The sequence below is a fragment of the Mustela erminea genome, chromosome 3, assembly GCF_009829155.1.
Source record: "Mustela erminea isolate mMusErm1 chromosome 3, mMusErm1.Pri, whole genome shotgun sequence".
NCBI lineage: Eukaryota > Metazoa > Chordata > Mammalia > Carnivora > Mustelidae > Mustela > Mustela erminea.
The window spans coordinates 96,444,625-97,018,804 of record NC_045616.1 but is presented as its reverse complement, the minus strand read 5'-3'; the positions used below and the strand labels follow the sequence as shown (position 1 = coordinate 97,018,804).

The following is a 574,180-nucleotide window of genomic DNA, read 5'->3' as shown; positions in this document are numbered from 1 at the left end:
TAGGACAAAAGCAGGGGGCAAGGAGGTTTTCTGATTTTAATTTCTAAGAAATGAAATCCCCAAGAAAATGTAGATAAGAGAGGTTCTAGAATCTATCTAGATTAGAAAGTTTCTGGTCTTAGAGTCACAGAGACTTATGAGAAGCCATGAAACTAATTCAGAAACAGAATGGTCCCCACGACTCTGACTTCAGCAGGAAATTAGTGAGAAGGACATTTGGCTTTTAGAGGGCTAGATGCTAGAATAGGGGCATCTCAGTGGCTAACTGCATGGATCTTTGACTGGGAACCAAATAAAACTGACTTTTCCAGAGAGAACTGCATGGTGGGGTAACCCATTGCCCCCCTCCTCTCCAGTATCCACAGCACATTCCCAAGGATGTAGACCCAAATTTGAGGGAAATGATAGAAGAGAAGCCAAAATAGCTTGAAATTAAGTGCTTCCATCTTGCCCTTCAAAATGGAAATTAGATAAATTCTGGTTCAAACTGAAATTCAGTTCTTAACTTCTAATTCTTGACATGGAAGAAAAATTGCAGTAAAGGATCTCTACAAATAATCACAGAATTGTCATTGATTGTGTTTCTTAGGGTCTTCTAGTAGGATTCATGATGCAGTTCTCTTAGAATTGACAGATATTTTACTTCTTTCTACCTATTTATCCATTGGGGCCAGAATAGAAAGAGCAGCCAAGGGATTACTTTGCTTCCATAGGCATGATGGATGGGAACAAGGGACCCATACCGGTAATAGGCGGGTCAAAGACGGGTTTATGCTGACATCGAGCTGCCAGATTTGGGAATGGAATTAGCTAAGTCATTGGCTGTCTTTTTGTTTTGTTTTGTTTTGTTTTGCTTTGCTTTGGTTTTGGCTGTCTTTCTTTCTTTTTTTAAAAATAAGATTTTATTTATTTATTTATTTTGTTAAATTATTTAAATTTATTTTCAGCGTAACAGTATTCATTGTTTTTGCACCACACCCAGTGCTCCATGCAATCCGTGCCCTCTAATACCCACCACCTGGCCGTCTTTTTTTTACAATGACTCTTCTTTGTGCTATTTCTTGAATGTACTATTATCTGTAAGTGAATCTCTGGGCCAAAAAAATGCCATTTTCCACAGGCATATGTTTTATAAATTGTCAATGACATAATGGAAGAGGAAAGCAAATTCTCCATATATTAAGAGCTGCAGTATTGAGACTAGATATTATATTTTCATGCAAATGAGCTACAAATATTGAAGATAATACGTGAAAGCTTATGCCACAAAAGCAGTAACATAGGAAACAGATTTCTGTCAGAGTAAGTTTAGCAAACAAAAAGGCAATTCTTTCTTGATGTTGCCAAGAAAACCAGTAAGGGAAAAATAGGAACTAATTGGTTTATATCAAAGATAACGGTCAAATCTACTTCTGTGAGTCCTGCACTAATCAAATATTTTGGTGATTATTAGGCAAGCCAAACCATTATGTTTAAAAAGGAAGTCTATGAGCGGTCGGTTGGTTTTGATCCTCATCAAAATACCTGATTTTGCTATTGAATTACCTTCACACACTATTTAAACCAAGAAGAGAATATTATATGAAGATATTATGATCTGTGTGATATGAAAAGACATTTATATCAAATGGGGTTTGTGGTAAGAGGAATTAATTTTTTCTGGGAAATGGGGAAAGCTCTGTATATAAGCAGAACAAAGCATTAATTCAGATCTCTCATATGTTTTTCTTAGACTTTAGTCATTTACACGAGACTAAAAAAAGACTGTGGGCAATAACCCATAGATAACCCCGCCTTATCATAGGAAAAAGCATCACACAAATGCCAGTAGAGAATACTCTGCAAAACAGCCGACTAGCACTCCTCAAAACTCTCAAGGTCAGTAAAAACCTGGAGGTGTGTATGCTTGCATCTATGGTTGGAATCTAAAATGTTGGGCAATTTTAAGAAAATTACTGTTTCTGTGTAGGAGAGAGATCAGACTAACATATTCTATCTAGTGGCCCACACTGCAGATGAATTAAGTTTAACATGTAGCGAAATATTCTTTCCATATATGATTTCTGGAAATTAAATTCACTGTCACCTTGGCATTGTCCTGTCCAGTGTCTAGCCATTACGTCTCCCTATTTAAACTCATGGGTAGAGTGAAACTGGAGTCAGGATTTACTGTGTTCTGTCCTCTCACAGCCCTGATGTTTAGCTAGCTGGGTCACCTTTGGCGACTCACCTCTCTAAGCCTTGTTTTGCTCACCTGTAAAATAGAAGTTATAAATCTGCCTTCCAAAAATGTTGTGAAGATGAAGTGAACAACAAATGTGAAGGCCCTGGGTACACTCAATTAAAAAAAAATGCTTGTTGCATCTATCTATTAAATATGCACAATTGTGTTTAGCCTTCAGTTTGCAAAAATAGAGATGGCCATTTTCTATCTACAGGATTAGATTGAGCAATATCATTTTTATTGAATGAATGAAAGGTCACATTAATTTAGAAAAACTGGTATTTAAGTTTAGAGCCATATGCTAATTCAAATAATAAATGAATTTATGCAAATGCAAATGATAGAAGATAAATTCATTTTCCCATGGAAACAAGATTTCGGTAGAGGGTTACATTCCTGAAAAGGTGAATTCCCAAGCCTTACTAATTCACATATGACAACAATTACCATAATTAACAACTAATATTCCTTCTTATTATTCATCACAAAGCTATCTAAGTGTCAATTAATCAGCAAGTTAATATAGGAATGAATAGCATACAGGATATTCACTTACCTTTATTTAGCAGAACCCAGCAAGAGAGAACTTGCTTGATTGGGAAGGCTTGCAAGAGGAGCATGGGAAGAAAAAAGCTGGACACAGAAGTTTAGAAAAAAGCTACTTTAAGCTCCATGGCTGTGGAATAGGTCACTAGTGAGATGCATTGGTAGGGGTCTCTAATAGGAAACAAATAAAATAAAATAAAGGCCAATATGTTTAATATTTTTAACCTATCTGAAATGGTGATGGTAGTGATGATGGTGATGATAATGATGATGATGATGATTTTCTTCTGTCATTTGTAATGTTTGTGTAATTGACCTCGGTTTATGGAGTAGAACTGGTTGGTCTTGGTATTCCCTTTAACAGTGGCTTGTGAAGAACGGCAATCAGCCTCATATTCTCATTAATGTTCTCTTTTACCAGAGAACAATGGAAAGGCAGACTCTCCAGCCAGATGTGAATGAGGTTATCAGGTTGCCCTAATGTCAACAGCAGCTGTATTACAATTACATGGAGATTGAGCTAACGGGGGAAAAGCTAACACATAAAGAAATGTGGAGCTGGGCATTGCAGAGAAATGGAGAAAATCCCAAATTGAACCACTCAAGCAATTTGTTCTTCATCTGGACTTTTAGTTATGGGAAGCAATGAAATCCCTTTAGTTTGAGTGGGGTTCCTGTTACTGTCATTAAAAGTATACTGATGTGGAAAAAAAAAAAAAAGAAGAAAAGCATCCTAATGTGTTATGTATGAGGAAATGTGTTATGTATGGGACTTTCAGGAAAGCTGCTAAATCGGATTGAAAGGTAAGTCAAGTACAAAGTCTGACATTATTAGCAATAAGAGTAAGCCATAGCCAGAAGGGGGAAAGGCTAATAAAATTACAAGTGGCTATTATTTTGAAGAAATAATTTATAAGAACAAATTTTGTCATTCTTACCTTATGTAAAAGATACTTTATAATTTTTTTATTGGGAGAGAGCGAGCTAGCATGTGAGCATGAGTTGGGGAAGGAGTAGAGGGAGAGGGGGAAGAGAGAGAATCTTGGGCTCCATGTGGGGTGTGGAGCCTGACTCAGGGATCAATCTCATGACCCTGAGATCATGATCTGAGCGGAAATCAAGAGGGAGACCTTTAACTGAATGAGCCACCCAGACATCTTTGTAAAAGATACTTTAAAAGACGGATTAAATAAGCTTTCCAATGCCAAAATAGATTGTATGAGTAAGGCTATCTCTATATTGCTTTGAGGCTCTCTCTGCTACTCAGTAGCTGGCAAACTATTCCCAGAGTGCCAGCATCATCTGGGGTCAGCCTGTGGCCACAGGGACACAAACTCAGATTGCCTGTTTCCTATCATCCTCTATGGAATCATAGCATTTCATTCTCCATAGAACTAAGTGGATTGTTTTCTTTTTTTTCTAATTTAATTTTTTTTCAGTGTTCCAAAATTCATTGTTTATGTACCACACCAAGTGCTCTGTGCAATATGTGCCCTCCATAATACCTACCACCAGGCTCACCAAACCCCCACCCCTCTCCCCTCCAAAACCCTCAGTTTGTTTCTCAGAATCCACAGTCTCCAGGAGATTATAATGCGCTTATGGGCTGGTGCCTGGATTCTTTCCTTATTATAGTGTAGAATAAAATTTGCATCATGCTTTGAAAAATACAATTGTCTAGCAAAACACAAGCATTAATTCAGTAACAATACAAAAATATAATTTTAAGTGAACCAGAAAGCCAACTGCCTTTCATATATAGCAGCATCTGAGATTTAGGATTGAAAGACTCAGTAAGAAGGGGAGAAGATGATGAGGACAAATTCTCTGTATTTTTTTTTCACTTTTTCCTGAAGTAAAAATAAATAAATAAAACCTTTATTTATTTATTTTTAAAGTGATCTCTACACCCAACAAGGGACCTGAACCTACAACCCTGAGATCAAGAGTCGCTGGGTCTGCTGACTGAGCCAGCAAGATGCCCTTCGTAAAGGTAAAAATCTTGCAACTACCGTGTGACCTGAAGAGAAGTCGTAACGACATGAGTGAATTCTTTTCTGCCCAGCACATTTCGTTCCTCATTGCATTTTAAAAATCTAAAATTTAACTTATATCAGGAAAAACTATAGTAACTAAAATGACACAAAGATTAAAAAGCTGGTTAATTAATTAACACTTCTTTCCCTCTCCCCCACGTAGGTAAGTTCCTATTCTACCCTGGATTTAACTCTTTGGTCCTCTTCCTTCTTAAGCAGAGCTATTTTCACTTCAAAACTCCTTTAATCTCAAGACTTATTTAAGTGCTTTTCCTCCAAATATTCACTCTGACATTCGTCCTTTTTCTTTTCTTTCTAAGTTTGAGACTAAGACTCTGCAGTGTATCCATTTCCTCACCCTCCCAGGAGCCAGCCTTTCCCCCATTTTCCCTTCCCTCCTCACTGCATCCTACCTAGCTGGGGCAAGAGGCAGGCTTTACTCTAAATTGGCCTGTTAATACAACATACCACAGAACAAAATAAGTCAATACTTAGATTCTGGGCTTCAAAAATGTAAGCTAAGTGTCAGTCAGAGCCGCTGTTCCCGGTCTCAGAGATAGTATTCAAGTTTGCCAGACTAGTGGCGGGGGGGGGGGGGGGGGGAAGCTGGAAGGGAAAGCACAAAGTTTAGATAGTGGCGTGATTTTTCCCAGGAAATGGGCTTTGTGCCCTAGCTGATGTCTGAGGCCAAATAGCAGGAAAGAGAAAAACAGTAGAAATCCTGATTAAAGCAATGGTTGATGGTGTGTTTGAGTTTGGGGGGTGTTCTGAACCCCAATTCGAATACAGTCCTGGGAGTCAGCACCACCTCAAGGGCCCCATTATCCAACATGGCATGATGTGGGTAGGGGTTGTCTTTGACGTGTCTAGGCACAAGTGGTCTGAGATAGCCTGAGAGAATCCTTGTGCCAGCATGGTATGCGGGCCCAGACAAGTGTTTTTCCAAGCCTTTTAGAGGGTCATTGTAGTAATGAAAGAATTGGAACAAAAATCTTCAAAGTTAAGGAGGAGGCTCACGGGCCACTCATGTGCCACTGGCCTGACCTGCCGACTGGATGAGAAATGGGGTGGGGGACAGGTCAGCCGAAGCCAGCCTCGACTGAACAAATGGGTTGAGGCCTGGTTTCTTCTGGTGCCCCTGGGCCTGCGGCCTGATACACTCATTGGTCACCACTTGTGTTTTCACACTCATTGGTCACCACTTGTGTTTTCTGTTTTTTTCCACATTTACTTCATTGAAGAAGAAGAATTGATTACTTTGTCATAAAACTTGTAACCCAAATAGCATTTTCCTGCTTATGTCACTTCAGGATTTTAAAAATGTGTGTCTATCCCAAATACAATAGTGAAACAGGGATTTGAGCCCATGGAAAAGGTTGAGGCAATTTAGAGCATCACAGACAGAATTAATTGTTTACAAGATTTTTATTTTTTTTTTGCTACTCTTTGCTACTCTTGCTGCCGCTTAAAATTGCAGTAGATCAAATGTTTAGCTAAACATGATGAGAATGTAAATTCTGTCAATGATTATACTGCAGTTCATTCTGAGAGCTGTTCATGAGAAATAGGAGGAAAATTAAAAGAAAAACAGTTTTCACATGTTGCAGATGGTGAGATTTATTATTTTTTTCCTCTTGTAACTGGTTTGTCTCACTTAGCACAATGTCTTCAGAGTTCATCCATCTTGTAGTCTGTGCCAGAATTTCCTTCTTTTTAAAAAAATTTGATTTTAATTCCAATATAGTTAACAGAAAGTGTTAAATTAGTTTCAGGTGTGCAATATAGCACGCTTCGATAATTCCTTATATTACTCCATGCTCATGAAGGTGTGCTCTTAATCCCCTCAGCAGATGGTGATGTTGAACTGAACATTTTGGAAAGCAGATGGTTTAAAACTTTCATATGCAGGATGCCACTGATGATTTTTTAAAAAACAGTTTTAAATACATTTTTGCTAATAAAACTGCAGGAACAGACCCAATAATTCAGAATAAAGTTTGTTGTTTGTTTATTGAGTTTAAAATTTAGGCCTTTTCCTGTAACTGTCCTGTGATTTTTTTTTTTTTTTAACCCAGGTTTTCTGAAGCTAAAATTTTTTAAAAATGAGGACATAGTGGGGTGCCTGGGTGGCTCAGTGGTTTAAGCCTCTGCCTTCGGCTCAGGTCATGATCTCGGGGTCTTGGGATCGAGCCCCACATCGGGCTCTCTGCTCAGCGGGGAGCCTGCTTCCCCCTCTCTCTCTGCCTGCCTTCTGCCTACTTGTGATCTCTTTCTGTCTATGAAATAAATAAATTAATTAATTTTTTTAAATCTTTTAAAAAAATGAGGACATAGTAACAGTACAAAGTGGAGATTGTCTGCTACATAGGTGCTTCAAAAACAACCTTTTTTGAATGAGTGAATATTCTCTCCCCTTTTCTAAATATTATAGTACTGTTAATTCATCTCATTCATTATCTTGAAAACCCACATTGATCATAGAGGCAACTAAAACACTTTATTTTTGACAATATTTCGGTGAAATCATGTCTTTCTTACTGCATTCCTTGGTTTTCTATACTTGAGCACGAGAATTTTTGATTGATTACATCATGTGCTTTTAAGATTAAACTAATTTGTGCTTTTTCTATTTTTTTCAGTTGGTCTCAAAATACAGACTCTGTTAACCATGTTTCTACAATATGTAAGTTTTAGAGAACTAGAAGCAACATTATTAATTGGTATGTATAAATATCTAAGTTTAGAAGTTTTCTATGATTCATGGAGTGGCTATTAGAGTCCTTCCAACTTCCTTACTAGTAGTAAGTTCAAAATGCTTAACTGAAATCCACAGTTACTATTAATTTTATTTGACTCATGTTGAAAATAATGATAATCAACCAAAAGCTAGAGTATATTGGAGAAATAATAATAAAATGCATGTTATCGTAGACAGAATAGTGTCTCCCACACACACCACCCCCTAGGATCCATGTCCTAACTCCCAGAATCTGTGAATGTGTTTCCTTAAATACTAAAGGGACTTTACAGAATCAGGTTAAAGATATTGAGGTGGGATGGCGGCACCTGAGTGGTTCACTTGGTTAAGCACCTGCCTTTGGCTCTGGCTGTGATCCCAGGATCCTGGGATCGAGCCCCACATTGGCCTTCATGCTCAGCAGAGAGCCTGCTTCTCCCTTTCCCTCTGATGCTCCCCCTTTTTGTGCTTTCTCTCTCTATATATAAGATAAATGAATAAAATCTGGGGGGAAAACAAAGATACTGAGATGGGACTAACATCTGAGGTTATTTAGGCGGGCCCACTGTAATCACAGAGGTCTTACAAAGAGAAAGAGGAAAGTGAGAGCCTTGGAAGGAAGGCTGGAGATACGATGATGAAAACAGGGTTTTGAAGAAGCTAGGCTCCTGGCTTTGAGGATGGAGGCAGGTACCACCTGCCAAAGGATCCAAGTGGCCTCTTGAAGCTGACATAGGCAAAAAAAAAAAAAAAAAACAGATTCTGTCTCCCAGAGCCTCCAGAAGAAACACAGCCTTGCTGACATGCTGATTTTAGAACTCCTGACCTCCAGAGCTGTAAGATAATAAGTTTGTGTTGTTTTAAAGTTGCAAAGTCTGTGGTAACTTTCCTCAACAGCTAAAATGAATACAGTTCCAGGACAAAAGAAGATTAAGGTAAAGACATAGACTGTGTCTATGCGGGCCTAGCTCCTCCTGACTGAAATCCTCCCAGAATTGGCCTTTATATCATAGGATTGTGAGATACCTCGTTCAGCAGGAGGGCATCAACCTAAAACCCTTAGAGCAGAAGTTCTTAATCGGGAGCATATAGATCCCTGGGGAGGTACTGCCCTGTCCCCCCCACACCCCAAACAAATTGAATGTATTTACTTGGGGAAAATATCCATAGCTTTCCTTAGTTTCTGCAAGTAATTTCAGTACCTAAAAAACTTAAAGAAGCATTACATTGGTTTACTTGTCTAATTTTATTAAATAATCTGCAAACTTGCCCACTGTCATCCAGATTGTAATCATATGAAGATATGGAAGAAATTGGTCAGTGACTTCAGATGAGCGATTTTCAGCCTGATCAGGTGCCAATGTTGAGCACACTCTACAAATACGGGGTGTGTTCATATAAGCTAGTCCTCTGGCTCCTGTAGGCTTTGTGTCAGTAACCTGTGGACTTTCAGATTTGTGAGCAGGCCTTTCACTTTGGGAGCCAGTTAACTTAAAATGCTTTCAGTTAATTCTTACATGAGTCCCTGAGGATCAGAAAGAGACTCTTGAGGCTTCGTACTAATCAGGAGTGATCAGGGATTTCCGTGCAGGCTTGAATTTTCACTGAATCTGGGCAGCGGTATGATGGGGGGGAAGAATGAGTCAGGGTTTCTTAAGGACCACACAAAGAAGAGGGTATTGAGGAGGTATACCCTGTAGGTATACAGTCGGCAGTGGTTCTCAGGCGTGGTTTGGGACCAGCAGCATTCACCTCACCTGGGAACTTGTTAGAAATACGGTCCCCCCAGGTCCATTCCGTTCTCCCCGTCAGTGCCACACTGACTGAAGCTCTGGGGACAGGGCCCAGCAACCTGTGTTTTAATGCGCCTTCTAGGCATTTTAAATGCCAAAATTGGAAAATCCTATCCTGAATTATAAAATCCCTTACCGGGGATAAACCGGGATTTATAAACCAGTGAGGTTTATGAGCCTCTTAGGCATTTTACCTGTGATTAGATCTTTATCATCAGGTCAGTAGTTCAGCCTTAGCTAATCTCCTGCAGTTTGAACAGCGAAGCTTATAAAATCAAGCTTATCAAGGGCAAATTAGATTAAAACAAAATACATTGGCTGGGCAAACACTAATGGACCCAGCAATCTAATTTAAAATTTTCTTACCCTTCCTAACTTAACCTATTCACTTAACTTCTGCATGACCTTTCTTAGTTTTAATGTTCAACCAGGTGTGCCTACATCTAGGCTCACCCCATGACAAAAGTTAAATAGGAAACGGTGCTGTCACAACAGATATAAACCAGGCAAACAGGGATGTATGAGTTCTAACTAAATCCCAGAGGCCAAGATAAATAGAAGATTACCAGGTGAAGGAATTGTGGTGAATGCTTCAAAAACTCATTCCTCGGCTCTTATTTCCCATCATGTTTTTAGGCCTGTCCTCCCCTTTGACTTCTGCTATCTCACATACTCACCCCGTACCGACCACTGGCATTTTCTTTGGCTGATGGACTGGATGTCCTTGAAGTCTAAGGGCAGCCCTGCTGCTGACTACATCATCTTGCTCAGTCTTGAGTGCAGGATTTTTAATTAAAATATTCTTGTTGGATTTGTTCACAATATCATTTATCTTACTGAGACTCCTTATTTTGTGGATGACTATTACAAATTGTCTTATTTCTCTTAATTACATCCTTTGTATTAAAAATCAACTTCAACTGAGTTTTCAGAGCAGAGCTTAATCGGTGCATCTTGCATAGTTTCAGGCCTGATCATGCATCATCTACACAGCAAAGCTTCTCCAGACACAGTCACATCTATATCTTCATTAAACAACTTTTGCCTACCCTCAGTTGTTCAAAATGTCCTTCTGTTTTATGACCAACCACTTAACATTCCACTACTTCCCATCAAGACTTCTCCTTCTCACACAGTATTTTCTCCACCATCTGTGTACCGTTTCTCCCCTATTTATCCCGTTCATCCCCTGAGTCTTTCTGATCTTAGTTTACTCCTACTGGAGGAAGAAAAAGAAGAGAACCCTCCCCTCTACTTTGTATCCCTTTAATAGATAGCATTCCATGTCACTCTAGCCAAGGTTCTTGAAAGTCTACTGCACCCTTGTTATTTCTGCTTCCCTAATTCCTTTGCATCTTAACTCACTGAAATCCTATTAACTTAAAGATTGTTTTTTATTTTAGAGAGAGAAAAAATACACACAAGTGAGCATGAGTAGGGGAGAGGCAGAGGGAGAAGAAGAGAATCTCAAAGCAGACCCCTTGCTGAGTGGACGGCAGATGGGGGAGTGTGGGTGGTGATAGAGGGCTGGATCTCAGACCTTGAGATCTTGAGCTGACCCCAAAGCAAGAGTCAGATGTTTAACTGACTGAGCCACCCCAGGCACAACCTGAAATCTTATTTTTGATGCCATAATGATGTCCAAATTGCTGTCTACATGTCCTTAATAATCAACATATTGTTAAACCCAATGGCTTTTTGCCATTGTTTTGCCATTTGTTAAGACTTATGGGGTTCATTTGACATCTTTGGGTGCTTATTTCTTTTTAAAACTCCCAAATCTCTTGACTTCTAGGATGTTTTCTCTGGGTTCTCAAAGTCCTTTGCCCCTCTTTTTAATCTAATTTCTTAAATTTGATGCATTTTAGGATTTCAACCTACTATATTTCTGATGAACAGTAAACTGCACCGATGAGTCAAGTCAGAAACTTTTGTCTGATTAGAGGTAAAATTTACTCCTTTGCTTGTCCCGTAAGATTTGATTTTATTTTATATATTTATTTTTAAGATTTTGTTTTTTTATTTGACAGAGAGATCACAAGTATGCAGGCAAAGGTCAGGGGAGCGGGCTCCCTGATGAGCAGAGAGCCCTATGCAGGGCTTGATCCCAGGACCCTAAGATCATGACCTGAGCTGAAGACAGAGGCTTAACCCACTGAGCCACACAGGTACCCCCTGTGGTGAGATTTTAACATACATCTCTTAAATACATCCCTGTGCTGATTACCTTTCCCCACACCCTTCCCAACCTTGGTAATTCATACTCACTATTCAATAGTCATCACAGACTTTGTCCTTACCACGAAATCTTCCCTAGTCCCATAAGCAGTCTCTGAACAGAACTGCATTAAACAAAACTTGAAGTATTAAAGTAACTCCATCTCTCTCTGGCCAAATAACTGCACATTTCCTGTTCACAGTTAAGAAAAGCAACTGAATTGAGTTATTTAAGACTAACTTGCATTTAAGTTCTGGTAGCTGTCTCTCAGAGCCTGTTAACTGGCCTTACCATCTGGCATTGTTTCCATTATCAAGCATAAGCAAGCATAAAGCTATGAAAATGAGATGGGAGAAATACTCAACATGAACCCCCGATTCAGTGTTATTTGCATACAAGATAAACTACCAGTTTTTCTAAAGCAGTTCCAGAGAGCCATAGTTCCTAGAAAAAATGGAATATGTCTTCTGCACATATTCCCCTTTATTTCTGTCCTTCCTTTTAGTTCCTGGTGCCCCTGTCTCTTGAATGTCTAACAGATTTAAATATTTGAAGATCACTTGCCCCATATCTCTAATATTATATCTATTATTACTTTGTTTTTCCCTAGAATTAGCTAGGCTGAAGAAAGCTAATGTTAAATATGCTTACATAAAATTTAGACCCTTCTGAACCTTTACAGAATTTGGTATGAGGGCAATACATACAATAAATCTGTTAAACCCTTGATTGTAAATATGAAATATAATATTAATGATTAAACTCAGAGGTTTCCTGACTTTTAATGAGATTTTATGCTGTTTATATTAAAACCCTTATTTTTCATAAGTTTAAGAAATGTAGAGGAGCATCTGAGTGGCTCAGTCAGTTAAGCGTCTGCCTTCATCCCGGGGTCCTGGGATGGAGTCCAGCATCAGGCTCCCTGCTCAGCGGGGAGTCTGCTTCTCCTTCTCCCCACTTGTGCTTTCTCACTCATTCTCTCTCTCTCTCTAATAAATAAATAACATTTTAAAAAAAGAAATGAAGAGATGATTTCAACTAGGTTAGAAAGGTGAAATGATAGGCCCTCTGCATGTAAAGAAATCATAAGAGTAGAATTATCTTTACTGGTAGGGATAAACTAGGTAATTAAGACCACTTTTCCCACTGAAAAGTAGAAAACCTGTATCAAATATGTTGCCAAAAAAATTCACTTGTGGGGTACCTGGGTGGCTCAGTGGGTTGAGCCTCTGCCTTCGTCTCGGGTCATGATCTCAGGGTCCTCAAATCAAGCCCTGCATTGGGCTCTCTGCTCAGCAGGGAGCCTGCTTCCTCCTCTCTCTCTGCCTACCTCTGCCTACTTGTGATCTCTCTCTCTCTGTCAAATAAATAAAAAAAAAAATCTTAAAAAAAAAAAAAAAAAGAATTCACTTGACATTATCAGACTCCTAACAAGGTAGTAAAACACTAGGGGCTGAGAAGACAGAAATACAAATAATTGAGTCTTGATGGAAAATCGGAGAAATGCCAAATCCCTCCAGGGTTGCTTTGGCCCAAGAGTCTTTGGTTAACCTAATGGTGGTGGCAAGGAAATTCATCCTGACTACTGAAAGAATCTGGGGGATAGGGAATGAAAGCACTCAAGAAGACACCAGTGGTGGGGACTCTTCTAAACCTTTAGATTAGGGCTTTAGATTAGGGCTCAAAGATGGCCTTATAGGGAGTCAGTGTCAGGGTCCACTGGGAATCAATCTCCTGCAGACTCTCCTGCAGAGAAGGCACAATAGCTTGAGGGCATCTGAGAGGTTCTGAAACAGCCTGATCCTAGCACTCAAACTATTATTTACATGCAGTGTAACTGGTATTTGAATTTGTACCTAAAATCTACAGTATGTGAGTTAAAACATTTTTATGTAATTTGCTTCTTTGTTCCTTTTTCTACTTTTGTGAATTCTGTAACCATTTTCTCATTTATTTACCTCTAACTTAAATTTTATCTTGATCTAAATTTGATCTCCAATCTTTGAATTGAAGTCTTTAATCAGTTTTGGGAAATTCTTAGTCGTTACCACTTCCAATATCCTCATTCTTGCCTCATTCTTTGTTTCCCTTTTTTCCTTCTAGGACTTAAGTTAAATGTATGTTAGTTCTTCTAGAAAAATACAACTCAATGAAACTGATAAAAAAAAAGGAGGTTGTAAATCTGAATAATGTTCTTCTATTAAGAAAATAAAATCTGTAATTAAAGATTTATTATACAGCTAAAATAATTAAGATATTATCATGACATCACAAAGGTAGAGAAATAAAACGAGGACCCGAACTGGGAACCAGAAAATATAACAGTGTGCATATGGACATTTCACTTGTGGAAAAGTAGCCCTGGAGAGTGGTGGGGAAATGACAATGATTTCCAAATACCATGTTGTGAAAATTGCATATTCATGTGGAAAAGTTATGAAACTTCTTTCAACATCCTGCCACAAACAAAAATCAATTACAAATCAATTGCAAATTTAAGCATGAAAGTAAAAACTATGATGTTTTTAGAAGAAGAGAGAATATGAACTTGTGATGTGTAAAAATTTAAACAGAACCAAACACTAACTAAGGAAGACTGATACCTCTTATTCAATGAATAAGATCTGTGTTTCTCTAAATACATCATTAAGAAGATAAAAATTTAAGCCACAATATGAGAAAACATTCGTTTTTCATTTGAGAAACATAAACACACAGAGCACTCAGTTGTTATTGAAATAATCTATCATATTATGTAAATGTCTAGAGTAACACAAATCTATAACCCTATTTTAGAAAATGTATTTTTACATTTCATTGTGTATATGCATGAATATTTTTATATTGTAATCATGGTATACATGCAATTGTGGATTATTTTATTGTACATAAGTGTTTTGATTTTCCACATTGCTTATTTCTAAAATATAGATATAAAGTATCATATGTAATAAAAGTTGGAACTAATATATATCAATATTTTAAAGAGAAGGAAGTTTTATTGGCACAAATATGGCATAAGTGCATGACACATGGAAAATACCCAATAAATTAGTCTCTATTACTTAATATGTTTTATGGTTTCCCATTATAAAAATTGAATGGATTAAAATGAATCAAGTATTAGAAAAGCTTTCATATTGTAAGACATTGTGGTAGCCTTTAGTGATATTAAAATTTCTGAGTTAAAGACTTAATGTTTAAATTAAATTAAGCCCATCTTATTTAGAAAGTAGAGAATTCCATAGTAATAAAATAATAAACATCAAAAAAAGAAATTACAATATATGAAAAATATTTTTAACTGTGAGACAGACATTTTAGTTATTTAAAATTCCAGAAAAACATGAACATAAAATCCATACTATTCAAGCTGTAATTTGATTCTTGCTTAAAACTCATCATGAAATACTATCCCAGTTAAACTTAATGAATGTTTTAAAATATCAGTTATTAGATACAATGTAATATGTTCAGGAGAACTAGATTGTATTCCATATTCTGCTGCTTAAATGTTTTGTGATGTTGGATACATTTAACTTCTCTGTGTCTAGGTATCCTTTATTATATGAAGACACTTTACATGACAAAAGTTTACACTTATAATTTATATTACATTTTATATATTTGTATGCATGATTTCTGCTTGCGTACATCACATATACAGGAATATGTAAATACATAATTGATAAGGCATTCCTCTACTTCATGTTGTTCTTTCAAATTTTGTATTTATTGCTTTGTCATCCCCATAAACTTTATTCTAGCAATAACAGTCTACACAGAGGAAAAAATGTTTTTACTACAAAAGAGGTGATTTTATTTAAGTTTTTATTTATTTTTTATTATATTTATTTATTTAAATAATGTCTCCACCCAACATAGCATCCAAACTCACAACCCGTGAGTCAAAAGTCACATGCCCTTCTGACCAAACCAGCCGGGTGTCCCATGGTTTGATTTTAATAATAGTTACCAATAACCAACTAGTCAGCTTGTATTAGCTTTGGTAACTGTGTTAGGTCCTGCTTTCTGAATGCAAGAATATATGAGCAACTATACCTTACTATTTTAAAATACCTCTTGGGCACCTGGGTGGCTCAGTTGGTTGGGCGACTGCCTTTAGCTCAGGTCGTGATCCCGGAGTCCCAGGATCCAGTCCCACATTGGGCTCCTGCTCAGTGGGGAGTCTCTTTCTCCCTCTGACCCTCTCCCCTCTCAGGCTCTCTCTCACTCACTCTCTCTCTGAAATAAATAAATAAAATCTTTTTTAAAAAATAAAATAAAATACCTCTTAGTAGGGGCACCTGGGTGGCTCAGTGGATTAAAGCTTCGGCATTCGACTCAGGTCATGATCTCAGGGTCCTGCTCAGGCTCTCTGCTCAGCGGGGAGCCTGCTCCCCCCCCCCAACCCCCTGCTCTCTGTGCCTGCCTCTCTGCTTACTTGTGGTCTCTGTCTGTCAAATAAGTAAATTTAAAAAAACAAAAAAACAAAAAACTCTTAGTAATTAAAATCTTGATGAGTACCAACATTAACACAGATAGGAATCACACTCTGATACTATAATGTTCAGGACCCAAGATTCTGCCTTTCTAACAACTCCCAGATAATACCCATGCTGCCAGTGCTCCGGTCATCCTTGGACACGAAGGGTGAGCCTCCTCGACTGACTTCTGTTTAAAAGTTCCCCAGGCTTTCCCCCTCCTCCTCAATTACTTATTCCCTTTGGTGTTTGGCATTCTGTAGTTCTTCCCAGGTTATTATCTCAGGGTCGTAGCCTGCTGGAAGTATACTCTGCATATTAAAAAACACCCACCCCCCCAAACAAAATATCCCCATGCACTCTCATTTCAAATTTATTTTCAACCAACTGTACTGTCAGTTACTGAAAACATCTGTATTATGAAAGTTTTCCATTCTTATTAAAAATATCCTTTTTCTTTTTATAGATCTATCTTCAGAAGGGTAAGACTCAGTTGGGACCAAACAGACCAGATGCCAGGAGCACAGATATTAGACTCCAGTCTAAATGAGCTCAGGGGCTGCAGACAACATGGGCAGGAAGAAAGTGAGGTGGAAATAGAAGAGAAATGCATTGCTAAAGGAGTTTAAATTTAGTCACCCACAAGGGAATTTAATTTTGTACGTCCAGAAGCTGACAGACAAGCCTGGGGTAAGAGTAAACTGCATCCTAACATGGTGTCTACCCATCTTTGTACATGCTGCAGATGGTTTTATTTTTGCATATTAATTTGGCAGAGTACTGAGTGTGGAAGCTCCTTGTGTCTGTCTTTTCCAGGTATCACCCTAAGTCTAACTTTGGATGAAATAAATGCCCAACAGCCTCCCAATCCCACTCTTTGGTAGGATTCGCAGACGCCAGGAAAAACTAACAATTTTCTCAAGTTCTTCACTATTTGTACTGGATTTTTATTGCTTCCTGCAATGATTACCTGTTTCTGTTACACTAACAAATGAAGCATGTGTGTATGTATGTCTGTGTGTTGAAAGGTGTTAACTTGTCTTTTTCGTTGATAGTTCTCCATTTCAAGAGTAGCTGCATCCAAACTTGACATAGATACAGAAGAATACAATGCAAAGGTCCAAGACGTTGAGCTTTTTTAAAAATAATTTAATTTAATTTAATTAACATAGAGTGTATTACTAGTTTCAGAGGTAGAGTTCGGTGATTGATCAGTTACATATAACACGGAGTGCTCACTGCATCGTGTGCCCTCCTAATGCCCGTCAGCCAGCCGTCCCATCCTCCTACCCACCTCCCCTCCAGCAACTCTCAGTCTTTCTCCGATGGTTAAAGGGCCTTATGGTTTGTTTCCCTCTCTGTTTTCATCTTATTTTATTTTTCCTTCCCTTCCCCTATGTTCGTCTGTTTTGTTTCTTAAATTCCACATAGGAGTTAAATCATGATATTGGTCTTTCTGTGACTGACTTACTTTGCTTAGCATAATATCCTCTAGTTCCATCCACGTCATTGCAAATGGCAAGATTTCATCCTTTCTGATGGCTAAGTAATATTCCATTATGTATATATATAATATATAAAATCATGTCTTTATCCATTCATATATATATATATAAAATCAATCATGTCATATATATACATATACATATATATGTATGTGTATATATATATATATATACACATACATATATATGTATATGTATATATATATATAAAATCAATCATGTCTTCTTTATCCATTCATTTGTCCATGGACATCTGGGCCCTTTCTACAGTTTGGCTATCGTGGACCATTGCTCCTGTAAACATTGGGGTGTAGGTTCCCTTTGAATCACTGTTTGTATCCTTTGGGTAAGTACCTAGTAGTATGATTGCTCAATAATAGGGTAGCTCTATTGTTACTTTCTGAGGAACCTCTGTACAGTGGACTTTACTGTACAACTCAATATAGTAACTGGCTCTCATAAATTCTGAACAATACAATTGTTCTGTGCTTTACTTTCTACCCCAGTCCATTGAAAGATTGCTTCATACTGAATATTTTTCCATTTTCCAGATCTGAGTTTTCCAGAGTGGCTATACCAGCTTGCATTCCCACCAACAGTGTAGGAGGGAGCCTCTTCGGAGATGTTGAGCTTAATACCATTATAACAGCACTCTAACCAGTCTGCAGGGTTAACTTGCTTCAAGTTAACACAGTCTTTACTTGCTGACCTAAGTCCCTTGATCTTCAGCAGACATGCCCCTGGCCTTGAGGAGTGAAGGACCAAGTCTCCCAGGCCACAGAGGCCAGCAATTCTGAAGCCACCTCAGCTTTTTGATTAGTCTAGCATTTTTTTTTTTTTTTTTTAGCAAAATGTTTCTCTTTTTTCAGGTCATGAAAATAATTTTACTTACCTCTTTTTGTGAATATGTAGATCTTGCCCTTCTGAAAGAACAGAGTGTTCCTACACATCATCAAACAAGAACTGGACCTGCTTGCACAACCCCTGGGGCACTGAGATAACATTTGTAGCTGGCACCATCAAGTCTGGTCGTAATCAAGAAATGTTGCAGACCACCCCCATCACTGATTAATTCCCCTAAACCTTTTTCAAAACCCATGGACCAGGGACAAACCTCAGAGTTGGCTCTTGGACAAGAGTCTGCCTTCTCCCCAGGTGGCTGGCCTCCTAAATAAGGCTCAAATTCCTTTCTAATCAAAACCTTTACTTGAGTGTTGGCATTTCAAGTGATAGGCAGCCAAACTTGGGGTTTGGTAATACTATGAGTGAGATTTGGGGGTTATCTTTCTTGGAGTAGGGGTAGATGTATTCTCTTTTGGGGAGAGTGAACCAATTGAACACACTTTTTTTTTAAAGATTGTATTTATCTGAGAGAAAGAGAGGGCACAAGTGTGTGAGTGTGCAGAGGGAGAGGGAGAAGAAGGCTTCCCGCAGGGAGCCTGACTCAGGGGTTGATCCCAGGACCCCAGGATCATGACCCGAGCCAAAGGCAGATGCTTAACCGACTGAGCCACCCAGGTGCTCCTGAACCAACACTTGATAATTAAAATGGTGGTCTTTGGTAGTTATTATGCTGTTTGCCAAGTGTTTCCTGTTCCTTTACCTCCAGGCTACCATGGAAGATCTATCAGTTCCTGTTGAAGTTATAGGCGGCCATGGGATCTGCTGTGGACAATCACATGTAATCAGAAATGTTGCATATCAATTTTGAGAGGAAATTATAATGATCACAGAAGCTTCTATCTCTTGAGGAATATTGGTCAGAGCCCTCTCTGACCCACAGTGAACATCAATGTAAGCAAGAAAAAATTTGATTGGGTTAAGCCATCATTACTAGAGATAGTTTCTTACTACAACATAATCTAGCATTTATTCCATCTAATGTAAACTTTAGCTTGCTCAGTCTCTGTCCTCCTACTCTTTTCTGATTTTTTCTTTTTCTTTCTTTCATCTCTCCCCCACCTCCCTCAAGCCTTACTCCTTTTTTCAGTCTGTATTCCTTAAACTGTGATAGTCTTTTTCAGAGTCCGTTAAGAGTTAACACATAAGTACCTACCAGTGTCTATTCTTGAAGGGTCAACTCTGGTAAATGCCATACGACTCAAATAGAACTCATACTGACAATATAAATTATCTCTGTATCATCTGGAAATGACTCACATTAGCTAATCACTGGCCTTCCAAGTACTGGCCATATGTTTTTGTTGTAAATACTATTAGCTGATGGGCTGTAGCCATTATCTAAATTAGCAGATATTTAAGCCTGGATGAGCAGAATGAAAATCGTTGACAGTTGGCAGCATGTGTGGACTCTGTTGTCTTTAGCTGCAGGAAAGGTGAACGTCAGGAAGCTTGGTGGCTCGTCTTTCTTTGATTTGTGTGGAAGATACATTTGTCCTCAAAATCTCTTTAGTGAACCACATATACTATTCACAATGAAAACAACTGGAAAATAATTTTAATTTTCCACCAGAGTTACCAAATACTAGTTTGATTTTTAAGTTTGTAAAGCAATACATCTAACCACAATATAGGCAATGATATTTGGGATGCCTGTATTATAAAATGTGTTTAGTTTTGAGACTATATATACAGAAAGAACCATACAGATGAGTAAGTAAAATATTATCACAAATAGCAAAAAACTAAAGATATAAGTTGAAATCTAAATGCCTACAAAATATATGAAAAACGTGTAGCCTTACAAATAATAAGTGAAAGGGAAAGTAAAGCCACAGAGACATATTATTAAATACTGTCACACTGGAAAAAAAGATGTCAGAAAGAATTGGGAAAAAGGTATAGAAAATTGAACCTCTTATATTCATAATATAATGTAAAACAGATATGAACTAACTTGGCAATATTTAATAAACCTGAGTGTGATCGTACCCTTTGACCTATGAACTTCACTTCTGATTGTATACCCTAAGGAATCAATCACACATGTTCATGGGGAGCATATAAAAGAATGTTCATTGCAATATTTCTTAAAGATAGCACAAAACTGGAAATCTTTAATAATTCTCTGTGGTACATGAATGAGTGGATTGTATTATACTCAACCAATGAAAGACTATGGAACTTTGAATGAACTGGATCTATAGACTAGATGTGGAAATATATTGGACACACAATATTACATGAAAAAATAAATCAGAGATGGATTCCATTCATGTAACTTAAAAAATTTCAAATTATCATATATTTTTATGTAAACAGATGTCCAAATACTTGATCAGGAAAGACATACCCCACTCAAGAAGAAGTTTTCTCTCAGATGGAGAGAGGCATAACAGGAGGGATTATAGAAGGGATTTCTATAAGAAAAAAAAAAAGAAAAGAAAAAAATTTAAGATTTTTATTTTGAGAAAGAGACAAAGCATGAGCGGGGGAAGTGCAGAAGGAGAAGCAGACTCCCTGGTAGGGGGATTTGCTGGGATCATGACCTGAGCCAAAGGCAGACTCTTAACTGACTGAGCCACCCAGGCACCCCATGTAAAAGGGATATCAAATATACCTATAGCATTTTATTACTCTAAAGAAGTTTTAACATAAGGAACAGTGAAAACAGCAACAATAAAAAAAAACAGTAAAAGTCACTAAAAATGAAAAAAATTCAAAACAAAAGAAGAAAAATTATAGATAACACTGGTTAAAATTTTATTACATTTTGTACTTTTTACATAGCTAAGAATATTTTAATCTAATTAAATTCATATTCCTCAAAAATTTTTACATTTTATACATTTTGTATTATACTTTGTGGACTCTGCATCACTTTTATTTATTATTATTATTTTTTAAAGATTTTATTTATTTATTTGACAGAGATCACAAGTAGGCAGAGAGGCAGGGAAGCAGGCTCCCCACTGAGTGGAGAGCCTGATGCGGGGCTTGGTCCCAGCACCCTATGATCATGACCTGAGCTGAAGGCAGAGGCTTTAACCCACTGAGCCACCCAGGCACCCCAACCTTGCATCACTTTTAAAGAACTATAGTCTATTCTATTGAACGTAGGTGTGGTGGTTAACTCACTGATACATTTAGATTATAGTGGTTCAAAAGGAATAACTGTCTTAGATATGTTTGTATATAAAATTTTAAAGTAGCAATTATAATAATAGTAGTTATTTATTAAATGATTACTGTGTAACAAGTACTTGAGTAAGTGCTTTGAATACAATATCCCATTTAATCTTCATCAAATCCTTTGAGAAAGAATTATCCAAACTTTAAAATGGACAACTTTTAAATTCCATAAGGGCCCCAGCTTCTGAAGGCCCAAGCGAGCATTCAAACTTGAATCCCCCTATGTGTCCATGATGTTTGCATATGTTCTGTTATCGGGGGCCATCTTCCCACTACACTTTGCTTATGGCATTATATTGAGGCTGGCTTCTTTGTAAAGCTTGATGTGGCTGTTAGTTCATCAACAAAAAAACAATTCCTTCTATTTCTGAGGACATAGGCGAGACTGTGTTCTGGGCTCAAAGTTGACTAATGGGTTTTCACCATCGGATGCAAGGGTTACTTTTCCATTTAAACTTGAGGTAAATGTATCTTCCGCTTGCTCTTGCTTCTCTTAGGTCTGCCAGACGCAGATGATAAAGACTGAGGTGATGGCAGTGCCTTAGAAGGGAGGAGCTTGGTCTCTGAATCACTATATTGAAGAAAGTCACTCAACTAGGGCTATCACATGAATGAGAAATAAACCTCTATTGTCTTTAAACCAATTTACATGCTGGAATCTCTCAGTTATAGTATCTCAACCTATATAGACTTATATAATAGAATTCAGAGATCAAAGACAATGAATACTTTCAAGGTTCTCGATAGAGGATGGCAACTTGGTTTTATAAAAATTTATATTAATTTGCATGCTCACCAGAAATGTATGAGGGACTGTCTTATTTCATCTGCCAACACTTAATATTTTTAAAAACACTCTTATTATTTGATGTGGTATTATTTTTTTAACACATCTTTCTGGTATTCTGTAGAATAGTAATACCCGTGTGTCCCAGCAGTGGTGGGATAACTTAAGACTTTAAATTGAGGAGCATGTTGGTCGTGCTAGTTTGGTTAAGGGAGAATGAGATTCATGGGGAAGGAAATAAGCTTCAGGACAAGTGACCTGACCCTAGGAGCATAGTGATATGAAAAACTATGAAAATTGTTTTGGTGAAACTCTGAGCGTATGGGGAAGAAATATAAAAATGAACTGGTTAAAAGTACAATAAAGAATGAAGACCTGGGAAAGGATATAAATACAGAGCTTTCTGGAAGAGTCTCCATAACAGACATATAGAAATGGGCTACTTGGATTAAAACAGCCTGACCTGAGCAAGTAGCAGAGATGGATAGGTTTAAGGTTTCAAAGGGCAGGGGTGCCTGGGTGGCTCAGTTGGTCAAACGTCATGTCCCCAGGGTCCTGGGATCGAGCCCCATTTTAGGCTCTCTGAGCAGGGAGCCTCCTTCTCTCTCTGCCTCTCCCCCTGCTCCTGCTCTCTTGCTCTCTCTCTCTCAAATACATAAAATATTTAAAAAAATTTAAAAATGATGATGAGTATCCAGCTTGCTTACTGCTTTGCTTACTGCCAACCCAAACTTGGTGTTTCTTTGATGGATCAGTTAAAAGTCCATTCATTCAGTAAATACCTCAACTGCCTTCAGTTTCTCCAGCACACTATTCCCACATGACTCTAAAAGGCCCGCACATAGAGTGATTGTCTATGAATGAGATGATAAAGTCCACGACAGAACAAGGAGTCCTGCCAAAGAGGAGAAAGTGGGGAAATTCCATAAATTAGGAAAACTGCCTTTGAAGCAGAAACCTCTTTACATTTGACTTCGATCTTGGCACACTCAGCCTAGGGAATTCTTCTACAGGATTTTTTTTTTTTCATTTAATTACAGTGGCAGCTAGTTTTTCAGGTCACTAACCTGGTTCCAATCCACACACTGCCACTTAATGGCTGTTTGATATTGGATAAGTTTTCTGAACTCTCTGTGCCTCATTTTCATCAATAAATGGGGATAATCACAATACTTACCTCGATGACTATGTGATTTAGTGAATACCATGTATAAAATATTGCAGTAGACTAAGTCATAGCTCCAGTATCTGGTCCTAATCCCTGGAACCAGCAAATGTCACCTTGCATGGTAAAAAGGGTCTTTGCCAGTGTGATTAAGTCAAGGCCCTTGACTTAAGTCAAGGGAGATTATCCAGATGTACCCTAAATGCAATTATCTGTATCCATGTAAGAAGAAGGCAGAGGGAAATCTGACCACATGCAGACATAGAAGAAGGTGATATGTTGATGTAGGTAGGGACCAAAAGCCAAGAAATTCCAACAGCCACCAAAAACTGAACAAAGCACGGAGCAGGCTCTTCCCTATAGTCTCCAGAGGCAGCCCAGGTCTGTTGACATCAGTGATACTGAGCTCAGGTTCCTGGCCTCTTGAATCGTGAGCGAGTAAACTTGTGCTGTTTGAAGTAAGCTCTTTTGTGATAATTTTGTTACAGCAGCCATAGGAAACAAAAACAAATAGACCTGTGCTTACAACATACCAAGCATTATGAAAGTGTTTGCTATTAGTATTCCAAGACAATTACCACAACTTTTACTATTAACTCTCTGTTTTCAAGGAATTTGCATTTACTTGAGTACTGAATGGTTTTCCAGATAGGAGCTTATTCTGAAGAGGTAAGTGAAAAGAACATGCCATGTGACAGGCCCTCTTCCACCAGCAGACATTTTAATCTTTAATTTTAATCTCATTTTAATCAGATGCAACAAGGGTGAGGGACCTGGGTAGCCTTAGAGGGAAGCAGTGGCCATATTCCTGAGCCTTCCTTCTGCTTCATTAAGAAGATGTTCTAATTATATTCCACGCAGTAAAATCCTGACCCCCTATGCGGTCCATGCTCTGAAGTCCATGCAGCCACTTCATTTCTCTGGTCCTTGGTTTGCTTTGTAAGCTGAGAAGTCTGGAGGAGATCGGATAGTGAAGACAGGTTATTTCATTGGATTATTGTACGAATCAAATTAAATGAGTACATGGAAAGTGCTTAGTCTGGGACCTAATGAGCAGTAAAAACTCAAAAAATGGTATCCCCCCCCAAAAAAAAAAATAAAATAAAATAAGACCAAGGCCCTAATTCACTCAGAAACATAGAAGTTGAAGTAGATAATGGATTTAGATAGGGCTAAGGAAAAATACAAAAAAATGTGTGCACAAAAGTTCCCATCAAGTTTTTTGTTTTAGCCCCAAATATTCTTTTCCTTACTCTTTAAACCATAAAATCCCTGTAGCACAATTTTGGGGAGTAGCCTATTAGGATTGGAGAGGTTGTTCCTGAAAAGAAAAGTAATAGGAGATAGTCCAATTTTTTAATAAACTAAATTGGGGGAAAACCCTGCCAGTGAAAGTAAATGCTGGCATTAAAGAAATAATAATCATGGAAATCCTATTTTTGCCAAGTTTAAGCTCCAGAAAGGAGGTTATGAGAAATCACTTAACTTCATCACAGCTAGATTTTAAATTTTAATGGAGGTGATAGAATCAACAATATAAAGTGGCCACAGAGGCCCTGCAGGAAAGGCAGACATGCATTACCCGGATAGAAAAAGCCTGAAGCCTCCTTGTCAGCCTCTTCTGCAGCATTCCTGTGTTGAAAATCAACCCAAGAATGTGAGCTGCATGATGAAGTGTAGACTGAGGCAGTAGGCTTACTTCTGCTGCCTTCTAGAAGCAAGGCCAGAGAGGAAAGGCTGCATTTGGCAAATCCTGTATTTCTCTTCCTTAGTACCACAATACCCAGTTGCAAGTCCAGGGGTGGGTATGTGACCGACCCCCTTTTGACCAATGGCATGTCGGAAGTTTGAGCGGGGATTCTGGAAAATTTTTTCTTTTCTTCAATAATTGCAAGGGAAGCAGAGAAAAGATCTCTCCCTTGTGCTGCCCTTGCCTTGGGCCACTGAATACAGTTGTGCAATGCTTGGAACTGGGTGGTCCCCCATCATGGGACCATGAAAGGAAGAGTAAGAGAATCAGAGAGATACCAGCCTTCAATGATGACATCACTGAGCTGCAGCCACCACCTTCTTCTGGACTTCCAGTTACGTTTGACTTGTAAACGGTTTGTCAGACATACTGCTTCTTGCAAGTAAACGTAAGTAGTTCCCCTTTTTCCACAGCAAATATATTCCAAGACCCCCACTGGTATTTGAAACCATGGACACTATGGAACTCGATGTGTACTATGTTTTCTTCCTATACCTAATACTTTGATAAAGTTTAACTTCTAAATTAGGCACAGTATTAACACAGAGATTAGCAATAATTAATAATAAAATAGAACAATTAGGGGCACCTGGGTGGCTCAGTCAGTCAAGCTCCAAGTCTTGGTTTCAGCTCAGGTCATGATCTCAGCTCCTCGCTCATTGTAGAGTCTGCTTAAGTTTCTCTCTCCATCTCTCTCTACCTCTCCCTGTGCATGCTCTCTCTTTCTCTGAAATGAATAAATAAATCTTTTTTTTAAAAAAGAATAGTTATAACAATATAATAGAAGTTACAGAAATGTGGTCTCTTTCTCTCACAATATCATACTGGACTACACTCACTTTTCTTCTTGTGATTACGTGAGATGATAAAATGCCTACCTGAGGAGCTGAAGTGAGGTGAATGACCCAGCTATCATGACATAGCCTTAGGGTACAACTGACCTGCTAAGGATATATCAGAAGGAGAGCCATCTGCTTCGGGAAGGTGCTTGACTGTGGGTTAACCTAAACGGCAGAAAGCAAAACCACTGATAAGAGACAACAACTATATTTGTAATTGACACAATCTATACAATAAATTCAGACTCTCAATCCTTTAGGTTTGGAACCTTGAAGTGCATAAAGATGTAACTTCCCTGGAACATCAAAAACATACAAATATGTAACACCCTGGAGAAGGTGGGAAATAACTTCAAATTACTCAACCAGACAATAGAAAGAGTGAGGAGAGAGTAAATCAGTTACATTGAGTCATGATTTGTTCATGTGTTTATTGAGTTTGTATTATTTGGCAGGCACTGTGCTCCTGGGAACAATTTGATGAAAGAGATGGACAGGGTTTCTGCCTTCATGAGGTGTGTACTCTCCATAAATAAGCTTATATAATGGCAAGGGCCAAGGAGAAAATCAAGACAATAACGTAGTTAAGAGTGAAGGGGCTGGATTGAGGGAATCTACTCCGGGTAGATTTGAAGAATGAGAAGTAGCCCAGCAGGGGGGAAATCTTGGGAACAAATCCTACAGGCAGAATAAGTACAAGGCTTTGAAGCTGGAAAGTTCTGGGAAAGTTTGTTGTAGCTGGAGCAGTGGGAGTTCAGGATAGGAAGTCAGGAGATGAGAGCAGCAGAGTGGTAGAACAGAAGTCAGACTTTGTAAGGCCTAGCAGACCAAGCTAAGGAAATGGATTTCCTTCTGTTTTAAATGTAGTTGGAAGCTAATGAGGAGTTGTAAGCAGAGAAGTGAGATGTTCTTACTTACTTTGTTGATAGTTCACTCTGCCATGTGGAGCATGGCCTGAGGGGCAAGAGCTGAATCACTGGCAGAACCTCTGGCAGTCATCCAGGAGAAAGCTGACGTGCTTCGACTGGGATGGTGGCAACCTGAACAAAACTGGATGGTAGAAGCCACTGGCTTCTGCTGGCAAAATGAATGTGGTGGTGCCAGTGGGGATCAGTCCAGGATGACTCACAGGTTTCTAGCTTGACCACTGGGAGGTGACTCCACTTTCTAAGATGAGGGAAGACTCTGAGGAAAGATATATGTAGGATGAAAACTAAGAATTCTGTGTTGATCGTTCCATATTTGAACCTTCCTTCCCTCCTTCCTTCCTTTCTTCCTTCCTTCCTTCCTTCCTTCCTTCCTTCCTTCCTTCCTTCCTTCCTTTCTTTCTTTCATGTGCAAGTGGGGAGAAGCAGAGAGAGAGGGAGAGAGAATCTCAAGCAGGCTCCCTGTCCAGCACTGAGCCCAATGCAGGGCTTGATCTCATGACCCCACAATCGACCTGAGCTGAAATCAAGAGTCGGATCTTCAACCAAAGGAGTCACCCAGGCATTCCAATCATGATCATGGTGTGTGTGAGAAGTTCTGGAGACATCAAGTGGAAGGGCCAAGAAAGCAATTTGGCAGATAAGTCTGAACATCAGGGAGGAATCAGCACTGGAAATAAAAATTTGATTGTTCTAACATATAGATAACAATTAGGGACAAGATGAGATCGATCAGGGAAAGCATGCAGAGAGGAAAAAAAAAAGTGGACTCAAGACTGATGTCTGGTGTGTGCTGACATTTAGAAGTCAGGTAATGAGAGAACAACAAGATTTTTTTAGAAGCCTCGTGAAGGCAGTCAATGAGAAGGAAAACCAGGGGAGTATGAAGTAATGACAGTTACCACCTAAAAAGATTTTATAAAGCAGAGAATGATGAGAGACATGTTGCATATGCTTGAAAAGTCCCATAAGTTCAGAGTGCAGACTTGGTCATTGGTGGTAGGCATAGTCATGACACTGGCAAGAAGAAGCTCATTGATGACCTTGACAAGAGCAGTTTGAGTGGACAGAGGAAGATAGAAGCCATAGTGGGGTGAGTTAGGGAATACATGGAAAGACAAGTAGAGTCACCTTTTCCAAGAAGTTTTTCAATTGACATGAGAGAAATAGGACCCTATTTTTAGAAGAAGAGAAGCAAAAGAGTTAATTTATTATCTTCTCACTTAACTCATCTCCAGTGAGAAAGATCCAGGAGCGAGGAAGGCATTTGTTCACATAGAACAGGATTGGGGATAATCGCAGAGCAGAAGTCTCTGAGAGATGGAGGATCCGGGCCCAAGGGGGAGCCTCTGTTAGGAAAAGGGTTGCTTCCTTCAACTTATCAGGAGGAAAGATGTGGGGGCTAAATGCTAGGCTGACCTGAGAGATTCTACGAACTTTTTTTTGTCAAAGAATCACAAGTCACAGTACTCCGTCTGCTGCAGGTGGGCAGCAGCAGGTGAGAAGCAACAAGGTGATTAAGGATTCCAAAGGAGCCATAACTGAACTTCGGAAAACCAAAGCCATGCAGATTTTGATATCAGCCATGTGGCTGGATTGTCTGAGGTTGTCTGACTTGAAGATCTTAAGATAAATTTTGGAGACAATGGAATCACTCGCAAGTTTATAATTTCACTTTTTTCTTTCCACTCCAGGAGCCTCTTCTTGGAAAAATGAACCAGATGCTACATTGGACAGGAACTTCCTGAGGAGATACAGGGAAGTTCTGAAATACAAAATAGAATGGATTGTAAACACCTTTCTGTCTTCAAAAGATGGTCATGATGAAAGGAATGTGTTAAAGTAGATATGTGGCTCCCAAAGTATGTCCTTTGAAAAGAGAATAAGAAAAAACAGAGTTAGGAATACCAGACCAAGCAAAACTATGACTGCATTTAATATAATAACTTATATCTAAATTATACCAAGAAATAAAGATAACAGATGTTTAGGAGTCATATGCAAAATATATATCATGCAAAACAAAACACTCCCTTATGTCCTTATTCCAGTTATTAACCTGCCTCTATGTTTACCCTAATTCTCTGCCTTCCATTCTCCATAGAACAAGAATCTCTATTCCCAAAAGAAACACAGCCCCCCTTCTGTGCTCTGGATTCTGTCCTTTTCAAGGACTTTGCTCCTTCAATTATCTTCTCTCCTCCAGCATTATAAATCTCTTGCTTTCTTCTGCTTGATTCTCACCAGTGTATAATGATAATCTAATATCTCTAGTGTTTCTTATCCTTAAGGAAATTCTCCTAAACTGTCTCTTTTTTTAATGCTTAAAAAAAAAAAAAGATTTTATTTATTTATTTGTCAGAGAGAGAGAGAGAGTGCAGAAGGAGGAAGAGTAGCAGGCAGAGGGAGAAGCAGACTCCCCATCCCCCGACCCGAGCAGGGAGTCAATGTGGGACTGGATTCCAGGATTCCAGGATCATGACCTGAGCCCAGGGCAGAAGCTTAACCAACTGCGCCACCCACCCAAGTGTCCTGTCCCTCTTAATCTAATGAACTGATCAACTCATTTCTCACTACCAGTTGTGTCTGTGAATGCAGTAAAACCAGTCTCTTAAACCCCATCTTCCCCTGTAACTGCCCTTGTCAAAGTCACTGATATCCCTACTCTCTACGTGCATTCTCATTCTGCTTGATCTCTCTGCAGTTTTAGACATCCTCGACTCTTCTCTCCAGCTGTTTATGGCCTCCAGGCGTTGCCAAATACGCCTCTGGCTGAGAACCACTGCTCCAAAGCAATCAGCCATCCCCTCTTGCCTGGATGACTCTGACAGCCAACCAAGCAGGTCTCCTTATCTCTGCTTTCATTTTCCTTGTCTCTGCTTTTGACCCTCTACATTCAATTTCCCACATAGTACTAAGATGAGGTTTTATTCATTTATAAATCATTCATATCATTTTCCTGATTAAAACATTTTACTCAAGGGGTGCCTGGGTTGCTCAGATGGTTGGGCATCTGTCTTTGGCTCAAGTCATGATCACCAAGTCCTGGGATTGGGACCCATGTCGGGCTCCCAGCTCAGTAAGGAGCCGCTTCTCCCTCTCCCTCTGCCTCTCCCCCTGCCTGTGCTCTCTTTCTCCATATCTGTCTCTGTATCTCTCTCAAATGAATAAATAAAATCTTAAAAAAAATTTTTTATACTCAAAATAAACCCATTCTTTATGTGCTTATAAGCCATTGATCACATATGTTGTCTCATGCAATTCACTATGTTCCTGCCACAACCTTCCTCAGACATACTAGGCTGGTTAGACTTTCAGAGCCCGTGCACGTGTTCCTCCCTCTGGAGCACTTTTTCCTATCTCAGATCACAGCTTAAATGCTGCCTTCCAAGAAAGTAGATTGCAGACTATTTATTTACTTAAAGTATCCTGCATCCTACCACTTCCAAATGGTCTATGACATTTTCTTCGTAGCCTTTTTGCTACCCAGGGTTATTTAGATCTTTTATTTGTTTATGTGTTTATTGTCTACCTACCTCAGTAGACAGACTGTCAGCTCCATAACAGCAAGGAGCTCTGTAGGAATATTTATTATCTTTCTTGTTCACCACAGAATTCTAAGTGTATAGTATTCATTGATTGAATAGATGGGAAATTCAAGCAATTGAATTTTATATTAATATGAGTTTGAATAACATTATGGGAGCTAGTCACAGCTGGATGCGCTGGCAATCAACTCTAAGATTTTTGGTGATGTTATAATAAAATAACAACAAATCCGCGCAAGAAGTTTCTGCTAGAGTGTCTCTGGCAAATGATCTTAAGGTCTCCTCTGGTTCTTAAATTTATCTGTTATGTCTTCCCATCATTTTGCCCTACCACATCGCATCTATGTATGGAATGTTATCTTGACACCTTTCCTTTCCTTTGCAGAAAATTGTCAGAACTCCCTATGGAAGAGGGTGTAAAAGCTATGTGAGACTTGCATTTCTTTGCTTATCACAAAGTTTTCAGAAAATGAAAGTGGAGTCAGATAATCTTGTTTGGAGCCTTCTAAGAAATCCGGTAATCCTCTAATCATAGCTGTTGCAGGATTAATTTACAATGTAGACAAAGCAGTCACCTAAATAATACCCTTGACTGAGCGTACCTTGGATTTTTCAGTACAGCTAGCTTAAAGATATATACACTGTTAACAGCCCTTCACCCTGTTTGTGGAGAGCCTACCATGTTCTAGGGGTGTTCTAGGGGTGGTGATACAGCAGGAAACAAAGGGAACAAGTTTCTGCTGTCACTAAATATACAAATGGGGATAATGTTAAGAAAAACAAAAAACGTGAAGCAGGAAATGCGTATAGATTGTGGTCACGGTAACTGATCTATTCATTATATGTAAGAAAATGAGGGCGGACTTCTTTGATTTGAGGTTCATATTTGAACATAGACCTACATTAAATGAGACAGCAGGAACTCATATAGACTCATTTAAAACTCAGATAGCGTGGCTATCTGGAAGCAGAATAGTTCTCAGGCAGAAAAAATAGTAGGTGCAAAGGATAAGGAATGACAAGAGGTCAGTGGGCCTGGAGCAGAGGGTTGAATGGCAGGAATTAGGATCAGAGAAATAATTAATATAAGCCTTTGGATTGTACCTTTTATTTTAGGGTAAAAATTTACATAAGGTAAAATGCACAGGTGGCTTCTAATTAAATAAATGCAAATGAAATGCTGAATATTTCCATCAGTGCAGAAAATTCTGTGATTCTTTCTAATCCTTGCAATCCTCCCATAGGTTACCATTGTTCTGATTTATATCACAGATTAGTGATATATCACAGTGATTATAACACTGTGATTATATCAGTGATTATATCACAGAGATTAGTTTTGACTCTTTTTGAAGTTTGTTTGAATGGAATCACACAATATATACTCTTTTCTGTCTGGCTTCATGTTTGTTTGTTTGTTTTTTCAGATTCATCTATGTTGTTCTGTGTATGAGATATTCACTGTTTTTATTTCTTGCAGTATTCCACTGTGTGAATATATCACCAATAGTTTATGAAACCTTAATAGAATTTGGCTTATTTCCCGTTTGGGGATATCATAAATCGAGCTTCCACGAATATTTGTGTATAAGTCTTTGTGGACATAGGTTTTCATGTCTCTTGCATAAAAACTGCAGGTTGAGACTTTGTGGGTAAAGAACAGATTCATGTTTAACTATGTAAAAAGCTGCCATGTCAATTTTTCTTAAAAGGTTGTGCCATTTTATATACCCACTACAATATATAAAAATTCTAGTTCCATATTGTTGTTATTATCTTTTCAATTATAACTATTTTAGTGGATTTAAAATAGAATTTTTATGTTGATTTAATTTGTGGTTTTCTGACAACTAGAGACATTAAACACTTTCTCGTGTTCTTGTCAGACATTTGTTCATCTTTTTCTGTGAAGTACTTATTCAAGTCTTTTCTCCCATTTTAACTGGGTTGTCTTTTTATCATGCAGTAGAAGGAGTCCTTTTTATAGTCTGGGTATCTTCCTGCTGGTAGAGTGTCTCTTCTGTAGTGGATCCTTTTGAGTGAGCATTACCATGCAATATGAAAATTGTCGCACTTGGTGCTCCTTTCCGTGTGAATACTTTCATGTCACTATCCCAGAACCCCTTGTTCCTGATCTTCTAGTCGTTCTTTTTCCAGGTTCCTGACTATCTTGCTAAGTCATTTGCCTTTGTCTATCATTCTGTGTAATTTTTAGGCCCAGCTCAGATAACCTCTATTTCCATGAAAAGTAGATAACTAAATCATTGTCCAAACTTTGCCCCCTGGGGGGATTTCTCCTGATTCCTGTCTTCCATGGCTTATACTAAGACATTAAGCCAATGCATTCGTGAACCAAGCTCAAATCTTTTAGCTTCTGTCAATTAGTGATAATGGATCTCCTTCCCATGAAGGAAGGTGCTGTTAAGACAGTGGTGGGTAACATGGGTGTCTAGGCTAGCTGACACATTTAATAATTTCATCTGTCCAACCTTGCTTGTTCTTGATCCCATATGTACCACTTCCAACTTTCTGTTGAAAGTACAATATGATTTCTTCTGGGCCTTTTTAACCCTAAGTCTTGGTAGATCTGAAAGAAATCAGCTCAGGGTCAGCTCTTCCATCTGATGGTAATTTGATGTCCCATCAGAACAGCAGAATTTGCTGCTGGAGATAACACAACTGTGTTCCAAAACTGATGCTGTCTGGATTGTGGTTCTTGCCTTAGGGCTTTCCATCAACCTGATGGCATCTTCTTTACTTTTGATATTTCCAATACTATGGGATCTATCAAGTTATATAGCCTGGAAGGCAGGGCTGTCCACACTGCTACCTGAATGTACTATAAAACCCCTTTACTACTGGGCCCCCCTCAAAGCTGGCAGCATTTCATGTCACACAGAATGAGTCATATTATTCTCCATTGTGGTATATGCTGTCTCTGTGATCAGAAGAGGCCTTTTAGGCACTGGTCTCCCTTCTTCATGGTGGGAAGTGCAAGTGCAAGAAGCAGCAATGTGTCTTGTACTTTGAAGGGGATGTTTGCCATCTTGGCATGTGCTAGGGCACTGGACCCTAAAATTTTGCTGTCTTGGGCCCTTAAAACAGAGTTTCTCTGCCTCCTGGAGTTCATGTGTTTTGCCAAGGCCTTCTACAAAGAGTTACTTTTTGTTCTTCTTGTCCAATGAGCATGATGTTATCAATATAGTGGACAAATGTGAATTCTGCAGGATGTCCGGCCAGTTTATGTCTCTCCAGAGTATGACAGAGGGAATAACATGAGAATGTTAATGTATGGCCCATGCAGGAGCTACCTTAGATGCAGTTTGGTCTATCCCTCCAAAGCTTTACCAGGGTGTTAAAATCTGTCATTGGTAGAGTGTTTCTTAACTGGTTAAGTTTTGCTCTGCATCTTTGGTCATGCACCCTCATAAGCTAGTGACACACATAATCTCTCAGATCTTCCTCTGGATTCTCCTATTGCTTGGGATATAGTCCCTTTCCTTTCTTAACAAAGCTGTGTACATCTGTGGTCTGGTTTTGGTGTTACTTAAGGCTATGTTAGGGGCCTAGGTACCAGGAGAAAAAGTGGGGGGGAAATTCTGGGGGAGTTCATGTCTTACTGAGGAAAAGCCTCTGCATTGTCCTAAAAAAAAAAAAGGAGGAATGTGTCATTAAGGAATCTGAGGACTCATAATTTGGGGCATCATCAACCCCATCTCTTGTGTCAGGGTCCCATTTCCAACCAGGGCTCTGGCCTTGGCATAGAAAATATGCACTGTTTAAGAGTTTAACCTTCTTTGGAACTCTGCTACTCTTAACGTGAAGTCCTAGTCTTGGTCCTCAGCATTCCCTGTCTTCCTACTGCAGAACTGAGAGCCTCTTTCAATGATACCAAAAAGGCCTCTAGAGCTTTCACACTTAGCTTTTAACTGTCAATTATCTTGTCCTTATTTATTTATTTATGTATTTATTCTGGAGCATCAGTGGAGCTTTGCAATTGTCACTTTTATTAGCACAGATTTTCACATCCACATATGGAAGAACTTGCAATGGAGTGATAGATGCAGAAATATCATTTTGGGTCTGATGGGTTCAGACAATAAGAGTTTTTAATGGAATGTCTCAGAGTTTGAAGAGAAACCAGAAAACAGACTATTTTTAGTAGTTTGGGTACAAGTGAGCAATAAAGACCAAATGGAGGTCTTAGCATTACTGAAAGCAGTGGTTCTCAACTGGGAGCAAATTTGCCCCCTGGGGATGTTTGGCAATGTCTGGAAACATTTTTGATTGTGAAGACTAGGGAGGAGCCTGTACTATTGGTATCTATCGGATAGAGGCCAGGGGTGCCGCTAAACATCCTACAAATACAAAAGATAGCACCCCCCCAACCCACCCATGAAAAAGTAGTCTGCTTTCCAAATGTCAACAATGACAGCTGAGAAACCCTGACTTAAAAGTTCTTACATCCCAAAAAGAGGAACCCCCCAGTTCCTCAAATGTGTCTGGACTCATGAGCCTGTCTTGACCCAGGACCTGATGTTAGGGAAACTTTTTTCATAGCGTATGTTTCTCTAATTCCCGTTAATTTTATATAGTGCTTTACAGTGTTCATAAGGCAGGGGATTACTTTATTTGAATGTGAGTAAGACTCGCTTAAAAACAGAAATGCTCAGTTTGAATATAAAGTCCCGATTTTCCTCAAGACTTTGCTTATAAACCTCCTTATCTTTTGCAATTCCCAATCCAAATTCACCCTGAAATTGGGATGAGATAAAGGGAGGCCAAGACATCAAATTCATTACTAAAGATATTGTGTCCCATGAAAAAAATATGAAATCCTGAGCCTCGGATGACCCTTCTAAGGAAACAAATTCTGCTGCTCTTCTTAGGGTCTGTAGCAGTCTGACCTTTCGGTTTTGACATTACTTCCGCCACCCTGCCTCTGCACAAGGCCAACAGGTAACGCGTCCTGGCAGATAAAGCTGGGCAGCCCTCGGTCCCCAAACAGAACGTAACTCCCCGCGAACAGCGCTTGTTCGAAGGTGGGCGGAGCGCGGGGGAATTGGGGGCCACACACCTCCCCTGCGTACTAGACGCGCTCGGCGGCCGCCTAGCCAAGTCCAGGTTGGAGGGGGCGGTCCCGGCGGCGGGCGCAGGCGCTGGCTGGCGCGCACTCCGGCCCCACCGCCCGGTTCTCTGCCGCGGTCCGCCCTCTGCGGGGCGGGGGAGGGCGCGCGAGCTGCGGCCGCCAGGGCCCGCCCCTTCGCCTTCCCGAGCAGGAGGGCGGCGCGGGGAGGCGGGGCCGCGGCGGCCGGCCCTGTCTGCGCCTTGCTGGCCTCGGAGCTGGCAGACGCTGGGGGGAACATGGCGGCGGCGGAGCTGGCTGTCCCGGCGCTCCCCAACAGCGGCGGCGCGGGGGCGCCGTCGGGCACGGTCCCCGTGCTCTTCTGCTTCTCGGTCTTCGCGCGGCCCTCGTCCGTGCCGCACGGCGCGGGCTACGAGCTGCTCATCCAGAAGTTCCTCAGCCTGTACGGCGACCAGATCGACATGCACCGCAAATTCGTGGTGCAGCTCTTCGCCGAAGAGTGGGGCCAGTACGTGGACCTGCCCAAAGGCTTCGCGGTGAGCGAGCGCTGCAAGGTCCGCCTCGTGCCGCTTCAGATCCAGGTGGGTCCCGCGGGAGGGCCGCGCGCCCAGCCACTGTTGCCGGTCCCCGCGCGTCTCTGTCTCCGCCCTCGCCGCGCTCCTCAGGTGCCCCGCGCCTCCCTGGCGCCGGGCCCTGCGCGCTTCGCTGGCTGGGGAGGGCTGCGCCGCGAGCGCAGTCCTCGGGGACGGCTCAGAGAATGGGCCAGTCCGAAGGTGACGGTCACCAGCTGTCCTCGCCCGAAGCGGGGGCGTGGGCCTCCCGGCGCGTCTGGACACGCGAGAACGCCCCCACGTGTGTGGTCCTCGACCGGCCGCATCCGCTTTGTGTGCCAGGAGCAGGTCCAGCCGCCTGCGTAACCGAAGGGCTGTGCGGTACTCGCTGTGGTTTTCTGTGGGAGTGCTGCCGAATGGGGGTGAAGAGTTGATGGGGGTATTGGCCTTAGGGTTTGTTACCCGGAGTTGTGTTTACCAACTGCGGAAACACAAACTTTAGGAGTCAGGCCTTTCCCCGCTCCTCTCTCCAGTTTGTAGTTCCTGGAGCTTAAGCCTCCGTTAACCTTAAGTGAAATAACCATTTGCGTAGCCTCACCCTGGTAACCGGTTACTGAATCTCTTGATTATATATACGTCGCCTACGTTCAAAAAGTCATTTGACTCAGAACTGTAATACCTTGTTAATTACCCAACTTTCCCTCCACCAGGATTTCCCGATGGTGCTGGTCGAGAAAGTTATTGCACCTGAGGATTATTTTATAGCTTTTAAATATATATACATATATATATTTTAAAATCATGCACTAATAACTATGCGGGCCTGTCTCTTGTTCTTTTATGCTAAGAGGATTCACTGGAGGATTTTTATTTTTGGAAAGAGAGAACGTAAGATATATTTTAGGTGCTACACTATCAACAATTTTTCTTTTGTTGAGAAACCGATAAGCCATTTCTTCGGAAGACCAAATTGAAATGTGGGAATCAGGCTTAGAAGGCGTTTTATATTCAAGTGTCATATTCTTTTTTTTTTTTTTTTACTTGTTATATTCTTAAGATTATTCTCTAGATTTTTCTTCCACCCAGCTGTAGTCAGTAGCTGCAGAATTGGTTTTGTTTCTTATCACCACAGAACCCATGCCAGCCCCAGCACCCCTGCAAGAAGCTTCCAAAGCAGATACTTTTACCTGGATAAATTTCCTGTGTTCAAAGGACAAAGGCTGTGAGGTTCCACTGTTTAGCCCTGTGGGGATTCTAAAAGGATGATCTCTGATACCCCAGAATTTGCCCTGTTGTCCATACAGAGAATTGTGAGAATGGTGGTTGGTAGGTGTTTACTACAACTCCCCCCACCCCCACCCTCTATTTTTATGTCTTCAAGAGTTTTCGTGGCTGACACCTCTCTGCAGTCTTCCTTGTTCTTGTATTAGGTTATTGTTGCCAAAATACCCAAGAAGTTGGATGCACCTTTGACAAATCCATTAATAAAGGCCAGAATCCAAATTCTAACTGAGGAGGTCTGCAGCTGACCTGAAGATGCAGACTTCTTTGTGATGCATTTTCTGTAGTGGTTGGGAGGGAGGGTGGGCTATACCTAATAAGATACTATGCCAAACTAGTGACCCCCCCCACTCCACATCTCTAAGTCTATTCCCCTTCCCCACAAGATAAGACTGACTTATTTTGAAAAATTCAAGGCCCATGTCTGCCAACTGACTTTAATGAAACGTGCTGGAAATTAGTAATGTATATGTGTATATGTGAAATGTCCTGTACATTCTCAAAAGCCATTTTATAATTCAGGTAACTTGTGGCTTTTGAAATATTTTGCTTGGTATAGGAGATAACATTTTTTTGGTGGTGATGTTTAAAATAATAATTATAATAGCACAACTCTGTTCAATCTTTTTAAAGATATTGTTTATATCTCATTAAATAGCCCAAGAGTTCTGAAAAGTCTGTTACATAATATCTTAAATATTTTAAAGTTTTTAACAGTATTTTTCTTTATGCTGTCTCCTTTTAGTAATAATACGTTGACTTCTTCAGCCCGGTGGCTCCTCCAGCTATAAAATAAATGTGGAAGGCTACATACATTCCATATATACCCATAAAGCTATTCTGATACCTATTTATATGTATATGAGTATATGTCTCTAATGTAGACATATGTGTACTTAGTGTGTATATACTTAGAAGTGAAAGGGAAGATAGTTCTTTTCATGAACAATTTATTACATGTTTTTGGTACCTAGCTGTGTAATCCTACAGACATGGACATTTTATAGCTAAATGAGACCATAGAGTTCATCACAGAAACATTTGAGTGGCAGCTTTAAGTGCCTGGCACAGTGAATTCAAACATGGATAAGACCCCATTCTTGTTCCTCACCTTATAACCTCTCATTTTGCAAAATAGCAGAAAATGGAAGAAATTGCCCAAGGTTCTCTGGTAATGGTGGGGCCATCAAAGCTTGTGAAGTCCCTTCCTGGTAGCTGACCATAGCATTCATCTTCTCTTCTCATGCTTAATGAAAATATCAGGCAGAATAGAGAACAGACCAGAAACCTGAGTTTGTAATATCATTTGTTTTGCTGGTGTTCATTGTTCTTTGGAATCAGTGCCTGTCACTTAAGAAGACTCAGGATGGCCCTTCAGTGAGGCCATGCTCCTGGGGCCTGATGGTCCCTTTCTCGCAGCAGCAGGGACAGAGAGCATAAGTTTGGCCTTATGTAGTCCTCTGCTTAAATAATGTAACTTGTTATTTGCTTCAACTGGACCTTAGAGCCTCTAGGGCCCTGGCTCACATACTTATATTCTAGAATATATTCTTCATTTACATAGGGGAGTGGCTTTGCTTTCACACTTGTTCTGACTGCTGCTGCCATGACCTTGTAACACACAGTGGTTGCTTGTGCCATATGGTGTGCACCTGTAGTGGGTTAGTGGTTCTGTGGGGACTGATCTTTGAGACCCCCATTGTGAATATTGGACTTTTGAGTGTCTTCTTCTCTGAAATCATCTCACAGGGACTGAGTGTCTGCTGACAGCTCAGGTAGCTGAAGACAGCTCATGTTTCTAGCATGGTTTATGTGTTTTCTGCTTTGTCAGAATGCTTGAAGTCCGAGGCATTTTGAGACACAAAGGAAGAAATGTAAATGAGAGGATTGAACAGTGGGAATTTAGGTCATTTTTATAACTTCCAAGTTTTAATTTTTCCTAAGGTATTTCCCAAGTTTTTACTAATGGAAACATTCAACCCTGGAGACTCCTGTACATTTGATATCCTACCACCTCCAGTGTATTTTCCAGCTTGTCACCATGGAAGGCAGAGCCCAGACAGAAGAGAGGAAGAGGTGGGCATGACGAGGAGGATGCCAGTGAGGCCATTTTCCCTTTGTATGTAGGAGGGAAGGCTCTGGCAGCTTTGTGTGGGTGGGAGATAAGGGCTTCCCTGGGAAGGTTATTTTGACCTTTCCTGAGATGGTTAATTGGGAAGGTATTTAGCTCCAGAGCACCTTCACTTTCATAGAGGTTTATTACTACTACTAATATTCTATTATTATTTTTAACAGAGAGCATGGCATTTATTAGCCAGAAGAGACCCCAGAGTTCATGGTGGGAAGGGAGAGAAGACCTGGTTTGGGAAGATGAAGGAAAGGAATCTGTTTCCCCTTGGGCTTGCTAGTTTGAAGGTGGTGATTTTTGATTATGAAACCTTTACTGTGGGAGCATGTAGGAGGAGCAGATAGATAATAATGCTCAGAAACAGAATAGAGAAGCAGGCAGGACAGATTTCTGGGAGGTGAATAGTGTCAGGGCACTGAGAGGAAAGAGCTGGAATGTGAGGGATGTGGTTTGTCTCTCCCCCATTGGCTTGATGGGGGAGAGAGAGAGAGAGAGAATGTGTTGTGCGTGTCACTTTAAAAAAAATTTAACATTTTGTATTACTGCCCCAAGCATTGCGTACTTTTTTCCCCTTAGTGGAGGCTACCTGTAAACAAGCAGTGTTTGAGAGTAGGGACTATGAATTTATTGTTTGATTATATGAAGCCCATTTAATCCTTGAAGTAGCCCTCTGAGGTAGATACTGTTTTGTTGCTTTGTTACAGATTAAGACACTGCTGTTTGAAAATGTAAATGATTTGTCTGATTTCATGTAATTGAATTTAGGGAGATTGAGATTTGGTCTCAGATTCTATTGCCCACAGCTCTGCTACCCTAGGGGAGTAGCTGTGGTAATCACATTTCCTTGCAAACATTTCTGAGTAGAAATACTGATACCCGACCGTCCCTTCTGGACTCTCTCCCAAGCATATCATGCCTATCTTGTGACTCTCATAGACTGCCTCGGTTTTGAACACATCCCATTTACAATTCCAAACTTTAATAATTCCTAAAGACACACAGTTTACTCGCAGTAGTAGTTCTCACGAGAAGGCTGTTAAACAAAGTACCACACACTGAGTGGCTTATACAACAGAAGCCTACTTCTGCCCAGTTCTGGAGGCTAACATTCAGGGTCGACTCCTGAGGACTGTGAGGGAGAATGTGTTCCATGCTTCTTCCCTGGCTCTTGGTTTTCTGGACATCTTTGGCATTGCTTGGTGTATAGACCCATCACCTTCATCACTGCCTTCATGTTCCCAAGGCCTTCTCTGTCCAGATTGCCTCTTTTTATAAGGATGCTAGTCATGTTGGTGCCGGCCCTCACCCTGCTCCAGTGTGACCTCATCTTGACTAATTATTTTTTTAATGATTCTATTTCCAAATAAGGTCACTTTCTGAGGTCCTGGGAGTTAGGAATTCAACATACGAACTTTGGGGGACACAATTCAACAAAGAACACTCAACGTGAATTGGTTTTGTGGAAACACAGAGAGGGGCACAGAGAGAGCATCACTGAGCAAGGCTGGCCTCCGCCATGTATGTGCCTGTCCTGAGTCACCAGGGGCACTTAACCGAGGAAGGACAGGTTCCTTGCAAATGGACAGCTGCTGTTAGAAAATGGTCAGAACACAGGTGGTAATGAAGAGGGGGATATACTGTTGTAATAATATAATAATGTAATAATGGGACTTGGGGATGAAAGTCTTTTAACTGCTAAATCTGGTCAGATTCCAGCTGTGACATTTCTTAAGAAAATGAACAAAAATTTCTACTTGCAATTGATCTCTGAAGGGTGCTACAGGTTCTGACCAGTTTTTTGTATTTGAATATGTTTATTGAGATATGTGTTATTTATGTGTATGCATGTATAGAGATGTTTGCTGATATATAGATAAATGAAGGTATGTATGTTTGCACACACACACATTTTTTATATGTGATTTTTTTCATGTTTCTTGAATATGCAATGATTTGTAATTGCTGTGTTTTAACTTGTGACAGCATTTGACCCAGTGTACTTTTAATTTGCTATCTTGCAGTTGCAGCATATTCTGAGCAGCGTTTTTAGTTATCTACAACGTTTTGCTTTAAGAGAAATTTATGAGTCAAGTTAAGAAGTCCCTGGGTTTTAGAGTCAGTGTGTAATTGAATAACAACTTACTGAATTCATGTGAATTTGGGGGATGGATTGGTGGGACATGGTTAGAGTTTCTCAGGGTAGTTTTGTTTTGTTTTTTCTCCTTTTTATTGTAGCCTCAAAGCCTTCTTTCTGGCTTATCAAAAGTAGCAATTTTTTTTTTTCCCCCAACTACCATAGTGTAGGGATACCTCTTTGTTGTTTTTGTTGTTGTTTTGTTGTTGTTGTTGTTTTTAAATAAGCTTTCAGTTTTAGCACAGTGTTAGAGCATAGTTGCAGAGATAGCCTGGAGAGTTCCTGGATACTTGTACCTAGTTTTCCCCCGACTGTCATCTTACATTGCTGGGCACAATGCATGTCACAGCCAAGGAACGAGCACTGGTACATTCAAATCTCTTGAGTTCTACACTTTATTCACATTTCACTAGTTTTTCCCGAATGCCATTTTTCTCTTCCATAGTCCATTCCAGGATACTAATTATGTTTAGTTGTCATGTCTTCCTAGGCTCCCTTGGGTCTTCAGACTTGTTTTGTCTGTATTGTATTGTGTAGTTTTTGATGACATTGACAGTTTTGCGGAGTACTGGTCAGATATTTTGGTAGAATGTATCTCAGTTAGGTTTATCTGATGTTTTTCGCACACTTCAAATGGGGCTGTGGGATTTTGAGAGGCAGATGGTGAAGGTCGTTCTTATCACGTTTTTTTCAAGTCGATATACTAGCACTGTGGCATGACTGATTCTTTCAGTTTTGATCACCTGGCTGAGGCAGTGTCTGCAGATTTTTTCCATTGTAAATAATCACCCTGTTGCCTCCTCTATATTCTACTTTGAGGAATCATGTCATTTCATGCAGTCCACATCCAAGAGGGGTATCAAGAGTTAAACTCTGACTTCCTGAGAGGAGACTGTCTGGGCATTTTTGATTCACTAAATTATAGCCAGTCATCTCTGCACAAGAACATGCCTTGTCACATTATCTCTGTCGTTTCTCTGTTTGCTGAAGGTTAATAGATGAGTTCCTATACTAGAAGGGTTTTTCAAGGTGGTGAGGATGTTGTGGCTGCATTTTTTGACATCCTCAGTCTGTGTCTACTATGACATATATCTGATGTGGCCCCCTGCCCAGAATAGGAGACATCACAGCTGAAAGGAGGTAGGAACAGAAACACCAGGAGACCACAACTCTGAATATTTAGGATTTCTGGATAGGTAAGGCTTTATTCCTTTATGTATCCCAATACATTTGCCCATTTTAATATCATAGTCCTGAAGTATTATATAATTTAACATTTTCTTAGTTGAGTGTGCTAAAATGATGTCCCAATTTATGTTATTATATATATACTGTTCCACTAGAAGTCTAGATGTGGAACTAGTTGAGTTTTGATCTGCTTTTAGTATACTTTGAATTTTTTTTCTGTCACCTGTCATTTCTTGTTGATACCAGTTTGCCTGTCTCTAGCCACTTACTTTCTGATTTGCTGTTAATAACCTTCTGTGAGTTTAGGGCCAGGAGGACTAAACTTGTTGGGAATGTGTACAGAGTTCATCTGTTATCTGAGGGGAGATCTGCGAGCTAGAGAGAGAGCGGCCACGAGCTCTGAGTATGATGGTGCTTGGCCATCTGGCACACTTAGATTGGTTTATTTTGCTTGCTTGCTTCTTTCACTGCCATGGAATGACGAGAATGACTGAGTTGCATTGCTGTAATTTGAAACAGACCAGTTGCAGGTAAATTGCATTCTGTCATGTGCCCTAAACACATTATGGGTGTCTAGGGATCCACTTAGACTTTGAGCCCTTTGATCCAAAATTTAATTTTTACTGAGAATTTAAAATATGTATTCATAAATAGTTATTGGTTTTAAAAATTGTGTCCTGGGTACTTAAATATATGTCACGCTCCGTGCTTTGGAAAATGATACTTGCATTAAAAATTTAAGGGAGCGAAACAGTTAAAGACAGAATATGTAATTTAAGATGCTTGAATATTTATTTTGATCATCCTTTATTGGCAAAGTAGGGAAACCTTTTACATAGTGTTAGCATTACAGATGGCACTCCCATTCTGCCATGAATTTGGTCTGTAGAGGGAGATAGGTGCCAGCGTTCCTCAGACCAGCACATAGATAAGGAAGTACAAACTCACTGGAAGGATAAGAGATTCCTTTTAATGATGCACCTAATTCCTGTAGTAACTGTTTCCTGGAAGTGTGTAGGGCCAGGCTGGTGGGGAAGCCACCATCATGTAATTGGGACAAAGGATTTTCTCTAGAAAATTATTAACAGACATTATCCATGGGTGATTTTTGGGCAAAATGGGAAAATTGAGGGGAGATCTGAGGGCTGGCTAGTAAGAGGAGGGGCATGGGTTCATTCAAGACCAGATTCTTCCTCTGCAGTGCTTTCTGAAACTTGAGAAGGCAGGAAGAACAGCATCGTGGACCTTGAAGAATGCATCAGTGACATGAAATTCTTAACATTCACCAGCGGTTTTCCATTTTTTTATAGACTCCTCCTGGGCCTATGTTGTTTCTGTAGACCAACTATGGCAATTAACATCAAGCTGGGTAATCTAATACCTGTTTTTAACCTTAATTCATTAATTTCCTGATGATGATGAATTTGTTGACGAATGCAGGTGTCCAATTTATGTCTGTCCATTGAACAGTGGTGATGTGCTTGGCATTATTTCATTGCATTTCTTTTTTTGAACTCTGAGAAGTTATTCCTGAGAACAGCATCTTAATATTTCTGTCTTGATGACAGCAGCAGTTCTGAATTTGTTCTGATTTTTTAGTTTTATGTTCCATAGTCTCTGCTACAGATTATTTTCAGGGTTACTTTTTGTACTTAGAAGCAATGCCATCATCAAACTTAAGTTGTTTACCATCATAACATTTTTTTTTTCTAACAGTAAAAGCGATGTGTACTTTTAAATAACGTCTGGGAAGTGTTTTTAAATAGCATTTGGAGAAGGTAAGAAAAGTATAAAGAAAAAAATATTACTGACACCCATAACTGTGTAACTACTTGTTAATATTTACATGTGTTTGCTTCTACATTCTATTTATATTTTTACATGATTGAAATACTGCTGAACTTAAGTGCTCTCTTTTTATTTATTTATTTATTTTTAAAGATTTTATTCATTTATTTGACAGAGAGAGAGAGACAGTGAGAGAGGGAACACAAGCATCTGGAGAGGGAGAGAAAGAAGCAGGCTTCCCACCAAACAAGGAGCCCAATGCAGGGCTCGATCTTAGGACCCTGGGATCATGACATGAACCAATGTCAGACACTTAATGACTGAGCACCCAGGCGCCCCTGTGCTCTCTTTTTAAAATTAATATTAGATCATGAGCATTTCTTCATAGGTGGTTCAAATATTTTTAAAAACTTACTTGCATATATTATTTTAGTTCTCTAAAAAATTTTTTCTCATGGGAGTGTGTTAAACTTTGTGAAGTCTTTTCTGTATTGTTGGTCCTTGGTTTTTTTCTGATTTTCATTATTAAAAACAATTCAGTCAATATCTTTGTGTATAATTTTTTTTCAATAATTCAGATCACTTCCTTTGGATAATAGTTGTAGAAATTGACTTACTAGGGCAAGCAGTAGGAACACTTTTCTCCTTTATTGACCTCCACTGAAAATAAATGTCGTTGTATAACGTGTGCTAAAACATTCTTTTTTCTTCTTTTCTCAGCTCACCACCCTGGGAAATCTTACACCTTCAAGCACTGTGTTTTTCTGCTGTGATATGCAAGAGCGATTTAGACCAGCCATCAAATATTTTGGGGATATTATTAGCGTGGGACAAAGATTGGTATGTTTGCTTGTTTATTTTTTCCAATTCCCTGAAGCATGGTATATATTTATATAGTTACAAAATACATAAATTGCTAATTATCCTTGTTTTCTGTTTGTTTTTTCCAGTTACAAGGGGCCCGAATGTTAGGAATTCCAGTTATTGTAACAGAACAGTACCCTAAAGGTCTTGGAAGCACCGTTCAAGAAATTGACCTAACAGGTGTAAAACTGGTCCTTCCAAAGACCAGGTTTTCAATGGTAATACCAGAAGTAGAAGCAGCATTAGCCGAGATTCCTGGAGTCAGGAGTGTTGTATTATTTGGAGTAGAAGTAAGTGCATTTTGTTATGTTTGGGGTACATTGTCATTTGTAGAAAAGCTGCAGTGCGGTTTTATGTGTAGGCTAGGTGGTAGGTGATAGTAATGATGAGAAACATCCACCACCCTTCAATGAACGTTGACTCTTTGCATGGCAGTGATCTGTAGCTCTTCAGTCATTCAACACTCCCAGTGACTTTCTGAGCCAATGAAGTACTTTGGGTCTCCCCCTATTACAGATGAGGAAACTAAAACACACATGCTGTGCAACTTGCTTGGAGCAGGTAGCTGGTTAAGGGATACATATCACAGCAGAAAAACACAGTGCCCCAAAAGTAGTAGTTAAAAGCAGAGGCACAAGAATCGCTCAGCCTACATTCAGAGGCGTTATTTTTATTTATATGTTATAGGATTTCACCTTGGTCATATTTTTGCTGTAGAAAAACCTTAGAAGTCTTGTAGTTCCTTGTCCTTCCCACTTGAATCACTTACGTACCTTTTTGAAGGAAAAAAATACTCAAGATTCTTTATGTGGATTAAAATGATTTTTTGTTTGATGGTTTTTTGGCATTTCTATATACAGAATATATGTATTTATTCATAGCATTTCAACACTTATTGAGTTAAATTTTAAAATTATGGGGAAAAAAACGATAAATACAGTGAAATCCAAATAGTATAAATTTAATATACCTATGATAGTAGGTTTTATACTGTAGGTTTTAAGAGTACAAGGATACAGCCTTAGTTTTAGGTGTGCATTAAGTATTTTTGTATTTTGACTTCAATAATGATAAATACAGAGGAAGCCTATTGATTTAAATATGTCATGCCAAATACTTTTGCTGACTTCGGCACTTTTTTTTGCTCATTCGTCATTATTATACCTCATGCCTAATCAAAATCATCTTTGAACAGTCCTCCAGTGCCAATTTTAATGGCATGCCACTTGATAATTCTCCAAAGCTCACTCATCACGTGCACATAAGTTTGGCATCCTGGTATTATTGAAATGTGCTTTCATTGCTTATATAACAGAGCTCTTGTCGGGCATGGTTTTGCTCTGTATTGTCTGCTAATGAATTGTTACAAGTTAGTACCTACAAAGATGGAATCTGTTTGATACATCTGCTTGTGCTGTATACTGGATATTTTTTGCCTTTGTCACTTGTTATTTTTAACTTGGCCTACCTTTACTACTGGGTACCTTGTACCAACTTAGTTTTTCTACTTGTTTCTCCATGTACAGTACTGCTGACTCATTCTTTGTGTTGGGCACTCAGAGTGAGTTCAGAAATAAACCCAACCACGAGCAGCATCAAAATGGAGTGGTAGTAGTCAGCCTTAGGAAGGTCATCCAGATGACAGATGAAAATCCTTTTGAAAAAATTGTCACAGAGCTCCAAGGATATATATGCTCAAGGATCCTAGTGTGAGGAGGCTTGATGGAATCCAGTTTCTGAGTTTACAGTGAGGAAACCAAAGCCTGAGATGTTTATTTTCAAGATGACCTAACAAGTTAGAGGCAAAGCCAGATGGAGGGCAAGGTCATGAGAACTGTAGTGCTTTTTTCTGTTTTATCATGTTGTCATGTATTTGTAAAATGTGTGCCCACATTATTACATAGGATTTTTAATGTTCCTTTTAGACTCATGTGTGCATCCAGCAGACAGCTCTGGAGCTAGTGGGCCGAGGTATTGAGGTTCATATTGTTGCTGATGCCACCTCATCGAGAAGCATGATGGACCGGATGTTTGCTCTTGAGGTAATTGTCCTGCTTGAAAATAAGTAATTTGTCAATTTTTCCCGATTAATTTGAAGAATCATGAATACTTCATAGCGATGAAAAATTGACATCTTCAATTTGCATGTCTTTTGACAACTTCAGATTCACTGACTTCCGGAGTCTTGGTGGTATGCTGACCGACCTTTCAGGTCTTACCACTAAATCTTGTTTTATATCTTCCATCTCCTCAGATCTAGATTTCTAGTGATACCAGAAGCTCTCATACATCTTTCCTCATGACTTTGCTATGGTTTGATGTATGAACTAGTAAGAAGCCTTCTAGTAAGCTTAATCTGCATCACTGAGAGATTTGCAAATCAGAAACAGCCCACCTAGTTTAACTCAGCCCAACCCTAGGGCATGGCCAGCCTAAGCCTGGTTCAGCCTCTGTTGGGTTTCCTGTCTTGAGTTTCTGGGCAATGGGAGGTGTGTCACTGCCTCTGAACACCACTCACACATAGTGTTTCTTGGCTGCCTGCCCCAGAGGATCAGGGTGGACCATAGTCAGGGAATCAGAGATATTTTGTCAGTGTTGCTTAACAGTACTCTTTTGTAAGCATTTTCTCTTCCAAGGCTGTTGAAAAGCAAACTACCACATAATCCTTTGAAACACTCACTCCGTATTGTAGATTGTTCTCTCTCTCGCATTTAATTCTAGTTCTGCAATAATTTTAGAGTCATGTCCATATGGATTGAGTTGGCATATTCTTTAACTGATGATTTTTATTGAGAATGGGAAATACAGATTTTTTTTGTCGTTGTTGAGATCCTCCAGTGTTCAGGCCCAAGCTGGCCTATGAACCACTTTCTGTGTTGGATTGCAAAGTCATTGCTTCTGCCAGGAGTGTTCCCAGGGGTGTTGAGGTAGGGCAAATGAGAGAGTATAGGCAAGAAAGGAGAAAAGTCTGTGCAGAGGGCCGATGTAGAAGCAAGTGGTGAGTTGGCAGCAGCGGCTTCTTTAAGGCCCTGGTTGGCCATCCCTTCTCTAGGAAGGCTGAGGGCCAGAACTTGAAGTGTTTCCACGGAAGTGGAAAACTAAAAACATCCAAAAATAACAATCTTGCTTATAAAGAAATTGCAAGGACTTTTGTCCTCCACTCAAATAAGTTTTTGAGACATGTCTTTATTATGGCATTTATTATAGAAATTTATGATTGTTGGTACCTCTGCCTCCTCCTAACACTGGGGATACAAACATGGTGAACCTCTTTACCATCGGACACTCTTTGGGAAGTCGTCTTATCTCAGTGACTAGGAGTCTGGACACTGGAGGGATATTACGGGTTTGAATGCAGGGCCTGGCGTTTTGTAAATGTGTGTCCAGGGACAAGTTATCTAGTACACGTGCCTCAGAGTTTTTTCTTTCTTTCTTTCTTTTTTTTTTTTTTTTTAAAGATTTTATTTGACAGAGAGAGACAGTAAGAGAGGGAACACAAGTAGGGGGAGTGGGAGAGGAAGAAGCAGACTCAATGCGGGTCTGGATCCCGGGACTCTGGGATCATGACCTGAGCCGAAGGCAGACACTTAATGACTGAGCTACCCAGGAGCCCCACTGCCTCAGATTTCTTACCAGGGAAGTGGAAATAGGGAAAAGCCCACTTAGTGTAGTGTCTGACGCAGTAAACACTCATGTTAGCTGCTGCACTTATTTCTCTTGTGGTTATTATTTGTTGTTGTATCCATGTGGTTAGTCCTACCTAAAATGTAAAAGCAGTAGGTCAGCTTCTCAGACCCGGCAGGAAGGAGGGAGTGTGGTTCTCCGGTGGCTTTGGGTGAGGCAGAGCAACCAGCATCATGTGGGTTCAAGCACAGAGGTTGTAAAGTGAAAAGAATGAATCAGGTCATATGGCGATGGGGGAGGCGTGCCACACTGCAGATTTTTCTCTTAGTCTTAATTTTTTTTTTAAACACAATTTTCTTGTTTGCTAACTCCAAGGCCCTTTTTTTTTTTTTTAATTTTATTTATTTATTTGACAGAGAGAGAGATCACGAGGCAGAGAGGCAGGCAGAGAGGGGGAAGCAGGCTCACTGCTGAGCAGAGAGCCAGATGCGGGGCTCGATCCCAGGACCCTGAGATCATGACCCGAGCAGAAGGCAGAGGCTTAACCCACTGAGCCACCCAGGCGCCCCAGTCTTAATTTTTGATGGAGGTGTTCTAGTTTGTACCTAGATTATTGGGAGAAGTGTTAGTTTTATTTCTTTTACTGTAGGACTTTGAAAGTTAAAGAGCAATCCGGCCAGCTCACCTTCCCTGTTCCTTTAGAACACAGCTCCTCACGGGAATTCCTGAGACTACCCACATTGCCTATTGAGATCATTATATTAATAAAACTGTTACTGAAACTTTGGGGCATGGGTTTGTGGCGAGTGCTGTCTTCAACAGAATATTTTGAGCACCAACTGTTTGTCAGGCATTGTTTCTTTCAACTAATAATTGTAGAGTAAAAGCAGAATAAAATAGAATGAAACCCTCTCTGGAACTTGATACCCTTGGACTTGCAGTGGGGGTGGGGGGGTTCGTGTTGATTGGAAATTTACTGGGTTTAGCCACCCCCCACCTTTGCCCTCTCTGAAGGTTTCATGGCTTTGTGCCCTTGCATTTTGAGGTTTGTGGGTCAGAGTAACTTTTCCTTCGACCTTGCTGGACTGGTTTTGTAAGTGTAGGGGATGAACTTTGGAAGCCGATGGAGCCCTATATCTGTGTGCATTAAAGAGGTGCAGTTTGAAGTTTGGCCTCATTCTAGGTCGGGAAAGAGAGTTTGGGAGAAGGACTGGAGGTGTCCTTATAGCGCCTGTGGATGTGCCCAGACCTGTTTGTGTCTGCAGAAGCTCCTGCTTTTCTCTCTTTGCTCAGGCACTCAGTTTGGGGTTGGTAGGCACCGTGGGAAGGTCTAGGAGTCAGTTCTGAAAACTTTGCATGTTGCTGAGCCACACCTTCTGCTTAAGCAGGTTCTTTGCTTGATTTTGGTGGGGAGGGAGGAGGGCTTGATTTTTTTGTTGTTGTTTTTTTTAAAAAATCCAGTCAGCCTTGGCCATATCTCCATCTTGAAGCCATGGGTTGGCGTCAGTTGACTAAGATGTGTTTCTGTGCCTCGAGCATACCAGCCCACCTCTGCCACGGTGACCCGACTCTCACCAGGGACTATTGACCTGCTGTCAGTCCAGCAGATTGTGGTCAGTGGAGCCCTAGGGAAGCTGGTGTTTTCAGGGGTTATCTGCTTTCTTCCATAACCTGGGAATAGTTTTCTGTCCTTCCTGCCTCACGGAGGAACTAGAAAGATGAGTGAGAACTGACTTCTTTGGCACTTCTGCATGCATCAGGCATGTTCACAGACACTGCAAGTGTGTGATTAAGATTCAGAGTGAATCCTTGAGAGTCCCCTCATTGAGCGTTGAGGAAGGCCAGGCTGGGCCGCCAGCTGGTCAAGGCAGGCGCTGCTCTATTGTTACAGTTGTCCCCTGCTCTTCTCTGGGAGGGAAGCACACAGTCCTGGAGATGTCTAAGGGTTTTGATAGGATAGTCAGAACTGGATTAAAAGGAGAAGGACTTCAGTTTCCAGAAGTCTTCAAAAAACTCACTTTTGGGTATTTGTCCCCAACATACAGGGTACTAGCACACTTGGTTTTTTTCTCCCTCTTTTCTATGTAATTCTACTGTTTTTTCTTTCCTCGAGCCTGCTGGTCAGCTACCCTGCATGCTTTCCCACACAGGCTGCTGAGGTCCACGCTGGCTTTCTGAGAAGTGGGCTGAGCTTCTCCCTTCTGCGTCTTTGGGGACAAAAAGGAGGGGTTTACTCGGCCAGTGGGAAGGTTAGGCCTGCACATCTGCAAGCATCCGAAGGCTTCACCTTCGCTCCTGGAGGATGTCCTGGTTCTTGTTCTGACTCCTCCTTCATGAAGAGTCACTGACCTGGGTCTTTTCCCCTGACCTGCCTGGGAATTATGTCTCTGCCTGTCTCCTTGGTTCTTATAGCAGAGGGTTCGAGGGACAGCAGTTGGCCAGGTTTTTCCCTATGGTTTCCGGTAACAGAGATGGCCAGAGAAGACAACTCTAACTTTAGAATTCTCTCTCATTCCCTTCTCTTCCCCTCTCCTGCTTGTTCTCAATTTTGTCTTCTTTGCCCTCCTCTCTCCCTTCTTCCCTCCTTGAGACTTCTGTCCTTGCTTCTTTATTATGATGCCACTGGGGCAGTTTGGCAACAACATTCTTTGATCTGTCAGTGAAACTTTAAATTTTATGCTCTTGTTTCATGATTCTGAAGTTTATGGTGGTGGCAGTGCTGGTGAGTCTGTTATCAGCCCAGGGGCACACTCTTTTTTTTTTTTCCCCCAAGATTTCATTTATTTATTTGTTAGAGACAATGAGAGAGGGAACACAAGCAGGGGAGAGTGGGAGAGAAAAAAGCAGGCTTCCGGCGGAGCAGGGAGCCCAATGTGGGGCTTGATCCCAGGACTCCAGGATCATGACCTAAGCCAAAGGCAGACACTTAAGGACTGAGCCACCCATGTGCCACAGGGGCACATTCTTACAAATTGCATGAGGCTCTCCTACCACCAGTTCTTTCTGACTTATGGGAAGGACACACATTGCTATATGTCATATGTTTGGAGACAGAAAAAAGAAATTAAAAATCATTGTTTTACCCTGATAGTCTTGATGTCCCTTCTGTGCCTGGCATGTATAAGTCATAACATTAGCTACATATTTTCTTTTCCTTGTTTCTAGTCCATATTACTATTACTGATAATAATTCTAATCATTTTGTGGTGTGACTAGTTGGAAATCTGTCCCTATCACTTAAGTGGATGGTCTGACTAAGGACCATGGCTTTAATAGAGGACACTAATTATTGTTATCCCGCCATAGCTTTTGTTGTTTAATACAATGTTCCTTGTTGTGCTCATTTCTTGATTTGCCTTTATTTTATTTTATTTTTTTTAAGCGTCTTGCTCGAACCGGGATCATAGTGACTACGAGTGAAGCTGTTCTGCTACAGCTGGTGGCAGATAAAGACCATCCAAAATTCAAGGAAATTCAGAATTTAATTAAGGCAAGTGCTCCAGAGTCAGGCCTGCTTTCCAAAGTATAAGGACATTTGAAGGTCTGGTATGCTGCTCACCATCAGGTGACAGGACTGTAAGCCTGGACAAGCTCTTGTCTCTACTAGAATTAAAATGTTAAAGTCAAAACTTGGCTCCTTTTTTGCGCCTCTTAGTCAAACATAACCAATTAGACCATTTGGGTACCAACGTTTAGTTACAACTGTCAAAGGCTTCAGGTGCTGCCTACCTTCTTCTTTTTTTCTTTTTTGGGTTAATGTGCTTTTATTTATTAAAATAATTATAATGAAGGTGCCTGTTTTGTGTATATTGTGTCCACTGGTCACTATTTTTTTAACGTGAATACTCTTGTGACATTTTCTCAAATTGTGCACTGTAAAGAAAAAAATGTACCAATAATGGTTTGACTTTCATAGTATTATTAAGATGTCTGTTGTAGCCCAGACTCAGTGCTTTTACTTTACAGATAGATTGAAATAGGATTATTAGGTGAGAATTTCAAACAGACCTATGGATCATGCTACGCCTTTCTTTCACAATGCAGTCAACTTACTTGAGTAAGTAGTGTTGATCTAACCAAACAAATGTATATTGAATAATTATGTATCTTTCTTGATGATGCTAATTTTCTTATTTTAGTCACTATCACTCATTTTCTGTTAATGTTCTTTTTTTTTAGCTCATTGGGCCATTCTTTGTTTTAATTTTTTAAACAGAATGGTTCGCAATGTTACAAAATCAGGGGAGAACTGTTTTAGATTTTTTTACTTTGGCCGCACGCGTTTACAACAATGTTGAGTATGTCTTCTGATATGCACAGCTTTAGCGAAGAGTCACAGGCTAGATAAAAAAGGGTTTTCAAACGTCCATATTCTTGTTTGGTATTTTCTCTACCTACCCTCCAAATATTACAGTTAAGGCAAAGGCTTGAGTCATGATTTGGTAGTATTAATTTTGTAGTCATTGCTACCCTTCAATAAATTTATTTTCATTAAAAACTTATTAGAGGGTTTTAAAACTTTTTTTTATATCATGTGAAATATGAAACACTGCTGTCTTTTATATTAAAGTAATTAAAGAAAATGTATTATTTGAATGAAATTATTTTGTCCTCCACAACATGGCTCTGTGAGTACTATGCCAGGAATTCTAATATTTTTTTCAAAGTGTAAAACTTTTGACCTTCAAGAATCTATCAGCCAAAGGGAATTTTCAAAGGAAAATTCTTTGCAGGTGGGGCAAATGGATTTTCCTGAAGGGCCTTGTCATTATTTAAGAGCAGTAGAAATGCTGATTTCTTTTGTCACGGGTAACAAACTGCAGCCAGCAATCTTGTGGGTGTGGTTGAGTAGTCTTTCCCCCCCAGGCAATTTGGGTATCAAAAAAGATATTTTAAATCAAAGTTTTGAAATAGTTTTGAAGAACTTCAAACCTACTGCTCCTCAAACTTTAATATGAATGTCATTCACCTGGGGCTCTCATTAAAACACTGAGTCTGGTTTAGTAGGTGTGCAGGAGGGCCTGACATTTTGCATTTCTAAAAGGCCTCTGTGCACCAGGGCCACATTTTGAGTAGCAAGCATTTCAGAAACCACCGGTTTCCTTCCCCTGCATCCATGCCCTTTGTTTCTCATGAAATACCACTGCAGTGAAGCCTTTTCAGAGCTGAAACCAATTCCCTGACCCCCAAGTTAGCTTCCTATTACTCCCATAAGAAATTAGCGCAGATTTAGTGGCCCAATACCACAGAAACTTAATATATTATAGTTTTGTAGATTAGAAGCCTGAAATGGGTATCACTGGGCTGAAATCCTTCTTTCCCACTAGATTGTCAGCTCTTTGAAAGCAGAATCTGTGCAGTTGCTATACTCATTCTGGAAATACATTTTGAGAACCTGCTAAGTTCTAAACATTGTGCTATGTGCTGAGGATAAAAAGATGCTTGTAGGAAACTCCTGGTCTGGTATAAAGTCAGATCTATCATAACCTCTCAGCAAATGTAAATTGAAATAGGTTATGTCAAAAGTTCAGGAATGTCAATATTCCAGAGTTCAGAAGAATATAATTGGGAATTCTAGCTTCTCCTTCTTTTTCACAGATCATGCAAAAGCAGGGTGACTTGGCCTTGTTATTATGAGAACACTGAATTGATTTTAATATATTAGGCTTTGAATTGGGAAGTGCCTACAGTTTTGTAGAACAGTGTTCTTTTAACTAACGGAAACAAAGAAGTTGAGCACTGAAGCAGAAGAGGAGTCTGGTATTGAGGGGTTTGGAACAGGATTAAGATGCTTCGTTTACTGAAATGTAAAAACATGTGCAGAACTTTAAAAGGAATGAAAGTGATAACTTACTCCAAGCAGGAACCAAGTACCCTGTTATTACCCATTTTAAATACCACATTTCTCTAATCGGAATATTTTCCCTTTTGACAAGTTGATGTTTGGATAAATAAGACTCAAGCTGGTTGGAACTTGAAAGATCATGATCTCAAAGGTGAAATTCAGCTCTAAAATTCTAACATGGCTTTATGTTACAGATGTGGCCAGTGAGACCCAGAGATAAATGCCTTTTCTAAACATGCCCGACTGATTAAAGGTGTAGCAGAATGAGGACAAGGTTTCTTAACACATTATCTTGTACTTCCTGATACCAGTGGTTCATGCTGTGAAGATGATCATAGGGAAAGGGGAAAACAAGGAAAAGGATGCACGTTACAGTCTAGAACAGCATGGCCGTTGACATTAGCAAAGTCGATGGGACACCCCCGGTGCTCTATCTCTCCCTGGGCCTGCTGTCTTCAGTCTAGTCTTATTTCTCGCTGGACAGCTTTCTTTTTCTTTTTTTTTTTTTTAAGATTTTATTTATTTATCTGACAGAGATCACAAGTAGGCAGAGAGGCAGGCAGAGAGAGAGAGAGAGAGGAGGAAGCAGGCTCCCTGCTGAGCAGAGAGCCCGATGCTGGACTCGATCCCAGGACCCTGAGATCATGACCTGAGCCGAAGGCAGCGGCTTAACCCACTGAGCCACCCAGGCGCCCCTCTCTGGACAGCTTTCTTAAGTAAATCGGGAGGATGGCGGGTAATACGGAAATTATGTGCATTGTCAAATAACGATAGATCAATATTCACACATCATTAATGCTTCCTTAATCCTCCACAGAGCCTAATTATCCACAACTAACCTTTGATTAAAAAGAATTTAAAAACCACTAGGCTACCATAATGGGAATGATCAATTATTTAGAGGAGATGGAAATGGAATTTTAAAAGAATTGCCATTGGCTTTTAGAATTCTGGTTTCCAAATTGCTTTTCTTTCTCTGTTAGGGCTGAACAGATCAAGAAGGTTTATATTTTTAGAAGAGATTAAAATCCAAAATGCTGGTTCAGGAAAAATAACCTAATAATTCCTATTGGATAGACTCTAATCCCTGTTTGCCGGCTATAGGAAACAAAATTCCGAAATGGCTCCTCTAGTTCCCACTGTGGTGTGGGAGCGTGCGTGCGCAGGCAATGAAACCTCCCGGTGTCAGTGTAGCAGGAAAGGGTTTTTTGCTCAGGTGATTCAAGTTTCAAATCAGTGCCCCTTAAGATAGACTGGCTTGGTGGCTTGTAGCTAATGAGGGGAGATTTTAAAAGGGACTCGGCTCTTCCTGAGCAGAGAGATCCTGAATATGAGTGGGATCCCTCACTCCCTGGGGTTGTCGGGGGGGATCTGCTGCTGACTTTGAACATGGATGGTATTGCAACCCTCAGAAATGTAGGTGGCTGGCAAAGAAACGAGGACCTCAGTTGTATAAGCACAAAGAGCTGAATTCAGCAAACAGCATGAGTAGAGTTTGGAAGAATACTCTCCCGAAGCTGCAGAGAAGAACGGGGTCTGGCTGGCATCTTGATTCTGGCTTGAGAGATCCTGAGCAGGAGGAATGCAACCACGATATTTCCGGACTCCTACCTGCAGACCTGGAAGGTAATACGTTTAAGTCATTACATACCTGATAATTGGTTATACAGCAATGGGAAACATACTTTTTTTTTTTTTAATTTGTAACCATGTTTATATGAAAAAAAGGAGGAAGGAAATAAGTGGGGTGCTCTTAGGACAATAAAATAATGTCTATATTTTACATTCCAATGAGCTCTTACTAATTTGTTTTCAGAAAAGTTGGGGCAGGGAGGGAAAATGAATGTCTTGTAGTTTGTTATGGTTAATACTGCAGTTTTCCTTGTCCTTTTGGCTTTTTGCATTTCTCAGAGCAGCAAAGAGGCAACTTAGAGCACACCTGTCATATGAGGCTTGATTTCTTGATATAATTGTTGGTTGCACAGTGTATTTTACTACGGAACTCTTAAGAGTCACTAGGCTTTAGATTGGTTCATTGTTCTTGCAGCTGCTTCCTTGTTAAATTGTTCCTCCCACTTCAGGCACTAAATGTGAGAAATGAAAGGGGATGTGTCTCTGAACGTACAGTTAATACACAAGTGCTCATTGTTGACGTATATTGAATACACGCAGCTTTGAATTGGGCTTTTGGAAAATGCCTGTGTGCTTTCAGAATAGCCTGTTTGGTGGCCTCAGCCGAAAATGTGGAATGCTTTGTAAATTACAAGTTGGAAATGGGGAATTCTTAATTTTTTTTAAGAAATTAAGACCCGAGAAGGAATGTATGCTACCTACAAAGAACACAAGTGAAAATTATTGGCTGCCACCCAAAACGTTAGTAGCTTCTTGGCTGTATTGTTAATTTGCCAATAAGTAAGCACTTTATTATTTTAGCGAATTTGGCAAAAATAAGCATCTTATGATGTCAGTATTGCATTTTAGCAATTTATTTCTGCAGATAGCACGGTTTCCATACACCACTGTTTGGGGCAGTGGCGGGGGTGGCGGGGGGGTGTCTCATATACCTTTATGCTCAAGTTAAAAAAAAAAATGATTGGGGTTGTTGGTGAACGGAGTTGGCAGAAAAGAACGGGAAATTTTCTTTTTTTAAAGATTTTATTTATTTGACAGAGAGGGAGGGAGGGAACACAAGCAGGGGTAGTGGGAATGGGAGAAGCAGGGAGCCTGATGCAGGGCTCAATCCCAGAATCTGGGAATCATGACCAGAGCCCAATATCTGAATCACCCAGGTGTCCCGGGAAATTTTCTTACTGGCAAAGTAGCCCCCATTCCTGCAGTGCATGGAGATGGGGCACCTGGCTTTGTACTTCCCTAGCTTTGGCACCTGGAGCAGATTTCCTGTCTGCACAACGAAGAGATCAGCCCACACTGCATCCTGAGTATGGTTTGTTTGCAGTTGTAAACCCTATGCTTCAGATTATGAGAGTGAATTAAATCCAACGTTTGTTTGAGTGCCCGTCATCTTAGGAAATGTGCCAGGTAGCAAAGTACTTTATATGAACTGAGTCCCTATAGCCCTGTTACGTAAATGCTGACCTGAGTAAGTAACTTGCCCAAGGTCATTGAGCTTCTTCGAAGTGGTGAGATTGAGATTCTGACTGCAGATCGGAGCCTGGAATTTAGAGTGTGCAGGAATGTTGCTGCCGTGTTCTCTCCTACTGTCCTGTGAGCCACACACCCTCCTCCAGGCACTAGGAAAACCTGAGGAAGCCGTAATGACGCCTAAAGCATGGGTGGCAAGGGGGAGTTCTTTACGCCCAAGTTCGTTCTTTGTATAGATAACCTTCTCTGCACTCTGAGATTTTCTATAAATAGTTAGGTTTTTGTTTTGTAGACTTCACTTTTTACTTTAAATATTTAATTTCTTTAGAGAGCTCCTTGGGAAACATAAGAATTTCACTAAATGTCAACTCTCTTGCTCTCTTTAAACGTCCTTGAGACGTTCATTAAATTGCTTTAAGATTTGCCTTCCAAAATACAGTTTTCTTAGCTGGAAATTGTTCTATCGACTCACTCAACCTGTGTGTTCAAAACTTTCAGAGGTAAATAACTTAGCTATGGTGAATGCTCATTGCCTTCGAAAAATTAATTTCTGCTTATTTCATTAACAAAATATACTTAAGACTGAAGCTATCTCTTAAGCACTTGAATATTTTAGTTGGCTGGAAGGTCCGTGAAATATAAAGTCTTCTGAGACCTGAATGATGAGGACCAAAAATAGCCTAAGAACGTATTGGAATGATGAGTAACGGGAACACACATTTACTAGAGTCCTTGAATGCTTTTGTTTGGTATGTTGTTTGCCAGTCTCCATATTCTCAGTAATTCTAATCAAATCATTTGCTATAATAAGCTGTAAACACGAATTTTCAAGCTGAATTCATTGCCAGGCGTCGGAGCTGATGTTACTGTCCTTACAAGCTAAGGCAGCTCCAGGGGTGATGAAACGTGTGCCGGCTGGAAGGCTTGCACTCAGTGGGTACACACTGAGCTTTCATAGCAAGCTACATAAGCAAGGCTGCCCTTCACCCAAAAGGAGATCTCAGGGTCCTCTCTCAAGGTGACCAGCTGCCTAAACAACACTGAAAAATGGCCTGGGTGGAAGTGTTCAGGGTCCTGGACAAACGGCACATCACCCCGGGGGAGCCCAGGGAGGACTGTATCTGCCCACAGCCGACTGGGGCGTGCTGCAAGGCAAAGGGCAGACGGAGTCTGTCAGGTTCTGATTCTTGGGCTAGCTCTCTCTGGTGGCCTTCAAGACTTCTGAGAGATCTCCGGCTTCTCTCCCATAGGATGTGGAAGTTAGGGGAGATGCCCAAAAGTGTCTACCTCTTCATCTACTTACTAGGTGTTAGCATTTTCTGAAAACCGACATTTAAAATAACACAGGTTGCCTAAGGCTAAAAAATGAGCCTTAGAGCCTTTTCACATAACCGAGCAGCACAACTGTAGTACGGCTGATCGCCCTCACGTGTTAAATGGATTCTTAGAAGAGAAAATGAATCATTGTAATTGTTCAATCAAGGATGCCCTTTGTAATTTCAAGAGAAATATATCTTAGAAAATGAAAACACAATTATAAATACATTACTAAGAAATACTACCTCATTTTCCTTTTCTTTGAATAATCATAAAAAATGCAGTGATTGGATAAGGCGGAAGGGTGTCGCAAGCATTTAAAAAACGGCCATCTTTATGGGATGTGTGAACTAGCTTGGAAAAACTTTAGAGTGATTGCACTGTTAGAAAATTGTTTTTCAAGAACAAAGGGATGAGTTCATTGGTTGCATTTTTGAAACACATTGATGGGTGTTTATTTTAAATTGACAGAAGTAAACTGTGAATACGGCACTTTTGCTGAATAGTACAGTACAGCTTGGTGGATCGAAACATCTGGAAGTAGGTTTAGTCTTCTTCTCTACCTCTTGGACACTTGTACTTACTGGAAGATCTAATAAAGATAAAAATGAAAGGTGTGTGGGAAAGTGTTCAATGATTTTAATCCATACTAACTCGCAAAATAATGAAGCACAGTTCTGGAAAAATGAACCATCCTATCATTATTGATTGTGTACAACCCAAATTTTAACACTTTTAGCTAACTGGGATGTGGGAAATGGGTAGTCCAGGTGAATCTATTAACATTCTCCAACAACAGCTGTTCGGTCACTGATAGACTGACAGTGTAGATTCTGAAATATTTTAACACCTAAGAAAAATAACACCAGCCAACATCAGCTACCAAGACTTCTCTGGAATGCATGTATGTGGGTTTATTTGTTCATTTTTTGAGTACTGCTTTAATAATTACCTACCTTGTGAAAGCCTCCCCAGTGGGGTTAGTTGAGAGAAGAGGGAACATTCTTTCTGAAGGGCCTCTGTCTAGCCATAGATGAAACAAAGGGCACAGGGCATGGTCTGTACAAAGATGACATACTAGACACCATTAGGGCATGCCAGATGACAGATTCTCCCCAGATGGATTAGAGCTTTGTGCATCCAAAACCTATCTCATTTTAATTTCATTGGTGCTTAGTGGGTGATTAGTTTGATTTGATTTGCTAAAATATTTTCTGGCCTTTACTTGAACAGAATAGGAAATTTTGAACCAAGCTCACTGTGCACAGGGCCTACCCAGCTTCAGTGCACAGGTGAAGGGCAGCAGAGCTACAAAATGGGTAACAGCAGTTTGATGTCGATTGAGCACTTGTTTAGGAGTCCAGCACTTCAATAGGGGCTTGATGTCTATCTCTGATTCTCAAAACCTTGACAGGGTTGTTGTTATCCCACAAATAGTGGGTAAGAGCCTGGTGCCTGGGGATGGAATGTGTGACCTGTTTCAAGGGCTTCATCCCTAACTCTCTCCTTTAATATTCCTAAATATCATGTATGAGAAGGGCAGCTTGTCAATGCATATACAGTGTCTAAAAACTGAAGAGGCTAATTTTTCATTTTGTGTACAGTCACTCTTGACTAAAGCAAGCTCTGCTGGGGACTTGCTCATTGAACCCAGCGACCTGGAGTCTGGGTGCATAGGCTTTGCTGAACCCCAAGTTGTCCAACTCAACTGCCCGCAGGGCAAGGCAGGGAACACAAGTGAAGGGAATGGGGCAGGTAGGCTGGCACGGGGGAAAGGGCACATAGAGTCTAAGGGGGCCGAGTCTACGTGGTCCCACCTGCTTGCTACCACGGGGGAATGCAAGCTCAGTGATGGCAGAGCTTCCAAATCCTGTAGAAAACAAAAGCACTACTTGTTAGACATTCCATTGGCCATGAGACCTATATTGTGCAACCTGTCACTTAAACACGATGCTTCTCTAATTCCTCTTCATTCCTGGTTTACTAGTCTTTGCTGTTTCACTCCATAGAAGCTAAGGCAGTGGCCTCAGAGCTTGTTGCCTATTAGAATCACCTGGTAAGTTCTTACAACCCAATACCCAGAGCATGCCCTACGTGAAGGAAGTCAGAATCTCCATGGAAGGACCCAGATACTTTGGAGTATTAACCCCCCAGGTTATTTGCAGTGTGCAGCCCTCTTGGAGAACCAGTGCTTAAAGACTTGGCTTAGTCAGTATGCCCCTCAGATCATTGCCATCATGCCTATGGCAAATACAGAACTGCAAGCCCTACCCTGTGCTTCCTGGGTGATTCTTCAGTGGGTCAAAATTGAAGAATCACCGGACATAATTTTTAAGCCTTAGCACAGTGGTTCTTAATTATGGCTCCCCATTATAATCACCAAGGAGTAAAAATGTACTCATATGCATGGCCTGTCATGGGAGATTCTAACTGAAAAATTGTTCAGTGCTAAGTCCCAGGCATCAGCATTTTATTTATTTATTTTTTAAAGATTTTATTTATTTGACAGAGATCACAAGTAGGCAGAGAGGCAGGCAGAGAAAGAGGAAGGGAAGCAGACTCCTGCTTAGCAGAGAGCGCGATGCAGCTCTCGATCCCAGGACCCTGGGATCGTGACCTGAGCCAAAGGCAGAGGCTTTAACCCACTGAGCCACCCAGGCACCTCTGGGGCATCAGCATTTTGAACATTTTCCAAAGCGAGGCTGATGTGCTGCCAGGGTTGAAGATCACTGCCTTAGTTCAGTTGTGTTCACAGTGTCGTCCTCTGATATCTCAGAAAGATACTGGGAGAATTTTTCAGGTCACCAAAACTATTAGCTGTTCCATCTAGGTGGTAGGACTGTTTTGTAATTACTTACATTAACTCTCCACTCACCACTTTTGAAAGTGGATTGGAGAGTTTTAGTCTTTTAGTTGGGTGTTTTCCTCTAAAAACTTCATATTCTTTGTGTGCTTATCCTTTAATAAATGAGCCTTGGTTACACAGCCCTTCCCTCTGTGGTTTTTTATCAGCCAAATTGTTCAAAAAAAATAAGTAGGAGTAGAAGCATGCACGCTTACTGTGCTTTCACGGAGAACCCCAAAAGGTGATTCTGATGGGGTAGAGAGAAAAGTCAGTCCCCAACCTGCAGTCCTGCACAGGCCCATAATACAGTACAGAATGTGTCAGCCAGATGTCTTACCTGAGGGGATTCGGAGATCACCAGGAATAAAATGAATTATGTCACTGTTCAGCTGCAAAAAAAAGGACAGGATTTTGTGTTACTTATCAAACTCCATAAAATGTTTTTAAAGCAATTAACACAGTGTCAAGTCTGTATAGCTCTCAGAGCCTAATTCAACTGGGCAGAATGTCTTCTCTTGACAGAAGATACTTTAAAATGGTGTGCCTCAAGGAATTTAGTTCCCCTTTAACTTAGACCCAAAAGAAAGCAGTTTTTTTTTTAATGAACTACTTGTATGCCTTTCAATCACATAAAATAAAAATAATTACCTTTGTTTATGCAGATAGCATGACTCACCATAGTGAGGCAAGAGGTAGCCCAGAGAAGCCAAAAGATCCTTATCATTGTGTAAATGGAGTTCTGTTTCTCCCCCCAGACAAATAAACCAGTTCAGCTGAGCAGTTCAGTTTATTAGCCTTGTGGAGCATGCTGGAAGGCTAATGCATGTGGATGAGCCTGCTATCCAGTGTACATGAAGGTTCTTTTGTCAAAGGGGCCAAAAGGGTCACACCTGTTCATCATGAGTAACAGGCTCATTTATCTTGGTCATGTACCACAGTGGTTTACAGTCTTTGTTATCATAGCAGGAATAGAAATGAAAAGCTAACAGCTGTAAGACACTTTGGGGTAAACTGGTCACATTTGTCCAGGAGAGGCAACATACTCAAAGCTCTGGCTGTTCAGAGGACTGGAAAGATCGTACTTGAAGCCTAGCCACGAAACACTTGCACCAGCTCTATGGCGCCCCCTTGGGGCACACTGTGAAAATAAGGCTTTAACACTGTCTTTATCCTGAGCAGTTTGACTTGTTAGGTTTTTTTCATGTTCCAAAGACATCTTCATTTATAGGAGAGTAAGAGTCCTTAACTTTGTGGAGCTTACACTCTGGAGGTAGCTCGAATGTTTATTTTATAAAAATGGGTCGGATCATCTAGAAACCACTTGAAGAAGATGAAAACCATGAATCTTCTTACTGTGGTATCTCCAACAGTGTCTTAAATTGTCTTTTAGTAACAGGTTCCTAAGTATTTTCCCCGCCTGGTTCTTGTCTGTGGGAAGGCATATATCTTTTATGATGATATTAATCTCCCTAGTGAGCTACATTGAGAGTGAGTGAATGCTTAATTAGAAATTGAAAAACTTATCTAATAAATGCAACCTGAGAAATTCCCTCCATCTTTCGTGGACAAGATTGAGGTGCAGACCTCTGTTCTCAGTCAACTGTGTGTTCAGTGGGCTTCACTGTTTACCTAACCAGCCCCCCACTGTCTATCTAACCAGCCTCTGAGATTCCCCTGCCGTTTTGAGGGGCTAGTGTTGACTTTAAGCAAAGCTTTTTAAGGCCTCGTAGCTTCAGAAAGAGAAAGCCTGCTTCAATATATGAAAAATAGGGATCCATTATTTCTTAATGTGAATTGTTAAATTGGAAAATTATTGTTGAGTTAGTGTGATTACTTTTTTTTAGCTAATTAGAATCCTATACTGTTTGATGCTAGTTCCTGAGAGGCTTTTAACCTACTCATTTGTGGTGTTTTTGAATGCCTAAATGTGATGAACATTTGTATTCAGTGTCTCTTCTGCACTGTGAATGCAGTGATGCCTAAAAAAAAGTCACAAGGTGGGGAGAGAATGAAATCTCCATTGCCCTGCTGAGTGTCAGGGCAGTCAGCTCGAATTGTTGGATTCGGTAGTGTTGTCCATTCTGATTGTTCCCTCCTTTTATTACAAATAACTAGTCAGAAATGTGACTAATACTGAACTGGACAGAGATCATCACTCCTTCTCTCAGATTTGTTTTGTCTCTAATTGCAATTTCTGTGTTTTCTATTTGTGAGATGAATTCTGACCAAAAGTCACTAACAAGGAATGATCTTACCTTAAGGCACTTAAATTCTTCAGGGAAAGTCTACTTCATCTAAGATTGCAGAGGTGAAACTTAACCTTAATTTCTCTAAGTAATCAGTAATACCATGTATATAATAAAAGCTTAGGTCTTCAGTCAAAACATTTGGTGAAACTAGATTCGTTCGTATATTTGGAAGTGTTAGAATTTTTCTTTTGTAACAGAACTAGAAACTATATGACTAGAGGAAATGCTAGGAAACCTAATTTAATGAGATAAAGACTTTTGGCAAAGCCATAACCCAACAATATATTTTTCCACAGTGAATTTTGTGTAGTTCTGTAACCCCAGGTGGTTAAAAAACAAACATAAAACCTTTCTATATGAAATTGAGGAGTATACTGTGAGTTAATTGTTTAAATTTTATGACAAGTAAGTTTGTATTTATTATTTCACTTAACTAGTAAAACAGAAGTAAATTTTCACTACTAGGCCTACTTTCTAGGTCATTTAATTTTTAATTTTTTTAAGATTTTATTGATTTATGGGGGAGGGGCAGAGGTAGAGGGAGAAAGAATCTGAAGAAGATTCCGCACTAATTGCAGAGCCTGATGTGAGGCCCAGTCCCTCCACTGGAAGATCATGACCTGAGCCAAAACCAAGTCAGGAGCTTATAGGACTGAACCACCCAGGCGCCCTCTAGGTCATTTTAAAGGCAAGATAGGCTGATAGACACTTCTCCAATCAAGGCATACAAATAGCTATCAGACACATGAAAAAATGTTCATCATCATTAGCCCTCAGGGAGATTCAAATTAAAACCACATTGAGGGGCACCTGGGTGGCTCAGTGGGTTAAAGCCTCTAACTTCAGCTCAGGTCATGGTCCCAGGGTCCTGGGATCGAGCCCCGCATTGGGCTCCCTGCTCAGCAGGGAGCCTGCTTCCTCCTCTCTCTCTCTTTGCCTGCCTCTGTGCCTACTTGTAATCTGTCTGTCAAACGGATGAAATTTAAAAAAAAAAAAAAAAAAAACCACATTGAGATATCACCTTACACCAGTTAGAATGGCCAAAATTAACAAAACAGGAAACAACATGTGTTGGAGAGGATGTGGAGAAAGGGGAACCCTCTTACACTGTTGGTTGGAATGCAAGTTGGTGCAGCCTCTTTGGAGAACAGTGTGGAGATTCCTCAAGAAATTAAAAATAGAGCTTCCCTATGACCCTGCAATTGCACTCCTGGGTATTTACCCCAAGGATACAGATGTCGTGAAAAGAAGGGCCATCTGTACCCCAATGTTTATAGCAGCAATGGCCACGGTCGCCAAACTATGGAAGGAACCAAGATGCCCTTCAACGGACGAATGGATAAGGAAGATGTGGTCCATATACACTATGGAGTATTATGCCTCCATCAGGAAGGACGAATACCCAACTTTTGTAGCAACATGGACGGGACTGGAAGAGATTATGCTGAGTGAAATAAGTCAAGGAGAGAGTCAATTATCATATGGTTTCACTTATTTGTGGAGCATAACAAATATCATGGAGGACAAGGGGTGTTAGAGAGGAGAAGGGAGTTGGGGTAAATTGGAAGGGGAGGTGAATCATGAGAGACTATGGACTCTGAAAAACAATCTGAGGGGTTTGAAGTGGAGGGGGGGTGGGAGGTTGGGGTACCAGGTGGTGGGTATTATAGAGGGCAGGAATTGCATGGAGCACTGGTGTGGTGAAAAAATAATGAATACTGTTTTTCTGAAAATAAATAAATTGAAAAAATTAAAAAAAGAAAAAAGATAGGCTGATAGCTGGTCCTTTATTTTTCAGTAGTTCATTCTTTTTTTTGTCCCCCATTTTCATTAAGTGTTTTAATTCCAGTAGAGTTCACACTGATATGTATATTTTGTCCTCCAAAAAAGAATTTTAAATGAATACAGTTGCCTTCTCAAGATGGCTGATTTTGTCCACCCTACAATAAGGACAAATGGAGGTGAGCCGGCAAGTGCAGGGTAAAACAAGGTGATCTATATAGCCTCTAAATAGAGTGTGTGTTTTCTGTCGAGGAATCACACTTAGAAGGTAGCTGACAAAGACAACTGGGTGTGATTGAAAATTCATCCACAGTGGTAGAAGGACTCAGAAAGGAGACTGAGGAAATGTCTGAATGAGGTGCACTTGACACAGCACCACTCAGACCACAAAATGGTCATTTTCTAAGTCTACCTCAATTAATCTTACAGAGGCGAGAATGATAATAAAATATATTTAAGGACCACATTATGAAAAAATATTCCAAACTCTCATGCCTAGAATGTGTATTTCTTTCATCAAATATATTGACTTAAACAGCAACTACAGTTTTCACTCTCATTTAAACTAATGATTTCCACCCTTCCCCCCATACATAATGACCAAATATATACCTTTGATGACTTTAGGCTTATCTCAAGGTTGAAAAAAGTCATACAATACCAAGAAATGTGATCACAACATAATTAAAATATTTTATTGGACAAAACCCTGTAATATTAAAAGGCAAACAACTGGGGGAAATTCTGTGACATTTAATTTAAAAACTAACATTCTTTTTTTAAAAAAAAAAAAAAGGTTTTATTTATTTATTTGACAGAGATCACAAGTAAGCAGAGAGAGAGAAGGAAGCAGGCTCCCTGCTAAGCAGAGCGCCTGATGCAGCTCTCGATCCCAGGACCCTGGGATCATGACCTGATCCGAAGGCAGAGGCTTTAACCCACTGAGCCACCCGGGTGCCCTAAAACTTAACATTCTTATGTAAAGACTTTTCCACTAGAAATTGAGGCAAGTAAGAAATTATCAGGCGTGTACCAAAAAAAAAAAAAAAAGAAAAAAGAAAAGGAAAAAAAGAAAAGAATGCAAATGACTGTGGCATGAAAAAAAAATTCAATAATTAATTCTCAAAAATTACAAGCAAATACAGGAAGCTACCACTGTTCACAATACTTCCAAAAGCAAACAAATAAAATGGCAGTCTCCTACAGTTTTGAGTGTGAATTGGTGCAAACTTTCCAGAGGACAGATGGTAAAATAAAAAATACACATTAATACTGGTTAATATATAGTCTTGAAATTCAAAGAAGAGTTTCTCATCCCTGTTACTTATTAGGGAAAAAACATGGAAGATTATAAATGGTTGTGAGGAAATTTGTCAGAATAACCATTAGTTTTCATTGACTTTTGAGTCACATTAAACAAATATTTATTGACTAGCCAGTTTGACTGTGGCCAAAGTCCTGTATATATACAGCATCGCCTTAATCAAAAATCCCCGTGTTTAGCACTTACATTTTAGTTGAAGCTGATACTTAGTGTCTTGTGTTTTATCCCATATGGTTTTCATTATTTACCATTTTTTCCTCCAGAGCATGTGCTTTCTTGCATAATCAGAGGAAGGTTATGTAGCTTACTCTCTTAACAAAATGAGTATCTGTTCTTTTTAAGGATTTTCAGGCTGAGGATTGGCTAAGATGATTCTCCACCATGTCCCATGAAGAGTTTGGGCATGTTATATAGTGAAAGCCCCCGGCTGTATTCAAAAATCTATGCCTGTCTCTTAACTGTTTCATGTAGAGCCATCTTCCTGTCAAGCTCCTAATAGACTTTCCAAACATCATATTTTGAAATGTCTCCTGACAAGGAAATACTGTGAGAATCTGGGGAATGAGAATGCCTGCAAAGAGGCTTTCTTTCATCTCGGGTGCCCCTGGATCCTAACAGAATCCTGAGCTGCACTTGATATTTCTGCCACTTGGAATTGGCCCTCTGTCTTCAGGGTAGCGGGGAGGAAGAAGTGGGTTTCTTCAGGGGTAGGTGCTGCGTGGTTGCCTCATTACCCACTCCCCCTGAGTGGTGGTTGTTGGTCTGGACATCGGAATGACCTGGGGCCGTTTGTGTGAAGCAGATTGGCAGGCCCAAGAAATTGTGATTCTGTAAGCTTGGAATTGGGCCAAGTCTTGATTTTTATCAGGCTGTCTGAAGTGGTTCTGATGGCAGTGGTTACCTCATAAAAACAGTGAGAAAAAGCGCCCTGGGGCTTGAAGCGTATGTACCAGGAAACGGGAGGGGGTAAAATTGCCTCCAAGCTCCTCTGCTTCCAGCCTGGCCCACAGAGGCTTGCAAAGTCTGCCCAATTCAGTGTCGAGCATTTCTTAACAGGTCAGCTTGAGGAGCTCTGCTTTTCTCTCGGCAAAAGGCCTGGGTCACCTTGAACATGAACAGTTGTTTTCTTTGTAGGTTTTCCTATTTAGTCACTGCGTCTCAAGCTGGAGCTGGCTGTGCTCCATGGTAGGCCGCTTTCAGGTGGAAGGGTCTTCCAGATACCTCTAAATACTAACCTGAGAAAGAGCTACCTAGTTCTAAGAGAATGTTTTCCAGTTGGAATCATCATAGCAAAGAGGATTTTTTGCTTTTCGGAGCAGAACACGTTTCCACTGGATTCAACATCAGTGAACACATAAGAATTAAACACTCACCTAGAGATTAGGGATTCTTAAATGTGTATGTAACTTCTGTGGCTCTTTTGCTGCCAGTTTAAGGTGTATTTTTAAATCTACTTAAATGGAAAGACACTTCATGCCTGGTCATGACCTAACACTGGATCAGATCTGTGAAGTAGATTTAAGTGATCCCTTAACTCTGCTTGCTGATCCTGCTTTACCTGGCAAGGTGTTGATTTTACCACCTTCTGGAAACAGGCCCATCAGTTCTTTGCTGTGTGAGCTCAAACCTGCTATTTTTTTTTTTTTGTAAACTCTATACCAACGTGGGGCCTGAACTCAAGACCTCGAGGATAAGAGTCTCCTGCTCTCCTGACTGAGCCAGGCAAGTGCCCCACACCAGCCTATCTCAGCTGCTAATAGTAACTTCCAAAAGAAGTGAATGTTTTACTTCTTCCTGTGATTTTTGGCGTTTTGTAAACAGGTATGATGCTGTTCAGGAGGGAACACGAGCAACAGTTCAGAAAACATTGGTGGAGGGCTTTAGGGTTTTCTCTGAGATAAAAATCTTGAGATTTCTCCCTCCCCCTTGAGATTATTCTCTCCCCCTGTGAAACCACCCTGACCTTTGATATTTCTCCCTCAGGAGTGTGATAATAGGGTTGTCACAAGAATATCTTCCTCATTAAAGAATTAAAATGTGCCTCCAAATGAGTGTTTGTTACTATTATTTTCCTTTGATAGTTTCCTCAAGCAAAACAAACACAGGGAGGGGTGCCTGGGTGGCTCAGTCGTTAAGCACCTGCCTTCAGCTCAGGTCATGATCCCAGAGTCCTGGGATCGAGCCCCACATCAGGCTCCTGCCCGGCAGGAAGCCTGCTTCTCCCTCTCCCACTCCCCCTGTTTGTCTTCCCTCTCTTGATGTCTCTCTCTCTGTCAAACAAATAAAATCTTTAAAAAAAAAAACAAAAAAAACCACAGGGAGACGCATCTATATGAAATCCTATGCGTAGATAATGTATGCCTGAACATTTACCCGTATTTCCTATAAATTGCTGTAAAAATTAAAAATACTTTCAAGTAATGGCTTCTGGATGAACCAACTCCACTGTGCAAGCCTGGTGTGTGTTGTCTTGTATAGGACAATGGAGTACTAAAGTACATATCCTGTTGAAAAAATGTGCTGCAGTAAAAAGAACAGGAAAACAGCTGTACTAGCTAATGAAACTGTACAGATGTGTTTTGTCAACCCATCAGATGGGTTGACACCCACTTAAGTGTAGTTTGTGATTTTTAGTCTTGAAAGGGTTTTGGTTTTGTTTGATTTTGAGAGTCTATCGATGAGAGGGTGATGGAAGAGTTGGGCCACTTTTTTTTAGACATACGTAAGGAAAACTTGTTAATTCAGAGCTTAATGTGTTGCTTCGCTTGAAGTAGGCACTCACTAGGTGTTTGTTGATTGATTCAGGAAGTGTTAGGTGTCTACAGACTCTACAATGGCCAAGTGGAAAGTACACTAGGTTAAGTCTTGTCCTGGGCAGGCTCTGTGAGACCAAGACATTCATTTCATCCAGACTGAAATACTCATCAAATCATAAATTAACCCAGTTCACAATTACTCACTTCTAAAATTCCATTGTTGATGGAGAAATCACATTGTCTGATAGAGCACCCTCTTTCATAGGTGGGGAATCAGAGGCCCAGATGTGTTGGAGGACTGGCTTTAAGTAGCTGGGAGCGAAACTTACTGATTTTCATCCCAGCTCTTAAGTGTATACTTAGGTCTAACGCCCGTAGAGGTTTATAGAGTGTAACAGGGTACTAATAGTTCAGAGCTGACATTTTAACTCTTCCACAACTCTTGTGTGGATGGAATTTAATAATACCCATTTAACAGATGGGGGCACTGAAGATTAGGGAAGTGACTGACTCAAGGACCTATATTTTGTAGGAGTAGAAGCACCTTCCTTTTTTGCTCATCGTTATGTTGCCTTTTATGAATATTCAGTTCTCCTAAGCTATCTGCTGAAGTTATGGATACAGTTGCTTTCATTGGCGATGTTTTTTATTTTCCCTTTTACTCTTTTGGAAATAGTGAACTTCCATCTGATTGTGAAACTTGAGGAAAGTTACCTAACTAGACCCATCAAATAGGGAAAAAAAAAAGGATAAAAAATATATGCATTCCTAGTAGCTAAAATTAATAAGCTTTACCATTCTGGATTTATTTTTAACCTGATATTGTGGTTTATGAGTATAATCTGAAACGTCCATCAGTGGAGGTTTTTACTTGGGAGCAAAACACCGATTTTCGAAATTTTAAACGACTGTTTAGGAGAATGAAAAGGAAGGTTTTCAAATGAAGGGCCAAAGTCCAAGAAGCTAGAGTGTTCAAAGGTAGGACGTTAAGTGATACTCATTTTCACGTGATACTGTGATACTTTCCTTTTCCTTCAAAAGATACTCTGTAGAACCACAGATTTCACTGGAGAGGTGGGGGAGGAGGGAAGTTCAGATGTAGCAAGAGGCCTTGGGAAGGGGAAAAGTCATTGAAATTTTGGTTCCAAATGATGAAGCTTTGGAACCACCATGAAGCAGAACAGACCTGCTTTTATAACCAAGCTTGGGAACTGGTTTATTTGAATGATAAGACTGGAGCAAGGTCCCTTGTGATATCAGCCATATTTATCAGAACAGTTGATGTTTCACCCTTGAAAATGAAATGCATCCATGGCACTTAGACTAAGAAACAGACTGTTGAGTTAATACTCTGATTTTACTGTTGAGAAAACCAAGGTTTAGGGAGATGAGTGGACTTGTCCATGCTTCTACGCCCAGGTGCCAACCAGACCCCAAACCCTCTCTTCCTGAGCCTCTATTCTAAAATAAACTATGGTCATTGAAAAAATAATCAGTAGACAGTAAATAGATTTCTGGGATCATTGTACATGGGACATTTGCACCATCAACAAGGTGACATTTCTGGCAGAGATCAAGAATGTAGAATCAGCCAGATTGTAGGTGCCATTCACAGTTGGTAGAATGAGATGAGCTCAGATAGAAACCTATGAAATAAAGATGGAATTTTTCAGTCAAGACTGGTAACAGCCCAGGTTTGGGAATAGCAAGTACATGTTAGAGGAGGTCATGAAGACAACAATGACTGACTCCACAGCTGGTTCTGGGCAATTGGAAGCCCCTTGTTCCCTCCCTGTCCTTGGAATGGAGTTCCAGCAGTGTTGTCATAGCTGCCTTGAGAGAGTAAGTTCTTGAGACCCTGATGGTATACATGATTGTGTGTGTGTGTGTGTGTGTGTGTGTGTGTGTGTGTATTATATGTACACACACCTAGATACATGCATATGTACATACGTACATACATATAAACTATGAAGATTTGGGCAGGTGGATGTGGATACCTCCCCATCTTGGAGCTGCCTTGTTACCTCCCTTGCCTATTAGAACTGCCATCTATGAATCTGGAATGGTCTGGCTCTTTCTGTGGTCTCTCCTTAACTTCTGTGTATGGGGAAAAATAGGTGAGTGTTTTAGGATATAGTTATTAAAATGCCAGCAAGTAGATTTTTTGGTTTTTCAACCAAATGGCACAAATCTGAGAGACAAGCTTACACAGAAAATAGAGTCTCTGTGGCCCATGTACTCAAGAGAATAGAGCCACTTTAAAGCCCCTGAAGGCAAAGGAGTTGTGTTCTTTCACAGATGCTGGAGAGAAGTTACCTTTGATAACTTGTTCCAGTGTTTGACTTCATATATATTAGGAGTTTTTTTTTTTTTAAATTTTATTTATTTATTTGACAGACAGAGATTACAAGTAGGCTGAGAAGCAGGCAGAGAGAGAGGAGGAAGCAGGCCCCCTGCTGAGCAGAGAGCCCGATGCGGGACTCGATCCCAGGACCGTGAGATCATGACCTGAGCCGAAGGCAGCGGCTTAACCCACTGAGCCACCCAGGCGCCCTATATTAGGAGTTTTTTAAAGCCTAAATATCACACGATGAGGTTTAAGTCTGTTTGAGTTGTAAAATCCAAGTAGTTTTGACTCACTGATTCTGTTCACCTTCAGTTTTCGTGCCTTTCCTAAGTCGTCTTCATACCCTTTTTGGCCTTATTTTCTACAGGAGTTACTCAAGACGTGATTTCCTCAAGCAGTTTTTTGGTTTTGTTTTTTTTTTTTTTAAGTTTATTTATTTATTTGACAGACAGAGATTACAAGTAGGCAGAGAGGCAGGCAGAGAGAGAGGAAGGGAAGCAGGCTGAGCAGGGAGCCCAATGCCGGGCTTGATCCCAGGCCAGGACCGGAGCCTAAGGCAGAGGCTTCATCCTGCTGAGCCACCCAGGTGCCCCCAAGCAGTTTTTGATTTACAACAAAATTGAGCTGGAGATCAAGATTTCCCACATTCCTCCCCCACCTCCCCACCCCTGCCCACACTCAGGCATAGCCTGTTCCCCTTTCCTAATTGCACTCACCAGGATAGTATTGATAATTACTTCCTTGTTATCCAGGATGAATCTTCGTGCATCATTGTTACCCAAATTCCCTTGTTTACCTTAGGGTTCCCTTATGGTGTTCTACATTCTCTGGCTTTGGACAAATGTTAAATTACGTAGACCCACCATATAGTATCATACAGACTATTTTCTCAGCCCTGAAAACCATCTGCAGTCTGCTTCATCATCGCCCGCCCCCACCCCTGCCTCCTCCCTGCACATTCACCACCCTGGGGCCAACACTGATGCTTTAGTTTGCATAGTTTTGCCTTTTCCAGACTGTAATAGAGTTGGCATCTTACAGTGCATGTGATTGGCTTTTCAGATCAGCTTCTTGTACTTAGTAATAAGTGTTGAAGTTGCCTCTGTGTCTAAACAGGCCAGGATAGCTTTGTCCTTTCTCTTTGCAAGCACCAAATAACATTGTCTTGTCTGGTAATGACAATTTTGTATTAATTCACTCACCAAAGGATGCATGGTGGCTTCCAAGGTCTGGCAATTGTGAATAAAGCTGCTGTAAACATCTGTGTGCAGAAGACATGAATTTTCAGCTGCTTAGGGTGACCATAAAGGTGTGCGTTTGCTGGATCATACATGAGGATAGCTTTAGTTTTGTAAAAACCTGGCAAAGTGTTTGCAAAAGTGGCTCTTGACTTTCACCTCCCTACCAGCTGCGAGTGAGAGTTTGTGTGGACACATGCTGTTGGCCCCACCTGATGGTGTCTATGTTTCCAGCTTTGGGTCATTCTAATAGGTTTGTAATGGTTCCCTTCATATCTTTAAGTCAAATAAAAATGGATGTTTATTTTCCAGATTAATGAGATATACCTATGATTTTGGGGTCTCCAGGGAAACCACTTGATGTTCTCAGAGCTCTTGGTTTGCTCTCCTGTAGCTCTGAAGTCGCTTCTTCCTTCCTTCCTGCACTCTTGCCCTCATCCCCTGTATGTTCAGTGCGTACCTAGTATCCAGTAGACAGCATGTTTTATGCTGTAGATAAAAAGTTAAATCAGATAGCCTGGCCTCTGTTGAAAATGCAAATTTTAAAACGCAGGTTTGAAAAATGAAGTAGTTGAACATGTCTGTTAAAACAACACAGCTGCTCCTTTGTCTCCCACCCCAATTCCTAAACTCCAAACTATAAAAAAAAAAAAAAGTTCTTTTAAATAACTTTTTTGCCTAGAAAAGTATGCATATCCTACCTGAACATCAAAATGAATTCACAAAGTGACCGAACTCCTGTAACCAGCAAATTAAGAAACACAACATTACCCATTCCTGAGGAGCACTCTTTGTATTTTGCTTTCCTCCCTTCTCCCTCCCTTTGAAAGTCAGTTCTGTTCTGACTTCGCATGCAACAGATGAGTCTTGTTTGTTTTTGAAGTTGATAAAAATTTTGCATCCATTCTAATGTCAGTGGACATCTATGTGGTTCCCCCTTTGGACGGTGACAAATGGGGTTGCTTCAAACAAGTGTTGTGTATCTTTCTAGTGAACAAAGGCACCGGTTTCTCTGAGGTTTATTAGTATAGATGGAATTACTAGGTCTTAAGTAGTCCATTCACAGAGATGTGGTAGAAACTGCTAGACTAATTTCCAAAGCAGTTCCATCCCTTTACAAATGACTACAGATAACCTTCTATGTGCACTTAACTGTGCCCAACCCCTCTCCGTCTTCCTCCTCAAGTGATGGTTATCTCTTCTGTTGATCATAGAGGTATATATTTCATATGTATATATATTTTAACTTAATATTCTTATGCATACCTCCTGTCTGCTTTAAGCAGTTTCCTTTGCTTCTCTACTATGTCAGATGTAAATTACTAGTGACTAACATCAGATTTTTTTATTTGAATTCATTTTGAGTTTCAGATTTACAGAAGTGTGGCAAAGACAGTACATTCCCACTACTCTTATCATCTTACATTATCACTGTCTACTGGTCACACATGAGAAACCAACGTTTCTAATAACTGAATATGAGACTTTATTTGTGTTAGACTGATGTCTGTCCCTTTCCTGTTTGAGCTTCTAGGACAGGTTACAACAATTGAACTGACTCCTTGTGTTTCTTTATTTTCCTTTGGTCTGTGAGCATTGGTTCATTTTTCCTGGTTTTCAGAGACCTTGACAGTTTTGGTTATTGACCGTTATATATGACATTATATATGATGGCCATTGGTTATTGAGGACAGTGTACCATGGTTCTCCTCAGGATTACATGGGAATTAAGAGGCCTGAGGAAGGATGCCCCAAGAGTGAAATGCGCACATCACATCATTCTCAGGGGCACAGGACCTGCCCATGAACTCCTGGTGCTATAAGCCTTCCTTGTTGGTTGAGGCAGTGTTTGGCAGGTGTGTCTACTGTCAAGTTATTTTTGTTGTTGTTCTTACTTGATCTTTTAGAAACGAGTCACTATGCTGAACTGGTACACACTTTTTTTTTTTTTTTTTTTAAGATTGTATTTATTTATTTACTTATTTGACCCAGTGAGAGAGCATAAGCAGGGGGAACAGGGCAGAGGGAGAGAGAGAAGCAGGCTTCCCGCTGAGCAGGGAGCTCAATGTGGGGTTCGATTCCAGGACCCCAAGATCATGATCTGAACCAAAGGCGGATGCTTCACCAACTGAGCCACCTAGGCGCCCCCGGTACATACTTTTAAATAATGAGGTTGGCAGAGTTATCTGATGACACCAAGGTCCCCCACCCCCACCCTAGTATATGTGCTGTGTATAATCTCTTTGCCTTGAGTGAGGGCAGGGCTAGTGAATACAAGGGGACAACCATGAAGGTGATGGCACAGTCTGCCTTCCAACTGAATTTCGCTATCTGAGACAGAAGGGAGATTCTCATGGTGGATTTGAAAAAGTAAGCCCTGTGTTAGGAGAACATCAAATGGTTAAGACCATTTGAGTGGCCTCCAAGAGCTGAGATTTTGTTCTAGAGCAAAGAGACAATAAATGCCCCCAATTCTAGGAAATTAATATAAATACGGAACACAAACACATTTCCTTTTTTGCTATAAACATAGCCTATGGATTGCAACTAACTGTAGAAAAGCAGGAAGTACTGGACATTATTGTCATGTGTGCTCTACTGCAAAACTTTGCTGTGTGCCAGGATTCCATTTTGTATGTTTCAAGTGTACAAATCAGGTGAATTTTACTTTCTCTTACACTACTGCTTGAAAATCAGAGCAAAGTATAATTCCTTTTAAATTTGGTTAAAAAATTTGGTAAAAATGTTATTTAAGGACCCTTGATATATTTTTTTGAATTTTATTTTACTTTTTTTTTTTAGTGTTCAAAATTCATTGTTTATGCACCACACCCAGTGCTCCATGCAATATGTGCCCTCCATAAAAACCCTTGATTTGGAGGCACCTGGGTGGCTCAGTAGGTTAAGCATCTACCTTTGGCTCAGGTCATGATCTTGGGGTTCTGGGATTGAGTCTTGCATCAGGCTTCCTGCTCAGCGGGGAGTCTGCTTCTCTCTCTCCTCTCCCTGTTGCTCCGCCTGCTTGTGCTCTGTCTCTCAAATAAATAAATAAAAGTCTTAGAAAAATAAAAAAATTAAAAAAATAAAACCCTTGATTTTTCTTAAAAAAAAGTTTCCCTTCCTTAAATACCTAAATCTGCCAAACTTTCAGTCATGACATGCTCATTGGAAGGCAGACATTTTCAAGTGTGTTAATTCCTATTCTAATTTGGAACATTTCATTTCTAGACCTGATGGAATAGACTTATATGATAAGATAAACCAGAATCTGGGCAGCTTACTACATTTTTAAAAAGTCTCTTTTCATTGTTAAATTATTTGTTTATCAAGATCACTTTTGTTTTTCTTACTGTGCTTTGTTGCTGGGTATCTTCAAATGGCCAGTAATCAATGGCTTTTTGTTCAAATTTAAGAATAAAAATTCGTGATAATAATATCTTAAAAACAAAAACAAGCACAAAATGGGGCAACTGGCTGGCTCCTTTGGGAGAGCATGGTTGTAAGTTTGAGCTCCACATTAGGTATAGAAATTATTTAAAAATAATAAAATCTTAACCAAAAAAGAAAAAAAAAACCCAAAACTGTGATGATAGAAAGTATCAGGTATGGTTTTCTGTTCTACATGTACATGTGCTTTGCTCATTTGGACTCTGCCCTGAATGAGAAGGCTGAGGGTAATGTCTGTCTGTCTTGCTCTGAATAGGTCTTGTTGACTAATAGGTTATGTGATTGGAGTCAGAGAATGGCCTTGTAAATGGGGAGGTCCCCAAATGCCAGAATGAGGACTTCTTCTGGGATATCCGCTCCCACAAAAGGACTATAGCTTTTTCCAGGCAGCTTTTTACAGATTTTTACGAGAAGTTTAGAGTCTTAGGATGAAAGAGGGAGGTAAGCTGTGGGTACTTGGTGGCATATTTGCTCTATAGGAAGACACAAAATGAAAACTTGTGTTTGATTTTGCTCTTCTCTATCCTGTGCTCTGTGATGCATGCACTGAGTTTAAGCTGGTCTGGGGTTCTACCGGGGAGTTTGGTGTTCATCTCCATTTTATTTATTTTTTATTTTTAAATTTCTTTTAAGAATTTTATTTATTTGTCAGAGAGCACAATCAGGAGGAGAACCAGGCTCTCCACTGAGCAAGGAGCCCGATGTGGGACTCAATCCCAGGACCCTGGGATCATGACCTGAGCCGAAGGCAGACACTTCACCGACTGAGCCACCTGGACATTCCTTTCATCTCCATTTAACTCCCTGGCAGATTTCATTTTCATTAGCATATTTCCATGTACTTTGACAGTTGCAGGAAATTAATGGGCTCTAATAGCCCCCTGACCACCTACAATTCTCTTTATGCTCACACATTCATTTATCTTTGTTTTCATTCACTGTCATGGGAAGGAGGAAGCGGAGAGGCAAGCCTCTGAGCCAGACACTTGCATCAGCAGCAAGGCGCTCCCCTTTCTGTCCTGGCTTTCATTGCCCCTCTCAGGCTGCTCCTTAGTTAGTTCTGTGTCTCCCTAGTTGTACATCTGGTTACCTGCCAGTAGCCAATGTTTTCAGGCACATGGGCTTCTTAAAAGTAGTAGTTGAGATTCTTGGGTTTCGTGCTTGGCTCCCAATGCTCCCTAATGCATCACTCTAGGTGAATTGCTCGATTGGTGCCTCTACCAGGACACAGTCACGATTATGCCTGCTGTCTGCTCTGCAGAGTCCTTTGTTTTCATTGCCACAGTGTTTCTAAAGCTGCCTTCTGATTTTAAAATAACCTTCTTTGTCATAAAGACCATAAGCAGATGCAGAAACATGCCAGCAGGCAGAGGTAAACTGAGACTCTTCCAATGTTCCATCAACACATCTTGAAAATTCTTCATCATTCTCACTGGTGAGTGATTCCTGACCACCATCCAGAATGTGAGGCTGAGGGGCCAGCAAAGAAGTAAAACAGCCATGTAACTTTTCTCAATCCTGCCCCTTGGTCCAGATTATCCTCAGTGTTGATTTCATGATGATTGCTTTTTTATAATTCTCTGACTAAATGAAAACTTGATGAGTCACTGAATAATTAAATAACCATGAAACAGCGGGACGTATACCCTGGCAGGACCTGTTTTCACTTCATTGGGTTGATAGAAGAAAGGTGACTGTTGGGGAATTTTTTTTTTCCTACTTCATTTTTTTTAAAACTATAAAATATGTGTAAATAGGGATAAAGAAAGGGCTCACATCACACACATCAATATTTTTATTAACTGTATAAATTTTATTAACTATTAACTTAAGAAGAGGTACAGCTTTTCAACTTTGCTCTATGTCTTTCCAGGATTGGGGATCATAATATCTTTTCCCTCTGGGATCTGTTGCTGGCAGAGACAGCAAAGCATTATTGTGAGAGGGCTTGTTTATTGTCCTTTCTAACAGTATCAGGAGATAAGTTGAAGAGCAAAAATATACAGATTCCTTTGATAGTTCACAGGGATACCAACATACATGCCTATCTCTAAAACTTGGGTATTTTCTCAACAGTTAGTTACTATATTAGGTTAAAAACTCTGTAATGAAAAAAAAACAATAATATTACTGCTTATAAAATGCTGCTTTTTCAGTATATCTTTCCTTTTTTTAGGATTTTATTTATTTGACAGAGAGAAACACAGCGAGAGAGTGAACCCAAGCAGAGGGAATGGGAGAGGGGGAAGCAGGCCTTTGCAGGGCTTGAACTGATGCAGGGCTTGAACCCAGGACCCTGGGATCACGACCCGAGTTGAAGGCAGACGCTTAACAACTGAGCCACCCAGGCGCCCCTTCATTATATCTTATAAGGCACAGATCAGGTCCTCTGTAAGTGACTGTTCTTCCTTTTCCTTCTATTCATGTCTCCTTTCTGACTTCCGTGATCATTGTCTAGTATTGGGTTCAGGGACTAGGATCCATGGAAATGCGCCCTCACCTGGTTTACTACTGGTGATGGACTCTGGAGCTGGAGCCCTTTCTCTCTAAATAGATGAGTAGACACACTCACTTGACTCATGTGCGCTGTTTCTATCCCTATCATCTTTGGAGCACTCCCTCGTCAGTTAGATACTTGAATGTCCAGACGTGTTCACTGTGGCCATCTGCAGACTTAGGAAGACCATATCCATCATGGATCCCACGAAGGCCCTTTGCTTTATGCCACTTCTCTCAGGGATAAGCTTATCTGTGTATGTGTGTGTGTGTGTTTTAAACATAAAAATATTTTTCTTTGTGCCCATTATCCATAACAAAAATGTCTTCCCCTTCTCTGCTTTGAGTTTATAAGAGTAGTTGTGTATGGATAGAAACTTGCTACTAAGGGCGCCTGGGTGGCTCAGTCAGTTAAGCGTCTGCCTTCAGCTCAGGTCATGATCCCAGGGTCCTGGGATTGAGTCCCACATCGGGCTCCCTGCTCAGCAGAGAGCCTGCTTCTCCCTCTCCCTCTGCCCCTCCTCATGCTCTCTAGCTCTCTGTCAAATAAATAAATAAAATCTTAAGGGAAAAAAAAAAGGAAACTTGTTACTGATTTCTGAAAACAGGTTACCATTCCTGCTGCTTCACATTGCCTTCCTCCCCCACCTGCAAAACACTGTGTTCAAATAATTTATAAAATAACGTGTCTTCCTGGTAAGCTAAATTTCCCAAAACTGTTTAATTTCTTCATTGATTAATTCATCAAAACTGCTTCAAGAAGGAATGATTTTCCTTTAGGAACTTAGTTTCTCATTACCCCGTAAAGGTGAGGAACCTTGGGTTGTCACTTAAATATTTTCTTGACTTAGGGTAAAGCAAAATTCAACTTATTTCTATTTTTATTTTTTATTATTTTTTAAAGATTTTAGTTATTTATTTGACAGAAAGAGATCACAAGTAGGCAGAGAGGCAGGCAAAGAGAGAGAGGGAAGCAGGTTCCCCGCTGAGCAGAGAGCCCGATGCGGGGCTCGATCCCAGGACCCTGAGATCATCACCTAAGCCAAAGGCAGAGGCTTAACCCACTGAGCCACCCAGGGACCTTCTATTTTTATTTTTTAGAAGGACAGAGAGTGAGTACACTACAGACGGAGGGCAGAGGCAGAGGCGAGAATCCCAAGCTGCCTGAGAAGGCACAGAGCAAGGAGCTTCCCAGAGGACCCTATCTCGTAACCCTGAGATGATGACCCCAGACAAAATCAAGAGTCAGATGCTCAACTAAGTAAGCTACCACATACCCTGCGAGTTCCAGCTTATTGAGAGAATATATGCTCTTACATACCTAAACAATTCAGCCCAGTGCCTGGGATTTTGTTGATACAGAGTCAGAGCTATATAATTTAATCTAATACCTACATTTTAAATTTACCTTCATTTAAGTTGTGATTAAACATAAAACTTGTCCGGGTACCTTTTGTAGTCTATCTTTATGTGTAAGTCTTTTAAAACTAGAATGAGTTATGAGCACACATTTTGAGAAAAGTACTTTTAGAATACGACAAGTGATTAATACGTGTTTGGAATGAACTATGCAGACTAGATTCTTCAGCAGAGAAAAGGCAGGCATATTTCATGTGGTTTTATAACATCCAAGTGCTGTATGTGGCTTAGTGTCTTACAATTCCTAGGCAAGGTGCTGAAACTATATATATTTTTTCTTACCAGAAAATAATTGGTACTTTGTTTCTTCTGCAGAGGATAAGAATCAGCCTTTTTATTTTTTTTTTAAAGATTTTATTATTTATTTGACACAGAGAGATCACAAGTAGGCAGAGAGGCAGGCAGAGAGAGAGAGAGAGGAGGAAGCAGGCTCCCTGCTGAGCAGAGAGCCCGATGTGGGACTCGATCCCAGGACCCTGAGATCATGACCTGAGCCAGCTTAACCCACTGAGCCACCCAGGTGCCCCAAGAATCAGCCTTTTTAAAGAGCAATGTGGGAACATTTGGTGGCTGGGGACTCCTCAGGTCAGGGTCCTCTAATCCACCATTTTTAACTAACTACACTTTTATTTACTGTCTTCTTCTTTTTTTTTTTTTTTTTTAAATATTTTATTTATTTATTTGACAGAGAGAGACACAACGAGAGAGGGAATACAAGCAGGGGGACAGGGAGAAGCAGGCTTCCCACTGAGCAAGGAGCCTGATACAGGGCTTAATCCCAGAACTCTGGGATCATGACCCGAGCCAAAGGCAGATGCTTAACAACTGAACAACCCATGTGCCCCTGTTTATTGTCTTCTGTGTGAAAAGGACTACACTGACTGCAAGAGTTAGAGAGAGAATGAAATATTATCCCTGAACTAAAGCTGATGACAATTTAGTAGAAGAGAGAAGACCAAAGACTCTCTGGAGGTACAAATTTCCATGGGAACAGTGAGAGAGAGGCCATTGATTACATTTAGAGTGATGGCCAAAGCTACAAGGAGCTTTCATTTGAACCTAAATTTGTAGGCACCCCTTTGAGCAGCCGTCTCTTGCTGGGAGAAGTGAGAAGCTGTCTGATCCCACCCAACCAGCTTCTAGTCTTGTTTGCCGCCTAAGTTTCTTGCCCTGTCCAATTCATTTTAAGGAACTGATTTTGTACATCTGGAATTCCTTGCAAAACTGGAGATGGGATGAAGAAGATAAAATGGTTCTTGAACTTTTGTACTTTGTGGGCAACACAGTGAGTACCTTGCCAGCCACTCGAGAGTTTTCCCTGTTTTTAAAGGAATTCTCGAAATAAATGTGAGGGTAATTAAAATTCATGATTTTGGCAGAAGCCTTTAGAGGTTTAACTTGAGTTGGCAAGTTAAACTCACACCTCTTTCCAGTGAAGTGAAAAGTGACAGGAGAATGAGGAACATGGGTGTGTTTCTCTGACCACACTGTCAAGGATAATGTCATTTTGTCCATCAGTCTGAGAGGTATAGCCTAGGATTTCTAGTTACCCCAAACCTCCTGCTGTGTTACATTTCAGTGTCTATTTGCCTGATCACCCTTTCACCCTCTTAATTGTGCTGTTTAATTAGTATTATTGATAGGTGTAAAAGAAGGCAAAATTAAAAACCAGATAAATAAGCATAAACACCTCAAGGGGGGTATGGTGTAGTGGGGGACATGCAGCAAGGTGGGAGGAGGCCACAATGTCAGCGGGTTATTTGTTTGAGATGTCAGGCTTTTTGCTTTTCTGTGTTTTAGTGTACTATCTAATATAATATGATTTCTTTTGTACTCTCAAAGATTTCCATTATGAAATTTCAGAAGCTTTTAATGATAGTAGAAGTACTATTCAGTCCTTTTATGTTGGACTAAAAATGTTTTTTAAAAAAATGTTAGGGGCGTCTGGGTGGCTCAGTGGGCTAAGCTTCTGCCTTCGGTTCAGATCATGGTCTCAGAGTCTCAGGATTAAGCCCCGCATCAGGCTCTCTACTCAATGGGGAGCCTGCTTCCCACCCCCTCTCTGACTGCCTCTCTGCCTACTTGTGATCTCTCTCTTTCTCTGTCAAATAAATACATAAAATCTTTAAGAAAATATTTAGTGTCCAATCTTCCTTGAGAGACCATCTGACCACTCTGGGCTGTGGAGAGCAGAAAATACTGGTGTCTGACTTATTGAACCTGTACAGAGAGAGGAGTGGCTTTGGATCAGGTGCCCTCTGGGTCAAAGGTCTTAAAAGTATGACCATTTCACTGAACTGTCACTGTTGCAGGTACAATGGTTTTTTCTCAAAAGGATTGGATTCTTTGGTAACCGAAGCTGACTTTCAACAAGCAAATGACTATTCCCAGGGCACATTGATCTATAGCCCCGTTATTGGCTATTTTGAATCAGTGAACCAATACTAACCTTGAAGCAGGGATATTTATGCTGAAGTGCTTCAAAGTCTACTCAGTTTTACAATTAAGCAGTACTAAAAATTAAAAATAAGTAAAAATTACTAAAAATGATAAGAAAAATTAAGGCACTAAACTATAGCTATTGAACATTTTAAAATTTCAGCATTAACCAGTAGGTTATAAGAGAAATCAATAATAAATCTGGGGAATTTATACATATAAACTATATGATTATAAATTGTAATCACAAGATATTCTTCAGTACAAGGTTAACTTTTTACTTTTAACCTTTAAGTAGATGATATCAGGATTCTCTGGTTTCCTGCATCGAAAAATAAATGGCGGTAGAATTCTAGCTTTATGTGAAAATTCTATTCTACTGAAAAAAGATACACAGAAAAGTAATTTATGTATTTCCTGTAACTTCTTAATTGAATTGCTCTTAAAATTATGTCTTATAATAAGTAAGGTATGAAGAATTGAACTTTGTTTAACTGAAATTCTGAAAAGGATGGCAATTAAAAGGAATGTTTGTTTACTCTGTAATAAACTTTGGGTCAGAGGTTATGAATGGATATTGCATTCTTTCTTTTTAAATTAATATATAATGTATTATGTGCTTTAGGGGTACAGGTCTGTGAGTCATTAGTCTTACACAATTCATAGCACTCACTATAGCACATACTGACTCCAATGTCCATAACCCAGCAACCCTATCCTTCCTCCCCACCCCCCAGCAATCCTCAGATTGTTTCCTGAGATTAAGAGTCTCTTAAGGTTTGTCTCGCACCCTGGTCCCATCTTGTTTATTTTTTTCCCTTCCTTCCCCCATGACCCCTGCCCTGCCTCTCAAATTCCTCATATCAGAGAGATCATATGATAGTTGTCTTTCTCTGATTGACTTATTTTGCTTAGCATAATACCCTCTGGTTCCATCTACGTCATTGCAAATGGCAAGATTCTGGGTTGTTTTTTTTTTTTTGATGGCTGCATAGTATTCTGGTGTGTGTGTGTGTGTGTGTGTGTGTGTGTGTGTGTGTGTGTATCAGTCACATCTTTATCCATTCATTTGTTGATGGACATCTAGGTTCTTTCCATAGTTTGGCAATTGTGGATATTGTTGTTATAAACATTCGGGTCCACGTGTCCCTTCTGATCACTACATTTGTATCTTTAGGATAAATACCCAGTAGTGTGGTTGCTGGGTCATAGGGTAGGAATATTTTGAACTCTTTGAGGAACCCATACTATTTTCCAAAGTGACTGTACCAGCTTGCATGCCCACCAACAGTGTAGGAGCGTTCCCCTTTCTCTGCATCCTCACCAACATCTGTCATTTCCTGACTTATTAATTTTAGCCACTCTGACTGGTGTGAGGTGGTATGTCACTGTGGTTTTGATTCATATTTCCCTGATGGTGAGTGATGTGGAGCATTTTTTCATGTGTCTGTTGGCCATCTGGATGTCTTCTTTGCATAAATGTCTGTTTATGTATTCTGCCCACTTCTTGATTGGAATCTTCATTCTTTGGATTTTGAGTTTGATAAGTTCTTTATAGATTTTGAATTCTAGCCCTTTATCTGATATGTCATTGCGAATACCTTCTCCCATTCTGTCAGTTGTCTTTTGGTTTTGTTGACTGCTTCCTTTGCTGTACAAAAGCTTTTGATCTTAATGAAGTCCCCATAGTTCGTTTTTGCCCTTGCTTCCCTTGCCTTTCACGAAGTTTCTAGGAAGAAGTTGCTGTAGCTGTGGTCAAAGAGGCCTATGTTTTTCTCAAGGATTCTGATGGATTCCTGTCTCACACTGAAGTCTTTCATCCATTTTGAGTCTATTTTCATGTGTGGTGTAAGGAAGTTGTCTAGTTTCATTCTTCTGCATGTGGCTGTCCAATTTTCCCAACACCATTTGTTGAAGAGACTGCCTTTTCCCCATTGGACATTCTTTCCTGCTTTGTTGAAGATTAGTTGAGCAAAGAGATGATTGTCCATTTCTGGGCTTTCTATTCTCTTCCACTGATATATCTGTCTGTTTTTATGCCAATACCATACTGTTTTGATGATGATAGCTTTGTAATAGAGCTTGAAGCCTGGAATTGTGATGCCACCAACTTTGGTTTTCTTTTTCAACATTCCTCTCGCTACTCAGGGTCTTTTCTGGTTCCATAGAAATTTTAAGATAATTTGTTCCATTTCTTTGAAAAAACTGATGTTTTTTTTTTAATTTTTAATTTTTAATTTTTTTATAAACATATAATATATTTTTATCCCCCGGGGTACAGGTCTGTGAATCGCCAGGTTTACACACTTCACAGCACTTACCATGGCACATACCCTCCCCAATGTCCATAACCCCACCTGATGGTGTTTTGATAGGGATTGCATTAAATGTGTAGATTGCTTTAGGTAGCATAGATATGCTCACAATATTTGTTCTTCCAATCCATAAGCATGGAACCTTTTTCCATTTCTTTGTGTCTTCCTCAGTTTCTTTCATTAGTACTTTATAGTTTTGAGTACAGATTCTTTGCTTCTTCGGTTAGGTTTATTCCTAGGTATCTTACGGTTTGGGATGCAATTGTAAATGGGATCAACTCCTTAATTTCTCTTTCTTCTGTCTTGCTATTGGTGTATAGAAGTGCAACTGATTTCTGTGCATTGGTTTTATATCCTGATAATTTACTGAATTCCTGTATAAGTTCTAGGAGATTTTGATGGATTCTCTTGGGTTTTCCACATAAAGTATCATATCATCTGCAAAGAGTGATAGTTTGACTTCTTCTTTGCTGATTTGGATGTCTTTAATTTATTTTTGTTGTCTGATTGCTGAGGCTAGGACTTCTAGGACTTTGTTGAATATCAGTGGTGATAGTAGTCATCTGTGCTGTGTTCCTGACCGTAGCGGAAAAGCTCTCAGTTTTACTCCATTGAGAATGATATTCGCTGTAGGTTTTTCATACATGGCTTTGATATTGAGGTATGTACCCTCTATCCCTACACTTTGAAGAGTTAATCAAGAAAGGATGCTGTACTTTGTCAGCTGTACTTTGTCAAATGCTTTTTCAGAAAATATTGAGAGTATCATATAGTTCTTGTTCTTTCTTTTATTAATGTATTATATCACATTGATATGCAGATGTTGAATCAACCTTGCAGCCCTGGAATAAATCCCACTTGGTTGTGGTGAATAATCCTTTCAGTGTACTGTTGTATCCTATTGGCTAGTATTTTGGTGAGAATTTTTGCATCCATGTTCATCAAGGATAATGGTCTATAATTCTCCTTTTTGATGGGATCTTTGGTTTTGGGATCAAGGTAATGTTGGCCTCATAAAATGAGTTTGGAAGTTTTCCTTCCATTTCTATTTTTTGGAACAGCTTCAGGAGAGTTGGTATTAATTCTTTAAATGTTTGGTAGAATTCCCCTGGGAAGCTGTCTGGCCCTGGGCTCTTGTTTGTTGGGAGATTTTTGATGACTGCTTCAATATCCTTACTGGTTATGGGTTTGTTCAGGTTTTCTATTTCATCCTGGTTCAGTTTTGGTAGTTTATATGTCTCTAGGAATGGATCCATTTCTTCCAGATTGTCAAATCGACTGGTATATAGTTGCTTATAATATGTTCTTATAATTGTTTGTATTTCTTTGGTGTTGGTTGTGATCACTCATCTTTCATTCATGATTTTATTCATTTGGGTTCTTTCTCTTTTCTTTTTGATAAGTCTGGCCAGGGGTTTATCACTCTTATTAATTCTTTCACAGAAATAGCTCCTAGTTCCACTAATTTGTTCTACTGTTCTTTTGGTTTCTATTTCATTGATTTTTCCTGGCTGTTATCTTTCTGCGCTCGCATTACTTAGACTCTGTAAGTGGGTAAATTAAAGGATTATGATTTTAAAAATCTACTTCAAGACACTTTAAGTATTATTTTGCTAAATCCACTGATGTCAACAGTTTTTTTTTCTTTATTAAAGTTTTTTTTTTTTTTTTAATTCTTCTATGGGGCAGAGAGATAACTAATTGGAATAGCAACATGCTAACTAAATAAAACAAGTTTTTCCCAATATTGTCATTTGTGAAAATTCAGTTAGTACATTGGCTTGTCTTCAATAGATAAATGTTATGGCTATCAAAAAACTTTTACTTTGGGGGGTGCCTGTGTGGCTCAGTGAGTTAAAGCCTCTGCCTTTGGCTCAGGTCATGATCCCAGGGTCCTGGGATCGAGCCCCACATTAGGCTCACTGCTCAGCAAGGAGTCTGCTTCCCTTCCTCTCTCCCTGCCTGCCTCTCTGCCTACCTGTGATCTCTGTCTGTCAAATAAATAAAATCTTAATTTTTTTTTTTTTTTTTTTTTACTTTGGGAAGATTATGTCCACAATGGAAGGTTCTTTGAGAAATTTAGTTACTGGATTCTGTTATAGCCCCATATTTCTCTTCAGAAGAACTGAATTTTGGAAGGATTCTTAGACATATAATTTACATAAAATATATTATATATAATATATATGTTATATATATATATACAGAGAGAAATATATCTATATCTAATTAGATATCTATATCTAATATCTATCAATCTATCTAAAGTACTTTTTTTCTTTTTTTTTTCCCTCTTTTCTTCACCCCCTGGTTTCTGGTCTCTTCTGATTTGGTTAGTGTATATTTTTCTGGGGTTGTTGCTACCCTTTTAGTATTTTGTTCTCTTATTCACCTATTCTTACCTGGTAAAATGACAAGGTGGAAAAACTCACCTCAAAACAAAGAACAAGAGGCAGTACTGATGGCTAGGGACCTAATCAATACAGACATTATTACGATGTCAGAACTAGAGTTCAGAATGATGATTATCCTCTCTGCCTACTTGTGATCTCTGAAAAATAAATAAATAAAATCTTTAAAAGAAAAAAGAATGATGATTATCAAGGTGCTAGCTGGGCTCGAAAAAAAGCATGGAAGATACTAGAGATTCCCTTTCTGAAGAAATAAAATCCCTTTCTGGAGAAATAAAAGAGAAAGAGAATCCTCTCAAAATTAACATTCATGGAGAGAAGGAGAGTTTTCCTGGTTAGTTTTGAAAATTTTCATTTTTCAGTTCCTATTTCCTATCTGTTCATTCATCAAGACTGTGTTTTCCTCTATGTCTTTGACCACATTTTTCTCTAGTTTTTGAGCCTATTTATACTTCTGGTGTTAAATATTGTCTGCTAGGGGCATCTGGGTGGCTCAGTGGGTTGAAGCCTCTGCCTTCAGCTCAGGTCATGATCCTGGGGTCCTGGAATGGAGCCCCACATTGGGCTCTCTGCTCAGCAGGGAGCCTGCTTCCCTTCCTCTCTCTCTGCCTGCCTCTCTGCCTGCTTGTGGTCTCTGTCTGTCAGATAAATAAATAAAATCTTTAAAAAAAATTGTCTGCTAAATTTACCATCTTGGCCAATTTAGATTGGATGTCTAATAACAATTTTTTTAACATGTTCAACAATAGTTTTTATAGTTATAGCATTTTTAAAATTTTATTTAAATTTTTTCAGTGTTCCAAAATTCATTGTTTATGCACCACACCCAGTGTTCCATGCAATATATGCCCTCTTTAATACCCACCACCAGGCTCACCCAACTCTCCCCTCCCCTCCCCTCCAAAACTCTCAATTTGTTTCTCAGAGTCTACAGTCTCTCATGGTTTGTCTCCCCTTCCAATTTCCCCCAACTTCTCCTTTCCATTTCCCAGTGTCCTCCATGTTATTTCTTATGCTCCACAAGTAAGTGAAACCATACAATAATTGACTCTCTGCTTGACTTATTTCACTCAGCATAATCTCCTCCAGTCTCATCCATGCTGATACAAAAGTTGGGTATTAATCCTTTTTGATGGAGGCATAATATTCCATTGTAGCTATGGACCATATCTTCTTTATCCATTCGTCTGTTGAAGGGTATCTTGGTTCTTTTCACAGTTTAACGACTCTGGCTGTTGCTGCTATGAACATTGGCGTACAGATGGCCCTTCTTTTCACTACATCTGTATCTTGGGGATAAATACCCAGTAGTGCAATTGCAGGGTCATAGGGTAGCCCTATTTTTAATTTCTTAAGGAATCTCCACACTGTTTTGCAAAGCAGCTGCACCAACTTGCATTCCTACCAACAGTGTAAGAGGGTTCCCCTTTCTCCACATCCTCTCCAACACTTGTTTACTGTCTTGTTGATTTTTTCCACTCTAACTGGTGTAAGGTGGTATCAATGTGGTTTTGATTTGACTCTCCCTGATGGCTAATGATGATGAAAATTTTTTTCATGTACCTGTTAGCCATTTGTATGTTTTCTTTGGAGAAGTGTCTGTTTATGTCTTCTGCCCATTTTTTTTGACATGATTATCTGTTTTGTGTGTATTGAGTTTGAAGAGTTCCTTATAGATCTTGGATATCAGCCCTTTGTAGTGTCGCTTGTGAAAGTCTTCTCCTATTCCATGGGTGGCCTCTTTGTTTTGTTGACTGTTTCCTTTGCTATGCAGAAACTTTTGATCTTGATGAAGTCCCAAAAGTTCATTTTCATTTTTGTTTCCTTTGCCTTTGGGGACATGTCTTGAAAGAAGTTGCTGTGGCCAGTGTCGAAGAGGTTACTGCCTCCCTCTAGGATTTTGATAGATTCCTGACTCACATTGAGGTCTTTTATCCTTTTGAGTTTATCTTTATGTATGTTGTAAGAGAATGGTCAAGTTTTATTCCTCTATACATAGCCGTCCAATTTTTCCAGCACCATTAATTGAAGAGACTGTCTTTTTTCCACTGGATATTTTTTCCTGCTTTGCCGGAGATTATTTGACCATAGAGTTGAGGGTCCATATCTGGGCTCTCTACTCTGTTCCACTGGACTGTGTGTCTGTTTTTGTGCCAGTACCATGCTGTCTTAGTGATCCGAGCTATGTAGTAAAGCTTGAAATCAGGTAACATGGTGCCCCCAGTTTTGTTTTTCTTTTTCAACATTTCCTTAGCAATTCTGGCTCTTTTCTACCTCCATACAAATGTTAAGATAGTTTGTTCCAGCACTTTGAAAAATGCTGATGGAATTTTGATCAGGATGGCATTGAAAGTATAGATTGGTCTAGGCAGTATAGATATTTTAACAATGTTTGTTCTTCCGATCCATGAGCATGGAATGCTCTTCCATCTTTTTGTGTCTTCTTCAATTTCTTTCATGAGTGTTCTGTAGTTCCTCAAGTATAGATCCTTTACCTCTTTGGTTAGGTTTATTCCCAAGTATCTTATGGTTCTTGGTGCTATAGTAAATGGAATTGCTTCTCTAATTTCCCTTTCTATATTTTCATTGTTAGTGCATAAGAAAGCAACTGATTTCTGTGCATTGATTTTGTATCCTGCCACATTACTGAATTGTTATATGAGTTCTTGTAGTTTTTTGGTGGAGTCTTTGGGGTTTTCATATAAAGTAACACATCATCTGCGAAGAGAGAAAGAGTTTGACTTCTTCTTTGCCAATTTGAATACCTTTTATCTCTGTTGTCTGATTGCTGTTTCTAGGACTTCTATTAAAAGCTAGGACTTCTATGTTGAACAATAGGGTCAAGAGTAGACATCCTTTTCATGTTCCTGATCTCAAAGGGAGGGCTAAAAGCATTTCCCCCATTGAGAATGATATTTGCTGTGGGTTTTTCATAGATAAATTTTATGAAGTTGAGGAATATTCCCTCTATCCCTATACTTTGAAGCATTTTAATCAGGAACAGATGCTGTATTTTGTCAAATAGCATTTTTTTAAGTGTGTAAAACACATTACTGAGAAAACATTTCGTAGAAACTCTAGGTTTTTTTCTGTGAGCATGTAGTTAATTATTCATTGAACACTTGGGACTTGTGTAGGCTTTCTTTTTTCTTTTTTTGTGTAATGTTTTCTTAGAATCTCTGGAAAGCTTAGGGTTTTTCTCAAGCCCCTCTTACTTGGGTAGTAAGTCTTCAAAATATTCCCTGGTGATCTTTCAGGACTTGGTTTAATTTGTTTTAGGTTACATTTAAGGTAGACTTACTTTGGGGTTTGGTCCTTATTTCCAGAGTTGGCTTTCAGTCTGTGCTGAGTGTGCATGATATTAATGGGGTGTTGGAGAGGTGTTAATAAGATCTCTTTGCTGCTGGCAATACAGAAAGAGGAAAGCAAATTGATGTAAATGCTAACCTAAATATTTGCAAGTCATTCTCTTAGGTACTAAGTAGTTGTAGGGAACCATACCTTAGTGATACCTTCTAGAGCAAGGGTCTATATAGGATGAATATGTTTTAGCTTTAGAAGTTTTCACCATTAGGTTTCACAATCTTTATGCTCTACCTGAATTACATCCTCCTTGTTGAGCACTGGCCTAGGAAGAGAATACCTTATTTTTATAATTCCCTCAGCTATGTATTTGACCTATCAGATATTATGGTATTAAACAAGATCACCAATGACGTTCTATTTGAGTTCAAAATCTCCTTCATCAACCCTGCCTCTTTACTATCACTCAAATATATCCCATCCTCCCTCCACCTTCACTGCCACAATCACTTTCCAGGCCTTGATAATAACTAGGTTGGTTTATTGTCACAGATTTCCTAGCATCCACTCTGGAAATCCAGTAATTCCTTATCCACATAGCTCTGTGGAGTATACAACATATTAAAAATACAAGCCACTTGGAGTGTGAAATCCTCCTCTGGAGGCGAAGGAAACTATTTATAGGTGAAATAAATAGGATGGGGAGGAAGAGAAAAGATCCTGGAAAGAGAACAGAAAAGCAAAATATTCTGAACGATTGGGTTTTTCACTCCTTGAATGATCCGTTCTTAAGGTTGCAGACTTCTCTTTATAAGCTCTATTCTTTGACTCAGTGAATTTTCGCATGTTCTCTGTCCCACTGAAAACCCATTTGCTCCCATATGATTTACTCAGTGTCTTTCCCACTGATGTACATGTAAGGGCCCATGCTGACTGCCGTATACAGATTAACAACAGTTTCTCTGGCTTTGGCTTTATCTTCTGAGATGCTACCTTTTGGATTGCCTCTTCTTCCCTAGCTGTCCCCAAGTGACTGTCCGAGTATGTTCTACTACATTCCATCTTGTTTTCCAGAATTAGGTATCCTTTAGGTTAGAAACAAAAGCAACCCACAAAATTAGTCTTGGGCATAGTTTGGCATGAAGAAAAAAAAAAACACCTAAGTAGGCTATGAGATAAGCTTTTTTCCTTTAAACTTTTGAACACATATGTATTCTACATGAATGGGTGTTATTTTTCTCATGTCACATGCACAACAGCAAATGATTTAAACTGGGTCTGTATTTCTGGGGTACTTATGGTAGTCTGGAGGACACAGATCATTATAATACTGAGAGATGTTCTACAATAAAGACATAGAAAGAGTCATTATAGTACCTAGTTGAAACATCTATCTTAGTCTACCAGGTGAAGTTCTTTGGGGGAATAATTTTTTTAAAAGATTTTATTTTTTTATTTGACAGAGAGAGATCACAAGTAGGCAGAGAAAGAGAGAGAGAGAAGGAAGCAGGCTCCCTGCCAAGCAGAGAGCCCGATGCAGGACTCGATCCCAGGACCCTGAGATCATGACCTGAGCCGAAGGCAGAGGCTTAACCCACTGAGCCACCCAGGCACCCTGGGGGAATAATTTTTAAATGATTAAAAAGGTCAGCAAGCGAGGAGTTTGGACGGTATGGGAAAGATGGCGGGGACCTCATAGCATCTTCACTGGGTGATGGGGCTTGTTAGGATCAACAGCAGGAAAGGTAAGTGGGGGCTACTTCATGAGTACCCTCACTGGCCTTGTGAAGAAGTTTGGATTGGATCCTGAGGCAGCGGCTCTGAAAAGGTAATGTTCATTCAGACCACCTGGGAATGTTACTATGACACGGAGTCTTACTCCCTAGCTTTCAAGGGGAGCCCACCCTTCTGCATTTCTTTTTTTTTTTTTTAAAGGTTTTTTTTTTTTTTTTTTTTTTTAATTTATTTGACAGACAGAAATCACAAGTAGGCAGAGAGGCAGGCAGAGAGGGGGGGTAGGCAGGCTCCCTGCTGAGCAGAGAGCCCGATGCGGGGCTTGATCCCAGGACCCTGAGATCATGACCTGAGCTGAAGGCAGAGGCTTTAACCCACTGAGCCACCCAGGCGCCCCTCTTCTGCATTTCTAATAAGCTCCTAGGTGTCGCTGATGCTGCACATTCATGGACCACACTTTCAACAGCAGTCTTCTGAGGGAAATAGGGTTTGAGAACTCTTAAGCAGAGAATTAAAAAAGATCAATATTTGTGTTCTGAAAAGAGAGGTGTGATTTCAGAAGACAGAATTAACGGAACAGGAGCAAGATGAGACACAGGAAGTTTTCATCGCAGGGTATGTTAGTAATCCTGTCAGATAGAAGGGGGGTTTGGATTGCTAGAAGGCTGTGGTGATGGAGAGAACTGCGCAGGCTCCAAGACGCTTAGGAGGTAAACATGAGTATATTGAAAATAGGTTGGAATTTGGAAGTTAGAGAGAGAGAGAGAACAGAAAATAAAGATGACTATGTTTCTCTTTTGGCCAAACTTATTGCTATTCAATGTGACCTAAGGGCTCTGTGGACGGAATTTAAAACAGGCAAACAATATGAGAAGATAGTATTTTTTTTTTTATCATGACACTAAAAATAACTGCTTATCATCTGTGAATACAGAGACCTAGTATATTTGGCAGGAACATGGAATAAAAGATCAAGAGTTTCTCTCTTTTTTGAGTGGATCAAATGGAGACTGTTTTTTCCCTTGAATTTTAATACTTGGGACCAGTCAATAAAATGAGCTCCCCAGAGTTTGGAATGATATGCCCAAGGAACTGTTACTAATGCAGTTACAGCTGGGAAGCTCTTAAATTTTTCCTGGCTGTTATCTTTCTGCGCTCGCATTACTTAGTTAGACTCTGTAAGTGGGTAAATTAAAGGATTATGATTTTAAAAATCTACTTCAAGACACTTTAAGTATTATTTTGCTAAATCCACTGATGTCAACAGTTTTTTTTTCTTTATTAAAGTTTTTTTTTTTTTAATTCTTCTATGGGGCAGTGAGATAACTAATTGGAATAGCAACATGCTAACTAAATAAAACAAGTTTTTCCCAATATTGTCATTTGTGAAAATTCAGTTAGTACATTGGCTTGTCTTCAATAGATAAATGTTATGGCTATCAAAAAATTTTTACTTTGGGGGGTGCCTGTGTGGCTCAGTGAGTTAAAGCCTCTGCCTTTGGCTCAGGTCATGATCCCAGGGTCCTGGGATCGAGCCCCACATTAGGCTCACTGATCAGCAAGGAGCCTGCTTCCCTTCCTCTCTCCCTGCCTGCCTCTCTGCCTACCTGTGATCTCTGTCTGTCAAATAAATAAAATCTTAATTTTTTTTTTTTTTTTTTTTTTTTTTTTTTTTACTTTGGGAAGATTATGTCCACAATGGAAGGTTCTTTGAGAAATTTAGTTACTGGATTCTGTTATAGCCCCATATTTCTCTTCAGAAGAACTGAATTTTGGAAGGATTTTTAGACTTGATCAGACTGGCTAAGTCAACTATGGGTACAGCGGTATGAATTGTTTGCTTAAATCTGAGGTTTGCAACTTTTTTTCATCTTAAGAATCAGTTGGGGTGCTTACTTAAGAAAACACTTTTTTTCTGATTCCCTTTAAGAAATGACAAAATTAGAATGTTCAGAAGAGAAACCTAGTTTAACTCTGGGTCCCACAAAGAAACAGAAACAATGGGATAAGTATATATGTGTACATATGTATGTGGGTGTCTCTCTGTGGAAGTTTATTAATAGAAATTAGCTCACTTGGTTATGCAAGCCAAGAAGTCTCAGTCTGCCATCTGCAACCAAGAGGACCAGGAAAGCTGCTAGGGTAATTCATTTAGGTCTGAAGGCCTGAGAAGCAGAGATGCTAACGATATGAGTCTGGTCTGAGACTGAGAGGTAAGATGGGATGTCTCTGCTCAGCTAATGAGGCAGGGGGAAAAAGAGGCAAATCCCCCCTTTCTCTGTCTTTTATTCTATTCAGGCCCTCATCAGATTGTATTCTCTTTGTTTTCAGGGAACACCTCAGTTGGTCTTGATTCTTTAGCTGGTGAGGTGACCCAGTTTTTCATGTCTGAAGTAGTTGGGCACTTAGAACTCCTGCTTGGATTGGGTTAGTGTAGTGACCTGTTGACCTTAGTTCCAGAACATGGTACTACTATATGATGTCCTAAGGAATTGCCTGTATTCCAGACATACTCTGCCTTGCTTCCATTATGGAGTAGTAGTCCGTTATTTTTCTTGGTATTAGATCAATTACCCCAGGGGACAGTAAAACTTCCTATTTGGCCTGTTGACTCAGAAACCTGAAGAGCCCAAGGTGGCCAGCCAGTGGCAGTCTTAACCTCCAGTTAAACAGATTCATTCTTATGTTTCCTCGTGGATTTTTCTTCCTGAGGAAAAATATTCCTAGGCCAGCAGAGCCCATTACCCAGGAACACAGCAAAAACTTTGCTGGTTGGTATTGCGAGTGAAACCGAGTAGTCTCGCAGCTATTTCTGCTACTTGATTTTTGGAACTGTTTCCCCTGGCTTCTGGAAAAATAGCACCATATATGGATTCAGAGCATATACAGCCTTCTAGAGAGTCTTGTTAAAGACCTGCAAGGAGGGCGCCTGGGTGGCTCAGTGGGTTAAGCCGCTGCCTTCAGCTCAGGTCATGATCTCAGGGTCCTGGGATCGAGTCCTGCATGGGGCTCTCTGCTCAGCAGGGAGCCTGTTTCCTCCTCTCTCTCTCTCTGCCTGCCTCTCTGCCTACTTGTGATCTCTCTCTGTCAAATAAATAAATAAAATCTTAAAAAAAAAAAAAAAAAAAGACCTGAAAGGAATTGTTACTGACGTGGTGCTGTGAGTGAGTCTTCAAAAGCCCATTACTCTGTTCTGTCTAGCCAGCTGCTTTGGGGTGGTGAGGACCATGGGTGAGTTCGACGAGCAGGGCCCATCCCTGTACTTCTTTTGCTGTAAAATGAGTTCCTAGATCTGAAGCATTGCTATGTGGAATACTGTGATGATGGATAAGGCATTCCATAAATCTATGGCAGGCAGTTTTGCTAGAAGCATTGAATGGTGGAAAGGCAAGTCCATATCGAGAGTGAGGGTCTATTCTAGTAAGGACAAGATGTAGCCCTTTCATGATGAAAGTGGTCCAGTGTAGTCAGCCTGTTAATGGCTGATCACTTAAGGGCGTGGTACTCTGTGGGTGTCCTGGAGTTGGTCTTTGCTGCTAGCAGATGGGGCACTCAGTGCTGGCCATAGCCAGACTGGCTTCAGTGAGTGGAAGTTCATATGCACGATCCTGTTCATACCTCTGCTACTGCCATCACCGCTGCTTTGTTCATGAGCCCATTGGGTGTTGATGGGAGTGACCAGAGAAAGAGACTGACTAGTATCTACAGAACAGTCATCAGGTCCTTCTAGCCACTTGATTATTGAAATCCTTTGCTGCTCAGGCCACTCTTTGGTGAGAGTTTATATGGGACACAAGTACCCTTTTTTTTTCCCCTCCCAGAGAGGTTTAACCCCATACTTTGTCCCCAAAATTTCTTGTCTTGGGTTTTCTAATTAGATTCCTTCCAAATCCCTGACCATTCAGCCAAACTACTGCCGCAGCCATTGAATTGATATACAATTGCCTATCTGAACATTTCTCCTGCCAAGCAAAGTGAACAACCATGCACATTGCCCATGGAGAGGATTCCCTTCACCATTTTCCTTCAGGGATATTATCCCACAGAGAGCTGTAGTATTGCAGCCATCAGCTTGAAGGTAGGACCTGCATTTAGTGCAGAACCATTTTAAAGATTTTTAAAATTTATTTATTTGAGATAGAGAGCATGAGGTGGAAGTAGAGGGAGAAGGACAAGCAGGCTCCCCACTGAGCAGAGAACCTGACATGGGTCTCAATCCTGGGACCCTGGGATCATGACCTGAGCAGAAGGCAGATGCTCAACCAACTGAGCCACCCAGATGCCCCTGTGCAGAACCGTTTTAAATCAGCCTCTAGTCTTCTATCAGTGGTAGTAAGGAAATACCTATGAGGCCCTAGATATAGGCTGGAAGAGAGAAGGCAGTGTACTACTGAGCAGGGGCATTTGAGCCACTTTTTGGAACTTCAGAACCTGCTCAGGGCAGTCATTTATATACCACTTCCATCTGATTATGGAGTCTTGCTGTGCACACCGAACTTTATGGCAGGGTGATCGGACAGCACCATTCTAAACTAGTTGCTATTTCTTGCTCTTTAGGTGTAATCAGCCCATTATAATCAGTATAATAGACCAATGTGCTACCTTAAAGAATGTAAAGAGGTCGTTATCTCTGAACTAAATTATGACATATGACTGGAGAGTTGTGGTATACAGCTGAGGTAGGACCAAGATTAACCAGTCACCATCAAGGCTAGTTATGCTACTAGCCTTGCCTCTTGAAAGAAAAGATTTCTGGTGGGCATAAAGGAAAGAGGTGGAGTAAAAGCAGTTTTCCAGATGAATGGCTGAATATTTGGTACCAGGGGATGTGTTAATTTGCTCAAGTAATGAAATGACATCTGGAAACAGCAGCTGCCATTGGAGATACCACCTTGTTAATCTTAGAATAATCCACCCTCATTCTCTAAGAACCATTTGTCTTCTGCCCAGGGCAGATGGGAGAGTTGAGTCAGCTTGTGCTGTAGCAATCTGTTCCTTCACATCCCTGATGATGGCACCAGTCTCTACAATCCTTCCAGGAAGGTTCTATTTCTTTTGCCTTGTTTTCCTACATAGAGGCAGTTCTAATGGCTTTCCCTCAGGCTCTTCTACCACAATAGCCCTCACTTCATAGATAAGCAAGGCACTTCTGGGCTCTGGCATTTCTCCCAGTTGCTAAGTAGGTCTGTTGAAATTATACATTCTAAAACTGGGGAAATACTCACAGGAATGGTTCAGGACCACTGGTCACCTGAAAGGTGGACCAGAGGGAAAACCCCATTGATCTCCTGACCTCCTAAGTCCTTTGGTGGGCCACAGTAATGTTTTGAGTGTCCTGGAATTAGTGCTATTTCAGAGCCAGCGTCTAGCAGTTACCAAAAGTTCTGATTAGTTCTTTTCCCCCAATGTACAGTTATCCTGGGAAAAGACCATAGTCTCTTTAATGAAAACTGGATGAAATATTAACACAGCATGAGTTTTTGGCAGTATAATGCGGTCCTTGCTGTTGCGGACCTGGTTTCCCCTCATCAACAGGGTTAGGTCTACAAACCGGTTTACCTCTGGGAATGGGGAGCCATAATTCTCTGATTCACTTTAGACTCTTGTTCATTTAACCCACGACTTCTTTGGTTACACAGATTAATTAAGAATTTAATGGGCTTCTGGTCTATTTTACTTGTAAGAACACTTAAAAAAAGCTAGCCAGTATCCTAGGTTTACATAAGTCAGACTATTGTGATTGCTGTTTGACTCTCTTGACTGCATCCATTCCACCTCGTTCTGGGTGGTTGAGACCCATTTGGCCCCTGCCTTCCCATGAACACATTACTTCCACAGAATTTTCCCACTGTGCGTTCTGGGCTACAGAGTTACGCAATCAACAGAGCTCTTCTGGGATGCTGCAACTGCCCTCCCAAGTTATTTTTTCATTGTACTGGTGGAAGGTGTGTCTTCTGAAATTAATCCCATTAAAAGTTCTTGAGAGAAGAGATGTTGAGGGCACCTGGGTGGCTCAGTGGGTTGGGCCTCCGTCTTTGGCTTGGGTCATGATCTCAGGGTCCTGGGATCGAGTCCCTCATCGGGCTCACTGCTTGGCAGGGAACCTGCTTCCTCCTCTCTCTCTCTCTGCCTGCCTCTCTGCCTACTTGTGATCTCTCTCTGTCAAATAAATAAATAAAATCTTAAAAAAAAAAAAAAGAGAGATGTTGGGATACCCAGTTTTGGAGGATCCATTGGGCTACCTTACAAAGGAGGGCCTGAGTGGATTTGATAGCACGATAGGAGGTAGAATGACAACATGTCCTAGTTAAATGGAATTGTAATTATAAATGGTATTGGTTATCCTTTTACCTCTTGTTCTTTTTCAAATTTGCTATTATGCTCATTATTGGAAAACTTACCAGCAGGGGGTAGCGCTGTTTAACAAATACATCCTTGATCACAAAACAAGGGACTATGAATGAATTACTGGTTTTAAGCACAATAATATTTAACCCCATGAGCCACCCAGGCTCCTGTAAGCACAATAATATTTAAATATGTCACAATATTAAATCATGATTCAGAAAACCTGACTCCAGGTCCCAGATGTGTTACTTATTGGCCCCATCACTTTGCAAAAATACATTAACCTCTTATATTTATAAAACACAAGTAAAACAGGTATAATACTCGTCCTGGCTTGTGATGTTTTAAGGGTGGAAATAGAAAATGATGGTGACACCATTGTGGAAAGGATAAAATGCTATGTAATTACAAATATTTCTCCTTGCTTTAGCATTTTATTGTTCCACAGCCATTTATGTTAGGATGTCTCCTTCTGAACAATAGTGGTGGTCATCTTGTTAGATCTTAAAAGGATGATGTACTCATAAATGTTAAATGATTTTCCTATGGGTTATATGTTCAACTATTTTTTGGCCATTTTAAAATTCCATTTCATTTCTGTGAGGTGTAAGCTGCCAAAGACACATATTTGTTGGCTTTAAGTGTAGCTCTAGCCTCTGAAGGTTTTTTCAGGTACAACCCCTTGCTTACCTAACATCTACACATGAATGAAATGAAATGCTAAAGTCCAAGAGAACCCAAAGAACTTGAAGGTGTTTTTCAAAGGAAATGGCATCTCCAAGTACAGTTCTATTTACAGTAATGGCTACATAGTGACCCAGCAGTTTACATTTACTGAGTATTTACTGTGTGCTGGTAAGTGTACTAACCACTGAAAGGTTTCAGAGATACAGAACTCAGAGGCTCCTAAAAATTCAGAACTTTGATCCTTTTTAAAAAATATATATTTAATTTATTCATTTGAGACAGAGAGAGCAAGCAAGAGCAGGGGAAGGGAAAAGGGGAAAGGGAGAAGCAGACTCCTTACTGAACAAGGAGCCTGTTGTGGGGCTCAATCCTGGGACCCTGAGATCATGACCTGAGCCAAAGGCAGAAAATTCAGCGAATGAGCCACCCAGGCACCCTGATCCTTTTCGTTGTTGTTGTTGATAGATATTTATTGATCACGTTCAGTAGACCAGGCACCTTACTGGATGCTGGGGTTATATATAGTCTGTACAAGATCTCCCTAATTCTCAAAGTTGTGTCTTTTGCAGATAAGTCATAGACTACCTATAAAAAAGAGCAAACAGATAATGTACATAAGCGTAGAGACAAGACTAGGGAAAAAGAATGCACAGCCAGGTGCTATCTAGATTAAAGCCAACTTGGACAAGATCAAAGGAGAAGAGATTTTAAGTGGACAAAATGACCCCTACAGAAGCAAGTATTTGGTTTGGAGGCATTTGTGTATAAATACTTATGGCCAAAGGCTTTGGAGTCAGAATGACCTAGAAGAGAATAATAACTCTACCATTTACAAAGTAACCTTTGGCAAGTTACTTCGATTTTTGCTTATTGGTTTCATCATGTGTAAAAAAGAGATGTTAAGAGTATCTGCTGTGTAGGTTTCTTGTGAGAATCACATGTTAAAATTAGTGAACATTAAACTCCAAATGGGGAAAACAAATCAATTTTCTTGAGGTACATAAAATACTTAAAATAACAGTTTGTATGAGGTGCTGCATGCTGGATTCTGAAGTTTGGCTTTATTAGAGTAGGCGATGGGAAGTATAGATTATTGTCTAGAAAGAGGTATCAGTGTAAAGATACCCGAAACATCTTGTATCAGTATGTATAGGGTGTTTTAGACCAGAAGAAATGTAGGCAGGAGAAGGTGGTCGTCTCACAGAGAGCCGTATGTGATAAAGATGAGCTTAGATTTGGGTAAGGAGTTTGAGACACTTGAATCCTATATGAGATCCAGTGGGAGAAAGAATTAAAAAGTTACTCCAATAACAAAAGCTTGGGCAACAGTGGTGGGGTGGCGGGGGGGAGGTCGTATCTTTACCAAAAATAAAAGTTGTTTTTTTGTTTTGTTTTGTTTTATTTACATATATGTATGAGGAAAGCAAATACATTTATTCTTAAGGGATGGTAGCAGTAAGAAGACTAAAAGTACCAGGTAGAGTGTTAAAGATCAACGCTAAACATTTTTTTTGAAAATAATTTGCTGACTTCGAAATTGTTCATTGAAACCAGCTGCTATTGGGTGGTTCAAGGTAATAGGAGAAAAAGGAAAAAAAAAATCACATAAGTATATTCCAAGAAAGACTATTTCTGGTGCTGATAGAACATTTGAGAAAGTGATAAACTTACAAGCTCCACAGTAAGCCAAACTCTGTTTACATGAACTTGGAAAAGTAATGGTCCCTTCATTTGCAGGGTTTTCCCCCAAATCCTTTAAAGTCTCACCCTCCTTTAACAATGTCAGGAGTTGAATTGAATTAGAATTCCTGATACTAACACATAATAACTAATTTAGCATCTGGCTGAAGCATGTATAGAGGTCATATAGCAAGCACATCATATTCTATTAAATTACTATGTTTTTCAGAAAAAAACTTAGCTTTCTTAGGTTTGCCATATAAAGAAAATGGATGTCTTTCTGGAACAAACTGATCACCCATAAAACATGCAAAAAGATGGAATAGTGAAATCTCTTTCAGAGACTCCAGGAAGACTTCCGAAGAACTTACACCCACCATGATGTCAGGCAACTATACTGAATGTTGAGATAATATACAACCTGTTTCTTTTTTCAAAAAAGATTTTATTTATTTGACAGAGAGAGACACAGCGAGAAAGGGAACACAAGCAGGGGGAGTGGGAGAGGGAGAAGCGGGCTTCCCGCTGAGCAGGGAGCCCCATGTGGGGCTCGATCCCAGGACCCTGGGATCATGACCTGAGCCGAAGGACACCTAAAGACTGAGCCAGCCAGGCAGCTTGATATTGGGTTTTTACTTGAAGCTTTAAAATTGACTAAATGTTAAGAGCATTAAAGATAATAGAAAGGTTATCAAACAGTCCTATTAAGATCTGATGTATAAAAAGTCACTTATTTTGCTAAATGCATGTATTCTAGTAACTACCATGGTAGTGGTTCATCATGTAGAACATTTCCATGACTAACAATTACCTGTGCTATCAGCCCCATCCCTCCACTTCTGGCCACTGGCAATCATTCTGCTGTCAGTGTATTTATAACTTTGCTAGAATTTTATACAAATGAAATGATGCAATGTATACATTTCTGTGTCTTATCTATTTCACCTAGCACCATGCTTACATTGTTACTTGTATCAGTAATTTGTTCCTTATTTTTATTTATTGACTAAACTCCATGGTTTTAAGATTTACTAGTTTTTCCCTAAGGTCTTTTTCTGGGATCCAGTCCAAACTATCACATTACATTCAGTTGCTATCTCTTTCAGTTCCTTTGAACTATAACTATTGCTCAAACTTGACTTGTTTTTGATGACCTTGATATTTTTGAGAGGCATTTCTCAGGTATTTTAAACGGTGCCTCATTTTGATTTATGTGATTGTTTTCCTACAGTTACACTGTAATTGAGCATTTCCAGACTAGAACCACAGAGGTGAAGTGCTTCTGGGTCTTCCAGGTCAAAGAAACATAGCTATTAACATGAATTATTACTAATGTTAATTTTGATCACCTGCTAATTTAGCATTTCTGTTTTTGCCTCTGAAAAATCACTTTTTCCCCTCCTTTACATAATGTGGTATAGAAGCAAGTCAATGAGTGTAGCCTGAAATTATGCATCGTGTGCTGTGTTCCAACCCTTTAAGGGAATAATATCTACAGTAACTACTTGGAAGTCTCCTATACAGGAGAGTTACCTTTTTATTCCATATTAATTTAAATAATCATTTGTTATTATGGACTCACATAATTTTTTATGCTTTGGTTATTCATCTGGTATTATGTATTTAATTGTTCAAAGTGTTCCAGATTTGGCAGTTAGGAGCTCTTTTACTTGATGAGAACAACAAAATATTTAACCATTCATTATGATGATTTTAGCTGTAGATATTTTTTCAGATGTGCTTTATCATATTGTGAAAGTTCACTTCTCTCTCTAATTTGCTGAGATTTTATTTTTTCTTATTTATTTATTTATTTTGACAGAGATCACAAGTAGGTAGAGAGGCAGGCAGAGAGAGAGGGGAAAGCAGGCTCCTCACTGAGCAGAGAGCTTTAAAAAAAAACAACAAAAAATAAACCAATGTATTTTTCATGTAGTGGATGGAGTGTTCTAAAGATAGCCATAGGTAAATTTGGTTGATAGTGTTGTTCAAGCCTACTATATCTCTACTGATTTCTTACCAAGTTTCTCTCTTCATTATTGATAGCATAGTATTCACATCTTCAATTATTGTTAAAATCTCTATTTCTCCCTTCAATTCTGTCACTTTATTTATTTACTTATTTATTGGAGATAATGTGTTAGATTTATATGTTTATGTTTTTATTTTTTTAAGATTTATTTATTTATTTATTTGGCAAAGAGAGAGAGAGAGAGAGAGATCACAAGTAGGCAGAGAGGCAGGCAGAGAGAGAGAAGGAAGCAGGCTCCCTGCCAAGCATAGAGCCTGATGTGGGACTCAGTCCCAGGACCCTGAGATCATGACCTGAGCCAAAGGCAGAGGCTCAACCACGGAGGCACCCAGGCACCCCATGTTTTTATTTTTTTTAACATATTTTATTTATTTATTTGTCAGAGAGAGAGAGAGAGAGAGAGAGATCACAAGTAGGCAGAAAAGCAGACAGAGAGAGATGGGGAAGTAGGCTCCCTGCTGAGCAGAGAGCAGGATGCGGGGCTCCATCTCATGACCCTGAGATCATGACCTGAGCAGAAGGCAGAGACCTAACCCCCTGAGCCATCCAGGTGCCCCTATATTTTTTTATTTTTGTTGAATTGAGCATTTTAGCATTTTTGGATCTGAAACTGTGTTTTCTTACTGATACTGGTACAGCCATTACAGCTCTGTTACAGTTACTGTTAGCCTCATAGAGCTTTCCTCATATTTTTACTTTCAGTCTCTGTCATTGAAAATGAATTTCTCTGGGAGAGAGAGTACAAATGTGTCATATTTATGTGGTCTCAGTTTTGTGAATCTATGCCTTTTGATTGGGAAATTCCATTTACATTTGCTATAATTATTGATATGTTGAGTTCATGTCAACCATTTTTTTTTCCATGTCAACCATTTTGTTATTTGCTTATTCTCCTTTACTGCCTTATGTTGGATTAAACAGATCTACTTAGGGTATCACCTAAAAATTACTTTTGGAGAAGTTAGTTTTTCAATGGTTCCTTGAGAATTATATGTGTTAATTTAAAATCTATTTCAGATGAATACTAATGTAATTCAGATGAAATAAACTTTGTTCCAATGTAGCTCCTTTCCCTCTCTTATCCTGTGTGGTATTCCTCTCATAAATACTATATTTTTAAATATTATGTTAAAAGTTATAAAAGTTTTATCATTTTTTTTATTATTGAACATTTCTCTATCAGTCAAAAGAAGAGAAAAATATTCAGACTTTGTAAGTAATACCTTTACTGATGTTCCTTATTTCTTCATGGATTTAACTTATTGTCTGATACTGTTTTCTTTTCAGTGGAAGTATTTCTGTTAGTATTTCTTGTAAGGCAGTTTTGCTACCAATGAATTCTCTCAGTCTTTGGTTATTTGGAAATGTCTGTATTTATCCATTTTTAAAAAATATATATTTTTAATATTTTTAAAGTTTTCTTTAAAAGACTTTTTAAAGATTTTAAAATCTGTCTCTAACCCGACAGAGACAGTGAGAGCAGGAACACAAGCAGGGGGAGTGGGAGAGGAAGAAGCAGGCTCCTTGCCGAGCAGGGAGTCCAATGTGGGACTTGATCCCAGGACCCCAGGATCATGACCTGAGCTGAAGGCAGACACCCAATGACTGAGCCACCCAGGTACCCCAATTTTTAAAGAATAGTTTTAATAAAGATTCTTAATTGCCTCTAAAAAAATCATCTAGACCATAGTGTTGCTAGGAGGATCTAGGCTTGTTCTCAGAAGTAGTCTATAATATTTTTCTACTGAACATAACAATTGTATGAAACATCAGCATCACAAAGTCCGCTGTTCACCGTATGAATAAAGACCAAAACAAAACTACTATATAGTCATGCCTGAACACAGATTTTTTTAAAAAGAGAACATTGCCCAAACCACAAATATATCCAAACCCTCACATGATTAAAATAGTCAAAATGAGTGATTCCTGCCATTCCATCAGTTATAGGTTAGCCTCATTTCATTCTCTTTATCAAACATAAGAATTTTTAAAATTATAAATTTTCCTCCATTGTATGACCATATCTAATTCTTAGCCAAGACCTCTTTCTTGTGCCTTCTTTCAAAGAACTGAAATTCTATATCACCCTCTTACTGAGACATTCCATGGTTCCCCAAGGTGTGTGGTCTCCCCATTCCAAGAAGTTGTAAACCCAACTTTGTTCAACTGTAGGTGAGTTACTGGTTCCTTTGGCTAAAGAATATTGACACCTGAATTAAAAAGGATGAAAGTTAGGGGCACCTGGGTGGCTCAGTGGGTTAAGGGCTCAGGTCATGGTCCCAGGGTCCTGGGATCGAGCCCCACATCGGGCTCTCTGCTCAATGGGGAGCCTGCTTCCCCCGCCAGCACCGCCCCCCCGCCACCGCCTGCCTCTGATCTCTGTCTATCAAGTAAATAAATAATCATTTTTTAAAAAAAGGATGAAAGTTAGGATAGGGAAAGACATACACCATACCAACTAAAACTAAATAACGGATCGTAATATTAATAATACTAGGAAGTTTCAATTCCAGGTGAAACCTTAAATTAGCTAAATATACATGAATAACAAGGGATAAAATTTATAATTAGGGCCTAACTTGAAAGTCTGTAGATAATGAAAAATAGCATAAAAATGAAGAAAGATCTTGGCATATTCTTGCTCTAGATTAGCAGTCGGGAACTGTTTTTGTGAAGAGTCAAACAGTAAATAGTAAATATTTGTAACTTTCCAGATCAGATGTCTGTTGCAACTACTCAACTTTTCCATTGTGTTGGAAAACCTGCCATCAACAAGACAACAAGACAAATAGGCATGTCTGTGTTTGAAGAAAACTTTATGGACATGGAAATTGAAACTTCATATAAATTCTAATGTGGCACAAAATAGTCTTTTTTTCATTAACTAAAACATGTGGAAACTATTCTTAGCCCAAAAAACATGCAAAAATAGGTGATGGACCGTAATCAGCTTATGTACCTTTCTTGATACCCCCTTCTCTAAATAATTGTTGGCTCACTACCTCCTATCTTTACTGTAATGTCAGCTTCTCAATAGAGGCCTTCCTTGATTTCCTTTTAATAACAGCACCCGCCCCCCCCCCGCCACCGCTTTCTCTTTTTTTCTGTTCCCCTCTTCAACTTGTAATTAAAGGACTTATATATTTTATTCATTTGATTATTGTTAGACCCCCCCCACCTAAGAATTTACACTCCTAGCAAATTAGAATTTTCAGATTTGTGTACCACTTCATCATCACCCTCTGTGACAGTGTCTGGTGTGTTATATGCTCCTAATGACTATTCAAGGGATAAATGATATCCTGGGATAAGACTTACACAGCAGCAGATGGCAATAGTCCCCTGGGTCTAGACCTGGTCATATTTCAATGTCTGCAATTTGAGAATACACATGGAAGATAGCTTTACCTCACATTCATGAGAACACTTGGGAAGCATCTTGGGGAAAGCCAAGGGCAAAGGCATGACAGTGGAAAGATTGAGATTTTATTCAATAGTCTGAGATATAGGAAGAGACTGTTCAAATCTGGGAATTTCACCTAAAAGTCCTGTTTGGATTAAAGTGTCTGTTTTCTCAATAGCTATCTGGTGAAAATGTACTGGGAGTATTATATCAGCTATAGATAATGTTCAGCTATGGATAGATATCAGCTATACATAGGTCGTGTTTGCCTTAGGGGAGAAGGACTGGGGATTTAACTGAATGGAGAATTTACTTTCATTTAGATTGTTCAAATAACATTTAACGGGAGGCTCCAGAATTTGGGTATGCTAGAGTTTTGCAATGCTGGTCCGCTAAGGAGATTGAGATGCGGCAAGCTGCTTTTGAGTACGTGTTTGCATAGCTAACACACTTGTTCAGAGGGTTGGCTTGGAAAGTGTGATCTACATCATGGGGGCCTGAGGCCACCTGAAACCATGTTTTGGGTTAGATCTAACCATTTTTATCTTTTCTTTCATCCTTGAAGTGAAGTTTTTTAAAGCGTAGAGGAAAATGTGAAGTATATCAAAGTACACAAATCAGACAGTTGGATACCAAAGAAAAAGGTTTTTTAATGATCTGTGTCCTTTTTTCTGAAACAAGCACTAATACAGTGTGTTAGTTTCTAGAGCATTTTTCCATTTTCTTCGAAGGCTGATAAATGAGCAAGGTTGTGAATTTTTGCTACTGATCTTTTGTTAGGCAATAGAAGATAGTCCAAGTACATACACTCCTGGTTTCAAAAGTGGCCCATGCAGGAGCTCCTGGGTGGCTCATTTGGCCAACCATCCCAACTCCTGATTTGGGCTTAGGTCATGATCTCAGGATTTCAACTTAGGTCATAATCTCAGGATCGGGAGATCTAACTCTGGTTGGGTTCTGCAGTCAGCATGAGTCTTCCTGGGATTCTGTCTCCCACTTTCCTGTGAGCTCTCACTCTTTCTCCCTCTCTTAAGACTAGGGAGGGGGAGAAAGTCCCATGCCTATGTATAGGAAGACAGAATTCTGAGAACATCCTCTGACTACCTATAAGAAAGGAAATAGCACTTGTTTACCCTTTGAGAATGGAATCAAATGCTTCCAGAGAAGTCTCTTAAAATAATGCAGGGAGAACCACCTATGGTCAGATGAGGAGGCCCAGTGGGGAAGGTGACAACACAGGGAAGGGGCACTGCCCCCAAGAAGCACAAGAGGCATTCAGTAACTAATTCAGTTAAATGACCATTCATCTACTAAAGAACATTGAAATTGTAGGCCTGGTCTTGCCTGTCTTCCAGTTTATTAAAAGAAGTTGGAAATCTAGATTGCTTTGTGATATCTATCCAATTTTTAAATGTCAGTCCATTAATTCCAGATATTTAAAAGTTCTGTGTAGGTCAAATAAAATACCATGTTGGACTTCATCTTCTGGCTTCCTTCTTGAAGAGCCTTCTGAAGAACTTGCTTGATCAAATTACTTCCTGTCTCATGATCTTAAAGTAGCTGGGAGGAATCACGGAGGGTGGGACATGCGCTTGAGAACACTTGTGTCCCTACAGTCTTGAGACTCTGAGTATTGAGATAACTAGATCTAAGAAAAGACATAGATCATAGATAAGAGTTGTCTCTCATACTTGGGATCATCTTTAGCAATGGCAGTGTCTCAGCAGTATAGGAAAGTTAGTTTCAGATTCTAAACTTTATATCACAATATACATCTACAACTCTGTGAAAGAAAAAAATAGCTTGGTAATGTTTGAAAAATGAACTGATAGGTAACTAATTAAGATAGTATGATTGAAACCATGCCTGCAGAACAATATAAGTTAAATAGATTCTTGAAACCTTTTAAGGGAAATAAATCTTATTTATAGCATGGTTTCTATAAGAATAAATTCCAAGTACGAAACTATTTATATTCCAAGGAACGTTTAAAATACAGTCCTTTCATAAACGAGAGGCAGCCTGCCTGTGGTCTCTTCTCTCAGAGAACAAGATTTGGCTATGAGCAACATTTTCACCGTTCCTAGAGCTTTGTGTAGCTATTGAGCCAAATTATTTATAAAAGAAAGAAGAAAGAAAACATGAGCTGAGGGTGGCCTGTGGAATGCTACCTGTGTACCTTGCAAACAGAGGACTGCCCTGAATTGGAAAAGACTGACGTTTATGTTTCCTTTTCTCCTCACCTCCTGATAAAAAGCTTCTCTGTTCCTTCTAGGGGATACTTGATCAGGCCCAGCAAAGAATGACCCCACACAGACCCAACCAGGACCCTTGGGCAGCTGACCAAACTTCACAGGCAATTCATCTACCCCTTCCTTCTACCTCTGATGCATGATTTTCCCCCCTGCTACTTCGCAGAGGCTGAAACAAGTTTTCAGTTTTCAGTGTGTGTCAGTGGTGTCTCTAGGAATGTGCCAATCTTGGATAACACGTTTCCCTAAGCCTAACTTAGACATAGTACCTTTGTTTAATATATATTTGGAAGTGTAGATGAATTTCCATTAACTCAATGGCTTTTTTTCTCACATACTGGTAAGTTAAGACCATAGCCTAAATTTTTAACATCATTTCAAAAGCTTCTTCATAAGTTTCTTTCAGATCTTAAAGTGTTAAGCAATCCTCTTTTAACAAAAAGCATGACACAAGCCCTTAAATTTTTGGCCATGTAAAAATATTAACATACCCAAAATACCCACTCTTCCTTGATGGTAGCCTACAGGGCCAGCCTGCACACTAATTGGCTAGTCCATTAAAGTAGATAGAATATCAGGGGCACCTGGGTGGCTCGGTGGGTTAAGCCTCTGCCTTTGGCTCAGGTCATGATCCCAGGGTCCTGGGATTGAGTCCTGCATCGGGCTCTCTGCTCAGCAGGGAACCTGCTTCCCCCCCCCCCCCACCCGCCGCTGCCTGCCTCTATGCCTACTTGTGATCTCTGTCTGTTAAATAAATAAAATCTTTTTTAAAAATAATAATATAACTCATCTCCAGGCTGGAGCAGTCTTTATGGTTTCTGACTTTGAAACTCTGGTCTAGATTATTGTAGATTTTCAGACTCCACCCTTCCACAGCGGTTGTGTAAAGGGGAGGCAGATTCTATTACCAACTAGCTTCATCATCTCTCCAGTGCGTGCTATCTCTTTGAACAAACAATTAAGTCCATTTTCAGACTTGCAGGCTTTATGCAGCCCCATCTTGGTGTGTAAGAAATATTGCTATTAAAAGCATATTTTAGGGGAGGAGTCAAGATGGCAGAGAAGTAGCAGGCTGAGACGACATCAGGTAGCAGGAGATCAGCTAGATAGTTTATCAAACCATTGCAAACATCTACAAATCCAATGGGAGATCAAAGAGAAGAAGAACAACAATTCTAGAAACAGAAAATCAACCACTTTCTGAAAGGTAGGACCGGCAAAGAAGTGAATCCAAAATGACGGGAAGATAGACCTCGGGGGGAGGGGCCAGTTCCTGGCCAGCAGCAGAGCAACGGAGCACAAAATCAGGACTTTTAAAAGTCTGCTCCAATGAGGGACATTGCTCCAGAGGCTAAACTGGGGTGAAGCCCACGCGGGGTCAGCGTGGCCCCAGGTCACACAGGGTCACAGAAGGATCGGGGGTGTCTGAATGTCACAGAGCTCGCAGATATTAGAGCAGGGAAGCCGGCTACAGAGACAGAGCTGAGGAGTGAGCTTTCAGCTCGGGGTTACCTTGAACCATAATTCATGGCACAGGCCACTGCTCTCTGAGTGGATTTCCCACATGATCCGGGGAGATACCCCCTGGGGGAGCTCAGGGATCTGTGGGGTTTAGAGACTCCAGGCAGAGCTGTGTGTCAGAGATAGAGATGCTTGGTCACAGGCTGGGAGAGCTCGGAGCACGACTAGAGGCCAGGGAGATGGGAGTGACTGAGCACTTTTCTCTGAGGGTGCACTGAGGAGTGGGACCCTGAGCTCTCAGCTCCTCTGGGCCGGAGATTGGGAGGCCGCCATTTTCATTCCCATCCTCCCGAACTTTACAGAAAGCGTTCAGGGAACAAAAGCTCCTGAAAGCGAACCCGAGTGGATTACTTAGCCCGGCCCCTTGTAAGGGCAGTACAATTCCGCCTCCGGCAAAGACACTTGAAAATCACTACAACAGGCCCCTTCCCCAGAAGATCAACAAGAAATCCAGCCAAGATGAGGTTCACTTACCAAGTAGAACAGCGGAATTCCAGAGGAGGAGAAAGCAAAGCATGGAATTCATGGCTTTCTCCCCATGATTCTTTAGTCTTGCAGTTAATTAATTTTTTTAATTTTATTTTTTTTCTTCTGCTAAACTTTTTTAACTTTAATCCTTTCCTCTTTTAATGTTTTTTAACTAGTTTATCTTAACAATACCTTTCATAAAAAATAATAATCTTTTTTGAACCCTCATTATTATAGTCATATTTTATCCTTCATTGTATCAAACTTTATTTTTTATATACACATAGGGTTTTTTCTTCTAAAAAATTTGGGGTACAACTTCTTCTGATAGATCAAGGTATACCCTAAATATAGCTCCAGGCTTGTTCTAGTCTCCAGCCTGAGCAAGTTCTCTCCACTTTCTTTTTCTTTATTCTCCCAACCAACTTACTTTATCAACTCCTTTTTTAGAAATTAAAAAACAATGTTTTTTTTCATCTTTATAGGCATATTCCATCCCTTTATTGTGTTTACCCTTATATATGATTCTCATTCTTTAAAATTTTGGGAGGTAGCTTCTTCTAAGAGACCAAAATACTCCCCAAATTAAGTGGGTGACCCTGTTCTAATCACCAGTCTAAAATAAATAAATAAATAAATATATATATATGTTTTTTTATTTTTAATATTTTTTCTTTATTTCTTTTCTTTTTCTAATTTTTTTTTCCTGAACTTCTTTTTATCCCCTTTCTCTCCCCCCCAAAATTTGAGGTCTCTTCTGATTTGGTTAAAGCACATTTTCCTGGGGTCTTTGCCACCCTTTTAGTATTATATTTGCTCCTTCATATAGTCTTATCTGGACAAAATGACAAGATGGAAAAACTCATCACAAAAAAAAAAAAAAAGAACAAGAGGCAATACTGAAGGCTAGGGACTTAATCAATATGGACATTGGTAATATGTCAGATCTAGAGTTCAGAATAATGATTCACAAGGTTTTAGCCAGGCTTTAAAAAGGTATGGAAGATATTAGAGAAACCCTGTCCAGAGAGATAAAAGCTCTTTCTGGAGAAATAAAAGAACTAAAATCTAACCAAGTTGAAACTTTAAAAAAAGCTATTAATGAGGTGCAATCAAAAATGGAGGCTCTTACTGCTAGGATAAATGAGGCAGAAGAAAGAATTAGCGATATAGAAGACCAAATGACAGAGAATAAAGAAGCTGAGCAAAAGAGAGACAAACAAATACTGGACCATGAGGGGAGAATTTGAGAGATAAGTGACACCATAAGATGAAATAACATTAGAATAATTGGGATTCCAGAAGAAGAAGAAAGAGACAGGAGAGCAGAAGGTATATTGAAGAAAATTATTGTAGAGAATTTCTCTAATATGGCAAAGGGAACAAGCATCAAAATCCAGGAGGTGCAGAGAACCCCCCTCAAAATCAGTAAGAATAGGTCCACACTCTGTCACCTACTAGTAAAATTTCAAGTCTTAGCAACAAAGAGAAAATTCTGAAAGCAACCCGGGAAAAGAAGTCTGTAACATACAATGGTAAAAATATTAGATTGGCAGTGGACTTATCCACAGAGACCTGGCAGGCCAGAAAGAACTGGCATGATATATTCAGAGCGCTATGCGAGAAAAATATGCAGCCAAGAATAATATATCCAGCTAGGCTATCATTGAAAATAGAAGGAGAGATCAAAAGCTTCCAGGACAAACAAAAACTGAATTTGCAAACACCGAACCAGCTCTACAGGAAATATTGAAAGGGGTCCTCTAATCAAAGAAAGAACCTAAAAGTAGTAGATCAGAAAGGAACAGAGACCATATACAGTAACAGTCACCTTACAGGCAATAAGGTGGCACTAAACTCATATCTCTCAATAGTTACCCTGAATGTTAATGGGCTAAATGCCCCATTCAAAAGACACAGGGTATCAGAATAGATTTAAAAAAAAAAAAAAACCAATATGCTGCCTACAAGAAACTCATTTTAGACCCGAAGACACCTCCAGATTTAAAGTGAGTGGGTGGAAAACAATTTACCATGCTAATGGACATCAGAAAAAGCTGGGGTGGCAATCCTTATATCAGATCAATTAGATTTTAAGCCAAAGACTGTAATAAGAGATGATTAAGGACCCTATATCATACTCAAAGGGTCTGTCCAGCAAAAAGCTCTAACAATTTTAAATATTTATGCCCCTAACATGGGAGCAGACAACTATATAAACCAATTAATAACAAAATCAAAGAAATACATCGACAGTAATACAATAATAGTAGGGGACATTAACACTCCCCTCACTGAAATGGACAGATTATCTAAGCAAAAGATCAACAAGGAAATAAAGGCCTTAAATGACACACTGGACCAGATGGACATCACAGATATATTCAGAACATTCCATCCCAAAGCAGCAGAATATACATTCTTCTCTAGTGCACATGGAACTTCTCCAGAATAGATCACATCCTGGGTCATAAATCAGGTCTCAACGGGTATCAAAAGATTGGGATCATTCCATCCATATTTTCAGACCACAATGCTCTGAAGCTAGAACTCAATCACAAGAGGAAATTTGGAAAGAACCCAAATACATGGAGACTAAACAGCATCCTTCAAAGAATTAATGGGTCAACCAGGAAATTAAAGAATTGAAAACATTCATGGAAACAAATAATAATGAAAATAATGAAAACATAACAGTTCAAAATCTGTGGGACACAGCAAAGGCAGTCCTGAGAGGAAAATGTATAGTGATACAAGCCTTTCTCAAGAAACAAGAAAGGTCTCAAATACACAATCTAACCCCATACCTAAAAGAGCTGGAGAAAGAACAACAAAGAAAACCTAAACCAAGCAGAAGAAGAGAAATCATAAAGATCAGAGCAGAAATCAATGATATAGAAACCAAAAAACCAATAGAACAAATCAATGAAACTAGGAGCTTGTTCTTTGAAAGAATTAATAAGATTGATAACCCCCTGGCCAGACTTATCAAAAAGAAAAGAGAAAGGACCCAAATAAATAAAATCATGAGTGAAAGAGGAGAGATCACAACCAATACCAAAGAAACACAAACAATTATAAGAACATACTATGAGCAACTCTACGCCAACAAATTTGACAATTGGGAAGAAATGGATGCATTCCTAGAGACATATAAACTACCACAACTGAACCAAGAAGAAATAGAAAACCTGAACAGACCCATAACCAGTAAGGAGATTGAAACAATCATCAAAAATCTCCAAACAAACAAAAGCCAGAAATGTCCAGACAATCATCAGAAATGTCCAGACAATCATCAGAAATGTCCAGAAACAATCATCAAAAATCTCCAAACAAACAAAAGCCAAAAATGTCCAGACAACTTCCCAGGGGGAATTCTACCAAACATTTAAAGAAGAATTAATTTCTATTCTCCTGAAACTGTTCCAAAAAATAAAAATGGAAGGAAAACTTCCAAACTCATTTTATGAGGCCAGCATCACCTTGATCCCCAAACCAGACAAGGATCCCATCAAAAAAGAGAACTACAGACCAATATCCTTGATGAATACAGATGCAAAATTTCTCACCAAAATACTAGCCAACAGGATCCTACAGTACATTAAAAGAATTATTCACCACAACCAAGTGGGATTTATTCCAGGTCTGCAAGTTTGGTTTAACATCCACAATCAATGTGATATAATACATTAATAAAAGAAAGAACAAGAACCATATGATACTCTCACTAGACGCTGAAAAAGCATTTGACAAAGTACAACGTCCCTTCCTCATCAAAACTCTTCAAAGTGTAGGGAGAGAGGGCACATACCTCAATATTATCAAAGCCATCTATGAAAAACCCACCGCAAGTATCATTCTCAATGGAGAAAATCTGAAAGCTTTTCTGCTAAGGTCGGGAACACAGCAGGGATGTCCATTTTCACCACTGCTGTTCAACATAGTACTAGTGGTCCTAGCCTCAGCAATCAGACAACAAAAAGAAATTAAAGGCACCCAAATCGGCAAAGAAGAAGTCAAACTATCACTCTTCGCAGATGATATGATACTTTATGTGGAAACCCAAAAGACTCCACTCCAAAACTGTTAGAACTTGTTCAGGAATTCAGTAAAGTGTCAAGATATAAAATCAATGCACAGAAATCAGTTGCATTTCTTTACACCAACAACAAGACAGAGGAAAGAGAATTTAGGGAGTCAATCCCATTTACAATTGCACCCAAAACCATAAGATACCTAGGAATAAACCTAACCAAAGAGTCAAAGAATCCATCCTCAGAAAACTATAAAGTACTCATGAAAGAAATTGAGGAAGACACAAAGAAATGGAAAAATGTTCTGTGCTCCTGGATTGGAAGAACAAATATTTTGAAAATGTCTATGCTACCTAAAACAATCTACACATTTAATGCAATCACTATCAAAATCCCATCCATTTTTTCAATGAAATGGAACACATAATCCTAAAATTTATATGGAACCAGAAAAGACCTCTAATAGCCAAAGGAATATTGAAAAAGAAAACCAAAGTTAGTGGCATCATAATTCCAGACTTCAAGCTCTATTACGAAGCTGTCATCATCAAGAGAATATGGTACTGGCACAAAAGCAGACATATAGGTCAATGGAACAAATAGAGAGCCCAGAAATAGACCCTCAACTCTATGATCAACTAATCTTCAGCAAAGCAGGAAAGGATGTCCAATGGATAAAAGAAAGCCTCTTCAACAAATGGTGTTGGGAAAATTAGACAGCCACACGCAGAAAAATGAAACTGGACCATTTCCTTATACCACACACAAAAATAGACTCAAAATGGATGAAGGACCTCAATGTGAGAAAGAAATCCATCAAAATCCTTGAGGAGAACACAAGCAGCAACCTCTTCAACTTCACCACAGCAACTTCTTCCTAGGAACATTAGCAAAGGCAAAGGAAGCAAGGGCAAAAATGAACTATTGGGATTTCATCAAGATGAAAAGCTTTTGCACAGCAAAGGAAACAGTTAACAAAACCAAAGACAACTGACAGAATGGGAGAAGATATTTGCAAACGACATATCAGATAAAGGGCTAGTGTCCAAAATCTATAAAGAGCTTAGCAAGCTTGACACCCAAAGAACAATCAAGAAATGGGCAGAGGACATGAACAGACATTTCTGCAAAGAAGACATCCAGATGGCCAACAGACACATGAAAAAATGCTCCACATCACTTGGCATCAGGAAATACAAATCAAAACCGCGATGAGATACAACCTCACCCCAGTCAGAATGGCTAAAATTAACAAGTCAGAAAATGACAGATGCTGGCGAGGATGCAGAGAAAGGGGAACCCTCCTACACTGTTGATGGGAGTGCGAGCTGGTGTAACCACTCTGGAAAACAGCATGGAAGTTCCTCAAAAAGTTGAAAATAGAGCTACCCTATGACCCAGCAATTGCACTACTGGGTATTTACCCTAAGGATACAAACATAGTGATCCAAAGGGGCACATGCAATGCAATGTTTATAGCAGCAATGTCCACAATAGCCAAACTATGGAAAGAACCTAGATGTCCATCAACAGATGAATCGATAAAGAAGAGGTGGTATATATATATATAATGGAATACTATGCAGGCATCAAAAGAAATGAAATCTTGCCATTTGTGACAATGTAGATAGAACTAGAGGGTATTATGCTTAGCAAAATAAGTCAATCAGAGAAAGACAATTATCATATGGTCTCCCTGATATGAGGAAGTAGAGATGCAATGTGGGGGATTTAAGGGGTAGGAAAAAAATAAATGAAACAAGATGGGCTCTGGAGGGAGACAAAACATAAGAGACTCTTAATCTCGCAGAACAAACTGAGGGTTGCTGGGGGGGAGGGGGTTCAGGAGAGGGTGGTGGGGTTATGGACATTGTGGTGGGTGTGCTGTGGTGAGTGCTGTGAAGTGTGTAAGCCTGGCAATTCACAATTCACAGACCTGTACCCCTGGGGCTAAAAATACTTTGTATGTTTATAAAAAATATAAAAAATAAAATAAAAGCATAATTTATTTTATTATTTTTTTAAAAAAATTATTTACCTAATAGAGACCCAATGAGAGAGGCTACAACATAAGCTTGGGGAGAGGGAAAGAGAGAGAACAGGCTTCCTGCAGAGCAAGGAGCCTGATGCGGGGCTCAATCCCAAGACTCTGGAATCATGACCTGAGCCGAAGGCAGATGCTTAATGACTGAGCCACCCAGGTGCCCCAAAAGCAAAATTTTAAAACTGATTCAGTTCCTTGTCACCTTACAGTCAATCGAGACCTGCCTTTCCTCTGAGATTGTGTTTTCCAGTCTCTCATTGAGAAATTAATAAAAGTTTAATCACAGGAAAGATTTTCTCAGTAGTTATGTGGCTGCTGGGTTCATCATCCCCATATTTGTCTGTTGCCTCTTGAACATTGAAATGTCTCCCTAGCTTGTCCCCTCATTTAAAATGATGTTTCCATACTCCCAAGAAGACTGGCTTCTTAAAGATACTTTATCCCAAGCGCCCTTCCAACAATCTTCCTTTGATTATCCAAATTAGAAGCTTCATTCCTATAGAACTATAGAAGGAATTATTCTAGATAAAACTTGACACTTGATAGGACAGTTTTTAAGGTATCCTAAGGCAATCAGCCTATGGTCTCCCATCTTCTTTCTTTAAAAACAATCCTAGAAACAAAATCCTTAATGTAAGATTGCCTGAAAATGCCCACAAAAACAAAACAAAACAAAACAAAAAATGAACCGGACTGCAGCATATGGTAGTCACAATCAAGTCCTGACAAAAATGTCCATAGCCTAATCTCTGGAACTTGTAAGGATGTTATTTTACATGGTAAAGGAGATTTTGCACATGTGATAAAGGACCTTGATTTGAGGGGATAATCCTGGGTTATCCAGGTGGACCCAATGTAATCACAAGGGTCCTTGTAAGGGGAAGGAGTAGGTCAGAGATTCTGTGATAATGATAAGGCTAAAGGTAATGATACAGACATAACTTAGGAATTTTTTATAAAAATGATACATGGTCAGTGAACCTGGGTGGCACGGTGGGTTAAGTGTCCAACTCCTGGTTTCAGCTCAGGTTGTGATCTCAGGATCTTGAGATGGAGGCCCTTGTTGCGTTCAGCACAGAGCCTGCTTGAGATTCTCTTTTTCCCTTTCCCTCTACCCCTTTTACTTGTGCTGTCTTTCTCTCTCTCAAATAAATAATCTTTAAAAAATAAAAAAAATTATGTGTTCATTAAAAATTTAAAATGAAAGAAAAAGAGAAAAATGAGTTATTTGAAAGTTGATCTATTAAATATATTTGGATAGAAAGATTAAAAAATGTAACCATGGAATTATGTTGCACATGAGATTTCCAATCAAGATCCTAAATTTCTTTTTACTTCAATGTGATAGACAGTAACTAGACGGTAGAAACGGAGGCAAGTGTTGAGGCTTGCTAAGTGTTTCTTCACCATGAAAGCTATTTTTAAAAGTGTTTTAGGGTCATAAAAAATAATTAGAGTGATTGGGTTGGGGTTACTAGTTTTCCATGTCCATATTTTAACTTTGACAGTATTAACGTAATCATGAGCATGAAAGATGAGGAAACAGTGTTCCTATACTTCTATTTCCACCCCTTGCCTGGGGCAGACAGATTCTAAGGTGGATCCCACTTCTCTCCACCTCCTGGAATTCTTGCCCTTGTGTATTCTGCTTTTTGAGTATGGACATGACTTTGACTTGAATCTAACCAGGAGAACACAGCAAAGGTGATAGGATGTTACCTCCATGGTTACACTGCATAAGATGTTAACATCTGGGGAGTTTCTGGGTGGCTCAGTCGGTTAAGACTCTGCCTTTAGCTTAGGTCATGATCTCAGGTCCTAGGATGGAGCCCTGCCTTGGGCTCTCTGCTCAGAGGGAGTCTGCTTCTCCCTCTCTCTCTCTGCTCCTCCCATTTGCTTATTCTCTCCCTCTTTCAAATAAATAAATAAATAAAATCTTAAAAAAAAAAGATGTAAACATCTACCTTATTAGGAGTCAGATCCTTGCAGACTCTTGGACCATGAACCTCCATTTCTCGCTGGATAGAGCTACCCTAAGTTTCTTCCCCCAGGGCTTTTTTTTAATAGGAGAGTTCATGGAATAGCTTCTTGCCTAGACAAAGCCACCAGTGGGAGAGTTTTGATAAGGCAGTCAAATGATTTCACTTGTAGATATTCTTTCTAAAAAGAAATGAAACTGTGTCTCATTCCATCCTTAAAACTGACTCTCTTATTTATCCTTTGAGTTGGAAATGGGAGATGAGAAGGGAGTCTGGGTAGTGAGCTGCTCAGGTTACTTAGATTTCATACATTACTTGGCAGGGGAACCACTTATAAGCAGGAGTCACATTATTTTTATAATTGCTCAAACCTTAAAAAGCCCTCAGTCATTGGAAGCAGTCTTCTGTATGACAAAGAATTAACTTGTGTTTTGAAAATTGGCTTTAAAATTCTGAGTTTCTTCCTAATTTCAGTAGTCATATACATTTATTTTCAAACACAAGTATTTATTTTCTTCATAATGAAAATTAATTTGTGTGAGTGGCATTTGAAAGTTTTTTTTTCCATTTCATTTTATTTTATTTCTTTTCAGTGTTCCAAAATTCATTGTTTATGCACCACACCCAGTGCTCCATGCAATATGTGCCCTTCTGAATACCCACCCTCAGGCTCACCCAACCCTCCACTCCCCTCCCCTCCAAAACCCCCAGTTTGTTTCTCAGAGTCCACAGTCTCTCATGGTTCATCTCGCCCTCCAATTTCCCCCATCTCACTTCTCCTCTCCATCTCCCAATGTCCTCCATGTTATTTCTTATGCTCCACAAGTAAGTAAAACCATATGATAATTAACTCTTTCCGTTGACTTATTTCACTCAGCATAATCTCCTCCAGTCCTGTCTATGTTGATACAAAAGTTGGGTATTCATCCTCTCTGATGGAGGCCTAATACTCATTGTAGATATGGACCATATCTTCTTTATCCATTCATCTATTGAAGTGCATCTTGGTTTTTTCCATAGTTTGGTGACTGTGGCCATTGCTGCTATGAACATTGGGGTACAGATGGCCCCCTTTTTCACTACATCTGTATCTTGGGGGTAAATACCCAGTAGTGTAATTGCAGGGTCATAGGGTAGCCCTATTTTTAAATTCTTAAGGAATCTCTACACTGTTTTGCAAAGCAGCTGCACCAACTTGCATTCCTACCAACAGTGTAAGAGGGTTCCCCTTCTCCACATCCTCTCCAACACTTGTTGTTTACTGTCTTGTTGATTTTGCCCACTCTAACTGGTATAAGGTGGTATCTCAATGTGGTTTTGATTTGAATCTCCCTGATTGCTAATGATGATGAACATTTTTTTATGTGCCTGTTATCCATTTGTATGTCTTATTTGAAGAAATGTCTGTTTATGTCTTCTGCCCATTTTTTGGACATGATTATCTGTTTTGTGTATATTGAGTTTGAGGAGTTCTTTATACACCTTGGATATACGCTCTTTGTAGTGTCATTTACAAATGTCTTCTCCCATTCCATGGGATGCCTCTTTGTTTTGTTGATTGCTCCCTTTTGCCTGATCCACATGCTCTCTCCCTTTGTGATTTTAGCTTCTCTAATTCCATTTGATTCAGGTAGGACCACCAATCATGTGGTCCCACTTTCCTTGCTAGAGGGGTGAGAGCATGAGTCAGTGTGACCAAGCCACAACAGTGATAGAACTTGGTAGAATTCATACCCTCAAGAAAGCTAGGAGCCATTTTGGAAATTGCAGTCAATATTGAAGAAGATCCTGGCCTTTTTATTTAACATACTTTGAGTCAGGTTTCTGTTACTTGACAGGAAATGATTGTGACAAATACAATGGTTTGCTTTTGGAAACGTTGGTAATAAACACCTCTGTTTTGGCTTCTCCATTAAACTGGATGTACTTGATTTTATTTTGCTTTTGGAAACCTTGGTAATAAACACCTGTGTTTTGGCTTCTCCATTAAACTGGATGTACTTGATTTTATTTCCTGATAATTCTACCCTGATTAAATTAGTTATATTTTAGTTACTGAAGCAAGAATATGTAATAGGATCTCTTATTCTCTGCTGTAGTTTGAATGAGAAATCCTCAATGGAAGTGTTAATTGCTCTTTGTTTCCTCAATCATAAATAGAAATTATACTTAATATAGTTAGGTATCTTCACAATTCTTAGGGCATAAATGATCATATTCAAAGACTAAGTTTTTAGTTGCCTAACACATTTTTATTTTTTATAATCATTCAAATGATAATGTGTGCATTTTAAACTTACACAAAACAGTAAAATTCATTCAGAAGAAAGTGAATGCTTCTAGTATTTAGGATAGATTTTATGAGAAGAAATTGTCAGAAATATGTGTCAGATAAAATACCATAAAAATAAAAGAGTGATTTTACATTTAATCCCAAGGTATTTTGAGTTTGTCAATGTAACTCTGTCCAATATCCTTGCTCTTTAAATATTGGTTATAGAACTCTAAAGCCTGTGCTTTTATCTGTTGTGTAACGTTACTTGGCTTCTTAAGTCCTAAAGGAATTGTTTGTTCTTGATTATCAGAGGTTAAAGAAAGGTTTGCTTAATACATTCATAAATCTCAATCTTCTTTCTCTTGTGCTGTTCAACCTTCAGACACTCCCCCTCCTTTCTTCCAGACTCTTCATTCACTACTTTTTGTCCTTGCATACATATGCTAAACTCATATTTATTATGGATTTATATGCTACACATCAGAAATGTTATTACAGTAGATAAGAACCTTGACCTCATGCAGGGATGGCCTCTTGATTTACTTTTACTGAAATGTTTAAACTCAAGATGAACTTGAGTCATCAAATTATTCAGCATCATGATCCATTTATTCTGAAGCTGATGTTTCTTATTATCCACTAATACCTGGTCATATTAGAAAACCAAGTGATTAGAAAACAATAAAAGTGATGGTAAAGTATAAAAGCGTAATACTCTGCTCGAGTGGAATTAATATTGCCTGTATAATGCATCTGATGTGTGTTTGGGGAATATATACACACAGAACCATGCACATACACACACATGCACACACACACACATACACACACACCCCACAGCAGTATGGGTCCACCTTGAAGCATAATGCTCAATGGAAAAAGGAAGAACGGTATACATAACCCAATATTATTTATTAAAATAAAACAAATAAAGTAAAAATAAAATAAATAGAATTTTAGAAAGAACAGTACAGTTTGTAGAAGAACATACCATAACTAAAAGACGCCCGGTAAGTTCACAAGAAAGACTATCCATGAGAGATGACCAGGACATGGAAATAGGGGTAAAAGAGAATCTGTAATCTCATGAAGGAGAGGGAACCTTGAACAGGTGAATGACAGGAATGCCCAGGGCATCAAGATGGCTGACTCATTCCTTTCCACCTGTCGTTCCTGACTGATGAAAGATAGAAATGTTTATATTAGAGGTTACATAAAGATGCACGGATGGAAATAAAACATCCCTACCTTTTGCTGTTTAAAAATTCCTGTTTAGGAATTCTCATTAGGAATATGCATTTCATCATGGTGGTCTATAAAAATAAATATATTTTCCATTATACAATGGAAATAATTGTTTCCATTATACAAAACACCCAATTCCCCTTCTCTTGGATATTTAGATTGCTTTGAATACTTTATTACTACAAATAAAAATCTTAGGAACATTTATATGGTTAAAATATATCATAATTTTTAGGCAATTTGTAATTATTGACTAAATATGATTGACTGGTTTAATGTTTTTGAGAACAGTGTTCTATTCTAACAAGATAATACCAGTATATATTCTCAACCTTCTTTCCTAAAACATGTTTTTTACTTTTTTTTTTTTAGCTCTTCTTTCATCACATCTTTGTCTTTTTGTAAGATTGGAATCATATAAAATACCATTTTTATAATTTCTCTTTCCCTTCGCCCCCATTGTGTTCCCTTATTTTCCAGATGTTCTTATTTGTATGGGATTTTGTTTTTTATTATTTAAAAGATTTTATTTATTTATTTGTCAGAGAGAGAGAGAGAGCGAGAGAGAGAGCGCACAAGCAGGGAGAGCTGCAGACAAAGGGAGAAGCAGGATCCTTGCTCAGCAGGGACTGATGTGGGGCTCCATCCCAGGACCCTGGGATCATGACCTGAGTTGAAGGCAGATGCTTAACTGACTGAGCCACTCAGGTATCCTTGTTTGGGACTTTAATTCTATATGCTTGATAGGAGCTATATTTTTGTCTTTTATTGAAAAAGAGCATGTAATGAAAAATATTTTTTAAAATATTTAACTTTAAAAACTTCATTTTGAAACCTTTTTAAGCCTTTGGTGGGGTGGGGAATCTTAAATGCTGCAATCAATATCTTTATATCTAAATTTTATACAATGTATAGACCGATTATAATTTTCTTTATTTTAATAACTATTATTTTAGCTGTTCTATAATGTAGGCCTTAAAATTTTACATAGAATTGGCTTTATGGTGTATCTGTGTAGCTCTGTTTGTTGGGTGTCCCAGTCGTGATGTCCACTCAGGTCATGATTTCAGGGCTGTGGGATCCAGCAAACCTCCCCCTGCCCCCCAAATCAGGTTCTGCTCTCAGCGGGAAGTCTGCTTGAGATTCTCTCTCTCCTTGCCCCTCTGCCCCTCCCCCTGCTTGGGCATACATGTGTGTACTCTCTCTCTCAAATAAATACATCTTAAAAAAAAAAATTGGCCACTCATTCATAGCTTTCATGTCTGGTATTGAGAGTAGCAAGGCAACATTTAAGATCACTTCTTAGTCTGTTGGAAAGCGTCACTTACTATACTTGTAATTCAAGCCCACTGTCAAACAGCCAGAGAAAGTTGTTCAGATTGCTTTCCTGTATCTCTATGAAAGACTGAGGAGGTCAGGGGTACAGTCGTTGGGTAAATTTATGCTCAGGAATTAATTCGTTATTGACTGAGCATAGAGTGTGGGCAGCAGATTCTTGTGTGCTACAATAGGAAAATGGAAGGGGGAAAATGCACATCCTTTGTCTTCCAAGAACCTTGAATCTGACTGGGAGAGTTATGATAACTTAAAGGGAAAAAGAAGTCCCTTTTGTAAGAAAGAAGTTGTAAGGCAGCCATGTGCTGTCTAGGAAGCACAAGAAAGAATACTATAGGACTATCCTAGATGGTGGTATGTACTAGAAGCATCAGAGGAGGTGTTGGGGCAATGTTGAGGTTTGAAGAGCAGGTAGAATTTAGAAGAATGGAGAAGAAGTTGGAAGGGTGTGTGCAGTGGGGAGAAAGGGTGAGGGTTTGAAGGAATGAGGAAGGACATAGTATGGCACGGTGATCCAGAAAGACTAGAACTGCTATTGAATCAGAAAACAGGAGACAAAACCCTCACAAAGGCTATGTGGTGGAATGGGGCTGGGTTATGGGAGTGAAAATTCCTCCTCAAAACAGAGCGCTTTCTACCACTCGTGTGAGGGACTACTCTCTGAGCAACTGAAGCTTCCAAGTTTCTGAGCACATCTGTTTATTCACTAGTCAATTTACAAATTAAAAACAGGGACATTTTCTCTAGTTGGTGTTAGGTATGGGTTTTGACTTGTTTAGTAACAACCTCTTCATTTCAAAGATTATTTTCTCAAATGTTAACTGAAAAATATCCCAAGTAGTATGTCCATGAAGAAGGGAGGAAGGGTAGGCAGGAGAGGGAACAGAACTAGGCCAGTAAGAAAGACCTAGCAAATGATGCTAAGGGACACCTGGGTGGCTCAGTGGGTTAAGCCTCTGCCTTTGGCTCAGGTCATGGTCTCAGGGTCCTGGGATCAGGCTCCACATTGGGCTCTCTGCTTGGCAGGGAGCCTCCTTCCCCCTCCCCCTCTGCCTACCTCTTTGCCTACTTGTGATCAATCTCTCTCTCTGTCAAATAAATAAAATCTTTAAAAAGAAATGATGCTAAGAGCAAGTGTGCTTTGCACTCAGAAGGGGCATGTGCTCCAGGAAAAGTACTTTTAGAAAATGAGATTAAGGGGCACCTGGGTGGCTTGGTCCTTAAGCATCTGCCTTCAGTTCAGGTCATGATCCCAGGGTCCTGGGGTAGATCCTGACGTCGGACTTCCTGATCAGGAGGAAGTATGTTTCTGCCTCTCCTGTGTTCCCGGCTTGTGTTTCCTCTCTCACTGTCTCCGTCAAATAAAGGAATAAAATCATTTTTTATAAAAAATGAGATTAAAACCAGTGAGATTATAGATTATACACCTAGAAATGAAAATATGGTGTAGAATTTCTAAGAGATTGACAAACTAAAGGCAATGGAAAAAAAACAAGAGCATCCTCTCTCCAAAAACAACAACAGACACTAGAACCCAAGTTTATACAGAAAAATCAGTGTGACAGGGTCCTGCTTCAGCGTTTTCATTCATTCATAACAAACCGGGAATCTTACCTGTAAGTTGCAAAGCATGATTGATGAGAATGGGGGTCAGCATTTGCCATAAATTACTGAAGTCCTGTTGTAGTGAAGAGTATGTGCGGTCAGCTTCTGTGCTTTGTTATCGCTGTGCTAAAACTTGAAAATTGCTCACCTTGTGTTGGACATTCAGTTCCCTAGCTTGGGCTGGGCAGGGAGCAGGCTGAATCCTAGGTCCTGGTAGATTCTTTAATCTGGGGTTTCATAGTGGGTCCGTGGCAAGCCTAAAAACAGAACTTGCATTTTAGTTTTCCTTGAGTAAGCTTTAGATATTATATAGAATTGGTCTGTTATTCCTCATTTTCAAATACAGAATTTAGGATTGAGAAACAGTGTATAAGGTAACTTCTTAGTCTTTTGGAAGACATCATCTCTAATACTTGTAGTTTTACATAGGTTAGAGAACACACCATGTTGATCCACCTGTAGCAAGGCGACTGTTCATTCATACAGATTCAAAATGGTAGAAATAAAAGCAAATGGGAAGTCTGAACATTCTTATCTGGGCTTTCATCCCATCAAGTGAGATTTATTCAGAAAGGCCTGCATTCTGCCTCTGTTGGTGTAACCATGTGTAATGCGAAATTGAACAAGCTTATCGATGGCATCCTTCTTTGTTAGGGGTTGGCACTCTTTTTCTGTAAAATGCCAGAGACGGAATAATTTCTGCTATCCAGAGGGGCTGGATGATCTCCTTCACAACTGCTCAACTCTGTTGTTGTAGTCTAAGAGCCCTGAGGATAATAAACAATGAATGGAATGTCAAGTAGGAAAACTTGACAAAAATGGCGGGGAGGGGGAGTGGGCCCAATTTTCCCAGCGGACTAGTTTGCTGACCCTGATCTGTGTTTTCAGAGAAACTTAAACAATGAATAAGTGAAAGAAATAATCAGAGTTTCAGAGTTTTAAGCTGTGGTTTCCATTACACTTTTCTCTTCTTGGTGCCAAATTAGTGTGATTTTTAAAAACCTCTATGAATTATTTCTATTATTTGGAAAAGAAACCATTGGCATTAATAATTCTAAGAGAATAAAACTCTTAAATTTTAAAAATTTTAATCTTAATTACTACTTAGCCAGAAAAATATGTACAATGTATATAAGCTATGTAATTTCTTCAATTCTTAACACGATCTTAATATCCTTACTTTAGTTTGTTTAAAAAAAAAAAAAGTAGGACAACCCTTTGGTACAAATCCAGTTCATGTTACTGCAGTGCAAACTCCAAGGAGAGACCTGGAAAGAGACCCCAGCCGAAAAAGTGAAGGAATCCCTGACATGACTTAATGCCTTCACTGTTTTTGAAAATGGTAGGTGAAAGTCATAGACAGAGTAGTGGATTGTGTGTAAGTGGTAAAAGGCAAGATGGAAAATGAGATGTATGGTTTTCCTTATGGCAGGAAAGGAATAGAGAAGGGAAAGAAGCAATTGAGTGTCTATGTCTTGGGCATTGTGCTAGAGTCTTTTGTTTTGGTGTTTTGTAAATAGACTCAGTCATGGTAAAAATTTTATTTAGACTTTGTCTTGTTGGGAATCTCAAATTCGAGTTCTTGCTGGGCTAGAGGTTTTTGAACTATAAAAGCAACCATGCAAGGTATTTTTACCTCCTTATTTGCAGCTGAGAGAACTAAAGCTCAGAAAAGTTACTGTCACAGTAAATGGTAGAGCCAGGATTGAAACAGGGGCTTTATAATTACAAAGCCCAGCCTCCTTCCATTGTGCTACATTATACAGATGTGATTCTCGAAGGCAGCAGAATGTCTGAGGCCTACATCAGCATCTTGGAGAAGCCTGGGGATGGCTTTCCTTCACAGTCTGTGTTGACTCTCAGGGATGCATGGCTTTTTTAGTATGAAGGAGGACAATGTTCCTCAGGAATTGTAGAGGACAGATGGTGCTACTTAATTCTGAGGCAAAGTGGACAGAATTACTTCAAGAGTGCCTTAACCTTCAGATACATGCAGATGGCTAATAAATCCTGGTGTACAAGTGGCGAGATAGATAAATGACTAATTTGGATGTTACTTGGATTGTAGGAAACACCCCTCCCCCACCCCACAAAAAATCCTGTCTGGGCAAGCAGAACATTGGTGTCAGCTCTTGCAATGGAAAATTCAGTTCTTCACCCAGTTTACAGATCAAAGCCAGTTCACTGACCCAGAACCCACTGATTAAAGATCCTTCTGGAAAGACCTTGCAAAGCCACAGGACATATGATAAACACTCCTCTGATCCTCTCCCAAAGGAATGTACAGGCTTTTGCCAGGTTAACTATAAACTAGAATGAGTGGAATATTCAAATCGATTGCAGATTCTCACATACAGTGTCTTGAGCTAATGCAGCTACTGTGCCATCGGAAACACCATCCTGACTCTCGGCTGGGAAAGGAAGCAATGGAGATGTTGGAGTTCTGGCACAAGATAATCTTATAGTGCTTCTGGTGGGTGCCTGTGTGTAGGGAAATGGGTACACACACCAACTAAGTAACTGACAGAACAGCCCCCCCTTTTTTTTTGCTGACTTATAAAGTAACAGCAAATAAAAGCCAGGGGAAAAGTGCCAAATGGGAAAATTTCTATCCTTTCAAAGAAGTTAAGTTTGAACCAACCTCACATTCCACTCAGAATTTCAAAAGATTATCCCCATCTTCATAGACTTAAAGGACTTAGGAACAGGGGTTCCCACTATATCCCTTCTGATTGGACTATCTGTAGCCTCCCCATCCAACCAAAGAGAGGAATTCTAGTAGATGATGGTGGTGTTCATAAACCGATCCAAGTAGCTGTCCCAGTCCCAGCTGCTGTACTGAACGTAATGTTTTGGGCAAATTGTCATTAGCTCTGGCATTTGTAATGTGCTGTTTTTCTGTTACATGTGTTCTTCTCAATTCCCATCTGGGAAATCAGCAATAATTTACATTTGCATGAAAAGGGAAGCAAGAGATACTCGTTTTCTTGGTATGTACCATGTTTTTCCTGATTGGCGTCCCAGCCAAGTTTGCAGGGACCTTTGTCATTTTGCTTTTCTAATAGAACATTGTGCTTGTAAAGTTTATTAATGGTGTCCTGCTAGATAGATCAATTAGCAGGAGGTGGCAAGTATTGCATAAATATTCCAAAACTAACAAGAAGACATTGCATTTGGGGAAGTGGGTAATAAGCCCTGTGAAGATTCAGGGTCAGCAATACTGGTGAAATCTGTGGGTTGGTAGATCATCTTTACTACAGACGACTGATCGAGTGACAAGGTACACTGTACTTAGCAGTAAGGCTCAGTTCCACTTATTGGGTGACTTAAAAGACTGGCACGTTATACAGGGGCTTGGAGTAAGGGGAAGGCTCTACAACAAGTTTGGTACTATAGGGTAGGTGATTGTGCTAGAAGTTTTCATGATAGAAAGGGAGTGCTGTGAAGTGTGTAAACCTGGCGATTCACAGATCTGTATCCCTGGGGATAAAATATATATTATATGTTTATAAAAAATAAAAAATTAATTAAAAGAAAAAGAGAAAAGAAAGGGAGCCTGAGGCATCAATGGCAATCCCCAATCAAGAGGTATAGTGCAGACTTGGAGAACTTAAAAAAAGGCATTTTCTTTTCTTTCTTCTTTCTTTTTTTAAGGTTTATTTATTTATTTTAGAGAGAATGTGCACAAAGCAGGAGAGGCACAGGGAGAGGGAGAGACAATCTGAAGCAGACTCCGCACTGACTGAGAAACCTGAGAAGGGGCTCTATCTCACGACTCTGAGATCACAAGCTGAGCTGACACTGATCAAGACCAAGATGCTTAAGTGACTGTGCCAACCAGATGCCCTGAAAGACCTTTCCTTCTGTAGTGGGAAAGTATTCACTATTTCAAAAATAGCTCCTAGGGGCACCTGGGTGGCTCAGTCAGTTAAACATTGGCCTTTGCCTCAGGTCATGATCCCAGGGTCCCAGGACTGAGCCCTGCATCAGGTTCCTTGCTTAGCAGGGAGTCTGCTTCTCCCTCTGCCACTCACCCTGCTTGTGCTCTCTTGCTCTCTTTCTTTCAAATAATTAAATAAAATCTTTTTTAAAAAATTGCTCCTGACTTTTTATGGGGCCTTGGTAAAAACTTAGTGTCTGACCTTGCAATGCCAAATGACTTTGCAATTGCTATACTTAGCATGACATGAGTTTTATTATATCCATGATTAATAATAATAATATTTTTAGCTTTAATTATAGCACAATCACTACTTATATGGCCATAATCAAGAGTTTTCACATCATTTGTTTCTAATGTAAGTTTTTTTTACAAATTATATTTCCTTTTTTTTAATAGTAATATAATATACAGAGAGAATAGAACATCCCATCCCCATACAACAGAATACACATTGTTTTCAAGTACACATGAAACATTCCCCAGAAGAGATCATGTATTAAGCCATAAACAAGCCTCAATAAATTTAAGAAGAATAAAATCATACCATTCATCTTTTCCAATAACAATAGTATGAAACTAGAAATACATGCCAAGAAAAATAAACACAAACATGTGGAGGCTAAAAAATATGATACTAAACAACCAGTGGGTAAATGAAACAATCAAAGAAGAAATTTTAAAAAGATGGAAACAAATGGAAATGAGAACACAGCAGTCCAAGACCTTTGGGACAGAGCAAAAGCAATTCTAAGAGGGAAGTATACAACAATATAAGCCTACCTCAAGAAATAAGTAAAAGCTCAAATAAAAATCTAACCTTACACCTAAAGGAATAAGAAAAAGAATAAACAAAGCCCAAGGTGAGTATATCCCTTATTACTAATAATTGCTCTGGGATATACCGGCATGTACTAGAATTATTATTAGGTTAACTGAGTATAAGGTCACTCTACTTAGGGATGATATCCTATGATCAACAGAAAGAGAGGGAAACCATTGAGTCCACTTCTCAGGCCATAAATGGAACACCGTGTTGGTGCTTGTCAGATGTGAACTCTGGCTCCACTCCGACTGTTGGAAAAGGGAAATTCCTCTAGGAGGCAAAGCTGAGACCCATATTCATGGAAGTTCACTTGGCATGGGTGTAGAAGAGATATGGGCACCTAAAGAATGAGCAATAGCTGAGCTGGTTGGGTAGAAGCCTTGAAGTAGTATAATGAAAAGATCAGAGTGACAAATATGTGGGAAACTGGATTCTGGAGGGTGTTTTGGGAGTGGTTGCAAGACATAGATTTTTGTGTTCCTGTTAATATCAGAAAGAAAGACTCAGTGCTAAGAAGTCAACAGTAAGTGGCTAGAGAGAATGACTTCTTCAGACAACCTTGTCACTCTACTGGTTCACTGGGCTACCCATGGCCTGAGTGCTGGTGATGGCTAAGAGCAGGGACTTGGTCTTAACAGAACTAAACTAACAAGTGCCACTTCCATGTCCACCATGCCAGTATCAAAGATGAGTACTGATCCCTCGATAGAGCACTGTCCTTCAAAGACACCATTGACAAGGAAAGAAACAATAAATGTTGGAGAGGCTGTGGAGGAAGGGGAACCCTCTTACACTGTTGGTGGGAATGCAAGCTGGTATAGCCATTCTGGAAAACAGTGTGGAGGTTCCTCAAAAAGCTAAAAATAGAGCTACCCTATGACCCAGCAATTGCTATACTGGGTGTTTACTCCCAAGATACAGATGTAGTGAAAAGAAAGGGCACATGCACCCCAATGTTCATAGTAGCAATGTCCATAATAGCCAAACTGTAGAAGAATGGATACAGAAAACATGGTCCATATATACAATGGAGTATTACTCAGCCATCGGAAAGGATGAATACCCAACTTTTGCATCAACATGGTTGGTACTGAAGGAGATTATGCTGAGTGAAATAAGTCAAGCAGAAAAAGTCAATTATATGGTTTCACTTACTTGTGGAACATAAGGAATAGCATGGAGGACATGCTATTCATTTTCAGGGGAAAACGAAGGGGGGGAAATCAGAGGGGGAGATGAACCATGAGAGACTATGGACTCTGGGAATCAAACTGAGGATTTTGGGGGTGGGGAGTGGGGGAATTAGCCTGGTGATGGGTATTAAGGAGCGCACATATTGCACAGAGCACTGGGTGTTATACACAAACAATGAATCATGGAACACTACATCAAAAACTAATGATGTACTTACTATATGGTGAGTAACATAGCATAATATTAAAAAAAAACCACAAATGCATAAAAAAAACCCACAAACAACAACAACAACAACAACAACAACAAACCCAAAGACATAACCTAACCCCTTAGCTGTAGATTGGTTATATTTGCTCCTCCATTCTGGAGGGGGGCAGCAATTCATCATTATAAGGATATGTATCTTTCTGGCCTGCATACAGTATCTCTGTAGGCACATTTCTAGCACTCACAGAGTGCCCCTTCTACTGCCATGTGTCTTCTATACAAAATTGTTTTAGACAAAGAAATACATTCTGTATCAATAAGTATGATAAATGGATCCTAACCATGGAGTCTATTCATCTTTTTGTCTACTCTTGACCCAAAGGTACAGTTATAGAATGGCCTATACTACAGCTCAGGAAAGAAGCGAGGTGGAGGACAAAACTCTTGAGGGTTTGGATTCCTGTTGTGTAAGCTGTGGTACATGAAGTGAACTGATTACCAATAGATAGTAGCATTTTCCCATTAACAAGAACACATTGCTTTGGGAACTGAAAGGGAAGAAGCAAGATGGGCTCCTCTTACTACCACCCAGGGGCAACTCACTTGTAAATGGCAGTTTCTCTGCCTGCACCTGTGGGCATTTCTGGATTTGTGGAAGAATGCTTCTATCAGAGGATATAGTAAGGGTTCTACTGAACTTGAAAGTATGGCAATAACCTGGACACTTTCAACTCCAGGTCACTGCCGGTGGACTGTCAGGCCAAGAAAGGGGAATTCTAGTCACCATGGGGAATCATGGTTGATATTATACAATGTGTATAGAGAAACATATGTTTGAAGGGCAGGAGATTATGGGGGCATCTTGGTATATTTCTGCCCAGCAGTAATGATGATCAAGTAGTCATGTTCATGGCTTAACATTTTCTGACTCTAGTATATTATTTGATTACATTCACTTTGTGTTTAATTTTTTGTCTTCTTCTAGAATGTACATTACACAATGCCAGATATTTACTTTGTTCATTTATGTATTTTAAGTGGCTAAAACATAGTAGGGATTCTATGAATATTTTTGAATATATGAAGAACTACTAATGTAACTAATAAAAATTGAGAAGGATCAGAAGTATAAGAAGCTAGCATAAGTGTACACATTCCTCCTAGTTCACAGATGGGGGTTAATATATTTTCTCATATTCTGGTAAATCAAAACATACAAAGTAAGCATGTTATTTAAAGTTTAATATTAATGGGTAGGGAGAGGGTAGTTGGGTTATGGACACTAGGGAGGGATGTGCCATGGTGAGTGCTGTGAAGTGTGTAAGCCTGATGATTCACAGACTGTACACCTGGGGCTAGTAATACATTATATGCTAATTAAAAAAGAAAAAAAAGTTTAATGTTAAGTACCCAGAATGAATTAAAATAGACCTTTGGTCCTCTAGGGAGTATAAATGGGTTTGGGAAGAAAACTTTGGTTTATTTTAAATTCTTATTTTTATCAAATAGCTGTGCATAGTTAAAACTATTCTATAAAATTTATAAAAGCAATTATTTTGAACTTTCAATTCTCTTTATTTGCACTTAACTCAAATTTTCTAAATTTTAGGCTGACACTGCTATTTTTACATATTCTATAAATTAGTACTCATTGTTAACATGTTTATGGAAATATTGCTCCTTGCTGATTCAAAGAGTGTGCTTTACCTGGGTTTCCAAAATTTTCTAGATTTCTGCTTCATGATTGCTTTCTATGTTTAGTACATTACCCCCAAATATGCATATAGCTATGTCATACATCTTATAGTCATAAATCCAAATGATTGTCCATAGTTTGAAAATCTCTATCAGCTTTTATTTCTTCCCACTGATGTCCACCTTTGCATAATTATTCATCTTCCTGCTCCAAACTAACCTTGTTGGTCTAGTCTTACCTTGGATGCCCTTTCTTGGTCTCTTCTGTCTGGTTCTCCAGAAGTGTAGACACACCAAACCAATATCCAATAATAGATCTATAACTTGGAAACCAAGAAGGGGGATCTGGGTTAGGTGTTTTTTTTTTTTTTTTTTTTAGGATCTATGCTTCCTTTTATTTCCCCTTGGTTTGCTCTGTCACTTGATTTAAACATACATACATACATACACACATACATTTATTTATTTTTCGTGATAGTCAAGAGAGAAGAGAGAGAATATTTTGGAATCCTTGCTTGACTGAGAGATACTTCCATTCTGTCTTCTGTCATGAGGGATAATTTGGGTGTATATGGAATGACAGTCTTTGTGCTGTGTATTGCCTCCTGGTACTTAGATTGGAGAAGCCAAAGTTTTTCTGATGCCCATTCTCTTTATAGATGCTCCCCACGCCCCCAGAGATGTAGGGATCTTTATTGTTCACTAAGATTATGTAATTTTTTTCCTTCCATCTGTTATGCTAGGCACTTGGTGATCAGTTACAATTTGGGACCCTTGTTCTTTCATTCTGAAAAATTGTGTATTTCTCTTACAGCTTTAGAGGAAGTCTTTTACTTTCCCTTTTCTGTGCTCTTGCTGTTATTTTGCTATTGTCATCATTTGCTTCTATGATTGAAACATAAACTCAGAGATTCTATTGACATATCTCTGATATACAGAAGATGGAGAAGTTATGGAGAAGAACATAGAGTCCATGTGCAAAAGAAGCAGAGATGGGAAGTGAGTAAGTTGTCTTCACTACCTGTCCGGGTTATTCCTATGGTTCCCCAAACTGTTTTTTCCCCTCAGGTGATAGGGAGATTTTGCCTGAGTTACATTTTGATTGAGTTAGTTTGATTTATGTTTCTGTCACAACTCTGAAATGAGTTCTGAATATTACAGAGTTATGCTCCTGAAGCATGGAGGGGAAGTCATTGGCTTGGGCTATTTGTTTTCAGAGATACTATGATTTTATTAAAATTTCCTTGACTCTTTGATATCTAATGATGGCTGAGAGCCTCTTTCTCCCCTAATAAGTGATCACCATCTAAGAGAAGAGATTGTTGTTTTAAGAATCTTGCTTGGTTTTAATTTCATGAGTCTGAGGATTTTAAATCTCATATGACTTTATTGAGGAAACTGAAAGCAGCATTCTTGATGTCCTTAAAGAGAAGATAATGTAAATTATTTGGAGATAATTTAGTCCTATCTCTGTTCAAAGGCCCCAAATTAGATTTTTTGTTTGTTCCCTTGTTTAAGATTTTTATTTAAATTGTAGTTGGTTAACATACAGTGTAATACTGTTTCAGGAGCAGTATGTAGAGATTCATCATTTATATATTAACACCCAGTGCTTGTCATCACAAGTGCTCTCCATAAAGCCCATCACCTATTTAGACCACCCCCTGCCCACCTCCCTCCATCAACCCTCAGTTTATTCTCTTTAGTTAAGTGTCTCTTATGATTTGCTTCCCTCTCTCACTTTTTTCCTTCTCATGTGTTCATCTATTTTATTCCTTATATTCCACATATGAGTCAAGTCATATGAAATGTCTTTCTCTGACTGACTTACTTTGCTTAGCATAATATCTTCCAGTTCCAGCCACATTGTTGCAATGTTGCAATGACAAGATTTCATTCTTTTTTAAAATTTTTTTAAAGATTTTATTTATTTATTTGACAGAGATCACAAGTAGGCAGAGAGGCAGGCAGAGAGAGAGAGAGGAGGAAGCAGGCTCCCCGCTGAGCAGAGAACCTGATGTGGGGCTCGATCCCATGACCCTGGGATCACGACCTGAGTGGAGGGCAGAAGCTTTAACCCACTGAGCCACCCATGCACCCCGATTTCATACTTTTTGATGGCTGAGTAGTATTACACACACACACACACACACACACACCCCTTAATTCTTTATTCATCAGTTGATGAGCATTTGGGCTCTTTCAATAGTTTGGCTATTGTTGATAATGCTTCTATAAACATCAGGGTTCATGTGTTCCTTCAAGTCTGTATTTTTGTACTCTTTCAGTAAATACCTAGTAGTGCAATTGCTGGGTCCTAGTGTGTTTGTATTTTTAACTTTTTGAGGAACATCCATACTGTTTTCCAGAGTGGCTGCACCACTTAGCATTCCCACCACCAGAATAAGGGGATTCCTGTTTCTCCACATCCTCATCAATACTCATTGTTTCCCATGTTATTAATTTTAGTCATTCTGACAGGTATGAGGGTGATAGCTCATGGTTTTGATTTGTATTTCCCTGATGATGAGTGATGCTGAGCATGTTGAAAGTTAGATTTAAACAATATGGTTCCAAATATTTTCGAGGGAGAGTTCTCAAACATTTAAGGCTCATGTATACACTTGAAAATCATTGTCATGATTAAGATGTTAAGCTGTGTTTCAACCACATCAGCACGAAGCACATTTGCAGAAAAATGTTAAAGTCACTAAACATATGAAATTTCATATTAAAATTTGTCTCTAAATTTCTATACAACTTTGATGGCTTACAGCAACAAATATGTCATTAGTACAAAAGTGAAATGTAAAACTGTGAACATCAAAATTGTATGCATTATGAAGAGTTACTTATATTAAAAATGATTTGGTTCACCAAAAAATCCACCAGAAAAAATTTTGACATAGAGGTTCCTTTAGAAGACTTAGTGTGTTTAAAATTGTTCAATTTTTCAGGAGCATTTCTAAGTAAAGGGTATAAAATTCTATAGGCTATTACTATATTTGAATTTTTGTAATCATACTGAATGTCTTGACTTCTTGAAAAACTGTAACCACAAAAAATTTAGAACAAACAAAGTTGCATATATTTCCAGGTTTATGTCATAGAACATTAAAAGATTACCTACTACCCAAACACCAACAAATTTCTTTGTTTAAGGTTTGACACATGGTAGGGCCGTTGGCAGATTATGTGTTTTATAAGCAAGGGTCAGCCTGTTACAGAAATGTGAGTTCTCGGAGAGAGGAAGAAAAAATATTTTTGTCAACATTTTAAATCTTTTTCAGTGTATTCATTATTGAACCCAAAATAAACATTTCAACTCTCATTTTTCATCATTAGACTTCAGTGGCACAGCATTGATCATTTTAGGTCACGGTTTTTCTATAACATCAGTTAAAAAGGGATTTAGTTGAGGAATGTGCTGTGCTAACAGTTAGTAGGAATAATGAATGGAGGAAAACATACCCACTCTGTGTAGACTTTCCATCTATGGAGTTTTGTGAGAAGGAGACTGGTTATTGCGGCTGAGTGCACCCAAGATGCTTTAGTCATGGTGCAAATAGGGAAAAAAATCCTTAAATGAGAGAACTGGATTCTATCAGGATGTAGCTGGCATTTTTGTAGGAGAAAATCTTTTCTATTTTTGGAGCTTTGAACCATGGCCAACTTGTTAAGAGCATAAATCCAACTTCCCTTTCACTAGGTTTTCATATATTTTGATGTATTCTTAGGTTCATCGAGATTTAAAACTTAGAGTTGAACTCTTCTTGGGAATAGAATTTTTTTTTTCCACCATGAAGTGATTATCTTTGTCTTTAGTAATGCTTTTTGCCTTCACATCTATGTTGATAGTAATCCTGGAACTATTTCTCGGTGACAGTTTGCGTGGTAAAACTAGTTCATCATTTTACTTTGGCCCTTACATTTTCATGTGTTTGTAAGTATATTAACATTGATTTTTGAAAAATCAAGTCAGACAATCTTAGACTTACTTCATTTTTTCCCCCCTGCATGTTGTACATTTCTCTTTCCTTTCTTGACTTCTGGGATGATTAAATGTTTTTTTTCTCACTTATTTTATTTTTATTTGAGAAAGAGAGAAAATGTACATAGCACGTGAGGGGCTGAGGGAGAGAGAGAATATCCAGCAAACTCCCTGTTTAGTGTGGAGTCTCACGCTCAGCTGCATTTCCCAGGTTATGATCCCAGGATGCTGGGATCATGACCTAAACAGAAATCAAGAGTCAAACACTCAACTGATTGAGCCACCTAGGCATCCCTTTCTCATTTATTTTAATACTGTTAATATAATTAATTGTATGATTATATATATTAGTATATAAATATATATATTAATTATAATGAAAACTGCTTCTCTAATATAAATTGTCATTCATCTATTATAAACTATATCAAAAACAAAAGTCAATTTTTAAAAATCTACTGCAGATGATACAAGGATTTCAGAAAATGTTGAGTTTATAGTTTTCCTTACCTATTTAGGAGCTCAAAGCTCCTGTGCATGTTAGTCTTGTTTTAGTAACTCAATAAGACATTATTATTGTTATGGTTACCATTATATTGTCAGTGTTTATTTAGATTTGTATAAATTTTTCCTGAGGTATAATTTGCATGCAGACATTTGCAATGAAACATTTTTTTCTCAACTGTGCCTTGACATTTCATTTTCTTACAGTGACTTTCAAAAAGCAAATTTATCTTTTATAGTTTTAGCTTTCATGTTAAATCAATGACATTTAAAGTTGATTTTCATGTATTTTGTGGGAAAAGGTTCAAGTTTTAATGTTTTTCCATGTAGAAATATCTGGTTATAGTGGTACCATTTGCTAGGAATACTTTCCTCAATACACTGAATTATCTTGAAAATAAAATAGAAAATCAATTGATCATATACATGTGGATGAATTTCTGACCTTCATATTTTGTTCAATTGATCTACGTAACTATCCTTAAGAAGTTTCGATTACTATAGTATTATTGTAAGTTTTGGAATTAGATAATCTATTCCCAAAAACTTCATTTTTTAAAAAATTTGTGCAAGCTATTTTAGATCCTTTGCATTTTTACATTAATTTAGGGATTGGCATTTTTATATAAATGACTATCCTGGAATATATACATTTTTAAAATTTATGAACCAGATTGAAGGAAAATGACATCTTAGTAATAATAAGTTCTCCAAGCTAAACGTCATATACCTCTGCAATTACATATGTCATCTTTAATAACTGTATAGTATTTGTAGTTAAAATTTTAAAGTTCAGGCATATTTTAAGTACACCCCTCATGGGTCATGTTTGTTATAATGGTATCTTAAAATTTCATCTAATGAATCTTAAGCTTTATATTAGGTCTGTTTTGTATATGGTATGAAGTATGATTGAGATCCTTTTCTCCCCCATGGGTCTGTTTCTGAGCTCTCATTCTGTTCTTTTGATCTATGTGTTTATCCTTAACCAACACCACACTGTCATGGTTACTGTAGCTTTATATGAAGTCATGAAATTGAGTAATGTGAGTCCACCCATTTTCTTCCAGCATTGTTTTGGATATTATAGTTCATTTGACTCTTCACATCCATTCTAGAATAAGCATATCAGTGTTTAAAAAAAAAATTCTTGCTGGAATCAAGGAAATACAAGCCAAAACCACAATGCAATACCATCTCACAACAGTCACAATGGCTAAAATTAACAAGTCAGGAAACGACAGATGTTGGCAAGGATGTGGAAAAAGGGGAACCCTCCTACACTCTTGGTTGGAATGCAAGCTGGTGCAGCCACTCTGGAAAACAGTATGGAGATTCCTCACAAAGTTGAAAATAGAGCTACCCTACCACCCAGCAATTGCACTACTGGGTATTTACCCCACAGATATAAATGGAGTGAACCAAAGGGGCACGTGCACCTGAATGTTTATAGCAGCAATGTCCACAATAGCCAAATTATGGAATAAGCAATCTATGTAAGAGCCCTGATGTCCATCGGCAGATGAATGGATAAAGAAAGTGTGTTGTGGAGATACACACACACACACACACACACACACAGGAATATTATGCAGCTATCAAAAAGGAAATGAAATAATTTGCAATGACGTGGCCAGAACTAGAGGGTATCGTGCCAAGTGAAATAAGTCAATCAGATAAAGACAATTATCATATGATCTCACTGATATGTGGAATTTAAGAAACAAGGCAGAGGATCATAGGGGAAGAGGGGGAAAATATGAAACAAGACAAAACCAAAGAGGGAGACAAACCGTAAGAAACTTTTAATCATAGGAAGCAAAATGAGGATTGTTGGAGGGGAGGGGGGTGGAGGGATGGGGTAACTGGGTGATGGACACTGGGGACAGTATGTGTTGCAATGAGCACTGGGTATTAGACTGATGAATCATAGACCTGTACCCCTGAAACAAATAATACATTATATGTTAATTAATCACATTTAAATTTTAAAAAGTCACTCTTGGGGCACCTGGGTGACTCAGTGGGTTAAGCCTCTGCCTTCGGCTTAGGTCATGATCTCAGGGTCCTGGAATTGAGACCCACATCAGACTCTCTGCTCGGCAGGGAGCCTGCTTCCCCCTGCCCCACCTGTCTGTCTGCCTACTTGAAATCTTTCTCTCTCTGTCAAATAAATTTAAAAAAAAATCTTAAAAAAAAAGTCACTCTCATATAATGAGAAATAAAATTAATTATGTGTGGGAATTGCAGTGAGAAAAGTGTGACTTTCACTGGATGATTCAATCATATGTATGTGTTACCTATTAAAAAAAAAGTTAAATTTTAAAAAATAAGAAGTATAAAAAATTAAGAAAAAATTCTTGCTGGAAATTTGAGTGGGATGTCATGACCCCAAGGATCAAGTCATATGCTCTTCCAACCGAGCCAGCCAGGTGCCTTTTGATTAGAATGTCTTCAATCTAGTGATTAAGAACAACTGATGCCTTAACAGTGGTTTTTCTGCTTCATACTCATGGTCTAGCTCTACATTTATTTAGGCTCCATTTGTTTATTGCTCTCATCTTATTTGTGCTTTTATTTTGTGGCCCAAGTATTTCATGTGTTTGGTGTCAGCAAAAATGGTCCTGGGGTGCCCGGGTGGCTCAGTTGCTTAAGTGTCTGACTCTGGATCTCAACTCAAGTCTTGATCTCAGGTTCCTGAGTTCAAGCTCCATGTTGGGCTCTAGGCAGAGCATGGAGCCAATTAAAAAAAAAAAAAAAAAAGACAATGGTACTGTTTTCTTTTTTCAATTTGAGTTTTAAATAATTAATAACTAGTATATAGTGATGCACTTACTCATTCACTCATTTATTTAGGTATATCTGATTTATTTCAAAACTGCTAAGTTCAGTTCTAAGAATGTTTCTATACATCACTTGAGGTTTTCTACATGGACAGTTATAATCAGTGAATAGAAATGGTTTTATCTACTTCACAAATGGGGTGTTTTTTATTTAATTTTACTACCTCCTTAGACTGGCTAGGACATGGAACAGAAGTAATGCAAGAAGACATCCTCACCTTCATGACATTAGGGAGAAAGCATTCAGTTTCTCATCATTACACGTTAACTGCAGGAGTTTTGCAGATGTTCTGTATCAGGTTAAGCAACTTTCCTTCTGTTCTTAATTTGCTGAGTTTTGATGATGAATGGATGCTGAATTTTAGCAATGCTTTTTCTGCATCTGTTGAGATGAACATGTGGCTTTTCTTTAGTCTGCTGATACAATGAATCCTTCTGGCCAAATTTTGAATATTAAACCAGTCTCAGGGTCCCAGGATAAATCACACTTGATCATGAGATACTCTCTCTCTCTTTTTTTTTTTTTCTATTTTGCTGGATTAAAATTGTTAATACTGTATTTAAGATTTTTTTGCATTTATGTTCATAAGGGTATGTTAAATTGTATTTTTATATCTTTTACTGGTTTTACTTTTATAAAACGATTTCTTGGGAGAGTTTGTGAAAACTGGTTTTATTTTTTAATGTTTTGGTAGAATTCATTAGCCAAACAATCTGGGCCTTGAGATTGTTGTGCTGTAAGTGTTTTTATTATAAATTCTTCTTGTTAGTACAGGACTGTACAGATGATCTGTTTCTTCTTGTATAAGATTCAGCAAGTTATGTCTGTTAAGGGATTTATCTGCTTCATTAATTTGTTGAGTTTTTGGATAGAGATTGGTGGTAATACTGTCTTTTGATTTTTTTTTTTTTTTAATGTCTTTAGGAGCCACAAAAAATGTTCCCCCTTTGATTCCTGATAGGGGTATTTTTTTGTCTTCTCTGGTGGTTTGGATTTTTTTTTTAATCACTCTTAAGAAGTTTATCTATTTTACTGATCTCTACAAGGATTCAGGTTCTGATTTCACTGACTGCTTTCTCCCTTTCCATCTCTTTGTTTACAGTTTTACCAATTTTTGTTCTTTTTTACTTGCTTTAACTTTATTGACTCTTCTTTGTTAAGGTTCTTCAGATTAAAACTTACTTTATTTGATACATTTTTCTCTTTTTCATATATTGGTATTTAATGCTATAAATTTTGAACAGTTTTAACTGCAACCCATAGAACTACACATTCTGTGAGCTCAGTTCTTTGAAATACCTATTAGCACTTTGTTAGGGGAAACAGCTCTCCCTTGTATTTTTTTTTTCTTCCTTGTATTCTTGCACAAGACAAGCTTCTGAGCAAAAGCCATTTTTTGAAGAACAAATATGCCTTGGAAACTGGAAATAGTGTCTACTTAAAGAGAGAGAACGCTGGAGATGTCACAGGTTAATTAATATAGCTTCCACTGTGGCTTACTTCCTTCGAGACATGTATTTGAAAATAATTTGTATTGTGTTGTTTGGTGAATTGTTTTGTAAATAACACTAAAGTCAAATTGGCTAGTAGTTTTTTGCAGGCCTTTTGTGTCCTTAGTGATTTGCTCTTGTTTTGTAAAGTATTGAGCGTACCGAATTTTTCTCTTTTCTTTTCTTTAATTTCCTTCCTTCCTTCCTTCCTTTCTTCCTTCCTAAAAAGAGAAAGCACAGGCTGAAGGAGAAAGAGAGAGAAAAGCTCAAGCAGGCTCCAAGCCCTGTGCAGAACCTGACGTGGGGCTCGATCTCACAACCCCGAGACAATGACCTGATTTGAAATTAACAGCTGGAGGCTTAACTGGCTGAGTCAGCCAGCTGCCCCTGAGAGAGTACTGAAATCTCAAGCTGTAGTTGTGGGTATCTCTAGCTCTCTTTCCAGTTCCTTGAGCTTTTGTGTCATGTATTTTTAAACTCTCTTCTTAGACGTATACGTTTTTGGGATAGCTGTAACTTTTCTGGTGAATGAACCTTTTGATCATGATAACATGTTCTTCTTTATCCCTTTTTATGTCTACTTTCTTTGAAATAAACATTGTCAGTAAATTTCCCCTTCAATTTGAGTCATGTTTAAATCCAGTCTGATAGTGTTTCTTCTAATTGACATATTTGTACCATTTGCATTTCATCTGATTATTTAGATGGTTGAAAGCTACCACCTTACTAAATACTGTATAGTAATTCCATCATTTCTTCTTCTCTGCTGCATTTTAATGATCTTTATTTTGCTTCCACTTTACCTCCACTACTGGCTTACAATTGATACCCCTTTTCTTCCTTTTTTAAAAAAAGTATGTTCCTTATGGTTTACTATATACATCTCTAAATAACTAGTCTACCCTCAAATAATACTACTTTACTTCATATGTAGTGTAAGAATTTTGCAATGGTTTATTTCAGATTCCCTTTTCACATCCTTTGTGTTATCTTGAGCATATGTATTACTCTTACACATGTATTAATCCAGAATACATTGTTACTATGTTTGCTGCATAATGAATTACCTTATAGAGCAATTAGGCATGGTTTTAAGCATGATCTTAAAACAGTTTTTTATTTGTTCTCCCTCTGAGTCTTCAACTACATGTATATTAGACCATTTGATACTTTCCCACAATTCTTAGATGCTGTGGTTCTTATGTATTCCTCTCCCCCCCCACACACTGATTTTCTTCTCTGTTTCAGGTTGGGTAATACACTGATCTTCCTTTAGTTCACTGATTTGTTTCCTCAGGTATATCCGATATACTTTTGGTCCTGATGAGGTCATTCTTTTTTTCTTTTTAAAAAGAAGTATTTATTAATTTGAGAGAGAGAGAGAGAGAAAGAGAGAGGTGTGTGTGAGTGGGGGTAGAGGGAAAGGGCAGAGGGAGGGGAAAAGAGAGAATTTCCAGCATACTCCTGCTGAGCCAGAAGGCTGATTCTAGGCTTGATTCCTGGACCTGAATTTTTTTTTTTTAACCTCCTTTCCATTCTTTTATTTTTGTAGTGAACTTTCTGGAAGTATCTGGTGGGGGTAGTAGGGAGCTGGTGGTGAGGGGACCCTCCTGGGTGGGGGTTAGAGGGATATTGCTCTGAGCTCCCTATCCCAGGGGGCTTGTGTGGGGAGGGTGTGAGGAGTCGGACCAGCACAAGGGGAGACACAGCCACACAAACAAACAGATTGCAGCATGTGGGGTAGAGGGGAGGAGAAGCTGGGCGCCATATTGCACCTTGGGAGTGGGGCCAGGCTGGGACCCCTTTCAAACTAGATCCTGGGGAGGAGGCTGGAGGCTATCACATTCCCTCCCCCTCTTGAGGAAAAGATGAGACCCCAAACCAGGGTTAGGGAAGAAGGTAGGCCTCCAAGTGGTCCTGGGAGGGACCATTACCTGTGTTGAGATCAAAAGTCGGATGCTTAACTGATTGAGCCACCCACAATTGATAAGGTCATTTAAAATTTTTTTAATAGTATGTTCAGTTAGCCAACATACAGTAGTATATCATTAGTTTTTTTTTTAAAGATTTTATTTATTTGACAGAGAGAGATCACAAGTAGGCAGAGAGGCAAGCAGAGAGAGAGAGAGAGGAGGAAGCAGGCTCCTTGCCAAGCAGAGAGCCGGATGTGGGACTCGATCCCAGAACCCTGAGATCATGACCTGAGTGGAAGGCAGGGGCTTAACCCATTGAGCCACCCAGGCGCCCTACATCATTAATTTTTGATGTAGTGTTCAATGATTAATTTGTTGTATAGAACACCCAGTGCTCATCACAACATGTGCTAATGAGGTCATTCTTTATCCATTATCATGTGTTGGATTTTTATCCAAGGGACTCTTTTTAAATATTTTCTAGCTCTTTGCTAAAATTCCCTATGTGTTTATATATATTGTCTACCTTTTCCTCTGAAACCTTTAATTTATTAACTATCGTTATTTTCCACTTTGAATATTTGGGCCATATGTAGTTTGGCTCTGTTGTTTACTGTTTGTTTTTATAGTGCTCTTGAGTGTTTAGTTTCTATAGGTATGATGTTTATTGGCTTTTGAATTTTATTTTTGAACATTCTTTGTGAACTTGGAAGGAAAGGTCTTCTCCAGAGAGACTTTTTACTTGCTAAGACCTGGAGACCATAATGGCTCAGAATGATTCTCAGTGAAATTCTTGCCTGAATTTTCTTTCAGTGAGAATGGTTTCAATTTGGGTTTTAAAATAGATTTTGGTTTCAGATTATTAATGGTGATATTTCTGTTTTTGAACTTAGTATCCAGGTATGAGGAATCAAATTTCTGAGGCAGAAATAGGATTTCTAGATTACTCATAGGATAATATAGTCCTAGGGAAGAACATACTATTATAGCATTAAAAAGACAAATACCCTCAAGGTAATTGCACTCAGAAGAAAGCACTTTTTCTCAATTTCATAGTCAGGGATTTTTTTCTTGTTAAAATTAATGATGTCTTAGATTTGATGGAATATGAAATACGATGGACTTTGACAAATCAGTGAAAATTAATTCAAGTTTACATTTAAAGAAATGCAAATGGCACTTAGAAGGATGAATAGATGTTAATCTTATTTATAATTTTGAAAATAAAAATTTAGAGGAAAAAGAAAATGCCATTTCACCTGTTTGACTCACCACAGATCAAGTACAGAGTGGTTGAGGGTATGTGTAAACACACATCCTCCCACAGGTTTGGTGGCAGATTCAAGAGACAAATTGGCATCCTTAGAAGACAACTTGATGTGTATCAAAATTGGGAAGAAAGATTTTTGGCCAATAATTCAATATTTGCCAACTTACAGATCTATTCATGTTCAGATACGAGCTGACAAATAGAGTCACTGTGTTATTTTTAATGCAAAGAACAAAAATAACTTTAGTATTAATGACTAGTTGCATAAATGATGAGACATCCAATCAGTATAATGCTATCTAGTCCATTAAAAGTGAGGCAGATGTGTATGTGCCGATAAAGAAAGATCTGAAATATATTTTCAGCAAAAAGAGACCAGGTTTGGAATAGTGCCTGGGTACATATAAAAAATGCTTTGGTTTGTGGAGAAAACAAAGCAAACAAGCCAAATATATTATATACATACACAAAGGCAAAATTCAAGAGGTATATGCTGGTAGCAATATTATTTTCAAACAGAGAACTAGGTCAGGGATACCTGGGTGGCTCAGTGGATTAAGCCTCTGCCTTCGGCTCAGGTCATGATCTCAGGGTCGGCTCTCTGCTCAGCAGGGAGCCTGCTTCCGACTCTCTCTCTCTGCCTGCCTCTCTGCCTACTTGTGATCTCTCTCTGTCAAATAAATAAATAAAATCTTAAAAAAAAAAAAAAAAAGAAGAACTAGGTTAAAAAAAAAAAAGACAAAGGTCACTGGCTTGACAGTTTGCACTTGGCGGTAAGCAGCCTCAGGCAGCCCTAGGTATATGTACGCAGTAACTCATATTTGTATGATTAATCAGCTACCCTAACTGTCGACCTTGAACCTGTTAAGCATCGTTTGCTTCTTGGTGTGAACCTCATGGGAAGAACAGGCCTCTCTGACCCTTATGTCCTTGCAGTTGCTTTGTCTAGATCGGCTAAAATTGACTCCACACTTCTGTAGTTTTATGGGTATGTTAGGTATTTCTCTTTGTTGAAAGGCTCGATTCTGTTTCTTGGTTTGTTTTGTTTTTGTCGAAACACCAGCAGTTCTTTTTCATGGTTCTTGGGAGATCTGTCATAGAGAGTGCTGCCCATTAAGCCGGCTGTTTCTCTTCTTTGCCCTACGTATGTCCCCAAACTTGCCGCTGTCAGAGAGTCCACGGAAAGCAGTGTGGTCACGATGGCTGGAATATGTCCGTCCTTTCTGGTGATTGTTGGGACAAGCACTATTATTTTTGCTTTTGCTTGCGTTGAATGATTTATGAGTGAACTATTTAATTTTTGGAGCACTTGACATTTTTGACCTCTCATCCATCAACCCTTTCGAATTATTTTGTTTGGTAGATTGAAATACTGCTTCATTCCTCTACGGACATTTTCAGTTTTTCCTTGTCAAAGGAGTTACTGCCCTGGGTTTACCCACGAGAATTATCAGGGAGGTAAGCAGATGGCTTTCAGAAGCAGGCACAGCGAGGGCTCGGCGGAGGATGTTTGCGAAGAACAATGGCCCTGTTTAAGTGCTTTGCTATCATAAATTCTTAGAAAATAGCCTTTTTCCCTTAAACATTGCACTTCTGTCATGATGGTAAAGCAAACCAAAAAACCTTAGTATTCTCCTACTTAGAAAAAGTCTAAATAAAAATTTTTGCTGTTGTTAATTGACCATATGAATACATTGAAAATGACATTGATATAGATGGCTTTATGAGACAGTAATAAAAGTAGTCCTGGCTTTATTCTAGTTATTCAGCTAAAAGCATTCAAAATTGCTATTGAAATGGTGATAAAGCTCTTTTGGTTCTAAGACTCGATCGTTAATGGTGAATGCCTTGTTGTTGAACCTTAGCAAAAATATCAACATTCTAAGACTGAAATTGGTAAATGAATCAGATACTATCAGTACTCTGAGATAATGAGAAATCTTGGTCATGCAATATATAGTTAATAAGACAGTTGTTTTGTGTCTACATTTGTTTTCTTGAACTCAAAACTTAGGGGTTAATTAGACTGGTTTGATATTTTTCTTTATAACATTGTCAGTATTGTTTCTTGGGGTGGGAGTCTTAATTCAGAAGATAGGACCCAGTGTAAGATTTCATTGTGAGTAAGACACTGGAATGAAAACAGCTATTCTCTTAACACTAGCTGAGCTCAAGTTCTGTTTCTGTTTTGGGGCCTAATCTGAGATGTGTTCACCGGTTAGTCTAGAAAGAGTGCCGAATCAATCATTTTGTCCCAAGCCAAACTCCTGAGAAAATGTTCAGAGAATAAAAAAAAAATCTGTGTTTATTATGCCCAAGAGTTTTCTAAGGCAAGAAAAAGGAACTGCTACCTACTCATCAAGAGAAGATGTTTTTCATTTCTGTTGAATAATTTATAATTGATCCCCATGTAAGACACATTAAAGTAATAACACTGTGCTCTCTTCATTTCCTGGGACCTTCTTAATGACAGAAAACTTCTCTATTAGGACACATAGACAATGATACATCAGGATTAGAGCCAGTTAGAACCCTAAATGTTAGTTGACCCAATTCTACTCTTTGGAGGATACACTCATCTTAAAAATATAAACCTCTGTTGATTCAGCATAGCTCTCTTGTCTTCCTGCTATGTGCCAGTCTCTGTCCTATGTATTAAAAATACAGCAATAAATGTGACAAAGACTCTGTTTATAGGAAGCTTATATCCTAGAATGAACTATAGTCTTCTAGAAGCACAGGAAATAAGGCCCTTTTCTTAGCTGAGGTTTTACAGATCAAGGATACTCTATCATTTAAAAGTAACTTCTTGAAAAGGCACTCTGACACATTGCTTCTGTAATTTACTCCATGATATCTTAACATTTGCTTTCAGAAAGAAAATCTCCGTAAGTCCAAGCAATTTTCATTTATTCTATTCTTAAGAAGTAGAGGGTTGCTGGTTGATGACCTCTATACTAATGATTTTTAAACTAGAGACTTTATTAAATTAGGGATAATGTTCAATGCCTCTAGGTCCAAGACAGTTTTGCATTTGTAGCAGGCATCTGGGTGATGCTGTCAAGGCTGGCTCTTCAAGAAAGGTCGTGCTTATTTACAATTGTGCCCACCACCTAGCAAAGCCTGTAAAAATCTTTATGGTGAAGGTTATAGTCATTCACTGTGTCATTCAACATATTTATGACAGAGCAACCAGAGACTAAAGAACATAGTGGTTAAGAGTTAGGGATTTAGAATCAGAGAATCTCTATTAATCTGTCCTTTCATCTGTAAAGTGGAGATGATTGATATTACTTACCACATCAGGTGGTTATGGAGATTAAATGAGATAATGAATATGAAAAGTGCACATAATTTCTGGCACATACTGTTACATGTATGTGAGATACACACACACACATACACACACACACACACACATATTAGATTTCCAGTTATTATAATATGAAAGGTTATGGCAGGCTTTTCCCACATGCTCAGAGGAAACACAATCACAATTAAGTATGCAGCTTCGTGTATCTTCATTTATTTAATCCTCACAGTAATCCTGTAGTAGGTTAAATCTTTAATTGTACTTATTAGAGGAGGAAACTATAGTAAAGGACAGTTAATTTGCCCATAACTAGGAAATAGTTGTTCTGGGTGTCAAATACAGTTTGATTCCAGGATCTGCCTGTGAACCACAGTGCTAGTCTTATCTAAAAAGCTATAAAGCTGAAGGTCATCTCTAAGGTGGGTTTTGGCAATCCCACAGTCCCAAAATGAGCATGGGAAAAGTAGGTGATTGAGTCTGTCCTTGCCAGTATTGAAAATGGCATGGACAGAGACTGAAACATGGGATCAAATAGGAAGGAAAAGGGAGTATTGATTTATTGAGGCATGCGTTAATAGGGGACTTGAAAAAATGGGTCAGATACCTTGCATACTCTGAGATTTTATTAATAGAGCATTAATCTCAAGGGGATGGAAACTTTTGGGGGACTTCTTGGGTTCCCACTGATGGTGTTGTTTAGGAAAGATGAAAAAGTGATGAAAAAGACTACTAATGCCAAGCAGTTGACATACATTTCAGGGAGATGTGTTCCCTGGATATGAAAGATGTGCATTTTTCTGTGTTGTGTTTGGGTGAAATGTGCACTGTTTTCCTTTCCAGTTCTTAAGAACAGTTTATTCATCCACATATATTTTCATCATGTAATGCTGCTATATATTTGCCAAAACGTGAGCAGTTATTTTCTTTGTTTCATTCCTGGCATTATTTTTTTCCCCTGCACTCAGCAGCTAGAGATGTGCTTGGATAGGCTCTGTCCCATCTGTCTGGTTTGTTATCTTGGAACTCTAGAGACTATATAAAAGAAACATAGCTGGCTGATTGCTCTTAAAACACCCTGCCCCTCAAATGTTCCCACCCTCATACACTTCCTCTCACTCAGTGGGCACACAGGCAGGATTCTAGAGGCTTAGCTATGCTTCTAGCTCTGCTACTCAATATCCACACAATATTGAAAGGGCAGTTTATATTCTCTGGGTCTGTTGTAATGCAGAGGTAAGGACTTTGAATCTTACCAAGATGCTTGAGGGTAACATATGAAGAGTACTTCACATTTCTCAGAACATTGTGTGTATGTGTGTGTGTGTGTGTGTGTGTGTATGTGTGTTTAGGTGTTATTTTATTTCCAACACTCAGGATAACCTTTCATAGATGTTATGTTTTAGGAAAAACTGCAGATAAATACTCTAGGTTACTCCAGTTCTCCATAGGAAAGTGAAGCTTCTGAGAATTTATAATGGAAACATTTTGTCTTGGAAGACTTGAGTCTGGAGAAGAGTTACATCTCACCAATGTTGTTTTAGCCCTTACATTTACTGACACATGTACCTTTCTCTTCATGAGATATAAGGGGCATATCTTGATACTTCATTAAGCAGAACAATGAGTTGAATTTTGTCTCCCCCCCCAATTTTGGCCATTTGCTACTTTATTTTTTTAAAGATTTTATTTATTTATTTGACAGACAAAGACCACAAGTAGGCAGAGAGGCAGGCAGAGAGAGAGGAGGAAGCAGGGTCCCTGCCGAGCGAAGAGCCCGATGCCGGGCTCGATCCCAAGACCGTGAGATCATGCCCTGAGCCGAAGGCAGAGGCTTTAACCCACTGAGCCACCCAGGCTCCCCCGTTTGCTACTTTAGAAGAGAAGAACAGATGTGGAGGTACAGGCTAATTATTCCTTTCACACAGCCTTAAGGTAGGCTGAATAATGGCAGCCAAGAGGTCTACATCCTAACTTACAGAATCTGTGTTTGTGTTACTTTATACAGTAACAGAAATTTCTTGGTGGTTAGTTAAGGATCTTGAGGTGGAATGATTATCCTGGATTATCCAGGCGACTGCAGTATATTTACAAGCCTTTTTATGAGAGGGAAAGAGAAAAAGTTAGTGAGCAATGTGGGTTACAGAAGCTAAGATTGGAGTAATATGGGGACAGGAGTCAAAAAATGTGGGCAGTCTTTACAAACTGGAAAAGTCAAGGAAACAGTTTCTCTCCTAGAGCTTCTGGAAGGTATGCAGTCCTATTGATACCTTGGTTTTAGACCCATTTTGGATTTCTGACTTCCAGAACTATACGATGATAACTTGCTTTGTTGTAAGCCCCTGGTATTTGTGGTTATTAGTTATAGCAGCAATAGGAAACTAATACAGCTTTTACTGGATACTTTCAGAGTTCAGTGCATACTGCAACTAAATTGCTAAGTTTTTTCTCCTATATTATTATGCGAAGATTATTGTTCAGATTAGTGGCAAATGTAGAGACTGTTAAAAGTTTTACTATGTTTCAGTCACCAAAATTGTCAGGAATATGTAATCACTGTGCTCTGTTAGTGTTTCCAAAGACACTATTAGCGAAACTGAAAATTGTAGTTACTAGAGCATTCCTTCAGCTATCAGTATATATTTTAAATTTATGCTGACAAAATAGTATCTATTTTCTTCATCTTTTAATTATAAGATTCCTGTTAAGCAATCAAAGGTTTTTCTTCTCTATGGTAACAAGTATCAGAGGTTGAAAAATACCAACAATTAAAAAATTAGAAGAAGGAAAGTTATTGAGGTTGTGAAAGAAACACCCAAGCTCTGTAGTCATATTGCACTTGGATTTCTTTCATAATGACTCTGTGTTAATTACAGATATATTTTGTACCTTCTGGACTTGGATAGCATTATTGAAGTAATACACTGAAAACCAGGAGAAGAATTTTTTTAAAACAGGACGAGATCAAATTTAATAGATGTACGTATGTTCTTAAAAAATTCTTAATAAATTCTTCAAGAATTTATTAAATTCTTGAAAAGAATTTAATAGATGTATGTATGTACTTAAATTCTTGAAAAGAATTTTTTAAGTACTCATTAAAAGTTGCCATGTTAATACTGCTGAGCTTTTTTTTATGTAAAAGATTTTATTTATTTATTTGACAGAGAGGGGGAGAGATCACAAGTAGTCAGAGAGAGAGGGGGAAGCAGGCTCCCCACCGAGAGCAGAGAGCCTGATGCAGGGCTCAATCCCAGAACCCTGAGACCATGACCTGAGCCGAAGGCAGAGGCTCAACCCACTGAGCCACCTAGGCGCCCAGCTGCTGAGCTTTTTTTGTTAAGAGCTCAGAGCCTCTATCTGAATTTTCCTGTATTTCCTAGATGAACTAGGGTGAATTATACCCAGTTACTATTAATTGAGATGCAATTGAAACATAATTGTATACATATTAAGATAGCTTCATAGACATTGCCCCCACATGGCCAAACATAGCCATTGTTGAAATAACTTGTACACTCAGGTATCATATAAATATTTAAATAAAACATTAGTGTTCTGCATTATAAACTTAATGATTTGGAAAGAGGAATAGGTAGGCAAAGTTACATTTCTAAGTATGTTATCCCATAGGGGTTGTGACCTGGAAAATTATCTAGATACATTAATATTTTACACTTAAAAAGTAGAATTTTTTAATCTTGTGAGACAGCTGGAGTGAGTCTTTTTTTTTTTAAATAGATTTTTATTTATTTATTTGGCAGAGATCACAGGTAGACAGAGAGGCAGGTAGAGAGAGAGGAGGAAGCAGGCTCCCTGCTGAGCAGAGAGCCTGATATGGGGCTCAATCCCAGAACCCTGGGATCATGAACCGAGCTGAAGGCAGAGGCTTTAACCCACTGAGCCACTCAGGTGCCCCAGCTGGAGTGAGTCTTAAGAAACATCGTTGGATTTTGATTTTAAGGGTGAATTTTGAGTTACTAACGAGATCACTTGCCTGCTAACTCTTTTAATATTCTTGATACTAAGATGTTTTCTAATAAAATATGGCCCAAAATAGTATGACTGGGGTCTTTTTTTGCCTAAGTCACAGGCCTGTGAACACCCGTTGTCCTACTATAAATACTCACAGTTACCTCTTTCATGGTCAGGTTTCAATGAAAAATTTTCTGGTTACCCTAGCCATGAGCAATTCAGACAACTTTAATAAAACTGAAAATTAGTTCTTTCATGCAGTTCTTAAAATTCTAATTCTTGGATAAAGAAGATATGGTCCATATATACAATGGAATATTATGCCTCCATCAGAAAGGATGGACACCCAACTTTTGTATCAACATGGACAGGACTGGAAGAGATTATGCTGAATGAAGTAAAGTCAAGCAGAGAGACTCAATTATCATATGGTTTCACTTACTTGTGGAGCATAAGGAATAATATGGAGGACATTAGGAGAAAGAAAGGAAAAGTGAATTGGGGGAATTCAGAGGGGGAGATGAACCATAAGAGACTGTGGACTCTGGGAAACAAACTGAGGGTTTTGGAGGGGAGAGGGGTGGGGAGATAGGTGAGCCTGGTGGTGGGTATTAAGGAGGGCACAGACTGCATGGAGCACTGGGTGTGGTGCATAAACAATGAATCTTGGAACACTGAAAAATTAAATTAAATTAAAAAAATTATAAGTCTTCTGTGTCAAAAATCTATCTTTAATTAAATGGAATACATTAATTTATTTATCCAGATGAACGTCATTTTTAATTTCTTAAAATTTGGATACACCATAAAACTGTCCCCCAAGTTTGGCACTTGTATTTGTATTACATCATATTTTTATTTTAATTTCAAAAAAATTGACATCCTTATAGTTTTCTCATTTAGGAGCCTTGATTTGCTTATATAGGTCTTATTTTTGTACTTCAACAAAGTTTTTAAAAATTATCTTAAAAAAATGGATCTAGTTCCTGAATATTGATTTTATTCCTAGAACTTGATAATTTGTGTTGAACTTGTGAGTGGAATTTTCTTCCCACTATGTTTTCTAAATAGCCACTGCAACTATGAAGGAAAGCTATTGTTTTTCTTTCTTTTCTTGATTACATAATTTGACTATCTTTTGGAGTTTGAATAATTTCCCTCTTGAGTTCTTTGATTTTCCAGGTTTGTGGTCAAATTAGCTGCAAATAATGGTGATTTTATTTTCTTCTAACTGGCACCCTTGATTTTTCTGAGTTCATTTAGTGATTAGAATCTCCAAATAGTCTTAAATGATGGCAGTGAATTTTAGATATTCCTGTAATTTGGGGAACTTTTTGAGTCTGAGAGAATTCAAGACATTCTTCAATGCAGGAAAATTCCTTGATTTCTTTGATTATTTATCCTCTAGTCTTTCTTACTTGAAGTCTTATATATTCTGTTTACTGGCCTTTCATCTTCCATCTCTGTTTTCTTCATTTTCTATTTCATTACTTTCTTCATATTTTGGGTTTGTTACCCTGAAAGCTGAGCTTGACATGGGGAGTCTAATACAGGCACATACTGAAGGAACGCTCTCAAGAGAAATCTGTGAAGGAATGAGCAAAGCTAAGACCAGAGAAGCTAGGCAAAGACAGTGATTCAGCTGAAGCCTTGCCTGGAATTAATACCATGGGGAGCTCCAATATATGAATGGCACTCTCTTTGAGACAAGAGGACCTAAAGTGCCCCTTTTTTAGACAGCTCCTGATTGGGAGCCATGCCTGAAAGAGTGATTACACACGCCAGAGTCAAATCACAGGTGATATGTGCAACTCCAAATAGTTATCATTGAATAGTTAGAGCATCTGGAGAATGGGTACATTGGCCCAATGCACTAGGTGAGTCACCACCATTATCTATTAAATACTCTATGTTGAAGAGTAATTTCTCAAGTATTTTTTTTTTTTTTTAAAGAGAGAGAGCATGCCTGTGAGCTGGTCTGGTTAGGGGACAGTGGGCCAGGAAGATAGAGAATCCTAAGCAGACTTCATGCTAAGGACAGAGTCCCACACAGGGCCTGATCTCATGACACTGAGATCGTGACCTGAGCCAAAATCAAGAGTTGGACGCTCATCGGACTAAGCCACCCAGCTGCCCCTTAAGTAATTTCTTAAAAAAGAAAATAAGGATAGCAACAACAATAACAACAACAACATTTCCACCTTCTAAGCAATGTTACAAATAGGTTTTTTGGGGGAAAAAAGTCTGTATTTTTATTTGAGGAAAGCATAAATCATCAAGAGCTTTAATTTTTTTCTAGAATTTCCTTTAGTTTCTTCTAGATTAAGATTCCTCTTTTTCATGTTTATGTTCTGTTCTTATTATACTTCATTTTCATTTGGAGGATATTCTCCTAGTCTTAAAGATATTTTCTTTTTTTTTATTTATCTTCAGCATAACAGTATTCATTATTTTTGCACCACACTCAGTGCTCCATGCAATCTGTGCCCTCTATAATACCCATCACCTGGTACCCCGACATACTTTTGTTCTAATTGTGAAGCACGAAAGTGGCAGTTTTTTTATTTCCTTTTCCTGAACATTGTTGAAAACTTCTGTCTTGTGGAATCCCACTGATCTTAAAATGGTCTTACCAATTTTCCTTATAAACTTCTGTTCATTGTCCAAAATGGCTAGTCTCTTAATCATAGAATTTGTAAGGGTCCAAATTTCTTAATGAGATCCCTTTAGTTAGTTTTTTTTTTTTTTAAGTTGAAATATAAAAACATAAAATGTCCTGTTAGTTTCAGGTACACATCATAGTTATATGATGTTTTTTTACACTACAAAAAGACCCCCATGGTAAGTCATCATCACACAAATTATGTTATTATTGGCTATATTCCCTATACTCTCAGTTAGTTTTACATCAGGGGAATAACTATTTGAGATGTCTCCTATGTTTATGATGAAGTTATTGTTTATTTTCTATTGTTCAATTACATTTTTTTGGCTGAGACTGAAAATATGAAATGAATCTAACAACCACAAAAATATTTTATCTTTGCTATAAAGATGTATGTATACAAGAAAAATGTGATGTTTTGTTTAGGGAACTGTAATTTCATCCAGATACTCAGAAAGCTATTAGGAAATCCATTTCTTACTCTAGACAGGGGTCTAGCACTGACTTGTCAAAAATGAAAAGGACAATTTTTTTTTTTTTTTTTAAGGACCTAATCTTGTCCACGCTCATGGAAATAGAGACCAACTGGAGCAAGAAGGGCTTTGTGTATTGGAGGTTTGTGTAAAGGAGTTTTAAAGCTTTCCTCTTCCTTTTGATTATGGTTGCTATCCTCCACTGATAGGACTAATACGTAAGTTATTATGTTGTTCAGTGAAGTGACTACAATAACTGTTTACCAAAGCCCATCAATATGTTTAGGTTATAAAATGCCACTGGAATTTGATTAGATACCTGTCTTTCTGTATCACATTTCTTATGAGTGAAGCTCTGTTTCTATAAGCTGTACATAACTGTCTTTTGGAAAGATTTAGGCTCCACGGGTAGACTCTTCAGATTATGTTTGAGCAGGACATTGCCTTCATGTAAGAGCAAATATTAGGGAATTTTAAAAATAAATTATTGAAAAAGGTATATGAATATATACATATAATTACATGACTAAAATTTAGACCTGGGAATTTAAGGATGAGATTACTTCCAACAGAGAAGTCTTAGAGTTGTAAAGCCCTGTAGTTGAAATAAGGGACCTCAACTTTAAATGTTAGGACTACGGAAACCTGGGAAAGCCATAGACTTGTTTTTTATACTGTGGTAACACTATTCTAGTAAGGTTAGATATCTTAAGAAAAGAACAGAAAGATAATCTCATAAACATTGGTAATTTTATAGGACTCATGATACTGATTTATTAAGAGCTATATTACCTTCTTGATGGTCCTGTAACAAATTACCAGAAAGCCTGTGGCTTAACACAGATTTACTGTCAAACGCTTCTTCATGTTGAATGTCCGACATGAGTAAATGTTGGACAAAAATGGGCAAAAATCAAGGTGTGGGCAGGACTGTGCTCCTTATGGCGACTCCATAGGAGGACACATTTTCTTATATCTGCCAGCTCCTAGAGGCTATGTTCCTTGGCCTGTATCTCCTTTCTCCTCCTCAAATCCAGAAATACTGCATTTCTCTGACCCTTATTCTATTTTCATAGGTCTCTGGCTATAGCAAAGAAAGGTTCTCAGTTTTTAAGGACTCATGTGATTTGGTTGAGTGCACACAGATAATTCAGAATAATCTCCTTATCTCAAATTCCTTAACTGATAGCACATTTGCAAAGTGCATTTTGCTGTGTAAGGGAACATACTCACTGATTCCACAAATCAGCCTGTAGACATCTTTGGTGGGAAAGGTATTATTCTGCCTTCCTCAGAGCAGATAATTTCTAGGCGAAGTAAGAGAGATACAAATCTCTACCCGAAAATACCTGTTGGTTCTAATATAGTCTATCGTCATGGCGTATTTCTAACACTCATATCACTATAGAAGCTCATATAAAATTTATAATCAGCTGGAATTGCATTTCCATTTTCTTTTACTCAGGGCTGACTCCTGAATAGATAGTGTTTATTTCAATAGTTTTTCTTTCTTAAACTCCCTTTTTAATCAATTAAGTTCATATTCAAATTAGGAGGGATTCAGTAAAGCTGATATGCAATGAGGTTGGGTTTTGTTCTCCAAAACAGAAGAAGGTTAACTTTGTAACCTTGAAACAAATAAAAATTTACCTGTGGTTCTTAGAAATGAATTTTAATGGGAAACAATGTAGTTCTATTTAAGGAAGTTTGCTCTGCTTTAGAAGCCAGGGCATTCTCATGACTTAGAATAAATGTAAATAAAATTATGCTGCTTTCAGTGTTTACCAGATCCAGCTGGTTATAGACATTTGCAAACACACTGTTTTGCAGCTCTACAAGCAGTTCTTAGATTTCTTCATCTGCACCTCCGACCTCTGATTTTTCCTTAATGATTGGAAAAATTAGTTCCTGCAGATTTGGAGCCATTCTTTGTTCTCAGACTGATACTGTGGGAAGGTGAGCAGCTCATCACTGTTGAAGCACCCCACATTTTGTCCTGGGTTTTCCTCCAGTCAGAAGGACATTGTCAGAGGTCAAAGAAACCAGGCAGGCACACTGATTTTTCTTAGAAGCTGAGTTAGGTAAGATTTCACTGGTGACAACCAGCTCTGTTCATGTCAATAGTACAACTTCGCTTTCACTGACCTTTTTAAGTTTAATGGAAAACAGTCACCTAGAGAGAGGTTGACAGTAAAGCCAAAAGAGAAAACAGGACGGGGCATTAAGATACCCCCACCATATAGATAGAAACCTGGAATTCACAAGAGGAGATTTTAAAAACTGACTCACTTCAGGAGAACTTGAAGCAATTTTCTTAATTAACAAGTAAATCAGAAGAGACAAGAAAATACACAGCTAATGTGTATATGTGAGTGAAGGATGATACTCTGGTAGAGAAAAGGATAAAGCTGTTGAAACCTCACTGTTGTTCAAAAGTTTTTGTGCATTTTTTTCCTAGCTCTTGTCTTTCTTGCCTGTGGCCAGATTGGGTTGGGTGAACACCATAGCACAGACCATCCACATCTCCACATCCTCTGTAGATATTGACATCTTATCTTCTCATCAGAGTTTTCTTGAATAAACTCTCCATTCATCCTCTCTTAGGTAAAGCTGTAATCACATGTCCCCATCTTGAAGGGCAACAGTGGTCCCAGTTTGCCCTCTGAGCGTGAGGGTTTCCAGGACATGGGGCTTTCAACTGTAAATCTGGGAGAGTCCTGGGCAACCCCTTTTGGTTTGAGTAGGTTCTTGAGATGTAAGACTTTTGGAGCTAAAATCTGGGAAGTCCTCAGAATTGACTAAGGTTGCTTACCCCACCAAGTCCCTTACCTTGGAGTTACTTTGGGACTTTGGTGTAAGCTACGTGGAAAGAGCTGCCCTTTTGCTGGCTCCAAGGGTCCATAAAGTTCTTGTCATGTGGGGAGAGGCCACATTTTGAGAATGAACCGTCACACTGAGAAACACTACTAAAGAGGCAGATTGAGAGGGAGAACTCTACTCTTTTGATGATTTGATACTGATCGCACACCTGCCTCTAACTATTCTAAATTCTGAATATATTCTCTGGATTTTTAATCTCTGTTAGTAAATTCCTTTTTAAAAATTTTTTAACTTGAACAGGATTGATTGTTCATCATAGGTCACTTATATTTCACATTCTCTTAAATGGTGGCAAATTACATGTCAAAGAGATTAGACCAATTCTTTTTTTATTACCAACATTTAGCTAAGTATTGTACATAGTATTTGATGTTGTCAGACTTTAGTTTCTTCTGGTGATGTTAAATGCTACTGAATTGTTAGTAGACTGAATCTCCTATAACAATAATGATGTTAAAAAAATGTCATTTTTTTCTTTCTAGGAGTCTAGATTGAGATTAGTATCCTAAATCCTTGGACCATTTTGTTATTGGCTGTTTGTCTTTCCAAATTGCTTAGTTCTGTTTTGTTTTATGTATCTCTAAGTTGTTGCATGTCTTTTATCATTGGTTATGATTTCTTTTGACATATGTAGCTTTTTGTTATTGGTGTAGTGAAACTTACTGATCTCCTTTTTTAGCTTTTTTGGAGTGTGTAGGTTATTTTTAAAAATTTACCCAATCTCTACTATGAGATATGTTTCATATTTTCTTCTAACATTTGTGTTGTCTCTCATATGTAGGTCCTTACTGCATTTGAATTTTGTTTGGGAGCTAGACATTTAAACTTACCCAAAGAGAAAGTCAATTCCCTTTATTCCTTCCCCCAAATGATACAAAATAACATCTCGTCTTCAACTGAGCTCACCATTTATGCTTGGTTCAGTTTTCGAGAACTCTCGTACATTTAACAGGATGATTAGTTTATGTCTGCATCAGTGTAACATTGTTGAAAAAACTACTACAGCTTTATAGTAAAACTTGACATGAAGTGGTTCTGTTTTGCTCTCTTTTTTAATATCAATTTTAGAAAGTTTGTTCACTGTAAAATCTATTCGATGTTTTGATTGGAAGTGCAATTATTGTATAGATTTGTTCAGGGAAAATTAATTGCTTTAGGCTTTCTTTCTATGAATAGGGTATAATTTGTTCCTTCATCTTCTTAAATGTTAATAATAGTGTTTTATAATTCTCTCCATGAAAAAATTTCCAACTTTTATTATGATTGTATTGAAATGGATCCCCAAATTTTCTAACACTTGTGCTATAATTTTTTCATTTCATGGAAGTTGAAAGAATCTTTACATACATGTTGGCCTTGTTTCTGGTGTCTGGCACTATTGGCTCTAATAATTTTTTCTCATGTAGCCTCTTGAATATTTTATGTGATCATATCATTTAGAAACAAAGTCTGCTCTGTGTGTGTGTGTACACACACACATATACATATAATTTATATATAATGCATATAATTTATATATAACATGTATAATGTATATACTTGATAAAACATAAAATAACATAAAATATGTAATATATATTATTTATAAAATATATAATTTGTATACAAATTGTATATAAAATATAAATATATAAATAAATATATACACACATAAGTATATAAATATATATTTATGTAAATATAAATATACAATTTGATTTGTATTTATTATATATAATATATATAAATTACATGCATATATATACTGAGACACACACATACATATATACAATTTATTGTATTCACAAAGATCTTCAGTAGATTATGGTATAATAGTGATTATAGTGAGCATGCTCATCTTATTATATTTACTATTATGTTTGATATACGAACATGGAATACTTCCATTTATTTAAAACTTTAAAATTCTTTCAAAAATTTCAATTTCAAAAATTGGAATTTTCAATGTACAAGTCTTACTCTTGCTTTATTGAATTTACTACTAAATATTTTGGTCTTTTTTATGCTAGTGTGAATAGAATTTTCATCTTAATACCACTTTGAGATTATTAGAAAATAAAATACAATTCTAGTATATGGAAATACAATTTATTTTTCTGCATTTGTATCCTTTGTATCTTTTTCTTTTATTTTTCTGTATTATTCTACCCTTTGACTTTATTGGGGTTATTTAATCTGATAGATTCTGGGTTTTTAATTTTTGTATGTGTATGGATTTCTCAAAGTTTTCTGTATACAAGAGGATATCTGAAAAGACTGATTTTCTTTTTTCTTTTTTTTTTTTTTTTGCCTTTCCAAACCAGTTGCCTTTTCTTTATAGTTTATAATCTTGCCTGATTATACTGGCACTAATTTCTAGAATAGTATTAAGATTGGTGAGGATGGACATCTTTGTTTTGCTTCTGATCATAATGCCCTCAGTTTTTCACCTGTACTGTGATGACAGTTGTAGGTTTTCATCAATTCCTTTTATAGGCTTTAGAAAGTTTTCTTCTACTCATAGGTTATTGTTGAGAGTTTTCATCATAAATATTAGATAATTATTAAAGGCTTTTATCTTATTCCATCAATATGATATATAATAATAATCAATTATCAGTTGGATAATTTATTTTCAACTCTTTTTTTCCTGCATCTAGTGCTGGTAGGTGCAGATTCAAAGTTCCTGCATGTTCTGATATCCCATAGTTCTTCATATAAATGCCTAAGGGTGTGTGCATAAGTACATATGCATCTAGTCATGTGTATATGTGTAGATATACATATGTGTGTATTGTATTTATTTCCTTAGCTAAATATCCATATGGTGTTATGCAAATAGGATAGGGTTTAGAGCAACATGAACCGAGTTTAAACCCTAGGACTTAAATTAAGTACTGGAAAAAAAATTAACTAAGTACTACGAAAATCATTTCATTTTCTAAATGTGTTTATTCACCTCTAGAAAGACACTGCTAATAGCATTCTTGGGTGCTGATGAGGATTAGTGAGATAATTTAAGTAATGTCTGTTACAGGCATGCTGCACAGTTGTATGGTACATGACAGATGCTGAACCATGTTAATTTTATGCATGTTTAATAAGTAAAGTTCACAAACTTTATCACTAATTTATATTTCATGTGTCTCAGTATTATTCACCTCTTTCCTGAGACTGTTGGATTTTCATTCTCGATTGCTCTCACTGCAGCAGGAATAGAATAGTTTAGTAACAGGATTAAGCATGCAGTAAGAGAAGAGGCCAGGAGATGAAATCAAATTCCTTTTGTTAAATTTACTATGTTTCTGTGTTGATACATAAGCACCAAAAGGCTATGAGATGTTCGTGAGAATAGATTCACAAATAGATATTAAAACCTAAGTCACATCACTCACACCAAAATCTGTAAATTTTTTTGTTCCCTCAATTGTTTGAATCCTAGCCAAAAGAGCAGTTCTTTATCTTGCTAAAAAGAATGTTCATAAGCCTCCAACTTTTAAAGATCACTGTTGGGGCTCCATAATGAGAATGAAGAGAAATAACAAGCAAATATAAATTGATGGTATTGTATTACCTGTCTCTAAAACCTGAAAACAATGAATTTATATTATTTGGGGGAAAAAATACTAGTTGTCTTGGTTACCAGGGAATGTATTTCATTAAATAGCAGTAACTCTTGAATTGACAAAAATTGTTTACTTGAAATGCAGAAAGATATCCTAATGTTTTGCATGGTTATCGTTAACTATTTTAAATGTAACTGTAAAATCAGAAATTCTACAGTTATTCCTTTCTGTTGTTCCTTTTTGAAGGGATATTATTCCTTTGACCATCACTTGGAAGTGGTGTTAACAAAATAAGCAAAATGAAGAAAAACTTACAAGGAGTTTATGTCACCTAGAAAACCAAGAGAATTCTTTTTTTAAATTTCATTTTACTAAGGACTCTGGGGGCAATCTGAGCCTGGGAGATAGAAATAAGCTTGGGCCACAGGTAACCTGATATCCTAAAGGCTGCCCAGGAGTCTACAAACACAGTCCTGTGATTTCTGCTCACATGAAGGTGATAAATGTGTCATTGTTGATAAAAATAATTAAAAAAAGAAAAACTTGAGGTGAGACTGGCAAGTATAGAATTTGCCATTGTTGTTTGTGAGTTCCCATCTCAGACATTCTACAAGTTCATTCATCTGTTTATTTCTGCAACAGAAAGTATAAATAAATAAATAAATAAATATTAGAGAAATGCATATGGTGGAGCTGGTCCCCTTTCCAATTTAAGAGTGATTCCAAAGGTCCTATACTTGCACTCATAATTTTTATTGTTCTGGAAAAGCAATTTCCAGAATAGCCTTTCGTTCTCAGATGAGTCACGACCCACTGTGGGAAATCTCCTCTAACTAAAGGCAACTGCAGGGCAGTTGTCTCCCAGAGATCCTGGACTTGGATCTGGAAGTGGTAACTGACGATATCTTGAATGTAGTTACATGCATTTTTGTTGTCCTTGTTCAATGAGGGCTACTTGAGTTAGGCAGGATTGAGTTTGTTCTGCTTGGAAGCACAAATAAGAATACTTACTTTCCATAGCCAAAGGTGAGACTGTAGTAAACACGTCTTTTCAGTCATAAATTTCTATCTTATGTTTGGAGAAACATACATTCACCTTAGGTATCAGAGTCTGTAAAAGCTGAAAATACCAGACACTCTGCTGGCGATTTCTTTTCCCTGAAGTCCCATGACTGAATCCCTATTAGTCAATCTCCAGAAGATAGACTTTCAGTCAGTATCTTGTGACATAAAGAAAGACATCAACCATCAAACGTTATGTCTGTGATGATCAACTACTTAGCAGTGGTGGTAGTAATTTGGATGCTTGGATACTAGCAGTAGCACAGTGGCTGTGGTGGTGAGATCAGTGGCTGCCATCAAGCAGTAGTTGCTGTGACGTCTGGCCTTAGTGGAGGCGGCAGTGATGTTTATAGGGGTCTGTTATAATGGCCTGATTCTAGATATTGTTGGCCTTGTATTCTAGGTCCTCCAGTCATCCTGGAGATTGGAAGTTAACTAATATCCTTTGCATAAATTATCATTATTTTTTGTTTTATGTGGCTAGAGTTAATTTCTCTTGATTTGCAAAGTTAAATACCCAGATCTGTGTATTTTTCTTTTTTCTACTCAGATTTCTCACTTTCTTCTTGTCCCATTTAAATACTTATTCAGCCTTCTTGCCACATTGCCTAAGGAAAGGGATACAATTGGGTTCAGAAGAAATTCTGGCCTTGTTTTTGAAAAACTTATGCTTTGGAATGGGATTGATAAAATGTCTGGGACAGAATCAAGGTTTACTATAGTTCATCTCAAATTAGGAATTTTTGAGGACTGAGAGAAGGAGAGTTAAGGATATGGGGATGGAAGAGATGTCTGTGCAAAGCTTTCCTAACATGCTTTTAGCAAAGCAGCAAGACCCCAGAGAGGAAATGGCTGGGGAGTGCAACTAGGTAGATGAGGTCATGGGTGGTTTTCAAACAAAAGATTGCTGTGTCCTAACCAGGAAGTTTTTTAAGCTGTGAGTTCTGAAGTGCTGAGTTGATGGGAGGCAAACCTTGTTTGGACAAATGAATCAATGATAAGGACTGTTTTCCCAAAATTTGGCTTTATGAGAGTCCCTAGAACTTCTTAGAATTTGAGGGAGACTAAAAGGAAACATGAAGACTGAGATTGGGTTTCCTACCAATGAAGTCAGATAGGAATTCAAATTTTTTAAAAAACTGAGTCAAGAAAAAATAAAATCATTAATTTCTACATTCTTGAGTTTGTGAATTGAAAATTATATCCACTAGGAAATTGTTTAAAAAGAAGCAAGAGTCTTAAAGTTCTGGAATAAAATTAAGGAATTTTGAAAGATAATCTTGGATTAAGGAAGCCATTATAAAAACATGAAACTTAGAAATGTAGCAGTTAAGAGATTGCTGCATTTAGGGGAGCCTGATGGTTCAGTGGGTTAAGCCTCTGTCTTCAGCTCAGGTCACAATCTCAGGGTCCTGGGATCAAGCCCCTCATCAGGTTCTCTGCTCAGCAGGGAGCCTGTTTCCCCCGCTCTCTCTCTCTGCCTGCCTCTCTGCCTACTTGTGATCTTTCCCTCTCTGTCAAAAAAATAATTAAAATCTTAAAAAAAGAGAGATTGCCACATTTGAAGATTTAAAATATTTAAGACTCTACATAGTAAACCATGTGTCATATAAAATATAATTGATTAAATGTTTAGAGTGCTTTTACAAAGTATTGAAAGAAAGACTGCTGTGCGTTAAAAGGGGAACTGAAACATAAAGTAGCAAGTTGCAGGAAAAGAAACTCAGATATTTTTAGCCTTTGAAGATACATTCAATATTGGTGAAATAATCAAAGTAGAAATGAAAACATTGAGAAGTTATTTTTTCTCTTTTGAAGTATTATTGACAATAATAATGAGGCTGTAGTAACGATAACTAAGGCAACAATAGTAACAGTTTACCAAGCATTTACTATGTGCCAGCTCCTGTCCTAAGTATTTTACATGAATCAAGTTATTTAATGCTCACGAAATCCCAAGGGATTACTATTTCCCTCTAGAGTTCAACATTCATGGATACAGTAAATTTGTCTGCTGTGTCCTAAGCAGGGCATTTGTAAATTTGTAAATTTGCCTGCTTTGTTTACTCTTAGATCCTCAGTACTCAGAAAAGTGTCTAGCTCTTAATAGGTACTCTATAAATATTGACTGATAGGATTAATTTTTGTTTTACAAATGACAAACCTGGGGCACAGAGAAGTTAAGCATGTTGCCCAAAAACACAAAGCACATCAGTGGCTGAAAAAATGTATGCTATCAAGCAGTTATTCACCAGAGTATGAACTCTAAATCACTGTACTATCTCACCCAGAGATAGTAAGAGTAAGTAATACACAATATCTGAAAGACAAAAGTGGAAAGATACTATCTATACAGGGCAATTGGCAACACATATCAGAGTGAAAAATATGCCCTTTAACTCAATAGTTCTACTGCAGATGTACTCACATGTGTGAAGATTTACTTCAAACTGTGTTCACAGGTGCATTCCCTTTATTGACAAAGGACTGTAAAGAATCTAAGTGTTCAGGACCCCCTGGGTGGTGCAGATATTTAAGTGTCAGACTCTTGGTTTCAGCTCAGGTCTGATCTCAGGGTTATGAAACGGAGCCCATCAGGCTCCGTGCTCACCATGGAGTCTGCTATAGTTTCTCTCTCTTGCTTGCTTGTGTGCATGCGCTCTCTCTCTCTCTCTCTCCATCCCCCTCTAAAATAATAAATAATAATAAAATAAATAAATCTAAAAAAAAAGGAATTTAAGTAGTCATATATTTATTCGGTTGAACAAATTGTGATCTCACTCTGCAGTGGTATGGTTAAAAACAAGTCATTCTCTGTGTGCTGATCTGGAAAGATTATCATAAGGGGAAACTGCAAGGACCAAAACAATTAATGTAGTCTGCTTCTATTTGCCAAAATGAGTCCAGTATGTTCTATTTCTATGACTCTCTGTACATATCTCTTAGACACACATAACACATACACCATAAGCTTACAGTCTTTCTCGGAGAGGGATTTGGAGTCTGTTTATGGAAAGAGGCTTATATTGGATTGTATACCCTTTTGTAGTCTTTGAATATGACCATGGACAAGCATTACTTTTTTAATAAAAAGCTCAAGCATAAACTAAATATTTGCACTCATCTATGAAAATGTTCTCCATGGAGAAATGAGAAGAATAGGAGGGCAGTAGAATCAGAGGCAGAAATGCAGAGAAGGGAACTTTTCTTCTTTGATGTTGAGCTTTTTATAACAGGAATATGTAATTTACATTACAGTTTAGAATGATCTTCTGGCTTTTCTTTTTAATCTGGAAGTACACACATGCGTAATGAGTTTAAAGACAAAATTTTAAAGTAGGTTTGAGACTAGGAATTGTTTTTAAGGGTATAAAGTTTTACAGACTTTGAAGATGAATATTCTACAGTCCACTCATGTAAATGTGGATGCTATTCAACAGTTGGTGAAACTGTGATTATTGTACACCCCAACTCCAAGTTTTATTGTTGTGTTTACTTAAGACATTATAGTCTTTTAGTTCAGGACCTAGTATTACTGTACTGTGATAAAAGAGATGAACTCTTAAGATACTTTGGAGAATTTTAAAGTTTAAAAAAAATGTGGCAGAACTGCTGTTGCCATCTAGAATTTTTTAAAATTGTGATTTTCCATAAATTTGAAGGAAAAAGGTGTTTCCACTTCATCTATTTCTGCCATTCCGTATAGCTTTATTTCTTAACCAGTAGCTGACAATAAAAAATATGTGTTTTGAAATACCCAAATGGCATCATCTCCTCCTTGTCCTTCATCATCACCAGAAAGGATCCAAGTAAATTATTTAAACAGACTGAAAGGTCAAAAGCAGATGAACAAGCAAGAAGCAAAAACAGTTTCGTGTGTTTTGTAAACATGCTAAAGATGTTTCCAGTAAACATTGGTTGGTTATGTAACCGTGCATTCGCCTCTTCGTAGATTCACCCATCAGGCCACTAGGACACCTAACTGGGATTTTCAGAGGCTAGTAACCTCATAAAACCCATTTAAGTGGGAGTAAAGTATGTAACAGAGCATGTGCTCTCATGCTTATAAGCAAATGTTGTAGCAGGGTAAAAATGGAAAAGCAGGGTAGTCTTATATTTTTAATAAACTAGTGAAGAACCATTACAAAACAAAGCATATTTATCATGATGAAAATTGTCAAGGCAGACGCACCCCTTTGTGAATGATGGGGATAGAGATTGAAATTATAACTGCTAACACTGAAGGAACTCCATAGAAAAAAAATTTCTATTCTCAAGCACTAAAGGTAGAAATGTGAGAAAAACTATCTCTTATTTCTCAAAACAATTGGAATCTTAGGGGGGAAAAAAAGAAGGCTGTAACTGGAAGCTTCTTCAGAAATTGAAAGAGTTGATGTTACAGATGGTGTGAAAGAGTGAGGCCCTTCGAAGGGATGACGATACTCTGAGGAGCAAACACAAAGAAGCTGGAGAAAGCTTGTGGCAGGTGGGGTGGCTGGGTGGCTCAGTCACTGGGTGTCCATCTTCGGCTCAGGTCATGATGGTGGGGTCTTGGGAACAATGGCCCACATCGGGCTTCCTGCTCAATGGGAAGCCTGCTTCTCCATCTCCCACTCCCCCTGCTTGTGTTCTCTCTCTCTCTCTCTCTCTCTGTCAAATAAATCTTAAAAAAAAAAAAAAAAAGCTAGTGGCAAGTGTAATGAGGGAGCTGGCTTCACAGCCGATGAACTGCTCGGAGTCCATTTATTTATTTATTTTTAAGATTTTAATTTATTTATCCATTTGACAGAGAGGGAAAGTGCACAAGCAGGGGGACAGGCAAAGGGGGAAACAGGCTCCCAGGGAGCCTGGCACTGGGACTCCATCCCAGGCCCTGAGAGAAATGCAAGTGCCTCGCCAACCTGGAGCCACCCAGGCGTCCCCAGATTGGCAAGTCTTTAATTCCAACTCCACACGTCACTGTCTCAGCCAATTTTTTCAGTCTTTGGAACAAAGTACTTAGTGTGTTTATATTGCAGTTTCCTTTGTCGGATCCAGTAGATTTATAAAGCTCCTGATATGCTATCATACAAGGATTAAGGTCAACTCAGCCCATGGATATATTGGAAACCTCCCTGGCATCTTGATGCCCCCCCCCCCCCAGTACCAGGGACAGGAACGACCAGGTAACGCTAGTCTCATCCCTATCACAGCCCCTCACAGATGCTTGGGCAGTGTGCAGGCTCCAATTCCTACATCCACCACCAGAAGATGCAATTTTCTGAGCTTCAAGAAAAAAAAAAAAAAAAGAAGGACATTTGGGAAGTCAAACAAGGGTATCCATCAAGAGTAAAGAGTGTCTGAAAAAATTGTGTCTGGGAATGAGGAATATCTAGAGCCTGAAGGTCATCTTAGAAAATTCCCTTGTATCCCACACTGCTCCAGTGCTGGCTAGAATGGTGCAGATGGTCTTTATGTGCTAAATACAAACAGAGTTCCAAAAGTACAGAGGTCCTAGAGATTGAATAAGGGGGAAAAAGCAGGGTAAGAAAATCTATTCTCTTCCCTCACCCATCTCGTTGCCGCTCTGCATCTTCTTCTCTACCTCCATCTCTGTAGCTGCTTCTCTGGGTGCAGCTCTTCCTCTCGTTTGGCTCTCAGTCTCCTGCACTTTTACTTCAGGTCTCTCAGGGTATCTCTCCTCCCCTCATACATTTTTTGTAACCTCCAAAGAAGACAGGAAGTAGGAAGAGATTTTCCAGAAAAGTCAGTACTTTATATAATAGCCAGCCCATCTGTGAGTGGAGAGTGTTTCAGTCCCCCTGCCTGTCCCTCCCCGTCTTATGTTCTCTCTCTCTCTTGCTGTGACAAATAAATAAGTAAAAGTCTTAAACAAAATATCTGCCAATCTGATTTGAGTCAAAAGAAGCTTAACTAGCACCTGTATGAGTACAATTATATATTTGATAAAGAAGTGGCAATAAAGTAGATTAGAATCTATGTCTAATCACACTTTTTATTTTCTTTATGTGGAGGTATTTTAAGAATATGTTTTCATACCAAAAGTGGGGGAAAAAAGGGGTGCCTGGGTGTCTCAGTCATTAAGTGGCTGCCTTTAGTTCAGGTCATGATCCTAGGGTCCTGGGATGGAGCCCCACATGGGGCTCCCTGCTCAGTGGGAAGCCTGCTTCTCCCTCTCCCACTCCCCTTGCTTGTGTTCCCTCTCTTGCTGCGTCTCTCTCTCTCTCTCTCTCTCTCTCTCTGTCAAATAAAAAAATAAATAAAGCTTAAATAAAAGGGGTGGGGGGAATGGCCCAAGTACAAAGGTAGCGTATTTTCCTTCTCATATCCTATCTTCATGTCGTATCTTCATTTTTGGGCAAGAGTTGGTATAAATCATTTAGAAATTGTTTTGTTCTCATTGTTAGTGTTCATTATGAATTTCTATAAAGTAAACATGTTTCAGAATTTTGTTCTTTTTTGAGAAATAGTCTATTGAGAAGGATTTGCTTTTTTTTTAAAATTATTATATGAAGCTATCATGACATGGAAAGCTAAATGCCATATTCTCTTGGGTAAAAACAACCTACTATTTTCCAAGCACTTATGATAAGCCATAAAGGCACTGTACTAAGTGCTAAATGTGTTTGTGCATGTGTGTGTATAAATATATGGGCTCGTTAAATTATAATTAAAAAAATAAGTGCTGCGGGCTATTATTTATTTTACAGATGAGAAAAATGAGACACAGAGGTTCTATGAATCCAGGTCACAAGGATGTAAAGTCATACACTGAGGGTTAAAGCCACTCTGATGCCTGTGGCAATGATTTTTAATTACTACCTTATCTAAAAAGTGGCATTTTCTTTGCATTATGTTTTATTATACTGATTTACTAGCTACAACAGTCTCTCTCTCTTTTTTACTCTTTTTTTCAGTGTCAGCAGAACACTTGACATTGTGGCTTCTAGAACAAAAGCAGAGTCTGCTAAAAGAGTGTATTTCTGCCTATTGCATAGTACCTGAAATTCCACATAAGAGAGCTTGATTTCTTTTGTCTAAGATTCCTTTAAAATACCAGTAATGTTGGAGAACACTTTAGATTGTTTCCACTCCTTTCTTACGTAATAGAATTAAACTTTCAGAAGCTTTGTGACCATTCCTTTTTATGGGAAAGAAGGAAAGAAAGCATTTGCAAACTCTGGCTGCTCGCAGTATCTCACTGAGCAGGAGCAAAGGGAAAATGGGAACAGTTTTGCTTATATTTGACCCAAACGTTCTGTCTCTGGCTCTCCTAAAATTCATTCTAAAGTTTACAATTATGTCTCCAATATGCTAAGGTTTGACTCATTGGCTTGGCTTCTCCAAAATCTTCCAAATGCTCCATTAGACCATCATAATCAGGTATTCTAGGAGTCATCAAAAAATATTTTCAAGTTGCAGTATGTTCAGAATAATACGCCTTTAAATCAGGTCCAAGTGGTTAATTTTTAAAAATTAACTAAAAAATTATTTGCTAAAATAAAATGACTGCAGCAAACTTATCTCAAGTTATCTTCAAATATGGGAAAGTAAGAAACACATCAATAAAAATTTTAAAAAAAATCAAACAGGAAAGGAAAAAAATCAAACATCCTGAGTAAAAAAATTTAATGAATGAAATATCTTTAAAGACAAAGATCCTATGTTTTGTTTTCAAAAGACCATCTAAGTAGCTGCTTCTAAGGGAACCATCTAGAACAAAAATGAATCTACTTAGTTGAACCTATATGAATCAAGAAATGACAAGCAGAAAAGAGGAAAAGTGGGAAATTTTAAGGAAGAACAGCATTTACTGAGGCAATGAGGTAAATCTTCCAAAAAGATTTGGTCGTGAATAAATTTACACCTAAAATAGGCAAACTTTTTGAAATTCAAAAAGAAAGTAGAACTAGAGAAAACAAGAATCATTGTGGGAAGCAGTAAGACACAATTTTTTAATTTTATTTTTTAGAAAAGATAAGACCAAATAAACAACAAAATACCCAAGGATCCACAGGTTTTGAAAAATACAATTAAGTTTATACAGTTACCTAAAATTGAGAAACGTGTTACTCAACAGAAGATACCATCTGCCAAATTTAGAAAAAAGGCTTGAAACTATTTGCTATTAATGGATTAATAGCCATGCTATTTAAAGTTCTCCTAGAGACAAACCATAAGAGACTCTTAACTGTAGAAAACAAACTGAGGGCTGCTGGAGGAGAGGTGGGTGGCGTATGGGGTAACTGGGTGATGGGCATTAAGAAGGGTGTTACTGGGTGTTACATAAGACTGATGAATCACCAAATTCTACCTCTGAAACCAATAATACATTATATGTTAATTAAATGAAATAAAAAATAAATAAAAATAAAAAAGAATAAATTTCTCCTAGAAATCAACAACAAATCAGGTAAATATAAAACAAAGTTAAATACAATGGAGATAAAAATATTATTACCTGATGAAAATGGTTGGAAATGTTGGAAACACTGAGTTTTATTAGGATTATGGAGAACCTCGGGGCACCTGGGTGGCTCAGTCGGTTAAGGTTTTGTCTGGCTCAGGTTATGATCTTGGGGTCTTGGGATTGAGCCCTGTGTTGGGCTCTCTGCTCTGTGAGGAGCCTGTTTCTCCCTCTCCCTCTGCCTGCAGCTCCCCCTGCTTGTGGTCTCTTTGTACCCCCTCTCTGTCAAATAAATAAATAAAATCTTGGGGGGGAAAAAAAAACGAATAAAAGCAAAAGGAGTATGGAGAACCAGCTCTTTGTAGACATTGTAGTAGGGACAGAAATGTGGAACATCTCTTAGCAAACATTTTGCTGGGATTTATTGTTCAAAAATTCTGTCCCATAAATAAGGTCTAACAAATGTCAAAAGGTTAATATCCAAAGGAATTTATTACAACTTTATTTAAAAATGCAAAAACAAAAACAAAAAACAAAACCCCATGGAAATAAAGTAAGTAAATTGATCGTGGAATTTAAAAAAAACAAAAAGGTGGAATTGCCTTGGCGGTGCAGTCAGTAAGCAGTTGGCTCTTGGGTTCGGCTCAGGTCATGGTCTCAGGGTCCTAGGATCCAGCCATACATCAGGCCTCATACTTGATGGGGAGTCTGCTTGAGATTCTCTTGCTGCCTCTGCCCCTTGCACTCATGCACACACACACATGCACACACACACTCTCTCTCAAATAAATTAGTAAATCTTAAAAAAAAAAAAAAAAGTGGTACCATCATACAAAATGTAAAGAATGAGCTAGATCTTTATGAACTGTCATGGAAAGTATTCAATGCAAATTAAGTGAAAAGAGCAAGATTAAAGAAAAAAATGATGCTTACAAATGTGTGTATATATATATTAAACGTACACACACATAAGCAAAGATGTAAACATATAGATTCACATAGGAAGACAAAGCCCCCAAGGATATATTCACATTTAACATTTTGATGCTGACAGGGAAGTAGGTAAGTGTATGGAATGGGGAGGGACTTAGGTAGTTATTTTAAAAGTTCTTTATTACATTAAATTTACAAGTATATGTGAATTCTGTAAAAGAGTAACCAGAGAAAGAGCTAAACTGCATTTGAGCATTCAAAAGTTATTTAGAACTTTTAAACCTTTTCTTGTATAAAAAGAGGGTGTTTTTTGTTTTGTTTTGGTTTTGGTTTTATTTTTTTAATAAGTAAGAGATCCTCTAAGGGTATAGAAAAGGAACATCTGATTCGTCGTCTTTTTGGACTCATAGTTGCGTTCTGTGTCTCAACTGTTGGGAGATTTACTTTCCACTGGGTTGGACTGGTTCTTACCCCGCTCTACGGACAAGAGCCTTAAGCTCCCTAGCATCCTTCTTGGACCTCCCATGCACTTTTACCAAGCAGTTCTTTAAAACTGATAAACAGCAATGAAAAGTACTGAGGTTCCTTGTCACACTGAGTGTCTTTGTAGCTGTGTTTCCAGACTTGCCTGTGCATCCATGTTTTGAATCTGTCCTGAAATTTACATATGTTAGGCACACTTTCAAGATTCATCTGTAATCTGGATGTGAAATTTGGAGCTTCTTTTATTTGCATGATTTAATGCACTATTTTATGTACCCTTAATGTGTATTATTTTTCCTGTTCACTTGGAAAATGAATTTGATAAATAATACATATGTAAGATATTTATGTTTTGCTTTGAAGAGTGAAGAGCCCACTGCACTCACTACATAGAGTGATGTGCGATTACAGGGTTCTTTAAAGGATTTTCATTCATCCATTTATTCAATATAAATAATGTAGTAAATGCTTCCATTACTAAATAGGAAGGAGTAGTTGTCGCAGAGCGGCACACATTCAATATTGACCCCCCCCTTACAGAAGTGCCAAAATTCTTAAAATATGAAAGACAAAAGACTTAGAATGTAAGACAGAAGACTTAGATATTAAGCAGAAAGCCTCTGGAAAGTCGAGTGAGGGGGTTTAATACTTTCACCCAGGGAAGAGGGAAAAATTGGAATTCAGGATCAAAGAAGACAGGTCCTGTTGAATACCTTGTTCTCTTAATTGGGAGCTCTGAAGAGCTATAGTCCTAGAAACAAGTAAACAAATTTAGGGTGCTATCAGCCAACCCAATCCCAGATTGGATTAAGGAGCCCTGCCCCCTCAATATGGTTATCCTTCTCTGAAGGAAATAACATTATCCAGAGTTTCTACATTTTTTATTTATGAGGTATGTTATTAATTAATAAAATAATTGCATATAATACCCCCAAAAGAAGACTAAGAGGGAAATAAAAGGAAGGAAAAGAAAATAACAGACAAGCCAAGTTGAAGGTTAAAACAATGATGATAGCATGAGGGGGCTCCTACCAGACCCAGCCCCCACCTGTTCTTCTGATAATCACCATTAACTGTGGACGGAAGTAATCCACACTACTCAAACCAACGCAAGAGACACTGTGAATTGTGTAAAAAACAAAAGGGCAGGGAATGAGCTTCCCTTTTTCAGAGCTTCTTGCCTACAAGCAGACCTCATTCTGTATCAGGTGGTATGACTAAAAAGCTTGACAAGGAGACACGCAGTATTACTGGCCAGAGGCTACCAAAGACACTGGAAAGAAGTAAGAAGCAAAAGCCCAAGAAGGGAAAACCAAAATTCTGCCAATAACCTTTGCAATATATCTGGCTGATACCTGAACCAAAGATGCACAGGGTGGACTAAGCAGGGCCTACTTTAGTGGGCAGGTGCTGAACTGGAACTCAAGTTGCTGCCTTCCAGACAAAGTTGCAGATAATAATCAGACACATTGTGTGTGAAACCAAAAGCATCACTCTTGGGAGGAATGTAACAGCACCCCAAAGCCTCAAAATATAACAAATGTAACATCCAGGATAGGTTGTGAAGTGACCCAAAACTCAAAGAAAGAATAATGTCTCATATTCTCATGAAAAAAATGAAGAGCAAAAAACAAGCAAACAAACAAACAAAACAATCCCCCAAAATCTAGAGAAAGAACTTGGTATGATCCAGATGAGTATGTATATGTCAATTGTTTTTATAAACCAGTGACCAGCACGAAACAGAATTCTAAGTACTTACAATATTAAAATATCATATGTGTATGAACAAATCTAACAAAAGATGTGCACATTCCCTCTATACTAATACTATAAAGACATTAATGAAAGAAAGTTAAAAAGACTTAAACGTGAAGACACCTTTCCTGTTCATCTTTTGGAAGAAGCCTGTTGTAAAGATGTCCGTTTTCTCTAAACCCATCTGTAGATTCACTGAAGTTCAATGAAAGTAGCAGTTGCCATTTACTATAATTCAAGGCTGATTCTAGAATTGGTAACAAATGTTAAAAACAAAAAGACTTGGGGTCACCTGTGGGACTCAGTCCATTAAGTATCAGACTCCTGATTTCGGCTCAGGTCATGATCTCACCTTCATGGAATGGAGCCTGTATCCAGCTCCAGGCTTAGCAAGGAGTTTGCTTGAGATTCTTTCTCCCTCTCCTTCCACCCCTCCCCTCTCTCTCTCCCTCTCTCAAATAAATAAATAAATATTAAGAAAAACAAACAAACAAACAAACAAACAAAAAAGCTGTGACAATTAGAGGAAGAAGAAGAAAAGAAGAAACACCCACCTGCAATGAAGCCAGAAGCCTTCAAGTCAAGAATTATTCTAAGGATGTAATAGTTAAAGCAGATAACTGTTCTCAGAAGAAAATAGAAACAGATGCTGAATGGAATCAGATGGGGAGTCCAGAAGCAAACCCAATACCTAAAAGTCACTTACCATGTGACAAAGTTTTACATTGCTGTGCAGAGGGGACAGGGTTGTGTGTCAATAAATAGTTCTGGACCAATTGGCTATCTGTGTTAAAAAAAAAAAAAAAACTGAAAGAAAATCCTACTTCATTTCACCCTCATCCTATTTCACATTTTACACAAAAATTAGTTCCTGCTATTATCTAGTTTGAAATGGGAACAATACAACACAAAACCATCTGGACAAAAATAAAGGCTGTTCTTGACATTGAGACATTTACGAAACATGCACAAAAGCATGAATTCTAAAGGAAAATAGAAAGTTCATGTATTGTACTAGATTAAAATTATGAGTATTCACCAAATTTTACACTAAGGAAGGTGGAATGGCAAACTAGTCAGTAGGAAAACATACTTGAAGTACATATGACAACAGAGAGTTTGTATCTAAAATAAACAAGGAGCTTTTCTAAATCAGTAAAGAAATAAAAATTCATGGAAAAATGAGTAAGTCTAGAATAGGCACTTCCTTTTAGCAGACCTGCTGGGCTCCAACTTTGCAATATTGTTCCTTCCTGTCCTCACACCATCCAGCCAAACCCTTTTCTGTTGCTCCAGAATACCCAGATGTTCTTTCCTCAAGCTCCTCTCTCTTTGCATGTAAACCAAGAGACCACAGGCTCCTAAGTTCTGCCCGCTGGAACATACTCCATCATCCAAACACATGTACACATTCTCTTTGAGGGCCTCCAGTTGAGTGGGCTGTAATGTGACTGCAATCCGTGTTTGGCCAGCATCAACATAGAGAGCTGATGCATCTTTGAATCAGACCTGTGTTTTGTCTTTGTCTTTGTTCAACTAGTCATTAGGGACCTCCTAATGCCAGCAGCCATGAGATCATTGGTACAACCGAGCTATGAGACATTGAGGGAGGGAGGTCTGAGATAATTCTTCCTGGAATTTACTTGTGTCCTCAGGGCATTCTAGGGCTTAATCCCTAATGGACCACTCCTGTCATCCAACAGATGTCTGCTGTACCCACCTGAGATTTTAGTCTTGTAGGTTCGCTAGCACACAACTCACTGTTGGTGGCTATGGTCCTAGGCAGTTGGTTTCTTAGGGTCAGATGCTCAGTCTCCACTAGGGTCAGATAGCACACCAGGAACTGTTTTCTGAAGGGACAGCCTAGCTCCTAAGTCTTCGATGTCTGTGCACATGCCCGATTGTAGCATGCCAGGAACTTTGTATTGTATTTTATCTATCCCACGTTTGTCTATCACATGGCCAACCACTGGGTCATGTGGCCCAAGCAGCCTCCCACTTATTACTGCATAGCCTGTCATTGCTCTGCTCTCCTCTTAAAACGTGAAATAAAAATAGATTGGAGTGGTATTCTCAAGGAGTATATACTGCTTCCAAAGCCTGAAGCAGACTGCCAAGCTCTGTGCCTCTTAATGATAGGCAGTGTGAAGTGCTCTTGACCTTGTTGAGAATAGCACAACGTAACCAGGAACTTGAAGTTACTGAGTCTGCAGATGTTTCTGTTTTACCCAGAATGCTGCATTGTTGGATTTCTTTCTTTCTTTCTTTCTTTCTTTCTTTCTTTCTTTTTTTTTTTTTAAGTATAGATTTATTTACTTAAGAGAGAGAGAGCAAGAGGGGCGGGGTGGGGGGAGCGGGACGAAGAAGAGGGAGAAGCAGACTCTCTGCTGAGCAGGGAGCCCAGCAACTCAGGGCTGGATCTCAGGATCCTGAGCTGAAGGCAGATGCTTACCTGACTGAGCCACCTAGGCAACACCACTCCCACCTGAATGCTGTATTGCTGTAATTAAGTGTCTCTGTCAGAGGGTACTGTTTCTGAGACCTCTGCTTGGAATATCCTACGGTAATAGCTCTCATTCTGCAGGGCAAGGAGCCACTGTGAGGATTCTGCCAGCTCCCAAATATACCCAGGGTGATTAGGCATTCAGAAAATGACCACCAGGTGGTGTTTTGGATGCCCTGTCCTGACTACGAGATGGACCTAGGCCAGGATATTATTACCTGGCCTGCATATGTCCTCCAGTAATAGGGGGGCTATCACAGTGTTTGGGGACCTTTAGTATCAACAATAGATCAGATCCTGTAAACAAAATCTTTGTAAATATCTGGACGCTTTTTCCTGTGTTCCTTCACTTGGTAATTGGCCATAGGTTTCTTTTTACAACTTGCTTTAGTATTACAGAGACCCAACCTTGTACCTTAATCATCTTCAATCAGTGGGCCCTGGCTCTGAGAACTTGCTTGGGACTGGAAACCGAGCAAGCTAGGGACTGTTATTGTTTCTATTGATTCTGTATCAAGCAGCAACCTTCTTGGTCTTCCCATCTACGTTGCCCCTATGTTTATTTGTCATGAATCTCCATGGATCACAGTCTCTTGGTTAGCAATCTGGTCTTGCTGCCAGCTAATAATTCCATCAGACTTGAATCTTTTTTATTTATTTTTTTTAATAGGCTCCACATCCAGTGTTGAGCCCAATGTGGGGTTCAAACCCATGATCCTGAGATCAAGACCTGAGCTGAGATCAAGAGTTGGACGCCTAACCAATGGAGCCACCCAGGTGCCCCTCATCTGACTTGAATCTTATGGTAAGTCCTGCTCTCTGGCCTCTTTGATTTCAGAAACTTTTCATCAATTGTCCAAGATCCCGTTTCTCTAACACCATCCCTCCCACCAGTCTTGCCCAGCAGAGGACCATTACTGAGCCATTACTGAGGTCAGTGATGCTTTGAACTCTTCACTAGCACATTGCTTTACGTCTTAGTGTGGGCCATGTCTCCCTAGTGAACACAATCATTTGGTAAGTTCTGGAGCTGTACATAGTATATCCATTTGAGTATGCTATATCTGTAAGCCTTTTGTTCCTTTGGCTGTCAAGGCCAAGGAGTTCTAGCACCTCTGCTTCATCAGGATCCCCTTTAAGGGTTCTGGCAACTGCATGGTTTCTAAGCCTTGGGACAATATGCCCAGTGAGCAAACTCTGCATTATTCAGCTGTACACTGAGCCCTGGTTTAGTATATGCAGAGCCTATCCCCAGACATGTTCTCTCTGCTCCTGGTGGAGCCTATCTGCCAGGTCCTGCCAGTCCTTGCTGGGATGATCTCTTTACCTTCTATATGGACAGTACTTTCCTTGCTGGGCTATGCTGAGGTTTTGATCCTAGTTATTAGTGTATCAGCCAGAGGGAGAGGTGGGATGGATCTTGAGAAGGACAAGTATTTTCTTGCAGGACACATGGCTCAAGTGAGGCTTATGCATGCCCTCCAGATGGGGTTTGTATAGACACATGTGTGTATGTGTGTGTATGCATGCACACTCTGTGTAAGAGGGGAGTTGATTTTCCTCCACCTAGTTACTTTCATGTGTTAGTTCATATGTTCTTCTTAGTTAAAATTCTTGAAGATACTATCTGCTTGACCCAACCCCACTTATCGAACTCTCTAGGTCAGGTGTGATCAGAAAGGCATGAACTTTATAGATGGGCTCAATAGCTGAGCAGAGAATGTGTCTGAAAGCTCAGTTCTAAAGAATTGTGTTTGGGCTTGGCTGGCACCTTGAAACATGACTATGACAACAATAAATACTGAGACCATTTCACAAAGCAGGTATATACAGAAGCCTCTTCTCTTTTAACTGTTGTACTGAGTTTAGAGGTACAAAGTAGCGAATGTTAGGTATTTTTTGTCCTTTTTCCAAGATATAAGCACTTGGGAACTGTGTAGATTCTGGGCTTTGTTTTCAGTTCTAAATCACGCCTGCTATTTCTATTCTGTGTATTAACACTAAGGAAATGAAAAGCCAGGGAAAAAGACTTTGAAGTAACTTCCAACTAGGCTTTACAATGCTTGAATGATCATAAAACAAAGCTGATTTTTAAAAATATGTTTAAAGTAGTAATTATGAAATAGAGGTCATTTTCCCCCTAATTCTTAAGTTTTTTTTGCATTGACCCATTATTTTTGGTTGTGACCCACTTTGAGTGGTTTTTCAGTACATCTGGCACCGGGAGGTAACTTTTCAAATGGGAAAGAGTCTCTGAGTAAAAAGTTGCATTTTATAAGTGCTTGAGCTATGCTTTGCCTCTGAGGATCTGGGATAAAATAATGGGTAGGTTCCCGTAGTGAAGGAGAAAGGTACTTTCTAAGTATATAACAGGAAACCTCTCAGTACACATAGAGGCCATATGGAATAGAAATACTAGAAATCAGCCTTACAGATGAATTTTAGCTTATTGATACAGCTCTTCTACATTTTTTTCCTTCCTGCTGTTGTTAAGATGGCTATAATACAGGGAATCCAAAAGAAATCCAAAACTAGAAAGCTTATTTTTCACTATTTAACTATAATTAGGTGGTCAGCATTGACTGGTTGTTTGCTCTCAAACTTCATGGCAAATGACATCCTGATATTTTTCAAGGTTTACCTATTATAGCTCATTCTGGATAAAATATATGGATGCTTTTCAAATCCCATTCTTTGGTTTATGTTTTTATTTTGTTCTCTAGTAAAATAAGGCGCTGTGTTTGTATGTTCTTATACCAACTATCATTTCCTAAAGTCTGAATGCTAATCAATTATAGAGATGACTTAGTATCTATGGAAATTGCTCAATGTCTTATCTGTAGTCTATAAGAAGGGTCAGTTTTAACAGCAAGACTTTACCCATGCATAGTGTGAATCTATATATCATATATAGATAAAGATATAGAGATGGATACCTCCTAGGGAAAGAAAAGCTTAACTTAAGAGGTAGGAGGGAATAAAAATCCAAATTTTGAACTAAAGGGAAACCACTTGGGTAGCCCTGTGCTAAAACGGATGTGTGTGGGAGAACACCTGGGCCACATATTTGGCAAACTCAGGGCAGGAAGATGACATTGTAAAATTCTCAGTGTTTGTGGTATACCTGAAGAGGGCCCATCTGAGGTGAATCAGTCTATGGTTTAAAGGAGAAATGAATGGTTTTGTCTCTATTACCTCATACTCTAATGGTTATCAAATGTTTTGGTCTCGAGAGTGCCTTATACTTTTTTTTTTTTTATAATTTTTTATTTTTTATAAACATATATTTTTATCCCCAGGGGTACAGGTCTGTGAATCACCAGGTTTACACACTTCACAGCACTCACCAAAGCACATACCCTCCCCAATGTCCATAATCCCACCCCCTTCTCCCAACCCCCCTCCCCCCAGCAACCCTCAGTTTGTTTTGTGAGATTAAGAGTCACTTATGGTTTGTCTCCCTCCCAATCCCATCTTGTTTCATTTATTCTTCTCCTACCCACTTAAGCCCCCATGTTGCATCACCACTTCCTCATATCAGGGAGATCACATGATAGTTGTCTTTCTCTGCTTGACTTATTTTGCTAAGCATGATACGCTCTAGTTCCATCCATGTTGTCGCAAATGGCAAGATTTCATTTCTTTTGATGGCTGCATAGTATTCCATTGCCTTATACTTTTAAAAATTAACAAAGACCTGAAGAACTTAGTTTAGAATATTTTAGAAGATGCAAGGACCCCCAATCACGTGTGTGGTTACCTGTCAGAACAATGATGGCAATAAGGGATATCTGGCCTCTGGAAAATTTCACTTACACTTAGAATGAGTTTAAGAAAGGCAAATGACATATAAATTATTATTTTTAAATAGTTTTGACTTTCTGAACCTCCAGAAGTCCACACAACCATGCTTCGAAAAGGGTGCCTCAACGCACCATCTGGAAACATAAGTTTGAACAAAGGGACACAGCCTTTGCTAAATTTAATTAAGTCCTATTGATTTAGTTTATCTTCACTGGGTAAAATATTCGATTTATGGAAAAGCACATTCACATGATAAAAATTATGTGTGGATGTATTTTTTAGAAAGTAGCAACCCAGCCTGTTTTAGAAAAACCAAGAAAGCATGTGTTTCTCTCTGAAAGGTGGGTGGGAGTCTTGAGCAGAGCAGACTGAGTTTCCTGAGCACAGGTCACCATGTCCTAACTGTGGTCTCCTGCTAGTGCATCCTGAGCTACTATCACTCTTTATTCAGGAATTCCAACTGGATGAATGGATGAACTAGAACATTTGAGGAATGGACTAGATTCCCAGGCCAGTAGTTCCTCTGAAGGTAAAGCACTGAGAATCTCTTGAAGAAAACGGAGTTTACCTAGGTAAGAGGAAAAACAGAGTTTACCTCTGAGGGAATGAAGCCCCGGGGAGACCTTCAGACAGATAGGTAAAAGCTAGAAAAAAGGAGGTTTCCCATAAGGAGCTCCTTTGTGAAAAACTGTTTAATTTTTCTCTTGGATTCCCTGAAGACTCATCTTCAGAAGATACTTTTTTTAAAATTTTATTTTATTTTTTCAGTGTTCCAAGATTGATTGTTTATGTGCCACACCCAGTGCTCCATGCAATACGTGCCCTCCTTAATACCAGGCTCACCCAAACCCCAACTGCCCCCTCCAAAACCCTCAGTTGGTTTCTCAGAGTTCACAGTCTCTCATGGTTCATCTCTCCCTCTGATTTCCAACTCCCTTCTCCTCTACTCTGCCCAATGTCCTCTGTGCTATTCCCTATGCTCCACAAGTAAGTGACTCTCTCTGCTTGACTTACTTCACTCAGCATAATCTCTTCCAGTCCCGTCCATGTTGATACAAAAGTTGGGTATTCATCCTTTTTCAGAAGATACTTTTAAAACTATCTCCTCCCTCCTATACACAGCTTTGTTAAAATACTTTCTAGATATTTCCTATATTTCAGATTTCAGAAAATAGGGAATGAGGCTCAGATGTTGTGAGAGTAAAGGCATCATGCTCACTTGTCCCCCTTGCTGAGGTGGCCACACGAGGAACAGCCTGGTATGGAAGAGAGTCAACCTCGAAGTTCCTGGTGAGCTCTGTAGGGAAGGAGTGCAATGATAAGCAATCACAGACCTGGGAGAAGTGCAGGGCCATGGAGAGCTGTCTTGGTGATAATGGAAGAGTGCACACACAAGACAAACCCTCCTCATTTTTCAAAGACACCTGCAGAAGATGACCCCCGACAGCAGAGAAGGGAATCAGGGAGGAAATTTTTCACTGTTGTCCTTTTTAAAAAGCAATTTCCTTACATACACCTAGGCATTGGCAATTCACTCTTATCTTTCGGTCCTTATTATTTTTAAGTGGACTCCATACTGGACAATGTGGGGGCTTGAACCCACAACCCCGAGATCCAGACCCAAGCTGAGATAGAGAGTCAGCTGCTTAAATAATGAGCCACCCAGATACCCCATCATCTTTTGGATTTAATCCTGATCTGTGATCCCCTTTTAATTAAGAGTATGTAAATCTAGCAAGCTGGTTTTGAAGAGATTCCTCTTGCATCTAATTTTGAATTGATTGTCCTTTTTGACCCATCTGCTGATTTTCTCAATTACACATTTATTAAAATGGCAGATAAATTTGTTCGTATCTGTGCTAATAAGAGAACTATCAGGGCTGTCGATCAAACTATTTTAAAATAGTTTATTTCAAATAATCTGGGAGCTATTTCTCTATATTCTTTCCTAGGAATTGCCTTCTATCTCTTCATTAAAGGCAAGGAGATAGAAATTAAATCTTGCAAAAAAAATACACACCTATCTCTTTTTTATTAGAGGGTATTTATTCTAACGTTAATTTCTCTTATAATTATTAAAAGATAATATATCTTCAATTTAAAAATGTTAAGTATAACAAAATGCATTGTGTGTATTAAATAACTTTATATGTCCGATAAGCAGTACTGACTCTCGGGAAATATTATATACCACATTCAGTGCAGCCATTCAGGTCTTCAGTCTCTTCAAAAATGTAATTACAAATCCAGCTGGTGTTTGGAGCCGGTACTATAGCCACATCTGTCTAATACATTTTGTTGAATCTATTAATCTTTCGTGCAGCATGTTTAAAAATTCTCTGAAAATAAAGCATTCTTCACGTGTAACTAAAGTATAATTTATTTATTGTGAGATTCCAGCGGGGGCAGAAAAATGTAGCCATTCTGTATCGAGAACTCCAATTTTAATTAAAAATACTGTTGCAGATTACTGTTAGAAGTCATCTTCTGACAGCGTCACTGTATTGCTGTGGTCTTTTACTTCTACTACAATATGGCACATGAGTAAGAAAAATAGTCCTTGCTCCCCTTCTTTCTCGTATTGCATATCAGGAGTTAATCATAAAACAATGGTCTCTTAACATTGCAGGAAACTTTAATGAGTCGGGACCATTCAGAACTTCAAATCCTTTTTGAATTGAGGCACAGCATAAATGAAAAATGCCCAAGGATACATAGGTGGCAATATCATGAAACATAATGAAACCATTATAGTATGATAGTATCGTATTCATCACCCATTATTAACATTCTTCATCAGTTCACAGTGCTTAGGGATGACCTTCAGGACTTCCCTAATTTTCATCCCACCATGTACAAAGCTTTTGCTGTGAGATTTTAGTTGATGAGGAAGCTAAGCGAAAAGCTGCTCTCCTTTCCCCAGGAGGGGGTAGTCTCATGAGGTCATAAATGTATCAGAGACGAGAAACTGTTACTTTTCACTGAATCCTCTGAAATGGTTTAAATAACTTTTCCTCCTGTAAAGATTGAAATATCACAACAGGATGTTTAAAGTTCCTTCGCTGTTTTTTTTTTTTTTTTTTTGAGGGCAGAGTTAAGTGGAAAGCAGAAAGGAAAGGAAAAGCATTAGTAGGGCAACTAACAGTCATACTAATACCGATGTGCTAATAGTTTATCAAGATGATATTCCAGCCCATTGGAACAAACCCTCCATTTATTTTCCTTCTTTTGGATTTATGAAGACGTAGGAGTTATTTGCCCATAAAACACATTTTCCCACAATCCTCCTGTCGTGCTGTGTCCTATTTACTTTGGAGTGTTTAGGGAGGTCATATTTCTCCTTTTCATAGTCTTCGAGCATATACTGTATATACACTTACTAGCTGTTAAGCTCCCCAAAGGCCCCCTTTTCTAGGCTCTCCTATGGCAGTTGGATTCCACGAAGGGTCTCTGTTCTTCACCCTGCCTTAAAGCCTCTCTTTGCCCTGTAAATGTCCTACCTCCTCTCAGTGAATAAGGGCAGTCCAGTTCCTTGTCCCTTGAATCAGGGTTTTCTTTCTGGCTTGCTTTGGAGAATAATATGAGCTGAAACTGACAGTGTGTCCCTTCCTTCTAAGCATAGCTTCGAGAGGCATCGCATGTTTTCCTTTGACTCATGCACTCTCCTATTACCCGCAGAACTCGCCTGAATCTGCAGGCTGGAGAACACAATAGCAAAACCAAGTCCTGTCTGCCTTCCCACAGTGGGCCAACATCAAATAGCCAAGAAATCAGCAATCCCCACATATGTGATTTAGCCTCTCGTTCTGTAGATTTTCTATGGGTGAGCCTGTTTTTGTGGACAGCTCAAGTTATTTCATTTTGACACATAAATGTCATCTTTATTATCTTTTTTGAAATTTATCAATATCCAATACATATTATAAATGACAATATATTCTCTATTGGATACAGAGCTATTTATCAAAATTTATCAAGTATATATATATTCTTATTCAGCATATTATTTAAATCTTTATCTTTTTAAATTAGGGTCTGTTTGATCTGTTGAATTCTTAGAAAGTTATATTTTCTTGATAGGATTTTTATGGCATTTTCTCAGTATGATTTCTTAGTTTCTCCTAATAGCCCCCATCAGTTTTAACTTTATATATTTCAAATCTTGGATAGTAAGTGAATAGTAATAATTGTCTTGAAAGGTTAAATAATAGTTGTCTAATGGTCGTTTTCATGGTTTTCACTTTATAGTCTGTTTTTATGGTCTTAGTATTTTCACTGCTTTTAGTTAAGACTGATAAATCCTTAGGATGCATGTATCAATCATTTTAATGAATCTTTTGTAAAAAAAAAATACTAGAGGATTTAAAATACTTGATTTTTTTTTCTTTTCAAAGGAAATTGTTGGAGTTCTTGAAAAGATTAATGTAAGTAGACAACCTTCTCTGAGACTGTGAAAGAAATGAGAAAATATAAAATACAAAATAAAAAAGGAAGAGCTGTATAGATAACAGGAGTTATAAATTATTAAGGAATACTTTGAGTAACCATATAGGAATAATAGAAATATTATGTAAAACTTTTTTTTTATTTTTGAGAAAAATGTGAAATGCCAAAACTGGCACAAGGAAAAAAAAGTAGACCCCTCAATAGACCAAGGGTTCTTGAAAATCTTGGATTGGTGGTGGAAAGCATTTCCAAGACAGCACAAGGCAGATATACCAGAGGGAAGTTTTAGCTATTTTTAAATTTACAGGTAATAACTTAAAAAGCTTTTCTGGTTATACGCTATTGAAATATTGCTACAAAATTAGCACATAATAGAAATCTCAATTCACAGGAAGAAATAAAATTGTGGTCTGTTTCATAAATGACACTTGTAATAAAAAACCTATATAAAATACATGTGTATTTTCAGGGATGAATACACCATGACCAAAGGTCTGTTCCTATAAGGTAAAGACATGACAGATTAATAAATTGTGTCTTTTGGGAGTTGGCACTTTTAAGCACTTTTGAGGACTCTCTTATGTGCCTACTCTGTCATCTGTAAGAGTTGGGAATCCAGGGTTTGTTTTTTTTAAAGCATCTACTTACTACATCACTTGAACAGAGGTTGAGTTCATTGATTTTCTAATGTTGAACAGTCCCTGCCTTCCCTGGAAAAAATTAATTTGGCCGTTATAGTTTCTTACTGCTTTCTAGGCATCAGTGTGATAGTGTTTTAGAGAGAATTTTTCCATTTATGTTCTTGAATAAGATTTGTTTATAACTTGACATTCTCTTATTACCTTGTCTAGTTTGGGTATCAGAGATCTAACTAGCCTCATTCATTCTCTGGTCTTTAATTTTATGTTCTGTAGAAGAGCTTATATTGCAAGATGTTATTGCTTGAATTGATGTAGAAACTCACCTCCATAATGATTTTGGCCCATGTTTTCTTTCGAGAGAGAGGGAAAACCATGTGTATTTTTAATCCTTTTCCTTAATAGTTATGGGATACTCTTTTTTGCTATATCTTTGTGAGCAACTTTTAATGAATTGTATCTTTCTAACATAAAAATTTACATTACTTATGTTTACAATTCCATTCATTTTAAAAATACCTGTATATCTTTATTCTTTCTCTTCCTAATATTTTTTTGCTCTCTCTTTCTTGTTTATTTCTTGATCATGCCAGAAGTATATCTTTTACATTAATCTTTTCAAGGGTAGTATTACAAAAATATTTGGTGAGCACTATAGTACAGACACTCATGAGCTGAAAATGGCACTGCTTGATCTTTGCCCTATGTGTTATTTGGAATTATATTTTAAAATTTTTCTAACTTGTGTTATGATTCGTGTTAACCATTTTTGATGCTCGCTTGCAGTTATAGTATGTAGCCAATATTTACAAATGTTGCATTTGTGCTTGGAAAAAATATTCTCACCATTTATTAGATATATTCTATTTATGGCCTTTAGATCAATCTTATGGATTTGTTTGTGTGTACATGTTCTAGTAATTACTGGGTATTAAAATTCTTGCAAGTATGCACTTGTCACTGTTCACCTGGATTTCAGTCCATTTTTGATTTATATATTTAAGTCTGTGCTATTAAGTATATACCTTTTTAAGAATGTTTTACCTTCCAAATGACTTGAATTATTTTCATCATGTATTATTCCTTTTTGTATGTTGACTTACTTTTTGATTTAAAGTTGTTTTTTATATTCCTAGTTATATCAATCTTCGTTTTGTTAGTATTTAGCTATTATCTCCTTTTCTGTTTCAGACATCCATCCTCTTTTATTTTTATTATTTCATTGTGTTTAATGTGACTAGTATATAGCTAGATACAAAGATTATCAATTTAGGGAAAAATTTAGGTTTGTTGAAGACCATGTCAGCACTAGTTGACCTTTTTATTCCATGTACTATCTCTTATACGGTGTTTAATATATAAACATACTATGTCTTTTGTATTATATTTCATTTTCTGAGTGAAAAGACAAAATTTTCTTTTGTAATGACATATTACTTTTTTTTTTTTAAAGATTTTATTCAGTTTATTTGACAGACAGATCACAAGTAGGCAGAGAGGCAGGCAGAGTGAGGGGCGTAAAGCAGGCTCCCTGCCAAGCAGAGAGCCTGATGTGGGGCTCGATCCCAGGACCCTGAGATCATAACCTGAGCCAAAGGCAGAAGCTTAACCCACTGAGCCACTCAGGTGCCCCAGTATATTACTTTTTAAGTAGAAAATAATGAATTGAATTTGGTTTATAACAGAACTCGGGCTGGTTAACCTTTGTGGTGCTGGAAATAATTAGCAGAAATTGGTGACCATCTCCCTTCTCTTCTGGATAGTTTTGATAAGTTCCATAGCATGTTTGATTACTAATCTGCTTGTAAAAAATCTCTTTATTTTACCATCCCCTGCCCACTCTCTGCCCCATCTCTCTGCTTTGCTTTATGTAATAGAACTCTTTGGATAAGTCACCCTAATGGTTGTTTCCAGTTCCATTGTCTCATTTTCTCCTAAACCATTTTCACATACAACTTCCCATCCAAATTAGTCTTATCAAGATCACCATAGTTAATTTTTCATCTTCATCTTATGGCCTTATCCGAATTTAACATAATTGATCATTTTATCTCCCTCAGAGCCCTTTCCCACCAAGCCTCAGGGACACTTCCCTGACTTTCTTCCTATTACCTGCTACTTCTTAGTCTCACTTTTTATTCTTCTTTCTGAATTTGAAGCAGTAGAGGACCCTGAGACTTACCTCTTGGGATCCCTTACTACTGTATATCCCCTCCCTTGCAATGCTGATCCGTTTTGTGAACTGATCCATTTTACAATATTGAGTTTCCACATTTATAACTTTACTATGAAACTTTGTTCTGATCTAGTAAATATTTCTACTTGGATGTCAGGTAAACACCTTATTGTGTTCAGTACTGTTCACCTGTTCCTATGTTCACACCATATAGTTTGATTTTCTACCATGAGATATGAATGAAAGTGAAGCCCGCAAGCTTTACATTCTTAGAATTGTCGTTTGATCTCCATATTGTTTATTTCTCTCTTCCACAAGTTGAAAATTGGTTTAGTTCTTATGAGTTACCTGACAGATGAAAGATGTTTGGGATGGCAGGGCTCCCCTCCAGGTTGGTCCCTTGATGATCCCTATTTGTTTTATTTGTGCCGTTCTAATTTTTGTGTTATGATGACCAAAGTTTGACCGTCCTGTAGCAAATGCATTACAGATGACTCATATCTTTGCAGTGTGTTTGAGTTTGTCCAGGAAATATAGCTATAATTGTTCTAAACAAAATTTGATTTCTTTACCCCCAGGGCCTTTGGAAGTGTTTACCAACCTTTTTGTTACAAATGAGATGAGGGTTTACTACCAGCATCTAAGAGATAAGCGATGCTACTCAACACCCCGCAATGCACTGGACAATCATCACAAAATAAAATTATCAGTAGCACCAACGTTGAGAAACCCTGCTTTACAGTTGGATTACTTCTCATCACCTCCTTTGGTACTTCTAGCTGCCTCTTTTCTCACCTGAATGGTAGCTCTATTGCTACCAAGATTGTTTCCATTCTCACCTCAGTGTAATTTCTTTTTTGCACAGCAGCCTGCCAGTGACCTTCTAAAAAAACATCGTCTTATCTATTCAAAAATCTTCCCATGGTGTCTCCTCTCATTCAGAGTAACATCTATAGTCCTTAGAGTGAAGAGCCTGTAAGGATCTACTTCCTTTGAATCGATTCTCTTGCTACTTTTTCTCCATTCTAGTCACATTGGCTTCCTTGTTCCTCTTCAGACAAGCCAGACACATCCTTTTTATTAAGATTCTATCCCTGTTATTCTCCCTGTGTGGACCGTGTTTCCTGCAGAGGTCAGCATGACTTGCTTACTTCAGTGAAAAAAAAATTTTTTAAGGATTTTATGTATTTATTTGACACAGAGAGAGAGAGAGATCACAAGTAGGCAGAGAGGCAGGCAGAGAGGGTGGGGGAAGTGGGCCCCCTGTTGAGCAGAGAGCCTGATTTGGGGCTTGATCCCAGGACTCTGAGACCATGACCTGAGCCGAAGGTAGAGGCTCAACCCACTGAGCCACCCAGGAGCCCCCAGTGAAAACTTTCTTGATCCAGTTCCCTTTCTACAAAATTCCTTATCTGCCTTAATCGGTTTTGTTTCTTACAAAGCATTTATCATCATCTAGCACACTATATCCTTTATTTATTATCGTTTTTTTTCTACCATCTACCACTTAAAAGTAATCTGCATGAGAACAGTAATTTCTGTTATTTTTGATCATTGACACTTTCCCAAGGTCTTGAGTGGGACCAGGTACATCATAAAACACTCAGTATGGGATGCCTGGGTGGCTCAGTTGGTTGAGCAGCTGCCTTCGGCTCAGGTCATGATCCCGGCGTCCTGGGATCGAGTCCCGCATCGGGCTCCTTGCTCCGCAGGGAGCCTGCTTCTCCCTCTGACTCTGCCTTCCACTCTGTCTGCCTGTGCTCGCTCTCGCTCGCTCTCTCTCTGACAAATAAATAAATAAAATCTTTAAAAAAAAATAAAACACCCAGTAAGAAAATATTTGTTGAATGAATGAGCATGATTATCTTGTTTTTTTTTTTTTTTATCATACATTGAATAGTGTGGCAGCTGTTCAAGAATGTTTACCTGATTACCTTTATTCTTAGTTGCTGGTAACTTGCCTCTTCCTGCTTGGATTTCACTTTTACTTTATTTTTTCTAAGATTTTATTTATTTACTTGAGAGAGAGAAAGAGAGTTAGAGAGAGCATGAGAGGGGAGAAGGTCAGAGGGAGAAGCTGACTCCCCATGGAGCTGGGAGCCCCATGCAGGATGGGAGCCCAATGTGTGACTCAATTCCAAGACTCTGGGATCATGACCTGAGCCAAAGGCAGTCGCTTAACCAACTGAGCCACCTAGGTGCCCCTGGATTTCACTTCTGATTTAGAAGGTTAGAGTTCGTTCAATGACATCTTTTTCAAAGACGTTTTAGACGTGTTTTAGGAGAGACTCTCCTTCTGACTTTACTGTGGGCTCGGGTTGGTTTTAGATGTGGGTCTTTGGCTCCCTGAGGCAAACTGACCTAAGGTTTTCCTTATGTAAGTCACAGTAATGTCTCTTTCCCTCTAGGACCACCCAGGTCTTACTATTGTATATTTATGTTTTCATACTGGTGACTGCCATGAGTATCATCAGTTTTATGCAGTTATGGTTTAAGTCCTTCAGTAGGCAAATGAAGTTAGTGAAGATGGGCTCCTAAACATTGAACCATTTATACTTTTCCCTCCTATTTGTCTTCCCATTTAGGACCCCCCAGTATGGCCTAGCTTTATGTGAATAGAAAAAAGGAGGACGTGACAATATGTATCATCTCACAATGTTTAAAAAAAGTTGCTTTGGTGGTACAACTTACCTACAGATGGTTTTAAAGGCATAAACAGAACAATAAGACATAACTCTTGTTAATTTCTGTATTTGCCCCAAACTATCTCCACTAGCCTGTGAAATCAATTTACCTAGATGCCCCCACCTCAATCTAAGGTTTCCTGTATTATAGATTATATTAAAAGCATAAAAAGATTTGGCTTGATTACCCTGAACTCCACCCAGGAATAATTACTGTAGAGTAAAGTACTCTGTATCCTTAGTATCCCAGTCACCTCCTATTTCCATTTGAGATAACACAAGTGCATCTTTTGTAGCTATCCCTTCAAAAAAGTTACCAGGCAAAGACAACAAAACTAGAAACCTTAGGTACTTTTTCAGGCTAAGGGCATAATATCAATGAAATGCGATTAGGTTTCTTCCAATCTCAGGCTGTAGTGAACCAAAATTTTATGTTTGTGCGCATACTTCATGCAAAATTTAATTTACAAATATAAATTTGAATCCATATAAATCAAAAAAACATTTGGCTTAAATTACTGTGGTGGGGGGACAACATATTGCAGTAGCTTTTATTTTGCAGTATTTGCATTTGGACTTTATGAAGTAATTTTATAGTTTTGATGTAACGAGGGAGTAAAGACTTATTTTAGAAGACATGATTAAAAGGACTCTGTGATCTGTTATTCATCAGTGCATGACTGCTAGCCTTTTGTTTTTGACATCATAAGAAACATGATACTTCTCTATTCTTTCATGAAAAGCACCATTCTTTTTGAGTTACTTTACTTTGAGGTGAAATTCAAAATCTATGAGAATTTACATGGATAGGAGATAGAAATTCATATCAAAGTGTGCTTTCTTAGTCATAATGAACACAGAAAATCCTCTTTCTTTGCTCTCTAAGTAGCTTGCCTGCTGGAGGAGAGAGGTTAACCAGGAACAAGAAGGATAAAAATCTATTGGCAAATAAACTTTTACCTAGAGAGACAGTGTAATTTTTTTCATGTGATCACATTCCACAAGTTCATAAGAAATACCTTGAGTAATACTACGTTATTTTAGGTTTTCATTTTGTCCCTCCACATCTTTACTACCTTATCCTTTTAAGACTTGTTACTGGATAAGACACTGCAATTTGTCCTATATTTTTAAGCTGCTGGATGCATTATTAATAATAAAGCAGGTCTCTCAATTTTGTAACACTTGTCCCATATTAAGTCATCCACCAAAACAAATGTAATAGACCACTGCTTAACTAAAGAATAGGATAAAGTCATGGTTGCTGTCTTTATCTTACAAAATTTCTCTAGTAAATTTTCTTTCATGTAGGAATGGTTTGTTTTTAGTTCCTAATGGAAGCTGCAGCCTTTGCTTCTCTTCCTAAGTGCTCTCTGACCTAGGGGAGGGCTTACCATCTCATTTGTAATTTTTGAAAGTTGGATTTGATCTATGATCAACTAATAAGGAAAAGGAGAGTTGAAAGGACTTAAAAAAAGGTCAGTAACACGACTTCATCCCAAAGTGGGCAACTTTCAAAATCTAAGTAGGACCATAGAAGTGTGAATTTATGTGCCATTTGTTAAAATAATACAGGGAATTACTCTGTTTTTGAAATACAGTAATGGAGCTTTTTCTCTTATTTTTCTTCAGTGTTCTCTCTCTCTCAGCTACAGGCATCCATTGACTTTTTTTTAAAGCAATTTTTTAAAAGATTTTATTTATTTATTTATTTATTTGAGAGAGAGAGAAAATAAGAGAGAGAGAACATGGGAGGAGAGAGGTCCATGGGAGAAGCAGACTCCCTGCCGAGCAGGGAGCCCGACATAGAACTTGATCCTGGGACTCCAGGATCATGACCTGAGCCAAAGGCAGTCGCTTAACCAACTGAGCCACCCAGGCAGCCCGAGGCATCCCTTAGCTTAAGAGCAATTGTGTTTCTGTTGCAGGAACACAAACTTGGACACCCTGCCCAGTTTTGATTTCTCAAATGACCTTTTTTTTTTTTTTTTAAAAAGATTTTATTTATTTATTTGACAGATAGAGATCAGAAGTAGGCAGAGAGGCAGGCAGAGAGAGAGAGAGAGAGGAGGAAGCAGGCTCCCCGCTGAGCAGAGATCCTGATGTGGGGCTCGATCCCAGGACCCTGGGATCATGACCTGAGCCAAAGGCAGAGGCTTTAACACACTGAGCCACTCAGGTGCCCCCTCAAATGGCCTTTGGATTGTATTTATATTTTTTAAAATGCAACCCTTGAGTAATGTAAATGTAGTGTTTAGCAGTTAGTCAAATTGCCATGTAGACAAAGGATATTTCATTTGGGAAGTTTACCCTAAGAAAGAACAATAAAAGAGAGGTGCTAAAAAAACTAGCTGAGCGGTTGATGCATGTCATGAGAGAAATCCTAGAGAAGCGGAAGAAGACCCTAAGAAAATTCCGCTGGTACAATGCTTCACTATCATGGACAACACGGCATAGGAATGGAAGAGCAAAGGTAGATGACCTTTGCTCATGTCTGTAAACACTGGCTTGAGACAGAGCCCAGATAGCCATGCATACCAAGCCAGGCTTAGAAAGTGCGCCTATTCTAGAGACGTGTTGGTGTGAAACAAATCAAAGGAGTAAGTGATGTTTGTGTCCACTGTAAGGAGACCAGCATGAGATACAGTTTTACAGACTATAAACCTGGTCATGAGTGCTCGAGTGATAATCCTAAAGGCGATGGATGAGCCACATATTGGTAGATATCACTCATGATACACAAGAATTGTATGTGTCCTACAGCACTGGAGATCTCTGGACACTCAGCTCAGAGCACTGGATGTGGACGAGAAAGCAAAGCACCTACACAAGCATTCCTTCTGAGACCACCTTGCCATTACCTACACTTCCCAATGTTTGACTTCAGGTGGAAGGAGGGAAGAAGTACACCCTCTGAGAAGAAAGGAAATTAAAAAGACAATGCAATGCATCCCTAATAGTAGATATTTAATGAGAAACAGGCACTAAAATACCACCTTTGTGGAATGGGAGCCCTCTTAGTGGCCCAATAGATTCCTCCTTAATAACTGTCTCCCAAAGGATGACCTATGAATTCTGTTTGCATCACTGATTTTCAAGGGACCATCCTCAGGTCTTCACTGTCAAGCAGCTTCTGAAGTTGAGTGTTAGAAACATGGTGTGTCCTTGTTGCAGTGAAGGTTGGCTGAGAAGCAGCCTTGGAGACTAGCCTGGACTATAACGGGCGGGCGTGGTAACAGCCACAGACACTCAAAGGGATGACATTTTGGCCCCTTCTACTCAAGTACTTCCAGGAAGCTGCTGCCTCTGAACTTATCTGGATCAATGCTTTTCTTAGGGAGACAAAGTTTAGTCAAAAAAGCCGTCAAGCACACTTGTTTGGCCACCTGTTACTCAATCATTGAATATTGTATCTAATTTGTTTACTCCATGAACTATAGAGTTTATTATGATCTATGTTCTTAATAAAAGTCTATTTAATAGGGCTTTCAAGCTCTCTTTTACTACCATCAAAATAATATTCTTTTAAAAACTCTCCACGCAGGGATACCTGGGGGGAGGAATTGGTTAAGTGTTTGACCCTTGGATTTGGGTCAAGTTATGATCTTGGGGTTGTGGGATTGAGCCCTGCATTGCGCTCTGTGCTCAGTATGGAGACTGCTAGAGATTCTCTCTCCCTCTGCCTCTGCCCCTCCACCCTGTGCTTTCTGTCTTTCTAATAAATAAAATCTTAAGGGGGGGGTGGGAAAAAAAACCCTCTCCCTGGGGCGCCTGGGTGGCTCAGATGGTTAAGCATCTGCCCTCGGCTCAGTCATGATCCCAGGGTCTGGGATCGAGCCCCACATCAGGCTCCTTGCTCAGTGAGGAGCCTCCTTCTCCATTGCTTTCCTTCCCCCTGCTTGTGTTTGCTCTCTGTCTCTCTCTTACTTGCTCTGTCAAATAAATAAATAAAATATTTAAAAACAACAACAACGGGGTGCCTGAGTGACTCAGTGGGTTAAAGCCTCTGCCTTCTGCTCAGTCATGATCCCAGGGTCCTGGGATCAAGCCCTGCATTGGGCTCTCCTCTCAGTAGGAAGCCTGCTTTCCCTTCTCTCTCTGCCTGCCTTTCTGCCTATTTATGATCTCTCTCTCTCTGTCAAATAAATACATAAAATCTTTAAAAATAAAATAAAATAAAAACAAAAACAACAACAACAAAATCCTTCCCTTATAAATAGTCACATAGTGAACAGGTTACTCAGTCAAACATATGTCTGTACACACACGTTTACCCATCAATAATTAAAGTAGTCCCAGTAATTTCATACAAACCTATTGATTTCACATAGTTGAAATAGTCCCACATTTAACTCACATAAGTATATTTGTGCATATAGAAACATAAATAACTATAGATTACATGGACATTATATGAATAATTCTAGAATTATCAATTCTTTTTTATCAAAAGAGTCATAATCAGTGAAATATTTCCCATTTATGCTTTATGTATATGTGCCTTACTTAAAGAAATGATTCTGTCTTTGTTACCGAATGCTTTGTGCCTTAAGTTAGAGTCCTCCAGAAGCTGACACAAAACAGGGATGAAGGTGCATGAAGTATATGAAAGGTGCTAGTAGGAGACTGGAGATATAAAACAGAAAAGAAGGAGTCATTTAAGGATTCATTATTAAATAGGTTACCACTTGGATAAGAGGTTAGGGAGCATTTTTCTGTAAATCTGACATGTCAGGAACTGCTAGTCTTGCTCTCATGCAGTGAACACCACAAGAAAGAAGAAGGTGAAATAGTTTGAACAGAAAACCAAAAGTAAAAAGAAAATTTCATATTTGTGTGGAAATACCTCATTGAGTAGGTAGAAAGGTCCCTGCATTGAATTATTTCCCCAAAACTCGATGCCTTAAAATTTCACTTGACTGGACTTTGTTTGGCTTTGGAGCAGTGATAATTACCATCCATTCTTCACAGGCTTTAATGTATCACAGAACTGATCCTAGGGAAGTCATGTGTTGCTTCACAGCACATGATAAGCAGTAAAACGTAGTGGTTTTGAATTGTTCTGGAATTGAGTGGCATCTTGTTCTATGGGAAATATCATGTACAAAAGTATCCCCCAACCATACACACATGCCCCCAAACCCTGTACTCAAGTTACTAAGGTGATGTAAGGAATCCCTGGGTCTCTGGGAATGGGTGAGAGGAACTGTATCCCAAGACAGTAACCCCTTGAATTGAAGGGAATGTTGCTGAGCATATATTGTGAGAGGTTAATACCCTAAACCCAGGAATCAAAGAGCCTCAGGTCCAAAACCTAGAAAGTCAGGAACAAGCATGGGTGTAGAGCATAGAACGCTGGACTGGAGCAAACAGTTTGGAGATAACCCACAAACAAGATTAGCTTCTAGAAATTTGCTTGCTTATGTTTGTCTCATATAAATGGAAGAAAGCCCAGTGGCTTCCAGGAGCAGGAGCTAACCTCCTGGACACCAGAGTTGACTCTTGGGGTTCCATTGTCCTGGGACCTCTTGCCCATACTGTGCTAAATTTACAATCTTCTCATCTATTAGTAATACCTGATTATAACCCCATGAGGTTCAGTCTAAGTGTTGTTCCATTCAGAGGGAATGTATCCAATGCCAGCGGCCTTGAAAATAAAGACCTATATTTGGATTCTTTTGGAGGAATAGCTAGAGTAGTTTGATAGTGCATCTCATATGGAAAGCGTTTTTGAAACTTCCACTTGGTGAGCTCTCCATGTCCCACATGGTAGCTGCTCAAACCTTTTCTTTACTCACATCCCCATCCGACATCAGGTCTCACTCTATCTCCTGTGGCTGGGCCCCTCACCAGTATGCCCTACAAAAGAGGTGCCTGAAATGGACCCAGTTTACAAAAGCCTCGTGTTCACTGAGGACAGAGAAAACAAAAACAAAAACAAAATAAAAACAGGAAGAACTCATATGATGGGGAAAAATTTGATTCCATTATTTTTCATTATTTTTATACAAATTTACATATTACAAACATTTATTCAAAAATTTTATCTGAGGGGCGCCTGGGTGGCTCAGTGGGTTAAAGCCTCTGCCTTTGGCTCAGGTCATGATCCCAGGGTCTTGGGATGGAGCCCGCATTGGGATCTCTGCTCAGCAGGGAGCCTAGCTTCCCCCTCTCTCTCTGCCTGCCTCTCTGCCTACTTGTAATCTCTGTCTGTCAAATAAATAAATAAAATCTTTTAAAAAAATTTTTTTATTTGATTATAGGATATTAAAGGATATTTACTTTAGTGCACTCACTATAAAACCTGGCACTCAGTTGACTTATAATAAATATTTATGGAATGCATAGAGAGCCTAAAATAAAAAGTAACAAGTGAAACATTTTATGCCCTTACAAAAATACCATTAGCCCAATGCTAGTTATTTTTGGATCCTTTTTTTCACGTTAAGGCATTATGCTTGAATCTCAAGATACCCAGCTGAATATTTTATATAAATTGTGTGTATATGTACATGTACATATGCGTGTTTATATATGTGTTGGCATACACATCTATGTGCATATACATGCATGTACACACATAGTGTCTTTGGAGACGCTCAGATAAGAATATAGAGGAAAAATAAAACCCCAACCAAGTGACTTAATTGGCTTTTTAAGTTTCATGGCTATTAGAGGTTTTATTTTTTTTATAGGCAAAATTTAATTTTGTGGGCCATAAAGTGTTAGTTTTCCTATGTTAATTTAAAATAAATCTAATATAGAAAACCCCCTCCAGGGGGCGCCTGGGTAGCTCCGTGGGTTAAGCCTCTGCCTTCCGCTTGGGTCATGATCTCAGGGTCCTGGGATCAGGCCCTGCATCGGGCTCCCTGCTCAGCCGGGAGCCTGCTTCCTCCTCTCTCTCTGCCTGCCTCTCTGCCTACTTGTGATCTCTCTCTCTCTGTCAAATAAATAAATAAATAAAATCTTAAAATAAATCTAATATAATTTTCAGTAGTTATCTTTATTCATTCTCAACTTACTCACATGTTCTGTCTGTAATCAAATGTAACAGTTTTCATATAAACATTATAGTGTTCATTTCTTCATTACATTTATTTTTTAATTTATTTTATTTTTTTATTAACATAATAATGTATTATTAGCCCCAGGGGTACAGGTATGTGAATCACCAGGTTTACACACTTCACAGCACTCACCATAGCACATACCTTCCCCAATGTCCATAACCCCACCACCCTCTTCCTAGCCCCCTCCCCCCATCAACCCTCAGTTTGTTTTGTGAGATTAAGAGTTTCTTATGGTTTGTCTCCCTCCCAATCCCATCTTGTTTCATTTATTCCTTTCCTACCCTCCAAACCCCCCACATTGCATCTCCACTTCCTCATATCAGGGAGATCATATGGTCATTGTCTTTCTCTGATTGACTTATTTCGCTCAGCATAATACCGTCTAGTTCCATCCCCGTCATCGCAAATGGCAAGATTTCATTTCTTTTGATGGCTGCATAGTATTCCATTGTATATATACACCACCTCTTCTTTATCCATTTATCTGTTGATGGACATCTAGGTTCTTTCCATAGTTTGGCTATTGTAGACTTTGCTGTTATAAACATTCAGGTGCACGTGCCCCTTTGGATCACTACATTTATATTTTTAGGGTAAATACCCAGTAGTGCAATTGCTGGGTAATAGGGTAGCTCTATTTTCAACTTTTTGAGGAAGCTCCATGCTGTTTTCCAGAGTGGTAGCCCCAGCTCACATTCCCACCAACAGTGTAGGAGGGTTCCCCTTTCTCCTCATACTCACAAACATCTGTCATTTCCTGACTTGTTAATTTTAGCCATTCTGACTGGTGTGAGGTGGTATCTCATTGTGGTTTTGATTTGTATTTCCCTGATGCCGAGTGACGTGGAGCACTTTTTCATATGTCGGTTGGCCATCTGGATGTCTACTTTGCAGAAATGTCTATTCATGTGGACCCTTTATTTTTTAAAGATTTTATTTGTCAGAGAGAGAAAGCACACACGCAGGAGCTGTGGCAGGCTGAGGTAGAGGGAGAAGCAGGCTCCCCAGTAAGCAAGGAGCCCGATGTGGGACTCAATCCCAGGACCCTGGGATCATGGCATAAGCTGAAGGGAGATGCTTAACTGACTGAGCCACCCAGGCTTCCTGCTAGCAGAGACATTAAAGAAAAGTCATTGCAGAATTCTTGTTTCTCTCCTTCCCTCTGTCTCTTGGGACAGCAGTTGGCACTTTACACAAAGATCCTGGCTACAGTCAGAACATCAGCACTCCAGGAGTCCCTCTATTAATTTAGACTGTGAATGAGATGTTCTACCCTCCTTGTTTCTTTTTCTGTTGGCTTGATTACACAGTACCCCCAAGGGGTCTGTTGAACTTAGAATTCAAACATAAGAGTTGATTTAAGGTACTTTGGTGAGCAAGAATGAAGCTAAACTCACATTTAAAAAAGAGAGAGAGAGAGACAGACCCTAAAGCAGAAAAATCTTTCAATCTTATCTGTAAATAAGATTATAGCCCAGTAACTGTGCCAGAGATGGGGAATGACTCTCTTGGTTCAACTGGAAAGTGAAAGACATCACAGTCAGTATTTTTTTTTTAAATCTCTTCTCAATGGTCTGTGGGTTTTGGCTCCTATGTATCTGTTAAGTGGTAATTCTAATCTTCGAAAGTCCATTTTTCCCCCCATCTAAGAAAGCTTCGTATGATCTGAAGCCAAGGAGTGCTGGAAAGACCTCAGGGCTGTTATCGCATTTGCTGTATAGGACATAGAGCTGCAGGGCTGATTATAGACTGATTTAAGTCTTATGGAGATGGAAAGGGGTTGGGGTTTGGGGCTGAGGGAGCAATTGTGAACAGATATTTCAGTGAGGTTGCTTTCTGCCTAGGAAACAAAATGGACTTTCACCTCCTATAAAGTACACACAAAATATGCCTGTTCAGGTAAATGAAGTAACATCCAGTTCAACATTTTGGGTTTTATCAATATCACATCACCAGTACTCTAGTCCTAATGAGTCCTAAGCTAAAGGTCAAGGAACTGTTTTCTGCATCAGCGTGTGAGTAGGTTTAAAAGAGGCAATTACAGGAGACCTGAGCAGAAACAGAACTGAGGGACTGAACGTTCAGTCTGGCATATGCTTCAAGATGTTTAGGTGTGTATTTATATATGTGGTCAGTTAGGTGGATGGCTAGGTGTGCAGTTAGAATTTTGTATCAAAGGCAAGCCTTTGGTGACTTCCGTTTCCACCACTGAATTACAATGCCAACTAAAATAGTGGTTAGGTGCTCGCCAAAACAAAACACAGATTCCCAGAATTCTGATTAGAACTTTATGCAAATATTCATCTCTCGTGTTAATGTTGGTTTGAAAAATGCCAAGACAAACCCCAAAAGGGCGTGGGTACAAGCAGCAATGCAGATGGTGGCATACCCATGGGATAATATTTATTTTCTAATCATAAGCTTTGGTGTTGATAAACTCTTTGAGGTTTAGATTGAAAATAAACTCAAGTGATTTGTTTTCTCTGAAGACTTGAATTTTTTAAATTATTTTTATTAACATATAATGTATTTTTTGCTCCAGGGATACAGGTCTGTGAATCATCAGGCTTAAACATTTGAAGACTTGAATTTTTAAAAACTTTTCAAATAAGGGTCAGGTTCAGTCATGCTCTGGTTTCCATAATTGCATGGAATTGTATGGGAGGCCAAAATTGTGTGGCTTATGTTAGCACCAACAGCATAGCACATATCTATTAACATGCATTAGAAAGTGTTAAGGTTCAAATAACAGAAATCAGATTCCACTAGCAGAAGCAGGGAAGAAGTTCCTAATTCTGCCTTTTGTAAATATCCAGAGATCGAGATGGTTTCATATGAGGCTAATCTGGTGGTACCACCTTGCCGTCTAAGACATGGTTTCTTTCCATCTCACTGGTCCCTCTTCTACAGGGCAGCTTTATTTTCTGACTGACCACTTCTGGGGATTCAAGATGGCGTCCAGCAGCTCCTTGTACGACCTGACTGTGCACATTAATGAAAAAGCCAATAAATCTTTTCCTACTGTTCACAACCAATCTTTAGTATTCTTTCCCTTTGAATTGCCATGAGTCATGTGCTCAGGCTTCATTCAGTCACTGCAAAATGATCAGCTTAAATTTTGTTATGAGGCTTAAGTTGGAGTCAGGCTCCTCAGAAGTTAGGAGTTTCCAAAGAGGAATTAGAGATCATTGCGCAAGAAGAAAATGTGAAGGAGGAAGAGTATGCGAGGAAAGTAACAAAAATTTATCTGTTACACAAGTCTGAAGTTTGGCAAGAATTATTGACATTTAGGGGTTTTAATTTTAAACAATGCTATGATTAAATTTTGAAACAAGGAAGATAGGTTTATCAGTTGTTGGATTGAGGAAGTCTGTGTTAGGCTCTGTACAAGTTATATGTTTGTATTTGGTAAGAAATTGAATGCTAGAGATGATACTACAATGATGGTATTTTGAAGATGACCTTTTTAGCAAGGACTTGTGCATATCTTTGTAAATGTCACTAAATCTAGGAATGCAAAAACTAAAACTTAAAGGCTGTTGGGATGAAGAAAACACAGATTAATTTACTGTGTGATGATCTAGATTTAATTTGCTTTAAGTGTGATAAAGTTGAAGCAGAAGTCATGGTTTTATTTTTATAGAATGAGTTAAAATTACTTTTTGCTTCTGAATTCATTGGATGTTATTAAGCTCCAACAGTTATATTTCTGAATACTTCCTAAGAGACCATTAGCCAATGTTTATATAACCTTTTGAAGAGATTTCATATTCGGCTGAAATCACTAGGACGATTATCTTTAAAACCATGCATAAATAACCTGTCTGGTTCAGAATTTTCATTATCATAAGCAAAGAGCTTTCCTATCCTAGTTTTATACAAAAATGGTTAATTACTATTTTAAAAGTGTAAGTCAAAAATTTTTTTACACCTAGCAGAATGTAAGAACCACCAACTTTCATGGTTCTGTTGTAGTTACAGAGGGAAAAAAACCTCCTCTTAGCCAGTCCTGGCTATACATTTTCTTACTAATTTAACTTGGTTTTTTTGAGAGGTTGTCTAGATCAATTCCCAAAGGGATTCCAGGTAATACAAACAGCATTATATGGGCTTGATGGACAATCACATTCTAAGAATAATTTGGGAATGCTGGATAATATCAAAGTATATTTGTAGTTACTAAGAACTCAACTCTTCATAAAGTAGTTATTACTATTATGACCTTTTAACCTAGAGAATATGAAGCCCATAAATATAAGATAACATTTCTTAAGATAGGAAGTGGTAGAGGAGGTTTCATGCTCATAGATGATGACTTCAGGGATAAAATCCTTTTCTTTTTCCCGTATTAACTTTTTATTGTGAAAAATTTTATCCTTACAGAAAAAGGAACATGTTGTATAATAATGCCTGATGACTCACCACATGTTAACATTTTACAATACTTGCTTTATTTGTATGTCTGTGTATCTATGCATTTTAAAAATTTTCTAGCCATTGGGAATGATGGACATGACCATTTCATCTCCACAGTCTTCAGCCTTCATTTCCTAAGAAGGCCCTTCTCCTCCATGTCCACCATGGTAGTAACTACCTAAGAAAATTAATAATTCCCTAGTATTATCTTATATCCAATCCATACTCAAATCTCTACTCTTTTTCCGTGAGTAGATTTTATATCTGATTTGTTCAAATCAGGATCCCACTATAATCAATGCCTTGTGTGTGGACATTAAGGGAAACTGTATTCTAAAACATTACACAAAACAATCCTGAGGGTTTCTCAGGTTATTAGAAGGAGAATTCACAGAACTGCATTTCTAGCCTGTCTGTACAACTACAGAGCTCTTCTGGAATAAAAAAAGGTGTGGATATGAATCACAATTCAACCAGTTGCTACTGGATTCATGACCTTGGGGGAGTTGTTTGATCTCTCAAAGCCATCATTTTTTCCTGTCATCTGGGAGTCTTGAGGATTAAAGGAAATAATGTAGTCTCTGTGCTTAGCATAATGAATCTGTGTGTGCTGATACAGATCAGAGGTGCATTACCTGGAATAGAAACTGTATACGTTGGTGGGAGGAAATTTTTAGAGGCAGCATTTGGTCCTTTAAAACACCAGAGATATGCTGTCAGTATGGTCAATCACTAAGAGACAATCACATCAAATCAGAAGTTAGGAGTAAATCATTCCTTTACATGCCTAGCACTGTGGTTTAAATAAACGTGAATTCTCATTACAAAGTTTTCGTCATTGAAGTTCTAGCATCGGGTGACTCAAGAAAGTAGACAACTCCCTAAATTAGACATAAGGAAGGATCTCGATCAGCCTTTTGTTAAGCCATAATGTTTCTCCCTCTGTTCAAGTGGCAATCAAAAGAATGTTTTTGACGTGTAGAAAAAAATATCCTAGTAAGTGGATCACAATAGCAAGAGAAAGAGAGGTCTATCAGAATGATGGGTTAGATAGCCATGGGGAAAACAAGGTTTCATTTTTCTCTCTTGTATTGTGGAATATTTGCAACAGTGTTCATGTCATGGTTTTAGCTTTTGGTGCCATGTTGCGCAGTAAACTGTAGGCAGTAAATATATGAGAATCTCCAGGATGTTCTGCATACATTTAAAACATACTGTTACTTTAATTTGTCACTGAAAATACAATGATACGGTTGGGGAATAAATTGTTGTCTAGTGGAAACCAGTAGCAGAGGCAGAGTTTCAGGTGGTCGCAGAATAAGCTCAACTTACTCTGTCCCTCGGTTGTAACTAAGATTCAAACTGGCCACAGATTTGAAAGTTAGTTCCTGTGCAGATATAAACAAACTGGGGGTTACAGAAGGGGAGGGGTGGGAGATGGGGTAACTGGGTGATGGGTATTAAGGAGGGCATGTGTTGTGATGAGCCCTGGCTGTAATACATAACTGATGAATTGTTGAACACTACATCAAAAACTAATGATGTACTATATGTTGGCTACTTGAAAATAATAATAATTATATATTATTAAATTATAAATTATTAAATCATTAAATATATATTATACATTACATATATATAATAATTATATAGACATCTAAGTTTTAAAGCCAGGCACATGTCATCTTCATAATTATACTGACTTCCAATAGAAGAAAGGAATCACCTGGTGATAGAAGCTTTAAAAATTCTTCCACATAAAACAAAGTAAAACATGAGAAGCCCCCACCTATCTAAAATGTGTCTTAAAATAGCAAACTTATCTGGCTTCAAATGAATGTTGCTAAGTGCTGTGGTTGCTCTTTCTTTGGAGACCCCCATTATATCATCCAAATGTTACAGCTGGCCTTGTCACAGACACCATGAAGCTGTTTGCCCAGACTGTTGGCCAGGACTCCAAAGTTCTTACTCACCTATGAGCTGTTCCTGCCAAGTCAGGGGAGGATTTCACAATCAAGGCCGTGCAAGGCACCTAGTTGTACTTCAGGGGGAAAGACTACAGCTATCACAGTGATGGGAGAGAGAGGCTGTAAATTACAGAGGGTCTTGAATGGAGATGCTCCAACCTCCCTTAGGACTTAGTCTTGAAATGACATTTTGCAGACCTTTTTATATAGAATCCATTGTGTTTTTAATCACAGCTGCTTGAGAAGGCTCTGCAGTCCTAACAAGTGGTATAGTTGGGTTTTTTGAGTGTTTGCTTTTGGTTTTGTTTTTTATCAGGTGAATGTTGGGCACAATATTTAGTCAGGTTCTGTCAGTTTTATAGCTCTTAGATTCTGTGTTTAACTTAAAATTAGCTCACTTAATTCCAATGTAACTCTGAGAAAGGAACTAAATTATACAATGGGGAATTAACTCTTGCCAGTAATATTGAGGGTATCTTTCGGTTATTTTTTTTTAACTTCAAAAATGTTAAGGGAAAAACAAGAAACATAAAAAAGGCCAAATTATTTTGGGAAACAGGGAAAAATGAAACAATAGAAAAATCACTAGAATTCCTCATCAAATGCATACACGTGTGTGTATATATGTATATGTGTGTGTATCTTTTGGAACTAAAAACCAATGCATGGAAGGTACCCCATACTGGTCACAAAGATTTGTGAATGGGAAGATTGTGCTGAAGAATTCACAAACACAGTGGAGGGGTTCACAGGAAATGTAGTAGAAAGATGAGATGAAAACTGAAAGAACAAGTTAACAACAAAGCTAGATCGAAGGACTCCACACATTCATGTAGTAGTCGTTCTAAAAGTGGAAAACATGTAGAAAATCACGGAAGACATTTTAGACATTGAAATTACTAGAAGACAATACAAGATAATCTTTGTATGACCTTGAGGTAGGGAAGAAATTCTAATAGAATCAAAATGAGAAACCAATCATAAGACAAACCCTAGTTGGGTTTTTAATTTCATTTCCTTTTTCATTTCATTTAGTTAAAAAGATTTTATGATTTCTTTAGTAATTTTCTGCCTCATGGATCACTTATACATAGACTCTTTAATTTCTTTTTTATCGATTATTATTTCTATTAGCTAGATCTGAGTATGTCTTTGTTACTAATTCCCAGTTTAAATCCACTTGGGACAAGGTGTATGTGTATGACTGTGTATGACTTAAGTCCTCTTAAATTTTTTGGAAGTTGTTTTATGGATTATAATGAGGTTTTTCCTTGTGAATTTACTGTGTAGGTTTGAAATGGTTGTGTATTCTGTGCTCTGGTATGGTGTTGGTAAGTGGCAATGAGAAAATGTCAGTGGATTGTTTTGTTCAAATCTTTTATAACCTTAGTTACCTTTGATTTAACACTGAGAGTTTCCTGCAGAAAGCCAGGCTGTGGTTTCATCAATCTGTGGATTTACCACTTCTTTTCAATCCTGTCTGTATTTTGAATCCCTGTTACTAGGTACATACCCTTTAGGTCCTTAATTTCTTCTTCCCCATGTATCTTTATGAAATGTCCTTTTCTATTCCTGGCTTTACACTTGTATTAAACTTTACTTTCTTATTGTTAATCTAACCATTCCAGCTTTCAAAGATTTTTTATTTCTTTATTTGTCAGAGAGAGAGAGAGCACACACACATGTAAGGGGAGCAGCAGGCAGAGGAAGAAGCAGGCTCTCTTGCCGAGCAAGCAGCTGGTTGTAGGACTCAATCCCAGGACCCTTGGATCATGACCAGAGCCAAAGGCAGCCGCTTACCTGACTGAGCCACCCAGGCATCCCACATTCCAGCTTTCATTTAGACTGTGTATGATATATATTTTGATACACACATGAGATTTTAATGTGGCTTATTAGAGATTATGCCCACTTATAAAACCAAATTGTATGAGGCCAGCAATAGTAACCCTTGAATCAATCACTAATTTATTAAATGCAGTGGTGAGTTTTGTAACAAAAGAAAAACATTAAGAAATATAATTCAACAAGAGGAAAATGGCTCTTGTATTGAAGAAGGCAGATACAACCAAATTACTCACAAAAGAAAAAGAATAAAATAAATTTAAAAAATAGATTGTATAAAAGCAAATCCAAAACAGTTCCCTATAAAGGGGAATTAAAAAATCAATTAATAAACAGGAAAATAGGAGGAAACATGGGTCAGTAAAATAATGATGGGTCAAGCTGATGCTACTGTGTTAGGAAAAAGCATAGGCTTTCACTAGGAATAGAACTTTAAGCACAAGGAGAGTAAAAACATGAAAATACCCTGACCCTTAAAAAATGAATCCTATCTCCAAATATAATAAAAATGATACCATAAATTGTTGCTTTTTTTCTCCCAAGATTTTATTTAACAGCTTTTCTCTCTCCCAAAATTTTATTTAAATTCAAGTAAACATAACGACTTTTGATCACCCTCTATCTGCCAAACACTACCCACAGTATCTGTAATCCTCACAGACTCTCTGCAAATGCTGAAGATAGATTGCTTCTTCTTCTTCCTCTTCTTTCTTTCTTTCGTTCTTTTTTTTTTTTTTTTTTAAAGATTTTACTTATTTATTTGACAGAGAGAGATCCCAAGTAGGCAGAGAGGCAGGTAGAGAGAGAGAGAGAGGGAAGCAGGCTCCATGCTGAGCAGAGAGCCCAATGTGGGGCTCGATCCCAGGACCCTGGGATCAGGACCTGAACGGAAGGCAGAGGCTTTACCCACTGAGCCACCCTGGGTAGATTGCTTCTTAAAGGAAACTCACTTCTCTCTTCCAGCTCAGGGGATTTCTCCGAAGTTCATCTGGTTAACTAGAAAGCTCACAAATAAGTAATATTTCCCCCCTCTGTTTGCAAAAAGATACTCGACAGAAATTTAGCTACTGAATTAACCAAACAAGTACACTTCTCTTAATATAAACAGAGAAATCCTCTATGTCAAAAAGAGTTAAACCATTCCATTAATCTAAAGTTTTTCTTTTCTTGTCCTTTTTTTCGGGCTTTGTCTAATGCTATTAAAATCAGAAGCATGACTGTGAGATCAGCATGGTGATTTCCTCTCCCCTGTGGTATCAGAGTCTTAATGAGTTGGTTTATAAACAAATTACCATTGCAGGCTAGATGTACGATGCTCCCCCCATCATGCCATCATAGTAGTAGAGCATTAAAAGTTCTTATACTCATTATTGCTTCCTAATACCCACACTTGCTAGCTGCAAAGGAGTTATTGCTGACATCTTTCTGTTCAGGCTGTTTGGCTTATCCTTTGGTACTATTTTTTCCTACAGCCTAGAATGGTGCACACAGCAATTACTTACAGTTACTCTAATCCCACTTTTCTAATTACTGGAAATTATACGTCAAATGATCCTTTCCTTGTACAGAGACATTAAATCATCTAACTGTTAAGAATATACTTGTAAAGTGATGTCGGGTGTTTCACTTAAGCATCTGCCTTAGGTTCAGGTCATGATCTCAGGGTCCTGGGATTCAGTCCCACAACTGGCTCCCTGCTCAGCAGACACCCTGCTTCTCCCTCTGCCTGCTCCTCCCCATGCTTGTGTACTCTCTCTCTCTCTGTGTCAAATAAATAGTCTTTTTATTTTTTCAAGATTTTATTTATTTATTTGACACAGAGACACAGCAAGAAAGGGAACACAGCAGGGAGAGTGGGAGAAGGAGAAGCAGGCTCCTTGCTGAGCAGAGAGCCTGTTATGGGGCTCAACCCCAGGACCCTGGGATCATGACCTGAGCCGAAGGCAGATGCCTAACAACTGAGCCACCCAGGTACCGTTAAATAAATAAAATCTTAAAAAAAGTTGCACTTACATAAATTGAGAAACTATGAGTCTTGAAAATAGACTCTTCCTATATGCAGTTAAAAATTTCCAGAAAAAAATAATGACTAACTTAAAGTATCTTTGTTATACCTGGAGATTGTGTATTAACTTTAACCTAATATAAATAAATCTTATATATTTCTACATAACAGAATAAATTCTTCTCTCAATATAAAATAATCTACCTCTATGGAATGGCTATTTTTCCATCAGAACTTTTCCAGATCATAATCTCTTTGTCTTTCTTGCTCTCTCTATAAGATACACATGCACACACCATTTTTTTTTTTTTAGAGCTTTGAAAAAACATCCACCATGGTCTTTACATTAATGCTGTCTTTCTTTCTAACATTTATTTATTAAATGATAGTACAAAAACTCTAGTGGATTTTTTCAAAGATTTTGAAGAATGTCAGGATAGTAATCTGAAATTTTATTTCAACCAAAAATATATGTTTATTAATATTTTACAGCAATAGTATAAAATACAGTTAATCTCCTAAGGGTTTTATAGGTGAGATTTCATTCTTTATGTTACATTCATAAGGCATTTATTTCCTGTTCTGTCTGCAGCTGTAGATCTGAGTCAATCTGAGATTTTACTAAAACTAGATAAATTTGTTGTTCTCAAACTATTAAGATGCCTCATTGAGATTAAATCTTGTTTTATGCCATGATGGTTCTGATAGTATTTATATAATCTATTTTCACTAGCTTTTAATACAGCTTATATTAAAAAGCTGTACAGAAGTAGAGAAAGGATGTAGAATGATTTTATCAGACGTATTCTATCACTTAAAATTTATAGCCATAAGGAACAAATGATCCTGGAAATGGTTCAGATCATATAAGAGCAAAAGCTCAGTAAGGGTATAGGGGTGAAGAGAAAAACAAAACAAAACAGAGAAAAGTTCTGGTCCAAAATACTTCAGAAAATAGGGAGATAGATACTTTAGCAAATCAGAAGAATAAGATGTTTTCAAGGAGAGGAAGGTAAGAAGAACATTTTCAAAATACAAAAATACCAATGAAAGTGTGACTTGTTTATTTACATTCTTAAAATGGATTCATGTAAAATGTTTCAAAACTCTTGATTTCTGTCCTCTGGGTCCTGTAAACCTATGTCAAAGTCACCCCGACCTGTGAGAGTTGCGTTATTTTGTGTGTGTGTATAAGATACATTTTGATAGTATTATGCTCATTTTTCAGCCCTGCTTCTCATAAAATCAGTATTTTTCTCCTTTTCCTCCTATTATCATCCTTGCATTTACATCTCTGTACTTCCTTCCCCAAAATATACGCAAAAAGGCAAACACTCTGGTTCATTCACTGTATGAAAAAGTATGTGCGTTCCACTCATTTGGATTTTTATAATTTGTTATATAGGCTCATGTCTATAAACCCTACCTAGTATTGTTTTGAATATTCAAATTTTTGTTTTCTAAATTTAAAAAATCATTCTTTATATTGGCAACCAATTTTTTTTCCACCCTTTTGTTTTTTAGATATCAACACATACATTCATTTCAATTGTGTGTTTTAGTTTTAAGTGTAAGTGGTGAAATACTGGTGTATTTAATGCGTTCACATTAAGGAATTTTGTGGCTATACAATGGTACATATATGAGCAAGAGAGTTTTCCAGGTTATATACCTAGATGCAGAATTGCTAGGCAGGAGGTTGTGTTCATTTTCAACATATTTAGATCAGCCACATTGTTCTTTAAGTTGATGTACTAATTAGACTCCCATGAGCAGTCAAGCTTTCTATTTTACTTTTTTTAAACTGTACTTGATGACATACGACGTTATATTAGTCTCAGGTGTCTGACATAGTGATTCAATAGTTTTATGTGCTATTCTAGCCTCACTATACATGTAGCTATCATCTGCCTTCTGTTTTGTTAAATCAAGCTTTTTACTTTTTGCCAGATATACAGGGAAGAAATACCACTGTTTTTAAATTTAGAGATCCAGAATTCCTAGTGAGGGTGAGGATCTTTACAAAATTTTTGAACTTTTGGTTTTCTTTAATTCATTTTTCATCACCTTTAAGTACAGTGAACTTTATTTAACATTAAATTCTCCGGAATGTGCTCTATTTAAGTTTCCCCTGCCATTGGATAAAAGCTTATTATATTACAGTATCATGAAATTAAACCATTTTATTTGTTAGCATATTATTTTTTAAAAAATTTCTCACTAAAGTACATGCTTTACTTGGACAGGCCATATCTTTTTTTTTTTTAACATTGTATGCTCACATCCATCATGATAACTATGACATGGAAAATGCTCAACAAATATTGGTTGGATCAATAAACACATATACTCATACTGTTCTACTAGCCATTTATCAAACAACCCAGCTTCTAGCTATTCAGGATATAGAATACCCATAACACTTCCTATCAGTCCAGTGGTGCACATAAATCTTGAGACATACAGTGCTTTCAATATATGTATTGCAATGTCCCCCTGATCACATTTTCTTTTAGTAACAGTGGTCTTGGATTTGAACTGACTGTCACACTAAAAAACCAAAAATACATATCTTCATGCAGCATAAGATATCTTAAGCTCTAAGAAAGACCCTAGAACAGAAATAACAATGCAGCAATGACAGAGCTGAGGTCTCATAACTCCCAGGCATGGTGTCTGATGCCCTTGCAACACTTGAGGAATGTGTGCTCAGAGATAGGAGGCTACGTGGAGAGGATGGTCTCCATTTAGGAAACCCATCAGCTCTTTGATTCCTTCAGCTTTTGTATAATGTTAGTCACATGCGATCCTCCAAGGAAGGTACAAGACTACTGCTCGGTCTTCAGATACAACCGAATCCTATCAATATTGATCATTCTCTCCTTGAAAAATATTAAGAATGTGGCACAGGTGCTAAGTGTAGTACATCAACTTCAATCAGATTCTGATTTATCTTGGATTAAGTATAGGTATACAGGAAGAAGATAAGATCAAGAAAAAAATTTTTAAAGAAAAAAAGTGTAGGTATACTCTAATAATATTTTGAGTTAGTGTTACAAGGAAGATTCAGCCAAAGTTTAGATAATCTTTTCCCCAAAGCTAGAAGAAAGGTCACAGAATTCCCTTTTAACCCTTACTTCCAGGTTCTACCCGAATATTGTCAATATTTTTACATTCCCTCCATCTTTTTGTTATAATTGTTAATACAGACATTTCCATGGTATTTTTGGCATAAAAATAAACCTACAAAAGCATCAAAACATCACTAACTACAAGGACTTCCATCGTCCCATGAACAGTTGGTGGGGGGGACACATTAAGTTTGATTATACCCGTTCATAAAGTTATGGTATTTCTTTACCATTTGGATTATACTTTTGCCCACTGAGGCATACATAATTAGCAGCTTTTTAAAGGCTGGACAGAGGCATTGACCTGCACGTGTAACTTTTTTTTTTTTTTAAAGATTTTATTTATTTATTTGACAGACAGAAATCACAAATAGGCAGAGAGGCAGGCAAAGAGAGAGGGGGAGGCAGGCTCCCTGCCGAGCAGAGGGCCTGATGCGGGGTTTGATCCCAGGACCCTGAGATCATGACCTGAGCCGAAGGCAGAGGCTTTAACCCACTGAGCCACCCAGGTGCCCCATGTGTAACTTTTTTTAAGCTAAATTTGTGTCTTGACCCAGTTCCATGATTCAATACTCCAGCTCCCAAACCTTATTTCCTCTCAGTAGATGGGGACTAGTGTTGAATGAAACAATAGTTAAGTGTTTGCTTCTGAGTATTTATGGCATGAGTGCAACTCAAGTGTGTTACGGAAGACTTCTAGTTTTCCATCCACTGTGTAAGTACCTTGGAAGTTATCACTCCATCCTAACAAATAAAAGACTGAACTAACTGGAAAATCACCAGCTTTACTCAGATTTGTAGGAGCACTGAAGTCACAAGGCCAACCACTGTCCTGACAACTGAGAGACGGACAGGCAGATATGAAGAATCACAACAAAGTAGAAATCCAGGAACAGGAACACTTCTCTGGAAACCTTTACTGCAGCAGAGAAAGCCTGAGCTATAATTGATGAGTTGTTGGAGGCTCAGTGTAGAAGTCCAAGTTAAAACTCCAGAAAAACTCCCATACTTTTGTGAGTTTTGTCACCCAGAGTTGTTTCAGGTTCTTAAAGTGAAATGCCAGAGAACAATTCCCTCACCCTCCCTCATGGGGAGGGCAAGAGTAACTTTTGGAGTACGCCTGAGTATTCTATTATTAATGAGAATTGGCCTCAGGTGCCTGGGTGGCTTAGGGGGTTAACCTCTGCCTTCGGCTCAAGTCATGGTCTCAGGGTCCTGCTATCAAGGCCCGCATCAGGCTCTCTGCTCAGCAGGGAGCCTGCTTCCCTCCCCCCCCAACCCTCTGCCTGCTGCTCTGTCAAATACATAAATAAGAAATTCTTTTTTTAAAAAATGAGAATTGGCCTCAAAAGAAACTGTTTGACTAGAACCTTAACTTTTGGGGGATTTATAGCAGCCTAACCTGCCAGGGGAAAGGAATATCCCTGACCGGCTCCTGCACTGGGAAGCCCTTGTGCTGAAAGACTGAGAATTTATCCTCAGACTGTAGAACTCTTGCCCTCCTGCCAGACCTTGGCACCACATCCCTCAAGGTTTCTTTCCTGGAGTTTCTTTCTCCCAGTTGCTGTTGCTGGTTTTCAACAAAAAATTACAAGACAGATTAACAGTCAATACAGTTTAAAGAGAGAGGGCAAACAACAGAACAAGATTTTGCTCTGACAGGGATTTGGGAATGAGCAGACCTTGCATTCAGATCAATTATAATTAAACTATAAGGGCTCTAATGGATAAGTAGCAAACATGAAAGAACAGATTAGAATGTGAGCAAAGAAATGGAAATTCTGGGACAGGGTCAAGCATATTGTGTGTTCCTAAAGTATGAAGTGCTCAGGGAAATGATCCACAAAACATATTCTACTTTCAGTTGCCGTTCAGTTTGGGTATGTCCTAAGACTTGTAAAATTCTGTTTCTGTGAATGCTGAGACAAATCCCTGATGATATATGGCTGTGATATTGTGGCAATGGTCAGCATTTTCCATATCCGGTTTCTTGAACCGACATTTGTGTTACATCCCATATACATATACACCTAGTAAAATCACTTTAAAAAGTCTAGAGGGTGAGCGATAATGATACACTGCCATCTATACTGCAGGTAATTACTTTAATAGACAACATCCTCATTTACAGAAACCCAATATACCAGCTACCAGCTTCCAGGAACCTTATGTGTGGTTCAGCGCAAAGCTAGGATAATCAAAACCAAACCAAAACAAAAAACACACACACGCACGCAAAACCACAAAACGCACAGTCCATACAGTGACTTCCAAGTCTTCATAGGATTACCATCACCATTATCATCAAGGGATGATGGTTAATATTGTTCTTCCAAATCATCCAAATACACTTCTAAGGTTAAGTCTGAAAATCACCTTCAAGGATACTGATCAGCAAAAAATAAATCCAGAGTTTTCATCTAGGAATGAACCATAAATTGTCCTACTTTTAGGAAAATTGCTCTTCTCATCCAAGATGTTCTTTTTCCTTAAGATATGATTACTTCTGTAAATGATCACTTCTCTTCTGTCAGAATTTCCTGTTCGTTTATATGTTTCTTTGTTAAAATTTCATTTATTTCTTGATGGAGGCTCAGCCACCCTAGGGGGGATCTCTGATTCAGCACCCAACCATCTACATGGCAGATGTAGCTTCCTTTGGTACAAATGCAGATTCAAAAAATGTAATGGGGAAATTTCTGTAACTAGACAGGAAGCACGTAGAGCCCATCCTTGTTTAACAATGCAAAATGAAGTCACTATCTAGCCATCATTCCCTTAAGAATGCACACAATTCAGAGGAATTAACTCAGTAATATCTCCCTTAATGCAGATGGTCAGTATAGTGCCAGACTAGACAAGACAAAAGAATTTGCAAGGTGAAAAACATAGTTTATGGATATATCATTTTCCACCTTCGATTCCCACTTCCATAGCTCAGAAAATTCAGGTTCCTCCCTTACTTCCTCTGTATACCCAGATGTTACATACATTCATTCAGTCAAATCAGTTAGCCCTTCATCCCTTACCACGCCCACTTTCATTTACTTTCAATTATCCATTCTAATTCTCAAGTATTATTTATTTATTATTTTTGTGGAGGTGTAGTTGACACACAATGTTACATTAGGTTAGGTGTACAATACGGTGTTTCAATAAGTTTACATGCTATGCTCACCCCAAGTGTGACACCATACATGCTACTGTAGTACCATTGATTTATTCTCTATGTTGTGCCTTTTATTCCTGTGACTTACTCATTTCATAACTGGAAGCCAGTATCTCCTACTCCCCTTCACTCATTTTGTTCATCTTCTCACTCCCCTCTCTTCTGGCAACCATCACTTTGTTCTCCACTTAGGGATCTGTTTCTGCTTTTTTGTTTGTTTTCTTACACATTTGTTTTTTGAGATTGCACATATAATTAATTAAAAATATACAGTATTTATTTCCCTATCAGACTTTCTCACTGAGCGTAATAGACTGTGGGTCCATCCATGTTGTCACAAGGTATCATTCTTCTTTATGGCTGGGTAGTAATATTATGTGTGCATATGTGTGTGTTTATATACTTATCTTTATACATATACCACATCTTCTTTATCCATTCATCTGTCAGTGGACACTTGGGTGGCTTCCATACATTGGCTATTTTAAGTAATGTTGCAGTGAACATAGGCACGCATGCATCCCTTCGAGTTAGTGTCAAACCGTTATTTTGAATATGAAAATGGACATAAACCCATAAGACCTGAGGTTTTTTAGTGAAATATATGCATTTGTTGAATGTACTGCCTGGGACCAAATTGAAAAGCATTCCATTCCCAAAATTTTGTAGTATCACTAGCTGTTGCTTCCTTTCCAGAATAAATGAAGCCCAAAGTCCAAAAAGGACATAGAAGACATTTCCATTCCAGCCAGAATTCGTTTGAAGCCATTTGTTGCTCCTGGTCAGGTCCTCAGTATCTGGCCTGCCAGCTCTGGTCAGCTACTGTCATTGGGAAATCTTACACAGTTTCATTTCCTGTTGGTATTCTGTACAATATTTAATGGTATGAGTAGGTTCATAATGTTAGGTAGAGAAGTCTATAGTTATTCTACATGGTGCTGCCAAAGTTTGTTTGAGATATGCAGCTACAACTCAGACTGAAGAAGTCCTCTGTTTTTGCAACCTAGTTCCTTTTTGAACCAGGAGCTGAATTTTTCTGCTGAGTAGCTACATGAATTCACTTTCATTCTTCCTTAGAATTCCTATAGCATCTCCATAAGCATACTGCCCACACACTTGTATTCTTAATTGGACAATCATGGAGGGTGCATTTGTCTGACCACATGTCAAGATAATTGGCCATTGCCCATGAGTCCACAAAAATATAAACGATTTTTTTAAAATTTCATTTATTTATTTGACAGAGAGTGAGAGAGAACACAAGCAGGCAGAGCAGCAGGCAGAGGGAGAGGGAGAAACAGGCACCTTGCCAAGCAAGGAGCCCGACATGGGGTTTGATCCTAGGACCCTGGGATCATGACCTGAGCCGAAGGCAGTTGCCCAACCAACTGAGCCACCCAGGCACCCCAAAAATATAAACAATTTTTTAAGGTAAGAGCCCAGTTGTTCTGAATTGCCGTATATACTCTTCGTTCCTGCCTGTTGCTTATCCTCCCACTCAGCCTCCTCAACTGTTTTTATCAAATGCAAGGAAAACGTGGGCAGATTTCCAGACTGTGCTGTGTGTCTGAATTCAGGATCTTTGGTTAGACACAAGAAAGTTTGCTAATAGGAGAAAAATCTTCAGTTTTAGGAGGTAACGGTTCTGGGAATTCTGTCATCAGTCCCCAAAAGAGGGCTGCAGCCCCACCGTTGGGGATCTCCCTAACAATGATTCCCCCTAACCAATCCATCCTCTATTTGAACCCCCACAGACCAGAGTCCCTTTCAGAACCATGCTCCTGTATATATTTTTTCCATTTTATCAATAAACGCTGCTGAATAGGAATGTCTTTCTGGCAGTATAACATAATAGGTGTTTCATTTCTCAGGATGATTTGTTGTGCCTCTGTGGTGGGAGAGCTCTACCATAGCCCACTAGCAGGCTGTCATGTATCCTCAAAGGGATATATGTAGTTGTGGTGTCAGGATCTTGGTGAATCTTCTAGTCCAGGGGTCACAGCTGGGGGACAGTGTTAGATTTTTCCCAGAGACCTCAATCTCCGTGCTTTCACAAAGCTGATACTGGCTCACCTTCACAGATGACTGTGATGAAAACTTAAGATTGTTAACACCAGTAATGGAAGAAGATATTGAATGTGGATTATGGGGAAACCATATTTTTAAATGATCTTCGAAATGGATGGGAAAATACTGGGGACCTTATTTATGTTAACACAGTGTCAATGTACTGACTTTGTGGATACATTTGCACACTTAACTGTAATTTAGTAACTCATATACCATTCCTATATCTATCCTATATTCCACATATCTGACCTTCCACAAAACAAGAAATACATGTTTCCATTTGATAGGAGGTCACTAACAACCATTCTTCATACAAAGAGAGATGCTCTTAGCACCTATTTAAAGGAGATACATCTCAGTAGTCATGGTAGCTATCTCTTGATAGCTATCCTGATAGCCATCCACAGGCAGAATTAATTCCTTCTAAACTTAGTCACATTCTCACCTAAATGCTCCCAATGCAAACACTAAATTATAATGTTAATCACCACTTTATTATGTAAAATAAGGAAAAAAGGAATAAGTAGTTGTTACATATTTTACATATGAGTGTGTATAATATTCAGTGTGTGTGTTATGTGTTAGGCATTTAAGTCCAGAGACTTTGAATTAGGAAAAATCCATAGCTGCTTTTCTCTGTTCACTTTTCCTTCTACTTGAGCAAAAACGATTTTGCAAGTCCTGGCCCTCTTCATGCTAACTCTGAACCCACCAGAAGTTTAAAACGACCTACAGCTCCTTCCTCTCCTACAAGGGCAAAGCTATAGGCTTTATTTCCTACAAAATACTTTATCTATTCCTCCACTGTTTGGTGGTATAAGACTTTATTCTTAAATGATAGTGATTACGTTGAACATCTGTAGCAACTGACAAAACTAAAAGCATATGGGAAAAAAACAAAAAACAAAAAAAAACAAAAAAAAACTTGAAAGCATGCCAATTGTGTACAATTAACTGTCCCAAGAATAAAGGGTTATAAAACTGGATTTTTAAAAATATGTCTTCAAGATCTTTCAAAGACTCTCCTTAAAAAGTACTTTTGATGATATTGTTGATAGCTACAGCAGGCCGGAAAGGAGACTATTTCAAAATATTTGTGTTCTGACCACAGATTTTGGAGGAACTCCACAATTTCCTTTTAAAACTCTAAGAATGCCTGTATGGGAATAAAAAGAGAATATGGTCATCTGGGAAAAATCAGAGTTGGCCTAACCCAGGAGAGGGATGTCTGAAAGTAGGTCACTTGACTAATAGCTTGAGGGGCAACCTGTATTTTTTTTCCTCCTCTTTCAGAATAAGAAGGAATGAGGAATCACAACTGTACATGTGCTGAAATAAGTAACACAAATGAAATATACCTCTCTAGCTCACCGTGCTCTGATCTTTATTATGTGGGAAATCACAAACACTGTCTAATACTGCTGTTGTTCTTTTTGTGTTTTGATCTCAGTGCACAGTATATAAGTGAAAAAGGTGGAAGTCATATTAATTCTAAATCGATTGGACTCCTATAATCTTCTAGACACTACATATAAGACATTGCTTAAATATTTCTTTAGATGGTTGATACTGAACCTGATCAAGAGACTGATTTGAATTTTTTAAGCTGTGAAGTCTGATATTAAAACACACAGGCTTCAAGAATAATTTTCATGCTGATATTTTTTTAATATTTTAGTTCTATCTGTAGTTCTATGTGATGAGAACATAGAATCTGTGCAGGGGCTGCTGGGTTCTCTAAAAGGAAAACACTTATTTGATTAAAACCATCTTTCTACTCACTTTGGTTTTATGGACATAGTTTGCCAACAAAATTCTAGAAAACACAGTAGGAAATCAAGACAAAGTTTACATGCAAGTTAATTTAACTAAAATGAAAAAATTCAATACAATTACCGGCGTGAGTCCTTCTGGAAGAAAAGCGTGAGAACTGGAATTTGTTTTTTTCTCAACTACGAGACACTTACCCATATTTAAAAACAAACTGGTTGTCTCTCTCTCTCTATATATATATATACACACACACACATACACACATACATATATATACACACACATACATATATACGCACATACATATATATGAATTTTTATTAACATATTTATTATTATTAACATCTATTATTATTAACATATTTTAATTAACATATAATGTATTATTTGTTTCAGGGGTATAGGTCTGTGATTCATCAGTCTTACACAATTCAACCAGTTCTCTTACGTCAGATCATTGTTCTGTCAAAAGCAATGTCTTTTGCTTCTTTTTTTTTTTCTTAAGACTCAACCATAGCCCACCTGGGAGAGAGCGTAAGTCACATGTTAGCAAAAAGTTAGAGAACCCCTGGCAAGATGATTCCTAGGTGCTTAACCTGGTGGACTTCCTTCAAAACATCCACAGCTGCTGTTTTAGTTATAATTGAGGGCTTTGATTTTGGGAATCTGGACGGAGAATGAAACGTCTTTGATTTCCCTCCAGTTCACCCAGGGCTTACTGTCTGATTCTCTGTTAAATTTTGTAAAAATCACGAAGTGAGGAGGTAAAAAAACATAATGCACATCAAACTTAATACTCACATTTGTTTGTTACTTCTTATACAGTACAATTAACGAATAAAGACTGGGTTTAAACCGTTTATTATTGTTAGACATGGCCAGTGGGAACTCCAAATAGGAGCAAGATCTCTATTTTGTGGTACTTTTGTATGGAGTTGATTATGGACAGAGTTGTAGGTGTTATTTCACCTTTTTAAAATGCAGATAGCATTTCAGATTCATATTCAGATTCATAATCTTCCTGTAAACTGATTTACAGGAAGATTATTTGTATTTAAAAATAATTTTGAACCACTGCACATGAAAAGTCTATTACATGATGTAATGAGGTCAGAGATACAAAGGTGAATAAGATGTTGTCTATGCCCCACGGAGTCGCATTTACCACTTTCTACCAGAAGATTTTGAAGGCCAGTACACTGTAACTCTCTCTCCATGGATCGAGTGTCCCAAACCTGCCACCCACCTTCCATCCCATACATATTATATATTCCAGTCAAATTTCTCATAATTTTTTTCTTATCAAATGTCCTGTTGCCTTGGTCTCTAAGACTCAGAGTGTAAAAATGGTTTGTGTAATCTCTGTTGTTTCTGTTTATTTTTTTTAAAAAAGATTTATTTATTTATTTATTTATTTGACAGATAGAGATCACAAGTAGGCAGAGAGGCAGGCAGAGAGAGAGGAAGGGAAGCAGGCTCCCTGTTGAGCAGAGAGCCTGATGCGGGGCTTGATCCAGGGACCCTGGGACCACGACCCGAGACGAAGGCAGAGGCTCAACCCACTGAGCCACCCAGGCACCCCTCTGTGCATTTTTATCCATGACTTTGAATAGGTATGTGTAAGAGTGGGAGTTGGAAAGAGGCACATAGTTTAAAATTTTTTAAACACCAATTTGTTTTCCAGATGACTGCAAGAACAAAGAGTGACATGTTGCCTAGGGTTGTTTCAGCTCTGATAGGGATATGGAGAGACTTAGATAAAGAGAGACACCTCCTCTTGCTCTTAAATCTTATATATGTTCTCCATCTTTTGGATGACAGCACACACACACGTGCACATGCATACAAACAACAGCCTTGTAAATGGCTTCGCTTTGCACACACGACAGCTTTCTTACCCAACCACCAGGGCCAACTGAATGCTTTCTCCTGTTAAATAAAAAAACTGAGGTTTTCTTTTTGTAAAGTTTCTACACTGTTGTAGGTGGTAGTTTCAATACATAAGTTGGAAAGATACCTTAGAGTCAGGAGTAGTCTTATAAATGATGCAAAATATGGTTAGAGGTACGTAACCTTGAGTATAAAAGTATCATGCATACTTTTAATACCTAATGTGTATTATAGAATATCTTTGTAAAATATGATTTCCTAGTGTTTTTAATTACACAAAAGAAAGATCATAATTTAATGCATGTTAAGAAATAGAATAGGACTCTACTGAAAAATTGTCCTTTAACCTGAGTGTTTATGGAGTCCATCTTAGTTCCCAATATAATTTCTTGGCCTTTGCCAGTTCAAAGGTTCTCTATCATTCTTTTCTTTCTTTTTTTTTTAATTAATTAGTTTATTTCCCAGAGAGAAAAAGAGAGAGCACAAGCAGGGGGAGCAGCAGAAGGAGAGGAAAAAACAGGTTCCCTGCATAAGGAGCAGTCTTGGATCCCAGGACCCTGGGGACCATGACCTGAGCCAAAGGCAAATGCTTAACCAACTGAACCACCCAGGCATCCCAGTTCTCTATCATGCTCAAATCACAACAGCAATTTAAATGGGTGCCATGCAAAGGAGATGGTATGTGCTACTTCTATATAGAAAGACCTGTATTTAAATACTGGAACTATTACCTTTTGAAGGGGTGTGTGAACATTCTGTACCAAAAATGGTGCTAATATCCAGTTTCAGAAACACCCATTGAGACCATAATCCATTTGTGATACCTGACCTGGGGCTGGATTTGTGGAATAAATATTCTTCTAGTTACAGAATTCTCTAGTCAATGTTCTCTACCTAAGAGGTTTTACTTACACATTAAAACATGGCTTCTAGCCTAGTGAAAGAAATTCTGACTTGTTACCTTATTTATGAATAAAAAGACTGTATTTTTTTTTTGTAGCTGTGTTAGAAGAATTTGAGAAAAAGGATTCACATTTGGTGAAAGTTGAGTTTTCAGATATGCTACTATATAAGTATATATTTATTTATTTATTGAACTGTATTGAGCGGAGTACTCACTGGCCTCTTCTGATGTTTACTTCCATATGTACAATAATCTACCAATTTTTTAAATACAAGACTTGTTACCTTATTTGAAAGAGAGAGCAAGGAGGAGGGCAAAAGGAGAGGGAGAGAGAAACTGAAGTAGACTGCATGTTGAGTGTGGAACCCGATGCGGGGCTCGATCTCAGACTCTGAGATCCTGAGCTGAGTCGAAACCAAGAGTTAGCTGCTTAGCTGACTGCACCACTCAGGTGCCCCATGATGTACTGATTCTAACAGCTAAGGTTCTCTCAGCTCTTCTTAACTTACTTCTCGCTGACTCTTTCTTCCTCATAGAAACAAACCTGCTCATAGGGAACAAGGGTTTTCCACTGTTTCTATGGCAAATTGTTCAGGGACCTACTCCTTCCATGGAATCCTGCCTGGATCTAATAACAGTGAACAGGTTGAATAAATCTACCATTATCACATTAGCAGGACCGCTTAGCTAAGAGACCTTAGACTTTATCAGTAGTTAAGTATGGTGTTTCATTTGCTAAACAGTCCATCACAGTTTTTATAACTCATGTTGCAAAAAGGGATGATATTTATTAAGATCCTTCCAAGATTCTCAACAGTTTATTTTGGTAGAAAACAACATTGTGGGCGATTTGAGTAGAAAAGGCATTAGGGTGATTCTGTACATAAAAGTAAAAAGTATTTCAAAGTAAAAAGTATTTCAATAGGAGAAGAAAGTGAATGATGTACCAGGAAGAGTTTTGCTTAGAATTTTGGAAAGTTTGACAAAAGCTAAAAAACTTCTGAAACAATTCATAGACATACTTAATAAGTCAGTGAACTGTTTTGAAGCACTAATGGATCAGTTGAATCATATTAGTGGACCTTCCCGAAGAAACACTGGCATATGTACAGGAATGAAAAGAAAGAAAACAGAAAGCATGTTGAGAGGGCAAGGAGTAAATTAGATTAGAGAGTTAATTATGTGTAGGGAATAAGGAGAAGAATATCGGAAAACAGGAAGTACAGTGAAAATGATGAGACCTGACTGCCAAGGGAATATTTTATATTATTCTTCAAAACATGAAAAATAATTAGAAGTTTTCAAACAAGAACAAAATGTAATCAAAAGAGATTATTTCATGTAAGTAGGAATGACATTGGAATCTCAAGTATAAGCTCTCCTAAAGCACGAAATGGGTCTTTTGAATAATACAGTCTTGAAAACTTTGTTCGGCATAGAGATAATAATTAGGCAGCACAGTGGCAAGAGAAGGATATTAGAGAAGATAAATAGGAACCTAGATGTTTATTCCATTTCTAAAGGTAAATGATGAGGTCATTTTGTGTAAGTCGCTCATATCCTAGAAGCTTTTCTTCAGCTTTAATAATTCCATAATTTTTTCACTATTGAGTGTAATGTTAACTGTGGATTTGTTGTATATGACCTTTCTTATTTTGAGGGGTTTTCCTTGTGTACCTAATTTGTTGAGGGTTTTCCTCATGAAAAGGTGTTGTGAACTGTCAAATGCTTGTTCTCCCTCTATTGACATCATTGTGTGATCTCTATCTTTCTATTAATGTGATGCATTGTATTTATTGATTTGCCTATGTTGAGCCATCCTTGAATGCCAGGCATAAATCCTGCTTGGTCATGGTTTATAATCCTTTGTATGTGTTCTTGAATTCAGTGGGCTAATATTTTGTTGAGAATTTTTCCATCTATGCTCATCAGGGATATAGTTTTCCTGTAGTATCTTTATCTGGCATCATTCTTAGGGTAATGCTAGCTGCATAGACTGTTTTCAACTCTTCAAGTTTTTGGAAGAGTCTAAGAAGGATTGGTAGTAACTCTTTACCTGTTGTATGGAACTCACCAGTGAAGCCATCTGGTCCTGGGTGTGATGTTTTCTGTGGTGGGACATTTTTAATAACTGATTTAATCTCATTACTCATTATTGGCCTGTTTAGATTTTCTATTTCTTACTGATTCAGTCTTGGTAGTTGGTGTATTTCTAGAAATGTATCCATTTCCTCTCAGTTTTCTAATTTGATGGTATGTAATTATTCTTAGTAGTCTCATTAAAATCTTTTGTATGTCTGTGGTATCAGTTATAATATCTCCTATTTAATTTGTAAGTTTATTTATTTCTTTTTTTTCTTAGACCAGCTAAAAATTTGTCAAATTTCTTTATCTTTTTCAAAAACCAAATCTCAGTTTTGTTGATTCTATGTTTTTTCTGCTTTCTATTCCACTTACTTCTACTCTGATATTTCTTTTTTGCCTTTTTCCTGATAATTTCGGTCTTAATTTATTCTTTGTTTTCTAATTCTTTGAGGTGTGAAGTTAGGTTGTTTGCAGTCTTCCTAGTTATTTTGTGCACTTATTGCTTTGAACTTTCAGAGCTGTTTTCCAAGCATCCCCTAGGTTTTGGTATATCATACTTAACATTTTCATTTGTTTGAAGATTTTAAAACATTTTCCTTTTGATTTATTCTTTGACCCATTGGTTGTTTAAACCCGTGTTGTTTATTTTCCACATATTTGTAGATTTTCCAGCTTTCTTCTTGCTGTTGACTTCTGTTTCATACCACTGTGATCAGAAAAAATAGTTGGTATGATTTCAATCTTCTTAAATTTGCTAAGATTTGTTTTGTGTCCTGTCGTATGATCTATCCTGCAGAATGTTCCATGTGCACTTGAGAAGAATGTGTATTCTTCTGCCTTTGGATGGAGTATTCTATATACGTCTGGTAAGTCCATTTGGTCTAAAGTCTGATTAAATTCTACTGTTTCCTTGTTGATTTTCTGCCTGTAAGGTCAGGAACAAAACATAGATGCCCACTTTGGCCACTTGTATTCAATATCTTACTGGAAGGCTTAGAGCAATTAGGTAAAGCACCCAAATCCGTAAAGGAAGAAGCAAAATTGTTGTTATTTGCAGATGCTATGATTTTGATTTGTTTGCACAGTGAGGTTAGAAAGGATCCAGTTTTTTCTAGGTTTCTTGTCTGTCAGTCTCTGTTTGTCATCATTGTCTACCCTCTTGGTCACAAGATGAACATGGCACCTTTAAGAATCACATCTTAGTTGGGGTACCTGGCTGGCGCAATGGGTAGAACATGCAACTCAATCTCCAGGTTGTGAGAAGAAGCCTCACATTGTGCAGAGGGCTTGCTTAAAAAACAAACAAACAACAACAACAAGAAAAAATTATATCCTTGCATGATAGCCTCTCAGTTAAGAAGGAAAGAACTTAGGGTATTCTCTTGGCTTCAGTCTGGCCTTATATTTTTCCCAAAATCCCTTCTCCAGGAGACTTCCCCTTGCATTTCACTAATGAGAAATGGGACTAAGTGCCACCCTTACTGGCAATAATGCCACCATAACTGTCTTGGACCCTAGAGTTGGGCACATTTGTGTTCAAACAAAAGCAGGGTTCTTGTGGCTGGAAAGAAGAGAGTATGGTTGCTGTGTAGAAAACATATATGGCAGTTTTGACATTAATAAATGTGATTTTATTCAGATCATCAAGAATGTATTAAATCTCTTGTGTTCCAGTGGCCACGATGTAAAAGTGAGACAAGCTGGAGTCTCTGTGCTTAAGGACCACACAGTATTTCGGTGCATTTAGAAAAATAAACAGAGTTTATTCTGATAAATCTATTTTAAACAGTGAAAATAGAGAAGTGAGGGGGAGTGAGGAAAAAGCCTGTCCCTCTGACAAGGGGAAGGGAAAGAAATATCATATACTGTTGGCACTCTGTGCCAACTTCATAAACATATGTTGAATAAATGCATGGATTAAAAATAATTATAACGCAGAAAGGCAGACTGCAAAGCTAAGCTGATTAATATATCAAAGTTTAGAACTTTCGGCTGTGGACCCAAGGCCAGTATACCTTTCATCATATAGTAATTCAGATCCTTTTACAAATTGCATTGTCAAATTGGGTCTAGTTGCCTAAACATTCCTGTACTCCCTGAAAAGAAATTTTAAAAAGTGGGGATATTCTGCTTTGCATACAAACATTTTTGAAAGAATTAATCTTTTGGAATGATCAAATTGGAGCTCATCTAATTGAATTTTGGTTATATCCAGTAAATCTACCAACCAAATATAACACTGTGGCTCATAATTTCCCAAAGAGATAATTAGAGGAGGCTGTGCCTTTTCAGAGATGGGACTTCATTGATGTGGAGGCAAAAAGAAACATAGTCATGTAATAAAATGTCTTGAAGTATTATGCAGCTTGTCTCAAAACTACCCTGGTGAAGGGCTACTTTTTTAAAAAATGAAGAAAATGTTAATTGGACGAGCTGTTTTGTAATGCCAATTACAACACAGTGTGTTTCTTCTTAGTGTATAATATTCACGAGACTTCCCAAGTCCCACAGAAAAGTTCTGAAGCAGGAGAAAAGATCCAATCCTAATTAGAAGCGGGTTGATCAGAGGAATTTATTTAAGGGGGATTAACTATCCATTCAGAAACAAAAGGCCAAATTCTTACTCCTTCTCAGCTTCAAAAGGAGCTCCCACCAAATAAAACAAGCAAGTGAAGAAGAGGGAAATGGAATCTGGCTCCATTTCTCATCCTTCTGAAGGCACAGAAAGGACATGTGACTCCCTCAGGCAAACTCATTACAATAGGTGACTTGCAAACATGAAGCAGTAACATCGGATATTACACTTTCAGCTTATCTAAAACATTTAAATTAAAATAATGTTGCTTTGGAGCAAACCCTTCAAAACAGCCAACACTTTTAATGCTTTCTCAACGTCATTGACTTAACATATATATAAATAATCTTGTTCTGGAATTCTCAGAATATATTTGATGTTACAGTACAACATCGGATTGTTAACTGCTCTAATTGTGGTCTGTTGTGTGACAGAAATATACAAGCTTGGAAGATGGTGCCTCCTAGTCATTTTATGTTTGGTATTTTAGAGCAAATGTTTCAAACTCCTAAAATTCATTCCTTTTGTTAAATTAACATGATGGAAATCAGTTCTCCTTTGTAAAGTTGAAATATTTTGTAATAGGAAAGTTCCACAGTAACTAAGAAAATTCAGTAAACGCTTTTTACCCGAGTTGATTTCAAATGTTAGGTGGTACACATTTATAAGAATATCCTTTACCCAGAAGAAATAATAATTATGGTTACTTTTGAATAAAAAAATACATAATGACTTTTAATGCTTCTATTTTACTTACATTTCTATGACATGAGGAAAATTCAGTTAAGTTCTGAACAAATTAATAGTCAGTTCAATTTAAGACTTAGGGCAAATGTTTTACTAAGTTCTTGACTGTGTTTTCAAAAAAATCTCAAGCCTTCCTTTAAAGAGAAATAATAAATACATTTTAGACTTGGGACAAGTGACAGAGGATGTATTTCAAATTAGTCCTTCACTTGAGAAGAATTTTTCCACTTGAAGAAATTCTTATATTTAGTGTCATAAATAATTTTGACTATAAACACCTGTACTATTTTCAGGCTCCTGTGTGAACACAAAAAAATACATTTACTTTCATAATAACACAGGTTTGAGATGAAACCCTTGCTAACCGTATTTGTGGCTGAAAAGAAAAGAAGCATCAACTCAAAATTATGAAAAAAAATTTAATACTTAAAAAAATGGGATACCTTTTTTTCCCATTTAATATGACAGATGGTTTTCAACGTATTGGACGTAATAACTGCCATTTGTGGGGAGAAAATGTAACCCTACAAGTAGGTATTACATAAATGTTACAAATTCTCTATCCTAAACTCCGACCTCTTACCAGGAGTATCTTTTCTTTTATATTCCTCCAGACTTGCCAATAGCATCATGCTACATATAATGTTGAGGAATTCTTTGTGTCACTTGACATATCTTCTAAATCTTTTCATAGTTAAAGCATTTGTTATAGTGACTACTAAGTATAAAATGATAAGAGATAATATGATTTATCCAATTAGTCTATTTACCCTGCTTCTTCCTTTACAGAAGAGCAGCAAGGAATTCTCGAATTTGTTAGTAAAATGCACCTTTGCATACAACTTCTAGATTTCTATCATGCTTGTGAAGGGTACATTTTGGTCTTAGATTGAATAGACATCGCTCCCTCTTTTTTTTTTTTTTTAAATAAACTTACACAGTTTATTGTTTTTATGAATAAAACGTTAATGGTAATGGCTACAACCCTGAAAACTTAGCACTGACAAAATCTCAGAGTTAGCGAAGCTTTGGGCATAGGCCTGCTTGAAGTCAGCTTTTTAAAATTTGTCCCATGATACTTGTAGAAGAGTGTCATACATTCAAATTCTTAGAAATTTCTAGTGAGACTACTCTTATTTAATTCACCTTGATTTACTTAATAAGACTTTTTATGAGAAGTCAGTGACCGCTTTCCCAAAACAGTGAAATCTATCAAAAGCTTTCCTAACAAACACAATTTCTGCCTTTTCCTTTTCATGAGATAAACTAGTCAATGGTCAATCTTCACCAAGTGCTTATAAGTTGTCAGTTACAGTGATAAACTGTGGAAAGAGAGAAACTTAGCAAAATAGGCAGTACACCTTTGAATAATAGCAAAATAGGCAGTACACCTGGGGCCTTTGAAGCTATTGGACCCATGGATCTGTGAGTTTTTCAGTTTGCTTATAAATGTTAGCTTTTCTTTGTCATGTCCCCCTTGGAAAAACTATTTATATTTTCAAGTGGAAAACTGAAGGCATCAGGTATGTTTATAAATATATGTGTATATTTCTGGGAATGCTTATATATTTTGTTATTTCTGTAATGCATATCTATGTTTGGGCCTGAAAAAGTTTATATAAAAGTTTGAAATGTAGTTTTATCATCCACTAATTTTCAGTGGGTTGTTGCTATGGGCATTTTTACCAGTTTTGAAGATGATCTCTGAGTTGGATGCTAGAAGAGTGACTTACTTTCCTTTGGGAAAATACATGGAAAAAAGTACTCTTTCCAATTAAAGTAAACATTTTTAGTTGTTATCCAAATAACATAATTTGTAAGTTTTAGGATTTCTAAATGGGCACTGTTCATTGCTTCTCTTATTCTTGTATTTTTTGTTTTTGTTTTGTTTTGTTTTTACATTCTCAAAGCTCAGCTGGTCTTCTGTAAAAGGAGAATAACATTATGCAGCCTGTCCTAAAGCTTAAATAAAATAACTAATAGAACATATGTAACACATTCTCTTATACTTAGTTGCTCAATAAGTAGAAGTTCTCATTTTCTTTGACAAGGAACAGTCATATATATGAAGTCTAAAAATGGAAAAATGATAGAGAAAAAAAAAAAGTCATCAACATTCATTGTTTATCCTGAACAGAAATCCAATGGACTTGGTTTCAATGTGGAAATTCCTTGGATTTGCGAAGCCAAATGACCAATATACTGCTTCTTAAACATTCATCTCTGAAGTAGTATTTACAATAGAGAAAAATGAATGAAAATCCCTGATGATTGGAAGACAACAGCAAAATTACCAAGTTTTGATCTAAAAAGTAATGGTAATTTTATATATAACTCCATGATAAGAAAGGGGTTTAATGAAAAGTGGTGACTGAACCATAGGCTTTGGTCCAAAGCAGGTTAAGAATTTAAATCTAGGAAACATTTTATATTACGTATTGCGCTCTTTCACAGATTATTTTCTTTCTGTGAGCCATCAAGTAAAGCTGACATTGGAGAGCTAGACCATGTTTATCTTAGCATCCTGCTAAGGGACAATGGCAATAGTTTCATAAAAATTTTGGCATCTTGATCCTGAGATTTTACATTACCTCCAGATGCTTTAAAAACAAGAAGATTTGGTATAGAGATGGACAGGCTCAGATGCCACATTTCAAAGTCTTTGCTGTTCTCCTAGATGTTGTTAGTCTCCACCCTACAGGACTGATGGCCCTGCTGTGAGAGATTGTGTTCAGCAAGAACTTGAAAAGTATTATTTCTCTCTTATAAAAAATTTCAGGGGTTGGTCCAGAGTGGTACAGAGGCTTTATGGTTGTTAGAAACCCAAAATCTTTCCACTGTGTTCCTCTGCCTCATGCAACGGGAATCCTCCATCTGGGAGTCAATGAAAGTGGCTCAAATTCTTGATGTTACATTTCATTCTAGGTAGTGAAATTGGAAAGAAGAGGGAAGGGCACGTTTTTGTTTTTGTTTTGTTTTTTTAAGGGGCATGTCCTCAGAGTTGGACACTTCCCTTAGGGTCATTTTTCATTGGCTACTCCTACCTTCAATGGAGGTTGGAGATCATAGCCTTTCATTCAGTAGCTTCATACTCAGATAAAAAGAGAAAATCCCATAATTAAAGGAACAAGAAGAGAATTGGTAACAGAGAAACGCTACATTTTCCGTGACAGTCTCATTTATGTTCCTGCCAGGCACAAAGAATCCAGACAGAAGGAGTCACGACTAGTCTAGACTATACTCTGCCTTGATTCCTACTACCTGTCCCAATGAGTTTTGTGAATCTCCCAGGGACGCTGACCAGATGGGCCTGCTGCCCTGACACCTGGCTCTTCTCTGTGCTGACATTTTCAAAAAAGCAGGGACCCAAGTGTTAATCTTCACAAATTGGAATATACTCTGAAAAGCCAGTCAATGAAGGAGCTAAAGTAAAACCAAACAAAACAATGGACACATTTAGAGGGCTGAAAGTGAGGCGGATCAAGTTACATGCAAAGAAAAGTTAGAATAAATATTCCTTAGTTGGCTTTGATTTTGGATAAAGATCTTAATCCTAGCTCTGAGTACACAGTATTCATGTCTACCAGAAATATTATTTCATCTGAGTAACTGAATTTTGGTTAAATCTTAAACAAATCCACCACATCTGTGCTCTTAGGTTTCTGGGACCTCTGGCCACATCTTCATCCTATTGTTGAAATTCACCTCTTACCTGTCCTCATCTCTGGGTACCCAAATAATCTATATTAGTTCAACCTATACCTTTGTTAACTTGAATTCCTTCTCTTTTGTTTCCTTGGGATCTTCGAGTCTTTGTTTTCTGGGACTCTGAGCCTCAATCCTATGATGCTCAGTCAAGTTAGGACCTCTGACATTGCCAGGTATGCAATTATCCTTCCCATTAGTGACTGGATGGTCCTTGCCCACACTTCACAGTAGCGGGACTAGTTATTTTGTCTTGGCCAATGTTATCATTTCCTAGAGCTGACTGTTGTCACTTTCCTAGGTCTGACTGTATATGTAACCCCCAAATTCCTAATCCCCTCAAAGATGACAGAATTTAGGAAGAGGGACCTTTGGGAGGTGCTTAAATTATGAGATTGGAGCCCTTTTTAATGGGATTAATGACTGTGACAGGGTTCCAGAGGGATCTCTTGCTCCTTCCACCAGGTGAGGACACAGCAGGAATTCTCCAGCTCTGAACCAGAAAGACAGGGCTCTCACCATCATGTGACCATGCTGGGGCCTTGATCTGAGACTTCTATCTTCCCGAACTTGAAGCATTAAAATTCCGTTGTTCATAAACTACCCAGTCACTGATATTTTGTTATGATAGCCAGAATGCACTAAGACACTGACCATTCTGGATTAGGTCTACCAGAGGATCAGATACGGACTCATCCCATTCTATTACAAAGCCTGTGGTAGCATTATAGAATGACAGTTATGTTCATCTCTGAGATCCTTCCTTCATTTGAATGGATCTAACCTCACATTATAAGATTTGCTCACATACCCATCATTCCAATCTTTAAGGGAAAAACATTTCTAAGACTGCATGATTACGAACAATTCATTTTCTACAATGAGAGTATGAATGAAATGTGGTTGCTTGAATATCTGTAATTGCTATAGTTTTCATCGATAACTTTCTTGGAAGTGGGGGGTGTCAGAGAATTTATATTGCCAATTGAGGCTGTTTCAAACTCTTTGTTTTTATGGAGTCTGAGGTAAGTCGTTCTCTTTAGGATAATTTATTTTTCTTTTAAGATTATTCATTTATTTTAGAGAAAGAAAGCAAGAGGGAGGGGCAGAGGGAAAGCATCTCAAGCAGAGTCTCTGTTGAGCATGGAGCCCTGAGATCACGACCTAAGCTAAAACCAAGAGTCAGATGCTCAAGCAATGGAGCCCACAGGTGCCCCAAAGTTTCACTGTTTTTTTTACATTCTTTCCTTTCTTCTCCCTGAGATAGTGTTTATGTGTATGGATGTGGTGGTTTGCGCTGTCCTCTGGATCACTACTGATGTCTCTGGTAGTTTCTTCACTGCCGCCTCATTGGACTCCCTATGCCACCTGGTGCTTACATGTGGTAAACTCAAGACTAGTTTCCTTGCTTTGTTGGTTTCCCCTGGTCCTTCATGCGCATCTGTCTACAGCTTGTTTTTTTTTTTTTTTTTCTTGTTTCTTTTTTTGTTGTTGTTATTATAAAGTTTTCAGGTTTTGGTTTTTTTTTAATTTATTTTTTATTTATTTTTAGCCTAACAGTATTCATTATTTTTGCACCACACCCATTGCTCCATGCAATCCATGCCCTCTATAATACCCACCACCTGGTACCTCGACCTCCTACCCCCTGCACCTTCAAAACCCTCAGATTGTTTTTCAGAGTCCATAGTCTCTCATGGTTCACCTCCCCTTCCAATTTCCCCCAACTCCCTTCTCCTCTCTATCTCCCCATGTCCTCCAAGATGTCCCTCAATGGACGAATGGGTAAGGAAGATGTAGTCCATATACAGCTTGTTTTTTTCCTCTGATGACAAACCTCCCTGAGTCTTACCACCCTTAACTGAGGAACTGAGGTAGAATGCCCTCATCCCTCACCCTGGCAGCCCTGAGCAGAACCCCTGGCTCATCCCATTTCCCTGCTCAAAAGACATGGTGACTTTTGAGGAATTGGTAGGCAACCCCTCCTCAGCCTCTTGTAGCCCATTATCTGTTAGCATATGCTATATGAAGACCTCTTTAAACAGACTTAAAATTTTCCATCCTGTCCTTAGACAAAAGTAAGACTCAGTACTCTGGGATTCTCTTACATTTTTGTGTTATTTCCCAACAATTACATACTGCTGCACCAGATTTTCAGTCTTTCTAGATAGTTCTTTTTTTATCCTTGGAAAATAACACTATGCACTCCTTTTTTAGGCAGGATTTGCCTTCTGGTTAACATCAGTTTTCTTTGCCTGTGACTTAAATTATACTCATTTAGATTTTCTGCTAATATATTTCAGAATTCCCAGAAAATTTGAAAAATATATAAAATATAAAAAATGAAAACATATTTTTGAAATCTCCCCAAAGGATAATAACAATCATTATTTTACACCTTCTCCATCTTTTTCTATGATTGTATTGTCATTTTGCTGTATTATATCCATATAATTTTATATAAGTAAGTCATATTACCATATATCTTTGCAAATGGTTTCTTTCATTTTGCAAGCAATATTAGACATTTTGTCTATTGATGAATATAAATAAACCTCATTTTCAAAGGTGTGCTGTATTCTAGTACATACAAAGGCCATAATTAGTTGTATTGATCTGCTCTTGGTTTATGCATTAGTAAAAACATTTTAAAATCATGTATCTCTTTTTAATTTATCTCCTTTTGTCTAGTCTTTTTAACTTGATTGTATTATGGTTGTCATTACAAAATTATTCAGCTCTTTTAAGAAATACTCTATTATTGTAAAGAAGATAAAAATAAAATTCTAGAGCTAACAAATAACTAAAAGCAGTGGAACCCTTAAAATCTTATAGCCTGGGGGGTGCCCCTTTGGCTCAGTTAAGTGTCCAACTCTTGATTTCAGCTGAGGTTATAATCTCATGGTCATGAGATTGAGCCCAATATTGGGCTCTGGACTCTGTGGGAAGTGTGCTTGAGATTCTCTCTCTCTCTCTCTCCCTCTGCTCCCTCTCTAAAAATCAATCTATCAGTCAGTCTTTTCAAAAATTCTCACAGTGTGGCGTTTACAGACTCAGCTCCTAGGATTGTGTAAATAAGTAGAGTAAAACCATGAAATGAAATCTGGTGTTCCTAATTCATTCTTTGTTATCCAGGACCTTAAAATTTTCAAAGAATTTATATTATACTCTTTAAAATGTTGGGAGGATTTCTAGTAACATTTTCTGGCAGGAGGGAAAAAAGGGTGGGTGGTGCTTTTTACATCCTGATCTTCCTTCGAAAATGAGTGAAAGTGAACAAGTGAAAGTGTATGGAGTATACAGGAGTTAAAAACAGGCTTTCAGGAGCCAGACTGCCTGGGTTCGAATTGATCCTTTACTAGCCGTGTGTTCTGGAGTAGTTTCTTTAATCTTTCTGTGTCTCGTTTTTCTTATTTGTAAAAGGAGACTGAATATGTCTTTACCTCATAGGGGTTTTGTCAGAACTCAAGAGATTTACACTCTAGTGTTATGTAAGCATTTACTCTGTGTTATAATAAACCAGTAATTATTATTTCTGATGAACCTGGAAAGCAACCACAACCAGGAGCCACGTTCTTTGAAACAGTGCAGTAAAAAGAAAATGATATTGGTGTTATACAAACTCAACAGGACATGCGGATCGTTGCTATCGGTTAAAGCCCTTTAAAATGTGTTCTATAATCTGAGGGGCAAATCCAGTGACTTCTTGCTTCAGATGGTGCTTGGAGGAAGCCTCCCTGACTCCCCCCTGAGTGTATGAGCATGGAAAAAAAAGACAAGAATGACTCAGGCACTGGGCAGGTTGACAGTGTGTCGGAGGGTCTGAGAAAAGGGCAGGCAGCTCTGCAGCTGCTGGTTTTCTTCAGAGAAAGAATTGTTACCTCCAAATCATCACACCAAACATGACCATCTTCCCTGGGCCCAGCATTTCTCTGCCAGCTTGGGGTGGGCTCAGACTGCAAGCAGATGTTGAGTTGGTGCCTGGTACCTAAGTGACAGGAAAACGACCAGCGGGAAAGGGAACCGTCTGCTAACTGAGCTCCTGCCTGTCTGAGCTGTGCCTCACGTCATCTTTTAACAAGGAGCTGGCCAAGGAAAAACGGCCTCCCTTTCAAAGATGACTAATAGCCAGAATCAGAAATCAGCAAGAGATCTGTACAAAGGTAAGAGGAAAAACACATTATGCTCCTGAAAACCCAAGGAAGATGTATGCATGGAGATGAAAACTCTCTTTTACTGAGCTAAAATGTGTGGTTTTTTTAAACAAGTGAAGTTATTATTGAGCAGTTAATATTCTTTCAAACATCACATTGGTCTTCTTCTAAATACTTATCCCCTGAATGCATAGTAAGTCAGTGTTTTTCTTTAATATCTGAAAAGAATTCAGAGCTGTATTTTTGAAAGTAAGGGATATCCCAGTAAACAAGGTTCAGTAACGTTTGAAAGAAGATTCAAATATACATTTGAAAGAAAGGGAGACACAGCAGTGGTTTGCAAGAACAAAAGGGGGCATGAAATTGACAGTGGGTAATGAAAACATGAAGGCCCTTCTTGTGTCATTTTCCAGCATTTAAAATACATGGCATATAGTTCCTTTAATTACGGAAGGATGGATTTCTTTCATCCTGTGCCCTCTGTGAATGAAAAGAATCCACACATTTGTGGCCCTTATATTTCTTGCGCTTAGATGCTTGAAGCAAATGGATGTGGTAAAAGAAAAAAACAAACAAACAGGTATTCAAAATGTATTTCAGATAAAATAGATTAAAAAAATTTTCAAAGGACAGAAATGAATCTAATATATTAAATGGTGTATCTGAGGAAAACAATAGAACTAGTTAAAAGCAAAACAAAATCCACTGGACAGATTCAAATCACTTAAAGGAAAAACAATCAGACCGAAGTCAAATTTTTCAACATCTAATATTTGGTATGTTCATTATACTCGAGAATGGCTGCACATGTGTCAGAAATACAAGGGTATTGTAGATCCTATTCTACCCTTAGTGGGAGAACATGTTATTTCTACATTTGTATGAGCCAAATTTTCATTCACTATAGAGAACAGCCTTATATTTGTAAAGTATACAAGAACCCAGGAATATCGTATCCAGAAATCCTTGTAGAAAATGTACACAAAGGTGAACTCTGGTTCCCCAATGTTAAATAGAGAAACACAGTATAAGTATTACAAATCATCAATCAGTCCATTTAAATATAGAACTAAGTTTGAAGAATAATGATATTTGCACAAGAACAGTTTTAAAACTTTATAAATGTTGACAAGCTACAAAATAAAAAATGAAAATCAGACAGGAACAAAATGAGAGTATGCTGGTTTCCTCAAAATTCCGGTGGATTAGTTACTGGTTTGTGTTGGGTTTTACGAATCAGCTACAGAAGTACAAAAGCAAAGAATGGACATAAAACACTGGAAACCAAACAAGAACAACACAAGCCATTTACCAGAGTATTTTTAGCATAACATTCAAGATCATTTTTTCAAATATAATACAAAATTAATAAGCACATCATATTAATAAATTTAAATAGATTAAATCCACCCCTTAAATGGGAAATTATTAGATTGAAAGGTTTGATTGCAAAGCAATCCTGCCATTTGCTGTATAGAAGATACTCCTCCAAACCAAACGATTAAGGATGGTAGACGTAAAAAGATGGGCAAACGTAGACATATATAAAAGCAAAAGTTAATAAATATATCAAGTACTTAATTCATAACAAAGTATTCAAGTGACAAAGGAAACTTCATAATAAAAATCTCCTTGTATTACAACTGAAGGGATATGAAATGACAAAGCATAATTAGAAAAAGTTGTGAGGAATAAGGGAAACGATTAGAAAGTAGAAGACTCTTGTTCCCCTTTATCAGCCCAAAATAGATTGAGGAAGCAAGGAAGTAAGTGTGGAGAAGATTTAATTAACAAGGAGAAAATTTCTTTCTTTTTTTTTTTTTTTAAGATTTTTTAATTTATTTGAGAGAGAGCAAGCTAGAACACAAGCAGGGATGAGGGGTAGAAGGAGAAGAAGACTCCCCACTGAGCAGAGATCCCATTGTAGGGCCTCGATCCCGGGACCCTGGGATCATGATCTGAGCTGAAGGCAGACACTTAACCAACTAAGCCACCCAGGTGCCCAACAAATAGAAAGTTTGAAATGCACAGTGCTGCTTATGTGCCATACATATATTAATGCATTTAAAAATTCTTTTCAAGTTCCTGTGAAACATTTACAAGTAACAAAATAACATCCCAAGCCACATTTACTGATCATTGGATAACAGAAGGAGAAGATCAAAACAAAAAGTACTATGTTCAAATTACTTTTTAAAAATTTACTTTTTAAAAATTTACCCTTATTCAACTCAGTTTGCAAGAAGAAATCAAACCAATATTGTGGATTATGTGTAAAATATAAGTAAAATGTAAAATGTTAAAATGTAAAATGTAAGTAAAATTTTACTTACATCCTCTAAGTAAAAACAACTTACAGGGTGCATTGACTAGAGCTGTATATAAAGTATTATTTATTGGGATAAATGCTTATATTTCTAACAAAGACCAAACATAAATAGCAGTAAATTCAAAATGTTATTAAATTATACCCAACAAAAGTAAAAACAAAAATAAAACTAAAAACTGAAAACAACTAGAAGATAGAACTCACTTATTTAAAACATAGAGATAATTTACTAGATCACAGATGTTAAAAGAGTATGCATACACAAAAGAAGACGTGAGTATGTAAAAACTAATTCAAAGGATTTCAAATAGATTGGAAGGTAACACTTCAGTAAATAGAAAAATTTAGTGAAATGGATAACTTTCCTATTACTATCTAAATTACCTAAACTGACCTATAGGTGATAGTCTGAACAGGTTAGATCCATTGTAGATACAGGGAAAGTTGTCAGTGTGATTTCCAAAAGGATCTTGTGCACACATTTCCCCAAGTGAATTAGATCAAATTCTCAAGAAGAAGAGAAATTTTCTGTTCCAGAAAGGAAATAGAGTGCTAGGAGGATTTTTTTCCAATTTCTCCAGCTTAATCTACTAATGTAATATAATGCCTAAAAAATTGTCATAATTTACCTTTATAGCTCTAGCATACCATGAACAAAAGCCAGACAAAATGCACAAAAAAACTAAAAACCACAGAGCAGCCTCATTTTTTAATTTTGATGAAAATCTTTTGACCTGTTAAAAATATAGAAACTAACAGCACATTAAAAAATAACATGCTGAGATCAAATATATGTCACCCAAAAATACAATGAGGTCTCAGTATAAGGAAATATAATAAAAAAAGAGGAAGGAAAAGAAGAAAAAACAGTGTCCCATTACCACTTTTATTATATATTATTATCTTAGTGTGAAATTAGCATTTATTGTAGTCATTAAATTGTCCTTATCAATCCTTTGGGGGGAGAAAAAAGATCTACAAAAAGAAAGGAGAAGAAAAGCACAATGATTTGCTGAAGCTATCAGCTCTTTGCTGGAAACCAGAAAATACCATTGGAAAAAAAATACAAGAAATCAGAGATCAAGAGAGAGACCACAGAGCATTTGAGGAATCTCAACCCACTAATAACGCGGTCCCCTCTCGTCCTTGTCCAGCTTTGGCAGGGCCTGCCTCTGTGATGGCATGGAAGGATGGTCAGTGTTACAAGCATGTAATGGGTTCAGGGGGACTGGCATGTTTCTGTGATGGTTGATTTAGCCTGGTTAGTCTGAACAGCTAGTGTATTGCCAGCCTATGGCCACCTAAACTGTGTTTTTGTTTTTTTAATATTTCTTGTGGTCTCCCGTCTTCCAGGATAAAAATGGATAAAAGGTAGGGTCCATCCCATAATACCCTTTTCTCATATGTGCCATTTTTATTCACACACAGTACGTGCTCACCTCCTCCCCAAGGGAGACAACCCAAAGTCCCGTTCTTCTACTGAAGCTATCCAGCTCAGAGTCCAGCATTTCTGAGCATAGTGTGGTTTTGTCTTGAAGGTCACACGTGGTTCTCCGTGGTCCAGAGATAAATGAACTAATAGTTGAATCAACTGCCCCACACATCCCCACTACACAGGAGCATGGGCGCGTGCACACACACATTCATTAAAGAAGGTTGGGGTAAGAATAGTTAACAGCAATAAAAGCCCCATTCAGAAACGGGAAGAATGGGAAACATAACACTCACTGAATCCCATCAAACAGCCCTGCTGAGCAGGAATTATAAAGACCCCATGTTCTCATAGTAGAGTAAGCTACTTATTTAGACCCTGGTTAAGCACCCTTGCCTAAGTGTCCTTGTCCTTGTTTCGGTTCTCTCAGAGACTCTTATGTGAATCTGAAGTGGTCGGTAAAGACTGCCTCCTCTTTGGGAAACTTGTGTTTTGAGTTATCTTGTGTATTTTTTTAGAAGCCTAGAGTCTGCTTTAAGAGTAGAGCCAATACAGTCATTGAAGGTCAAACTTGTGATTTCGGCAGCGTGCTATTCCTTCAAATTAAAAAACAAAACAAAACAAAACAAAGAAACTGGTGGGTTCTTATCTGTTTATTTCCAGTCAGTTTCCTATGAAATCAAACGTCACTCATCTCTCACCAGGTCCCAACTGAAAGAGCCTGATGGAGCTGCAGTTCACGTACCACACGGTTCACCTTTTTAAAGTGTGTATTTTGAGAGGTTTTAGCATATTCACAAAATTGTGCCACCACCCCAGCAGACTGAAGAACATTTTGATCACCCCAGAACAAATCCCATATCCATTAAGAGTCACTTCCCACCCTCGTCATCCCCTTTCCTACCATTTGCTGCCGGCCCTGTGCAACTGTGAATCTACTTTGTCTCTATAGATTTGCCCATTGTGGCGTTGTGTATAAATGAAATCATTTACTCTCTGATCTTTGTGCGACTTTGCGTGACACTTAGCAGAATGTTTTCAAGGGCTTATCCGTGCTGTGGAATGTAATGATCCCACATTTCCTTTTGTTGCTTAGTAGTATTCCACTGTATGGACATACCATGATTTATCCATTCATCACTTGATGGACATTTGGATTGTTTCTCCTTTTTGGCTACTCTGAATAATGCTGCTATGAATATGTGAGTTCAAGATTTTGCAGGTTTGTTTTTATTCCTTTGGGGTTTATACCAAGAGACATGGACATACATCATCTGTTAACTTTATATCAAACACTGTGAAGAAATGCCAAACTATCTTCCAAAGTGTCTACACCACTTCACCCAGTAGCACATGAAGGTTCTAATCTCTTCCCCAACCTTGCCAACACTTGACATTATCTGTCTTTTGATTACAGATGCCTTATTTTGTATGAAACGGGAACTCATTATAGCTGCTTGTTATTTTAATCCTTACCATGTTTGCTGGCTGATCCCCCATATTTGGCCTATTCTCCCCCTCAGCTTAATGGCACTTACCTTGAGGTCTCCTGAATCTGCAGTTCTTGCTGTTAGGTCAAAGTCTTAACCTGGATTTTGCTGCTGTATTGTTTCTTATTAGCAGAGAAAAATAATTGGAGGCATTTAAAGAAACCCTCTGTAACATTTCATTTCCTAATCTTTGATGGTACTGAAGTAGTGTTGCCCTTCAAATTTCTGCAGTCTTGGTCAGTTTGGGTTTGGCGCCACAGGGAGGCTTTGGCAGTGTTAGTGCTTTCTTTCTCACAATAGCTTTGGTGTCCTGTCATCTGTACTAATTTTATAGAAGAGAATGGTCCTAAATATTTGAAAACTGGATGCTTTTCTTCCTAGACCTAAATGTAATGAAGAGCAGTTAAACCTATCATTGTTTTGACTTCTTCGCGATGCCTGCCCTATTGGTACAATCTTATTCTGCACATAATCTGCCTTCAGAGTGAGCTCAAGCAGAGTTTGATCACATGTTTGCTGTGGTATAATAGTGATCATCAGTCTTCCAGAATGTTCTGTTTCCTTGCTCTGTATTACAGCACTAATGAATAAGTCGGTATCACAGGTTTCACTGGGGCACTATCCCCCCCTTCGGGGGCTGATTTCTAAATAAAGTGAAGTTTACATAATGAAGCAACTGAAGAATGTAGTGGCTCAAGCAAATGGAAGGTTATGTTTCTCTTAATCTACAAGTGGTAGGTAGTCCATGGCAAGTGGATGGCTCTAAGCCAGAAAGACATCCAGCAAAAAGGATTCTTTGTATATCACTGTTCTAGTAACTCTCAAGATCATTTCTGCATCTCTTCAGCACCAAGACCTCATTCTAGTGTGTAGGAGGTAGAAAGATGATAGGAAAGACAGTAGTTGTAGCTCAATCTTAACCATTCTATTTTCACATTATATTCTATCTTTTGAATTTTATCTGCCTACCTACATAATCAGCATATATTCACATGTGTACTTTTCTAAATGGGCACCAGTTTCACCATGATTTGGCTTTAAAAAAAAGATTTTATTTATTTATTTCTTTGAGAGAGAGAGATAGAGAGGGAGAAAGAGAGAGCACGCATGCGTGCGGGGAGGAGCAGAAGGTGAGGGACAAGCAGACTCCACACTGAGCATGGAGCCTGACACAGGCCTCAATCCCACAACCCTGAGAGTATGACCTGAGCTGAAATCAAGAGTCAGGCCCTTAACTGACTGAGCCACCAGGTGCCCCTCTCATTTGAGGTTTTTAAGATCCTGGTGTTTATCCTCCTCTTTATTGACTCAGATTTAAGCCTCACCAAGGAAGGGTTCCTGGTTTTTACCTTAGGACTGAGGAAGACTGGCTCTCTGTTAAACTGGCATGATTAAAAACTTAGTGCAGAGGGTGCCTGAGTGACTCAGTCATTGAGCGTCTGCCTTCGGCACAGGTCAAGATCCCGGGGTCTGAGATCAAGACCCACATCGGGCTTCCGGCTCAATGGGGAGACTGCTTCTCCCTCTCCCACTCCCCCTGCTTATCCTCCCTCTCTCGCCATCTTTCTCTCGATCAAATAAATAAATAAAAATCCTAAAAAATCAACAAAAAAACAAAAAACAAAAAAACCCTTAGTGGAGAAGCAAGATCTTAAAACAGAAGCACTCCAAAAGAAGAAAACCTGGAATGCTTAAATTAAACTTTAGAAGTCAGGGCAGGACCCGCTCCACTCACCCCCAGCGGCAGAGCTGAATATTTGGGCATCGGTGCTCCTAGGATGTTGAGTCCTTTCCATTGTCTTTCCATTGTCTGCCACTCAAGACCTGGCACTTTTTAAAAGTAAATAAATGGATGTTATTCTTATTTACTTTTTTGTAAAGTAAAGTGATTTTCAGTCTTCTGTTTGGGGTTCAGGGCGATCCTGTGCTGCACTAAAGTGAATACTGGATATCAGGGTCTGACCTACCCACTGGCCACTAGGGTAGCTGAGTAGAGGACACTTCATGTCACACGTTGCCTGAACAATGCTAATAAAACATCTAGCAGAGAACACCTGCCGCTGAAAGCTGCTTCAAAAGCATTTAGATCCTTTCATGACCTATTGTAATTACTATTCTTCACAAAACATAAAAATATGTAAAGCTTTTGAGAAGATCACATAAAGTTTTCTCCTTAATCTTTTAGATGATAAGTCATATTAGATATCGTTTATAGCTTGAGTAAACACTACTTGGACACAATGTCCTTTTTTCATAACCTTCAGGAAATTATTTGGTAATGCTTGATGTCAAATTTATACATAAGGGAATATGTAACATGAACTTATCTGTTTGTTTTGTTGAATAGTCTTTGTTCAATTTTCTTATCGGTATTACCACACTTTTCTAAAATGAAGTTATCTCCCTCCTCCTTTGTATTTCTTCTCCATAATTTGTATACAGTTGAGATTTGTTTTCTCCTTAACAGTTTAATACACTTTTCCCTTCAAATATCTGGGCTTTGCGATTTGGGGCAAAAGACCTGGAAAAATAGATATTTTTGATTTGGGATTCAGTTCCTTTAAAGATTATTGGTCTCTTCCAATTTTACTTTTCATCATATTTTGCTTGAAAATTGTCCAGTTACATCTGAGTCTGCACTCCAAAATATGTCTCAGATCTCTCCTATCTGGAACACAATGAAAAGTGACCAATCCAAAACAATTATCAGACACTTATCAGACAACCTAGACAGTTGCAATAGCTATTTAACAATTTTCCTTCTTTAACTTTTTCTTCCCTTCAAGTCATTTTCCAGCCAACAGTACAAGTGATCTTTTCAAAATATAAAACAGATTCTTGGATTCCCTTGTGGAAGGTTGAGCTCTCCTACAGTCCGTAGGCACCTGTCTCTTTAACGGGGACTCACAGATCCATGACTCATAGCTATATTGAAGATTACCCCTGCAAATAGTTGTTCAGAGTAACTAATAAGGTTCTTTCCAAAAAGGTCCAAAGACTGTTTCCATTTTGATATCTCTTCCAGAAGACCAAATCTCCAGGCTCTTTGTTTGTGCAAGGGCTGATCAGTTAGATGCTGAATAGAGGTGGTAGCATTTGATAAGGTTATATATCCTGTGTGAGTTCCTTGCATTATTTGACCATGTCTTCTTGCAGCTGAAGGTTAAAGTGGTATCACTGGATTTATAAGTTGGCTTTTTCTAACTTAAAAAGAGCCAGTTAACTTCCAGCTAAGTTAATCTCTTTGTACTGTAACTATGGACACATTGCATTGGGCCTGGAAAGTTTAACTGTTGAGAAGAGTTGGGTCAGTATAACATGAGACTTACATTTGCAGTAAGATCAAGGATGGTAAAGACCTGAAAATAATAAAGATTTTCTATTCAAGGGTCAGGTAATAAATAATTTAGGCTTGTTGACCCCGTGGGCTTTCTTATAATTATTCTGCTGCTATAACATAAAAGTGCTCATAGACAATATGAAATGAATTTATGTTCCAATAAAACCTTCTTCACAAAGCAGTTGGCCGACTGGATTTCTCCCATGGGCCATAGTTTTGCCAACCCTTGGTACAGACAGTAGTTGAGTATTTGAGTAACTGGTGGTGCTTTGCAAATTTATTAATTAGAGTATCTGTAAAAGTAGATTCTCTTTTTTCGAAGCAGGAAACATGAAACTGAGTAGCATTTTTGCCATTCTCAGAGTTGTAGCTCTTCAAGAGGGGAAGGACCGGACTCCTCCTAAAAATAACAGACCACAACCAGAGCACATTCATATTCCATTGTAGTGCCTAGTACCATGGAGTTCGTTTGAAGGTATTTACATGTGTCTTGGAATTTTGACTTTTGTCCATGCCCCACCTGGACAATTTTGTTAGAGGTGTGTTTTTGGCAGGTGAGGTATGCACAAAAGATGTACTCTGTGGCTTAAAACTTACCTCCTAGAGTGTTGCTTTAGAACAGTGACCAATCTGTTCCTGCTGTGGTGGACAGATGTCATGTAAGGTGTTAGCAAGTTTCTAGAGGACTGCCTACGCCAGAACCCACATACCGTCTAAGAGTGTCAGACTCTTTTAAAGTAGTTTATGCCTAAACAATTTTGTATATATATATATTTAAACCTGATGTTGAGGTGGAATTGTGGCATTCTGTAATGGTTTCTTTTAACTCCACCAGACTTGGTTTGGGAGGATGTCACAAATCTCTCTGCAAGTATGGCCTCAGCATACAGATGAGCAAGGGCATTTCCCTTAGTCCAAATCAGTCTTTTTTTTTTTTTTTCATTTTTATTTACTTATTTATTTGACAAAGAGAGAGATCACAAGTAGGCAGAGACGCAGGTAGAGAGAGAGGGAGAAATGGGCTCCCTGCTGAGCAGAGATTCATCCATCTTATATAACACCCAGTCCTCATTACATCGCATGCTCTCCTTAATCCCCATCACCCAGTTACCTCATCCACAGCCCCTACCAACCCTCAGTTTGTTTCCTGAGAACAAGAGTCTCTTAGGGTTTGTCTCCCTCTCTGGTTTCGTTTTGTTTTATCATTTTTGTCATTGTAACAGCTTTGTTCTATGTTATAGGATTATATTCTGTGGATGTTATGAAATCTGTAATACAATACCCAGACTAAAAATTTCTCATTCTGCCTTTAGATATATGATCCATCAATAAAAACAGTCATGTTTAGATTTTCCTAAGGAGTTTCTATTAAGAATATATGGGGCATAGATCATGGTGAGACAGATGCTACACAGTCATTTCTTTTTCCTTCCTCCCTTCCTCTTTCTTTTTTTTTTCTTTCTTTCTTTCTTTCTTTCCTTTTTTTTTTTTTTTTTATAAGACAAGGGGAGCGGTCATGTTTATGTGTTACTGTGATAAATAGCAACATATAAAGGAGGACATGACAGTCATGAAATAGAAGCCAGCTTGTGATGAAATGAGTGTTTTTCATTAACCAGCAAAGTTTATTCATCTAGATGATCATTAGGTTCATGAAAGACCCCAAAAGTAGGTCAGCAGAAGCTTTCCTGTGTTTTGCCCCAGCTTCCACAGCCTTGAGGAAAGATGGTTAGCCCTGGTTAGTGGATAAGGAAAAGACTATAATTAGCTATAAGCATGACCAGATGGTTTATGAGTGTGCAGAGAGAAGGGTTATGGAGTTAGGCAAACCTAGAGGAGGGGGCTGTTAGAGCTTGCTTCAGTTTGCAAAATGCAGCCTCATGTTGGAAGCATGAAGAGAAAAAACTATTTTGCGGAAGGTGGGATCCCAATGTCTGAAAGAGGTGGTAAGAATTAGAATTCTCTAGAACTGTTTTTTTAGTTATTTGTCTAGCAAAGCTTTCAATAACTTATGGTCAGTTAGAAGTCTCCCTGAAGCCTATCATGCCTCAAGTAATGTAACAAACTATAGTTTTTCCTTGACTATTTGTATTCTTTTTCTATGAAAGTGACTTCGGGAGCTCTTTTCATCTTCAGAGTTCTGTAATAGGTGATTCACATATTAAATAAGGGTAGAGTTATTGGGTAATTTGAAGTCATGAAACCTGTGAAAAATAAGACAATTCCTTGAAATCTCTGGGACATGACAGCCCTGTATTCTTGATTCTCTCAAGTAAAAGCAAACAAGTGTCGATTATCAAAATGTAAAAGGAATCTAAAGAAAACAGAACCTCAATCCATAGCTTTAAAATGTGCTTCAGGTGAAGTTGAAAAAAAGAAAACAAAACAAAACAAGACAAAAATTTACAAGGGCTACTACTCAAGGTATCATTCCTACATCTCTTAGCCCTTCCAGAATGATCTTATTCTGTCTTTTACTTCTGACTTCCTATAGTGGTGTCTAAGCCTGGGTAAATGTTGGGATGAGTTAGTATGAAGTTGGTGGGTTTAGCTTCTATAATCTTACCAGTATGGGTAGAACTCTTGGCCCATAAGAAACTGATATCTTATAGAAATCCTGAAGCTATGTCTGATGTATGTGCAAAGTTAAGCCTTTGTCCGAATTAACTGTGGTTGGATTAGGAGTAGAGGGGACCTTTTGAATTTAGGGAATAGGCTTTCTAAGGATCTCTTAATTTGGCAATACCACTTATGTAATCAATCTCATTAAGTTGTTTGAAATGATATCAGGAGAGTATGGCATCTTTTAGGATTCAAAGAATAGCACATATTGAACAAAAGATTAATGTTTCAGTATTTTAAAAACTAGATTTTAGATTCCTGGGGTACCTGGGTGGCTCAGTTGGTTAAGCATCTGCCTTCAGCTCAGTTCATGATTCCAGGGTCCTGGGATGAGCCCTGCATTGGGCTCTCCTGCTCAGCGGAGATTCCACTTCTTCCTTTCCCTCTGCAGCTCCCCTGGCTTGTGCTCTGTCACACTTTTTCTCTCTCCAACAAAAACAAAAACAAAACAAAATAGTAGACTACAGCTGATTATTCTTGGATACGGTAACTTTATGTATCCTTAAAAATTATAGACTCAGAGAATTTAAAGTTATAAAAGAGTAAAATTACATTTAATTTAACTCCTCTTATTTTGAATTTTCAGTTTCGAAGTCTGAATGCTACATGGCTTTATATCCCAACAATTTCATAGGCAGTTTTTGACTCTGTAAAAAGAGTGCTTCATACAGGATAAAAAAATGCAACAAATAACATAAATGTATTGAAACTTAGATCTCACAAAAGGATTAAGTGTCGGGGCACCTGGGTGGCTCAGTTGGTTAAACAACTGCCTCTGGCTCATGTCATGATCACAGAGTCCTGGGATTGGGGTCCGTGTCGGGTTCCCAGCTCCATAGGGACCTTTTCCCCTCTTGTGCTGTCTCTCACTCTCTCTCAAATAAATAAATAAAATCTTTTTTTTTAAAAGGATTAAGTTTCTGCTTAAGAGTCTGTTCTTCAGTAAAACTGATGTCATTCTCCAGTTAAAAATTATTTTCTGCTTGGGGCGCCTGGGTGGCTCAGTGGGTTAAGCCACTGCCTTCGGCTCAGGTCATGATCTCAGGGTCCTGGGATCGAGTCCCGCATCAGGTTCTCTGCTCAGCAGGGAGCCTGCTTCCTCCTCTCTCTCTGCCTGCTTCTCTGCCTACTTGTGATCTCTGTCTGTCAAATAAATAAATAAAATCTTTAAAAAAAAAAAATTATTTTCTGCTTTTCTACATTACTTCCAAAATAATTTCCAAATCACTTGGCTTGGATTACATGGTCATTCACAATATGGCACCCAACTACGTCTTTAGTCACTACCCCCACTTACTCCACATTACCGTGTAAATACACATCTCATCATTCCCCCCAAAAGTCTAGTTGGTTGACTATTTACCCTATGCCTAAAGTGCGTAATGGAAGGAAATTTTCCAAATCGTCTTGTCAACTATTCTCAGGAATAGTTCTTACAGTGTACAATTTCCCACATATTTATATTTTAAATGTATCTTGTTAAGCTATGTTTCTGTTGTTCCCTAAGGATAAAAATATATGGTCCAAATCTCCAATCATATAATGTACTTGAAAATCTGAGATTAGGTACTCTTGGAACTTTTCTTCTTAAAACTAAATAAATAGTTCATTCATATCATTTATCTTCCTTTTATAGCCCTTTGAATCATTATTGTAATTTTCTCTCTACTCTTTCCAAGTTCCCCACACACAAAATATGGTATAAGGTGCTGTAAAAAATTGTTTATAGTCTTCTTCGAGGATTCATTTTAAGATTTAGTCTAACAAGGGAATGATGCTGTCTGCCCTCCTGTTTATGCATCAATATATATTTGCATTTTAACAGTAGCAGTTTGTGACTGATTCATGGCTGCTGATGAGTCATTTTCTTGATGAATTATGTTAGGTCTGTTTGTGATCTGAACATCAAAATTCTGTGATGCATAGCTGGAGTCTCTAGCTTTAAGACAAGAGCAGATGTTTAGATTGTATTCAGTCTATTCAAAGAGGTAACTAATAAGTCATCTATGCTGTCTTTATAGAGCAGTCTGGCAATAAGTATTGCCTTAGAAGTTGAACTTTCAGCTCCCCTGAAAAAAGTTGCTATTTTTCCTTCTTCATTTTCACTTTGGAAATTGAATGACAACAGTTGTCTTTTTAATCACTTAATTAATTTTCAATCAGGTTTTTCAAGCAAATGAAATTTAGACTCTAGAAGTCTCTCATTCTGGAGACTTGCATTCAAGGTAATAAAGATGTGATCCAGGTCATGATATTGCCTGGTTATTCCTGTTTGAGTAGCTATTACCATCTCTGCCACTAATGCCCCATGTCTATACTGTCTCCATATATGTTCCAAATGATTGTTGAGACTGAAAAAGTCATATGATTCAAGTAAGTCTAACCTGTCTCTACCATAGCTCCCACACCTATCAGCACAGTGGGCTTAATTTTCCTTTAATCAACAAGCCTTCCCTTTCATGATCTTATTGTTCTATCCCTCAGTGGCCTTGAATTCAGATACCTGACTTTGTCTTAAGTGTCCTCTTCTGAGAGAGGATGACTGGGGGGAGTTTATTTCCTCTTGTAAGAATCATGGAGTTGTAAGGTGATCTCTATTCAAGAAACAGCAAGACCACGAATGTATTTGATGGTGTTGTGCAAGTTATGTGATCCTTCTAGAATGAATGGTTTTCCTCATCAGTGGCATGGGGATAAGGGTACCTGTCCATCTCACGGAAGTGTTATGTGGGTTTTTTTGTTTTGTTTTGTTTTGTTTTTAGAAATAACATACATTACAGAAAAAAAAACTGTTTTCAGTTTGAAATCTTGCTCAAATGTAAAATAGTGCTATAATTTTACCTCCTTTTCAATATATAATCTTCTTTTGGTTTACTCGCTTTCAGAATCCAGTTGCAGAGATATGTGTTAAGATCTAAAAGAATGGGCTAGATTTGCGACAACATGGATGGAAGTAGAGCGTATCATGCTTAGCGAAATAAGTCAAGCAGAGAAAGACAACTATCATATGATCTCCCTGATATGAGGAAGTGGTGATGCAACATGGGGGCTTAAGTGGGTAGAAGAAGAATCAATGAAACAAGATGGAATTGGGAGGGAGACAAACCATAAGTGACTCTTAATCTCACAAAACAAACTGAGGGTTGCTGGGGGGAGGGGGGTTGGGAGAAGGGGGTGGGATTATGGACATTGGGGAGGGTATGTGCTTTGGTGAGTGCTGTGAAGTGTGTAAACCTGGTGATTCACAGACCTGTACCCCTGGGGATAAAAATATATGTTTATAAAAATAAAAAATTAAAAAAAATAAAAAAATAAAATAAAAGAATGGGCTAGAAAGGAGAGGATTATTATTAGCAATCACATAGGCAGCCCCAATTTCTCAACCTGGATTTCTTCATATATTAAGAACCTACATAGTATTAGCAAATCTAAATGAAACAATCCTGAGACCTCATCTTTGAGCATTATAGATTAAATTTTTAAATTTGTGCTAAAAAAACACACACACACACAAAATGAATGTTAGTACTTAGTTTTCCTAACCTTTGAATTATGTGGTCAACTTTCAGATATTCCCCCTTATGACTTATGTACCTGCTCACCGTCTATTCCCCACTTCTTGGCTATTTTCAGAACCTTTGGAGATGTGCCCATCTCCAAAATCACACTTTCTACTCTCCCTTGCTTATGTGGTGGCTAATGATATGCAAGTGGAATTTATTGAGTGAGCTTTGGGGAAAGTTCTTTAAGAGCTCTGGGACTTCCAGGGGATCTTTTGCTTTACTCTTTTTTCTTATCTCCCCATCTGGAATCCAGTAATGATTATGGCAGATTATGTGAGGATGGAAATTGTACATTAAGGGTGGTAGAGTCAGAAGGTTAAATTAGGAACCTGGGCCCTGATAACGTTATGGAGCCACCATCCTAGCTCATGTTGTGTAAGAGAAAAAGATCTAAAATCAATACAAGTCTAAGTCCTTGCTACAAGCAGCTCAAGATAATTCCTAGTATCCATTATGCTTCAGAAATAGGTGAGTCAAAAGTTTTTTCTCTTTTTCTCTATGTGAAAACAAAACTAACAAAAACAAAAAGTGTAGCACCATATGTATGCCTCTGCAAGGACACATGTGAGCAAATGGACCTACAATCAAAATACGAAGAAGCTGGACAGTGTTTGTATTTTCACTCTGACTCATACTCAGGCATTCACTGATTACAACAGTTGCTCTAGAATGATTTTCCTTCAAAACTGAAATGGAGTCACTTCAAATGCAAAGAAAAAAGAAATGAATCTTAAACTCTGCGCTGGAGAATGATGCTGGAAAATGTTAGAACAATGGGCAAAGTACAACTGAGAGGCTTCCAATAACTGCCAGGTCCCAAGTGTTCCACAAGATTAGCACTGTCATAAGCTTAATTATGATAGATGGTGATTAGGCATTATCTTTGGCAGTTTGCTCTGGCTTTCATTTTCTGATAGGTCTCTCTTAAGTAAACCCAAATTGGAATGAAAAAAAGAAAAAAAGGAAATCTGCCATTTTAGCTCACTTTTTAAAAAGCAGTCAGCCAAAATCACCAATCAGCTCATATTTATTCAGCTTTAATAAGGAAAACAATGCCATTGGAAATTAATCAAGTTTCTACAAAAAAAGAAAAACAAAACAAAACAGTATGCCTTTCAGATTTATGTCTAAGTAGAAGCTATCACTCTCTTTCAGGGACTAAGAAAACTTTAAATGTGAAAGTATGCAAAACCATAAACCATTGGGAAGAAAGAGAGGTATGGAGCAAGTAAGAGAGGTTTGCCAACACATACACACGCATATAAAAGTATGTGTATATAAAAGTGTTTGGAAGAAAAGGTATTGGGATGGTCTAAATATAGAGTTATTTGCAGTTCTCAAAATAGGAGCATACATCCTTTTCTTACTCATATTTTCTTATACTTTCCAATATAATGAACATGAATCTCTTTTGTAATAAGAAAATGAAATTTTTGAAGAAATTTATTGAGCATAAATAGTCTTATCTGCCATTTTATGTATTACTATAACTGTATCTTCATTTTTATTCTTAGTAAAAACATACAATATCTAGCCATCATCCTATATTATAATCCTTCATGTACATTGTGGTGGTTTTAAAACTACATCAACATATGTTTTATAATCCTTTCTTCTCTAGGTAATGCTTAATTCCAATACCTGTGATTATACATTAGATTTAGTTTCTCACTTCTAGCAAATAGAATAGGCAAGAAATGATATGTCACTTCCATGTTCAGGTTAAAAAATACAGTGCTTCTCTTTCTCTCTCTGGTCACTCACCATGGGGTGAACAACCAGCCATGTTGTTATTAGTGCTATGAGGAATCCCATATGACAAGGGACTAAGAATCTTGGTCCAAGAGCCCATGAGGAATGGAGGCCTGGTAACAGTCAGGGGAAAACTTTGGAAGTGGATCCTTCAGTGCCATACAAGTCTTGACATGACTACAGTCCTGGATGACACCTTGACAGAAACCCAGTGATAGACCCTGAGCCAAAACCACTCAGCTAACCTAGACCATGATCCCTGACTCTCAGATACTGTGAGATGACTGTTTGCTGACTTAGGCTTTTAGATCTTGGAATAAGTTGTCACATAACAATGGGCAAATCATGAGTTCATATGTGAGGATTATCCAAAAGTATTGGAATTCTCAGGGAAAATGAAACTCCCCGATCTCTACCACCTCCAAAAGCTAGAAGTACTACCCAAAATATGAGTAAATACCAGAAAGCTAAGCCACACAGAGCAGCTGTAAAATGAAAGAAAGGGTTCAATGGCAATCCATACTCACCATCAGAAATTGACAAGAGTTTCTATGTCAGCCATAGATTTTACCCTTGGTTTTCTGTCTTTCTTTCTCAAATCAACAGGCAGAAATAGATGGAGAAAATGAGTGGAGACAGTTTTGGGAAAAACTCTCTAACTCCTACCATTTGGACAGGAACCATACATGTCATCCCAGACAAGGAGGAGTGAGAAACCGTGATTGCCTTTCAAGAGAATTTTTATTTTTATTTTTATTTTTTAATTTTTTTTTTTTACTTACTTACTTGACAGAGAGAATACGAGCAGGGAGAATAGCAGGCAGAGGGAGAGGAAGAAGCAGGTTCCCATGGAGCAAGGAGCCCAACGTGGGATCCCAAGATCCCAGGCTCCTGACCTGAGCTGAAGGCAGATGCTTAACCAACTGAGCCACCCAGGCACCGCAAGAATTTTTAAAGGGTTAATGCTTTCAGGGAAATACAAATCAAAACCACAATGAGATACCACCGCACATCAGTCAGAATGGCTAAAATTAACAAGTCAGGAAATGGCAGATGCTGGCGAGGACACAGAGAAAGGGGAACCCTCCTATACTGGGAATGCAAGCTGGTACAGCCACTCTGGAAAACAGCATAGAGGTTCCTCAAAAAGTTGAAAATAGAGCTACCCTATGACCCAGCAATTGCACTACTGGGTATTTACCCTATACTTACAAATGCTGTGATCCGAAGGGGCACGTACACCCGAATGTTTATAGCAACAATGTCCACAATAGCCCAACTATGAAAGAACCTAGATGTCCATCAACAGATGAATCGATAAAGAAGAGGTGGTATATATATATACAATGGAATACTGTGCAGCCATCAAAAGAAATGAAATCTTGTCATTTACAATGAGGTGGTTGGAACTAGAGGGTATTATGCTGAGTGAAATAAGTCAATCGGAGAAAGACAACTAACATATGATCTTCCTGATATAAGGAAGTCGAGAAGCAATGTGGGGGGGCTGGAGGGTAGGAAAGGAATAAATGAAACAAGATGGGATCTGGAGGGAGACAAACCATAAGAGACTCTTAATCTCACAAAACAAACTGAGGGTTGCCAGGGGGAAGGGGGTCAGGAGAGGGTGGTGGGGTTATGGACACTGGGGAAGGAATGTGCTATGGTGAGTGCTGTGAAGTGTATAAACCTGGTGATTCGAGACCTGTACCCCTGAGGCTAATAATACATTATATGTTAATTTAAAAACATTAAAAAATTATTTTAAAAAAAGGATTAATGCTTGTACTCTGTTGTTTGAATTTATATCACATTTTCTGGTTCTACTTGATTTGCTTAGTCTATATTTTTATCTCATTTCTTGTCTTTTTAGTTACTCCCTTTTCATCCTTCTCCCTCTTCTAGTTCAGAAAATATGAAATTAATTTCTGTTCTTTAATTGGCTTGGTTATATCAATAATTTCAAATTATTTCAAACAAAAGTAATTGAAGTCTAGAGTTAACAATATTTCACCTGCTTCCAGACATTAATGATTGCGGAGTTTGAGGCTCATATGGAAATACACAAGGACCTTGTTGAAAACTAAATTTCAATTTTATTTTAATTCTGTAGGTCTAGAGTGAACCAGAAAATCTACATTCTAATAAACTCCCAGCTGAGGGTGATGTTTCTGCTCCATGAAACACCTTATAAGTAGAAACTCTTTAGAACCACATAACTTCTTCATTCTACTTTATAATTCATATTCCCAACCTCTTATTATTTTAATTTATCTGATCTTTCTTTTTTTTTTTTTTAAAGATTTTATTTATTTATTTCACAGACAGAGATCACAAACAGGCAGAGAGAGAGGGGAGGAAGTAGGCTCCCTGCTGAGCAGAGAGCCCAATGCGGGTTCTCAATTCCAGGACCCTGAGGTCATGACCTGAGCCGAAGGCAGAGGCTTTAACCCACTGAGCCACCCAGGCGCCCCTGATTTTTCTTTTTTGAACCACTATAGATACTACTCTCATTGTTGTTTGACAAGTCCTTTTTTTTTTTTTTTAAGATTTATTTACTTATTTGAGAGAGAGAGTGAGCCAGTGCTTGTGAACAGGATAAGAACAAAGAGAGGGAATCCTCAAGCAGGCTCCCTGCAGGGAGCCCAAAATGGGGTTTGATCCCAGGACCCTGAGATCATGACCTGAGCCAAAATCCAGAGTCAGATGATCAAGGGACTGAGCCACCCAAGTGCCGCGTACTGGCAAATCTTTGTGTGGTTTTCCTTTATCTCTGTTCTTCATTCCTTACATCTCACACCTGTCCTTCAGGGTCTTTTTTTTTTTTTTCCTACTTGATAAAATAATCTATTAGTAACAAACTTCTCAGTTTAAGTGTGTTAGAAAATATCTTTATTTTGCCTTTATTCCTCAGTTTTGGTGTGCGTCTTTAAAAAAAAAAAAACAGTATTTTCTTCCATACCCCAAGTAATATTACCTTATTTAAAATAATAGTATCTTGGGATGCCTGAATGGGTCAGTTGCTTAAACATCTGCCTTCCACTCAGGTCATGATCCCAGAGGCCTAGGATCAAGCCCTGAATTGGGCTTCCTGCTTAGCGAGGAGCCTACTTCTACCTCTGCCTTCTGCTCTCCCTAATTGTGTGCTCTCTCTGGCAAATAAATAAATTACATCTTTAAAAATAATAAAATAAAAAATAAAATAAAATAAAATAATAGTGTCTTAATATGTTATATTATCATTTTTTAAATTCAAACTTGCCCTATTGCCCCAAAATATGCAAACCAAGAGAAACCTAACACCATGGATTTAGTTTTCTTCTTATTTTTTTAAATAAGGACCAATGTATAATTAAAGTTTTTCCCATGTAAATAAAAGTAATCTCTAGTTTATAAGTTGGTATTACACAAATTTATGGTTCTCAACAACCATTCATCTTATAGTTTGAACATCAATTGATTAATTGTTGTCAGAATCTATATTGTCAATCAAGATTTGCAAAAATTGATTATTCTTCCTGATTCTTTTATAGAATTCTCTACTTTCCCTTATTTAATGGGGCTGGTTAGTACCCTAAACTACAGTTGTTATTTCAACAAAGAGTAATTATTGTTCTTTGATTAACAAATTTCAAAGGAAAGTGTCAATTGGTATTTTCTTCTTTTTTATGTGTTTGGATCAAGTTGGGTGTTTGTGGTTTTTTTTTTTCAGATTTTGTTTAAATTCTAGTTAGTTAACATACAGTGCAATGTTGGCTTCACAAGTAGAATTCACTGGTTCATCACTTACAACACCAAGTGCTCATCTTAACAAGTGCCTTTCATAATATCCATCCCCCAACCATCCCATCCCCCACCCACCTTCCTCCACCAACCCTCATTTTGTTCTTTATCATTAAAAGTTTCTTATGGTTTGTTTCCCTCTCTCTCTCATAGTTACCCCCTCCCATATTTTCATCTGTTTTGTAGTAGTTTCTTTGAATAAAGACTTGAGATTTCTTTTTTGTTTGTTTGTTTACTATCATCTTAGGCCCAAGTATTTTTATAGACTGTGTTTTATTTACAGTTATTATTCAGTGTTACAAAATGTATTGTCACAAATTTGATTAGATGGAGTACTTTAAGTTTGTACTTTAAGTTTCCCACATCCATCCTCATAAACATGAACTAGCAATACCTAGCACTCATTGTGGAAGATAACTGCTCCACAATAAGATGTAAGAGAGTTTAAAGATATATCTAAACTATGTAATGAAGAGGTTCTGAACAATATGAAATTTGTTCTCTGATTTCTGTTAGGAGAATTTTTATCCATTTACTCATTGATTCACTGACTTATTTAATGATTATTTCTTAAGTTCTTGTTTTGTTTTTTTTTTCCAGAAAGTCCACAACTTGTTGAGCTTACAACTAAGCTCAAGCCGTATATATTCTCTGTCCCCTTAAAGATTGTGCTGCAATAGTGAAGGACTCTCAATCGAAATACTTCATGAGTAAATTTTAAATGATTACTCTGATAGGTGCTGTGCAGGAGGAAGGATTGTCCCTTTTTGGGAACCACCTGCCCTGGTCTCACACTGCAGCAGAATTGTCCTTGAAAAAGTGGTACTTCAAGTAAGAATGGAAGAAAGGGTAGGACATTAGTAGATGAATCTGGGTAAGAAGTAGGATGGATATTTCAAAAGAAAACAAAATGACTAATTCTAGGTAATATAAGCTGAGAATGTCTCAAATAAAGTACAGTGGTCAGAAAAATCAAGTGAAATGATACAGAAATCTTGTGGAAGCTATTTTGATACAGGATAAAACTATTTTATTTATTTGTATATAAGTCAAACTGTCTGAAAATACATTCAGTAACTTTCCATAGAATTTCACATTGGAGAATTATGAATTGGAGAAAAGCAAAATGAATTTGTTTTCATTGTAAAACTTTCCAAAGTGTTGCAATTATTTTTGTGAACCAATATTATTTTTGAAATTCAAAACAATTCTCAAAATTAAATTATTAAATCTACTTTTGTTATTTTTTAAAGAATGTGCATAAGATAAAGCATATGTATAATCAAATATTTTCAGACTGTCATAAAACATGGATGGTATCCACAAATACAGAAAAATGTAGGTAATCACACACTGTGCAGGCACACCAAGATAACTCAAGTAAATAAGACTTTTTTTTTTAGAAAGACAGCTCCACATTTAGAGTAGGCACTCTAAATGCCTGGATCTTGGAGTTTGGTTTTTCTTCTTGGAATTTTCCTTACTAATAGGCATTGCAACAGATAGGAGAATGTTAGGTTTGTACTATATCCCCTCTACTTTGCTGTGGGAAGCATCTTGGAATTCAACTGAGAAGTTCAGATTCTCCATCTGTACTTTTTTTTTTTTTTTTTTTGTAGAAAGGGAACTAAATTCTCCATCCTCACGTGAAAGTTTTAAGCATCAGGAGTTCAGCCTTTCTTCCTTAATGTGTTTGCTTCATTAGCTTTCGGAAGAAACTGCCCTAAATGAAGAAAGAGAAGAGAGACTTGAAAACCTCCACAGTACCTCCCAAAGACTTCCTTTGCGTAGAATCGTTCATCAATTTCAACAGGAACAGAAAGTAATGGAAACGTGATCTGAATGGGCAGCAGAAACATGAGTAGTAACTTAAAACTCCATTGAAGTTATTCATCAGATAAAGGACACAGCTTGCTCTTTGTATTACCAATTTTTAAATGTTGTGAACCTTTTTGCCAAAATTAAAACGTATCTTCCCAAAGGAATGGTGGTGATAACATGTGAATCCTCTGTTAAAAGCACTTGACCTTCATCGGGCATTTTGTGGCATGAATTTTTGTAAATGATTTAAGATAAGACCCAGTGTATTCACAAATATGCAAATTTTTATTTGGAACTGTATGAGAACCTCTTTTAGCACCAAGTTTATTTGTATTAAACGTATTTTTTCGGGGAATAAAATGACTTTAAAGCTGGAAGGCTCTGGCATGGAGAATAGATAGTTGTTGTTGTTGTTGTTGTTTTAAAGGTGCTCCCATAACCATATTCTTTGAGTAAATTTGGTTTTCCAATTTTCTAGGTTTTTATACATATATCATTTACTCCTAGTTTGTATACCTCTATTTCTAACTTCATACAGCCTCTAAACAGAAGTTCTATGCTGCCCAATTTCTAAAAAAAGAAAATAGCATGGAAATTAGGGTCTAGAAATGTATTTTTTTTTTAGAGATTTATTCATTTATTTTAGAGAGGGAGAGAGAGAGTGAGATTGGGGGAAGGGGCAGAGAGAGAGGATGAAAGAGAGAATCTTCAAGAAGGCTCCCCGCAGAGCACAGAGCCATCTGCCATGCAGAGCTTGATCTCCTAACCCTGAGATCATGACCTGAGCTGAAATCAGGAGTCAGACACTTCACCCACTGAGCCACTCAGGCAGCCCTAGAAATATTTTTTTAATTCAGAAACAACAGATTAAGAATCAACCTGTGGTCCCAAGGGAGAAAAAAGTAAGTAAAATCCTCAAAAATTCTTCTGGTATTTTCCCCTCTAGATCTTAGAAAATAATTGCATCTTTTTCTCCTTTTGGTGATTGCTATATTGATATTTAGTAACAATGGAGTTAGTATTTCAGGAAATGTCTTGTGATAGTATAAGGAAAAACTATTTCTCAGTGGCTTTGGAAGAGTTTTGCTACTCTCAAAACAAGGCAGAGAGAGGGAAGGAAAAGAAGGCAGGAGAAAGAAGTCAAAGCACTTTGAGATAAGACCAAATTACTTTGTCTTTGAGATAAGACGAAATTACTGTAATGTTTTTAGGTAAGTATTAGTTACAGGCCAATCCATGAAATAAGATAAAGATTTTTTAAAAATAGCAAAGATTTTGGGCACTACACTCTTACACAGCTGTTTTCACCTGCTTTTTAAACACAGAAAAAATTTGGAGTGCCTGGGTGGCTAAGTCTGTTCAGCGCTTGAATCTTGATTTTAGCTCAGGTCATGATCTCAGGGTCCTGGAACAGAGCCCTGCGATGGGGTTTCATGTTCAGGTGGGAGTCTGAGGATTCTGTCTCCCTCCCCCTCTGCCCCGTTCACATGCGCTCACGCTCTTTCTTGCTCTTGCTCTCACTCTCCCCCTCTTTCTAAAATAAATAAATCTAGAGGTGCCTGGGTGGCTCAGTTGGTTAACCATCTGCCTTAGGCTCAGGTCATGATCCTAAAGTCCTGGGATCAAAGCCCCAGGACTCCGTTCTAAGGAGGGAGCCTGCTTCTCCCTCTCCCTCATCCTGCCCCTCCCCCTACTCTCTTTCTCTCTCTCGAATGAATGAATAAATAAATAAATAAATAAAATAGATCTAAAAAAAAAAAAACAGAAATTATCTATAATCCATTATTTTTAGCGCTTGCTGATTCTCTTTGAGAATAATTATACCACTGTATTTTTCCAATATAATGTATTAAAGTGTTTAAAATTCTCATTAATCTTAAAAATGAAAATAAAGTTAAAAAGCTCTAATCAGTGATGTGTATTTAAGATATTTGGAAGAAAACTATATCTGCCTTTCAATCAATGATATCATTTAAAGTATATAGGTGTCTGTATATATACATATATATATGCACATATGTGTGCAGTAAAGAAATACATATGTATGTATGTATAAGTATGTATACTGGTGTACATTTATTTATAATACATGGAAGTGAAAATAAGATTTATACTCATCTTTTTATGTAGTGATCTGTAGTGAATTCTTCTTCAGTTGTCTAGAATTCTTCCTTAAAGTCCAAAGGATCATCACTTTCCTTTGTGCACCTTTAAAAAAATCAACTTGAATCTTTATCTCCAAACAAATATTAAACTGATGTCTTGTTAAAATCGACATCTGTTCAAGATAAATTAATCCTAGAGAGCTGAAAGAACCAAACAAAACAGTGAATATTTGTTTATATGTTTTTTTTTCATTAAACATTTTTATTTATTTATTTTTTTTTTTAAATTTTTTATTTTTTATAAACATATATTTTTATCCCCAGGGGTACAGGTCTGTGAATCACCAGGTCTACACACTTCACAGCACTCACCAAAGCACATACCCTCCCCAATGTCCATAATCCCACCCCCTTCTCCCAACCCCCCTCCCCCCAGCAACCCTCAGTTTGTTTTGTGAGATTTAGAGTCACTTATGGTTTGTCTCCCTCCCAACTCCATCTTGTTTCATTGATTCTTCTTCTACCCACTTAAGCCACCATGTTGCATCACCACTTCCTCATATCAGGGAGATCATATGATAGTTGTCTTTCTCTGCCTGACTTATTTCGCTAAGCATGATACGCTCTAGTTCCATCCATGTTGTCCAATGTGGGACTCGATCCCAGGACGCTGGGACCATGACCCGAGCCGAAGGCAGCCGCTCAACCAACTGAGCCACCCAGGCATCCCTGTTTATATGTTAAAAAAAAAAACTCTTCTCTAATTTGTTTTTCTTTATTTTTAAATTGACTCCATATAGGGCTTAGCAGGTTATGTGTCCCATAATCTGTGGCTTAATCTTCAGTGGCTCAAATCTATTTCCATGATCCAGGATCAAACAAGTATCTCCATTTTTGTTTGTTTGTTTTAATCTTTTTCTTAATTCAATTAGCCAACATATAATATATCATTAGATCTTAATGTAGTAGTCATTGATTCATTAGTTGCATATAACACCCAGTGCTCATCACTACACGTGCCCTCCCTAATGCCCATCATCCAGTTACCCCATACCCCATCTCCCCTTCCACAACCCTCAGTTTCCCAGAATTAAGGGTCTTTCATGGTTTGTCCCCCTCTCTAATTTCTTCCCATTCAGGTTTCCTTCCTTTCCCCTATGATTTTCCATGCTATTTCTTATATTCCACATATAAATGAAGCCATATGATAATTGTCTTTCTCTGGATTGACTTATTTCACTTAGCATAATACCCTCGACTTCCATCCACATCAATATAAATGTATGTATTCATCCTTTCTGATGGCTGAGTAGTATTTCACTGTAAATATGAATGTATAAATCTTTATTCCTTCATCTGTTGAAGCACATCTTGGCTCCTTCCACAGTTTGGCTATGGTGGATATTGCTGCTATGAACATTGAGGTGCAGGTACCCCTTTTTTTCACTACATCTGTATCTTTGAGGTAATATCCAGTAGTGCAATTCTGGGTCATAGGGTAGCTCTATTTTTAACTTCTTGAAGAATTTTCATAATGTTTTCCAGAATTGCTGTACCAGCTTGCATTCCCACCAATTGTGTAAGAGGGCCCCCCTTTCTCTGCATCCTCGCCAACATTTTTGTGTCCTGTCTTGTTAATTTTAGCCATTCTGACTGGTGTAGTGCGGTATATTATTGTGGTTTTGATTTGTATTTCCCTGATGACAAGAGATGTGGAGCATTTTTTCATGTATCTGTTGGCAATTTGTATGTTTTCTTTGGGGAAGTCTCTGTTCATGTCTTCAAACAAGTGTCTCCATTTTTTATATGATCATCATACAAATCCAGGATACTCCAGAGTGTTCCTTGAATTGATTCACTTTTTAAACAGCATTTTCAGATTTTCCAAGCTCAAGATTTTACCTTGTTATCTTGATTTTTAAAAAAACATATCCTTGTCTTTCCTATCATTCTTGGGGTCCAAGGTATTCCCTCAGACCCTGGTGCAAAGATTGTTATCTCTCTGTCACCACAGAATCAGAATGTCCCATCTTAGCTGCTCTGACTTCCTCTTTGACCCAGATATCCCCTATCTATGCCCCGACCTATGTCAAGAAGTGACAAGTACAAGAAGAGAAAGGGCATTTTTATCCAACAAGACCCATTGATCACTATTTGACACTATTTGGTGACCAGTATATGCAGCATTATTTTTATGCTCTAAAATCATGTCACTCCAATAAGAGAATCTAGATAGCCAAACCAGAATTAAGTTTTAATTCCTTCGATCACCTTTTAGCCAAGTGTCATCTAGAGAACTTACCAACCAGGCTGTCTTGAGTTTACAATTAGGCAAAGAAAGGAGTATCAAATCCAGAAATGGCCCTAGAAGAATATTTTTTCCAAACTGATTTTTTTTTCCAAACTGCTATGTCACCCTCTACTTCTTTTGAGCTGATCATTATACAGGAAGTGGCTAACAGGGGATGGTCCTCCTCTCCTTGGATCCACATTAAGAGACCAAAGTGCTTTAATAAAGTATGAGAACCAGTAGGAAGTGATGGAGATAGCCAGAAATCATTTTGAGTTGATTTTCATTTTTTATTTTTTTAAAGATTTTATTCATTTGAGGGAGAACACGAGTGGGGGAGGAGGGACAGAGGGAAAGGGAGAGAGGCAAGCAGACTCCCTGCTGAGGATGGAGCCCTGTGCAGGGTTGGATCCCAGGACCCTGAGATCATGACCTGAGCTGAATCAGACACTTAGCCGACTGAGTCACACACCCGGGTGTCCCTTAGGTTGATTTTTAAAGAGGGTGCTCCAACATTTAGGAATACCTGATGCCCTTGGATGGTAGTGAGAAGGGATATTCATCAAATCATTTGGCAGCCCATCGTTGAGCAGCCTTTTCAATAAAATGTTCATTGTTTTCATACTGCAAATGATCATGTAAGCCAAATATAGGACAGAGATGACTTCTAAGGGTTTTCCTGATTACACCAGAACAGCAACACTAACCTAAAATGATGTCGACTCTAGTGAAACAGCCCAGAAAATCTCAAACCAGTCAGGGTTCTAAAGATAACTCTGGCTTCTGCCCAGAATGGTTGTGAATTTACCTCTTTTTCCACTCCATGTACCATTGCCTTGTTGTGACTGCTATTTCCTGATTTTTACGGACAATCATAAGAGGGGATATTCACTGAATTATGCTTACTTCACGTTGTTAGGACACCGTTAACATATTATGACGTATCTTAAGCCAAAAATAAGTTTTTAATTTTGGAATTTTAAGTAGGGCAGAAATCTACATATTTGAGCTATTACAATACCGACACAGTATGTTAAATCCCAACAGATTTGCCACCCCTCTTCCTTGAGGCCCCTTACAGTGAAGGACCTTGCTGTCTTGGCTGCTTTACCAGATTTGTGCAAGCAATACTATCAATGTATATATGACTTTACGTTTGTAGGCAACTTTCACCTTATGATTTCATCCATCCTCTCAAATGCTTGAGGAAGATAATATCCCATTATCTGGATAAAAATATGTGACTTATCCATATTAATGCCATCTTGAAGCAGCAGCACTGACACAGAAACTGGGGTCTTTGATACTGAAAATCTGATGCTTGGCCAGAGCTGTCATTAAAGCTTTCCTCCCAGAAGGAGAGTATGACTTGGCTCTTTTGTTTTGCATATACAGAGATCTGGTGTGTAACTTACAAATGCTCACAAGTAGCTTGGGGATTTTTGATACTTAATTGCAAGATTGGGTCAATTAATACAATGCTATGGATTCTCAGGGTTGCATTAGATACTTTTGATGTTGGAGATTATCCTGCACCCCAGTGGATGCAGAAGGTTGGTTTGGCCCAGCCTGTCATTTCTCCCACCCCCTGCCCCCAATTACCTGGATGGTGTATTGTTAGAGTGGGTAGTGCTACTGAAGAATTCTTTCATCTGAGAGTGAAGATGAAAACAAACCCGTCAATTCTCCCGGCATTGTTCACTCCGTTTTGGTTTTATCTTCCAAAGGTTTGATGTTTGATAATGAATAAATTAGGATAAAATATGAATGCTCCCTCTGTAAGGACCCAGCAGGAAACATAGGCTGTTGAGCCAGATCTCAATCAGCAAATGAAAGGGGTTCATTTTGGCATCAAGACGAGGCCTGTGAAGTTCGCTTATTTAAAAGAATATTGAAGATGAAAAAGGAAGTTTGTGTGCATGGTGTTTATGTGTGTGTAAGACAGATAATAAATAGACTTAGGAAACACTACAGATTTTATATAAAATGATTTCTTTTCACATAATGTCATGTGTTCTTTAAAAATATTAAGTAATTTATTTCTCTGTTAATTAAATTGGCATAAATGGTTATTAATGCACATAATGTTTTCTCTCTTAGAGACTGAGAGCTCATACACATATATAAAATATGTATTTTGCTGGCATAAACTGTCACTCATCCTCCTAGAGACAAAGCCATTTGTGAAAAAGAAAATTGTAGTGAAACTGGCTTTATGTGGAATGACATGAATGGCATCATAGATGTGGTGTTAATACTTCTTTCCCATTATTATGGGACTTAAATCTGCTTTTCTCTTCCTGGTCTCCTATACATACAATATACTCCTTTTAAAGGTTGCTACTTATTGTTATCCTGAGGACTGTATCATCAGTGACTCGGCCACATTAACTCCAAGGCAAGATCCAGGGCCAAGGGCAGGCATGTGGAAGATGGCCTGTGGTCCCATGCGGTTGCCATTCTCCTCACATCTGCCCCACCACGAGAGCTGTCACAGGATGTTATCGGCCCCCAGCTCTTCCTGTCACTCTGCACATAGACAGAGGCTGGCCGAGGCCGATAGCCCTCCCTTCATTGAGGGCATGCCTGAAAGTAAAGGACGAAGTTCTAGAAGAGTCTTCAGTTCTTAACTATGCAAGAGGCATGAAGGTCACTTGAGGAAACACTGTCGAGTAGGCAGAGTATTTTTCTGGCATCTGCTTTTTTGCACTTTCCCACTCTTCACTATGTCCTTCTTTCTGCTTCATTTCAGACTCAAGAACAGCTATGACATGAGACTTGAGGAAAGGCTGTGATGCAGGTAGGGAGGTGCTCATCCTTTTTGTACATCCATTAGTTGTTACTGTGGGATCACTTGCATGTTAAAGTCCCTTTTAACTGTATAGTCCCAAACTAAATTTCTTTTTTTTTTCTTTTTAAGATTTTATTTATTTATTTATTTGACAGAGAAAAAGATCACAAGTAGGCAGAGAGGCAGGCGGGGTGGGGGGGAAGTAGGCTCCCCGCTGAGCAGAGAGCCCGATGTAGGGCTCGATCCCAGGTCTCTGGGACCACGACCCGAGCTGAAAGCAGAGGCCTAACCCACTGAGCCACCCAGACACCCCTTAAATGAAAAAAAAATCCAAAAGTCTAGCTAATATGTTGGAGAGGTATTTTGGGTACTTTCCCAAATAACCCATCACAGGTAGCTTCTCTGGTATGTTTATATATAGCAAGTCCTGAAGGCCATGCACTTTTAAAAAGTACTTTAAGATTCCATACCCTGAGATACTATGGCCTTATTGAGTCATTGAGCACAAAGTAGTAATTCTTGTCCTTGTTATTTTTCATGATGTAAGTGAACAGGATCAGTGTAGAATCACCTTTTTGATTTTTTTACAGTAGAGTCAATATGGAATATTTGGGAAAATATACATAGTATTACATGGATACCTCATTACATGGATATTGCAATTATAGCATTTTTTTCTTTCAATCTCTAATCTGATAGGTTCTCTTCTTTGATGCTGGAAAATAGGAAGATATAGACAAGGCAGCTAACTTCAAAAACACTGTGCTTAAATTATATTAAGCAAATACAAGGGTTTTTTTAATTTCTTTGAGAGAAATTTTAAATTTGAGAATGTTTAAATAATTAGGATTTCTTGAAGGGATGGGAAGAATAACACAAGCTGTGCAGCTACGTATTACGCACACAGTAAGACCAAAATACATTAAAAGTTACTTCCTTTTGTATTTCATCTAACTGTAATTGACATTCAGTATATTTACTTTTATAAAATTTTCTCTTGACTTCTTTTCTTCTCATTTCCTTTTTCCTTTGTGACTATCAAAGCTGAGATTTTATCTATTAATTAGTAGCACAACTTATGCTGGAGTCGCCTGGGGCAAGCACACATCAATGGCTAAGCACACATTGCCACCACATAATTGAGAGCCTTTCAGCATGTAGGGCGGGGTAGGGTAGAGAGAAAGAGAAGAAGAAGAAAAGAAGAAAGTTGTTACAGGAAAAGTATCCACTGTAGGAAAATGTATATTAATAAATAATAAGTTGCAATTCTTTATAATATCACTAGGTGGCATGTGACTGACTTGAACAAAAATAAAACTAGAGAAGAGCCAGGAAAGGCATGATTTGAAAAAAGAGCTATGTCTGCAAGTTATCTGTATTTATTTATGGTCTTATCTGTTTGCGCAGTTCACAAGTCAGATACCACAAATCTGTATTGGGCATCAAATGATAGATTACATGTGAAAGTGCTCTTAGTGCCTGGTGTACAGTTGCATCGATATGAGTCCATTTATTTTTATGCATTTAGTCAGAGTACAAAGTGGGTTTTTTTTTTTTTTTTTGCTGTTTATGCTGCTTTTCAAATCTATAAAGATTAATGAGAGAGGTCAAGAATTGCTATAACTAGAAATGTATTTCCTTCTGGTTCATGGAATTGTTTAAAAGATAAAAATATAAAGTAAATTTTTCTAATTATTCCTAAACTTCAGGTAAATATTATTTTGTTAAACATTACTACCATCTGAAGTCCACAAAGCATTCTTAAACTTGAAGAAGAAGACTCCCCATCATGTCCCAAATTGAGTTTTCTAAAATTTGCAGACCTGTGTGTCACCTGCACACTTTTGTGACTTGTACCATGTTTACTCATTTTTGTTTAAAAAAAGTGATGAATTATAAAACTTTACTCTTTCCTTTCTTCTATTAAAAAAAATACCTCAGCAGCGCCTGGGTGGCTCAGTGGGTTAATGCCTCTGCCTGCGGCTCAGGTCATGATCTCGGGGGTCCTGAAATCAAGCCCCACATCAGGCTTTCTGCCTGCTCCCTCCCCCCTTCCCCCCTGCCTTCCTGTCTGCCTACTTGTGATCTCTGTCTGTCAAATAAATAAATAAAATCTTAAAAAAAACCCTCAATACAGTAATAGAGACCCTGCAAATAAAAATGGCTTTCATAAGTTATATGTGGTAGATGAGAGAGAGAACACTAGGAAATTGTGGCAACACTTCAGAGCATTATTGCTGTTGATATGCCCTGTGAAGATAAAATCCAACTAGTAAATAAATATGTTTACCATTCATTTTCACTTTTCTGAAAATAAAAGTGATCTGATTTCTCAGACCACTTAGATCTGAAAATAATGACAGAGAATTAGCTTGAAGCAATGGCCAAAATATAAATTTTCTCCTACAATGGGTCATTTAGAGAGCCACAAGAAGAAGAAAAAGATAGCAAACTACCAGTCCTACAAAAAGAAGAGGTTTTTAATTATTTTGTGAGAAGATGTCGTAAATATATTATTTAAACCTTAACCACTGATGAAAGGAAGTGTCATTATCACATAATATATAAGAGGAAAATGAAACACATGTAAGTAAAAACCTTGCCCAAAGTCACTCATCTTATGAGTGGAAAATCTTGATTCAAGTAGATGGACATTCACATCAGATTGCCTCTGTTGAATATTTCCAATTAATAGATTTTCTGAATAATTAAAAATGCAACCTATTTCTATAAGAATACGTTCATTATCTGTTGATCACAGTTTTATAAGTGAAGAAGAAATTTCATTTGTTCTTATGATAATGCCTTGATAATATGATAATACAAATGTTCATTTGTATATATAATGCCTTGGCTTTGGGGACATGTTTTATGACACAAATTTAAAATGAATCAAAGGTGAGATATTCAAAATGAGGGATTACAAATGATATTTGAATAATATGAGAATAATTAAAACTATAATTGAAGACATTTCTGCTTCTAGCAGATAGATAAAATAATTTGGGCCAAACTCTCACAAGAATATCTAGAGAACCTGGGGGAAAACTCATGCATTCTGAAAATGCGGGAGGGTAGGAAAAGAGAGTTAAAATTTATGAGATGAGACAGAATTTGGGAAAGGATAGAGCACCAGTGAGATAAGTTTGGAATTTGGGGTTGATCTTCCCCTCTAATTATGCCACTCAAGGCAGGAGGACCAAAGTGCTCAGAGGTGAATTAGGCACTTTGACAGTCTGGTTTAGACCAGGAGATGGGGATTGGAGTCCAGATGACTTCTCATTTATTAAGTGAAGAGAGCCCCACCCTGGTCTAAGAGTGAGCTTTGTGTAAAGACCTCTTTCCAGGAATCAGAGCCCAGATCCAACTAATCTCAGTCCCTCAGGTGGATTGAAGCAATCCCAGATTTCTAGTACCCCATGAAGCTAGCAGAAGGAAAACAAAAAGACTTTGAAATAAGATGACATGTTTGGAACATGACAGCCTATATAGTCTCAAATTATTTCTCCAAAGAATTTCTCAGACACATAATCTGGGGCAGCTGGGTGGCCCAGTCAGTTAAGCATCTGACTCTTGATTTTGGCATGGGTCACGATCTCAGGGTTGTGAGACTGAGCCTTACATCAGGCTCCATACTGTGTGTGAAACCTGATCAAAATTCTCTCTCTGCTTTTCCCTCTGCCCCTCCCTCCCACTCATGCACATTCTCTCTCTCTCTCAAATCATCATCATCATCATCAAATTATCATAACATAACCAGACAAATGAGGAGCTAAAACAGCATAACTGAAAACCAGCAGCAAGAACAAATCATAGTGCCATGGTCTGAATGGGTCTTCCCAAATTCTTACATTGAAATCCAAACCTACAGAGTTGATGGTAATAGTGGGTGTAGCCTTGGGGAGGTGACTATATATCATGAGAGTGGAACCTTTATGAATGGGATTAGTGCCTTTGTAAAGGAGACCCCACAGAGCTCCCCTCCATGCACATGAGTATACAGTGAGAAGTCTGCAACCAGGAAGTGGGCCCTCACCCATCCATGCTGACATTCCAGTCTTGGACTCCCAGCATCCAGAACTATGAGAAACAAATTTGTCTAAAAGCCATTGTTTTGTTACAACAGCCCAAATCACTTAAGACATGTGAAAAGAGACCGACAGAGGCTCCAAATATCTGAAACAAATTTTGAAAGAATTATACTTTGTATAAGGTGATAATAGCCAGAATTAAAATTTTCAGGAGAAAACTGCAAACTATAAAAAATGCACAGAAATTCCAGAAGTGAAAAACAAAATAACTATAGTGAGGAACTCAGTGGATGGTGTAAGAATAAGTTAAAAGCAACTGAAAATGAATTTTAGTGTAAGAGCTAAGGTACCTTGAATGACACATGAAGAGACAAAGAGGGGAAAATCGCAAGAGACATGGAGGACAGGGAAAGAACGTTTAACATAACTGTAGTTGGAATCCTGAAGGAACAATTTGAAGACATGGTGAATATTATTTTTGTGAAACCGATGAAAGACAAAAAACCATTTTTTAAAAAACTTTTTTCAGAAAGACTCTGAATAACATGCAAGGTAAATGCAAAAGAAAATCCACACCTAATCCCATCAGCAACTGCTGAAAACTAAAGACAAAGAGGAAGTTGAAAAGCAATCAGAAGGTTAAGAAAACTTTAGGGATTATAGTCTAATGTATGACAGTTAAATTAAAACCTAATTTCTCAATAGCAACAATGGAAAACAGGAGACAGCTGAGTGATATTGTCAAAGTGCTGACAGAACACAAGTGCCCAGCAGAATTCCATATACACTGAAAGTGCCTTTAGAAAATTAAAGCAAAAAAGAAAAAAAAGATATTTTCAGAGAAACAGATAGTGAAAAAACTATTACAGGTGGAGCTTACCACTGGGAGGAAAAACATCTCTTCAGAAGGGATCTCAGATGGAAGATCAGAGGTACCAGGTGGTAAGAGAACAAACAAAAATGGTAGAAATGAGAGTAATCTAAACAGAGTGGGATGAAATGAAAATGACAATGGAGGGATGGTTTATATTTCATATATTTACTTATATATAATTTAATATATGGTCATGTAATAAATATATACATACTAATTTACGATGACTGAGGAAAAAAAGCATGTAAGGTGGAAGGTGGGTATGTTCTAAGGAATTATCTGAGAGAGTGAGAGAGAGAAAAACAAATCCATGTATAGAAATTATTAGGAATTAGCAAATCATTTTCTCCTAACCTCTCCCCATTCTAAACAGCTCAGTCCATAGCCATGTCAGGGAGGTAAGCAAGTATCTGCCAGAGCTTAGGGCAAGTATCAGAGTTAAAAGGGAATCACATTTTTTTTTTAGATTTTTTTAAAAATTTATTTGACAGAGAGACAGATCACAAGTAGGCAGAGAGGCAGGCAGAGGTGGGGGCAGGGGGAAAGAGGCTCCTTGCTGAGCAGAGAGCCCGATGTGGGACTCGATCCCAGGACTCTGAGATCGTGACCTGAGTGGAAGGCAGAGGCTTAACCCACTGAGCCACCCAGGTGCCCCCAAAGGGGAATCATAAGAAAAGAGACTTACTAAAATATGTATTTTTGTTTGAAATTCTCTGGTGAATTATTGTAAAAATGTACAGAGAAGATGAGTTTCCTCAGACTAGATGCCCAATTTCTCCTAGTCACCAAAATCACAATTATAAAAAACTTAACAGACCATTAAGGCAAAGCCTATATGGGACTTGGTATAAATATGACACTGACTAAAATGTTCCAGCATTTTATTAAAAAGATCTATAGATTTTGTGGTGCCAGTGTGGCTTAGTCAGTTGAGTGTGGAACTCTTGATTTCGGCTAAGGTCTTGATTTCAGGGTCCTGGGATGCAGACCCATGTCAAGACTCTGCGATCAGCAGGAATTCTGTTTAAAGATTCTCTCTCTCCCTACTCCCCCCCCCCCAACTCTCTCTCTCTCTCTCTCAAATAAATCTTTTCTTAAAAAGTTATCAGATGGAAAATCACTTAAAAAAAAAAAAGGTGTATAGATCTTACGGTGACAAGGATCTGGGGGTTAGTGTATTTACACACAGTGAAGAAGGCAGAGTTCTTCAGGTAGAAAATCATGCTAGCCCTCTTGTCCCAGGATATAAATGGGCACAGTAACCAACACTTAAGAATGTCTCCACGCCAAGAAGTATCAACTTCAAAAGATCTCCTATTTTAGAAACACATGCCTCAGATTGCCAGTAGAAGGACTTTTTATGACACCTTACTCCATGTCAGCCAATAACACGTGGTTTTACAAAGGCTGTCGGTCTGTTTTGCGGCACTACCCCGAAAATCTTAAAAAATCTTCATGACACTGTGAGCCGTCTTCATGCCATCCCTGGAGATGAGGATGAATTCTCAGTGTTTTCCTCATGTTGAGAGAGCTGATGAGTATTTAATGGATATGTAAATCAAGTTATGTTTGGTTAGGTTTCTTGCTTTTGAAATATTATCCTAAGTTTTGAAGAGTGTTCGGGAATAAAATCTATTACAGTTTTCTTAGTATGTTGACAGATACTCATTTTAAGGAAGGGCATTCAAAAGAAAGATGTCACGCATTCAGGTAATGCTGCTCAACATGGGGACATGTTTGGGCTGCCCTATAACCTGAAGCCTGCTTCTAGTCTGTGCCCTGCTTGGACCCCGGGGGCATTTGCCTAATTCACACAGTGTCACCCTGCTGGTTAGTCTTGGTTCCTGATTGTCCCTCCAATGTGCCTTTGCATTGACTCAATTCATCCTTGTATGGATGCTCTATTGAGCTGTGAGCCTTTCTTCAGTCCCCAAAGGGCTGTCCAACCCACCTCCTTCCTCTGGACAGCTTCCAGCAGGGAGACGTCACAGAGGCCCACTCGTTCTAACTTTCTGCCCACTAGGGAGACAAGGCAATTTTTACATGCCCTCAAATTCCACTTTGAGGGTATGGGAAACTTAGTGTGTTTTTTCTAGAATTCTTGCCTGGCAGTAACTTGTTTCTCTAAATGACTTTCTATCTTAATTTTACCTGCAGCCCCAAAAGGTCAAAAACCGAATGTCTTTAGCAACTTTGCACTCACTTAAAAACCAAGCAACTTACACAATGTTTAAGGCTTGTAAAAGTAAACAAACCTACTTTTGTAACGCCATCCTGAGAGAACTTATGAAAGAACTGAGTTCGAAGAAACTTAGAGAATGTCTTAGCAGAGGTGTGTTGGAGTGCCAAGGAATTTCCTCTCCCTGGCTCCATCAGAGGCCTCCTTACTTCGAACCCAGTGACAGAGGCTTCAAGGATACCATCCAGGGAGTACTCCCTAATACATAGGGAATGAGTGGGGTAGGGAGGTAGGGTTTGGACATCTTTCTAGATTCTGATTCCATACAACTGGTTCTCCACCATCATGACATGACACCATGCATCACTATTGAAATAAAACTGGCCTCAAGCTGAGAAGGAAATAACAGGGTAGTTGCCTTGCTGATAAAAACTTGAGTAGGACATGACAAGTGCCCTAATCAAGGCACTAAGCGCTGAGTTAAAGGGAGGAGAACGATTAGTCCTACTTGTAGGAATCTGTGAAAACCCATGATAAGGTGTGGGCCAAATGACGAAAGGTGCAATGGAGTTGCCCAGCAAATTGGAGAAGATTTGAGCAGAAGCGATAGGTGTGTTGCTTCTGATGAGAGAGGGGCCAAGATTGCTTCAATAATGGCAGGAGGCTAGAGATTGCTAATGTATAGGGAACATGGATGTCAAAGGGCATGAGCAAAAATGGGCGGGAGTGGGTGTCTGGGTGGCTAAGTCAGTTAAGCATCTGACTCTTGGTTTCAGCTCAGGTCATGATCTCAGGGTCGTGAAATTGAGCCTCACCTTGAGCCCCACACTCAGTGGGGAGTCTGCTTGAGATTCTTTCCCTCTGTTCCTCCCCCAGCTCGCTCACTTGCTCATGCTCTCTAAAATGAATGAATGAATGAATGAAGTCTTTAAACAAAAAGAAAAGAGGGGCATCTGGGTGGCTCAGTGGGTTAAAGCCTCTGCTTTTGGCTCAGGTTCATGATCCCAGGGTCCTGGGATTGAGCCCTGCGTCAGGCTCTCTGCTCGGTGGGAAGTCTGCTTCCTTTCCTCTCTCTCTGCCTGCCTCTCTGCCTGCTTGTGATATCTGTCTGTCAAATAAATAAATAAAATCTTAAAGAAAAGAAAAGATAAGATGGACAAGAGAAGCAGATAGGAGAGAAATGGAGAACTTCTTAAGTCATTATCCCAAAACATTGAAATGAAGACAGTGTGAGTGGAGATTTTTTTCCTCTATGATTTAAATGTGAAATGACCATTCAATCTGATGCTGAGACTGTTTGACAATTAACAGTAAAATATACATTGCCAGTTAAACACAGTTTGACTCTTACAACAAGCTCTGATTAGGCAAGTAAATACAAATCACACTCTGTACCTGAAATGATACCAGAGAGAATCTTAAATTTTATGGTTAGTTTTTTCTCATTATCACCTAGTTTCACAGAGAGGACCAGTGGGTCTGCTATAGGTATGGCTTGAGTAATATCTCTCTCTTTGTGTGTTTTTAAAGATTTATTTATTTATTTGAGAGAAAAGGAGTAGATGAACACACACACACACACACACACACATACATACACACACTTGCAAAGGGGAAGGACAAAGGGAGAAAGAGAAAAATTCCCAAGCAGACTCCTCCTGAGCTTGGAGCTCCCCATAGGGCCTGATCTCACAACCCCAAGGTCACAGATTAAAACCAAGAGTTGGATGCTTAACCAGGTACCCCTTGAGTAATATCTTTTATATTTTTGCTCAAACATATTTTCACCTATATCTTTGAGAAACTGTATTGGAGAAATACAGGAATACTTTATTTCTTCTTCAGCTGATTATCTTTAGAGTATTAAAATGCCTTAAAATGTAGGGTTTTTTCCTTCTGATAATTTAAGTCACTAGATGTTAAGTAACAGCTTTTAGGGATGAGATTTTTTAAAAATTTGTCATATTCTTAACAATTTTACTGCTTCACAGAAGAGGAAATTGAGGATGGAATAGGTGATCTCTCCTACTGTGTTTCCCTCTAATTGCAGAAAAATAATCAAACTTTAAACTTACTGGAAAATGCCTTAAATTCTTCCAAGACATCCAAATCCATGGTCACTTCACTTTGTTTAAATAATCTTTGCCTCTCATTTTAAGTGTTAGAGTTGATTTTGTTGGAATTTGCCCTCGAGGCTGCTCTCAAGTAACCACTTCCACAAACATTCTTTTCAACCTGTCACATCTAAAGAAGACCCTTCAGTCCTCTCATTTATAATCAGGTGCCTCCCTCTCAGTGTGAGCCTCGGCAGGAGCAGAGGGCATGCCAGGAAAGCTGCAGCCCAACTGAATACTGATGAGGAGATAACTTCAAAGAAGATGTCGCTCAGTTCACGCCAGGTTGGCAGCTGCAAGACAGGGGACTCAAGGGCTTTGTGCCCTTTGAGTTCAATGATTCATATCCTTTGTGACTGGAGAATAGACTTAACACAGTGATTCCTCAGCGAGGTCCTCTTTCTCTTCATAAGAGGTGTCGAAGAAACAGTGGCATCTGATCTCAGGACACCATTTGTTCATAGAACTCTGGACGTTTTGAATTTTGTGACTTGAAGACTTGTCACTTTGTCTTTCAGTCACCTTTTAATCAAGCTACGTGTAATGTCTTTCACTAATATGTAGGCTGAGGGGTGGATGTATTGTCCCCTGCCTCTGGGAAGACTCCCGAGTCAGAGCAAACGGGAGACTGGTTTTCCAAGATCTTTGTTGTCTCTCTCTCATGTCCCCGCTGTTCCGACTGATGAGTATAATTTCCACTAGGCATCCAAGTCAGCAGTAAATCCCCGGCTCATGATGCATAAACTTTCCTGTCCTTTCTCTAAAAGAGAAAAAATACATTGAAACAATTAATTATAGTCATATTTTAGTAATTTAAGACTAATAAAACCCACAGCCCATGACATCATATAAACTCTATCATAGCAATGAAAGTACGTTGTTTAGAACAGAATACTCTTTGGCACGAAAGCAGTCCCTTAAAGCATACAGTCTTGCGCAAGTAGATCAGAAGATAAGCTACAAGCTGAAAAGAGATGTGTTTCGTTAAAGCCCTAAAATATTTCAATTTATTCTAGCTGACAGTTTAACAGTTGGAGATACATATTTAACCTAAGTGTATATAATAGACAATAGTTTGAATATGCATTAAAGTCACTCATAAAATTTTAGTGACTGTCAAGGCTTATTAATGTCATATTTTCAGATTTATAAGAAAGTTCTTTCATTCACTTTCATTAAAGCAAATTTGACCGAATGATTTTTCAAAGTGAAATTGATAGTTAATGAGGATTAGTGCTTTTCATTTCAACCTGTTCTGATAAGCGAAGTCGAAATACATGGACTGAAGTGTTTCTCTTAGAAAGGCAAGTCTATAAATTGGGTCAATGAATATTACTTACTGTTTCGCCTAACCAAGAACCAAGTGGCATGTGTGCAAAAATTAGTTCAATTCAAATCTATGAAAAGTCCCATTTTGCCAATTTACTCTCCTCTCCCCAGTATTAGAACTTTAATAAATAGTAATTATTTTGTCTCCTTAATAGAAAAATAAAATCAAATGAAATATTGTTACTGTAGTCCTAACCATAGAAGCTCTCATAAAGTGTCAAATGTCATAGTCCCTTATTTCCTTGGCTTACTTCCCTTGGGGTAAAGGTTTGGATTTAATTAGCATACCGTTAAAAGCATGCCATGTACCAGGCATTGGTTTACCTACTCTCACACACATAATCTCATTTCATTTTTAAATGCCAAAAAAAAAAAAAAAACCCTCTCTATGGCATTAATAAGAGGGGAACTTGCTGGGATTTTGGAAACTGCTGAAGCTCTCATTTAGGTTTATCTGAAATGTGAGTAAATATGTTTTCATGGGCTGTGTTTTCAGGAAGATGTTGGCCTGATTATTTGAATAGGTAGACTTGCCATGCTTCCTGAGACAAAGTGCATCAGTTTCACATCTGTTCTGTGTCCACAGTACTTTACATTATCTTGATATGATGGACATTTGTTTTGCTTACTCTCCGGCTGTAGCCCTAGAGTCTGCTTAGTATTGCTTCACATTTATCCTAGATGCTTCTGCAGTTTCTCCAGGAATGGTAAAAAAAAAGGTATGCACAATATTAACAGTCCTGTTTTGGCTTTGATCTTTATCACAGCCCTTCTGCCGAGCCTTTCACTATCACATGCTCAGAAATGGAATTTGTAGGGCTCACCTCGACTTGGTGCAATAAGGAAGTATCACTTATTCTCACATGGAGGATTTTAGAAGCTAGGATAGAATTAGCACATTTTTACAGTTGAAAAACGTGTACTAACCCTTCCCCATGGCGGTACTATTGGAGGGGGTCATGGCACAACTTCAACCACTGGACTTCCCCTCCCCCCTGTCCCTAGGACTTCACTTTTTGTTCGCACCTATCCCTCCTGATTCACTGCTCTCTCCTCTCTGCAGATCATTCTTAGAGGGAAATGGACAATGCCTATCATCGTAGACAAAATGGAAGTCCCCTTGATCCACGTTCCCTTCCATTAGGGTTCCCTTTTGTCCTCCCCTTGTGTCACCAGACTTGTGGAAAATGCACCAGTATGTCCTCCCTCTGCTTCTTCATTACCTAACATCTGCATACATTCCCATTTGACTTTTTTTTCTTTTCTTTTCTTTCTTTCTTTCTTTTTTTTTTTTTTTTTTACTGAGGTTATTCAGATTCTCAGCAGCATTCGACACAGCTGCACTATGTTTTTCTCAAAATATTCTCCTCTTCTAGGTTTTATGAGCCTTTCTACCTTGTATACTGTTCCTTCTGAGCATTTCTTGCTTCTCCTTATTAATCTGTACCATAAAATTTGCAAGTTTCAAGGGCTGGATCCTAGACTTTCTGTTCACTCTCTATATTCTCCCTTTGGTTACTTTAGCCATTCTTCTGGCATTAAATATCATCAGTAGAGTTAGGTCTGCTCTTTTATCCAAAAATAGGCATATTATTTCTTGGTAAGCAGAAAGACAGAACTGCAAAGTACCATTTAGGACATTTTCACTCCATCTCGTTTGCCAAAAAGACCCACCGAAGTACTATTCTCTTTTCTGTTATTATCAGGTATTGAAAAGTCCTCACTTAAGTATTTCTTCTTGGCAGTTGGCTCTCCCTCTTCTGAGTTGTCTTCATTCTCTAACTTTTCTCAATATTTATTGAGTTACTGTGCACACCAGAGAATATGCAGTGCACACTACACAACACATCTCTGTGTGTAACTAGTGATGCACTTAAGACTTTATGTGATACAATATCTACAACCTACAACTTCGCTATTTTAGACATAAGAATCCTGTGCATGAGATATTTAAGTGTCAGCGCAAACAATACCCTCTATGTTTGTGTAGCAATTGGTAGGACATTCAGAAGAAGAAAAGAGTATGAGCTGGATAATCTAGAAGACCCTTTCCAACCCCAAATTGTTCTAATAATTCAAAGAAACTTCAAAATAGTCCTGTCATAGAATATCAACAGCCTTAAACAGGATCAACTGTGTCCCAACAATTCCCATTAAGAGAATTTTCCTAGAGAAACAGTCAGTTAGGCATATAATTAAATCTACAAGAGCTTCTTTCAGAATGCTACTCATAATAAAATATTAGCTGTATATATCCATTTTTATATAATCAAGCATATTAATTTTGATAAATTGTTATGAGAGAATATGGTATTTTAAAAACAGTATGTATACCAATTATGCAGAGAAAGACTATAAAAATAAAAGATGGAAATAGAAACCATCTCGGAAAAAAAAGTAAAAACAATAATATCTGGATAGTTGATTTCTTGGTAATATTTGATTATATGTTTCTCTATATTAAAATTTTTCACAAGAATCATATATTATATTAGTGACCAGAAAATTTAATTACATAATGAGTAGTTGTCTAATCTCTCCAAGAGAATTTCCTTCACTAAAGAAAAACACCATGGTGATTCCTTCCATACACTGTTGTTAACACACACTTCTTTCACTAGTCCTTTCTGATTGCACATAAAATTAAAACCTTGACTTACTGATATAGCTTGTGTCACAAATATTTGTAATGATTTATCTTTTTAATTCCTAGAACATAATAGTTAACCTTGATATCTTTTCTCCAAATCACATCCATAGACAAACGTGTGAATAGTAATGATTTTTATTTTTACTTTTGTTTTTTTTCTTTTTTGAATATTTTTTGTGGTATAAAATTTTGTGAGATAAAATTGAATAAAAGGAGTCACTTCAGTTTAATGGATAATAACATTAAAATATATGTTTTCATTGCTCACAATAAGAGATATTTCCTTTGAGTTCCAGTAAGTAGCTTTCCTGTCAACCCCAATGAATAACTGCCAATGAGCATGTTCATCTTTATTAGAATTGCCAAAACCAACCAACTAACCAGTCAAACAGCCAACCAACCAATCAACCAACACAAATATGTCAGTCACAATCCCATTCATGGTAGAACACACATAGTATTGATAGGTATTTCTTTGTTATTTTTTTAGAGAGACGAGAGCATGAGCGCACAAGAGTGTGGGGGTGGGGTGTGGCATGGAGAGGGACAAGGGGGAAGGAGAGAGAGAATCTAAGGCAGGCTCCATGCTTAGCATAATGTGAGGCTTGATCTCATGGCCCTGTGGTCACGACCTGAACAAAAATCAAGAGTTGTAGGCTTAACAAACTGAGCCATCCAGGTGCCCCATATTGATGGGTTTTAATTTAACTTTCATTACTATTAAATTGCTAAATATAAAATTGACTTTTTTTACAGATTTAAGTTCCTTTCCCTAATAGGTGTATAGCTAAGCTTCATTACATAGACTTACGATTCATGTGCATTGATTCTGTGAAATACCTTTTGAAGTTTTTCAATCACTTTTCTATTTGATAATTGTTTTTATTGATCTAACAGTGTTGTTTATATATTCTGAGTCAAAGTCCTGGGTTAGTTTTAAGTGTTATTTTGGCAGTGTGTGGCCTTTATTTTTACTCCATGATCGAGCAGACCCACTTTTGGGTATTGATCTGAAAGAACTGAAAGCAGCAGCTCGAAGTTTGTTACAACACTGTCCACAGTAGCCAAGATGTGGAAACAACCTCAGTGTTTACTGATGGATGGACAAAGAAAATGTGGTCTATACACATAGGGGAATACTATGCTGCCTTAAAGAGAAGGAAATTCTATAAAATGCAACAACAGGGATAAAACTTGAGGATTTTATGTGAAGTGAAATAAGCCAGTCACAGTAAGACAATTAGTTCATAGTTCCACTTACATGATGTATCTGAAGTAGTCAACTTTGTTAGTAGAATAGATCTCCTGTTAAGGGTTGGTATGACACTAAAATAAAATAATAAAAAAATAATGATTTTTATAATGCCATTAGTTATGTATAAATATTATATTATCAGCATTCATGATTATTTCATTGATACTTGACTTTTTAAAGAAAGATCAACTGGATCCTAACTTTGATGATGGTAGTAGTAGTACTTAGAATAACAACAACAGCAAATATTTGAGCATGAACTGTGTGTCAAGCTCAGAGCTAGGCCCCCTCAATCTATTTTCCCACCAATAACGGCCCATGATACTGCTGCTAAAGTTATTCCAAGAAAAAGAGGTTTAAAGTTAAGAAGAAATTCTCCCAAGAACATGAAGTTCATAAGTAGTGTAGCTGGGATTCAAACTCAGTTCTGCATGACTCTAGATTCTTTTGAGGCTATTCAACTCCATGCCATTCCAAACAGACGGGTTCAGATTGGGAGGCCCTCCAACAGAAGGCCTCCTTCTTTCCATGGCCAATTCCTTGCTTTCTTTTGTCAGTATCCAAGCTCTCCTTTTTTGTTCTACACAACTTCATTAAAAAAATTATGTTGGTAGTAGTCAAAAGATGGCAAAAGCCATCAGCATCAATGAGAGTAGAATGAAAGTCTTTGTAACAAATGAAAATCAAGCTAAATGTAGAGAGAAACTGTGTACTTTTAAAATCTAGAACAGTCTGACTTTATAAGCCAGTGAAGTGTGACTGTGGTGGAAACGTTTCCTCTGAAAAGTCATGATTTTTCGTCTTCTTCACGTGAAAGTTTGGATAGTGATTTTTGCCTTTTAATATTCCTATGTCGAAAAGTGAGGTGCCTTGGGTAAGATTCATTGGGACTTAGTTGAAGATGAGGTTCTCATCCTCTAATGCTGACATTTTGATCCTCTGAGGCCTATAAAATGAATTAGCTGTGTATACTGTAGAAAGATTAAGTTGCTCTTGGAAATTGTATTGTTTTTATGTTTGGTTACTTCTAAATCATTTTCAGAACCAAGGGATGGCAGATTTATAGAGATGGGGAAAGACCACTGAAATACTCTATTTCCTTTTTCTTTTTTTTAAGATTTTATTTATTTATTTGACAGAGAGAGTGAGAGAGCGCAAGTAGGGGTACAGTAGAGGGAGAAGGGAGAAGCAGGCTCCCTGCTGAGCAGGGACTCAGATGCAGGGCTCAATCCCAGTACCCTGGGATCATGACCTGGGCCAAAGGCAGATGCTTAAGGATCAGAGCCACCCAGATGCCCCTGGAATGATCTATTTCTACTCACTTTTTTACAACTCAAAGTTGTAAAAATGCATTCCAATGCTGTTAAATTACTAGCTCACAGTTTCACATCCATCAAGAATAGATGAGACTAAAGCCAGTAAGGTTTTCTTCTCATAAAATTCAGGGTTTTTAATTTACACAGGAATGTTGATTTGTTTGTATAACATATAAAAATTGGTTTTGTGTGTGTGTAAAAATTTGTTAGTCCTAACATAATCCTAAACTGAGAAGCTCAAGATTTCACAGCCAGCTAGACTATATCCAACCATGATAATTAAGGACTTCAACAAATGGACTCTATAATTAAACCCCTATAATTATGGGGTCTGGTATTTTATCACAAATTTCAGCCTGTTTGCCTTCATATATCACGCATTACTTACATGTATAAATCATTTGTGTTATGGATTATTTTATTATTAGGGAAATTAGTTACTCCTAAGAAATGATGCTAAATAATAAAATCAGCCCATGTGTGCACATTTGAAAGCCAAAAATAAAAAATAAAACAGTGATTCAAGGTACCTCTTTAGATATGCAGAGCTTACTTTGCTTTAGAAATGCATGAATAAAATTTAAGATTCTAGTCATCTGTGTATGCACGATCAGCATGAAGACTCATCCACTAGCCTATGTGCACGGCATAGAGATACATAATGAGGCTTACATTTGTCTTAAAAACTTGTCTTGCAAAATGTTGTCCTATTTATAGTATTTCTCTGCCTATTAAGATACTGCTGTCCATACTGAGTGTGGACAAAGAGCCTGTTGTTAGTACAAAAAGCCCCCTCTCCCATTTTCAGTTAGTTGATACCTCTTGGCCACAAGTGATCCAAAGATGTCTGGGCGCTGAAGCAAAGAGACGGAATGAGGCTGTTAGGACGTTTGTACCCAGACTTGTAGGTGGGAAAGTTAGTAAACTCTGTTTGTGTTTCTGTAGCTTTATACAGATAAGGATCTCTGGTGTGTTCATTCTTCCTTGGCCCCTTTCCCGCATTTTAATCCAAATCTTGCCATTAGCCATATGTATTCATTTCCATGACTCCTAAGACCTGCACTTGGGTAGGAGCTCATTTTTGGATCTTAGATACACACACTCACTCTGTTTCTCTTGCATGTAAATGGGACGTTGCATTAATTCTGGAGCTGTCTGGACTACAATAAGAAGTGAGGGCAAGACTTAAAAATACCCAATTTGCACAAAAAATGAACAGAGAGTATCAACAAAGATGGTCACCAACAATTTCTCCCGTCCCTGCTCACGTATGCTGCTGCTTCCATCAATGGTGAGGTGTATGGTCTCAACCACTGAACCTAGGCTAGATCTGTGATTTACTTTGACCAATAGAATATCACGGCAGCAATATGTGGGATGTGTAAGACAGACCTTAAGAAACCCTGTACATTCACATTTTGCTATCTTGAAAACTGGCTGCCATTTAAAGAAGACCAGTTGTCTCTGGTGCGTGAGAGACTCCAAAGGGAAAGAGGGAGGCCCAGGGAGCTCCCAGCCATTTCAGCAGCCTCATGCAAGTGAGGTCATCTTGGGCTTTCCAGCAGATTCCATGTAGAGCAGAACTGTCAGGTTGAACACAGCTGAACCTCAGAATTATGAGAAATAATAAACTGTGATTGTTTTAAGCTTCTAAATTGGAGATAGTTTGTTATCCAACAATTGATAACTGAAACAGGATCCTACTAGTGTTGCCACAGCAGATAATCTAACATCAGCCCACTGTGCTCAGTGAAACTGGTTTTTGTTTTTTGCATTTTTTTTCTCTCCACTCGCTGATACCCATGGTTGCAACTTTTTCAAACTTTCATTTCTGAGGCACCACTCTCCTGATTCGCATCTCGTCTTCATTCTTTTCCATCTCCATTTTCAAGCCCCTTCCTCATCTCACCATTAAAAATGGGTGGTTCCAAGGTTTGAATCTTGTCTTCCTTCCCCTTTTGTGGTATATATTCTCCCTTTCCCCCTACATTCCTTAAGGAACGAAGGGAGATAGAGGTTATCTCTCTCTCTCTCTCTTTCTTTCTTTCATAAGCTCTACACCGCATGTGGGGCTTGAACTCATGATCCCAAGATCATGAGTCGCATGCTTTACTGACTGAATGTATTCTCACCTTCTCTTTCATACCTCCTTCTGTAACTCCCATAACTCATGTCTTCTCCCACTGTCTATTTTCCAAGACTTCAAAATTTCTAGCTCAAACCAGATCTCTTTCCATTCATTCAGACTCTTATCAACTGTGAGCCAGGTAACTGTTTAAATATCTTAAATATTTCAAACTGGGTCCTAAACTAAGCTCTTAAATCCTTTCCCCAAAATTGTAAGTGTGTGTGTGTGTGTGTGTGTGTGTGTGCATGTGTGTATGGTTTTTAAATTAACTGTTTCACCTATAATTACTTTGCTTTCCACTCTTCTTTGGAGCTGCACATCTGAGGTGGTCTTCCTGTTGTCCCTCTCTCACAGTTAATCAGCCACCGTGTTCTTACAACTCTAACTAGAATGTGTCTCTCAGATCATCTCTTTCTGTTTTCTGATTTAACCTAAGGTCCTCAATATTTATATACCTGAACTAAATGAATCTTCTCCTGAATTTTTTCTTGTCTTCATTCCTTACCTCAGTTAAATGGAGTTTGCCAAAATGTAGATAGTCATGTAATTTCCTTTCTTAAATTATTAAATGGCTCTCTTAGCTTTCGCTGAGCTTTCTGCCTGGTATACTAAGTGCAATAACACGTGTGCACAGTGGTAAGTCTGTAAGTGTTTAACAACCTGTTCTCCATGAGGGAAAAAAGGGGTATGTGTATAATACACACACACATATACATATACTTCTGTGTGCATGTACATATATATATAAACTTGAGGTCAGTATATTTCCGTGGTATAAAGCATACATCATATACATGCACAGCATACAGTTTACAGATAAAATAAACATGAAATACTTTTATAAATTCAAGATAGCCAATTGATTTTTGCTGAACCATTGTTCTATCTTGAGCCATGTTCTGACTGCAATTGATAAACAGCTTTAGTTCTGATGGGAATGTTAATGATATTTTTATTTACATTAGTGATTAAGATGAACATGAACAATGATGGCATATGTTGGAACTTCACTTGCTAGTCAATGACATAAGCAACTTGGCTTAATTAGTAAAGGGTTTTGTGATATTGGAAGTATCCTTATTCAATTTTTTTTGCTCTATTTACAATGTAATAGGAATAAGTGCAATATATTTTAAGTGTAATCTGCATAAACATATCCTCTATCACTTTCTTAAGCCCAGATGATCAATAAAACAATAAATAAAAACTCAATTTGCTACCCCAACCTCCCACCCCCCGCAGTGTTTGCAGATTTTTCCTGCCATAAATGCTCCCATCATGGCCAAATTCAAGCTACTAACAAGATGTCACCAGATGAGGGTCAGAAAAAGATGCACAGTAGCAAACTATTATTCAGAATTTTTACCATTTATAGGAAGTGTATATAAATAACCTCAAAAGCATTCATAAGGAAATAAAAACATTCATAAGACTTGCATGAAAGTAAGTGAGAAGTTATAAGGCTTGGCTATTATCTCTGTTTTTAACATGATTTATTTGATCATAACTTTATATTATGCGACATGTAATGTAATGGCTGTGTTTAAGGACCAGCTTGCAAAACTCCCCAAATGTGAACAATTCGTGTTCTTTATCCAGTTCTATTAGCCGATTTCAGCAACCAACCTGGTGTGCCCAAGTTCTTGATCTGTTTGCCTCTGCAGGAAGCTTGTGGGTTTGGGCCTCAGAGACAGGTGAGCTCTTGGCCCTCATGCTCACATGAAGAATTCCTGCTAGGTTTTCACTTCCCGAGTGAAGCTTTGGTGAGAATGTCTGTCGCCCGTGCCAAGAGAAATGACTTCCTTTGCCCCTCACTCTTAGTATTCAGGTTTCCTTACCTCCTGCGACATCTATCACATGTGTTGTGAGTATTTCTCATTTTCCTACCACACTAACAATCTCAAGAGTCTATAGTGAAGAACTGGGACCCATAATGGGTGTTCAATTGGTTGTTTAGAAATAAATGTATAAAAGGCGAATGGGCTGTTAAGGCTGACAGGAAAAAGGAAAGTGAAAATTATCCCCAGAACATAGGGCTCTCTAGCATCCTGTACAAGCTAACTCTTGACCTTATCTAGCAGGAGAAAATCAAAGTGCCTCACCATGGGGTGAGTGAGAGAACACTGAAGAGTAACAGAGCAGTCTGTCAGCGCGCGCCTTAGTGAAGGATCGGCCGGTCCTTAGAAGACGGAAAGTACTTCAAAAGATCCTCCTTCAGAGAATCTGGCAAGATACTCCATTATAAACTTCATTGGAAATTTTTAAGTGCCAAGAGAAGTCAGAGATAACAGAACCCTTAGTCTTACAGAAGCCTTCTGGGCTTCTGATTAGGATTTCCATAACACATGCAGCACCTAGGAATCAATTAGCGATACTATGATGACTTCCAACAAAGTAAAACACCTATGGGCAATGACTGCAGAGCATTTGTGACCCCCCAAATGTTACCCCTAATGTGTTCTGAGTTTAAAAGCAAAGCAGCAAAGACCAAACCTTGTTCACACTGTCCTCTTCCAGTTTACTGTATAGCTTATGTTTGGACATGTTCTGTGGACGGGCAACTCACTACATCTCTTACTTTTCATGCTGTATTTGGCAAAACATAAACTAGGAAGGCTGATAATAGAATTCTGTAACTAAGCCAGGCGTTTATCATCGTGGCTGCATTACTTTGAAACCCACTCTGCTGGCCTGGACAAAGGTTGGCAAGAGATGATAACATTTCCAAGGTCCTGTCTGTCCACAGGGAGTCCTTGCCCACAGGGCAGATAATTTAAAAATCTCAGCACTGTCCACACTGTGGCCATATGATCACAGCGTGACCAGGTTGGCATAATCACTTTTTGTTCAGATAGTGTGAATCTTTGGGGTTGCCATGGATCAATAGTAATAAAAATAAATACATCTGTCAGATACCTACTATATTCAATGCTGGTTATCACTAATTTTGTAGCATTATTAAAGCTTAATTCTTGCAATAAATGAAGACATTTGTGACTGGTTGAATATTTTCATACTGTATCAGGAACTTGTAGAAAATATGATATCTGATGTCTATATTTCTAAAGCCCAGAGACTCAGTGAGATGAATTTACTTACCCAAGATGAAGTAGACTAGAATTGGCAGACCTAAATTTGAATGTAGGCCTAATTCCAGAGTTACCCTCTTTGACCTACACCTTTAAATAAAGATAAGCTTCATTCATTGGACATTAAAGTTGTACTTTAGTAGTTCACGCTATTAATAATGACTTGTAAATCCATAACATCATCTTTATGTATAGAAATTAGTAATAAGAATGTAACTAGTTTGTCCCCAGGTTGACCTAGAAACATCTGAAATATCTGGACGTCAATCTTCATGTCTACACATATTCAGACGTTCACAGGAATGCACAAAATTATGGAGTTCTTCACTGTCTCCCGTGCAGAATCTTTATTGGTATATGTATTAATATCTTTCATTCGTCAAACGGTATTGACCACGAAACAGGCATTATGCTAAACACTGTGGACACCTCAGAGAACAAGGCAAGCAGGATTCCAGTTGCCAAGGAATGAGCATTTTAGCTTAGGAAGTCAGATTGTAAACATACAGATAAAAAGGGAACACATCAGTAACTATGATCATTACAGATGGCAGAAGTTGTTACGAAGGAGAAACACAGTGTGACCTTGGAGAGAATAATCAGAAGGCAACTGCTCAAAGCCAGGTAATTTGCTACTGCTCTTTTCTTCAAGAGCAATGCCATCAATAAAGGACATAGCTGAGGGTTTCTAAGAAGGAAAAAAAAAAATCATTGGTAGATATTTACATTAACTTCCCTGCGTGATATGAGTAATTTAAAAAAGAATCCATTCTTTCATTCGGAATGATGTATTGACTGATGCTCCAGGTGTTTGAAAAAAGGAAGAATTTAGCAAGTGATAACCTTTACTTAAAACCTTAGTGTCTTTCAGCAACTTATTGTTTTTAATAGGTAGTTAGTAAATGATACTTTGTTTCTATTTTTAAAAAATCTGTAGTCCTCTGTGTAGAGACAGAGTTGCAGCTACAGACCTTTGGATCCGGGACTCCCAGGAATCCTTCGGAAAAGTGTCATGATGGAGTTGGAAGAGCCAGGCAGTCTGGCCAGCATGGGTCCCCAGTTGCTGGGATGTGTCCTTGCACAGGTCATAACCGGTTTTTAGAATTAGTAAAATGAGAGTGTTGCATCACTGACCCAATTATTACTGAGTTGTAACAGTCTCTGAATCTGTGTTGAGAGTCACACAAACCAATCATATAAATATGTAAATGATCTAGCTCTGGAGAAGGGGAAAGAATTTGGGAAAGTCAAGTGGGGAACGGAACTGTCTGTTTGGATTATCTTTTAATATTTTGGATATCTGTTTGGAAACTTTTAACACCTCACTCCAAAGCCATTGGGTGTGGATACCGCCTGACTAATTCATAATTTTCCAGTCCAGTGTTTTCATTTTGAAAGGAAACTGCAGCTCCAAGGCCATTGTCCTAGTGATCATGGCTAAATTGATATCAGGGTTCCAGATGTAACTGAATTCTTTCTTTTTCTTCTTTTCTTTCTTTCTTTCTTTTTCTTTCTTTTTTTTTTTTTTAAGATTTATTATTCATTTGAGAGAGAGGGAGTGCGTGAGCAGTGGGGCAAGGGGAGAAGGAAAGAATCCCAAGCAGATTCCCTGCTGAGTAGGGATAAGGAAACAGGGCTCCCCCTCAGACCCCTGAGATCATGACATATTTTATTATCTAATAAAATATCTAATAAAATATATGGCTCAACCAGCTGAGCCACCGGGTGTTGTCCCCGGACATAACTGAGTTCTTGAGCTGTAACCACAGGTGTCTCTTAGGCTTAACTCTGGATCATGTCTCTTTACATATTAATGTTTAAATCTGAATAAGCCCTGTTCTATTTGACTTCACTTCTTTCCTTTTCCTTTATTGTTTATAATAAATTAATTAATTCATGACATTCATATTTTGGAGATATAATTCAACCAACATCATGAGAACTTTGTTATTCCAGTCCATCTAGCCATATCTCCAAATCAACATCCAAGAAAAAAGGGAAATGTGTTGTAATTTAATTTGCCTGCTTTGTTCCTTCTCTTTACTTTTGAACTCTACTCTTTTGTTAACGGTGTAACCAATCATGGCACTATCACTGCAACACTGAAAGTTCTGTCTACACAGACTTTCGCATTTTTATATGATATCTAAATCTAGTTGTGTACGAAAAAGGAGTCAAGTTTCACAGTGTTTCTTTGTGAATGTGTTCTTTATACTATTCCCAACAAACTAGAGTTATAATCATGAACTCTTGTGAAATTCTCTGAATAATCTGGCTGCCCCAAATATGTCCAAACAAAAACCTATACACTAATGATTATTCATAACCATCAAAGGATGTATGTAACTCATATCAAAGGATCACTAGATAAACATAGTGTGGTATATCCAGACAACAAAGATTATTTGGCCAAAAAAAAAAGAAATGAAGTACTACAATATGGATGAATCTTTTCAACCGTATGGAGAGTGAAAAAAACAGTTCTAAGACACTGCATATTGTATTACTTGTTTATAAGAGGTGTCCAGAACACAAAAATCTATAAAAACAAAAGGTAGATTAGTAGTTACTGGGGGCTGAAAGACAGAATGGAAGAGAAATCTGTTTGGGTACAGGGTTGCCTTTAGGGGTGATGAAAATGTTCTAAAATTAGATTGTGGTGATAGTTATATATTTCTGTGAATAAATCAAAAATTTATACTTTACTTATACTTTATTCTTTAGATGAGTGAATTTCATAGTATATGAATTATGTCTCATTAAAACTGTTTAACAAATTATGTGTCTACATTGACGTCTATTACCAAGAACTTGTACAACAGAAATGATAGATTTTTCAAATATAATTTAGAAATATAATACACACATATAAAAAATGCTTCAATAGTTAAGTGAAATACTTTCTGCAAGGCTTTTTGTTTCATGCTTTTGCTTCCCAGGAAAGGTTTATATTGATCCAGGAAGGTAGTCACAAATGTGTGTTTATTTCATTTGCTGACCTGGGAACAGAGAGCAAGAAAGTCAAGAAACAAAGAGGCAGGATAGAGAAAGAAAATGACAGAAACATAGTAATTACCCTCGTGTTAGCAGTTTTGAAAAGGGTAACGTAATTTGATCTTGATATAACTCTGTCCTTTTATCATAAAGCAGATGTATGACAATGGTTTCTGGTCTGGAATGCAAAGTTTTATAGTTTAAAAGCAATTTATCTAACCAGTCTTTAAAATTCTGAGGTCATTTGAAAATGTAAACTGAAAAGCTTTTTTAAACAGCATTTTTCCTATATGGAAATAAAAGGGATAGGAGCAAAATACAAACTTTGACATTTGACTGCATTTATAACCCTGGCACATTCAGTAAACATTTTGATAATGTTGAGTTAAAGTTTAAACAAATGACAAAGATATGTTCGAAACTTGAGTTTCTGAGCTTCAACTTTACATCTGAGTAGTTACTTTCCTAACTTTTATATCACGTTCCAAAAAGAAAATATGTAACCCATGAATCAGTTGTGTTAATTAGCTGAGTTCTCAAATTTGCAGCTTAAATATAGAATGAGTAAAAGATAAGTAAACTAAACCAGTAGCTCAGGTATATATTTTATTTGCTCATTTTCCTTTGCATGTGTGTGTGTGTGCGTGTGCTCAATAAATTCTGAAGAAGAGTCCACCAGCTCTCTCTATGTTTTCTAAGGAGACCTTAACTCAAGCAACCAATTCCCATATATTATCTCAGTTCCACCAGTATTATTAAAATATATTCTATGATAGTAGAACTGTTGTAAATATTAGAATTTTTTAAAATGGTCACTTCCACTTTAGTGGAAGATACACAGGTATAAGAAATAATGGATTAAAGCTACCTGTCACACATGCCATAACAAAGGTATCTGGAGAGCCCTGTGAAAATATCTGGGAAGGAGAAGTAATTACTACTTGAGGGAATATCGTCAGACACTTTTCAGGAGAAGCAGTTAGGCTGGCTTTTGACAGAAGGGTAGGTCAGGTTAGACAAGTAACTGCGGGGGATTAAGAAAGAATGCAGAAGCAAGTCACAATAAGAGGCAGGAACTTAAAGCCGGGCATATTCTGAGAACAAGTTAGTTGGTTGGTGGGGGGGGGGCTCTTTAGTCTTCTGTGGTTCAGTTTTCCTTTCCTTTTCCTCATTCAGCCAAGTGGGAAGCAGCCAGAAAGTGTGTTGCCACAGCACTCTCTACTTCATGCTTCCCAGAAAGAGATTGTCTGGGGGTTGTATGAATGTGAAGCTCGTGGCACTTGGCCTGTTTTTCAGGATGACTCTAAGAACCTGTATTTTTATGCTTCATTGCTCTGTCACTCCTTGATGTTTTCAAAATATTCTGGTGCCATTTTGAGCCCTGGATTGCTTGCCCCTAAAGAACAGCTTGAAGACACAGTTTGAGACATGGCAAATGCTCTCACAACTCATGTGGTCTCATAAAACCTGTTCTGCAAGCTTCCGCATCTCAGTTTTATGAATAAATGCATTTGAAAAACATAAATCTGTAACACTGTTGTTGTTGCTGCTGTTGTTTTTGATCTGCCAAGAATAATGGAATCTTTCTCCATTCTAGGGGAGAAACAGGGCAGAGAGGATATTCACCACATCATTTGAAGGCAGGATGGCTGGTTGAGTTAAAGTGTAATTAATTAATTTAATTAATAATTAATAAATATAAATTAAATAATAATAAATTAAGATTACATTATAAATATAATATAATAAATAAATAATACATTAAAAATATAAATATATAAATAATAAAATTTAAGTAATTTTCTTCCACTAAGAAATTTGGACTTTGTTGCTAGACTGTTCTATTCGGAGCATGATCCACACAAATCACTAAGCCACTGATTTGATTATGAAAGTTATTTTACAATAACTTCAGTTTTTTACATTGTTGATTCAATATTGTTAGGAAAAGAAGTAAACTACACAATTCTTCGCTTGTACTCTGTGGACCGTACAAAAAGAAAGAAGCAAACATCAAAGGTATACCTGTGGTGTTTAAAATAGACTCCCACAAATTTTCAGATTCTGTGAAAATTTTCGAGCTATCCCTTTCAGGCAAATTCACCTACAAGCTTCCATTTCTGATATTAGTGGATGTATAGATCTTGTTAAATTTCGGATAAATGCATATACTTATCATATGTTCAGATACATATGTGGATCAGTGAGCGCTTCCTCCTGCGAACTCTATAGAAACAAAGAATCTTTTGCTTCCTCATGGTTAATTTGCATACTTGGGCTATGTCAGGAGATCTCACAGGGCTGTGGCACCCAGGAAATACTGTCTGTTAGCAGTACTATAACACAAGAAACTTTACAGTGATAGATGGACTTTTCAGAACTTATCACCAGTCTATTTCATTTTATTACATACAAGAATCAAGTTTACTGACATAATTAGCATTGCATTATCTTGGATGATAGTATGTTTCATACTCCTTTTCTTTCTGTTTTGGAAAAAAACCAGGGACACCTGGTGGTTAAGCATTGGATTGTTGGTATCAGCTCAGGTCTTGATCTCAGGGTTGTGAGTTTAAGCCCCATGTTGGACTCCACGCTGGGAGGGGAACTTACTTAAAAAAATTAACAACAACAAAGACTGGAGAAAGAGAGAGAGAGAGAAAGAAAGAGAGTGAGCCACTTATAAAGCTTTTGTGAAGTTTCTGAATATTGGTAAAGTCCACTCCATCTTTCCACATATAAGCAATATTTGTCCATGTAACTTTTTAAAAGTACTGGACATTTTCAAATATTTCCTACACTTCAACAATTCTCCTCCAGAAGTCTACTGAGTTTATCTCTAGCCTCACCAATGTCACAACTCCTATCCCAGCTAGTTTTGATGGAAATCACCATTTGTGCAGGACATTCTTGGTTTTAGCACTGGAAGTTCCAAGTCTCAAAAAACCTCTCAATCCTGGGGTGCCGGAGTGACTCAGTCAGCTAAGTGTCTCCCTTCGGCTGGGGCTGTGATCCAGGGGTCCTGGGATCCAGCCCCACATTGGACTTCCTGCTCTTTGAATAGTCTGCCTTTCCCTCTCCTTTTCTCTCTGCTCCTCCCCCTGCCTGTACTCACTCTCTCTCTCTCTCTTTCTCTCTCTCTCTCTGTCAAATAAATAAATAAATAAATCTAAAATAAAATAAAACACATCTCTCAGTCCTGGGAAAAGCAGTACAATTGGTCATCACAGATATTAACATATCTAAAAACTTTCATTCTCATCAAAGAACTCATCAGGGTTCACTTTCTTTCTTTCTTTCTTTTTATATTTTTTTTATTTACTTGACAGACAGAGATCACAAGTAGGCAGAGAGGCAGGAAGAGAGAGAGGAGGAAGCAGGCTCCCTGCTGAGCAGAGAGCCGGATACAGGGCTTGATTCCAGGACCCTGGGATCATAACCTGAGCTGAAGGCAGTGAGTGGCTTTACCCCACTGAGCCACCCAGGCATCCCAGGGTTCATTTTCTTGAATTGTCATTTTTTAAAAATAGTTTGTTTTCAGATTATGATCCAACTAAAGTGCATAAATTGTAATTGGTTGGTATGCCTCTTTTTTTTTTAGTTTTATTAATTTGTTCTATTTTTAATCTATAGTTTCTCTTCCTCTCACCCTCCCTCACTCTAGTTTTTCTTACTGCAGAAACCGGCTGCTTATCATGTACAGTTTCCCACAGTGTGTATCTTGCAAATTGCATTCTCATGGTGCAGTTTACTATGTTCCACTGACCCTTATCTATCTTGTAAACTTCTAATTAGATTCAGAGTCTTGGCCACATTCATGTTACCCTTTGTTAGGGGGAGGACAGGACTACATCGTGCTGTGTAGTTCTGTCATCTATGTCTGCTTGATGATAGAAGCCATTGGCTAATATTGCCTAGAATCATATGTGATCTTATGATATTTGGAATAAGCAAACCAATAGAAAAATATTTGAAGAGTACTTAAAAGTTACATAGGTCCTGTGTAACTACTATATTCCCCATTTCTACCTGGCCAAGAAGATGGAAATTGTTGCATTTTTGTTTCCAACCAATTCCAACTCATGCATATTACAGTCATCCTTTTTCTTAAGTGTACTATCACTTTAAAAGGGAATTCTTAAGGCTAAAAAAAAAAAAAAGAAACTCTGCACATATATGGACTTATTCTAGTATACATTCAGGGGAAAAAGTATTTCAAAGTGTGGCCTCACTTTTGTGCTTCTTCTATTAACACCTCATAAACAGTCATTCAGAGGACTTTCTGATTTATTTATAGTAATGATATATTTACTAATGATATCAATTATTTTGGGAATCTGTTTATGTTGGAAGTATTTTTTCCAGGGTCTGTTTTTTTCTTTTTTTTAATTTCTTTAGGTGAGTTTGGTCTTTTAAAGTTGTTAATTTTGACATTGCCATCTGTAATAGTCTTTTAAACTTTCTTGGTTTCCTTTCTTCTTTAGTTAAGACTAGGGGTTGGTACTTATTTAGAGGTTGAGATTTTCTAAATCATGTTTAAGTTTCTATAAACACCTTTAATAAATTAAGAAAATGTATTAGTGTACAGAGTAGTAGATAGCCAATAATTTTAGTTCTTCTACCCCTGAAGAAATGCTGAAGTACCAGATTCATTAACTTAATGAGGTTACATTAATCACTTGGAGAAAACAGCCAGCCAAGAAGGAAAAGTCCAAAAGAGGAAATAACTTGCTGCTGGCAAAGAGCTTTAATTGTGAGTGCTGGCTTAGATTTGTTAGTAATGAGACCGGAACTGCAGTGCTGTGAATATGTCTAGCTAGGACCGTACCTGGATTAGGGGAGAAACAAAACCCTGATTAACTGATAATGTCAACCATAGAATGGGAAGAGAGATCAATGGTCCACTTGACATTTATTTTCCAAATGGCAGATATCCTCTCCAAAACCAATTCTTTTTACCAAGCTCTATCATCATCATTTATGTCAGTTTCCTAATAATATCACCACATGCTAGATGTACTGAAGAATGCAAGGAAGTACAACACTGGCTTTATTTATGTTGATGCTTACATTAACCTTGAAGGAAAAACAAAAAGTCTGCTTACCAAATACTACTTGGTGCCCTTCAAACATTTATGTGGGCATTATTTGATACATTATAGTAATACTCCACAGTCAATAAAGTTGTGATAATTCTTCCCGAGAAGACACTTAGGTCATTATATGGGTGCATCTTGAAAAAATTAAGTCCATTCCATTATAGTGAATGCACAAACTAGTCAACAGGAATCTTATCTCATGTAAATGTAGACAAACCTCCCAAACTAGGGCATGAAAATTACCCCTGTCAGAAGAGTTAGACCTCAGAAAATTTGGAGATTGGACAGTTTTTCAAAATCCAAAGGGATGGCCCCTAACTGTCCCCTCAGATAAGAAGCTTACCAATATTCATCTTATTAATATTTACAATTCTGTCTCTTTACCACCCGTATCTTCACCTTTGTTTACTGTTCCCTCTGTTGGACCTATCACTCATGCTTTCCCATGAAGGTCTCCTTGGCTCGTGCTTACACATGGATTCTGTTTCCTCCCATGCTCCCCCACTTGTGGTCTCTTTTCCTTTCTTTAGCTCTCTGTTCCCCACTACGAAGAAAATACCTCTGAATCTATAGTTCAGCTTACCAAGAGAGAGGAAGTCTCTGACTCTTGTGCAGCTTTTTCCAGACTTTGATGGACCGCTTCTATGTTCCAGACCAATTACAATGATTCATATTTAACCGAAGGATAGCACTCTTATAGGACTGTCATGTCACCTTACACAAAAGGAAATTCTGGGGCTTGGCATAATGTACCTTTGCTTTTCAGAATATTGAATTTTATATGAAACGGGAACAGGTCTGTAGTTTGTAAAACACAGATAAAGATTTTAAGTATAAACAGGTAGCTAGTAAGTAAAGATTTTGTTATATGTAGGCACAATTCATGAGATGTGTCCAATAATGATAAGTACTTAGCATACTAATCCTAAACATAGAAAGGAGTGGACAGCATTCCAGTGTATGAACATATCTGACTTTCTTTATCCATTCATCTGTCAGTGAACATTGGTCTGTTTCCATATTTTGGATATTATAAGGAACGATGTAGTTAGTATGGGGGTAAATATATCTGAGTTAGTGTTTTTGTTTCCTTCAGGTAAATACTCAGAAGTAGAATTGCTGGATCACATGGTAGTTCTATTTTTAATTTTGAGGAACCTCCATGCTACTTTTCATAGTGGCTGCACAATTTTTAAATTCCCGTCACCAGTGTATAAGAGCCCCAATTTCCCCATATCCTTACCAACACTTGTGATCCATCTGTAATGTGGATGAACCTGAAAGACATTGTTTTAAGTGAAATTAGTTGGTCACAGAGTACAAACACTGCATGATTTCCCTTATATGAGGTATCTAAAATAGTCAAAATCATAGAAGCAGAGAACAGAAGCGTGGTTGTCAGGATCTGAAGGGAGGAGGGGAGGAAAGATGTTGTTCAATGAGCATAAAGTTTCATTTATGTAGGATGAGTAAGTTCTGGAGATTTGCTGTACCTATAATTATAGTACTTTATTGTATACTTTAAAGTTGGTTGAGAAGGTAGATCTCATGTTAAATGTTCTTATAACAACCACAACAAAAGAAGTACAGGAGAACTTTTAGAGATAACAGATATGTCTCTTACCTGGATTATGGTGATGGTTTTATATATGCACGTGTCCAAACTCGTCAACTTATGCACATTAAATATGTGCAGTTTTGCATTTCATTTCTACCTCACTAAAGAAAAAGAAAGGAGAAAGAACAAGCAAAAAAAAAAAAAATTACCTAATATTCAAGAGGCCCCAGGTACAAAATATCTGTGATACACTACAAATTGAGAATGCTCTCAATATACATGAAATGTATGAAACACTCAATATTAATGAGTACTTAATTTGGTCCCCCATTGGCGACAGCCATTCTGGCCCATGTCTCCTCTGCCCAAGAAATATAAATAAAATCCAAGTCATTTGGAAGGCTAATTGACATGCTCCAGCTCTGACAAGAACATTTGTCCCTGTGACTCTCTAATAAAGGAAGTTTTTGACATTGGTCCAGGATACCTTCTAGCTGTGGGCCTTCTTGCTAAGCTCTGATACCAGTCATCACATCATCAGCAGGGAAAGCAGAGGTAGAGAGAGAATGGCAGGCCATACGACTATGCCACACCCTAGGATTCAGGTAGTAGGGTCCTTGCACCCCACATAAGCACTGTCTAATGTGCCTTAGCTTGCTCTGTTTCCCCTTGTTCCTGATAGAACCTTCTAACTATGACCTCAGTGTTTACATTTCATCTGCAGACCTTCCTGTTCTGTGTCCTCTGTGAAAACTTCCTTGGTGCTGTACTTGGAAGCTGTCATTGCAGCAAGGTAATTTGCCTCATGTCATTTGGCTTGCCTAGTATTCATAAATAAAACATCTTTGCTTTAGGTTTATTATTTAATATTAACTAAATGGAGTATAATAGTCTGAAGAAATAAAATAGTAGTCTACTCAAAACTAGCCTTGGACAGAAAGGAATTTAATGCTTACCTCTTCTTATTTTTTTTCAGTATGAACTAGGAAAAAACCATGTACAGCTGGTTGTATTTAAGTTGTCTTTTCCATTACTAAGAATGATACTGCTTCTAATCAGAATCTCTTCCTATTATGTATTTAATGCAAATCCATCAGTATTTACATTCTTCAAAATATTATACCTTGACTCTCTAAATATTCTAGACAAATCTCTTTGATAAACCCAATTGTTTTTACCATCCTCACTATCCATGAACTATTTTTCCAATGTTCTATAGGTAGTGTTTTTTGTTTGTTTGTTTGTTTTTGTTTTTGTTTTTTAAGATTCCATCTATTTACTTGAGGGAAAGTGAGAGAGAGAAAGCACAAGATGAGAGAGGGTCAGAGGGAGAAGCAGACTTCCTGCTGAATGGGGAGCCAAGGCAGGACTTGATCCTGGACTATGGGATCATTACCAGAGCTAAAGGCAGATGCTCAACCAAATGACCCACCAGAGCACCTTATTGGTAGTTTTAAAAAGAACATGGAGGGCTCCTGGGTGGCTCAGTTGGTTAAGCGACTGCCTTTGGCTCGGGTCATGATCCTGGAGTCCAAGGACTGAGTCCTGCATCGGGGTCCCAGATCCATGGGGAGTCTGCTTCTCTCTCTGACCTTCTCCCCTCTCATGCTCTCTCTTACTCTCTCTCTCTCTCTCAAATAAATATATAAAATCTTAAAAAAAAAAAAAAAGAATATGGATCAGTACCCTATCTCCTAACTCAGACTCTTACTTTTTCTATCATAGCTTACAGTTGTCCTAATAGATGAAGTAACATTTTAATTACTGTTTTTTTTTAAGATTTTATTTATTTATTTGACAGATGGAGATCACAAGTAGGCAGAGAGGCAGGCAGAGAGAGAGGGGGAAGCAGGCTCCCCATTGAGCAGAGAACCCGATGCGGGGCTCCATCCCAGGATCCTGAGATCATGACCTGAGCCGAAGGCAGAGGCCCAACCCACTGAGCCACCCAGGCATCCCTAATTACTGTTTTTGATTTCTCTGTATTCTCTGTTGCATTAGTTTTCTATTGATGCCATGATAGATTGCCACAATTTATTGTTTTAGAGTTCTGCAGGTTTGAAGTCCTACAGTTTGAACCTACAGTAGATTCGAAACCTACAGGTTTCACTGGGCCAAAATCAAAGAGTCAGCCGGGCTGTGTTTCTTTCTGGACAAGGAATGGCTTCTGCAGCAGGTCCAAAGTTGGGCCGTTTGATTCAATAGACCTTTGTGATGTTGGAGGTGTCAGTAGTGTGAAAGGGCTGTAGAGAGCTTATGACAAGTCCCGTTGGGAGAATCTCAGTGAAGAGTTTGGGGGTTCTGGTGCATATGCCATCTGTAATGGAAACCCCTGTTTTAAGAAACAACCACTGGCATGTTAGTGGGCATTGGTAGAGTTGGAGCACTTGACTGTGGGACATTACGTGAGCATGTGGCCACAAGTGTCTATCATGAGCTAGATTCTGTCAGTCCCAACTGTTGGTGAGTCTCATAAGTAGGGCATTCCCATTGATAATTCCTCTCAACTTGAAAGGGAAACATCCAGAATCAGGCATGAGCAGTGCCAGGGAGCATGAACAAGCTGCATGAGAAGGTACCCTAATTCTCAAGGAACCACCACCACTGTGGCAGCATCTATCCCTCATATCATGCCTAAGAGTTTTGGGGGACTGACTCAGGATATAAGTACAAAATAGATAATGGATTTACCACCTAACTCAGAGGTGACCTGACAGTAGATAGAGAAAATCCTTCTAATTAGTAGCTCTTCAGATTATGAATCTGGTTATCTGCACTGTGTTAAAAGAAAAGAGGACTAAAGTTAGATATAAAGATTAATTGGTGGTGATCAGTGCTTTGGATGGTTGATAGGGGCCTGGAAGGAAAAGAAAGGAAAAGATTAGGCAGAAGTACAAAGATATATGAAAGTGGGTATGGAATGTGAATATTGTTGTATCATATGTTAATGTTCACAAGAAAACATTCCTCAGCGAAGAGGCCAGAATTGAGAATAACCCAGCCAGGACATCAGCTTACCTCTCTCATTGGCCACTCTAGTGATGCTACATTAGACACATGAATAACATGGTCCTGATGGCCGAGGTGGAGGCTATCTGCCCAATAGCATTTGTTCTGACTAGCTGATCTACTTTAAGCCAAGGTAAAAAGGTCCAGATGGTCAAGAGTAAATACCAACAATCACTTGCAATTTTGGCACCAATCTTGGAGAAGACCAACTGGTCAGTTGGTGCCATATTGACTATATTCGACCTCTTTCATTCTAGAAAGGCCAGCAATTTGTTCTCAAAAGAATAGATAAATATGAAGAATTTGGGTTTGCCTTTCCTTCTCATAGGGTCCCAGCTAGCAAGACTAATTAAAGCTTTACGTGGATCCACTGGCATCTCATCTCACATTCCATTCTATTCGACCAAACTTCCTGCACAAAAAGGTAGTTGCTTCCCTGGAGCGTACACCTTCAGATGCCTTCTAACCTTGTAGGAAGATTCAGTTAAAATGTAGGTTAGTGTCTGAGTGTGTAACTCCAGGGGGCTGTACCTTTTCCTTCTTGAACTTCAGCAGATGCTCAAAGGAAAGACTGAGGGGACTCTTGAGAATGCTCCCTAGTCATGTAAGCTGGGAGAAAGGAACAACAGGCAATGTCAGAAATCACAACCAGACCCTCCCATGCCACCACCCCTTCCTGTCCCCAGTCCTTCTTATAGAAAGGAAGCTTAATTTGCAGGGAAAAGAGCATGAACAGCTCTCATTTCTAGGAGAAGAGAATAAGAAGAAGGAAAAAGCTCTGCCTAGGGCCAGAGCAGAAGTACTTGGTAGCCCCAGAACAATGGGTAAAAGAGACAGAGAGGCAACTGTGAAGGCCATGCACCACCTGTTCATAGAGACTGCCAAGATGAAGGCTGACTCAGAACGTCCATGATGCCCTTCCTCCTCCACTTCCCCACTGAGGTATCAGACACTCAGTAAGACACAGGTGGGCGAGATGTGAGAAGCAGCTTCTTAGCACAAAGACATTGAGAAGCACTCCCTGGTGAACTAGCCCACCCCGAAACATGGGGTATCGCTAAAGGAATACAAAGCCTCCAGGGCAAGGAGGATAAAATGGTAACCCCAGACTTCAAACCCCACCGCATGTTTACCTCGATCAACGCAAACCTTCATGCAGCAAAGAAAAAGTGTACACATCTCCAAGCATGAGATAAATGTGTCTCAGGATCTGCTGTACTATACGTTATGCCTGGCTTCCAACAAAAATTAGAGGGCATTTGAAAAGTCAAGAACAAACACAGTCTGAAGATAGAAAGTAATTATCAAAACCAGCTTCAGATATAACCAAGGCTGGAACTGACCAGGAACTTACAATAACTATGGATTATCTGTTAAAGGCTCTGATCGAAAAGATAGATGACATGCAGGAATAGAGGAGCAATTTTAACATAGAGCTGGAAACCATAGGAAAGAATCAAAGCTAATGGAAATATTAGAATTCAAATTGATGAAGTTTTCTATATGCATCATGTTTCATATCTCTGAAAATGAACTTATGTTGTTTTATATCTTTAGTTTTACTAATACAAGAACTCAGACTGATTTGACTAATCAAGTGTTTTAAACTTACTTGTATTTCTTTGGGATTGCTTGAGTAATAAAATAAATAAGAAAAAATTCAGTAAAAGTAATTTTACTGACTCAACTGTGGTTAAGTGTGTGTGTGTATGTGTGTGTATGTAAATGTACCTTTAAGCTGATTTCCTTAAATTTAATCAAAACATCTGAATTAATTTCTGCATAATGCCTCTAATTTTCCGTGATTGGATTTGGATGGAAAGATTGGGGAAAACGTTTGTATCCGAAACTAAGAATGCTTGTTCTAGAAACTGCATATTAGGCGAGCATGCAACCTCTCAGGCAGCAACAATTTTGTGTTTCAGCTTAGACTAAACTTCCAGGGGAATTGCATTAAATGGAACTGTTTTACGGGAAGACAACACTCTGTGATACAAAACAGCCCTCAACAATTTACTAAATTGCTTTTTCATTAAGACATAGTTTTAAAAGTATAAACGATCAATTTGAGCATTTCTCCTCAGCACAATACCTACATGACAAAATCAAGAAAATCTTGAATGACAATCCAGTTAGTGTTCCGCTGAATAGTGCTATTAAAAAAACAATAATCACACAAAGTCTATCCACAGGTACAGCTGTTAATAGTACTATTTATTATTCGTTGAGTGCTGACAGTGAACAGACACAGCCCCTGCCCTGGGGGTTTATAATAGAACCAGCCGAGACAGCCAAGGGAATCTGAATAAACTAGGCCAGTTAGTGTGAAGCTTTGAGGCTTACGTCCATCTATAAATTTCTCTTTTCATTTCTCCCCCTTTATTCTCAAAGAACACTGTATGTAAAGTAAATACATTAGTGTAATGTTTTTCTGATTTCTCATTGGTAGTTTACATTAAACAAGTCACAACTCAATTTATAATAAATCCCTTAACATTATTTAAGTACAGATCACTGAAAGTCCATGACAGCTTTTCACAGAGAATTTGCAATTAAACCCATAAATATTTGTGCTATAATAAAAATATTTTAAGCGCAAAAATTATCTTTTCTCATTTTCAGAGAACAGGGAACTATTTTAGTTGGATAACAAAAAGCAGAAAATGAATAGTGTGTTAACAACACACTATTTTTTCATAGCTGTTTGATGTCTTTCTTTTACCTGTTTTTCTGTATTGTATTGGAGCCTTTTTACAATGGGCTTTGTCCTAGAGCAAGTTTCCTTAAAATTTTTTTAAAAAGCTTTTGAAGTAATCTTAAATACATGCATATGTATGTATATTGAGTATATATACATAAATAAATCTTTTATTTAAGCCTGTAGATATAGTGTAGAATTGCACATTGAATGTTTGAAAATCATGAGTTTAATGTGATATAAATTAACTATTTAGATGAACAGGAATACCCTGTCGTCCTCATAGAAGAGGACACCATTTTTCAGAAAGCATTTTAAAATAAAAATCAAGATATAGCTCATTTATGTATGCTTCTGAGATGCAAAAGCAGTTTATAATCTTTCTTGAATTTTTTTTAAGTTTATTATCCTGAGATAACATTTGAAAAGCTTTCCAGAAACAGGAAGACATAAGTTTCTGGTTCTAATTTAAATAGTCATATGATATGTGACCTTAATGTAGTAAGAGGTATTCTGGCCAGGATAGTTTCTTCTGTGGATCAAGTGTATTTTTGTTAAATTGTAAAAAATTTAAAACAAATGTCTCCCAAGCTGGGGGGGGAAAAAAAACCCAAAAAACAAAAAAACAAACCTCAAGGGCATCATCAGTCATAGGTTTAAAACACATGCCCAAATAATTAACAGCTAAATCATAGTAAAAACAAACAAACAAAACAAAATTTTAAAAAAGAGCTTTTCCTAAACACTTCGTGGTATGTAATACTTAAAGTCTTCTTTTAGAAGGCAGTTTGAGAATGATGGATTTTCTCTTTGTACTTGCACTCAATAAACATTAATGAGTCAATGAAGTAAAAGTAGAAATAAAACAGAGAAGCACTCAGTACTTATAATTTTTTTTCTTTATACATTCTTGAGTAGATTTTTAAGGTTATAGAGAATTAAATGACACATTAGAAAACATTAGGAAAAGTTTCCCTCTCCACAGCTTTAGTACACTTTACGTACATTCACCTGTCTTTGGTGTGAGATCAAGAGTTTGTTGCATGTTCTGCCGTTCCTTCCTGCATATTAATAAACATATATACACCCACTGCATGTCAGAGGAAGTGCTACACATATTGCATGATGACTTTTTAAAGTTTTTATATTATGCTGTTTACCCTTTTCCATGTCCATAGGAAAAAGAATAAATGCTTTTATTTATTTATTTATATAAAGATTTTATCCATTTATTTGACAGAGAGAGATCACAAGTAGAGGGAAGCAGGCAGAGAGAGAGAGAGAGGGAAACAGGCTCCCTGCTGAGCAGAGAGCCCGATGCGGGGCTCGAGCCCAAGACCCCAAGATCATGACCCAAACCAAAGGCAGCGGCTTAACCCACTGAGCCACCCAGGTGCCCCAAATAAATGCTTTTAAAAAGTAAGTGACAATTTTCCATAGTAAGATGTGCAGTATTCAATCATTTGCCTAATAGTGAACATAAAGACTTTCATTCAATTCTATACCACTATAAACAACAGAGCCATAAAATTTGTGTGAAGTCCTTAGGGGCCTGGGCTTTTCTTTCGCTAAGACACATTTCTTCACTGGATCAACAGAATGTGTCATTTTAAGTTTTGCTATAGATGACCAGCACCATTTCCTAAGAGGGCTTAGCACACAGGGTCTCAGAAGAAAGGTAAGACTGCTTCTACCTGTCACATTTCACCTGCACTGACTCTTACCACTTTTTTTTTTTTTTAATTTGGGGGGATTAAAAAAAAAATCACAACAGGATATTTTCTTAATAATCTGCATTACTCACCCTAGTGGTGAAGCTGAGCAACTGTGGTTGTTTCTCAGTTGTGTTTTCTCTTTCCTCAGTGACTTATTCTGTCCTTTTCCTATTTTTCTTCCTGACTGCTGGTGTTCTTTTAAAATTAATTTCTAGGCATTCTTTCTTTTATTAGGGATATTAACACTTGGTTTTGTTTGCTTTTGATTTTATAAAATATATTTCATAATATATACATTGTCAAATAATTAAGTAAAAAAAATAATTGAAGTCAAATGTCCTTCTTTTTCTTGATGATTTTTACCCTTTCTATATTGTTGCAAAGGCTTCCTCAGTCATAGATTATTCAGATCAGATATGTAGTGATGTTTTTGCGACTGGCATATCTGATAATTGCCAGTAGCAGAAGCTCGATAAACCTTCGTGAGGGAAATAGATTCTGCGAGTCAATGAAGAGTTCCATACAAGCTGCAGTGCTTCTCAGTAATGTGGTCATTGATAACACACGCATATGTGGAGGAAAAGGCTGGCTGATGTCATCAGAGAGGGTTGTTTTGTAAAATCCAGGAATGAGCTCCTCTTTCAAAGAGTGGAGTTTTGAGGAGCTTTCACACAGGACACATGCCTTCCATTCCAGAAAGTTCTCGAACTTTCAGGTGAAGAAGTTCATACCCATCATTCTTACACAAGCTTTTTTCTCACCATTCCCTTCATCAGATTTCTTCCTAGTTTCTTACAACCGTGGCAAACCATTAACCCAGTTCACTAATTATTGTAGAAACTTTAGGCCATGCATCTTTCCAGCTGGCTAGACAAAAAAAAAAAAAAAAAAAAAAAAAGATATGCTGCTGCTTGAAATCTAGCCTGTTGTCCTTCAGGATGACTCCAGAGTGGAGCTGTACCAATGCCACAGTTCACGTGTGGCTGATGCCAGCAAAGTGCACAGAGAAACCTATGAATCCGGCTGAGTTTGTTCCTCTTTAGTTACCAACTGCTCTTTGAGAATTTCCCAAAAACAACAAGATAAGGTATGTGGAAAGGGCTTCAGTGAGATGAATAAGCTTGCTCCTCTTCTGGAAGAATCATTGATGAAAATGGACTGTGAGCACCAGTTTGCATGTAGTCGTGTGTAAGCAAGTTCTCTTTGTTGAGCATTTCTAGGCAAGTTGAACTCAATTCCTTTCTCCTTTCATCCCTTCCTTCTTTCCTTCTTCCTTTCCTCTATCTATCAGCAAGAATTTACTAAACAACTATTATATGCCTGGTTTTATTCCATAATCTAGGGGATATTGGTGAGGAAGACAGGACAGTGCCTTGCTTTGTGGTGTTAATGTTCCAATAGAACAGAAGAGCACTTGGTTTGTGATGGGCAGTTCAGTTTATCTGAACATTTGCCTTTCTGTAGTCAGATATATTCAGTCTTAATGGCCTAGTAGAAAGCCAAGAGTTTGTTTGTTTGTTTGTTTTTTAAGATTTATCTATTTATTTGAGGTGGGGGGGGACACATGGGGGAAGACCAGAGGGAGATGGAAAGAGAAACTTAAGCAAACTCCACACTGAATACAGAGCCCTACGCCAGGCTTGATTTCATGCCCTGAGATCATGACCCCAGCCAAAACCAAGTGTTGGTCGCTCAACTTGCAGTGTCACCCAGGCACCACAGCCAAGAGTTTTTTTTTTTTTTTTAAAAGAAGGGAATAGTTAGTTGCAGAAGAGGACTTGACAATGCTCCAGATTTGTAAGGGTTTCCATTTTGATTTTCTTATCATGGTTTGCTACCACTCCATACAAGGACGAGATAATACACACGTGCCTGATGCCCCTCTTAATTTCCTGGGCTTATAGGGTAAAGAGGCAGAGGCATTTGTGCCATAACAAGACCAACTGCAGAAACTTTGATTGCTCTAAAGTATACTCCAACTATGTCATCCTTGGGATCAATAAGTTAAATAGGTTGGGAAGGCAAACACAAAGGAGATGTATGTTTTCTCCAAAATCCAAAGAACCTACAAAATGCTGTTTTTTACTTTGGGGTACAAGGTAAAACAAAATAATTCTTTACTTTGGAAGGGAGATCCTGACATGCTCCAAATTGCTGGGCTCCCAGGAACTTAATGGAGGTGGTAGGTCCTTCACCTCCTACCCTTTAATATATGTGCTTTCTGTCCAGACTAGCTACGTCATGTTGTCTGTGTTCTGTCAGCATCAGTACTAATTTAAGGAAAAGCATGTTGCTTGGAGGAATAGAAAATTTAAGGTCCCTGTGGACCAAATTACAGAAAACACTAGAAGGTAGACACAATCCAGCAGGAATTTGTACTTTGATCTCTTTCAGATAAACACAACTTGTTTCCGTTGCTTTTCATTAATATGGATAAAGAAAAGAAATACAACCAAATCAGTAGCTGCTTATTAATTATCAGAGGTTATATTTATTTGCTTAAGTAAAAAGGCCACATCTAGATTTGCAGCTAAGATTAACTAAATACGCGATGATCATTTGTTTTCCAGGACCTATCTGTCATCTGCCTCGGTGAGTTAAGTAGGAATATGAAAAAGAAAAATTCACCACCTTTGCATCTTCTAAGTCTTTGATAGAGGCACGAATCCTTGTAGTTGGACAGTAATTCAGGATTTCTTTGATTTATAATTTTGGTTTGGAAGAGGAGTCCAGTGGTTTCCATTTGGTGTCTTACCACAGTAGCCCTTACCCTGTGTGATAGGAAACTAATGTGGGAATTCTGCCAGTTCTCAGTACTTCTATTCCTAGTACACATTAACAAGTAGAGAATAATACACAGCATTGTGGCAGAGATTGCCAATCTGCAATATTGCCTATCCTCCCTTGCATGTAGAGATGATCCTATAATCCGATTTTGAAAGGAAAAAATGTAAACAGGCATGATGTGTACCACTTCTGAATATTTTTGGAAACCTGTTTGCTTCTTCATATGCCCTCCCCTTTGTAGGTCTGGCAGCAAAGGTGTGGGACATAAATGAGTCCCAGGAGGCAAGGAGCCTGGGAAAAGTATAAAGAACACCTGCCCAGACTCTTACAAAAGGGAGAAATATTTCTATTGTGTTTTGGCCCTTATATATTGGGAAGTATATTTGTTACACTATACTGTAGCATGATACATATTTACATATTATATAATTGAGAGTTGCCGTAGTCTAACACAGTGTAAATTCAGGATTTTGCTGGGCCTATTATAAGCAGACTCTGATGGAAATTCATTTGTGACTTTCAGAAGCCCAACACTAACAAGTAAATTGCAGCTGGTGTTGGTCGTCGGTTATTGGGTTGGGGGGAGGGGTTGTTTTTTATTTTGTTTAAGATTTTGGTTATTTGAGAGAGAGTGAGAGAGAAAGAGAGTGCACATGAAGCGGGGTGGAGGGGCAGAGGGAGAGGGAGAAGCAGACTCCCTACTGAGCAGGGAGCCCGTTGCAGTGCTCCATCCCAGCACCCCCAAGATCCTGCCATGAACTAAAGACAGGCGTTTAATGGGTTGACCAAGCCAGGCACCCCAGGTATTCGAGTTTTGCTAGAATTAGTTTCCAACAATAAGATTCAAAAGATCTGGGCATGTTCTATTTCTCTAAGTAAAGTAATCATAGGAAATAGTTACAGGTTCTTTTCTGGCAGGCAAAATAGAATCTTAGCTTATAGATGGTGTCAGCATAGATCTTCTCAGGGGTGTCCAGGCTTCCCTTCAGTCAAAGGACTGGGGCTATGTATTGAGCCAGGTGTAGGAAATTGGTAAGAAGACCATGATCCTCTATTATAATGGCTTGTTAGACACAGGGGATATTTTTGTTGTTCATTCTATTTTGTTTTTAGACACGATCAAACAAGATTCAGTAAATAGCCCACCCCTTGCACTTCTAATAATCCTGTGATAAATTAGAAATCACCAAAATCTCTGTGGGTCTGGGCATTTAGATTACATGGTTAATAACCAAGTTGCCCTATTAGGGTCAGAGAGACCATTTCACCAGCATCCCACAACAGAATTTGCTTTGAAGAACAGTCACTAATGTATTTTTAGAGATTAATGATAATCTGCTCATCAGTTTGTTTCTCAAGGCTTTGGAGAAAGGAGCACCTTCTAGGTCTTTGGGCAGCAGAGGCAAGGGGCACATGACTCACTTGATTGATTTCCTCCTGTGTTCTAATCTCCTGCCCTCAGGGTTTCTTCTTCCCAACAAACGAAGGAAATTCTAGAATGGGTAGAGGTTAGATACTCTTTTAGTCCACTCCTAGGCCTGGAATTCAGCAAGTGCTTTTTGCTGAGAATTTGGGGATTTGGGTTGTTCACTGACCTTGTATAGGACTGTTAGATGCAGGTACCCCCCTCACCCAGGCCGCCCACCGCCCCGTCTTAAATTCCATGCAGTAAGTATATGGTTGCAAAAAATTCTGATCTTTGTGCACACTTCATTTCAGTAGACCAGAGAAAATAATTTAAAGAGAAACTTTGTCACTGGGTATCATGGTCTGACAGATTCCTACTGATGAATACCTACAGAATGTTCAGTGCCTCCAACCCCAACTATGCCCAACTCCCTAGCTTTTTCTGAGGTTGTTTGGACTGTAACCCACTCCGCGACAACCATTTAAGTTACGGTTCTTGCTTGTAGCCACCAAATGGGATTCTGGTTACCTCTAGGAGAAAAGTGTTTAATAAAATCATGTCGCCGTGTAGCTTAATGGTTGGGAAGGCTAGCAGTCCAAGCTCTGAGAGCAGGCAGAAACCCCAGGAAGCTGGGCAGCTTCATTGTAGTCCAGGCCCAGCCTCTGGAATAGCTGGGTGGGATGCTTGTGCAACTGGCTTGGGACACAGAACAAAGTATTGGCACGACTGCCACCGTAGCTACTGGCCACTGCTGTTGAAAGGAATTCCAAATTGTTTTTCTTTCCTTTGTGCTACTTGTTCCAGCTCTGCCAGCTATGAACATTCAAATAGCTAGACCTAGGTCAAGAGCCTGCTCCCCAGTGGATAAGGAGAATGAGAACCTGGACTTTTGGGCTATTTTAGTGGGAACTGATGCCCTCCCATCCCAGCGTGTTCTCAACTGTGGGATTCCCATGACAAAGTGAAGGGAGGTCAAATGATGGGCAGCCAAAGCCTCAACAAAGGAAATGTCCCTCATAGCCCACTAATATGAAATTCTACTTTTATTTTGATCACTAGTCGAGAGAGAAATGGAGGATTGTTCTTTTTTTTTTTTTTTGCTAAGGGTCCTTTTTGTCTGGGAATAATTCTGTAAACTTCCAGTGGCACAGAAACTTACCACATGACATGTAAGTGGTATATGTAGAAGCCTGAAGTATAGTCTTCGGGGTTGATGAAGCTGAAGAATTTATTGTAACTGACTTTACTATTTCAAGGATTGAGGATCCCCATTTTTAGATTTTAATCTTGGCCTTGGTTACTATTTAAAACAAACAAACAAAAACTTAAAATACCTGCTTAGGTAGAACCAATTCCTGTGTTGAGTTTTATTTAAACTCCAAATAAACCTGAGACACTTCATGCCCTCATGTTAGAGTCACAAATAAAATGCAAGTCCCACATTCCCCCTCCTCCAAAGAAATAGCAATAAAATGTTCATATGCTTTAAAGTGCTCTAAACCCATATAACACATCACAGAGACTTGTAATAATCTTCATTTATCAATCTTTCCAAAGCCCATTTGTCACAACATAGAAATTGCCACTGTAACAGTTTGTCTCACTTCATCCAAAAGTTCAATGAAACTTTCCAAGCTAGTTTTCATAGGATCTTTTCTTTCTGGTTACCTCTTCTTTTCTTCCCAGATATGTTATTTTTTCTAATAAAAAAGTTCTTTACCCTGCATAGATTTGAAGGATCAGCTTTTATCCTGTTAAGCGACTGTTTAGCCCATGTGCTGAACAGGAGGAATTTAGCTTGCCACTTGGAAGACAAGAGAGGGAGAAGTCTATGTATATTTATATTTAAAAATTTTGTTTATCATATAGCATTATATTGACTTGTCAATATTTTTAATTAATTAATTAGTTAACATATAATGTATTATTTGCCACAGGGGCACGGGTCTGTGAATTATTAGTCTTACACAATTCACAGCACTCTCCATACCCTCTCCAATATCCATAACCCAGCCACCCTACCCCCCCCACTCCCAGTAGTATATGTTTTTGTTTTATAATAGTCTCAGAGGCACACAGTGATTATTTGTAGAAAGTAGAATTGTGGGACAGTTCAAGGGATTTGGGTCAAGTCAGATATTGAACAATTACAAATACATGCTAGATCAGGGATGACTATGAGCAGGAAGTAAAGTCCTACTATGGCAGAGCGCAATGAGACCTCCTTGATCCTTAGGAGGCTTGCAGAAGTCAAGAGGAGAGCTATGTGTCAAGAATAAGCAGGAGCTATCTGAGCTAAAGCACAGGATGAGAAGGGACATCTTTTAGGCAGAGGGAACAGCAGTGCTGTCTTGAGGCTGGAGAAATCATAGCATGTTTTAAGCATTTGGAGAGATCACAAAGAGAGGAGTAGAATGGGATGGAACTGAATATATGAAAGGATTCACATGACCCAAGTGTTTAGGTTATGTAAGGATGTTGAATTTTGTTCTGTGAACAATGGAAAGATGCTGAAGGATTTCATTCCAAGGATATGATTTTCATGTGAAATCACCACTCGTCGGCAGTCTAAAGACTAGATCATGGTTAGACATGCTGAACACTAGATAGGCACCTTGGGATTTGTGGTGTTATCAAGGAAAGAAAGCTGTATCAGATTAAGACTAGAAGTGCTAGAGAAAGTAAATGAATTTAAAGGCTACTTAAAAAAGAAAAGGCACCATGACTTAATGACTGATGGGATGTTGGTGATAAAGAAGATGGGTCAAGGATGGCTTCTTGGGCTCTGGTCAGAGCATCTGGGTGGATAGACGGTGGTAGCTCTTACTTACCTGGGGAACCCTGGAGGAAAATCCCTATTTGCTATACATATACTTATCAATACCTAAAATTGAAGCATTGGGAATGTCCCATATTCATCTGAAGTCTTTCCTTAAATAGGTTTGTTGAGTTATAATTCACATACAGTAAATTTCACAGATGTTACAGGTACAGTTGGAATGAGTTTTGAGAAACACAGTTGTATAACCAGTATAATCATGGTATAGAACATTACTGTCACCCAAAAAATTTCCTCATACTCTTTCATCCTCTGTGCCCCCAGCAGTACCTGGGACTGATATGCTATCTATCACTTTAGTTTTATCTTTTCTAGACTTTCACATAATGTCACCCTAGAATAATGCTTTTGAGATGCATCCACGTCTTTTCATGTATCAGGAGTTTGTTTCCCTTTTCTGCTAAGTGAAAAACCACTGGAAGGGTACAGGTGAATTATTTATCCTTTCACCACTTCATGGACATATGGTTTGTTCCCAGTTTAGGGAAATTATGAATAAAGCAAGTATGAAAAAGCCAGTAGTCTTTTGGATAAACACACATCCATTTCTCTTAGTAAGTATCTAGGACTGAGTTGCCGGGTTATATGGTAAACATATATTTAAGAAACATAAGAAGCTGTCAAGCTTTTTACCCAGAGTGGCTATGCAACCATGTTGCATATATATAAGTAATGCATGAGAGTTCCATTCATTCCACATCTTAGCAAACATTTGGTATTATGAATAGTTTAAATTTTCTCCAATCTACTGTGTGGGTACCATTATCTGTTGATGCTTTTAATTTGTAACTGATGTTTATTTCTCTAATCACTAATCGTGTTAGATATCCATATGTGAAAATATGAACCATTTATCACCTTATCTACTAAAATTATGTAAAAATGGGTTACATTTACACTTAGGCAAATGTAAGAGGAAAGCTTTTAAAACTTCTGGAAGAAAATGTAGAAAAAAGAAACACTTGATACTGAGTCATGCAAAAATTTCTTAAATGGGAAAGGATAAACCATAATGGATAAACAAATAAAGTAGACTTTAAAGAAATTCAATGTGTTTGCTCTTCAAAATACATTGTTTGGTAAGTAAAACGGCAAGCCACAGAGTAGGAGAAAAGGTTTATAGAATTTGTATCTGTTCAAGGATTCCCATTCCCCCACCTTCCTGTCTCATTTTGTATAGGTTTTGTTGAGTAATTTGCTGTCATTCTTGTTTCTCTACATAATGTGTCATTCTTCTGGCTGCTTTTGAGATTTTCTCTTTGTCTTTTGTTTTTAGCAATTTGATTAAGGTATGTATTGGCATAATTTTCATAATGTGTGCACACTTGCATATATACATTTGTAGTCTTCAATAAATTTGGACAATTTTCAGTCTAACTTCTTCAAATAGTTTCCCCTTCTATTCCTTCTCTCCTATAACTGCAGTTCCTCATATGTTGGATCATTTGTTATTATTCTACAACTCACCAATATTCAAGACACTTCTTGTTTTGGGGTTTTCTGATGTTCATTTTATCTCTGTGCTTCACTTGGGATAGTTCTATTGTTATGTCTTCAGGTTCACTAATCTTTCTTTCTGAGGGTCTTATCTGCTTTCAATCTACTTGGTATGTTCTTCATTTGAAATATTCTAGTTTGCGTCTCTAGAATTTATAGTTGAGTCTTTTTTATGTCCCACATCATCACGTTCATATTTTTGTCTATCTTCTTGTGAAGTTACAGCATAACTTCATAGCTGCTTTCATGGTTTTGTTGGCTCATTCCATTCCTTTTATCATGCCTGATCTACTTTTACTAACTGACATTTTCCTCGTGATGGGTAATATTTTTCTGCTTCTTGCATGCCTGCAATTTTATATTGTATGCCACACAATGAGAGTTTTTCATCCTTGATGCTTTTTCATATAATAACTTTAAATATAGTGGACTTTGTTCTAGTAGCCTGTTAAGTTGCTTAGAATCAGATGTATCATTTTGAGACTTACTTTTAATCCTTGTTGGAATGAGCTCAAATCAATTTTAATTACAGGGCTAATTTAGCCCCACTCCTTAGCATATAATTTTCTGAGAGCACTCTCAAATGACCTTTGCATTATGAGGACCTTCTACTCTAGCTTGTGAAAATATGCAGCAGTTGAAATATTTTTCTATTTTCTGCCTCCCATCCTCCCCACCAGACTGTTGGTAATTTCTTCATATACCTGTAGAAATCAGAATACAGACAATTACTTCAGAGTTTGCTCAGCAAACATCCACAGTTCTCTCTTTGTGATATGTCCACAAATTCTTTGATACTCCTCCCATCAAATGGTAGAATTTCATTCTCTTCCCTTCACATTGTTAAACTTAGTGATCCATGTCTGACAAAGAGACTGTGGCAGAAACGATGGGTTATCAATTCCTTGGTTAGGTTATTAAAACACTGTGGCTTCTTTCTTTGGTATACTATTTTGCTCCCTCTTGGGTAGCTGTTCCAAAGGAGGCCAGAATCTTCAGGCCAGTCATCTGTGACTGTAGCCTGCAGCTCCGGTCACTTTCTGAGTTGCAAACTTGCAAGAAATCTTAACCACAACCATCCAGATAAGTCGTCCCCGAAATCTTAACACTAAGAGACTGTGTTAGAAAAATAAGTGTTTGTTTGTTTGTTTGTCTGTTTTTTTCTTTCTTTCAGATACTAAGTTTTAGAGTAATTTGTTGTGTAGCACTATATTGCTCTAACGTATTTTGATATCTTGAAGTAGGGGTTCTTTTTAAATATTTTATTTATTTATTTGAGAGAGGGAGAAAAAGAGTGAGAGAGCACCTGAATAAGGGGAGCAGTGGAAGGAGAGGGACAAGCAGACTCTGTGACAAACACTGAGTTTGATGTGGGACTCAGTCTCCTAACTCTGAGATCATGACCTGAACCAAAATCAAGAGTTGGACACTCAACAAACTGGGCCACCCAGGCTCCCCTTGAGGTAGGTATTTCTGTAACAACAACTTAAATTGTGAATGTGGCTTGAAGCTGGGTAGTGAGCATTGGGGAGAGTGTTAGTGAAAGCCTAAAGTACCTTGAAGAAGCTTTACTTCAGGTTTTATTTTGAAATAATTTTACACTTACAAATTTTGTAAACATAATACAGATATTTCTTATCCACACCCCATCCACTTTTCATCAGTGATAATGTCTTATATAACCATACCACATTATCAAGTCAAGGAAATTGATATTGATATAATATTATAAATAAACTACAGACCTTACTTGGATTTCACCAGCTCTGTATGTGTGTATGTATGTGTATGTTTCTGTGAAATATTATCATTATTGATTTGTGTGACCATAGCCAGGATTAAGCTGCAGAACTACTTCATTATCACAATGAAATTTCCTTTTGCCACTTCTATATGGATACAGTCTGCTCTGAAATCTAATCCCTGGCTGCAACTGATATATTCTCCACCACTATAATTTTCTCATTTCAAAAATAGTATGTAAATGGAATAATAGAGCACATAACATTTTGAGATTGACTTTCATTCATCATCATACCTTTGAGATCCATTCAATACTTCATTTAATGTATGAGAATTCCAGTTGATTCCACATCCTTGTCAGCACTTGGAATTGTCAGTATTTTATATTTTAGCCATTCTAACAGGCATCTCATGATATTTAATCATGGTTTTAATTTGCATTTTTTTAACCAAATAATGATATGTAATACATTTTCATGTGCTTATGGGTTCTGCATATACTTGCTTTTCAAGTTTTTCCCCCATTTTCTAGCTGGATTATTTGTTTTCTTAGTAGTGAATTCAAAGATCTTTAAAAATATTCTGAATTTAAGTCTTTTTTCAGATATGCAGTTTTCACATATCTTCTCCCAGTTTGTGTCCCAGTTTTACATTCTTTTCAGGGAAAAAAAAAAGCTTTTTTTTTTTTTTTAAGAATTCATTTATTTATTTGACAGATAGAGATCACAAGTAGGCAGAGAGGCAGGCAGAGAGAGAGAGGAGGAAGCAGTCTCCCCGCTGAGCAGAGAGCCTGATGTGGGGCTCAATCCCAGGACCCTGGGATCATGACCTAAGTCAAAAGCAGAGACTTTAACCCACTGAGCCACCCAGGCGCCCCATGGGGAAAAAAAAAGCTTTTAATTGAAGTTGAATCTATCACTTTTTAATGGATTTATTATTATTAATATTTATTTCTGTTTCTAGAAAAACATTCTTTGTTCTTTTCCAAAGAGCACGTCTAAGAACTCTTTATTTAACCCTAAGTTACAAAGACCAACAGTTTTGTTTCGTATTTTCTTCTAGAAGTTTCATGTTTTATAGTCTTATATTTTGTATTTAAATCTAAGATCCATTTTGGATTAGTTTTTGTATAAGATATGAGATTCAAGTTGAGTGTTTTTATTTTGTTCTTGGTGTTCTGTTGTTGTGACCCTACTTATTGAAAAGGTCATCCTTTCTCCATTGAATTACTTCTGCACCTTTTGTCAAAAATCAGTTGACTGTACTTTTGTGGAAAATATTTCTGGGTTCTATTCTGCTCCATGGATCAATGGAATACCACAATTTCTTGGTTTCTGTAGCTGTGGATTAAATACTAATATGAGGTGGTTTTTGGCCCTCAGGTGGTATTTAGACTTTATTATTTTTTGTCAACATTTTTTTCACTATTTTAGTTTCTATGGTTTCCATGTATATTAAAAAAATCAACTTGTCTATGTTTACAAAAGAATTCTGCTGGGATGTTGATAGGAATTGCTATAAACAAAAGGAACTTTTGGGCATAATTGTCACCTTTTATATGCTTATTCTTCCAGCTCACTATATCTCTACATTTATTGAGGTCTTTATTTTTAACTGTTTTGTGATTTTCAGCATACAGATCCTGTATGTATTTGATTAGAATTACACCTAAGTATTTCATTGAGAGCTAATGTAAATGGTATTTAAACTTATTTTTAGTTGTCAGTTGTTCATAGCTAGTATATAAAAATATGGTTGACTTTTGGCATTGACCTTGTATCCTGTGACCTTGCTCATTACTCTAGGAATTATTTTGCATTTATTTTGAGAATTATCTACATGGGCAATCATGTCATTGGCAAACAGGGACAGCTTTATCTATCCTTTTCTAATTTGCATTACTGGTATTTCTTTAAGTGTTTTATTGCACCAGTTAGGATTTCAAAGACTATGCTGAATAGGAGTGGTAAGAGTGGACATTCATGCCTTGGTCTCAACTTTAAAGGGATACTATTCAGTCCTTCATTCTCATCTGAGTTTTAAAAAACAGATATTCTTTTTCCAGTTGAAGAATTTCCCTTCGGTTCCTATTTCAGTTTGCTGAGAGTTTTAATCATAAACAGATATTGAATTTATTCAATATTTATGAATTTATGAATTTTATCAATATTGAATTTATTTATGTTAAATGCTCTTTTGCATCAGTTGGTATAGGCGCACAGGTTTTCTTCTATAGCTTGTTGTTATAATGGATGACATTGAGTGATTTTGGAATATTGAACCAGCCTTGAATTCCTCAAATACATCTCATGGGCCATATTATGTTATTCTGTTGATATACTGCTGAATTCAATTTGCTAGTTGTTGATTTTATTTCTGTATTCATGATTGTTGATTAAAATTGTTGATTTTATTTCTGTATTCATGATATATATTAATCTGTATGTTGGCTTTTTGTACTGGCTTTCTCTGGATTTGGTATGACAGTAATGCCAGCTTTGTAAATTAAATTGCAAAGTTCTATTTTCTGGGAAAGATGATGTAGAATTGGTGTTACTTTAAAAATAAATGTTCAGTACTCACTGAAAGCATCTGGAACTAGAGATCTCTTTTTCCAAGGTTTCTAAACTACAAATGTAATTTCTTTAATACTTTGAAAAGGCTTTTGGTTTAAGGCACATGAGCTTGGATTAGGCTACAGCTGAGGGGTTGTAGGAAAATGAGGTAAATATTATTGTAAACTAAAGAAAAGAGAATATTTTTACATCATTGACATTCAATTTAGGATGACTGCTGTCGGCTATAGAAAATGGACCTAATGTACTTGTTCTTCAAACTAAGGGAATTTCCAAATATTTTGGAAGTTGGTGCTTGATGTTTTCCTGCCTATAGAAAATGTGAAAGGAGGGAGAGAAACTAAAGGTTGTTCACAAAAAGCTGCCAGGACCTGATGGCTTTGGACCTTTTAAACTTCTTTTTCTGTAAACTAATGCTAAAATTAAGAAGAAATTGCCTCAGAACACAAAGGAAATATCGGGCATTTTCAGGAAAGCATGGCATAATGATGAAGCCAAAGGCAGGACTATAAAATCCTTTGTTAAGAACTCATTGAGATTACACTTGGACATTCAGAGCATTTTTGTGTAGGAGTGAAGTTCCTCTAAAGTGTTTCCGTTGTGTCTCCCAGATCCTTTCGACCAAACACTAGGAATTCTAACAAATCTAAGAACACTTCTTAGTGTTCTCATCAGCTCCCCAGCAGAAACTCCAGGTAGAGAAGGGTTTATCTTGAAGAGATTTGAGGGTGTAGTCTCATGGATTGAAAGTGAAACCCGTAAAGATTCACAGAATACTTGCAAAGTTTGAAAAACAGTTAAATGTGAAGAAATATTTCTGGACAAAAAGAGGCAGAGACTATATAAAATGATACGGAGTTGTTGGATTCATAAATTCTACTGTCAGGAAGCCAGGTGAGAAAACTAACCAGTTTTAAATGCATATAATCTATCATGAAAATGGAAGGATGACTCAGAGGAGAAACCATTTCCCAGGGGAAGACCCAGTACCACGGAGAATTATCCCCAGACCTTGAGACATAATCAAGGAACTTTAAACATTTTCCTTCTTAGATTTTAGAATTCCCACAGAGCAAAGGCCCCTTTGTGCCTGGACCAGTGACTCCTTTGTGTTTCCCCTTTGCCTCCCTTTTGAACAGAAATGGCTAGAGCAGCTATCCCTGCCTGTCCCACCACAGTATGTTGGGTGTATGGGAGGTAAATACTGTACCTTTAGTTTCAGAAGCCTATAGAGGGAGAAAGACTGAATTAAAGGAGCTCTATCTAATGTATGTTGCTGAAAACATTCATGCACACCTAATAACGTGGTTGAGATATTGAGATTCTGGACTTTGAGGGGATGCCTTAATAGGATGAGCCTTTTGAGGGCCCTGGGAAAGGATGAGTGCATTCTACATATGGAAGAAATGCAAATAATTTATGGTTAGGAGGCATAGATGTCCTCTGATAGTTTTTAAAATATATCCATGAATTCTTTTATACTTCTTCATTTCAGTGTGGGCTGGACTTTGTGACCTCCTCCTCCTCCTCCCCCTCCTCCTCCCTCTCCTCCCCCTCCTCCCCCTCCTCCCCCCCTCCTCCTCCCCCTCCTCCTCCTCCTCCTTCTTCTCTTTTTTTTTTAAGAGAGAGAGAGAAAATGAGCAGGGGCAGGGAGAGGGCCAGAAGGCAAAGCAGATGACCTGCTGAGCGGGGATCCTGACCCAGAGCTAGATCCCAGGACTCTGGGATCATGACCAGAGCATGGAAGGCAGATATTTAATCAGCTGAGCCACCCAGGTGTCCCAGTGACTTGCTTTTTATGAACAGAATATGGTAGAAATAATGGCAGGCCATTTTTAAGATTGGGTTATAAAAAGACCAAAGTTTGCAGTGTGGGTGCACACTCTTACTTGAATCACTTGTTCCAAGAGAATACATGATAAAGCAGCCAGATGGAGAGGTCCATGAGGCAAGTTTCCTACCAACAGCCACATGATTTAGAAAACAGAACCTCTCTCTTCCGTTAAGTCTTAAGAAATAAAAGTTTTGGTCAAGAGTTTGGCTGCCATCTTGTGAGAGACCCTGAACCAGAAATATCCAGCGTAGCTACTCCTAGACTCCTGATGCTCAGTGAGATGATAAATGTCTACTGTTTTAAATTACTCAGTTTGTTATGTAGCAGTAGAAAACTACTACACTCTCTATACTGCTCCCTTCTCTCTGACACTCTGGTCTATAAATTCTAGTCATCTTGCTGTGTCTTCCCTACTCAGCTCATCTTCAGAGTTCTGTTTGGATTTCTCTTCACTGTGCATAGAAGCCTCTTCACCTAACTCAGTGAAAGCATTCTTTGTATTTTCTTAATATTTTAAGGTTTTCTGGAGGGGAAAGGATTTAAGATTAGCTTTAGGTTGTGAGAGGCTTAGGGCCAGTGAGTTGAGGGAATGAGGAAGGGCTAAAGTCATCAAAGCCAACTTTTCATGTAGAGAAGCATGGTTTATAAAATGCAACATGTGAGCCCCTTGTGGGTAAGAACAGTTGGTTCCACTTACTCTGATGTTTTGTCACTTACCTTCAGTGCATAAAAGCCGTGCTTGGTTGATGCTAACTACCATCTGGTGACATATGTAGTGACCTGTCTAAAGCAACATATTTTTCCCAGCTGCTCCTTTCTTCCCTCTGAGGTTAGTCATGCACACACATGTCACAGTCCTGCCTTTTCTCCTTGATTTCACCATGCACAATTTACTCAATTCCAAATCAGGCTAGTTCTTTCTTTCACATACATGCATACACACTCAGAGGCACTTTAAGGGATGCTCTTATTTGCACATCTAAGTCTCTTTAGTTAGAGCACAAAAACTTCCTTTCTCTATTAGGCTTTCTCTATTTCTCTATTAGGCTTGTTCTTTCTGAAGCCGGATAAATCACACTGATAGTAGCTGATCACCAACAGAGTTAGTGTTGTAAATCTGGATTAAGGAATTAGAATGGGAATGAAATACCATACAGAAATCAATTTCTATTATCTTCTAAATGATCTTTGAGAATCTCCTTAGAATTTCCACAGCTATTCAGTGTAAATCAATGAATTAGGCAGAGTGTTGTTTTAAAAATGTATATATGAAAGAGGGGTGCCTGGCTGGCTCATCAGTGGAGCACACGACTCTTGATCTTGGGGTTGTGAGTTTGAGCCCCACGATGGGTGTAGAGATTACTTAAAAATCAAATTTTAAAAAAGTAAAAAAAATATATATAAAAGAAATCCTACCTTTCCAAAAAAAAAAAAAAGATAGCTTAGTAGAAGAAATATGTATACTATGTACACCAAACCATGATTTATAAAAAATCTTAGAAAATATACAAATATAACAGTACATCAAATGGGAGAAAGATCAGAATTATCTGGAAATTAGGCAAAACTTTCCGTAACAATCACTATTAACCTCTACCATTAGAGATTCGTAGGGATCCTGTATCAATAGGAACAAAAAAGGACAGAGATGGGAACTTAAATTGACAACATGTGCTTCTGAGTAAATTTACCAAATCATATCAAACCTCATCTAGTTTTAAGGAATCACAAAGGTATTCCAGTAAATACAGACAATATACTTTCCTCCTCAAACTTTACTCTTATATTTTTATTGTCATTGTTCAAATGATATAAGAAACATTTTATTTAATTTGTATATCCTGGTGGAAATGCTTCAGTAAAACTAGCTGTCTGCCTTAATACTTGCTATATTTGTTAAAAATAAACTGCCTTTGATTTCTTGCCTAGTTTTAAATCTGTATAATTGAGTCCCATAAGGAGTGTGTAGGTTTCTAAGTAACCCAGATATTTTTTGAATGTCTGGAAATCCACACTCACCTAGTTGCTCAGTTCCAGGGATTTTACAAGACAAGGTTGGGGGGCAGAGCACTCTTGACAAACACACCTAGAGTGTCTTCATGTTTGTTTTTAAGCCCAAGACAACTCAAAGAAAGTATTCTAGGACCCAGCTTATTCAAACAATGGCTTTCCTTTGAAATAAGATAGTCTGCCTCCCTTAAAAGCATAGTAGTCACCTTTGACACAAGGAACAGAAGGTGAAATAACAAAGGATGTGGGGAACCAATCTCCCAATGCTGGACTTTTAAAAAAATACTGATTTGCATGAACTAATTTTTAGGTGACTGGCCTAGTACAGAGGATGCGTAGAGAAAGTTAGATCAAACCCTCTTGAGTCTGATGTGAAAATGTTTGGTGTCGCCAAGGAAGAGGTGTGCACAAGGGAGTGGGGACCCTGAAGATCTGTGACAAAGAAAGCAAGAGTATTTAAGTTTGCATTCCCCCCAAAAGACAGAAAGAGCAAAGATACATTTTCGAGGTACAAAAAGTAAAAAAGGCAAAATAATCTCACCTTATGAGATCTTTAACATACAATATTTAATGTCAGTCCCTTTAATCTCACCCTTGTTATGAGAGAGAGAGTGTGCGTGTGTGTGAGAGCCAGAGAAGGGGAGGAGGATGGAAATTGATAGCAGTGATGAATGGGAAGCCTGAAAGATAAGGTGATATAAGGGGCTCTGAAATGTCAGGGTGTCTACTGTCCTGGGAACCTTTGAAGCACACTCCATGACGAATCACATTATCTCTCAGCTTAGAAAATTCCTAGAGACAAAGATGGATGGAAAAATCAAAGTCTTTGGGAAGTGTGCACAGCTTTGTGCTCAACCCTGCTGTAAGTTTTGCTTTGTGTGATGTGAAGATTGGGGAGGGAGGGACGTGGGAGTGGGATGGCCTGGGGAGGGGCTTCTACCTGCACACACCTCAGCTGGGGAGTGGGGGTGGGAGTGGGTGCAGAGTAAGGATGCAAATCGGCCTCCCAGGAATGGCCAATCAGCAGTCAGCTGAGGGAATTTGGGTCCCCACCCCAACTCGGTGTGTAAGCACGTGTGTGCTTTTCTGGGACCTTTGTCCCACAAAGTCACAAGAGGCGGGCACCCCTTGCTCCCTTCTTCTTGTCAGATCTGCTTGAATCTTTTCTCCACCAAACCCACCTCGCGAGTCGTGTCTCCTCTTCATCCCGCCACAAATTCGCTCCCGCGCCTCTCAGGGTAAGAGCTCGCAGCACTCCGGACCCGAGTCGTGCGCGGAGCTTGGCACACCAGGTTGCTGGGAACCGCTCCTGGCAGTTCTGCGCTGGTGCAGGCGGCGAGCCACGGCTCGGACACCGCGGCGCTCCTGCCCGCGCGGGGCAGTCCTCCCTCCTGTCCGGAGGCAGCACTGCCAGCCTTGCGCCTGCCGGCACGCTCCTGAACTTTGGGTCTATCCTGTGGGGCTCCGGAAACTCTCGCAACGTCCAGAACACAGAAAATAGACTCATCACCTAATTCGCCAGGGAGCCAGAGCGCTGCGGGGCCGCGGCTCTGCCTGCCCCCGCTCCTCCCTCCACTCCACCCCACCCCACCCCCGCCCGGGCTCGGGCAGCCTCTCGGAGTCACACAGCACCCCCCTCCCACCCCCGGCAGACAAAGGGCCTGGGCAAACTCGCCTCCCGGCCTCCTTGCGCTCCGGGGAGGCGGCGGCGCCCGCGGTGGATAGCGCAAGGAGGCGCGCGCGGGGCAGGGAGCCGCGGCCGCGGTAGCGCGGTCCCGGAAAGAGCCGCGAGATGCGCCTTACACACATCTGCTGCTGCTGCCTCCTCTACCAGCTGGGGGTCTTGTCGAATGGGATCATTGCAGGTAAGTTCTTCCGAGACTTTAGGCTGGCTTTCCAACTTCCCCAGCGGAAACCGAGAACGCAAGGGGAGGCAGGGCTGGTGCAGCCGGTGCGCGGTGAGCAGGGCTCAGTGGGTAGCAGTAGAAAGGAGCGTGCGGGTGCAGATGAGGGGGTCCTGCTAGCGAGCGAAATGCACTCCTCTCGACCTCATTTTAAGCATCGTGGAATGATTAGCTTTCCTCTAATGAGAGCAGTAATATTTGCGTTTACAGCACCTGGAGGAAAACGGGAAGTACAGCAATTGATAGCGAGGCTTTGCTCTGACATATGCTTAAGAAAGTAATGTCTTTGCACCGGTTTTCCTTCACCAACTAAGTGGTGTCACCAAACTTTGCTGCCCCACTCATTCTCCCCTCCCCCCATATCTTCGTACTTTTATTTTGAAAATGCTGGGGTCTGTAATCTGATCGTGAGTCTTTAGGGGTTGCAAGAGTTTCAGGGACTAGACGGGTGGTCTCCAACACATTAACACGAGAACCTTGTATCAGAACCGAATGTGAGCCTGGGAATGCTTGTGCTACTGGAACCGCGGCACTTTAAGCCCCGCACTTCTCTGTCTGCCCCGCCCGCAGGGCTGCAGTTCGCCCCCGACCGCGAGGAGTGGGAAGTCGTGTTTCCTGCACTTTGGCGCAGGGAGCCAGTGGACGCGGCCGGCGGCAGCGGGGGCAGCGCGGACCCAGGCTGGGCGCGCGGCGCAGGCGCCCGGGCGCAGGCGGCCGGCAGCTCACGCGAGGTGCGCTCCGTGGCCCCGGCGCCGCCGGTGGAGCCCGCGGAGGGCCAGTCAGAGCCCCGGCCCCAGCCTCGGCCGCCGTCGCCCCCGGCGGGTGAGGAGGACGAGGAGTTCGAATCGCAGGAACTGCCGCGGGGATCCAGCGGGGCTGCCGCCCTGTCCCCGGGCGCCCCGGCCTCGTGGCAGCCGCCGCCCCCACAGCCACCCCCGTCTCCTCCCCCGGCCCAGGAAGCCGAGCCGGACGGCGACGAGGTACTGCTGCGGATCCCGGCCTTCTCCCGGGACCTGTACTTGCTGCTCCGGAGAGATGGCCGCTTCCTGGCGCCGCGCTTCGAGGTGGAACAGCGGCCGAGCCCCGGCCCGGGCCCAACGCGGGCAGCAGCCGCCCCCCGCCCTCCCGCGCCGCCCGACGCCTCCTGCTTCTACACCGGAGCGGTGCTGCGGCACCCTGGCTCGCTGGCCTCTTTCAGCACCTGTGGAGGTGGCCTGGTAAGCGCCCTTCCTTCCCCAGCTCTCCACTTTCCCGCCACTCCGCGCTCGCCCCTCACACACCGGGCTGGTTTGACTGTCCCTCATCCCCTTCCAAAGTGGTCTCCCTGAACTTCACCCCTGTCTCCACAACGCAGGAAGTCTAACCGGTTTACCTCCCACTGAACATCTCCAGGGCAGTGAGTGAATCTAAAGGCTAATTGGGTGGATGAACAGTCTTCTTCTACCTGGTTCTAGGTTTCTTTTGATTACTGTATCCAACTGCCTCCTGGCAACTCTTCCCACTGGTTTTACTTCTTTCTGTTTTCCAAAATAAGCCCACCACGTGGTGTCTTTTCGGAGTGTGGAAGACAGCCAATCTGCCGAGTCTCCCCCGGGTCTGCCCCCACCCCCAGTTCTGCATTTATTATAAAAAAAAATTTTTTTTTAATGTCCTACTTCAAAGTTGTCAGAACAGTTCTCTAGGGAATTACATTCTGACAGCTGTCTAGAATTTAAACACATGCATAGCCACGCTGGACACCTGTTCAGCGGTGGCCGGGGGTGGGGGTGGGGACAGGAGTGGAGGAGTCACCAAAAGACCTGGAGCTGTGGACGGATGAATGACCTTAGAACCCAGTCGGTATGCAAAGGGTCATGGTTCTGTGGTTTAACTTTTTCTTTCCTGAGGTTTACATTTTACCTGGTGGGAGTTGGCTTTTCTCCTCTCCACTCCATGGTGGAAAGTAGTAGGGGTGGGAGCCTTGCTGAGAGGCCTGTTGGAATGGGAAAGGAGAAACCATTTGCGCTGTCTGAACAATGGAGATCATCTTTGGATTTTCTCTTCTCTGCCCTGACCCAGGTTTGGGGATAATTGTTACCTCCTGTAAGTTGGCCTTTACTTTATGGTAAAGTATACATAACATAAAATTTACTCTTTAACCATTTTTAGATGTACACTTCAGAGGCATTAAGTACCTTCACGTTATTGTACATCCATCATATTGTGGCCTTTATTACTGGTTTAATACAAAACCCACAAGATATTGAAAATGCTCATGTGATTTGTGACTTCATTTTGCTGTTTCTAATGAGCCATTGATGAAATCCACAAGGACTTATCTGAAAACAACCTGCTCGTTTCTAGAAGAATCTAATAGAAATGGAGAGCAGAAAATATCCGCACAATCAAAGCCACCCAAAGTCATGAAATGGAAAAAGATGGTCAAAATCCAGACAAAATGAAACTGGAAATTTTTACCTATGCCCTCCTAAGGTCTCATAGTCCAATGATGTAAATTGCTGGACAAGGCTATATTTTACCAGATGCTCATAATGATGAATATTCAAATATGGACATTTTTAGCCATGAGTGAAAAAAGTTGGCATGGAAAAAATACACGAAAAGCTTTTAAAAATGTTTTTTGTGGAACTGATGTTTGAACACTTCACTGGGGGAAACATTTTGTGGGGCTTTCATTGTCCACTAGTTTTTGGCCAGGGATTAAATAATTACATATAGAAAGTTCCTGGTGTGGTAGAAGCAATAGGGGATAAAGCATTTCACTGTGTTGAAATGTGGGCTTTTGGTCACATTTTCCAAATGAGCTATGCTTTCTCTCCATACTTAAGGGAGCAAAGTTAGAATTATGAGTAGGTTTTTCATAGACTGAATAGGAGTTTGACATACCTCTCTGTTTATCATGTTGGACTTTTACTCACTTTTCCTATTAGCCACATATGTATATGTTCTGAACTGGGAAGTCTTTGTTATTGAGGAAATATGACGTTGCCAGCAATACAGTATAGCAGTCAGACGTTTGAGTTAAAAGTTAGGCAGATAGCCAAGAAGAGTGGGTTTGTTACTCCAGACTCTACCATGCCAGCCCCTTTTCCCTTATGAGGGTGGATTAGGAAAGAGAGCATAATTTTGTTATCTGAGCTCTGACATTGGCTTGTACACTGACAATTGACAAGTCCCTTACCTCTCTGGGCTTCAGTTTTCATTAGTTAAATGAGAGAATTGGATGATTTAATTAAAAACTGGAGGATAGAATTGAAATTCTATTAGATGTTTAATGTATCCTATATCCTCCATTAGGGATTTACAGGTTAGGAGAAGGACAGCATACATAAGTGGTTATGACCCGGTATCTATGGAGCAGCAAGGTGCTGAATCAAATCCTATTCCTGAGATGGATCCAGCTTGGGAACGTGGGGAAGGCATCCCAAAGCAGAGTTCAACTGAAGCATGAGGAGGCTTTTCCCAGGCAAAACAAGGCTAAAGAGTGTTTTAGGTAGAGAGATGATGCTGAAGACATAAAAGTAGAGACCTATCAAGGAAATGAAAATAAGAACCTCCTGTGACTGGGCTAGAAGGTCCAATAAGGGGAAATGACCCTAAAATATCTGGTGAGATCAGACCTCAAAAGCCTTGTCTGCTACACTATAGGCTGTTCCAAACTATTGATTATTGTAAGTCTACATTGTATTCTGTATTTCCAGAAATCTGTGATTCTCTAATTCTAATGTGAGGAGTCACATTGACTTTCTGTGGGGGTGAATTATTTATAAATGCAACTGCTTTTCATTTGCAACAGTTTTTTTTTTTTTTTTCCTTCTTCCCAGTAAGTGAAAGCTTTCTGATCATTAGTTTCTTAGAAAAGAGTAGATATCTAAGTGTACTGTCTCCTCCCCTCTTTTAGCAGCTAGCTTTGTCTTCTGGTGTCTGAACTCCTCCACACCTTTTGGATTAGTGTATATTTGAAAAGATCCAAGAGTCTCTATCAGGGGAGATAGATCATCAACTACCCAGTTCTGCACAGTGGTAAACATTTATAAGATTGGCCAATTCATTCTCCAGATACCAGTCTGCTTGTGCAACGAAAGGGGAAGTGCTAGAATAGATATTTTGGTTATATGATCAGGAGCTGCCTCTTCAAAGTACTTAATCTTTCTGGATCTCATTTTTCCTATTTATAAAACACACAAATTTTATTTGCATATCTAGCAATAGATGTATGAAGTGTTCTCGCTATTTCTGTTTACCCTTCTTAGTCTCTAATATTGAACAGTAATCTTATCTGAGCCACATAGAAGATCCAGTGGGCACATAAATATCCTAATACTAAGCAATGAAACATTTGATAAATAAGTCTTCTGGGCAAGACATTGTGCAGATATGGAGAATACAAAAAGGAGATGAAAAATCCTTGATTTATGTTTCAAGGAGCTTCCAGCCTGGTGTGCCAGTGACAGATGGAAACAAGGAAACACAACAGCTTATATAGCTACAAATGTAGTTTGCCCCAAGTGCTCTGATGCTACTTTCTTAAACATTTCTCTTCATTTTCACAACACTGTAAGATACCTGGTTCCGAGTCAGCAGTCAGTAAAAATCACTGGACAAAAATATAGTAGTTTATTATGTTTTAAATAAGTCTATAAAAATTAAAATAGAAAAATGCAACAAATTAAATTTTATGAAAGAGTAACAACAATTATATTGGCTCAAAAATAACACATTAGTTTTTGTTTTTATTTTTGTTTTTCTTTTTTAAAAGCACACCTAAGCAGAATAAACTAGGTGACTACACACATTACCTGTGGTTCCCTTACAATTGTCTGTTGAAATGGTTATCATTAATATTTGGATTATCCTTCCAGGATGATAAAGAGTGACTACTTAAATTTTATCCCCTTAATTTTTAAGTTTTATACAGTAGTAATTTTGATTAGCTCTTTATAGAGAATCTACAGCCTTGTGTAAATTCAATTGTTTTGAGCAGTTTATGCCTTTTTTCCTGTATCACAGTATTCAATGCCACAGCAAGTTTTGAAGAGTTAAATATTTTAGGATCTCTATTCCAGCAAGGCACTTTCTCAGGTACCAGTACTAAGGCAGGAGGGGAGAGTGTCCTGGCAGGGTTGGGGCAATGGTTGTGCACTAGCAGAACTGGGAACATCTAAATAAAAAAAAGTAAAGATTGCCAACTAATCTCACACATCCACCTTCTTGGTTCAAGCCAAGTCTTAGGAGCCACAGAAAAGATCTTGTAAATAAATCTAAAGGAATATTATAAAAGAGTGCCATTAGTAAGTCAGACATGTTGAATATCTCCTGAAAGACTGAAAACAGTTTGGGCTGGATTCATGGAGAACACGGAGACTTTAGGAAACCTCCATGAACGGCAGAGGCTTTACCAGAAGTGCAGGGAGCAGGAATGCAGGGAGCAGAAGTGGCATTGACTTTTTCTCATGTCCAGTTATGACCAGCATTGGAATCCACATATGCGTGTCTAGGCAAGATCAGAGAGGACAAAGACAGAGCTTTCCCAGGCATGTTGGTGACACCAGAGGACACAGCATCTCCCCTTTCAAACCCCCAGCAGATGGCCCACCTGTTTCATCAAATAACCTGAGGAGTCACCACAGATAGGTGAGCAGGGAAATCAAAAAGATATGAGCTGACACCCAAGAATATCACACTTTTACAAAAATGACCTGCATAAAGGAAAGTCATCAAACTCTGGCCAGTTAATATACAAAGCAACAAAATCAATGAATAAAAGGAGACTTTAATGGAAGCATAAGAGCGGATATATATTCATTGACCAAATAAATTTTAAAAACTACAGCAATACCTGCTGTCCAGAAAAAAATGATTAGTTACAATGGATTTAAAAATAAGTTGTCACTAGAATTAAAAACTCCATCAGTGAACTGACAGGTAAATTTCTGATCTAGAAGATCAGGCCCAGAAATTCTCCCAGAACATAATATGAAGGACAAATGTGTTAATAGTATGAAAGAAAAGTTGTGAGCCATGAATCCTAGGTTTGGATGTTCAAATTTGTCTAATAGCTGTTAACTTTTAAAAAATAACTGAAAGGATGGAGTTTTGTTTATGTGAGTGTAGTGTAATTTATTTGACCATTGTCCTGTTGTTCCAACTCCAGGATAAACACACTTATACAGTGAATACTGTATAAGTTGAGCACACATCTGATTATTTACCATTTATAAAGGATAGAATTTTTAAAATGCATGCAATGTACCCTAAACAATGTACCCTAAACATTTGAATCTAATTTAAATCACATATATATGTGACTTATATATATATACATATCATATATACATATCATATATATGATATATATACATATATATGATATGTATATATGTCTTATATATAAATATATATTTATTTTATCAAATATTATATGATAAATATTTATCATATAAATAAATATGTATATTTATTTATTTATCAGCCAAGCTTTGGATGTGAAGTCTTACAGGTGAACCTCACCCAGTAGGCATACAAACCATTTCCAATATAGACTTTTATATTTGGAAGAAAAACTAAAGACACATTCAGCATAAATTATGTGTAGAATCCTGGACTTTTAAAAATTTCATATCTTTTACAGCTGCTTCATCCCGAATGAAATTAGAGTCATTTTCCTTTAGCAACTTAACCTTTCTCAAGCTTTTCCAAAATTTTCAAGGGAACAAGGACACTTTTGCACTTGTATTTTGCTGTTTAATATTTAGTGTCAGATTAAATTACATGATTACAGAATATTGTACCTATGTGTGTTCAAGCAAATGCAGCTGATTCCTGGTTAACACACAGGCTGATCATTGGAAAGAATTGCATGTAGCAAGACAAGGGAGGAATGTACGAACTATGCGCATTCTGCATGTTGTGTGCCTTGGTGACCGTATTTTTAAGATGGTGTGTAGAGTGTTATTTAATTCAGAGATTTGGGTTGATTTGTCTAACGTGGGTTAGACAGATACTTTTTCTGTATCACAATCACATTTCCAGAAATAAAGGAAGACGTGCACCTCCAGATCGAAGGACGAGTCACCAAGCTCACAGTGGGATAAGTAGAGACCCACGCCTAGACACACTGTGGGAGAATATTAGAAAATCAAAGAGAAAGAGAAAATTCTCTTAATGAGAGAATGATTATCTCTACTGGAATGAGTGTCAGACACTAGAAGATCATGAGTTGATTGTTTTAGAGTTCTAAGGAAATAGAATTTTGAATCCTGGACTCAGCCCAACACCATTCATCATTTTTTTCAAGTTTTTATTTAAATTCCAGTTAGTTAACAAACAGTGTAATATTAGTTTCAGGTATAGAATTTAGTGATTCATCACTTCCATCACTTCCAACACCCAATCTCTGGTCATCACAACAAGTGCCCTCCTTACTGCTCCTTGCCTGTTTAACTTGTCTCCCCACCCACCTTCCCTCCAGTTTGTTCTCTATAGTTAAGAGCCAAATAACCATGCAAACTGAAAGGCAAAATAATGTCATTTTCAAAATTATAAGGGCTCAAACTTTACCAAACAGAGCCTCCAAAATTGTATGCAATGGAAAGTCTTCCTCCAACCCTTTCTCAGTTATTGCTAGATTCCTTCCCAGATGTAGCTGGGGTTATTAGTTTCTAGTGTGTGGTCTAGAAGCAGTTGATTAAGCTTATATTATTTGTATACACACACATGCATGCACATGTGAGATTACCACATGAGTGCACAGAGAGAGTCTCCTTTATTATTTTGATAGTTCCCTTTATCTGATTTGTAAGTATGCTCCTTAATCTACTTAATCTGTTTGGTGTTGAAGTCAACTAGATCAATTCTAGTATTTTCCTATTATGAACAGCACTAAATAAATAGGACTCTGTAAATACACCATTTTGTTTATGTAATGTAAATCTTTGTCAAAGGGCATGTTGTACTGGTAATTTTGGGTGATGATATCTGACTGTACCCCACAGTGGTGGTACCACTCTGTACTCTTCAGGCCAGTGGAGTATGTGAGTACATCTTTCCTCTATGCTTTTACCAATGTGGGTGGTGTTAAAGACATTGATGTTTGTGAAAACTAATAGGCAAAAAAAAAAAAAAAAAGTTCCCTCAGTGCAATTTTAATTGACATTTTGGGGGTATTTTTTGTGAGGCTGAGCATCTTTTCATATTTTTATTCTTATTTCCTTTCCTGTAAATGTTGTGTTCATGTCTGGTAGTCATTTTTTCATTAGAATTTTAGTCTTTTTCATTTCTATTCCAGATCTCTTTCTGTATGAGTATTTTAACAAGATAAATATTAATAACGAAATAATAATGCTAAGTGTAGAAAGTGGAAAATATGTGAAATAAGTCATCTATTAGCTTACCATCTATAGATAGTCACATTTTAGTGAATATGCTGAAAAGGAAATATGAGTATCAAATAAACACTCAAATTGTTCTCAAATTTATTAGTAAGCTAGTAAAAGCAAATTTCCTCAGACATCATTGCTGTTTCATTCGGTTGGCACAAATTATGCAAATTGATAATATCCATAGGGCATGCTTGGAGAACACTTAATCTTACGCATTGTAGGAGAGCAAATTGGTCAAGTCTTTTGTATTGTAAGTACTTAAATTTGAAATGCTTACCCTTCCTTTCAGGAATATTCATTTGTGCGCAAAAGACTGACATATCACCCTCTTCCTTATAATACTGTTTTCAAGGGCAGAACATTGTAAGTAGTCCTCATTAGGGGGCGACTTACATAGATATATTGTGCTGAATGCCTGGAGAAAAAAAAGATAAAAAAGTCATTCCTTGTTTCAGTATACATACAGTCCTCAAGAAACTGTTCCTTTGCTTCAGCTTCTTGCCCTCCCTACATCCCTCACAACTCTGTGATTTAGTCAGAGTTCAGTATGCCTTCATCACCTTGAAGAACGCATCTCTTTAAGGCATTCTATGGTTTTCTGGTTTAAGATTCAGGATGGCATATATGATTGTTGTCCTACCAGTGGTGACACATGAGAATTTTCTGTATGTAGATTGTGCAGACCCTCCAGTCTTATTTAAGGCAATCATACAGTGAATTCTAATAAAAAATCAGTCTTAGAAGAATCATCGTGCTGATGGATGAACATTGTACATTAAAAGTCAATAAATTCTTTAATCATATATTAATCTATATCTTAATATCTTGAATTCAGGCATGGGCCAATTTTATGAGAATAAATTTGTTTAATAATAATATTTGCTTATTAAATATTTAATCATTAACATTAATATTTTGTACATACTTGGAATTTATTAGTTGAATCATAGTGTGGTATACTTTTTAAATTCAGGAAATTCTTTACAGGAGCCTTCAAGTATTTCCTATGCAACACTAAAACAGCATATTTTTATTGAGCTCACGCACAATTGAATGTTTCCGCGTAATTGCAGTTACAGTTTAATCCCAGATGGTTTCATGGACTTCTTTGTACAGCGTAATGCATAATCAGAGGAGTTCCAGGTTCCTGATAGATGGGAAGTGTCTTACCTTAGGAAAGTAATCTTGATATATTTAGAGGCAGTGGGACAACCAGTAGTCCCTCTTGGATTATGATTTGGGGGGTTTCCTGAAAGGAAATTTTAAGATTCCCTTGGCTAAGCAAGGACCATCACTTGCTTCACAGTGCATTTAGGGTACAGCCATGGTGAGCACATCATCTTGTCTCCATCTCATCTTTATTCTCATGCCAAACCCTAGACTGAGAGAAGTGAGAAAATGGGAACTAAGCCATTTTAATGCTACCCAGATATTTCTACAGAATTATTGCGTGACGGTGTTGAGAAGGCCCTTGGGGCTTAGAGAGTTTAGTACTTGACTTTTCCAACAAGAGAAACTTGATTCCATTTCATAATTAATGTGCATATATCTGTAATAAATTATTAACTGTTTAGGCTTTAAATCAAATGATTAGGAAATAGAGCTGATGAGCCAAGGCCAATTTTGGCATTATTTAACATATTCTGCTTTCCTGTTGCTTTCCACTGAAAAAAAAAGTAAGATCTAAATATTTGTTTTTTTGTTTTTTCCCTTCACAAGCACAAAAAGATGTTTTGCCCCAGATTTTTTTTCCCCTCTTATTTCTGCCAGGCTTTGTCTAAAAAATATGACCACTTTCTGCAGTGAGCCCACATCACTGGCTCTTTGCTCATGCTTCTTGCTGCTTTTTTTCTTAAAATTTGGTGTGCAGATAGCTTTATCAAAATCATGGTGGTAAGTGTGAGGCTGAGGGAGTTGGGAATTCTCCATTTACATCAGAATCCCAGACTGGGTCTCAGATCCAAGAAATGCATTTAAAAAGAACCCAAGGTGATTCTTGTGCAAGCTAAAATTTGAGGGTGGCCACTAGGAATTTAAGAAACAAACCAGATGAATATATGGGAAGAGGGAAAAAAAGAGAGAGAGAGAGGGAAGCAAATCATGGGAGACTCTTGATGGTAGAGAACAAATTGAGGGTTCATGGAGGAAGGGGGGTCAGAGACAGGCTAAATGGTGATGGGCAGTAAGGAGGGCACTTGTTATGAACACTGGGTTTTGTACAGAAGTGATGAATCACTAAATTCTGCTGGTGAAACCAATATTACATTATGTGTTCACTAACTAGAATTTAAATTTTGAGTGGCTTTGAAAACTCTAGCAATCACCATCTTTAACGACTAGAGTTACATCCAACAAACTTTACACCCAAGGTGTCTTGAATGGATTTTATTCCTCCTTATTAGCTCCTGTAGTGAACTTGGATACCTTCTGTCCTTGCCTTTAACGTCCTCCCAGAACCCACTCAGATCTCATTGAGCTGGTAAGGATTTTATAGATTTTAAGTCATTATTCAACAAGTTATAAATATGTGCTCATTAGTTGGGAGGTGATATAGTGGGACCTTTATGCCAGTATGAATGTTTTTCTACTCTTTAGGTGAAAAAGTATATAGAAACTGAAACTTGCTTCTCATTCTAGAATTTGGAAGTCAACAAAGGCAAATAGCTTCGAAGTGCCACCAGCAGTTGTATGGGTAATGTAACAGGAAACTTATTCCAGCTGTTTCACAATTGTTATTGTAATGAAATAAAATTGATTGGCAACACAGGAAGAAACATACATTCAGCTTGAAGGGGGGTCTGTGGTGGCAGCCATTTTAGATGTGGATAAATGAAGACAGAGGCACATTGCTGTGGAACATTAGAAAAATCACTGAGAAAATTATAAACTCCTTGCAAGAAATTACCTACTCTGGAATGGCAAGGTACTGTGGTAGGGTTAAGAGGACCTTTGGCGGTATGTCAGAATTAAAAGGTAAGCTGTCTCAAATGACAGAAATAGCTAAAAAGAAATAAAATAGCAAATCTCATCTATTCATTTACATTCTGTGGATGTCAATTTGGATGTCATAAGCCCTGTAAAACTCATTAGAATTAACAGCCAAAACATATCAACCTGCTTAGAGGAATGACCAGGCAGATAATCACATCAATAATCTGATAGATGCAAATAGTGTATTTCTGTTATTACTTGGATCCCAAAGTGTATGAATAAAATGTGATAGGTAAGTTTTCATTATAAAAGTGTTATATTACCAGCAGATATTTTAGCATACCCAGTTCGTAGATGGGCAGTTCAGTTTTTGACCAAGGAACTTATGTATAATTAGCATAAAGTCTTTGTGTTGTTTTCTGCTCTGGTTGTGTGCTTGCAAATAGAACACATAGCATTTCAGAATTTTATTACAACAAAATAGAAAGTTTGAGTCATTTATCACACAAGTAATGATTATGTATAAATATAACTAACAAAGCATAATGTCTGAGTGATTCATTATGGAAATATGTCTTTTAATAAATTTAATTTAACATCCTCTCTTTTGTCTACTAACTTATATAATTCCTTTGTCTCTGTAGATCTCCAGTTAAAATCTTGTCAGTTCACAATAGGCAGTTCTAATTAGTAATATTTTAAAAAGTATTGAATCAGGGGTGCCTGGGTGGCTCAGTGGGTTAAAGCCTCTGCCTTCTGCTCAGGTCATGATCTTGGGGTTCTGGAATCGAGTCCCGCATCAGGCTCTCTGCTTAGCGAGGAGCCTGCTTCCCCGCCTCTCTCTGCCTGCCCCTCTGCTACTTGTGATCTCTCTCTCTGTCAAATAAATAAACAAACAATATGTTAAAAAAAAGTGTTGAATCAGTATCTTAAGTTGAATGTTGCTATGTAAAAATTTTTCTAAGTAGAATCTATTTCTCATGAGTAAGATAGATTCATGAATATGTTGAGCTGATTTTTGTAGGGTAAGTCATTATTTAAAATGTAACATAAAGGATATTGTGAATGCTTTTTTTTCTACTTTTTTTTTTTTTTTTTTTTTTTACTGGTATGATTTATCTACCCTAAAATTCACCCAAATGTACAATGCAGTGACTTTTAGTACATTTACAGAATTGTGCAACCATAGCCACTACCCAGTTTTAGAATATTTCCATCACCCCCAAGTGGTCACTCATACCCATTTCCAGTCACCCTGTTCCTAGACCCCAGTGCCAGGAAATCACTAATTTACTTTCTGTTTCAAAGGATTTGCCTTTATGTTTCTTAAAATGAAATCATACAAAATTTGGTCTCTTGTGTTTAAGGCTTAAACTTAGTGTAATGTTTTTGAGGTTAGTCTGAGTGGTAGCATGTATCAGTAGTTCACTTTTTTCTTGCTGGATAATAAACCATTGTTTAAAAAAATTTTTTTTTAAGGGTTCTATATATTTATTTGAGAGAGAAAGAGAGCATAAGTATGGGGAGTGAGAGAGACAAGCAGATCTACGGTGAGCTTGGAGCCCAGTGCAGGGCTTGAGTCCAGGACCCTGAGATCATAACCTGAGTGGAAAGCAAGAGTCTGATTAACGATCTGAGCCATCCAGGCACCCCAATAAGCCATTGTTTATATAACACCACATTTTGTTTATCTCTTTGTAAGTTGTGGACATTTGGGTTGCTTTTACTTTTTCACTTATGAATAACAGTAATAACAATATACATTGTGTAGGTATATATTTTCATACCCCGGGGGTAGACATCTAAGAGTGGAGTTGCTAGGTCGTTTGGTAAATGTATTTAGGAAATTGGCAAGTAGTTTTACAAAGTTCTGCGCCAGTTTATATTCCTACCATCAAAGTATCAGCATTCTAGTTTCTCCACATCCTCAACAACACCTGTTATTGTCTCATTTTGATCATAACTACTTTATGACTGTGCAGTGGTATCTCCTTGTGGTTTTAATTTGCATTTTTCTGATGGCTGTATTGAGCAGCTTATCATCTGCTGTCTCATAGCTACTCTTAAATCATCTTGGGTGAAATGCATATCAGATCTTTTGCCTGTTTTAGGTTTTCTTTTTTTAAATTATTTGGTTTCAAGAGTTCTTTATATACTTGGGTGTAAATGTTTTTTCAGACATATGATTTGCTACTGTTTTCTTCCACTCTCTGCATTTCTATTCAGTTTTTTAATGGTGTCTTCTAAAGCTAATTTTTATAAATTTTGAAAAAAAAATCCAGTTTATCATTTTTTTTTTTTTTTTTTTTTGCTTTATCGAATGTACTTTTGGTGTTGTATCTAAGAACTCTGTGTCTAACTTACAGTTGCATAGACTTTCTCCCACTGGTGGCATAGGTCTTCTTCCATACTTCTGGTTTTTATATTTAGGTCTATGATTTATCCTGAGTTAGTTTTTGTGTATGGTGTGAAGTCAGGGTCCAGATTAATCTCTTTGCATATATATATCCAATTTCTCTCAACATTGTTTACTGGAAAGTTCATTCTTTCCTCATGAAATGCCATAGGACTTTTGTTGAAAGTCAACCACAAATACAAGTTTACTTTTGAATAATTCGTATTCTTCTTTATATACATAAATATGTTTATCCTTATGTAATATATTTTGAGTTTGGGAACTTCAAGTTTGATTTCTTTTCAAAAAATGTTTTGGCTATTCTCTATCCTTTGCATTTCTATCAAAATTTTAGGATCAGATTGTTAATATTGACATAGGGTCTGCTGGACTTTGATAGGAATTGTGTTTAAAGATCAGTTTGGGGAGTAAACAACACAAAAGCTTTTTTGTTATCTGAAAGTTGTTATTACTAAAGCAGTCCTTAGGGGATGTTTTTAAACACTGCATTGATTGATAAGGAACAGAATTATCTACTGATCGCTCATATTATAGTGTACAAGATTTAAAATTCTTAAGGATTTATGAAAACAAGGAAAGCCACTCATTTGGAGTTATACAAATAAAATATACAAAATAGGGAGTTGTACACTTAGTGTCTTTGCAAAATTAGGATGTGAATCTAGGTATCATATTCCAATGCTGCTTCATATATCCCATTGCTGTGAAAGACCAACATTGTTAGTGTCAGGTTCAAATAAAATAAACAAGTAAGTCCAAACAAACTTAAAAAATCCAAATCAACCTTTCGGGAAGTAGATCTTAGTCAAAAGCATTCAGACTTACTTCCTAAATGTAAATTGATATCCAAATAATTCTGTTTATTTAAATGGAGCCAAGATTTCCAATATATAGCCTTTTATTAAAAACCAAAGCAATATAATTTCTCTGGTAATATGAGTATAGACAGATGTCTTCCAGCTATATGAGTCATGATTGAGGAAATGTTACGAAAATAAAGAGCCTTAGATAGTTAATATCCATGTCATTAATATAATAATGATATAAAGAGGTCTCATAAAAAATAGAAATATTATATTTAGTTAATTCCAGTGGATAATTTTCACATTTTAGCAGCTTTTACATAGGGTTGTGTTATAAAACAGACCGCATCGTAGAATTGATGAAATTTAATATGAAAGCAAATGTGATCTTGGTGTCATGTTAGGAAGTGAACATGTATGAAAGCCTAGTTGCAATTTGTTCTGGAAAAACTTAGCTTCTAAAATAAAAAGTAGTAATATTCAAATAGTTATATTTAAATCTTTGGTTTTGAGTGATAATGTAGGGAGATATACACAGGAAATCTTTATAAGTTTTTTTTTTTCTTAATGTGCTTAAATTTCTTCTGCTGAAGTTATCTGTAGGTCAGGATTAAACCAGATTTTCATCCTGTACATCTTAAATTTGAGCTTTAAGAAATAGAATGATGGTCCAAGAATTCTTCCAGGATAGGTGCTTTGGAGTGGTCAGTGGAAAATGGACAAGACATGTTTACAAATACCACCTGAAAATTGGGTCCAAACTTAAGCTGGTAGAATAGTAAATTAAAGAAATATGTTTGACCACTAATTTAATTCCCCTGATGGTTTATTTTGCCTTTTCAGTTTCCATAGTTCTTTCTCCGTGTCAGCCCCCAAGAGCTTACATAATCTATGTGATTTGACACAATCTTCTTTGGAGAGAGGTACAGTCATGAAGGAGGTCAACCGTTGGAAAGATGAAAGAGGAGAAGCAAATCTACTGGTGCATATTTAGAATGTGTTCTAAGCTTAAGAATGTGGAAAGCCCTTATTTCTATTTGAAATGCTTTTGGAATAACATACTACAGCATCCCTGGGGACAGCCCAGCACTGCACATTAGTATGGTTTAAGAGAGCTCCAAAACATTTGCCTATAGTTAGCTCAGTTGTAGTATTTTAGTAAGTGTTCTAATAACTTGGCTGCTCTTGCTTTGGCTGTGGAAACTCCACAAGTGCACAGTGTCCAATTTTTGGGTGCTTGGTCACATGGTCTTACGTGTTCTGAACCTATTAATAACTCACCATAGACTTGTAAGAGAATACATCAGACTCGATATTGGAACTGCGTAATCAACTGTCTACTTAATCCTTCTCTCATTTCTTTCCATTACCCATTCCTCTAGAAGATATACACTCAGTTCTGTTCAGTGCTTATTTTCCCTCCCATTCCTGTAATTCTGAAATGGATTCCAATGAATTAGTCTTGGAGACTTAAAAAAATACAATGTAAGTGCCAAAGAAGATAATGAAGGACCTCCATAATGCTATCAATTGTTATAATTGTGGTAATAACAGGTCTTTAAGGTACTTTATAGTTTATAAGCTGCATTGACAAAATCTTTTGATTGTGGTATGTCTACACATTTTTAGAAAATAAGTGACCTGCTCCAACAAATGCATAGGTATGAGTAGATTTCCATAACCTGACAGTGGCATACAAGAGACATGCCTGCAAGAAATAGAGGTATTGGACTTTTCTATTAATCATACCTACAAGGGCAGGAAGCAGGTGACGCCTGTACCTTTTTCTTTTTCAGATCAATAAGAATTGGCAAATAGAATTCTATTTGCATCAATTTTTAAAAAGAAAGACTCTAGGCTCAGTATATAATACCTGTATTTACTGAGCACCACGATACACCGTACTCACACTCAGACTCACACTGCCATACAGCATGGCTGATTTTCATAGAAACCCACTAAGATACACACTCTTGCTTGATTTTATAGATGAGATGCTGAAGCTCATCGATATTGAGTAAATCACCCATATCAAGCAGCTGGTAATGCTAGGAGGTAAAATTCAAAGTCACACCCGTGTGTGTGTGTGTGTGTGTGTGTTCTGTGTCTATGTGTATGTGTGAGTGCGTGTGTGAGCATACGTGTGTACATGGTGAAAATCTTTTGTTACTTCAGTTTTATTTATCAGAGATGTATAACATTCACATCATTTTAATTCTTTGATCCAAGGTATAGGGTGGAAATTGACATGGAGTAGATACAAGAAAAGAATTTGACATAATAGAAGTTACTAGTTTTTTTGAGAGGCCCAGAGAGGGTTGGGGGAGGGGTAAGGGGGAGGAAGAGAGAAAGGATCTTAAGTAGGTTCCATCTCACAACCCTGAGATCCTGACCTGAGCTGAAATCAAGAGTCAGACGCTTAACTGACTGAGCCTCCTAAGCTCCCAGAAATTACTGAATTTTAATGTAACCTATTTTTCCTTACTCCTTCTAGTTGCTATCTTGTATTAGTATTCTCAAAAGTTTAAAGCAATAAATTAGCACACAGTAGAGGGGTTTTCTTTAAAATATGCCTGTCAGAGTCCAATACCATAAACACTTCTGAAACCAAAGAATTTATTAATGTCACTTGCCGGTTTCATTGTTAGAAAATGCTTTTGGAAAATCCTGGGATCTTGGAATTAATCTTGGTTTTGTTCTTTGGAATGCATAGAATTCTTTATCTCTCTTATGACAGTCAGCCATGACTGTGACAATAGCTACAAACAGAATAATTTATGAGTCAGTTCAGTTTGGGACATTGTACCTAGTGGTTTTTAAGAGTTACCTGAGTAGTTTTTATCGTAATCCTGTGAGGAAGGTGTCCTTATACCCATTTTGTTGGTCAGGAAGTTGAGGAATTTGCTTGAGGTCTCCAAGGAAGTAAGCTTGGAATCAAATCCAGGTGTGCCTGGTTTGAAAGTTAATACCCTTTATGGAAGTGATTTGAAGATTGTGTTCTGCAGGACTATGAAAATCTGAAGTGTTCTTCCAGAAGTTGCCATGTTTCAGATTTTGGAGTGAGAGAGAATGAAGGGGAGGGTTAAGAGTAGAAGGTGAACTCTAGGCTCTTCTAAACCTGAGTGTCATCATCTCTGTTGTTTTGTGTTTAATATTCATGGAATATTTGGTTTGAAAAGTTTCCAAGTAGAATAAAAAATTTTAGGGACACCTGGGTGGCTCAACCATTAAGCGCCTGCCTTTGGCTCAGGTCACGGGTCCTGAGATTGAGCCTTGCATCGGGCTTCCTGCTCCGTGGAGAGCCTGTTTCTCCCTCTTACACTCGCCTTGTTTGTGTTCCCTCTCTCGCTGTCTCTCTATCAAATAAGAGAATAAAATAAAAAAAATAAAAAAAGAAAGAAAAGAGAACGGACATGGTCCTGACTGAATGTGAGACTACAAACTTAATCTAAGTTTAAAAAAAAAAAAAAGTTTTATTGGAACTCCTAGAACTTTGACTTCCAGCCATGATGAAACAGGAGCTAGAATATCAAGCAAACTACGTGAATTAACGGTGGTTTTTTCAGGCATCAGGCAAACGGTAGCACATGGCAGTCATTTCTGAGAGAAAAGACACCCATGAAGAATCCATGCATATGTCCCAGTTTACAGCCTGAGGGAGGCTGTGGCACTGAAGGACCAAAACTCGATCCGGGGGTTTTTACTGAATTAAAAAGACAGGGTTGGGATATGAGAGGAGCTGAGGAGGCTAGAATTTGCTGAAGAGCTAAAAACTTGGTGCGTTCAAAAATAAAAATAATCGATAAACGATTTTTTAAGAAAAAAATGGCAAAAAACACAAATGCTCAATGTAAATAGAGTGAGGACATCATTACAAATGCAATAGGCATAAAGGGATAACAAGGGACTATAATTAACAACTTTGTGACAAGAAATTCAGTGACTTAGACGAAATGGACAAATAATGTCATAAAACACCCAAGCTCCCGGAAGAAAAATCAGTAAATCTGAACAGCATTCTTTCTTTCTCCTTCTCTCTCTTTTTAAAAATATTTATTTATTTATTTGAGAGAGGTGAGGGTGGGGGCAGGGCTTGAGCAAGGTTTGGAGGGGCAGAGGGAAAGAATCTGATGTAGACCCCCTGCCAAGCACAGAGCCTGACACGGGGTTCCATCTCAGGATCCTGTGATCATGACCTGAGCTGAAATTGAGTCAAACGCTTAACTGACTGAGCCAACCAGCTGCTCTGGAACAGCATTATTTCTATTGAGAAACTGAATTTGTAGTTAAAAACTCTTTGCAGACAAAAATGGCTCACCTCATGAATTCTGTCAATTTAAGAGCCTTCAGTCATCCAGACGCCATCAAGTTGAATTATCAACTTGCCATCAAGTTGAATTATCCCCTCACCATTTTCATTTTTCTGTACCATATACATGTAATGGAAGATACTTTGTGTGGGGTATTTTGTTACCTTTATTGTTCCAAATTAAGAGACCTACTAGGTTTCTTAATTCCCAGAGAACACAATGATCCAAAAAAATTTTCCATCATATTATACATAGATTTGCAAAATTTCAGTTAAGTGCTACTCTAAACACTTGTTTACATTGCAGTAGAACTTGTGAGAACCAAGAACTGTTATTGACGATGTTCCATGACATTGCTGTTAACTGTCCATTACCGTCTACACAATCCTCTCCTGCTGATCATGAGCCTCTTATTTACATTTCTGGAGATCACACCATCACCATTTGCTTCGTATCATGGCAAATTTTTATACATTACTTTTATGTTGAGATTTTTCAAATGAATTTTTATGAAAGCATTAGCTTTTCAGGAAAATTCCGTTCTAAGGATTTTCTTTGGGTATATAGATAGGGTCAGAGGTAAATAATATTTCTGGTATTTTCATATACTTAACTTTGCTTATATAATATAAATGGGATTATATATTATGTGTCTTCTGTAACTTTTAAGTGAATGGCAGATCTTTATTCATTTAGAATACTACTATTTTATTAGCTATATACATTACATATGTCTTCTATAAGTTTGTAGCCTCAAGATCATTTTATGCCATTTATGTAAATTTTTAAAGAATCATATAATATTCCATAATATGAGACCACAATAATTTACTTAAAATGCTAATGTAACTTATTAGTTAAGAGCAAGCAGCTCTGCCGTCTAAATATTCTGTTACTTTCGGTAAGATATTTAATCTCCCTGATATTCTTCTTGATATTTAAAACAGGGAAAAATATTTCCTATTTCATATGGTTGTAGTTGAGATTAGAGAAATAATGCAAATAAATTACTACCAGATCAGGATTTTTCAACCTTGCCACTAATGACCTTTAGGGTAGGATAATTGTTGTGGGGGACTGTTTTGTGCATTTGTCGAATGTTTAATAGCATCTTTGGTCTCTACCCACTAGATACCCCATCAGGGCTGCCAAAAATGTGTCTAGACGTTGCCAGATTCTGCACCTCATCCCTGTAGTAGGGGATACAAATAGACCCACTGAGAATCACTGTTGGAGAGAAGAGCCTGGTATGGTACATGGTAGTAAGTCTGCTACATGAAGCTTGGCACATGCACAACACAGTTCTCGGGCATGATCTTTGCATCGACTACATTGTGGGTGCATCTTGCCTCAATTCTCCCTGGTAGTGGCCATTAATAAAGTGTCCCATGTTTCCAGGCTTTAGGTTGGTGCCATTTTTACACTACCACAAATAACACTAATTTTGCAATACCACAATCAGTTACATAGATCTTTGTACACCTATATGAGTGTAACTACCAGGGATATTCCTGGAAATGTTATCTTTGAAGGGGGAGGCAACACAGGTCTTACCATACTGATTTTTTTTTTTTAAGATTTTATTTATTTATTTGACAGAGGGAGACACACAGAGAGAGGGAATACAATGGGAGGAGCAGGAGAGGAGAAGGCGGCTTCCTGCCAAGCATGGAGGCCGCATGATCCTGAGATCATGACCTGAGCCGAAGGCAGATGCTTAATGACTGAGCCACCCAGGCACCTCATACTGAAAATTTGATACATCTGCCAAATCACCTTCCAAAAATGCTAGACCTGTCTACACTCTCATCTGTTGCACCTAAGATTGCCCTTTTCTTCATATCTTTGTCCATAGTGAATACTAATGTTCCTTTTGTATTAAACCATATTTTACAAATTTTTAATGTTTCTTTCCCTAACTTACCTTTCTTCTGTGAATTACATGCACATAAGCATTGCCTATTTTTCTATTAATCTTTTAGTCATTCAAAGCTGCATCTAAATCTCTAATTATAAAACTATTCAAGTGTACAGAAAAGCACAGAGATTAAATAGAGCTAACACCCAGGTTTCATGAATGTTAACATTTTAGCATTTTTTGCTTAAGATTTTTATTTTGAGATTTTCACATGGTATTGAAGCCCTTGTGGTGCTCTTCCACAGCCATCTTATTTTCTTGAGTCCCCAGATGTAACCACTGTTCTCAAATTTGTATACATATTTTCCATCCATGCCTTAATAATTATATTAAATAGGTATGCATCCATAAAAATCTGTAACAGTGTTGTTTTGTATTTTAAACATTTGCACAAATGGAATCATACTGTACACATCTTTCTAGAACTTGGCTTTTAAAAATTCATATTGCATTTTTTTATTGTTTTAATTTAATTTTTTAAAAATATGGAATGCTCCATGAATTTGCTTCTTCTCCCTGTACAGGAGCCTTGCCAGTGTTCTCTGTATCATTCCAGTTTTAGTCTACATGCTGCTGAAGTGAGCACATCTCATCTATCCTTTAAACTGCAGTGTGTGTTTGTGTACAGTAGAGTTTATTTATCCATCCCCCTATTGATTGACATTCATCCATCTCCCCCTCCCCTTTAGTTTTTCTCTCCTGGAGTTACAAGCAGTATAATGATGATCATCTTTATGTGAGTTTTGTGTGCACATGTGTGAGAGTTTCTCTTAGATAGGTACATATCAGTAATGTGTTGACTATGGACGTACCATCTTCCTTCATATTTATTACATATTATCAGATTACTCTTCATGGTGATTATAATGCTATTTCCTCTTGCCAGCTATGTATTTTCCCATACCCATACCAACAAACTTCTGGTATTGTTAAACTGTTCTTTTTCTTCTCATCTTTACTTGCATTTTGGTAATTAGTAGAACAAAGAGAATTTTTTAAAAAAATTTTTAAGCATTTATGACAGAGAGTATGGGGGGAGTATGTGGGGAAGGGCAGAGGGAGAGAGAGAGTCCCAAGCAGAGTCCTTGCTGAGCCCAGAGCGTCTCCCTGGACTTAATCCCATGACCCCAAGGTCACAATCCAAGCTGAAACCAATAGATGCTCAACTGACTGCTGTACACAGTCTGTGTACTGTAGAAAAATTTGTTTTTAAAAATGGGAAGACTGAACAGTACCACAACCCACTTGATTTAACTGGCACTTCCAGATCATATGTGTTGGGGCTATTCAGCTTTTCTCAACAAATTTTAAATAGCTGACAACATATTAATGTGTTCTCTGGCAACAGTGGAATTAATGGAAATCAGCAACAAAATAATGCCTGAAAATTAATATAAATTAGTGTCTATTTAATTACAAGTACAATTATTTAATTACAATTAGTATTAATTATAAGTGAAACAATAAATACACTACCAAATGTACATAGATCAAAGAAGAACTCAGTAGGGAACTTAAAAAATTTTTGAAGTGAATGAAAATGAGAGCACTATATCAAAATATATGGGATGCAGCTGAGTAATACTTCTGGGAAAATAAAACATTAAAAACTTAATGTTAGGGAATAAGATAGTTCAATGTTAAATTAGGAAAAGAAGAGAAAATTGAACCCAAAATGCACAGACGGAAGTAATATAGGTAAGAACAAAAATCATTGAAGTTAAAGCAGAAAAAGTGGGAGGAAAATAAAATTTCTAGAAAGTACAATAAAATTGCTATATCTCTAGCTAGATTGAACAAAGAAAAAGAAAACACAAATTATCAATATTAAGAATAAAAGGGAGGGGCGCCTGGGTGGCTCAGCGGGTTAAAGCTTCTGCCTTTGGCTCGGGTCGTGGTCCTAGGGTCCTGGGATCGAGCCCTGTGTCAGGCTCTCTGCTCAGCAGGGAGCCTACTTCCTCCTCCCTCTCTGCCTGCTTCTCTGCCTACTTGTGATCTCTGTCTGTCAAATAAATAAATTTTTAAAAATCTTTAATAAAAAAAAGAATAAAAGGATAAAAGGGAGACATCACAACAGTTTCTTCAGAATTAGAGTTATAATAAGTTAATACTGTGAACAACTTTATGTCAAGGAAGTTCATAACACTAGGTGAAAGGGACAAATCTTTGAAAGATACATATTAATAAACTGACAAAAATAATGTGGAACTCCTGTGAAGCCCTAAATATAGTACAGTTGAATTTTGTAGGTTAAAATTTCTCCCACAAAGAAAATTCCAGGTCCAAATGTATTTGTTAATGAATTTTGTTAATCATCTATGGATGAAATACCAGATTCTTTAAAATCCTATGAAAGGGACAGAACAGTTCCCAGTACTTTGAGTCCAGAATTATCTTGATATCAAATCAGGATATCAGGATATCAAATCCTGATATCAAAATGAGTCCAGAATTATCTTGATATCAAAAACAGGTAAAGAGGGGCACCTGGGTGGCTCAATTACTTGGGTGTCTGACTCTTGATTTCAGCTCAGGTCATGATCTCAGGGTTATGGGGTTGAGCCACACATCGGGCTGTGTGCTGGGAGTGGAGCCTACTTAGGATTCTCTCTCTCTCTCTCTCTCTCCCTCTGCTACTCCTTCCCCCATCTCTCTCTCCCTCTAACAAACAGACAAATGAAAACCAGAAAAAGATACTGCCGGGGTGGGGGGGAACTATAGTCTAGTTTCACAGGACCATAGATACTAAAATACCAAATATTAGCAGATCAAATTCAGCAATAGGTTAAAAAGAGTAATATATCATGACTAGGAAGGTTTCACAAGAATACAAGGATGGCTTAGCCTTAAAAATATCTATCAGTGTCATTCACTATATTGAAACAAAAGAAAGAGAAAAACTATACAACAATGCCAATGAATACAGAAAAAGAGTTTGACAGAATTTAACAGTAATTTCTGATAAAAATTCTTAGCAAACTAAGACAAGATTGTACCTACCAAAACCTGTCAATGCACATCAACAAAACAAAACAAAAACACATGATTGACATAATTTTTAAGAGCAGAAGACTGTGTGTGTATTATCAGTAATAAGATGAGGATATCCATTTTAACTACTTCTATTCAATCTTGCACCAGAGGTCTTAACCAGTACCATAAAAAAAGTAAATAAACTAATTTAAAAATTAAAGATGTGTAGATAGAACAGAAGGAGGTAAAATTGTTTTTATTTGCAGACAATGTGGTTATACATGTGAAAAATCCTAAGGAATCCATAAAATACCTACTAAAACTAAAAAGTTTGGGACGTTTGGGAAGTTTGGGGTCAGAAGGTATAATGCCAATTTACAATAAATGAGTGTATATGTAATGGCCAATAGACACATGAAAAAGTTCTCAACATCACTCAGCAAATTGAAACCACAGTGAGATAGCACCTCACACCAGTCAGAATGGCTAAAATGAACAAGTTAAGGAGAGGACAGATGTAGGCAAGGATGTGGAGAAAGGGGAACCCTCCTACACTGTTGGTGGGAATGCACGCTGGTGCAGCTACTCTGGAAAACAGTATGGAGGTTCCTCAAAAAGTTGAAAAGAGGGCTATCCTATGACCCAATAGTCTCACTACTGAGTATTTACCCTAAAGATACAAGTGTAGTGATCCGAAGGAGCACATGCACCCAAATGTTTATAGCAGCAATGTCCACAATAGCCAAACTATGGAAAGAGCCTAGATGTCTGTCGATGGACATCTGTATGTATGTGTGTGTGTGTATATATATATATATATATATATATATATATAATGGAATACTATGCAGCCATCAAAACCCACAAAATCTTGCCATTTTCAAAGACATGGATGGAGCTAGAGGGTATTATGCTAAGTGAAATAACTCAATTAGAGAAAGGCAAATATCATACAATCTTCTGATATGAGGAATTTTAGAGTCAGGGCAGGAGGTCATTGGGGGTTGGGTGGAAAAAAATAAAATGGTGGGATTGGGAGGAAGGCAAACTGTAAGAGACTCTTCATCTCAGGAATCAAATCTGAGGGTTGCTACAGGGTTTGTAGGGGAGGGATAGGGTGGCTGGGTGATGGACACTGGGAAGAATATGTGCTATGATGAATGCCGTGAATTGTGTAAGACTGATGATTCACAGACCTATACCCCTGAAGCAAGTAATACATTCCATGTTAACTAAAAAAAAAAAAAAAAAAAAAAAAAAAAAAGTGTATGTTTGTGTGTGTGTGAGAGAGAGAGACAGAGACAGAGAGAGGAGACATCACTTCTTTTCTCCTTTGCTTCTAGCATCCTCCTGCTCACCTCTGTAGGTCTACACAGTATTTAGCTTACTACATGTGAAACTTGAATGAGATAGTTGTTCCAGTATAATTATTACTGATCAAACATAAAGTTGAGGCAGCTAAAACTTCTTTCTTAGGTATCTCTACAACCTGGATATTTATTTTAATTCCTGAAGAGTTTCAAGATTATTTTCTTCTCTTCAAAGGAATAGTTGGGCACTGTCAAGAAATAGAGAAAAAATTGAGTCAGGGCTTAAAAAGCAAGATGATAATTTTCAACATATGATGTTATTTATTATATATATTATAATGCATTTCAACCATAAAGTTAAACTCTTACCATTTTAAAGTTCTATAGAAAAAGTTGCTTAAAAACTCGCTCTGTAGAGGTGCCTGGGTGGCTCAGTTGGCTAAGCATCTGACTTGCTATCAGCTCAGGTCATGATCTCAGGACTGTGATTTCGAGTCCCATGTCAAAGTTCTGTGCTAGGTGTGGAGCCTACTTGTGATTCTCTCTCTCCCTCTCCCTTTGCCCCTCCCCCTTTAAAAAACAAAAATAAAAAAATATCACTCTGTAGTAAGTCAATTTGAGTATTTCTATTTTTTGGCATGTGTATATGCCAAAAAATAGAATTATATATATGGTTTTATAATAACATAGGGCAGATCCAGTTTAGCATCTTGCATAACATCTTACTTCTGTTCTAAATGGTCAGATTCCTATTCATGGATCATTTTATATATATATATATATAGAGAGAGAGAGAGAGAGAGAGAGAGAAATATGATTAGCATATATATTAATGGAACTGAATTTTAAAGTTTTGTGTGTTTCTTTTTGTGTATGTAAATAATAAATACATTTATTCTTTCTGTTGGCATCTATAGTGAAATCTAGATAGCATAACATCTAGATGAACTGTCTCAGTTTGGAATAATATCAGTTTGTTGAAATAATTACTTTCAGTTTGCAGGAGTGGTCTGTGTTCTTACTAATTAGGAGGGTAATTCAATAAAACATGTGTCTTCAACTCTTTAAAGCAACTTATTCTTGCTTATCCTGAATCAGTGAGAACTGTAATTCATATGTATTCTTTGGGTAGTTGTTGAATCAAACCTGAAGAGTTTCATACCCATATATGGATTTGAAGTCTACATGTTGGATAAGTTGAATAAATAATAAGTCCCAGATAAATTGCAAGACCCAAAGAAAGCATGAGGCAATGCTGTAACTCTGTATTGTGTGGGTGGTGTGATTTTTAGGCCTCTGGTTTTATTTACTTTCTGCTAGAGATCCTATTAACAGTCATAGCCCAGGAAACATAGCAGGCTTTTGCATTGAATTGAAAATCTTAGCTATCTAGAGATAAAATACTTAGGGCTTTGTAAGGTAGAGTACAGCATAGTTCGCTCTCTGTAGAGATTTATAGTTGTATAAAGTGCTTTCACATATATCATTTCATTTAATGGACAGGAAGCTGTTATCCATAAGATAGGAAAGGGTTGCTTTAATTTCACTCTTAATGTTGCCTTTGTCCTGGCTAAGCTTTACACAGACACTCACACCCATTTTTATCTGCCAAGCATCAGCCTAGCTCCTAAGGCTGAAAAGTGAACCAAATTTGGCAAGAGTGTTCTTTAAACGAATGAGTGGTGTTTAAGGAAATTAATCCAGAGTATAGAATACATTTAAAAATGTTACAAAGCCTCAGTAGTCTATGAAGATCAGACTTTTAATGTCTCAACTGGGCCTATCTAGCTTTCTTTCATAGTTTTGGTTTACTATCCAGGTCAGTAGGTAGTAATTCTGACATCATTATCCTATATGGGCTAGGATGTATCGAGTGCCCATTATGAAAAGTAAAGTGTGATTTATACGCTTAATTAAATCAGTTGGTGGGTCTTCTCATCTTCAGCTCATGATCAGAAGAAAAAGAAAGGTGATGTGCAGAAATGAGAAAAAAACAGTGCCCCTTGAATTCTCTTTCTTGTGTTCATCTGTGTGATATGGAACGTGTTAGTCATCTGTGAGTTGTTTGTTTGTTTTTTTAATTTAATTTTTTTCCCAGTGTTCCAGAATTCATTGTTTATGCACCACACCCAGTTCTCCAAGCAATACCTGCCCCCATTAATACCACCAGGCTCACCCCATCACCCCTCCCCCCAAACCCTCAGTTTGTTTCTCAGACTATGAGGTCTTTTTGGTAGCCACTGTGATCTCATCTCTGTAGCCTCCGGTTGGATGCTCAGTGAAGTCTCTATGAAGAAGCCCATTTCAAAACCTACTGGCCTATGGCAGCTTCAGTTTTCAAACAGAACCACAAGGCCCTTAACCTTTCCTTTTTTAATTCAGTGATCTCAGAGCTTCCATTTTATCTTTTATGAGAATCTTTTCGGGATCATTGGCTCTTAGTTTCCTGGATGGATGCACAGCTCAGTTATAATTTCCCGAGATTGCTTGTTTTCACATTTTCTGGGAAACATATTCTGAGTTATACAGATGCTTTGATGAGTTCTACCTTTTGTGATTGGGGCTCTTTGGCTTTCTTATTTGGAAGGGTACATAGTGTTTGTTTTGAACATTGCAGTTGATGAGAATTTTTTACAGGTTAAACTTTTAATTTCTCAGGAGTTGGGATCAACACACCTTACCATTTTTTACTCTAACAATGGCAGAAGTAAGAACCAAGGAGGTTATATAACTTGCTTATGCTTACATCATGTGACAAAATACTGGATTTAGTCTTTGCATGGCCATGTCCTCTGCCTTATCCTTTATGGTTAAGGTTTGTTCTGGATAGGTTGAATTGTATGAAATTGTCAATATACGAATGTCTGACATACAATAAAAAGCAATTTCATATGCTACAGCCTATACACATACCCCAAGCACTGAAAAACTCCATTGAGGAAGAGCTCCTTCTACATGCAGCTAAAACTGAATACATATATATATTTTTAAATTTGTACGAAGTTTACAGGGAAAAAAAAAAACCTTAGTCATTAGTAATTGCAAGTGGAATGCTCGAGGTAACAAGCTTACTTGTGGAGCTTCTTGGCTTCTTAAATTAAGAGTATGGACTCAGGAGCCCTTGTGTGGGTTTGAATCCAAGTTCCCCTATTGTAATCATCCTGTGTTACCTTAGACAATTAACTTACCCTCTCAGTGTCTGTGTCTTCACCTTTTAAGGTACAGTAAGTTACTTCAAGATTATCTGGCATCACCATAAGGGCTTAAAATGTGTTTAAGCAAAATGGAAATGAGGAATGGAAAATATTTTTGTCTGTGCATGAAATAATCTTCTAGACTTTTAGAAATGCCTACCAGATATCTTTAATTAATTAAATGAATGAGGAATATTAAATTAGGTTGATAAGTAGTGGTAGACCCTTGGGTGATTTGTACACCAATCTGTTTAAATATGTCCAAAAGAAAACCTATAAACCTAATTAGCCCTTGCATTCCAGGAAATGTCTTTTGGTTGGTTGAGCAGTTAAATGAAGATCTCTCACTAACATTCTTCCACCAAAATCCCTTTCAAATTTTTAATGCTAAAGTGGCCTCTAGGATCTGATTTCCAAAAGGACTCTGACACTTCCCCATTCAAGTACAAATAAATGTCATAGTGACTTCTCATGGCCAAGTGAGCAAAGTAACTATAAAATACACACCTGCAGAGATGATGGGTTGATTTCCTTGTTTTCCTATAACCTTCACTTTCCTACACAGCCTTCAAAAATTACAGAAGAATTTGTAGGAAGCAGAAATGAGAAGAGAATGAGCATGGGTAGCCTCCTAGGGACTGTGTTAAGTACTATATAAGGTAAGAATCAATGTGTAATATTGTATGATAGGTACACAAAGTGCTAAAATTCATGTGTTGAGTCTACCAAATAAAAAATAATTCATTTCGAGCTTATGATAGGTGGAATAAGTACTGGCCATGTGGCATTAAAGTCTAGTTAGGTAACAAGACAAGAAAGTCCTTAACCCTTCAAATAAATCCATGTGTTCTGCTACAGATAGGTCATTTCATCCTAGATTGCTAAGAGAATTTACAGAGTAAATTTTCCCCATCTTCCATTGAAATTGATAACACATTTAGCATTAATGAAAGAAGGCACTGAGTGGTAGTTGTTCTAACTTTTTATTTGAATTATAAACAAATGTTATATTTCAGAATAGTTAATTGCAAAGGATGGAGGAGGAGGTGGGCCTGACAGAGACAAGTATTCACTTGGGGTTACTGATGCATTCTTCTCTTACTTCACCCGCAGCAGCTATGGGAATAGCTGACCATGCAGTCCCTCCTTCTTGATACATGTCTCTGTCACTTGCCATCCAGCCCGTACTGCACCCTGACTGCTCCCTCTCTCTGCTTCATTGACCATTCTTCTTCTCTGTACTTCCCTAACAGGGGTAACCTAGTGCTCAGTCATGGGCTTTCTTATTTGGGGATCTTACCCAGTCTCATAGCTTAAATGTCAACTATAACGCCAGGGATTCCAAAATAGGTAATTCTAATTTAGACCTCTCTGTTGAGCTCCAAATTTGTATGTCCAGATATGTATTTGACTTTTCCACATGAGGTCTAATAGATATATCAAACTTGTTTCAAACTGAAGTCATCATTTCTTCCACTCCAACTCTAAATTCTCCTCTCCGTTTTGTCCTGCTGATGGTCATTCGGCAAGGGCCAAAGTTGTAGTGTTGTCCTGAATTCCTTTCTTTCCTTTGGAGTGCACATTTAAACATCGCGAGCTCTACCTTCTACTTGAGCCACTGATAACCTGTCTTCATGTGGCCTTTCTCCCACCTATAGTATATACTCAGTATGGCCACTAGAGTGAATCTTTTTAGATAGGTCCAAGCATGCTCATCATAGTACTTGTAAAAACAATACATACGTAGTGGAAATTTAAAACATGAGTGCAAAACATACATCTTCAGTGTAGTAGTTGTCTCTTAGCAATAAGAGAAGGGAATTGGTTTTGGGAAGGTGTGCAGGTCCATTTCAACTGAATCAAGAGATTGTTATATTTTTTAAAAAATTATCTACAGTACATAAATGTGAACATTTCTTAAATACTGAGAATGGATTCTTAGACACTCTGTTGTCTTGTATATTTCTGACAGTTTGAAATATTTCCTAAAAAAGAATGGTAAATAATTATAAATAAAAGTACTTCCTCTCTTGTTGTCCTATACCAGTCTATACCAGGTTCTTAATGTGCTACTTTTCTTATAATCTGTTACTTCAACTCATCCTAAGTTCTAGACATTTTTTAATTGAACATTCACTTCCATACCTTAAAAACAAAGAAAATAATATGTAAGGATGATGTTGATAAACTAGCAAGCATCCAAGTAAAACGAAAAGAATGAAGACAGATTTCGTATCAGGGATGGTTACAGTAACTGGCCACATACAGAGAGGACACGAGAGTATTTGTCCTGTATTTGAAATGTGGAAAGGTGCTTAGGAAGTACAGTCAGGACTCATGATTTAACGTGGTGGTGAAGAAGCCTTCTGGACCTTTTTAAGAAATATTTCTGAGACTTACTGCTGTCCATTAGAGGCCTGGATTGCTTCAGAGCCGTGACTGCCGTCTTAATGATTGAAATGCGTAAGCAGAATATTAAATATTTACCAGAGGTGTTGATGAATGATTTCTTCTCTGGTTGGAATTTGGAACAAAGTGACCCCTAATTTCTGGTTTGGATATGTTCTTGTTTAATGATGTCTTTTTTACAACGTGATGCATGGATGTGATATTCCTGATGTGGTCTGGTGTGTGCAGAGTGCTTTGGATTTCCTGGTTTTTGCCAGATTTTTTCAGCTCCTCAGGTGTATGACCTCTTAAGTTAGCCTGATATTACCATAGCTTTTTAAGCCCATGTACTCATTGTTGGGACAAAAGAGAGAGTAGAGAAAGGTGGGGAAAAAGGAAGCTCAATTGTGTTCTTTCAATACTACCTAGTCACAGATTAGTATTTGGGGATCGTGAAGTTAAGAAACAGGCCATGTAAGGAAGAACTTTGTTGGCACAAGATTTATTTTTCCCTCTAAGTTGGTAAAACACCAATATAATTTCTTGGAAATTACCTAATGCCATTCAAAATGGGAATAAGGGGAGAATATTTGAATTATTCAAGGGTCCTAAATGGAAAAGTAATAACACTTTCTGCATATGTGCATGCAAAATGAGAAAGAAGACTTAAAATCGACAATAAGGAAACTCCTTATTTACAGATCTTCCTTGATTGATGATGGGTTTGCCTCCCAATAAACCCATCACAAATTGAAAACAGTGCAAGTTAAAAATGCATTCACTTCACCTAACCTACAGAACACCATCCCTCAGCCTAGCCTACCTTGAATGTGTTCAGAACACTTACCTTAGCCTACAGTTGGGCAAAATCATTCAGCACAAAATAATATAGTATTGTCTATTTTATGTTATTTATTGAATACTGTAGTGAAAGTGAAAAACAGAATGGTTTCATGGGTAGGAGGCGAGTCAGTTATAGGAGGCGAGTCAGTTGCTTACCTGCTGCCCAGACTCACGAAAGAGGATTCTATGCATGTCACCAGCCCAGGAAAAGATCCAAAGTTAGGATTCTTTTATTAAAGATTTTATTTATTTATTTGAGACAGACACGAGTGAGAGAGAGAGCCCATTGGGCTTAAGGGCAGAGGGAGAAAGAGAAACAGGCTCTCCACTGAGCATGAAGCTGATAGAAGACTTGATCTCAGGACGCTGAGATGATGACCTGAGCCAAAGGCAGACGCTTAATCAACTGAGCCACCCAGGCACCCCCAGATTCAGATTCTGAAGTATGGTTTCTACCGAACATGCATGTCTTTTTACCATCGCCAGGTTGTGTTCTTATAAGTCAACCCCGTTGTAATTGGGGGACTGTCTGTATTAGCAAAGATGCTTAAGACTGGCTGTTTTAACACATTTAGTGCCCTGCTATATTTGCTGCATCTGGGCACATCCGCTGACCTGCAGTATGCCCTCAGTAAATAATGTCGAGTAAATTAGTTATTTTGACCTTTAGTTATTTGACCTTTAGTTGAATCTGGAAAAGAAGTTGCAGCACATTTTCCATGTCTCTGAGTACCAGTGCTATGGCCCTTGATGAGTTTGCTCCACTGATCTTGTTTCCATGGTGAAGTGAGTTCGCATAGACTCCCTAGGGGTATGTAGGAGGTTGGCAATGGCTCTGTTAATTGTGAGGTCACCAGTAAGACCTGGCAGTGAGGAGTACATCCCCACATCACAGCTGTGCAGCTTCCTCAGTGGTCTCATTCAGTTCCACTGGAAGCACATAACTGGGCTGGAATTCCATGAGATAAGTGCTGTAGGGGCTCATCACCATGGTGAGTGGCTCTGCAGAGTCACCGAGTGACTAACCCTTTAAGGACGAGGTGTACAACAGAACAGGCACCCACCCGCTCACGAAGTGCTGGGGCGAGCAGCGAGCTGGAAGCCAACTGTTAAAAAAGCACATCGGCAAGCAGGGTTAGTTAAGAAACTGAAATTCTCCTTGTGACTCAAGAAAACGGAACACGTAAAATTCTCGGACTGGCCGCAAAACAAAAGTCACGTTTTGTTAGGACTTTGGAGAACCCTGGTTGATGTAGGCAGCAGAGGGTTTTTCTGTTTGGTTTTTGCTGTTGAATTCAACAGAAGCATGAGCCCGTGTATTTGATCATCTTGTCTAGGACTAGTGAATTAACCCAAGCAGTGTGGGTTGGAGTGAACTGGTCGGAGTGAACTGAATGAGAGCTTATTCCTGCCTTTTGTTTTTTTTTAAGCCACTTCTAGAAAGAGTTAATTCTTGTTTTAAAAAAATCGACTAGATCCTACTTTTCCGTTAACCTCACTGGCCCTTCCTTTGCTGATTCCTTCTCTGTTTCTCAATGTTAGGGTCGTCTGGGTTTGGTTGTAGCCTCTCTTTTGCTCTTTCTCTACACTCCCTTTCTGGATAACATCAGTCTTCCCTGCGGACTGAAAACTTATCTTTTTGTTGGCGGCTCCCAGACATATGTCTCCAGCTCAAAACTGCACTAAGCTCCATATTCCAACTGTCCACTTGATTTCTCCACTTGGAAATTTCACAGATACATCAAACCTAATAAGGTCCTTTGATTTACATCTCAGTCACAGACTTTATCTCCCCTGCTGGTGTACTTAAGCTAGAAACCCTGAAGTCATCCTGAATTCTCTGCGCTACTGTCACTCCATGTCCCAGCATGTAAACCATTAACAAATTGGAGTGGTCACCCTCTGTATGAGTATCTAAAATCAATCTCAAATGTGTTTCCTTTTCTCCACATCCTTAGCTCAGCCACTGTGTGTTCCCCCTTTGATCCCCCCGAGTCACCATAGGCTTGCTCTTTAATCGTTCTAGCTCACTTCAGACTGGTCTCCCTGATTCTCCTCTCTGTACTCTGTTTTCCAAAAACAGAACAAGAGTTACTTTCTTCGAAATTTCTTTCAGATTATGCCATCCATTATTGGTTGCTTCCGGTTACATTTCCAATAAAATCTCAATGTCTTCTCGTGATCTTCAGAGCTCTCCATGAATCGTGGCCTGCCAATGCTTCTGTTCTGTTTTGGCTACTCTCCTTATTTGTCTGTGACTCCTGCCACTGCCTCAGTCTCTGTGTCGATCCTTTCATGTTGTCCTCGCTCATCGATAGGTCTTCCTCACTATAGACTTTAAACCAGTGCCACCATTATTAATTGCTTTAATTACAGCAGTGCCCTCTCCCAACAAGTCTTATTCCTCCATTTCAACCTCTGTTTTAAACTATAGTATAATCTAAGTCACATTTATATACTGTTTGTAAAGTTAATACTTATAAAATTGGGGTGGAAAAAATAAACTATCTTGCTCTCTCTTTTTTGTGCTTGATTTCTGCCTTCTGGGAGCAAGCACATTTCTCTTAGTACTTCCCTTGCCTCTGTCTTGCAAAGGAATACTGTTACATTATTTATCCTTTGGTTTTCATTTTTAAAATAAAATTTACTGTAGCATAACTATATATAGAACACAGACTTATGTTGTAATAAATAATAATTAAAAGGTATATATTTTTGTAAACAGAAAGTCAATCTGTTGAGTTCCTCCCAACTCAACTCTGTTGAGTTCTTCCAGGGCCATAGTCTTGATATACAGCATCTTCTGCCAAATATACCAATCTTCTCTTGCCTGTAGGCTTTTTGATATGGCTGGCTCCTTCTTCGGATCTTGCCTCCGATGCTCACTCCTTAGAGAGGTCTTAGTGGGCCACCCCATCTCAACCTCCATTCTATTTCTCTCAGATCTTTGTTTCTTCAATGATACTTTTCACAATTTCTAATTCCTTAAATATATTTGTCTGGATACCTGATTTTTCTGTCTTTCTCCCTAATATATAAGGACCGTAAAGATAGGAATTAAAATCTCTTTTCATTTTTGAAGCATTAGTGCCTGCGTGCTGACATGTAGCAGGTTTTCAATAGGTACATTTGTAACATGTAATCATCAGGAAGATATAGTAGGACACAATAACTTTGGCTAGACTGGTTGATAAACTTAGAAGTAGATTCAAAACTGAATTTTCTGCCTATTTTTCAACTCATGTTTTTGCACATTCAAAGACTCCATAAAAATCTGAGGGATGGGGCACCTGGGTGGCTCAGTCATGTAGGCATCCAACTTTTGATTTTGGCTCAGGTCATAATATCAGGGTCATGAGATCAAGCCCCATGTCCAATTACACGCTCAGTGAGGAGTCTGCTTGGGATTTTCAACATAGTTACAGCTTCTCTTTATAATTATACTTGTGATGTTGCTTATCTTTAATGGAGTTAAAAAGGAACATTTTGAAATTGTTTTAAAATGCAACTCTCTGTCAAATGCTGGTGAAAAGTTAGAGGAGGCCAATGGTTTTCAAAAAAGAATGGGAGAGAAAGCATATTTTTTTCATTGGTAAGAGTGACATGTATTCCTGAGTAATTATTATGGAGATAAAATAAGACTGTTGAAAGAACATAGCACAGAAGGTCATCATGAAGCATCCCTTGTAAAATCTCTAGCCAGTGTCCAAGAAAAGATAAATAGTCTAAAAACCACAGGAGGATTTCATCAGGGTTTATTTTTGAATATGTATCAGATAAATGATACTGTCATGGAATGCCCCTGAGTTCCTTTCCAGTCATTATTTTCCCAGGAATCTCTGCACTCCAGGCATTCTAACCTTGCTTTTCCTTACACATGCTAAGCTGGTCCCCTCTCAGGGTCTTTGTTTCTCCTTCTGCCTAGAATGTTTTCCCTCCTACTTGCTCTGGCCAACTCTCAGATCTCTGCTCAGATGTCACTTCACCCAAAAGACCTTCCCCGCATCACTCTCTAATCCTTGAACTGCTTGGCACCTGAATTCATACTGTACACATAGAACTTTTCACTGAGTAAACAGGACTCAAAGGATGCTGTCATGAAACTGGGGGTTTATTCCCACTGGGTTTCTTTCTGGTGTTGTTCACACTTAGGTTGTGAGAAGTCACTTGGTAAATTTAGTCACAAAAAGTCTCTGGTAGTTAAAATATTTATCCTCTAATCAGCAAAACTTCCAAATTTCCATAGAGTTAGTCTCTCTGCCACATGCCTTCCGCATTCAGGCTTGCTTAGAGCTACTTACTTGCAGTGAAGAAGGGGGAAGGAAGTCAGAGTCCTTGCTGTTTCCCCACCCAGGGCTTCCATTTCTCCTGCTCAGTGCCCTGAGCTTCCTCTGACTCCTCGAGGGCAGAATCTGTAAGGGAAGCAGGAAGGAGGAGTATGTTTGGGTGACTAGTGATGTCATGGCTTGGTGACAGAGTCATGGCATGGTAATTGTGTGATGGGATAGTGGTATTGAGCATTATATTTGATAGTTGCTTAAAATGGTGACTCTGTATCTCATGGGCCACACTTATGAGTTCTTGGGAGGCTGTCCTCTTCAGATATACCCCTCAGTCTCTTGGGGTTTCACAGTTGTCTTTTGAAGAGGGCTGGTTTGTCTTCTCTAGTTGATCACTTTCAGTGCCTGCCTTGTCCCTTAGGTATATGAGGGGATACGTCCAGGCTATATTTGAAACTGTGTGTGTGTGTGTGTGTGTGTGTGTGTGTGTGTGTGTGAAATAGAACACAGTCATAAATGAATGTCTAAACCATCAGGGTAAAGCTTATTAACAGTGATAGAGCAATTTTATGTGTAGCTTTGACTCAGTCAAATAAATAGCAAATTGTATCCCTTCCTGGAGTGTGGGTAAATTGGTGACAGGTCTTGCCAGCCTGGACCATCACTGCTGTCCCTGACCTCTGACTGTACAAAGTCAATCCTCATTTATTGAACAGATGATCAAATGAAAGAATAGCTAATAAATTATGATATGTTTAGAGGGTACACATTTATTCAGCAATTAAAAACCAGACTTATAAAAATTATTTAATACCATTAAGAAACAAAGTAGCATTGAAGCTATTCTTAAATGGAAAAGTAAAGTAGAATATAAAACTTGAACAAATGTGTGCATGTGGGGGCGCCTGTGGGTTAAACCTCTGCCTTCGGTTCAGGTCATGATCTCAGGGTTCTGGGATTGAGCCCCACATCGGCCTCTCTGCTCAGCAGGGAGCTTGATTCCTGCTCTCTCTCTCTGCCTACTTGTGATCTGTCTCTCTCTGTCAAATAAATAAAATCGTTTAAAAAAAATGTGTGCATGTGTAGAGGCACACATGCACACACACACACAGGTACATACCCACATATCTACTTGTGTGTCTTTGTGTATGTTAATAGACTAGGAATAAATATACACATACCTGTGTAATCATCCTATATGATACGGGATTTGGGATCATGATTTGCTTTTTTAAAATTATATCTTTTAAGTGTCTTGCTATTAAACGTTCTGGTTTTATGATCTGGAGACATTTTAAGGAAGAAAATAGAAAAGAGAATTGTAAAACAAAGAAGGAAAGAAAAACTCAGTACTTGAAATGTTCTCCCAAATCAGTCTTGGGCGAGTGACTGCGTTCATAGCTCTGAGGCGGGTCTGGGGGTGAAACCCTCAGCCCTCTCAGAAACCCGTTGTGCCTTCGGCAGCTAATGTGTCTCATCATATAAAACAGTCAGCTCAGGATAAAGTTCAGAGACTAACACAGTATTTTTGTCTTCTGCTTTGTGAGGGATGGGACCTGGCCTTGCTGTTGATATCAAATTTTGGACATCTACGATTCGTGAGGTGTTGTGCCTGACCTCAAACCCTCAGTGCAAAATTTTTTAAAGATGAGAGTTATTTGGAATAACAGTGATATGGCCTCAGATGGCCTCACAAAGGCACTCTTTGGTTTGAATCCTGTCTTCACCACATACTGATTTGTGACCTTAGGACGCAGTAAATCTTTTTGAAACTCACTTTTTTCAACTATGAAACTAGTGAAGTTAGCCTACATGGCACAAGCTTGCTGGTTGATTAAGTGAAAACATATATACACAGTGTCTGGCATTCAGGCATATTATTTTCTTACATTATTGTTTCCTTGCAAATATTTTAGAAGAAGTAAAGAGAAAAAGACTATATTTTCTTTAGCTTAGGTAACTAGAGATGCGTTTGAGGCATGAACAGAGATACACATTCAGAGAGAAGCACTGGTGTGGGAGAAGGATTACACATCTGAAGTGAGGGGATGAGAAGTGAACAGGGAGGATCATGGATCTTCAATGAAGTAGTGGGCTGAGAGGGGGATTGGGGATTTGGGTATTGGCTCCATAGAGGGTGTTATAAAACCTTTGGGAGGGATTACTGCAGACAGCAGTTGCTGACCAAAGATCTGCTTTGGAGTGAGGAACGTGACCAGTTTAAGGAAACAAACAGTTGCTAGAGAAGAGAGCAAGAGCAATGTAATATTCCTGGAGAAGAAAAGTGGTCAAGGGCCAAATGCCTCAGGGAGGAGAACAAAGGACAGGAAATGGTGGGCGGCCTTAGAACAATTTCCAGAGCTCAGTGGGGGAAAGGAAAATGCAGGTAGCACGCAAATTTAGAGTGATGTGTTAAAATCAAAAACAAATTTGGAAACTGAGAGTATTAGATTCCAGCCCTGATACTCGGATGAACTCTCTGTGTGATTCTAGGCAAGTTATGCCACATTTCCAAGTTTCGGTTTTCTTGATTTTAAACTCCATTGATGGCTCAGTGATTTCTAAGTTTGCTTCTACCCTCATAGGTTCAGGATACTTTCCGAAGCCTTTTGGCAAAGAAAGAAAACAGAATAATGTTAACAGTGTGGTCTCATGAAAGCTTTTTCTAAAGATGGAACTTGGGCTCACAAGGAAGGCAATGCTGGGAAAGCCGGAGTGGAGAAATTGAATAGTAATTTCCCTTTAGATGGAGTTTACTTAGAGTAGATGGAATAGATGGTCTCAAGCATTGAATGGATATGTTTTCTTTTTATCTCAAAAAGGAAGAGTATGTTAAGGTAAAAGCTACATTCCTTGAGTGCCTGCTGTATACTAGGCCTTATGTGTTGAAGGCAGGAAGTTGAGCTCTGTGCCCAAAGCCTCATGGTCTGATCAGGGACACACAATAACCATGACTATAGTGGACTGATTAGTGTAATAAAGGGAAAGGTACAGTGTAGAAGTGGATCAGGGAGGCACTGGTTACTTTGGTTGGCTTGTTTTTGAAGAAATAATCAAGAATGACTTTCTGGAAAGAGAAACCAGCATGTGCAATGTACCAAGATGTGATCATACAGCTAAAAGTTATTCTGAAATATGTTAAAATATGAAATTTGTTCACACAATTAAAATGTGTTTGTTGGGGGCACTGGGTGGCTCAATCGGTTAAGCCTCTGCCTTCAGCTCAGGTCATGATCTCAGGGTCCTGGAATTGAGCCCCACATCAGGCTCCCTGCTCAGTGGAGAGCCTGCTTCTATCTTTGCCTGCTGCTCTCCCTGCTTCTGAGTTCTCTGTCTCTCTGTCAAATAAATAAACAAAAATCTTTCAAAATGTGTTTGTTGTGGTTATATATAAAGTTGAAGTAGTAAAAATAAAACTGAAGAGGTAGGCAAGAGTTTATCATGACCTTATACTTGATATATCTTCACAAAGGATTTAGAATTTCCCCCTGTGGGCGTAAAGGGGGAACATCAAAAGGGTCAAGTCAGGAAGAGTTCAGCATTGTAAGACAGTAGGATAGATAGGGTGTCAGAAGTGTATTTTCATAGACTTGCTTGTATATATTGAATACACAAATGCATGAAAAATCACTGCTATTTATAGTATTATTAAAAATGATGTCTTTTGAATAAAGCATCGAACAAACCTACAGTATTATAATTTACATCAAGCCCTATATTATGGTTATACTCTGAACTATAAAATGCTTTATATACTTTATTTACTTAATGAGATGTATACTGTAACATTACTGTACAAAAAAATACTCAAATAAAGCCAAATGTACATTGCTCAGTTCAGGTAGAGCATCAGCCTTGTGTCTATAATATTTTCATAAGCGTCTCAAGATGCCAGATCTTTTCACAACTTCTGTAATTGCTGTGTAGAAACACAACATTTGGGCTTCTTTTAGAGCCTCACTAATTCTTTGATATACCTGTGGTCAGACATGATAGTAATCATCCTCAGAACCTCAAGACATTGACTTTCCTTTCATCATTTGATGTTTTCAATTATGTGGGTTCATCTTCTTCTTCTTCTTTTTTTTTTTTGCTACCTTTTCCCATCACTCTACTCAAAGCAGCCATCTTCTTAACTCTTAGCTAGACTCCACGTCCTCTTTACCTTTGCTCATAACATCTCCTCTCATGGGAACAGCCTTGTCCTCATCGTATCCAGATTCTGCTATCCCTCAAGACACTTCGGATCTCCTGAAATTATAATGATCTAACACATTCCTCATGTCCTTTAGCACTTATGCTATGGAGTTCTTATGATATGCTACATATTTTTAAAATAGGACATTATCAAAGACTGACAATATGCAGTTTGAGCCTCATATAAATATCTTCAGCCAACACATTGAAAGCTGACCCAGAAAACCAAGGTTCTGGAAAATAGTTTTCCAGAAAGAATCAGGGAAGAATGAAGAGAAAATCTGAGGTAACTATGGTAGTGTTTCAGTTCTGTGAGGGAATGGGCAGTGAGGTGGTGGAAGTAAAGTACCCTGTCAGTGAAGAGGGGGAACAAGAGTGGAGAGTGCCATGTTGTTTTCCAATTTTTACGTCACTTATAACAATTTTATGTATTTATTTATGAGAGAGAAAGAGAGTGCAGGAAGGACGGAGAAAGAGAGAGAGAGAGAGAATCTCAAGCAGACTTCCACTGAGAGTGGAGCTGGAGGTCTCAGGGCTCGATCTCACCACCCTGAGATCATGACCTGAACCAACACTGAGAGTCCAGTGCTTAGCTGACTGAGCCACCCAGATACCCCTAAGTCATTTTTAAGTTATGTTTGCATTAGAGTTTTAGGATCTATTTTTAAAAGACCATAATTAACTTGAATTTGAAAACATGAAATATTTATATTGGTTAATTGGAGCACTTCACCAACAGTATATTTGGCACATTTACCGAATCAAATCAAATTTGTGCTTAGAATATAGTGACAGTTCCAGTGCACCTACATGAAGATCATTTTCTTTGTTGTCTTAATAAAGCACAGAGGCATCTAAATAGAGAAATAAAATGTCAGAACTAGTAAAAAAAAAAAATGAATGGTAACATATTAATGTAATTGTACAAAATACAATTGTATTTTGAATTGCAAAATACCGAAATTCTTGCTAAATTGTGAAATCAAAGAATAACATTCAACGACAAAAGAACAGATGCCAGGGCGCCTGAATGGCTCAGTGTGTTAAAGCCTCTGCCTTCGGCTCAGATCATGATCCCAGGATCCTGGGATCAAGTCCCGCATCGGGCTCTGTGCTCAGCAGGGAGCCTGCTTCCTTCTCTCTCCCTCTCTCTCTCTCTCTGCCTACTTGTGATCTCAGTCTGTCAAATAAATAAATAAAACCTTTAAAAAAAAAAAAAAGAACACATGCCACCATATGAGAATATGCACATGATAACAGAAATAAGGTAGGGAACATCTGTTAAACTTAATTTCATTTCCAAATTTTGTGTGAAATGTCTCAAAACATTTAAAATCATTTTGAAAAATCTAAATAAGAGCAATCTGGGAGAAAAGTGCTTATAAGTCTTGCATTTATTTTAGATGGTGTGCTGTATGATATTCATTCACATTCTCTTTTCTTTCCGTCTGAAACTTAAAGGACAATGTTTGCACTAACATGAATGCTGCCGGATTATTGACCCTTGTGCGCAGGGACCCTTGTGCACAGAGGTCAATGGGAAACATGAGGCTTTCATGGTGACACCGAAGACCTCAAGTCTTTCTGTAGTTCTGCTTTAATAGAAGGAATTATCTTGAAAGATACTGACCTAAGCTAGAGCACTTTCCTTTCTTTAGGATACTATTCTGGTCTCAGATGGAAAACCCTTTCCTGAAGAAAGAACGCTAATCACTTAGTGCTAACTTTGCCCCAGAGTGAGCACACTGTAGTCAGACAGTAAATATGTATTGAATGAGTGAGTCACCATTTATAATTACTCCAACATTTTTTTCCTTTTCAAAAATGGCTTCTTGTTTTTAAAAATGTCTGCAGATAAAGTTCTAACCGACAAATAATTACTAGGAAGTGGTTTCCAAATCCTAACTTAATAAAAGTTTATTTCAGAAAATATTTAGTATGGTCCTATGGGAATACAAAGATGGATCAGTTTTGATTCTTTGGACTCCTGAGGTCACCACTTCATACTCAAATGTTTGGGTGCTTTGATTTCTTGTGGTTATTCTAATTAATAAAATAAAAATCATGGTGAGCATTTATTGAGTGGTTACCCAGTATCACATCCTATGATAAGAACATTACATGTGCTTGTCAAAAGTCAATGTTCTGCACAGTTCTACAGTTGTGTAGATTAAGTCACTGTATCTTTCTCAAAGTTGCTTAGTAGTAGGTTATGAATCCAAATAATCTTCAGTCCATAATCTGTTTTTGGAGTCATTAAATTTTGTATGTTGGTATGCAGTTCAATTTTATTTGGTTTATTTTTTTTTAGATTATTTATTTATGTATATGACAAAGACAGAGCGAGAGAGGGAACACAAGCTGGGGGAGAGGGACAGAGAGAACAGGCTTCCCATGGAGCAGGGGCCCCAATATGGGGCTCAACCCCAGGACCCTGGGATCATGACCTGAGCTGAAGGCAGATGCTTAAAAACTGAGCCACCCAGGTGCCCCTTGGTTTATTGTTCTAAATCCAACTATACTTACAACCTTTTGAAAGAATGTATCAGGTTATAAATTTGTGATTTAAGGAAACTGAGCATGTTCGTTTGAGATGTTCTTACTGAGCATCATAATACTTATTATTTTCATCATCAGCCACACTATCAGTTGTATTAGTGACCTTCAATACTGACTGAACCTCAGAAGCATACTGATACATGAGATAAGAGTAACATACTTTTGTATTTTCACAGCATGCATCAGGGATACATACTGTGATACCATCTACTCTCAATCCCTGTGTAGATGTACTACATCTTAATAATTATTACTTCAAGTTTTAAATATTTACTGTCCTTTTTTCTATTAAGGGAAGATTTTTTTGCCTTTTTCTGTAATTACTTCAAAATTCATTCTAGTTTTACATCGGAGACAATGAACACATGTGTGGAAAACAATTCATTGGGATTCATATTAAAAATATTTTTTTTGTTTACTTAGAATTTTCATTTATGCCAGAGGTTAAGATCATGATGAGCATTTTATACTATTAAAAACAATTTCTAGTATCTTTTCAGGTATTTGACATTCAGTGTTTTTTGAACTTTAGAGATTTAAAAAATATGTTTAATACTCTACATCCTTGGCATTCATTGTATGCTAGTGTGCATTAACCATCAAGAATTTGTAAATATGGGGTGCCTGGGTGGCTCAGTGGGTTGGGCCTCTGCCTTCGGCTCAGGTCATGGTCCCGGGGTCCTGGGGTCGAGCCCAGCATCAGGCTCTCTGCTCGGCAGGGAACCTGCTTCCCTTCCTCTCTCTGCCTGCCTCTCTGCCTACTTGTGATCTCTCTCTGTCAAATAAATAAATACAAATATTAAAAAAAAAAGAATTTGTAATAACTAAGGCACAGTACTTGGTCTAAAAGAAATTATACTTAATGGGGTAAGATACAGACACATAAGCAATAGTGATTTTGATGAGGAGAATGAAATAATTGCTATCATAAATATAAAAATGACCCATTTTAACAGTTTGAGGGAGGATCTGTTGTTTGATGAATACCTGTTCTGTGTGTGACACTGTCCTAAATTTTTTCATAGACATCTATAAGCCCATGTTATTTTGAGATTAAGAGATGTTAAGTAAAATGTCCAAGTTTTTATACATAGTGCTTGTTGAAATTAGGATTTAAATTGAGGGGTACATGACCGCTTCTACCATAAGACTGTAGAAGTGGTTTTGGGCTTCCCAGACAAGGTGGTATTTTAGCTGGGGAATAATGGTACAATGGAAATTTGTTACATAAAAAGGATTCAAGGGAATTTCTAGGCTGAGAGAAAGTATACCGCCGGTGTCTCTCTCACTTTTTCAACTTTCTGTCCTTTGTTCTAGTACCCATGTATTGGTGACTGTATTTTAGAATGGCAAAAGTATACACACGACATCCTACGAATTTTTCCTAGAGTGAGTCCAGGCTTCTCAGGTTGCTTTTCTCTACCTAATAAATCTGATCCTTATAAGCCCCTATGAATGAAAAAGCCCCCCAAATGGCACAAGTATATAATGCATACCTGTTATGTTTTACAAGAATTGTCACAGTAAATCTTTTCTCCATTATCCCCACCCCCTCTGTGTGTGTGTGTGTGTGTGTGTGTGTGTGTGTGTGTCTATGAAAGACAAGGAGAGGGAGAAACAGAAGGGGACAACAGACAGAGGCGATGGAACTGTTATTCTAGTACTTGAGAATTTTATTAATGTTATAAAAATTTGATTAAAAAAGTGATGAGTATTTTTAGATTTATTCTTTTTTTTTAATTTTTTATTTTTTATAAACATATATTTTTATCCCCAGGAGTACAGGTCTGTGAATCACCAGGTTTACACACTTCACAGCACTCACCAAAGCACATACCCTTTAGATTTATTCTTAAGATATTTTGTAACATTGATTCAATATAGAATAAAATGAGATGGCATATTGGCAATCATCTAGTCTTTCTGGAGAGAAGATATAATACACTTTAATGATTAAAACAAAAGAAAAAGTCTCTTCTGTACTTTTAAGGAAAACACACCTCTTTTTAGTATAGATTTAATTTTTCTTAACATTCTGTATAGAAGAATTACTGTATCTGAAGAAGTAAGTATATTATTACTATTCTAGTTGTATGTCAATCAAATTAAAGTGAACTATACATAGTTTTTATGTAATTCAAAACAGAATGAAGAACTTTGATAGTAGACTGGGTATGAAAAATGCAGGTTCTAAGGGATTCTTCAAAAACATTGGTTAAAGAGTTAACAGAAGTCAAGTATATGTAGTCAAGTATATTTTATACATGTAATATATACATCACTGCAGAATAAAATAATAAAAATCAAAAAGTTCAAGTCATATGTCTCTGTGGAATATTTTCCTAGTTATAATATAAATTTATGTTTTAAAAAAGGAAGGAAAGAAATGACAAGGCTTAGCCTCAATATAATAAAAGGATACCTACTTGTTATAAGTTCTTTTTATTGATAATAACCATATTTTACAGTTTTTAGCTCTCTGTCTACAATTGGCTAACTTTAAAAACATGGCATTATATGACTTGAAACATGCTTGTGTAAGTGATGATTCATTTTTTTCTGTACTTTACTGAGCAAAGGTTTTAAAAATGGTTAGTACATGGTTTCAGGAGTATTTTATATAATAATTTCAATGCAATGTCACCTGCCTTTGGTTTGACATGTTACATGAATCACTTTATTAAATAATGATTGTTGAGAAGTCGGAATATGTGGTACATGCAATTAAAAACCGTATTGGTCTTCTGTACATGCCTACATGTAAGTGACCCCATGGGTCTCCCAAAGTGATTCTTTAACCATTCCAGAATTTTTACTGTGCATCTGTTGCTGGCATCTAGCCTCCCACCCACACAGTCTAAGCCTAACTAAATGAAGTTTATGCTAGTGCAATAAAGTATGTAAAGATGAAGTAATAAAATGGGAGGACAGTTACCTTTTAGTGGCGTTGCTGAAAAAGCTTCACTAGAACGTATGCATATATGTGAAAGAACATAGAGTGTGTGTGAGTAGGAGAGCCTAGAAAGTAATTTATCCAAGTAGTATTTCTTACGTATCTTTTTATGTTATATATTTCCAGATGGGATTTATACAGCTCAATGAGGACTTCATATTTATTGAACCACTCAATGATACAATGGCCATAACGGGTCACCCACACCGTGTATATAGGCAGAAAAGGTCCATGGACGAAAAAGTCACAGAGAAGTCAGCTCCTCACAGTCATTACTGTGGTATCGTTTCAGGTAATGCCTTCTCCTGGAAGGGTTTCACAAATACGCAATGTGAGAAGAATACATTAAGATTTTTTCTCTTCCCTTTCTTTCTGTCTGTTCGTCTGTCCATCCCTCCATATACTAGTTTTATACTTTTCTCAAAATGTGGAATCTCTTCTGGTCAACAACAATTAAATATATTGATTTTAGACTTCTCTTTTAGTCTTCTGCAAAGTGCCACATTTTAGTATCAAAAAATGGAACTCCAGAGGGACTTCAGAGATTAATATGTAGCATGCCCTATATCTCTTTCAAACTGTGGAATGTTCCTCATGGTGTACTGTTTACCTCACAGGCATAGACATGACATCAAGAGAATTCCTGATCTCCTAAAACTGAATACTGTGAGCTCATGGCCTTATTTTAGTCCCCCTCTTTGAGCCCATCATAACTATCTTTACTTCAACTCGATGCCTCTTCTACTTCTTCCTTCTTCTTGTTCTTCTTCTTGTTCTCCTTGCCGTTCCCCTCCTCCTCCTCTTCCTCCTCCTTCTTCTTCTTTTAAATTTGGCCCAAGTAAAAATCATCTTGGAGGTTAAAATTAACAGTGTAATAGGGAGAAGCGTAAAGATTTATTTCTTTGAGTTTTATTCTCAGTATCAGAATACCTCCAATCTGGACATTTCAGAAGCTCATAAGCATTTCCGGCCATCAAATCCTAGTCTCTGCCAGTTCTGCACAGAGATAAAATGGGGCTGACTGTTTTGTGTGCTTTCTTACTTGCTTTGGCAGAGATCTCTGTGTTAGCAAGAACGATAAGGAAAATGGATGATTTCTATTATGTAAGTAGGATCCGAAAGTAATAGCCAACACTCAGAAAATAATTTGAAGTGTCCCTAGGAAAAATTGTTAGATATCTAATCCAGACATCTCCGTGAATAGTCACAGACAGGAGAAAGATTTCTAGTTAGAATCTGAGGAAACATGAATTTAGAATTTTATGTTGTAAAGACATAAAAAATTGACTTGCAGATGTAAAATTAGGTGTCAGTAGAGTGAGGGCCAAGATACCAATTTGAAAGTTGGTTATAGTATTTGAGGCTAGTTTTGGTCTATGACTTGTGACAATTAGTAACATTTACAGCAGGCATAGGTTGCTCCAATCATTGCTGGCTTTCAGTGTTTCAGATTCAGGAAGAATTACACTCTATTTCTGTTTTGGTGTATATATCTCTAATTAATCCATGATTTCTGTTTTCTTCCATGAAAACTCATGGTATCAGTCTGTATGGCAAGCATTTTCAGAGTGGGTTAAGTATATATCTGTGCCCCTCTATTCATTCATTTAGTCAGTTTAAGTAAGACATATCCCTCTTCTCTCTTCAAAGAAGTATATAGACACCAAGGAGATAAAACTGCTGAACAGGAGTCATAGTGTTATGACCAAGCCAAATAAAGTCTCTTGTGTCGATAAATGATAGCAGCAACACCTTGAATTTAGTCCTTTTAAGGAAAATGTCTTGTATGAGTTATACTAAAAGTCTACGCTGTATGACTTCCAAATCGGAGTAAGTTCCAGCTATTCTAACTACCATTAACAGGATGACACAAAGCAGGCTTTGTGTGCCATGGTGCGTAGAAGAAAGATTTTTAGAAAATTCTTAATTTTAATAAGTTTACAAAGCATAAATAAACAGTTACTATTTGGCAAATAATGCTCATGAAGTTTCTTATTGTGTTTATTTTGAAAGCATGACGGTTCGGTATTAATTGACCAAACTATTTGGGTCAGGTGCTTGCATGCAAGGAGTATTAAGCTAGCAACTGGGTGATCCACCGAGTTTACTTATTTTCAAATACTTTTTAAATTTAGGTCTAGAATTTTGAAAATGGCTTTAAAAATAGCCATATGTAAAATAGAACATTGATTTACTTATACCAATATGTCTAATTGTAGCTCTTCCCTTTTTACTTCAGATCAGGCTGATGTGTTAACATATTAAACCCTTGATTCCTTAATATCAACCCTTAAACCTTGATAAACAGCTTTGGTTAATGTTGCAGTATCTGCCTTCCTGCCTAGGAATGAAAAAGTTTCCTTGTATTCAAATTGATCCTTTTACTGGTCTCCTTTATCATTTTAATGCCTTTGTATATTATGTTTCTATGTACTGACTTCATGAATATTTTTTTCCGAACAGGAAACCTTACCTTTAGGATGACTTTGTTGTGTCCTTCTATAGAAGATAATATAGAGAATGCACATGAGGTTGAAAGCCAGAGACCCCCCCTGGATCCAAGGCATAGCTTTGGTTTCATTCCAGCTCAGTACTCCTTGTCAATTCCCATAAATTCTTTCAAAATTTTATTTTAGTATAGTTGCCACACAATGTTATATTAGTTCCAAGTGTGCCACATTGTGATTTGACACTCTGTACATTATTCAGCACTCATGACAGTAAGTGTAGTTACTTTCTGTCACTATACAAAATCAGTACGTTATTATTGACTATATTCCCTATGCTGTACTTTGCATTTATTTTGTAAAGAAGAAGTTAGTGCCTCTTAATCCCCTTCCGCTACTATAGCTATTACCCCACACCCTTTTCCTCTGGCAACCACCAGGTCATTCTCTGTATTTATGAGTCTGTTTGTGGGGTTTTTTGTTGTCGTCGTTGTTGTTGTTGGTTGGTTGTTGTTTTCTTCTGTAGATTCCACATATATGTGAAATCATATAGTACTTGTCTTTATCTGTCTGACTGACTTATCTTAGCATAATGCCCTCTAGGTCCATCTATGTTGTCACACATGGCAAGATCTCATTCTTTTTTATAGCTGAGTGCTAGTCCACTGAATATGTATATAACATCTTCTTCATCCATTCATTTTTCCATGGACACTTCAGTTGCTTCCTTATCTTAGCTATTGTGAATAATGCTACAGTAAATATAGGGGTGGGTATGTCTTTTCGTTTTCATTTTCCTTGAGTAAATACCTAGCAGTGTAATTATTGGGTAAGGTGGTATTTCTGTTTTTTAAGTTTTTGTGGAACCTCCATATGGTTTTCCACTTTCCAAGCTCCATAGCTTCTCTGTTTGTAACACAAGCACTACCAGTCACTTTGCAGAGATATAGAGCTAAATGGCGCAACTCTTACTCTTAAGAGGAAACCAGTGTATTATTTTAGACAAACTAGTAAATGAGTAATTATACTGTAGTATGATAAGGACTCTGACTCTGACAGGTTCAGTACACAAGAAACCACGCATCTAAAACTTATCTTGATTACAGATGTACATCTCTGAGAGAAAGGGGAACAGAGTGTGTGGGGATTCTGATAATAGACTTCGGAGTCTCTGCCTGTGTTCACAAACTTATGCTATGACTTTTTAGCTGTGCAACTTTAGAAAACTGACTTTCTCTCTCAAAAGCTTCATGTACAGTAGACGGAATGGGGATAGCGATATCTGGACCTCAGAGCTCTTGTCAAAATTAAATGAGACTATGTCAGGCGGTGAAAAACTCGTGTGAAGTTTTTAGTGCCTGTTGTCAGGCAGGGAAGAACATTTCAGGCAAAAGGAGAAATGCGTACAGAGGTATGAAGGCAGGAGACAGCATCAGCGTAGGGAGCTGAAGCCAAATGGCTGCAGTATGGACATGAGATACAACTCTGGAAAGGTAGTCATGAACTGGATGATGAAGGGACTTCATTATATGTGCTGTGATAAGGATTTTATAGGGGAGCAAAAAGGTTTAAAGCAGGCAAGTGACATTAGTATATATTATATAACATTTTAGTAAAAACTTGTACGTCTAGGACTTCCTGTTGCAAGGAGGTTTGTAAAACTGAAGAACACCGATCAATTTGAACGGGACATAGAGATCCCCTCTATTCTTAGAGCTAACGTCACCAGAAATGGTTTCCATATGTCATCCTTAACTGTTGTGGAGACTACTGTCACTATGTGTAGGGCATTACGGAGAGCGCACATTGAGCATTGGTGACCACACATTTAAAAATTTCTTCACTAACTGGAAACGTGTGCCATCAACTTTGTTGTTTTCATGCATGCGTATGGGTAGAAAATGGTCTCAAGATTTGGGAGATGAAAAACAAGCTTAGCGTTGTTGATGCAGACAATGAGGCCATCAAAGAACGCAACTTAATAAAAAGATTACTTCAATATGCATGATTCATACACAATGGTTAACTTGTATGATGGAGTCTACCATTTAGTTGAGATTGTTAAGAAACATTCTAGGATGTTCCATGTAATCTATTTAAATGTAACTTGCAAATAAGAGTGTAGCACACTGGCAGATTAGAGCTAGCACAGCTGCCCCTAGCTGGAGTAATAAAGGAAACAAACTTTTTTCTCTGTTTACCATTTCTTTTTACCATTCTTGCTATAGTTCAAAAGTCCCCCCATTTTATAACTCTCCTCTTGGTTTCTTCTCATCTTATTTTTCTTACATTTCTGTCTCTTTTGTGGGCATATCTTGTTCCATATGTACATCCCCTAAATGTAAGCATTTCCTCGGGTTTCCTCCTTTTCTTTCTGTTTCTCGCACCACACGCTTTCCCAAGGGTGATGTAATCCAAACCCATGCGTTCAACCTCGCTTATACACTGATTAGTTCCAATCCCCAGTTTGACCTCTCCTGACAGGTGCTTAGTCACCAGTACTCAGCTCTCTCTTAGACACTTCAGACTTACTCAGTCTAAAATGGAACCCATCATCTTCTTTCCCAAATTCCTCTGCTAATATCCTCTGCCTTCTATCTACCTAGTCACTCAAAAATAAAGTCCAAACAACCTCCCACCCACCCCTGCACAAACCAAAACAAATAAAAACAGCAACAAAGGAGAATAATTCTAACAACCTCCCTTTTCTTCCCCTATGTCTGATTAATTTTACTTGTGATGATGTCTGCTTTCTAATATTTTGCCTGTCTTTTCATCCTTTGTCTTCCTACCGTTGCATGATTTTCACATACAAGGTCAATGATGTATCCTTGTCAGAGAGCTGCATATATACTTTCCTCCTATAGTTAGTTTATTTGGTGTTGACCCTGCCAAGACAAGTCTTTTCATCTACTTGTAGGAATACCCCCTACTAAATATTGTAAGTGTATATAACAATGTACTAACTGTGGATAGGTTTGTGATTATGATTAGAAAAACTACAAAATTCATTTCTAATTGTCATAGACCTCAAGATAGAGATAAAACCAATTTCTTATGTTGTCTTTCATCAAGGTCTTTGGTTTTAATCACTAAATATGGATCCAGTAAGTACACTTCTAACTCTGTGGTCCTGTTGCAGATGGCTACTGTTGTTTTTGTTCTTGAGCATCATCATGTTTCATGATATAATGCTTTTTAAAAAAAATTATTAAATAGGGCGTGTTTGCATTTGTTTTTATAACACTTTTGTTACCTTAGTTAACAAATTCTTTCTGATAATTTGGGTAGTACTGTTCATTAAATAGACTTTAGTCTGGGTCACTGCTAGTCAGAAAAGGAGAAAGTGTAAATAATGAAGATATCTCAGAACAGTAGAGTTTCCAGCAAGGGTAGTGGGATCCAGTTCTTGTTAGATTTCAGAAATAACTCAGTCAAGCCTAGAAGACAGTAGTAATAGAAGGAAACCAGTGGTATAAAAATTCATGGTATAAATTAATCCTGGCACCATAGAAAGATGTTGGAGGGCAAGAAAGGTAGAATAGATAGTTTGCAAAGTAGAATGGAATAGTCTTGAATTGGATTGACAAGCAAGGGCTTCAACCTGGAACAGGACTCAAGGAAAGCAATTTATCAGACGCCACCATGATGGACTAGAACTGTGAGTTCTTTGAAATTCAAAACAAATTTAGGGACATCCAGGAAGACATGGCCAAATGAACACACGTGTTTATCTCCACAGGACTCTACTAGACACCCATGTTTACTTTTAGGGATTCTGTTAAAATTATAGTAAAGAATATAGTAAAGATGTTGGCTCCCAAGTACCAGTTCTAGAAAAGAGGTGATAAATAAATAGCAAGGAACAGAACAGGTTATCAGTGATTTAACCATGCATTGTGGAGATGGTTGCCCAAGTGTAGAAATTTATTAAGACTAATTCAATTGTACGCTTCAGTGGCCCCATATGTTGTCTGGTACATATCTCAATAAAGCTGTTAAAATAATAAATTTATTATTGAAGTATCACATTCATCTGTATGAGTTACGTGTCCAATGGCTGAATTTTCCCAGAACGAAGATGAAAATATCCCAAAATTTTCCCATGTAGTTAACACTCAGATCACAATATGGAAAATATCAGCACCACAGATGTCCCAAGATACTTAACTGTCCTGACTTCTAACGTCACTTCTTCCCAGCTTTTGTTTCTGTAAATGGAAGCATACACCACCTACTTTTCTGTAATTGGCTTTTTTGCTCAGCATTATATTTTTGAAGTTCATCCATGTTCTTGCACATTGCAGTTGTTGGTTCAGTTTCCTTGCTCTGGAACATTCCAGGTCTGGAACATTGTATGAATGAATAGGCCAAAATGTTTTCATCCATTATATTATTGATGGATATTTGAACTATTAAAATACTACTGTGAATAATTTGTACATGTGATTTGCATGCATTTTGGAGGAATAAATATTTTAGATCATTGGTCATTGGGTATGCAGGTGTTCAAGTTTAGTGGCTACTGCTAGCCAATTTTTCAAAGTGTTTATCCTAATTTAAACTCTCAGCCTGTATGTGTATAGAACTTCTATTTCTCCCCACATTCTTGTCAACACTTAATATAATCATCTCTTTATTTTAGCCATTCTGGGGGTTTTGGGTAATTTAATTAATTGTGGTTTTAATTTGCATTTCCCTGAAGACTAATGAGACTGAGCACCTTCTCATATGCTAATTCGCTATTTGGATGTCTTTTCTTGTGTGTGAGAAATGGCTGTTCAAGTCTTTTGCCAATTTTTCAGTTGGGTTATCTGTTACTGATTTAGAATAGCTTTTAATTTATTATGGAAAAGTATTGTAACTATCTTCTCCCACTTGGTGGCATGCTTTTCATTCTGATAGTGGCATGTTTTAATAAACAAATTTTACATTTTATGCACTTAAATGTATAAATATGTTTATTTGTGGTTACTGCTTTTAGTTGGCTCTGTTTGACGAATCTTTATTTCCCTGAGGAACTTCTACTGTGGGATCCTGATGGAAGACAGAACCAAGTCTTTTGTAACCCATGCATAATGTTTTAGTAATTAAGGGTCTCTGCCTGAATTGAGGATGTGTGAGGCAATCACTTAAAGCAATTTCTGCAAGTAGACCTTTATTTTGTCACTAGTTTCAAAAAGAAAATTGTGATTTTTTTTTTATTGGGTTATTTTATTTACTCTGTGCTAGAAATTTGACTAATGCGATCTTATCGTAAGACATGAACAACACTAGATGTTACTGTTTTTCAGTTTATAGATGAGGAAACCAAGGCTACCTGAGTGATGTTAGTTTCCCAAGTGGCAGAGCTAATAAATGGTAGATGTCTGGTCTGTTTGATTCCAAAGTCATGCTCCAAAGCCAGATGCCCTTTTAGATTTCATGTTTTGGGGAACTTCTTTGTTTTTTGCTCACTACTGTATTATGATCATCATAATTTGATATTCAATAAACACTTTTTAAAATTACTGAAGAAATAGAAAAATTTTTATTCACTTTGCCAATATGGAGTTACGCTAGAAAATCCATTTCTCTGTTGCAGATAAAGGAAGACCTAGATCTAAAAAAATAACAGAAAGTGGAAGAGGGAAACGATATTCATACAAATTACCTCAAGAATACAACATAGAGACTGTAGTGGTTGCAGACCCAGCAATGGTTTCCTATCATGGAGCAGATGCAGCCAGGAGATTCATTCTAACCATCTTAAATATGGTAGGCAAACTTTAAAGTGCGCTTGGAATTTTTTCAAGAAAACTCTAAGGAAGAAATGCGTGAGTATAATGACATTCTTTAAAAATTAACTCATTACTGTTCCTTTCTTTTAATTGACATCAGTTAAAAAAAAAAAGATGCTTTGAGTATGCCAAATTGCTCCATCTCAAAAGATATCAAAATAATAATTCACGTCTTCTAATAAAAGAAACCATCCTTATTGTTGATTTTGATGTGGCAAAACTATTTTTTCTCTTTTGTCTTTTCTTTCTTTGTTTATGCCCTTCTTTTCATTCTCTTATAAAAGGGCATTTGCTGAAATTAGAAATGTTAGATTGTTTTATATGCATGGCCCCACCCAAAGTACTATACATTATGAGGTGGAACAAAAGGGAGGCTGGTAATCCACTGAGCTCTTACTTAGGTATGTAAAATTTGATGTCAGATATAATACTAGTTTATGAGTAAAGCCTAATAGCAGTTAGCTCAGTTTTTAATCAGCTGGATCACATATAGGTTAGTTCAGTTAACAATTTCTGGACTGCAGGGGCGCCTGGGTGGCTCAGTGGGTTAAAGCCTCTGCCTTTGGCTCGGGTCATGATCCCAGGGTCCTGGGATCGAGCCCCACATCGGATTCTCTGCTCCGCGGGGAGCCTGCTTCCTCCTCTCTCTCTCTTCTTGCCTCTCTGCCTGCTTGTGATCTCTGTTTGTCAAATAAATAAATAAAATCTTTAAAGAAGAAAAAAAAATGTTTAAAAAAAAAAAACAATTTCTGGACTGCAAAAATCTAGTTTGTACCTAGCATCTTACAGATGTTTACCACCAAATGAATCCTTTGACTTAATTGCCTACTCTGTTGGTTAAACCTCCTGCAAGGCAGAATTAGAAGGTTGGAGTGAAGCGTGGTTCTTAGGGGAGAATGAACATAAATAAAAGCCAAAGGCAGATGTCCATTTATGATTCCAGTTACCATGTAAAGCAGGTAGGAGCCCCTGATTCAAGGATAAATATATGATGTTTCACAAAACTCCATTTTTACTGTTTTTGCTCATTTTTACCATTTGGCTTACTTGAGTGGTGAACAGATTTTCCCACCCTTCTGTCATTTCTATGTTCAGCTACTTCCAGAGCACTCGCCAACATTCTGGTACTGGTTAGACTAACATAGTCTACCAATTGCAGTTTCTTCAAAGTAGTTCTAGATCTGGAATTCCAATTCTAGATTTGATTTTATATTCTATTACAAATTAAGTAAACACTAAATCTTACCAAAAAAAATCAAGGTACCACCTAAAAATTCACCTGGCTTTCCAGCATTGCTACACACACCATCCTTTGGGAAAAACAGTTGTAAATGAGGATCTGATACTATTAATCAACAGTGGCCTGTGAGCTTGTCTTCCTGGGTAGCATTGAAGAGAAGAGCTTTGAAAACCTTTTCCTTTTTGGCAGCTAGCTTGGGGAGAAAAAAAGAAAAAATACTCCAAGGAACGAATAGGGAGGTGGCATAAAGCAGGCTCAGTTTTCAGGACTGTTTCTCAGAAGAAAGGAGGACACTGGCATTTTGTGGTCTTAAGAAAAATTCTAGTGTTTGGTTACTAAAATGCTGTCTTCAGAATTGTGAAAGGTCTACCTTCCCTCTGTATCCCACAGAAATGCCTACAGAGTTAGGTTGTGATGAGTATCTCAGAAGGCTAGGTCTAAATTTCTTGGTATTTAAAATGAATTACCTAAGTTATTCTTGCCTATTAAGCTAATTTTAAAATTACTTAAATGTTTTTAAGTTGGGATATATATATACATATATATGTATGTGTATATATATGTATGTATGTATGTATATATATATGTATGTATGTGTGTGTATATATATATATTATATATATATATAATATATATAATATATATGTCAAAATTGAGATTTCTCCCATGTCTGGGCTTTAAGAAATATAAATTTGATTTTCAGTTTTATTTCAGGATTTTTATTTTTATTTGTTTTTAGGTTTTTAACCTTTTCCAACACAAGAGTCTTGGTGTGCAGGTCAATCTTCGTGTGATAAAGCTTATTCTGCTCCATGAAACTCCAGTAAGAAAGTCTTGAGTTTTTTGTCCTATTAAGTGGGGTGAGAAGTTGTGTTCAGGCACTTTTAAGTAAAGTGAATGTGAAGAGTATGCTTTTTATTGACTTGAAAACCCAGAAATATGCACGAAATCCCTTAAACTATACATGAACCTGGCCTTTAGATTTGGTTAATACCTCGGTTTTATTCTAAAAATGGAACGTTCTTAGTTTCCAAGGTTCCTGACAACAAACCTTAACTTTCCAAGATGTAATTTTTAAAAGTAATTTTTAATGACAGTTTTATTTTCTTATTTAAACCTGTATTTTTGAAACCTCTTCTTATCTGTAATTCATTTTAGAATGAATTACATACTTTTTCAGTATGCTGCTTAACTAGAATTTTGGAAAACATTTGTTCTTAAATTGTAGAAATAATTAAGTTATTTAAGTCTCTTCTTATCTGTAATTCATTTTAGAATGAATTACATACTTTTTCAGTATGCTGCTTAACTAGAATTTTGGAAAACATTTGTTCTTAAATTGTAGAAATAATTAAGTTATTTAAGTCTCAAAGTTCCACATTCTTAATTCACCTCTCTTCTTTTTCAGAAGAGCATGGAACATATTTTGTAGTTATTGTACCCTCACAAAGTTTCAAGATTTTTAGCTCAGGCTAAATTAATTCTGAATGTCTTCCAGACTCTAATTAATGTTGTTATGGTCAGCAGTCTGCTTTAGTAATTCATGAAATCTCCTCAGTTTTTAGTTTTTGGTATATCTGAAAATTATTTGCCTTAAAGTGAAATATCTTCTTTTGCAGGCAGATCTATACATTGGGCACCATGGAGAGAAGATGCTAGAGAGTTTTTGTAAGTGGCAGCATGAAGAATTTGGCAAAAAGAATGATATACATTTAGAGATGTCAACAAGCTGGGGAGAGGACATGACTTCAGTGGATGCAGCTATACTTATAACAAGGTAAATTTTCCAAAGCCAATTAAATGACATTCTTAATTCAATGGCTGTGCTGTTAATCGGATTAATTTCTTCAGGGAATGCTTTTATTCCAGGTTTTATGTTCCAAAAAACTTTTGGTATAATGATTTTTGTCATCTCCCTCAATTTATTATAACTGATTTCTGAACAGGCATATTTTTGGGTGGCATATTGACAAAATTTTTGGCTAGGTAATTCAGAAAAGATTTTTACCCTCAATTTCCAATATGAAGACAAAGCCTTTGGTGATGATAAGTGAATTTTGGTGGAACTGCAAAATGATGAACATTCACCTACACTGTGTGTTTTTCAGTCATCACCATATGGATAAAGCACCCATTATGTTAAACTCTGCAATTAATAAACTCTCTGGTACTGTCTGAGGAAAAAGTTTCAATTAGATCTCTAGCTAATTAATTTTTGGCTGCATTGTGAAAGTCTGTACCACTAACACACATTTGTAATGCAGCATTAAGGGTAAATATAAAAAGGTGAAATAAGGAGCAACAATATACTCTATATGAGCACTGTATGGTATAAATAATAAATTTCTTGCTTAGAACTACTAAAAATGAATAGTAATTCATTATTCTCTGTCAATTTAATTTTAGTATCAATAGTATCAACATTTCATATCACAGAATACTCAGTAACATCTAAAACATGATTTTCTGTAGTGGGTATATTAACTTCATGATAGTTTCTTGTTGCTGAATTATATAAAAACTATCTAATGATAAATAATTTATAAAGGTGAAAAAAATACACATATAAATATAGTGCAATCAGATTTCTATGTCCAGCTATGTAAGTAGGTCTGCTACTGGACTTATACAATAAACCATGATAAAAACAGAAGAATATTAATGAGGCAAATGCTTTAGTCAGTGGAGCATGAGCTATAACATACTGCAATCTCTGAAAGAAGGAAAATTTATTAAGTGAGCCCCACAGTCAACCCAGCTTTTTGCCAGGACAATTCTTTGGTAAAACAAGCTGGAATCTAGGTAGAGCACAGTGGTCCTGCAGAGGGTACCAGAGATGAGGGTCCTATGCAAGTAATGGTGCCAAGAGGTCCATGTGCAGACCATCTGTGAGTACTCTGCAAGGCTGGTCTAACTATATATAGATAGAAACTTTCCAAAAGTTTCTACAAAAGTGCTACAACTATGGAGGTTAGATTTTTTTTTTTTTTAAAGATTTTTAAATTTATTTATCAGACAGAGAGCGAGCACAGGCAGACAGAATGGCAGGCAGAGGCAGAGGGAGAAGCAGGCTCCCTGCCGAGCAAGGAGCCCGATGTGGGACTCGATCCCAGGATGCTGGGATCATGACCTGAGCCGAAGGCAGCCACTTAACCAACTGAGCCACCCAGGCGTCCCTGGAGGTTAGATTTTTAAAAGATACTAGGAGTTGAGTAGATTCAGGCCACAAGAGTAAAGCAAACTGATTAATACCTTACCATCACTCCTAATATTTAGCTGAGAAAACAGAAAGGCTGAGCCTTCATAGCAGGGACCTAGATCTGAAGAAATGTCTGCTCTGACCTACCCTAAAAAAACCTGAAACCAAGCACCTATAAGATATTTAGGGAAGATAGAATTTGGAGGTTGAGTTCCAACAGTTTACAAAAGCTTGGGAATTATGTTGAGATTTAGATAGATCCTCCCTCCCAAGGAATACATTCAAACCTTGTCTAAGTTCAGAGTGACCTGTCAGTAATTGAAATCCCTTCTAAAACAAGAGTCAGCCCTCTTCAGAGGAAGATAACAGAATCTTGAATCTCTATAGTATTATCATCTACAGTGTCTCAAACATAAAAAAAATTAGCCAAGCAAACATGAAAATGTGACTATGGTCAAGGAAAAGTAGTCAATAGAAACTCATCCTGAGATAGTTCACATGTTGCATTTACTGATCAACTTGTTGTAATTGGAATCTCAACAGAAGAGAATGAGAAGTGGTAAGAAAAATTATTTGAAGATGTAATGGCAAATTGTTTCTTAAATTGATGCAAAAACAAAACCAACAACCAAAACCACAACTCTTATAGGCCTAGGTGTATCTTAGGTAGATGAGTGAAAACCAGAGATACAGGGTGCCTGGGTGGCTCAGTGGGTTAAGCCGCTGCCTTCGGCTCAGGTCATGATCTCAGGGTCCTAGGATCGAGTCCCGCATCGGGCTCTCTGCTCAGCGGGGAGCCTGCTTCCTCCTCTCTCTCTCTGCCTGCCTCTCTGCCTACTTGTGATCTCTCTCTGTCAAATAAATAAATAAAATCTTTAAAAAAAAAAAGAAAACCAGAGATACAGAAAATAAGTTTTAAATTGGCCAGAGAAAGAGATAAGTTACATAGGGGAAATAATGTTAAGATCGATGACTGACTTCCTATCAGAAAAAAATGAGTCCAAAAGACAATAAAAATGGTATCTCTAATGTATGGGGTAGAGAGGAACCCTATCAACAAAAAGTCTCAGTGAACTTTTTTTAAAAGACTTATTTATTTGAGAGAGACAGAGAGAGAGAGAGTGGAAGGAGGGAAGGGGGAGAGAGAGAACCTCAGGCAGACTCCCTGCTGAGCATGGAGCTCAATGTAGGGCTTAGTCTCAGGGTACTGAGATCATGACCTGAGCTGAAATCAAGAGCCAGATGCTTAACTGACTGAGCCACCCAGGTGCCCCCATTAATGACTTCTTCAACATGCTTTTTTAATCTATGAAATCGTATCTTCACACACATACACAAACAAAAATCTACAACTGACATCATACTTAATGTGAAAACCGAATGTTTCCCATTAGGATTGGAAGCGAGACAAGGATGCCCACTCTTATACTTCTATTCAGTTTTGTACTGAAATCAGAGCCAGTATAGTAAGGTGGGAAAAAGAAAAAGAAAGGTATAAATATTGGGAAGAAAAAATACAAAGCATTTCTCTTCACAGATGATCTACCTCCATAGAAGGAAAATTTTAAGAAATACAGCAGCAAAATTGCCAGAAGTTGTAACTGGATTTTTCAAGGCCATAGAATATAAAGTCAATTGATAAAAACAAATTAATCTATTCATAGTAGAAATGAAAAGTTAGGAAAATTTTATGGTAACCTCCCAAACCATAAAAGATGTAAGAATAATGTAAGAAAAATGGGCAAAACCTCTAAAATGATACCTCCATAGCGCAGCTGAGAGAAATTAAAGATCTAAATAAAGGTTTTTATTTATTGGAAGACTAAATATTATCAAGAAGGCCATCTTCCCCACATTCACTGAGAGTCAACATAATCTCAATGAAAGTTTGTGCCATCTTTTTTGTTGTTGTTGTAAAAATTGGCAAGCTGATTCCAACATGTATTTGGAAAAAGAAAAGATAGAGAAGAGTCAAAACAATTTTGTAAAAGAAGAATAAACTGGGTGGGCTTACCTTATTTGATTTCAAAATTTATTATAAAGATTTGGTACTAAAAACAATGGGGTATTGGCAGAAACTTGGCAAAGACGAATGATGTGGAATAAAGAATCTGGTAATACAGCCATATAGATATGTTCAATTGACTCTCAGAAAAACCCACCAATATAATTGAGTCATGGGAAGGTAGTTTATCAATGAAATGGCTCTACAACATCTGGATAACCATGTGAAAAAAATGAATTTCAATACTGCTTTACACCTTGTGTGACTTTAATTCATTATGGGGCATAGAAAGCTACATGAAAGCTATAGCTATCAAACTCTCAGTAAAAAGAAAAGAAAAAGAAAGAAAGACAGAAGAAAGAAAAACAGGAAATCTACATGACTATAGGGAGGATAATAATTTCTTGGATAGGATACAAGAAAAGCACTAATCAAAAAATTCTTAAAAATATTCATTTGGACATCTCCAAAGTTTAAGCCATCTTATGTCCAAAAGATATTGATATGAAAATGAAAAGACAAGCCCTGGATTGGAGAAAATAGTGGCAATACCTCTATCTACAAAAGCATTTGTATTGGAAATGCATATTTGTATATATGCATATACGCACATATAATATATAAATATAAAAAAGATCTCTCAGTAAGAGAGATGATCAGATAAAAATGACCTGTGTTTGTCCAAATACTAGCAGGTGATCTTAAATTGATTAAACGACCTGTCTCAGTCTTGTTATTATCAACAAAGTGAGGATAGTAGTACCGGGACAAAAAGACATCTTGTGTATAATGCCTACCAAACAGTGAATGTTCAATAATTTTACTCCAAACAAATAATTGTTTAAAATCCTGTGTTGACTCATACTGATGTGAAAGACCCACTATCAGAAAGACCATTTGTTGTATGATTATGTTATATATGTTTTTGTCAGCCCATAGTTAAAATTCACTTTCCTTTTTAATAAAATTATAATTATGTAACATTGTGGGTCAACTACACTCAAAAAATTTTGGAAGAATTATAGTTTCATCTCACATTATCTTAATACATTTAAGAATCATCTTTTACTACAGTAGGTATGCTCTAGAACATTTTATTTTGTCTTGTATTGCTAGGGAAAGCTAGCAACAAGGGAAGTAAGAAGGATTAGTTAAGAGTGTGGCTTTTAAGCCTTTATAACATAAGAAAAAATAGTGGACTCAATAGATTCTTTTTTCAGGACTGAAGAGAAAAATGGTATTAGAAATAAGGAATGGGGGCACCTGGGTGGCTCAGTGGGTTAAAGCCTCTGCCTTTGGCTCGGTCATGGTCCCAGAGTCCTGGGATCGAGTCCTGCATCGGGCTCTCTACTCAGCGAGGAGCCTGTTTCCTACTCTCTCTCCGCCTGCCTCTCTGCCTACTTGTGATCTCTGTCTGCCATATAAATAAATAAAATCTTAAAAAAAAAAAAAAGAAATGAGGAATGTCATTAAAGTCACAGTACTGGTGGGGCAAGACTTGCATGTAGAGAGTATGATCCTAAGTGTATATATTTTACATGTATTTAGTTATGTACAATGTATTTAGTTATATGAATACATAGGAAATAAAACTGTAGAAACAGACTTTAAAATGTTAACTATAAGTTTTCCCAGATAGTGGGATTATAGGCTCATGTTTTAACTTTATTCTTATATTTCTCAAATTTCTGTAAGAAATATACTACAATATATTTTAATATATTAAATTTAAATTAAATTAAATTAAATTTAAATTTAATTAAATTTAATTTCCTCATTATTTTAATGAGGAAAACAATATGAATTAGTAATCAAATTATGAGTATCATCCTCTTTAGTCTCAGAAGCATTATTTCAAACACCTAACAAGCATGAGAAAGAAGACAGATCTCATCAGGTGACAAGTTTATAAAACCTATTTGTGGCTAATGCATTCTGACTATTCTGGTTATTTCTATATAATTCTGGTTATTTCTAAGGGATCTTTTAGTTATGGATAGAAAATCAAAGTTTCATTGTCTAAACAAGCTTTCTGCTCAAAACCCAAAGCAGAAGTCTTTGTTGAGAGGTAAAATTTGCTATGATTTTCATGTTTTATGGGGGAAAAAAACTCTTTGTACACCTCTTTAATCCCTTAGTAGAAATGTTGACTTCAATTTTTTAGTACTCTGATTGCTAGGACTTAGAGTAAGACCTAATAATTTGCTTTTGACTTTTGGATCACATGGGAATAAATAGAAATAAAATAGAAAATAGAAAAATTTTTGGTTGAAATAGGAAAAAAAACTCTCAAAGGTTATACACATATGAAATACTGATAGCTGCTGACTCATAATTCTCTCTTTACTTCCCCCTGGGAATGAGGCTTATTTGAAGGATGCCTGTTTCACCATATCACTCCTTATCAGTACCATAAAAGTGAAAATCAACCCACCAGAGGGAATGTGTTATGTCTATTCTAAGCGGCCTAGTACCATTTGATCAGTAAAGTCTAAATGAATGGTTTGGGTAACTGAGAGAGAAGAATCCCTTTTTAGTTAGTTTAAACATAAGGGTGATCAAATCTTTAGCTTTGTAAGGACATTGTGAAAGATAAAACAAAAATTTAAATCTCCATGGATTCCATGATCTCATTCACATGTGACAGGCTAACCTCCGTGTGACTAGTTTCTAGCATATTCTTATCTTGGATAATTATTAAATGTTGTATGTTATGTGAGCATATTGTAGGAAGGAACTTTAGATAGCTGTTAATTTTGGTTTCAAGTAAAATAAATAATGTTTTCATATATCCAAGCCTATGTGCCACAATATATTTATTAAATTGTTCTGTGTGATAAAATGAAGTAAATATGTTAAAGCTGACCCAGTGCTTATGGGCTCATAGTAACAGAAACACAAAACATGTCCTCCCAGCTGTCAACTCTATGATTTCTTCGTGTAATTATCACTTTTCTCCTTGAAATCATGGAGAAGACATAAGTTTTTCTTGAAAATACTCAAATTGAGAGTTTAAAAAAAATTAGAGTTTAATTTTGTTAATCATAGCTTAGCTTCTCATATTTACTGAAATCTTTTTGGTTTATGTGCACTACTTCTGAAAATTAGTTTTAAACTAATTTCATTGGCAAGTGAAATAGAAAGTTTAATAAGACATACAAATGGTAGAAATATATTAGTTTGATACAACTTATAGAATAATATCTGAATGAATCATTTATAGGTATAGCCCAGGGTACCATAAAGCTGCACAATGAGACTTATTCTCAGATGTATCTTCATTCTTGGAAATTAAAGGCTCCATTTCATTTTTTTTCAATATAAATCAGAACTTGAACAGAATTTATTGGCCTTCCCAGTTGCCAGATTCTAACAGTTATCATTTCCATAAACTCACATTATGAAACTCTATGATGCAGTCTTCAGACCCACTGAGCCAACAGGAGCCAAGGATGAGAGAATTTCAATTTGCATGATCATGGGTCAAGGCAGCAAACAAATCACTGTCCCCCATCACCCTCCCCCCAACGTTGATTTTTATGAAGTTAAGAATACATTATTTGAGCCCTCTTTAAAGAGGTTGACAGTGGAAGAATTAAAGATTAAGAATTATTATCTGATTGGAGTTTTTAAAAATGCTGCTCACAATTTATTTTTTTAGTGGTCCTGTGGGGTACTAACTGTGCTTTTGGAGAAAAGACCTCGCATTTTTAAAATATAATTTGCTTTTTTCATTTCTTTGCTGAGTAGAAACTGGCTGTGCAAAGGACTCTAAGTGCCCTTGAAAATAAGCAGTACATTTGTCATAGTTTTATCATGTTGTTTAGTTACAGATAAAGTCCCTTGTTTCACATTATGTAAATCAAATAGTTATGTTGCAGCCTCACGCATTATGATATGATGTATTGTATGTTTAGAAAAAGAAAAAAAATCCCTTTCTGTCTACATCTGAATATACTTTACACTCAGTGATTCTTGGCCCTACAGTGAAGATTTTGATTTTTATGTGGTTCTTTAACTTTCGTCTATTGTGGGTGTTTCTCTCTCCTTTTGTTTGCTGGGAAAGGGAATTGCAAAATAGAACTATTCATTATTTAATACAATTCCCGAAGCCTCTAACTGATTGTGGGGCCCTTATCACATTAGAGAAATGATTGTGTGTCACCCTTTTCTTTGTCTTCGAGGTAGAAACCTTTTTCACTTATCTTTGTATTCGTCCTTTTTATCCACTGCTTGGCATATAAGAGGCACCTAATAAACCCAAGCCATCCAACTGTGTAGGTTGTGCACTATGCAAGAGTAGAGGGATTTTTATATTGTTGTATATATAAATGTACCCTGAGAATTAAGCAGTGCACAATGTATACAACCAGGCATGGTATTCCTGTGATAAATTTGATTTCTCTATCTTCTGATGTAGAAAGGAGTTAAATATATCTGATCATTTACTTTTAATAAAAATGTCAAAAAACCTCTTCCATTCCTCCTTATCAGTAGTTACATTCAGGTTCTGAATATGTTCCACCACCACATGGATATGTTTTCCTACATCAGTTGTTGTTGGTTTTGAGCCACAGAGACCAATTTTGCAAGTTGAGCACAAAAGAGGTGTCTCTCTGGAATTTTTTGGTAGATGGAAAAATCTATGTAGTACTTAGAAAATTCTGTGTAGTACTTAGAATGAGAGGAATAGTTGAGGAACTAGATATCAAGAAAGGCAGTGAGCATGGAAATTTTAGAAATGTCAGACACTAGGTTTGGATGATTCGGGGACATTTATTTTTTCCTACTGTATTATTCACTTTAGATGCTCTGGGAAAAGTGGGTGTGGGTCAGGATAGGGTGAGGAGGCAAATTCTGTGATTAGAAGCTGGTGAAATTTTTATATTATATATATATATATATATAAAATATATTTGAAGCTGGTTGACCAGTAGAGAGATGCTGGCTGGGGTTCAGGGGATAGTTAGGGTCTTCCTTAGTGGCTGTCAAGCAATCTCTTGGATTTTAAAAACTTTCAATTATAATCCTGGGACAAGTGTTCCAATGAATGTTTTGTTCAGATGTATAAAATTTTCTGTTTTGTGTCTTGAATATTTGAAAAGGATGCAGTTCACTAGTTTAACTTTGAAGTTTTAGGGCATGGTATTTTGATTGATGAAGTTTAACAGGATAAAATTTCTGTGTGTCTTCCCTCATTTATTTAGAGTTGTCTTTCTAATTTGGGCATGTATTTTCAAAAAGATCTTTTTTTTTTTAAATTTTACTTTTTTTTTCCAGTGTTCCAAAATTCATTGTTTATGCACCACACCCAGTGCTCCATGCAATACATGCCCTCCTTAATACCCACCACCAGGCTCACCCAAACCCCCACCTCTCTACCCTCCCAAACCCTCAATTTGTATCTCAGAGTCCACAGTCTCTCATGGTTTGTCTCCCCCTCCAGTTTCCCCCAACTCACTTCTCCTCTCCATGTCCCAATGTCTTCCATGTTTATTTAACACAAAAACAAGGTATAAATATTAAGACACTCAATTCTGATGGACATTCTGCCTGTGTAGTTCATGAAAATTTTTTTCTTTGCTATTTGCTTTTTAATAATTAACAAAAATGAGCCTACTTTAAAGCATTAATTCAATTGGAACAGTAGATTTTTAAGGCATATGCAAGTAATATTGATAAGATTATATCTTCTATATACAAAAGAAAAGCTGTTTTGTACAGTGAAGATTAATGTATCAAGTGGTAACAGCCAACTTTCAGTAATCCAGAATCAATCAACAAGTTTTTTCAGATTTTACAGAATAAAAAATAATAGACTATTTGAGAAAAAACATTTAAAAATTTAAATGAGTGAAAGCATACGTTGCTGTTCCTATTGTTTGGAAATACGCATTTATCGGTATATATAGCACATTCTAGCACTGCATTGTGTATATTGCGTTTTGGGCATGACCCACTCCCTTGCAGTCCAGTGAGAGTTCTGTACAGTGGGCCTTGTCTAGACCAGACATATCTCTGATATACAGTATAAACCAGAGGCAGGAGAAAGCATGGCTGGTAAAACAAACCAAAGCCAGATATTTAAGGGTGGAGTTAATTAAGTGAGGAAAGGAAGAAGAAAGGATAACCTGCAAGAGGGTCTCCATTTATGCCTTCTCTGAATCCTAGTGAAGTATCAGAAAAGTGTTCTTAGTGAAGAGTTTCCCAGGAATAATACAAGTTCAGGTGATTCTTTGTGAAGAAAATCATGTGATAAACAAACGAACTTGTATTATTTTGTTATTTATAACTGCAGAACGTAAACACATTCCTAAATACTGAATATGATTTAAATGTATTAAGTTTATATTGAGTCCATTTTGTGCCTTGTGTTGAAAATATATTATTTAAGGTTATGTTTCATCTTTCGAACTCTACCTTTCCCTTCCGTCCTTTACTCTAGTAATCAAGGGTTGATTCTATATCTATTTTATAGAAGTCATGTCTGTCAGATATGTGCCAGAAGGAATAGTAAAAAGTTATAATGATTAATTGTTGATATTGTTACCTCATTCTGTAGTCCATTCATATCCATGGCTATTCACTCAAACTTTTTCTTTCTGCTCCAACCTTGTGGAAAGGAAATGGCAATATTGTAGTGATCATTAATTTTTACATTAATTCATAATTAACATCATGTCCCCTTGTAGGAATATATCTTTGAAAAAAAAGTTAAATATTATTTGATGTCAGTGTGAAGATCTCATTGAGGCAGTTATACAGTCTTTTTAATAGTTTGGTGAAAGGAGCTGCATCATAGAAAGTATAACAATAGGATAAGGTCTATCTGGCTTGATTCTATATACATTAAGATCTAATGTTAACAATATATATGTATTTCTCTAAACTTAATTACTATATGGCAGGTTAAATTGAATCCACTTCCTTTAATTATGTGATAATCTGACTGACTAGATAATCTTAAACTGTTCCCGTTAGAAACCTCTTGGAATTGTGCAAAAAATATAATGGAAAATCCTTTCACATGTGCAGATGAGCAAAGGAAGGAAGGAAGGGAAAGAAAGAGGAAGGAAGGAAGGAAGACAGAGAAAGAGAAAGAGAAGGAAAAAAGGACAGAAGGAAGGAAGGAAAAGAAAGAAAGAAATGCAGAGCTTCTGAGGTAACATAGTAATTGCCTTGAGAGGAGTTTGTTGGACCTAAAAATCTGGGTTTTTAGGCTTAGCACATGAAGAAAAAAGACTTTGAGACTTTGTAAAGTGGGAAAGTGGTGTGAAATGATTGTATATAGCCAAAACCCTTAGATAACTCCACCCTTGATAAAAATGGGATCTGGTAGAAACTCAGCAAACAAGAGCATGTTGTCAACAAGAAGCTTCTGTTTTAGCCATGACCCTAGGTTAGGAAAAAACAGCCCTTCTGGCTCTTCATCCACAAATATGATTTCAACACTGAAACCCTTGTTGTTGAAAGCATAGGCAATACTCTGAAGGGGCTCTCTCTTGATTTTACACCACACAAGGCAACTGCAAATAAAGTACAACTAAGTGAGTTCACAAGAGAATTTCAAAACACAGAATGAGAGCATCTTCCTTCACAAGAGCCAGGAGTTCCAGTAAAGAATAATCTAAAAAGCCTGGATTCTTTAAAAAAATCACATTTACATGACTGAACAATCACACTGAAAAATGAAATATGAGAATAAGATATTTCAGGGAAAACAAGTTAATTTGAAAATGGAAGAAATAAAATATCTATAAAAGGAATGTACTTATACTTAAAACCTCAATTTCTGAGTTAAGAATAGATTAGATACAGCTGAAGAGAGCACTAGTGGATTGGATGAGAGATCTGAGGAATCCTGCCAGAAAGCTGCTAGAGTTCTTAAAAGATGGAATTACAAATGAGTGCTTTAGAGTTACAGACCTCAGAATGAGAAAATCAAAAATATGCCTAACGGAGTTTTAGCACAATAAAGGGAGTATGAGAGGAATAGGCTAAATAGATAATAAGAATTTGTATGTGTTCATAGGTTCTTCAAATTAGATAACATGCCAAGTACCAAAGAAAATAAATAAAATCAAAATCAGTACCTAGACATGTCAAGGTGGGACTGCAAAACCAGAAACCAAATGCATAAAAGAAGAGCCAGTTGATCACCAACTTATATATTTATATATATACACACCAACTTGTAAATGTATATTTTATATACATGGACTTCTCTATTTATGAATGCTAGAAAGAAATGAAATACTCTTTGTCACTGGCTGAGGACCAGTAAAATTAACCTAAAATTCTGTACATGCCTGCTGTCTCATTATGAATAAACACATGGGAAACAAAGTCTGGAACTGTTTATTATTCATAGATCCTCACTGAAGGAAATCCTGAAGGATGTACTTAAAGAATAAGGAGCTCTCTAGAAAGTAAAGATCCAACCTATTACTGAGAAAATATATTGCTAAATACATGGGCAAATCTAATAATGGTTTAGAAAATCTAAATTGAGATTTGAAAAATTGAGATAGAATTATAATGTCAAATAAAAATAACATGAAAGATTGAAGGGAGGTGTTGAATTAAAAGCATTTGATGTCCTTTCTTCAGGAGGAGCCTGAAGATAATTTTTAACTCCAGACATTCAAGTGAACCTTGTAGGCAGAATAATGTCCCTATTCTAATTCATAGACCTTGTGACTATGTTATCTTACATTCTGGAAAAAGGTCTTTGTGGATGTGATTATGTTTCAGATTTTGAGATTGAGTGATTATCCTCGATTACCTAGGGAGCCCAATGTAATCACAGGTGATAGGGAAAGAGGGAAGCAAGAGGTATGATGGCAGAACGAGACCAAGCAAGTGATACCATTGTCAGCTTTGAGGATGAAAGGGAACTGTGAGTCAAGAAGTACAGCAACCTCTAGAAGCTGGGAAAGGCAAAGAAATGGATTCTTACCTAGAGCTTCTAGAAGAAACCCAGTACTCCTCATATCTTGATTTTAGCCCAGTGAACTCCAAACTTCTGACTTTGAGAATGTAAGATGATACATTTATGTTACATCATTGTATTTGTGAAATTTGTTACAGCAGCAATAGGAAAATAATACAATGCCATTTAAATGTGGAAGTAACAAACACAATCTAACGTTATTTTTCAAGTAGTAGCAAAAAAAAAAAAAAGAAAGGAAAATAAAACTAGATAGGAAGGAAAGTATAATGGGAAATAGAATTAACAAATAATAAAGAAAAAACAAATAAAGAAATCAAATATATCCATAATAAAATATTAAATTCATTTTTATATTATATAATTAGGTTTTATAATTTTAACCATATGCTTTTTTGTAAGAGACTTGGAGAAAATGAAAGCTGAAAGTAAAACAGAAAAAAATACCAAGAAAACATCAACGTATTACTAGTATATTAATATTTGTTAATATCAGATGTAATGAACTTTAATACAGAAAACATTAGGAGGGTACATATGGTTTCTATACAATAGTAAAAAATAATTCAAAATAAATTATAAAAATTCAGAGAGTTAGTTTCAACTTAATTTCAACATAAAGGAAAAATTAGCCAGAATCAGAAGGGAGCAACAAATGTATAACCACAATGGAATTTTAGCACCTCTTTTTCAGTTACAGATTTAAAAATAAATTTAGAATTTCTAATTTTCTTAAGCAATTTTATGTCAGAGTTGGGTATGTCACTAGATCTAATGCACATGTATAGCTTTGTTCCAACACATTTGAAAAATATACATTTTTAAAATTTTAATTCCAGGATAGTTAACATACAGTGTTACATTACTTTCAGGTGTACAATAATGTGATTCAAATTTCTATATTCATCACCATACTTATATTCTTAAAATCCCTTAACCTTTTCACCCATGCCCCCCACCCATGTCCCCTCTAGCACCCTCCAGTTCTCTATATTTAAGTGTTGGGTTTTTTGTTTATTTCTTTACATTTTAAATATGCATGGGACATTTACAGACCTGCACAGATATTAAATCACAGATGCTGCTGATGAGCTGGGAAAATGTGAATTGAAAACTAACCATTTTAATCATCAAAGTGTAGATGTCGTTGGTGTAATTGACAAGAGGGTTGCACGTAATTTTACAATTTTTAATTTAGAAATGGCATTCAGATGGCTATAACAGAGTGAGGAATGAAAAAAAAATTTTTTTATTTCTCTCTCACACACCCGCAAAGACTAATTAGTGAATTGTTTGTAATAGTAAAAATTCTGTAGAATCTAAACATCTTTGCTCATCAGTAGGAAATTGCTTAAATTATAGTATAGAAATAACAGCAAGAAAAATAAAACAACAAAAATGTGAACAACTAATTCCGGACAGCTTAGTAGGTGCCTGGCATTGTTTTTAAGTTTTCTCTGCGTTTACTTATCCAACACATTCACTAAACTCACATTAAAGTGTTCTATATGTAGAGACTCAGTCAGTTAAGCATCTGACTTCCACCAGGGGATGAACTCAGGGTCCTGGGATCGAGTCTTGCATTGGGCTCCCTGCTCAGCTCCCTGCTCAGTTGGAATCGGCTTTTCCCTTTCCTTCTGCCCTACCCCTTTCTTTAAATAAATAAGTAAATGTGTGTACGTAGGTATGTCTTATTAAATTAATCTTTATTATTTATTTATTTATTATCTAATCTATATATTTATTAAATAAATCTAATAAGATCTAATCTTATTAAATCTCCTAACCTGCACTATAAACCCTACATGGTAGATAGTGTCCTTATTATCCCTTTTTTCTGTAGAGATGACAGAGGCACAAGAAGGTTCAGTAAGTTGCCAAAGGTCACATAACTAGTAAAATTGAAAAGGTAGTTAAAATTGTGCTTTCATATAGTTTGCTCTGAAGCTCTTCAAGATACAGTATTCAAATAGCAAGTTGTAGCATATTTTTCATGGTTATATTCTGCCTCTGTGTAAAAATACTAATTTCCTCATGCCCCCCCCTTTTTTTAAGATTTTATTTGTTTATTTGACAAAGAGAAAGAGATCACAAGTAGGCAGAGCAACAGGCAGAGAGAGAGCGGGAAGCAGGCTCCCCGCTGAACAGAGAGCCCAATGCGGGGTTCAATCACAGAATCCTGAGATCATAACCTGGGTCAAAGGCAGAGAGACTTAACCCACTGAGCCACCCAGCTGCACTCCTCATGCCCTTTTAAAAATGATTACTATCAGTCTTTTAAAAATTTTGCCAGTGTTATGATATAAAATATTTTGCTGTTTTAAATTGTTTTTTTAAATGTGACTCTTCTATCTGAAAATTATTTTTGTGCCTGTGAAGCAGAGATCTTTCAGTATTTATCAAACAGAAAGCCATGTCCTAATACCCGATACTATTTTTTGTAATAAAAAAATGAAATCCGGTAAAATTCAAAACAAGATAGAATTTTATTTTTGAAGTATTTTTAATGAAATAAGACAACATGCTTTAGTATTATATCATAAAAGATGTGTGATTAAAAATTTAATAATTCTCGGGGCACCTAGGTGGCTCAGTGGGTTAAAGCCTCTGCCTTCAGCTCAGGTCATGATCTCAGGGTCCTGGGATCAAGCCCCACATCGGGCTCTCTGCTCACCAGGGAGCCTGCTTCTTCCTCTCTCTCTGCCTGCCTCTCTGCCTACTTGTGATCTCTGTCTGTCAAATAAATAAATAAAATCTTTAAAAAATATTTAATAATTCTCATTTTTTCTTAGAATTAAAATTTAATCTTATTTTCAGTTCTGTTAAATTGTTGGAGATAATTCAGTTGTTAATGTAATCATCAAAAATGAGTCACATAATCTCTATTGACTGTAGAAAAGTTTATTTTTACTTCCATTTTCTGTTTCCTTTCTAGGAAAGATTTCTGTGTTCACAAAGATGAACCATGTGATACTGTTGGTAAGTGCACGTAAAAGTTTTTACACTTTGAGGAGTTCTGGACACCTTTAATACATCATTTGTTTAAGTATAGGAAATTATTTGAGAGTGCTGGTTTTAATGGAATGTCTTTTTCTTTAGACTGTCGGAGGTATGTATTTCCAACCTTATGTTTAATCATTGGTCAACACTTCAGTTATTAATGAAACAGCTTAAAGACACAAATACACTATATACTGGAGAAAAATTTTAAACTAGGTTTTAAGAATCTCATGAGTTCTTTTTTCTTATCATCACAGAGATGTACGCATGGGTTCAGTAAAATTCTATTATTATTGCTAAACCAAGGCAAAATGTATTAATGTCAATGTGATTGACCTTTTTCAGGCTAATGGATTTTCTTTTTTCTAGTAATGTATGTTTGAAATTCTTTGCAGACTGTCAAGGAAATTCATTTCATTTCCCTGATTTTCTGTACATAAAGTAGTAAATTTTCTGTATTTTGACCTGGATATTTAAATTCCTAAAACAATAACCACACACGCAGTAGAAACCATGAAACCACAGCTCTTAATTTTGAGAGAATGGCTACATATTTGCTAACATAAGTGATATATCTATGTAATTTACATAACTATATATATAACCATGTATTAATTATACTGCTGTCTACATATATTATTTTTAAGCCATGTAGCTGTATATAATAAGGCATTATTGATAAAGTATAGTTAAGAATCATGGTCTGGCTTTGACATATGATGTGGGTTGTATTTCTGTAGGGTAGGATGTATTTTAACTTAACCATTTTTGACGTGTCATATGTTCTTGGTAAGGATGAACAACCTAAAAAGGGCAAAAGCAGGATAAAGGGGTACAGGTATTTTAAAAAAATCAGTTCTAACTAGTTCCATCATCTTAAGTTCTCATCAACCTTAGGTGATGAAAATCTGAGATAGTAAGTGGAAAATAGTTATAGTTAGTGTAAAGCACTTAATGATGGAGTCAAAGGAATATTTGGTTCACAAGGGGCTGTAGCATAAAAAGATCTGGACACCCCAAGGAAAAGCTGACTTAGGGATGATCTTTCTAATGTCTTCTCACCTGCTTGCTGCAGTGTTTCATTTGTTTGTTTGTTTGTTTTGTTTTTTTTCTCCTTTTCTTGTCAAAATCTCTAGAAATTAATCCTCAGTGTATAGCTTTAATCAACCTAACCACACAAATTTTGAATTACCAATGAAGACTGTGTCAAGACAATTACCTTTCCCTCCACTTAAACAATGGTGCTGCCCCTAAAACCTTCTTTAATATAGGCAGATCCACTTCTTGCCTCACTCAAGTATCTGAGAAAAATCAGCATCTGGGGCAGTGTCTCCCATAATTATGCATGCTTAACTGCCTCTTCCCAGTGTGGACACACAGCCTAAAGAAGCAAGTGTTACCATGAGGCAAACCAGTTTCCTTTTGATTACGTCTATGTTTCACATCTTGCTAAATCTGCTATTTGAAAATAGCATACATATTCATGATATGCATTATCTGTGAAACTTATTTTCTGGTTTAAAGCACATTTGAATAATGAAGTACCTTGATGTGTTTGGACCATCAGAGTTCATCAGGAAAGCAGTATAATCAGTCCCTCTCTCTGTTCAACCTGTCCATGAAGACTTTGGTAGAAACTGGTTTTAAATATTATAACATAGGATTCGTAAAGTCCAGTGCCCTTCCTGAGATCTGTCGTTATTTCTGAGTGCCTAGATTCTTGGGGTCGTCTTCTTGACGGCATTGTTGAATCACCGCACCCTTCATCCACAGGCCATGGGCTAACTTCTGGGCTTCCAAATGTGTGAGGAAGTAAATATCTTTATTATTTAAAAAAACTTAAGGTTTTTATTTCTGTAACTTGCAGCATAAGAGGTAGATTTTCCCTGATACTCACTCATAGTCATTTATAAGGAAAGAAGAATATGGGGCAATAGTAATAATTTTTTCTATGATTAAAGGAAGCAGGTAAACTTCTCATTGAATTATTCCCAAAGTTAAACAAATATACGTGGCTTACAGGTGATCTTAACAGCTCTCAATCTCTAGTGTCACAAAACAAAAGAGAATAGGTCTTATCAATAAAATGTTTAAGTGACACACATTTTAAAATCTCCTTATGTAATACTATGGGCTGTATCTTGCCACATGCTTTTTTTTTTCTTTCTTCTTTTTTTAAGAGAGAGAACATGTACAAGTAGGAGTGGGAGCTGGGGGTTAGGAGCGGGCAGAGGGAGAGAGAAATTCCTAAGTAGTCTCCACCCCCAGAATGGAGCCTGATGTGGGATTCAGTTTCACAACCCCAAGATCATGACCCCAAGATCATGACTTGAACTGAAACCAAGAGTTGGTTGCTTAACCAACTGAGCCACCCAGGCTCACCTGTCAAATGCTTTTCTTACATCAGTGTATACCTTCCTGACTCTTCTATTACTGATGAAGGCAGCCCATTTCACACTGGATACTATATAATGAAAACTTTGCAAGAAAGGAAAATGAATTTTGTATTTATTAGCTTGGATAATATAGACCTGAATGATGACCTTAAGATGGCAATTTCTCTTAAGTCTCCTAGTAGGTATAGTAAGAGAGGAAAGACAGCAGACAAAGCTTTGAATTTATCGTATTAACTTGAATTATTCATGAAGAGGAATGCTTGTATTTTAAAAACAATGGTTGGACTTAGGCTATATTTTGTAATTTGAGCAACACATGAATCAACATTATCTCACTTAATTCCTTCACAATCCAAACTCTCTCATTTTATTATCATAACTTTATAGGTAAAGAAAACACCAAAATAGAACAGAGTTTGGATTTTGAAGTTAGATATCCAGATTCAAATCAGACTTCTGCTGTTTATTACCTGCACAGATGTGGGCACATTATTTAACACATTGTGAAAGTTTGGATTCCTCACTTTTGCCATAGAATCTATATTCTTGATCCCACAGAATGTTGTGAAACTGTAACATTTGTGAAGGCGGCTCATTTTTAATTGGCATTCAGTATGCACTAGATCTCTCACGTCCCTTTTTATTCCTTTTGAGGTGTTACAAATTTGCCCAGCATCACTGTTAGTAAGTGTGGTACTGGCCTCTGTCTCAGATCTTAGAATAATGGGTCTGCTTTCCTCTATAGTGTGATATGTTTGTATAATAGAGGACAATACTGTTAGAAGATTGAAGGTGAGAAAATTTAAGTTTGAATGAAGTTACAGATTAAATTATATAAATTAAAATACATAAAGAAATGGCAAATACAAACGTGGAAATAACTTATTTATCAGCATTTTAACTTTGTAACAATATTTTGCTCATTTGCTGATAAAAAAGATATGTACATCTTAAATGTGTTAGGCTATATTTGTGTTATTGGATATTAAAAATAAGTGCTTCATTTGATAAATTGTACATATTTTTAAGCTTATATTTGAAAAGCTGTTTAGAGGGTAAAAAGTACAAGTTGTTTTTCCATTTCCCCAGTTACTTTTTCTTATTGTTTTTGTCACATGGATGGTTTGGTAGATTGGTGAGTAAATATAGAGATGTTGGACGAAAAAGATGCTATTATATGTTTTTATCAACACAACATCACTTCTAATACATATGCACGTTCACCTTTTAACATTCCTGAAGTTGAGATTCATTTTGTAGCCGGAGACCTCTTAGAATTGTGCCAGTGTAATTCAGAACTTTTAAGTCTTAGGTTGCGTGAACCCTGTGATAACCTCAAATTTCAGGAGAAATAATATACAATCCTGGATGCAAGAGGCAACTGTTTGCTGGTGGTGCTGGTGAAGTTGCCTTACTTTCTGTGGCAGCAGGATAATGATCCCCAAAGATGTACAGGTTCCAGCCCTGGAACCTAGGAATAGGTTGGGTTACATCACACAGGAAAATGAAGGTTTCAGATGGAATTAAGGCTGCCCATTAACTGAACTTAAAATAGGGGGATTATCCTGGGCTGTCTTGTTATGCCCAATGGAATTGCAAGGATCCTTAAAAGCTTAAGAGGAAGGCAGAAGAGCTGAGTCAGAGGGAGATGTAATTACTGAAGAAAGGCCCAAAGAGATGTAACGTGAGAAGGTTTGAACTCATCATTACTGCTTTTGAAGGTGGAAGAAAGTGAAAAATCAGTAGTCTTTGTATCTGGAAAATGCAAGGAAATGGATTCACCTGTAGAACCTCCAGAAGAATGCACAGACGGCCTTCTGATACCTTGGAGTTGGCCAGTGAGAGCTGGGTCAAGCTTCTAATAAAGAGAATTTAAAATAGTAAACTTGGGCGTTTTAAGCCAGTTAATTTGTGGTAATATATTGCAATAGCCATAGAAAATAATATACTTTCCAATAAATAATTACCTACTCCCATGACTTAGAACAAATCCAGAAATCCAGTGCTCTCAAATCTTTATAGACTGTGGGGTCAATAGTCCTCACCCAGCAGTTTATTTTAAGAACTGGTAATGATTTTTGCATTAGAAAAAAAGTAGCAATTTGTATCATGACATATAAATATGTGTAAAGAGCAACAAACTAGGGTTGTGCTAAGAAACATGAGTCGATAGTTGACCAATTCTAGCTGAGAAACCAAACTAAAAAAATGGTCTTTCTCATCTATGAGTAGTGAAAGAACTATAATCAATTCTTTAAAATCTTTTTAAGAAAATACCAAGTGTTGGGGCGCCTGGGTGGCTCAGTGGGTTAAGCCTCTGCCTTCGGCTCAGGTCATGGTCTCAGGGTCCTGGGATCGAGCCCCACATCGGGCTCTCCACTCAGCGGGGAGCCTGCTTTCCTCTCTCTCTCTGCATACTTTTAATCTCTATTAAATAAATAAATAAAATCTTAAAAAAAAATACCAAGTGTTAAGGATTTTACAGATGATTTCTACTAAAATTACACGAACAGACCATTCCAATATTATATAAGCTATTTTAGAAAATAGAAAAAAGTTAATTAAACCCATATAAATTTCTTACCAAATCCTAAAAAGGACAGTGTAAGAAAGGAAAACAATAAGTTTTTCTTACTCAGGAAAGAAATGAAAGAATTCTAAACTAAATATTAGCAGATATCATCTCACAAGGTATTTTTAAATAACCCAGTAGAGTTACTTTATTTTAGATTTATTCCAGAAGTACAGCGGTAGTTTAACATTAGAAAATCTTAAAATGTAACTGTGTAATACAATTAAAGATAAAAACCATATGATCATCACAACGGAAAAAGAAAATGTCCTTCATACAACTGAAAACACATTCATGGTAAAGACTCTTGGCAAAAGAGAACAAAGTAGAAACTTTATTAACTCACTTAAAGATATTTACACAAAATACATAAATATCTTTTAAAAATAGTGAAGCATTAAAAGCATTCCTCTCAAAATCAGAAACAGAATTTTATTTTCACTGTTTCTATTCAACAGTGCATTAGAAATTTTAGGCCTTAAAATGAAGTGGATGTGATGATTGTCTCCATTAAAAAAAACATTATGGAATTAAATTGTTAAAATTAACAGGAGAGTGAGGTGGTTAAATATCTAAGTAATATTCAGTCACCACTTGCATTTTATATACCAGCATTTGGCAGTGAAACATTTAATTCAAAAATTCTATTAAATATATGAAAAAAAAACAAAATTCTTTGGAATACATCTAATAACAAAATGCATAGGACATATGGAGAAAATTATTGAGCTATTTTATAATTCAATCCAAGAGGGCATAACTCACTGAAGATATAAACTATACTCATGGTCTGAAAGTCTAAAGGTGAAACCAAATGGGCATTTTCCTCAAATTGACCTAGTGATGGAATTTATTTCAATAAAAATTCTAAAAGAGTTTTGGAGGAAAATTGACAGGTTGATTCTAAATGTTATAGAAGAGATTAGGCCTACGAATTCGCAAGACATTAGTGAAGAAAGAATATGGAAGGAGAATCTTCTCTATCACTTATCAAGTATGGTATGTGATAAATAGGACAAGGCTGCTGCATGTGTTAGGGAAGTAGACAAAGCAGAACACTGTGAGAGCAGAACACATGCTGTTAAGATCCTTATGTACAGGGGCGCCTGGGTGGCTCAGTGGGTTAAAGCCTCTGCCTTCGGCTCAGGTCATGATCCCAGGGTCCTGGGATCGAGCCCCATATCGGGCTCTCTGCTCAGCAGGGAGCCTGCTTCCTCCCCTCTCTCTCTGCCTGCCTCTCTGCCTACTTGTGATCTCTGTCAAATAAATAAAAAAAAAAAAAAAAAAAAAAAAGATCCTTATGTACAAGGAGACAAGTTAAAATGAATCGCATGGTTTAAATTTATAAAAAATCAGAAGAGAAAATACAGAAAGTTAATTTCATATTTTTGAGATACAGACAAGGGTTTTTAAAATAATACAGAAATGCTAATTATAAAGGAAATGTTCGATAAATTCAACTATATTTACATTTGAAATTCCTGTGTATCAAAAAATATCATAATAGCATGGGGGTGGGGAACAGGATTCTCTGAGGTAGAAGATAACCATATTCATGGATTTTAAGGTGCCTTGATTGTCATTGATTTTGAGACTTACCACTATATAATGTACCACTGAAGAGGAAAAAACAACAATGCAGGAAATTCTTAATTGTAAGACATTATCAACTGTAAGGCAAATCACAATGTGGAATAACGTCAATCTTGGAATTACTGATTGTATTTGCAACACACATAACCAAAATTATTAGAACTTAGAATATAAAAACAAGAAACCAACAAGAACAAGAAACAAACAAGAATTATATGTACTGAATAAAACCGAAGACTCTAGCAACCATTTTTAGAGCAGAATACATGAAGGGTAAATTAAAAGAGAAAGAAGAGCGAGAGAGGGAGAAGGGAAGATGAAAGGGAGGGAGGGAGGGACTGAGAGGGGAAGGGAAAAGAGAAGGGAAGGAAAGAAGGGAAAAGAAAGGGAAGGGGAAGGGAAGGAAAAGTATGTCAACCCATTAGTAGATATATGTTCAGATTACAAGGAGATTTCTCCCAAGAGAGTGATTTTAAAAGAAAGCCTGATATTACCAAGTTTGCTTTTTAAAATCAGAACAAAAATCTCCCATTCTTTTGGGAAATCCTAAATAAAATCATGTTGCAGTTTCTTGTTCTGATTCCATATATATCTTCTGTTTTTACATCCGTCTTTGACTTTCTGTGCTATGTTCCAGGTAACTTTCTCATCAGTATTTCTTAGTTTATACCAACTGTCTATTTTCTTCCTGCATTTAAAAAAAAATTATTTATTTATTTAAGAGATAGACTGCATGGGGCTGGGAGTAGCAGAGGGAGGGGGAGAGGGAGAGAATCTCAAGCAGACACCCTACTGAGCATGGAGTCCAGCTTGGGGCTTGACCTCTTGACACTCAGATTATGACCTGAGCCAAAACAAAGAGTTGGACACTCAACCAACTGAGCCACCAACGTGCCCGTTCTTATATTTCTTAATCATCTCATATGTTCAGCTTCAAGGATTTTTTTATTTCAATAGGTCTTTCATTTCTAAACACGCTGTTTGGTCTAAATCATTAAAAGTATACTTTTTAACATTCACTTTAATAATTCTGTCCTTGACATTCTTGTGGTCGTAGTCCTATTTGCTCATTTTGTTGAATCTTGTTTTTGGTGACTTGGTGTTTGTCACTCAGTCATATAATTTTGTATTTGAGTTCTTATTTCTTTTATCTGTGGGAATCCTGTATAACCTGAAAAAGAGGTACTTTTCTCAAGATACATTTTTTTTTTCCACAGGGCCACCTTAGGAGTGTCTAAGTTAATTTCTAGGGTTAGATTCCTTGGATCATTCGGGTAATGTAAAGTAGATGTGCCAACTATGAATATTCTGAGGAGAAACCTTTTTAAAAAACAGAGTCTAGGTCAAAGTAGACAAGTTTTTATGCCATTATCTTTTGCCAGGGAGTGGTTGTTTTTCTAAACTACTCTTTCATTGTGTTGAGAAAGAGGAAAATGATATCCCCTTCTTCTCACTTTATATAGGTATAGCTTTATGTAGAAGTTCCAGTTCCAAGGTCTTACCTTGAGCAGTCTCTCTTTTTGTCTCAGTAGCATGTCTTAGACAGAACACCTTTGATTTTGAGTTTGGCAAATCCCAGAAGGGCTAGCACATTAGTGCCTGCCAGCTCGGAGCTCCACATTCTCCTTTCTTTTCCTTAGGCTTGCAGGAGGATTTCCCTTATTTATATACTCAGCCTTGAATTAGGGGACTTTTGTAATTTTTAATTCAGCATTTCTATGTATAGGGTTGCAAACAGAATACATTATGTGTATCTACAAATACCACCTGTTCATTTCTTTAGAGTGACAGGTTACTTTCTGTTCATTTTTGGGTGAATGTCAACCCAATTCTCAAGTCTGAATAACCAGTATTTGTTAGATATTCTTTTTTGTTCTTGTTTTTTAAATTAATTATTCTAATTAACATATAATGTATTATTTGTCCCAGGGGGACAGGTTTGTGAATTGTCAGGCTTCCATACTTCACAACACTCACCATACAACATACCCTTCCCAATGTCCATAACTCAACCACTCTCTCCACCGCCCCCATCAACCTTCAGTTTTTTTTGTAAGATTAAGAGTCTCTTATGGTTTGTCTCCCTCCTGATCCCATCTTGTTTCATTTTTTCCTTCCCTACCTCCCAAACCTCCCAATTCCTCATATTAGGGATATTGTATGATAATTGTCTTTCTCTGATTGATTTATTTCACTCTGAATAATACCCTCTAGTTCCAGCCATGTCGTTACAAATGGCAAGATTTCATTTCTTTTGATAGCTGCATAGTATACCATTATATGTAATGGAATACTATACATATATACATATACATACATATATATATCTATATCTAACTATATTTAAATATAGATAGATATCTCACATCTTCTTGATCCATTCATCTGTTGATGGACATCTAGGTTCTTTCCATAGTTTGGCTGTTGTGGACATTGCTGCTATAAACATTCGGGTGCACGTGCCCCTTTGGATCACGACATTTGTATCTTTAGGGTAAATACCCAGTAGTGCTATTTCTGGGTCATAGGGTAGCTCTATTTTCAACTCTTTGAGAAACCTCCACTGTTTTCCAGAGTGGCTGCACCAGCTTGCATTCCCATCAACAATGTAGGAGGGTTCCCCTGTCTCTGCATCCTCTCCAACACCTGTTGTTTCCTGACTTGTTAATTTTAGCCATTCTGACTGGTGTGAGGTGGTATCTTACTGTGGTTTTGATTTGTATTTCTGTGATGCTGAGTGATTTGGAGCACTTTTTCATGTGTCTGTTGGCCATCTGGATGTCTTCTTTGCAGAAATGTCCGTTCATGTCCTCTGCCTGTTTCTTGATTGGATTATTTATTCTTTGGGTATTAAGTTTGATAAGTTCTTTATAGATTTTGGATTCTAACCCTTTATCTGATATGTCATTTGTAAATATCTTCTCCCATTCTATTGGGTGTCTTTTGGTTTCGTTGACTGTTTCCTTTGCTGTGCAAAAGCTTTTGATCTTGATGAAGTCTCAGTGATTCATTTTTGCCCTTGCATCCCTTGCCTTTCCCACTGTTTCTAAGAAGAAGTTGCTAGAACCCCGGTAGCAACCTCTTTGACCTCAACTGAGGTCAAAGAGGTTGCTGCCTGTCTTCTCCTCAAGGAATTTGACTGATTCCTGTCTCACGTTGAGGTCTTTCATTCATTTTGAGTCTATTTTTGTGTATGGTGTAAGGAAATGGTTCAGTTTCCTTCTTCTGCATGTGGCTGTCCAATTTTCCCAACATCATTTGTTGAAGAGACTGTCTTTTATCCATTGGACACGCTTTCCTGCTTTGTCGAAGATTAGTTGACCACACAGTTGCGGGTCTATTTCTGGGCACTCTATTCTGTTCCATTGATCTATGTGTCTGTTTTTGTGCCAGTACCATCCTGTCTTGATGATGACAGCTTTGTAATAGAGCTTGAAGTCTGGAATTGTGATGCCACCAACTTTGGTTTTCTTTTTCAACATTCCTCTGTCTATTTGGGGGACTTTTCTGGTTCCACAGAAACTTTAGGATTATTTCTTCCATTTCTTGGAAAAAAGATTGATGGTATTTTGATAGGGATTGCATTACATGTGTGGATTGCTTTAGGTAGCATATACATGTTCACAATATTTGTTCTTCCAATCCATGAGCATGTCTTTTTGTCTTCTTCTTTTTTCTTTCTTTTTTTTTTTTGGGTCTTCCTTGGTTTCTTTCATGAGTACTTTATAGTTTTCTGAGTACAGATTCATTGTCTCTGGTTAGGTTTATTCCTAGGTGTCTTATGGTTTTGGGTGCAATTGTAAATGGGATAGACTCCTTAATTTCTCTTTTTTCTTTCTCACTGTTGGTATATAGAAATGCAACTGGTTTCTGTACATTGATTTTATATCCTGACATTTTACTGAATTTCTGTATGAATTCTAGCAGTTTTGGAGTGGAATCTTTTGGGTTTTCCACATATAGTATCTTATCATCTGCAAAAAGTGAGAGTTTGACTCCTTTTTTCCTATTCGGATACCTTTTATTTCTTTTTGTTGTCTGATTGCTGAGGCTAGGACTTCTAGTACCATGGTGAATAACAGTGGTGATAGTGACGTCCCTGCCATGCTCCTGACCTTAGGGGAAATGCTTTCAGTTTTTCCCCATTGAGAATGATATTCACTGTGAGTTTTTCATAGATGGCTTTGATGATATTGAGGTAGGTACCCTCTATCCTTAGGCCTTTGAAGAGTTGTTATATTTTATCAAATGCTTTTTCAGCATCTGTTTAGAGTATCATATGGTTCTTGTTCTTTCTTTTATTAATGTATTGTATCACATTGATTGATTTGCAGATATTGAACCAACCTTGCAACCAGGAATAAATTCCACTTAGTTGTGGTGGATAATCCTTGATGTACTGTTGGATCCTATTGGCTAGTATTTTGGTGAGAATTTTTGCATCTGTGTTCATGAAGGATATTGATCTGTAATTCTCCTTTTTGGTGGGTTCTTTGTCTGGTTTTGGGATCAAACTAATTCTGGCCTCATAAAATGAGTTTGGAAGTTTTCCTTCCATTTCTATTTTTTGGAACAGTTTCAGGAGACTAGGTATTAATTCTTCTTTAAATGTTTGGTAAAATTCCCCTGGGAAGCCATCTGGCCCTGTGCTCTTGTTTGTTGGAGTATTTTGATGACTGCTTCAATCTCTTTACTGGTTATGGGTTTGTCCAGGTTTTCTATTTCTTCCTGGTTCCGTTTTGATAGTTCATATGTCTCTAGGAATACATCCATTTCTTCCAGATTGTCAAATTTGCCGGATATAGTTGCTCATAATATATTCTTATAATTGTTATTTCTTTGATGTTGCTTGTGATTTTTCCTCTTTTGTTCATGATTTTATTTATTTGGGTCCTTTCTCTTTTCTTTTTAATACGTCTGGCCAAGGGTCTATTAATCTTATTAGTTCTTTCAAAGAACCAGCTCCTAGTTTCGTGGATTTGTTCTATTGTTTTTTGGTTTCTATTTCATTGATTTCTGCTCTGATCTTTATTATTTTTCTTTTCCTGCTGGGTTTAGGATTTCTTTACTGTTGTTTCTCCAGCTCCTTTATATGTTGGGTTAGGTTGTGTACTTGAGATCTTTCTTGTTTCTTGAGAAAAGCCTGTATTGCTATATACTTTCCTTTCAGGACTGCCTTTGCTGTGTCCCACTAGTTCTGAACAGATGTGTTTTCATTTTCATTTATTTCCATGAATTTTTTAAGTTCTTCTTTAATTTTCTTGTTGACCTATTCATTCATTAGTAGGACGCCCTTTAGTCTCCATGGATCTGAGTTCTTTCCAACTTTCCTCTTGTGATTGAGTTCTAGCTGCAAAGCATTGTGGTCTGAAAATATGCAGGGAATATATATATATATAAATATACTGGTTGGTACCTGTATTGTGACCCAGGATGTGATCTTTTCTGGAGAATGTTCCATGAGCACTAGAGAAGAATGTGTATTGTGTTGTTTTGGGATGGGATGTTCTGAATATATCTGTGATGTCCATCTGGTCCAATGTGTCATTGAAGTCCTTTATTTCCTTGTTGATCTTTGGCTTAGATAATCTGTCCATTTCAGTGACGGGTGGGTGTTAAATTCCCCCAGTATTATAGTATAATTATCAAGTGTTTCTTTGATTTTGTTATTAATTGGTTTATATAGTTGGCTGCTCCCATGTTAGTGGCATAGATATTTAAAATTGTTAGATCTTCTTGTCGGACAGACCCTTTGAGTATGATATAGTGTTCTTCCTCATCTCTTATTATAGTCTTTGGCTTAAAATCCAATTTATCTGATAGAAGGATTGCCACCCCAGCTTTCTTTTGATGTCCATTAGCATGATAAATTGTTTTCCAACCCCTCACTTTCAATCCAAAGGTGTCTTTGGGTCTAAAATGAGTTTCTTATAGACAGCATATTTGATGGTTTTTTTTAATCCATTCTGACACCCTGTGTCTTTTAATTGGGGCATTTAGCTCATTTACATTCAGGGTAACTATTGAAAGATATGAATGTAGTACCATTGTATTGTCTGTAAGGTGACTGTTACTGTATATTGTCTCTGTTCCTTTCTGGACTGTTACTTTTAGGCTCTCTCTTTGCTTAGAGGACCCCTTTCAATACATCTTGTAGAGCTGATAAGGTGTTTACAAATTCTTTTAATTTTTGTTTGTCCCGGAAGCTTTTTATCTCTCCTTCTATTTTTAGTGATAGCCTAGCTGGAAATAGTATTCTTGGCTGTAAGTTTTTCTCATTTAGTGCTTTGAGTATATCATGCCAATTCTTTCTGGCCTGCTAGTTCTCTGTGGATAAGTCTGCTGCTAATTTAATATTTTTACCATTGTATATTACAGACTTTTTATCCCGGCCTGCTTTCAGGATTTTCTCATTGTCACTATGACTTTTAAGTTTTACTATTATATGACAGGGTATAGACCTATATTTATTGACTTTGAGGGGGATTCTCTGCACCTCCTGGATTTTGATGTTGTTCCCTTGCCATGTTAGGGAAATTCTCTATAATGATTCACTCCAATATACCTTTTGTCCCCCTTTCTCTTTCTTCTTCTTCTGGAATCCCAATTATTCTAATATTGTTTTGTCTTATGGTATCACATATCTCTCGAATTCTCCCCTTGTGGTCCAGTAGTTGTTTGTCTCTCTCTTGCTCAACTTCTTTATTCTCTGTCATTTGGTTTTCTATATCACTAATTCTCTCTTCTGCCTCATTTATCCTAGAAATAAGAGCCTCCATTTTGGATTGTACTTCATTAATAGCTTTTTGATTTCAGCTTGGTTAGGTTTTAGTTCTTTTATTTCTCTAGAAAGGGATTTTACTTCTCCAGACAGGGTTTCTCTAAAATCTTCCATGCCTTTTTGAAGCCTAGCTGGCACCTTGAGAATTTTCATTCTAAATTCTAGATCTGACATATTACCAATGTTTGTATTGATTAGGTCCCTAGACTTTAGTACTGTCTCTTGTTCTTTTTTTGTGGTGAGTTTTTCCACCTTGTCATTTTATCCAGATAAGAATATATGAACAAGAGGATAAAATACTAAAAGTGTAGCAAAGACCCCAGAAAAATGTGTGTTAACCAAATCAGAAGAGACCCCAGATTGTGGGAAGAAGAAAGGGGTAAAAGGAACTTCAGAAATTTTTTTTAAATTGAAAGATAATATATATATATATATATTATCTTTCAATTTAAAAAAAATTTATATATATATATATATATATATATATATATATATATATTAGACTAGTGAATGGAACAGAGCCACCCACTTGATTTTGGGTATATTTTGGTCTCTCAAAAGAAACTACCTCCCAAAATTTTAAAGAAAGGAAAAAATATATATATATACAAAAATAAGAGTAAACACGATGAAGGGATGGACTATGACCATAATGATGAAAATTTTTTAAAAAGTCTGAAAAAGGAGTTGATAAGATAAGTTGGTTGGGAAATGAAAGAAAAAGAAAGTGGAGAAAATTTGCTCAGGCTGGAGACTAGAATAATGCTCTGTGCTAGATTTAGGGTATATTTTGATCTATTAGAAGAAGTTGTATCCCAAAATATTTTAGAAGAAAAAACCCTATGTGTATACAAAATATAAAGTTAGATACAATGAAGGATAAAATATGACTATAATAATGAAGGTTCAAAAGATTTTTTTAAAGAAAGGTATTGTTATGATAAACTAGTTAAAATACATTAAAAGAGAAAAGAGTAGAATAAGGGGCACCTGGGTGGCTCAGTGGGTTAAAGCTTCTGCCTTCAGCTCTGGTCATGGTCTCAGAGTCCTGGGATCTAGCCCCACATTGAGCTCCCTGCTCAATGGGGAGCCTGCTTCCCCCTCTCTCTCTGCCTGCCTCTCTGCCTACTTGTGATCTCTGTCTGTCAAATAAACAAATAAAATATTTTTAAAAATATTAGAATAAGAAAAAAATTTAAAAATTTTAATTAACTTTGTAAGACTGAAGAATCATGGGGAGACAGCCATGAATTCCATGCTTTGCTTTCCCTTCCTCTGGAATTCCGCTCTTCTTTTTGATCACTGAGCTTGGTATTGGCTGGATATTCTTGCTGCTCTTCTGCAAGAGGGGCCTGTTTTAGTGATTCTCAAGTGTCTTTGCACGTGGCGGAATTGCACTACTGTTGCCAGGGGTGGGCTAAGTAATCTGCTCAGGTTCACTCTTGGGACTTTTGTTCCCTGAATGCTTTCTGTAGAGCTCTGGAGGACGGGGATGAAAATGGTGGCCTCCCACTCTCCAGCCCAGAGGAGCCAAGAGCTCGGGGCCCCACTCCTCAGTGTGCCTTCAGGGAAAAGCACTCAATCACTCCTATCTCCCTGGTCTCAGCCACGCTTCGAGCTCACCCGCCCTGTGACCAAGCATTTCTGGGTCTGGCACTCTGCCCTGTTTGGAGTATCCAAACCCAGCAGATTTCTGCTTCCAGAGAAGTTAGGTGAGTCTCCCTGGATCTGCCACTTGTGGGATCCCTGCTGAAAGAGTAGTGGTCTGACTGTGCCATGGATCACAGTTTAAGGTAACCTTGAGCTGAGAGCTCATTCCTCAGCTCTGTCTCTGTAGCCGGCTTCCCTGCTCTAATACCTGCAAGTTCTGCTACAGTCACACACCCTGATCATTCTGTGACCCCACAGGACCTGAGACCACCCTGTCGCTGGGAGGGCTCCACCCCTGCTTAGCCTCTGGAGCCATGTCCCTCAGTGGAGCAGACTTTTGAAAGTTCTGATTTTGTGCTCCGTTGCTCTGCCACTTGCCAGGAGCCATCCCCTCCCCCCACGGTCTATCTTCCCATCACTTCAGATTCACTTCTCCCCATGTCCTACCTTTCAGAACATGGTCAATTTTCTGTTCCTAGAATTTTTGCTCTTCTTCTCTTCTCTCTCCTATCTATTGAGTTTGTAGGTGTTCAGAATGGTTTGATACCTATCTAGCGGAACTCCTGGGATCTGCTGTCATTTCAGTCTGCTACTTCTCTGCCATCTTGCATCTCTTCCCTGTTAGACATTCTTTTAAGTAAAAAGGGTGTTCAGTAAAAACCAACGTTAGTTCAGCTCATAACTCAAACTGTCTCACACACCTGTTCCTAGAGACAACATCGTATTATTAGTCTGCAGCAGACATGCTTTATCTCTACGTCCTTTTTGTTCTGAAATATTAAGAAATGTCTATATTTGGGTGCAGATTTAGTAAAATTAATACCTTTTACTTTTTCAGCTAGGACATTTTAAAGGGACACTGTAGTTTTTCCCACTGGGAGCGAGTGTCAATGAGAAGTAAAAATGACTGACTCTCAAGTTTGGTGCTCCTGCCTTTATTTGTGCTAGGCCATTGTACCTACCATTGCATTTGCCCCATTAGCACAAATGTTGGTGGTTTTGACCTTGTGGACCTCTTGAAAAGGTCTAAAAAAGAGTTTATAGAAGCCCAGGATTCTGCAGAATACTCTTTGAAAAATTCTGTTCTAACTTGGGAATGATTGATAATCCATGGTGAGAAGTCAGTGATTGCTAGTGTGTGTGTGTTTTTCATGAAACTTCCTAAGAACATTGAAGTATATACAATGGGTGAATATGTGGAGCTGGCAAAGATATGTGTTGGTCAGTATGAGGTTTTAGCTGTGAATATTTTTCTAGCTCTTGTTGAGAAGAGAGGATATGCATCCTTTACCACCAGATATTCCATTCTGGGATGATTTACTCCTCTCTGCATTCTATTGCTAGGACTTGGATGCTCTTAGATTACTAATAAAGTTTCTTGTCCTATCTGTTAGCAGATTGGAATGATAATTTATTCTTCTACGCTGCTCTGAATAATTCTGGTTTTATGTGCTTGCAAATCGTCAAATAGGCCTACAGACCACCTAGAAATCAACTGCCAAGAAGAAACATATTCAGACGCTAAAACATACTTAAATAACCATTTTATGTTGACACTGCACATGTGAGAATCTCCAGACACTTCCCTTTCCAAACACTAGTACATTCTCCAAACCACATTTCAGCAGAAGTAATCATTTTTATTGGGTGAGAAGAAGAGGTCAAGCTAGTTTTTTTAAGTAGCTTAATTTTCATTAAAAAGCTGTTGTCCATTTCTTTTGCATTATGACACCTGAAGCACAGAGAATTTTAGAGACCGAAATTATGGAAAAATTGCTAAGATTCATTCTATTTTAATACCCTTTGGGTCAGAACTATATTTCTTCTACCAAAAATTAATGGTAGTTTCATATTCAAGATTTTGAAATTTGTATTCCTTTGGACCAGGCAAAGAATGAAGTTACTGCTTTTCCTATGTAAATCTTACTTTGTAAGTGAATTAGTAATGTAATCAAGTCTTCAATGGAATTCAAATATGTTTAGGTATTAACCATCTTCAAAGTCCATTCCAGGGCCTTGCTAGATTCAGCAGTGACAGTGGGGGTCTTGCTCACTCAATATAGTGGGACGTATACTTCAGTAAAAGGGATTAGTAAACCTATTAGACACATGCATTGCCTTCAATGTGTTTAATTTTATATAAATTGGATCCAGGTTTGAAATACCCAGAATTGATCATATTGGTATGAGATATGTTGTTATAAATTGCTGCTCATTCTTTAATAATGTGGATATTCCCAGAAATGCAAATGGAATATATCCTATGTTGTAGACAGATGTCTAAAGATGACACTCCTGACATTCCTGGTTGCTCAAACACTAATCTAGGTTCTTTTTTTTTTTTTTTTAAGATTTTATTTATTTATTTGACAGATCACAAGTAGGCAGAGAGGCAGGCAGAGAGAGAGAGAAGGGAGGAAGCAGGCTCCCTGCTGAGCAGAGAGCCTGATATAGGGCCCGATCCCAGGACCCTGGGATCAGGACCTGAGATGAAGGCAAAGGCTTTATCCTACTGAGCCACCCAATGGCCCCACTAATCTAGGTTCTGCTGGGAAGGGATTTTGCAATGTAAGTCCACTCCCTCCGTTTACCTTAAGCTTTAGAGGTCTAATTCCATTCACCTATTAAAGCAGAGGCAAGGGACTGAATTGTACCAACGACCTAACTGAACATAGAAACTGGTATTTTTCCAGATGTGAGGTTATAGTCCAGCCTGGATGACATTCTGATTTTGGCCCTGTGAGACTCTAAGCAGAAAACTCAGTTAAGTGATCCCAATAGGATTGTACAGTAATAAATGGGTGTTATTAGATACCACTGCATTCTTTAAGATTTTATTTATTTATTTGACAGAGCACAAGCAAGGGAAGCGAGAGAAGGAGAAGTAGGGTCTCCACTGAGCAGGGATCCCAAAATGGTGCTCCATCCCAGGATCCTGGGATCATGACCTGAGCCGAAAGCAGACACTGAACCACTGAGCCATGCAGGTGCCCCTAAAAGCTGCTACATTTATATAGTAATTTGCTATGCAGTTACAGAAAGCTAATATTGTCAGACTAAAGGCTGTATATGTTTATACATTATACATTGGGGTTTTATATACTGGTAGAACATAAAGCCATCTTAGATGACATTATAATTCATGGCCCTCTGAAACCAGAGTAAGAAAAAGGAAAAAGGGTGTTAAGAAATAAAAGCTAAGGGAGACATTCAAAGAGATTTCACTTACCATACCTGATGGGACAGTAGAACTGTGAAAGGATTTTAAGAGGATTTTACAAGAAATTGCTACAACCTACAGTCTTTGCAATTTCTCAACATTTAATTTTTTTCCCATTATTACGTTAATGATGAACAAAAAACATACTAAATTGAAGCAGTTCTGAACACTAACCCTGTGGAGCAGAAAGGAAAGGGGTGGGAAAAACTGGGTGTCAAAAGAAGACAATTGGATGGCACCAACCCATAATATAAGAAAATACACCGAAGTTTGGGCTTCTGGTAAAGAAAATAAGAAAACCAAGGAGTCAGGTTAGGCCACTCTAGTTTTGCAACAATAAGGTCCATGACATTCATATACTGATAAAGTGATCATATAACCTATAATTTACACTTAGAAACTTTGAAAAGTTAAAGGAGACATAATTAATAAGAAATAAAAACATAAAATAGGACAATGCCCAGGCAAATTAACTGTATGGTCACTCTATTATTAATGAACATATTTCAGACATGCTTTTATATATTATTCAGAATTGTAAATTATACATTAAAAGTGCTTAGTTCAGAAATATTAAGCTAAAATAATTATCTCTTTAATTTAGGATTTTCATTACTTAATCCCCCAGTCACAACAATTAAATTTACTAGGAATCAGCAAAAGAGCATTTGCTGCACGTGTTGGAAGCTGGTTTTATATTGTTTCTTCCAACCTTCCTTTCCTTCAGTCCAGATACCACAGAGCATTAGGGTCTTGAGTGTCAGATAGAAAAAGGATGATGATTTTCATTTCTAAATTCTGATCCTGAAAGTCCTCGAATCAGTCTTAGGAGATAATAGAAACTGGTTTTTTTACATGCCCTTCTTCCTCAGTTTTCCTTGGTTTTCTTTCATTTCAGATGATCTTCTTTCACTTATTTTTCTCTCCTTTCTTTATTGCGCTTCATTCATCCAATTTTTTCCCAGTGTTTCAGAGTACCTGCTCTGTGCCTAAAAGCATATGAGGTGCTAGGTGCTGGGGACAGAGTGGTGAATAAAATGAAAATATTTCCACATTCTTTTAAGTCTTTTCCTTTTTGCTTTCCTTTTGGTATTCTTGCCTGGGTAACTAAAATTTCCCATTTTTTGTTCTGAGCCATGCTCTCTCCCTACATTTATACCATCGTGGCTTCCAAGCATAAATATATTGATACACCTCTCTGAAGTATCCAAATGCTTTAGTATTAAAAAAAAAGGGAGGGGTCATCAAATTTAATAATCTCATGATCAGAAGATTCTGTCTTGATCTCAGAATTTTTCTGTATCATTTATTTTCTTCTCATAAGAGAATTGAAGAAAATTGAGCTTATAAATAATTTTTTCTCTTTGTTTAATTATTAGCACATACTAATATCAATGTAATCTATATAACTTTAGTGAAATTTTTCAGAAAGTCAGTTCTATTATGATACGTAGAATATTATCAATTATTAGGTGGTAAAATGTGCAACAACTGTGTAAGCCCATACAGAAGAAAATGTTTTTCCAGATATTACAGCACTTTGTGTCACTAATACCAAACTAATCTGATGATCCAGCACATTTGTTGCTTTGCACATGCCATAGTCTTTCCAATTCTAGTTCCTAAGTGGTTAGGAATGGTGATGACTCTAAAGAATATTGAGATTATTGAGGTGCTTCATTTGCATTGTAGAAATAATACAGTTTCATAGGTAATTTTCTTTAAATTACAAGATGCTAGTTCTTATTGGGTTGTTTTGTTTGTTTGTTTTGGGGTTTTTTTGGCAGAGAAGAAACTTCTATATTTAGTTTAAGATAAGCTGGAATGAACATACTCCACCGTCTCATTGAATATACCTATAAAATATGGGAGAATGCAACAATGATTTGGGGATGTTAAAAGGTAAATAGTTGTGTGCAGATTGAGAATAAGGCGAGAATTTGAAGTATCACCAAACCAGCAGTAAGTTTATTTTTCTCTGTCCTGGACTCAGAACAGTCATAACTAGAAGGTGGTCATTAGGGCATATAGAGTGAGAGAGGGAGCTAGGAAATTCCTTAGTTTTGTATCAAGGACCTGGAAGGTCTCCTAATGCTCAGAGAAAGTGGGGAAATTCACTTCAAAAAAGTTGTCTGCATTCTTTCCTGCCCCATTTACCAAGCAATCCTATGATAGTGACAGTGTGGACAGCAATAGTGTCAGTAACAGGAGTCATAAAAATCTGAGATGAATCTTCCTCTCTGGTCTATAGAGCTTTTATTTTGAAAGGGAAGGGTGAACCCCATGGCTTTTTGTAACCACCATTTTACTGCTCAATCTTAGACACAGTGATGAAAACTGTACTATAGAGTAGCGTACCTAAAGCCCAGACTTTCTGGCAGTACTAATTACTGAAATGCAAACCGTAAGAACATACAAGGTAAAAGGAGATAATGAAGAGGGAAGAGCAAGGGAAAGGAACCTCATACAGCTGCTTATCAACCATTCTTGCTTCTCTCAGCTTTGTATGTGTGAACATGACCACGAAATTTCTTTGCAAAATGAGCTACTAAGCTGCTGAGCCTCCTAATTCCCAGCCTGGTCACTAGATGACAAACATATAGGATAGGAGTGTAAAGAGCTTTGAAAATTGACAATGAAAATTTGACAATGAAACCAAAGCCTACAGAACCTTGGAATTTCAGAACTTTTATCATTTTATGCTAAAACAATTTTAAGTATCATCATTCTTCATTAGATAAGACTGAGAGTCTCACAATATAGTGTTAAAAATGTCCAAGAACGGGGCGCCTGGGTGGCTCAGTGGGTTAAAGCCTCTGCTTTCGGCTCAGGTCATGGTCCCAGGGTCTTGGGATCGAGCCTCACATCGGGCTCTCCGCTCAGCAGGGAGCCTGCTTTCCTTCCTCTCTCTCTCTGCCTGCCTCTCTGCCTACTTGTGATCTCTGTCAAATAAATTAAAAAAAAAATTTTTTTAAATGTCCAAGAACAACCCCAAATTACACCATCTATAAAGAAATAGGAAAGTCTCAATTTGCATGAGAAAAGACACTCAGCACATACTACTCCCAATGTGGTGCAAATTTTGGAATTATATGGCAAAGACTAAAATATCTATTATAAAGATACTCCAAAAAGTAACGGTAAATATTTTTAACATGAAAGAAAGAATAGAATGTCTCAAATAAAAGCCAAAAGCAGAGGCTTTAACCCACTGAGCCACCCAGGTGCCCCGTTCTTGGACATTTTTAACACTATATTGTGAGACTCTCAGTCTTATCTAATGAAGAATGATGATACTTAATATCATATATTTAATATATATTTAATTATATATATTATATTATATATATTTATATATTATATATATAATAAACAATAAATAAACATAATAAGCAAATATAACAAAAACCACATGGAAATATTAGAATTTAAGAAAGATAAGCAAAATAAGAATTTGTCTGCATATACAGAGTGGTAGAATCAAGATGACAGAGAAAAGAGTTCACAAACTTAATGGTAGATCAGAAGAAAATATCCAGTCTGAACACCAGAGGGAAAAGAAGTTTGGGAAAAAATATGAAGAGAGTCTTAGGGATCTGTGGGAAATATCAGAAGTAGTCATTATGGGTCCCAGAAGGACAGAAAGGGAAGAAATATGACTGAATTTTTTTTCAAATTAGGCAAAAGATTTAAATCATCAGATTCAAGAGGCCAAGCAAATTTCAAATAAGAAATACCTGAAGAGATGCACAGCTAGAACTATCACAATCAAACAGAACACTAACGAGAAAGACAAAATGACACAACAAACAAACCGTTAGTTTTAGGGGAACAATGATATTCTTGACAGGAGATTTGTTATGACATACCATAAGAACCAGTTGGGTGGTGCACCATTTTTAAAACACTGACAGAAAGTTTTGTCAATATAACTCAAGATAAAGTAAGAGCATTCTCAAATGAAGGAAAACTAAGAGAATTCGTAACCAAAAGAGCAACTTTAAAAGAATTGCCAAAGTAAGTAATTCTGAGAGAAGGCAAATTATCTTTAATGGAAACTGGAACACCGAGAATAAGGAAAGAGCAAAAGAAATGGAGAATTGGTGTGTGCCTGGGTGGCTCAGTCATTAAGCATCTGTCTTCGGCTTGGGTCATGATCCCAGGATCCTGGGATCGAGCCCCACATTGGGCTACCTGCTCCACGGAAAGCCTGCTTCTCCCTCTCCCTCTGCTGCTCCTCCTGTGTGTGTTCCCTCTCTCACTGTGTCGCTCTCTGTCAAATAAATAAATAAAATCTTAAAAAAAAAAAAAAAGGAATGGAGAATTGGTATATATAATATAATTTTTCTCCTCTTGAATATTTTAAATATGTTAGATAGTTGAAAGCAAAATTATAATATCATCTGATGGTATTTTTGATAGATTTAAATGTAATATGCAAGACAACTCCAACATATATGGAGGAGTATAAAAGGACCTATATGTTGTTAAACTTCCCACATTTCACTTGATTGGTAAAATATTGGTTCTAAGTAAACTTTGAAAGTTGGATGTATATAATGTAAAACCTATAGTAAGCAACTACTAAGCAGGTATATAGAAACATGTAGTTGGAAACACAATAAATAAATAAAAATGGCATACTCAAAAAATTTGCAACCTTCCCTCTTATCAAAGCTTTTATTTCAAAAGAACAGAAACCAGACAGGAAATGGAAACAGAAGAAAGGAAAGAAGAGGGCACAAATGACATCAACAATAAAACACGAATAACAAAATGGCAGACCGAAATCCCAACATACATCTCAGTAATTAGAGTAAATTGAAGTAGTCTAAACACACCAATTTAAAAAGTTACCAGATTGGATCCAAAAAATAAATAAATAAATAAAGACGTGATTCTTTGCTGTCTGTGAGAAATTCACTTCTAGTGTAGTATGTAAAATATATATACCATAAATAAAAAAACTAAAAACCCTTCTATGGCTAAAATGTACATTTCAGAATGAAGAAAATTATTAAGAACTAAGAGGGACGTTATATAATAATAAAAGGGTCAATCCACCAAGAAGATATAATGGTGTTAAATATTTCAGCAGCCTACCAAAAGAGCTTTAAAATTCATGGAAGAAAAACCAACAGAACTAAAAGGAGAAATAAACAAATTCACAGTTATATTTATAGATACTGACAATCATATCTTAGTAGTCAACAGAAAATCAGCATATATGTGAAGAATTAAACAGCATTATTAACTGATATGGACACATTGCTTTACCCAAAATAGCAAAATACACATGCTTTTCAAGTGACATTTTCTGAGAGAACATTTTCTAGCTCATAAAACAAACTTTTAGAAATCTGAATAAATCAAATCATATGCTTTCTGTTCTTAAACATAATAGAATTGAACTAATAATGAACTATAGAGCAATAAGAAGAAAATGTTCTCTAAATATTTGGAAAATAATATTTATAAATAATTTATGAGTCAAAGAGGAAATTAAAAAAAATAGAGACTTTTGAACTGAAAAAAGAAAAAACCATGAAAAGACAACATGTAAATTATGGGAGTCAAGTAAAACAATGTTTAGATGGAAATTTATATGATCAAATGCTTTTATTAAAAAGAGAAAAGGTCTCATCAATAATCTAAATTTCTAGCTAAATAAACTAAAAAAGAGGAACAAACAAAACAAAAACACATCTGTGTCAACCAAAAGGTAGGAAATACTGGGGAGCTTGGGTGGATCAGTCAGTTAAGCGTCCGACTCTTGATTTCTGCTCAAGTCATGATTTCAAGGTCATAAGATCAAGTGCCAAGTTAAGCTCCATGCTGGGTGTGGAGCCTGCTTAGGATTCTCTTTCTCCCTCTCCGTTTGTCCCTCTCCCTCTACTCCCTCCCTCCTACATGTTCTCTCTCAAAGAAGAAAAGGAGGGGAGGGGGTATTAAACAGTATATATTAATCAAATGGAAACTGAAAAACAATAGTGATAATGAAAGCAAACCTGTTTTTTTGAAAATGTCAAATAAATTCTAAACCTCTAGTAAGTCTGACAAAAAAAAAAAGAAAAAAGAAAGAAAGAAAGAAAGAAAATAGGCAAAATAATATCAGCAACAAAAGGGATATCTTACTACAAACTCCTCAGACCTTAAAAAAATCATTAGGGAATAATACAAAGAGGTCTATGTAGATGAATTTGAAAACTTAGCTGAAATACACCAATTGATTGAGAGTCACAAACTAACAAAACTTAACCCTGATCTGAAAGAGCCTGAATAATCTTATACATATTAAAGAAATTGAATTTGTAGTTTAAAACTATCCAAGAATGAAATCTTCAAGACCAGAAAGTTTCATTGGTGAATTCTTTCAAAGAAAAGATAATACAATTTTACATTCTCTTTAAGGAAACAGATTGATGAGGACAAGTCCCAACTCATTGTATGAAGTCAACATTACCCTGATACAAAAACCAAACCAAGAAGCCAAGGAGAAAAGTACCCATGAAACTACAGACCAATATTCTTCATGAACATAGATATAAAAATTAGCAATTTAACCTGGTAATATGTAAGAGTAACAGAGCAGAACCAAATAGAGCTTATCTCAGAAAAGGAAAACTGATAGAATATTTGAAAATCAATGCATATAATTAAACTTACTTAAAGTCTAAAGAAGAGACATGATCATATCAACCGACAGAGAAAAAAGCATGTGACAAATTTCCTTATCTACTCATAATAAAAACTCTCGGAAATTTAGGAATAGAAGGGAACTGCCTTGATAAAGAATATCTACTATTTGTCTGACACTTGACATCACATTTAACAGTGAAAGAAGGAATATTTTTGCAATTAGTCTAGAACCAAGGCAGGTTTGTCCACTGCATCCTTCCTAGGGAAGACTAGAAGTGGATCAAGATAATAAATGAAAAAGCATAAATATTTTGAGCTAAGGAATAAAACTGTCTCTTTTTGCAAAGAAAAAAAAAGACTCCTTGCATAGTAGAAAAGGATGAAAATATATAAAAAATCCTCTTAAAGCTAATATTTGAGCTTAATGGGATCACAGAATATAGTCGACAAAGTCAGTGTGACTTAATGTACTAGAATTGAACATTCTGAAACTGAAATTTTAAGTATATGTGTGTGTATACATACAAGTATATATACAATACACATATAAATACATATGTAATATAAATATATCTAAAATTTTTCATAGTTCCATAATGAAATATCTGCATATAAAATTAGCAAAATATGTGCAGAATCTGTGTAATAAGAACTATGAAATGTTGAGAATAATAAAGGGAAATCTAAATGAAGGGAGATACCTATGGTATTCATGGATTAGAAGATTCAGCATAGTACAGAGGCAACTCTTCTCAAATTGATCTATAGATTTAACACAAAATGAAAGTTTGAGCTCTTTTTTTTTAAAATTTTATTTATGTATTTGACAGATAGAGATCACAAGTAGACAGAGAGGCAGACAGAAAGATAGGAGGAAGTAGGCTCTCCACAGAGCAGAGAGCCCAATGCGGGGCTCGATCCAAGGACCCTGGGATCATGACCTGAGCCAAAGACAGAGGCTTTAACCCACTGAGCCACCCAGGTGTCCCTGAGCTCTTTTTTGAAGATATAAATAAGATGATTCTAAAATTTATATGAAAAGGCAAATAACTGAATAGCCAAAGCACTGTTGAAAAAAAAAATAGTTTTGGAGGAATCATGCCACTTGATTTAACACTTACTACAAAGCTTGAGTTGTCAAGATGATGTGGTATAGTTTAAGAAATAAGTATGTAGGTCAATGGATCAAAATAGAGTTTCCGGGAGAACCTGAGTGGCTCAGGCGGCTGGGTGTCTGCCTTTGGCTCAGGCTGTGGTCCTGGAGTCTTGGGATCGAGTCCTGCATTGGGATCCTGCTCAGTGGGGAGTCTGCTTCTTCCTTTGCCCTTCACACTGCTGGTGCTTTTTCTCTCCCTCTCTCTCTCTCTCTCTCAAATAAATAAATAAACAAATAAATAAATAATCTTAACAAAACAAAAACAAAATAGAGTTTCTAGAAGTAGATCCACACAAATATGGCCAATTGATTTCCTACAAGGGTATAAATTCTATTTAACAAATAGGAGCACCAGGTGGCTTAGTAGGTTAAGTGTCCAACTCTTGATTTTGGCTCAGGTCATGATCTCAGGGTTGTGGGATTTAGCCCCATGCTGGGCTCCATGCTCAGCTTAGTGTGAAGTTGACTTGGATTCTCTCTCTCTCCCCCTTTGCTCCTCCCCCTGCTCTCTCTCTCTCTCTCTCTGTCTCTCTCTCTCTCACACACACACACACACACACATACATACACCCTTTCTAAAATAAATAAAATCCTAAAAAAAAGATCTTTCAAGAAATGGTCTTGAAAACAGTGGACATCACTATGCATAATGAATAATAATAAAGTTCTTTCACTTTTTTAATAAAATAAATAAAATTTTATAAGTGTTTATACAAAATGGATTATTAATCTAAATGTAAATGTTAAACTATGAATGCCTGAAAGGAAACATAAGAGAAAAATCTTTGTGACCTTGAATTAGATAAAGAGTCTTTAGATTTAATACCACAGACAAGATATATTAAAGGAAAAATTGTAAACTGGATTTCATAGATATTAAAACAAAACCAAAAACACATTTGTTCTGTTAAGGGATTAAAATACAAGTTATGAACCAGGAGGAAATATAATTGACCCTTGACCAACATGGGTTTGAAATGCATGGGTCCATTTATGTATGGATATTTTTTGATAAATACAGTACAGCACTGTACTTTACCTTCTTGTGATTTTCTTAATAGCCTGTTCTTTTCTCTAGCTTGTTTTATTGTAAGCATACAGTACATAAAACATATAACATACAAAATAGGTATTAATTAACTTTATGTTATTAGTAAGGCTCCTCCTGATTAACAGTAAGTAGACATTTAGTAGTTAAGTTCTGGGAGAGTCAAAAGTTATTTGTGGATGTTTTAAAAAAAAAAATTTATTTATTTGAGAGAGAGAAAAAGCATGCAAGAGCCAGGGGAGGGGTATAGGGGGAGAATCTTCAAGTAGACTCCCTGCTGACACAGAGCCCAACACGGGGCTTGATTCTAGGACCCAGGAGATTGCAACCTGAGAAGAAATGAAGAGTGAGATGCTTAATCTACTGATCTACCCAGGCTCCCTGAAAGCTATTTGTGGATTTGTGCGTGTGTGTTGGGGGCCCAGCACCTCTACCCATTGCATTCTCAAGGGTCAGCCATCTTGATAAATCACATATCTAGACATAAGGACTTCTGTATAGAATATGTAAAGAACTCTCAATGCTCCTCACTAAGAAGACAATTTAAAAATGTGCAAGACATGACGTGATATTTCACGAGAAGAATATATAAATGGCAAGTAAACAATGCAAAGATGTCGTTGTCACTTGTCATTAGGGATATGCAAATTAAATCCACAAGGAGATATTACTATGTATATATTTGATAACTAAAATTTAAAACACTGACACCATCAACTGCTGTGGATAATATGGATCAACTTTAATCCTCAAACACTGCTGCTGACATGCAAAATTTTATAACCCCTAGGGATAACAATCTAGCAATTTCTTATAAAGTTGTACATATACTTACCATATGACCCTACAAGCCCGTATCTGTGTCTTTACTTCAGAAAAACTAAAACTTACTGTCACACAAAACCTCTTCATGAATGCTGATACCTACTTTGTTCACAATTGGGAAAAACTGGAAGCAATCCAATCGTCTTTAAGAGGCGAATGCTTTGAACAATCTGTAATAGCTTGAGGAGGAATGTCAAAGCATTATGCTCAGTGAAAGAAGTTGGTCTTGATTAGGAAGATGTGGCCCATATACACTATGGAGTATTATGCCTCCATCAGAAAGAATGAATACCCAACTTTTGTAGCAACATGGACGGGACTGGAAAAGATTATGCTGAGTGAAATAAGTCAAGCAGAGAGAGTCAGTTATCATATGGTTTCACTTATTTGTGGAGCATAACAAATAACATGGAGGGCATGGGGAGATGGAGAGGAGAAGGGAGTTGAGGGAAATTGGAAGGGGAGGTGAACCATGAGAAACTATGGACTGAAAAACAACCTGAGGGTTTTGAAGGGGCTGGGGGTGGGAGGTTGGGGGAACAAGGTGGTGGGTATTAGGAAGGGCACGTATTGCATGGAGCACTGGCTGTGGTGCAAAAACAATGAATAATGTTAAGCTGAAAAGAAATTAAAAAGAAAAAAAAAAAGGTTGCCTGCCTTATGAATCCACTTACAAGACAGTGTCTAAAAGACAACCCTATAATGATCCAGTGGTCATACCTGTTTTAAAAAGGGGTGAGAGTGTAACTATAAAGAGAAGACACAAAACAGTTTTGGGGAGTGATGGACATTTTCTGGCTCCTGATGGTGATGGTGGTTAAGTGAATCAATATGAGTGTTCAAATTCTTAGAACTGTTGAATAAAAAGTCAATGTTACTGTAGATGAATTTAAAAATAAAAAGAGAAAGACATTATGGGATTGTTAGACTTGCTTTTGACATTCCAGCTCAGGATTTCCCAAAGGTTTCTGCAGGCTGTATCTTGCACAGAGTCCCTAATCTCTAGGGCCTAAGGAACAGAAGAGACTGGAATCCCACCCAGACATCACCTACCAAACACCTTTGCTCATTCACTTGGGAAGCCTTTCTAAAACCTCATCTCCTCACTGTGCCCCTTTTAAATTCACACTAATGCAGTCTTCTTTTTTTTTTTTTAATTTATTTTTTATTTATTTTTAGCATAACAGTATTCATTATTTTTTCACCACACCCAGTGCTCCATGCACTCTTCTAAACTGAGGCCCTACTGAAGAGCTGATAATTTTTGCAGACTTTAGTGAGTGTGTTCAAAGGTGTTGTTTTTAGAATTTCTAAATAGAAGACTTTCTTTGTTTTCCTTTCCTTCCTTCATCCCTGTTCAAATTCTACCCATTTTTCAGAATCCTAATTAACTTTCACTTTTTGAATCATTAGCTTCTCTGACACTACCATGCATGCTTTTGGAGGAATTCAATATATCTTGCATTCATTTCCTCTCCTTTTAATCTCTTTGTGATCAAAGATCTTGCTCACTTCCTGTCTGTGTCCTCAGCACATAGCACAGTATTGAGCGTGCTCATTGTATTTCTGAACACAGGTGCTCCGTGTATTTCTGAATAGAAATGAATTCCTGATGGGAAAATGACATCTTTCCTGTGGTTTAGAATAAAAGCAAAGCTGAACTTATCTTGTTTAATTCTTGGCTGCTGGTGTATTTCTTATTAGGCTCTGGCCAAAACATAAATCAGACACTTTATATTTCTATTTTAGCACAACATGTTGCAGGGATAAGTCTTGGATACATAATTCTTATGGAATTATTATGAAAAGTGATGGTTCATAAGGTACTTTCCTTCTCAAGATCCTTTACTGTTAAAGCTTCATTTGGTTATAGGAATTTGTTTATATTAGAAAATATTTTAATGGTACTGTTAAACACTATGTGAGTATTAAAATATGCTGAATATATCCTTGGGAAACAAAACATATCTTAATTTAGAAAATACTCTGAGGTCCTCTTAGTTTTTAAGAGTTGTTCTTATTATAAGGTCTACAAGTGCAACTTTGTATTCACCACACACTTGTAGGGTGTTGTCAGTGTCGGAGAACACTTAGTAAGAATCAACCACATGGGATGCCTGTGTGGCTCAGTCATTAAGCATCTGCCTTCGGCTCAGGTCACATGATCCCATGGTCCGGGGATCCAGTCTCCCATCAGACTCCCTGCTTGGCAGGAAGAGTGCTTCTCCCTCTCCCACTTTCCCTACTTGTGTTCCCTCTCTTGATATGTCTCTCTCTGTCAAATAAATGAAATCTTAAAAAAAAAAAAAAAAATCGACCACATGCCATGGGTCTTTAAATACATCACCTCCTTTAACCCTTCAAAACCTCTGTGTCATAAGGGATTGCAAATCTCATTTTAGAGATAAGAAAGTTTAATATTTAATGGTTACCATGTTTCACATGAACCAGTACAGGCTTAATATATTTTATCTACATTAGTTAACATTCCTAAGCCAACGGTTAATTTCCCAGTTTTACTGTTAAGAAAACTGAGGTTCAGAAAAAGAAGTAACTTTTCTTTGGTCACACAGCTACAAATCAAGGCTGGGACTCAAACCCTAGAATATCTGACACAAGAACATAGATTCTTAAAGCTTTATTCTCTGCATTTTGCCTATACTGTACTTCATGCAGAAAACAGGTCATAAAAAGTTTGTTGTTGAATTCCAATTGGAGTTCTAGAAAACATCAAATCATCTTTGAGAAGGTTTTTTAACCAGTTTACTATTAATACCCTCAGTGTATAGACCTTAAAAAAGCTGAGATATTAGAAATGCATCTAAAGTTGAAATGCTTGTCCTTGAGTAAATATGTTTTATTTAACAAATTATGTCAAATCTCTGTATTAAACTCAATATTTTAAATTTTAGTATTTGAGATTTAAGAATATTAGATACATGTAATTGTAATTACATTTGAATTGTATTCTTTAGATTTTTTCCAGTTTATAAAATTATTTCTTTTCTTTACTTGAATAAAAACCATAGTGAGTAGAAAACAAGTTATAAAAAGTAGCAAAATGATTAAAATTGGCATGATGAAAATAGAATGTTGTGTCAAATTCTTTTGATGTTTGAGTTGGTTTATGGTTATAAATGCATGCTGTCAGTGTTTTTTACTAGTATTCTAAAAAAGCAATTTATAGAACCTTTTAGTAGCATGATATTTTTAGTTTTAATTGTCCCTGTTTAATGCCTTCAGGATATGATTACGTTATAACATTATAAAAATGTGTTAGCCAAAATTCCTGATTTATATGCAATCAGAACACTTTTAAATTTTTCCAGCTGTATCCTTCAACTTCACAAAAGTCTTCAAATGTGATTCATCTTACCTATTTTTTAAATTCATGACAGTTTTTTAATTTCCAAGGCAGAGATAATCATTAAGCCTAGTTTGCTTTTGTTTTGTTTTGTTTTTTGCTTTTGTGACCTAAGTCATACAGAAAGCCCGAGGACTCTGACTGATCATTTTTAAATTAACTTAGTAATGCAAATACCAGTTTTCATCCATGTTTGTGGTAGACTGCACTGTAAATTTCTCATTTCTTTTTTTTTTTTAAGATTTTATTTATTTATTTGACAGAGAGAGATCACAAGCAGACGTAGAGGCAGGCAGAGAGGGAGATAGAGGGAAGCAGGCTCCCTGCTGAGCAGAGAGCACGATGTGGGGCTCGATCCCAGGACCCCGAGATCATGACCTGAGCTGAAGGCAGTGGCTTAACCCACTGAGCCACCCAGGCGCCCTAAATTTCTCATTTCTGACTTATAAACATTAGATGTGTAATCTACCACATATGGCTTTTTCAGTGTGCCACAAACATTATATTTTCAGGTTGCACTGAAATCTAAATTAAGAATTTTAGATGGTATATATTTTTTTAAGATTTTATTTATTTATTTGACAGACAGAGATCACAAGCACGCAGAGAGGCAGACAGAGAGAGATGGGAGGAAGTAGGCTCCCTGCTGAGCAGAGAGCCTGATGTGGGGCTCCATCCCAGGATCCTGAGATCATGACCTGAGCTGAAGGCAGAGGCTCAACCCACTGAGCCAACCAGGTGTCCCAATGGTATATGTTTTTAATGATGTATTAAAAATATATCCAAACCACAGTAAGGTACATTGGAGTCTGGCTTAATTTAAAGTCCCTAAGGATTTGAGAGTTTAACTTCTGAAACCATCCAGTAACCTGCCCTTAAATTTTCTAAAAGAGAGAAGTTAATGTGAAGTAGAATAAATCTAGAATACAATAGTAGGAGCGCAAAACTAGCCTGCAGACATAAATTTTCCTAATTTTTCTTACTTTCATACAAAAAACCGTAGTCCTTTTCATTGTCGTAGTGTAGGAAAAAGGTGGGTCTGCTTGATGGGAAAGTTTATTATAAAGATGAAGGACATGTGAAAACCAGAAAAGCAAGGAATAAACCTCTTTGGAACTTGTCTATTACCATGATAGTCTCTCCAGCTCCCAAAAGAGCAGAATTTTAGAAATTGGCCACCTGTGCCTACCCTGTATACCACTCCCCCTCTGGACTCACTTCCTTTCACTATATATTATGAACACTCACTTAAGCCATCTTTCACCTTCTTTTTCCTGCATCATATTAATATTCCATATAAAAGCTTTCCAAAGAATTTGACATGGTACCCATATGCCGTCTAGTCCAGTACTTCACTGATTTTAGATACCTCCAATACACCTTAAGATAATAAAATAAAACGAGTGCTTATTCACTGTTTAATTTACCTTTAGCAACCAATTAGAAACATGTGCACACTTTTTTTAAACATGTACACTCTCACCTGTAGTTAATTTTGTCACGATACACACTATAAGATCAAAGATAATACTAAATTAGGAAAAGAAAATGCTGCATCTAGCTTCCTACAGTGTATTAAATCTTTCCTCACAACTCCCTATGTCCCTTGACATAGGGACAGTGAAAACTTAAACTTGTCAATTGATGTTAATTTTTCTTCTAGTTTAAATGACTTTATTCATTTACCTTGTTTTGGTTTGGTTTTAGCTAATATTCGGCTCTTCCTGATAGTTCTCTTCACCTCCCCTTTATCCTTTCCATAGCTGGGGAGATGGGCTGTAGATCAGAAATCACAGTGATTTCACTTCCCTCTGAGATTTTTGGTATCTACGTTTTTGCAGTGCATTCCTTTGTCTATATGCTGGACTTGGACTCCAAATGCATTTGGTGGGTTCAACTGAAGAATGTTGGTTTGGTCAGAGCACTGTAACTTCTGTTCAGCTCTTTCCACCACACTCTTTATCTGCCCACCCTCCCCAGTCCCTACCTGTCCAGCTCTTAATGCTCCAAAAAATGCTGCCAGATCTCAGTCATGTCATCTGTGGGTCCCCCTAGGTTAAACTGCCCACTTCTCTTGCCTTTCTGGCAATAAAAGACAAAGTAGGGTCAAACATGACAGCCCTTCTTTTCACCTACTCATTCAGTGTTTTCATTAAGTCCCTACTTGAGTCATCCGATATCAGCCTGGAGTTTCCCAGTGTGCTATCCTCCAGAGTTTCAAAGGCTACCTTCCTTCTAATTCTATCCCTTCCCACCCGCCCTCAGAGCAAATCCTGTAGAAGACTAAGAAGGCATGACCTGGGTGGAAATACAATACTTGATCTTAGCCCAAAGTCCAAGAAGTAATTGACCTGTGTGGAAAAAGAGAAATGCATGTTAATACACCTTGAAATATATTATCATAGTACTATACAATGTGTAGTGTTATTATACTATACAGTTCTACATGCTGGAAATAAACAAATTGACTTCTCAGTACTTTCCTTGTGGTGCTTACATTCTAATTGAGAGAATGGTCAATATCTACTGGCCAGTATCCAAATAATTAAATTAACTGGTACATTAAAAGATAAACCCGTCAGGAAAAAAAGTAATGGGTATAAGTAACAGGTAATCTGGGAGTTCCAAGGTGGGGAGAAGGGTATTTTTAATTTGAATTTGGTGATCAAGAAGATCTGGAGAAAGAGGTGTAAGGAGGGAATATTCCATAGGGAAATGCCAGTGAAGAGGTCTTCAGATGGAAATGATAAGAAAAGAGAAGAGAAAAGGGGGGGAGGGGAAGCCAAATGTAGCTATGAAGCTGGAATAGAATGAATAAATGAGATTATGATAGAAAATTCTAGATTTCATACTTCTTTTGACAGATTTAGCAAATTATAAGGTTTATTGCATATATTTATATATATTACCTTGATGTCTTTAGGATTATAGAGACATTTCCTTATTCTTCGTTGATTTTGGTAACTTGTATAACTTGTATTTGTCTCTCTTTTTTTGTTGTTGTTGTAATTTTTGATTGGTTTGCTAGGGAATTACCAGTTTTGTCAATACTTTTTACGTTTGTTTTATAGTTCATTGGTTTTGCTCTTTATTATTTCTTTCCCTCTCTTTTCTTAAGCTTTGATGCTCTCTTTTCTCAGCTCCTGAAAGGAATTTTAATCACTGATTTTCAGTCTCTTTGATTTTTTTATAAGATATAAAATACAAATTTCCCTGAGCACTGTCATTCAGCCTACCATTTTTTGTGTTCTTTTTTTTTCAATAACTATGTTTAACATATTTTCTAATTTTGATTGTAATTCCTTTCACTTGTGGACGCTTTAGAAGTGTATCATCTCATGTCTAGGCAGTTTGGGTTTTTCTAATTACCTTTTTAGTTCTTCAATTCCAAATTATTTCCATTGTGGCCAATGAACATACTTTGGATTATTCCCACTTTTGAAATTTGTGGAGATTTTTTTTTGCTACTCAGTATATGGTCAAGTATTATAAATGTACCATATCCACTTAAAAGGAATGTTTTATAGTTGGATGTGATGTTTTATTACATCATTTAAGACAGATTTGCTAATACTTTGTTCAGGTCTCATGTCTTGAGTGAAGATTTTTAATCTTTTTATCAGCTATTAAGAGAATTGCTAAGTCTCTCAGCTTAACTGGGGATTTCTTTTTCTCTCTTAATTTGGTTCATTTTTTTCATTTTTTCTATTGTATTTTGAGGCTTAGTTATTGAGTAAATAGAGATATAGAATTGTACATCCCTTTTATCATGAAAAATCCTTCTTTATCTCTCTAGATGCTTGTGACTTAAATTCAATTTGTCTAATTTTGTATATTTGTAATATTTATATTGTCACCCATTCTCTATTTAGTTGATGCTTGCATATTTTCTATTCTTTTACTTCTAACTTGCTTATGTTCTTATACTTAAACTGTATCTCTTATAAGCAAAATACAGTTAGGGTTGTTGTTGTTTTTTAATTCAGTCTTAAAATCTTAGTTTGGCTTTAGCATACTCTATTTTTCATTCATTCATTCCAACTTTATCAAGACAAACTTGACAGATAAAAGATGTATAAGTGTAAGTTAGACAATGATGTTTTAACATACCTATGCGTTGAAAATGATTATCACAGTCAAGTTAATTCACACTTCTCTCACCTTAGAGAGTTTAAATATCCATTCGATTTGACAGTCACTCATGGCAGAATCTTTTTTAATGAAATTCTTGGTGTGAAATGCTATCTTTCTATATTTGTTTTCCATTTGCCTTTAAGTCATGTTTCCTTTATTCTTTTCCTTTGCTGCCTTTAAAAGCAGGTAAATCTAATATTTGTATTAAATTTTCAACCTATGTAATTGTAATTGTTAGTTATATATTATTTTACTGTTGTTTTGCAATTACCTTGTATATTATGACATGTATCATTTTACCACTGATTATTGGTAGAACTGTACTTGAACTATGTATTGTTGCTTTACTTCAGTTCTCTCTATTTTAAAGTTTGAAAGACATTAAAATTGGGGTTTCATGTATTCAATATTAATTTATAGTTACTCATACATTTACCCTTTCTGGTGTCCATTATTCCCTCCTCCTTATTTTCATGTTTTAGTCTGGAATTTTTCCTTCTGTTTGAAGAAATATAACATTTCTTTACACCAGTACTTTGATTTAAAGTATTGATTTAAAGTATTATGGAAAAGGGTTACTTTCTCTGATTTACAAAAAGATTCGTTTGGGTTGCTGGAACCCAGTAAACGTAGATCTCAAGCTCCCCATCTTTATATTAAAAATATCTTCATTTTGTCATCATTTTCTCTCTAGTTTTTGTATCAGTGGCCACCTTCTTACAGTAGGCCATTTTTTCATTTGGATTGCCATTTTTATTTGTGAGCTCATCTTCGGTAGAGTTGTTTTTTTTTTTTTCCTGTGGGGATTTTATGCTTGCTGAGATGATAGTGTCTCATCATAGTGATCCTTCATTTGTTTTCACTGAATTGACAAAGCTTTTTCCAGTCCTTGTATGATCCCCAAGTTATATGATCAATTTGTACATTGTATTTATGGCTTCATATTCCTATGGTTTCATACTTGTGCATGCTGGTGGTTTGGGTTTATTAGTAGAGCTTTTCTGGCATACCTCAAACTTATTTTGAGCCAGGGTTCCTCGTTGATCTCCCGCATATGGATTTTTGAGGTAATGTTCACACATTAATAGCAATTTCAGGCTTTCTGATTTGTAGGTGGATTTCAGTTCCTTACTCCTTAATTTCTCTTCCTGCAGACATTTTGAAACCACACCCATTATTTAATGGGACTTGTGTCTTTTCTGATACCCAGACTCTAACAACATTAACTCATAATATTATCACTCCAAATCTGAAAAATTTTAAGCCTTATTCCTGTACTTGGGAATCTTTCTCGAAATTTAGCTATACACTAAAAGTTTGTAGTTAGATTTTATTTGGCATCGGTATGTGTTTTTCACAAAAGGACTCTGACCACCATGTTGCGGGAACACGTAAACAACGTTTTACTGCCTATGAAATATTCCACCTTTTTGACCACAGAGATTTACCATAGTTTTTATTAAACTGATGTCTTATTTCTTGTTGTTAGAAGTCACTTTTTTCTTAGTATTCTTAGAAACTGTACTATGAAGAATGTTATGGATTAAACATTAAAGAGAGTCTGGAAGACTGTTTTTTAAAATACATTTATAACTCTACTGATATTAACCTCATAACTTACATAATTGTACTTTTATACTCCTAGATCATCATCTTGTCTTTTAATGGAATAGAAGCAGATAATTAGTGAGCTAGTAAGGCAAGTTATTTTAAAATATGTTCAAAGGCTGCTTTGAATATAATCATGTAAATGGTTTTCATATTACTTGGGCACCATCATTAAGTCATTCTAAAACTTTTTTCTAATTCATGGATGAAATACATTTTGATTCTTCAAAATTACATTTTTAGTTAAGGCCCCAGGTTAAGTTACATTTTATATTGGTCTTTGTTTCAAGGAATTCCGTCTATGCCATTCATTTCATGCACTCCTTATTGAGGATACGTTAAATGCATACTGATGCAGAGAGGTACTACATGGCATGCTCATTTAAAGAACATACCCTACCCTTCTGTGAAGAATAGCAAATTTTATCACTGCTTAGCCTTTTCCCTGCTCAGTGCCCACCTCTCCCCACTCGGTGATACCACCAAGTTGTTTCTCTCCTTAAAAGTCTTTTCTACTTTAATTTTTCCCCATTTGGTATTTCTTTATAGTCTCCCATAATATCTTATTTACGTCTTTAGGTTTTAATGATCACATTTTCCAGTGAGTTGGTGTGGCTCACGCTCTTGAAGGCATGCTCCGTACATGTTCATCTTTGTACCTTTCGTACTTGTCACCTCTTACATTATTTGTTCCATTAGGCTTCGAGCAATAATACAACTCATAAATAAATAACTTTTCTTCCAGGATACAATCCTAGGACAAATATCTTACCTAGGACAGTGCAGGATTTTGTGCCAGAAGAAGCAAGATTTTGAAGTTGGGTAGTCTAGTTAGTGCTTAAAGGCAACAGTGTTGAGGCCGGAAGATTTTATTTTATTAGGATACACCCACCTGATCACATAAAAACTGATTTCCTGATTCATTCATTATTATAACATGCTTCCTGTGGGGTTTTAGGGGTCTATGATTATCTTGAAGAGGTATCAAATTACATTCTAGGATAGTATGCTTTGTTTTCACCTGGAGATCCTGTTGATGCCTCCTATACAACTTGATTCATCTTTAGGTGGAAACTAGAGGGTTTTTTGTTGTCCTTTTTGACTGTAGAACCTTTAATATTTAAAGAGTGTTTTCTGTATTATATCTCTCTTTAAATAACAGCCGTGTTAGATCCTTTCCCCTCCTAAATTGTATCCTTTAATATAATAAGAAACATGTGAGTTTTTGAAAGGAACTGAAAAGCATAGGCTTTTAAACAGAATAATGCAAGTCATTTAAATTAGTCATGGTTACAATTATTCTTCATAACTTTCAAGTTAAAGAAAATCTCCCTGGTGTGCCAAATGTGAGACAATTAAATTCAAATTTATCAGAGCCTCAGTTGAAGACTCTGAGTTTACACATAAGAAAAAAAGAATGGGAAGGAGAGGGTCATTATGTTTGTTAAATTGCTTCCTGGTCTATAAGAAAATCTGTTAATTGCTACTTAAATTTCATAGACATGATCATCATATTTATGTCTTTAATCTTCTTCTCATCATCAAAGTATTGTAAACACTTAAATGGATTTGGAAAATTGGAAAGGAGGAAGAAAAGTTATTTATTATCTCTCCACATGACACAATTGCTATTAGAAAATTATTGTCATTGAGGTGCCTGGGTGGCTGCCTGGGTGGCTCAGTCGTTGAGCGTCTGCCTTTGGCTCAGATCATGATCCCAGGTCCTGGGATTGAGCTCTGCATGGGACTCCCTGCCCAGTGAGAAGCCTTCTTCTCCCTCTCCCACTTCCCCTGCTTGTGTTCCCTCTCACTGTCTCTCTCTTCTGTCAAACAAACAAACAAAATCTTAAAAAAAAAAAAAAAGAAAATTATCGTAATTATACAGTCTTTTGTTTTAAGTCAGCTATATGTCCAATGTGGGGCTTGCACTCACAACTCTGAGGTACAGTCACATTCTCCACTGACTGAACCAGCCACGTGCCCCCATTTTTATGTAGTCTTTCTGTTCTATAAAAATGTGATGGTATGGATTTTTTAATACTTAGGTGTAATCATACCTCTATGCCAAAATGTACTCATTTCTATATTGTATTTTATTGTATATAAATTTATATTTTATGATTATAAAATGTCTTTTATATTAAAAATTATAATTTTATCAGCAAATTTCTTTTCATGACTACACAGTCATGTTTCCCATAGCCCATTGAGGAATCTAGGGCCCCCAAAGAGATTACTGTTCATTCTTTCTCTTCCCCTATGTTTTACAGGGCTAGTGCTAGGAAAATATCAAAGTTCTATGCCTCCTGCATTCCTCTTGCTTCCTGCTACTGCTTCTAAGTCAAACTCTCATCCTCAAAAACTCTTCATTTGGAGCTGACGCTCTTCAGCTTTACCATCTTAACTATCTCTGTGTTGGATTGTTCTCCTTCATTCTTGCCCATATTTCACATGGATGTTGGTCATCTTTCCCCCCCTCCTGAGTTCATTGAGATCATATGCAATTTCATGTTCATATAATCAGTCCAACCAAAACTACTTAATAGTTCTTTGACCTCAGTCTGGGTGATGTCTACCTTTCTCTGCTCTCCCGGCAATACTGAATCATACTATGCAACTTCATTTCTAAATCTTATGTCTCTATCCCCAGTCTCTTATCACAGTCTCAAGTATCTCAAGTATCAGAGAGTATCTGCCCTTTTTTTTTTTCACTGATGACTCCATTCTCCAGACAACTGCATTGTATTCTCCAAATATTTGACTTTACTTCTTCACTTACCCAACCCTATAATTTCTGTCCCTTCTTTCATTCTCAAATTTACTGTCAACTCTTATGTCCTTTGAGTCTTCCTTTATACCTCATCTACAAAATCTCAGCCCAAATTTATTTTTTATTTTTTTTAAAGATTTATTTATTCATTTGACAGACAGAGATCACAAGTAGGCAGAGACGCAGGCAGAGAGAGAGGACAAGCAGGCTCCCTGCTGAGCAGAGAGCCCGAAGTGGGGCTCAATCTCAGGACCCTGGGATCTTGACCCGAGCCGAAGGCAGAGGCTTTAACCCACTGAGCCACCCAGGCGCCCCATCAGCCCAAATTTAATCCAAATATTTTTCTTCTCTGTTTCAGCCTTTGGGTTGGATATCACTTACTTGGACATACTAGTGCTAGTCCATATTCATGCTCACCATCCTTGGCTGAATCATCTGTTTTTTGACCCATGAACATTAAGTATTCCCCTAGTACTTAATCAGCTCTCCTTCCCATTTCTCTCAGTATTCTAAGCTTTTGTTTCCTTTTCAAAAAATACTAACTCTCATCTACCTTTGGCCCACACCGCACCTAACATTGCACCCTTTTTCATTGGACATACAAGAATATCAGAATATAATTTCTTTAACTTAACAAGTGGTACCTGTGAAAGTCTTCCAGGGAGTGCCTGGGTGGCGCAGTTCATTAAATGTCTGACTCTTGGTTTCAGCTTAGGTTCTGATCTCAGGTTCTGCATTAAGTCCCTGCATTAAGCAGGAACTCTGCTTGAGATTCTCTCTCTCCCTCTCCTCTGCCCCTCCATTCTTTCTCAAGTAAATAAATAAATCTTTAAAAAAAGATATCCTATCCAATGTTGTAAGAGAAAAATATGCAAAATATAGAATGGAAAGAATAATAAAGAAGAGGTAAGAATTAGAAACAAGTGACTGTTTTTGGTGGGAAAAATTTATTTGAAGGGGTACAGGAGAAGAAATGCAAAACTTACTAAAGTTGATATGTGCTGGTCCATACAGTAAAGATACCTGACATGATGACAGCCCACATTAGCTGACTTTTAATCTGCATATGGTGATAAGATTATTGTAGTTGTGAAATATAGGGGCATCATAAAGGAAATTTGTACCAAATAATGATCTTTGACATTCTAATTATAGTTGAACTTAATTTAGTATTTTTGTATTTATTCTCAAGTTTAACTTTTTTAAATTTTCAAATGCACAAGAGAATTTTAAGTATCTTATAATGAGGAGATACTTTTTGTTCACCTTCCTTCACCCCTTCCTTCCATCTTTCTTTTCTTCCTTCTTCCTTTCAACTGTAACACAACTTCAGTTACTCTTGTATCTTTGTTCTCCATATTTTGTTGCATTAATAAGTGCATGACTTAGTTCTTTTAAAATTCACATTATGTTTAAGAATCTCTTGATGTTTTTATATGATTTGTTATTTAATGGAACTAGATAACAAATATGTCTTTCTCCTCTTTTTCTCCCTTTCCTAACCCTCTAAGTTTACCCCCACCTTCATATTTCCTTTCCACCTTATCCTGATTTAACTGCAGAATAATTCCAGTTGTCTTAATCAGCCAAATAAAGTGGTAAGGCTTATCACCTGTCTATTCAACCTTCCATCCATTCATAAGGAAATAATGTCATCTGTTTGTAGATTTTATATTTTAATAAAATATCTCTACATATAGAGATAAAATGACATCCTTACCTATTTCATCCCTTGGCTGTTTCTCCCTGTAATTATGTTTTTAAAATAGTATGATTATACTATATTTTGCTTAGAGAATGTATCTTTATTTTCCTGTTAGGCCAGTAGATACCAGGCCTTGAGAGTCTGCATGAATATTCAAATGACTAGTTGAGCCTTTCAGATACTCCATTTTCAATCCTCGAAGAATGCTTCTGTTCAAACCTTGTGTGCCTCTGTCTTGGGTCTCTGAGGTTCTACCACAGTCATAAAATCCGTCTCCCCTGTCATTGGGGCTGTAGCTCCCCTAAATCAGTTCATATTCTTCCATGAACCTTCTGTTTTTACAAAACATGGGCAGGGCAATTTATTCTTTTATTTAAATATAATCATTTTATAACACTATTTTTTGGGTTTCTAAAGAGAGAAGAAGAGTCACAAGCAGTCAGCTAACCATCTTTAACTAGGGACCACTCTGCACTAAATTGTAATTAGCAGGAAAAGAAACATTAGTTGGTAGATGGATTCAAAGTTCATTTCAAATCCTCATTCTATAATATCGCATAGTCATGTGATCTTTAGCAAATCATTCTCCTGTACAGGCCTTAATTTCTTCATATGATGAATTTAAATATATTTTATAAGGATGTGAGGATTACAAAACATACAAATAATTCAAAAAAATACTAGATATCACTTAAATAACCTTTGTTTTTTGGAAATGCATTAAAACTTACACTTGGAAGGTGTTAAATGATATTTACTCAGGGAGGTGTCTTAGTTAGTAATATAGTTCATAAATCTTTGACTAAGGAATATCAATCATTTTATATTTTCTTACCACTGATTAATACCAAACGATCAAATATCTTACGGAAATTGTTATCTTAGATAGAATTTCATTATCATATACTCAGCAGTTGGACCTTCTCATTAGCCAAAAAATGTTCAAAGGAAATATTTTTCAATATTCCATATATCACAGGTAGTTCTTATGTCATATTAATTAAAATGGTATTTTAGAAAATAAAATGTCAAAATTTTATTAACTCAAAATATCAATTTGAGCTCAAGAATGTCATATGTACGTAGTTTATTTTCTTTTAGGGTATTTCTCTGAAACTAAGTTCTTTACAAGAATTGAAAAACATTTAACTCAATCATTGCTTTTTTTACTTACATTGTCAAAGTTGTATCCATTCGATTATCTTATGTGACAGTGAAAAGTGGTATTGATAAAATACATTGTTAGAGCACACTCTCTGAGAGTTGGACAATTGAGCCAATGATTTAATCTGAAATATGTATTTGAAAATAATATTAAGAATTTATCGAGCAACTCATACATACACAATTTCCTTTAAAATTCCATTTATAAGGGCTAGATTTTATAGTTTAATACTGACATCATTTGAATAGAAAAAACATCATTTTTCATTTCTTCTACTGATGCATAGCATGAATATTTGCATTTGAATCTGACATATGATAATTCATGTGTATGTTTTCTAGGTATAGCATATTTGAGTGGAATGTGTAGTGAAAAGAGAAAATGTATTATTGCTGAAGACAATGGCCTGAATCTTGCATTTACAATTGCTCATGAAATGGGTCACAAGTAAGTAAAAATTCTGGCTATGCCACATATTTGCATATAACTTTGTAATTTGAGTTATTGAACTATATTCATATCTTATGAATATGGGAGGGTTAGGGTTTTTTAAAAATTAGGGAAACAGAAAGATGGTGAATATCATCTAAATTTAAAATGTCTTCTGAATACTGTAACCATTCCTGATACGAAATCTTACTACATTATCAGCATTCACTTTAAGACATTCATTACATGGCACATGATCCATTTCACTATGCATTTCCAAATGATATAAACATGGCAATAGTTATGACCCTACAGAGCTATTTATTATTCAAATGTCCAAAGAAAACACTTAGTACAAATAAAAATACTTCCAGCCTATAATAGCATGTTTGTTATTACCCGATACAGAGTAAAGGAATAAATCTGCATGGTTTGGACTAATGTATTTGAAAGAAACTTCATCTGATCACACAGTTAGTATGTAATGAACAGTGTGTCTCAGGAACAAGTCTAAGTACTTTACATAGTTTGGTTCATTTAAAACTCAAAAAGCAAGGATCTCATTTTACAGATAATGTTTATAGTAATCATAATTAGTAATAGTAACATTTATGTAGTACTATGTGCCAAGACATTTCTAGTGCTTTGTATATCCTCAAAACATTTGGGGGAAGTATGGTTATTAGAATACCCATCTTACAGAGAAGAAAACTGAAGTATGGAGAAGTTACTTTGCCCTCCCAAAGTATGAAAATAGTAAGTGTTGGAGGAAGGATTTAAATTCGGGCCATATAACTGAAGTCATACTCTTCTCTATTTTTATAGTAAGTTGTCTGCTATCTTTGGGCCTTTGATCCCTCATTAGTAAAATGGGGATAGTTACCTGTGTTATAAGGTTGCTCTGGGATTCAGATTACGTAAGAACAGGCTCATATTTACAGCCAGTGTACTATAGTAGAAGTTGTGTAGAGTCAGACTGAATTTTGACTGTGGCCTTCCCTGCATGCTAACAGTATCAGCAGTACATATGAAAAGTATTTTAATTGGACTCAGATTTAGTGAGGTACTACTCAGGGAGGTGATCTTTATAGAGGCCTCTTTGGTCAAAAACATATTTAGTTTGGCTGGTAGAGTTTAAAAATTTGAATCAGTTGCCAACATTAAAAAGTATAAATTTGACATAAAAATTCAAATTTCCAGACCTGGCAACATTAGACCCACAGTCCCATATGGCAGCCATTCCTTGGAGCTGAGCAGCGTCTGTACCCTTTAGACTGGGCCCATCTTTCCCAGCTCATCACAGACTGAAGCTTTGTAGTATTGTAATATTGTAGACCCAGGTCACTCCATTTTCAGTATATACTTGGACCCTAGAGACAATTGAGTAAATTGAGCCATGGAGTTGTGTTGGTATAAGAAAGCTCACAAGAAGATTTATATACAACATAACAGTGTTTGATTTAAAAAAAAAAAAAAAAGCTTTTTATTCAAGTAAACTGAAGTATAGAAAAATGATCAAGTTAGAATTATGCAGCTCAATGAGTTCTCCGAAATTGAGTATGACCATGTGCTCATAACCTATTCTAAGAAATAAGACATTTTCAACAGTGGCTGGTTTTTGATGTCACTGTTTTTAAAGGTATGAATATACTTCATTTTCTCCCATGCAAGCTTTCAGGGGTCAGTCTGGAGTGTTCTAGAATACAAAGTGTTTATTTGTTATTCAAAAAAGAAACAACAGAAAGATAAGTAACACTTTAAGATCATCATCCTTAAGGGAAAGTATGTCCTGCAATAATGGATCCGTGTTGCACTCCAGGAATGATAGGATTTAGACTCTTAATTCCAATGTAATTTTCATCATTTAAATATATTCCAGTTTAATCATATTAAGGAAAACCAAGAGCCTTATTTGAATAAAACATACTGAAAATCATCTTTATTTTAAACAATGTTTAGTAAAAATTAATATTGAAAAATTTTAAGACCACAAGTGCAAATTCATCCAAAAAACAATTTTTAAAAGTTAAATGCTAGTTTTCTAATAATAGAATTTTCACTCTTTAGCTATGCATTAACAGCATGGTATAGAAGCAATCTTCAGTATATTTTTATGAAATAGACAAGTAACCTGAATAGTAGAAGTTTCACTTTATGAAGCAAACTTACTTTACTTTAGTACATGTAAAATAACTTTCTTTAATCTCTGATGTATTCTAAAAATGTAGGAAAAACACAAATTAAAAGAACCAGCTACAACGTAAGTTGATTTATTAACATGCAAAGGTTTGGTCAAGTCCTCCAACTACTTAAAAAACTAAATGATATTGTTTAAGGAAAGCCACTTGAGCTTTATGTAGTAGAAACTGGTTTATGACCAGGAACTCAGGTTGGAATGGCTAAAATGGTAGTAAAATATTATTTTATTTGACTTTTATAGAGCTGTACCCAAAATCAATAGAAATGTGCCAAAGGTAGGGTAATGCTTGATGGATTAAGACCAGGACATGTGATATATGTTGAACTACTTAGTTACTTTTTTAAAAATTCTCCTTCCTTGTAAGCAATATTTGTCTTAAAAGTAGAGGCTACTTTTTTTTTCTCAAAGTAGAAAGTGGGATACACTAACAGAGTAATTGTGTCTTTAACGACGTATATACAAAGGAATAGATAGGAGAGAGGTCGTCTGTATTAATTATATCATCATCATCCAGTATAAGATACAAAGCACAGTGAAAGAAAAATGTGAGAAGAAATAAAAAGCAATTCATATTCACATAGCCTCTCAAATACACAGTTTTCACAAATATTACATAATTATATCTAGGGATCCTATGTGCTCACATGTGCAAATCAATAGCGATCTTTTACTTAGGGATATAATTAAGTTAACTATGTAAGTGAATCAGTTAAGTTCTTATTTTTTGTCTTATCGAATTTCTTTCTTTTGTTTTGTTTTGGGGGGGAGAGGTGATAACTTTTTCCAATTTATTTCCTTACACAGAAAATGGATCATAAAACTCTGCAAACCATAATTTTAAGAATGGCAGAGTGAGTCCACTTAAACTTGTCAATTAAAGAATGCCTTTATAGTCACACATGAAATGTTTCTAAATTGATTTGGGATGAGTGTGTTTATGTTTTTATACTTTATATGTTTATACTTTGAATTTGGTTTCTAGAATTTCCCAGAGAAACTCCACATATGGCTGGAAGTCAGTAAGGGCCACTAAGTAATAAAACCGAGGCATAAGAGTGAGAATTTAAGTAATTGAAGAGGAAAAAAAAAAACATTTTACTATTTCAAAAGAATCTTAGATGTAAAAATGTACCAAATTTTCCTTTGGGAAATTGCCAAATAAAAAAATTTCTATGTAATGATATACAAAAGTATAGATTAGTATCCATAGCAAAAAAGAGGAAATAAATGATTTATACCAATGTTTATGATTCTTTTTCAAAATTATTTTCCTTTCTAAACAATAGGTTAAGGGGGTGTGACTTTTTTCTTATAACCAAAATTTTCAACAATAGAATATTTTTATTGGTATTAAATGTATTGATAGTCATGAACATTAATTTACTGTGATAGAGGCTAAAACTTTATTTTTTAAAACTTTATAAATAATACCTTAGGAAATTGTTCATGAATATGATGGAGTTTTTTGAATGCACATGTATACACATATGCACTATATTTTATATATCTTATATGATCTTTATAAACAATAATTTATTAAAGTAAGAAATTTTACCTTGATTTCAAGCCACACTTTATTACTGATGTATAAATTGTAGTTAGATTACTGTGTTTGGGAGGTATCCCTAAGACCACCCTCAGGTTCCCTAATTCATTAGCAGGACTCACAAAACTCATTAAAGTCATTTTACTCAAATGATAGTTTATTACAGTAAAAGGATATAGATTAAAATCCTCAAAGGAACAGGCATATGGGGCTGAGTCCAGGGGATATATGGCACAAACTTAAAGTTGTCTTCTCCCAGTGGAGTGGTGCAGAACAAACTGTTGAGTTAATTCTCTAAACAATGATCTGTGAAACACACACACAAAGTATGGCCGACCCAAGAAACTAACCTGAGCTTTGGTATCCAGGGTTTATAATAGATGGTAATGTTGGTCATGGAGGCACGACCAAGCATAGACAAGGCAGATCTTCGTTCTCCATCCCCTCCAGAAATCAAACTGACCAAGCCCTACCCCGAGATCATATCATTATTATAAGCTATCAGGTTTGTCCTAGGGCCCCCAGGTAAAAAAAGACATTCTTATCACAAAAGATATTCCAAAAGCTTACAGATTACTTCCCAGGAGCTGGGCAAAGTCTAATCCTATGTGCAGGCTTTGGACCACCCAAAATTGCAGAGTTAACTTTTTGCTGCATAATTGTACAGTATTTTTTAAGTCTTAAGATATATTTACATTAGATTGCCAAATGATTCTTAATAAAATAATAATGTCTTCTTTTTTTAGAAGGCATTGTACTAAATGCTGTGTATTCCTCTATAATACAATTTCATAAAAAGGTGTAGCTATCTTTTGAGATTATCATCTTTTTACAGATGAGGAAACTAAAGCTAATAGAGATTAATTTTTTAGGAGTTCTTTTGATGCTAAGAGTATCCTTTTTTCATCAAATATATTTTTAAGATTTCTCTAGTTTTCTTAATGTAATCTTGTTTTTTCATGGTTTTGAACTGTAAATTTTTTTAGTAGTCAAATGTCATTTTTTTAATTATTTCTTCTGTAGCTTTTTTTATGGTTAAAAAAGTCCCTCCTCATTCTAATATTTAAAAAACACATTTTGTCTACTTGTTTTATATTTTCTTCTCTCTCTCTCTCTCTCTCTCCTTTTTTTTTTTTTTTTTACCACTGAGCACTAGAAGACCACCTAGAACCTATTTTAGTGTATGTAGTAAAGTTCTCTCCATTAAATATGATTGTTCATTAACTGCTCAATAAATTGTCTTACTGTTCAGAATGTGGTCTCTGATGATGTAAGGGCTATGCCAGAATGCAGCACATTGCTTGCTCCATTGAAAAAGTCTTGAAAGGAGGGGGAAAAAAAGAGAGAAAATACAGTCAGCTCAATTCAACTGTGTGCTTAGTGATATAGCTGATTTACATTCTCATGCCAGCTACTTATCTAGATACAAATCTGTAAAAAAGAGTTCGTCTTCTGGCAGCCAGGGCACAAACCATACTCTGAATATCCCTGCCACATAATACTTACTCTAAGGTATTGCTGCATGGAAGTTATGTTTGAGTTGGTAGAAAGCCCAGTATTGTTATTTTTAGCCTAAAAGGTGGTCTGTAATTGAATTGTATACATCTGTTCTCATGTATTTGTGAAGTACTTTTAGCTGTAAATTCTGCAACACAATTCTTTGCCAATAATACAAGTCATTTTTTTGTACAAATAGCAGTGTTATAGATTGTTTTGATATATATATATATACACATATTTACATATATATCTTATAATAAAACATCACTATATTGTGTGTATCATATATACTTATATAATTTATATAACAAAAAATATAAATACATAGTATATATACATATCACATCCTTTTTTTCTTTATGGCCATAAATAACTCAATCCTCTCTGTGAATTCCAACCGAAAGCAGAATAGCCTCTCATATTGGGCAAGCTCTTACTAAAATTTATCCCCAGGACTTAGATATTATGATTATATAAATTATCAGGGAAATAACAATTTTAAAGGTAATGTTAGTAATATAATCCTATGAGTATTTATCTGACCTTGCTAAATCTGGATATTTATTGGACAACAAAACTACACTTAGTACATCAAGACCAAAGGCTTCTGCGCCCTCCTGCAGAGGAAAGGTAGTAATAATATTAGCTTTATTCTAGAGAAGTTGATTGCCAAAGTTTACACAGCTAATTCAGTGCCCAAGTAGATGTTCAAATTATCCAAATCCAGAGTTCATATTGTTAGTTACTATACTATGCCACAGATCCTGAGAGATATTTTTTTTTTAAAGAGAGAGAGTATATGTACATTAGTGGGGAGGGGAAGGGACTGAGGGGGAGGGAGGGAATGAATCTCAAGTAGACTCAATATCCAGCTCAGAGCCTGTCATTGGGCTCAGTCCCACAACCATGAGATAACAACCTGAGCTGAAACTGAGTTGATCGCTTAATCAACTGACCCACCCAGTGCCCCCTGAAATAAACTTCGAGGTACCTTAAATTTACTCAACTTAGTGGTGGGCTAGTTCTGTATTATCTGTCTCTACCTCATCTCTTCAGCCATACCTCACATGGGCTCCCTCTTATTGTCAGCACTGCAGCCACATTATTATCTCTTACTGATCATAATTCATATATTATATAAATAACTATTTGCTACAGGATGTGTTCTGTGTAGGTTAGTCTCTCTTAAACACTTAATGGCATTATCTCTTTATAAATGTACATTCATTCATCTATCACAGACTGTAAGCTCCAAGAGGTAATGAACCATGCCCATTTTTTATTATTGTGGGATTCCTAATGCATTTCATAGTACTTGGGACATATTAGGCATGCAGTAAATATGTATAAAATAAGTGAATGCTTTAATATATTAATTTTCATAGTAAAATAGTCTTACACATAGAATGTCAATGAAAATTTGTTAGAGAAAAGTGCTATATGCACAGAGTGTTTAGACTGTTTTTAAATATTGTATGAAACTTTTAATAAATTATCAGGTAAAGTTTTATAAAAATAATGTGTATTTGTAAATATACCCAAGACCACATGGAGTGAGACTTTATTCTATTATGCATGTACAGAAATGACTCCCCGCAATCTAGAAGGGCTTACCCCTTAGGTTTTCCTATCACAATAATTGGAAGCTCCATCCTACTAGTTGCTCAACCAAACATGGTAAAACTATCCTTAGGCCCTCTGTTTCTCACTTTGCACATTCAGTCCGTGAATGTTGAAGCTGCCTTCATAATATGTCCATATTCTATTTGTATCTCACTAATTCTACCATTGCCATTCTGGAACAAACCACCATCATCTCTTATGTGGATTATTACTAACAGGGCTCCAGATGCATCAGCTTCTTTTCTGTAATTCAAAACACCCACTTCAAAGCCTTTGCCTTTCTTCTTAGGTATCTGCTCAACTATCACCTTCTCAGTGAGACCTTTCTGTTAACATTTCTTAAGAATGTAGACAGAACCACAGCCCCAGCTTATGACCCTCTTCCTGCTTTTATTTTTTTCCTCAAACTTTTCCAATCCCAACTATATATTTGTCTATCTATCAATTTATGTCTATGTATGTAGTGAATTCTTACCTCCTTAGTTCACTATTATATTCCCAGCATCCTAGAATAATAATATTTACATACTTGGCATAGCATGAACTCAAAAATGTATTTATTAAGTGAAGATAAATTTGTTTTTTGAGAAGTGTAGTTTGTATAACCTCCTGTGTCTTAATGAAGAGCTGAATATACAAATGTACTAATTTTCTAGCAGAAATGAAAAAAATACTCCTCCTACAGAACTTCCTTGTTATATCTAAGTAATATGTTGGCATTTATTTTCACATTGAAAATTCACAGGAGGATTCACATTAAGATTTGGATTGAGTGGAAGTTGAAAAGACATTGGAGTCTCCCATTCCCATACAAATGCTCAAAAATCCCAAAAGGAAAATTTTCTTTTTATATATAAATAGCCAAGATAAAGAGCCAGAAGGAGAAACTTACACATGTTAGAGAGGTAGGATCTTTCCATATAAAAGAGCTGGAATTTCTCATTCACTGTGGTCTAAATCTTGGTACTGGATGGAGGAGCTAAGGGTTGAATGCACTCTGGTAAATGGGAGCCAAAGTTTCATGGCCCCTCACATGGCAATGTGTATTTCCAGCCTCCTGGAAGCAAATAATTTGGATGAGGTCATGGAATGGAAAAAAAAATAATCCATCTAGGTGAAACGGATTCTAATTACAGAGCTTCAAAACATAAATGGACAAATTAACAAAACAGTTAAATAACCACTATCATAGTAGGGGGGTTTGTTGTTGTTGTTTTGCTTTTTGTTTGTTTTTGTTTTTTAAGTAGATTCCACACACAGGTGGAGCCCAGCATGGGGTTCAAATTCACAACCCTGAGATCAAGAGTCAGATGCTTAACCAACGGAATCACCCAGGCCCCAATAGTAGGTTGTTTTACCACAGCACTTTATAACTGTTAGATCAACTGAACAGAAAGATCTCAGTGGAAGAGAAAAGATTTTAAACAACTAGAAAGATTGATAGACTGGGCAAATATAAAACCTGCAGCCAATTAATAAGGAAAACCTGCTCTTTCAAAACATACCAGATATTCATGAAGAAGGACCATATATCATTTTATTCTTTAAGTCTAAACAAGTGTCCTAAAATTAATATACAGACAAACTTTTCTTATTACAATACGATTTAGTTAAGCAACCGATAACAAAAAGAAAACTAAGAAATGCATACATTAAGAAATTTATAAGTGTACTTTTGAAAAAACCACAGATCAAAGAAGAAATCATTAGAGAAACTAGAGAACTTTCAGTTTTAAACAATAACAAATATACCACTTCACAGGTTTGTAGCATTACCGATAAAGCAGCACATAGAAGAAAACGAGTAACTTTAAACACATATATAAAAACTAAATTATGAAATTAATGACCTTAAGTTTTCATATTAAGAGGTTAGAAAAATAATAACAAAGTAAAACGTATTAGAAGAGAGAAACTGGAAGGAGTAGGAACTAATAAAATAGAAAAATACAATGAAATTGAAAAGCAAAGTCAAAATTATAAAATGCAAATAAAATTAACAAATATAAACTTGATCAAGGAAGAAAATGCACAATTCATCAGTATTAGAAATGAGAAAAGGTGGCATAACAGATACCAAAGGTATTTAAAAGACACTAAGAACATACAATGAATACTATCATGAGAAAATTAAAAACAGATGAAATGGGAAAATTCTAAGAAAACAGAAGGACATAAAGCCATATAACCATTTAAAGGAATTGTGTCAGTGCATTAAAATCTTCGCAAAGAAAACACCAGTTCAGACAGAAATAGGTTCAATGAATAAATAATGCTAACATTAATCTAGTTTTTCTAGAAAATAAAGGAACACCCTACAACTCATATTTGAGGCTAGTATTAATATAATATAAAAATCAATAAGGGGAGGTGTGCCTCTGTGGCTCAGTCAGTTAAGCGTCTGCCTTCTGCTGAGGTCATGATCCCGGGGTCCTGGAATAGAGACCCACATCGAGCTGCCTGCTCCTTGGGGATCCTGCTTCTCCCTCTCCTTCTGCCTGCCACTCACTCTCCCTGCTTACTGTACTCTTTCTGTCAAATAAAAAAGTAAAATCTTAAAAATAAAAAGCAATAAGTACAATTACGAGGAAAAAAAGCTACAGTCCTTTCTTATCTGAGAATGATGAAAAAATGAAAAAAAATTTTCAAAATAAAGCAACACTGTAAACAAAGTAATACAAGGGAATAAAGTTGGCTTTGTGGCAGGATAGCAAAGGTCATTTGTCATTTAAAAAACTTAATACCCACATGAACAGATTAGAGATAGAAACTATAGTATCTTAGTAGATGTCCAATAAGAAACCAATAAGATAAATTTTAATGATATTGTATTTACCAAAATTGATAGGAAACATCATTTTTTTAAAAAGTAGGCACCATGCCCAGCATAGAGCCACACACAAGACTTGAACTCACAACCCTGAGAGAAGCACCTGAGCTGAAATCAAGAGTCAGACGCTTAAACAACTGAGCCACCCAGGCACCCCTGAGAAACATCATTCTTAATGGCAAAACATTAGAAATATTTCTACAAAATTGAGAAAATCACAAGGATCTTACTACCTCTGTATGTGTACTGGAGACCCAAAGCATGACAGAAAAATAAAGAAGAGCTGTAGAGATGAGAATGGGAGAAATGTACCTACTTTAATTTGCAAATAGTATGATTCCCTATAAAAACATAATCTAGGAGTATGGAATTAATTTATGAATTTAGTAAGATTATTAAATATAAGGTAAATATACACAAATCAGCGATCAACACAAAAATGCATAATGCCATTAACAAAGAGAATACTGTTTACTATAGCAATAGAGACACCAAGTACATAGGAATGAATCCAACAAAAAGTATATTAAATTTGTGTCAATGAAAATAAACCATGTTTGTGGATAAATTATTCTCTTCAGATGTCAATTCTGCTGTAAACGATTTAGAGATTCATGGAAATTCCAGTACATAGACCCCTACAGCTTCTTATATTGTGGTTGGTAAATATTTTCAAAATGTGTATTTAATTACAAATAGACAAAATAGCCAAAACTTAATTGGAGAAGGTAGAGATGCAGATAGAGGCGCAGACAGAGAAGGATGAGAAGGAGAACAATATGGGAATCTTTCCCTAACAGAAATCAAGACCGATTTCAAAAGTATAGTACCTAAGACATTTTGACATTTATGCAAATAGGGACGGATATGGGCCAATGGAACAAAATACAGAGTCATAAACAGGTCCATGCCTACATGAAAACCTGATGTTTGAACAAGGTTTTGGCAGATCAGTAGAGAAAGTTGACTTTTCAGAAAAACGCGATGATGCAATTAGTTTACTGCACATATAAAAATGAAATTGGATACCTTCAGATTACTTATAAAAATAAATTCTGGATAAAATAAACTCTGATATGTCACAGACAAGACTTTTAAGAGAAAATATATGACACTATATTTAGGACTTCAGGATTGAAATGATTTCTAAAACAGTACATACTTTGTGCCTTCTTTTGAAGGCAGAAACAGGAGACCTGATTGAAAGATTTGACATGGATCTTAGAATTGATCACATTGTTAAGATTTTTTATTTGTGTGATGGTTTCCCTTAATGCTCAAGTTGTATTAGACTATGTAACATATATACACACACAAAAATATATATAGTGTGTGTAAATGTATATATAACACATACTTGTTTTCTGAAAATATTTCATAATTTTAAAAATAAATTAAAACTAGAAAGAAATGGCAAAATAAGCATTATTTGTGTAATTGGGAAACTCAAGACAACCTACTAAAAAAATGTTCTATTAGAACAAGAGAATTTTTTTGGCCTGTTGCAAAAATATATAAAAATTTTTGCTTTTCAGTACATAAGCAGTAGCCACTTGGACACTATAAAGAAAGAAAAAAAATCCATTTATATTAAAGATTGCAAAAGATAAAATAAAAAAAAGATAAAATACTTAGGAAAATACTTACAGAGGAATGTACAAGACTTATAAAAAGAAGAATTTATATCCACAGAGAGAGTCATAAAAGTGGTTTAAATAAATGGAAAGACATTTTCAGGTTTGGGATAGGACCAGTCAATATTATAAAATGACAATTATCTATATATAAATTTAATGTGACCTGCCCAAAAATGCCCTTAAAATTTTTTCTTTTTTTTTTGTAATTAGACATACCAATTGTATATCCCATGTGGATCAACATAAGAATCTTGTTAAAAAAGAAAAAAAAATGGGTAGGAGAAGGGTGAACTCTCCCAGATACCAATACATTTCATAGTAGGTAAAGCAGTTTGTGTTAGTGCTTGAATAAAGAAATAAGTCAATGGAAGAGAGAGTAACAAAAATAAACTTATAGGTAGGAAAAGATGTAGAAATGTAGTATATAATAAAAGCTGCACCTATAATCAGTGGAAAGAAATGAATCATTCAGTAAAAATAAATAACAGGAATCTGGGGTGCCTGAGTGACTCAGTTGGTGAAGTGTCCAACTTTTGATTACAGTTCATGATTTCAGGATCATGAAATTGAGCCCCCCCGCTTTGGGTTCCATGCTTAGGAGACTGCCTAAGATCTTCTCTTTCCGTCCCCCTCTCTGCTTCTCCAACCTCCCCACAAACACGTGCACTTTCTCTCTCTCTCTCTCTCTCTCTCTCTCAAAAAAAAAAAAAAAAGTGTATAGATAAAACAGGAATCTAATTCTATACATTATATATTACATCAAAACACATGAAAATGATTGCATACGTTGATATTTTTCGTTTTGTTGGCTTGTTTTCTATTTTTGTCTTTTAGTAGGGAATGTCTGTCATTCTAGATATGAAATCTAGAAATATTGAAGGAAAAGTCACATAAAATTAACGACTCAAACATCATTGCAAGGGAAGAAACACGATGGTCAGAAGATAAATTGCCATCAGTGAAAGTATTTGCAAGTTGGAAGTATTTTCCTTAGTACTATAGAGCTCCTACAATTCAATACAAAAAGTGACAAAAGCCCCATTAGAACAAAATGGCACCACACAGCTCAAGGGGATCTCTCCATGGCTTTAAAACAAACAAAAACTTAGCATCATTCATAGAATGCCAGTTCAGAACAGCAGTTCCCCTTGCACCCGTCAGATCACAGAGATCTATAGATTAATCCATATTGACTTCCACTATAAGGACCATTCTTTCCCTTGGCGGGGAAACTCTTCCTGTCTTCTACCCCATTTTTTTACATTCTCTCAGATCATTTCTTCACAAAAAAGTACTCTATGGATAGGTTAAATCTCTTAACATATGTTCTTGTAAGCTCTCTGTAGTTTTCATTCCTAATTTTTTCACTGTTGTAGGTTTACATTATTTTTATCTCATTATTTGATCTCTCAGTGTGTAATTAGATTGTGGTTCCCAAGGACAGGGGCTGTGTCTTGTTTTTTTGTTTGTTTGTTTGTTTCTGTTCTTTTTTGTGGCTCTTGTTATTTGACATTGTCTAACACCTTCCTATGTGCTCAATAAAGAGCTGTTAAGCAATATTTTGATAACAGAGTAAGTGAGTGTAAAGCATTGCAATGTGTGGGGAAACAGATATTCTTATACGTTTTTGAGAGGAGTAGGAAGTGGTGTACTATTTTTGGAGGCCATGTGGCAGTAGTTTTCCAGATTTAGAGGACAGCTCCTTTTGCAAGCTTTGAGTATAACAAGTTTTTACATTCTAATTGAATTGTATTTGTGTTTCTTTGCTTGCTAGAAGAGTTGAACATCTCACCTTTTTCTGAGTAGCTGAAGTTGGGTCCATTACTTAAAAAATATGCAGCCAATTAAAATAATCATAAAGAGTTGAAAATGGTCACTGTTTTACATTAATAAAACAATACTTATTTTTTGGCAATTAGTATCTGATGGCTCAATACTTTCTTTTCCTATACATAGAAAATGCCCTTTTAAGGTATGTTGTATTTTTAAAATAGTCCAGGGAACATAAAGTTGTGGACAAAACTCTATCTTGAGGGGCGCCTGGGTGGCTCAGTGGGTTAAGCCGCTGCCTTCGACTCAGGTCATGATCTCAGGGTCCTGGGATCGAGTCCCACATCGGGCTCTCTGCTCAGCAGGGAGTCTGCTTCCCTCTTTCTCTCTGCCTGCCTCTCTGTCTACTTGTGATTTCTCTCTGTCAAATAAATAAAATCTTTAAAAAACAAAACAAAACAAAACAAACAACAAACAAAAAAACTCTATCTTGAGATTGGTATGTGACACCATTTTGTAATTTGATTTTAACACATTTATGATGCCTTAATACTTGTAACAGTGTCAAGAAAATAAAAAAGCTCTAGCAGAGTTAGGTATTTTGATAAGTTGAAAGTGCATTAAACATATATCATTTATTTCCTGATTAAACCTTTCATATGGCCATTAGATTGCCTACTTTGCAGAGCTGTTGAGTGGATAAAATTACATAAGTTAGGGGAAATTATAAATCATTTCATTATAAAAACACAGAACATTTTTTGATAGGCCAAAAAAATGCTTATGTGTTTTTGGGTTTTGTTTTACTTGTTGAACCAGGAGGAAAGACTAATCGATATTACTGAACTTTGGAGTAGAGCCACGGCTTTTCCACCAAGTTGGCAATTCAGGAGTTTGTTCAGAACTGGGAGAATAATGAGGCAATAAATATGCAAAGTTAGCTCCTTGAAGGCAATAAATATTTAAGGCACCTGCTGAAGTTTTAAGTATTGTCAGAGTACCAAGAATGCAGGTGTCTTGTGAACTAACAAGGCTTTGAAATCAATGACATTTGCTTACATACTCTGCTGGAAACTGTGCCTGGAATAGAACCAAGGGTAGGACCAGGTTATAAACCTGTTTCTTCAGACATCTGCATTTCTGTTACTGGCATCAGCTATCAGTTCTTCAGCTCAGACATCTGCAACATGTTTAATTCTTTCTCCCTTTAATTCCTCTCATAATCAGTTGCCAAATTCTACTCATTTTTCAAAAGAAAGCTTTACATCTGTCTGTTACTTCTTCTGTCCTTCTTCCAGGCTTGGACTATTGCAACACGTGCTTCCTTGGTCTTTACACTGTAGTGCTTTATCTTTCGGATCTGTCTCACCCATTAGTTCAGAAATCTTCATTGCCCTTTTCCTCCAAATAAGTGAACTCCAAATTCCTTTGCCTTAGATTCATGGGTTTTATAGTGGTCCCAGTCTACTTTTCTCAATGTATAATCCACTTCTCTATATCATGAATGTAAATGATCCATAACTTTCAAACTTTCTTTCTTAATGCATTTTTCTTATTTCAACTCCCAGTCCCGCTGATTTATATCTCTTGCAATTTTACTTATCTGTTAATGGACAAGGCAAAAGCTATCACTTTTTCTGAAATTAAACCTAAAAGTCTGGCTGGAAATATATTTCCTTTTTTAGCTCCTTTGTATTATTAATTGTAAATACCACTTAATTCCTAATATATATTGGTTTGTACTGATATTTACAACCCCCTACACACATATCATACTGAGCAGCAGACTCTGTGAAAAATAAACTTACTGTCTGATACATTTTTTTTTCTCCTCACAGTGTTGAGTGCGTTGTACAACATGGGCACTCAAACATGTGTTTGAATGTGTAAGCATTTGTTGTACAACTACTCGTCTCTTGGGCAGTCCTCTTGAAATTCAAAGTAGAGGATAGTTGAGTTCCAGAAGTAGAAAAGGAGAATTCGTTTGGGTCAAGGAATGTAGTTGCCTTAACTGAGAGGAAAAAATGTGTAGTTTTATAACTGTATAAATATAAAATGGCAAAATATTTTTGGTACCTGATGATATTTTGTATTCCTATATAAAATTAACTATGTGGAAATGCAATAGTTATATTATATACCTGTTATGATGAGTCTACCTTGAAGTACGGGTACAGGCCTCTCCATCTATTTCGTGTAAGTCCTGAAGTTGTGGACTTGGAAGGGTCAAATCCAGCACTTTAGCTATTTTGATTATTTAATCTAAAATTCTGCTAATTCTTTTTTTTTAATTTTTTATTGTGTTATGTACTGCTATGCTGTGTATTGTCACCATACAATACACCGTTAGTTTTTGATGGAGTGTTCCATGATTCACTGTTTGCGTATAATACCCAGTGCTCAATGCAATCTGTACCCTCCTTAACACTCATCACCAAACTGACTCATTCCCTCATCCCCCTCCCCTCTAAAACCCTCATTTTGTTCCCGGAGTCCTTAGTCTCTCGTGGTTCATCTCCCTCTCTGGATCCCGCCCCCCTTCATTTTCTCCTTCCTTCTCCTAATGTCCTCCATGCTATTCCTCATGTTCCACAAATAAGTGAAACCATATAATGACTGACTTTCTCTGTTTTACTTATTTCACTCAGCATAATCTCCAGTCCCATCCAAGTTGATGCAAATGTTGGGTATTCACCCTTTCTGATGGCTGAGTAATATTCCATTCTGCTAATTCAATAAGAAGCTAGCATATGTCCTAGGAGACAGCCTATCAAACCAAAATTTGGCTAATCTCTCTCTGCTTGCCAGAAGAGTACCTTTCAGAAGGGAGTAAAAATTTTGCTTTCAATCTATATTAATGTGCATCTACCATAAGAAAGAGAGGATATATTCTAAAGGATCAGTAAACAAACAGTAAAGAGTAAATGAGAAATGAAAATAAAGGCAATACATCATAATCTAGGACTGTTAGGATGGGAATATAGTAACCAATAACAAATTACTGTAATAATAAAAAAAAAAAAAACTATACCCTAATTACCCCTAGAAATCCACGGCTCCTTAAAATGTTCAAGTTTAATTATTCTTTAATTAATGTTCCTTGACCTACTAAAATTGTTAGTGGCCACATGTAAATATATTGTATCCTTTACCACATTATACCCTTTAGGATTCCCTATAGCAGAAGTCACAAGTATCTTCCTGTGGCTACTTCCTGTGGATACCTCTACATGCCTTGGCTAATAAGGTTAGAAACTACTTAGTGGGCAAGTGCTAGGGAAAGTATATTAGAGAAATAGACCTGGGCTTGAATTCTTGTCATGCCAGGTACTCACTGAATAAACTTGAGGCAAGTCAATGTGTCTGTATTAATTTTCTTCATCCCTACAATTTGGATAAGTTTTCCTTTCAAGATTCATTGTTCAATTGTTCATGCTTTAATTGCATGGAATAGTGGTTGACACATAATACAGAGTGCATGAATAATAATAATAATTAGAAGTAGTGTGTTTATTTTTATGAATGCTGTAATGTAAAAAGAGATCTTTGACTCCCATTGGCCAAATATGTCTCTCTTCATTCAAGGAACTAATTTCATATTCTTCAGAATTCTTACTGGGTTGGCAGGAAGTGAGATTATGGAGATCCTTGTAGATCACTAACATAGCTTTTGTATTTGATCCATTGTTTAGACAATGATACCAGTTAGAGTAATAAGTACTTTGTCCAAGTTAATAATCATTATGGGATTTCAGCCAGTACAGATGTGGCAGCATTCCTGCAACAGACTCTCTCCAAATGTAGGTTTGGATGTCAGAGTGAGTAGGTGGAAGAAGGGAAAAAATCACCCAGCTAATGAATGGTCTTATAAGAATTGGCTTTCTGTTTTCATTTCTCTAATGTATCCTGGCAAATGTGTGGTCCAGGGTCAGGCAAGTAACCTTCCTTGAGCAGATCATCTGTAGACTTTTCAGGTTTATAATTCCTCTAAGTTAGGAAGAGGCCATGTTATTTTCAACTTGCTGTCAAATTTACAGACTATTCAGTTGCTTCTATGATTCGCTCTCAGCTAGTAAGTCTGTGGACATTTATTTAGTGTCAAGAATTCTTGTTGTCCAAACACTTAAATTCTAGATGGTGAGAGTTTATATGTATTACTTAGAGTTCGCCAGAAATAGAAGGTAGTTCTGATATGTACACCTGCCATATATTTGAAAACCACCGAAGTTAACAATCATGGGAAATATATGCTAGAATTTATTGAAGGCCCCTTTATACAGCAAGGAGGTCTTAAAATCTGAGTTGCATTTGTAAATATAGATAATCTGGGGAAAGCATTCTGATAAGAAGGGACTGTACAAAATGACAGGGGAGAATTAACTGTTCCAGTGAAAATTAGATTGAAGTCAGTTTACAGATCACTTGAAAAATAATGGGCGCCTGGGTGGCTCAGTGGGTTAAGCCGCTGCCTTCGGCTCAGGTCATGATCTCGGGGTCCTGGGATCGAGTCCCGCATTGGGCTCTCTGCTCAGCGGAGGGCCTGCTTCCCTCTCTCTCTCTCTCTGCCTGCCTCTCTGTCTACTTGTGATCTCCCTCTGTCAAATAAATAAAAATAAAATCTTTAAAAAAAAAAAAAGAAAAGAAAAATAAGATAAAAGCTTGTGGTTTTGTCCTACAGATCATGGCTTCTTATAATTTTCAATAAGCATCATCTATAAAGTAAATTAAAAAATAATTTCTTAGGCCTTATCTCTAGATAGTCTCTTTCAATCCACTGTGGCAGGACCCAGAACTCTGCATTTTAACTAACCCAACATCAGCATGCCCTAGGACTTTGATGTACATGTTTCATTATTCCCATTTTCAGTATCACTGCTTGCCAAGGAATATTAAAATATTTTGCATGGAGGCAGGTGGTACCCGGGTGGTTCAGTGGGTTCGGCATCTAACTCTTGGTTTCGGGTAGAGTCATGATCTCAGGGTCATGAGAATGAGCCCGTCTTCAGGCTCCGCACTCAGCGGGGAGTCTCCTTAAGATTCTCTCTTTCTCCTCTCCCCTCCCCCATTCACCCTCTATCTTAAAAAAAAAAAATTGCCTAGGAAACTGTTTTTATATTAATGTATTCATAACAAGCTAAGGCAATTAAGACATGGTTTAATAAAGCAAAGAGTTAACAGGCACGAGGTCCGTTAAACATTACAAGAGTCCAGAAGTGAGAATTAGTGCTTGTCTTGGTTGATATAATTAGGTGGGAGAGCTTTAAGGAAGACAGAACTAACAGGATCCAGGCATATGTTCACTTCCTAAGAGCAAAGGATATTGTGTCCTACCCCCAATAGATGGTACACTCCTTGAGGGTAGGAACTGGATCTTTAATACTAATTTTTATGACCCCAACTTGGTATAGGACCCGGCATACAGCACATTCTCAACAAGGATTTGTCCAGTTCCTAGATAAACCTGGCATAGAATGTACAGTAAAATCAAAAGGAGTCCCTCTTTTGGTACCACTACTTTTTTGTTTGTTTGTTTTAATTTTAACTGTTGCCGACTTGCTTTGCTTTGACTTTTGACTTCCAACAGAGGTACATATTTAACTGTTTAATGAAGAATGAAATTTAAATGATTAAAATTATTTAAAATCTAAAAAGTAATAAACATATTTAGATTTTTTTTTCCCCATAAGCAGTGAACTTACACCAGACGCAGCCACAGAATTGTATGAAATTGTCATTTCTTGGAAATAGAATACAGTTCCACTTAGACATTGTGACAGTTTGTTTCTTTTTTTAAAATAAAATTTTCCATATGATATATGGACTTTTAGTGTGAAATAATACCTCATGACAAATTATTTAATGTATTTAACACAAAAAAGTTTACTCTTCTAAAGAACTACTGTTTACAAATCTGATCCTTTCTGAATTATGTAAAATATGTGAGTGAGTTCATAAATGTTCTCCTCTCTAACTCTTTAAACATCAAAAGGGACCATCTTCAAAATCCAAATGTTTCTCCAGCTTTCCGCAGGATATCACAAAACTTCCTGGCAGTGACTTTTAAACAAGTTGAGAAGTTTTATAAGATAAAAATATTTTTTCAGTTGACTTGACAACCATGTACAATGTTAGTGGAGAGTTTATTTGCCCAAGGCTCTTTGTCAAAATGAATTTAAACTGAGATTATTAAAATGTAGCTCAGTTGCACAGTACAAGGAGAGGTGTTGCTAATATCTTACTTTTAGAATGTTTTCCATACAATGCATGAGACTTGGTTTTAGAACTATATATGTGGAGGTGTATTTCTGCTAACAGAGAGTAGACATTTAAAATTATTCAGGAAAAACAAAAAAAATCGTATGCATAAATGGGAGAGTTTTGATCCACTATAGTTTGGTTGTCTGGAGATCTCTCTGCCTGACCATCAGATTGCCTGGCTCTGAGTCCCAACTCCACCATTAACCTCTGCACATTCTTCATGTAGAGAATAGAAGTCATGATAATAGAAACCCGAAGGGGATATTGTGAGAATTAAATGATATCATCATCATAAATGATTAATACAGTGACTGGTGCAGATAAAAGTTCACAGTTTATTTTATTTCAAATCTGTAGAATTGGAACTAAGCAGTGTTTCCGGATAGTTCCAGATGTGTGGTTAAAAAAAAAAAAAAAGATGCCCATCCCAGTTTAATGATAATCTTCTCTGTTACAAGTTAAATAGCTTTAGGAAAATTGAACTAATGGTAAACAATGTTTGAATCATCACATCTCTCCATGGCTAGAGCTAATTGCTTACATGAGAATCAGGATCCCAAAAGGAAAATGATCATCTAGATGAGAAGTTGTCATCTTTCCAATTTGGAAAATCACATTGTACTACTTTGGGAAAATGTCCAAATTGCTAAATCTTGGAAACAAAACCTCTCCTTCTCTCAAATAGACATATTATTTAAGAAGTTTTATTTTTTCTGAAAAAGACCAGTTGCCTTTCAGAAGTAATAGTATTTGTGTACGGTTTGAAAGACTGTACCACCACAGATGGAAGAGCTGAGCATGTTCCACGAGGCAAGTAGCTGTTGATAAAACAGGGTCACCCAGCCACGTGTGCTGCAGCCAGAATTCCTCCCTAGTGGAGGTGACATGGTGATCTTGGCAAGGACTGCATCTGAACCATACTGTTAGAAATGCATTAAGGCATTTTATTCAATTTGTGAGATTCTGCCTCATTTACAGTTTCTTTTCTTTTTCTTTTCTTTTTTGGAAGATTTTATTTATTTATTACACACACACACACACACACACACACACACACAGTACAAGTAGGCAGAATGGCAGGCAGAAGGAGAAGGAGAAGCAGGCTCCCTGTTAAGCAGGGAGCCTGACACTGGGTTTGATCCCAGGACCCCAGGACCATGACCTGAGCTGAAGGCAGATGCTTAACCGACTGAGCCACCCATGCACCTCTGCATTTTCTTATTTTAACATCAGAGCAAAACAAATTCTTGCTGTTATTCTTTATTTGGCTTTCCTTTAAGTCTACAACTTCCTGCAAAGCAACTTCCACAAATACCGCAAATTGCACATCATTATGTTTACCTTTTTGTGCTTTTTGACAAGTAAGAATGTTAAGATTTCTCGCCCCCATAGAAAGAATCATCATGGGTTCTTACTGTATTCCAGGCACTGTGCAGGTATTTTACATCATCCTCATGTAATTTCCCTAACAACCAGTTAGAAAAGTATACTTCATAAGTGAGGAAACTGAGGCACATTTATTTCTTTGTTATTATTTGCTTGTCTCAAGTTCCATTAATAAGGGGATGGGAGATTCAGAATTTACATCTCTTTCAACTTCAACATCTTTCACCGTGCCTCTCAGTAGCTAAACTGGTCCATACCTACTCCACATCATCTCTTACTTTTCCTTTTTATTGTCAAGGTATGAAAAAATGTGTCTTCCTAATCTGTCAGTCATCATATTAATGTGTGTTGATACAGACCATATTTAAAGACATTAATTAGAATAGGAGTGAAAAATATGGTTCAACCTAGAGCTGAATTTTTCTAACACGAAAATATGGAAAATGATATCCAGTCATGTATTTTAAGTTTAATTTAGACCAGAATTTTGGGAGTTTTCAAAAGTTAGCAAACACAGTGATTTCCTCATTCATTATTTTTAACTCAGAAATTAATTACTATTCTAGCCATATCATTTTCTTCTTTCAAAAAACATAATCAGTATAACAATTTTGATTTAAAGTTTTAATTTATCTCAATGAAAAAGCAATTTGATTGTCATCAAAATTCTTATTTTGCTTTGAGAACACATAGGTAGTCCAGTTGTGATGTCCCTTGGCAGCTTCTATAATAATTATTTTATTAGCATTTTAAAATGTAAAGTAGCTATTTTAGCTATTTGCTATTTTTATTATGAAAGACTATTTTATTATCTACATGATACAGAATGAGAAAAGGGAGCCCTTGACTATCCTGCCATCAATTCAAACTTGGCTTTTACAAAACTGAATCTTTCCTTTTCCTGTGTCTTCACTATTAACCTTCATTATAAGAATTCAGTGGAGATTTTATGAACGTTGTCTTGCAATAGAAGTGGTTCTACATGGTGACTTGATTCAGCTTCTAAGTCGGTTTATAGAGTATCATTCCAGTATTCCAGGATCTTAGAGAGATGAGCAAATTCTTTCCCTGAAGTAGTTATAGCATTAGCCAGAAGTTAAAATGGATAATGCTACATAGAAAATGCTCTGACAATCTTGTTCACAGAATCCAATGGTAGGACAAAGAGCACACATACATAAGATGGAAGTCAGTGAAAGAAAACCTCATGAGGGTGATTGACAGTAGCCTTGAAGATCAAGTAGAATTTATCCAGGCAAAGACATTGAAGGAGAGGCACTTTGGACAGGGCGGGAGAGGGAATGGAATTTGTACATGCCAACTGTGTCACGGCCAGTCCGATGATTCTAGAGCCAGCCATCTCGCTTCAGACATCCCCACTTTCCACTCTCTCACTGTAGAACCTTGGGAAAGTTATTTCTCATCAGCAAAAATGGGGTTTTAACAGTGCCTACCTTAGAGAGTCATTTAATTCACACTTATAAATCCCTTTGTATGGTGTGTGACACAGAAAATGCTACATGACAATTAATTGTAAAATAATAAAAAAGAATATACTGTTTGGGACACTAGAAATCATTTGCTGAAAAGAAAATGCAGTAAAGGATTTGGAACAAGATAAAAAGACTTTGTATCATGTTAGAGAGCTGGGAGATGCCATACAGATAATGGGGAAGTTGAGGCATGGTAGTGGATTGTGTTTTAAATAGACTTCACTGAGGCAGAGTAGGAAAAAAAAAAAGAATGTTGGTAAAGTTTAGAGGCACGGAACCCAATAATGCTGTAATAATTGTTGAGACTAAATACTTTATAATCCTTTTTAATAGTAACAAAGGAATTGAAAGAAGGTGACAGATGAGAGAAATGTTTAGGAAGTAGAACTGGCAGAGCTTGCCCTCTCACACAGAGTAAATAAAATAGCCTGGGGGATGATCTGAGAGAAGGGATAAATGACCTGAAGGTTTTTGATTTGGCAGACTGGGTTGCAAGTGAAGGCACAAGGAAGAGAGTGAAAGAAAAAGAGAATACAGAAGTAGAGGTTTGAAAGAGAAAATATGGCAGTTTTCCACATAATGAATTTAATGTTCTCCTAGTACACCATTTGGAGAAAAGTCAGATTTTTAAATAGAGTTTCAACTTAAAGCAACAGATTCAAGATTCACTAGAAAAAATAAAGACGGCTAGGAATGGGAAAGTTCCCCAGGGATATATTGTGTTATATTGGAAGAAGACTGTCTAATGAAGCAGATGGGGAAAATAATAGTTTTAATGTGGTTTCAGATTTGGTAGAAGATATGAATAAAGGATCTCCGGGCAAAACCAAGAATTTTGTATGGTTGACTAGAAACTTAACTATTCCTGTGTTTCATATATACTTCTCTGAAAAATTTCTCTCCAGATCATTTTGACAGAGGTGACTAAACATGTTATTTACCAGATTGATTGGGAAAATGTTTTTTACTAAATAAAAATATTTACCTTTAACAAAATAACAAAATTTTAAAAAAATCAATCTGTAACCTTATTTTATTTTTGACCTTTAAAACTTATTCATCTCCCATTATTTTAAGTATTTATCTGTTATTTTATTGCCATTATAAAAAGTTAAAATATATTTATCTAATGTAATTTTTTTATTTTAATTATATTCTGAATCAGCATGGGCATTAATCATGACAATGACCACCCATCATGTGCTGATGGTCTTCATATCATGTCTGGTGAATGGATTAAAGGACAAAATCTTGGTGATGTTTCATGGTCCCGATGTAGCAAGGAAGATTTGGAAAGATTTCTAAGGTACAAAGGTCATTTACCATTGTTGTATTGTCAATGTTTACATGTGCCTGCTTCTGCTACAGAAGGAAGGTGGCACAGTAGAGTGGAAAGGACACCAGATTAGAGATCAAGGCAGTCTCTTCCAACCTTGGCTCTTCCACTGACTCATAGTGTGAATTGGAACATATTATTTAACCCATCTGCTTCTTAGTTTCCACATTTTCTTATAAAAGAATGAGCAAGGCACTTTGTAAGGTTGGAAAATTATCTGTCACAGTATTTAATTGCCTCTTCAAAATTTCCCATTGGAAATGTTCTCATTGCTCATCACTCAGCACATCTGTTATCACAAAGAACCTCTTTAACAAAAGCTCCACCCTTCCATTGTGATACTTCTAAACTGTTTTTTTTTTTTTCCTTAACACATTGTTGTCACCATTATAATAGTCCTCATTTTCTTCTTTACCACTTTCAACAGCGGGAGCAGTTTCTCTCTGGTTGGAAAAAGGAATGAAAAATATTATTATTGTTCTAATTTTCATTTTAAAGCCCCTGTTATTTACTTATCCCTTTGGTAATAAAGGAACAGCTGAAACAGTGCATGATTTACAAAGTAGCTAGTGAGTGAGAGATGCTTCAAGTAACTGCAAGTCTCATGAAGATAGAGAGAGGCACCTAGCTAGCCAAGTTCACTATAGAGATACCATTTCAGTTGGCAAGCCTACTTTTTCTGTTCAATGAATATTAAAATCCACCAAAATATAATGTTTTCTGCCTTACTGTAACTCTGGTGTGAGCTATATGCTGGACATTCTGTGATGGTGTAGAGAACAGTATACAGAACGTGTAGTATGTGAACTTACCACCTCACTGCAACAGTAACCCTTGAGTAGTTCCTAAGGAACATACGTGATTTTGTATGGTGGCCTTCACAAGAATCAGATGCATGATAAAATTAAATGTCACCTAGTAAATGGAAGTTGTATTACAATGTCAAGTACTGAAATATCTATAGTTAATACTCACTTGACAGAGCCTTCCATATATTCTCTTAGTCCCCAAATATAATTGATTTCTTACCTTTATGCATTATTTTTGAGCAAGTTATGCTCCAAGTCTGAGTTTTCTTATCTTATAAGTATGTATAGTAATAACCACTTTACCGTGTTATATAGATTAGCTGAATTAATCTGTAAGAAAGACTTTTATAATCCAAAACATTCTGTTAACTTGAATATTATTAGTATTATTATTAGAATTATCTTACATAGTTGTACATAAATGATTCTCATATGGGGATGCTTTCTATGAAGATTCAGTAGAACTTATAAATCAAAGTAAGAACATATTTTTAACATTATAAAATTGTTTCCTATTGCTATGCTAATTATAACAAGTTTTTACATGAAATTCAAAATTTTACACGTATGTGCGTATTGCCAGGTCAAAGGCCAGTAACTGCTTGCTACAGACAAACCCCCAGAGTGTCAATTCCGTGATGGTTCCCTCCAAGTTGCCAGGGATGACATACACTGCTGACGAGCAATGTCAGATTCTCTTTGGTCCATTGGCTTCCTTTTGTCAAGAGATGCAGGTAAGGGTTGTGTCCAGATGCAATTGTTTAAGTGTATGTTCACATTCATTGTTTAGAAACATTGACTGGAGGTGGGAAAGATGACTTTATTTCAGAGTTTGTGGCTATTTGGAGAGCACCCCAATCTTGGAAAGAGAGATTTTCTAAGAAAAGATTACTGCATTTTTTCCCCTGGCATTTTGGAAGTGATAGAAATAAGGTGTGGACATTTAATCTAAGTTAGGAAGGAATGACCCAAGAATTTCAATTTTAAAAATGGCACTGAAGCTGGGGAAGTATTTCTACTGTTCAGTTCAGTGCTTCAATTTTAAAGGTCTTCCTTTCTTACATGGTAGGGAACCAGATAAAAATATACTGAAAATGATACATGAACATGTAATTGCAGAGGAAAACTTTTATCTTTTAACCCTGGAAATAAAATGTTAAAAATATGTTCTACCAGGACAAAAACTAGAGAGTACATTTTTAAATAGCTAAACTACAGGAAAGGGGTAAATATGTGGGGTAAGATATATGCTGGTAAGCTATGTATTAATATTCAAATGGTCACTAAATTACTCAGAGAGCCCAGTGGTAGCAGTGTAGAAAATATGAAGTCTGAAAGATTGAGCAAAATGACCTTCTTGACTGATGTAAGAATTTTAGTTCTTCTTACTTTTCCTTCTTTCTTTTGGCTGCCCATCCCCTAACTGCCCATCTATTCCCACCTTTTCTCAACACACACACACACACTTTGTATTGCAGGAATATACTGATAGTCATGCTTAGAGTCAGTTGGTAGCTATATTTCATTCTACCTAAGTTTCTGTGATTGCCTCAAAGGACTTTGGCTTTGTTGAAGAGAATGCTGTTTTAGAGTACTAGCAGCATATTTAAAATCCTTTATAAGTAAAAAAAAGCATGCAACATACGAAATATTTGATGCTCTCTCTTCTTTATAGTTTTTATCCAAGGAGTTGTTCACTTGTTATTTTCTTCTTATCCATTTCCCACACCAGTGGGTAAGCTCCAGGAGGGCAGAGAGCAATTTCTTCAGCATCTAGCTCAGTGGCTGGCACATGTTGGGCACTCAGTGAGTGACTTAAGATTGAAATAAGTGAATGTATGGAGGGAAAGAGCTAGGTTAAATGTGACATGTCGAAGGAAGTGTAGACTATAGAATCCATCTAGCAGTAGTGGACCCCAAAAGGAACTGTTGGCAGGGTGTCTGGGTGGCTCAGTCAGTTAAGCGGCCAATCTTGCTTTTGGCTCAGGTCCTGATATGAGGTTGTGAGATTAAGCCCCGCATCAGGATCCATGCTAAGCATGGAGTCTGCTCGAGATTTTCTCTCTCGCTCCTCCTCCCTCTCTCTCTCTCTCTGCTTGAGATTCTCTCTCTGCCCCTCCTCTTTCTCTCACACACATAGATGTATAATCCTTTTTTTAAAAAAAAAAGGACTGTACAATCTGGCCTGGATACATCCTTGAACTTGTTACTCACTCTGCTTTCCTTCTGGGCCTTCATACAATCAAAAAGTGGGTTATAGTCATCTTTCTTAAATCTTCATGGCAAAATGAATGTTTTGAGGTATATTTCCACATGCTGAAATTAGCATTGTTTTGGAAAACAGACTAGGCTGTTTCTGCTTACCATTATAGTTTCAGTTCATGTGGTATAGAAAATCGATTACAACGATAAATATAAAATTTTCATGTTTTTTAAAGTACCCCAAATGTTAGAAATACTCTGCAAATGATCAACTGCAAACATGATTTTGGTAAATTTTAGATTATTTTTCACAAATATTTATATTTAAGAGATTTTAGACATTATTTTGTATTGCAGTTAAATTATACTAATACCATTCTACAATATTTTGAACTCTCAAATATATGTCACATAGTACATTAATTACTGATTGTTATGATCTAATTTGATTCCTATAAATATTATATGCCATAGTCACTACTCAGTTCTGTTTTATAGATAAAAATTTGAGGCCTGGTATACCTGGGTGGCTCAGTGGGTTAAGCCTTTGCCGTTGGCTCAGGTCATGATCTAAGGGTCCTGGGATCCGGGGAGCCCACATCAGGCTCTCTGCTCAGCATGGAGCCTGCTTCCCTCTCTCTTCCTCTCCCTGCCTCTCTGCCTACTTGTAATCTCTCTTTCAAATAAATAAATAAAATCTTTTAAAAAATTTGAGGCCTATGGAAGTTATATAACTGTTAACTTCTTACACCTGTCAGGAGGGAGTGTCAGGTGCAGATCCAAACAATGGAATGCATTGTAACTGCTGTGCTTTACTGCTTCTTATGGAACTCAAACTTCTTTAAAGGTTAAAATCATAGATTTCAGATCACACGACACATGGGTGGCACAGTCGGTTAAGTGTGGGACTCTTGATTTCAGCTTAGGTCATGACTTCAGGGTCTTGAGATCTTAAGCTCTACATTGGGCTCAGCACTGAGCATGGAGCCTGCTTAAGATTGTCTCTCTCCCTCTCTCTCTGCCCTTCTTTGCCCTCACCCCATCACATGTATTCTTGCTCTTTCTCTCTCTCCAAAAAAAAAAAAAGAAAATCATAAATCATATACTGTGTTTTAACTGAATTTGTTTCTTCTCCTATAGCACGTGCATCATCAGGGTTAAGAAATATCTTAATTGATTTATTTTATTATTCTAAGTTATTGTACTCTACTATATGTTATTTCTCACTAACCTACCTGCATGGAGTTTCTTCCATGTCTGAAAATGTGTTTATTACAGGATTTTACATCTATATTTCTCAATGTCCTAGGATGTTGCTATGTTTTAAACTAGATATTTTGTAAATAAAATTAAGTTTTGGATATTTAAAAAGTCTTTTTCTTACCTTTAAGCTTTATGTGTGTGACATTTTTATTGATAAAATCAGTTTTTTCTTTATTTCTGTGTATAATATTTATTAAAAATTATTCTTAAAACAATACCAGAAAGAATAGGACTGCTGTGGAAAAACAACACCTCTGGGTCACAGTTTGATTGAAGAACATTGGTTGGAGTGGCGTGAACCCAGTCTAATAATGTTTCTGCCTTTTATTCATTGTGTAACTTTAGTCAAAACCTTTTTCTCTTTAAGGCACACTCTATAGAATAAGAAGTTGGGCTATGTTATCTTTCTCAGTCTTAGAGTGAAGAGAATGGACTTCTCTAATTCCACAATCATTTTCTGATACAACTCTTGAAAATCGCGAGTTTAATTCCAAATTAGTGCAGAGTACAGAGTGTAGTAACTAAAACAATAGAGCTATTGAAGACAAATGCAGTCACTGATTTATAGATATTTCTTGAGTTCTAAGTACATTTCAAGCACGGTTCTGTACACTAATAATAGAGCAGGAAACAAAGACCCCACCTTTCATGGAGCTTATTTTTTTTTGCAAAAAACAGGCAAAAATATTGATACATACATTTTAACAAATACATTTATAACACGTCAGTTGGTAATAAGTATTTTGGAAAGGTGCAAACCCAGATAAGAGGGATAGGGAGTCAAACCAGGGATTGGGAGGGTGGGGATGATGTTATTTTTCTATAGGATGATCTAGGAAGGCCTCCTGGAGAAGGTGACATTTATTTTGATATCTGAAGGCAGTGAGAGAGCAGGCCATGCATTTATCTCAGGAGGAATATGGAAAGAGAAAACAGAATGCCCTGGAATGAAATTTCAGTCATGTTTCAAGTTTAAGATGATCATTAAACATCCAGCTAGAGCTGCTAGGAAAGGAGTTAGATAAAAATGACAAAGGAGAGACAGAGAAGTTGTTGACTACTGTATTTGGAGATGAGGAACATATGGAAAAACCAACAAAGAAAATTCTGAAGACATCAGTTGGTGGGAATAGGACCAAGAGAAAACAAGATCATGAAGGCTCAGTTGGGACATTTTCAAAGTGGAAATGAAAAAGCAGAAGACGGGAGTAAAAGAAGTCTGAGAATATGTAATTGACTTGCTTTTCCCACAAGATTTAGTACTCTATGAGTTGGAACTATCTGGAAATCCCTGAACCTACAAGTGTCAGGGGGTATAACTTAAAAATATGAGGGAAATAGTTGTGAAGTGTAGAATTTGGAGAGTTCTCCTGGTTAAGCCACATACTTGGATACAATGGAGTCACTACATGTACTAGTTAGTCATCCAACGTTTACAAACAAAACAAGTCTCTTAGAAGACAGGCTTGGTAAATGAAGAAATTATCTATCAATCCTTTTTATTACTGTCCCTCTGGCACCTGAAAGAGTGCTCAATAAATATTTGTTAAATGAAGAAGTGAATCAATTGAATGATGGAATAAAGCTTCTAAATTTTCACCTATAGTCAGTCTTGGATATATCATACATCAAGATAGCATGAAGATAACCTCAATGTTATTCAGTATTAACTCAGTGATTACACAAAAACCAGCCTATAAGGACAGATGGTTTATGTTTCACATCTTGTATGTGAGTTAATCAGGCATCCTATGATCATCCTATTTCTCATCAATTATAAGTAATGTATCAGGCTGCATGAAGTGAGGATTCATAGCAACTCATTAAAATGTTTCCCTCAGGTAGAATCTTAGAGAAAATGGTAGTTGGTCCATAGTACTTAAATTAGCTAAGAAGTATGGTTTTCCATACGTATAAACAGATAGTTATGCACAAGCACTAGAAATTCCAATGTAATGTACATGCTGATCTAATTAATGATGTAAATTTACCCTTAGGATCATAACTTAATGTCTGCACAGTGTTTAAAGGAATAGGTATCTATTGAGATAAAAGATAATGTTTAAAGACTTGTGAAACTAGTCAACCTCTAGTAATACCTCACTCTTCTGACTTAATGTGCTAACTTCTTGATGGCTTGTTCCTGATTCTTAAGCAGTTGGTACTTCTAGGCCATCTAGCATCTTATGGCTGAGACAGCTCGAAAAAGCACCAAGTCATCAGAGTAGCTTCCTGAACTTACTACCCTGGCTCAGAATTCAGAGGTATGGGTGTTTCCCTGAAACAGTAAGAGTGACTGCATGAGAGTTGCTTTTTTTTTTTTTTTTTTAGTGAGCTAAAAATCTGAAGACCTCCAGGAGACCTAAGGCTCTGCCGTTGGTTTGGAGTAGGCACATAGTGAATTGAATATATATTATATCATATAGGAAATTTCCTACTTTGATCAAATCATATGGTGACTTAAAAAAGTAACGAGGGAAGTTCCACTTTCACATTTTTCTTATATTAAATTAGTATATCAAAGACAATGGACTACTAAAACATCTCATTTGATCCAGTGAAGAGGCTGGCATTGAAATGAGGTAGCTTATGAAGAATTCTAGAAATCTGATCCTCTGATTTGGCATTGTGAAATTCCAGAGGCAACAGGAATCTGGACCTTAAAAGATGTGGCATCAAGTAACCCTCGATGGCTAGTAATTGTTAGGGCAACTAAGAAAGCATCACTGATAAAACATGTCAAGATTGAGAAGTTGTTAAGTTTTAAGTCCTTCCTTCCTGTAAGATCAGTAAAACTATGGAAGGCTAGAACTTGAAGGAAATGATTCCGAGTGTACTGTATTCTAATCAATGTTTCATCTTATCCTTTGAGCTTTAGCCCTGACTCGTCTCTGAGGACATGAGTTTCATGACCACTTACTTGACTGCATAATCCAGCTGCTTCTTTTCCTAGAACTCATTTAACCCGTGACTTTTAATAACATGGGCTTTAATTTTTTTAAGTTTTTATCTTTGTAAATTGCCTATTTACATTTCCACCCATTTCTCAGTTTTCTGGCTTTTTTGTGCTGATTTGCAGTTCTTTCTGTGTTCTAAGTGAAAATTCATTATGTCTTAGCAATGGTGTATTTGTTGTGTGTGTGCTAACTTTTTATACTTTGTACTTTGTCTCTTAATTTTGAGGTGGACAAATCCATCAAATTTTCCCATGAAGGTTGTGTTGTTTATATTTTTTTATTTGTTTGTTTCCTTGTTTTTTCATCTTATACACTTTCTTCCCAACTTTGGGATTAAATTCCTCTATGGTACCTACCCTTTCCTTTAGCTTAAATATTTCTTTAGCACCAGAGACATTTTGGAATTTTAAAAATTTATTCATGCAGAGAAATGTTGATTTTTATTACTAGGTACATGCACACAGTTTTTCATTTGCTTGATCTGTTTTTCCCTTTTCCATCTTTTTATGACTTGTGCCTTAAAATCTGTTTTGTCTAGTGTAAAAATTTCTATCCTGGCTATTATTTTCCATGCCTATATCTTCAACCTTTACAGATATAAATATAACTATCTAGATCTAGAAATGTTTATTTTCTGTTTAAACCAAGGTAATAGTTTTGTGGGGTTTTTCTGTATTTTCAACAGCTAATTTAATAGTTTTGATTTTTGCATTTATTTAAATTAGTTTTATCTGGGATTTTTATTCTGGGATTATTATTAGTTTTATCTGGGATTTTTATTCTGTCAGTCTGTTTTATGTGTTTCATATTTATATTCTATTTTTCCCTTTTTTCTCCTTTACCACTTTCTCATAGAGAAATGATACTATCCTCTCTATCCAGAAATCTTACATTCTTTATACACTTTTATGTGTATCAAGAATTAGTTTGACCTCTCATGGTAAGAGTATTGCACTGGTAGATAACTTATTTTTTCTTATTTAACTTATTTAACTATTTCTTATTTCTTACTTAACTATTTCTTATTTAACTTATTAACTATTTCTTATTTAACTTATTTAACTTTTCTTATTTAAACTTATATTTTCTTTATTAACTCATCTCTTAGTAGACATCTGGGATGTTAGCTATTATGATTAAGGCTACTTTGATCATTTGTAAATGAACATTTGTGTGGACATGTTTTATTCTGCAATATGAGTACATTAACCCATTACATATTAATATTATTTTCTCACTAACTGTGGCCTGGGAGCTGACTTCTTGTTTTTACAAATAAAGTTTTACTAGAACACAGTCACCTCCATTTGTTCCTATGTTCTCTCTGGCCACCTTCAAGCTACAGTGACCATATTGAGTACTTGCAACAGAGACCATATGGTCACAAGCCTAAAACATGTATTCTTCAGCACTTTACATTGTTAAGTTTGCTGATCATTATTGCGGGTACTCTGAATTCTGTTGTATTCCTGTAAATAGTATCTCCTCTCCCCCACTCCATCCACCTCCCCAGAGTATTAACCATTAGATTCAAACTGGAAACTCTGTCTTCCCTCCTGTGGACAAGAACTCATATCTTCAGTCTACTTTTTCATTATCTGTCCTATAGGGAGGGTGTTTTCCAGATGTGTGGGTCCAGACTGGCCTGTGAGTTTTTTTGACAGCTTTCACCACAGCAGCTTCTGTCTTTACAAATCTAAAAAGATGGCCTCTTTCTCACTGTTGCTTTAGCCATTTAATGCCAAGCTGTAAGCACAGCCCACAGTCAGCTCAACAATGCAAAGGTATTTAACACAGTTTGCCCAATCCCTTTGGCTCGCCTAAAAAGTTCCCTTACCACTTTTCATTCTCCAGAACGAGTATGAGGTGGTTTTTTGTATTCTGCCCACAGTTGATGGTTGTAATTTACAGGGTGGTCCATCTGTGGGGATGGGCAAGATTCTCCTTGCAGAAGGAGAATCTTTTTATTTTTTTATCTCTTTCATACGAGGGATTTCTGGATCTTTTTTTTTTTTTTTTTTTTTAAATATTTCAAGGAGTTCCTTTTTACTTACATTCTTTTTCTTTTCTTTGGGACTTCACTAACTGCATCCTGACAGTCTTCCTTTTTCTAAATTTTTTCACATTCCTTGACTTTCTTTCACACTTGCTGGTATGTTCTGTTCAAGAATCCTTTGCAGCTTGCCACCTCATTGGTTGCCTCAGCTTGGGTTGTGTTTTTCCCCCGTGTGCTACTCAGACTACTCTTGCTACTTCTGCCACTGAGGATCTTTGGAGTAGAGGAAGAAAAGAGAATACATCAAGCTTATTTGACTGCCGGGGGCCAAAATTTCTCTGTAGAAGGATAAAGTTTTTGAGATGTAAATGAGCTGCATTTCTAGTATTTTTTTTTCCCACTTTGAGGAAGTTTTATAGCATTGGCTAAAATCCAATTACTGTTGTTTTCCATATTCAACATTTATTTGGATTTTATCCTCATTTTTATCAGTCTCTTCACTCACTGTCGTTTTCAGTCCTTTCCTATGAGATCATATTCCTTCTTGAAATACAACATTGAGAATTTCCTTTTAAGCAGATCGGTTGGTGGTAAATACTCCGTTTTTGTTTCCTTGAAAGACTCTTTATTTAACTGTCAGTCTTGAATAAAATTTTAGCTGAGTTCAGGAGTTTATATTGACAGTTATTTTTTTTTCCTCTTGCCAGTTTGAATACACCATGTATTCATTTCCTGATATGGGTGCCAAGATACTATCTTTGCCATTTTCCAAATTTTAAAAGAAAACTTTTCAACTTTTCACTTTTTTTTAATGCTATTTGTTGTAGAGTTTCATAGGTGTCCAGTAATTGTGAAGACATTTTTTTCAAAGGCTGGTGTGCTAAGATCTTTTTTTAAAGAATAGATATTGAATTACATTTTGAGCTTTGTACTATAAGTACAGAAATCATAGATTTTAAAGTTATCAATGTACTTGATTACATTAATCAAATCTCTGATATTACAGTAACCTTGCATTCTGAAGAAAAACCCAACTGGGTCATGGCATTGCGTTTTTTAATGCATTGTTGGATTCAGCCTGTTAAAGCTTGCTTAGCATATTTAAATCTAGATTAATAAATTAGGTAGATTACTATTTTCATTATCTTTTGAAATCTCTGTCTAGTGTGGGTATCTAAGGGTATTTTAAAGTGTTTCTTCTTTTTCTCTTCTCTAGAGAACTTACATAAAATGAGAAACTAAAATTTTGAAAGATTGTTAGTTTTTGGACCAGCTGTATACTTTGTGGGAAGATATTTAACAATCACTTTTAACTATTTTATGTTTACAGAATAGCTCTGCTTCTCTTTTTCTTTTTGAGTCCATTTTAGTAAGTTTTTAGGAAGGTTTTAAAATATCTTTTCATTTCATGTAAGTTGTCATAAGTTGTCAAGTTTATTGGCATAAAACTGTTTATATCTTTTTATTTGTAGAAACCTGACATCTGTGGTTATACCTTTATTTTATTCTAACAGTAAGGTTTGTGGGTTTGTTTGTTTTCTGTGGGTTTTTTTTTTGTTGTTGTTGTTGTTGCTGTTTTGCCTTCTCTTTTCTCTCTTTTTTTTAAAAGATTTTATTTTATTATTTATTTGATGGACAGAGACCACAAGTACGCAGAAAGGCAGGCAGAGAGAAGGGGGGGAAGCAGGCTCCCTGCCGCGCAGAGAGCCTGATGCGGGGCCCGATCCCAGGACCCTGAGATCATGACCTGAGCCGAAGGCAGAGGCTTTAACCCACTGAGCCACCCAGGTGCCCCTCTTTTTTCTTTCTTAATTTTCAATTTTATTCTTTACAAAGAACTAGATTTCTGCTTTTTATTATTCCTTTAGAGTCTTTGTTTTCTGTGTCTTAAAATACCCTTCTCCCCCTTTTTCTTCTCTTCCATCCTTGAAAATACTATAATGTTTTGTAATGGAAAATAATGTTTTTAATAATATTATTCTATCCTGAATTACATTTACTACCAAATGTTAAGTTACTGAAATTGTATTTTGGAAGATAATACAAGTGGTAGAACAAGGAGTTACATGTAAAAGATTTGTTACTTCTATATGGGTGCATGTAAGGTTTTTTTTCTATTTTTTTAATTTAAAACATTTTTTTAAAGATTTTATATACTAGAGAGACAGACAGACAGAGATAGTGAGTGAGAGCAGGAGCAAGGCGGGAGATGGAGAAGGAGAAGCAGACTCCTTGCTTGCTAATCAGGGAGCCCAACATGGGGCTGGATCCCAGGACCCTGGTATCATGATGTGAGCTAAAGGCAGCCGCTTAACTGAACCACCCAGGTGCCCCAAGACTTTTGTATTTTGACGTAAATTTCAGAACATTTTTTTTTTAAGATTTTATTTATTTATTTGAGAGAGAATGAGTGAGAGAGAGCATGAAAGAGGAGAAGGTCAGAGAGAGAAGCAGATTCCCCAAAGAGCTGGGAGCCTGATGCGGGACTTGATCCTGGAAGTCTGGGATCATGACCTGAGCCAAAGGCAGTTGCCCAACCAACTGAGCCACCCAGGTGCCCAATTTCAGAACATTTTAATGTAACTATTTACTGTAAAGAAAGATATGAATATAGGTTATCTTTGAAGATAAAATTTATGATTTTTATATGTGGACAATTAATGTTCCACTTAAATTATTTCATTTAAAATATATAGTATTTTCATGTAAACATTTAAAAAATCCTACTTGAGTAAAAATCCAAATTCCTATTATATGCTTTTTAAAAAATTAACATATAATGTATTATTTGCTTTAGGCATACAGGTCTATGAATCAACAGTCTTACACAATTCAACAGCATTCACCATAACACATACCCTCCCCAAAGTCCATAACCCATCTACCATATTCCCCTACCCCCCAGCAACCCTCAGTTTGTTTCCTGAGATTAAGAGTCTCTTATGGTTTGTCTCCCTCCCCGGTTCCATCCTGTTTCTTTTTTCTTTTTTTTTTTTTTTAGCATATGTGCTGCCGAAGCGAGCACCTGTTTCATTTTTTTACTCCCCTATCCCCACCACCCCCCATCCTGCCCCTCAAATTCCTCATATCAGAGAGATCATAGGATAATTGTCTTTCTCTGATTGACTTAATTTGCTTAGCATAATAACCTCGAGTTCCTTCCATCCATGTCATTGCAAATGGCAAGATTTCATGGTTTTTTGATGGCTGCATAGTATTCCATGTAGATATATACACCACATTTTCTTAATCCTTCCATCTGTTGATGAACATCTAGGTATCTAGGTTCTTTCCATAGTTCGGCTGCTGTGGTCATTGCTGCTATAAACATTCAGGTACATGTGCCCCTTCGAATCACTACATTTGTATCTTTAGGGTAAATACCCAGTAGTGTGATTGCTGGGTCATAGGGTGGCTGTATTTTCAACTTTTTGAGGAACCTCCATGTTATTTTTCAGAGTGGCTGTACCAGTTTGCATTCCTACCGACAGTGTGGGAGAGTTCCCCTTTCTCCTCATCCTTACCAACATCCATCGATTCCTGACTTTAATTTTAGCCATCCTGACTGGTATGAGTTGATATCTCACTGTGGTTTTGATTTGTTATTTCCCTGATGGTGAATGATGTTGAACACTTTTTCATGTGTCTGTTGGCCATCTGGATGTCTTCTTTGCTGAAATGTCTGTTCATGCCTTCTGCCCATTTCTTGATCAGGTTATTTGTTCTTTGGGTGTTGAGGTTGATAAGTTCTTTATAGATTTTGGATACTAGCCCTTTATCTAATATGTCATTTGCAAATATCTTCTCCCATTTTTTCAATTGTCTTTTGGTTTTGTCGACTGTTTCCTTTGTTGTGCAAAAGCTTTTGATCTTGGTGAAGTTCCAATAGTTGATTTTTGCCCTTGCTTCCCTTGCCTTTGGTGATGTTTCTAGGAAGAAGTTGTTGCAGCTGAGGTCAAAAAGATTGCTGCCCATGTTGTCCTCAAGGAATTTTATGGATTCCTGTCTTAAATTGAGGTCTTTCATCCATTTTGAGTCTATTTTTGTGTGTGGTGTAAGGAAATGGTTCGGTTTCCTTCTTCTGCATGTGGCTGTCCAGTTTTCCCAACATCATTTGTTGAAGAGACTGTATTTTTTCCATTGGATACACTTTCCTGCTTTGTCTAAGATTAGTTGACCATAGAGTTGAGGGGCCATTTCTGGGTTCTTTATTCTGTTCCATTGATCTATGTGTCTGCTTTTGTGCCAGTACCATCCTGTCTTGATGATGATAGTTTTGTAATAGAGCTTAAAGTCTGGAATTGTGATGCCACCAACTTTGGTTTTCCTTTTCAACATTCCTCTGGCTATTTGGGGTCTTTTCTGGTTCCACAGAAATTTTAGGATTATTTCTTCCATTTCTTTGAAAAAAGATTGATGGTATTTTGATAGGGATTGCATTACATGTGTAGATTGCTTTAAGTAGCATATACATGTTCATAATATTTGTTCCTCCAATCCATGAGCATGGAACCTTTTTTCCATTTCTTTTTGTTTTCCTCAATTTCTTTCATGAGTACTTTATAGTCTTCTGAGTGCAGATTCTTGACCTCTTTGGTTAGGTTTATTCCCAGGTGTCTTATGGTTTTGGGTGCAATTGAGAATGGGATAGACTCCTTAATATCTCTTTTCTCTCTCTCACTGTTAGTGTATAGAAATGCAACTGATTTCTTTGCATTGATTTTATAGTCTGACACTTTACTGAATTCCTGCATGAGTTCTAGCAGTTTTGGAGTGGAGTCTTTTGGGTTTTCCACATAAAGTATCATATCATCTCTGTAAAGAGTGAGAGTTTGATTTCTTTTCTGCCTATTCATATACATTTTATTTCTTTTTGTTGTCTGATTGCTTAGGCTAGGACTTCTCGTTCTATGTTGAATAGCAGTGGTGATAGTAGACATCCCTGCCATGTTCCTGACCTTAGTAGAAAAGCTCTCAGTTTTTGCCAATTGAGAGTGATATTCACTGTAGGTTTTTCATAGATGGCTTTGATGATATTGAGGTACGTGCCCTCTATCCTTTAACCCATTGAAGAGTTTTGATCAAGAAAAGATGCTGTACTTTGTCAAATGTTTTTTTAGCACCTGTTAAGAGTATCATATGTTCTTGTTCTTTCTTTTATTAATGTATTGTATCACGTTGATTTATTTGTGGATATTGAGCCAACCTTGCAGCCCAGGAATAAATCCCACTTGGACGTGGTGAATAATCCTTTTAATGTACTGTTGGATCCTATTGGCTAGTATTTTGGTGAGAATTTTTGCATCTGTGTTCATGAAGGATATTGATCTGTAATTCTCCTTTTTGGTGGGTTCTTTGTCTGGTTTTGAGATCAAGATAATACTGGCTTCATAAAATGAGTTTGGAAGTTTTCCTTCCATTTCTATTTTTTGGAACAGTTTCAGGAGACTAGGTATTAATTCTTCTTTAAATGTTTGGTAAAATTCCCCTGGGAAGCCATCTGGCCCTGGACTCTTGTTTGTTGGGATATTTTTGATGACTCCTTCTATCTCCTTACTCATTATGGGTCTGTTCAGGTTTTTTATTTCTTCCTGGTTCTGTTTTAGTAGTTTATATGTCTCTAGGAATGCATCCATTTCTTCCAGATTGTCAAATTTGCCCACATATAGTTGCTCAAATATGTTCTTATAATTGTTTGTATTTTTTTTTGGTGTTGGTTGTGATCTCTTCTCTTTCATTCATGATTTTATTTATTTGGGTCCTTTCTCTTTTCTTCTTGATACTTCTGGCAAGGGGTTTATCAGTCTTAATAGTTCTTTCAAAGAACCACCTCCTACTTTCGTGGATTTGTTCTCCTATTCTTTTGATTTCTATTTCATTGATTTCTGTTCTGATCTTTATTATTTCTCTTCTCCTGCTGGGTTTAGGCTTTCTTTGCTTTTCTTTCTCCAGCTCCTTTTGATGTAAGGTTAGGTTGTGTACTTGAGATCTTTCTTGTTTCTTGAGAAAGGCTTGTATCACTATATACTTTACTCTCAGGACCACCTTTGCTGTGTCCCACAGATTTTGAACAGATGTGTTTTCATTTTCATTTGTTTCCATGAATTTTTTAATTCTTCTTTAATTTTCTGGTTGACCCATTCACTCTTTAGTAGGATGCCCTTTAGCCTCCATGAATCTGAGTTCTTTCCAACTTTCCTCTGTGATTGAGTTCTAGCTGCAAAGCATTGTGGTCTGAAAGTATGCAGGGAATGATCCCAATCTTTTGGTACTGGTTGGGAACTGTATTGTGACCCAGGATGTGATCTCTTCTGGAGAATGTTCACTAGAGAAGAATGTGTATTCTCTTGTTTTGGGAGGAATGTTATGAATATATCTGTGATGTTCATCTGGTCCAGTGTGTCATTTAAAGCCATTATTTCCTGGTTCATCTTTGGCTTAGATGATCTGTCCATTTCAGTGAGGTGAAGTGTTAAAGTCCCCTATTATTATTGCATTATTGTTGATGTGTTTCTTTGATATTGTTATTACTTGGTTTATATAATTGGCTACTCCCATGTTAGGGGCATAGATATTTAAAATTTTTAGATCTTCTTGTTGGACAGACCCTGTAAGTATGATATAGGGTCCTTCCTCATCTCTTATTATAGTCTTTGGCTAAAAATCTGATTTATCTGGTATAAAGATTGCCATCCCAGCTTTCTTTTGATGCTCATTAACGTGGTAAATTGTTTGCCATGCCCTCACTTTCAATATGAAGGTGTCTTTGGGCCTAAAATGAGTTTCTTGTAGGCAGCGTATCAATGGGTCTTGTTTTTTTAATCCATTCTAATACCCTGTGTCTTTTGATTCAGGCATTTAGCCCATTTACATTCAGGGTAACTATTGAAAGTTATGAATTTAGTGCCATTATATTGTCCGTAAGGTGATTGCTACTGTATATTATCTCTGTTCCTTTCTGGACTATTACTTGTAGGCTCTCTCTTTGCTTAGAGAACCCCTTTCAATATTTCCTGTAGGGCTGCTTAGGTGTTTTCAAGTTCTTTTAATTTTTGTTTGTCCTGGAAGCCTTTTATCTCTCCTTCTATTTTCAATGATAGCCTAACTGATATAGTATTCTTGGCTGAATATTTTTCTTATTTAATGCTCTGAGTATATCATGCTAGTTCTTTCTGGTCTACCAGGTCTCTGTGGGTAGGTCTGCTGCAATCTAATATTTGTACCATTCTATATTACAGACCTCTTGTCCCAAGCTGCTTTCAGGATTTTCTCTTTGCCACTGAGACCTATAAGTTTTACTATTAGATGATTTATTTACTGATTTTGAGGGAGGTTTCTTTGTTCTTCCTGGATTTTGATGCTTGTTCCCTTCTCCAAATTAGGGAAATTCTCTGCTATAATTTGCTCCAATATACCTTCTGCCCCTTTCTCTTTCTTCTTCTTCTGAGATCCCAATTATTCTAGTATTGTTTCATCTTATGGTATCTTGGATTCTTCCTTCATGGTCCAGTAATTGTTAGTCTCTCTTTTACTCAGCTTCTTTATTTTCCATCATTTGGTCTTCTATATCATGAATTCTCTTTCCTGCCTCATTTGTCCTAGTAGTAAGAGCCTCCATTTTTTATTGCACCCTGTTAATAGATTTTTTAATTTCAACTTGTTTAGATTTTAAATCTTTTATTTCTTTTTTTTTTTTTTTTTTGACTGGCAGAGATCACATGTAGGCAGAGAGGCAGGCAGAGAGAGAGGAGAAAGCAGGCTCCCTGTTGAGCAGAGAGCCCGATGCGGGGCTCGATCCCAGGACCCTGCGATCATGACCCGAGCCGAAGGCAGAGGCTTTAACCCACTGAGCCACTTAGGCGCCCCTTGTATCCCAAAATTTTAAAGAAGGAGAAACCTGTATGTGTACAAAAAAAGAGGATTAAATACAATAAAGGGATTGAATATGGGTATAGCAATGAAAATCTAAAAAGATTTTTTTAAAATTATTGATAGGATACAATAGTTAAAAAAACATTAAAATAGGAAGCAGATAAAATAAAAGAGTAAGAAAAAATGCAATTTAAAAATTTACTTTGAAAGACTAAAGAATCATGGGGAAAAAACCATGAATTTGATGTGGCTTACTCCTGTAGCTCTGATGTTTTGCAGTTCTCATTGATTGGTGAACTTGGTCTTGGCTGGGTTTTCTTGCTAATCTTCTCAGGGAGGGGCCTGTTGCAGTGATTCTGAAATGCCTTTGCCCAAGACGCAATTGTACTGCCTTTGCTAGGGGCCATGCTAAGCAGTCTGCGCGGTTTCACTCTCTGGAGCTTTTGGTCCTGAATACTTTCCGTACAGTTTGGGCAGATGGGAATGAAAATGGTGGCCTCCCAATCTCTAAGAGCTTGGCGCTCCACTCCTCAATGCACCCTCACAGAAAAGCGTCAATCCCTCCCATCTCCCTGGTCTCTGGCCGAACTCTGCTCTCACCCAGCCTGTGACCAAGCATTTCTTTCTCTGGCCTATGGCCCCGTTGGAGTCTCCAAGCCCAGCAGATTCTTGCCTCATGCTCCCGCACTCCTCCTGGAGGAGGAAGAAGGGGTTCTTTCTGGATCTGTCACTTGTGGGGTCCCTGCTTGAAGAGCAATGGTCTGACTGTGCCTCAGATCATGGTTTAATGTAACCCTGAGCTGAGAACCCTCCACCTTGCTCCATCTCTGCAGCCAGATTCCCCACTCCAATACCTGGGAGCTCTGTCACATTCAGACACCCCTGGTCTTTTTGCCACCCCATGGGCCCTGAGACCACACTGTCCCCACAAGTGTTCCTCACTGCTTAGCCTCTAGAGCAAAGTCCCTCAGTGGAGCAGACTTCTAAAAGTTCTGATTTTACTGGTCCCTCCCTCCTGCAGTCTCTCTTAATATATATCAATTCAGGTTCACTTCTCCACATCTTTTACTTCCCAAAAGTGGTCACTTTTCTTTTCCTAGAATTGCTGCTCTTCTTCTCTTCTATCTCCTTTTGAGTTTGTAGGTGGTCAGAATGGTTTCATTACTACCTAGCTGAACTCCTAGGATCTGTTGATATTTAGGTCTTCTCCCCCACCGTCTTGCTCGTCTCCTTGTTATATGCTTTTAATGGTCTTTTCTCATTATGGAAGAATTTTTTTAAGAGAATATTACATTATTATTTTTTAGCTTTCTAGGAAGAACTGAGGTGTGAAGTTCTGTCCTGGGTTCCTATGGAAAGCATTTGAAGTTTAAAAGTTCTTTTCTTAATTGATACATTAAATTCTTTCAGCAGTTGAGTTGCAAAAAATATTTGACTCTAACTTAACGTACATGGAGTACGGAGCCTGAGGCAAGGATGGATCTCAGGACACTGAGATCATGACCTGAGCCAAAATCAAATGTTAGACTCTTAACCAACTGAGCCATCCAAATGTCCCTTGCCCCTTTATAGTATCCTTATAATATCTTAAGAAGGGCTTGATATTGGCCCTCATATCACACATCTGAGATACTCTACTTCTCAAGGTGCAAATAGTCCATACCATTTCTTCTTCAACATTTTCTTGTGTTACTTTTGACAGTTTAGTTTGAAATCCTAAATCTGAGTTATTTTTAAGAATAAGGCTGTAATTTACTTCCCATAAGATCCCTGGACCTGCAGAATATAAAGTGTACAGAGATCTCCTCTATGAGAGATATATTCTAAATGATCATGCTTATCTTGAAAAGCTGCCAAGTTTGCTTTCATTCTCCCAGTGCCTGAAGTGGGAATCAATTAGAGTACCGGCTGCTATGAATAGCAGATAATGGTGGAAGGTCAGAGTTTAGACCACCAACAGGTGTTCAGTAACCAGTATTATTACAAAACTACAGTATACAAGATTTGTTTTTTTGTTCAATATGCACTTCAGTATGCACTGGTTAACTAATGAGCCTGGCAGAAATAACTCATGTTATAATACAATTAAGCTTTATGGAATACCCATGAAGCAAAATTGTTCTTTGTTGGAAAATTTCACATTTGATCCCATGATTATAAGACATCCTTAACAGAATGGTATTAAGGGGAAAAAAATACATTTAAGAACTGTGATCTTAGGTGAGAGATCCATTAATTCAAATATAAATGTGTGCACAAATGTACATAATAAACAACCTATCTGTTAACTTGAAAAGATCTAAAATATAGCAGAGAAGCAATTTGATTTAGACATTATTGACGTTCTTTAAAATAAATCCCTGGATGAATTTTTGGTAAATGATTTGTGTAAACCAATTATAGAAGTTAGGCTAAATCATCTCCTAAATATAATACAATATATTTGGATGAAGTATTTTGAAGCAGAAAAGCGATCACAGCAAATAAAATAAGGTGAATAGAATATGTCCCACTCTTGCCATATATTATATAATTTTTAAGAGAATTTATATTTTTAAAGAAAGAAAGAAAAGGAAAATACTGTTTGGAGCTTTGTGACAAATTCAGTGTTAAAATTGTAACTGTCCTGTTTAAAACATTCAGTTAAATATCTTTCCCAAATATTTAATAAATTTGGGTCATAAGCTAATTTTTACTTTGCAGTGATTTTTTAGTCTGTTTTGCTTATACCGGCAGAGTAAAACTCCTAAAATAGCCTTTTTATCTTCTCAACCTCCTGATCAACTGTGAAGTGGTTTCTTTCTCCCTCCAAATATGGAGTTTCTCGCCCTTCATGGTATTCAATGTTTGGTTCTTCAATCTTTAAAATTTTGTTTCCTTTAAAATCTTGTATGAGACTGTGCCTTTCACATTGCCATGATTTCTTCTCTATTGATCTTTTTCCACCTTCTCCATGTATCTAGATAGGTAATGCAGTTATCTTCACTATGCAGTATTGTAATCATCTCTAACTGTCCCTCATGGACTTCCTGTTTCTTTGAAAAGCAATTGTGTTCTGAGTGCCTCATTCTGTCTGTGGTGATGGCCCCTGGAGCTGGGGCTTGGATTTCTGATAGGTTTCCTTCCTGCCTGTTTTGAGTTCTCTTCCTTCACAGTGACTCTGTCTTTTCTACCTTATCCCAGGATTTTTGTTTTTCCCTCAGACTTTTCCCTAGAAAAAGTTCATTGTATCCTGGAGACCTGAAACTCATTCAGACTGAGGTAAAAATGACTGATACCAGAAACATACCCATTCATAGTCTGTGTTGTGTCATAGGCCAAGGCTATTGTGAAATAATGAAATGCTAACCATGGCCTTTAAGTGTAAAGCAGAGCGTTAAGTGAGGACAGGCTTTAGGACAGCAGGCACTAAATTCATACCACAAACCCATCACTTTTATTCTTCTAGCCTGGTTCATGGAATGATACAAATAATGGTTTTTAGCTTACACTTCTCTGTTGTACCTACATAATCTTAGTAGTAATCACATGTATTTTATTTAAGAAACGTACAGATATTTAAATGTATTAAACAGATTTTCTGTTTTTAATGTATCAATATTCTAATCATTATACATAAGCCATATGATAATTTAGTGATATTTATATGTTTTATTACCTAAAACATATTTTTCTTCAAACAATTTCTGTTGTTCTATCAAGATAGCTTTCTCAAAAATTATAGACTTCACCTCAAAAACATGGTACCTCCTCCTTATTATTTATTATGGGCTTGTTTTTCAGCATGTTATTTGCACAGGGTTATGGTGCAAGGTCGAGGGTGAGAAAGAATGCAGAACGAAGCTAGATCCACCAATGGATGGAACTGATTGTGACACTGGTAAGGTAAGTCATTCAAAGTCTAAGTTAATTAAGAACATGGAATGAGAAAGTCAATTATCATATGGTTTCACTTACTTGTGGAGCATAAGGAATAACATGAAGGACATTGGGAGATGGAGAGAAGTGAGTTGTGGGAAATCAGAGGGGGACACAAACCATGAGAGACTGTGGACTCTGAGAAACAAACAGGATTTTGGAGGGGAGGGAGATGGGGATTGGGTGAGCCTGGTGGTAGGTATTATGGAGGGCACATATTGCATGGAGCACTGGGTGTGGTGCATAAATGGTGAATTTTGGTGAAAAGAAAAAAAAAACATGGAATGAAATTCCAGAAACTCACACCTTCTTCTGCCAGTTAAATATGTATCTATCTTAATACCAGTGGAATACCTCCAGTAATTACATGAAAAATTTTTTCAGTATTTCATTCATTTTCAATTTTAACTTTCATATTGTACCAAATCTATGGTTGTTTTGTTAACATAGATGCAGTTATTTTTTTTATTGTTGATTATGAGAAGACTGAAAAATGTGTATATCACTTTAACCAAAAAATGAATTTATTTTTACTATTTAAGTTAAACATAGGTAAATAATCACAAATAATAGCATAATGTCAAACTTCCAGAGCTGATGAATCCTTTCAGTTATAAAATATTGTCTCAGAAAAGACAATGAGTATAATTTTTCCTTGTCATTTCAAGCATCATATATAAAATATTCTAATTGACATTTTGAAGATCAGAAAATATTTAGCTGAGTTCATTAATGTGTTTCATAGAGTTTCAGGAAAATTTATTAGTATACATTTTCATATCAAAATAATTGATGTTGAAAAATTAATTTTCTTTTGATTTTCATATCAAAGTTATTGCTGTTGAAAAATAATTTTCTGTTGAAGATAATGAAGGAGGTAGATCTCATCTCAATATATAGTGATAGTTAACTTAATCAAAAGATAACAGTTCAATAGCTTACATTACTTTCTAATTTTTATTCTATAAAGAGAAAATAGAATGGTTAATCACTTTACTCATTATATATAAAATCAGAAACCTTGCCTCTGAAGAACAGACATGTTTATTTCATTTAAAAAGAAACAACAATATAAAGCTTACTTGGAGTGAATTACTTAATGAAAACAATGAAGTTATGCTGAATGCTAGCTTTAAAACACGTTTTTAAAAATGGACATAATGGAATTTCAGCAATTCCACTGCTAGAATTTTGTGCAAAGGAAATACATGTGTTTCACAAAAATAGACGTGTGTGCATATAAACACACACACACACACAGGCACACAAATACTTATGTAAGCTTGCGGTTTGCAATGATGAGGCATGAGAAACAATTAAAATATTCATGATGTGAGGAATGGTTACAATGTAACTGTTAAAAGAATGAGGTAGATAAATATGTACCAACTGGAAAAACTAAAAGACATGATGGTTAATACATAGGCACCTCAAGAAAAATAATCCTTTATGATACCCTTTGATATTTACCAAAAAACTGGTTATGAATACACACATACATTGTATACATTCCTAAACTAATAGAAAATGGTTTGAAAATATAAACTCTAAGCTGTAATTAGTAGTTAGCTCTTGAGAGGGAAATGGAATGGATGGCTGAAAGCAGGGTAGCTGAGGGAAAATAAAATTATTTTCTCAGACACTTTTGGATTGTTGGACATAATCATGTTGTCATTTATTACTTCTGTGATTTCTTTAATTAAAAAAGAAAAATATATACAAACTGTTTAAGTACAAAATATCTTTTAAGACTAGAAATGTTTTATCACCAGATATAATCAACAGAAAAATGCTTTCTTGAAAGGGAATTTCTCTTAATTATCAGCCAGTTGTTTATGGACCATGCCAGATGTTTTTCTCTGAGTTTATATGGAGAGTCAGAATCTGAGTTTTTTTTTTTTTTAATTATTATACACAAAAGTACAATAATGTGTGCATATTGGGCAAGCCTCACAGTATTATGTTGAGTAATTTATTGCTGGAATCATAAAACTCTCCACCAACTATAATTTTTATCATTCCTGAAACATGAAAACCATAATAAACAAAGATAACCAACTATTCAGCAGTGTTTCTTCAAACATCACACAGCCCATTCATCTTAGTTCTTTAACAATATAAAATCTCTTCATTTTTACAAACTGATGTCCTCAATATTTTTCTGCTATTATTTTTTCCATCTGATATTTATGAAAATGATTTCCATTATTGAAGGTCTCTAAAATAAACTTATTCTTTAAGCCATCAAAATTGCAATTGCTCATCAAAAGTAAAATGTTTTTATTTCCCTCTAATTGTGCTAACAGTATTCTTTTCGTGTTTCTGTAATGCTTTGTGTATTGAAATAACTAATGGACTTTTCAGTTCCTCAGGCCGTGTGGGCTTCTTCAAATATCCATTTGTTCCAGCTGTTGTAGAAGCCATGGTGAAAATAGCTTCCAACACTCTGCCTAGTAGTGCTGTAGTGTTAAAATATTTGAACGCTTTCAACCTCACACAAAACACTGCTAGCCTGGCCCATTGCAAACCAAGAAACAAAACTGGGAATTTTTTAAAAGTTTGTTACAAAATTTTGTAATCGTGTAATTTTTTATAGTGTATTGTGATGTTAATCCAGCTATACAGCTAGTTCATCTAAGAGTGTATAATTCAGTCTGAGAAGGTGTCTACAGAATTTTATGATTCAAAATAATTGTAAAGATGGGGATTTATTTACAATTTCTGCATAGGCTTTTCCAAATTAAAAGCAACCTTTTTCTTTCTTCTCTTCTCTTTATAATACTATCATCATGTTTACATTTACACTTAACAGATGCTAAAGAGTTGGTAAATGACTTAGTAAAAACGAAGAAATGTATGTTTTTTTCACGCACAATACTTGCTAGGAATTGGGGGAGAAGAAAGGAAAGTTAAATGCAAATTTAGTAAAGTTTTAGCCTGTTTTGAAGAATTCTACATAATATATTTTATTTACTTCCCTAAATTGAGATTCTTAAAATTTGCCATTGTAATTCTTTATTAAAAATATAACAACTGTAATATCCTTATACTCACACATTCATATATGTAGATTTTATTGCCTCTGTCCTCCTCTTTTCTCATCCAACAATGTATTTATAAGAAGATTTGATTGGACAATGATGTTCCCCTGGTCATCTTCACAGACCTCTTCCAATCTTATGTTTTTATGAACTTCCCAGATATGTCCACCTAGAAATTTGATAGAATGGAAATGCAGTCAATTTTTTATGTCATGTACTGTCTCAGAAATAATCTGTATTTTTATTTCGTTAGCATTTTCATAAATCAGACTGAATTAGTAGATATGACAAATTTTGTATTTTTAACCAGGTGTAATATTTCTTGAGGCTCAAAAATACAAATGAAGAAAAATATGCTGCCAGAAATCATATGAAAATCATCATTAGGGTTATTTTATATATAAACTGAATGGAATATATTATATAATTTAAACAAAAACCAAATGGAATAAATTGTATGATCATTTAAAAGATTTTATTTATTTGTTTGACAGACAGAGATCACAAGTAGGCAGAGAGGCAGGCAGAGAGAGAGGGGAAAGCAGGTTCCCTGCTGAGTATAGAGTCCAATATGAGGCTCCATCCCAGGACCCTGGGATCATGACCTGAGCCGAAGGCAGAGGCTTTAACCCACTGAGCCACCCAGGCACCCCTGTATGATCATTTAAACAGAACATTTAACACTTCTTTCAGTGTTGAAGTACAATACCACCTAGAAGACACAAAGACAGTTTCTCCATGGTTTCATCCAGAGATCTGGTTTTCTGCAAAGTGATGACTTTAAATCTCTACTATGCTTTCTTTAAAGCTCACTGATTTATGTATGCAAATTTGGCTTCTATGTCTGTTTCCATTTCTCTTTACCTGCCTAATGTGCTCTGGTTTAAATGATGTACAAGTCCAGATGCTGGTCTTTCACAGCATATTTTTAGTCTGCTGGGAATGATTGCCCAGCCTTTCAATGACAACTTGCTGCTAAATGAGCAAGGAGCTATGATACACACCATGGGAAGCACAAATACCATTTAAATAGGCCAAAAAAATTTGACCCACTGAAGTTTGACAGCTTTCATGTTGGATTTTTTTTTTTTTTCATGAATGACATTAGATTGTTATCCTTAAAGCCAGGAAACTATTTAAAAGGACATGGTTTCCCCCCCTTCTGCAATTTTCAGACAGAATCTTCACACAAAATTGCAATTTAATGACAATCTTCATACAAAATCTCAGTGTAATGTGCTATCAATACACTCTGAGTTTTTGAAATTTTTTTTCAAGCATTGATTTAAAGCTTATTGTATCTAAAAGAGGTTGAATTTCAAGTTTGACATTATGGAAAAAATCCGCAAGAACTAATTATTTTATTGCCACTAAAAGCACTAACTGGGCTACACAAAACCATGTAGCATAGTTTTTTTCCTAAATTCTCTCTTTAATAACCATCTCAAATAATTTAATAACCATCTCAAAATAAATTCTAAAGAAATATAGATCAGTTAAGATCAGGATGAATAGAATTTGGATTAGACTTCTAGAAACTTATTAATGATATTAATATAATAGTACATATAATTTATCATTATCGTCATTAATTATTGTTAACTTTTATTAAGTTAACTTTTATTAAGTATGGACTATGTATTGTGCTTAGTGCTTCATTCTACTCCTGCAAAGTCCTGTAAATATGATTATCATTCACATTTTGAAATGGGAAATGTGAAGATTAGAGTGTTTCTGTATTTTCTGCAAAATCCCTAATAAGTCATGTTGCTCTTAAGTGTAGAAAATCGTTTAGGTCTGGAAGGATAAGCTTGCTCAACTCCATCATTATACAGTCATGAATCTGAATTTTGCAAACATTTTCTTATTATTCTCAACATAATTTTGTTCAGCTAATTTTACTTTTAACATATTTGCCATGATCCTGATGTATCTGATTTTTCTGAAATGAGAAATCCAAGTCTTCCAAGTCTGGGCACCCCCATTCCTGGTGGCCACAGAAACTGTCTCTTTGGCTGCCTTTGTTCAAAGTGGATAAAAATATAACTATAAACAAGAGAATGTGTACAGTCCTTTCTCTTCTTTTGTGATTATCTTTCTCAGTTAATCGATAGAAAACAAGATGCAGAATAACTGGAAGGAAATGATGAAATTTCAAAGAATCCAATTGCCTAAGTCTTTGAAGTAAACTGCCTTCAAACAAAAACTTGCTGTAATGTTAACGTTTATGTTTGATGGGAACTCTTTCAGAAAAAAAGAAAGAAGTCATGAGGGAAGTGCTGAAGTTAAATCAGGGTTTTTTTTTTTTTTTTTTTTTTTTTTTTAATTACAAGGAAAGAAAGCCACCAACCTTTCAAATCGCAGTCATTAAGTTTGCTAAAATGTCTCCTTCCCTCCAGTTACGCAAGAACGTTTAGGTTATTCTCCATTCTGACGTAAGACTCTGCTTCTGTCATGTGTCCCTTTTAAACTGTTAACGTTTCTCAGACTGTGTTAGTTTTCCTTTCCTGGCTGTGCCTCCCCAGCTTCCCTCTTTACCCTATCTCTGTCATATGTACTGACTTCTCAGAGCTGAGTGTGAATACATGTGCACTGTTTTCATAACAAGACTGTGCGATCTGATGTGACAACTGGGAAAACGGACCATTCTACTGCTATGACAAGAAGCAAGTTCCAACTTGGATTTGGTCTTTTTCAGTTCATATGTGTGGGGGTCTAGTAGGTGGGATTTAATCACAATTCCAGTGACTCTGTAGGCCAGTGAATGATTATCCGTTGTGCCCTGATTTGTTCACCTAAGACATAACTTTTGGAATAGTGGTGTAAGGCTGGAGAATGTACCAGCAGGACCTTGGCACCTGGACATGTGGCCGGAGAGTGGAGCGAGTGGAGCCCCTGTAGCCGAACCTGCGGTTCTGGGATCAGCAGTCGAGAGCGCAAATGTCCTGGGTAAACACAAAGCTCCTGGATTGGGGGAGGGCATTTTTTCCCTCAATTTCCAAAGGCAAAGTTTTTACTGATAAACAGTGTTGGAAGGCAGAAGAAGCCCCTCAAATACCTACCCCATGTTGGGTAACAGAAAAATCCCTCAAATTGTTTAAATGATATAATATCCCCCAAGAAAAAAATGAGACCAACCCCTCTCAGAACAAAGAATTAAATGTTGCATGGGGTGGTTTTCTTGAGTAAATCGAAGAAACTGGTGCGTTCAAGTGAGCAGGGAGACATGCATTAGATGAAGTGAGTCCACAGTGAAGGGAACTGTGAGAAGGCAGATAGGTGAATAGGACTTCAGGAAGGGAGGGAAGGAGAACAAAATCAATGTCGATACAAACCAGTAGTCTTGAGAAATGAAGACGTGCTAGCACGTATGCAGATAGGGAGCATTTCAGGATCTGCTCACCCAACCCCAGTCACTTGCTAGAGTGATCCCAGGAAAGCACATGAGAAAATCATTTCAGCTCTATGCTTTGACTCTTGGTGTGGGCTCAGTGGCCCGATTCCTTCAAAAGCAATTTTAAAGAAAGGGTGTGAAAACATTAGAACCAGCTCCATCACAGGAATCACAGGCTTTCCGTTTGGCCCCCAGCCTCTGCCCTTTACTCTTCCATTTCTATGGCAGGTTGGCTTTTATTTATCATGTGTTTAAGAAGTTAGAAGTTTTAGAAGTTTGATCAAGGATAGGGAGAAAAAAATATATATATATATATTTTTATATGGTTTTTAATAAGCATATAGATTTCCTACCATTAGCAATCATTTAACGTGTCCACATTTTCCAAAATAGATTTAATATAAAGGATTCTACCTTTTTAATTTAATGCCTTTAAAATTGTTTAAATGGGTAATTAACATTAAAATAAGATAAAATTGACTATTTGTACTATCTTTTCTAGGCTAGGCTCTGAAGCAAGGGATTGTAATGGTCCCAGAAAACAATACAGAATATGTGAGAATCCACCTTGTCCTGCAGGTTTGCCTGGATTCAGAGACTGGCAATGTCAGGCCTATAGTGTTAGAACTTCATACCCAAAGCATGTACTTCAGTGGCAAGCTGTCATGGATGAAGGTATGACTCACATCGCCACCATCTTTTTTTGTTTGTTTATTTATTTTTATTGTGTTATGTTAGTCATCATACAGTACATCATTAGTTTTTGATGCAGTGTTCCATGATTCATTGTCACCACCATCTTAATGAAGTAGATTTCTAAATTTGCAAAGTATTTAACAGTAGTAGTCAATGTTATTTAACAGATGATACAGATTGTATTCTAAATATATATTCTAAATATTTCAGAGCTCTCTTTTGTCATCCCTTAATGACCTATAACAGTCACAAGCACTGACTCCAAGTATATTTATTTAAATATAGAGTATATTATTACACACCAATTAGATGAACTAAAAATTTTTTTAAAGTAACAGTGGGAAATGTTGCTGAGGATGAGGAGAAATTGGATGTCCTGTGTTGCCGATTGGAATGTAAATGGTACAGCCACTCTGAAAAATAGCTTGGTAGTTTCTTAAATAACTCAACATACATTTTTCATGAAATTTAGGAAACACACTCTTGGGCATTTTCCCCAGTGAAGTGAAAATTTACAACCGTTAAAAAATCCCATGAAAGAATGTGGAAGCTTTATTTTCAATAGCCCAAAAAATGGAAGCAACCAAAGAAGTTCTGAGTACCTAACAGTCAGACACACTGAGGTACATCCATACCCTGGGATATTATGTAGCAATAAAAGGAACAAACTTTTGATTTGTGTAGCAACTTAGTGGATTTCAGAGCTTTATGCTGAATGAGAACAACCAATCTCAAAACATCAAATATTCTGTGCTTCCACTTATATAACTTATAACATATATAAATATATATATAATGTATATAATATAATCTGTGATTCCATATATATGGATGTCATATATATGACAAAATGTAGAGATGTTAAACAGAATAAAGGTTGCCAAAAGTCAGGGATGGTGGTGGGGAAAAGGATGGGTGTTACTATAAAGGGGTAGCATAAGACAGAACTTTGTGCTGATAAAATACTTAAATATATTGATTGTGCTAGTGGTTGTGAAATTTACACATGTGATAAAATGGCACAGGGGTATACACATACCTGTATCAGTGTCCATTTCCTAGGTTTGCTATTGTTCTGTAGTTAACCAAAGTGTAACCACTGGGGTAAACCAGGGATAAGGCACATGAGATCTCTGTAGTATTTTTGCAACTTCCTATAAATCTTTAATTATTTCAGACTAAGAATGTTAAGAAAACTATATGCTGCTTTGTTATTTAAGAATTAGTTTGGGGCGGGGGGCGCGTTTTGGTGCTTCAGTCGGTTAAGCACCTGACTCTTAGTTTCGGCTCAGGTCATAGTCCAGAGACTCGATGCTCAGCAGGGAGTCTGCTTAAGATTTTCTCTGCCGCTCCTGCTTATGCTCTCTCTAGTAAATAAATAAATCTTTTTTAAAAAGAGAGTTATTTACAAATAACTTAATAACTTCTTTACTTAAGATATTTCCTGCCCATGGTCAGTCAGTGAGCTATGAGTTCGAGCTGCAGGTACCAAACATGGTGATGAATTCTCTGACTTACCTGACCGTCAGGCCCCCATTTTCTCCTGTCCTTATTTCTCCTCTTAGCCAGTTTGGACTGTGCTTTTCCTTCATTTCAACAACATGCCAATCAACAGCCTAAATTCTGTTGTTGATGGATTTCAATGCATCTAACTGACAGAACCCTTCTCTCCACGTAAGCTTCTGAGAATACAAGCACTAATGGCAATGGCCAGATAACAAGGCAGATTCCTCCACTATAGATAAGTAGTGTTACGTGTTTGATAGTGAGAGGATGAGGAGGTAATCTCCCTTCTCTTACCTCGTGTCTCCTCTAGAACCTTATTTCCCTGTCAGTTTGCACTCCAGATCTTGGTCTTATTTAACTGCCTCAAACATGCCATGTTTTCTTCCCCTTGATAGCCTCCAAACATACTATTTCCTAAGCTGAGAGGACATGATAGCGCCATCCTCTGTTCACCCTATTCTCTTAATAAATGGTACCTTCTTCTTTCCAGATGCTTAGAGTTGCCATTTTTTCTTTTCTTTTACTATACATTCAAAATATCAGTAAGGTGACACTAGCCTTATCTTCTTTAATTCCAGCGTAGTTAACACACAGTGTTATGTTAGTTTCGAGTGTATGATACTGTGATTCAGCATTTCCATCCATGACTCAGCTCTCATCAAGCCAAGTGTACTCTTAATACCCTTCACCTGTTTCCCCCATTCTCTCATCCACCTCCCCTCTGGTAACCATCAGTTTGTTCTGTAGAGTTAAGAGTCTGTTTTTTGGTTAGTCTCTTTTTTCTTTGTTAATTTGTTTTGTTTCTTAAATTCTGTATTTGAGTAAATCATATAGAATTTCCCTTTTTATGACTTATTACACTTAGCATTATATTCTAGATTCATCTATATTGATGCAAATGGCAAGATCTCATTCTTTTTTAATGGATGGGAGCTTATCTTTGAAGTACATGCAGGGTATGATCATTTCCCAATATTGTCAGGACTCCTCCCCTGGTACAAGCCACTGTCTCTGCCCCGGGGATTACAGCAAGCCGTCTACCTGGTCTTTATGCCTGTGTTCTCAAGTCTCAACAGCCAGAGTGATACATTTAAATTTTCAGTCACGTCCTGTTATTCTTCCATTTGAAAGCCTCTAGTACCTTTCCAATTCACTGAAAGTCCATATGCATTCCTTCTAAGGGGAAGACCTTAAGGAGCTCTGCCACCTCGCTTCTTCCTACTCTCAGATTTCATCTCCACTATTCCCCATTACCCTTTTAGCCACATTGGCTCCCTTGGTCTTCCTAGAATAAGTCCTAGTGTCTTGGAAGCTCTTCCTTTCCTTGCTGTAACACTGTCTTCAGATATCCGTAGCCTTCATTCTCTCACCTCCTTCAGGTCTTTTGTTAAATAGTAACTCAGTGCCTTTTCTTTCACTGCTTTATTCTTTTTTCACAGAACTCATCACCATCTGCCATAATACTTTTACTTTTATTTATTACCTTCCTCCCATAATTGTTGGAAGAGCAGGGATTATCTTATTTTTGCACTGCTGTATGTGTAGCATTGTGAACAGTACCTGAATGGAATAGGCACTTAATAAACTCGGTGAATGAGTGATATACCTTACAGGTATTTTCTACTGATCTGTTCTGGCCCCTCTTCTCATTAAACATTCTCCTTGGGATAATATTACGTTTTCACTAGGTTTTATTTATCATCTATATGGCGAAGGAACACTGGTATTTATCTCCAACCCAGATCTCTCCATCATGAGCCCCTTCATCACTTACCCTTCTGTTACATATACATCTCTACTCAACATCTCATTATTTCTGACTCAACACATCCCTTTCCTTCTCTCTTGGTCCTACCATCTGCTTCTCTCATGCTCTCTCACAACAGAATGGCATCATGATCAACCTCATTCCCAATTAGTCAGTATCATTCATCCTCAGTCTCCATTCATCTGGAATCAAATAGCAAGCCCTATTGGTCCAACACTTTCTCCTCCCAGCATGTTGGCTCATGATTGCACTCTCTTGAACCTGGATTCTCAAACATCTTCCTGTCTCTCTCTGACCAGTCTTCTCCAGCCCCTGCTCCTCATTTTGGCCAGACTTGCCTTTTAGAGGCTGGATCTGTCAGCTACTGTGCCAAGTAATACCCTTCCATGAGTCCCACTGCTCTCAGAACCAATCTCAAACATCACTGCCTGGTTTCTAAGGCTGTTTGTGTGGCCTGCCCCTTTAGCTTCTCTCACCTCATCTCCATCAATCCCTTCTGTGCTCTCTAGTACACACAGGCCAACTTCCATTCCATCTCTCATATACATCATGCTCTCTTAGATCTGGGCCTGTAAACATGCCAGTTTCTTGGCATAATACCTTTTATTTCTCGAGGTTTGTTCTCTATCTTGCTCTCACCCCATTTATTTATCAGAAAAAATGTCTGTTGATTTTTTTTTTTTTACTCAGTTTATGTCAAGTTTCCTAGTATCTCTAGGAAAAAAGAATCCCCCTGATCCTTTAAATTGGGTATGTGCTTGTTCTAAGCACCCCCCCAAGCACCCTATTATAGCAGGTTTTAATGTTTCTGTGTTCTGTTACCTTGTGTTTAGTGGAGAGACTGCAGATATTAAGCTTCTGACAAATATTTGTTGCATATATTTGTTGTATAAATTTTTGTTGTAGAAATGATATGACTGCTCAAACAATGAAAATCATTATCTGATCCTCTGAGGATTAATCCTATCTCTGCCTCTAACTGGCTGTGCAGTTTGGTACTATTAAAGTTATTTGAAATCTGTTCATTCAGAAGTGAGGTAAGAGAAAGGAAACAGGGTCCCTCCAAATTTAAAAAAAAAAAAAAGGTTTGGATGAGGGGTCTATTTAAAATATTAAAACCTCTTATAAAGTCAAGTTTATCATCAGAATGATCCATAATAAATATTTATATAATTAGTCGGCTAGTCTTCTTTATAATTTTGCAACACATATCCATCAAACACATCAGTCTGTATGATAAATAAAATATACAGCAGTAGTCTGTGTGTGTTACTTGGCACTATGGAAGAAAGTGAAATATATGATTCTTTTAAAAACATAGCATATGACACCTTAAACTGCAAGGGGCTATTTCTGTTATTCTTACGTAATACATGAATCTGTGGCAAGGAAAATTAAATACAGGGTATCAGTGCTGTAGTGAAAGTTATTTTTAGGGGACAAATAAAAGAGGTATGGCTTTAACATTCAGGTATTTTGCATACACTGTGCTGAGATTTGGCCGAAATCCATGTTTAATGCATATCTTGGAAAGGGCTGGTCTCTTAAATCAAGACAAAGCCTGACTGCCAAGTGAGTACTGGCATGTTACATGGATCACTCTAATGTCACAATCTCAAGGGTATACTCCAGGAAGGAAGATTGGGATCAAATGTTTATGTCATCTGTAAAGCACAGTGAATTGACAATATGTTGTAAAAGGAGAAATAGGAAGATTTTTATCTGAATTCTTGCGTGGAATATGAATGGAATTTTCTAGACGAGCTCCTTTCCACATTATTCTTCTATCTGGTTTGCTCCTCTCTTCAATGAACACTCCAGAAAGAGAAGTACATATATATACATACGCATAATAATACACACACACACACACACACACACACACACATATATATATAACCACTTTTAAAGTGTTGCAATTATAGCAGCTCTTTTTAAGTCCAAAGATATGACATAGTAAGTAGTCATTGAATAAACATAACCTACTTTGAGGTGTGAGAGCATACTGAAATGCTTTATTGCGGCTTATAATGGCATCTTAAAGGAAAATTTCAAAACCATGCACATTGAAGGCCATGTTCCAACTCCCCAGAATTGTTCAGAACAGTATTCAGAAGCCACATGTGAAAACTGTTTGAAATGTTCAATTCTGAAGGCTCATTTAACTGTCTGTCTTCTCTTTGCAAAGTGATACCCTGTTCCATGCCTCTGGCTGTTATTTGGTATTTATAGAATCCCATCAGCATACGTGGAACTTTACTGAAGACATAAGCGACGATCAGTGTCAAAGACTGTAAACTATTTTCCATTCTATTTATATGAGCTTAATAAATAGTAAAGGGCCTGACTGGTATCAAGCCAACAGAGTAGTAATGTAGCATGGAAATTGCTCTGAAGTTTCAGATTTGGATAATTCTCCTACTGGTCTTACCAAATACTACAGTTCTTCTGTAGGATGCTTAGAAATAGAAACAGCCCTTTAAGAATATTTTGCCACTCTTGACTGAGCCTGATAGTCAAGCGTTTTAACTCTACCCATCCTAGCTTATTGATTAATGAAGCACTGAAGAAGACTGCCAGCCATTCAGAAACTCTTCACCCAGAGTGGTGTTCCTCCCCTAGATATCACATATACTGACATGCTTTCCAAGGAAGCAATGGAGAGAGTTGAACCCTAACTAGCCCTTCAGCAATTGTGAGCTCCACTGGATGTTCTCATGGGATTGTGTTGCGTTTCTGCACATCCTTGTAATGGAAGATCTTGGGAGAATTGCTCGTCTTAGAAATTCTTCTTTCTCCATTTAGTCATCTTTCGATTAGAAAATGCCAAATGCTTCGACTCACAAATGTGTGTATGGGAATTTAGAAGTAACACATCAAGAAAGTCTTCATGAATGAAGTAAATCTGTAATAGCCAGATTTCTCCAATGTACTTAAATAAAGGGCAGTTCATTCCAAAAGATCCAAGCAAGAAATGGTGGTGTGTAAAATATTTGGGTGCAAGAATCATTGGTTTGTCTGTGGTAGAGATTTGGTTCCAGAAAATAATAAGTGATACATTTGGAAAATAATCTGAAGATGTATTTCTGAAGGAGATAAATATTCATTGGTCATCTATTTTTTCCCCAGGCATCTTCTCATTTACTACTCATAATATCTACTCTAGAGTTACATTATTCAATTCACACCAATTATATTTTTTACTCAACAACTGTCCTGAAAAATAAAGCTTACAAGATAAAAATATTTGTGGAGTAACTTTTGCTCATTTTTTAAATCCACTCTGTGTGTAGAAAAACCATGTGCCTTGTTTTGCTCTCCTATTGGGAAAGAACAACCTGTACTTCTGTCAGAAAAAGTGATGGATGGAACTTCATGTGGCTATCAGGGATTAGATGTCTGTGCAAACGGCAGGTGTCAGGTAAGACACTCCAGAAGGGAGACCGTATGTGCTGAGGGGGAGACCATAGAGCTGAGGGACCGCTCTACCTCCTTTGAGCGGCTACACAGGATGGTAGAAAGCTCTACACCAAGATTCAAAAGCTGCGGATGGAGTCCTGATTCAACTATCGTCTTGAGCAAATCTGATCTGCTTTGAAATTCCCTTTCTTCATGTGTCTAATGAAGGGTTTGGACTAGATAATCTATAAAATCCATGATTAGCTCAAAGAACCTGAGATTTTTATTCTGTAATGTACATATTACACATCTAAAATGGAATTTTCTGTCAAAATATTCCAGACCCAAAATTCAGGTACTCCAGTTCTCCAAATCTTGTGTCCACGGCTGAGCCATGTGGCAAAAACATATAAAATCAGTCCTTTTAACTCACTTAATATTATGGTATTTTCAACATATTAGAATCAACTGATCTGTTCTTCTAATGCTTAAACACTTCATTTGCTCTTATCTTTCTTTTTAAAAATGATCTCTATTTACTACATGCATTTATGCACGTTTCTTCATTTATCTTTAGAAAAGGAGAGCAAGTATGGACAGCATAGTGGGAAGATCAAAAGCTAGAACTTGGAAGTCACTACTTATAATTCTACCACTATCTCAAGTTCGCTTCCCCCGGGAGATTAATAGGCAGAGAGATTAATGCCAAGTGTCTTCATGTTCAACATCCATGTTGAGAAGGGAAGAAGACAGAATTGGGCACAGGGAGAAAGGGGGCTATGGTACAATCCCAACAGGACCTCAATCCACACTGTGAGGAGCATTGAAGTTGGGATGGCTTTTTAGAATTGTCCTCATTTGTGGCGAGAATCCCAGGCCTTTTTACCCCAAACATCTACAAGGGTCTGGCTGCAGACTGCATCAGAAGGGGAATGGAACCTTAGGAAAGGTAGTTTTCTTTAGGCTAGGCAGTTTCTACAAAGGGCGAGCCATCAGCTGATAAACTAGGTGGACATGGGAAGGGAATAAATTCCTTGGTTATAAAAGAGGTATCTGAGTGGCGCAACGCTGAATCCATGACAGCCAGTAAGAAACTATATTCTCGTGAAAATCACCTAAACTATGTATGCGCACATTATTAACTAGTCCATCAAATGAAGTTGTTAGACCAATGGTCATTGACTTTTTTGTACATTATGCTCCTTTGAGAAGTTGATGAAAAGTTTCCTTTCTTCCCAGAAAAATGCATGTCTGTGCATCTGTGTGCACAGACACACACACGTGTGCTCTTGTAGGTATGCACCCAAATTTGAAAACAATTTCAAGGTATGGGTGGATCAGCCTACATTCCAAGAGAGACCTGTGGAATTCTGGGTATAAAATTGGAAACAATATGAAACTTAAATGCTTTCCCAGCTCTAAGATTTTATATTTTGCCAGCATGCTGTAGAGTTTAAAGCACAGAATCATGTAATACCATTGGCATAAGAAACAGTCTTATAATTACATTTTAATTTCCTTTCTTTGTTAACAACCTTGTCAGTAACCTAAAATGTAATTTTTCATTTTCCTGTAAAAAAAAAAAAATCATTGCAAGCATTTACCTATATACATTTTGTTTTCAGACCTGTATGTTGTACAAGTAAATCTTTTAACTTTATTTCACCGTTATTGTTAATCTCTCAGGTTAGTGCATGTCTTCAATGAATTTATTCTTCCAAAAAATATGTTTCCTTAACTGTATATGCCACATGCAATAGCCTAACTTGCGGTTATTTTCACTTCACAGTGTTGTGTAAGCCAGATCTTTTACAGAATCCCTAAACACAACAACAAAATTCTGCGTAAGCGCTCAGTGAATCTGATGGTTATAATTAAAGTTCCATGAAAGGGATTGTGCCTTCTGACAGAATTGGAATACTTAAAGATTCTGGCTTTTTAACTAAAATGCTACAAGCGGTCTTTCAATATAATTAAAAGCATGCCACTTTTTTTTTTTTTTTCCTTTCTGGCAAGCTCCTATTTTTCAGCTTTGGCTACACAAATACACAGCACCAAAACTGAAGGGGGACAGTTGGAAATAGATAGCTTTCTCCTTGTGACCCATTTTGCTTCTGATATTTCTGTTGTGGAAAAGGATAGATAAAGCCCTTCTCTGTATTATCATGCAATCCGCCCATCTCCAACATGCCAGTGGTACTAAAGGGGGCCACCAGCAGAGCAATGACATTGCCTTTGCAAAGTCATTCATCCTCAACTTTTGGAGATATGTGGGTGTGCTGTGATAAGTATGGATACTTGAAACTATCAGTTACAAATTTTTTTTTTTAATCTCTTATTCTTATTTTTAAAATGCATGATTGTTGAGCCATGACATCATGTCTATCCTTGGCTTTTATTGTAGGTTTACAGACTTGTCATATCCTGGTTACAAGCGTTGGAAATAACTAATAAATTAGTAGGTACTAATTTTTTCAGTCATTTAACTACTGTTCATGGAGTTTGTTGTATTTGCCAAGAAAAAAGCTAGGGATAGAGCATTAGAGTTGTGTTTATCATTTCAAAACCACTCTAAACTCTACCATAATTTTTTCCTCAATTGTACATAAATGAAAGAAATTTTTTTCAGGTCTTTTTATGGCTGCTGCTTAGTGAGCTCTTCTGTACATTTGTTGTGTTTGGAGAACTTCCTATGGTGGCCACCTCTTTCATCTGTGACATTCTCTTTATTTCTCCCTGAATAAGCTTTGATTTGCAGATCAAACTTCTCCACTAATGCATTGCTTTGTCCACCTCTTGACACTGATAGATCCCCCTTGATAAAAGGAAAGGATGCTCTATTATGCAGGTTTAATGTGATTTTGGCTTTCTCAGAATATTCATCACACAGCTGCATTTTATAATCTGCTTACTTTCCCCACCTGAACACCAACTACAGAAAAAGACCCTGTTTTTGTTCATGTTTTATTTAAGATGTTAAAAATTCCTCTAAAATAACTGTAACCTTACAAATGGGTGTTATCATCAATCTCTCTTGCAACTCCTTGATTAAGGGTAATGGAATAATCATACCATTTAGTTCTGACAATACTGACGTACTAAATTCTGCCCTTTGAGTCTGCACAACTTTGCAAATTATTAGCATATTTTCTGAACATCAATGGGAGACCAAAATTAATCCCTTGAAAAGAGTCAGTGATTTTATTCCAGAAAATTCATATTAACATAATTCTTTTGGAATCAAATTAAAATGTGTTTCCCCACTGTTCATATTTTCTTACAGCAGCCATCGGGCCGTGTGTTGTAAGCAGCCTTCCCCACATTCATGTGCCGGATGCCAAAGAAGATGGGGATAGAAGCTGATTTGTGAATTGTAGTGAAAATAAACATTCACATTTGATTTTCACAAAGTTAATATTTAATATCAGACTTTGCTTTGCAACCACCTTAAGAAGTGAAGTCTTCCACATAATGAAGTGTATCTGTTCTATGTTAAGTAGGATGAAGTCGATTAATAATATTGTATTTAATAGAAATGTGATTTCCTTTGGGTTTTATATAAATTGAATTTGTCCCAATCACGTTTTTCCAAATTGCTTTAGGTTACCATTTAATTCTTAATATGGGAAAAATACCCTCATCACTATCCTGCTATTTGGTCACTTTATTGACGACATCATTTGACATGAGCTTGCTCTATTAGTTTGCACCAGAGAATGTGACCTTTTACTAATCTGTCAATTCAATATGTCTAGTCTGGAGATAATAGGTTTGTTCTAAATTAGTGATTAAAAAAAGAAAAAGGGAGGGAGAAAAAAGCTCACTTTATGGTCTACTGTCAATCTCTTGTTACAGAAAGTTGGCTGCGATGGTTTATTAGGTTCTCTCGCCAGGGAAGATCACTGCGGTGTGTGCAACGGCAATGGAAAATCATGCAAAATCATTAAAGGGGATTTTAATCATACTAGAGGAGCAGGTAATTATTTTTAAAAAATTTTTTTCAGAATTACTGATCCTAACAGTCTTTGGGAACGGAGAGATTACACTGCAGTTGACTTAGAAATCACAGTTCTTACTCCCTAATTGAAGACTTTTGTAATGGGGATTGAGTGATTTTTTTGTGATGACATATGATACATGTGACAGGAACCAGAGCCCGTGTCCCATTAATGTAAATATGAAGTCATCTGTTATGCATTTAATATATTGGAGCAGAAAGGGAATAATCTAATTTGCATTGGCTAATGTTATCAGGTTTCTTCAGACCTTATTCTCCAATGTGAAGCATGATATCTAACGGAGAATAATGATTTGTAACAGCCTGGAGCAGCTATATTGAGAGTATCAGTCTTCAGGTTTTCAGCTTTCAGTTTTGTTTGTTTTTCCTTAATGTTTTCATTCAATTTGAAGGAATACAATTTTGGAAATAGAGTCTGTAGCAGTGTAGCATAATGAAAACGATAACAGGGAGAGTCAGGAGATATAGGATAAAGTTTCAGATATATTAATAGTGGGAAGTCATCCTCTCCTCTCTTGTATCCTTATTTTAAATACTGGTACTGGGGCGCCTGGATGGCTCAGTGGGTTAAAGCCTCTGCCTTCGGCTCAGGTCATGATCCCAGAGTCCTGGGATCGAGCTCCACATCGGGCTCTCTGCTCTGTAGGGAACCTGCTTCCTCCTCTCTCTCTGCCTGCCTCTCTGCCTTCTTGTGATCTCTGTCTGTCAAATAAATAAATAAAATATTAAAAAAAAAAAATACTGGTACTCCAGGGATGTGAGAATGAAATGACCATGAAAGATCCACGTAGTGTGAGTTTTAAAGTACCCACAACAAAAAGTGATAGGTTTGTTGTACTGACATATAACAACCCACGGGTTTGCTTTCTATGTAGAAAACACCTATCCAGTAGAAAACACTGGGAGTAAGCAGACATTTACATTATCATCTTACCTGGATGTCTTCTCAACTATCTTTAGTATTTATGATTATATTTTCATCATTATTAGTATGCTTCTATTATATTCCTCAGTTTTTTCCCATTTTAAATTCTTTCAAATATCAAAAAAATCTGAGACCAAAGAATGTTTTAGTTTGAATACAAACAGTGATCCATTTTTGTCTGAATAATTAAGAAAACTGAGTTCATTCTAGATACAAGAGGCCTTCAGAAAAACAAATGTAGACACAGCCCTCTAAAGCTGAATATAAACTTTTGCTGGGCCCCAGCAGAATAAAAGATAAGTGAGCTTGAAGATTTTGAAGCCTAAAAATAACTGAAGCCCAGGGTAAATTGCAGATCAAAATCTCAACCTCCAAAGCTGTGAAAAATGTGACAGGTCCTAGAAGTCAAAATCCGCCAGAACTCATTTAGAAAAGTCATACTTTGCCATAATAGCCTTTCAGACTTTCAACTAAAAAGTACAATTATAATGAGCGTTACAGGATGATTGCAGCAGAGGGGGGCTTACAGTATAGAAGTTCAAATGAAAGTCTGAAAGAACAAAGATTTTTTAAAGATACAAGAATTTTTTAAAGAATATTCTTGCATGGTTATTTAGTATGCATGGAAACAGTTCACTGAAGATTACTGGTATACATTCAGAACTAACATCTTTATTTCGTTGTAGTAAGTTTGTTTCTCCACTAAGCATAGAAAGCAGAAATGCCAGTTTAAAAATTAGTGATGCTTTTCGTTCTGACTGCATTTGTGTGGGTACGTTTTCCCCCAGATTTCTAGTTCAAACCTTTGTTTTTATTGCACTTTGATTTCACTTTTGTTCATTTGTTCATTTTCTATTGGTAATTCATGTTAATGGAAGCTATTATTTGGAAAATGTCTGAGATGCCTAAGATACTGGGATTATCGAAGACTAATAATGTTGCTTTTTTCCTTTCAACTCTATGCTAGTTTCACGGTACTCTCAGTGAAGAGACCAGAATTGTTAGCTTGGACCATAAGATCCTGCATGGTGTTGTTTCTACCTGTCTTTTCAGCATCATCTCACACCAGCATTCCTTTTGTTTCTAGATTTATTATAGATGCTCAAACTCACCATGCTCCCTCTGGCATCTTGTATTTAAAAATATGGTTCTGTGAGCTTTCTCTTACCTTCACTGGCTCATTTCTAGACACCACTTAGATCTCAGTTCAAATGGCCCTTCTTCAGTGAGCACTGGGCAAACTCTACCTCCCATCACTAACAAGTTGGTTCTGGATACCATATTTGTGTCATACCTAGAGAGGCTCTAATCACATTTTTTAGGTTTACATTTCCTCATCTTTCTTTCCCAATAGTCTTTAAAAGATGAATCCAGACAAATCTCATTACTACTTTTATTTAACACCATATTACAAATGACCAGCATAGTGTGTGATCCATTAATATTTATTAACATAATTAATAGCAAAACATTATTTTTTAGTGAGTTTAAAGAACAAAAACCTGTGTAAGTCCTTAATTATATCATGGGCTTCCTCTCCTTGTGACTTAAGAATGTTTCTCTGGAGACAATTTTATCCTTATAGTTTATGGGCTTCCTAGAATTTCTTGAAGAAATTGAAGGCTTCTTTGGTCCAGTTGGCCATGCTCACTGTATATATTGTATGAGCAACACATGTGCAGACACATGTGGGTGTTTTCAGTCCCTGTGCTCTACTTAGAGTTTGCTAAATCATTTTTGTTGGAGCTAGAAAATAAACTTGAGGAGGGTTTTTTTTCCTTAGTGCATTTATTATGTCTTTCATTTCAACTTGCCTAGCTGCAGGATAAGTTTTTTAAAGGAATTTTTAAAGATAAATTGTATTTTTGGCTGGTTGTGGAATTAGATAGCTAACCATATACACTAGGAAGAAATGAGCATAAAATGTGTTACTCTTTTTTAAAGATTTTATTTATTTATTTGACAGAGAGAGAGAGAGAGCTCACAAGTAAGCAGAGAGGCAGGCAGAGAGAGAGAGGGAAGCAGGCTCCCTGCTGAGCAGAGAGCCCAATGTAGGGCTCAATCCCAGGACTCAGATCATGACCGGAGCCAAAGACAGAGGCTTAGCCCACTGAGCCACACAGGTGCCCCAAATGTGTTATTCTTAATGGAAGAGATGATGATACTGATCCTGTATAAGGAACACATGCTCTTAGACTTTTTGTTTGTATGTTTGGCACAGCAGGAGGAGAGTTATACTGTTACGTATTCTATTTTATGAAATAGTAACAGCGGGTCATAGCTAGAAGCCCATGGTAGAATCAGACAGCTCTGAAGTCAGCTAATTACTGACAAAGCAGTCTTGAAAATAGTATTTTTTTTCTTCCCTCTACCTTTATTTTCTCATCTATCAAGTGAGAAATGTAGTATCTACCATGGATTTTATCATTACAATTAAATGAAAAATTTATGTCAATTGCCTATAATAGTGTCTAGCACATAGCAACTGTTCAAAATGTGACATTTATCATTATTACTATCATGATGATAATGACTGCTGTTGGCATTTTAAGAGGTCGGCTTAAGAACGGGATCTCTGTTAAGTAGGATGTTTCTTTTTTTTTTTTTTTCCTAAGATTTTATTTATTTATTTGACAGACAGAGATCACAAGTAGGCAGAGAGGCAGGCAGAGAGAGGGTGGAAGCAGGCTCCCTGCTGAGCAGAGAGCCCGATGCGGGGCTTGATTCTAGGACCCTGGGATCATGCCGGAGCCAAAGGCAGATGCCTAACCCACTGAGCCACCCAGGTGCCCCAAGTAGGATGTTTCTGTGTACAAAACCAGCTATCCAACATGAGGATCAAATTTATGACATTGACATCACAGACTTTATTCATAAACTGCTAAACTTGGCAATGGCCACCCTCGTATTCACTGATTTAAATATATGTTAACTAACTGGAATTTAAATCAAAACTTGTCCAAAAGTGCATTCTTAATTGTGCTAAGTGATTTAATTATTGAAAACTATTTAGGCCCCCCAGTCATTGACTATGGCTAAGACTTCAAATGTCTTCGCTCAGTATTTCTCTCCCTCCCTTTCTTCTTTAAACTCAGTCTACCTCATCTGTCCTTTAAGCCATTCCAGCTGAGTAATAGAGAATTGCTCCAGATGAATCTATGAACTTAGATATAACTGGTGTCCTAATGCACAGCAAACTCCTGAGTTTACTGCTAAACCCAAATAGGAATTGACAGTTACTCCATTTCTCTCTCTCCACTCTTCTTTCTTAACATCCTGAAATTTAACATCATCTCCAAATACTTTACTAAATTCCTTTGCTCAGAGATGAACAGTCACCTCTTGACTGTAACATCTGATGGGCTATCCGTTGTCACCTTTCTTTTTGATTATTGTATAGCTTTTGACACCACTGACCAACGGCTCTGTTAGAGATAATCCAATCCATAGGATTCCATCTCACCAAAACAGTCAGATCTCCATCTTCTTGTGATGATTCCTTCTCTGGATTCTTTTTTATTTTCAGCCTGTTGAAAACTATGGCTGTCCTAGGTTGAGTCCTTCTCTTCGTTTTCTCCAGTTACTTTCATGGCTGATATTACTGCCTCACAAAAGTACTCCCCTCACCTGTTTTTGTCTGGAGTTCCAGAAGTTCCACAGTTCTTAGCAGATATTTTTACTAGTGTGTTACGTGGTTTTATTAAGTGCAAATTGCAAAGTCAAACTTATCAGATTACTACCAAAACTTGACTTCCATGTTCTTACAAACTATGGCTACATTCTCACAGAAGTAAGAAGAATGCATTTGTGTTCAGTGTTTATTTCCCCACTTTCTATTGGTTATCAAGTTCAGAATTTTTTTTTTTTTTTTTCCTTCACAGGGCCCTATAGTCTTTCTTCCTTAGCCTCTCATATTCCTGGGATTTTTACATTAGCTTTCTGGTAACTGTTATGTACAACTATATCCCCAGGCATCCTGAATACTGCTGTCAGATAAAGCTTCTCCAAGCCAGGGATGCCTGGATGGCTCAGTGGGTTGAGCCTCTGCCTTTGGCTCAGGTCATGATCTCAGGATCCTGAGATCAAACCCTTCTAGGGCTCTCTGCTCAGCGGGGAGCCTGCTTTCCCCTCTCTCTCTGCCTGCCTTTCTACCTACTTGTGATTGATCTCTCTCTCTCTCTCTCTCTCTGTCAAATAAATAAATAAATTTAATTTAATTTAAAAAGCTTTCCCAAGCCATTGTTCACATGAATCAATTCAGTGTATTGGGCATGCATTAAAACCCTCTTTAGCAGAGACATATTCTAACATCTCCTCTTTCTGACAGAATTATTTTATTGACATGCTACTAAAAATATTACTGAGTCTCTTACTTTCCCTTTCATACAGCAAACTCATACTTTTTCTATACATATCCAAATCCTGCCCATTCTTCAGAGATGGTTCGTCTGTTTATTTTTTGGTGAAGCTTTCCTTGACTCTCTGAAATGTTTTGTGAATTAGAGTGATTCTAGCTGATGCCAGTGTTTCTCAAACATGAGTCATGTATATAACACTTTAAAAGGAAAACAAGAAAAAAAAATCCCACTTCTGTGAATTAAAAAGAGCAGTGAACCTTTCGAGTGAGATGTGATCAGGTTAAGAGGACAGTTGAAACATGGGTTTATACTCCTAAGCAGGGATTTAACCATATCATCTTGCATATGCTCTCTTTTACATAATTTTGGAAGTTTTTTGAAGTCATATTTGTGCAAGGTATTTTTGCCTTTTCTTTCCAATTTCATTATGAGCTCACTGAGTGCCCAGATCTTCTTACCGTACTTTTGTGTATAAATTGGCAGTAAGCATTTGTTTCTATTTTCATTACTGCCTATTTTGTTCATGTATCAAAGTGATAGTGCTTGTGTGGTTTGGTGTTACTAAAAATGGTTAAATTGGATGAGCAGCATTTGCTAATAGAAATTATTATTCGAAAAGCGCATGCCCCAAATTCCAGCCACTGCCCCCAGGTGGGGTGTATGCTACCTTTGGCTATATACCAATAATTGTAAACCTTTTCAGGAATTTGAATAATTAGGCAACAGATGACAATTCTGGGATTCGTTATAGTGCCTTTTTATTTTATTTTTATTTTTTTTAAGATTTTTTAATTATTTATTTGACAGACAGAGATCACAAATAGGCAGAGAGAAGCAGGCAGAGAGAGAGGAGGAAGCAGGCTCCCTGCTGAGCAGAGAGCCTGATGCAGGGCTTGATCCCAGGACCCTGGGATCGTGACCCAAACCGAAGGCAGAGGCTTTAACCCACTGAGCCACCAGGCACCCCTATTGTGCCTTTTTAAAACTAACTTTGCCCATCATCCATGGACATTAAGGAGGGTAATTTTAGTGATGATCACTGGGTGTTGTATGTACGTGATGTATCACTAAATTCTACACCTGGAACTAATATTACACTGTATGTTATCTATTGGAATTTAAATAAAAACTTTTTTAAAAATTCCAAAAAACCCCCCCAACTTTGAAGTTAGACTCTCATCAGATATATGGAACTACCCAGATATTGAGAAGAATATTAAATATTATTATATATATCATATGTTTTATAATTTAATATGTAACTATTCAGCTATAAGGTGTCTACTCTACCACTATTCTGCACTAAAGTCTTAATTTTTACTTCTTCTGCACACTCTCTTCTGTCTCATTTTACTTTATTATCTTATTTCATTTTATTACATTCGTATCCTCTGCTGAAAAATCTTTCCTAAGAAACATCTAAATGTGTCTTCCTTCTAGCTGTTTATTTATTTATTTTTTATTTAATTTTATTTTTTCAGTGTTCCAAGATTCATTGTTTATGCACCACACCCAGTACTCCATGCAACACATCCCTTCCATAATACCCACCACCAGTCTCACCCATTCTCCCACCCCCTTCCCCTCCAAAACCCTCAGTTTGTTTCTCAGAGTCCACGGTCTCTCATGGTTCATCTCCCCCTCCGATTTATCCCAATTCACCTTGATACGCCAGATTTCTTGGTGTGGCCTGACACTTATTTGTCTTCAGCCCCAGTTTCCAAACCCTTTGTTAGTTTCCTAAGGGAGTACTTGGTCTCTCTTGTCCTACACTCAGCCACCCAGAGACCTGATCCCGCCAGCTGTATTCTCTCCAGCTGCTTTTCCTTCTTCCCCACAAATTCTAACTTAAAGGGGTTTCATGAACAAAATCTGAGGTTATTTGCTTTCTTCCAAGATCTACTGTGTTTCTGAATGGGCTGGACAATTGTGCTTTTTTCACTCTACTTCATAAGCTATCAATGAACTTCGCTTTTTTTTTTTTTTAACATAACATAAAATTACCTGCTTGCCCTTATAATAGTGCCATAGACTCAACATATTTCTAAGAAAATTCTCCACTTGAAATTATGACAGCTTTTATATACAACTTTCTTTCTTTGCATATTATTGAAATTTCATAGCAAAAACCAAAACTAAAAGGAAAGGGTGGGGGGAACAAGTCAATTAAGAAAAGAGATCTTAAAAGAACTCGTGATTTATTTCTTGTTTTATTGACTCTTACAGGTTATGTAGAAGTGCTGGTGATACCTGCTGGAGCAAGAAGAATCAAAGTTGTGGAGGAAAAGCCGGCACATAGCTATTTAGGTAACCTGACACAGAGCCAATCCAAGTACGAGTCCCCCTCCCTCCACCCTGACAGTTGTCTGATGACAAGGACATCAATCTGTTTCTAGTTACATGTTTGAATTTCCCAGGAAGCACCTCCTGTCATATCAAGTAGGAATTTCTTTCCTTCTCTCCCAGGGACTTACCAGAGCAAAAGCAATCTGGTTGTCTATGTTTTTGGGAGAGTATAAATTGCTTCCACATGTTAGTCCATGTTTTAAAAAAAAATTCATTGGAGGGTTTAGGTGTGTTTTATTTCATACATATCATACATACATACACATATATATTTATTGCATGTGCAAATGCATATATGTGTGTATATATATATACATATATATGAATGATTATAAATAGAAAATCTTGTGGGATTCTCAAAAACATTCTGATATACTGAACAGATTTAATCTCTTAAGAGGAACTGTCTCTTGCCTCACTTAAGGTATTTTCACCTATGAAGAGAGTATTTTAAATTTTTTAATGTTGTATGTGGAAAGAATTGTTTCAGCTCTTTTAATTAGGCTAGTTAGTGATTTTAAATATGTAAAAGAAAATACACAGTTGCCAAAATATGTATTGTTTATATATCAAAATTAAAAACCCATTAAGTGATGTGAAATGATCGTCTATAGTCATGGCATCCCTGGATAAAGGAATCTAATGTGATTAGGTCTGATAAAAGAGTAAAGCTTCTCCCAGAATTTAAACATTGTATTTACATTATCTTTAAAGAAAGCCTACATGTCTCTTTTTTTCTTAACAGAAATAATGTTCTCATTATTCTTTTTCAAAAGAAATATCCCAAGGGAAACACTTTGTACATGGAAAATAACCCAACATTATATGATTGTTTCTACTTTGCAACATTAAAAATAGTCTGCTCTTGGATTGAATTATTTTTCTCATTAGGGTTTGCTTTCTAGGAGTAGGAAAATATGAGGAAAGGGGACAGTGAAAGAAATCCTTTGTCATGTGACACACTCATTAGTTTGTTATTACTAATTAATTTCATTTCATTTACTTTTACCAGCTAGGTTTTTAAATTCATTTTAAGTGCAAATGAATCATCCCAGATAATCCAAAGTGTGATTAAAACTAATCCCCAGTTTTTGGAGACACTGTGCGAAACCTGGACAATTTCAGGATATGCATTCAATAGCCAACAATTGGCTTTTACACGTGGGAATATGTTTTCTTTTTTCCAAACTGGAAAGGAATATGGATGTCTCAAATGGAATGTTCTCATATTATGTAAAACTTGATATTGTACTATGATTTTTAATAACAAATGTGGCTAAAAGAACCAGCCGGTTTTACAAATGGGGCATCTCCATGCTCTAATTCCTTACTTCCTAGGCTCTTCGACCAATCCAGTCTTGTTTCTGTCTCCCTTCTGTCAAAGGGAGTTAATATAAGGTCAATAAATGCCTCCATATTAATACATCCAATGGTCACCATTCATTCAATACTTTCTTCTTTTGACTGGAAGACTTGAGGCTCCCTGCTTCATTGGATGTCCCTTACTGGTCTCTTCCGATGGATTCTCTTCCCCTACATGTTTTCTCTATGTTCCCGTGCTGTGGGTTTCAAGCCTGGGCCCTGCCCCCTTCCTTGCTGTCTTGTCTCCCTAGGGTATCCCATCTAGCTCCATTGTTTGACATGTTTATTGGGTATAAATTATCAAATTTCTTGTGTACCTCAGAAATAATAAGTCTAAGTCAAAAATTGTATTCCCACCCCATGCTGAAACTTCTTCCTCCTTCAGTTTACCCCGATATTATCTGTGTCACTGTATGAGTGTCTTAGGACTTCTCTATCAAGTATCACTCATCTAGTGTTTTAAACATATTCTCTCACAGTTCTGGAGGCCATAATGGCTTCACTGGACCAAAAATCAAGGCATCTGCAAAGCTGTGCTCTCTCTAGAGATCCTATTCCTTGCCTTCTCCAGCTCCTGGCAGCGGCTAGCATTCTTTGGCTTGTGACTGCATCATTCCACTGCCTGCCTCCCTAGTGTCTTTGACATCTCCTGTTTGTCTGTCTTCAAAGCTCTCTCCTCCTACCTCTTATAAGGACACATGTGATTATATTTCAGACCCACTTGGACTATCCAGAATAATCTCCCCATGTCAAGATCCTTAATCATATCTGCCAAGTTATTTATTTATTTGCCATATAAGTTGGCATTTGTAGGTTCCAGGGATTCAGAAACTGGTATATTTCTTTTTTTTCCTTAATAACATTTATTTTTTAACTGAGTTGAAATACATGCAACATAAAATTTACCATCTTAACTATGTTAAGTGTACATTTCAGTGGCTCTGAGTGCATCACTTTGTTTTACAAGCACCACTGCCATCCAACTCCAGAATGGTTCTCATCTTGCAAAACTGAAACTCTGTCTCCATTAACGGTAACTCTCCATTCCCTTCTCCTCCCATCCCTTGGTAGCCACCAAGGCTTTCTATCTTCATGAATTTGACCACTCTGCACATGTGGATATTCTCTATATGCAGAATCTCTTCTTTTGTTCTTTCATAACAATAATAACTGTTCTTTTGTGACTATCATATATCACTTAAGATAATGTTCTCAAGAATTAATCATGCTATATTGCATGTGTCAAAATTTCTTTCCTTTTTAAGGCCAAATAATATTTCATTATATGCATAGACCACATTTTGCTTATTCATTCATTCATTCATTCATGGATACTTGGGCTGCTTCCACTTGTTAGCTGTTGTGAATAATACTACTGTGAACATGGGTGTACAGATTGTACAGATATCTCTTCAAGATCCAGCTTTTCATTCTTTTGAATAGATTCCCAGAGGTAGAATTTCTGTATATTATGGTAATTCTATTTCTCATTTTTATGAATGGCCACACCCTTTTCCACAGTTCTGCATTATTTTCCAGTACCACCAACAGTGTGCAAGGGTTCCAGTTTCTGTATTTTTTTGCTAACTCTTAAAAAAAAAAGATTTTATTTATTTATTTGAGAGAGATAGCAAGAGAGAGAGAGCAAACAGTAGCAGTGGGGAGGGGCAGAGGGAGAAGAACAAGGCTGCCCGCTAAGTAGGGAGTCCCACACAGGACTCAATCCCAGGACCCTGGGATCTTGACCTAAGCCGAAGACAGATGTTTAACTGACTGAGGCACCCAGTGCCCCAGTTCTTACCAACTCTTGAGGTTTTCCCTTTATCCTGGTAGTAGCCATCCTAATGGGTGTGAGGTGATTTTTTGTGTGGTTTTGTTTTGCACCTTCCTAATGATTAGTGAAGCTGAAAATCTTTTCATATACTTCTTGGTCATTGACATATCTTCTATGAAGATATGTCTATTCAAGTCTTCTGTCCATTTTCAAAATAATGATTCATTGTGGCTGTTGATGACGATAAGTTTTAGGAGGTCGTCGTATGTTCTGGATATTAACCCCTTATGAGATAAGTGATTTCAAATATTTTTTCCCATTCTGTTACTGGTATCTTTTGATACACAAAAGTTTTTTTATTTTCATGAAGTTTATCTGTTTTTCTTTTATCACCTGTGCCTTTGGTGTCATGTCCAAGGAGTCACTGCCGAATTCAATATTGTGAAGCTTTTGCCTTATGTTTGCTTCTAAGACTTTTATGGTTTCAGGTCTTACATTTAGATCTTTGATCCATTTTGAGTTAATTTTTGTAGATAGTGTTAGTCAAGTGTACAACTTCATTTTTCTGCATGTGGATACTCCGTTTTCCCAGTACCACTGATAGAAAGAGTGTTCTTTCTCTGTTGAACAATCCTGGCACCCTTGCAGAAAGTCATTTGGCTCCATATGCAAAGGCTTATATCTGAAGTCTCTATTCTATTCCATTTGTCTATATGTCTGTTTTTTTGTTTTGTTTTGTTTTCATTTTATTTTATTTCTTTTCAGTGTTCCAGCATTCATTGTTTATGTATATCTCTGTTTTTATGTCAGCAGCACACTGTTTTGATTATACTAGCTTTCTAGTAAGTTTTCATATCAGGAAGTGTGAATTGCCAGCTTTGTTCCTCTTTTTCCAGTTTGTTCTGGTTATTCAGGGTTACTTGAAATTCCATATGAATTTTAGAAAGGTTTAATTATTTCTGTGAAAAAGGCCATTGGAAATTTGGTAAGGATTGCACTGAATTTGTAGATCAAAATTTGATAACATTGACATCTTAACAGTACTAAGTCTTCCAATCCATGAACCTGGGATGTGTTTCCATTTATTTATGTCTTCTTTAATTCTTTCAGGAGTGTGTTCTGGTTTTTGTTATTGTATAAGTCTTTTACCCCTCAATTGAGTTAATTATTTTTGATACTATTGTACATGGATTGCTTTCTTAATTTCCTTTTCAGATTTTACATTGCTAATATATAGAAATGCAGCTACCTTTCTTTGTGTTGACTTTGTATCATGCGACTTTTAAAACAGGCTCTATTGTATGTGTGTGTAGAATCTTTAGGGTTTTCTACATGGAAGATGTATCATCTGCAATCAGAAATGATTGTATTTTTCCCTCTCTGATTTGAATGCCTTTTATGTTTGTGAATTCGGTTTGCTGCTTTATTGAGAATTTTTGTGTCGGTGTTCATAAGAGAAATTGGTCTGTAGTTTTGTTTTTGTATCTGTGTGTTTTTGTCTGGCTTTGGTAGCAAAGAATGAGTTACACCTCAAACTGTATGTTAGGAAGTCTTCCCTCCAATTCACTTCTTGGAGAATATGAAGATTGATGTTAGTACTTCTTTAAACGTTTTGTAGTGTTTGCCAGTGCAGCCATAACATCCAGCGCTTCTTTTTTTGGGGGGGGGGTATTTTTGATTATTGATTCGGTGTCCTTACTACTTATAGATATTTTTAAGATTTCTATTTCTTTGTGATTCAGTCTTTGTAAGCTTTGTGTTTCTAGGAATTTGTACATTTCATTTAGGTTATACAATTTGTTAGCATACAGATTTTTAAAATTTTTGTTGAGGTATAGTTGACATACAATGTTATATTAATTTCAGGTGCACAATATAGTGATTTAACGGTTTTATACATTGCACAAGACTCTCCATGACAAATGAAGTTGCCGTCTGTCATCATACAATTATTTTAGTGAACTTGACTATATCCCCATGCCCCACTTTTAATCCCCATAACTTATTTTGTAACTGGAAGTTGGTACTTCTTAATCCTCTTTACTATTTCATTCATCCCTCTACCACTCACAGCTTCCAGTGTATTCTCTGTGTTCATGAGTCTGTTTCCATTTCTCTTTTTGTTTGCTTGTTTGTAACTCCACATATAAATGAAATCACATTGTCTTTCTTTGTCTGACTTATTTCAATGAGTGTAATATCCTCTAGGTCCACCTGTGTTGTCAAAAATAAGAAGAGTTCGTTTTTTTATGGGTGAGTAATATTCTGTTACACACACACACACATGCACACACTGTATCTTCTTTATCCATTTATCTATTGATGGACACAGGTTACTTCCATATCTTAGATAGTGTAAATAGTGTTGCAATAAACACAGTAAACACTGGGATGCAGATATCTTTAAGAATTAGTGTTTTCATTTTCTTTGGGTAAATACCCAAAGATAGAATTACTGGCTTATATGGAATTTCTATCTTTAATTTTCTGAGGACTCTCCATACTGTTTTCCAGAGTGGCTGCACCGTTTATTCTCCCACCAACAGTGCACAAGGTTTTCTTTATCTCTGCATCCTCGCCAAAGCTTGTTATTTCTTGTCTGTTTGATACTAGCCATTCTGACTGGTGTGAGGATTATTTATAATAACTTTCTTATAATCTGAGGATTATTTATAATAACTTTCTTATAATCCTTTTTATTTCTGCAGTATCAGCTGTAATATACCCACTTTCATTTCTGACTTTTTAGTTGTCTCTCTTTTTTTTTTTTTTGCTTTCTTAGTCAATAAAACTAAAGTTTTGTTCCTTAAAGTTGTAAAGTTAGGTTGTTAATTTGAGTTGGTTTTGTTTTGTTTTGTTTGTTTTTTGTTTTTATTTTTGTTTTGAAAGAGAATGAGAGGGCACACACATGTGGCGGGGGGAGGTAGGGGCAGAAGGAGAGGGAGAGAGAGAATCTTAAGCAAGCTTCATGCTTTGTGAGGAACCTGATGCACGGCTCCATCTCATAACCCTGAGATCATGACCTGAGCCAAAATGAAGAGTCAGAGACTTAATGAGCCACCCAGCACCACTAGATCTGTCTTCTCTTTTCATGTGTTTGTTGCTCTAAATTTCCCCTATCACACTTCTTTTGCTGTCTCCTCTGCATTTTACTGTGTTGGGTTTTCATATCCATTTGTCTCAAGATTTTTTCTAACTTCCCTTGTAATTTCTTCTTTGATCCACTGGATTTTTGAGTGTGCTGTTTCATTTCCACATTTGTAAATTTTCCAGTTTTCCCTGTGACAGATTTCTAAACTAACTTCATCCTTTTGTGGGCAGAGAAGGTTCTTTCTATGGTGTCTATTTTTTAGGACATGGTTACCTTCTTGTGGGACATTATTTATCCCACCACAGTCCCTAATTTCTATCCAGTAGTTTATACCAGCACTAGTTCTCCTTGATGACTATCTTTACCACATTAATGCATCAGTGAGTCCTGTCAGTTACTCAAATGTATCACTTTCTCTCCATAACCACTGCCGCCCTGTCCTGCTTACTCTCCTTTGGAGTATTTATCACCATCATTGTCTGAGTTGTCTAATCTGTCCATATTTGGGCTTTTACACTGTGGATCTCCATGGTTAATTCTGAAGGCAGAGATCCTGTTGCACAGAGCTTTACTAGGAAAAACTCAAGCAGACTCTGGCACACAGAAAATAATAAAGACTTTTTATGAGTGAATTTTAATTAAGAAAAGATGGTTCATACTTGTGTAGTAATTAGTCATGGGCCAGTTCATTAAATATATCTGTTAAGTGAATCTTCACATCTCTATGAAGTAGACATCACTATATATATATATATTTCTTTAATCAGAGACTAGAGGACAAGAGAGTTTTAAGTTTCTTTCCCAAGATCATACATCTAAAAAAGCTGTGATCTTGAATTTCAAACCAGGCAGTGTGGCCATAGTATCTGATTCCTAGTGTTCCTTTTTACTTTTTCTTTTTTATTCATAGTGTCTCACAGTAATGCACTTGTGATTTTAGGGTACATGTCATATATGAACACATTGCCTTTGAACTTCCCCCCAAACTCCCTTCTTTCCTCCTTGTCTTAATTAATGAGATCAATTGTGTACAGCTAACTCAGATGAATACAAATTATGAAAAGATAGTTTTCTTCTCTTATTACTACCTCCAGTTCATCCAGATCCCATCTTCTTTCCCTGATGCATATCTCTAAACATAAATATCCAAACTACTTTTTCTTCTGAAAAGAAAATTAATTTAAAATGGAATCACATGTCTATGTTAAGTATCTGGCCTCATTATTGTCAGTTTTCTTTGTAATTAGAATTAGGCACAAGTTTCTAGGGTCTTTTACTTTACAAGGAAACAGCATGAGTGCTCTTGAACACTCATAAATACTACTAAAGAGATTAGGGTTGAAAATATAATGTGTTGCCATGTTTATTCAAGAACCCCACTAAGTTTTCTTCTCAACTGAGGAAATCACTTTTCCTGATGAATTAAGGGAAGGGTGCAAGAATGAAGACAAAGTGACCACTTGCATAATCCTATCAAAGAATGGGAATGGAAAGAACCCAATAACTTTTAGAGACACTGAAGAAGTTGAGCACATGAAACTTTTGCAAATGGATGTGTTGATAGAAGACAAGATTCAAGGATGACTTTTAGGTTTCTGGATTAAACACCTGGGCAAATAAATGGCATTTAGTGAGCTAGCGCACATGGATGGGGACAAATTTGGGGAAAAAATGATGCCGTATTTAAATCCTAGATTTTAAGTCTCAAATATTAGATTTCAGGTCTATTATAGAGAATAAGTATCATAAAGCACATTTCTTAAAGACCTCTTCAGGCACTGGAAGGAAGTTATTGAAAAATCATCTTTTTTCTGAAATAGCATAAGGAAAAATAGATTATTTCCTGGCAAGCTGATCATTCTTTAACAAATTAACTCATCTACATAAAGCTATATATTATCTCAAAGGGGACAATTAATTCCCTCCCAATACAATTATTCTTTTTCATTACTCTCTGAGTTGTATTCTTATATATAATCATTATCTGTACCTCTGAATATCATGGCTCAATTGTTTTGTTAAAAATTAATGAGAAAGTCTAAAATGGGTAGGAGTTCAGATGGACTATACATTATAGCTTTACAAAATCATTATAGCTTAGGACATTTAAAAGTCTAAAAAAATAAAGGTCATATGGGTCCACTTACCTCGCCTGCAGTTTTGCATACAAACCACTATGGAAAAACTTTTCATTAAGAAAAATTTAAAATGTTGAGCAAATTAGAAGAGGAGGGAAAAAAACACATTTTAAAGTTACTTCTAAAATGAAAAGAAACTAAGGAACACTCACACACTAAAAACAAAGTTAGAACAGGAAGCCAGCATATTAGCCTGACTGAAATCTCACTTATTATTAAACCTGGTGACCAGTTTAGATTTTGAGCACCAAGGCAGACCATGGACAGAAAACAAAGCCTGAGGCTTTATAAAGTAGAGGCTTGAACAAGAGACACCTACATAAAGCAAGACCCCAAAGGACTACAAGCTCAGTGTGAAGGAGACATAGAAATGCATTTGCACTGTAAAAGGAGAACGAAAGGAAATGTGTATGTATTAACTTTGGTACTCAGTGGAAGTAGAAAATGAACTTCCTTCAAGATTCCAAACCCAAAGCAAATGCTCTATGGCTTTATAGCATGAATTTACCCAACTAGGAAGTCCAAAACTCCAAGACGTTTATTTTAATGAATTACCAAGGGGGCAGGCATATACAAATGCAAATCCTTTTTGAAATAATGCACTTTCAAACCAGGCCTCAAAGGAATTTTATAAGGTTCAACAAATATAATTTTGTAGTAAAAAAATGTTCAGGAAAGACAAAAGGAAATAGATGCAGTAAAAATAAGGGAGAGCAGAATTCGATATGTATTTGGATCATATACAGAAAATACAAAAACAGTAAAGTTTTAAAATATGAAAAAGGGATTTAAAAATAAGAATAAACAAAATTGACTAAAAGACATAGTCCAATAACCAAATATAATTTTTAAAATTAAATTTTCAAAATTCAATCAATAAGACTACAAGATTAGGAGAAAAATAGCAGAAATACACAGCAAAAAGGAGAAAAGAAAGCATAAAATAAGATGGCATAAATAAAACAAAACATACCAACAATCTTAAACATTTAAAAACTAAAATTTCTGTTAAAAAGACAAAATTATCAGACTGGATTTTTACTAAAAATCAAAGAATGGAAAACTATACTAGAAAAAAATACAAACAGAAAGAATTCTGATAGAGCCAAAGTAATGTAAGTCAGAACTCACTGTTTTTAAAGAGTTTTTAAATCATTTTTGAGAGAGAGAGAGCACCAGCGCGTACGTGAGAGACCTGGGAAAGGGGCAGAGGAAGAAACAAGAAGCTCCTTGCTGAGCAGGGAGCCAGATACAAGACTCAATCCCAGGACTCTGAGATCATGACCTGAGCTGAAGGCAGATGCTTAACCAACTGAATTACCCAGGCACCCAAGTCAGAACTCATTTTAAAGGAAAATGCATTATTTGAGTTAAAAAGAACTCACAGAATAATTAAAAAATAACTTAATTCCTCTTTAAGACATTATAATTTTAAAATTGTATGAACCCAGGAATTCAGCTTAAAAGCTCTTAGGCAAAAATTGACAAAAATTGACAAATCTATTGTCATAGTGAAATCAAACATTAAATAGGGGCATGAACTGACTTCCAACCAACATATTTAAATAACACAGAAAAAGATATTTTTCTTTTTCTGTGTTATTTAAATATGTTGGAAAGTAATGCTGGAATAATTGGGTATTAATGTGAGGGGCAAAAACTGAGCTTTAACTCCTACCTCTTATCATACACAACAATTAACTCAAAATGGATTGGAGATATACACAAAAAAGCTAAAACTCTAAAACTTCTAGCAAAAAACATAAGAGAGGGGTACCTGGGTGGCCCTGTTGGTTGAGGGTGTGGAACTCTTGGTTTCCACTCAGTTCATGATCATGGATTTTGGGATCTAGTTCCCACATGGGGCTCCAGGCTTGGTCAGGAGTCTACCTGAGATTCTCTCTCTCCCTCTCCTTCTGGCCCAACCCCTCACCACTCACATGCTCTGAAGCTTGCACTCACTCTCTCTCTCTCTCTCAAATAAATAAATAAATGAATAAAATCTTCTAAAAAAAAATGAGAGAAAACCTTCAAGACATTGTGGGTGGCAAAGATTTCTTTACAACAGATATACAAAAATACGGACCCCTTTACCCAAAAATGAATGTGTTTAAGTTAATCAAAAGTGAAACTATTGCTCATTAAAGGACACCATTAAGAAAATTTAAACGCAGGGTGCCTGGGTGGCTCAGTGGGTTAGAGCCTCTGCCTTTGGCTCAGGTCATGGTCCCAGGGTCCTGGGATTGAGCCCTGCATCGGGCTCTCTGCTCAGCGGGGAGCCTGCTTTCCAACCCCCTGCCTGCCTCTCTGCCTACTTTTGATCTCTATCAAATAAATGAAAAAAAAAAAGAAAGAAAATTAAAACGCAAGTCATAGTATCAGAAAAATATTTGCAAAAACACTTATCTTTTTAAAAAACTTGTCTGTAAATTATATAAAAATGTAATTTTCCTGAACATCTAATAAATACCAATAAATCTTCTTAATTAATGTATTACTTATAAAGGAAACAATATGATATAGGTATTTATATTTATTATTCATCTTAAAAAATTATTTTTAGTACATTTAAAGAACTCTTTCAACTATCTTTCAACAGCTTTCTTCATGCATTTTGATGGTCTCTTTCACACTTAGGATTGTATGGTTACATAATAAGTTTTAAATATCATTTAGAATTTTACATTTAAAGTAATTAAAATTTAAATGGCATTTTTTTAATCTTTTTTTATCTCTGCAACTATCCCTTGCCCTGAAGTCCATGCTATCTGATACTGAAATAGCCAATACATCCTTTTTATAATTAGTGTCTTCTGCTTAATTTTTCCCATCCTTTTAGGTTTAATCTACCTATGTTTTATTTTTAAAGTGCGTTCTTCTAAATTGAATAGAGTGGGGTCTTTTTCCCCCCCTCTGGCCTGAGAGTCTCTCTCTTTTAACTAATATCCTTAATGTATTTAAACATAATATAGTTATGGATATATTGAATTATTCTTCTCCTACCCACTTAAGCCCCCATGTTGCATCACCACTTCCTCATATCAGGGAGATCATATGATAGTTGTCTTTCTCCACTTGACTTATTTCACTCAGCATGATACACTCTAGTTCCATCCATATTGTCGTAAATGGCAAGATTTCATTTCTTTTGATGGCTGCATAGTATTCCATTGTGTATATATACCACCTCTTCTTTATCCATTCATCTCTTGATGGACATCTAGGTTCTTTCCATAGTTTGGCTATTGTGGACATTGCTGCTATAAACATTCGGGTGCACATGCCCCTTCGGATCACTACGTTTGTATCTTTAGGGTAAATACCCAGTAGTACAATTGCTGGGTCATAGGGCAGTTCTATTTTCAATATTTTGAGGAACCTCCATGCTGTTTTCCAGAGTGGTTGCACCAGCTTGCATTCCCACCAACAGGGTAGGAGGGTTCCCCTTTCTCCACATCCTCGCCAGCATCTGTCATTTCCTGACTTGTTGATTTTAGCCATTCTGACTGGTGTGAGGTGATATCTCATTGTGGTTTTGATTTGTATTTCCCTGATGCCGAGTGATATGGAGCACTTTTTCATGTGTCTGTTGGCCATCTGGATGTCTTCTTTGCAGAAATGTCTGTTCATGTCCTCTGCCCATTTCTTGATTGGATTATTTTTTCTTTGGGTGTTGAGTTTCTAAGTTCTTTATAGATTTTGGACACTAGTCCTTTATCTGATATGTCGTTTGCAAATATCTTCTCCCATTCTGTCAGTTGTCTTTTGATTTTGTTAACTGTTTCCTTTGCTGTGCAAAGCTTTTGATCTTGATGAAATCCCAATAGTTCATTTTTGCCCTTGCTTCCCTTGCCTTTGGCGATGTTTCTAGGAAGATGTTGCTGCAGCTGAGGTCGAAGAAGTTGCTGCCTGTGTTCTCCTCAAGGATTTTGATGGATTCCTTTCGCACATTGAGGTCCTTCATCCATTTTGAGTCTATTTTCGTGTGTGGTGTAAGGAAATGGTCCAATTTCATTTTTCTGCATGTGGCTGTCCAATTTTCCCAACACCATTTATTGAAGAGGCTCTCTTTTTTACATTGGACATACTTTCCTGCTTTGTCGAAGATTAGTTGACCATAGAGTTGAGGGTCTATTTCTGGGCTCTCTATTCTGTTCCATTGATCTATGTGTCTGTTTTTGTGCCAGTACCATGCTGTCTTGATGATGACAGCTTTGTAATAGAGCTTGAAGTCCGGAATTGTGATGCCACCAATGTTGGCTTTCTTTTTCAATATCCCTTTGGCTATTCGAGGTCTTTTCTGGTTCCATATAAATTTTAGAATTATTTGTTCCATTTCTTTCAAGAAGATGGATGGTACTTTGATAGGAATTGCATTAAATGTGTAGATTGCTTTAGGTAGCATAGACATTTTCACAATATTTATTCTTCCAATCCAGGAGCATGGAACATTTTTCCATTTCTTTGTGTCCTCCTAAGTTTCTTTCTTGAGTACCTTATAGTTTTCTGAGTATAGATTCCTAGCCTCTTTGGTTAGGTTTATTCCTAGGTATTTTATGGTTTGGGGTGCAATTCTAAATGGACTCCTTAATTTCTCTTTCTTCTGTCTTGTTGTTGGTGTAGAGAAATGCAACTGATTTCTGTGCATTGATTTTATATCCTGACACTTTACGGAATTCCTGTACAAGTTCTAGCAGTTTTGGAGTGGAGTCTTTTGTGTTTTCCACATATAGTATCATATCATCTGCGAAGAGTGATAATTTGACTTCTTCTTTGCCGATTTGGATGCCTTTAATTTCCTTTTGTTGTCTGATTGCTGAGGCTAGGACTTCTAGTACTATGTTGAATAGCAGTGGTGATAATGGACATCCCTGCCGTGTTCCTGACCTTAGCGGAAAAGCTTTCAGTTTTTCTCCATTAAGAATGATATTTGTGGTGGGTTTTTCATAGATGGCTTTGATGATATTGAGGTATGTGCCGTCTATCCCTACACTTTGAAGAGTTTTGATCAGGAAGGGATGCTGTATTTTGTCAAATGCTTTTTCAGCATCTATTGAGAGTATCATATGGTTCTGGTTCTTTCTTTTATTGATGTGTTGTATCACATTGACTGATTTGCGGATGTTGAACCAACCTTGCAGCCCTGGAATAAATCCCACTTGGTCGTGGTGAATAAACCTTTTAATGTACTGTTGAATCCTATTGGCTAGTATTTTGGTGAGAATTTTTGCATCTGTGTTCATCAAGGATATTGGTCTATTGCTCTCTTTTTTGATGGGATTCTTGTCTGGTTTGGGGATCAAGGTGATGCTGGCCTCATAAAATGAGTTTGGAAGTTTTCCTTCCATTTCTATTTTTTGGAACAGTTTCAGGAGAATAGGAATTAGTTCTTCTTTAAATGTTTGGTAGAATTCCCCTGGGAAGCCGTCTGGCCCTGGGCTTTTGGAAATTTTTAATGACTGTTTCAATCTCCTTACTGGTTATGGGTCTGTTCAGGCTTTCTATTTCTTCCTGGTTCAGTTGTGGTAGTTTATATGTTTCTAGGAATGCATCCATTTCTTCCAGATTGTCAAATTTGTTGGCGTAGAGTTGCTCATAGTATGTTCTTATAATAGTTTGTATTTCTTTGGTGTTAGTTGTGATCTCTCCTCTTTCATTCATGATTTTATTTATTTGGGTCCTTTCTCTTTTCTTTTTTTTTTTTTTTTTTTTAAGATTTTATTCATTTGATAGAGAGAGAGAAATCACAAGTAGGCAGAGAGGCAGGCAGAGAGAGAGAGGGGAGAAAGCAGGCTCCCTGCGGAGCAGAGAGCCCGACGCGGGGCTCGATCCCAGAACCCTGGGATCATTACCCGAGCTGAAGGCAGAGGCTTTAGCCCACTGAGCCACCCAGGCGCCCCTCCTTTCTCTTTTCTTTTTGATAAGTCTGGCCAGGGGTTTATCAATTTTATTAATTCTTTCAAAGAACCAGCTCCTAGTTTCGTTGACTTGTTCTATTGGTTTTTTTTAGTTTCTATTTCATTGATTTCTGCTCTGATCTTTATGATTTCTCTTCTCCTGCTGGGCTTAGGGTTTCTTTCTTGTTCTTTCTCCAGCTCCTTTAGGTGTAGGGTTAGGTTGTGTACCTGAGACCTTTCTTGTTTCTTGAGAAAGGCTTGTACCGCTATATATTTTCCTCTCAGGACTGCCTTTGTTGTGTCCCACAGATATTGAACCGTTGTATTTTCATTATCATTTGTTTCCATGATTTTTTTTCAATTCTTCTTCAATTTCTCGGTTGACCCATTCATTCTTTAGAAGGATGCTGTTTAATCTCCATGTATTGGGGTTCTTTACAAACTTCCTCTTGTGGTTGAGTTCTTGCTTCAGAGCATTGTGGTCTGAAAATATGCAGGGAATGATCCCAATCTTTTGATACTGGCTGAGTCCTGATTTAGGACCGAGGATGTGATCTATTCTGGAGAATGTTCATGTGCACTAGAGAAGAATGTGTATTCTGTTGCTTTGGGATGAATATTCTGAATATATCTGTGATGTCCATCTGGTCCAGTGTGTCATTTAAGGCCTTTATTTCCTTGTTGATCTTTTGCTTGGATGATCTGTCCATTTCTGTGAGGGGAGTGTTAAAGTCCCCTACTATTATTGTATTATTGTTGATGTGTTTCTTTGATTTTGTTATTAATTGGTTTATATAGTTGGCTGCTCCCACGTTGGGGGCATAGATATTTAAAATTGTTAGATCTTCTTGTTGGACAGACCCTTTGAGTATGATATAGTGTCCTTCCTCATCTCTTATTATAGTCTTTGGCTTAAAATCTAATTGATCTGATATAAGGATTGCCACTCTTGCTTTCTTCTAATGTCCATTAGCATGGTAAATTCTTTTCCACCCCCTCACTTTAAATCTGGAGGTGTCTTCGGGCTTAAAATGAGTTTCTTGGAGGCAACATATAGATGGGTTTTGTTTTTTTATCCATTCTGATACCCTGTGTCTTTTGACAGGGGCATTTAGCCCATTAACATTCAGGGTAACTATTGAGAGATATGAATTTAGTGCCATTGTATTGCCTGTAAGGTGACTGTTACTGTATATGGTCTCTGTTCCTTTCTGATCTACCACTTGTAGGCTCTCTCTTTGCTTAGAGGACCCCTTTCAATATTTCCTGTAGAGCTGGTTTGGGGTTTGCAAATTCTTTCAGTTTTTGTTTGTCCTGGAAGCTTTTAATCAATCCTTCTATTTTCAATGATAGCCTAGCTGGATATAGTATTCTTGGCTGCATGTTTTTCTCGTTTAGTGCTCTGAAAATATCATGCCAGCTCTTTCTGGCCTGCCAGGTCTCTGTGGATAAATCAGCTGCCAATCTAATATTTTTACCATTGTATGTTACAGACTTCTTTTCCCGGGCTGCTTTCAGGATTTTCTCTTTGTCACTGAGACTTGTAAATTTTACTATTAGGTGACGGGGTGTGGGCCTATTCTTACTGATTTTGAGGGGCGTTCTCTGAACCTCCTGAATTTTGATGCTCGTTCCCTTTGCCATATTGGGGAAATTCTCCCCAATAATTCTCTCCAGTATACCTTCTGCTCCCCTCTCTCTTTCTTCTTCTTCTGGAATCCCAATTATTCTAATGTTGTTTCGTCTTATGGTGTCACTTATCTCTCGAATTCTCCCCTCGTGGTCCAGTAGCTGTTTGTCCCTCTTTTGCTCAGCTTCTTTATTCTCTGTCATTTGGTCTTCTATATCACTAATTCTTTCTTCTGCCTCATTTATCCTAGCAGTGAGAGCCTCCATTTTTGATTGCACCTCATTAATAGCTTTTTTGATTTCAACTTGGTTAGATTTTAGTTCTTTTATTTCTCCAGAAAGGGCTTTTATATCTCTCGAGAGGGTTTCTCTAATATCTTCAATGCCTTTTTCGAGCCCGGCTAGAACCTTGAGAATTGTCATTCTGAACTCTAGATCTGACATATTACCAATGTCTGTATTGATTAGTTCCCTAGCCTTCGGTACTGCCTCTTGTTCTTTTTTTTGTGTTGAATTTTTCCACCTTGTCATTTTGTCCAGATAAGAGTATATGAAGGAGCAAGTAAAATACTAAAAGGGTGGCAACAACCCCAGGAAAATATGCTTTAACCAAATCAGAAGGATCCCAAATCGTGAGGGGGGAGAAAGGGGATAAAAAGAGGTTCAAAAAGAAAGAATGGAAAAAAAAAAAAGAAAGGAAAGAAAAGAAAAGAATTTTTAAAAAAAAGCAAATAAAGAAAAGTATAAAAAAGAAAAAATATATATATTAGATAAACTAGCTAAAAAACATTAAAAAAGAAAATGGTAAAAGTTAAAAAAAATTTTAGCAGAAGAAGAGAAAAAAAATGAAAAAGAAAAAAATTAAATTAACTGCAAGACTAACAAATCACAGGGAGAAAGCCATGAGTTCCGTGCTTTGCTTTCTCCTCCTCTGGAATTCTGATGCTCTCCTTGGTATTGAAACCGCACTCCTTGGTAGGTGAACTTGTCTTGGCTGGATTTCTTGTTGATCTTCTGGGGGAGGGGCCTGGTGTAGTGATTCTCAAGTGTCTTTGCCCCAGGCAGAATTGCACCGCCCTTACCAGGGCCGGGCTGAGTAATCCGCTTGGGTTTGCTTTCAGAAGCTTTTGTTCCCTGAGCGCTTTCTGTAGAGTTCCAGAGGATGGGAATACAAATGGCGGCCTCATGGTCTCCGGCCCGGAGGAGCCGAGAGTATGGGGCCCCACTCCTCAGTGTGCCCTCAGAGAACAGCGCCCAGTAACTCCCGTCTGCCTCACCTCCGGCCGTGCTCCGAGCTCACCGAACCTGTGGCTGGTTCAAGATAACCCCGAGCTGTGAGCTCACTGTTGGCTCTGTCTCTGTAGCCGGCTTTCCTGTTCTAATTCCCGCAAACTCTGCGACACTCAGACACCCCCGATCCTTCTGTGACCCTGCGGGACCTGAGGCCACACTGACCCCGCGTGGGCTTCACCCCGGTTTAGCCTCTGGAGCGATGTCCCTCAGCGGAACAGACTTTTAAAAGTCCTGATTTTGTGCTCCGTTGCTTCTCTGCTTGCCGGGAGCCGGCCCCTCCCCCCGGGGTCTATCTTCCCATTGCTTTGGATTCACTTCTCCGCCAGTCCTACCTTTCAGAAAGTTGTTTGTTTTTCTTTCTAGAATTGCTGTTCTTCTTCTCTTCGATCTGCTGATGGATTTGCAGGTGTTTGCAATCTTTAGATAAGCTATCTAGCTGATCTCCTGCTAGCTGAAGTATTCTCAGCCTGCTACTTCTCCGCCATCTTGACTCCTCCCTGTTTTTGTTTTTTTAATAAACATTCCACTTAATCTCTTATTTGCCTGTTTGCTGTATATAGCTCTTGTTTTATACTTAAATGGCCAGTTTAGGATTTACAGTATGCATTTTTAATTTATTACAGTCTCTTTTCAAAATATATGATGCCATTTTGCAGGTAATCTGAGTTCCTTAAAAGTGTATTTCCCTTTACCTGCTTCCCTTACTTTGTGCTATTATGCATATTTCAACATTTCATATAGTCACTTTTTTTCATATGTCTTAATCACCAAAATAAGTTGTAATCATTTTTGCTTTAAAGTCAATCATCGTATAAAGAACTTATTAATTAAAAAAATATTTATGTATATGTAACCAACATTCTTCCTGCCCTCAGATAATCCACCATTTCCTCCTGGAGCCATGTTCTTTCAGCCTGAACAATGTCCTTTCACATTTCTTGTAGAGCATATCTGCTGGTGCTATAATTCCCATATTTTGTTTTACTGACAGTGTATTTGTTTTTCCTCCCTATCTGAAGGATCTTTTCACTAGATATAGAATTCTATATTTTGTTTGCTTATGCTTTATTTTTTTTTTCACTTTGAAGGTATTGTTTTATTGTCTTCTGGCTTCTATTAGTTCTGACAGTATATCCAGAAAATTGGTAATTTTTTTCCCTTTATATATAAAGTGCCTTTTGAAGATTTAAGATTATTCTCCTAATCATTGGATTCTAGCAGTTTGATTATGATGTGGTTTGGTGATCTTTCCTTGCACTTTTCTTTCTTGAATCCCATTGTATTGATTAACACAGTAAGTTTATGGTTTTCATCAACTTTGGAAAAATTTGGGGCATTATGTCTTCAAATAACTTTTTTGCCTACTCCCTGTTCTCTGGGATTCCAGTTCCATCTGTATGAGTCTACCAGGTATTTCCTGTGAGTCACTGATGCTCTGTTCATTTTTTTAAAAGGTTTTATAGATTTCTTTGATAGAGAGAGAGTACAAGCAGGGGGAGGGAGAAGCAGGCTCCCTACTGAGCAGGGAGCCTGATGCAGGGTTCAATCCCAGACCCTGGGATCATGACCTGAGCTGAAGGCAGACATTTTAAAGAACTGAGCAATGCAGGTGCCCCAACTCTGTTTATTTTTTCAGCCTTTGTTTTTCTTTCTGCATTCCATGTAGTTCTAGTCTATCAACTTCCCATCAAGTTCACTGCGTTATTTTGCAATCTCTAATCAGCCCTGAGGCCAATTTAATGAATTTATTGTTTGAGATATTTTATATTTCTATTCTGAGGAATTTGATTTGCTTATATAAAATAGCTTTTTTAAATTCATGGTCTGTTGGTTTCATCATCTGTGTTATTTTTGGGTCTCATTTTATTGACAGATTTTTTTTTTTTTTTGCCTGATTATGGGTCACATTTTTGAACTTTTTCATATATCTAGTAATTTTTTGGTTGGGTGCTGGACACTGTTAATGTGAGAGTGCTAGATGACTATTGTTTTTATTTACTGTTGAGCTTCATTTTGTTGGCTTCATTTTGTTCTTTTTATTTACTGTTGAGCTTTATTAATTACAGATCAGCTTAAGTTCTTGAAGCTTTTGTGAAGCCTTTGTTGGGCTGGATCTCGAGTAGTCTTTATTCTAAGACTAGTCCAACATCACTTCTAATATGCACATTTTAATTTTATTTTTTTTAGTTACTCTACTGAAGTCTCTGTTGTATGTTCAGTAGGATCTATCCTCTCTGAATAGAACTCGTATGTCTTCCAACCCTACATGAGCTCCAGACATTGTATAGTTTCCAGGTTCAATGTAATTGCTCTTTTCCCAGCCTTGAAAAGTCTCTCCACACTTATTCACAGCTTGGTATTTAGCCACAGGCTCAAAGGAGCACCTTTGGGGATTTTTAGAGACTGTCTCTGTGCAGGTTCCTCTTCTCCGCTATTCCAGAAAACAGATTCCAGATGCCTCAGGCAATTTGAACTCTGTTCTCTGTGTCGTCATCTTACTGAAGTCCCCATTGTCTGTGCTCTGCTTGAGTTCCCACTCCCTGTGGTTTGGTCTGGTAAATATCTTCAGGCAGAAAGTCAAGCAATTTAAGACATCACATTTGTTCTTCTCTTGGGGACCTCAGTTTTCTCGCTGTTGTCCAGTGTTGGAAAACAGTTGTATCCCACAATGTTCGGTTTTCTCATTATTTTAATTGCAAGAGATAGTATAGTTCCACTTATTATGGTATGACCAGAAACAGGTTTTCTAAAAACACATTTTTAAGTTAATGGATTAAAAACAAAAACATAGAACAAGAAAAAAACACTTAGTGTATTGATTCTTCTTCATATTTTATTAAGCTTATAAATTATGTGAGTTTTCAGGTACGTATGTGTATGCCATTTGGGGGGAAATACTGAATTCCAGAAATATCGATTGAATCTAAACATTATACTATAGCCATCCCCAGAAGGGTTTTTTATTAGAAGGCAATTTTATTAGAGATTTTCAGGAAATATTCCTTTATAATTGTGTCCTGAGTGTATGTTGAAACACAGAAAAATTATGGAATTATACTGGCCACAGTTACAAATCTAAACCAAAAAGATTTCTTAAAACATTTGATAGATTTCAGAGAAATACAATGAAATATTTTACCTTTCAGGCAAAATCACATTTTTTCATCAGTTTAGCATTATCTGATGTATATCCATTTGTAGGTAGTAAAAGCTATTCTCAAAGTGTTACATTTTCTGTCAACATATTACCCCCTCAAGTTTAAAATTCAAGTTAAAAATGAATACTTATATATTTTTAATAAATCTGAAAATACACATACTTAATATTTTATTAAAACATTATGCTTTATGTGCAGTACCTGGAGATCTTTTTCGGTAGAAATTAAGATTGATAAGGTAAAATTTCAGTAATTTTATGAATATGTTACTTATAATAATGGGAATATCAGCCCCAGAAAAATCCCTCAGTGGACCAGAAACACTATAATAAACCATTAATAATTTACTTTATTAATTTAAATTTTAAAACACAAATGACTAATAAGCAAATGAAAAATATCTTTAACCTTAGTAGCAATTAAACAAGTTTTTTTTAACCTACATAGTTCATAATTTAATTCCTAGTATTTTTTCCTCACACGTGTTCTTTTGCTAGTCTTTCCCTTTGCACTATTGTCATACCCCCATTTTCTCATCCGAGAAGCCCTACGTCATACCTGACACTTCTTTCACCTGCAACAACAAGTCATCATATTTTATCAATTTCACTCCTAAATGCCTCTTTATATTTTTCTCCAGTACCTGAATCCAAGCTACCATAACTTCCTGTTGGGTTACAATGATCTCCTGTCTTTGCTATCCAAATTTACCCCACATGCAGTCCATGTCTGTACACTATTGTTCAAAAACTTTCATAGCTTTGTATTTTTTCTTAGGGAAAAAAGCCCTAAAAGTATGAACAAGGTCCATAAGATCTGGTGATCCCTTACTTCAAAAACTTTCATAGCTTTGTATTTTTTCTTAGGGAAAAAAGCCCTAAAAGTGTGAACAAGGTCCGAAAGATCTGGTGATCCCTTACTTCTCCAGCCTCATCTCATCATGATTCACTTGGGTACATCTGGCCTCCTGCACACTTGCTCTCTGATTCTCACCAAGCTGTGATCTTTAACACCTTCCCATTTGTAGCTCCCTCAGTCCTGAATGTTCTCTCTCCACTTTCTCTTTTGCCCTGGCTTCCAGCCTCAGGAAATGATGTCGTTCAAAGTTTTTCTTCATTCTTCCCACACAGGTTCCAGCAAATTCCAGTTAGATTATAAATTCCATAAAGCCAGAAAACATATTTATAATTGTTAATTTTGGAAGGTGCAAGGACTTTGAATATTTCCTACTTTATACCTTATAGGTTAATAAGTAATTATTCAGTCATGATGAAATGTTTTACATGAAAAAGTGGCTTCTAAGAAGGTATTCAAAAATGCTACTCTCAATGACTGTTATGCAAGCCTGTATTGGTGCAACCTTTGTGAAAATCAATTTGAGATTGTTTTTCAGTCTTTAAACGTTCTATTTATTTGGCTCTGTAATTCCAAATCTGGGAATCTATCCAAGGGAAATAATCAGATACACATAGAGCTAGTATACAGTGTATTTATCTGAGCATTATCTATAATATAAAAACTGGGAAACCTTCAAATAGTCAATAAATGGAGATTAGCTTTGATGATATTTAGGAATATTTACTGGTTTCAGTTTTCAAAATATTTTCATAGCATTATGACATAAAAATCCTCATGTAGATGTATCTTAGAATGAGAATTCACTTATATGGAAGAGCCTGGAAGTTTAATTTAGGCAAATAAAATCATTTGAAACAAAATAAGAAGGAATCCTTAGTTTAAAATGGTAATTATGACATCTCACTTTCTTGTCACTTGTCATGAATCTTATTTAAATAGTAGCAAAGATGAGATCAAAGAAAAAAGAAAAAATTCATGTAGGTAAACAAAGTTATTCCGTAAAATCCCTTGTAAGTGAGGGCTGTTTATAGATGAGAATTAGCATTTATCTTCCATTCTTGTTAATCACAAACATGATATTCCAGGGTCCTGAGTTTTGTTTATAAAACAAACACATTTTATGTTTGAATTGTTTTGTAATGAAAATAAGTCTGTCATCCTGATTTGTTTGCTAACATACTTTTTAATGACCTTTCTTTAATCACTTTTTCGGGTGGCATGGGACACACAGAGAATATATAGTGTCAACATCCTTTATAGGATTATCGCATAGACAACAGACACACAGAGTCTTTTTTTTTTTTTTTTTTTGTTAAGTTTTTATTCCTAGGTAATCTCTACACCCAAAGTGGAGTTCAAACTCACCACCCCAAGATCACGAGTCACGCTTTCCCGACTGTGCCAGCTGGGTGGACACTATGTCTTAAGACATAGTCTTAAGATAATAGTTTGTTAAAGAACAAATCATTATGGGGCAGAATATGGGTTACAGATGTCACGTGTCCATAGGAGGCTGGAAGAGGCCACGATAAACGTGGTACCATAGCTGTAGACAGTGCCAGGAGGGAAGGCGAGCTCATGGCATGTGCTCTGTGTTCTTCCCTATGGAGGAGATGCCTCATGTCTTACACCGGGGAGTGTTAACCTGTTAGCTTAGAAATAAGTGAACTGCTTCTATTAAATCATGGGAAGTGGATATTGATTAATGATGCTAACTTGTTCAGCTGTCGTAATATTTTTGAACCTCTTTCTAGCTCTACGAGACGCTGGAAAGCAGTCTATTAATAGTGACTGGAAGATTGAGCACTCAGGAGCTTTCAACTTAGCAGGCACTACTGTCCATTATGTAAGACGAGGCCTCTGGGAGAAGATCTCTGCCAAAGGACCTACTACGTCACCTTTACACCTCCTGGTATGAAGGGATCAATGATAATATTGCATAATCAACTTCCTTGTCCAAAGCCATTCCCACTGTACCTTCTCTGATCTTTTTTCCAAGTTTGAATTGTCAGGTAGACATTGAAAATCATTGAAGGGGGAGGGGCGTTTAGGTTTTCATTTTAATGTGTTTTAAATCATGATGTCAAAACCAGAAGTTATTGCAAGAAGGGCAAGACATTTTAGGGAATTAATTCACAGACTCAGAGTAGAAGGGAATTGTCAGGCAAAAAGGAGCCCTTTTTTCTAGAAGAGCAGTTTTGCCAACAGCGTCTTCGTGACTCACTAGCAAGAGCAGGTGTCTGTAAAGACAGTGTTATACACTCTGGCAGCTCATAGCATTTCAAGCATCCATGGCATGGGCATTTTCTGAATCTGCATAAAATGCCTTTGATAAAATGATACCTTCCCTGGGAAAAGCTTTGGTAAACTTACCTAACAACACATCCGATTTCCCTCTTTTGTTTTCTCACTGGGTGTATTGATTCCTGCAAAGAAGTATGAAAGTTGGAATCTTCGGGATGATACCCCTTCACTGTGTAGTAGAAGAGTAGGTATGAGGCAGGACAGAGAATGAAGGAAGCAGAGCGGTGGGGCTCCGCCTCCAACCTGGTGGCAGGTTCCTGTGCTCCTCTCGACCTTGAACTTTGCAGTCCGCAGTAATGGCTCAGGAGCCTGAGGGCTGACTGCACAGCTGGCGTGTTCCCCATCCTAGTGGCAGAGTCTGAAATTCAGACACTTCAACACCTCCTTAAGTCCACACATAAAAACAACTCTAAAACACGATCAACTGACTGTTTATTTGGAGTGTGGTGTGCCACATTATTTAATATCACTGCACAATTCGAGTTGAATTTGTCTTCAATTGGAGACATCTGTGTTGCTGGTCTGGGAGCCAGAGTTCAAATCACATATCAGCCCATTTGCTTTTCCTGCTTTCTGAATGTGCCTGCAGATCACCTAGGGTTCTTATTAAAATGCACATTCTGATTCATTTGGTCTGGGAGGGACCCGAGATCTGCATTTCTAACCAGCTCCCAGTTGATGTCACTACTGTCGACCACATTTCAGATCACAGTTTTTTTATAGAACTATGTTCTTGGGCCTGATTGACAGGAATGAAGGGAGCAAAGGGAGAAGCATGGGAACCTTCTGCTCCAAATATTCATCATAATGATAATACATCCCATTCGCTGAACACTGAGCCAGAGACTGTTCACGAGCATTTTGCATTCATGACAGCATTCAGTCCTCACGGAAACACTGTGTGCTGTGTATTATTATTTCTCCAGTGTATGGATTTAAAAAAAAAAAAAATCTCAGCATGAAAAAGTTAAGTAATGTGCATAGTGTCTCCCAGGAAGTTATTTAGCTGTGAATAAACCAGGTGTTAATCAGTCCTTTATGCTGCCTCTCCTGACGGAAAGCTCAGATCTAAGTGCTTTACTGCAGACAACGTGGGATCCTAAGTATACACATACTTTTAATAATTGTGTTCTTCATCTCCTCACGGTTCCTTTGGATCCTATTCCTTGATTTGAACTGGAAACTCCACTCTGTGCCTTGTGCCATCTGGAGAAAGAAAAAAAAATGACTAAACAAACATTGTATGACCAATATTTGGCTCTTTCCATGATTGGGTCACTTATAATAACAACATTATCAACAACAATCATATTTTTAAGGATGGGGTTAGCAGAGAAGGCCTTTGGGTGACCTGCCTTATATGAATGTAACCTATATTTTTTTTTTTTTTAATGGAACAAGATGGGAGCTCTTTATGGCGCCTTTAATTCAAAATCTTTAAACAGTATGTGAGACCTCAGTGCTGGGCCTGGGAGTCTCCTTGCTGCAGAATCCTTAATCTGACTGGTAATTACCAAGGTTTTTCCTGGAAGCATGAAGCATAATTAAAATCAGTGAACTATGTCTAAAAGAAGGCATCTATGTGACCTGGATTTATTCAGTAATCCAAGGGAAACTGCACTTCTAAGATATTTTTCGTTAATGACTATTACAGATTGAAAGCCGGTACTGAACTTTGAAAGGCAATACCTTTTGCTGCCATGTTTCACTGTGTGCCCCTCCACGGTAACACGGTCACACTTTCCTTCTTGCAGAGCTCTACTGCCAAAGTCGAATGGTTTAAGAAAGAGCTAATGATTTTGTGGCCAATATCTTTATTTGGGTATTCAAGGACAATCTAAAGTTCTATCAATGAAAAGGTAGTTTTTTAAGGAAAAATAGACATGTTTTCATTAAGTTAAAGAAGTTGGCAAATAGCTATAATTTATGTTCTTTTTATCAATTTAAAAACTATGTAATAGTCTGGTTATGTCCATAAATGAGATAAGTCAATCTCTGTCTCTCTCTTTTTTAACTTATTTAGCTGGAGGTCCCTTATAACTGGCAATATCAAATGAGATATTTAAGGCCAAAATAAGCACTGTGATGTACTTAGAATTAGTACCCCAGTATGTTATATATATGTGAATTTGAAAACTATTATTTTTATTGTTGATAGAGCTGATTTAAAGTTCCATTATATTAGTTCCCAAATCCACATATAAAAATATATATCTTAGCATTTCTGTTGATATATTGAGCAGAGTATTGAGATAAAGAAGCAAAGAAAACTAACCCTGTACTCATGTCCTGTTTTCCACACTGAGCATTAACTAAGAATTACCTGTCATTATAATTACCTTGATGGTGGGGTGCCTGGGTGGCTCAGTGGGTTAAGCCTCTGCCTTCGGCTCAGCTCATGATATCAGGGTCCTGGGATTGAGCCCCGCATCGGGCTCTTTGCTCAGTGGAGAACCTGCTTCCCCGCTTTCTGCCTCCCTTTCTACCTACTTGTGATCTCTTTCTCTGTCAAATAAATAAATAAAATCTTAAAAAAAAAAAAACCTACCTTAATAGAGGTTTATGTCAAACAAAGTTCTTTTTTTTTTTAAGATTATTTATTTATTTATTTGAGAGAGAGAGAGAATGAGAGAGAGGGGGGCATGCTGGAGGGAGCAGACTCCCTGCTGAGCAGGGAGCCCAATGTGGAACTCAATCCCTGGATTCCAGGATCATGACCTGAGCCAAAGGCAGTTGCTTACCCAACTGAGTCACCCAGGTGCCCCTCAAAGTTCTTGAACAATTTAACAGAATTTAAATCTAGATATGTTTTTATGCATGATATTGTATTACATAGATTGCTTTCCTGAATCCTCAGATTCATAGAAGTGATATAGTCCATGGCATTGTTTGACATGTTTTCTGCAAATGTGTTTATAAAGGAACATACATTCTCATTTGTTCTTTCGTTTAAAATGAATATACTTCAGGCATTATTTCTTTCACTTAAAATAGATCTGATTATTACCCATGCATTCCTAAGCTTGGCCCTGGGTACCAGGGGACAGCAAAACAAACACAGTCCCTGCTATGGGTTAGTGCATTGTGGCCCAAAGTTCAGTCATTCTCAGATACTTTTCATGGTTTATTGCATTGTGGACATATGTGTACGTAACTGTACCATTGTTAAGTTAGTATTTAACAGTTCATTTGAACATAAATTTCTTTTCAAATGAAATGATCTTTCCTACAAATGGAAAATTAATAATCTTGCCAAAACTGAAAGTTAACAGTAAGCAACATGGAAAAATATCATTGTCCTCTGGTCAGTTAGATGTTCTCTACCTTCTGGAAAGTGAAGTGATTCACACAGCCTTGTATCCTCTTCCTCTACTGACACACGGACTCACTATCCATGGTGCTGTTTTATGAGTGGAAAGGCTACATTTGATGTTAGATTGTGGGTTATATCTTGATGTTAGATAGGATAGATAATCCTTTCCTCTCTAGTAAAGTCATTGTCGACATGTATCATACTTTGGGAAACTGCCTGGTCTGTTCATCAACTTGAAAAACCATGACCTGGTATCTCCGACCTCATTCAGGTGGGCCGTTTGTCACAATGTCTTTAGCTCGGAGGTTAAATGTGTAACTCCAGTCTTTGCAGAAGTATGTCACTTTGAAGATTTCAGTAATGTCACAATTCTACACATAAAAGGAGCATGCACGGGGCGCCTGGGTGGTTCAGTGGTTTGGGCTGCTGCCTTCGGCTCGGGTCATGATCTCAGGGTCCTGGGATCGAGCCCCGCATCAGGCTCCCTGCTCCACAGGAAGCCTGCTTCCCTCTCTCTCTCTCTCTCTCTCTCTCTCTGCCTGCCTCTCTGCCTACTTGTGATCTCTGTCTGTCAAATAAATAAATAAAATCTTTAAAAAAAAAAAAAAAGGAGCATGCACACCATGCAACAAACATTTTAAGGTATCCATATCCTTGGTATTATACTTCACATTGTCTATGCTCTCCTTTAACCTTGCTGCCCTTATCATTTTCCCTTATTATAGGTGCTGCTTTTTCAGGACCAGAATTACGGTCTTCACTATGAATACACTATCCCATCAGACCCTCTTCCAGAGAATCAGAGCTCAAAAGCACCTGAACCCCTTTTCATGTGGACACACACAGGCTGGGAAGATTGTGATGCCACATGTGGAGGAGGTGAGGGATTTTCCAGCATTTATCTTATCAAAACAGCAGCTATTTTCTGATTAATCCTTGATCATTAAGGCACATTTGCAACTCCTTATCTGAAATTCCAAACTCCTTAAAGGATTGGAAACTGAAAGTTTTTTGTGACAAGTGTGGTGCCTAAATGCCGGAACTGTGTATGAATTAAGTTAAAGAAAGGCCATTTACAGTTAATTACTACATTACTTTACATAAATATTAATGTATTGGTTTATAGGGGCTGCTCAAGGCACCACACAGTATATATGTCCTTTTATATCTACTTTCTGTATTAACTTTTTATTTTTATAGAATCTTCAAAGTTCTAACTTCCAGATACATCTACCTACAAGAATCATAGCTCTGCAGTAAATACAAAGGTGCTATGAAAGAGTAACATCGGGCTTGCTTCTGTGCCATTTGCATACTTAGTTTGAAAAGACAGAGCACCTGAAGAAAATAATTTAATGCCCCTTGTTCCTCCATTTTGATTCTTCAAAAGTGTCCATCAACTACTTTTGATAAATAGAGATGTATCCTGAAATCTCACTCAAAGATTTTAGATTTTTTTTTTGTATTAGAAGTTAGCAGGTAAATAAAACCAAATTGCTTCAGCATAAAACGTGAGATTAGCAAATCATTTAATCCTGGAGTCCCAGAGATTAAACAGATCGTCACTTAATCTCAGAACCAGTTAGGTCAAGGCAAGATCTCAGGGCATGGGGCTCCCAGCTTGCCTTTTTATCACATATGTCAGCAGCATAGTACTTCATTTGTGTTTTGCACTTAATAACAGACTTTTTATAGCTCATGAGTAATAACTTCCTTCTAAAATTATTTTAAAATATTTACATATTGAAAATTATTCTTAAAATATTATATATAATATATATAAAATAAACTAGTTTTATAACATATATGTAACATATTGTATGTATGTATATGTTTATATTAAATTGCACAATATATACATAATAGATATGCAATGTACATATATATGTTACATGTATATTATATATACAAGTTTATAATACATAAATAATATAAACAAACTAGTATATATAGTATATAATATAAATAACATATAATTATATAATGTATACATATATCATGTATTGTACATATACATATATACATATAATATGCACATTATATATAATATATAAGATAACAATATATAATATAAACTAGTATATATAATATATAATATAAACTCATTTATAACACATGTCTATATATAACAAAAACAAACTAGTTTATATTACATACATTATATATTATATGTTTATATTATATATTTATGTATGATATATATTATTTATATACATGTATAATATACACATATATAATGTATAATATAATGTGTAAATATAATGTATGTGTATAATATAAACTAGTTTGTACAGAAGTGGAATATCAGTTTTGTTCTCTAGGCAAAGAAACTATTGATACACATACCCTAAGTGTGCTGTAGCAAGGGGGGGAAAGAGTACACAGTAGACTAGTGTTTGGGGGAGAGTGTTTGGGGAAAATGAAACAGAAAATATACAGTATAAGTAAGTAACATGTATAAAATTGTGATGATAAAAATTAAGCAAGAGTGAGAAATAAATATGGGTTGGGATTTGGGAGAGGGTAGGTGCAGAATATAATGATCCGAAAGGTCTCAATGAGGAGATCACACTGATTTAAAATCTGCAGTGAGTGCGGATGGGCACCACCTATGAGGGTATCTGGTGAGAGTGAGTCCCAGGCAAAGGCTCTGAGGCAGGAGTAAAGTAAGGAGTAGTAAGAATGCTAGTATGACCTTCCTTTATTGAGTGATGTGAAATACCATTGAAGGATTTGAATAAAGGAGTTATTTGTTCTGGTTTTATGTTTTTAAAAGTTATTTCCATTTCTGCATTGAGAGTAGATGGAAAAAAGAGAAGAGTAGCAGTAAAGAGATCAGTTAAGAAGTTACTACCGCAGTCCAAGAAAGAGATGATTGTAGTCTGACCCCAGTGTTAGCAGAGGAGGTGGGGGAAGTGGTCAGGTTCTGTATATTTTTGAAAGTAGAACTAATAGAATATGTTGAAAGACTAGATGTGGAGTGTGAGAGAAAGAAAGATGCCAGGGATTGACTGTGATGGTTTTGGCCAAGCAACTGGTAGGATGGAGTCACCATCACCTTACCTAGGAAAGCCTGTGGGACAGCAAGATTAGGAAAGAGTTTGATTTCCAACAGAAGTTTGAGATCCCTTTTGGACATCTAAGTGAGATCAAGTATGATCTATAAGTTAAGTAGTCAAGAGAGAAGGTCAGAGATAGAAAATATATGGATGATATCTTCAAACACTGAGACTAAATCTGGTCACCTAAGAAGTGAGTGAAAAGAAAAAGAAGCTACTAAAGGATTGAGCCTTGGGACACTCTACCATTTAGACTTCAGAGAGAGAAGAAACCAGCAAAGCAGATTAAAATGAGTAGCCACCAACACAGGAAAGGCAGGTAGAAGAGAATGCTTTCCTGTAAAGCAAGTGAGAAAGTATTACACGAAGGAAGGAATGATCATCTCCATCAAAAGCTTTAAAGTCAAAAATAATGTGGACTGAAAATTGACTATTACATTTAAATATATTTATTATATTTTAAAAAGTGTTTATTGCATTTAAACATCTTTATTGTAAGATTTATTTATTTATTTTTAGATTTATTTATTGTATCTAAATATATTTATTAGATCTATTATATTTGAAACATAGAGGTCAATGATGACCTTGACAAAAATAATTTTAATGAAGTTTTTGGCTCAAAAAGATTAAATGAAGTGGATTCAAAAGAAAATTGAGAGAAGGAGAGTATATGGGACACACTTCACTCCTGAGGATATAGAGTAATTACAGCAGAAGGATGTCAAAATTACTCTAGCAGTTTTAAAAAAAATGTTATCTGTCATCCTTTCCATGGTGACATTTTCAAAGGCCAGGTTTCTCTTGGGCCCCCATATTGCCAAGTGATATGGGAATCCTCTGCTTTCCTGTCTCCTCCTCCTAAGCCTCTCATACACCCTCAGAGTCCCATTCTTCACTGATGCTAGAGGCCATTTGACTTAGGGGGTCCTGCTTCACATCCTCTATCTAAATAAAAAACGAAAACACAAATGGAAACAAACACATTTAAAATGAAATTCTTGGGTGACTAGGTGGCTAGGTTGGTTAAGTGTCTGCCTTCAGCTCAGGTCCTGACCCCGGGGTCCTGAGATAGAACCCCACATCAAGCTTACTGCTCAGTGAGCCTGCTTCTCCCTTTCCCTCTCCCTGCTGCTCCCCCTTCTTGTGCTCTCTCTCTCTCTGTGTCAAATAAATAAATAAAATCTTTAAAAATAAATAGACAAAATGAAAATGAAAATCCATATGGTTAGAATTTTCTTGTTAATATAACTGAGACAGGAAAGACCAGCCCCCATCCAATGGTGGGCTGTGGGGAAATGGAGTGATAAAAAGGTTGAGTTCTTGGTATAGCACTGAAAGGCAATTATTAAAATCTGTTTGTATTTAAAGTCTAGACAGGAAAATGTTTGCCCCATAAATTTTGTTTGCCTCGTTTTTTTCTTGCTTTTGTAATTGCTGTCTAATAGGAGCTACATTAGAAGTAAACATACAGAATTTATCAATCTTCATTTTGAACAAACAAATTTGGGGGATTCACATTTTTTTCCCAAAAATCACATCATTTACAACGTAGAATATGTTTTTCCAGTTGCCAAACTTTAATGAACAGAGGTTTGCTATAAATTTTTTAAGTTCCAGAGTCAGAAGGGCTTTTAGATAGTTTTAAGCATAACTGCTTAATTATTAACACAAGAAAATTTAAATGCATACAGATTCAGTGACTTCTCAAGGCCACATGCCCAGTGTGGGTAGAGGTCACGTTAGAATCCAGGACTCCTAACTTCAAATCATCTCTCCTCCTCACACCTCATACTTCCTTCAAGAGCAGCTCAGAGGCTTCATGTCATTTCTTTTCACAAAATAGGGCATGTTCCTTAGAGATCATATAAATTTTGTTTGGATTCAGAGAGATGTTTTATTTAAACTGTTTGATAGGGGCGCCTGGGTGGCTCAGTGGGTTAAGCCGCTGCCTTCGGCTCAGGTCATGATCTCAGGGTCCTGGGATCGAGTCCCGCATCGGGCTCTCTGCTCGGCGGGGAGCCTGCTTCCTCCTCTCTCTCTCTGCCTGCCTCTCTGCCTACTTGTGATCTCTGTCTGTCAAATAAATAAATAAAATCTTTAAATAAAAAAAAAAAAAAAAAAAAAAGATAAACTGTTTGATAAAAATTTAGATATGTCCCTATTTTTTATTTCAAATGGGTTATTTTGTAAAATAGTCCTAATTAGACACAACCTTTATATGATTTGCACTTGAATAGACCTTCTCTTTCAAATCTGTTACATTGTGTTTAGTCAACAGTTCTCAATTATCTCTGACAATGTTAATAGGGTACATACTCCTTTCAGTGCCAAAATATTTCTGGGCTTTTGGATATTATTTTCCTTTGCAGTTCATAAATAAAGCGGATGGACAGGATTTCAAGAATCGCATCACTTCTAACTTCATATTGTCCATTTTATAGCCAGAGTTTGTAATCTTTCAGCATATACATGAATTAGAGGAAAGTGAGTTCAAAGCACAGAACATTGGAAACAGATTTATACAAAATTTATCTTCAACAGCAGAGAGAAGTAATGGCACTATTTTTTTTTTAAGATTTTATTTATTTATTTGACAGAGAGAGAGAAAGAATGAGATCACAAGTAGGCAGAGAAGCAGGCAGAGGGGGAGGGGGAAGCAGGGGATGTGGGGCTTGATCCCAGGACCCTTGGATCATGACCTGAGCTAAAGGCAGAGGCTTAACCCACTGAGTCACCCAGATACCCCATATTGGCACTATTTTACTTCACAGGACTATATGAAGCAAGAGCAAATAAAATACCACACAGCAATATAAGATTTCAATGTTTGACATGTTATTTTTTGGATTCTGCCGTAAGGCATAGACTGCCTGCAATAAGTGGGAAAAAGAAATTTTTTTAAAAGATACCTACTGTCATGTAGCTAAATTTTTATTGTAATAATCTTTAACATCAGAATGGCAAACTCTTTTAGAATGAAAAGCCGAACTAAAGTTAATTCACTGCATTTGAATTAGTTTTATTAGTATCAGTTATTGTAAGATATGAAAAAGCCTTTCAGAAGGAATATTTTTAAATATCGAATGGAGGTTGGTGATCTTAGGAAAATTTTTCCAACAGTATAACATATGCAAGCTTTTTGGCACTGTCTTCTCACATTCTAATGGTAGTTTTAGAATGATTTGAAAGGATATATATCATTCTGTATTTTAACATTGGCTGTTTAAATTAGTCCTTTTACTTTCAAATGGCTTAAAATGTATTTGGGAAATAAATATTTATTTTGCATTGGTGTTCTAAAGCATCTAAAAACTCTTTGAAGGGATGTTTTAAATTTATCTTGGCACCTCAGAAGTATGGTTCACCGGATAAAGTTCTTTTTGACATGAAAGACCTGTTTTAAGTGATCTTGGTCTTCAGAGGCATTAAAACTTATCATTTCATGGTATCTGAGTGTCGTGCGTTGAATAAGCCTTTCACAGTACGGCATATAGTAACTGTATTACTCTAGAGTTTATTTTGAGCTGGTGAAGAGATTAGTGATATAAACCTAGAGTAAGAGCCCCAAAATTCAGTAATCTTTTTTGAAATAAATGAATAGCATGCTTCTAGGAGATCTAAATAGATACAGTTTGAAAGGGGAAGAAATAAGCCAACATCCCACATTCTTCCCTTTAGTCCAGACCCAACCAGCTGAAGACCCTCACTTTGTTGGCCTTATATTGTGATATCCTTTAGACATGGGTTTCCTTGTGCATGAACAGATTCTAAGGAGGATCCAAGCCTTTAGGTCGAGGATGAGGGGACATATCTGAGGAGGACACACCCCTATCATTTTGCCAGCATGGTTTGTTTCCATTGTCCATTTTAAAGGCATATTGCCATTGCCTACACCATAATAAATGTTATTACCTGATGAAAATGCACCAAAATATATTTTTTCAATACTACTTTCTTTAATAAGAACATTTTTATATTAATGCAAACTCTTTATAAACTTGAGTTTTAATATGTACATAATTCATTAGCTGAAAATGCCATAGATAACTATCCCCGTAATTGGTCATTTGTTTTGCAAATGGTTTTCACCATTTTAGGAAATAGTCTTGAGATGAACCTCTTAGAACAGAAAGCACTTTTTGGCCTTGACTTACATTCTTGTACTTCACTCGTTGATTCCTTTACCAATGCCTTCTATGCATTCACTATTTCTGAGTGGCCCAATGATGAGTGCTTTCTGCTTTTAGAAGATTCACTGTTCATTTAGTAGGCATCAGCTAATAATAAAATCACTGTGCAGAGTGATATGGGAAGATGTAGAAATTATTCCAGGGATATGCATACGTGCAAAGGCACTGAGGTTTATGAGAATGCTTATTTCTAGGGTTCAAAATAGGAGGATCAAGGAATGAGAGATACTTTGGCCCTTTTTTCACTTTTTTATAGAAAGAAGTTAGTGCATGAAGATTCCTGAGTGTTATGCTAGCATTCGAGTGAAATTTGTCTTGAAAGTTATGGGATACCATTAAGCTGTTTATGTGCATGAAAATGATGAGGTCAGGTTGGGTTATATATTGGGTGTTGTAAACAATACAAAATAAAAATATTTTCACTAAAAAGGATGAAATAGTCATTTTAACATTAAACCTAAGTCCTGAGGGAAAATTTTTATAGAAATATCAAAAAAAAATGGCTAAGAATTATATGGCATGCATAATTTTGGGAGACGTCCAAGTTAAAATATGTATGCTTTAAAAAAACCTGCATTTTACATATTTCTAAGAAGTGCTCAGAAAAAAGCCCGTCATCCTCATTAAAAAAGTTACTTTGGTTTCACTTATTTGCTGGCTATTGTTAATTTGATAGAAAATAAAGAAATACATAATTTGAGGGAAAATTATAAAGACAAATGAATATATATATAGTCTTCGTCCTATAGAGGTTCAGAATTTTATTTAAAATTTGTGGTGTCCATTAAGATAGAGGGGATTTCGATGCTGTCTATTGAAACAATGAACACACTCCCAAGAACATGTTTCTTTATTTATGATGCCAGTTTGAGAAATGTGATCTACATGGCTAGAACATATTTTTATTAAAAATATCCATTTCTTGGGGTTAAATACTTTCTGAGACTGGAAAAGAAGGCACCCCATCTAATATCTAGTCTTCATCAAGTATCTTCAGAGAACAACAAAAGAGTCAATACATAAAAATCACCCTTCGTTTTCAGATTGTGCCCATTACTCGGTAATGAGACCAATTGCATAATGGTTATGTTCTTTTATTCCTAATTGTATTCAGAACATCGAAACTGATTTCCCCAATACTTATTTAATGGGAATGACCCTGAGGTGAAGTTAATTGCCGTAAAGCAAATAATACACTGTCAACAGCATGCAGCTACTCCTGGTTCAGGCAGAAAGCCAGTACTTCATCACTCTCTGCCCGTCCCTAGGTTCCACAATATTGAATGCATTGTAAATACTGCTCCTAGATGCTAGAATGGAAATTTCCTGTGTTGGCTGGAACATAAAAATATATAAAAGAAAAAAGTCAAACAATAACATTTCCATATGGCTTTACAATCTAGTTGTATTTTCATAGGCATGGTGTGCCTGTAGATGGGCAATAGGTTTCGTCCCTCCAATTCTGTTGTTTTCATTCAATGAAATTTTTAAAAAATAGAGCCAGGCTTATCCTATCAGCTAAAACATGTGTGATGCGAACTTCCTTGCTACACTGTGGACGGAGAAGTCCCAATTCACAATCATATGCCTATCTACTTTCTTAGAACACCAAGGTGATTCCTGAAACAACACAGGTATCTGGGTCTCTTTTGACATATCAACACTTACACTTAAAGGATTTTTTTCAAGAGCTTAACATGTTAGCTCTAGGGTAGTAACCAAAGTTATGTATTTTCATTAAAAAATGCTGTGTAATTAGTTCTGAGTTATTCACCTCATGACTACCTATATGTTCAGCAAAACGTTTCTGGATAATGTCTGTTGGTCATTTTTTTGTAGTGTAGTTGTCAGGAAAACCACTATTTAAGTTAGTTTAGGCAATTCCATCTATAATGCAAAAGAGTGTTTTATGAACTGGAAGGTGTTAAATTAGATATTAGAGCTAACATTTATATTTGATGAGAATAATGCATATGTTAATCCTCCTTTAAAGTAGGCATCATCAGAATGTAGAAGTTGTACTGAACATCTGTTAACGTTATACAGAATTTTTACAATATCTATTTAGTATGTGCATTGGGTCATAAGGGAGCCCCTGGAATGTAGGAAACTAGGAGGAAGTTAACCAAAATCCTGGTCCCAATTTTTTACACTTAAGTAACTCATTACCTCGTGAGGCTGGTTTTTCTCTGTGAAAGAATGAACATAAGCCATGTCTGTTTTTTCTGCAGTTTATTTAAAAACTGAAATTGGTAGGTATTGAACACTTCTTATGCGTAAAATTTGATGCCACACTCCTCCCCTTCTTGACCGATCAGGGAAGAACCTGGGCAGCCCCTAAGTATTTACCCCGGGCATGAAATGTGGCCTCTTCTCTGCCAGTTCCCATCAGCTTCCCTGACTGTGTGGGGTGCACAGAGCAGGCTTAGAGGACTTCCAAGTGGAGATGTTCATTTACGTAAGCAACTAGCCATAAAGTCCTACAATTCATCCTCCATTCTCTTTGCCAATCTGGGAAAGGACCCTTTACCTACCTGGCACCCTGTTGTCTCAGTTGAGCACCCATAGAATAAGTTGCATTGCACCAGACCTGGAATTCTCCAGATAGGGCATAATCGGCCAACATTGTGCTGCCTGTGCTAGGAGATACAACTGAAGATAAAACTATGGTTTCAATAACATAGTATGCAATAATCAGAGTTATGATTATTAGTTACTACACACACATGGCGAGGAAGAAAGAAAGGAGAGAAGTAGTCATTTTTTTGAAGGCTACAAATTGTCCTGGGACTGTGCCCCAGTGTTGTTGAGTGGCAAAGGAAGGAAAGGTCCTAAACCTATACCTGCTCTCCTGCCTTCTTCACCCTGTTGCTTCTTCCCATCCCCCATTCAGGTCAGAGCAGAAAATACCTAAAAACTATTCAAAGTAGCCCTCTCTCTACATTCTTTCTTTCCTTCTTTCTTGACACCAGCCTTCCCGCTCTGTTAATTAGAGGACAGAGTGACTTCTCTGCTACCCGCCCCGGCTGTGATATTTGGCACAAGCGGCATGAATACTCTGAGCTTCCTAATTATCACGGCATGGCAGTCATCGGACCCTAACTAATGGCCTTGCAGTAGAGACCCAAAAGACTTGTGATTATTTTCCTAATCCTTCATGACCCATCTGGCTTTAAAATTGTTTGTTGATTTAATTACTTCATAATGCCAATCAGTTAAATTAGATTATGAAATCTTATATAGATATTTAGACTCTTGTAGAGAAAGAGAATTAGCACATGTGTAATAGGCTCTTTAGGTGGAAGATAAAAATCTTGTCAAGTAGAGAAAGAGAATTAGCACATGTGTAATAGGCTCTTTAGGTAGATAAAAATCTTGTCAAGTAAGTGTACATAAAGTACCCAGATAAAAATAAATACACCATGCAAGTCGTCATTTTTACCTCCGGTAATCAGAGTTTATCCTAACAAAGTAGAAAAGCCATTTTTTTGAAATCTGATGAAAAATACCAGGAGTCCCATGGCTTTTCTTAGAGCATGTCACAATAAACAGGGAATGAGGATTTCTAGAATGTGCTGTCATGAAGGCATACAGGTTGCAAATTACAGCTTTCCACCACTTAATGCTAAAAGATGGCATAGTCTTTACTAACAAATTTAATTAATGTCTTGGCAACTTATGCTGCCACAATCCCTTGGGAATATAAAACTTGTTATTTAATATTTTTATTTTTTTTTAAGATTTATTAGTTTATATTAGAGAGAGAGCACACACGCACATGTGCCAGCTGCGGGAGGGCAGAGGGAGAGGGAATGAGACAATCTCCAGCAGATTCTGTTCTGAATGCGGAGCCTGACAAAGGGCTTGAGATCATGACCCTGCAATCAAGAGTTGGACACTTGGGGCGCCTGGGTGGCTCAGTAGGTTAAAGCCTGTGCCTTCCAGTCAGGTTATGATCCCAGAGTTCTGGGATTGAGTTCTGCATTGGGCTTTCTGCTCAGCAGGGAGCCTGCTTCCCCCCTCCCCCACCTGCCTGTCTCTCTGCCTACTTGTGATCTCTGTCAAATAAATAAGTAAAATCTTAAAAAAAAGGAAAAAAAAAGAGTCAGACACTCAACCGACTGAGCCACTCAGATTCTCTGCCATTTAATTTCTAATGAGGAAAAAATAACCATTTATCTCCCTTAAGCCTAGAGATGCATTTTTATGTAAATGATAAGTAATATCTTCACTGATATAACTTAAAATTCCTTCCGAAGTCTGAAAATTACAGCAAGCCTATACATATCCTCTAAATCATTTACATAAAGACCTATAATTTCTTTTTGTTTTTTTTTGTTGTTTATTTGTTTGTTTGTTTGCTCTTTGCAGGAGAAAGGAAGACAACGGTGTCTTGCACAAAAATTATGAACAAAAACATCAGCATCGTGGACAGCAAGAAGTGCAAATACTTAACCAAGCCTGAGCCGCAGATTCGCAAGTGCCATGAACAGCCATGCCAAACAAGGTAACCATGTCCCACCCACTGTGAAAGCTCCACGTGGCCACTTATTTACTGGCATTCAAAACATACTCAAAATATTAACAAACTCACTTTTTCCTAAAGACAGTGCAAAGGAATATGTACCAAAATTCAGGGTTTTAGACCGGCAAGGTCTAGGAAAGACAGATCATTGCCTGAATGGAAAGAGAATAAAAGCGGCAAGGCAAGCTAGGATTTCCCTCCACTTTCATTGTATTCTCCACAGCGTGAAAACAACTAAGTGGGACAGATGAGGTATAATTAAAATTATGTGATAATCTGTTGGTCACTTCTTCAAAAATCTGGTTACAGGTTGAATTTAACTAGTTGTTCTCCAGTTCTTTGAAATGATGTGTTAGAACTTGCCAAGGATGATATAAACCAAAGCAGAACTGGCTCGGACCCAGTCCCGCCCAGGACACCAGGGACAGTGTTGTCCTCCTGTTCCTGAGACTGCCTCCTCACTTTCTCTCCCAGAGCTCCCAGTCTGACTGCCCCATTCCTGACCTCTGTCCACTGGATTCCCATGCTGGGTCCTAGTTACAGAACAGTCAGCCGTTTTGGTCTTCTGTGACTTCCGCAATGAGATTACAAAGTAGGCAAGAAACTCTTGAGTAGGAAGTAAGATGGGGATGCTGAGCAGCTGAAAATGGTGTAGAAAGAAGACTATGCCTTAGTAACCTGCAGAGACGAGGAACCTGAGTCTAATTTGGAAGTGAGCTAGGGGCAAGACTGCTTGGAGTGGTTCCCATCATAGGGCTCCTTGAAAATCCATGTGCTTCATATAAAAATTAATGGGCTTCAGTGGGACTGACCCCAGTGTCAAAGGTCCTAAAAGCTTTCAGAGAAAGAATAATGAAAAGAGTATGAGCCTGCATTGATTCCTCTGGAATCTAGGGTTAGGGACGTCTGTTGAGTCTTGACACTCAGAGATCTGTTTAGGCTCAGTGAGTAAGACTGTAGTATTGAGTTCCCAGGGAGCCACACAAAGACTGAGCTCCCCTCTCAATGGCTCCTGCCTTGGAATTGCAGTGGATTTGCCTGTCCTGCATCTCAGATGTGCAAAGAATCTGTAGCTTTGTGCTGGTCTGTAACTAATAGAATATTCTTTCTGATGCTCTACCACAGTGAGTAAGTATAGAGAGAGGAGGAACAAAGTTGCCAATTGACTATATTTAAACCTTTCTGTCTTAATCTCTTTGGGAATTAGTGTCATCCAGGCTAATGCTGGGTTCTTCTGGTCCCCCCTGCCCTCCCCACCTCGGATGTAGCACTGATCCTGAGTTCCCTTTGTTTCTGGTTTATTACAAAACTCAGTTTTTAAGCCCTTCAGATCCAGCTCATGCTATGTTAATGAGAGCTTAAAAGAATTTGGAAAATCCTTTCTTCCTTTCCAATGCTGAAATTCCAAGGCTTGTTTTTCTATAGATTTGGTGTATTTAAGGTGACAAAAGCTGATTATCAACTTTTTCTTTCCTTTGTGTTCCTGCTCCAATATTCTTGTCCCTCCCCAACCCCCCTGTCCTTCTAAGGAACAGGACAGAAGAATGATGTGTGAAAGGATGTTCAAAAAGAGAAAAGCCCATGAGCAGACTCTTAGTAACGTTATTCCCATTCTACCTACCTCGCCGTCTGCTTTTCGGCTAACTTCATAAGTAAAATGAACTAATTAAGCTTTTTTCTGAGGCGATATAGTAATCAACAGGAAAAGTGATGTAGGGAATTATTGGTACCTGCAGTCAGATCTTTGACTCCTTTCTGTTCAGGGCTGGAGAGATTTAAAAGCAGGGTTTTGGCCTTTGCCCCATCAGCTAAAGAACCAGGATCATTTTAGTTCTTACCATTCCTAAGAATTATCTTTTTCTTTACCTCTTTTAATAGATATTAAAATGCTAATTTATCTTGTGTTAAATAATTTGCTAAAATATTTCAAAACACCATTTGTTTCATATACCATATAATTTTTCCATTTGGAGGAACGAGCATTGCCTTTTTCTGATTTATCAGGAATCCTGGAGGAGTTGGATTTGAGGACTAGAGCATATTTGTCACTTCCTAACTTGGTCTGTAGAGGATCAGAATGTACAATACACACCATTTATTGTTCATCACTGACCTCAGCTATCTTGTGGGAAACTGCCTTGCTAATATTAGACTTGGTAAAATGAATAGTTTTGAAAGGTCACTACATTTCTGAGTGAGAAATTTTTGCAGCTGGACACTGGATGTCTTTTTTGTTAGAGATTATTATCTTCCTTCTCTTGGAAAAGAAGTCAATATATTGCAAACCACCAAGAAGCAATGTCAGTGAGGTTAACTAAAATACTGAAAAGTAAGAAATGGACATGAGCAATTATTAGGGCTCATGGAGGAAAACTTTCTGTGACTTATTGGCATAACATAACCTTTAGTTTTCCTGCCTCTTCTTTTTCCCTACCCTAGCAAGAAACATTCTTACTTCCATTTACATGTATTGAAAAAGTCACTAAGTAGACTGATGGGACTCTATGTGCCAAATACAAAATATATCAATGCACTAGTAAATAGCTTTGGAAGAAGGAATCTTAAAGATAAGAAAATGGGATAATTCCAAATTAGATTAATTCTAAAATACAAAGGGCTTTATTGGAATATGTTTTACATTCTATGCTTATTTTTGAGGAGCTTTCACAAGAAATGGAAAAAGTAACTTTTGGGGCACCTGGATGGCTCAGTGGAGTAAGTGTCCCACTCTTGGTTTCTGTTCAGGTCAAGACCTCAGGGCCATGTGATGGAGCCTCATATTGGGCTCCATGCTCAGCTCTAAGTCTACTAGAGACTATCTCCCTGTTCCCACCCTGCTCCCCCTGGCTCATGCTTGTATGCACAAGCGCGCTCTCTCTCTCTCTCTCTCTCTCTCTCTCTCAAATAAATAAATAAATAAATGATTTTTTTAAAAAAAGAAAAAGTGACTTTTATCATCATACTGAAGATCTCTAAAGATTTATTTTATTTAAAAAAATATGGGATTCCATGAAATTGCAAATACTTGTGGTTCCATAATTGGAGGGAAAAGTACGTACATGGGTTTAAATTGTGCTTATAACCTGTGTATCCACATGTAGAAAGATGAATCAGAAACTAAATAAATTTGGAAGATAAATACTTTAGGAAAAATCCACCAGGGGAGGAATGCCTGGGTGGCTCAGTCCATTAAGCATCTGCCGCGGGCTCAGGTCATGATGCCAGGGTCCTGGGATCAAGTCCCACTTCTGGCTCCTGGCTCAGCAGGGAGCCTACTTCTGCCCCTGCCCGCTGTTCTCCTGTTTGTGCTCACCCTCTTGCTCTTTCTCTCTCTGGCAAATAAATAAATAAAATCTTAAAAAAAAAAAAATCCACTAGGGGACTGCCAAGCAAAATGGTAGATCAGCATCATACTTGATAGACCAGGGACAAGAACTTTATTAGAGGGAATACTAGAATGCAAATGTTATCAGGATTTTTTTTTCCTTTTCAGAAATAGAAGCATAAAATCATTTAGAATTAAGCCATTGTACAGATGAGAAAACTAGATTGTATGTGATGTGACTTTCCAAACTTTGGATTATTGCCAGGAACATATGGGCTTAAGGAAATTTGGAGAAATCGATGCTATTTCTGTAAAACATAGACACAAATACCAATTTGAGAAATGTTTAATGACACACTATTGTATGCAATGTGTCATGGATGCAAAGAAGTATAAGACATTGATCTCTGCCTTTAAAGAGTTCATATACTAATCAGGAGAAGAAGGGCAAAGTATGTAGGGAGAATGCGAACGCCTCCACTTCCCTAGGGAATATCTAACAAATGCTGTGTGAGAGCCACAGGCCAGGTGCCAGAGGGAGAAGGAGAGCACAGTTGTTGTGGGTTGGATGGAGGAAGGGATTTGGAACTGACTGTCAAGAATCCAGGCGGTTGACAATCCCTAAACAGGTACCATGTGGTGAAAATAGAAAGAGTTTGAGGAGCAAGCTGAGCATATGGTTTCTTTTCCAAACAAATGAGAGATGAAGCTAGAGAAATGAGTTAGTATAAATTACCTATAAATATACTGTAACATACATAGTATATACTACATACTGGGTCCCTATTGTATAGCAGACAGTATAATAATAAACACTTCTACAAAGGACAAGATGGAAACTTCACAGCTGTGAGTATTGTACTGTGAATGTGCACAGCTAGTAAGGAACCCAGAATTAAGCTCAGGACTTTGACTGTCCTGCATTGTGCTGAAATAGGATTGTGCAGGTAGTTTGGGGTAGATTTGGATTCCCCCGCTATAGGGTTGACCTAATAATGGGGAATGCAAGAATGTTTTACTGACAAGAACCACGAGTCAATTTTCTGGCACAGGCCTTGGTTCTTCCCAAAATAAATTTGGGGAGGTGTTTAAATTAGTGGTCCTTAGGCTATATCCCAACTCATTAGAAATGAAAGTGATCGTAGATATGTGATCCTTAGGCTATATCCCAACTCATTAGAAATGAAAGTGATCGTAGATATCCTCACTGCCCTGAGGATTGTTTGAGGAAAGGATGTCCATCTAGGTGTTAAAATGCCTATGTATTGGCAGAATCACTGAATCAGTGAAATTCAAGAAAAAGATTTGGAGTTCTTGAGGACCTCGGAAATGAGGTCGCTTCATGTTTAGTCACTGGCCTCCAGTGTCTTGATTCCATGGCCACTACATAGAAGCCAACTGGAGGAAGCTTCCATAGCTTTATCCGGAGGATATGGACCAGACCCAGGAATCTTGTTGCAAGCCATTATTGATGTACTAACGATTGCTTCCTCCAGGTAAGAGGGTCATTCTCAGGGACAGGGCTCTGTTACCTTGCTCATATCTCTGTTTGTCTCACGGTGAGTTCATCTACAGCCTCCTTGCAATTTCTGACTCTACAACCTTGTGACCCTTGGTAAGTTGCTAAAAAAAATCTCCCCTTGCCTTGGTTTCCCTCTCTGTAAAAGGCCACAATAGTCGTAGCTGCTAACACTTGGAATTATTGTGAAGACTTAAAACACAAAGAACAGGAATAACTTCTGTGTGTTAGCAGTTAGGTACGTACTGGGTTTCTCAGTGTGGCCAGTGTGATAAGCTGTAACAGGAAGAGCATGGAGTATGGCGCGGACCAAATCTAAGTCTTTGAGATTTTAAGACAGAGATTCGAAATACAGAGAACTCAAAGTGAGAGAAAAACACATGTGTTTTAGAGAAAACTATTAAAAAACAAAAGAAAGAAAGAAGAAGAAGGAAAAAAAAAAACAAGGTAGAAGTCACTGTGCAAATTTTGACTCCAGACATGACAAGATACACAATGGATTGGTATCTTTCAACCAGTTTCAGTGGTTCTTGCTTTACTTTTAGATGGATGATGACAGAATGGACCCCCTGCTCACGGACTTGTGGGAAAGGCACGCAGAGCAGACAAGTGGCATGTACCCAACAAATGAGCAACGGGACTCTGATCAGGGCCCGGGAGAGGGACTGTGCGGGACCTAAGCCTGCCTCTGCCCAGCGCTGCGAGGGCCAGGACTGCATGACCGTGTGGGAGGCAGGAGTGTGGTCTGAGGTGCGGCGCGTGCTGCCATCTCTTCCCTTGTCCTTGCTGTCCTCTGACTCTCAACTTGTGTGAGGGCGTGGGCTGTTGCATGCTGAATCTTTGTGCAGAGCAGTGCAATACCATCTCTTAATTTTTCTGATAATAAAAGTCATATACAGGGCACCCGGGTGGTTCAGTCAGTTAAGCGTCTGCCTGCGGCTCAGGTCATGATCTCAGGATCCTGGGTTTGAGTCCCACTAAGGACTATCGGGTCAATGGGGAGCTTGCTTCTCCCTCTCCCTCTGTGCTCTCTCTCTCACCCTCTCAAATAAATAAATAAAATCTTGTAAAAAATAAAGAATATACTCATTACATATAATTTTGCAAACAAAAAAACATTTATTCTTCATTCGGTCAGTATTTTAACATAAGAACAAATTTTATGTTCATTTTATTTTATTTTATTTTATTTATTTATTTTTTAATTTTTAAGCAGGCTCCCTGCCGAGCAGAGAGCTCGATGTGGGGCTCGATCCCAGGACCCTGAGATCATGACCCGAGCCAAAGGCAGCGGCCCAACCCACTGAGCCACCCAGGCGCCCCTATGTTCATTTTAGAATGCTGCTTTTTCATTTATGTATCATGAGTACACTCTTTAGTGGGCAGAAATGTTAATACGCATTTGATTCACTCTCTATCCCTGAGCATTTAAAAGGGAAAGGAGAAAGGATGTTAATATTTAACAATCATCTCCTGTAAGCAAGTACTCTGTTTTTATTTCTTATTTAGGATATCATTTATGTTTAGTCACCAATCCAAGAAGGTTAGTAGCTTCACCATTTTATAATACAGCCCAGAGACATTCACAGTTTACCCAAAACACTATCTGAGTGGGAGCTGGGAGGTTTGAACCCAGTGCTGGCCCACTCACTGCACCGCATACCCATTAACGTGTTGTGTGGCGAGCACAGGTGTGTTCCACACCCAACTGTATGTTTCTTTTCTGTTATCATGATGTATATCTGTGCATCATAATCAACACCAGTTATTACTTTGATTTTCTAGCTGCTCTGAAGCATTTTAGGTGAAGAGGTGGCCACATGCACGCACACACACACACACACACATCCTTACACACCCACACATGTGTGCAGACACATGCACGCACAAACACAGCAGAATCATTCATATGCTTAAATCTCAGACTATAAGATAGCATGTAAAATTGACAAGTGGAAAATGCTAGTTTACAATGAGTAGCCAGTCTTTTGAAAACAAGGATAAAGTAGCTTAGGTAATAAGGTTCGGGAAAATTCTTCAATTAACCTAAACTCTCCCTCCCTCCCGCCAAAGTACATTAGCAAGTAGTGTGACTTTCTGTTGGTTTCCTTTTCTGGGCTATACCTTGCTGTTTAACAGATCCTTTTTCATTGACAAAGTATACTTTTGACAACGAATATAGTATCTAACTTTACATCAGAATCAATCAGTTGGATCTGGAGAGAAGATTCACACTAGCAAAGGAACACACCCCACCTCCAGCCAAACTATAACATTTTTTGCAAACTTTTTAGGAGGAAATAGGCCAGAAATATTCTATACAGATTTTTGACAGCAGGTGGGAGCAATAGTATGCCTCAATGCAGTCTACCAATTAAAAAAATATCTCTCATTTTTTAATTTAAAATTTGACTTTATGAAACAGGGTTAGTTCCAAGTGCAAAAAAATAAAAATAAATATTAAAATGCCAAGTTACACATGCAGTCCACTTTAAAACTCAATATATTCATACACATGCACACAAATGAGACAATCACTCATTTCAGCAAAATTTATCATATTTAAAATATCGTTAGTTCCATGCTCAGGTTGTCAACAGAACACAGCTGTTGGAGTTCACATGGTTATTCATATTAGTATTCATAACTATATCATTGTTAAACATACAGCTGCAACTCTTGCTTTGGGCCTTTTTCAGATACAATTATTCAGGGAATTTTCAAGTTTTGCCTTATCTTTTATCCCTTCCCTTCTCTCTCCCTCTTCTCCCGCCCAATGTTATTTTTGGTCCCTGTGTCCAGATAGTCATGATGTGAACCTTTGTAAAACTGAGAAGCTTTACACATGTTCCATAAAAAGGAGCATAAATGAAAATGAGATGCTAAGTTGCTTCTAGAAAAAAAATAGGTGTAATATACATATGTGCTTTATATGTTATGTCACCATTGTAAGTCAGGCATCAATTATTTATAAAATGAACTAAACTATTTTTTAACTGAATTATATTTGCAATGCATATAGTCATTTAGAACGATGATTTCTAGGGGTATATAATTATACGATAAAATACTTTCCTTTTGCTAAGATTCTCTCTCTTTTCACTTTAATAAGTGTCTGTGAGAAATGACCCTCTAAAAAAGTTTTTTCATTTCCACAGACATTTCTTAGGGCTAAAACAGACTAAACCTTAGCAAAAATACATTTTTGAATTTTCTTTCATAACTATATGTACATATCTGATGCCAGTTAAGTTTAGCATTTTACATTTTGATCACTGTGTATTATTTGTTCCTCATTAACAATCATAAGTTATATTGCTCTGTATAGTAATGGTCCTGTGTTCCTGAAACTCATTACCTCCAGCACTGTGCCCTAAGCTTCATCTGGATCCTGGTCCTGGGTGTAGCCAGGCGTTTTCCTCCTCTTTATTCTTTAACCTGGTCTTTATGTGAGTGTTAGGTTTATGAGAGATGATTAGAAATATTACTTAACATAATTTAACCATTGGTCTATATCTCTAATCACCAACCTCATCCAGACTCTCTGGTGTTATCTTCTAGTGTTCGGTCAAGTGTGGCAAAGGTGTACGTCATCGGACTGTGAGGTGTACTAACCCTAGAAAGAAATGCGTCCTCTCCACCAGACCTAGGGAGGCTGAGGATTGTGAGGATTACTCGAAATGCTATGTGTGGCGAATGGGCGACTGGTCTAAGGTGAGACTAATTCTGTACATTCACAATATTAGGGGATCTATACAAAGGTATAGCTCATGAGAGATGGAGTTTACATTCCCAGGTTCACATCCTATCTGTCTTTGATCTTGAGCTCTATAAAACCATTTTACAGATCAAGTAAGATAAAAAGTATAAAGCACTGAAGACTGACACAAAGGAAGCCCTCAAAAAATACTATCTATTGTTATTTTGTTGTAAATTTTATTGATACCATTCTTTGTCAGAATATTTTTGTGTAAAGCTTATCTAATAAACAGAATACTATCAGATAAATACATTGAAAATATAACTAAGGGAGGTTGTGACAGCATCAAACAGAGGCAGTTTCTACCTTAATATGTAAAAGGCATTCTTTTTCCCACCAATTTTGTGGTTGTGTATAGGAGAAATGGAAAGGAACAGCATTCTTGGAGTCCTTTCTTAAATCAAGTAGACACAATTCATATGGCAGGGAAACTAAGTTTAATTTTGTGATGATAGTAATATTTAAATTTATGAATAAAGTAGAGCCTCATATATAAATGAACCATAGAAAACAGCTCATCTATTCATTCTACATAAAGTATTAATAAATCTTATGTTTTAAAATAAAATTCTGATCATTTTGGGGTGAAAACAGCTCCCAGATATGCATCTTCAAAAATGTAAGTATTAATTAAATAATCCCCTGTGCCTTGCTGCATCCAGCTGTGATATTATATACCTATTACTATGGAATCATAAAATTCTAAGGCTTAGAAGAGACATAATAAATCCTCTCTTCCTTCCCTTTATTTGATATATGAAGAAACAAGTGGTAGTCGCTGAGGCATGCTAAGGAGTGTGGTGGCTTTTCATAAAGAATCCTAAAGGCCATTCTGGAAGAAATCTTCCCAATGTGTAACACACTGTGGTTAAGCAGTTTGTGTAATGTTGCCCCAAAAGAAGTTCCTGACACTGAATATCTATTTTCTCGTGATTACTGGTGCCTTTCCTCTCTAAAAATGTTTGCATATCAGCATCACATGTTCTTGTAACCTGTATTCTCCTTTCAAAGACCTACAACATTTAAAGTTCTCATTGGGACTCTTTAAAAGGTGCATTTGTAAAAAATGTAAATCAATCCCTCCCTAAAGAATTAGGAAATACCCAGCCCAGTCCATGCAGCTCTGAACTGGTGAACCTCAGAAGGGAAACCTCACACTTAAAAGGAAACAACTTTTAGGGGATAGAGAATTCCAAATTAACCACAAACTATTTTATTTTCAGGGTTAACGTTTTCCTAATTCTAAAAGAGGGAAATGCAGTGGGAGGATAGGGGCAAGACCGTGGCTTGGAAGTCAAGACAGGAAGGGCATAGTTTGGACAGATGGACCAATTGGTCAAGCTACTGAATATATTTGTATCTTTGTTTCCCTATGAATGAAGTAAGGAAAATAGATAACACTATTGTTTTCAAGTTATGTGTATATTAACTCTTTCTTCAGCACTGAAGGTATAAAACAGGGCAAGGGAATGAAAGTCCTAGTTGGAGGGATGTGGGAGAAGACCACCCACTGCTTTCTTCTCACTGTAGTCACTCCACATTTATTTATTTTGGCTAGTGAAATTGAGGTGTTTTCCTGAAGTATAACAGTTATTTTTCTAAGAAAAAGTTTAAAAACCTCTAGAATAGATAAGCTGTACTTTTCCAACTTTATTAATTAATAGGGATAGTGAGGGGTAGCTGGATGGCTCAGACGGTTGGGCGTCTGACTTTTGGTTTTGGCTCAGGTCAAGATCTCAGGGTGGTGGGGTCTTAAAAAAAAAAAAAGGAAATATTTTAACTCATAAGTGTTAACCTCTAGTTACCTATAAAAAAGAAAAATTGTAATTGCGAAGAAGAGAAGATCTAGTTTTTGTTATAATTTATGACACAGAACCATAAGCTCCTTTGTTGCTGCATATGGAAATATGGCTAGCAAATCCTATTTGCATCACATGTTCTATTGCTATTGACTAATAAATGTGCCTATTCTGTGGCCACTGGTTAAATCTTAAGCAAAGTCAAAATTGACTGGGGAGATCATAAAAAACATAACTTTTTGCTTTTTGTGCTAAGCCTGAAAAAAAATGTTTTTTTCCAATTTACCAGAGTAATATATGTGTCCCTTTTTAAGTGTACTTAGATTGAATTACTTTAAGTTGGTTTTGTTGAGTTACTATATTGCTACCCAGCTTGAACATTGATAGCCTTTGTGGGTAAGGAAAGGAGTATACAGGTCTAATAACTATTCATCTTTGTTCTATGGCTTTTTACCTTTGTCTCTTGGCCTGTTTGTTTTTGTTTGCTTATGAGATTCAGTTTGTTGCATTTTTTTTTCTTTATATGGATATAAGCCTTCTCTTTTCCTTAAAACTGTTTCCTTGTTCTTTTTTTTTTTTTATTCAAGATTTTATTTATTGGACAGACAGAGATCACAAGTAGGCAGAGAGGCAGGCAGAGAAAGGAAGGGAAGCAGGCTCCCCGCTGAGCAGAGAACCCGATTTGGGGCACGATCCCAGGACCCGGAGATCACAACCTGAGCTGAAGGCAGAGGCTTTAACCCACTGAGCCACCCAGGTGCCCCTTCCTTGTTCTTTTTTATGACTGAGGTCTCAGCATAACAGATTTAAACAGCATGCAGAAGTTAAAGCAAGAGGCTCCATGTGAACTTTATTGATTTCTCCCCTTCTTTTTCACTCCCAACATATTACTTTCATGTTAAAATAAAAACCATCCCAAAATAATTGTAGAGAAAAGGAATAATGCTGCGATTATTAAATTTCATTGATTAAAGTATTCACGGACAGAGGGAGCACATAGATTTCTTATTCTTATCAGCTGTGTCCCTGGAACAGGAATAGCAACAAGATGTGTGCAGTTGTGGGTGGATTTCTGTGTTCCTCAGAGTTCAATAAATCTGTCAGTTTCACTCAAAATCTACTAGTATTTTTTAAACTATTGATAAACAGAAGTAGACTTAAAATTAAGCCTTGGATGGGCTTTAATCGGGGATATTCAGTGAGATATCCACAAAAATCTAGCTATAAAACCCTGTTCCTCCCTCCGTAATATGGGTGTATCATTGGAGAATCAGTTAAAACACAAATAAATCTTCAGCTTGTCCCACTGTCTAAAAGTTGCTAATCTCTGTTGAGCCAATGGTCTATTGGCTAAAAGGAGGCTTTCTAAGGAAACAGTTTGTTTATGCCTCAAACTGTTCACTGCATTGTATCAGCCTATGTGATTTCTGACATCTATGTTTTGGTAGCTTTGTGTAAACAGTGGAGAAATTGCTCTCAGCTTGAGAGAGAAAAATATAAATCAAACTTGTCAAAGCATTTGGCTGATATGATTGAATATGGCAGAAATATATTAGCTTAAAAAGAATGATGAACACATACTATCTGTAGATATCTTCTATCTAGAGAAAATTCATGATTTAGAGAGATCGAAGTAGTGTCTCTGTGTCTATGTGTATGTATGTATATGTAATGTTGATATATTATATGTGCATATACATGTATAATTATAAGTGAAGATACAAGAATATGTTTTTAACATCCTTTGGATTGGAAAATGCAAGAAGATTTTTTTAAATCCAAAAGGCTTAATTAACTGTTTTCTTAATAAACCCTTGAAAAATTGCTAGGCTTATAAAATAATACTATCAATGCTCTCTTCCTGCATGCTAGGGTATCTGTAATTTCATTTTATAAATCATACCTGAAAACATTTCAATAAATAAATATGACTTAATTTAAAAATTACTCTTAATGTTCTTTATAGGGTATAGAGCATGGAATATGCCAAAATTCATTTGGGGGACAATGAGTGTCAATAGGTGGTTGAGGGGAGAATATTTTCCACATACAAAATATAAAGAAATTTGATAAGAATGTTATAAAATTCAGTAGTCTTATCATTTAGTGTTTTTTGTTTAAATGTAGTGAAATGTATATTTACCAAATACCAGAGGATATCTAGAGATAGATATAACCAGATCATCAGGACTACCAGAGTAAGACATCTTTAAAATGCAAGAAACATATGCAAATAATTTAGAAAGGCATCATGTGGGATCTTTGGATGAAGAATGTAACAAAAGGGAAAGTTATTCTAACAGATCCCTGGTTTTGCTTAAAGTTATCTGGGGCATCCATAGAGCCCAGGAGCACAACCAGCATCAGTCTTTATGCCAGAGAACTGTTCTTCAGGGACCCTAGCCTCTTTCCTACATCTGTAAAATGTGCCAAAACAACTCTAGGTCTTTCTCAATATCACAGTGCTCTAACTGTGCAAGTAGAAGTAATAACCCAGTGTCAGTGAGGCAATGGTTCAAATGGTGCATAGTCCAAAGAAGAGTATTTCAAACTGCTTAAAATGAAGGATCTACTTTAGAGACAAAACAAAAATTGTCTGGATTAGAAAAATATAAATCTGTAACTTTATATGCAATATATAAAATGTGTACAAGTCCATATTGGATAATAAATAAAACTAAGAAACTTGTTTAGATACACACACACACACACACACACACACACACACACACACACATGACTTCAGAGATCAGAAAGGCAACAAGAGATGAGCACTGAGGAGTACTATGGGGCAACCAGAAAGCTCCATCTAGAGGGAGCAAATTCTTCTTCTTTCTGCCCAGGTGCCTCCACATATCTGGTTCCCCATACTACTAAGATTGGATATTATCACACTTTTTTAAAACCAATTTAATAGGTGAGAAAAATGATACCTCATTTTGAAATGCACACATTCTTTGACTCAACGAGTCCATTGCCAAAGATTTTCCTTACAGACATTTTCACCTAATTTGCTAACTCTATTTTTGAAGATGTTCATTGCAGCCTTCTTTGGCACAACAAAAATTTGATAAGACCCATATGTCCTTTAAGTAGTTGTATAAATCAAAATACCATATTCAAACAGTGAAATACTGTAGTTTTTTAAAAATGCATTTATCTATAAATGAAGAAGTTTCTCTAAGACTTATTATTAAATGAGCAAATATTATATGGAATAGTTATATATAGTAGGAACTGAAGTTGTTTACATATTATTTTTATACATATTAAAAATCTGGGAGTGCCTGAGTAGCTAAGTCAGTTAAGCAACCAACTTTCAGTTTCAACTCAGATCATAATCTCGGGGTCCTGGGATTGAGCCCTACATTGGGTTCCGTGATTGGCATGGAATCTACTTGTCCTGCTTCCCCATTTCTCTCTGCCTGCCTCTCCGCCCTCTTCTGATCTCTGTCAAATAAATAAATAAAATCTTAAAAAAAAAAAAAAAACTCAAACATGGGCATCTAGAAGATCAGAGAAGAGAGATATAAATTTTAGAATCATCCACATTTAGATGGTGTTTAAATTTTTCAAGTCCATTTTTTTAAAAGATTTTATTTATTTATTTGGCAGAGAGAAAGATCACAAGTAGGCAGAGAGGCAGGTAGAGAGAGAGGAGGAAGCAGGCTCCCCACGGAGCAGAGAGCCCGATGTGGGACTCGATCCCAGGACACTGGGATCATGATCTGAGCTGAAAACAGAGGCTTTAACCCACTGAGCCATCCAGGCGCTCAATTTTTCAAGTCTAAGTGTGCCCAAGGAGGGAGCGTAGCTAGAAAAGGGAGTGTAGCTGGAGGGAGTGGGGGCAGAGGTGGGTTGTGTCTTTATTCTCAACCCGAACTTCAGTTGCCCTCAGCCTCTGCCGTCATCATGCCAAGAATTCCTCAAATTTTGTATATTTAAAACAAAATTCCTCATCTTATTTCCTCCAACCATACCCCACTCCCAATTTCCTTTTTCTTGAAAAATGTCAATATCATCTTCCCAGCTCCCGGGTCTGGAAACTATTCTTGGCTCTTCTTCTTCATGTAAGTAGGGATTTATTTCCATTGTTTTTTGCTTCCAGTATAATAATGCCATCCTTTTTACTTTTTTTCCTTAGGATTAGAGTAACGGTTTCTTTTTTTTTTTTTTAATATTTTATTTATTTATTTGACAGAGAGAGATCACAAGTAGGCAGAGAGGCAGGCAGAGAGAGAGAGAGGAGGAAGCAGTCTTCCTGCTGAGCAGAGTGCCCGAAGTGGGACTCGATCCCAGGACCCTGAGATCATGACCTGAGCCGAAGGCAGCGGCTTAACCCACTGAGCCACCCAGGTGCCCTAGAGTAACGATTTCTAATGTGCTTCCTTCCCCATGTCCTCCTATTTCAGACCTGTCCTCTCATAGGGATGACTTCATCACTCTATCCTATAGCTTAAGTACTTCCAGAGAATTGCCTTTGGATACTCACACTGGCATTCACAGCTTTCCGTATTCTGGTCCTAACTTACCTATTGAGAAGTGTCTTATTATTCTCATTAATTAGATATCTCTACTAAGCTGAGGCCTGAGCAGTTTGTACTTGTACATTCTCTGTGTCTTTGTTGATATCTCTTTGTCTAGAATGTGTTTCCTCCAAGTGCTTGAGTACTTCAAGGACCATCTGAAGTGTCTGATCTTTCAAAGGCTTCCACAGTAAATAACAGAATTTCTTTGGACTTAATGACTATGTTACTTTTTCCTCCAGTAATTATTAACTGCCTTATATTGTTGCTGTCTGATTAAGAATATCTTGGGGCACCTGCACAGTTCAATTGATTACATGTCCAACTCTTAATTTCAGCACAGTTCATGATTTCATGGTCCTGGGATCTAGCCCCACGTTGGGCTCCGCACTCAACACAGAGTCTGCTTAAGATTATCTCTCCCCCAGGGGCACCAGGGGTGGCTCAGTGGGTTAAGCCTCTGCCTTCAGCTCGGGTTGTGATCCCAGGATGCTGGGATCGAGCCCCGCATCGGGCTCTCTGCCCTCAGGGAGCCTCCTTCCTCCTCTCTCTGCCTGCCTCTCTGCCTACCTGTGATCTCTGTCAAATAAATGAATAAAATCTTTAAAAAAAAAAAAAAAGATTCTCTCTCCCCCTGCTTGCTCTCTCTCTCTCTCTCTCTCAAATAAGTAAATAAATTTAAAAACTAATAATAAGGAATATTTTAATGCTTTTTACCCTTCTCACAAATCTTTCTGAGTGACCAGAACATTGCATTACATTTACAGATGTTTATTGAATAAATGATCACTAAGCTTTTGCATCAAGTAAGCAAAAAGTGTAGGATATATCTAAACATTGCATTTCTTTTCTTCTGATCCATTTTATTTTCTGACTCTAATTCTGTAAGAACTCCAACATTGCATATATTTTACTACAAAAGAATTAGTAACGAGCTTATTTTTCTTTAGGAAAATTAATCAGTATAATTTTATGTAAATGTATGACTCCTTTGACCTTTTTCTGTATGGTAAATCAAACTACTTAAAAATGTGATGTATTTTTTAAAAGATAAATCAACCCTTATTTGAATAACAGTCAAAAAAGGGCTTAACATTGAGCTTTCAGGTAGCTGGTGGACTTCTGCATTCTCTTGAACCCATTTGGCTGAAATAGCTGTCCTCAGGTTAGATGACAGTTATCGAACCTGGAAAGAAAACAGTGGATGGGAGCAAAGCACACTTAAGAATCTTCACTATGACCTGGCAAATACTTGGTCTATTTCAGGTTGGCATAATTTAAAGGTAACTACGTAGTGCTCTCTGTGCTATTTCAAACCAAGACTTTAGTAAAACAAACAAAACAAAACCTACACATTTCTCTCACATGGCCATGGAGGGATCTGATTCATTTTGGACACAGGATTGTTGGACTAGACCTGAAAATTATTTTATTTGAAAAGGAAATTCAATCACTGTCCTTCCAAGCAGTTCTCTCTGGTGGGAAGATGTTTCACAGGAATGAGAAAGATAAAATAGAAACGTCTCGATAGTCTTTTTTCACCTCTCCAACACCGTGTGATTCATAGGCTAGGAGAATTGCAAATGTGTTCAAGACTTTGTATTTATTAATTACTTCTTAATGCAAAACATCTTTTTTTTTCCTTCTATTATTGTGGTGATCAATGTGTACTTTGATATAAAAAATTATTTGGGGGGCTAATTTGATGGCCCTTTCATAACATACTCACTTCTCTGCTAATCATTCATAAGCATTCTGCTTGATTCTGCCACACACATTTCCTTGATTTTCTCTAATGATATGCAGACATTTTCATTAAAGAGAAAAGAATAGTTTGAACTGTAGAACCAAATGATGAATTAATTAAACACACATGCAAAAAAATCCTCAAACATCTGACCTCTAGGAATAGATTCAAGTCCAAATACCCATGTGTTAAATAAGGCAGATGAACTACTTTAAAAAGACGCTGAAACACTGACCAAAATAAATAGCAAATCTCAGAAAACAAACCTAACTTTTGTTCCTTAGAATGCTTGTTTCACACTCACTTTATTAAAAAGTTGAAAGATGGAACTGCCAAACATATACATAAATGAATAGGAATGCTGCGCTAATAATTTCCAGTAGAAGTCATCATTTACTTTCCTTATGAGGTCCACTCTCCACTGCGAATGCTACTTCACTCTTGTTAAACCACTCTGGAATAATCCACTTATTCCCAAAGACAAATTATCCAAGTCGATGCTGTTAACTTTGTTATAGATAGGCACTGATCATTAGAGATTATATCAGGTTCTGTAAGATTATCTATTATATTGGTTTCGAAATATTTTTTGAACTCTGTTTGCCAGTGACAATTTTCTCTTAATTTAGGAATTCCTATTTCTTACAAAGGCCAGCTGGAAATGAGTAAAGCATTACAGAGCCTTCCTTAGCTGTTGGCCTAGAGAACACACATTCTCTCCAAAATATATATCTTTGGCACAGTCTAGAAGGAAGGAATCTCGGGTAATCTCTATGCTGGCCAAGTGTGAGAATTACTATTTTTAACCCCTGAATATACTGAAATTTGTTTGTTTTTCTAAGGAACTCAAAAGCAAACCAGTGTTAGTTATGTTTGTTAGCCAACAAAACTGCAAATAAATATCTTACAGTAGTATTTTTACTGTTGGGTTTTCTGCCTCTTCGGTGTGATGTTTCAGAAGACATTTGACAGCACTTTGCAGCTTGAAGAACTTTACAGTTTAACGTGCACAAATTAGTGGTTCTATAAACTCACTGGCAAACTAGTTGATTATTTAACTGGAGTCTACAAATTTATTTGTATCACACTGTCCCAGTTTGTTGCCAAATCCAAGTTAATGAAATATTCGGGATAACAACTTCTCACCAAAACAGTGTCATTGTGACTATTCTGACGTCCCGAAAGGAGAGGTAGGAAACTATCATTTAACTAATAATTTTAAAGTTTGGCACTTTACTACAGAATCCCCATACCTAAGACTAGATGTGCAAGTGGTTTTTAGCTCCATGTTCAGAATCACGTATGCAGAATAGATCTACTTGATCTCGGAAACTGTCAAGCACAGAAGCACTATAAGAATCAGGGATCAGCGCAAAGAATGAAAGTCTCCTCTCTACATAGGTGAGTAGTTAAGAGTCATTTACAGATATGCCATTGATAAAGAGTTCTTAAGTAAAATGAGTTTTCTAGAAGTACACAGGTCACTTGGACAAGAAGAAAACGATGTTCTTCAATGAATTTAACAGATACATGACACATGGTAGATTTTTTACCATGAGCCATTATGGAAATTCCTGCATGACTCATGAATGTTCAGTTGACAGAAAGATAATTCTATTACCTTGCAAAAATAGATTCAAGTAGTGTGATGGCCAAGAACCTACGAACCTTGAAAATCATTCTCCTCTGTCATTTTGATACTTTATAAATTGTTATATGGCTATTTCTTGGTACCTGTGTAGCTCTTATTCTTTGAATTAAGCATGTTTTTCTAATGTAAGTGTATTTCAAAGCACGTTTGTTGTCATTTACTACTATTTAGTAAATTTATGTCACTCAGCATAATGGTATTCATAGAAACTTTGGGGAACAATACATGTAGATTATATTGAAAAGATGCAGATTCTTGATAAACATATTCAAATCCATCATAAAAGGACTATTTCTATATAAAATAATGAAACTTTAGCAGCAGAGGACGCTCATACCTTCTATGTAGTATTTGATGCATCAAAAACTTATTTATACACATTGTATTAATTAAGATCTAATTATCTGCAATCTTTTGAGATTAGACTGAAAACAAATAATTTCATCAGGCATCAATAAAATGTCTCCAGATGCACAGCCTTTTCTAGAACATCTTCTTTAAGGTGTTTACATGTTTTTCAAAGTATTAAACTAAGACCTGAGCAACACTGTGTAATAATGCCATAAATAATATTATGTCAGGAGTGAAATGCCCATGGTAAGTTTCTCCTTGCAGTTCATACATTAGGCAATGCTTCAACCCTCATCCATCCTTTGTGATGGATTCCACACCTTGGCCTGCCCTTGAGAAGGACATCCCAGCCATTCAGAGTTCATTTCATCTCCTTCTATGAAAATGCCCCATAGTTATAAGTTTGTTAAGAAATTTTTTAGTGTGTTTGTTTTTCCTACATTTTTTCTATTTCCCCTTATTTGTTTGCATTTAGGCCAGTTCATAAGTTTGTGGAACCAAGCTGGCAAATCTGGTCCACTACAGGGCTATCATCTGAGTACATATAACTTTCCAGGACTTATATCTGTATCTAACACCAGGTCATCTTTGACCATTTCTATAAAAAATATATAAGCTAAGGAAACATCTACTATACACTTCCCCAACTGGTACATTGCTTCTTTCTCCAGATACTTTTTTTCAGTTAGTTCAAGTGAAATTTTCTTAGGTAGCATAAAGTTGTTTAGTTCTTATTACCTGGCATAAGAATGACAGAAACTAAAATTTCAGGTAACAGAAATGGTTGTAAGATTCTACCAGTGTGTATTCCGTTTTAAAAGAGGATAAAGCCTTCTTATTGATTTGCCAACATTTGTATTTGTGGTTCTCATTTGTTAAACGATTTTCCTAATGTAAAAATAGTCCAAACTGAGAATTATTGAGAAAGTTTCCCTAGTCATGCTTAGTGTTTGATATTCTGTTGACATAATTTAAGACAATATTAGAGGTTGTCACTAATCTCCCAGGGCCAGGAAAGATTCATTCCAATAAAAGAGAAATCAATGGGGATATTATCTAAAGATTTGGCCCATGTGTTCCCAAGTGCGGGGAAGGTCATAACTTTCTCAGATAATCTAAAATGATGAATATCACTAAGTCAGTAAAACAAATTTCACTTTCAGGGGCTCATTTTTTTGGTGGGAAAGAGGGATTACCAACAGCAGTTCTCCGTGTACCTTGTTATCTTGGTCAAAATTAACTCCAAAATCATGTGAGCAATTTTCTAAACTGTTCAAGTTTGTTCTAAAGATTGCGGTTTCCTTTTTACTCTGGTAAATCTGGGACATCAAGATTGCATTTCCTGTTTAGAATTAAAGGCTTCTAGTTCATGGGATTGATTCATGAGGTGCTTTGCTTCAAAGGTCCTTCTGGGTAAGATTAACTGTTGAGTTTTTTGTCAGACAATACAAGTCTCTCTATTTAAAATACTCCAGTCAGGGAACTTTCCTTGTAAAAGAAATATCAATGGCAAGTTATCAGGCACACCCTGTGTTTCTTTATCAGTTCTGGCAAATTGATGTTGACATTTTAGCATTTTGGCCTTTATTAGAAGTCTAGAGTGCTGCTTTGTTTCAAATAAATTTTAAATTTACTGGGTACTTTTGTGAAGAGCAAGATTTAAAATGTATTAGATAAAAAGACTGAAGGAGGGAGGGAAGGAAGGTAGGAAAGAAGACAAAAAGGGAAGAAGGAGAGAGAAAGAAAAAGCCATTGAAATTAATCTGAGATGCATAGAAACACAATGGAAATAATATCATATTTGGACTCAAAAGACTTGAATTTGATGTTTGTCTCCCTTTTTTTGTGGAGCAAGTCCATTACATCTTCCATGAGTCCTTCTCTGATCATCCCAGATGAACTACAAAGCCTTAGACCCAAGACTTTCCCAAGCTCTCCTTCCCAGCCTTAGTATTTCTATGGCACTTGTCAATATCTAATGTACAGTGACATTTAATTCTTTAATTTTCTGCTCTCTCTTGTTAGAATGTAAACTCCTTGGGGGCATGTGTTTTTCTCTATTTGATGTACTGTCATATCCCAATATCCAGAACAGTGTCTAGCACATTGTGGACTTGCAGTAAATATTGAATGAATGAATGAATGAAATAATCTCTATGAACCTCGCTCTTTTCATTTTCAAAGTTATGAGGATTATGATAAAGTTTAACCAAGGTATTCTGTGTAAAAGCATATTAGATAATGCTAAATGTAATACCTATTTCCTGTGTCCATTCATTTGTATTGATCATCTATTACATAGATCTACCAGTAAAATATCTGTAGATGAGATGGCTGTATGTGCCAGATTATCCATGACTGTCCAATGTATGCCTATGGTATAGGAATAATAATTTTAATCACTTCTTTCACAAGTGACCTGATTTGGGTGAAAAATTATATGCTCACTCTACCTCAAGATAAATCATGCAAGTGAATTGTCTTTAAGGCAAAAAAGTTTATCTCCTATCTTATAACCTAGGTTACAGCAAAACAAAACAAAAAAAACCCCTTCTAATTGTTTAATTGTACAATACGAGGATTAGATGTCCATATGGCAGGATAAAGACAAGGAAAGATTTCTGGCTATGAACATAAGAGGAGTATTAGTGATGTTCTACTATCAAGTACTGCTTAAGCACCTGATCTCTGAATTTAGTATATGTGATTTCTAATTCCAGTTCCACTACTTCTTAACTGTAAAGCTTTGGGCAATTTATTTCACTTAGTTGAGCCTCTATCTTATCTGTGTGAAAGGGGTAAAACTAGTATTCATGGGCTGCATGTGAGATACCAAAATAATTATGGCCTAACACAGTGCCTGACATATAATAAATACTGCCTGACATGTAATAAATAATACTGCCCGACATATAATAAATAAATAGTAAGGGCTAACTAATGTTAGTATGCTATGAATTAAAACCTTCTGGAGGTAGTGGTATGAGTTTCCTTTGATCCTAAAGCAGAAAACTGTCATTCTATAGGCAACTCATTATTTAAAATACTAAACAGTTGGGAAAAATTAAAAATAAATAAGTTAATTAAATATTAAACATGGCTGAAAGTGGATGAAATTGCCCAACTTCTGCATTGTTTCATAATCTATTCCTGACCATCTGTTTTACATATTTTAGAGTTTTCTTAATAAAGTTTACTGGTGAAAGTACCAACTTCATCATATTAACAATTATTAATGTCTTTATTTTCTGCATGGGATCCTGAACATAATGGATGATCAATAAATACTTGAAAATTCCATAAATTATTAGATATTCTGAAACATTTAATCAAACCACCATCTTGACAGAAATTGTGCCATTTCACTGTGGGCTGGCACACTGAATAATTGGATGATGAAATTAAAAGCCTTTCCTGTTAAAAGCCTCACCAGTTAAAAATGATCAGACTAGGGGCACCTGGGTGGCTCAGTGGGTTAAAGCCTGTGCTTTTGGCTCAGGTCATGGTCCCAGGGATCTCTGGGATTGAGCCCCGCATCGGGCTCTCTGCTCAGCGGGAGGCCTACTTCTCTTCCTCTCTCTGCCTGCCTCTCTGCCTGCTTGTGATCTCTGTCTGTCAAATAAATAAATAAAATCTTTTAAAAAAATTATCAGAGTATAGTAACTTTTAATAATCAGTGATTGGGAATTTTTACTTTCATAGTAATTTAGACCCAAAAGTACAATTACAACCTACTGCAATGCCTTGCTTAACAAAAAGGAAATATAAGTCCCAGGTAAATTAGTTGCAAGAGACAATATTAGAACTCAGTCTGCTCATTTCAAGGCCAGAATTATTTTGTTTCTTTTTCTTTTAACCTCCTCCTTTTTTTTTTTTTTTTAATCATTTCATTAACTTATTCTTTTGAGAGAGAGAGAGAACACAAGCAAGGGAAAAAAGAAGCAGACTTCCCACTGAGGAGGGAACCCAATGCGGGAACCCTGGGATCATGACCTGAGCCGAAGGCAACACTTAACTGACTAAGCCACCCAGGCGTCCTTACCTGTCTTTAATCATAGTGACACGATTTAAGGAACTATCCAATTGCTTAGTATATTCTATAAAAAAGTAAGAGCTAGTTTAGAAGATGTCTTGTGATTTCAACTGTTTCATTTCAAATATCTATTCATTTTTCACCTATATGCAAGGAAATTTTTACCAAAAAAGTATTTTATAAAGATTATTACTAGTAAGAGCCTGATTTTTTATTGCTGAAGTATGCTAATGAAAATTAGATCCTAAGGCTATTAGACTATTTTTTATTTTTATTTTTTATAGTTTTTATTTAAAAGAAATGTTTCAGACTATTTAATTTTGTAATAAAGCTTATTCTGTTAGTTCCAAAGGCAGAAATGATTCTGTATTAGTTAAATGAATTATAGAACTTCCATTATTTCCTGGATACTATTTTCATTTCCGGTTTATTCCCAGATTGTTACAAAACCTAACTTACAGAAGGAATGCAATTAACATCTTTTTCTCTTAAATGTTTTCAAATGTTATGAAAGGCACTATTTAGCCATTATCTATTAAAATTATATATTTTGAGTCATCATGTGTCTATAGTTACTTATTTCTTACAACCTGAAAGACAGTGTGTTACTTTGATTTGTTCATGTCTTTTGGAGTTGATTTAATTCTCTACAACTATTTGGCTAAATATGGCTAAATCTTCACTATGTAGAAGATAATATGAATATGATCAGTAAATAAATCATTATTTTCAGAAACAAAGCCATATTTACTCTTTCACTTGTAATTTTGATTCCAGAAAATAGTTGTATTTTCACAGTCAAATAAGCATCCGTTTATCTGTATAACAAGTTAAAACTGGTGACACATTTGGACCCCAAAGACTGGTCTAATAAAAGACAATTATACATTGAGTATGTTCTTCTTTGCAAAATGTCTTACAAATGAAGACAGAGCCTACTTCACTAAAATATAAGTAATCTATTAGAAGGATATTTTATTAGAAAAATCCAGATTATGGGTACCTGGGTGGCTCAGTCGGTTAAGCATCTGCCTTCACCTCAGGTCATGATCCTGAGGTCCTGGGATCGAGGCCCAGGTCAGGCTCCCTGCTCCACGGGGAGTTGGCTTCTTCCCGACCCCTTGCCTGCCGCTCCCTCTGTGCTCTCTCTCGCTCTCAAATAAATAAATAAAATATTTTTAAAAAATGAATTTGTTGCAAACCAGGTATTAGAACTTTAAACACCGTCCACCTGAGTGCAACACTGGCATCATTCACTCTTTCCCTCAGAGTCATATTCTCCATCTTTCTTCTTCTTTCCTCCCCTCTGTCCTTCACGCCCCAGCACTGTGCCTGAGGTAAGCATCGACATTTCTAACCCACGTTCTGCATCAACTCTGGATGTTGTGACTCATGTTAAATTTTAAGGAAGGGGTGGAAAAGGTGGCTCACAATCTAGAACAAGGAAAGAGCAACAAGGAATTTTAACACATCTTGTATCTCTCCAGTGCTCAGTTACCTGTGGCAAAGGGATGCAGTCCCGTGTCATTCAGTGCATGCACAAGATCACCGGAAGACATGGAAATGAGTGTTTTTCTTCAGAAAAACCCGCAGCATACAGGCCATGTCACCTTCAGCCCTGCAATGAGAAGATTAATGTAAATACCATTACATCACCCAGGCTGGGTAAGCAGACCAAAAATGGGATGGTTTTGAGAAATAGGGAAATGCTCATGGCTTCTTCTCTTTTGCACATTTTTGTAAAGCTTTGTTCTTGGTCTGTATGAATTAGTTTGGTTCTGACTTAATGGGATATATTTAACTACAGTTTAGAGCAAATGGTCAGAGGGTGAAAAAATCCTAAAGACTAAACACTTAGGATTCCTGAAGCTGTCTACTCAGCCTGGCCCTGGAAATACGGATGCCACATTCTCAAGGTCATCTTAGAAAGGGTTGCAGGATGTAGATATATTTGGTGTTCAGACCAGTATCATGGCAGAACTATTGATGAAGGTATTATCTCTGGAAGGGTGAGGTTGGGGTATATATCTTAGATCTCTCAGTTGTTAATAGCCTTCCTTTTGATCCTGGGTACAAATTGTCCTTTGGAGAGTCATAGAGTAAAAAAGGTTTTCAAGGAGAGTGGGCACCTGGATCTAAACCACTGAAAAAGAGGTAACATTTTTTGAATCTTTAAGGACATAATATTATATACAAATAAATGCTGGTAACATATTGATTTACATAGTTTGTTATGTTATAAATAGTTTCATATATACTCTCAATTCATGTTGTTTAATCAAATCTATCATCAAGAAGTAGATCATGCATTTTAAGTAAATATAACTTGCACTTGCCTAAAAATTTTTCATAAGTGAATTAGGCTTTATTTCTTTGGCAATTAGGGGCTTTTAACAGCACCACTGCCTGTCATTGGGTTAATTTATGTTTACTACCTTCACTTTTAATCTGTGTGTACAATCTACAGGGAAACAATTTAATCATACAGAACAATATTGCCAAAATTCAAAGAGTTTAATTGTCTTAGGTATTTTTTACACATAGGATTCAATCAAATGGAAAAGTCTGGTTCTTCATAGAAATACAAAAATTCTGTTTTTCAAGCCAAATAATTAACATTTCTAGGAAATAATCAGTTCAAATGGCATTAAGCATAGTTAAGACAAAAAGTTAAGCAATCCTAGAGCAGATGCCCTGAATCCATGTGTTCAAAACAACATAATCCCTTCCTCTAGCAATTAGCTTGAGTCCTTCTTAAAAATAATGGATTAAAAAATTTTAATTAAAATTGCATTTTCTCTATTTATTATTTCTTGAAGGTATATGCCCATACACACAAGCACAGTGGAAAACCTGAGGTTTTAAAAGTAAAATAATGAGTCATCTTAGAATGGTGGCAAAAGAAAGATTCCACATATTTTATTACTGTAAATTTCAGTCAGTTTTGATAATCAGCTCTGATTTTAAAGATCTGGGAAATCAAGATCCCCAGATAGTCCACCTAGATATGTCTGCTTTCTAAGAAATAAGGAATGTGGGATAAGTGTGAGCGTATTTGCTTTGCTTTCATCCATAACCGTACTTATTCATTTATATCCCATAAAAGTGGATATAGTAAGCAAAGTCATTTTTTCTTTTTAATCTTCTCAACTGAAAATCCACAAGAAACTTAAATGAAATCCATAAAATCGAACCTTAAAAGCCATGTGTATTTCAACTCACTGAATTTGGGAAATCTAGCTTTAATGAGCCTGAACGAGCTCCTAAGTGAGACCATTATTCATTCATTTTATTTCTTATTATAGGATGTGTGCATGTGTGTCTTTCAAGCTCCAGAAGATAGTATTAAATGAGTCGACAATAGTATTAAATGAGTCAACGTGAATGCTCCCAATCCTCCCACTTAAATGATTGCTACTTGTTTCTACTCCTGACACCTAGGCTATCTGCCTGTATTGAGTTCCCTCATTTCTGCTTCACAGCCGCGCTGACGTTCAAGTGCCTGGGAGATCAGTGGCCCGTGTACTGCCGAGTGATACGCGAGAAGAACCTGTGTCAGGACATGCGCTGGTATCAGCGCTGCTGTGAGACATGCAGGGACTTCTATGCCCAAAAGCTGCAGCAAAAGAGTTGACCTCGAACAGGCTGGCTGGCTCACAGCTCTTTGCAATTACATTATTTATAAACACACACACTAGCATGTTTTTCAGACCAAATATTATCAGATTACATATAATTTAATCAAATTAATTTATTTTTGTGCCTGCCAAACATCCAATATGGTGTTTGTTTTGGATATACAAACATTTCGATTTATACTATATGGCTTCATAAATTTATATGAATAATTTTATATGGATAAGTTAGATCCAGTTTCCAGAATCAAAATAAAAAGGGGGGAAAATAAGAAAAAAAACAAGATCATTAAGCTCTTTAAAAATTTTTTTTTTTTTTTTTCAGTTAGGGCTGTCTCTAAGGTGCTATTCTCTCCCTGCCAATACCGCTGAGTTATCCAGAATGTATACTAACTTAGTGTAATAGTTTAGTTTTATATGGAGAGAAGTCATTTTTGGGTTTTGGTGTCCTGATGCAGAATTAGCCCATTTTCTGTAAACTACAGGAAATGTGTAAACGTAACAAACCTCATAGTGTTGAACAGGTTTTTAGAGAATGTATTATGAATTTGGTTCAGATTTAGAGATATCCACAGGAAAAATTCTACTGTAATTATAACCTTATTTTAATAATGGAAAAGAAAAGTCAAAATAGAGACTTTGATCATGTTCATGAACATGTACTTGAACACAAGTATTGTAACAATGAAACACTGTAATGATTTACACTGAATCACCATTGCACTGTTGATATAGTGTAGAGAAACCATTATAGAAATGGTAACATCCTACAAAAATATGTATTATTTTAACATGTTGTCATTAGATTTTAGCTTTTTGAAATATTTTGAACAAAGAAAGCAGTGATCCACCCATTTCCTTGTATCTTTTTAGCAGATTTATTAAAGAGTAGAGTACTTAGCCTCACAAATCGTAAGGAGAAAATTTACCAAATATTTTTCAGCTTTTTCCCTAGAAACAAGAAAAAAAAAAAACACTTATAATACTGTGGTAGTTTCATTGTGTTTTTTTTCCTTTTGAAAACTAAAAAAGTTTTGCACTTCTGTGAAACGTTAAAAAACCAGCTTAAATGTTTTCTTGTGAGAAAATGTTGTACATGATTCACATGATTTCTAGATTTTTTTTTCAATAAAATATGTGAAGCTTCCTATTGGGAGGCATTCTTCATAGGTCTCTTCCATCTCTGCACATCTTGGCACCATCTACTCTTGCTTGGGACCATCTTCTAAGGAATGTTTATATAACGAGCAGGGAAGATCGAGATGGTGGAGCAAAGGGCAGACGTGCTGACTTATTATAAATATGTTTCTGTCCCTAAAATGAGGGTCCCTCTCCTGTGATACAAGCCACTGCATGTGCAGATATTATGTGACTCTCTTCGTGTCCCTCTGGGGCAATTAGGGGTCAGGAAACCGGTGCCAGAAAATGCTGACTCTCTGCTACTGCTCTTGTGGTGAGTAATAAAGTCCTTTGCCTCTAACCCAGGGAGGGGTCTTCTGTCTTTTGCTCTGAAATTGTGCAGGCTCACATGATAGAGTGTAAGTAGAGTAAAACCTCTACATCTGTGCATTTGTGAGGCTTCTCTCATTCGTGTGTTTCACCTTCATTTAAAGCAGAGGGGGGTATTTGGTTTCTAGATGGCCCTGCACTTATGTATATCCTGCGTTTAATTGCTTAGATATAAAATTAACCAATATTCACACATCTTAAGTAAGAGAGTTGGGGCATGAGAGAGGTAAAAATTAGTAGGAGGAGACATTCTCAGTTATGTCCCTTGATTCCTAAATCCATGAATCTAGGTAGAAATAGCAAATCTGTATTGGCAGATGAATCAGACCATACACAATATTGTTGGTATATTTTCACCCAACTTGTTCTAGAACTGAATATTAAAGAAAAAATTAAAAAGTCATTGCACCTTTCTGTGAGACCATCTGCTAGAGGATGATGGGAGAACACGGTAGTACCAGAGATTTACGTTGAATGTGAGACCTGTGCTACTTTTTATTTATGGTAACATGGGTTCCCTAAACAGAAACAAATATCTGGAATACCAGTAGAAAATGAGGTATTTGGCAAATTAGTGGATGGTATTGTAAATACCCAGTAGTGCAATTGCAGGGTCATAGGATAGCCCTATTTTTAATTTCTTAAGGAATCTCCACACTGTTTTCCAAACTGGCTGCACCAACTTGCATTCCCACCAACAGTGTAAGAGGGTTCCCCTTTCTCCACATCTTTTCCAACACTTGTTGTTTACTGTCTTGTTGATTTTGGCCATTCTAACTGGTGTGAGGTGGTATCTCAATGTGATTTTGTTGTTTTGGGGTTTTTTTTTTTTAAAGATTTTATTTATTTATTTGACAGAGACCACAAGCAGGCTTAGAGGCAGGCAGAGAGAG

The 574,180-nt window shown here is 37.3% G+C and overlaps 2 protein-coding genes, 1 long non-coding RNA gene and 1 other non-coding gene across 5 annotated transcripts; 3 read left to right on the top strand and 1 right to left on the bottom strand.

The window, feature by feature from the left end:
- The first annotated feature begins 35,929 nt into the window (after nt 1–35,929).
- On the top strand, nt 35,930–53,796 carry ISOC1 (isochorismatase domain containing 1). The gene is made up of 5 exons (XM_032336834.1): nt 35,930–36,317; nt 45,527–45,646; nt 45,757–45,960; nt 47,596–47,712; nt 52,677–53,796. The coding sequence occupies exons 1-5, from the start codon at nt 36,015–36,017 to the stop codon at nt 52,821–52,823; spliced, it is 891 nt and encodes a 296-aa protein (XP_032192725.1). The 5' UTR covers nt 35,930–36,014; the 3' UTR covers nt 52,824–53,796.
- On the top strand, nt 37,100–40,052 carry LOC116586627. The gene is made up of 2 exons (XR_004284085.1): nt 37,100–39,644; nt 39,864–40,052. It is a non-coding gene; the product is annotated as an uncharacterized LOC116586627 (long non-coding RNA).
- Nucleotides 53,797–320,866: 267,070 nt separating the features above from the next.
- On the top strand, nt 320,867–573,605 carry ADAMTS19 (ADAM metallopeptidase with thrombospondin type 1 motif 19). 2 transcript variants are annotated; one of them, XM_032336831.1, is made up of 23 exons: nt 320,867–321,620; nt 322,230–322,876; nt 367,242–367,407; nt 375,147–375,319; nt 377,322–377,405; nt 378,202–378,359; nt 393,672–393,715; nt 436,704–436,809; nt 460,200–460,340; nt 461,763–461,913; nt 481,253–481,354; nt 487,247–487,377; nt 488,325–488,497; nt 495,086–495,213; nt 499,047–499,167; nt 506,719–506,799; nt 529,793–529,950; nt 534,381–534,534; nt 545,279–545,414; nt 550,822–551,026; nt 553,838–553,990; nt 569,631–569,808; nt 571,626–573,605. In XM_032336831.1, the coding sequence occupies exons 1-23, from the start codon at nt 321,548–321,550 to the stop codon at nt 571,775–571,777; spliced, it is 3,615 nt and encodes a 1,204-aa protein (XP_032192722.1). In that variant the 5' UTR covers nt 320,867–321,547; the 3' UTR covers nt 571,778–573,605. The 2 variants fall into 2 exon arrangements, with proteins under 2 accessions (XP_032192722.1, XP_032192723.1); XM_032336832.1 differs by lacking the exon at nt 460,200–460,340.
- LOC116587413 lies at nt 342,898–343,004 on the bottom strand. The gene has a single exon (XR_004284428.1). It is a non-coding gene; the product is annotated as a U6 spliceosomal RNA (small nuclear RNA).
- Nucleotides 573,606–574,180: the final 575 nt, after the last annotated feature.

What these genes read in the sequence shown, in the direction of transcription:
- ADAMTS19 (XM_032336831.1), top strand. Translation starts at nt 321,548, where the DNA reads ATGCGCCTTACACACATCTGCTGCTGCTGCCTCCTCTACCAGCTGGGG. An exon ending in GTCGAATGGGATCATTGCAG is followed by an intron (nt 321,621 to 322,229) that starts GTAAGTTCTTCC and finishes CCCCGCCCGCAG; the next exon opens with GGCTGCAGTTCGCCCCCGAC. An exon ending in CCTTTTGTCAAGAGATGCAG is followed by an intron (nt 461,914 to 481,252) that starts GTAAGGGTTGTG and finishes CTTGTTTTTCAG; the next exon opens with CATGTTATTTGCACAGGGTT.
- ISOC1 (XM_032336834.1), top strand. Translation starts at nt 36,015, where the DNA reads ATGGCGGCGGCGGAGCTGGCTGTCCCGGCGCTCCCCAACAGCGGCGGC. An exon ending in TCGTGCCGCTTCAGATCCAG is followed by an intron (nt 36,318 to 45,526) that starts GTGGGTCCCGCG and finishes TTCTTTTCTCAG; the next exon opens with CTCACCACCCTGGGAAATCT. An exon ending in TTAGCGTGGGACAAAGATTG is followed by an intron (nt 45,647 to 45,756) that starts GTATGTTTGCTT and finishes TGTTTTTTCCAG; the next exon opens with TTACAAGGGGCCCGAATGTT.